Here is a 545,526-nt window from a genome sequence, read left to right as displayed (position 1 = left end):
TAAAACAAAAATTCAAAGTGGTGCAGACGGCTCAAGTTGGTTTCTTAAGATGGCTGCCAGCATGCCGACCGTCTGGACGAGCCGCACTTGCTCCGCATTTGATCTTCGACAGCAGCTGTCACCTCCCGCATGGTCAGCACGTAAAAAAGCTCCAATTACAAATTTTTACTACGCAACACTATTCAGACCTCGCTTAAGCTTTACGAAAAAGGTTAGGTACTGAGATCTTCTGGACAAAGTACGGTTGCAGAAGACTCGTGGGCGCTTCATAATGCCACGTGGTGGTGACTGCTATCCGGAGAGCAGAAAGGCAGCCAAAATGGCGTCTAAACAAATCTTTTTATTTGGGCTGACTCGCATCCACAATGAACCGAATCCCTCGGCAGCGGCGAAGCGACAAGCGTGCTCGGCGATTGTCGAACAGAACGCCCGCCGCTTTCGGCCGTGCTCACATTAAAGCTGATAGCAAACTTTCGACAAAAAGTGTCTAAAGTTACTACAGCATTCTGGAGCAAGGCAGAATCGGCTTCTTCTGTGTGCGATCAATCGAGATAAACCAATCGAGATCAATCCAGATCTGGTGGCGTCTTGCATCCACAAAAAAAAAACGATAATGCAGCGTGGCGGCAGTATGGAAGGATGAACATGCAAACACTACCATTGATTCGTAAAATTAATCCGCTCTCAATGAAGCATCAACCCAATGGTTTAAAACAAATCAGGCGACTGGAAAGGAATAAACAGATCGATGCGAAAATAAACATCAAGTGTGGAAACACAGCATCCTTTATCGCGCATAATAGAGCTTTAGACGGAGCTCATGTGTGGACAACTTCTGGTCGTAAGCGGCGTCTCTGGGGTGCAGTCATTGCGTCATGGATGACTTCATAACTCAGTTCACCTTGCCGCGAAGAACCTTGTGCGGGCAGAGATAGCGGCTCAAAACAAATTTCACTCAACCGTTGTTGGCGAATGGGCGCCCAAACCCAGGCTCGTTCTTCTGGCTTGTATTGCGCGTTGCCTCTTCTTAGGTTGTAGCGCCTGGCCTCAGTTCGCTGCTGGTCTGCGATCCGCAATCGGGCAAGTCTTCGGGTTTCTTCTGCGCGCTGAAGGTAGGCGACGATATCGTCGTTATCTTCCTCGCTAACATTGAGCGACATGGTGTCTAGCCTGGTCGTCGCCTCCCCGCCATGAACAAGCTTAAAAAGAGTCATCTGAGAGGTCTCCTGCACTGCGGTGTTGCAGGCGAAGACGACATAAGGCAGGACGACGTCCCAGGTCTTGTGCTCGGCATCGACACACATGGCGAGCATATCGGTGATGGACTTGTTCAAGCGCTCGGTCAGTCCGTTAGTCTGCGGATGGTATGCAGTTGTCCTACGGTGGGCGGTTTGGTTGTAACACAGGATGGCTTCCGTCAGTTCCAATGTGAATCCTGTTCCTGTGTCCGTGGTGAGCACAATGGGGGCGCCGGGTTAAAGAAGAACGCACTCGACGAAAAATTTGGCGACTTCTGCTGCTGTTCTATTCGTTAGGGCTTTCACCTGGACGTAGCGGGTGAGGTAGTCGGTCGTGGTCATGCTACACTTCTTTCCAGACATTGACTTCGGGAAAGGGCCAAGCGAGTCCATACCAATCTGGTCAAAGGGCCTTGAGGGAGGTTCAATGGCGTTCAGAAATCGTGCTGGTCGGGTGGGAGGCATCTTCCGTCTCTGAAACTTCGGCAGGTTTTCACATAACGTGAGACATCGGTAGACAATAGGGGCCAGTAATACTTGCCGTGAATGCGGTCTAGAGTGCGAGAAAACCCGAGATTTCCAGCTGTCGGCTTGTCGTGTGAAGCCTGTAGAACTTCTTGGCGGAGACGGCGAGGTACAACAATGAGGCAGGCTGTTCTGTTCACTGCCAATTTCCTCATCGCAAAGACGCATTCATGTACACAGAATGAAGAAGGTGCTTGCCTGAACGAGGCCAAGGGTGAAGAAACATTGCCTACCAAGTACTCGATGAGGGATTCTAGGTCGGGGTCCGAGCGTTGCTTCTGTGCAAACGAGTTGGAGTTGATGGGTCCCAGGAAGGCATCCTCTTCGTCGTCCGGCGGTGGTGCATCTACAGGGGCTCGCGACAGGCACTCGGCGTCAGAGTGGTTCCGTCCGGATTTGTAAACGACGGCAGCGTCAAACTCCTGGAGGCGCCTACTCCATCGAAAAAGGCGGCAGGAGGTGTCCTTGAAGCTGGGAAGCCAGCAAGGTGGTCACTGACTACCTTGAGCGATCGTCCGTACAGGCAGGGGCGGAGTTTCGACGTAGCCCTGATGCTGGCAAGACACTCTTTCTCAGTTGTCGAACAGTTAGCCTCAGTCCTTGAAAAGGAAACGCTAGCGTATGCGATTAATCTGTCTAGTCCGTCCCTTTTTCGAACAAGGACGGCACTTAGGCCCACGCTGCTTAAGTCGGTATGAATGTAAGTTCTGGCGTTTTCATCAAAATGTGCGTGGATCTGTGCGGACTGTAAACGACGCTGAAGTTTCTTGAAGGCTTTTTCAAGCGGCGCTTCTAATTTAAACGGCACGTCTGCCTTGGTCAGCTGGGTGAGAAGCTCGGCGATGTGCGAAAAGTTGTTGACAAATCGTTGGTAGTACGAGCACAGTCCGAGGAATCTGCGCACAGCTTTTAAATCAGCCGGCGTTGCAAACAGTGCGATAGTAGCTGGTGTCTGCGTGTCTGGGCATACTCCCTCCTTGCTAACGATGTGGCCTAGAAACAGTAGCTCTTCATAGGCAAAGTTCCACTTCTCTGGTTTCATGGTTAAACACGAGGGCTTGATTGTCTCTAGAATTATTCGAAGCCTTTCTAGATGGCCTTCAAATTTTGCACCGTAGACAACGACGTCATCTAATTATACTAGACAAATTTGCCACTTGAAGCGTGTCAGCACCCTATACATCACTCGCTGAAACGTCGCTGCTGTGGAAGAGAGACCAAATAACATCACCTTGAACTCAAAGAGGCCACCCGGGGTGATTAATGCGGTCTTCTCGCGATCTCTTTCATCGACCTCAAGTTGCCAGTAGCCTCTCTTGAGGTCCATCGATGAGCAATACGTACTTGCGTTGCAAAGACAGCCCAATGTGTCGTCGATGCGGGGCGGGGGTAGACGTCCTTCTTTGTTACGTGTTTAAGCGATGGTAATCGATGCCAGAATTGAAGTGCGCCACGTTTCTTCTTTACTAGAACAACCGGTGCCGCAGAGAGACTGTTCGATGGCTGAGTGACGTTGTCGCGAAGCATTGCTTCCACTTGGTCCCGGAAGGCTTGTTTTTCTCGCGGCGACACGCGGTACGGGCTCTAGCGGAGAGGCCGAGCGTTCTGGTCGGTTATAATGCGATGCTTAGCAAAGGGCGTTTGTCGGACATACGGCGATGACGAGAAGCACTCGCTGTAGCTGCGAAGCAGACTGCGGATCTGGTGTTGCCTTTTGCAGGGCAGGGTTGGGTTCATGTCGAAAACGGGCTTGCGATCTCCCTTAGGAGATTCTTCGGGGACTCGATCGGAGAGAGCGAAGGCGTCGAGAACGTTGGATGTTTCGTCGAGGAAATCAATCACTGTTACATTTTTAACATGCCGGTATTCTTCGTTGAAGATCGTCAGCAGCACTTCAGCTTGTCCGTTGCGGAGATTTCTAATGCCTATTGCGATGCTGATTCCTTGCTCTAGGAGCAACGTCGTGTTTCCTTTGATGAGAGCTTCGATGTTCTTGGCATCGTTGGCACCTAAGGTAACCATGACGCTTGATCGGGGCGGGACTCTCACTTGGTCATCCAGGACACTTAGGGAAACTTGGTGCTCCATGATCGTCATTGAAGAAATGGCTACATCCGACGAAAGCGTGATGAGCTTGGAACGCAGGTTGATGACCGCGTGGTGCTCATTAAGGCAATCGATGTCAACAATTGCGCCGGGGGAAACTTTGCTGTTGTACTAAGAATTTCGTAAGATAGGTATGCCACTTGACGGTGGCATACCTATTCATACTTGACGGTTGCAAAACTCATTACTCCATCGCCCTGATGGAGTAATGAGGTGGAACCGCTGCGTAGGTGCGGGCCGGCGATGCAAAACATGGCGTAGACAGCGATGGTTAGCGAGATAGACGGCTATATGACACGTACCCTCTAGACGCAGGTGACCGCCGATACCCCGGGGTCTTTGGCCGGGGCAGGGTCGTGGGGTTTCAATTGAGAATCCATGTAAGCCCATTCTTTTGTACTGGCAGTGCCGAATAATGTGGCCGGATTCGCCACAGTGGAAGCAGAGCGGGCGGTGCTGGTCGCGGCTCCTCCAGAAGTCGGCTTTCCTTCGGTGAGCTTGCAACTTAGTAGGCTGGGCGGGCGGGCGATGTGCATCTTTGGGTGCATATTTGGGGCGGTGTATACGACTCCTGGCTCTGAGTGAGAGGACGCTTTTGGCTGCGCACGGTGGCGGCGTAAGTCGTGGCCTGGGGTTGTGTGGCAGTCGAAGCCGCGGTGCCAAGTGCGTATTGCACTTCGCACACCGCATCCATGAAGGTTGCTGCATGAGGCTATTCCGCGGCGGCATATGTTGTGGCCTGGGGTCGTGTGGCAGTCGAAGCCGCGGTGCCAAGTGCCTATTGCACTTCTCGCACCGCATCCATGAGGGTCGCTTCGTGAGGCTATTCTGCGGCGGCATATGTTGTGGCCTGGGGTCGTGTGGCAGTTGAAGCCGCGGTGCCAGTGGTTCAAGCACCACCCGTGGATGCCTGGGAACTCGATCGACGTTGGCGGGTCCAAGCGACAGGAACAGCAATCTACCAGCAGCATATAAAAGGACAGCGACCTTTAGCAACACGCTGTGGGCCCGGTGGCGGTGCCGCAACACTTCCAGGTAACCCTATGGTTTTCGCCATGCAGGTGCTCATCGCCGCAGTCACTTCCATGTTGCCCGCTCTGCTCACTTCGCACTGGAGTGTGCCGTCGAGGCATGCACCGGAGTGGAAAAAAGCGAATTGGACACCGGCATCGTGACTACATGTCATCGCCTCTGCAACACGTGCGCAAGCACCACCCGTGGATGCCTGGGAACTCGACCGACGTTGGCCGGCCCAAGCGACATTAACAGCAATCTACAAGCAGCATATAAAAGGACAGCGACCTTCAGGAACACTCTGTGGGCTCGGTGGCTGTGCCACAACACTGCCAGCTAACAATATAGTTTTCGCCATGCAGGTTAGTAAAACGTAATCTCTTTCTAAAAAATCTTGCAATTATGCTTTGCTGCAGCTACTGAACCCTCAGAACTGTCTTACCATTGTAACTGAATGCGTATCTGTGATTCATTCATTGCTGTTATTCTCGAGGAACATTATATTCAACCCCGGCCCAAACGATAATGCCGCCATACTAAGTGAACTACTGAAATTAAATGCCGGTCAGGACGCTCTAATCGCGGAAATGCAAGATTTGATACCGATAAGAAACTACTTGATCTGAGGCAAAGGATGGCTCAAGTAGAAAGTCAGTACGAAAAGCTGATGGCTCTGCAAACAGAACTTCTCAGCGTCAAAGGTGATACAGCTCTAACTACCCAGCTGATATGCAGTTTAGAAAGCCATATTGATAATTTAGAAAACCGATCCCAACGAAACAACCTAATATTCTACCGCATACGCTATACAAACCCATCTGAAACCTCTGAGCAATCGGAACAACTAATCATTGATCAATGCAATAGCCTTTTAAATAAATTTAGACACAAAAGAAATCAAACGCGCTCATCACATCGGTAGCCACTCTACAGCACAGACCATCCAATAATCGTAAAGCTCACATACCAAAAAGCTTATCTTGACTAATAGACGCAAGTTGAAGAGTACCGATATAAAGTATCCCTGGAGATTTTTCACGGCCTGTTAGAACTGCTCGCAAACACTTTGTTGCGTTTGCAGAAGACAAAAAAGTAGCTTTCGCCCTTCCCTTCAAAACTCTCTTCATTGACCCCAGGCACTATTACTACGATGCATCATCAGTAAAAGGCAAAGAAATATAGCTATCATCTCGAGATACCAAAGTAAGAAACTGTTCCCACCCCACGCCGCAGCACAAGCTTTTATTCTTTTATTCTCCCTTATCTTTACTAGCATTCGTTTCTTTCTTCCGAAACGCAATACCGTATTCAACCTCATGTCATCATCCCATAGTAACCTGCTCACCCTAACAGAAACTTGGTTGACCAGCGATGTTAGCGACCATGAAATACGTACAGATTTTCCCGGTTTTGACATTTATCGCAAAGGTCGTAAACGAACACGGGGGGGGGGGGGGGGGGGTAATAGCAGCCAGCCAACAGTTGTCATGTACGCCAGTTAACCTTGCCTCAGATCTGGAAATTCTTTGGCTTCTCATTCGAGCCTCTACCCAAACAGTATTTCTTGGCGTCTGCTACCGCCCTCCAAACAGTAATCCTGATTTCTTCACATAACTAAATAAAATGCTATGTGACGTTGCTACATCACACCCTAACGCACATAATGTTTTATCGGTGACTAACTTTCCAAACGTACATTGGTGTACCCAAACGGCTGGTAAACCTGAATCAAATTATTTTCTTGATGTGTGCCTCAATTTTAACCTTATGCAACTCATTACGGAGCCGATACGCGTAGTAAAAAACTCCGCTAGTATTTTAGACCTGATACTAACAAACCATCCGGAAAAAGCCATACGTCTATTCGTTTCCTACCAGAGATCAGTGATCACAAGGTAATCCGTGTCACGTTTTCCTTTGGTCCAACACCACTTGTCGCTCACAAAAAACTATCGCTCTGTACGAAAAAGAGAAGTATGAGGCCATAGATAATGAAATAACTGCCTTTCTTCCATCCTTTGAAGCATCATTTCATAACAGGTCTCCTGAAGACAACTGGCTTATCTTTAAAACTAAGGTTCATGAACTAACAAACAAATTCAATCCGAAAACTACTTTTGCGTGAAAATCGCCACAAACCATGGTTCACAAGGTCCATAAAACGAATAGAATTAAGACAAAAAGACTTTTCCGCGCAGCCCAAGCATAGGCCGAGCATTTTAGCATGGAATAAATGCAACGCAGCCGGAAAAGCTTAACTAGCAGCAAAACGCGACACAACGCACTCTTTTTTCCGAAATTATTGGCCTAACATACTACGTTACAGCCCAGAAAATTTTTGGAAAATAATACACCCTCACAGCCCCGTGAAGTTATTCTCACTAACGAATTAGATGAAATAATCGCAGATTCTGACAGTGCTGCCATGTTCAATCACACATTTTCATCTGTATTTATTAAGGATACCGGCATACTTTCTGCATCTACCCCTCTCACAAACATAACGAATAACATGCCGGCCGTAACGTTCCCTGTAGATGGCATCGTTTCCCAAATTCAACATATTAAACTATAATCATCAGCCGGCATCGAAAAAGTCAACTCAAAAGTGTTAAACGATATCAAAGATACCTCTGAAAAACGTTTGTGCCTCATATTTTTGCACTCATTATCTACAGGTATATTGCCTCACGATTGGAAGGTGGGAAAGGTCGTTGCCGTCTACAAATCAGGTAATAAAAAATCCACTTTGAATTATCGTCCTATCTCACTAACCAGCGTGCTGTGCAAGATCATGGAACATGTCATATACTCACAAATCATGAACTTCTTAGATACTAGCAACTTATTTCACAATTCATAACATGGATTAAGGAAAGGATTTTCATGTGAAACAAAGTTGGAACTTTTTCTACATGACCTGCATGCAAATCTTGACTGTAACATCCAGACTGACGCTGTATTTTCGATTACGCTAAAGCATTTGATAAAGTATCCATCCGACGTTTGCTGCTAAAACTTTCCCTCCTAAATTCACAACCTCATATCTTAAGAGTATTAGAACAGTTTCTTGCTAATCGTACTCAATCTGTGTTCATAAACAGCCAGTCGTCTAGCCCCCTACCCGTAATCTGAGACATCTCACAAAGATCCGTCCTGAGTCCTCTTCTTTTTTTCATATACATTAACGATTTACCCTGTGGAAATATCCGGGGGGCAAAGCCTTTCGCACCGCCCGCACTCCCACTCCGTGGATGCAGCATTCCCGCTCGCTAACCGCGAATGGGCTTCGTGCTCGAGACAAAGAGAAAAGACGACACAGCGTGAACACTCATTATGCTATTTATTACACTTGCAATTAATACACAGAGCGGGCCAACTAGCTAGAAAAAAATCAACGAGGCATTTCTCGGAAGTAGAAGGCAACGTAAGAAGGACTTCCGACTTGCCGGCTGGGGCAGGGGCGCGACTTCGGAAGTATCGGCCGCGAACATTTATATGCGCCAGCAATGGCGGCCGGGTTTTACCGTGCACGCCACATTCTTGGGGCAAAGCCATTCCCTAGCATTTGCTGGGCAAGGCGACCAGAGTGCGCGTTTGCTGCCCTCGCTTCGCTGCCAAGAACCAGAAGTCTAACGGCAAGGCACAACGGATCCCAGTGCGCTTGCCGCGGAAGGTGACGAGAGCGTGCGGCTCCAACCGTTTGAAACGCTGGCCGGATCCCGAAGAGACTCTCTGTCCGGTCCCGCAGAATTCCGCGTAAGCTACGAGGTGGCGCTCCCGTCGTCGTTTCCTTTCCCCCAAGAGGGAGACTTCCCTCCTCTCCCAAACGGTGCTGTCCTGACCGCCGAAGATGAAGATGGGCCGCGTCGAAATGGAGGGGGGAAACAGGTTTCCACAATCCTTGCATGTGTATTCCTCAATCCACTTGTTTGCTGACTACTGCGTCATTTATCGTGCAGTAACTAAGTCACGTAAACTTGTTGATACTTCAAAACCTGCCCACCGGACTGTGAACAAAGTGACCAGCACGACGGGTGGCAGTAAAATTAATGCTTGGTCACGAGAGGTTGCTCGGGAAGAGCATCCTTGGTCGCCAAGCCCCGCCTGTGCAGCCCCTGCGATCGCAGGGTAATGGCGTATCGCTTAACCGCTGCACCATGCGCAAGGAGTGGTATGAGATCTTCGGTTTTTTCTTATCTTCCCTTGCCTCTTTTCTAGTATTACATGCTTTTTTGTTATTCTTAGGAGGATAGCTTATGCCTCTCCGGCCTGATCAATCAGGTGCTGCATGTTCAAGATTTTAAACAAAAGAAAAATTGTACCGAACATTTCACAAAATAATTGTCTTGGGCCGCAATTTTCGTTCGTTTTGAAGCAAGGTAAGAAATCTCAATAACCAGGAACTCTTTGTAGTTCTGAAGGCTGCCGCCTTCAGCGCACTAAGAGAATTCGTCTTTATAACACGGTTTGTCATATCAATAGTTATTAGTGGCAAGCCACTAATCTGATTTGCAAATCCCGAGGAATATATTGCGATGCATGTGGGTTTGCTTCCGATGGGGTGGGTTTGTGCCAAGAGCCTACAAACGGCGACATAGCAACGCTATAACATAATTATGGCATGATGCCAACATGTGATGCCAAATCCATCACCACTCATGACCCACCATGAGTTAAAAAATTGTAATAAAACTAAAAATAGAAACTTAAAATAAATGAAATATTAATCAATAATGAAAAGCAAAATAAATAATAAAACTGGAATGAATAGAAAGCGTTAAATTTGAGGGGTGAGCAAAAATTTATGCTTCTTTGAAGGTTGAACAAACATTTGTGCTTCATTTCGACAAAAACGTGTACACAATATGGTAGTAAGCCTTAAAAATGGCATCATAAGCCAACATTATAAAGCCAACAGTAAAATAACAAGACAACCCAACGTTGCATGTAATTATTCTTTCGCACTTTTACAGAATTTAGCCAAAAATTTTCTGCCATTCCTCTTATTGACCGCCTAGATAAGCCATTGCAGCTCTGCCGTGAAGATGCAGCAAAGCGAGCTCAGTCATTGCAGTTCCTTTCATATATCACGAACAGCTGCATTTCCAAAGCCGACATTCAATTTAGAAGCGTCGCTGTAAAACTCTACATCATCTCTCTACTGATTTGGTATATTGAAAACTAAACATTTTGACAGATTTGCCTTTCTGGTTGGGTTTGAAGACTTATAATAAACTGCACATCTCCAACCAAAAATTTCAACTTTAACCCAACGTTTCGAAGCCGACTCGGCTCCTTCATCAAGGGTGACTGAGGGCAGAAGCTAGTGTCTTTTAAGTATGGAGGGGGGGGGCAAAGGAACGACAACTGTGACAAGAAAAGTGCGGGGGAGGGGGAGGGGGTTTAGCTTGTTACTCACGCTGTCGCACTGCAGGGCGGTGGTGAGTGGGACTTTTTTTCGTTCAGTTGAAGAGCGACGTCCCTGGGCGTATAGACCTCCTGCATGTTTGTAAACAAACGAGGTGGCGCTGCAGTCGCTAGCGAGCTCGTGGTAGGCAAAAGGTCCCGGAGTGGTGTCGCGGATAGGTGTTGAGCGCTAGTTTTCAAGGCTTGTAGGCGCGTTTCCAGTTTCTGCGAATCATAGCAATGGTCGATGCTTCCAACTTGTAATTTGTTGAAGTACACGAGCTCGCGTTGGCCACGTGCGGCCTATAAAGAGAAATAGTTTTCCACTGTATTGTATATATGGTTAGTAGTAAACATGTATAAAACGTTCCTGCCGTTTATTTATGCGCTAGGCATTGAATAAAACAAGTTTTGACACTCTGCACTGGTGTCACTGCACTAGTTTTGCACTCTGCACTAGGACAATAGTGAGGGTAAGCGCTGGCCTTGTTTCGTCGGAGCAGACATGCGCTCATCGTCTGCTGGAACACGTACGTGTCGCGCTGTGCGAAAAGTTGGGACAGCGTCGTGTCCCTGATCCCCTGTCTCGCTTAGCGCTGTTTTTAGCCGCATGACCACGCACCAGGCAGGCCGACTTGTCCTCTTGTTAAGCTGATCGATTTGGTGAAAATTTTTGATTTCTAGAATTTTCTTTCCTAGCCCTGAAGTCTAGTTTCGTGACGAAAAATTATAGCAAAATATTGAGTACAAATTTACAAATTACGCTTTTTAGAAGTGTGGTCGTCAAAAATTGTAAGGTAATTTCTTTGATTTCAGTGCCGCATTTCTTTGATCAAAGCGAAAGCGAAGATGCCATAAACGAGGCAATAAACTTTAAGGTTCGTTTTGTGACCTCTCACATTTTCTGCGACTGGATCACTCACCTTCGTAATTCGCATGAAAATCAAATGATTCCATTTGGCGCAAACAATTCCTGAGACGTTGAGGAGCGTAATAAATCTCTCGATTTTTTTCCCTACACGTGCAGTAAGTACTGTGTTAGTTATTTCTTGTAAGAAACGTTTTCATGTAACTATGCATGCATAAGTACTGATCATATAGAAAAAGAACTAATCGCGTCATCGTACAGAACAGGGCTGGCTTAAAAAAACTGCGCACTATCTACTCAATTATTTGAGACCTTGGGGGGACTTGACGACGGTGTTAATTATAATTACCCAGAACTACACCAGGTATAGCTATAAATAAAAGAAATTACTGAAACTAGCGTAGGAATTTCATATTTGCACCAAGTTTAGTTACATATCGCATGCATGAATAACGAAAACACTTTTCATTGCCGCGTCCCCTCTCAATCTCGCCACGTGTCTGTTAGTATAGCACGCCTGCGGCTGCTTCTTTCCAAACAAGCTTCGCGATCATGTACTACCTCATGAAACATGACACATGCATGATGCAATGAAAAAGCATATGGCGTTTAGCACACTTAAGGTACGCTATTCTAAGCACACCACCGCGACCGCGCAAGATTGACACAACTTACCAGACTTCTTTCTACTCGAATGAAATAATTACGTCGTCATATCAAGAAACAGTTTCAAGTAAATATTAAATGCCATAAAACGCGCCATTAAAACATGGTGTGCTATTAATAAAAAAAACGCATTCCTTGGGGGCGAGTGAACCTGTCGGCGCCCCGTGCACTCCGGCTCAAGGTGATAAGTACGTGTGCAGCTGCATATGTCTTTTTTTTCCTTGAGCAATTATCAGCCTACTATCCTGAAGTTCAGGTGAATGAACGCTGTAACTTGCATGCTATTAAGTGCATTGAGTGGCAGTGCCTATCGACTCCCAGACTTCGCGCTTTACTACCGTGACCCAATGTCTGTTAGCCAGTTTCCGAATGCGGCATTTATGCGCGAGAAACCTATCGAGGCTAATTTAATATTTTTTATGCTACTACGCGGATCCAGCAGTGACGCATCTGGTCAATACATGCTGCTTCTGCAGTGCACAGGCTTGAAGCAGCTGCCGGTAGCTGCGGCCGCTGCGGTAGGCACAGGCAAGCGGAACCTGTTTTGCATACCATGCGAAAGTCGCTGCTAACATCAGCGCCACCGCATCTTCGTGACGTCGCGGGGTGAGCGAGGTCAGGTTTCCTTTTGTGCGGTTGATATTGTTCGGGGTGGTTTGGATATGCCAGGATTCCAGAAGGAGCCTTTTGTGGTAATTTGTTTCGGCTCCGAGGATGCGGGATTCTTCGAAGTTGATTCTATGGTCGGAGTCCTCGGAATGTTCGGCTACTGGATTGCGTTCTCTTGCGAATTTTCGGAAGTCGTTTTTATGTTGGCGAATTCTTTCTTTGCAATTTTTAGTTTCGCCGATGTAGCTTGCGTCACAGTCGGCGCATGAAATTTTGTAGACAATGCCTTGGGCTCTTTCTATCGGCGGCCGGTCTTTGGGAACAGGTAGGCAAAGCACAACAGTGTTTGTGCGCTTGTGCGCAACCTGGATACCCGATTTTTTCAGTATTCGGGCGATGGTCTCGCTGACACCTCCGACATAAGGTAAAGTGACGTATTTTGGTGGTGGCGTTGGTCTTTGTGCGTTGTGTTCTTGACGAATGTTGTGTTTTTGACGTGGAATGGTTTTTTGAATAAAGTCTTTTGGGTAGCCGTTCATGATGAGTTCTTTGAATATCGCGCGTTGTTCTTTTTTTTTTTGTCAAGTTCTGTGCTGCAGTGTGTCTCAACTCTTCTGAACAGCGTCTTCACCACTTATGCTTTAAGGACGGTCGGGCGGTTCGAAGAGAAGTGGAGATTCCGCCCTAAGTGGGGTTTTTTGCGGTATACGGAGAATTGAAGGGTATTGTGGTTTCGTGACACGAGGACGTCCAAAAACGGCAGGGAGTTTTCTTGTTCCACCTCTGGCGTGAACTGAATGTCAGGTTCTACGGAGTTTAAACGACGAAGAAAATTTTGAGTCTCAGATCGTTTGATGAGGTTCACTGGTCACTGACCAAGGTTAACAAAAAATGACGTTCCGGGAGCGCTACGGCTCCCTTGTTCACAATGAGCAACCAGCTGGACGTCCCGGGCTTTTTGTAGCGGTTACTATCGTTTTGAGGCATTTCGCGTAGATAGGGTGCAACGTGCCGTCATTCTTATTTATTGTGTTGGGCGTAGTCTGGATGATTATTGACTCGAGATTTCGGCGGGCTGATACTTTCTTTTCCGTTGTCACTATATCTGCTTCATCCCAGTTAATTTCGTGACCAGTCTCTTGCGCATGTTCCGCGATTGCGTTCGTTGTCACTTTTCTTTTTCGTACATCGTACTGATGTTCTTTCAGGCGTCTCTTGAAGTCTTTCGTTTCCCCTATGTAAACTGATGAACAGTCGGCGCAGGCAATCTTGTAAACCACGCCGGGAAAACTGGCACGAGGGAGCTGGTCTTTCACGTTTACAAGCTCATTTCTTATCTTGCTTGTTGGGACATGTGCAACATGGACGCCGTGCTTGCGGAACATCCGCGCCAGCGCCTCGCTGATCCCCGGTACATACGGGATAGCGGCTCGTTTCGGTGCGTTAGCTCTTTCGTCTTCCCGGGCAGCAGGCTTACTTGATACAGCCACTCTTTGCGTGTTCCGAATGAAGGAAAGCGGGTAGCCGTTTCTTTTCAAATCTTTTTCCACGGTCTTCATTTCGTGGTTTAGGGCGGCGTCTTCACTGCATACTTCCCTGGCACGGTTGATTAGAGATGCCACCACTGACCGCTTATGACTGACAGGGTGTGCTGAATTGAAATTTAGGTACCTTCCGGAATGCGTCGGTTTCCGGTAGACGTGAAAACTAAGACCTGTTGGAGTACGGGTTACCACGGTGTCGAGGAACGGAAGGCAGCCGTCGGTCTCTTCCTCAACAGTGAAGTTGATTGAGGGCTCAATGGCATTAAGGTGATCGAGGAAAGTGCGGGTGTGCTTCCGGTCTATGACGCAGAAGCAGTCGTCCACATACCTAAAAAATACTTTTGGTCGCGGTTGGAAGGTGGCCAAAGCTTTGCTCTCGATGGCTTCCATAGCGATGTTAGCCGCTGTGACCGAGATGGCTGCCCCCATTGCTGTGCCAAAGGTCTGCTGGTAGAAGTTGCCGCTGTACGTAAAATATGTGTTGGTGAGACAGAATTGCAAGAGTTGGCAAAGTTCCGCTGCTTCGAACGGTGTCCGATCCTGCCACGAGGTGTCATTCTCGAGACGTTGCTTACATGTCTCAACTGCGAGATCAACAGGCACGCTTGTAAAAAGTCAGCAGACGTCGAAAGAAACGATCTCATCTGTGTCTTCCAGGGCGACCTCTTTGATCTTGTTGATGAAGTCGGATGAATTCTTGATGCCTGTGCCTGTCTTGCCCACCAGCGGTGAGAGAACGCCATGAAGCTACTGTGACAACGAGTATAAAGGAGACTTTCTAAAATCCACTATTGGGCGCAGGGGAATCCCTGGTTTATGCACCTTTGGTAGTCCGTATATGGCGGGCGCTGAGCCGTTTGTACATAGCAACTGATAATAAAGCCGTTTCATAGACGGAGGGATGCCCTTGAAGATCTCTGCTAGCATTTTTTGAAGAGACGTCTGCACTTTGGGAGTAGGGTCTTTCGGGATCCGGCAGTAAGTGGTCTCGTCCTGAAGCATGGCCTCCATTTTTTCCTTGTAAGAAGACCGGTCAAGGATAACAGTGACATTCCCTTTATCTGCCGGTAGGACGGCTATATCCTTGTTAGCCTGGAGGCTTCGAATTGCTGAGCGTTCATCTTGACCAAGAGGGCGGTTTGATGACGTCTTCTTCATGCGTGACAACACACCTATCGCCTTCGTTCGAACTTCATCCTGAACGTCTCGTTCCAGAAGTCGTACGGCCCCTTCTACGGCACATGCAACCTTTCGTGGGTCCGGTGCTTTCCCTTGGTTGAAATTCAAACCTAGGCTGAGCACCTTGGCTTCGGATGGATTCAATTTGTAGGACGACAGGTTCCGTGTTTCGAAGATTGGTGCGGCCCTGGTCGCTATCCCCTTTTCAGCAAGTAAAGTCTGCAGCTTTTGATCCTGCGATTTCAGATGTCTATCCTCTCTTCTGTACATTTCTTGGTTCGCAACCAACTGAACACTGGCAAGGACATCCGGAGCGATAAATTCCAATTGTCGCTTTGCAAAGAACAGTTCAGTTTCTAAGCGCTTCTTTGTCAGCTTGCATTCTTCAATCCTTGCTTGAAGGAGATGACGTTCAGCTTTTGCAACCACATGCAGACCAAAACGTGTCTTTACCGGTTTCTTTAGACGCAAGGATCTTGGAATAACGTGGTTAGACTTACAGTCGAGGTTGAAACGCAGTACGATGTACGAAAAGGAAAAGTGACAACGAACGCAATCGCGGAACATGCGCAAGAGACTGGTCACGAAATTAACTGGGATGAAGCAGATATAGTGACAACGGAAAAGAATGTATCAGCCCGCCGAAATCTCGAGTCATTAATCATCCAGACTACGCCCAACACAATAAATAAGAATGACGGCACGTTGCACCCTATCTACGCGAAATGCCTCAAAACGATAGTAACCGCTACAAAAAGCCCGGGACGTCCAGCTGGTTGCTCAATGTGAACAAGGGAGCCGTAGCGCTCCCGAAACGTCATTTTTTGTTGACCTTGGTCAGTGACCAGTGAACCTCATCAAGCCATGATTCCTGACCAGACGGTATGCCGTCGAACCCTCGACTACATCACTTTACGCCATCAATATGGACAACCGGCCGTCACCGGAATACGCCGTTTTGTAAGCACCTCAGCAAGACTTGCTGCTTACTCCACGCACCTGCGTTTCAACCTCGACTGTAAGTCTAACCATGTTATTCCAAGATCCTTGCGTCTAAAGAAACCGGTAAAGACACGTTTTGGTCTGCATGTGGTTGCAAAAGCTGAACGTCATCTCCTTCAAGCAAGGATTGAAGAATGCAAGCTGACAAAGAAGCGCTTAGAAACTGAACTGTTCTTTGCAAAGCGACAATTGGAATTTATCGCTCCGGATGTCCTTGCCAGTGTTCAGTTGGTTGCGAACCAAGAAATGTACAGAAGAGAGGATAGACATCTGAAATCGCAGGATCAAAAGCTGCAGACTTTACTTGCTGAAAAGGGGATAGCGACCAGGGCCGCACCAATCTTCGAAACACGGAACCTGTCGTCCTACAAATTGAATCCATCCGAAGCCAAGGTGCTCAGCCTAGGTTTGAATTTCAACCAAGGGAAAGCACCGGACCCACGAAAGGTTGCATGTGCCGTAGAAGGGGCCGTACGACTTCTGGAACGAGACGTTCAGGATGAAGTTCGAACGAAGGCGATAGGTGTGTTGTCACGCATGAAGAAGACGTCATCAAACCGCCCTCTTGGTCAAGATGAACGCTCAGCAATTCGAAGCCTCCAGGCTAACAAGGATATAGCCGTCCTACCGGCAGATAAAGAGAATGTCACTGTTATCCTTGACCGGTCTTCTTACAAGGAAAAAATGGAGGCCATGCTTCAGGACGAGACCACTTACTGCCGGATCCCGAAAGACCCTACTCCCAAAGTGCAGACGTCTCTTCAAAAAATGCTAGCAGAGATCTTCAAGGGCATCCCTCCGTCTATGAAACGGCTTTATTATCAGTTGCTATGTACAAACGGCTCAGCGCCCGCCATATACGGACTACCAAAGGTGCATAAACCAGGGATTCCCCTGCGCCCAATAGTGGATTTTAGAAAGTCTCCTTTATACTCGTTGTCACAGTACCTTCATGGCGTTCTCTCACCGCTGGTGGGCAAGACAGGCACAGGCATCAAGAATTCATCCGACTTCATCAACAAGATCAAAGAGGTCGCCCTGGAAGACACAGATGAGATCGTTTCTTTCGACGTCTGCTCACTTTTTACAAGCGTGCCTGTTGATCTCGCAGTTGAGACATGTAAGCAACGTCTCGAGAATGACACTTCGTGGCAGGATCGGACACCGTTCGAAGCAGCGGAACTTTGCCAACTCTTGCAATTCTGTCTCACCAACACATATTTTACGTACAGCGGCAACTTCTACCAGCAGACCTTTGGCACAGCAATGGGGGCAGCCATCTCGGTCACAGCGGCTAACATCGCTATGGAAGCCATCGAGAGCAAAGCTTTGGCCACCTTCCAACCGCGACCAAAAGTATTTTTTAGGTATGTGGACGACTGCTTCTGCGTCATAGACCGGAAGCACACCCGCACTTTCCTCGATCACCTTAATGCCATTGAGCCCTCAATCAACTTCACTGTTGAGGAAGAGACCGACGGCTGCCTTCCGTTCCTCGACACCGTGGTAACCCGTACTCCAACAGGTCTTAGTTTTCACGTCTACCGGAAACCGACGCATTCCGGAAGGTACCTAAATTTCAATTCAGCACACCCTGTCAGTCATAAGCGGTCAGTGGTGGCATCTCTAATCAACCGTGCCAGGGAAGTATGCAGTGAAGACGCCGCCCTAAACCACGAAATGAAGACCGTGGAAAAAGATTTGAAAAGAAACGGCTACCCGCTTTCCTTCATTCGGAACACGCAAAGAGTGGCTGTATCAAGTAAGCCTGCTGCCCGGGAAGACGAAAGAGCTAACGCACCGAAACGAGCCGCTATCCCGTATGTACCGGGGATCAGCGAGGCGCTGGCGCGGATGTTCCGCAAGCACGGCGTCCATGTTGCACATGTCCCAACAAGCAAGATAAGAAATGAGCTTGTAAACGTGAAAGACCAGCTCCCTCGTGCCAGTTTTCCCGGCGTGGTTTACAAGATTGCCTGCGCCGACTGTTCATCAGTTTACATAGGGGAAACGAAAGACTTCAAGAGACGCCTGAAAGAACATCAGTACGATGTACGAAAAGGAAAAGTGACAACGAACGCAATCGCGGAACATGCGCAAGAGACTGGTCACGAAATTAACTGGGATGAAGCAGATATAGTGACAACGGAAAAGAATGTATCAGCCCGCCGAAATCTCGAGTCATTAATCATCCAGACTACGCCCAACACAATAAATAAGAATGACGGCACGTTGCACCCTATCTACGCGAAATGCCTCAAAACGATAGTAACCGCTACAAAAAGCCCGGGACGTCCAGCTGGTTGCTCATTGTGAACAAGGGAGCCGTAGCGCTCCCGAAACGTCATTTTTTGTTGACCTTGGTCAGTGACCAGTGAACCTCATCAAGCCATGATTCCTGACCAGACGGTATGCCGTCGAACCCTCGACTACCTCAGATCGTTTGATGACGGCGAAGCAGTCGTCGACATACCTGAGGAAAATCTCAGTTGGTTTCGGGTGGAATGAGTTGAGGGCTCGTTGTTCGATGTGTTCCATGGTTAAATTGGCCATGACGACAGAGATGGATGCTCCCATTGGTGTTCCATTCACTGGTCGGTAAAATTCCCCGTTTTACAAGCAGTATGTGTTTGATAGGCACAACTCCAGGAGGCGACACACATCATTTACACTCAGCGGGGTTCGTGCGTTGAGTGTGTCGTCGCGTTGTAGGGCGGTTGGTATATTGATTCGCTTGCTGAGGTACAGCCTGAAACCATATGAGCTCAAATGCCCGGCAAAACTTTAACTTGCGCAATTTCACTTCTTGCTAGCAGTCGCTTTTGTTACCAAGCTTATAAAGCTTTCTGCCACTGCGCCTTAGTTCTTGAGCTCAAACTTGTCTGCAGCGGGTGCATTTTGGTGGAGCCGGAGAGCTAGAAAGACTAGCATACTAATCCTCGCGCCACTACTAAATATCTCGAGGGCGACGAAATTTTTCCACAGACCTCCGCTACGGTGCCTTATAAGATAATGAGAAGTCTTGCATAGCAAGTCCAATTTTCCTCGTCACCGCTGAAGCATAGCCGCCGTCTGCGAGAATTCCGAACAGTTGCAGAAACAAAAAGGCATGCTTAATAAATAACTGCTTCTGACACTTTGAATAAAACGCCGTAATTCAAGAACACCGCCCCTTAGACACAAAAGTCGGAAACGTATAATTCATCACAGGTGTAACCTGCCGCAAATGCAATGGAAACGAGCCAAGAATCTTCATGTACAGTTTGTGCCACACTCACAGGGAACTCACGAAAAGTTTTAAACCGGCTGTAACGACAGATATTTGACTTTCACTGCAAAAGCGATTAAAAGTCGCATGGAGCTCGAGAAGAGGAGCCTGAAGCTCCGCCGCTGCTTAACAGTGAAGCCTACTGTTTTCAGCGTTAAGAGCCGGTTTTAGCACCTCTCTTCTTTCTTCTGAGTATTACACCTCTAACTTGCTACAGTGCCAGTAAACGAATATTTACCGCTCTCTACTTACTATCTTAAAGCACACTTCGGAGCAACTGAAATATGCTTCACAATTTTTGGCACGTTTCAAAGCGTTTTTGCCTACTTCTATTGTTTCGGATGATGTGAAGCTCTCGACGAGCGGCGCACGTACTTTTCCTGCCCACACAAATAGGGCGTTCAACCTGTCTCGCACAGGTGGCTGAAAAATGTCCCCGCCAGCCCAGACGCGAGGGGATGCTGAAGAGGGATGGGTGTTTTGTCCTCGTGCCTCAGCGCACGCTTTCAACCTTGAGAATGCGTGTGGGATTGATAGCGTAAAACGCGGCAACTCAGCAAAGAAACACAACCTTGCGTAAACCTCCCACATACATTCCAAATGCGCGATTTCAACGTTTTAGGCTTTCAACCTGCTTTTGTCCTCGTGTATCGGCCTTTCCTTGGTGTCTAATGATATCGAGCTGGACTTAGACTTGTACATTCGGAAAACATTACAGAGTAGTTTAGAACTAGGAGGACCTTTGCCTACAGATTTCCGTATACATGCGCACCTAGCAAACATCAACGCAGCTTCACATGAGGAGGACATGACTTTCGCTCGAAGCAAACACATCGTCTTCGGAGTGCTCGTTGCCCAAGTGGCGTATTTAGTTCCATAGCCAGCGGGAGCCCGTCTTGGGGGTCATTTTTCTCTTGTGTTAAAAGCGCTCAACGACATCAGCAGGTGAAGGGCACCAAGAACGGTAGAAGATCAGGGGAGAATTAACGCATGGTTTCTTGCTACCCCTGTGTATAAACCAGGGGGAAGGAGGTTGCTGTTATCCAGGGAGAGAGGGGTTCGTAGCGCATTTCACATCAGCGTCTGGCAATTGCTTGCGTAAACCAAATCTCATAGAGGTTTATTCTTAATTTTAGCTTTATATAAAGAACACTTCATATACAGGAAACAAAAGCCACGTAAAAACTTACAAAAGCTTCGGTTTAAAAGGAACCTTCGACGCAAAATAAAAAATACGAAATATCTATACGGAAAATTTATAGAACGCTCCGATCCTTCGGATCTAAAAACATTTAGTGCTCTTCGAAATACATAGAAAAAAAGTTGAAGAAAGCAAAACATATTATTTTTAGCTTTTTTCGTCATGCTTAGGAAACTCTATAAACTCTGGAATAGAGTAAATAACACTTTAGGCAAAAAGTAAAATCGGAGGTAATAGAGAACATTTGCTTATATGGGCATATATTTGAAGGGCGCGGCATGCTTGGTACATTTAAATATTAGTTTGTTCATGGGAGCAGGCGTCGTCGTTTACAGAGGCTCAAACCTTGTTAGCTTCCACATCAAATCATGGTATTCTTGTAGCCGTGTACTACCGTAGAGCTGTGTTCAATTTTTTAGGATTTAAAAACTCCACTATTTGCGATGCAGATGGCTTGCAGATCCGGTGAGTAAAATATGTGCTACCCGTTATTTCTCATGTCTTAGTCTAGACTTATAATCTCTGTAGTTTTTCAGTTAAGTTTTCAGATTTAAGAAAAACCGCGAGAGTTACAGCACTGCATAAGAAAGCTGACAAGCCAGGTATCCTCCTCCCATCTCTGTTTTCCCCGTATACTCAAAAGGGCTAAAAAAAAGCATTAAGAATCAATTGTCTTCGTTCTGCTCAAAATTCCAGTTCATACAGAAGGCTCCATATGGTTTTTAAAAATAAAGCTACTGAGTTAGCGCTGCTTGTCAGAAATAATACCTCCTAACTAATTCTGAACCGAAACATTTAGGAATTCGCATATATGTTGATTTCTCACAGGCTTTTAAGTTCTGAAACCCTACGCTTTTACTCTAAGGCTTGAACGGTATGGAATAAGGGGTTTGTCACATGAGATCATGAAATCTTGCCTGACAGGTGCCAGTTTGTATTAATAGTTTTAGGCTACAGGTAATGAAAATATCCTCAGGTGTTCCGCAAGGCAGCATTCTTGGCCCACTTCTTTTTCGCCCCTGCGAGAATGATAATGTGTTAATTCAGGAACAGGTAAAATTATTTATGCTGATGATATAAATATGTTTATGCCATCTGCTTCGCCAACCGCATTAATTAGAAAGGCGAACGATATCCTATTTTCGTTCAGAATTTCGTCAAAACAAAATCGCCAAGCAGTTAATGCTAATAAAAAAAGGCATTTTTTGCTCTAAAGGTACACGAATACCTTCAAATTTATGTTTAACTTATAACTGTACACATATTGAAATTTTCTGTATCTTTAAGACTCTCGGAGTTTATATTTCTGACACGGTGCAATGGGATGACGATGTAAACTTCGTTCTTCAAAAAATTAATCATACAGAAGGACTCATTACCAGAAGTCGCTAAAGTTTTTCATCTACGGTAAAATTATTACTTTACAAAGCAGTGCTCGTTCCCACATTATTGACATTTGGTATGGGGCACAGCAACTCAGTCGAACCTCAATAAGGTATTGATGCTGCAAGAGAAGGCCCCGCGCATTGTTGAAAATGCATCATTTACATACCATACCACGAAAATCTTCCATAAACACAGCCATAGGAATCCAATAGATGTACAGAGATGACTTGATGCGGGAATTTTATTGAGGCAATAGAAAGCTGAAAACAACGCTGGTAAGAGTTTAAAATCGCGCATTGTTGAAAATGCATCATTTACATACCATACCACGAAAATCTTCCATAAACACAGCCATAGGAATCCAATAGATGTACAGAGATGACTTGATGCGGCAATTTTATTGAGGCAATAGAAAGATGAAAACAACGCTGGTAAGAGTTTAAAATCAAGCAGTACCTTTTCGTTGTACACGACACACACAATTCTGGCAGATGAACCGAAGAACAACAAATTACGGGCTTCAAATGGTTCGCCCTAGCCTACCTACACTCCTCAACTCTTTAGAGACTCTAGATACAAATATCCTGAGCTTATCTCTCATAGACGTGAAATCCTTCCTACACATGAATTTCTAAGCTTTTTTTGTGAAACAAGGCGTCTTATGCTTTAGCTCTTTGTGTTAATTTCTCTTTAATGTGGTCATGCGGCTTGGCAGGCATTCATATGAAAAATAATGATACTTTATTACTTGTTTTTCGGTGAAAACAAGGCATATTAACCTTTTCACATTTATTCGAAAGACCAGTGTGTATGTTTTGAAATGTTGTTTTGCAGGAAATACGAATCAGAGAAAAAAAACACTGTCGTCATCGCCGCAGAGGTGGCGCCTACATCGCTCCTGTGCTGTTGCTTGTAAGGGGGGTGGAGGTCTCCTCGAGCTGCTCCCATTCAGCTTCCTTCCTCGGCCTTCTTCATATAATGTTTGGAAATAAAACAATTGACTGTAATTAAATTGATTATAACACAAAACCCTGCTACGTATGTACCAGCTCTGCTGTGCATTCACACATGCAATGCGTATAACCTCTGTAAAGTGTGTTGAGGCCACTGCAGACAACGATAGGAAGTTGACGGCCTCTTAACGACACACATATCAAGAAAGAAATAGCCACTGAAACCGAGGAAAGCGTAGGGATGCTTTTATTCTTTTCTAGCGTGAGTTACACTGGCTGAAGTTGAGCAGTTTCGCGTAGCTCCTGGAGAGCCGTGTGGCGCATGCGTGAGGAGTAGTGACGTCACAACACACATAGCTGGCGCTCCGGAGCCGCCGCCATGCGCGCCTCGCCGGTCAAAGCCGCGGCAGACGCGCTGGCGCCGGCGCGTGCCCAGCTGTGCGCCTCCGTTGCGCTGTAGCCAAGTCTGACGCTGCGCCGGAAACGCTTGATACCACCTCTCATTTTGTGCGCATGCGCAGAGGTATCAGTGGGGGCATACATATAGAGGGGCTTTTGCCAGTGTGGTACAGCCATGGCGAAGGAGAGCGAAATTGCTTCTCAGTGGTAATTGATGCTCAGAGGCTCAGCGTAGCTCACGCTACGTAAATACTGGCGTAGCCGAGCTAGGCCACTGCTAATGTTTTAATATATTGTGCTAACCAATGGGAAATCAATGGTGCGACAATTTTTTGCCTAAGAGATAGCTGACTGGAAAGTAGGCGAAAAATCACAGGTCGGTTACGAGTATGTAACGAGAGCAAAGATTCTATCACCCACAAAATACGTTGTTTTTCTCTCGCAAACTCAGACAGTCTGAGGGAGAGCAAGGGTACTGCGCAAAAACACACGGAAGAGAAGACGAGAAATACGGCTTTAAGAAGAGCTTCAAATAGGGGCCTAGTTGGTTTCTAATCTTCGACACTGTTATTGCGCTACTCAATGTTTACACAGACAAGAACGACACATACAGACAGGGTCATTGTGGTCTTGTCGCCCGTGTGTTTTTGCGCAGCACCCTTGCTTAGCCATGCATGATCGACTCGCCCAACTGCATGTACTCTTGAGCCTGACGGTGAGTCTACACTTGCCTAGAATTGCAATGATACCGTGCTGCGTTTGCACAGTCTCTTCCAAGTGTGTACCCCAGAAAGCCTGGCCAAGGTACGCCTCTACTCATTCTTCTCCAACCCTCTCTACCTCTCCGACTTTCCCTCTCCCTCCTAGCCTAACAATAGAGAGAGGCATTCGCACTCTCCACTTTGAAACTTGTCTCCCGCCCTCTAGCTCTTCTCATTTGTGTCCCCTATATGTTGAGAGGAATATTTTCTTCTCCATTTAACCACCTGCCTACCGAGCCAGGTGGCTAGGGATAGGTGCAGCTGCGGGCGCTGATTACGTCTTGTGAAAATGTATCAGAGCCTGTAGAGATATACCGGAGGCTTAGGCAAGGGTGTCCTCTCTCGCCTTTGTTGTTCGTTCTGTATCTGCAAGCATCAGAGACAAAAGTTGAGAGGAGCGGACTTGGCTTCAATCTTTCTTTTTTCAAGCAAGGACAATAGATTGAACGGTCATCACCAGGACAGAAGTACGCGGAGGATATAGTGCTAATGGCTGACAGCAAGGAAGATTTGCAGAGATTGATGGAGGTCTGCGGCACAGAGGGAGATATATTACGTCTAAAGTTTAGTAACGAGGAATCGCCAGTCATGACTGTTAATCAAGATGGCGGCGAGCATACGATACAAGAGGTCACGCTACAGGTAGTGGATTAGTACAAGAATCTTGGGGCGTGGATAAATAACGTTGCTGTGAATCTTCGGGGGTATCAAAAATACATAACGATTAGATGTAACAGGAAAGCAGCTGTCACGAAAACTATGCCATTGTCAAATTATAATAACTACAAAGTGGTGTTAGGGATCTGGAAACGGATGATGGTTCCTGGTCTGACTTTCGATAATGCGGTCCTGTGAGTGAGCCAAGAGGTTCAAACAAGGTTAGAAATCCAGCAGCGCGGGGTAGGTAGGCCTTCTTTGGGAGGACACAAGCCCAACAATTCTGGACGAAAAACTTTTTGAATGCGAAAGAGTTTCTGAACGCAATTTTTTTCACATATTGTAAGGTTTCGCTATATCAATGAAAATTTCAATGAATCTTCCGGCGGCAGACTATCATTTTTGTTCTTGTAACGCTTTCTCTATCGTCAGAAGCGTTCCCCATTGCTTTTCTATGCAGTCTTAATTGCTAGATTGGAGCACTGAAAACACTACAACAGAAAGAGTTTGCAACATATCAGCAGAAGGGACCATTACCTTGAATATTTACATATTAGTACCTTAAGAATTTCCAATATTCAAAACTTGTATTCAAGAATGTTGGACAAAAATTTGAATACTGAAAAAATGCTGGACATGTCGCAATGCATAAATCAGCGAGTACAGGGTGACATGAGATAAGCATAGGCCGAGAGATTAGAGGCAAGCAGTAAATTAGAATTACAGGAGCGATTGGGAGAAATGGGGGAATTGAATGGGGCTAGGAGGGTTTCCAGCGACTTGCACGTGAGGAACGTTGACACAAAATGGAGAAACCGAACTAGAAACTGACAAGACACAATGTTCACTGCAGTTGGGGTGCAAATCAGAAAATATAGGTTGAGGTAAAGGGCAAGGGAACAGACGGGAGTCTGCGGAAAACAGGGATGCAGACGAAATTGACACTGGGAACATAGAGTATGTTTAAGCAGGAAATTGAGAAAGAAAATATCTACGATATTTTTAGGGAAGAGATTTCTTGTTCGCGGCCAGGACGGAAGTATTGCGAACTAAGACATACCAAGTGAAGCACAACGAGATAGACACGTTGTGCGGTGCGTGTGGATTAGAGGAGGAAACGGCTAACACTTGCAATTTTTCTGTGAAGAGCGGTAGGTTTACGAACTCGGCGGTAGCATAGCAGACATCACTGAGAGCGCATCGCATTACCCGTTTCGAATTCTGCGGCTAAAACAAAAATATTCGGCGCAGTAAGTGACCCCGCGGTGTGATTTTCGGTATGTGCTTTCACATGCAACGCGTACCCAGCGAATTCGGTCGGAGGGATAGGCAAGGTTGCTTGATGTTTGCATAGGCAGCCTATCATTAAACGCCACATAAAGGGTGCGCGAAATGTGCTGATGCTGTTAAAACACCGTATTTTTAGATGCAAGGCAATATTTCGTACGTTTTGATTAGAACAAACGGTTGTGCTCCCGCCTCGGCAACTCGGTGCCCGTGACCCCAAGAAAAGCGAGCCCACTGACGCTGCGATTTAATTCCAACCTGATGGTTACCCGTCGTAAGCCATCTGCGGTTGGACCGACGGCCGTCTTCTGTCGCAGACCGACCGAAATCTCAGTGTCATAGATGAAAATCGCATCCATGCGAAGCGGTCCGTAGGCGGGCTTCTGTTATACGATGATTGGATTAGTTTGTAAAACATTTATTGCGTCGAGAACAGGTTGCACGAGACACATACTAGATGGCCGCTAGCCCATGGCTGGCGGCGACCTCATTGGCTCGCTTGATTGCACGTGCTTGACTCATAGGTCCCAGCTAACCAGCACGGCCTCCCACCGCTCGGGAGAAGGGAGCTGTATCAACTCCGCCAGAGGCGGATCATTTGCGCAGTTGCACAGAATGTGGTCGTATGTCGCCCTTTCACCACATTTATGCCAGTTTGGGTCGTACTGGACAGGGTACATGAGCGCAAGCACTGCCGGAGTCAGAAGGGAGAGTTTGCAGTCGGCGCCAGGTAACTTCCTGCGCTTTTGTTAACGATCTGTGGGGAGAAAGATATGCGCGCCTCTCAAGCCGAAAGTGATGGGTGATGTCATGAAATGAGATCTGGCTGTCCCTCGTGAAATTCGGGTCGTAGGGCGCGCTCACTGCCCGGTCGACGAAACCTCGGGCTTGCGCGTGAGCCGCCTCGTTCCCTGGATTAGACGAGTGGGCCGGGACCCAGATGAATTCAACCTCTCTAATCGGAAGGGGTGTGCTTTGAAGGATGCGGAGTGAGGTAGATGTAATACGGCCCCTCGCGAAATTGCAAATGGTTGTTTTGGAGTCGTTGAATACAATATCAGCACGCGTTTTCCCTATAGCTAAGGCTATTGCCACTTCCTCCGCCGTCTCCGATGAGGTGGTTTATATCGACGCGGACTCCGATGAGGTGGTTTCTATCGACGCGGCCGCCAACGGGGCGCCGTTCCCGTTTACCGCGACCAGTGCAAACGCCTGTCTCTGGGTTTGTCGGTATTTCACTGCGTCCACTTACACCACATTGTCGTTTGGGCTGTATTTGGTGTGTAGGGCGCCAGCCCTCGCGGTGCGTCGGCCTTCGTGGTGCGCGCGGTGCATGTTCTTTGGCAGGGGTTTAATCAAAAGAGCTTTCCTGATGTGCGTGGGTAACTGCGTTTTCGCGTCCCTCTCTGGGAGCTCTTCGCACATATTTAGTCTGTATAGGACGGCGCTTGCCGTGCTCGAACGAGTGAGTCATCCGAGCTGGGAAACGAGGTGCCCCTCGCACAGCTCCGAGAGTGTGTTGTGGACCCCAAGGGCCATCAAACTTTCCTTGGACGTACTGCACCGCCTTGTAGGCCTGCCGGATTCTACCTTCGACCTTGTTCCTTTCCGCGAGCTGCAGTTGCAGGTAAGGGAGGGAGTAGACGACACTGCTAAGCACGAAAGCCTGCACAAGTCGACACAGATCTTTCTCTTTCATGCCTCATCTTTTTCTGGAGACCCGTCTTATTAGCCGCACAGTCTGATTGACCGTGGCCGTGAGTTTGTTGATCGTTTTGGTGCTTTTGCGATTGTTCTGTATGCACATGCCCAGTATGAGTATGATTTGGACCTCCTTGTTCGGAAGTCCTTGCACTTATACATTCAGAGAGGTCGGCGGTGTCAGGTTTGCGTTTCCACCACGTGGCTTGGCTCTAAGAACCAGCAGTTCCGATTTCGAGTGCGAGCATTCAAGGCCCGCTCCCGACGCGTAAGTTTCAATTATGTCAACCGCCTGCTGCAGGGTATTCTCTATTTGGCTGTCATTCCCAGTGGTTACCCACAGGGTGATGTCGTCCGCGTGTAAGGTGTGCTGCATCACCGACATGGCAGCGAGTTTTGAGGTAGTGTAATGAGTGCAAGGTTAAAGAGGAAAGGCGAGGGCACCGAGCCTTGTGGCGTGCCCCGTCTTCCTAGAGGAATGGGCTCCAATTTTAGGCCACCTAATGCAAGCTCTGCGGACGCTCCGATAGGAATGATCGGACGTAATTGAATGTCCGTTATCCCAGGTCTATTTTAGTGAGATTCGTGAGGATGGCCTCACGCGAGATGTTGTCGAAGGCCTTGTTCAGGTATAGCCCTGGCACTTCTTTCGTACCGGTCCCGCGTGGAGGGTCCAGCACGTCCTTATTAAGCTGGAGCATCACGTCCTGCGTGGACAAGCTAGCCCTAAAGCTAATAATTATGGGAGGGAGTAGGCAGCGCTCTTCCACGTAATTTTGCAATATGTTAAGGGCGACATGCTCTATGAGTTTACCGATGCAAGACGTGAGGGAGATGGGCCGCAGATTCTCGGTCGAGAGTTTTTTTCCCGCTTTAGGAATGAAGGTAGCCCGTGGATTCCTCTATTCCTGGGGGATCTCACCTGCCCTTCAGTAGGTGTTCATTAGGTCAGTTAGAGCCGCGACAGACTTGGGGTCTAGGTTTCTGAGCGTACGACACTCCGTCCGGTCCCGCCGCGGAGGTGGTACGGAGCTGACCCAGAGCAAACCAGACCTCGGCATCTACTATGTCTGCATAGAGGGTCTCATTGGGGAGGGCCTCGTATGCGGGTAGGTGGAGGGTATGCGACGTGTTCAGATAGCGTTTTGCAGTTCGGCGAGTAGCTCTGCGTCTGTACCCTGATACTGGTGAATTAGTCTCGTGAGTTGGTCGCGTTGTGTGGATTTTGTGTGTGTTGGGCCGAGCGGGTGCACGGTGATGCAAGAACCATATCTTTTTGCATCTCATTTTCCCATTCATATTATCACAAATTTGACGCCATTGTTTTTCTTGCAGTTCTAGTGTGTATGCTTTGATTTGGCGCTCGAGTTGCGCCATACGCTTGCGTAGGTTTCTGTTGTGTCTCTGTTTCTTCCAGCGATTTAGCAGCCTGGCGTGCGCTTCCCACATATGAAAGAATTTAGAGTTTGTCGTTTGATGCTTCTCCTCAGTAGGCGTCTCGACCGTGGTGGTCTTGACGTCGTCTTTGAGTGCAGCGATCCACTCCGTTAGGTTGTTGACCTGATACGATCAACATACGATGATGCGATGAAAAAGCGTAGCGCGAACTGTAGTGGAGTATAACACAAGAGCCGACTGACGATTACATGACTTGAATAAGCGCCCGGTTAAATTACTGAAAAAGAAAGAATAAAGAACCAGATCAAGGTAAGCATCGCGGGGCTGGAGCGAATAAATTGGAAAGATAAAAATTCCGGGGCACTGAAGTAACATATGTGCCAGTGATGCAAATCCATTGCATTTCTATTCGAATTATATTCCAATTCTAGTTGATTACATTCCAATTACATTTCATGTCTACTGTACTTTTATTCCGATTCTATCCAAATTGTGTTATATTTTTATTCCATTCCTTTGTAGTTGGTACCCGCCGCAGTGGTTCAGTGTTTATGGCCCTCGGCTGCTGACCCGAAAGACACGGGTTCGATCCCAGCCGCCGCAGTCGGAATTTCTGGAGCCCTTCACTACGGCATTCCTCGGAGCCTAAGTCGCTCTGGGGAGCTAAACTCCATAAACCCAAGCTAAACTTTGTAGCAGGTGCACTTGAAAGCTTTAGTACTGACTGTGGTTAAGATTTCGTATATTCCCGCCGCTGATAACGTCTGACTGTTCCCACGATGTGCAAGTTTTGTAACGCAGCACTTTTTGAGCGAGGCAGGGTTTTAGTGTCGATTAGTAATCTAAAGGCGGGTACAGTACATATGTGCGAAATGTGACTGCGATACATTGACACGCGCCGTTTCGAATGGCATCGCAACGACAGATTGCAGCTCGCCGCCTGAGTCCAACCGGGTTGATGTCAGCGACACGCCACACCCGGCGAGTCGCACCGAAGAGCGGCAACAGCCATGGAAGCACGGAGAGCACCAGCGTCATGATGGCGCAGGAGCGCGCTTCTCGGGGCCAGCCTACAAGTCTGGCTGGCGGCGTCCGCAAAATGAGCTACTATTGTTTTTACGTTCTAAGTGAGCCCTGGGATAGATGAATGTCAAAACTCCAGCATTTTTTAGCATTGGTGGCTAATACTGGGTTGGTAGAAGAGATAACTGCGATACAAGCAAATTTCATCACAGGGCTGCTTTGCTACCTCTGCCTGGTGCGGCTCACTTGGCGTCTGCTGGCTCCGCTGCTGAACTGCAGGCGTCGTGGAAATCGAGCGTTTTATTATGCAACGGGTTCACAGTAAAGGGGTGACGAGAGCAGTGCCTTTATTACAGCACTGGCCAGTTCCGAAGCGCCGTCCGCAGAAGCCTCGATGTGAAACAGGCTATCAGCCTATGGACCTCCTTCACCCCGCGACGTCACGAAGATGCGGTGGCGCTGATGTTAGCAGCGACTTTCGCATGGTAGGCAAAACAGGTTCCGCTTGCCCGTGCCTACCGCACCTGCCGCAGTTAGCGGCGGCTGCTTCAAGCCTGTGCACTGCAGAAGCAGCAAATATTGACCAGCTGCGTCACTGCTGGATCCACGTAGTAGCATAAAAAATATTAAATTAATAATAATATTGGTTTTGGGGGAAAGGAAATGGCGCAGTATCTGTCTCATATATCGTTGGACACCTGAACCGCGCCGTAAGGGAAGGGATAAAGGAGGGAGTGAAAGAAGAAAGGAAGAAGGAGGTGCCGTAGTGGAGGGCTCCGGAATAATTTCGACCACCTGGGGATCTTTAACGTGCACTGACATCGCACAGCACACGGGCGCCTTAGCGTTTTTCCTCCATAAAAACGCAGCCGCCGCGGTCGGGTTCGAACCCGGGAACTGCGGATCAGTAGTCGAGCGCCCTAACCACTGAGCCACCGCGGCGGGTATTAGCCTCGATAGGTTTCTCGCGCATAAATGCCGCGGAAACTGGCTAACAGGCATTGGGCCACGGTAGTAAAGCGCGAAGTCTGAGAGTCGATAGGCACTGCCACTCAATGCACTTAATAGCATGCAAGTTACTGCGTTCATTCACCTGAACTTCAGGTTAGTAGGCTGATAATTGCTCAAGGAAAAAAAGACATGTAGTTGCACACATACTTATCACCTTGAGCCGGGGTGCACGGGGCGCCGACAAGTTCACTCGCCCCCAAGGAATGCGTTTTTTTTTTGTTAATAGCACACCATGTTTTAATGGCGCGTTTTGTGACATTTAATATTTACTTGAAGCTGTTTCTTGATATGACGACGTAATTATTTCATTCGAGTAGAAAGAAGTCTGGTAAGTTGTGTCAATCTTGCGCGGTCGCATTGGTGTGCTTAGAATAGCGTACCTTAAGTGTGCTAAACGCCATATGCTTTTTCATTGTATCATGCATGTGTCATGTTTCATGGGGTAATACATGATCGCGAAGCTTGTTTGCAAAGAAGCAGCAGCAGGCGAGCTACTAACAGACACGTGGCGAGATTGAGAGGGGACGCGGCGTGAAAAGTGTTTTCGTTATTCATGCATGCGATATGTAACTAAACTTGGTGCAAATATGAAATTCCTACGCTAGTTTCAGTCATTCCTTTTATTTATAGCTATACCTGGTGCAGTTCTGGGCAATTATAATTATAATCAAGTCCCCCCAAGGTCTCAAATAATTGAGTAGATAGTGCGCAGTTTTTTTATGCCAGCATGTACATAAAGCCCTGTTCTGTATGATGACGCGATTAGTTCTTTTTCTATATGATCAGTACTTATGCATGCATAGTTACATGAAAACGTTTCTTACAAAAAATAACTAACACAATACTGCACGTGTAGGGAAAAAAATCGAGATTTATTACGCTCCTCAACGTCTCAGGAATAGTTTGCGACAAATGGAATCATTTGATTTTCATGCGAATTACGAAGGTGAGTGATCCAGTCGCAGAAAATGTGAGAGGTCAGAAAACGAACCTTAAAGTTTATTCCCTCGTTTATGGCATCTTCGCTTTCGCTTTGGTCAAAGAAATGCGGCACTGAAATCAAAGAAATTACCTCACAATTTTTGACGACCACACTTCTAAAAAGCGTCATATATAAATTTGTACTCAATATTTTGCTATAATTTTTCGTCACGAAACTAGACTTCAGGGCTAGGAAAGAAAATAATTCTAGAAATCAAAAATTTTCACCAAATCGACCAGCTTAACAAGAGGACAAGTCGGCCTGGCTGGTGCGTGGTCATGCGGCTAACAACAGCGCTAAGCGAGACAGGAGATCGGGGACACGACGCTGTCCCCACTTTTCGCGCAGCGCGACACGTACGTATGTCAGCAGACGATGAGCGCATGTCCGCTCCGACGAAACAACGCCAGCACTTCCCCTCACTACTGTCCCGAAGTAAAATCATTCCGGCTAGTGCAGAGTGTCAAACTTGTTTTATTCAATGCCTAGCGCATAAATAAACGGCAGGAACGCTTTCTACATGTTTACTACTAACCATATATACAATACACAGTGGCAAACTATTTCTCTTTATAGGCCGCACGTGGACAACGCGAGCTCGTGTACATCGACAAATTACTAAGTTGGAAGCATCGACCATTGCTATGATTCGCAGAAACTGGAAATGCGCCTACAAGCCTTGAAAACCCGCGCTCAACACCTATCCGCGACGCCACTCCCCGACCTTTTGCCTACCACGAGCTCGCTAGCGACTGCAGCGCCACCTCGTTTGTTTACAAACATGCAGGAGGCCCATAGCGACAACCAGAGCAGCCAGACAGCTGCGCAGTTGGTCGGCCGGTGCCGTTGCCGAAAGCTCGCTGCTTGCGCAGGCATGCTATGTCACTGCTCGAGATAGCAAGCAGGCTTTCTTGTAACATGGCTATTTTGTCTTTCAGGTACCAACTTAAACACACCAAGGCAAGCAGCGTTCAGGCACTGCCGCGCGGTGGAAAAAGTGTGGCACCGGCTGTGGGCGGAGCTTGAGTTGAGCGGTGCATCGATGCTTGCCGCCCCGTGTGTCCTGCTTGCAGTGAGACGGCCGTTCACAAGCGGCCACCGGTGCCGCGCGCCACATTTTCGCACATGTGTCTGTTGTTTAATGCTTCCGTATTAGAGTCGGAATGTGTGCTGGGAGTTGAGGCTTGGTACCTGCTTGAGCTCGATAGAAAGAAACGGCACTGCAAAAAGACAGACCGATTCGATATTTGGTTTTTTGGAAACACAACAAAACTAGGCAGACACGACACGGATGCGCCGACGGAGACACCGGCGTCGTCCGTCAGCAGGCATGTCGGCAGGTATCGTCAGGCACTGCCAGCACGACAGGAAATTTCATCGCACTCTGACTGGAGTCCAAGTAAGCACTGCAAAAAAAAGTGGGGGGGGGGGGGGGGTGGAAGCGTGTCGCACGACCGTTATTCGTCACATCGGCGGGAGGGAAAACACTTTAGCTGATATGTGACTTCTATGTCAATACAACTATGGCTTTATTTGTTGTACGGCCTAAAAATAAGCGAAACAAGTGCCACGCTTCATGCTCGCACTTTGGTTCTCATAGTCAGGAAACACTTGCAAACACGTACGTTAATCGAAAGGGGCCGAGCTCTGACTAAATGGGGCCTGATAAACCGGCGGAGTATTCGTATGCGGCGATTGTGGAGAGCGGATTCAGGAGTTTTACTGATTGGGAATTATGTGATCGTGTCGTTTTCTCAACAGTGAACTGAAATCGACAATATTTTACGCGCCACAACGCGCACGCTATAAGCGGGAAGCGCCGATTTTATGCTAGGTCTGCAGCGCGGCGGCCGTGAGTTGCTCAAGGCGCGGCCAGGAGCGCTCATCGCGTCACCTCTGTTAAACACACAAGGCAATTTTGCTTAATGGGAGCTGTCTCGGCTTTAAAATAGTTTGGCGTAAGTCAATGAAGATCAATAATTGTTCGCTTCGCAAAAGCTATACACTGAACGACATGAACTGAGCAGATCGCGGTAAATGCAAGGGCTCTCAAGAATTTCCCAGCAAGCCGACCGCAGTCATCGGCGATTGTCCTAGTATTACCGCTCAGCAAAAGTAAATTTTTCGTTGCAGAAATGTGAAGGCAAAATTGAACTTCTCAGAGACCGCTTGCGTCTCATACATGTAACGCTAAGGGCATGCAGTGGTTTTCCACAAGCAGCAATGAAAACTAAGACTAGCGCTATCGTGCACTCAATAGAAAAACAGGCAGTAAAAACGTAGTAACGGATACTTTTACTGCCTTTTTACAACCTTCTTACGGCCGTCTTACTAGCTCCATGAAAAAAAGAGGTACTAAAAAGTAGTAAATATGGCTGTTACCACCTTTTTTACCGTTACTACGTTTTTACTAGCTCATCACTACCTGAACGGAAGCAGGGATAGTAAACGCGGTTGCTACTCGTATGACACCATTCGGAACAAAAGTCGCGGAAAAGCATATAATTGGAGGTACATATGTCGACGGTTTGAATCCCTATCCGTAGAAAGCCTCCAACCTAACCAAGAGACGTATGCCATGAGAAACGAGAAATCGTATCACACCACCCGGAGCGGTATACGACCAACCAGCGCTTGTGTAACAATTTTGAGGCGAAAGTCGGGAGAAACTGCCACCACGTGGACGTCCGCTAGTGGTGCGCTCCCACTCTGCGTACGCCGCACGAGCCAGTGAGCTGGCCTGTGTATTTTCCTTTTATTTCTTCCTGTCAACAACAGACAGACAGACGTACACCTCTGCGTACGATGGGCGAATGTCCGGGCCCCGTAGACTATCTGTTACGGGTCTATTGGACTTATTTTCGGAAATGTGGTGGGGAGTTTGAGGTTTGCTTCACTTCCGCCACCGGTTGGCCCGGTATTGCACTACCTCCAGGATCGGCCTTGTCTTTAGCGCGTCTTTACTATCCTGTCTTTCTATCCCATCTTTAAACTCTCCTCAGATGTAGATTGTATCTCGGCTTGAGCCAGTGAGCAGGCCTGTGCACTTTCCTTTTCTTTCTTCCTGGCAACGACAGACAGACAAACCTCTGCGTACGTACGCTTTCCTATCCTATCTGTAAACTCTCCTACTTTCAGCACGTGATAGCGATCGTGGCTCTGCTTGAGCCAGTCGGCAGGCCTGTGCAGTTTCCTTTTCATTTCTCCTGGCAACAACAGAAGAAGTAGTACCACTCTGGTAGCAGCCCCTGCTCACAAGTGTGGTGCCCGCCTAGGCGTTAGGAATTGGTTATTAGGGGCTTTCGCTTTAATAAATGCTGAACTCTCTCTTCGCGTGACACTTTTTGCGTTCATTTCGGCTTTTTTTTTTGGAGCCATATTGTTTCGAAGACGACGAAGTGGGCCGTTGCGCGGTACGGTGCGCTCGCGCTAGGCCAGCGGCCATTAAATCATCTCTCTACCATATAAAGGTCAAACAGGTAAATGCGTAAACACACAGCTACGCCAACGTAATTCGGCTTTAAAGGAAGCTCATACCTCTAATATGGCCCTGCATTACAGAGACTGCGAACTGAACAATTGTAGCCCATTGGACAAAAATGCATGTGTACCTCTGTACAATAGAACAAACACTCTGTATAGGCATTGCAATCAGCTAACAAAGGAACTGCCTGAGGCATATCATAGTCACAGAAACTCCGACATGGGCGTGAGCACACCATCTGTTGTAATCCATGATTGTGAAATTCGGTATCTTGGTTCAACACAGTGATTCGTTTTCTCATTTTGAGGGTACGCGCATGCGCTGCTGGCTGCCTTGTGTGAGCTATTTAACCTTGTGTTTTTTCCAATAAACTTCAGTTCATAGTAGTCCTTGTCCTTCGTGTCTTTCGCTTTGTGTCCCCTGTCGCAGCGCTTTTGAAAGTTTTCAAAGCTATTAGCAGAGAAGGACAAAGACAACGACATGGGCGAGGGTGGCGCTGGTGAACACTCTCAAGGTTCGCTTACACCCAATAAACATAAATACCCACGAGAGCAGCAGATTGGACAGCCGTCGCCGTAGTTCAGTTGGTAGAGCACCGGACGCGATGTTCGGAGGTCGTGGGTTCAGATCCCACCGGCGGATTGGTTGTTTTTTCTGCTGCTTTTTAAGTAGTTTTTAAGCGATAGAATAATCTAAGTATTATTAGCAAACTGATTAGCACTACACATAAAAAATTAAACATTCACCTATGCACCTTGGTTTCGGTGACTGTTGGCTCCCTTTATAAATTTGTCAAACGGGCCCCTCATTTCGTTTAACTTATCTGCTAATAGCTTAAAGAGGGTCTCGGTTCTGGCAGTCTTGCTGCCATAGGTAGCTTAAGAGGGCTCTCGCACAGTTTCCGCCCTCGCCGTTAGATGATTTTCCACGTCACACTCGCAGTATTACAGGACGTGCTGCGTCCGGAAACCGTACGGAAACCGCAAGGAAAGTTTCGAGCAGCCGGCTCTCGCGTCCGCGTCGTCTGCTGATCACTTTCATCCTGTCAAGCGAAGAGCTGCTCTTGCTGCGCTCACCGATGCTGTTGACCGGATTGAGCCCGATGACAGCGAAGATGACGGCGGTGACTAGTCTTTCGTGCTTCTCCTGGCGGCGCATGTAGTGAGGCAGGACCATCGCAGGGTCCCACTCTATGTGGAGCAAGTCGTGCCCACATATTTGGAATTTTAATTTCGGAAACTGTTTCGTGTTTCGAGAAACTTGTGCGCAGATTTCACTGGCGAATTTCTGGCATCTGCCTTCTACACGGAGGGATGTCGAGGACGGCACCAGATATCTGCCCAGAAGACGATGCTCGTCGCCCTGACGTACATCGGTACTCAAACCACGATGTACCAGGTTGCCGAAAATTTCGACGTGAGTGAGTCTACGGTCCTCGCTGCAATATGTCGGGTATTAGATTTCTTGTTCTCGATAAGCGAGAGAGAGATATGCTGGCCGGACCCCGACGAGTAACAGCGCAGCAAGACGGCTTTCGCCAGCTCGGCCATCGCGGACGAGGGCTGCCGGATGTCATCGGGGCCATCCATGGATGTCATGTCGGAGGAAAGCTATCATAATTGAAAAAGTTTCATTCCATCATACTCCAGGGTGTCTGCAACACTAACATGGTTTTCATAGGTCTTCGTTGACTTCCCCGGCAGCGCGCACGACTCCAGAGTTCTCCGCGGGAGCTTCCTCTTCAAAGACGGAGAATCTAAATGCGAAGGTGAGTTAAAGAACTTTTCATTGTTACATCACTGATGAGTGTTTAACACATGCATGGTGCGCGGAAGAGTTCAGAAAACTGAAAGCGGCACGCGCATATATGCGATTGAAGATATCGATTAATCGTCTCGATAATTTCCGCTAGCTTTAACCAAGCTGAACGATGAGGAACAGGTATAGATAGTGATGCTCGGAATTACACGTTTACAATTTGCTACATATGCTACGGTCAGTGATATACGCAGGAGGTTTTCGTTGATTTTTATTTCTTACATATATGTGAATTAATTCGCGCAGGAGGACACCTTTTGGGCGACGCTGCGTATCCGTTGCTGCTACGCTGTAACGCCAGAACAGGACCAGTAGCCAGCCTTGGATGGCGGCTTTAAACATCGCGCACAGTCGGCAGCGCGTTGTTGTGGAGGGCAGCTTCGGCCTGCTGAAGTCGCGATTTCCGAGGGTCCTCTACATCGACGTCGCCAGGATAAGAGAGGCGGTGCACATCGTGCTGGCAGCTTGCGTGCTGCGCAACAAGTCAAGGAGTTGCGGCGACGCAATGCAAATTTTGTTATTAAAACCTAGGTGATCAGTCTCTGATGTCGTTTTAAGTTGCCTTAGTAAAGATAAGATACCAGTCTCGCTAATAACTATTTCGGACATTGAGGTATTAGAATGATTCGTAGTAGCAGGGACTGAATAAACCTCTCCTCGGGTAGACCGATGTGAATGCGTCGTTAAGAATTTGTTGCCATTCAGCCACAGGAACGCTTCCTCCTTCGGCATTGGTAAGAGATATATCAAGATCATTCGAAGGGTTGATCGTCTGCCATAACTTACGAGGGTTATTCTTTAACACTGATGGTAAATCGTGGGTGAATAAATGGCGACGAGCAGATTTAGGCGCCGTCTGATACTCATTATCGCACTTTTTGTATTGTTGCCAGGAATCAGAGTGCCTGTTTTTGTCGGTCTGTCTGTAAAGACGCTTTTTCTTATTGTTCAGGCGACGCAGGTGTCTATTAAATCAGGGCGCGGTGTTAGTGTGCGGTATACTGATAGGAGGTATATATCTGTCGATAAGTGCAGCAAGTTTGTTGCTGAAAAGGTTCCGGTTGTCCTCCACTGAACGTGTTGAGAAATCGAGAAGGAAGGCCACTGCAAAAACTGTAATCTCAGCGTTAAGTTTATCGAAGTTTGCTCGGTTGTAGCACTTGATTTGTTTCTTGTGAGTTATTTTTTATGGAGCGTGAAATTAATCTTTCCTGTGAATATGGAACGATCCGAAACTCCTAAGAGCGTAATATTAGAACAAAGATAAAGATTATTGGTTAAATCAAGATCCAGAACATTTGCAGAAGTGGCGGAACAACGCGAGGGTTTAGTTGCTGCAATGAGAAGTCCAGACATGACTGGAGGAAAGCCCGAGCTTCCCGATCATTAGTTAGAGCAAATAGTGAGGACCAGTTAATTGTATGGAAAGTTAAAATCACCTAGCAACAGGAAGCTTCACTTCGGAAACCGAAAAACAAGTTCGCTTTATATTCGATAAAATTCACTTAAGAATGAAGTTCTCATGTCAGGAGACCGGTAAATACACCAATAATGATAACGGAAGGGCCACATTGCAAGCGAACCCACACTGACTCCAGACACGACGCGACGTCAATAAGCAAAGCGGTGATCTCTTTCCTAACTGCTAGAAGTACACCGCCACCCCTACTACGGCCCACGCGGTCACAACGAAATATGTTAATTTCAGAATCAAAGGTGAAAAGGACAGTGTAAGGAATCATCTCATTTAAACAAGTCTCGGTAAGCGCGATGATCGACGAACAGCACGAATCTATTAGTGAAGAAAGAGCCACGTTTTTAGAAAGAACACTTCTTATGTTGGTGTAGAGGAAGTTTGTACCCAAAACAGCGCAGCGCGTTGCAAGTGACAGCAAGGGTGGTTTGTGTGCCCATTTCTGAGGACTGGAAGGTCTGCGTAACTCTTGAGATACCCGCACTGCACAATTGGCTTCGTTATCCCAGAAACAAGACACACTGTTATTATACAGTTTTTCAAAAACCAAACGCACTTTGTTACCTTCTGATTTTACTGATTTTGCATACGTGAGTAGTTGGCGGCGTTTATTGCGAACAATTGGAGAGTAATCGCTTGAAATACTGAAGTTCTTACTCTTGAGCTTGCATCCCCTACTCATGAGAGATTCAACTTCTTTTCCTTTGAACAACTTAGCGATAATAGGCCGGTTTTTGTCGTCTGAAAAACGGCCTTTGCAGTGAGCCCGGGATAATGAAGATAAAGTAATACCCATGTCACACGAACACAGTAAAGGTACTTTGAACTAATGCTCCATTACTCTAAGGACGAACGCGCGCTGCCGCACGGACGCGCCAAAGGACACCTAGCTAGCTTCGAAACAAGGCAGCTCGAGTTCGTCCTTTTAGGCTTCAAGGGAGTACTCTCTCTCCCAGCGAGTTAACAACATAAATAAATTGAGAAAAGAAACGTTCAATTTTAATTTTATAAATTCACTTCATAAGATTAGTGGTGTTTTAAAATATAAGATCATTTGTTTTGTGGCAGTCTCACCACGTCATACTCTCGTTCCAGATATACGAGCGTCACGGTAGCCACGGCTCAGTGTGGCCAGCACTGTGATTTTATGCCCTGTACTTAGAAAATCATGTCATTATTGCAGTTAAAATTGCGTTGCTTTAACATAATACGGTTCTAAAACTAATTTACTAAAAAAATGTGACATTTCTGTATTTCCATGTGCAGTGAGGTTTGCAATTTTAATAACGCTTTTCGCCGATGAGGGCGCTAAAATCTTCTTGCGAAGGTCGTTCCGCGACCGTGTAGCACGGACGAACTCCCTTGAAGTAGTGCTCCTTTGGGAGCGTAAAGGAGCATTAGTTCAAAGTGCCTTTAGAGTACCTGTGTGACCGGGGTATAAGACCAAGTTTGTCAGAACAAAATTCGTTAACAAGACGTTCAGAGTCTTCCCAAGTTTCAGCCTTATCCATGTTAGGAACACCATATTAAAGAATGTTGTACCGACGCGATCGGTTTTCCAGATCATCAATTTTTACATCAATGTTAGACACATCGTAAGTGCAGCTCGTCAAAACCTCCGATGAACGTGTTGACTGATTCTTAAGTTCAAGTTCTTCCACACGTTTAGCTAAAGAATTAAATTTATTTAGCAGGTGAACTTGACAGTTTTTTGAACTCAAGTTCATGCACACGTGTAGTTACAGACTGCATATCCTTTTGCAAGTCGATGTGAATGGTGGGGATCTTAATAATACTTTCATGGATGTTTGCATGGCTATCCTCGAGCCTTTGAACAGCGTCATAAACAAGCTCAAGCTTTTCCTCCTGAGCATTTGTCATAGGACCCGGGTTCATTTCAATATCCCCTCCCTGAACCAAAAAGCTGCGTACCCCTACCATACGGCGAAGCGCCCTTGACTTCAGGTAATCTCTTCGCGCCGCACTCCGAGCGAGAGCCCGATTATACCTAGTTTTATTAAGCGTCTTGGATTTGACGCCGGCCCTGGTGTAATAAGTCAGGACCTACCGCCTACGTACCGGGAAGTGCGAGAGTGGGCTTCATCTCACACCCCCATGGTCTCACAGCGGTACTACCACAGACTCTCAATGGACGCAAGCGCCAGTTCTGCTTTCGCTTCGCCCTCGATCTCTTAGCCTACTGAGACGCCCGCAGGCCTCAGCGTTTCCCAGAGATGGCCCTGGTTTCGCGGAGGGGGACCGAGGGCAGACCCAAGCAGCGCTCCTGAGTTATGGTAGGGCTCGGGTTACACAGGGACGCCCCTACCCCTGTTGACCTTAGTCAGCGGGGATTTCACTGCAGCGTATATTCTTGAGACTTAGCCACAGCAGCCTATCCCTAAGCTACCATGGCGTATGAACTCTCACGCTTTAAGTTATAGGGAGAGGGTCACCACAGCCCTTCCCATGTTCACCAATGTCAGTCGCCCCCAATTAACTGGGTTACAAGAGCACGCAACTACTCCCGGCGCTACGCCTAGGGCCTTCATCACCGAAGCCCGCGCCCCGCTCGGTTACAGGTGGACGCTACCCCTCCCAGCGTTACCCGGCCTGGGAGCACCTTTCGAGCACCCCGGTCGCAGACTTATACTGCGACCAGGTAGCCAAACCCTCCGGTTCTGCACCCGAGCCAAGACAGCCCAGTCTATCTAGCCCATCATCAGCGAAACTGCCAATGTTCTGTTGGGGCCGCGGTTCACCACCTTCCAACAATAGTCAGCCCCGAGGCGCCATACCCCCTTTAGGGAGCACGGATTAGCCCTATTTTCTATAGGGTCGCCTCGGGTGAGAGAACACCCATGTTACTGAGAACCCAACCTCTGCCAGCCTTTGGCTTGCTTTACAGGCTCACGCCAACCGAGCCCGGCTGATGAGACGGAGACCTTATGCAACGCAATCTCCATCTCTCTTGGACTACTCTTAGCGTTACCCAGGGCCCACTGCGGGCAGGTGGTAGTCCGTCGAGCCCCTAACGCATCAGTGGTGACTCCATAGGATCATTTGAATCTGTTCGCGGTGCACCCCAAGGCTCGGTGCTGTCACCAACACAGTTCAGTATTGCCTTCATTCCTCTTGCATGGAGCTTACATGATGTCCCTGACGTTAAGTTCTTACTGCACACCGATGATATCACGGTATGGAGCACTCACCATGACCTGCTAACTCAAGCGATGGCCCTAAAGACAGCCTTAGATATTACCGCCGGTTACGCTATGTCTGTCGGTCTGCAGCTTTCCGTGAGCAAAACTACGTTCATGGCAGTGGCGAACCGCTGGGGACGTCGTAAACTCGCTGCCATGCCAATCTGTCTCCAGCTATCTGGAACCCCAGTTCAAGAATCTTCGACATTAAAAATGCTGGGTTCATCGATACATCAGTCCGGAACGGGTACTGCCTGGCTTTCTCAGGTTAAAAAGCAGGCGTTGCAAACTTTCGGCCTAATCAGACGTATTGCTCATAAAACCGACGGCGCTCGCTCCCATGTCGCACGCCATTTGGTGAAAGCGGTTTTGCAACCGCGCCTCATTTACCAAGCACAGTTTCAACACTTAACCAGAGCTCAGTGGGATCGTCTCGAAGCCGTAAATTGAGAGGCAATGAGAGCTATCACTTGCCTTCCACGCATCTCGCCGATCGTGGCACTTGAAGAAAATGTTCAGTTAAATACTCTTTACGAGCTTGTGCAACAGCGCCGTGATGCTCGTAGCCTTAAGGCCACCCTCTTGCATTCACCGCGAGCACTCCGGACTTTTGCTTCATCACACACCATACTGTCGCCGCCACCGTCAGTTCTTCCTCCTTGGGACTTTCTGCACCTGAGCGACAGCAAACCTACCGATCATCGTCGCCCAACCTCACCTTATGCGGCATCGTCCCTTCGCGAGCGAATCGTGGAACAAGATAGTCACCTAACCCGCGGCTCAATTATTATATATGTTGATCCCAGTATCCAGGGCTGTGTAACGACAACTGCACTTTACTGTCCCTGCCAGCCTGCACTTGACAAGACGGCCAGGTTTCAATTCGCGGGACCACCTACTTCCTTCTCTGCTGAGCTGCTTGCTATACAAGATGCGCTTCGCTCTGTAGACGCAGTTACCTTGCTTTCTACAGCTCATATTATCATCCGTACTGACGCACTTCAAGCAACTCGTCTACTCCGACGCGTCAGCTGCAGCTCAGAAATGTGCCAGAATATACATCGCCTGGCGGCTCGCATCTCGCAAGCCATTCGAATTGAGTGGGTCCCACGTCACCTACTCAAATCACAAATATCTGTAGATTCTGCAACCCGCTTGACAACCCTACTCACGTCAATGTCTCAATTCTTCAGTATTGATGCTGCCCTCCTTCTCACAAGAAAGGAACACCTGCGGCGCCGCACACGTGCTCTCGTCCCTCCGTATGCGATAAACCTCCCCCGCGGTCTTACCCGTGAAAAGGAAGTTGTGCTCCGGAGGATCCGGGTCGGAGTTGCCCTCACTCCTGCCGTGACTCGGACGTGGCCTCAATTTCGCCACTTATATCCCCGCCTAGGATATCCGGTCTGCAACTCACAAGACACTGAGGCTGACATTCACCACTTGTGGGTTTGCCCGGCACTGAAGCCAACTAGAATTCGCTACCTGGCAGCAGCGGGTCTCCACCCAGACAACCCGTCCTCATATATGGATTGGACGCAGGGGCCACATCACCGCTCCCTCCTCGCCTTAATGAGATCGGCACACCTTTCTTGCTTTATTTAACACCCACCCACTCTTTCTTTTATTTCTTTTTTTCCCAACTCCCCTTATGCCCAGAGGCAATAAACAACGCTATAAAAAAATATAGGCTTGGGCAGGGCATGTAAAATAAAGGCAAAATAGCCGTGGTCGTTAAAAATAACGGACTGGATGCCAGTAGCAGCCAAACGTATCAAGAGGCGTCAGAAGAATAGGTGGACGGATGAGATTAGGGAGATCGCCGGGATGAGGTTGCAGCAGCTGTCAAATGATCGGATTAATTGGGGGGTTATAGGAAAGACCTTTGTTCTGTTGTGGGCGCAGTAAGGCTGATGAGAATAATCATATACGTCATGTATCTTCTAGAGAACGAAAGTAGGAAAAGAGCAGACTAACGGAGCAAACGGCATTGGCATCGTCTTTTTCTAATTCTACTCCATCCCTTTTTTCTCAGTGCGCTGCCGCCTGGCCGTGCACCGCCGTGTGACTCGCAGCAAGCTCAAAATATCCTGCATATTTTTTGAGGGGCTTTTCGAATACCGTTAAAATACACGATACACTAAATACGTATTGCCGCGAATATTTGCAGTGTTTGTTCCTTCTTCAAATCTGCCACCACGCCAATTTATCGCTTTGTTTGCGACGCAAGACGCGACTAGATTTATCTCGGTTGATCACAGCCAGGCAGAGCTGATTCTGCTGATTCTAAGTTGTTCCGGAATGTTCTAGTATTTTTACACGCTTAATCTCGGAAGCTCGCCATCAGCTTTAAATTGAGCACGGCCGACAGCGGCGGCCTTTCTGTTCGTCGACCGCCGAGCACGCTTGTCGCTTCGCCACCACCGAATGATTCAGTCCATTGTGGGTGCAAGTCAGCCGGAAAAACAGTTTTATTTTAGAACCTTCGTCCGTCTTCGTCGCTCCTTCGACTGCCGTCACCACTACGTGACATCTGGTGGAGGTGCGGGGTAGCCCCAACGACCACCCCTACATCATGTCCGACATGAACAACCATTTCCCGAACGCCGCCTCCCAGCGCCCGCCCTCCAGCCTAAGAGCGACGCTCAATCCCCAGGAAATGCGACGCCTGGAGGACTTCCGAGCGGTGGTGGTGGTAAAACTTTCTATTCCACAGCAGGGATCCTGAAGGACACTCGGCTAGGCGCCAGGTGTAGAGGACAGCTGCCACGTCGGCACAGAGAGCCCTAAGCTCTCCGCCGCCGCGCGGGCCTCCTGGACAGCCCGAAGCTGGCCGTGTAGTGAAGCACTTTTTAGCACTTTGTCCCAATGGTCCCTTGTTCTTGGCGTAGGCGTCACTCGATGCACAACCACACAGCATATGGTTCATGTCTACACGTTAACGCCGGCCATATTCTTCGTCACTGCCCGTACCGACGAATCGGTCTTCGAGGATTTGCCGTTGACGCCCCACGACCATGCTTCGGCCAACGTCCGCAGGAAATCGTCGCGTGCCTGCGTCGGGAGGAGTACACGCCCAACCGCTTTTCGTGCTCACCATCGCCGCTAACCTCGCGTTTTGCGTCGCCACGCCGCAGCTGCGCAGCCAGGGTACGAGGAAGGTCTCCCAGCCACCGCAGGGGAAACTAAAGACAGCAACCTCTGCAGGTGAGGTTGCTCACGAGCGAAACGTCGAAGATCCTCCACCCAAAACGCCCCATGAAGACGCTGCTCCCGCGACGCCACATGAAGAACTTACACACTCTGCACCGACGCCGCACAAAATGGCAACCCCGACCACGACGCGAGCTGCATTCAAAACGACGCCGCCACATAGAAAAGCTTCGACAACACGCCCCACCTGCGATTTGCATACGCGACGAAGCCCTGAACGGACGCCGAATTGCAATGCAAGAGCCAGGACCTTCGACTTAGAAGTGACTATCGACGGCCGGAAAGTTACCCCTCTTGTCGGCACAAGAATTGATTACTCGGTGATGAATGAAACATTCGCTGCGCAGCTGAGGAAAGTCACGACCGCCTGGGACGGCCTACGAATTCGCACCGCAGGGGGCCACTTCATTATGCCTTCACGACGATGCACAGCGCGAGTGACTGTCAAAGGACATACCTATCCTGCGCCCTTTGTTGTACTACCGCAATGCTGCCGCGAAGTGATCTTGGGCATGTATTTCCTTAATGAGCATTAGGCGATCATCGACCTGCGATCCAAGCTGATCACGCTTTCGACACTCGAGGCCACCCCTTCGATGATAACTCTTAGAAATCACGTTGGCCTGAGTCTCCTAGAGGAACAAGTGAGCGTCCCACCCTGTACAAGCGTCATCGTGACCGTAGGCGCCACGAAAGCCATTAACGCTGAAGCAATCATCAAGAGGAACATGCAGTTGCTTCTAGACCGAGGAATCAGCATCGCAAGAGGCATCGCATATTTTCGCAATGGCAGGCCGAAGTACTGCTAACTTCAGCGAAGAGTACCGGTCCGTTAACAGAAGAACGACGATTGCTTTCTTCGACGAAATATCCGACATACGAGACTGCTTCGCCCACTCCGACCCTTCCACAGAAGATTCGCCTGACCAAGAAAACTCGCCCACTTTCGACATCAACCCAGCCCTGCCCCTGAATAGACACGACCAGATCCGCAATCTGCCTCCATGCTACAGCGAGTGTTTTTCGTCATCGTCGAAGGTCCGACAAACGCCGACTGCCAAGCATCGCATTATAACCGACCAGCACGCCTTACCTCTCCGTCAAAGCCCCTACTGTGTGTCGCCGCCAGAACGACAAGCCATCCGGGATCACGTGGAAGAAATGCTTCGCGACGACATCATCCAGCCATGAAATAGCAGATGGGCGCACTGATTGTTCTAGTGGGAAAGAAAGACGGCGCACTTCGGTTCTGCGTTGATTACGGCCACCTGAACAACATAACAAAGGGCGTCTACAACCTCTCCCGCATCGATGACACACTGGACCGGTTCTGCAACGCCAAGTATTTCTCTTCTATGGACCTCAGGAGTGGCTACTGGCAAATTGAGGTCGATGAAAGAGATCGCGAGAAGACGAAATTCATCACTCCAGATGGGCTCTTCGAGTTCAAGGTGATGCCATTTGGTCTCTGTTCCGTACCAGCGACGTTTCAGCGAGTAATGGATACAGTACTTGCAGGCCTGAAGTGGCAAATATTTCTAGTATATTTACAAGCAAATATCTGGACAGCAGTAGCGAGGTTAAGAAAATGTTAAAGAAACAGAGACAACTCTGTGGAAAGCAGGGATGTTGACGAAACCCGCACTGGGAACATACAGGATCTTTAAGCAGGAAATTGCCAATGAAAATATCTATGATAATTGTAGGGGAAGCTCTTTGTTGTCTGAGGCCAGGACGGGAGTTTTGCGGACTAAGACATATAGAGTCAGGTGCCACGAGATAAACACGCTGCGCGTTGCGTGTGGAGAGGAGGAGGAAACGGCTGAACACTTGATACCTTTCTGTAAAGGGCTTCACCCTACAGTGGAAAGCAGCGGGGCTGATTTATCCAAGGCATTGGGGTTTAAGGACCGTGAAGGGAAAGTAGATTTTAAGCGGGTAGAAGTAACCGAGCGAAGTTTATCCGATTGGTGGCTAAATTCAAGGCAAGAGTAAAATTTTATAAGTCATGGCTAAGTGGCTTGAGCCACCGCCCGATTTAAAGGCTTCAGCAGTATCCATTAATCCATCCATCCATATTTAGATGACGTCGTTGTCTTCGCCTCGAAATCTGAAGAGCACCTCAAAAGACTTCGAGCAGTATTAAACGCCATCAAGTCGTCTCACCTAACCTTGAAAGCAGTGAACGGTCACTTTGCCTGTGAAGAGCTCCTGTTTCTAGATCACATCGTTAGCAAGGAAGGAGTACGCCCAGACCCGCAGAAAACAGCTGCTTATGAGCATTTTCTACCGCCGGCCGATAAGAAAGCAGTGCGCAGATTCCTAGGACTGTGCGCATATTACCGAATATTAGTGTAAAATATTTCGTGCATCCCCGAGCCCCTGACAAAACTGAGGAAGGCAGACGTGTCATTTAAATGGGAAGCCCCGCAAGCAGAAGCCTTCAAAGAAGTTCACCGATCCTTGCGCATTTTGATGGAACCGCCGATTCTGAGGTTCATACCGACGCAAGTAGCGTGGGCCTAGGCGCCGTCCTCGTTCAAAGAAGCGACAGGCTGGAGAAAGTCATCGCATACGCTAGCCGTTTCCTTTCCAAGGCCGAGGCTGACTACTCGACGATTGAGAAGGAGTGGCATGCCATATGTGGGCTACGTCGAAATGCCGCCCCTACCTGTACGGACGATCGTTCATTTATTTATTTAAGATACCCTCACGGTACAGATGGTCAGCGATCACCACGCGCTGTGCTGGCTTGCCAATTTGAAGGACCCCTCTGACTGCCTCGCTCGATGGAGTCTGCGCCTCCAGGAGTTTGACGTCACCGTCGTTTACAAGTCCGGACGCATGCACTCTGACGCAGGACAACGATGAGGACGCCTTCCTAAGACCCATCAGCTCCAGCTGTTTTGCCCAGCAGCAACGCTCGGACCACGACATAAAACGCCTCATCGAGTACTTGGAAGGAAACGTTTCTTCACCCCCCGCCTCATTCAAACGAAGACTTTCGTCCTTTTGTGTACAGGATGATCTCTTCATGAAGAACTTCGCAGCGAACAAAACAGCCTACCTCATTGTTGCGCCTGCTTGTCTCCGCGAAGAAGTTCTACAGGCTTTACACGACGAGCCGACAGCTGGACATCTCGGGTTTTCTCGCACTCTCGACCGCATTCAAGACAAGTATTACTGGCCCCTATTGTCTACCGATGTCGCACGTTATGTGAAAACCTGCCGAGAAGGTCAGCGGCGAAAGGCCTCTCCCACCCGACCAGCAGGATTTTTTAAACCCCATCGAACACCCCTCAAGGCACTTTCCGCAGATCGACATGGACTTGCTTGGTCCATTCCCAAAGTCAACGCCTGGAAATAAGTGAATCATCATAGCGACCGACTACCTGATCCACTACGCCGAGGCAAAAGCCCTACGGAACGGAACAGCAGCAGAAGTCGCCAAAATTTTCGGGGAGTGCATTCTTCTGCGACACGGCGCCCCGATGTGCTCACCACGGACAGAGGAGCAGCATTCACGGCGGAACTAATGCAAGCCATCCTGCGTTCCAGCGAAACCCACCACCAGAGGACAACTGCATACCATCCGCATACCAATGGGCTGACCGAGTGCCTGAACAAAACCATCGCCGATATGCTCGCCATGTATGTCGATGCCGAACACCAGACCTGGGCCGCCATCCTGCCCTGCATCGTCTTCGCCTACAACGCCGAAGTACAAGAGACCACCCAGATGACGTCTTTTAGGCTCGTCCATGGCAGGGAGGCCACGACAACGCTTGACGTCATGCTGCCCAGCGTTACAGAAGAAGAGAATGTCGATGTCACCGCCTACCTTCAAAGCGCAGAAGAAGCTCGAAGGCTTGCCCGATTACGGATCAAAGACCAGCAGCGGACCGACACCAGACGCTAACCCCTTCGAAGACGCAAGCTAACCCCTGCGAAGACGCAACGCGGAATACAAGCCAGGCGACCAAGTCTGGGTTTGGAGGTCCAATCGCCGCCTTGGATTGAGTGAAAAGCTTTTGCGCTGCTATTTCGGCCCTTACAAGGTTCTTCGTGAGCTAGGTGCACTGGATTATGGAGTCATTCCTGACGCAATAACTGCATCCCAGGGACGCCGCTTACGAGCAGAAGTTGTCCATGTCGTCCGTTTGAAGCCCTATTATGCGCGCCAAAGGACGCTGCATTTCCACACTTTGTGTTTGTTTTCGCACGGTCTGTTTTATTTGTTGCTTGTCGCATCATTTGTTTTTAACGCATCGGGTCGATGCTTCTTTGAGAGGGAAGTAACGCCGCGAATCTTTGCAGTGTTTGTTCCTTCTTCAAATCTCCCTCCGCGCCACTTTATCGCTTTGTTTGCGACGCAAGACGCGACTAGATTTACCTAGGTTGATCGCAGCCAGACAGAGCTCATTCTACGTTGTTTCGGAATGTTCTAGAAACTTTACACTCTTTATTTCGAAAGTTTGCTAAAAGCATTTAATTGAGCACGGCCGACAGCGGTGGCCATTCTGTTCGACGACCGCCGAGCCCGCTTGTCGCTTCGCCGCCGCCGAGTGATTCAGTCCATTGTGGGTGCAAGACAGGAAAATAAACAGTTTTCTTTTAGAAGAACTTTTGTCGGTCTGCATTGCTCCTTCTACTGCCGTCACGACTACGTGACAGTACTTTCTATACCGACACTTTCATTTTTGCCAAGCGATACCTATTACTGATTCTTAAAATGTATTGAAAGATAGCATCGAAGATACATGTACCTTCGATACTTCCTATGCCTGCAACGTACCTATAAATGCGATTGAGAAAGGTGCCTGCGAGAACGGGTGCCACGCGAGACCAATACATACACCAGACGTCAATAGTTACACATTGCCTCCCGAGGCAGCATAGGCGGCGAGTCGAAACCGCAGCGCAGGCAGAAGCAGAAGCCACTCGAACGGACGGCCCAGGACTGGGACGGGTGCCCAAACGCCGGAGCAGCGGCATCAAAAGCAGGCGTTAGAGAAACAAGCGCCACAGCCAACGCAGCCCGAAGCCTGTCAAGCGGAGCGTTGGCATCCAGCGGTACCACACAAGAAGCCGGAGCTAGAGCAGCCGGCCACAGAATAGCAAGCTAAACAGGTGAGCTGGGAAGGGCGGCTAATCAACACTCCCACCCCACACGGAGAATCACGATTATTCAAGAAGCAGGTAATCATCACTGAGCAGAACGCGCAACTAAAAGCGCAAATGAAGCAAGCGTTAGAGGAATAGGCCAAAATTGCAGCCGTACAAGCTGAGAGAACAACTCATGAAGAGCAGGGAGACCGTAACTGATCCCCTCGCGGCCACATCGGCGCAGCCGAGACAATACACTGCCGCTAACAACAACACTGATCAAAGCGGCCTGTTGTCGCCCCATTTAATACAAGTTAAACAGTGAACCGTGGCTACAGCAATGAATACTACAAACACATAAAACGATGCAAGCCGCGGTCCAGGACCTCGACGTACGAAACATCAGAGGAGGAAAAACTCACAGCGATCTCGATGAGCGCATGAGCACCATACAGTCCCAGTTACGTAAACAAAGGCAGCTCTCCGAACAAGGCTCCACTACAACCGAAAGCCGTACGAGCTTGATAGGCAATAAGCCGAGCCTACCGAACCCCTGTTTCCCGCGCTAAATTGACTGGGCAGCCTATAAGACCGGCACATCGGAACACATGGAGATCTGGCAGTTGAACTCCCGAGGATTCAAAAGGAAGCATAGGCTCCTGAAGCAATACATTACACACGCATCGATCAAGCCAGATGTCATATGTCTACAGGAAATAGTAATCGACAAAGAACTCTCACCCTGTCGGGCTACTACGCCATTCCACAACCATAGAACAGACTCGTCCGGACCCAGACATCGAACATGTCGCCATCGAGATTGTACCAACCAGAAGGGAAAGAGGAGCTCCTTCATCGTTATTGAAGCAAAAAGCATAGACAAGCAGCCCAAGCCAATGACAATCTTCACAAACATCATCACAAAAACCGACATACGAGTGCAAGCCAACCAACATGTAGTATTAGGGGATTTCAACTCACCCCACAGGATTGGCTATACAAATCGAACTCTCACAGAGGATAATCCATAATGAGCGCTATGGAAGCGCTCAGAATAGATCATCTCACGAATCACATGTATCCGACAATAGAAGGAAACAACGTCACTCAAGACATATGCCCTGATCTGGCAATGTTCAAAACATCGACCAAGCTGCGTGGTTCAATTTGGGAGAAACTCTCGGTAGCGATCACTACATCATCAGTACGTCAATATCTACAACTAAAATAGCATGAATGTACGAGCAGCAAGAAAAATTGGAGGACGCTTAAACTTCGCCTTTAAGCCTGGAACGTGACAGCATGATGCAGCGCTGCCAGGGAGTCCATGGAACGCCATCACTGTTCGGCACGACGCCTTGCCCGTCGGAGAAATCGCTCGGAGTCTCTAGGAGGCCTCTGAGATAGCCCATCCACCGCCCTATCTTACCTCCTGTGTGAGCACTCTTATGGAGACGATGGTGTGGGATTGGCTGTCAGAGTACCTTGAAACACGATATGTTTTCGCAGGGACATGTTCGGATTTTACCTGCACAGATCCACACAAGATGTTCTGGTTCAAACTAAATCGACAAGTCCTTGACCCCCCCCCCCCCCCCCCACGAGTGCCCTCATAAAGACAGGGTCGAACTCGCTGGACCTTAAGGGGGCGCATTCGACAATGTACCTCACGAGATTGTGTTCACTCATCGAAGTCAAACCAACTGCAACCATCGTGCCTTCCAATACATCCGCCAATTCCACACCGACCGCCAAACTTATATCTGCATTGAGGATCACGACCACGGCCCCTTCCAACTAGGCTGTAGGGGGACACCGCAAGCCGTAGTGATTTCTCTCCTGCTATTCAATTTAGCCATGATGCACCTGCCGGTCCAGGTTGGTGCTGTCCCGGGCGCGCCGCATACTCTGTATGCCGATGACACTCTTTGGGCAACGCAGAGCTCGCTTGGAGGCACTCAGGCCAACCTTCAGGAGCCGGCGACTATAGTGAACCGCTATGCTCACCGCTGCGGACTTCAGTGCTTCCCACAAAAGTCTGATTTTGGGCACATGCACCCCTCACCTAAATGCACTATCAAAATTCATCTTTTCCTTCAATCAGGTCCAATTCCAGAAACTCAAAAAGTCCGAGTACTGGGGTATTTCATTTACCATAATCGCAAGCCAGAAACCGACACCATACAAGTTAAACTCTGCAATGTAGGAGACCAGGTGGGTCGCATGGTCCGCTGAGTTTCAACAAACGCGGGCGGTTGTGAAGTAAGCATGCCTTGCAGCTAGCGAACGCCTTCGTAACCAGTGGAATTCTGTACTCGACTCAATATTTCCTCCTGCGGAAGCAAGATGAGGATGCCCTCGAGGTAATTCTCTGCAAAATGATTAAGCGGGCCCTCGATCTCCCGCTGACCACCTCCAACATGTGCCTCGTAACAGTGGGAATGGTGATCACCTTCAGGGAATTGAGTGAAGCGCACCTTACAAATCAATATACGCGTTTGTCACCGACTGTGTCAGGTCTGTGCCTTCTTGCCTGGCTCCACATCCAACACACTGCACTTATAAAACAGGTCGACGCATTCCAGTGCCGTGAAAATGCTCCCTCCACGTGCGCGTTCTTTCCACCAAAGTGACACGCGAAGATCATGATGGCCGGCGCCTGGCGCGGACGGAAGCTCTGGCCCACCATTATGGTTCCGAACCCGGCGTTTATTATGCGAACGCCTCCGACCCACACCATGGGGGATGGCACTCGGCCGCATTCGTCCACGAGACCAAAGCAGTCAACGGCCTTAGCTTCAGGGCCCGCAACATAACTCATGCGGAGGAGGTCGAGCTAGCATTGGCTGCTTCCCACTCCGACACAAAATATATCATTTCCGACACGCGAGGAGCTGGTCGGAAGGTTAAACAGTGCTGGATCCCTTCATGATGATAAATCCAGGCGCTCACAAACAACGACACAGAGAGGAAACAGCGCTTGCTCACTGTACTAGAAATTAGTTGCAACAGAGCAGAAAACTGAGCTAGTTATATACGTTCATGATCATAAATCCAGGCGCTCACAAACAACGACACAGAGGGGACACAGTGCTTGCTCACTGTAATACAAATTAGTTTCCAAGCTCTTCAAGCTCTATTTGCCACCCGTTGGTCGATGAGTTCACTGAGTGTATTAAGTGTATTAACACCCATACCCATAGCACAGGTATGGGTGTTAAACGAGGCAGATATGTTATGAAGCGCATAGCCTCACGCTTGATAGCTTCAAGGGTGTCCCACTGTCGGCGGGTGAGACGTTGAAATTGTGCCTTATATACTATCCGTGGCTGAAGGATAGAGCGCACAAGCTGGCGGGCCGTATGAGCACGTGCGCCACCAGAGCGCATAGCTATGCGACGAATCAGACCTAGAGTAGCGTGAGCCGATTTACGGGTGGCTGTCAGCCACGGGGTGCCGGTCCCAGATGTATGGAGGAGAAGACCAAGAATACGAACAGTTTCTACCTGAGCAATCAGAGAATTATGCAACGTAAAATTTAAAGGGAGAGCTTTCCGTAAGCCGGCTTTATTTCCAATGCGAATGAAACATGATTTAGTAGGAGAGAGTGTTAGACCCAGAGGTGGGAGGCGAGATGTCAATACAGCGCGTGCTGAAGGACCGACTGATGATTACACGCATCTAGATGACAGCACCACAATGTTGTATCATCGGCGTACGCAAGCACGCGGTTAGAAGGAATGGTCTCTAGGGCTCGAACAAGAGGAATTAAAGCCACATTAAATAATGTGGGGGCGAGAACGGAGCCCTGCGGCACTCCTCTATTGGAAGTGAAGTTACCAAAGGGCTTTCCGTGGACACGCACGCTGAAAGTTCGGTTTGCTAAAAAGGAGTGAATGGAGTGGAGGAACCGGTGAGGGAGACCAAGAGTTTGAATGGAGGAAAGAATGGCAGAGTGAAGGATGTTATCATATGCCTTTGTTATGTCTGTAGCGATTACGGTTCAAACAAGGTGACTCTGCGGAGAATTGTCAAGCACGTCAGCAGCCAAAGTAGCAAGGCTGTCCTCCGTTCCAGTTTGTGGCTGGAAACCAATTTGGGAATCTGGGTAACAATCATGGGATTCCAGCCACCATGATAAGCGTGCGGCTAGAATGTTTTCATAAAGCTTGCAGATGGTAGGGGTAAGGGAAATTGGACGAAGGGCCAAGAGAGATACTGGAGGCTGACCTGAGTTGGGGATTGGAACCACAATAGAATGCTTCCAGTCTCCCGGCATGACGCCAGAAAGCCACATTTCGCTAAAAGTATCAAGTAGGGTTTGCAAAGCTCTCCCTTCCAAGTTACGGAATAAGGAGTTCGGTATGCCGTCGTGCCAGGGAGTAGTAGTAGTTTTTAAACGTTCAATGGAGGCCAGCAGCTCTGCCGTGGTGAGGTCAGAAGTAATTCCATCGGAGGGCTCTGTAACCGATAAGTCAGGTGGAGACTTAGCGGTGCAGTCATGGGTTGGAAAAAATTGACGGGCCGCTTGTTGTGCAAATGTGTCCTCATCCACATTTAGCGCGAGGCGAATGCTCTCTGTGTAATCTGCAACCTGAGAAGGGCACTCCATGGCGTGAAATACTCTCTGAAAATGTCAATTGCCCTGCGTAGAGGACAGGCGGGCACACCATGCAGCCCAGCGTTGCCTGCCTAGCCGCTTTGCATAGCGCCGCGACCGTGCGGTAGCGCGGTGAAGAGTAGGAAGAGCCGACGGGTCATTGGGGTGACGAGTAGCGTAAATATCCGCCTGGTGACGAAAAGCCCACAAATTCAAGAGATGCATGTCCGGGTTTGGGGTCGTCTTCATTTACAGTAGTGGTAATAGTGTGAGTAGCGAGAACAGCAGAGAGAGTAGAAAGTGCTGAAGAGGGGTTGAATGTAGATAAATGGTTGTCTACGCGTACAGAGTCCCATGATGTTATTCGTACAGTGCGGCGTATTTTTCGTAGACGCGTAGGCGTGAGAGAGATAAAAATAGGGCTGTGATCGCTACCCTAAGTATCAGAATCAACAGCCCAACGAGGGTTACCGGGGCTTGAAGAGGTCGCGAAGGGTTGCACCCACGCTGCCGCCCGCAGGGGCGGAACCGTAGTGTTATCACAAGGCTCCGCGTTCAAACCAGTCGACGTCTTCAAAGGTTTTGTCTGCCGGTCCTCCAAATTCAAATACACGACCCCTGTGCAATGTCAGTACAGGGTAAAAAAGAACCCCAGGTTGCCGAAATTACCGAAGCCCTCCACTACGGCTTCCCTCATAGCCATAGCCGCTTTGGAACGTAAAACTACATAGCCCCAAACTTAAACCGAACACGGTCACAACACCGCCTGTCGTACCTGCGCTGCGTTCCACAGCTCACGGTAGTCAATTTTAATGCTTTATAGAGTGTTAGGAGATTTATATCGGGTCCCGTTTCGAAATTAGCATGATCACAATTACTCATGCAGGCATCAGCACACAAAGACAGTTCACGATGTCAAAGAGCACAACGCATTCCCTGGGCCCACTTTGAACGACATTTCGTAGCGTGCTCTGCACGTGCTTGTCTCACAGTTTGAGAGACCTTGTTCCGATATCTCGCATCTCGGCAAGCTTTTTTTTTTGGAGAGTTTCGTGTTTCGTCTTACAACCCCAACAGTAACGGCCCTCAACGCCGACACCGGCTTTTGTGCGACACGAGCTCCTTAACGCTATCGCGTTAATAACAGATTGGACCACTTTAAGAACAACTCACCGCTGACGGATGGCCCCATGTAGGCCATAGTGGACTGTGATACAGATGAGCGATGTGCGCAAAACATTCGACGAACCACATACGCGGGAGAAACGCAAGGACTGGCGCAACACTAACACCTATTTTATTCTTCTCGCACCTACGCATAGATATTCATTTTTTCCACACTTGCGCAAGCTAACAAAAATTCCAGTCATGCGAGATTACTGGCAATGATGCGAGCACAAATACTTCAATTAAGTGATAAGGAAGTACCTCCTTATCTCTTTACTCCGCCGAATTGAAGTTTTTGTGCTCGCATCATTGCCAGTAATCTCGCATGACTGGAATTTTTGTTAGCTTGCGCAAGTGTGGAAAAATGTATATCTATGCGCTGGTGTGAGTAAGATAATGTAGTTGTTAGTGTTGCGTCAGTCCTTGTGTTTCTCCCATGTATGTGGTTCGTCGAATGTTTGGCGCACATCGTTCATCTGTATCACCATGCACCAACTAGGCCCAACAGAAGTGTCATAGTGGATTGCAGCAACAGCATCAGGAAGGCATGCGAAGCAGCCACACAATGTGTACAACGCACCACGGAAACATCGGAAATGGACATCTTCTGCAACTTTGGCACCAGCGCCTCCAACTAGTCAGGAAATGGAGACGGCAAAAGCTCAGCAGACAACTACGCTTGCGCATGGCACACCTTACAAAAGAGGCCCGAACGTGCGAGGCGGAATTGGGTAAACAGAATTGGGTACAGTTCTGCGGATCATTAAAAGAAAAATGGGCACGACCAATAACTGGACAATTCTACGCAATCTAATCGATCCCACAATTTCGAAATCGGAATCCAACCGCACTCTGGAGCGCATAGCACACGTCGACAACTCAACTCACAATGATGATATCCAGAGCGTCAAGAACGCGGAAAGGAATAAGAGAGGAAGACACGATCAGACTAGTGCAGGCAATGGTGGTCAGCAGAATGTGATACGGCCTACCGTTCTTCCCTTTCCTCAAGAAAAAACTAAACGAACTCTGCGCAGTGATCAGGACAGCATACAAGAACACCCAGGGTCTACCTCCCTACACCGCCAACTATAGGCTAGAAACAGGAGGCATTCACAACACCTTCGAACAGGTACAGAAAGCCGTCATACTACCTCAGAGTGCGCGCCCGCTCAGAACAGGCACATATTAACTAGGTAGGTTATCTTGCGGACTTACAGCTTATCCAAACCCCAACAAATCTATCACCAGAATACAGGGCGCGGGTACACGTAGCCCCAATTACGAAGAATACTAAATCCACACAAGCGAAGGTGAAAGAAAAGCCCGAACAGACTACATCCGCCGAACAGTGGGACGGAGCGCTAACTCAGCCGATTAGACGTAACTATGTATTCAAACAATCATTGCCTATAATAGTGGCGGCAGTAGTTAACGCTAATCTCCAGAAAATCACGAGCATGAGACTGGGCGAATGTGCAGTCACCGAGTGGGAAACTGCAAAGATTGCACTAGCCCTTCATCACGGGGACCGCAAACAAAGAACTACACATAATCGCCGACCCGCAGGCTGCATGTCGACTCCTCTTAGCAGGACGAACGCATAAGAGGCTGCACAAGCTAACAAACTGCAGCAGCTCTTCGAACCCATCGCTCAAAGACCAAATCACCTGGATACCAGCGCACTCAGGACTCGAGGGCAGCAAGGTTGTGGATAGAATAGCTCATAGCTCTAAGACTTACAAACCGAGCAGGCTACGTACATACTCACGCCGCCCAACTAGACACCACACCAATACCTAAGGCATATAACACAAGATTGCCATGCTCTTGGTCAATGCCTAACCTCCCCCCCCCCCCCCCCCGACACACAAAATGGGCCGAGAGCAAAAGAGACTAGGAGCTGGACGCAACTCCAAACTACCACCTTCCCAAATTTACATAAATAGAACGCAATATCTCCCGAACACTGCAGAGACGCATGCCCGTGGTGCGACGAGAGATCCACAGAATGCCACGTTACGTGCAGCTGCGGGAGCAAAAAACCAGACAGCCCACAAATTCACTACACGAAGGAGCAGTGGGAAGCCGTTTTCTTCAGCTCTGACCTGCCAATACAGCGTACCCAGGCGTACCAGGCTAGAGAAACAGCCGTGAACATTGGAGTCCTGAAATAAGGACACTACCCGCAGCAGAAGACTTCGTCTGTATTTTGATTTTATCAATAAATGTTTCTACTGTTACCACTAATACTACTGCTGTTACTACTGCTACTACTACTGCTACTACTACTACTACTACTACTACTACTACTACTACTACTACTATTACTACAACTACTGCTACTGTCGAAGGAAATAAGTTCAAAGAATGACTACACCTGTGCTCCTCCACTATCTCTAAAACTGGTCTAGTCATTTGAGTCGCATATTAAGTTCTTCACGCTATGCACATGATCATCGTGAGGTGAAGAATGAAAATGACAGGTGAAATCAGTGCCAAAAGCTTTGGATCGACCGGTGTTGAGCCTCAATAGGAAATACACCAGTTCTTCAGAATTAAGATAAAAAATGCGTTTTCTACCTTGTAGGGTGGAAATGTGCTTTCCTTGAAAGCACGATGTAACTTTTTATCGTTTGTTCTTTTCGTGACAATAATCCGTAAAACAGATACCAAGCTTGAGGGTTTTTGCCGAGAAAAACATTTCAAAATGCCTGGCTTTTTTGTGACTTCCGGAGCAAAACCGCCCGCGCTCATGCTTTTATGTAACTCGATGACAAGTTTTTTAACTTTCGGCACTTTGACAATGACTGCAAGTTCTCGATAGCACTCCGCCCTCTGATAATTTACATGCTCTCAGGAACAACCACGTGGAGCCTTCCTTGTCCGACCAACAGCTAACACATGACACGAGAGCGCCCGTCCTGTCATGTCTATCTGTGTATTCGTCTAAATATGTAACGCTGTATAATTTCAAGAAAAGAAAAGGCATAACAAAAACTTTTTATTCTCAGTTATTTTCCCACTTTTTACCATTTGGTTCTCTCTTGGTTTATTTGGTGAGATGTGTTTGTCTAGTACGTGCCCTTCCAGTAAAGATTCAGTTGCGAAGCAGCGCTCGTGTTCTGTCGTACGTCTTCCTGTGGTCCTGATCTATCGCGCTTATTCCATCGTGGCACTTGGGCAGTAACTTTTCTCCCACGTTCCCATCAAATTATATGAAAGTTGCCTTTATTTGTACATGAGCACATCAAGTGCCTCGTATTCTTTGCAAGGTAACTCCGTATTATTATGGCTGCGACCGTGCATGAAAGTGGTCGTTTATGTACTTCCATATTTTTGTATGTATACGTGTGTACTATACCTGATAAAAAAGTAAACAATTTCAAGTCAGCTTAAGGGGACGCCGAAAAGAGGGGGAAGTGATTGTGGCTCGTCATTAGCGTAGTGCGATTGTATAAAGTTCCGACTGGAGAATAATTGAGACTCTTTTGTCAAGTAAATGTAAACTATTCCTCCATTATTTCATCGACTTTTCAGGCGGGGCTTTCAAGTTTTTCTTTGCAGCTATTCGCACAAGCGTCTGCATCGTCACTGCAATCGTTCCTGGAGCGTAAGGTTAACGCCAGTCCGGCAAGGCGTTGGCGTACGAGCAGCGGCAAGCGAGTCCGGGCGCCCACTTGTGCTTCTCCTCTCCCTACGTCAGACAGGAACGAGCATCGCGAGAGCAACAGCGGATTCCCGATAGCAGCAGCAGGAGCGCCCAACAGCCGAGGCTGCGGCGGCGCCGGCGCAGCCTCTCCCGCTCTCTTCCCTGCCGGGATCGATTCGAACGCACGCGCTCTGAGCCCGGACCGCCCGCGCACTTGCCCAACAAACCCGCTCTGCTGCGGGGCTGCTGCCTCCAGCGGCCGCCACTCGGAGAGGGCACTCCCGAGTGCGGGCAGCAGGAAGCTGCTCTTGACCGCAAGTGTGCCGCCCACCTGGACGTCTGCCAACGTTCATGGCCAGGAATGCCTTCTGCCGTTCCCAAGTCACGTGACGAGTGCGCGTCGAAGGCTGACGGCTACGCACCGCTTCGTGTTCACGAATATTTTGGAGCGCGATGTGTCCTGAACAGCGCCTCCCGTGCCGGGTATCCTGCCGTGTCAGTGTCGCAGAGAGCGTCTAGAGCCTTCAGTAAGCTGTCGATTAACAGCTACGTGTTGCTTATTTTGTGGTATCGCTAGACAACGTGGCAGCCAGACTTCGCTGATGGGCACAAAAGTGTCCCTCCGCCGTTTCTGACTGAACTTGACGGTTCAGTGGCAGCGTCTAGTGTCCCTGAACACATCTGGTGTGTGTGACGGCTTCGTCGGTGATGCGCTTCAGGGGTAGCTGACTAACGCCTATTTAAGTATTTCGGCCACGCAGCAGCACTCCCCCTCGACTTCCGTCTGAAGCGCGACCGAAGTGTACTAAGGCGCACTGATGCTAGCATTTTGTGGAGCGCATCGACTCTTCTGCACCTCACTACTAACGGTGTTCTTGAGCGAGCCGAGTCACGTGCTAGGTGTCCGCTGTGCTTGGCGATGCCTCTTCTTGGCCTTTGAGCTCGGTTTTGCGTCGATGATTTCAGAGATGCTGATGTCGACTCCCTCGTCAATTTACGAGAAGCCTACCTGGTGTGACGGATCATCGGTTTCTGCGACCACCTTCAGCCTTTGGCAGGAGCGCACGTCACCACTTCGAAGTAAAGCGCTCTTACTTCCCTCATCCTCTAAGACCGAAGGCTTCGCTTAGGACCACTGCAGGTTTCCTAAAAGCATCTGTGGCCGAAATATACTGCGTGGACTGTGCCGAGTTCGCGACGCGTGGATGGCGAAGTTCATGGCTTAATCTGTGCTCAGAAAAGTGTCTCTTGCTCGAGAGGCCATTGAGAAAAGCGAAGATCTCAGTAATTCAGCGGAACAATTCGAACAATCTTGCTTTCGGCTCGACAAGAGTGATGCCAGCTCTCACCGCTCAACCTGTTGCCTAGAAATCCCCGCAGTCCGTTACTCTCTCTTATTGTCACAACGGTTCCATTGTCGAAGGGACTCAGCACTTTGTAGTGAGAGCATGAGTGCGTTAAAATTTGCCTAGCTCTTTTGACAAAAGCCCTGCAATCCCCGTGCAGAGTGCGCCTTAATAGGGCAGGGAGCGCTGTTGCACAGCCTCGTAATTGCTCTGATAGCAAAGGCGGAAATCCAGTTCATTTGTACACGGAATACTGCTTGCTTATTTTTGTGTGGGTGTAGTTCGTGGTTGTGTGGTGGTGTAGTTCGACGCTATTGTGCGTATTGGTAATATATCCTTAATATTTTTAGATACGGAAGCACTTCAAAACTATACAGATCTCAAAATTTTCAGACATTTAAAAGATCAAATCTATGAAAAAGAATTCAAATATATTTTGCACTTATTACAAAATATTACAAAACAGCTGTACAGTTAGCGATAATATTTGAATCGGAAAGCCACGCTTAAAAAAATGAAGCTCTGCTCCTGTAAAAACTCGGCGCCAGCAGTTATCTCGGAGTGATGTCATTCTATTTAAGCATACGCCCGGCACTGTCATGGTTGGTTCGATGGGAATAAAAAGTGAGTAGGAATAAAAATAAATGACGAGTCGCTTTCTGCCCGCCATTGGTCCGAACCTGAATGCGGGAGAAGAATCGATGATACGCATGTAACAATAGTAAACGTGTCGTCACTATTATAATGTAAGTGGCAGTTCAATCGAGGAAATTCCCCCCCCCCCCCCCTCTCCAAGCATTTGGTGCTCTTTTGGCATTTTGTGTATTCTTGTTGAACGTCCTGATGTCAGAAACTCCGCCAGTGATGACCTCTTCGTACTCTCGCAAAACCTAGACGGCAGAGCATGTTCAAACTGGTTTGCACTGCTATCAGCGTCGTTATTTAACGACATCAGTGCGAAGTACCGCCTGCTGTCTGTCAGCTCTGTGCGACACACAAAGTACCTGGATTCCTTCGGAGAAGGATAGCAGCACATCATTTGTCATCGGCGGGAGGATCAGCTGATACAGGTGTGGACGTTGGGTGCCGACAGCGCTCTTTCGACGAAAGCTGTGGTGGAAGAGGAAGTGAGATACAGACGACGAAGGAGGCGTACATCACAAAGAAAGCAACAACAAAAAGGGAAAGAAGAAAGGCGAATGAAGTGACGTGTTCTCCGCGGCCGCCGGTGCTCGGCAGTGCGTGCCGTGTGCAGCAGCAGTGGCGGTGCGTCCGTGCGTGAAGTGGTTGGCGTGCGCGTCCCGAGCGCTTTGAGGCCGGCGACACGTTTTATCGCTCCGCTTGGCGGCCCCAGTGGACGCAGCAGCAGGCGCAGCCCGCCTCTGAGCCGTATCCCTCACTCTCCAGGGCTAACCTATAGGTGCGCCGCCCAGCACACCAGGGTTCATTTTGTTGTGCAGAGCCAGCGATGCCAGCAGTGCGCGATACGTGCCTGTTTCGTCGAACGATCGCTGTCAAGGAAGCCGCTTTAAGGTCTCCTAAAGGACGAGAAAGAAGGTGTCTTAAAAAGTACTCCTCAGTTGAGAGCTTTTTCTCCTGTTCTCGTGCTGTCTGGCACTCGAGTGTCCTCAAGCAAAGAGTTCATTCATCTCGAGAAAAACGCAGGCAGTTAGTCATTGAGGGATATGCTTGCCTTAGCTGTAGAGTAAAGATGTGTTACGTAATCTATATATAGATGTGGCTGAACAAGTAACTTGGAATCACTGAGACAGATGTTTCTGGAGGCTTAAAACCCAAGCAATTTTAGAGCGCTCGCTTTTAACCCAAGCCTAAAAGTCGAAAGCTGTTTTTGAGGATTTTTCTTTTGCTCTTTTTGACAAGTGTCCCGAATACGACAATCATTCTGTAGAGCCTACTGTCACGGAGCATCTAGAGGACATTCTTTTTAATCAAGCACTTTTTTTCTAACTACTAACTATAGCTGGCATGTTCTAAGTAAACTGTAATTTTAGCGGGCAGAAGAAACGCAGCGAGCGGCAATGTGCTGCGTGACTGTTTTAACAACTCTGAGTTGCGGACGCGCCATATGTGACTTTGCTCCCGACAAAGGGGCTTCCTTTAACCGCTTTATCCACTTTCGAAGCCGCGGCGTTCTGTTTATTCCCAATAGAAAGGATCAGGCCTAGTTTGCGGCGTTCAGAATCCGCACCAGCGTGGAAGGGCTCACGAGGTGCTGGCCGGCGGCGACCGCTGCGGCCTCGGTTCTTAACGATCACTAACCGTGGCGGGCCTCCAACGCTGCTCCGGGTAGCAAAAAGTAGCGGCACACAGGGGGAAGCCGGGTTTGCAGGGGAGTCGGGTTGGCGGTCGTAAAATCTACTGTTGGGAAAAACAAACGCTAGACAGCCGTTCGAATCGATAACAGCTGAGGTTCCAGGTTCAAGCCTTTTGTCCTTTCACTGCTTGAAATCGTCGCTTACCTTGCCAACGTGTTGCTGACAATATTTGGCTGCTTCCACAATTGGCTCTCTCTTTCTGCATTTGCTGCGCTTACAGTGACACTAGAGGTTTTCTTGGAAAACACGTATAACAAATAGAACTGCGCGATAACAGGTAATAGAACTTTTGCACTGTAAGAAAAGGTTGGGCATTTAACTTTCTCGTTTTTTGCGCTGTAAATTTCCTTCCGAAAGGGCTTACATGATAACAGTGTTACCGCCCTTTCTTTTAATCGTATCAAGTTTTCTGGAAGAAATATACGCGGCAGATTCAATTTCCAAACTTTAGTGGAAGGTCGACTGCGTTGTTCGACGAAATATGCAGCGGAAACGGTCGCGTTCACTTTAAGCGTCTCATACACACTGATCGTGATAAGAGGTCATATTAGTATATATGTGTTACTCTATGAGAGGGAAATACTCCTCTCAAAGATATCAGGTTTCCGAACGCAAATAAAAAGTGACATTAAGTGATTCAAATTACACCTGGCAGGCATCGAGAAAAAAGAAACAGCGTCAGAAAATCAGAGCATAATCTCTCAGCGGATAAGCTTGGAACAGTGGAGCAGGCAGGCGTAATCAAGACGAATAACGCGCCCAAACCCTTCCCGACATAAAGCAGGAAGAGAAAACAGGAACTCTGCGTCTCATTTTTTTGTAGCTGCCTGCCTTTTGTGCGCATTATGATAGAAAAGGCGGCAGCATACTCAGCAGTTCTTGGAGCGCGAAAGGAATAAATCCTGTCTACTACTCCAGAGGTTTTTTTTGTTTGTTTGTTTTACCTTCGGGAGTTCTGGTTTGGAGACACAAAAATGACACTGATAGCGCAAAGAAACTTCCCTTATCTCACACCCCTCGCTCACGTTTAAAGTAGTGCCTCAAACGAGCTCGAAGATTAGGGAGGCAATATTGGTTTTGCGATTACGTTTGCGTCATAACGAGCACCAACGACTTCTGAGTCGCGTGTCATAGAATGACCGAAAGTGAAGGGTCCACCCTGCAGGTTGCTTCGACGAACATTAGTCATAATTGCGCTTTAATGACGTACTTTACGGCAATCTCTTTTTCGGCCATAGGCGCTAGAGATATCGAGACTTAGAAAGAAAGTAAAGCACGACCCACATCGCGGACTTGGAGCTTAACGCGGCGCTTCGGGTTAAAACGGCTATTAGGGGTGTTCTGGACAGCGCTATCAGGTGGGAAGAAGAGAGCTCTTCTGCAGCCCCTGCTTTTTCTTCCGCGAGCGGCAATCAGCCTAATCGACTCGCGGGAGTGCCGTCTTGTTTAACGATCAGCGCGAGTGGGCAAACTTCGATGGTGCCCACCGAACATGCGGCTGCGCTCTTCAGCATCGCAGTCTTCGGTCCTTGCGAGGAGACGTGACACGCATCTTCTGTTGACGAACAGCGAGTGGGCAGCCCTCTTGGAGGCCTGCAGCGACCTCGCAGTTTTATGACATTACCGTTAAACGGCGACGACCGAAACCAGGCTCTTCGAAGAGCCTACGTGGAGGGCCTCTCAGTTGTCCTAGCAGAAATGAGCTCTACGATCGCTGCAGCTGCCGGAGACTGCGTGAAGACTGAGGCCAGAATGCCCCACACGGGGGCAAAACCGGAAGCGCCCAAGGACGGCGAGTGTCGCATCGTGATCACCGAATGCGACGGCGCCGACAGGGACAACCGCGTCGCCGCTTGGTTGGGACAGGACGCCTCGTTGCCGGCCCTGGAAGAGGCCGAGCTGTGCCGAAGCGACAGCCAGCCTCGGCGGCATCACAAGCACTACCACCGGAGGCACCACAAGCACCACGATCGGCGCTCCCAGAGCCGCTCGTCGCATTCCGAGGAGCCGTCGGCGAGCCGATGCCAAAGCCGCCGCCTAGTGGTCGACGAGAACTTGGCATCTGAGTGCGACACCGTGGCCACGGCTCGGTCCGAGGGCGCATGGTCCGGGCTGGCGTCCACCAAGGAGGACCGCAAGCGGCGCAGGAAGAAGAATCGGAAGCTGAAGAGGAAGCCCGGCGAGGACGACAATGAGGACAACAGCCAGGAGGGAGAGGCCAAGCGCGACAAGAAGGCCGAGATGATCGTGGTGACGGTGAGCGCCGTGATCCTCACCATCGCGCTGCTGCTCATCGGCATCACGCTGGCGCTCACTCCCAAGATCGACGAAATGGGTGAGTGGCGGTCACACTCTTGACGCTTATCCGCGCATATAACGCAGCGGAGAAGTATGAAACGCTGGTGGCCTGTTCTTGTTATGTCTCCCTGCGAGCCTTCGGTATTGTGTCGGCACAGTTGTTTTGCAAATTACTGTTGTCCTGCAGTCTCACTAGTAGAATATTCCTCAAAAGGCACGAATAAAGTCAGGTGACATTGCCTGCTCCAGTCCCCAGGCAACTTGGATCATTAAGCAGGTTTGTTTAGAAAGAGTGAGAAATTTTAAAGAGTAGCCTATTGGTCATACGCGGTTCGCTTAACCCAAACAGCCGTTTCTTGGGATGTGCGTTACGTTAAAGTGTGAATCGCTGAAAACCCTTGCACGCTCCAACTCTCTCGGGCTCCAACCAGAAGGTGTAGTTCATGCTAATTATGCTATCAATAATTACAATAAAAAGAAACGAATGCTTTTTGAGTACTTTCCTGCTCCAAGGTTTGCATTTGTTGGAAAACAATAACTCTTGGTGCTGGAGAGCGTTGAATATCTCCTGGTAGCATTGAGAGTGTATCTAAACTAACATTTTGATAAACTGCACATTTCTGAGCCTAGATAAATGTGAAAACGTTTTACCGAGAAGAGAAGTAATGTGAGCCTTCTAGTTTTCGATCAATGGAAATAATGTCTTCTCCCAGGAATAATGGAATTTCGCAATGCCTGCATGGCACTCTGCATTTAACTCCTTGTAACCAGGCCTATTGCTGTTTGGTACAGCGTCCAATGAGCATCGTGAGCGACTTCACATTATGGGTGTATATTCGCAAAGGGTTAGCCCTGAGAAAGATATTCATAAAGATGAGAAAAATACCAAATATTCAAGTACTGCTAACAAAAAGAGTTTATTCCAATTAATGCAATTTCCATGGCTAGCGGTAAGAAAATGTTGGCTGCAGAAGCAGGAAATGGCAATTGAGCAAACGTTTCACGTTATGGGTGACCAATCAAACGCAGACGCCCTGATGCTTTGTTTTTTCCAGTAAATCGCAAAGTTTTGCTAGTCGGGACATAATTCTTGCGCGTCCCTTGTCGCAGCGCTGTTTTTTGCCTTCCGTGTAATCAACTCTTTTTTTAACTTAAACTCGAAAAACGCAGGGATTCGTGGGTATATATTTCAACACGAAAGTGCGCAGGGTTCAATATTTGAACAGGTGTGGTGTTTGGTTTCTAAACATCGAAATCGCGCTAAACCGAAACATAAGAATGAGATTTTCTCAGCGGGGCGAGCCGTGGACTTCGTTAAAGGCATCGCGGAACACACTCACCATCCAAGTTTCTGAAAGCGTCCATGTGAGCCCACACAGCGTGTCGACATATTCCCAAGTCGCCCTCGATCCAAAGCCTCCCTCGGACGTGCTTAGGATACATCACGCTCCTGGCGGCTCGCTTTGCGCTGACACTGGTGGATACTTTGTGCTCCGCCCTCAAATTTCCTTTGAAAAGTGGGTACGAGTCCCAGACGTCCGCAGGGAGAAAGCGTGTCAATGCAGTGTATGTGCGTGAACTCTTCAACGCGAAAATGGTGAAGGCGTCAGCTTCTATATGTAGCAACCCGAAACCCCCACGGTGTGCTCCAAGCAAACGTGGGCAAATGCCCTCATTTTTACTTTTCCCTCCTCACCCTGACTTTTAAATCCACGGCCCTCCCTCACCCTCACTTCGAAAATTTTGCTGGCCCTCCCTCGCCCTCATCCTCATATTGTGGGCCCTTCCTCCCCCTCAGTAACAGTATTTTTAAAGCTCGGGTTATTTTTTGTAGTATGCAACTTCTGGCGATATTACTGGGTAATAAACATATTAGACAAGCTCTCAAGGTGCTATTGAACGAGAGGCTAGATGCTTATATTATTGTGTGTGTGCGTGTGTGTGTGTTGTTTGAGCTAATACGTGAGACAAAATCGCGACAGTTAGGAGTTGATCCCCAAAATATCATTCTGCCCTTACTTGTGGCACGCACTGCATGCATACATAGGCCCTGCACTTATGACATTTCATTGTTATCTTTATGCACTGCTAAAATGAGTTAGTGCGTTGTTGTGTCTGTGTATGCCAAGAATATTTTGAAAATAATGCAGTAGCGTTTACCAAGACAATTACAGCAAGTGATAAGCCCAAAATAGACTCAAAAGAAAGAAAGTTTGTAGATCGGTTGATTACCATTACGCAAGGATATTGAGATAGCGCTGATTGATTGATTGATTGATTGATTGATTGATTGATTGATTGATTGATTGATTGATTGATGGTAACATTATTTCGTCAGAAAATGTAAATGGAGATGATCCGTGCTAGGTGGCTATATCAGCCCACGGCTCACAGCGACCAGAGTAGCCCCCCATGCAGCACAGGTCATCGGCCCAATATTGCAACAGGATGGTCCCATCCTGGTCCTTTGTAGGGCCGGCCGTTGCCAATACGGCTCCAATGTTGAGCCAATTACTTTTGCTGCTTAGGTCATTCTGTGGCCCGGGCTTGAACGCCCAGCTCTGAGCTGACCAACACGGCATCCTATTGCTTGAGAGTAGGAATTTGTATCGGAGATTCAGGTGGCGGCACCTCTTCACAGTTTCACAATATGTCATCGTAAGTGCCTATTTCGCCCCATAGTGTACATTCCGAGTCGTAATCACTGGGACAGAATTTATTAAGCAAGCAGTCATGGAGGACCGTGTCTGGCGCTGTCTCTAGGTGGTCTCCTGCTTCTTATCTAAGGTTTTCTTTATAAGAGGGGGGGAGGGGGAGTCCCTTTTTGCAGTTTAAAACTAGTAATGCACTGGGTCTCCAGAATTTCACTTCTTCGAATCTCGTACCATTTCGTGCGGTTTGTTGCATGCTTGTCTGATGAAGCCTCCACGCGCACGGATGGAAGATGAAGACCACGCTTTCAAACTACATCGTGAAAGACTGGCACTTTAACACGCGTTAACGCGGGTACTACGTCACGAAGACGCCTACAATGAAAGCACATCTCGAGAGCTTGGCAATTCGTACGGACAGGATGTTAGAAGTTGTCCCAACTGATTGTTTATCTGAGGGAAGTGTATGAACCGACCGACTTTAAACCGCAGTGGCACTCCCTCTTGGTCATGTGGTCAGTCTTGCTTCGCGTCTATTTCTCTGTTGTTGTGTCTTTCTTGCGATGTCTTTCGTGCCGTTTCTTAAAAGCTTTGTAAATAATTTATTTAATGTAAATAGAATATATTTTCAATGTGACAAACGCCACGCTTAAAAAATAGTTGCGGTGATGGCATAGTGGTCTGAAGCAGCGGCCAGAGGAAGATTTTTTGGCACCGCCATGGTTCGGGTCCCGCTCCACTTGCTATAAAGTTATTTTTATTTATTTAGTGTCTTCCCACAGTGCGATGCCGGATTTTCCGCTAGAGTAGGGTTCTTATGCGGTCGCTTAAAATAAAACGTTCTTCAGGCCACTTGAAAATCCAACAGGTCGCTAAAATGCAGAATTTCGGCTGAGTAATGGCAATAACTAGCTCCCCCAGTCTGAAGTGAAAAATTCCTGTGGTTGCCAGTTTAGTGGCCTAGCGCTTCCACTGCGCCGAGAAGCGAGAAGCAGCACCTGCAATCGCAGGGCAGTGGCGCGTAGCTTAACGGCTGCATCTCTGCGCCAGTAGCGGAATCCGAACTCACAAGGTTCGGTGAATGTAGAGAATGGCCACTTAAAGCACAGCACAGATCTAAAATTATGCCGTATCACGCAAGCTTACGTAAAATTATAAACAATGTCCTTGGACGGGATGACTCCCGTTCAATTCCGAGAAAGGTAACTATTAATGACCGTGAACTTGGAGATCACGACATAGCTGAATACTTCAACCATTATTTTGTAAACGCTGCAACACCGAATAGTTCTCCCTCAGATACAGTCACCATAGCTTATAGCTGTGCTGAAAGCATATTTTTTGCTCCTACAGATGAAAATGAAATACACAGCACATTCATGAGCCTAAAAAACAGTAGATCTTTGGACACTATCGATATTCAAATTAAACCTGTTAAGTATGTATTAGAATTGCTAACGTCTGCCCTTGCTCATATTTTTAATCTTGTCCTTGAGACAGGCATATTTCCAACTTCTATGAAATGTGCGAGGGTATCTGCGTTATACAAAGGCGGTGATCACAACCTTGCGTCCAATTACCGTCCCATTTCTGTCCTCCCAGTATTTTCGAAGGGATTGGAAAAAATTATTCTTTCTCGCATTACAAACTTTTATGATAAGCACAGTATTTTGACAAACTCACAGTATGGTTTCAGAAAGGGACGGTCGACTGAAGCCGCCTTGTTAGCCCTGAAGGAAATAATTTTGGAAAATATTAATAATAATTTATTGACAGCCGGAATTTTCCTCGATTTTAGTAAAGCCTTTGACTCCATTGATCACAGTATTCTCATTAGTAAACTTTCATCATATGGAATTCGTGGTACAGCTTTAGCTTTAGTTAAATCCTACTTAGAAAATAGGTGCCAGTGCGTATGTATTAACAACCAAAGGTCATCATTCTTACCAATAGTATGTGGCGTGCCACAAGGAAGTATATTGGGGCCCCTTTTATTTAATACTTTTATCAATGATATCGTAAATATTGACACCACAGTTAAATTCATAATCTATGCTGATGATAGCACCTTACTTATTTCTGGGAGTAATATTAGCGCACTAGAGTTAAAATGCAATGATATCCTTACTAAACTATCGGCATGGACTAGAGTAAATAAAATCAAAGTAAACCCAACTAAATCCAAAGCCGTTATTTTTCGTGCTCAGAATAAAACAGTTCCTCCGGTGAATTCATTCGTTTTTCAAGACCAGCATATAGAAATAGTCAGCGAGCATAAGGTTCTCGGTGTGTATTTTTCTGCCCATCTTAAATGGGACGCTCAAATTATTCATATCTCTAGAAAACTGTCTGCTGTTACTGGCGTAATCTCACGCTGCCGCACATTTCTTCCCACAAGCGCTAAACTACAAATATATTACGCTCTATTTCTTTCTCATATTAACTACTGTACACTGGTATGGGCAACAACAACTAAAAGAAATATTAACAAGCTTCTCGTTTTGTAGAGGAAAATTGTTCGTCTTATCGCAAACACCGAACCAACATCAAGTGTTAATTCCACAATAGGATCTTTCAATATGATCCGTGTAAATAATATATATGAATTTCGTTTGTTACAAATAACATACTTTTCTTCCACAGGTATGAGTAATTTCTTGACACAACTTGCTTCCCTTGAATATCGTACACCAAAAGTTAACACTCGTTGTACTGACACTTGGTCCTTACCACAGTTTCGAACTGATTACAAGCTGCAATCCTTGGCTCACAATCTGCCATTTTTTCTAAATAAATATAAAGATACTGCTGGATTTAGTCCAAAACAACTGCGAACATACTTTGTGAAAATGTAATCTGTATTTATTCTTATGTCATCTGAGAAAATGTCTGTCATCACTGTACTCTTTTTTTTGCATTCATTCATTATTGATAAACATTCTGTTATCTTATTTCTGCTGTGTTGCTCTCATGCATACGCTGTATAATTTCTTTTCTATTTATTTATTGACGACCGCTACTGTATTGTTCATTAATTGTTATTTCGTTTTGTCTGCTGCTGCCATGTAATGGTTTCCTGGGCCTTCGTCAAGCTGTTCGTACAGCTTTTAGCCCAGGTGACCATCCAGATACTTTCTGGAGAATAAAAATATGATTTGTATGAAATAACAACAAAAGTAAGCCTGTTCAGGTCAAGCAAAACCATATAAAGTCAAAATAAACCATGCAAAACAGGGCTAATAAGTACAGCCCACAATAATTTCTGGTTAACCGCAAGCTAAACCTCCCGTGACTTTTTTTCTTGCATGTCTACGCGTTACCCAAATGCTTAGTGTCAATTCCCTACCGTGCCAGCAAGAAATTTGGTTCACAAAATCATGCGCGCAATTACTGTATTTATTTATTTAGTTATTTATATCAATGCTCTCAAGGCCCAATTCGGGCATTACATAGCGGGGGATTCATCAAAGAAAACTTAACAAATATACAACACAGAATATAAACGGCTGAAGACAGAAAAAAAATGGCTAGGAACAGGTACTTGAAAGAATGCGCGTATAGCAAATCTCACAAAACAAAAAATGGCTGTGGTTTAGCTCTGGTTAACCCTAGCTGAATTGCGAAAGCTTCTTTTCCTCGGCAAGTGTTCTACGTAGCGTTTCCCGTCTCATTCAGGCGCTCTCGAGAACTCACACCGGTCTCTTCCGCAGTTTAAGAGTCATTCCGGGACGTGGCATGACTTCTTTTAGCCGCATCTTCGTTACGACGCTTCTCGAGTCGTGCGGCGCGCTCTTCTGGCGTCTCTTAAGCGCGTTGTCTCTTCCTCGCTTCGTCCTGTCGTTGTTGCGTCTCTCGCGCTTCGCGCTCTCCATATCGACTAAAATACACTGAGGCAAAGCGCATATATATATATATATATATATATATATATATATATATATATATATATATATATATATATATATATATATATATATATATCTCGCGAGGCGACACTTCCTCTCCCTCTAACCCAGCGGAGCACATCTAGCGGAGCGAGCGGCGACGGCAGCAGCGTCGACGGCGGCGTCATCTTTTGGAGCGCGGCTGCGGCGTTGCCAGGCAACGGCGGCTCATGGTCAGGTGACGCTGATACGGCTGAAGTGCGCGACGAGCCGAAATGGCTCGCTGGCTGGAGTAGTAAAGCTTTCGCTTTCAAACAGCACAAATCCCACGTTCAGAAGTTTCAAAATATGGCATCTAACATTTCACTGAACGTTACAAACGACACGCACACACTGAAGCAAACGAAAAAAAAACACGCACATCGTTTTACATTCAAATTTTCTAAGTAGAACCAAAGTGCTTTTTGAAATGGTGATGTTCTAGCGACAACCGCAATACTAGAAGGAACCGCATTCTACTCTTCAATAGCCACGACCAAAGGTAAGTATTTGTATCGTTCTGTCCGAGCGAAAAATGGGTTTAGCCTTCTTCATATGATCTACACGAGCCGGTGTGTACGGTGCCGGGAGAAGATTTGAACATGCAAATGGTGTGTTGCTGTGGTAGAGAGTATGGAAAAAAAGATAAACGGCTGAATTTTTTGCGCACGACCAGAGGCTGGAGATGGAGCGATATTTTCAGTGCTGTTACAGTTTGATACCGAGAGTAACGGGAAAGGATGAATCGAGCAGCCTTGTTTTGTGTAGATCCCAACCTGTTGATAAGAAAGGTATAATGAGGGTTCCAGATTACTGACGCGTATTCTATCGCCGGCCTGAGTAGCATGTTGAATGCGTGTAGTTTTGTGTTCTGGTTGGCTTGGTGCAGTCGGCGTTAAAGAAGACCAAGTTTTTTTAAGGCTTTGGTAGTGATCAGTTCAATATGAATGCTCCAGGATAAATTAGACTTAAATTTTACACCAAGGTATATCTACGGTGCAGTTTCAATGATAGTATTATTAACAGTGTAGGCATTAGGACTCGTGTTAGCAGCGGAAGTAAACTTTAGATGTTTAGTTTTATCTGCGTTAATTACCATTTTCCACCTGCCTCACCAATGAGTTAGCTCATCAAGGTCAGTCTGGAGAGCAATGATGTCAAAAGGGCTCGATATTTCTCGGTAAATTACACAGTCGTATGCAAATAATCGTAATGTTGATGCTATGTTCGACGTGATCTCTTTAATATATATTAAGAAAAGCAGTGGACCCAGCAGCGAGCCCTGAGGTACTCCTGAAGCAACAACTCTATGTCTTGATAAGAAGCTTCCTAACTTAACTGACTGAAAGCGATTTGTTAGAATTGCGTTACTCCACTGCGTAGTACGTTGATCCAGCTGCAGGTTGTATATTTTTATCATCAGGCTGTTGTGAGGCACGCGATCAAAAGCTTTGGAGAAATCAATAAAGATGGAGTCAATGTAGAGGGAAGAGTCGATTGCTTGATGAAGGTCTGTTATTAACTCAAATAACTGTGTCTGACACGAAAAATGTTTGCGGAAGCCATGCTGGTTGTTATGAAGCAAGGTGTTCTGTTAAGATGAGTCATGATGTTAGTGTATTTAATGTGTTCGAGTACCTTGTAACATAGCGAGGTTAATGAAATTGGCCTTTAATTATTAGGAACGAATCTGTGTTTAGATTTAAATACCGGGCATACTTAAGTGGACCTCCAATCTTCTGCCACACATGTCGTATCAAGTGAGTGTTAGAAAATGAGATAGCAGAAAAGCTGTGTGCTGGCAGGTTATTTTTAACAGTTTGCGCGTTGATACCATCGTGTCCTGGGCTAGTGTTGTGGGGTAGGCGTTCAATTGCACCGTACTAGCTCTCTTAGAATTAACAGTGTTCCAAAATAATAATAATAATTGTTTTTTTTTTTGGGGGGGTGGAATGGAAATGGCGCAGTATCTGTCTCATATATCGTTGGACACCTGAACAGCGCAGTAAGGGAAGGGATAAAGGAGGGAGTGAAAGAAGAAAGGAAGAAGAGGTGCCGTAGTGGAGGGTTCCGGAATAATTTCGATTACCTGGGGATCTTTAACGTGCACTGACATCGCACAGCACAAGGGCGCCTTAGCGGTCTTATGGAGGAAAAACGCTAGGGCCAGTTTTTTTTTATCAAACTAGTGAGTTTAAAATTAAAATATTTGCTTTTGGCTTCAGAAATTTCTTTTTCAGCTATTTTGGAAATGCTTCTGTAGTTTTCTCTGTCTGTAGCTTTCTTTGATCGAAGCGCTTTCCTAAATGCTCTTTTTTTTCTATTTAGTGCCCTATTGGCATCTCTGGTAAACCAAGGATCTTTAGTACGTAAGCTTATCATTCGTTTTGGCACGCAGGAATCTTCAATTTCTTTGAGTTTGGCAGTAAAAAACTTACAATTTTCGTTAGTCGTGTGGCTGTGAAAATTGACCTGAAAACTATTTTTGAAAGTTTCCAGCAACAGGTTCATTTTTGCAACATCCGGACGTACGTAGTTGTAGATAAGCTTTTAGGTTTTTGTTTTGTCGGTCCGTGGAAGTGAAAGAGAACAGTGCACAACTTTGTGGTCACTTATTTCTTCCAAGACGTGGATGTCTGAGAGCTCAGGATGGGTTGTTAGGATGAGGTCAAGGACATGTTTACCACGAGGGGGCTCGTGAGCTTTTTGGGTGAGCCGGTGATATTGAAGTAAATGAAGGAAGTTAATGTTCTCCTGTCGGTTACTATCGGAGTCAACTGTTAGCGTCGTCCAGTTAATTGCAAGAAACTTAAAGTCACCTGCTAAAGATACCAGGCAATTCGGGTGCTTTATCAGGATCTGCTCAATAGCGTCGTTTAACAGTTCAGTGTGGGCTACTTGGTAGTGTATAACAGGCGCCTATAATGCAAAGTATATGACAAAGTTGAGCAGAAACCCAGACTATTTCTAATGGAGAGTCTATAGGGGTAAGAGATGCATGAAAATCTTGGTTAATCGCAATGGGCCCTCTTCCTCCTCGTCGATAATCAGCCCTATCTTTCCTAAATAAAACGAACAATGATGGAAGCGCGATTTCGTGACATATGCAATGCCTTCGGTTGTCCACGTTTCCGCACCCACTATGATAACAGCTGAGAAGGTATGTGCAATAACTTTAAGGGCGTCTACTTTGTTATGTATGCTGCGGAAGTTTGCCAAGACAAAGGAGATTTATTTATTTATTTGTTTATTTATTTATTTATACATACTGCTAATCCCATTTGGGATTGTTGCAGGAGGGTAAAATAGGGTTAGTAATAACAGTTCTTAAAATACATCATTTTGGTGAAGATCGAAAAATAGACAACAAATAGTAAGGGTAAAGCAAGGGCACTGGAATTAACTATGGAAATACAACAAAAATACAACAACGCAGAATAACAGTACAACGAACTGTATCATAACTATATCGAAACAAGGCAAATTAATCTCACAATAGGCGTCATGACAGAAGTTACATCGCAATAGTTCCGAAAACAATACTGGTAGTGTGTGTATACCTGTACAAAGTTAAAGTTAAAAAGGCACACAGAAAAGGAAGCAATATTAGCAACACAGAAAACACACACAAAAATATTTGCTAATTAAGTACCGAGCTCTCGATAGCAGCGCTGAACTTTCCTATCGATGAGCTGCTAGTTATTGAAGGGTTTAGACTGTTCCTTTCACGTGCGGCAAACGGAAAAAATGAGTATTTGAAGCTGTCAGTATGGAAAGGGTATTCGTTAAGTGTATTAGAATGTTTGAGACGCGTCGATCTTGCTTTAGAAATGGAATTATATTTAGTAACGTCAAGTTTTAATTGCTCGTGAATTAGTTTATACATAATCTTGTGTCGCGCGAGTTTACTACGTATTTGGAGTGTTTGTATCCCCTCACGTTCCATTTTTTCTGTTGGTGAGTCAGTTGTTTGGTATTTGTTAAATATAAATCTGGCAGCTTTTCTTTTAACTGCTTCGAGTTTGGCAATATTTTGATTAGTATGAGGGAACCAAACGACTTTACCATATTATAAGAGAGATCTAACGATAGTGTCGCACGCTAATAGTTTAGATTGGGCAGGGGCTAGTCGCAGACGTCGTCTAATAAAAAGGAGTCGTTTTAGAGCTGTTGATGTAATCATGTCAACGTGGGCGTTCCACCGGAGGTCATCAGTTATTAGTACACCGAGATATTTATGTTCTATGACTGTAGTAAGTGGTATGTTATTTATGGTGTATGGAAAATTTGATTTATGCTTCTTCCTTGTTATTGTCATTCAAGCTGATTTAGTAGCGTTAAGGGTCATCTGCCAGTCCGTGCACCATTTTGTTATTGATTTAAGCGCATTGTTAAGGGTCTGATGGTCATCAACGGTGTTTATTTCCTTATAAATTATGCAATCGTCTGCAAATAGTCGTATGTTGACATTAGCATTAGCGGCTAAATCTTTGATGAAGATTAAAAAGAGGATGGGGGCCAAGACACTGCCCTGGGGAACACCGGATAAAACTTGGACTAGGTGGGAAGTTTGTTGTTTAATTTCTACAAACTGTGTTCGATCTGATAAATAATTTCTAATCCAGTTAACTATACGCTCTTGACCTAGTGTCGTCTCAAGCTTATTAATTAGTTTGTTATGCGTAACCCAATCAAATGCCTACGAAAAATTAAGTAGTATTAGGGCGGCTTGTTTTCGGCTATCTATGCTTTGCGATAAATTATGTATTAGTACTAATAATTGAGTTACCGTGGAAAGCCCTTGGCGGAAGACATGCTCAAATAGTGATAATATACTTTCATCTTCGAGAAAAATTGTTATGTGCTTAAGGATAATATGCTCAAGTATTTTAGGCACTGAGCAGGTGATGGAAATGGGTCTGTAGTTAGTAACATCAGTCTTGCTTCCTGGCTTGCGTATAGGGATGATTTTTGCTTTTTTCCATTCCTGTGGGAGTGTGCACGTTATGAATGATTTGTTAAAGATTATGCATAGATACTTAGCCATCCATTCGGCATATCTTTTAAGAAAGAAATTTGGGATCATATCTGGTCCTGGGACCTTTTTTGTATCGAGATTTAATAATAGATTTAAAACCCCGCACTCAGTAACAGTGAGTGGTACAATGCGTTTCGTTCCTGAATTGCTGAAGGGAGGTAGATTACCGTTGTCGTTAGTGAAAACTGAAGAAAAATAATAATTCAATGATCTGGCAAACTCAAGGCTTTCTTCTTCCGAGAGTGGATTATCAGTATTTTTCTTAGGATTTAAGTAGCTCCAAAATTTTGTTGGGGACGTCCTTATAAAATTGTTTAGCGTATGAGTAAAGTTGTGTGATTTAGCGGTCTTTAGTCGACCTTTCATGTACTGTATTGCTAAGGTGTGGTTTTTCCTTGTTTCAGTGCAAAATTTTAATTTGAGAGCTTTTTCCAATCGATTTACTTTGCGTTTAGCATGTATAACGTCACGTGTTATCCAAGGGTTGCGTGACTTTGCGTTTAGCATGTATAACGTCACGTGTTATCCAAGGGTTGCGTGTCTTTACTTTTTTGCTTCTACAAGGCACGAATTTCAGAATGCAATGCAATACAATGTTTTTAAAGGATTCCCATAAAGTGTCAATGTCAGTTGTGCGACATGCAAGATTATAAAAGGAATCAAAGTCGAAGTACAGGTGATCTAGAATGCTTTAATCGTCAGCCCTAGTAAAGTCAAGAACTTTAGTTCGCGATCACGGGGATGACAGCGTGCCGACAATGGGGACACTGCAAAAGATTAATTTGTGATCTGAGATTCCATCAAGAATGTCTACTTTACTTCTGCCAAGAGCAAAATGGTGGCTAAGAAATATCAGATCAAGAGTGTTAGTCGACAGTCCTGTAACACGTGTCGGATGGTTTCCTATCTCAGTGAGGTTAAACTGAAGCATGATATCTAGTAAGGCATCTGAGGAAGCGGAACTATGCTGCATTGCGTGTCAGTTGATATCTGGAAGATTGAAATCCCCCAGCAATATCAGTCTCGTTCCTAAAAGAAAACGTTGCATATAGCTGTGCAAAGCTCACATATACTCATGATCGCAAGAGGGGCTTCGATAAACGCAGCCTACCAGGAACGTATGTGGACCTAATACTAGCCTGAAAAAGACTGCTTAACACCTTCAACATCGGCAAGTGGAGTGAATTGTATTTTTTTATTGATGAAAATGGCCACTCCACAACCACGGCTTCGTCTATCCTTTCGAATAATTGCGTAATTTGGAGGTGAAATTTCTGTGTCCAGCACATCGGGTGTCAGCCATGTTTCTGTCACAGCCAGAAAATCTAGTTCCATGCCGATAAGTATGCTTTCTAAGGAGTCAAGTTTATTCATGATGATACGAGCATTTGCGTTTGCAAATGTTATTTCGGTTTCTGTTTGAGACGGCGTGGGCGTAGTGCCATACCTTCGTCTTGGCTGTTTTTTTTAGGCGACAGGAGAACTAGATTTGCTCTCCAATGGCCTTATACAGTTCTCTTCTCCGTCCCAACAGAATAGTTCGCCGTTTAAGCGTAATTTATCAAAGAGAAGCGAAACTTTGTCTCCGTTATCTTTATACTTTTTCGCGGCATCCCATAATTTCTTCCTGATGCAACGGACACGCGCCGAGTAGTCCTCACTGACAAGTAATCTGACCCCTTTACTTACCACAGTTTCTTAGTATTTTTTTTTTGTCACGGGAGTCAAGCAGTTTTACAATAACTTGTCTGGCTTCTTTACCAGTTATCGATCGACCCAGTCTGTGTATTCTTTAGATGTCAACTGGGTCAATTTTTAGGATATTCTTGATTATTTTCTTGTTTACTGTTTGTTCCAGTGAGTCCCTATACTCATCTGTATTCTCAGGAATGCCATAAATTATAAGGTTTGATCTTCTTTAGCGAATTTCAAGATCCTCTATTTTCATCTCAAGAGCAATAACTATTTTCTTCATAGTGTAAATTTCCTGCAGACAAGTCGTGATTTTGCTGTCGAGTATAGAGAAGTATTCTAATTTTGAATCTATGGAAACGAGCCGTTCTTCTCTTATCTCTTTTAGGTCCGCCGTTATGCTCTGCAGCTGTGTCATTAGCTGAGCCATATCTGGACCAGGGTTGGATTCAATGTCACCAAATAATAGTAACAACTTCACGGAATACAATAAGTGACATAACACTGCACAAATCAGCTCCGGGCACGGCAGCACAACAAGACAACGGTCGCTCGATCGAAAGCATTTGCTGTAGCATTTGCTCACCTGTACGAGAAAGACCATCGGGTTGCTGTACCGCATGCCTGATGCGCCGCCGTGCCCAAAGATACGTCCAGGCTCGTCCGCCGCTTTTATAGCATGCCGAGGCCGGTGCACCGCCAGGAAAGCGCTGTGTTCGTTGCTGTTCGTTGACGTCGGTGGTGCCAGCTGGTTGCGTTTCTCGAAAATTAAAGCCAGGAAGGGTAGCGCAGCCGCCTCGTGTCGGTCGAAACCGCTGACGAGTAGGGTACTATCAGGCGGAGGCTGGCGTGGATCATCTTGGCCCACCGGTATCAGCAGTGCAGTGATGATCACCTGTACGAGAAAGACCATCGGGTTGCTGTACCGCATGCCTGATGTGCCGCCGTGGCTTTGGTACGGTTTGGTTTTGGCCGCCGTGGTTTTGGTACGGATTGGTTTGGTTTTGGTACGGTTGGTTTCCTGTCAATTCTCGGTGGCGTATGCCTGGAAGGAAGTTTTTTCACGCTGTCTGTTGCCGAATCATACCGGTAAACACCAAACACCATTTTTCATGTGAAGCTTTTGAAAGCTTACAGAATAACGCTCGTTTTCCCTCATATTCGCTTTGGCGAAGTAGCGCAGCCTTTCCTGTGCATGTAGAACCTTCGGGGAGAAGTCTTCGTCTAGCCATACTTTTCGTTCCCTGAGTTCTTTTAATATGTGTACCTTTAGATATGCTCCGAAATTAGATTTAAAGTTCCGGAATTTAACTCTACAAATTTTTGCTATATTACGTGGTCACACGTCTCACAAGGATCAGAAATAACCCAAGAGACGTGCTTCTTTTACTTGGAGAGCTTTAGCACATTGTACAGTGCAAGGTGGAGCGAGAGATGAGTCAGGCGAAGGTGTTTAAGCTGGTTTATTTAAATGATAAGACTGCAGTGGTTGGCTTTGCCCACCACATTGCGGCACCGCTTTCCTATGCCGAACTTCTAGTGGAAATAGAAAATAGAAAGAAGATACGACTGAATTCAACTACTCGCATTGTGAATGAAAAAGTTTCACACCAACGCCACCAATAGACGTTGATTTCACACTGGAATTTCAAAGAAGCATGCTTTTTGTTAGCTGCAGCCAGTTCTTTAAAATTTCACTGAGCTTAAATCAGACTTCGTTCCGGGAAAGGCTTACACTTGAGAAATCAACAATTTTACTCTCTTTAACAATTATCATTTTTACACTCTGACCCTCTGAGAGACTCGGGGCAGGTGGTACCACGGTTCCCGTTGGACCGGCAGCCACCCGAATGGCCGGCCATTTCCCTCTTGTTAGCGCACTATAAACGGTGTTCCCCCTGAGACTATATGCATTTTTTTTTAAAACAGGCTTTCTGACTTAGAAGAGCGCTTTTTTCGCCCTAGCATTGTCAGCGGTGTACTACATCGCGGCGACGGAGAAGACGTGTGGCTTTCCGCCTTTCGTGTTCGCCTCGTGTACCTCCAGACTGTAGAAACTACGCCTTCCCCGGGAACGTTCACCCTAATAACTAGCGCTTTAAAACGGGAATTCTTAACGGACTGCATAGAAACGAAACGCTAGCCCAGAGCACGGTTCAGGCCACCACCTGCACCCTCAGACAGTGTATCTTGCCCTCCCTCACCTCATTATATCTTTCCTCCCTCGCCCTTATCTAATAGTGTCTTCCATCCCTCACCCTCATCTCACCATGTCCATCAGCTAATCTTTCCACTACTTGTGCGGCGTCACCATTCATATCATCATTTAGCCCCACCGCTACTACTACTAAATTGCTCCCTGCAACATTCTCAGAAAAGTTTGGTTTTTCTCTCTCAGTACCACGTCCATGGTCCTCCCTGAGAATACCCCTAACCAGAACGACTGAGAGTACCAAGGTTTACTCTTTTATTTTTATTTACATATACTGTCGTCTCGCAGAGCAATCCATTACAGGATTGGCTACATACACAATGATCACAATATCGCAACACGTCTGCAAAGGAAAGCAAAGAAAATAAGCTCACTATCACATATCGTTTTGTACTTGATTGGCAAATTTGTCATGCGCCAAAACACGAAAGTAACCAAGCAGTGAATTCCACAATTCTGTAGTGCAAGGAAAAAAAAAAGAGTATTTATAAGAGCCAACAGATGCCTTCAATGAAAATAAGTTCAGCGGGCTACTGCGTCGCATGCGTGGCACAGAACGACTGGAGAACTGAATTAGTGCTTGGTCGTAGGTTAGTAGGCCGCCATTGGAATCTGAACCTGGCAACGTTTAACGCTAGAACTTTAGCTAGTGAGGCTAGCCTAGCACTGCTGTTTGAGGAACTAGCGGGAATTAAATGGGATGTGATAGAGCTTAGCGAAGTTAGGAGGACAGGTGAGGCGTATACAGTACTAAAGGACGGACACATACTGTGCTATCGCGGGTTAGAGGATAGACGAGAACTTGGTGTGGGATTCCTCATTAATAAGGATATAGCTGGCAACGTAGAGGAGTTCTACAGTATTACCGAGAGGGTAGCAGCTATAGTAATTAGGCTGAATAGGAGGTACAAGCTGAAAGTGGTGCAGGCCTACGCACCCACATCCAGCCATGATGACCAGACCGTTGAAAGTTTCTATGAGGACGTAGAATCGGCAATGAATAAAGTAAAATCGCAGTACATTGTACTGATGGGCGACTTCAATGCGAAGGTGGGCAAGAAGCAGGCTGACGACCACGCGGTAGGTGACTGTGGAATAGGCTCTAGAAATAGCAGGGGAGAGTTATTAGTCGAATTCGCGGATAGAAATAATTTACGGATCATGAATACCTTCTTCCGCAAACGAGAAAACAGGAAGTGGACCTGGAAGAGCCCCAATGGTGAGAATAAAAATGAAATCGACTTCATACTATGCGCTAAACCTGGCATCATTCAGGATGTGGCCGTCCTCGGAGAGGTGCGTTGTAGCGACCACAGAATGGTAAGGTCTAGACTTAGCTTAGACTTGAAGAGGGAACGGAAGAAGCTAGTGAAGAAGAAGACCATTAACGAGTTAGCCGTAAGAGGGAAAGCACAGGAGTTTAGGATAGCGCTGCAAAACAGATATTCGGCTTTAACTGAGGAAGATGATCTTGATGTTCATTCAATGCACGATAATCTGACATCAATAATTACGGAGTGCGCAGTAGAAGTAGGCGGTAGGACAGTTCGAAAGGATACCGGGAAGCTATCTCAGATGACGAAAGATCTGATTAAGAAGCGCCAAAACATGAGGGCATCTTACCCTACCGATAGAATAGAACAAACGGAGCTATCAAAGTTAATTAATAAGCGCAAGGTAGCCGACATAAGGAAGTTTAATATGGAGAAAATCGAGCATGCTATAAAGAACGGAAGTAGCCTAAAAACAGTGAAGAGGAAACTAGGCATAGGTAAAAACCAGATGTATGCATTAAGAGACAAGCAGGGCAATGTCATTAGCAATATGGATAAGATAGTTAACGTAGCCGAAGAGTTCTACACAGAACTGTACAGTAGCCAATGTAATCAGAGCGTTAATGAGAAAGACAGCAGTGCACAGCAATGCGTCATCCCGCCAGTAACGAAAGATGAAGTAAAGAAAGCCTTAGAAGCAATGAAAAGGGGAAAAGCAGCTGGGGAGGATCAGGTAACAGCAGATCTGTTGAAGGATGGAGGGGACATCGTGCTAGAAAAACTAGCCACCCTGTATACGCAATGCCTTATGACCTCGACTGTACCAGAAGCTTGGAAGAATGCAAACATTATCTTAATTCATAAGAAGGGAGACGCCAAGGACTTGAAAAATTACAGGCCGATCAGCTTACTATCCGTTGCCTGCAAAGTATTAAGGTAATCGCTAATAGAGTGAGGGCCACGTTAGACTTTAATCAACCAAATGATCAGGCAGGCTTTCCTAAAGGATATTCCACAATAGATCATATTCACACTATCAATCAGGTGATAGAGAAATGCTCAGAATGTAATCAACCTCTATATATAGCTTTCATTGACTACGAGAAAGCATTCGACTCAGTGGAAACCTCAGCAGTCATACAGGCATTGCGTTTTCAGGGGGTAGAAGAGCCTTATGTCAAAATACTGGAAGATATATATAGCAACTGCACAGCTACTATAGTCCTCCATAAAGTCAGCAATAAAATTCCAATAAGGAAGGGTGTCAGGCAAGGAGACACGATCTCGCCAATGCTGTTCACCGCATGTTTACAGGAGGTATTTCGAGGCCTGAATTGGGAACAGTTGGGAATAAGAATAAATGGAGAATACCTAAATAATGTGCGATTTGCTGATGACCTTGCCTTGCTGAGTCACTCAGGAGGTGAACTGCAAATCATGATCAATGAGTTAGGCAGGCAGAGCAGACCGATTGGTCTAAAAATTAACATGCACAAAACCAAGGTAGTGTTCAACAGCCTAGCAAGCGAACAACAGTTCACAATCGGCAGCGAGAGCCTAGAAATTGTGACGGAATACGTCTACTTAGGGCAGGTAGTGACAGCTGATCCGGATCATGAGAGGGAGATAACTAGAAGGATAAGAATGGGGTGGAGCGCATATGGCAAATTCTCGCAGATCATGAGTGGCAGTTTATCAATTTCCCTGAAGAGGAAAGTGTACAACAGCATAATCTTAGCGGTACTCACCTACGGGGCAGAAACGTGGAGGCTAACGAAAAGAGTTCAGCTTAAGTTAAGGACAACTCAGCGAGCCATGGAAAGAAAAATGATAGGTGTAACGTTAAGAGATCGGAAGCGGGCAGAGTGGGTGAGGGAACAAACACGGGTTAATGACATCCTAGTCAAAATCAAGGGAAAGAAATGGGCTTGGGCAGGGCATGTAATGCGAAGGCAAGATAACCGCTGGTCCTTAAGGGTAACGGAGTGGATTCCAAGAGAAAGTAAGCGGAGCAGGGGGCGGCAGAAGGTTAGGTGGGCGGATGAGATTAAGAACTTTGCAGGCAAAGGGTGGATGCAACTGGCAAAGGATAGGGTTAATTGGCGAGACGTGGGAGAGGCCTTTGCCCTGCAGTGGGTGTAGTAACGTCGATGGTGATGATGATTACGATGATGATGACTGATAAAGTGCCAAGTATAATATTTTGGAAGAGAATGATGCGGTGAAGCATGCGCCTCTCAGCAAAACAGGGAAGCGATAAGATGGTGGCATGTGTCGAGGGCGAGAAATTGCGGTCATAACGGCAATAAGTAAATCTGATTGCTTTTTTTCTAGCAGATTCAATAAGTTTTATATCGCGTGGATGACAGGGTTACCAACCGACAGAATCATGTTCAAGAAGGGGTCTAACCAAAGATTAAAACGGTGTAACCTTGCACTCTTTTGGGGCTATCTTCAAGCTGCATTTCAGGAAACCAAGTTTTCTCCGTGCTTTTGCTCACATTCTTCCTGTATGCCCGTGCCACTTCAGATTAAGTGTAAACGTTGCTCCTAGGTATTTAAACTCATTTACCTGTGTTAGACTAAAGGTTTTGGTTTATGGTTTATGGGGGTTTCACGTCCCAAAGCGACTCAGGCTATGAGAGACGCCGGAGTGATGGGCTCCGGAAATTTCGACCACCTGGTGTTCTTTAACGTGCACTGACATCGCACAGCACACGGGCCTCTAGAATTTCGCCTCCATCGAAATTCGACCGCCGCGGCCGGGATCGAACACGCGTCTTTCGGTCCAGCAGCCGAGCGCCATAACCACTCAGCCACTGCGGCGGCTGTTAGACTAATGCATTTATTATTATAGGTGCACTTAAGTGTTTCCCTTTTGTGCGCAAATGTCATGGAAGCAGTTTTCTTGAAATTCCTGAAATCACCTTTTACTCGCACAATTATAGCATTTTTACACCTCATGTTTGACTCGCCCGCCTTAAGCACTTCAGTTCTCTCTCCCTTTCTCCTAACTTCTGAATTCTGCTGCCTCTTATCAGTTACTGTGATCTCATTCCTTAGGTTCAGCTTGTTCCCCTTCTCTCCTTCGCCTCCAGACTTCCTAGCTGCCACCTGTGGGTAGCTCTTCCTGTCTGAGCCTGCCTGACTTCCTTTCTTATCACTCTCCGTCCATGTGACTGGCGCTTGAATGTCCGCCAATGTGGCTTCCGATGGTCCTGTCAGCCATTTTTCCTTCGAACTGACAAATCTGTTTTTGAAGTTTGGACTTCTCTGCCCTCTCTACCTATAGTTTTCTTCCTAGAGTATGCATCCGTAACGCTAGGTCGGTGTTTGCTTGGTCAGCCCTGTCCAGGCGTGCACCTAACCCTGTCCAGTCGTGCGATCCTTCAATTCCTGGTAGTTGTTAGTCAAGAAAAAAAGTGTTCAAATTTTTTGATTTAAAATCTAAAATAAATGTTTAACGTATAATATATATTGCTCAGGTACTATTACCGGATGTTGTGGGTAAAAAGAGCAACCGTCATAAATTCGACTTCGAACTGGCCGCATGTGGTTGCGTTTTAGTTTTCAAACTGGTAGTCTCTGAAAATACCTTGTTAGCTTGGTTCTGCTTATAAGAGTTTTTAATAATTCAGAACAAAAATACTTTTCTTGCTTCGCGTGGTGTGTATATCTATGGCTAATGGTATCCAAAACTTTACCCTATTTTAAATAATTTCATGCCATTTTTGATTGGAATCAAATTTATGAAACACTTGCCTCAAATATTCGTGGCTTATAGTTTAGTTAAACCTAACCTAAAGGGCTCGAAACGACACGGTTGTGCTTTGTGCTTCTGGTACTCTAAACTGAGGCAGGAATTCCCCTTCATGCCTGAAACAAGTAGGTTCCGTGCATATGTCGACAAGATAGTGCCGCCTGCGCCTTCTGTACTGGTAGGCGTTGTAGAAATGACGTAATTTTCGCCGCAAAAGAAGTTATGATTTTCGTAATGAGCAGGAAAACCAAACTGCACTTTTGATGTCGGAATATGTGGCTTAATAACTGGCGCAAGTTTTTATTGATGTTAAGATACCTTTTAAGAGAGGCCACCAAATTACTCCCCACAATTACACATCTATTCCAACAGAATTTACGAATGAAGGAAGGCAGAGCTATAAGAAGTATATATATTCGTGCATTTTCGCTTTGGCTAGTAATAAACAGTCGTGTTTACAAATTAATTCAAAGCTTACATCATTGGCAAAAAAATAGTTACCGTTCTTCGCATGCGTTTCCGGCTTAAAGAACCGTACGCGGGGATTAGCCATTATTTCAGACGAACTCTTCGACGAGTCGCCGCGTGCAGAACTAGCTCTGTCAAACACATGGATCAAGATGCATCAGCGCAGCGTGTCTCTCTCTCTCTATAATATATATATATATATATATATATATATATATGCCATGGCAACTTTTGGGAAAGAGAGGACTTCTGGTTGCTGTCAGAGCAAATATAAGTTTTATGAACTTACACGCAAGGAATATCATACAAAAACTCATTTTCCCGGCCACAGGGCACAGCAAAAGCAGAAGTGCGTGCAACGCTGATGGTGGGCTACGTAACAAAAGGTACACACCTTGAACTCCACTGAAAATAAAAGCTTAAAAAGTGTCAGTGCCTTCGTAGGCGCACTCAAAGGCAGGCTATATATTAGAATTCAGGACCTCCGCCGAGGTGGGGAGGGCGTGAACGCTTCCTTTTAATTTGGTAATACAGTTCATGGAAACGCAGTCATGTGCCTGAAAAGTCTTTTCATTTGGAGAAGTTGGCGTTCCGTCTCAGACAATGAAATTGAAACGAATCAGTGCTGGATAATTTTGTCGACAGACTGTGATGTAGGACCATCATAACCCTAAAACGCTATATACTCAATAGGCGAGAGCGTTATTGCGCTAATGGGCCTTGCAGGGTTCTGTATAAAGAAAGTTCACAGAGTAATTGTGGTGTCGGCCTGGACGGACGCAAGAAGTGAGTCGAGACTCAGCAATACATGACGAATGACGTTTTATTCATGGTGGGGTGGGTTTCATATAGAACAATCACGTGACAATCCAAAGTAAATATGCATAGAGACAAGGCAAAATCCAATCCAAGTAGCACCAAACTGAAACTGAAACTTGGGACACAACAAACTCCCTCCCTTCGGGGAAAAGCAAACATTGGTGAAAAATTGAAATCGAATGGAAAATTTTGAATACGAAGTTATACGAATACAGCACGAGCAAATATCTGAAAACAGAAATCAGCTTACTCCTATCTATGCTTTAAATCCGAGAACAAAATTTCATACCTCATTCCGAAAGAACAATGAATGGACACTTCCATCTTCTTCAAAACCAAACATTTCAGACTTTATCAAAACAATGCCCTTCATCAAACCACTGAATATCAGAAACATCTGAATATCTGAAAGGAATAATGAACACTTCTTAGAAAACAATCAATATACCCATCCGAAATATATCTTTTCCCCTTTTTTCTTTAGAAATAATGAGGGGTCTTAAATGCATGGCAAGCAGAAATCGTCAAAAATGTTCAACAAATGCTCCTAGGGCAGCGTCACTGAAGGCTACTAGTAACGTCAGACACTGGAGTTCACATGATATCAATAATTTTTAGATGAATTCTCTATTCCCTGAGCGTCCCTAGGGAATCTGCTGATGGGCGTCCCCATGAGCATTGAATCCTTCAACTAAATAAAATGATATCTTATAAAATGCTCCTCCTTGCTGTTTTTACTAAATTACGTTAAACATCGGCTAGTTTTATTTGGCCGAAGCGACATCTTACATAAAAGAAAAAGAAAGGTCCACACGACCATAGAACATCGGCGAGCTTTACCCAACCGGAATATAAACATACGAACATCGGCCAATTTTACTAGACCGGAATGAACATACGAAATAACAGCAAATTACCTTCCAAAGAAGTCACGCGACTATGACTGAAATGATATATAATGTCGGACATGAAACAGTACTAAGTGCATCTATCTGCACGAAGAAAAATATGCATAAAAGCCTGAAGACTCATTTCTGAAGAGTTGAGTATTACCTTGATCACGTTAGAATGTCAGTTAGAAGAATGTTCGTATTAAGAAATGCAACCTCATAATATTATACTAAATAATCCTGAGAACACAATGAAAGAATGATGAGAAATATTGAAACATGTCGGACCATAATATCACTAATATTATGCACTGCAATATATCACATTCACTTCCCTTCGATTAGGTACTGGGAAGAAGAAACTGCGAACGAAAGAAATGACATTGAAAAGCATGTAAAATAACTGGTTGCATTTCACGATGAAAGTTAGAATTATATTACCCAAGAATTGAAATCTCAATGCAGTGCCCCTTCTTAGCCAAGGGAGAAAAATGCAAGAAAAGTTATTGGGACACATAGTCCTTAAACCAGTATGGCTTCCGAATGTTCCTTCTTGGTCGCTCCGGTGCCAAACTGGATTCTCGAGCAGACGTTCTCAGTCCAGGTTCTGAAGGCTGCCGCCGGCGTCGGTTCCGAGGCGGAACAGCTGGGGCTGGCCCATCTTCATCAGGCAACACTTAACACTGGGCATGCAAGGTAGGAGGTACATCATGCCTGCCCACAGATAAATCACTTGGACACTGAGCACTTGTGCCAGAAAGCACATCATACCCGTTCACAGGTAAATCACTCACATCACTGTGGAGGTGAGACGACATGGATTGTCCATCTGATGGCCGTGAAGAATTGGTGAAGCGAGTTCTAGCTTCTGCAGACACCGATGATGCATCAGGAGGATGCCGAGGCAACACTGGGCCCGCCGAGCCTTGATGCTGTGCATAACTTTTGGAATCGTAGGGAAAAGGTGACTGAAATAAATCATTATGTTCATCCCCTTCCCGATTAAGTTTTCTTGGTACATTTGGCAGCTTGGAAGCATTCCATAGCTTGCAATCATGTAAGCGGTATGATGCTGGACCATGTTCTTGAATGACATCCCGTGGCGCGGATAAACGTGTGTATCTCTTGAACTGAATGAGCGGTTTACGAACTTTGACAAAGTCACCTGGCTAAATTCTGGGTGGTCGTGCTCCACGTTTGTTATCTGTGCATTCTTTCATAGTCATCTGTTTTTTCTCCATCCTTTTCCTCGAATCTTGAATAGAGAGATATGGATTGTCAACAAACAATGACGGAAATGAAGGATATCCCACAATATCTAGCATTGTACGATGGCATCTGCCATGCAGAAGAACTTCCGGTGCCACCCCTGCTGTGGCATGAAGTACAGATCTATATATGCCCAAACACTGTGCAATTGTGGTTTCAGAAGGCGGACTTTCCAACGATGACAGTTGAACAAGAGACTTGAAAGTTCTGTTAAAAATTTAGATAAGTCCGTTGGCCTGTCGGTGATATATTGAAGAAGGAGTTAACTTGGTAGCCCTGTTGCCCAGAAATTGGTTAAATTCTATTGACATGAACTGGGGACCTTGATCGGATACTATCTCTTCTGAGTAGCCTTCAGGGGTAAAAACATCGAGTAAGAAATCTTTAATATTTGTAGTTCTTACATTATCGGTCATCTTCACCTCAGGCCATTTTGAAAAATAGTCAACTAAAGTGATGGCGTAGCGACAATGTCGAGGCGCTCGCTCAATCGGGCCGGCTGTGTCGATAGCCAACTTTTGCCAAGGTCTCTATGGAAAAGGAACCGGCTGCAAAGGTGGTTCAGATGTTTTCACAGTCTTATCTGCTTCGATACAGATTTGACAGTTCCTTATCTGTTGCTGTCTTTACTGGTTCATAGCTGGCCACCAATATTTCTCTCTCAGTCTCGGTCTACTGGGAACTATACCAGGATGTCACTCATGTGCTGTTTCAAACAACTGTTGCGTCAGCGATGCTGGAACTGCAATAGGATCTGCTTCATGCAGCAAGTCATAATGACAAAGTTCTTTCACATTTAAAAAAAGTTTAAGATCATTTGATATTTGATGTGACGCTGGCCTGGTTCAAAGGACAATTCGGACCCGCTCAATGCGACTATCTTCCGCCAATGCAGCATAAAATGGTCACCCGAGACAAAAATTGATTCAGTGAATGCAACCACCTCTTATTGACATTCCTTTTCAATGCCTTGCGTAGGAATAGGAAGTCTTGACAATGCATCTGTTGCCTGATTATGAGATCCCATGTGATATTGAATGACAAATTTGTAACAAAATAACCGGTTGTACCATCGTGAAATACGAAGTGGTCGGCGACCTGCACCTTGTAAGACGAAAAGCGCGAAAAAAACACACGGACGCAAAGAACGACGAAGACAAGCGCTAACATCCAACTGACGTTTATTAGAAACATCGAAAGGTATATAGGCATATGAAAGGGGGGAAGACAAAAACGAACAATGAAAGCAGCATACGAAAAGTCATGTTAGTCGATAGAAGCTCAGATACATCATCTCCTTTTTTGAAAGGCCGATTGATGGCGTGCTTACGCAGCCACTGCCCGTCCTATCAATCACTAGCGCCTCTAATATCTCCCTTGTGATTTGCGACGGATGCCGGTCGAAAATTACAGATTGTGGGAAATCCGGAGCACAATGGCCGCACCCTCATATTCACAGTCACGGCAGTGAATTGCCAAAGTTTCCTGCATTTCTTTCACATTGTTGGCATGTTCTCAGAAACGCTCATTCACGCATCGTCCACTCTGACCGACGTAAAAACGGCCGCATGTCAATGGTATCTAATAAATGATGCATTCAGTACAATCAACATACCTGTTGGCATGTCGTATCCTGCAGCCTGAATCTCGTTCTCCCAATGGGTTCGTCAGCCTTGAGAGCTTGCTTAATTTATGGGGTGCTGAAAGCACCACGTTGATATTCATTCTCCGAGCAATCTTCTTGAGATTGTGGGATAACTTGTGAATATACGGAAGGCAACGACACTCTTTTTATCTGGTTTTTATTTTCCAAATTTACCACATTCATCCTTTTGCTTCTTCAGGATGCCCTCCGCCACAGCACAAAGTAGATGGGAGAGATTGCCGCTCGCGCTTAGGCGATCAATCTGCCTCCAGCAACTGTCTCCAACTAAGTGGATGCTGTACTTTTCTAGGGCATTGGACAGGCAGGTTTTTCAATGTCTCTTTTACAAGCTTTGCGTGCACCGAAGCAAATGGTAGCAGCGCTTTCTTACCTCGTGGCTCGTATACCCAGCACACATGCGAATCTGACCAAACAAGCTCGAGGTTCAAGAACCTAAGGAACGACCCATCGGGAACCTTGTGGGATAAAACAAGCGGCTCTAGGCCAGCCTCAAAAGTGGCTAATATGCGTGATACTTCCTCTTCAAAGCCGGCATCGTTCACATTTAAAGTTACTAAAAAGACATCTACGTACCGAAAGGTTCGTAAGACTTTCGACTCTGCAAGGGAGTCGGCCAAGGCCCTGCCAAGTTGCGCTTAAAATTATCACTCAAATTAGAAATGCTTTCTATGTAACTACAGTCCACAGCTGTGATATGGTGCGAGGACGCCTTCATACAAAAAGAAGAAATTTGCATAGGGTCGAGGATCGCTCCTATTTTGAGTGATATATTTTAGCGCAACTTGACAAGGCCTTGGCCGACTCCCTTGAAGACTCGAAAGTCTTACGAGCCCTTCGGTACGCAGATGACGTTTTAGTAATTTTAAGTGTGAACGATGCCGGCTTTAAAGAGGAAGTAGCAAGCATATTAGGCACATTTGAGGCTGGCCAAAAGCCGCTTGTTTTAACCCACGAGGTTCCCAATGGGTCGCCCCTTAGGTTCTTGGACCTCAGGCTAGTTTGTTCAGATTCGCACGTGTGCTGGGTATACGAGCCGCGAGGTAAAAAAGCGCTGCTACCTTTTGCTTCGGCGCACACGAAGCTTATAAAAAGAGGTATTGTGAAAACCTGCCTTTCCAATGCCCTAGAAAAGTCCTGCATCCACTTAGTTGGAGACAGTTTCTGGAGGCAGATTGATCGCCTAAGGGCGAGCGGCTATCCCTCCCATCTACTTTGCGCTGTGGCAGAGGGCATCCTCAAGAAGCAACAGGATGACAGTGGCAAAGTTCAAAAAGAAAACCAGATAGAAAGAGAGTCATTGCCTTGCCGTATAATGACGCGTTATCCCACAATCTCAAGAAGATTGCTCGGAGAATGAATATCATTGTGGTGCTTTCAGCACCTCATAAATTAAGCAACCTCTGTAGGCTGACGAACCCATCGGGAGAACGAGATGCCAATAGGTATGTTGATTGTACTGAATGCATCATTTATAAAATACCACTGACATGCGGCCGTTTTTACGTCGGTCAGAGTGGACGATGCGTGAATGAGCGTTTCCGAGAACATACCAACAATGTGAAACAAATGCGGGAAACTTTGGCAATTCACTGCCGTGACTGTGAATATGACCGTGGCGGCCATTGTGCTCCGGATTTCCTACAATCTGTAATTGTCGACCGGCATTTTTCGCAAATCAGAGGGGAGATATTGGGCACTAGAGATTGATAGGACGGGCAGTGGCTGCGTAAGCACGCTATCAATCGGCTTTTGAAAAAAGGAGATTCTATATCTGAGCGCGTATCTAGTGACATGAAATTTTGTATGCTGCGGTCATTGTTAGTTTTTTCCTCGTCCCCTTTCATGTGCCTATATATCTTTCGATGTTTCTAATAAATGTCAGATGGAAGTTAGCGCTTGTCTTTCGTCTTTCTTTGCATCCGTGTCTTTTTTTCTTCGCGCTTTTCGTCTTACAATGCATTACCAATAGCCCGCACCCACACCTTACCAGTACCTTGCTTCGGAAGTAATGAGACAAGTTCCTGGTGGCCAGTTCGAAGTGTGAACGGACGGCCCCATAGATACACATGCTATCGCTCTCATGCCTACGTGTATGCTAAAGCTTCTCTTTCCCCCAACGAATACCTTCTCTCTGTCGGAGACAGTATCCGAGATGCGAAGGCGATAGTCCGGAGTCCTGCAGGACCCTCCTACTGGAGCACAGCTCCCTGATCTACATCTGAATCGTCAGTTGACACTGTGGTGGGAAACAAGAGATTAAACATATGAAGGACAGGTGCAGATGTAAGAAGACGTTTCACTTTTCTGAACACTCACGTGCTTTTTTCGACCATATAAACGGGTAGTTTTTTCAAAGAAGTGCTCTCATACGCTCCACTACTGCAGCCAAGTGTGGCAGGAACTTTGCATAATATTCCACAAGGCCCAAGAATGCTTTCAATTCTACCGCATTCTGACGAATTGGAGTTTTGATAACAGACTCAACTGCATCGTTAACGAGAGAAATTCCTTGTGGTGTAAACTTATGGCCAAGGAAAGTGAGTTCTTGTACAGCGAAAAAGCACTTATCATTCAACTTAAGTTCTGCATCTTGAATGCGCTTAAGTACTTCAGGAATATTGAAATTAAGTTCCTTTTCGGACCTGCCAGAGACAATTATGTCATCAATATAGAACAATACTCCTTCACAACCTTTCAAAATCAGTGACATGATTTTCTTAAATGCTGAAGGAGCTGAAGCCAATTCATAACACACACTCTTGAAACGAAATGGACCTTCGTGTGTAATCAAGGCTCTAAGGTCACGATTATCTTAATGCAGTGTAATTTGTTGGTATGCCGACACCAAGTCCAACTTAGAAAAATGAGTTGCGCCTACCAGAGGGCGTAGCAATTCTTCTGTATGAGGAAGTGGGAAAACATCCTGAATTACTGCTCTTTTGACCTCCCACAGGTCAACGCAAAGGCGGATTTTCCTATTTGACTTCTGTAAAACAACAATAGGTGAAACCCATTCCGATATCAGTTCTTTTGATGATGCCTTGCTCTTCTAAGCGCTAGAGTTCTTCGGTTACTTTAGGGCAAAGAGCGAACGGTAGTCGACGCAACTTAGCTACCACAGGTTGCACTGTTGTGCGAATTCTCACTTGACGTTGGTAGCCTTTGGCTAATCTCAACTCATTCGAGAAAAGGACTGGAAATTCTTTAGCGACTGCTGAAAGAACCTGGTTTGTAGATGGTTTTGCAGTCGTTTGAAGACACCGTAATGTTATCCCCAAGATACACAATTCGATTGCCCAAATTGCATCCAGGCCGATAAGGATAGTTCCTTCCTGAACAATGTAGAAAAATATTGAGGCTGTTCTTTCTTTGAATGTGGTAATTGCTATGAACCAACCGTGTACCTTGATAGGACGTTGGGAGTAGTCCAGAAGTGTAATACGAGGTGCCTCCAAGGTCTTGACATATGGGAACATGCGTACGTATGTGTTATAGTCAGTAATAGATACTGCACATTCTGAATCAACAAGAAATGTAAGATTTGTACAAACCACTTTCAATTGAATATGTATTTCATTCCGCTCTTACATGCTTATAACATAAATACTAATAGTCTCCTCTTCCGCCACATGTAAAGTAGTTTCATCTTCTTCCTTAGGCGAGTACTCTCGTACTGCTCTCACAGAAGATTGACGACGATTGCAAACTGACTAAAAATATCCAATTCGTCCACAATGAAAACACTTTTTTCTCTGTGCAGAAAATGTTGGTGCCGATGCAGTATGACGATCCGATTCACATCTGTAGCAGTAGAAGTGTGATATATTGCGCGTTGCGCGCCTGTTCGCGTTCATTGGCGGAACATTGTCGGAAAAGTTGCGTTCATTCGGAACGCTGGTAGCAACGCTGCTGAAGTTGCGTCTAATTCTAGATGGTGTTACGATGCGTTGTTGCGCCGAACGTCATTAAGAACTGGCGTCTTGAAACGGAGGCATGGATTCTTGACGTGTGGGACGAGCTTGATGAAAAGACAAAACTTCTTTGCGGAAAAACTCGTGGCAATGATGGCGTTGCTTGGCGCTGTGAACGAACTTCTTGTATTGGTGCTGCGCCTTCTTGAGCGTCGCGAGCCCTTTGCTCATATCGCAACGCAATATTCGAAGCTGCAGAGAAGGAGATATCGGATCCTTCTAACAAAAGGCGTTCCCGAACACATAGCAATGAGACGCCAATCACGAACCTGTCTCTCATTGCTTCATCTGGGGACGCAAAATTGGACGCGTTCGCCAGAACTCGGAGTGCGGCTATGTATTCCGTGACCGAGTTATCTGGCTGCTGCACGCGGTTGTAGAATTTACGTCGTTCTACAGCCAAATTTGTCAACACAGAAAATTCTTAGGCAAGTGATGTCACTGCAGCCACACATCATGTCACACATCTGGCGCAGTCTCTCTCGTCTCTGTGGACGTTGATGCTGGAAGCAACGCAATCTCCGGTTGTGTCGTGGCACGTGCAAAATCAATTCTGCGCCCTTCGTCCTCTAAATTGTTTATCAACAACGAATTCTTGCTTTCAGGTGGTGCTAAAGAACCACCAGATAAGTTTCAATAAAGTTCAGATATCTGTATCGATTGTGCCCAGGGCACCGCGGGGCGTCTTGGTCTCTTAAGGAAAGGCTCGAGCGCCTGAACGCCGGAAAACCTTGCGTCGCGTTCAATATTTTTCCCCGTTGATTATCTTGTCCACAGCTTGTAATTCGTTAGTACGATCGTCCCTCAATTCAACTTTCTAACGTCATCGCCAGGAAGGACGCATTGGCCTCCCGAAGCAATACACAATAAGGCGGTTGGCTTCCTCAATAGTCGGTTACGAAAATGGCAGCGGCCTCCCGGTCTTTCAATGGCTGGTAATGAAAATGACAGCAACTTCCCGGCTCCTCCAATGACCGGTTAAAAAACAACAGTGGCCTCCTGAATCGCTGCTACGAAAATGCCAACTCAGTGCAACGTATTTGCGAGTCTTAATTTCATCCGCATTGAATACAGAGCATGAAAGTTGGCGGCCTCCCGGTTTTCACGATTGCCGGTTACAGAAAATTGCGGCCAACGGTCCTCCTCCCTCCTCGTCTGCGCGGCAACAGGTTGCATGCCATGGCGGTAACTGCGTAGGTCCGCTAGGCTTAGCGACCTCCTCAGCCGGCTAAACTGGAGGCGTCTCAAAACATAACCTCGCTCATTTCCACCAGCACTCTTCACACTTCTAAGAAACACCGGTGATTTATGCACTTACTCGCTTTCCATAGCTTCAGTACTCCGGGCAAACGCAGCTTCTTGGCAGCGGCCTGGTCCTCAATGACGACGCAGGAGGAGGCAAGCAGACGCCCGTCCAACGATAAAGAAGTTGAATTTGCCGCTGGAAATAGGCCATGAAGAATAAAACTGAAGACGACGGGACGTCGTCACCTTACTTTTAAACTAAATCATGACAGTCAACTCACGATAGGCCACTGGGCCTAATAAATCCCGTACTCGTTACCAATGTGGTGTCGGTCTGGACGGCCGCAAGAAGTGAGTCGAGACTGAGGAAAACATGACGAATGACGTTTTGTTCATGGAGGGATGGGTGTTTATAAAAAACGATAACTTGACAATCCAATGTGCAGATGCATATAGACAAAGCTAAATCCAATCTAAGAAGAACCAAACTGAAACCTATGAAACAACAGTAATTGAACCAGTTCCGGCTTGTACCTCCGTCTAAATTAACCGCCCAGAAAAAATTTCCTCTTCATGTCAACGTACTGATATTGTAACGGTGTAGGGGACAACACAGGCAGCTTGGCAGCACGTCCTTCAGGAGGGGAGAGGGCGAACTTCAACGTCCATCAATCCGAGCGCCACCAGCGTCAACGTCCTTTTCCCTGAGCGCCCCCCCCCCCCCCCAGCCTTGAATTCCTCCTCTCTTAAAAAAACCGCACACAGAGGAGTGCGCGAACACAAGCACACTCAAGCACGCACAAGCACACAAGAAAGGGTCGAAGAATCTGGGGGGGGGGGGGGGGGAGCTACCGCGCGAAGTACGGCTTCATGAGTCTAACATGGACGATCTCTGGGCGGGGTACTCGACGTCTTCTCTGCCTTGGAAGTGCCGCGTCTGGGAGTACCTTGTAATTAACGTCGCTGACGCACCGCTGGACTTTATAACGACCGAAATAGCGACAAATGAGTTTTTCGGACAGGGCTCGACGTCGAACAGGAATCCACACCCAAACCTGGTCGCCGGGATTGTAGAAGACTTGTCTGTGCCGGACGTTGTATCGGCGCGAGTCTATCTTGTTGCTGTGCGATTTGAAATCATGCTAGCGGACGAGCCTCCTCAGCTTCTTGGGAAAACTGCTCAGCGGGAGCAGAAAGTTGTTCTTCGGTGGCGCAAGGGGGCATGGTATCGAGCATCGTCTGAACCGTCCTTCCGTAGAGGAGGCGGAACGGTGTGAAACAGGTCGTCCCTTGAACTGCTGTGTTATAGGCGAATGTCGCATGCGGTACGATCATGTCCCAGTTCCTGTGTTGGACATCGACGTACATCTCCAGCATGTCCGTCATGGTCTTATTAAGCCGCTCTGTCAGTCCGTTTGCCTGCGGGTGGTAAGCAGTAGTTTTGCTGTGGGTCGTACCGCTAAGTTGAAAATTTTCGGCTATCATATGGGAAGGAAAGGCGGTCCCCCTCTTATTTTTAATTCTTTTTATGGCCCACACTAGTTTATGTTGGTAATGACGTAGCTCGGGGCGCCGTGCCGAAGTACTATCTGATCCATGAAGAAATCCACAACCTCGGACGCTGTGCCACCACGAGGTAAAGCTTTGGCCTCGGCATATCGAGTGAGGTAGTCAGCAGCAACGTTGATGCACAGGGTGCCGCCCGAGGACGAAGGAAAAGGGCCGACAAGGTCCATGCCGACCTGACCGAACGGACACGTGGTGGTACAATAGGTTCGAGGAACCCCGGAGGCTTGGTGGCCGGGGCCTTACGGCGCTGACATTGCTGACAGCTCTGCACATAGCTTTTAACAACAGTGGGAAATTTGGGCCAGTAAAACAGCTTGCGTATTCTGAAAAGCATGCGAGAGTATCCCAAATGGCCAGAGGTTGGTTTGTCGTGGCACGCAGACAGTATTTTCTCGCGAAGAGTTGTGGGCATCACGAGGAGGCAAGCTCGCGAACTGAAACCGTGGTTCTTCTTGTAGAGCACGCCTCGCTTCAGGGAAAACGACGACAGCTGTTGAGAAAAACATTTAGGAATGGTGGCTGGTTGACTTTCTAAATAATCGATGAGGGATGGCAACACTAGATCGACGCGCTGCTGGGTTGACAAATCAATGGATAGCCCCAAGGAAACTGATGTCGTCATTCGTTTCGGGGGTTGCGAGTTCTACAGGCGCACGAGAGAGGGTTTCGGCGTCTTCATGCTTCTGCCGCGACTTAGACGTTGGTGAGGTCAAGCTCCTGCAGGCGAAGGCTCCATTGTGCCAGGCATCCCGACGGGTCACGCAGGTTGGCCAACCAACAAAAGGAGTGGTGGTCAGTGACCACTTTGAAAGGGCGGCCATAAAGAGGGGCGAAATTTCGCAGCGGCCCAAATATTGACGAGGCATTCTTTTTCTGTCGAGGGATAGTTAATCTCTCCGCGCGACAGAGTGCGGCTTGCATAAGCGATGACTCCTTCAACGCGATCCTGGTGCTGCACGAGAACTGCGCCGAAGCCGATGTTGCTGGCGTCGGTGTGTATTTCAATGTAACCACGCTCATCACAATGACCAAGAACGATTGTCGTTTGAAGACGCAGGTGGAACTCGGCGAAAGCCACGTCTTGCTCGTGGGTCCAAACAAAAGGAGTGGCGTCGCGGGTGAGGCGTCAGAGGTTCTGCGAGGTCAGCGAAATTTTCGATAAAACATCGATAGTAACTGCAGAGCCCTAGAAAGCGGCGAATAGCTTTCTTGTAACATGGCGGAGGCAATTCTGCAACGGCTGCAAGCTTGTCAGGGTCAGGCTTCAAGCCGGTGCCGCTAACGATAGGGCCGAGAAATTTCAGCTCCTGGTAACCTAAGTGGCATCTTTGGGGCTTCAATATCAGGGAAGCTGAATGAAGGGCTTCGAGGACCGTCAACAGGCGTTCAAGGTGTGGACTAAACGAGTCTGCGAAAACCACCACGTTGTCGAGACAGACTAGACAACGCTGCCATTTAAGACCGGCGACGACAGTGTCGATCATCCGCTGAAATGTGGCAGGCGCAGAACGAAGACAGAAAAGTAACACTTTAAAATCCTCAAAGACCCCAGTAGTGACAAAGGCCGTCTTCTCAAAGTCGCGTTCGTCGACCTCAATTTGCTAGTAGCCACTTTTTAGGTCGATGGATGAAAAATACCGAGCGCGCAGAAGGCGGTCAAGAGAGTCGTCAATACGTGATAATGGGTAAACGTACTTCTTTGTGACTGCGTTCAGCTTCCGGTGATCGACGCAAAAACGCAGCCTGCAGTCTTCTTTTTAACGAAAACGACCGGCAAGGACTATGGGCAGTTGGAAGGCTGGATAACGTCCTCTTCGAGCATCTTCTGAACTTGTGACTTAATGACTCCGCGCTCTGTAGACTATACGCGATAGGGGTGTTGACGGGTTGGGTGTTACGTCATCGAACGTCACGATGTGGTGCTTGGTTGTGGTAGTTTGACGCACTTTTGACGCGGAAGCGAAACACTCTGAATTCAAGCAATAGTGCACACAGCTGTTCCCGATGGCTGGTTGACAGAGCGGAGTTCACGTCGAGGCTCTCGAGGGAGAAGGGAGGTTGCACTGTTAAGATGGATCAGACTGCGGGCCAAGCACACGCCTTGCGTTAGCAGTAATCGAAGGTTGGTTCCTGTGATGGCGTCAACGTCTTGAAGAGATTCGCGCTCGACAGTAACGAAGGCGTTTAGAGGCGCGGGGTGACAGTGTCCGTAGAAACACGAAGCATCTGCTTGGTCGCGGCGCATCGCTGGGGGCGACAGCATTCTCAGTTGAAGACATGACTTTGTAATCACGAAGGTCAATAATCGTTCCATATTCACACAGAAAATCGACGCCTAAGATAAGGTCGCGCGAAGAGTTATTCAGAACAAGACAGCTGACCACAAACATCGATTGTTGGTTTTGAACTCGGGCGGTGCACATGCCGACAGGGGAAATCAGATGACCGCCCGCGATGCGATCGTGTGTGCTAGTGCGTAGCGTGAGAACATTTTTGAGAACACGGCGAGCTGGATGCTTAGAATCGAATAATCAGAACCAGTATCTAGTAACGCTCGAACGTGGCGGCCATCTAGTATCACAGGTATGTCTAAGGATAGCCGCTGACGAGATGTAGGCTCCGGAGTTGATGATCGGGCACAGGTGTCGTTGTCTGCAGGCTTTGCCACCGGCAATTCGTCGGCGTTGCGTGTGCGATGCAATGGCGTCAGTGCGTCGTAAGGATAGGTGAGCGCGGGCGTCGAAATCTTCGATGTGCCGTCATGTGTCAGCGTTGAGGTGTCGGAGCGGTCGCAGTCTGCTGACCGCGTTACCGTCGAAACGCCGTTATGTCGAGGGAGCGTCATTGTGTAGGAGTGACCGGTGACCGCAGACTTCGGAACCGTCGAAGCGTCGTCATGTCGTGTCCGCGTCGATCGATGGGGGGTCCCCCGCACAGCTATGTCCAGCGAGCCCACCCCTTAAGGTCGCTGGCTGCATTTTTCTCGAAGTGGGCTGGGCGACCGGCCCTGCGCCGCCCGGTAAAAATTCGCGGTAGATGGTGAAGAACGACCCCTGGGCGATGGGGATCTAGGCTGCTGCTGACGATGTTGAAGCCAACGTTGATCTTCAAGGAAATTCCGGGGTCGTTCGCCATAACGGGGTCGTGGATAATCGGCGGGAAACCTTTAGAGGCTCACACGGTGGTAAGGACAGTGCCGATACAGGTGACCCGGCCCGACGCAGCTCAAGAATAGTGGGCGTCGGTCGGTGTGCGCCACACGTCAGCCTTTCGCGCGGACGGTAGGGTAGGTTCCACGTACTGCAGCACGGTTGCAGGTGGCCCCGGCACATCAGCAAGAGCCGGAACTAAAGACACCGAAGCCGGAGAAGAGCACCGCAGTGCTTTTGCGCAGGAGAGACGACGGTCAGGCGAGACAGTACGAGGGGAGGCTCATCGGCAAGTAAGGACGGCCGGAGCGCTTGCTGCACCTCCTCGCGGACAAAGGTCGCTATGGAGCTGGGAGCTGTGAGAGGGGCCCCGTACAGCTGGCGGAGTTCGTCGCGCACAATCGAACGTATGAGATCGCGTAGCAGGGAGGCGTCAGTGCCGTGGAATGGTAACTCGCCGGAAACGTAAGCGGCGGACACGGGTCGATCGTACGCGGGCGCTCTTTGCTGAAGAACCCTCTCAATGGTGGAAGATTCGGCGAGAAACTCGGTGACAGTCTTCGCAGGGCTGCGTACAAGGCCAACAAGAAGTTGCTTTTTGATGCCACGCATGAGATGGCTCAGCTTTTTGTCCTCGGACATTGCAGGGTACACGCGCTTGAAGAGGCGCGTCATGTCCTCTGCATACGCTGCAACGTTATCATTTGGAAGCTGAACGCGAAATTGCAGATCGTGTTTTGCCCGTTCTCGACGATCCAAGCTGCAGTGATTTTCTAGGAGAGGATGCCGGAACTCACTCCACGAAGACAACTGCTCTTCGCGGTTTTCGAACCATGTCCGAACGAGCGCCGTCGTCTAGGCTCAAGAAGACGTTCCTGAGCTGGGCGGCATCAACCCACTGGTTGAACGCGGCAGCTCGCTCGTAATGCTGCAACCAGTCGTCCACGTCTTCAAGAATGTCGCCGTGGAAGCACTTCGGAATCCAGGGGTTCTGGAGTTGAAATAGGGGGTGGTCGCCGCAGGCGATGGCGTGGTCGCGGCAGGCATTGAGGAGCACCGAGTTGTTCCCTCGACATTCCCGAAGGGTCAGGCTCGAGTGGTAAGCCTCGAATCCGGCGGCTGGCATGATGAACGGGCGTCTCGACGGGTATAGGGCTGGATCTTCGGCTAACCATTGGGGTACGAGACATGGGATCGACCCGACCTCCACCAGATTTGTCACGGTGTTGGTGACAAAACAGGGACCCGGTAAGGCCGGGCTCGGGAGCACGTCCTTCAGGAGGGCCGACGGCGAACTTCAACGTCCTCTAATCCGAGCGCCACCAGCCTCTACGTCTTTTTGTCTGAGCCCCACCTGGCAATATAGGCATTTGGGAATGTTGGCAGTCATAAAACTAAAAAATAATTCCTATGGGCAATCACCGGTCATTAAAAACCATTAATATTGAATAAATTGAGAAATGGTATGATTTAACTATACTCACGGTAGCTAAAGAATAAAATACGATTATATTGAGTTGAGATCAGTTCACTTTTATTTCTTAAAGGCCCCCATTCAAGGGTGTGTGACATTGGGGTGGGATTAAAATTGAATATAACAAAGCAAACAGCGGTGATTATTTTAGCATTGGAAATTCTGAATTAAAATCTTTAAAAGCAGATGATGAAGTGATGGCAACGATGTCACAGAATAGGCCGTTCCAGTCGGCAGCTGCACGATAAAGAAGGAAGCAGAAAACAAGTTAGTATGCGGTGGCGGGCGCGCAACTTGAAGGGGATGATTGGTGCGGTGACCTATGCGAGCTGCGGGTGTGATATATAGCGCTTGATTGAGAGAGAATGAAAAAAAAACCTGTGATGAAGGGTGAAGCTTGCAATGCGGCGACGTAAACAGAGGGGTAGAATTCCAGATTTTGCATACACACGTCGTATGAATATGTGGAATGAATGAATCTGGCAGCACGATTTTGAACGGTTTCCAGTGCAGCGGTTAGATACGCTTTATAAGGAATCCAAATGGCAGATTCATATTCCAATTTCGGTCTTACGACTGATTTTACGTAAGCAGTTTTACATGTGATGGAACCAGACGGACTGATATGCGCGCGCCATGTTAAATTCGAAGACAGGATGACTCATAGATATTTATCTGAATGTGCTAGCTCAACTGGTTTTTTAAAAATGCAATAACTAAAGGGATAGTGATTTTGACGATGTGTGAAGGACCTGAGTCTACAATTATTATGGTTGAGAGAAACTAGCCAATAATCACACGAGTTTAGTATGATGTTAAGATCTCTCTGAAGAGCGTGTCGGTCATTTCATTTATTAATGGTCGAGAAATGATGCAATCATCGGCGAAAATACGGGTTCTGTAAGAAACGTCGAGGTGCAAGTCGTTAACATATATTAGAAATAGGAATCGACCGAGTACAGACCGTTGCGGAACGCCTGAGATAACTGGAAGGGATATATACACAAGTGGCCGTTATGGAAATACTGGCGGAGAACAATAAGTTATGAATTCTTCAATCGATTTAAGAATATTATGATGTAAGTTCACCTGTGCAAGTTTAAATAGTAGACGATGGTGAGGAACCTTGTCAAAAGCTTTCACGTAATCTTGAAAGATGGTGTCGGATATCAAGGAACTAGACGAGAGACTACAAACATACACAGAAATCATATAGAATTACAGACTGCAGAGAAGAACTGTCCCTCCTCCGGACAAGGAGCACGGGAACAGAGAGGCAGTAACCTGGAGAAGGCAACAGGCCGGAAATTTCATAAACCTGGTATGGGCGTCACACGTCCTACAAGACGAGGACATAGAAGATAAATGTAAAAAATGTGGAGAGAGGGGGACCCTCGACCATATAATTTGGCAGTGTGTACACTCCGCAGGGGTGAGGGAAGGAATAGATAGTAGAGAAGCCGGGAAATCCTTCTGCAAAGCGCGGACCCCGCGACCCAGAAGAAAGCCATCCATCTGGCGGCAGAGGCCGCGAAGAGCCAACAACTCTTTGCCTGCATCTAGTCGCGGAGGCCCTGGCCTCTGCCCCAAGGCCTGCGCGCCAGGGGTAGGGAGTAGAGGGCCTCCATTTCTGATGGAAATAAAAGTTTTTGGAGCTGGAACTGGAACTGGTGTCGGTCTGAATGTTGCGGTAAAGCTTAGTATGCAGGTAGTCAAGGAAGAGTGCTGGTTGGGTTTTGCAAAAGAGACCCTTACGAAAACCGTGTTGTGAAGAATGAAAAAAAAATTCATTTGGGTTCAAGAACATGGTTAAAGAATGCAGCGAAACAAGACAAGGACAAACGAAGAAGTGCACAGGACTGGCGCTGACTACCAATACATTTATTCAGAGAAGAGAGCTGCTTTTTAAATGCTATCCAGAACCCATGTGACCAAATAAAACAGCAGTCGTGGGAAAACTATCTAACACAAATACACATCATTGCACACAATATCAAAGTAACAGCACATCAAGGCGACGCAACGTCAGCCCGAACCCATAACTATAGGACCAGGAAGAGCCATAAGATAGAAGAATACACGCCCTCGCAGCACGAGGCAAATGACAGAAACAAGGAACAACCAACCAAAACAAAGACGAAAACAACATAGTCACCGCAAAACTGTGTGAAAAGTCGAAGCAAACCAGACTCATGAGGCGAAACGCTTAACAAAACAAACAAAACGCTACGCTAAAGCTGAGTCAACCGCTCAAAGCCATACAGATTCAAAGAAGTGTAAAAAGTTCTAAACAACAAGACTTATTCCAATTGACATGCAAAAGAGAGTCGTAATTACAGTGGGCCTAGAAAGCTGAACTCCTTCGTAGCCGCCTCATATTTGTCGTTTGTAAGTGTAATATCGAGAGGATGTTTATCATTTGAAGCTTGCCAGAATTTCTTGGTATTTTTTATTTGTATACGATGGGTACATCATGGTGACAAAATGTCTATTTCGCGTTACGAACAGAAAATAAATACGTTTCTTCGGCATCGACGTTTTTCCCATGATGTAGGCAAGCAGCTGCGTTTGGCTGCACGAAACAATCGTTTATTTTTGTTTTATATTCGTTTTAGGCACCGGGTAAGCCTTTAGATTACCCTTATCATAGAGACGTACAGTTTTGTCGGATGTCTGTTTTTGGATAGCGGCAAATTATAATAAATCGTGTATGACTTTGTGATCGTTCATTTAGGAAGATAACTGATGATGATAGGTTTTCAGGCCTGTTGGTTAGTATTATGTCGAGGATGGTTGCTGATCTTCCTAAGAGACGAGTTGGTTGAGAGACTAATTGAGTGAAATTGATGTCGATGAAGTTATTGTGAAACTACCTGTGTTCTGCCAATGTCCGGATAGTTAAAATGACCAAGAAAAAGAATATGAGCTTTTGGATAGGTGGAAACGAGGTCATGAATAGTATTGTGCAGATGACGGGAGAAATCTGAAACAGTTTTAGGAGGTGTGTAACAAACGCATAGTAGCACTGTTACGGGGGAAACGCGACAGGTGAGTCATAATGATTCGATATTGGGTGCGACGTTAACAACAGAGCATGTTATGCCCCGATCAATTGCAATAAGAACCCGGCCCCCTTCCCGTGAGCCTTCGCGATCTATCGACTTGGAAATCGGGTAGATCAATCACAATTTCAGCGTCCGTTACTTCACTCTTTAACCATGTTTCTGTTAGTATGAGTATGCTGCTCTTGAAGGACGAGATGATGTTTGATAACAGTTCGCACTTTAGCAGGAAGCTGCGGATATTAGTGCATGTTGTTCAAAACGAGAGAACATTGTAGGGCGAAGCAGGTCGCCGGTTTTTTATCATTCGTGAAGGGGCAGTCGCTATGCTATTTCTTTGAGGGTATTGGAATATGCGTCGTAAGCATAGTGTTTCGAGCGAATGTGAAGGGTTTTGAAGCGCAAATAGTTCCGGTCAGATAATTGCTTCCGTGCGTATCGAACGGAGCAGGATAAGTCCTCTCCGATACTGTAGCTCGTGTCGTTCCGCTTGTGGCCATTTGATAAAAGTCCATCTTTGTTTTTGTGAGATAGGAATTTCGCTATTATGGGACGAGTTGTTTCGACTGAATGCTTACCGAGAGGACGACCTCTTTCTATGTCTTTATGTTGGACTTCCATTTGATTACCATTTCTATTCAGTAATTAGTTTCTTCGACTCAGCCCAAGTCTCATTGTTAACAGAGTCAGGGATGCCATAAAAATTAGGGTTTTTCCGGCGTAATCTATTTGCAGCGTCTTCTAGGCGTGTTGAAGCGACCTGAATCTTTTTAGACATGTTCACTCTGTTTGTCTGCATTTGTTCAATGACGTTTCTGAGGTGAAGGAGGGTTTGGTAGTGCTTTTAGAGTTAGGCCATTCCCTTGTTCAAGTCAGTTATTGTTTTGTCCTTTGGGCTTAAGCGGGGTTTAAGGCCCTGTATTTCGGTGATGAACTGGGTCTGGCCAGCGCTTAGCTTTTGTAGCTTAACCAGTACAGCGGCGCTACTGTCAGGACCAGGAATAGTTTCAAGGCAACCTGATAACCCGAGCAAGGAATGAATAACGTGAGCACATTTAATGGCAATGGCAACACAGCAGTGCGGGCTCAGAAACTGCACTAGGAGATAAATGTTTTTTTTTAGCGAAGAGGACATATGGTTTACTGACCTGCATCGCAAAGCTAAGTGGCGCCGCAGTGCAATCACCGAGCCCACGGAGCGGTGTCGGTGGGTAAAGCCCTTTTATGCATGATGCTGCTGATGACGATGTGGCCATCGATGTAGCGATGATATCCGGCCATCGTAGTTCCTCTGGGGCCAGATTCAGCGGGGACAAGAGGTTGGCGTCCTGTCGATGGCAAAAGCCCAGTCCTTTCCCGGTGCACGACAGTGCGTACGCCGATGACCCGCCCATAGACAGACATGCCGAAGTCGACAACAGCACGCTGCTAAGCGCAATGGAGGTCGTCTGCATCGCAAAGGTAGGTGCATTAGATGACTACGTCGTAATGCAGTCACCGAGCCTACCTGATTGAAAATAGGCAGGACTGAGTGTTTGTCTTTGCTGTCAATAGCGAGACCTGCTCCCATTACTTTAAATAAACTATTTATATTAACGTTGAACACGATTAAAAGTTGGCGGACAAGCAAACAACGTTTACGATGTGTTTTCTGAGATTTTGCCGATGTTATATCTAGAAATTAATGGCATACGCTCAGCTCAAGTTCGAATTTATTACCGTTCTTTTTAAAATACAATAACCAGTAATGACAACTCAATCATTAAGATGAGATATCATCATCAGCCTTCTACACCCACTGCAGGGCGAATGCCTTTCCCATGTTTGCCCAATTAACCCTGTCCTTTGCCAGCTGCTGCCACGTATACCCGCAAACATCTTAATTTCATCCTCCCACCCAACTATCTGCCGCCCCCTGCTACGCTTCCCTTCTCTTGGAATCCACTCCGTTGCAATTAAGGACCAGCCGTTATCTTGCCTTCACATTGCATGCCCTGTCTAAACCCATTTTTTCCTCTTGATTTTGACTAGGATGTCGTTAACCGGCGTTTGTTCCCTCACCCACTCTGTTCGCTTCCGGTCTCTTAACGTTACACCTATCATTTCCTGAACACTTTTCATTACCCTCCACGTTTCTTCCCCATAGGAGAGTATCCTTAAGATACAGCTCTTCTGTACTTTTCTCTTCAGAGATACTGCTAAACTCTCATTTATGACCTGAGAGAGCCTGCGATATGCATGCCACCTCATTATTATTCTTCTATTTCGCTCTCATGATCCGGATGTGCAGTGACTACCAGCCTTAAATAGACACAGTTCCTTAGCACTTCTAGCACCACGCTAATAAATGTTAACTGCTTTTCTCTGGCGAGGCTGTTGAACGTTACTTTGGTTTTCTGCATGTTTATTTTTACACCAACCGCGCTGCTCTGCCTGTCTAGCTCATTGGTCATGATTCGCAGTTCATCGCCTGAGTGACTTAACTATGCAATCTCATCAGCGTACCGGAGATTACTTAGGTATTCTCCACTAACTCGTATCAGCTGTTCGCAGTCCAAGCCTCTGAATACCTCCTGTAAACAGTGGGTGAAAAGCTTTGACGAGATCGTGTCTCCCTGCTTGACACCCTTTGTTATTAGAATTTTCTTGCTGACTTTATGAAGCAATACTGTAGATTTGCACCCGCCATAAATATTTCTGAGTATTTTAATACAAGGCTTTTCTACTCCCTTATTCCGCAATGCCTGCATGACTGCTGAGATTTACACTGAGTCAAATGCTTTCTCTTAATGAATGTACGCAATGTATAGGGGTTGCTTATATTCTGCGCATTTCTCTATCACCTGATTGGTAGTGTGAATATGGTCTATTGCCGAGTATCCTTTACGACCGCCAGACTGGTCGTTTTGTTCGTTGAAGTCTAAGGTTGTCCTGACTCTTTTATGTAGGCAACGGAAAGTAAGCTGATCGGTTTGTGATTTTTAAAGTCGACGTCTGCTTTGTTATGAATTACGATAGTGTTAGTGTTCTTCCAGGCTTCTCGTACGGTCAAGGCAGAAGGAATTGCAAACACAGAGTTGATATTTTTTTCTAACACAATTTCCCCTCCGTTCGTCTACCGTTGTGCTGTTACCTGGTCCTTACTAGCTGCTCCTCTTTTACATTGCTTCAAAGCATTTGTTTACTTCGCCTTCGTTACTGGCGGGATGTCCCATTGCTGCCCGCTACTGGTCTCTCATTAGCGCCCTGATCACGATGGATACTGTACACATACTTTTGTTTAGAACAATTCGGCTACTTTAACTATCTTATCCATATTGCTAATGACATTTGCCTCCTTGTCTCTTAACGCATGCACCTGATTTTTACCAATGCCTAGTTTCCTCTTTACCGCTTTCAGGCTAACTCCGTTCTTGGAGCATGCTCGACTCTTTTCATATTCAACTTCCTCATGTCGGCTACCTTGTGCATATTTACTAACTTTGATATCTCTGCAGTTGTCTTTTGGCTGTACGGTTAGACATTTTTCTCCTTTTGTGTTTCGTAATGAGATCTCTAGTCTCCTCAGATAGCTTGCCGGTATGCTGTCGAACCGTCCTACCGCCTACTTCTACTGCGCACTCCGTAATTATATATGACAGATTATCGTTCATTGTTTGAACATTAGAATCGTCTTCCTCAGTTAAAGCCGAAAATCTGTTTCGAAAAATGTTTATTGCGAAACTGATTTTCAAAATACTTTTCTTCTAGTTTTGTAAAGGTTAGTTGAAATATATTTTATATACGCAGGGTGTTTAACATAGGAGTTTACACAATTTTTATATTTAGGCTTTTTGAGATAGAGGAGCGCTTTTGCGTCTTAGCATTGTCAGCGGTGTATAGTGAACGAGAATACAGACAATACGAGCAAAATAGCAGGCAGCTTAACTGATATTGAACAGTTAGCAACTATTACTTTTAGGCTTTTCAATTACTGAGAGGCGTGCGCCCGACCGTAATTAATATCCAAATCAGTTTATAGAATTTCCAGAACGCGATTACCTTTGGCACTGTTGCACAACAAATTTTGTACATTTCGACGAGTCACGTTATGTGGAGAGTTTGATTTGCATGCAAGGTTCTCCACAGCACACACATTTTTACGCGATGTAGCGACATTTTGTTGGACCAGAGCAACGAAGGTAATCGCGTTAGAGAAGTTCTAAAAAACTGGCAGTGGCTTAGCTCGGCCATGCCACGATATACGTAGCAAGAGGAACGTTTCCTTGGCTGAGCTTGCTGTGGTCACTGTATGTCTAGCATTGAGAGGCATTGGGCTCAATCTCGGCGGCCATGCGCTGTCTATTACGCTCAGCAGTCTGGCATCTCCATTTGGAAATCCATTCCTCTCTCTCTCTTCAGTAGCCTCCGCTACTCTCTCTTCGCCTTCTTACGCTCATTCTGTATTTGTTGAGTAGCCAAGGGGCAGATGACAACCTCAGGATCGGAAGAGGTAATGTTCCTTGTCTATACCGCCGTTTAGCAGCGGCTGGATTCTCATTCTGTGCATCCATATAAAGCGTTGCGATACAGCCGCCGATTACATCTCCGCCTTTTATACGAATGCTGCGCATGCGACGCGCCGTTCGGGTGATAGAGCGGCATGCGGCGAGGCGGCGACGAAGCGCGCGGCTCCGACGTTGGAGTGAGCGCGCGGCCGCAGCGACGGCGAAGCGCACGTCGCACCTGCTGCTCTTCTCCGGTTGCCATGGTAACGGCGCATGGGCACAACTGGCCTCTCCCAGTCACCGCGAACTGCCCGACTTGTAGCCCAGTGTAGCTCTCGCTGCAAAACGTATATGGTAATTAATTACTGCTGGCCCCTAGCCTCTCAATAATGACCCTAGCTGTAATAGCTAAAAAGTAACTATTGAAAATTAGTTAAACATCCTGATTACAGGCGCGCACTTGCACTTCGTGTTTCCGAAAAAAGCAGCGTCTTCACAGTTGAGTACCCGACGCAAGCCGAAACATCGGACAGAGAGAGCGAAAACGCACCATAGAGGTGTCGCTGGGCTTCCCCGGTAAGTTTCACAGTCCACTACGGTACCGGCCAGAACAATCTCTTGGCCTCACTGTCGGGCCTGTGCAATGATTCATATTTATTTTATATTGAACTTTCATTTGGCAGTCCATTCACCGCGAAGCCTCTATGAACTCTAGGGGAGCTTGATCGCAAAGCGCGAACATCCAAACTTGCGTAAGTGGCATCTGGCCAGCATATCTTGAACAGAACCTGTAATTTGCCTTCCTGGGATTTTCCGGAAAGCGCGTAAATTTCTGAAACTGCAACGAAAAATGAAGGAATTACACAAGAGCGGCCATCATGCAGCGCAAATTTCCAGGACGAGTCCAGCAATTTCGGAAAAAAGTTTTGAAAATCTCAAAATTAAGACACATTTAAGGTAATATTGAAGGCAATGGTCCATTCTTCTGATATATAGCAATAGTTTTTTTTAAAGCGTTTCGATAGGTCACATGGAACAGTTACGTCTCCCAAAAGAAATCAAATGGGAATGCTTATGACGATAGGAAAAACGTTAATAGCAGAAAAAATTGAAGACTTCCGTCAGGTGTTCTGGAGTTATATACATTGTTATAGTGAATTCTGACAGTATATGAAAAATTTCGTTCATAAATGGGTTCATGTTCAAAAATGCTTTTGTCCAGAATTGCGGTGTACGGATCTGCGAGCAGAGTCCTAGATGAAATGGCATTTTGTTGCAGCAGCAGCAGCAGCGGTTAATGGCAGATATTCTCCTGAACCGCGGCGAAGGACAGGAGAGGAAGCACGGGCGGATGATCAGGGGCAGCAGGTGAGGGGGAAGGGGGTGCCCATTGGTTCCGACACATCCGAGCGCGACGTTCGACGCCACGCTTGTGATAGAACGAGCTATTTCGTATTTCGCGCCTACTTAAAATAAACCGCTGAAGTGACACATGTCAGTCATCCTGCCTGTCCCATTGCATGGATTCTCCCGGCTATCGAAATGCCCAAACCGTAGCCGCAGAACAGGCTGCCAAAACCGACTCGCAGCCGTCGAAAATCCCCTGGGTCAGTGACTTCAACAATAACATCGAATCAACCAACTTCAGAATCGAGGTAGAAGAGGCGTTAACGGTGGAACTCTTCATGCCATTGGAATGAGTGCCGACAATGAGGACAAAGGTCTGTAGACTTCGCATTCCAGAACCTTCCAGCATCGTGAATAGCCTGGAATACATCAGTCGCAGTGAGCACCCCATAAACTTGTAGAACTGTTTCGAAGATCTTTGGAATATTCCGAAAGGACTGAGACTAGATGATACCAATATTTCAACTAATACATGTTTACTTAAGAATCAAAGTAATCGAGACAGCCTGATAGCCTAACTTGACAATCAGCCACTAACCATAAAGTAAAAATTTTCATTACCGCATTTACATAAGCGGTCTCGATTGTCTAAGCATCACAGCTGCCGTTGAATTCCACGTTACTCCAGATACCATGACCGTCTGTGATGTTTTCTTACCTCTTCCTCTTTAAACACTCCATTTTGTTGGCGAGAATTTGAATGGAGTAACCGAAAGCTATTTGTCCGAATAAGCCCGGCCCTGGTGCACAACTACGGTGCACAGCCGGGCATTTTAAGACAGCATATTTTAAAAAATAATTTTTCGACCTGCCATTCCGCGTTTCCCATTCGTTAGGAATCGTCTAAATACCCTGTCTCAGAGAAACGGCTGCGGCTCCTCATCGCTGCCGCCGGTGCGGTGTGGAACTGTGGAACGCGAAAACAGGTGAGCTAATCGAGCTGATCATGGCTCATCAATAAATTGCTGTTCAAATGGACAAGGAGGACAAATTAAAATTGGCTCTTGTCGATGGACTGCCTTATTACGACGACAAAGGCGCTGCTTTGACTGAAAACCTTTACAAAAATGGCCTGAGACTTTCCTGAGACTTCTTATAGAATGTATTGCCTCGCTATAGGTATTTCCTCTTCTCTAATTATACTCTGTCGAGTGCTTACAGACAAAAGTCTAATAAATGTGTCTGGCCAAGTATCTATCGATTGTCTATAGAGTGTCTATAGGATTTGTACTGTGTACAGACTAGGCTGTACGACTTTCCTGTAGAAAGTCGATAGCCTTGATAGACAAATATCATTGGACAGTCTTTAGACTGTGTATGATAATTTCTGCGAGTGTTGTAAACTAGAAAAGGGCATACAAAAGAATTACACGTGTTGCCATCGCCGGCAGATTTCGCGAGTAAATTGAGTTGCGACGAAAGCATCTTTCTGGCTCGGATACCAACGCAGCCATTCACTTCAAATGATAGAACAAGGAATCCTCTCCCGTTTAGGCGACAGATTTGAATTGAGTTGTGGAAAAATATTTAAGTACAATTTTTCCGGGAATATATGTGTCTTCGACTGCAGGACATTAGCATAGCCTAGAGCTCCGTAGAAATTAATTTCGCGAAGAAGAAAATTGGCTGGAGTTGTCGTCACCTTCCCTCTAAAAACTCGAAGGTGGTTCAGGAAACTTTCACTACAGTAGGATTATACTTCATCTCATGAGTCATTTGCAGCGCTGTTTAGGCTGGGACAATCTGAGCCAGTGAGAAAACCGTGCTCTGCAAAACGCGTCCCTCGCCTTACGACTGGCGGCTCCACCGCTGGGAAAGAAAGAACACCACTGGCCAGCTACAGCGCGTAGGAGACAGGAGAGTCGGTGGACGCCGTATTTATGTGTGCGGCGCTCCACTTCGAAGCATAACTTCGCATGGCTGTGTTTGCGCGGATTTTGTCGGCTAATTTTACCCAGTCAATGGAACGCTCGTTGTGCTTTCAAAATAGCATCCTGACTTACCTTTTCGATTGCTGCAATATTTGTTCTTAAAATGGTCGCAACACTGATCATATTTTTAAAGAGTATTTTTGCATTCCTTGGCTCTGATTGGACGGGGAAGCAGTAGTTGTATATACCACAGATACCTGCAACCATAATTTTTCTTCCGAAGTGGCGTGCTATCGGCAGCGCCGCTGCCGGCAAAATGAAGCTGAAAGTAAATTTTGAGGGCAGCGCTGCTCTTGGGCAGCCTGCCTTCTGAAAATATGTAAAATTATTAAAAATATCAGATGTTAACCGCACCATATTCTTTTTTAAAATTCATTCGGTCATATTTACAATATGCAACCGGGGAGAGGCAAAAAGAGGCAGACAGAGCATTCCTCCTGACGAGGCCTGCACCCCGGCTTGCACATCAGGACACTGGTGACTAAACGGCGAATCAAATTTACAATAAAAAAATCACTTTTCAAGGAAAGAGCAGCATAGTATAGTGTAGCAAACCTGATCACAAAGACAACAGAGAAAGACGTTCCTAAACTCTAAACAAAAAACCGAATCAAGACACCATTACGTACGAACTGTCTAACCATAAAAATACAACACCGCTTATAACTAGAAAAACGAAAATCATTTGCAAAATTGATACCAGACACTGAAGTATAAATATACCGCCAAAAGAAAAATCCACAACACTGGTAAATAAACAGTACCAACAGTGGTAAATAAACAGTACCTCAAGTGATCGCAAAATAACAAAACAGGAAAGAGCAATTTCAATTTCTTCTTAAAGGCAATTGAGCTGGAAGTTCTTGAGCCATTTCCACTAAACATGGGTGCGCACTACTTAAGGTTGCAATTTGGTTAATTATACGTTGTGTTCCATAATTCCATCTGGATCTTGTAGTAGGTAGAGAAACCACACGCAATTCGTATTTAATGTTTCTAGAAAGGTACATATTCTGGAAAGAAGTGAAATCCTCCTTAATTTTATAAAACATGTGAATCGCTAAACTAAAGTTGTAACAGTCAAGGAAACTGCGTGCAAGAATAGTTTTGGAGAGACTTGTTTCATCAGTTGGACGTATACATAAAGCACGTAAGGCTCTTTTTTGGAGAGCAAATAATTTATGTGAATCAGATTTATTGCAGGTACCCAATACTAGATTGCAATATACTAGACGACAGTAAACCAGAGCAAAATATAATTGTTTTCTAACCTGCCTTGGGAGAAGCTGTCTTATTCGACAAATCACAGATAAAGATCTCGCCATTTTCAATTTAATGTAATTCACGTCATCGATTCACCTTAGATCACTGCGGAAATACACACCAAGAAGCCGAATACTATGCACTTTTTCAATCCTTAAGTTATTAAACTGAAGTGAGATGTGGTGATCTAGTGGCTTGTTTTTTGGGTGGAAAAGCATGAATTGCGTTTTGTTAACATTCAATTCAATTTGCATAACAGAGTGCAGGATCATTAACTCTTTCAGCCAGACATTCTATTGCTCAAGTGTTTGTAGGTTAGTGCCTGAAAAGAACACATTTGTGTCATCGGCATACCACACATTATTAGCAGTTAAAAGAATATTAACAATGTCATTGATAAATACAATGAATAAAAGGGGTCCTAGAATAGAATTTTGAAGGATGCCAAAGTTTACTAAACCAAACTGGGATTTTATATCATGTATTTGCGTGTATTTCCTGCGTCCATTTAAATAACTGTCGAATATTTTATGCCCAATTTCTCTATTTTCGTATATATCCAAGTTTGTAAGTAATATTGAATGGTTAATCGAATCAAAAGCCTTGTAAAATCTAGAAGTATTACAACTGTGTGAAGCCTATCTTCAAAATTCTGAATTAAACATTTTTATATGTCTAATAGTGACGTTGCGGTTGATTTACCTTGCTGAAAGCCATACTGCTGTTCAATAATTAAATTTTTAGCTTGAAGGAAGCTATTTACGCGCATGAAAAGTATACGCTCAGCTACTTTTGAAAAAAGTGGCACCACTGAAATGGGGCGATAAATATTCGGGTCGTTTTTCTTTCCCCCTTTTAAGAGCACTGCAACACGCGCAACTTTGAGTTTGTCAGGAAAAGCTCCTGCGAGCAGCATTCTATTACAAACATGTGCGAGAGGGCCAGCGATGCGGCCAACAGCACATTTAATTGTAAAAATGGCTGTTTCGCCAACGCCAGGTGAACAAGTGTTCCCAAGAGCATTTATTATGGATTCGACTTCATCTATTGAAGTGGGCGACAAAAATATGGAATCATTACTTCTCAAAAGCACCGTTCTAGTCGCATAAAAATGAACAGCCTCATGATGAGCTCCGGCTGCTATGAAGTGAACGTTAAGTTTATTGGCGAGCGGAACCCCCGTGTAATTAACGCCATTAATTTGCAGTTCGCAGGGAAGATGATTTTTTTATTCCCTATTATTGCATTGATACCTTGCCAGATCAATTTAGGGTTGTACAAGACTGCCAAAAACTTGATTTTATAAAATAAACTCTTGGCCTTAGGCTGTTTCTAAACTTCTTAAACTCAATTAAATCCTCCTGGTTTCTTGTTCTTAGAAAGCGAGAAAATATTTTATTCTTTTCATTTATTTGTTTCAAGAGAGTGCTTGTTATGCATTCTTTCCTGGCCTTTCAGTGCTTTTTTATTGTCATCATGGGGAAGGTTGCATCGTAAAGTTTTAGTAGCTTTTCAATAAATACTTCATACGCTCATGAAGGGTCACTTTCAAGATATACTTCAGCTCAATTAGTAGACGACATCAGATTACAAAATCGGTTAATATTTTTATCATTAACTCTGCGCATTCGAACAAGATCATTACCGTTCTTTTTCTCTGAAAAAAGGGAATAGATGGGCAGGTGATCACTGATCCCTGATGAAAAATCACCTGATGTAGTTCTGTTCGCCGGAATACCTGTAAAACAGATCAGTTAATGTTCCAGAGTATTTTGGCAGGGAACCAAAAAGTGAAATCAAGTAGCAGAAAAACTAACCTGTGAAGTCAAAAAATGCTGCTTGAACACTTGCGGCTTTCCCTGCCGCCGCCACAGCTGCCCAATGAGTGAAGAAGATGACGCTCATCCAGGCTTCATGAATGGTCAGGAGGGGGCGTAGCTTGAATGTGCAGGCTGGTGGGGAGTGTATCTTTCCCAGATGCACCCTGCGAGTTGACGGACTGCAGATCGCACACGTTGCAGTTATCTTCTGATGACGTAGGGGCAATATGCGATGTCAGAAAACGTCGCTTGAACACTTTTCGGCTGTCCCTGCCGCCGCCACCACTGCCCGATGAGTGAAGAAGATGACGCGCTTCCAGGCTTCATGAATGGTCAGGAAGGGGCGTAGCTTGAATGTGCAGGCTGGTGGGGAGTGTATCTTTCCGAGATGCACCCTGCGAGCTGACGGACTGCAGATCGCACACGTTGCAGTTATCGCTTGGAGACGTAACGGCAATCTGCGAAGTCAGAAAACGCCGCTTGAACACTTTGCGGCTGTCCCTGCCGCCGCCACCACTGCCCGATGAGTGAAGAAGATGACGCTCTTCCAGTCTTCATGAATGGTCAGGAAGGGGCGTAGCTTGAATGTGCAGGCTGGTGGGGAGTGTATCTTTCCCAGATGCACCCTGCGAGCTGACGGACTGCAGATCGCACACGTTGCAGTTATCTTCTGATGACGTAGGGGCAATATGCGATGTCAGAAAACGTCGCTTGAACACTTTTCGCCTGTCCCTGCCGCCGCCACCACTGCCCGATGAGTGAAGAAGATGACGCTCTTTCAGTCTTCATGAATGGTCAGGAAGGGGCGTAGCTTGAATGTGCAGGCTGGTGGGGAGTGTATCTTTCCCAGATGCACCTTGCGAGCTGACGGACTGCAGATCGTACACGTTTGCAGTTATCTTCTGATGACGTAGGGGCAATATGCGATGTCAGAAAACATCGCTTGAACACTTTTCGGCTGTCCCTGCCGCCGCCACCACTGCCCGATGAGTGAAGATGACGCCCTTCCAAGCATTATGAATGGTCAGGAGGGGGCGTAGTTTAAATGTGCAGGCTGGTAGGGAGTGTATCTTTGCCAGATGCACCCTGCGAGCTGACGGACTGCAGATCGCACACGTTGCAGTTATCGCTTGGAGACGTAACGGCAATCTGCGAAGTCAGAAAACGCCGCTTGAACACTTTGCGGCTGTCCCTGCCGCCGCCACCACTGCCCGACGAGTGAAGAAGATGACGCTCTTCCAGGCTTTATGAATGGTCAGGAGGAGGCGTAGCTTGAATGTGCAGGCTGGTAGGGAGTGTATTTTTGCCAGGTGCACCCTGCGAGCTGACGGACTGCAGATCGCACACGTTGCAGTTATCTTCTGATGACGTAACGACAATCTGCGAAGTCAGAAAACGCCGCTTGAACTCTTTGTGGCTGTCCCTGCTGCCGCCACCGCTGCCCGATGAGTGAAGATGACGCTCTCCCAGGCTTTATGAATGGTCAGGAGGGTGCGTAGCTTGAATGTGCAGGATGGTAGGGAGTGTATCTTTGCCAGATGCACCCTGCCAGCTGACGGACTGCAGATCGCACACGTTGCAGTTATCTTCAGATGACGTAGGGGGCAATCTGCAAAGTCAGAAATCGACGCTTAAACACTTCGTGGCTGTCCCTGCTGCCGCCACCGCTGCCCGATGAGTGAAGATGACGCTCTCCCAGGCTTTACGAATGGTCAGGAGGGGGCGTAGCTTGAATGTGCAGGGAGTGTATCTTTCCCAGATGCACCCTGCGAGCTGACGGATTGCAGATCGCACACGTTGCAGTTATCTTCAGATGACGTTGGCGCAGTCAAACGGCGAATGCAGTAATCAGTGAAACCGGAGCCGTTAAGGATTGAGCAGACCTCAACATATGTACATTCATCGTCACCTAATTTGGCGCGTAAGCGGCGGTGCGTGCGCACAGTGTTATGAGCGCGGGTCCCTGAGGATAGGCTAAACCACCATTCACGTGCAAACAGTGACCCCGAGTGGCGGGAAAATTTTGAAATGGAGTTTCTTCACCAATAAATGCTTTATTTGCTGCCGACAGGAAAGAGATAAACACACCCAGGGACAGCCATGCAACACATGTTTCCTACGAAAGATAACTGCGCGAACTTGTCATTGTTGCTTTAAGTTAGGAAGTTCGTAATATCCTTGCTGAGCTGGTTCAAGCAGTGGACGACAGCTCGTGTTTCTGAAACGCCAACAACAAAGCGTACGAATAGCCATGCACAGTACCGACGGAAGCGCAGATCGTATAAACTTCGCAGTGTCGTCGCTAGCACAGCGGCCATCCACCGATTCTGACGTGCACTGCCCCACAAGAGCTGGGAGAGCAAGCGGTAGCAATGCTGCGGCAACGACCGCGATCGTTTAGCTCCGATTGCATGGGCCATTTGGGCCGTGGAGGGGTTCGACTGCTGCCAACATCGTCGCGCGCCATCAGAGCAGAGCCTCGGGGGCAGCGGAATGGATCCGGAGAGGACAGCCACACGGTCCGGAACGCGACTTTCGAATATGGACGAGGCCAGCCTGTTGAAGCGGCCTCGCGGGGAGAGGGGCGGCTTGCGTTATTTATGTCGCGCTGCCGAGCGTGCGACCCAAGAACAATTTCTGTCGCAGCGACTTTGAGCGCGGCAAGGAAATCGATTTGGGCGAGGAGGAGTGGAAGGAGGAAAGAGCCTTTCCTTTCCCCCTTCCCTTCACTGCCACGGCAGCACTGCTCCACTCCGGGCGATGTTCTGGTGCGCGGTGGGCGGCGGAACCATCGCGACATGGTGCGGTAGTGACAGAGACTGGCCAGCGCTGTTGGCGACACGGGGTCGACGCGTGCAGGACGCGTTCTCTCATTCCTTTGCTTTTTCGCAGGCTGTACACGCGCGATGTTTGATCACAGGATATGCCTATCTGGTGGGACAGTGAAATCAATATGCGGAAAACAAAAGTAATGTTCGACAGCTTCGGAAGGAAACAGCAGTTTAGGACTGGTAGCAAAACATTGCAAACGACAAGGAAATACATTCACTCAGTGCAGGAAGTGAAAGCAGATACGGATCACGAGAGCGAATTAACTAGCAATTGAATAAGAATAAGGCAGGTGCATTTGACGGGTGCTCTCAGGTCATGAATAACAGTTTCATATCAGCATCCCTTAACAGCAGTGTGTTGAATAACAGCACCAAATCAGGGTTAACGGTATTTCTCAAAACGAAAGTATTCAACCGTTCAAGCCTGCCAGGCCTCAGCTATGGACGCGAACTTAGAGGCTAACAAAGATGCACAGAATTAGGTTGTGGGCAGCACAGTATGGTTTGGAAAGGTAAATGATAGGGGCAACTATTAGAGAGAGGAAGAGAACGAGCAGACTCGAGGATTTCTGTTTTTCTATCTGAGATCAAGGAGAAGTGGGCATGCCAAACCGAGGGGAGGAAACAGACGCTTTCAAAGGGTAGCAGTAAAGATACCCAGGAATTGCTATAGCGTACAGCAGAAGCTGGCAGAGAGGGTCAGGTGAGCGGATGATATTAGGAGTTTCCAGGGATACGGTGGCCGCAGCTGCCACAGGCCACAGTCAATTGGAAAGACTTTGGGGAGGCCTTTGTTCGGCGGTGGGCGCAGTCAGGCTGACGATGACGTTGGTAAAATATCTGATGACACCACGATGGGTGGGTACCGCCCCTAAGCATGAGTGTGCGTTAAACGAAAAACAGGCGAAATGTCTCTGATATACCAGCCTCACCCTCAGTTCACTCTTTGCAGTGTACGCAATGTCCGGAGTTCTTCCCCGGGCGAGTCGACTGCCGAGGCCACATTTTTGTGCAGCCGAACTCGGTGGTGGCTTTCGGAATCGGACTACGGCGCACGCTGAAGAACGCTGAATATTTATTTATTTAATGAATACTTTCGACATGCTGTACTTCCAAGCAGGGGAGGGAAATACATACAGGCGAAAAGCAAAGCAAGTACGATAGTACTGAACAATATAGATGCCACCAAATAAACAGTGCAAAAACACAATTGAAAATGCGGCTACAGTGCAGCTACTCAGCCAGCAGTGAAGACATCAAGAATCATTGGAAAGAAACAGGGAGTTCTGCGGTAGAGCATTAGATTAAGACACTGTTCTTTGAAAAAAAGAAAACTTTTATGTATTCATGCGTGCAAAAATAGGTTCCATGCTATGGGTATGCTTGTGGCGCGAGGCTCGTCTAGAATCACTAGCGATGTGATTTTCGGGTCGAATACGAAAACGAGAAAAGTATAATGAATAAAAGAAATTGAGACGGGCTTCCTTTATTCTATAATTTTGCGTGCGGAGGAACTTATATTATCGATGTGTTTCGTCCATTTAAGCCGTGACGTTCTTTTGACGCCTAGATACTTACATCCTTTTACATCTCTGATGGCATTGTTATTTATGTTGTATGTAAAATTAAGTTGCGTAGACTTTCTTATGATGTAGAGAGGAACTGTTTTGTCAAAGTTAATAACCATTTCCCATTCGTTATACAATTTTGCTAATAATTGTATATTTGCGTTCAAAGTAAGCTGGTCAGACACAGATTTGATAGTATTAAATATAATACAATAATCCGCAAACAGCTTTACGGAAACAGAGGGTTCGAGAGCTTCTGTGAGGTCGTTTATATAGATATTGAAGAGCACTTGACCCAAAACAGATTCCTGAGGTACACCTGAGTAAACCTCTAAAAATCGAATCGAGAGGTGACTCCATCGATTTCGACAAACTGCTTTGGTTCTGATATATTTGACGTGACCCAATCGATTGTTTGCTCCGGAATGGCGATTAATTTCATTTTTGTTACTAGTTTACTTACTAGTTACTAGTAACATTTTCTGGCGCCGTAAAATTACTGAATTGATACCTGGAGCACAGCAGTGACGTAGGCGTTTTTAGAAACGTCAGGACGATGCCTTTTATGCACTTATCAGGTAAGCTATTATTTTTTACTATCTTTACAGCATATATATATATATATATATATATATATATATATATATATATATATATATATATATATATATATATTGTAGAGCGGTTTATTGGCACGATGGAAGTGCCGGCTATGAAGACCTTGGCACAGGCAATCTACGAGGCAGAGAGCCGAGAGACCAGAGACAAGCGGCAGTGTTCCATCCAGCACGAGCATCCAACCGCCGGCGCGAGCGCTTCGTCGTCGTTGGCTTCGGGGCTGGTTCATCTTCTTCATTCTAAGTGCCCCGGCGGAAAGAGTGAGCCATCCTGGCGACTCAAGGAGAGGAGACTACGAGGGGGCTATAATACGGCTTCAAGCGGCTGACGTGAACGACGTCGCGGCCACGGCGGCGATGGTCCGAAGAAGGTGTCACCGGTTCGATAATGTAGTTGACCGGTGACGTACGCTCCAAGATGCGGTAAGGGCCGATGTGCTTGGCCGAAAATTTGGACGTATTCGGAACAGAGAGCCAGACCAGTGAGCCAGTGGAGAAGTGAACCGCGGGCGTGTCTTGATCGGAAGCATGGGTACTGTTGCAAATGGGTTGCAAGCCCCAAGGGTAGCGTTGGCCTGGCGGCCTGGGGCACAGCTGGAAACATCCGAAGGTCCTGGCAAAGGATGAGTCGACTGCCAACAGAACAACTTGTTTATTCTGGCATCGCAAAAGAGCAGCCGGTCAGGGCGACCACGTTACTCGAAGGAAGAAATCGAAGTCTCTCTTTGGCGTCCGGGGCAGCTGCCTTTATACCTTCGGAGTCGAGGGCAAGAAGGAACGGCTCGGGATGAGGCGCCCGAGACGGCGACGCACGGACATGTTGAAACGTGATGTGACGCGTCCGCCGGGCCGGCGCCGGTCAGACCTCCTCGCCTCCCAGTTGGGGAGCTCCTCTCCCCGGCTGCCGCGCTTTGACAAGCGTGGGCACCAACATGCACACACACACACACGTACACACGAAGACACGTGGCATTGAAACCTGCCTGGACGCGCTTGGCGGGAGGCGTTGCGGCAGCACTGAACGGGCCCAAAATGACCGCCACTTTGAACGAAGCCCCGGCGTCCGTTGCATCCGCGCCGGCTATACCGCGCGTCGTAGGCGAAACGTAACAGTACGGAGACCTTGACGTTCGGCGGTGAAGGAGCGAGCCAACTGGCGGCACTGCTCAGCATGGCGGGTGATGTCAGAGAGGGAAGCATATGCCGAGCTGTCGGGGTTGTAGGGAAGGATTGCATCCAACATACAAAAAGGTTCGTGTCCGAATAAAAGAAAGAATGGGGAAAAGCCGGTGGTTGCTTGAGAGGCGGTGTTATATGCATAGGTGACGAACGGAAGAACCTGATCCCAATTGGAGCTGTCGGAGTGAATGTACATGGCGATCATGTCCCCAAGAGTACGGTTGAAGCGTTCGAAGAGGCCGTTGGTTTGAGGGTGGTAAGCAGTAGTGGTGCGGTGGACTGTGTGGCACGCAGCGAGAAGCTCGTGAAGAACTTCAGACAAGAAAACACGGCCGCGGTAACTGAGAAGTTCGCGAGGAGCGCCGTGACGCAGGACAAAGTGATGAAGAAGGAAGAAGGCTACATCGCGAGCAGTAGCCGCAGGTAGAGCAGCGGTCTCAGCATACCGAGTGAGGTGGTCCACGGCGACTATGATCCAGCGATTCCCAGCGGTCGTGAAGGGAAGTGGCCCATATAGGTCGATGCCCACACGATCAAAAGGGCGAGCCGGAGACGGCATTGGCTGTAACGGGGCAGTCGAAGGGCGAGGTGTCGACTTCCGTTGCTGACAGGCCGTGCAGGAGCGAACGTAGCGACGAACGAAGTTGTACATGCCCCGCCAATAGTACCTCTGGCGTAGTCGCTCGTCCGTTTTCAGCGAGCCAGCGTGAGCGCTCTGAGGATCGGCATGATGGTGTTCACAAATCTCAGTGCGGAGATGTCGGGGAATCACGAGAAGCCACTTGCGGCCATCTGGACGATAGTTGCGCCGGTACAGAAGACCGTCGCGAAGGGCAAAATGGGAAGCCTGGCGACGAAGTGCTCGAGGGAAGGAGGCCGTAGAGGGTGCACGAAGTACGTCGAGCAACGATGAAATTCATGGATCTTGGCGTTGTTGATGGGGCATGTCCATGGTAGTGAGCGCTGCGAGTAGGGATGCAGATATTGGCGAAGAGGGCGCAGGAGAGGGCAGTGGGGAGCGGGACAAGGCGTCGGCGTCGGAGTGCTTGCGGCCCGATCGGTAAACTACGGTGATATCGAATTCCTGAAGACGGAGGGCCCAGCGGCCTAGGCGCCTTGAGGGATCTTTGAGTGAAGCCAACCAGCACAAAGCGTGATGATCGGTGACGACGGTGAACGGGCGGCCATATAATTATGGGCGGAATTTTGTTAGAGCCCACACTACGGCGAGACACTCCTTTTCCGTCACGGTGTAGTTCGACTCAGCCTAGATGAGGGCACGGCTGGCGTACGCAACGACGTATTCAGGAAATTCGGGCTTGCGCTGGGCAAGGACAGCCCCGAGGCCGATTCCGCTTGCGTCGGTGTGCACTTCAGTAGGGGCACTGGGGTCGTAGTGTCGAAGGATAGGTGGTGAGGTGAGAAAACGACGGAGCGCCGCAAAAGCGTTGTCGCAGGCAGAGTCCCACGTAGACAGGTCGGCGGGACCATTAAGAAGTTGCGTCAGGGGCGCGACGATGGAGGCGAAATTGGGAACAAATCGCCGAAAATAGAAGCAGAGACCCACAAATCGGCGCACTTGTTTTGTAGAAGTCGGTTTAGAGAAGTCAGCGACAGCACGGAGTTTGTCAGGATCGGGCAGGACGCCGTCTTTGGAGACTGGAGACGAGGTGGCCGAGTATTGTCAGCTGCCGGGCACCAAAGTGACATTTTTTGAGATTGAAGTTGAAGATTTTGAAGTTGAAGGCCAGCATTGGTGAGGCAGCTCAGTATCTGGCGCAAGCGCTTGAGATGCGTCGGAAAATCGGGCGAAAACACGACAACATCATCTAAACAGCAGAGACAAACAGTCCACTTCAGGCCGCGCAAGATGTCCATCATTCGTTCAAACGTTGCGGGAGCTTTACAGAGGCCGAATGGCATCACGTTGAACTCATAGAGTCCGTCAGGGGTGACGAACGCCGTTTTAGGACGGTCGGACTCAGCCATCGGGACTTGTTAATAGCCGGAACGGAGATCCAGGGAGGAGAACTCGGCGCCTTGCAAGCAGTCAAGGGCGTCGTCAATACGTGGTAGCGGGTAGACGTCTTTGCGCGTAATTTTGTTGAGCCGGCGATAGTCCACGCAAAATCGTATCGAGCCATCCTTCTTTTTAACCAGGACGACTAGGGACGACCAAGGACTGGCGGAAGGTTGAATAATGCCGCGTTGTAGCATGTCGTCGACTTGCTCAGTTATGACGCGGCGCTCGGGAGGCGACACACGGTAGGGGCGCTGACGGAGAGGAGCATGGGTTCCGGTGTCAATGTGGTGCTCGACAGTGGTCGCACGGCCCAAAGAAGTCGACTGGTGGTCAAATGATGAGCGAAACTGGTTGAGCAGGGCAAGGAGCTGCGCGCGGTGAGCAGTGTCGAGAGCGCGGTCAATGCAGCGGTCGAAAATGTCCGATGACAAAGCTGGAGTAGCACCACGTGGGGTGAGGGCAGCGACTTCGGCACTGGAGGAGGTTACATCAGTGTCGAAGGAAGAGATCAAAGCAGGGGTTTCAAAATGGCCGAGGCACTCGCCACGGAGCAGGGAGAGCGCGGAGAATGAGGTGTTAGAGACGAGGATGACGGCACCACCGCGGTGAATGTCGATGACGGCGAAGGGAAGACATAGGTGTCGGCGAGAGGCAAGTACAGGGGAAGGCATGAAGAGAACGGTGGCGTCAAAAACTGAGGCGGCGCAAACAGGGACAAGCACGGCACTGTCAGGGGGAATGTCAGTGTCCTCGGCGACAACAAGCTTAGCAGCACAACGAATCGGAGGCTCGTCGAGGAGCGCATCGCAGAGTGGAGAGAAGACGACGTGCGTACGGGCACAGTCAATGACGGCACTGTGCAGGGAGAGAAAATCCCATCCAAGGATGACGTCATGGGAGCTGGCACGGAGGACTAAAAATTCGACAACATACAAAACATCGGCGATGACGACGCGTGCTGTGCAAGCGGCAGAGGGATGAACGGTATCGGCGCTGGCGGTACGGAGTGAGAGTCCAGAAGATGGGGTTGTAACTTTGCGAAGCGAGCGGCAGAAGTTTTCGTGAATAACAGAAACGGTGGCCCCAGTGTCCACAAGCGCAAGTGTCTTGACTCCGTCGACAAAAACGTCAAGAAGGTTCGGCGGGGAAAGGCGAGGACTTAAGCAGGGCGATGAGTGCGCAGTTCGTGCCCCCGGAACTGCGGCTGCTAGTTTTCCGAATCGGCGCGGACGTTGCGACGCCTCATGGGCGACAATGAGCGGCGGCGAGGCGAAGGCGAGCGGTGTTAAACGTAGGGCTGGCGACCGTGCTCGCGGTCAGGAGAGGTCTCCTGAGGTTGTGGTCCGAAACGTGGGCGAAAGGTACAGTCTGCATCAGGGTAGTCTGGCAGAGGGTGGACAGGCGCATGCAGAGTACGTCGACAGAGGCGCGCGACGTGGCCCGGAAGACCGCAGGCGTAGCATATCGGTCGATTGTCAGCCGTGCGCCAAGGGTTGTAGGTAGGGGGCGTGAAGCGGGTCCGTGGAGCAGCAGGCGCAGGCACCACTTGAGGAACGTACGTATAAGCCTGCGGTCGCGGTGGTCGCGCGACAGCCTCGGCATACGTGAGAGGCACGGGAGTGGGCGCAGGCGGCACTTCAACTGGAGGACCGCAGCTGAACGGAGCAGCAACAGGCGGTGGCGGGGTCGGGGGAAGGCCGACCTGGGGATCCAAGGGGGCTGGTTGTGGAAGAGGAGGGAGTGCGTCAGCGACCGCCTGCGTGATGGCGTGCCGGATCTCAGCGCTGAGGGGGGTCGGTGTCTGATGTTGGCGAGATAGGAGCGAGAGCTGCCGGCCGACCTCGTCCCGCACAGTCTTCAATGGTAGCAAGTAGATCTGGATTGATGGCCAGGCCGGAGATGTAGTCGGCAGGCGAAGGAGGCCGACGAGCGCAAAGACGTTGCTTGCGCAACTCGTCGAAACTCTGGCAAAGGGTATACACCGAGGTAACGGTGGTGGGGCTCTTCGCTAACAACAGCTGAAAAGCATCGTCATCGATACCCTTCATGATGTGTTTGATCTTGTCAGCCTCGGACATAGCCGGATCAACACGCTTGCAGAGGTCTACTACGTCTTCAATGTAGCTGGTGAAAGTCTCATCCGTGTGCTGAGCTCGGACGCGCAGGCTTTGCTCAGCGCGCAGTTTCCGCACTGCAGTACGGCCGAAAACCTCCGCAAGGGTGCTCTTTAGAACGGCTTTAAGTGGGAATGTAGGCCTTGTGGTTGCGGAACCAGAGGTTCGCGACATCGCTGAGGTAGAAGATGACGTTGCTAAGCTTGACGCGGTCGTCCCAGTTGTTGTGGCGGCTCACCCGTTCGTATGATTCCAGCCAATCTTCCACGTCCTGGTCGCTATGGCCGCTGAAGACAGCGGGGTCGCGATGCCGGACGGCACCGGAGGAGATGACTGGCTGCGACGTGTCGGAGGGCTGTTGACTGGCCTTGGTAGTGGACATCGGGATGGTGCGGCTGCGAAGGTCCACGGTGATGGTGAAAAGGGGAACACAGCAACCTCCACCAAATGTAGAGCGGTTTATTTATTTATTTATTTATTTGTGATACCCTCAAGGTACAAAGTACATTTCAGAGGGGAAGGGCAGCTGTTAACAAGAAAAATAAAGCACAATTCATACAAAACTATAGAACAACGGAGGCAGGATAAAAAGAAGTGAGCAAAATGAACACGGAACAGATTAATAAAATAGTTTAAGAACAATACTAATACGTGGAGAACACAACACTCCAATAAAATATAAAAGCGATCATTATGTAATCAGAGTGGTAAGTATTCTTCTAAATTGAGTTGAATCAGTGATGCTAGTTAATGATGGGGGTAGGGAATTCCATTCTTTAGAAGTTAGCGGAAAATATGATTGCGCACATGTCACTGTGTTACAATGAGGCACTGTGACCTTGTGTTGATGATCACGACGGTGAGAAATGAACGGTGCTGGTTGAATCCATCGGGAGCGAAGTTGAAAATTGGAGTAGAAAATCTTATGGAATAGGCAGATGCGGAAGTGCTTACGGCGGGTAGCTAGGGGCAGGAGGTTTAAAGACTTTTTCATTTGGGTGACGCTAGATGTACGATGGTAATTGCCTAAAATGAATCTAGTTGCACGATTCTGGACAGTTTCCAGAACCTGTGTCAGTGAGACCTGTCCAGGGTCCCATATAGATGAAGCGTATTCCATTTGCGGTCGTACGTAGGTCATGTATAATAATGATTTTAATGAAGGTGGAGCAAGTGTAAAATTTCTTCGAAGATAACCAAGCGTTTTGTTTGCTTTAGATGCTATATGTTCTATATGAAGTTTCCAGGACAGGGTGTTAGTTATATGTATGCCAAGATACCGGTACGATCTTACGCTTTCAAGGGGATGACTGTGAAGAAAATAAGGAGGACAAGTAGTATTTGAACGTGAAACTCTCATAGATTTGCATTTTTTAATATTTAGTTCCATTTTCCAATTATGACACCAGTCTAGTATGTTATTAAGATCGACCTGGAGAGAGCGAATATCGGAATCGTTAGTTATTTTTCGGTAAATCACGCAGTCGTCGGCAAACAAACAAATCCTAGAGTTAACAGTAGCAGGCAGATCATTAATATAAATCAGGAACAGTAAAGGGCCAAGGACAGATCCTTGAGGAACCCCAGAACCAACTGGCACGGTAGAAGAATTAGTGTCATTAGCATGCACAAACTGAAGGCGAGAAAAAAGAAACGCGCGAATCCAGTTCAGAACAGAAGGGTCAATATTTAGAATGCTGAGTTTATATAGAAGTAATGAATGGTTAACTTTATCGAATGCCTTAGCGAAGTCGAGAAATATGCAGTCTGTGGAAAACGCGGAGTCTAAGTAGAAGTGCAGATCATTAGTAAAGGAAAGTAATTGAGTTTCACAGGAGAAACCTTTCCGAAAGCCATGCTGAGTCAGAGAAAAGAAGCTATTATCTTCAAGAAAATTAACAAGGTGAGTGAGAATTATATGTTCCATTATTTTGCAGGGTATTGATGTGAGAGAGATGGGTCGATAGTTAGATGGGTTCTGTTTGTCACCGGCTTTATGTACAGGTATGACCTTAGCAGTTTTCCAGTCCTCGGGTAGTACGCCATCATGGTACGACTGTGAGAATATGCTTTCCAAAATGATAGAGGTATATTCAACAGTATTCCGAAGAAATTTGCTATTAATGCCATCGATTCCGCTGGAAGATGTTGGTTTTAAATTATTAATGATCAGTATAATGCCATGAGAGTCAAACACAATTGGATCCATACAGTATTAGTTGCACGATTGGAGTTTGGGATGGTGGCGATCAACGGATGAGGAAGAAAATGACTGGACAAAAGAGTCATTTAGTGAAGTGGCACAAAGATGGTCCGGAATGGGATTTCCAGTTGCTGAAAGTAATGACACTTTGTCGTTAGTGCTATGTTTTATTATGCTCCAGAAGCGTTTAGGATTAGACTTTAAGATGTTCGGGAGGGTTACATTAAAAAAAGAAAATTTAGTAGTCTTTAGTGCACGGGAATAGGCTAAGGCAGCTGATTTATATGCAGTCCATCGCTCAGGTTTTAATGAATTCCTAGCAGTTCGAAAAGTCTTTTCTTTTTGTTAGAAAGGCGGTTTAAATATCGATTATACCATGGAGCTTGGTTATTCGAGTAGACGCGCCGAAGAGGAATATGTCGGTTAATCAATTCAGATACCTTATTTCGGAACATGCACCAGTTAGTTTCCACCGAGCGCTCGAGGTAATTAGGCAAGAATATGTCTAGAAAAGAGCTCAGTTCATCATTAATAGCAAGAAAATTAGCCTTGTTGTAGTCCCTAATATTTTTGGAGCGGTTTGATGAAGGTACGTGTTCATGAGTTAACGTGAAATGTAATACATCGTGGTCGCTCAGGCCAGGCATATGTATTACAGGTGACGTGCAATCTTCTGCAGTCGTTAATGCAAGATCTAGAAGAGAGGATGAATTTTGAGTAACACGTGTGGTTGAAGTGACGATTTGTGTCAAGCCAAAGTCTGCGCAGATGGTGATAAAATGGTTAGTTTCTGCGCTCGGTGGGTTAGAAAAAGGGAACGTGTGTGACCAGATAATGTTGGGATAGTTCAAGTCCCCCAAAAGTAGAATTTGTGCGCTGGGATATCGAACAGTGATTTGATTCAGGCTGTCATGCAAGCTATCAGAGAATGACATATCGCTGGAAGGGGAGCGATAGCAAACGCCGATGATCACTTTCCTGAAACCTAAATTCACGCAGCACCACACAGATTCAATATCAGAAACAATTGATATGCAGTGACAATCAAACTGCTCGTCAATTGCGAGCAAAACACCACCACCTGTTCTTTGAGTGCGGTCACTGCGGTAGACAACATATTTTTTATCGCAATGAAACAATTCTGAATTAGATATTTTGCTGCTGAGCCACGTTTCAGTTAATGCAATAACATTTGCTTTGAGGTCGTTAATCAAGGTGCATAATGCATCCTTCTTACGAAAAATACTTCGAATGTTAGTATAACAAACACAAAATTCTGATTTCGATGATGTGGCATCACTTCCCCTCGCGCATTCCTATTTCTTATCCTTATCGGGGAGTAGTTGGCGTCCAGAACGAAGAAATCTAGGTGATGCAGAAGCATTCATCGGTGCAGTATTCGAGGATGCGATTTCAAAAACAATGTCATCTACTTCAATATAACTAACATTTTCCATTGACATGCAGTGCAGTTTCTTATACCCAAGTTTATATGGTTTATGCAGGCTTTTACCGTATTCTCTTAGCTTTTTTTGAATGTTGCGTGTGGCAACGCATAAGTCCTCACTGAGAGCAAAGCCAGTGTCTTTTAACATGGAACATTTTGCGAAAACTGATTCTCTGTGCTTATAGGTAGCAAATTTGACAATAACCGGCCTTGTTTTTCCTTCTACAAACTGACCGATCCTGTGCGCACGTAAAATGCTTTCACTTGTTAAGCTGAGGTTTAGTTTATCGGCAATGACCCCTAAAACTTTCTCTTCAGAATCAGCATACGCTTCACGTTCATCGTCTTTTATTCCGTAAAAAAGCAGATTGTCGCGTCGAGAACGGTCCTCTGCGTCGTCTAATCGGTGGCGCAATGCGCAGGCTTCCAGTTCAAGACGGTTAACTTTATCGCTTATCTCAATAAAATCGGCCTGCCAATGCTGAAGCATTGAAGTCTGGCCTTCAACAACGTCTAACCGGGTCTTTATGTCGGAAATAGCTTGAAAAGCGATTCTTTGCTGGTCTTTCAGTTCAGTCACCGTCTCGGCTACCGATTTTTGCACTGTTTCCATCCTGATTGAGCGCTCGCTTAAATCTTTGAGTGTATTAAGAATTTCCGCAAGAGTCTGTTTGTCAGGACCCGGATTGCACTCTACGTCCCCACACAAAAGCAATAAAAGTGAACAGAAAGGCTCGAACAAGGCTCCAGGGCATGGAAGCACGACTATAAAGGCATCATCTGACTTAAAGCAGTGGTAAGGTAGTTTGAACTGGTAACTGACCTGCATGACGAAGAAGAGCGCGCGTGAGCCTGCCATTCTTTCGGTGCTTCCATGCCCTATGAGCGGCGGCTGCGCAGCACATGCTTTTATATGGTGCACAGTGGGGACTGTCGATGATCCTGCGGCTGCGATAGACTGTGGCAGGACGTGATGAGGCAGGAAATGTTGAAGCTGTTCATGTCGGCAAGTTGTCAACCAGTCGCATCCTGGTGGAGCGGCAATACTGGATGCCCCTGAAGCAGAGGCGTTGATGGCGAGCGCGCTCAAAGGATGCACTTGGCCATGGTCCACCCAGGCGGCAGCCGGAAAGAAGAGCAACTGCATGACGAAGAAGAGCGCGCGTGAGCCTCCCATTCTTTCGGTGCTTCCATGCCCTATGAGCGGCGGCTGCGCAGCATATGCTTTTATATCGTGCACAGTGGGGACTGTCGATGATCCTGCGGCTGCGACAGACTGTGGCAGGACGTGATGAGGCAGGAAATGTTGAAGCTGTTCATGTCGGCAAGTTGTCAACCAGTCGCATCCTGGTGGAGCGGCAATACTGGATGCCCCTGAAACAGAGGCGTTGATGGCGAGCGCGCTCAAAGGATGCACTTGGCCATGGTCCACCCAGGCGGCAGCCGGAAAGAAGAGCAACTGCATGACGAAGAAGAGCGCGCGTGAGCCTCCCATTCTTTCGGTGCTTCCATGCCCTATCATTGGCACGATTGAAGCGCCGGCTACGAAGACCTTGGCACAGGCAATCTACGAGGCAGAGAGCCGAGAGACCAAACACAAGCGGCAGTGTTCCATCCAGCACGAGCATCCAACCGCCGGCGCGAGCGCTTCGTCGTCGTTGGCTTCGGGGCTGGATCATCTTCTTCATTCCAATATATATATATATATATATATATATATATATATATATATATATATATATATATATATATATATATGCTGTAAAGATAGTAAAAAATAAAAGCTTACCTGATAAGTGCATAAAAGGACGTTTCTAAAAACGCCTACATCACTGCTATGCTCCAGGTATCAATTCAGCAATTTTACGGCGGCAGAAAATGTTACTAGTGACTAGTAAGTAAACTAGTAACAAAAATGAAATTAATAGGCATTCCGGAGCAAGCAATCGATTGGGTCACGTCAAATATATCAGAACGAAAGCGGTTTGTCGAAATCGATGGAGTCACCTCTCGATTCGATTTTAGAGGTTTACTCAGGTGTACCTCAGGAATCGGTTTTGGGTCAAGTACTCAATATCTAAATAAACGACCTCACAGAAGGTCTCGAACCCTCTGATTCCGTAAAGCTGTTTGCGTATGATTGTGTTATATTTAATACTATCAAATCTGTGTCTGACCAGCTTACTTTGAGCGCAAATATACAATTGTTAGCAAAATTGTATAACGAATGAGAAATGGTTATTAACTTTGACAAAACAGTTCCTCTCTGCATCAGTAGAAATGCTACGCAACTTAATTTTACATAGAACATAAATAACAATGCAATCAGAGATGTAGAAGGATATAAGTATCTAGGCGTCACAAGAACGTCACGGCTTAAATGGACGGAACACATCGATAATATAAGTTCCTCCGGCCGCAAAAAGATAGAATAAAGGAAGCCCGTCTTAATTTCCTTTATTCAGTATACTTTTCTCGTTTTCGTATTCGACCCGAAAATCACATCGCTAGTGATTCTAGGCGAGCCTCGCGCCACAAGCAATCCATAGTATGGAACCTATTTTTGCACGCATAAATACATACAACTTTTCTTTTTTTCCAAGAACAGTTTCTTAATCGAATGATCTACCGCAGAACTCCCCGTTGCTTTCCAATGATTCTTGATGTCTTCACTGCTGGCTGAGTAGCTGCACTGTAGCCGCATTTTCAATTGTGTTTTTGCACTGTTTATTTTGTGGCATCTATATTGTTCAGTACTTTCGTACTTGCTTTGCTTTTCGCCTGTATGTATTTTCCACTCCTGCTTGGCAGTACAGCTGGTCCGCAGTATTCATTACATAAATAAATATTCACCGTTCTTCAGCGTGCGCCGTCGTCCGATTCCGAAAGCCACCACCGAGTTCGGCTGCACAAAAATGTGGCCGGCAGTCGACTCGCTCGGGGAAGAACTCCGGACATTGCGTACACTGCAAAGAGTGACCTGCGGGTGAGGCTGGGATAGCAGAGACATTTCGCATGTTTTTCGTTTAACGCACACTCATGCTTAGGGGCGGTACCCACCCATCGTGGTGTCATCAGATATTTTACCAACGTCATCGTCAGCCTGACTGCGCCCACTGCCGAACAAAGGCCTCCCCGAAGTCTCTTCAATTGACTGTGGCCTGTGCCAGCTGCCGCCACCGTATCCCTGGAAATTTCTAATATCATCCGCTCACCTGGCCCTCTCTGCCATCTTCTGCTGTACGCTATAGCAATTCCTGGGTATCTTTACTGCTACCCTTTGAAAGAGTCGGTTTCCTCCCCTCGGTTTGGCATGCCCACTTCTCCTTGATCTCAGATAGAAAAGCAGTAACCCTCGAGTCTGCTCGTTCTCTTCCTCTCTCTTATAGTTGCCTCTATCATTTACCTTTCCAAACCACACTGTGCTGCCCACAACCTAATTCTGAGCATCTTTGTTAGCCTCCAAGTTCGCGTCCATAGATGAGGCCTGGCAGGCTTGAACTGTTGAATACTTTCGTTTTGAGAGATACCGTTAACCCTGATTTGGTGCTGTTATTCAATACACTGCTGTTAAGGGATGCTGATATGAAACTGTTATTCATGACCTGAGAGCACCCGTCAAATGCACCTGCCTTATTCTTATTCAATTGCTAGTTAATTCGCTCTTGTGATCCGTATCTGCTTTCACTTCCTGCACTAAGTGGATGTATTTCCTTGTCGTTTGCAATGCTTCGCTACCAGTCCTAAACTGATGTTTCCTTCCGAGGCTGTCGAACATTACTTTTGTTTCCCGCATATTGATTTCACTGTTCCACCAGAGAGGCTTATCCTGTGATCAAACATCGCACGTGTACAGCCTGCGAAAAAGCAAAGGAATGAGAGAACGCGTCCTGCATGCGTCGACCCCGTGTCGCCAACAGCGCTGGCCAGTCTCTGTCACTGCCGCACCATGTCGCGATGGTTCCGCCGCCCACCGCGCGCCAGAACATCGCCCGGAGTGGAGCAGTGCTGCCGTGGCAGTGAAGGGAAGGGGGAAAGGAAAGGCTCTTTCCTCCTTCCACTCCTCCTCGCCCAAATCGATTTCCTTGCCGCGCTCAAAGTCGCTGCGACAGAAATTGTTCTTGGGTCGCACGCTCGGCAGCGCGACATAAATAACGCAAGCCGCCCCTCTCTCCGCGAGGCCGCTTCAACAGGCTGGCCTCGTCCGTATTCGCAGTCGAAAGTCGCGTTCCGCACCGTGTGGCTGTCCTCTCCGGATCCATTCCGCTGCCCCCGCGGCTCTGCTCTGATGGCGCGCGACGACGTTGGCAGCAGTCGGACCCCTCCACGGCCCAAATGGCCCATGCAATCGGAGCTAAACGATCGCGGTCGTTGCCGCAGCATTGCTACCGCTTGCTCTCCCAGCTCTTGTCGGGCAGTGCACGTCAGAAGTGGTGCATGGCCGCTGTGCTAGCGACGACACTGCGAAGTTTATACGATCTGCGCTTCCGTCGGTACTGTGCATGGCTATTCGTACGCTTTGTTGTTGGCGTTTCAGATACACGAGCTGTCGTCCACTGCTTGAACCAGCTCAGCAAAGATATTACGAACTTCCAAACATAAAGCAACAATGACAAGTTCGCGCAGTTATCTTTCGTAGGAAACTTGTGTTACATGGCTGTCTCTGGGTGTGTTTATGTCTTTCCAGTCGGCAGCAAATAAAGCATTTATTGTTGAAGAAACTCATTTGAAAATTTTCCCGCCACTCGGGGTCACCGTTTTCACGTGAATGGTGGTTTAGCCTATCCTCAGGGACCCGCGGTCATAACACTGGCGCACGCACCGCCGCTTACGCGCCAAATTAGGTGACGATGAATGCACATATGTTGAGGTCTGCTCTATCGTTAACGCCTCCGGTTTCATTGATTACTGCGTTCGCCGTTTGACTGCGCCAATGTATGGATCAGGGCCAGCTTCATCTTCTCATCAGTTTTCCTGTAACCCCCCCCCCCCAGGGGACTTGGACAAGCCAGGCTGGTCATAAGCCGATTGTCATTTCTGGCTCTTGACCAGCCCACCTTGCCATGGGTTTTGGGCACTCTGAATCCGGTTTAATGCGAGCAGGGTTCGACCAGAGCTTATTTTTTTTGGTTCGCTGACAAAAGTAGCATGGGTAATTAAAGATTACGTTGGTATAATTTCCTAAAAAAAATTTGTTCCTTAAATGATTAAAACAAGACCAATAACCTAAAATCAAAATGTGTGCCAAATTCGGTGCAATATTTTTTTTTTCGAAATGTACAGAGTTTCAGAACGTCTACCTTGTTACCTGCAGCTTGAAATCGTGCAAATAGGTCAGCTTTCATTGCATTATCATCTGTTCCATGCGATTATCTTGATTCGCGCGTAGCTCTACATGTCCTAAAGGCGCTCGGAAAGCAGCATCTACATTAAGCGATTTGAAAGCGTTCATCATCATCATCAGCATCATCATCTTCATCAGCCTGACTACGCCCATTTCAGGGAAAAGTGTTCACTTCAGGCTTAATCTACTCGCATAAAACAGCTCTAACATGGCTTAATTTCACAAGAAAACAGCGAGTCATACGTAAGCTTACCTTCCAGAAGGATGCCTCCATTCTGCAGCGTCATGCTTGTTGTGGACTAAGTCACTTCAGGAGAACATTCTTGGTGAGTTTGAGCCGGAACGAGCGTGATCACATTCAAATCGCTGTAGACTGTGCTAGCCAACAACAATGCTAAACGATGCTAACTGCTCTTGGGCAAGTTGGCATTGTTGAAGGCTGGCGCCTTTCCGCAGCAGCAAGCGATGCCTCATTCAGCAATATAGAAAAAAGAAAGAAGACTCTTCGTCGTCAGCTATAATAACCCGATAAGAACTGTGCCCGCAATTACAGAATGTGTACTGCAGAGAAGCCAGGCACTCAGCTCTGCGTATCTGCACTGTCAACGCCTCAGGCGCTGGCATCCCGGTTCCCGCTGTATATTCAGCCAAGGTAAACAAACTTTCCCGTTCGTAGCCAAACTCTGATGCCTCGGCTTAATGAATCTTAGCTGCAAGATGGAACTAAAGTCGTAGCCTTCACACTTATTTCTTGATTGCGCCTTCGTCACGTTGTGTGTGAAAGTTTGCTCATTCTTGGCATAAAAGTTTAACAGCTTCGTGTTGAGGCCACAGGGTCGGCGGATTGGTGCAAAGCAAAGCTTATCACAACCATCCTTCCCGAGTGAGCGGGGACCTGCCCTGGCCTATTTCCATCTCAGCTCAGGACTAGCTATCTTCTGTACGTAAACATCCAGCGAGGCAAACAGAAAGCAGTGGGCGGTAGGTGGAAATCTGCGAGTTATCAGCGTAAATGAGCTGAAAAGGAAGAGCAGCTGAGCTCTTAGGTTTAAAACATATGCACGTCTCATTTGAACTTGAACTTCAGCAGTTTTATAGTGTGTATACAGTGGCAGGCTATTGTATTGTTCCATGGCACCTTTTTCGAGATTGAAAACTTACGCCGACTATAGCGGTAAGACACAGACAAAATATGGTGTCTGAGCACAGTTGTGGAACGAAAAATTATCAACAAGTGGGAAAATTTCTGAAGGAGTGAAGAGCGATCAGTGTAAACGCATTTAGTCAGTTACAAAAATGAAGTGGAAGATGAGAAAATAAACTGCGTTTGAAAGAAAGAACGTTTTTTGCGTGGCTTAGTTAAAATGGCGTGACCAGAATAGATGCAGAAATATTTGAATGCGACAGTATGTCGTTCTCACAAAATCAGCATCTTTCGTATATATTGCAGAACTGATGAATCAGATTTATTTTCATGATCATGGACGACACTGAGAACCAAACGTCGCCTCAGTCCAGGTACAATGCAGGCTCGTCGACAAGGTTCGCCGTAGTAATTTCTCAAAGTCCTCTTGCGAGCAGCGAGTAAAATCCGTTCTGCGCACTCCCCTCTAGGGCTTCGAAAGAGAGCATTAAAATACAGGTAGACGAAGCTAGCTGGAGACGCACGAGTTAGGCGAAACTCGGGTTGCTCTCCCGAAATGGCGAGACTGCCGCAAAGATATTCGGTGGGCGGCGAATTTCAAGTGTTTGGTGTCTCCAAACTTGAACTAGGTTAGCCTGCGAGTCGCTGACTGGCGGGCAGTGCAAACGGGGCAATGCTAGGTACGCGTATTGGTTCGTGTTCTTTGTTGAGACTGCGCTTGGCGCACCACAGGTACTCTGACACTGTGAAATGCTCGTGCCGCGATAGTGCGCAGGTGATGGTGGCTGGCTAACTCAAAACGTTCGACCGTGTTTTGTAGTTTACTGCTCGAACCTCTCCCAAATGCCAGCGTGTTTTTGCAAAGTCCCAGGAATCTTGCCGGCGCCAGCTAAGTGCACTCCATTTTCGGCTCTTTAAGTGGCGATTCTTAGGAACGTTAAAGACACGAACTGCTACTGTCATATCGGCATTGAGAACTCCGCTATACTCGGACAGTTCCTGGTTTTTTGTGGATCACTGAACAGAGCTTTACATGGCGTTTTTCCGAGCTGCAAAGACGAATGTCGGATTATTACTGCTCTAACCTCAGCGAAATGTAACCCAGTGATTTGTGTCTCTCTTATTGAAGTGTTCTCTTTCGAAACCAGTCTTTACTTCTTTTTTTCTTGTTTCTTTCTTCCCATACACCAACCAGTTTTACATGCTTATGAGAGTAGCTGACGCACATAATGGCGAAATTTTCCCATTTCGCACCGCAATTCTCTAATAATATATCGAATGGCGCAATCACGCTTGATTGCTAAATTCTTCGGGGTTATCAAGAGACCGCATTGCAAAGCTCCGTTGCTCAAGTCACTAAACTTCGCCTTAACGCCCAGAGACAAAGGCTGCCTTCTTCACGCATGCATACAACACAGGGTCACAAAAACATCACAGCAGAGTGCCGTAGCTTGTCGATATGAAAACCGGTGAAAAACAAACCTCTCAAGACATTGTACATGTGGGTTCGGTCTCTCAGAAATAAAGTACGTTCAAGAACTCTTTTAATTGCCGATGGAATATGGCTGGATCGCCTTTGTAAGTTGGTAATATCATAATCACAAGAGATTTTTCCAAATGACGACTTAATGTGCATATATGTCGCCCGAAGCCAAAGTGCTCATCTTCAGCACTTTCCCAGCGAAAAAAGAAAGAAAAACAGAATCGAAGAACCAGGGTAGTGAGAGATGGAATCGACGTAGTGCTAAACAAACTCTCTCTCTCTCTCTCTCTCTCTCTCTCTCTCTATATATATATATATATATATATATATATATATATATATATATAATTCAAAGTTGAAAACGCTTCATTTAGCCATAGATTTATTTTGAGTCGACGTTTCGGACAGAGCCTGTCCTTTCTCAAGAAAGGACAGGCTCTGTCCGAAACGTCGACTCAAAATAAATCTATGGCTAAATGAAGCGTTTTCAACTTTGAATTTTTGCCTCTAGCAACCAAATACGTTTATCTTTCTATATATATATATATATATATATATATATATATATATATATATATATATATATATATATATATATATATATATATATATATATATATATATATATTAAGGAAGCCAACAGTCACGGAAACCAAGGGGCATAGGGGAATGTTTTTAATCTTTTTTTTTTATTTGTATTGCCAATCAATCGGTTTAAAGAAAATTACTTATTAAGCAGCAGAAAAAAAACAACCATGCCGCCGGTGGGATCCGAACCCACGACCTCCGATTATCGCGTCCGGTGCTCTTACCAACTGAGCTATGGCGACGGCTGTCCAATCTGCTGCTCTCGTGGGTATTTATGTCTTACTTGTAAGTGTACCTTGAGAGTGTTCACCAGCGCCACCCTCGTTCATAGCGGTGGACGTACCACGCCCTGTAATACCGCGAATGTGACGTAGAACGTCATCTAACGGCGAGGGCGGAAACTGTGCGAGAGCCCTCTTATACTACCTATGGCAACAAGACAGCCAGAACCGAGACCCCCGTTAAGCTATTAGCAGAGAAGGTAAAGGAAAATGAGGGGCTCGTTTGACAAACATATTAAGGAAGCCAACAGTCACGGAAACCAAGGGGCATAGGGGAATGTTTTTAATCTTTTTTTTTATTTGTATTGCCAATCAATCGGTTTAAAGAAAATTACTTATAAAGCAGCAGAAAAAACAACCATGCCGCCGGTGGGATCCGAACCCACGACCTCCGAATATCGCGTCCGGTGCTCTTACCAACCGAGCTACGGCGACGGCTGTCCAATCTGCTGCTTCCGTGGGTATTTATGTTTACTGCGTGTAAGCGAACCTTGAGAGTGTTCACCAGCGCCACCCTCGACCATAGCGGTGGACGTAGCACGACCTGTTATACCGCGAGTGTGACGTAGAACGTCATCTAACGGCGAGGGCGGAAACTGTGCGAGAGCCCTCTTATACTACCTATGGCAACAAGACTGCCAGAACCGAGACCCCCGTTAAGCTATTAGCAGACAAGGTAAAGGAAAATGAGGGGCTCGTTTGACAAACATATTAAGGAAGCCAACAGTCACGGAAACCAAGGGGCATAGGGGAATGTTTTTAATCTTTTTTTTATTTGTATTGCCAATCAATCGGTTTAAAGAAAATTACTTATAAAGCAGCAGAAAAAACAACCATGCCGCCGGTGGGATCCGAACCCACGACCTCCGAATATCGCGTCCGGTGCTCTTACCAACTGAGCTACGGCGACGGCTGTCCAATCTGCTGCTTCCGTGGGTATTTATGTTTACTGCGTGTAAGCGAACCTTGAGAGTGTTCACCAGCGCCACCCTCGACCATAGCGGTGGACGTAGCACGACCTGTTATACCGCGAGTGTGACGTAGAACGTCATCTAACGGCGAGGGCGGAAACTGTGCGAGAGCCCTCTTATACTACCTATGGCAACAAGACTGCCAGAACCGAGACCCCCGTTAAGCTATTAGCAGACAAGGTAAAGGAAAATGAGGGGCTCGTTTGACAAACATATTAAGGAAGCCAACAGTCACGGAAACCAAGGGGCATAGGGGAATGTTTTTAATCTTTTTTTTATTTGTATTGCCAATCAATCGGTTTAAAGAAAATTGCTTATAAAGCAGCAGAAAAAACAACCATGCCGCCGGTGGGATCCGAACCCACGACCTCCGAATATCGCGTCCGGTGCTCTTACCAACTGAGCTACGGCGACGGCTGTCCAATCTGCTGCTTCCGTGGGTATTTATGTTTACTGCGTGTAAGCGAACCTTGAGAGTGTTCACCAGCGCCACCCTCGACCATAGCGGTGGACGTAGCACGACCTGTTATACCGCGAGTGTGACGTAGAACGTCATCTAACGGCGAGGGCGGAAACTGTGCGAGAGCCCTCTTATACTACCTATGGCAACAAGACTGCCAGAACCGAGACCCCCGTTAAGCTATTAGCAGACAAGGTAAAGGAAAATGAGGGGCTCGTTTGACAAACATATTAAGGAAGCCAACAGTCACGGAAACCAAGGGGCATAGGGGAATGTTTTTAGTCTTTTTTTTATTTGTATTGCCAATCAATCGGTTTAAAGAAAATTACTTATAAAGCAGCAGAAAAAACAACCATGCCGCCGGTGGGATCCGAACCCACGACCTCCGAATATCGCGCCCGGTGCTCTTACCAACTGAGCTACGGCGACGGCTGTCCAATCTGCTGCTTCCGTGGGTATTTATGTTTACTGCGTGTAAGCGAACCTTGAGAGTGTTCACCAGCGCCACCCTCGACCATAGCGGTGGACGTAGCACGACCTGTTATACCGCGAGTGTGACGTAGAACGTCATCTAACGGCGAGGGCGGAAACTGTGCGAGAGCCCTCTTATACTACCTATGGCAACAAGACTGCCAGAACCGAGACCCCCGTTAAGCTATTAGCAGACAAGGTAAAGGAAAATGAGGGGCTCGTTTGACAAACATATTAAGGAAGCCAACAGTCACGGAAACCAAGGGGCATAGGGGAATGTTTATAATCTTTTTTTTTTATTTGTATTGCCAATCAATCGGTTTAAAGAAAATTACTTATAAAGCAGCAGAAAAAACAACCATGCCGCCGGTGGGATCCGAACCCACGACCTCCGAATATCGCGTCCGGTGCTCTTACCAACTCAGCTACGGCGACGGCTGTCCAATCTGCTGCTTCCGTGGGTATTTATGTTTACTGCGTGTAAGCGAACCTTGAGAGTGTTCACCAGCGCCACCCTCGTTCATAGCGGTGGACGTACCACGCCCTGTAATACCGCGAGTGTGACGTAGAACGTCATCTAACGGCGAGGGCGGAAACTGTGCGAGAGCCCTCTTATACTACCTATGGCAACAAGACTGCCAGAACCGAGACCCCCGTTAAGCTATTAGCAGACAAGGTAAAGGAAAATGAGGGGCTCGTTTGACAAACATATTAAGGAAGCCAACAGTCACGGAAACCAAGGGGCATAGGGGAATGTTTTTAATCTTTTTTTATTTGTATTGCCAATCAATCGGTTTAAAGAAAATTGCTTGTAAAGCAGCAGAAAAAACAACCATGCCGCCGGTGGGATCCGAACCCACGACCTCCGAATATCGCGTCCGGTGCTCTTACCAACTGAGCTACGGTGACGGCTGTCCAATCTGCTGCTTCCGTGGGTATTTATGTTTACTGCGTGTAAGCGAACCTTGAGAGTGTTCACCAGCGCCACCCTCGACCATAGCGGTGGACGTAGCACGACCTGTTATACCGCGAGTGTGACGTAGAACGTCATCTAACGGCGAGGGCGGAAACTGTGCGAGAGCCCTCTTATACTACCTATGGCAACAAGACTGCCAGAACCGAGACCCCCGTTAAGCTATTAGCAGACAAGGTAAAGGAAAATGAGGGGCTCGTTTGACAAACATATTAAGGAAGCCAACAGTCACGGAAACCAAGGGGCATAGGGGAATGTTTTTAATCTTTTTTTATTTGTATTGCCAATCAATCGGTTTAAAGAAAATTACTTATAAAGCAGCAGAAAAAACAACCATGCCGCCGGTGGGATCCGAACCCACGACCTCCGAATATCGCGTCCGGTGCTCTTACCAACTGAGCTACGGCGACGGCTGTCCAATCTGCTGCTTCCGTGGGTATTTATGTTTACTGAGTGTAAGCGAACCTTGAGAGTGTTCACCAGCGCCACCCTCGACCATAGCGGTGGACGTAGCACGACCTGTTATACCGCGAGTGTGACGTAGAACGTCATCTAACGGCGAGGGCGGAAACTGTGCGAGAGCCCTCTTATACTACCTATGGCAACAAGACTGCCAGAACCGAGACCCCCGTTAAGCTATTAGCAGACAAGGTAAAGGAAAATGAGGGGCTCGTTTGACAAACATATTAAGGAAGCCAACAGTCACGGAAACCAAGGGGCATAGGGGAATGTTTTTAATCTTTTTTTTATTTGTATTGCCAATCAATCGGTTTAAAGAAAATTGCTTATAAAGCAGCAGAAAAAACAACCATGCCGCCTTTGGGATCCGAACCCACGACCTCCGAATATCGCGTCCGGTGCTCTTACCAACTGAGCTACGGCGACGGCTGTCCAATCTGCTGCTTCCGTGGGTATTTATGTTTACTGCGTGTAAGCGAACCTTGAGAGTGTTCACCAGCGCCACCCTCGACCATAGCGGTGGACGTAGCACGACCTGTTATACCGCGAGTGTGACGTAGAACGTCATCTAACGGCGAGGGCGGAAACTGTGCGAGAGCCCTCTTATACTACCTATGGCAACAAGACTGCCAGAACCGAGACCCCCGTTAAGCTATTAGCAGACAAGGTAAAGGAAAATGAGGGGCTCGTTTGACAAACATATTAAGGAAGCCAACAGTCACGGAAACCAAGGGGCATAGGGGAATGTTTTTAATCTTTTTTTATTTGTATTGCCAATCAATCGGTTTAAAGAAAATTGCTTGTAAAGCAGCAGAAAAAACAACCATGCCGCCGGTGGGATCCGAACCCACGACCTCCGAATATCGCGTCCGGTGCTCTTACCAACTGAGCTATGGCGACGGCTGTCCAATCTGCTGCTCTCGTGGGTATTTATGTCTTACTTGTAAGTGTACCTTGAGAGTGTTCACCAGCGCCACCCTCGTTCATAGCGGTGGACGTACCACGCCCTGTAATACCGCGAATGTGACGTAGAACGTCATCTAACGGCGAGGGCGGAAACTGTGCGAGAGCCCTCTTATACTACCTATGGCAACAAGACAGCCAGAACCGAGACCCCCGTTAAGCTATTAGCAGAGAAGGTAAAGGAAAATGAGGGGCTCGTTTGACAAACATATTAAGGAAGCCAACAGTCACGGAAACCAAGGGGCATAGGGGAATGTTTTTAATCTTTTTTTTTATTTGTATTGCCAATCAATCGGTTTAAAGAAAATTACTTATAAAGCAGCAGAAAAAACAACCATGCCGCCGGTGGGATCCGAACCCACGACCTCCGAATATCGCGTCCGGTGCTCTTACCAACCGAGCTACGGCGACCGCTGTCCAATCTGCTGCTTCCGTGGGTATTTATGTTTACTGCGTGTAAGCGAACCTTGAGAGTGTTCACCAGCGCCACCCTCGACCATAGCGGTGGACGTAGCACGACCTGTTATACCGCGAGTGTGACGTAGAACGTCATCTAACGGCGAGGGCGGAAACTGTGCGAGAGCCCTCTTATACTACCTATGGCAACAAGACTGCCAGAACCGAGACCCCCGTTAAGCTATTAGCAGACAAGGTAAAGGAAAATGAGGGGCTCGTTTGACAAACATATTAAGGAAGCCAACAGTCACGGAAACCAAGGGGCATAGGGGAATGTTTTTAATCTTTTTTTTATTTGTATTGCCAATCAATCGGTTTAAAGAAAATTACTTATAAAGCAGCAGAAAAAACAACCATGCCGCCGGTGGGATCCGAACCCACGACCTCCGAATATCGCGTCCGGTGCTCTTACCAACTGAGCTACGGCGACGGCTGTCCAATCTGCTGCTTCCGTGGGTATTTATGTTTACTGCGTGTAAGCGAACCTTGAGAGTGTTCACCAGCGCCACCCTCGACCATAGCGGTGGACGTAGCACGACCTGTTATACCGCGAGTGTGACGTAGAACGTCATCTAACGGCGAGGGCGGAAACTGTGCGAGAGCCCTCTTATACTACCTATGGCAACAAGACTGCCAGAACCGAGACCCCCGTTAAGCTATTAGCAGACAAGGTAAAGGAAAATGAGGGGCTCGTTTGACAAACATATTAAGGAAGCCAACAGTCACGGAAACCAAGGGGCATAGGGGAATGTTTTTAATCTTTTTTTTATTTGTATTGCCAATCAATCGGTTTAAAGAAAATTGCTTATAAAGCAGCAGAAAAAACAACCATGCCGCCGGTGGGATCCGAACCCACGTCCTCCGAATATCGCGTCCGGTGCTCTTACCAACTGAGCTATGGCGACGGCTGTCCAATCTGCTGCTCTCGTGGGTATTTATGTCTTACTTGTAAGTGTACCTTGAGAGTGTTCACCAGCGCCACCCTCGTTCATAGCGGTGGACGTACCACGCCCTGTTATACCGCGAATGTGACGTAGAACGTCATCTAACGGCGAGGGCGGAAACTGTGCGAGAGCCCTCTTATACTACCTATGGCAACAAGACAGCCAGAACCGAGACCCCCGTTAAGCTATTAGCAGAGAAGGTAAAGGAAAATGAGGGGCTCGTTTGACAAACATATTAAGGAAGCCAACAGTCACGGAAACCAAGGGGCATAGGGGAATGTTTTTAATCTTTTTTTTTATTTGTATTGCCAATCAATCGGTTTAAAGAAAATTACTTATAAAGCAGCAGAAAAAACAACCATGCCGCCGGTGGGATCCGAACCCACGACCTCCGAATATCGCGTCCGGTGCTCTTACCAACCGAGCTACGGCGACCGCTGTCCAATCTGCTGCTTCCGTGGGTATTTATGTTTACTGCGTGTAAGCGAACCTTGAGAGTGTTCACCAGCGCCACCCTCGACCATAGCGGTGGACGTAGCACGACCTGTTATACCGCGAGTGTGACGTAGAACGTCATCTAACGGCGAGGGCGGAAACTGTGCGAGAGCCCTCTTATACTACCTATGGCAACAAGACTGCCAGAACCGAGACCCCCGTTAAGCTATTAGCAGACAAGGTAAAGGAAAATGAGGGGCTCGTTTGACAAACATATTAAGGAAGCCAACAGTCACGGAAACCAAGGGGCATAGGGGAATGTTTTTAATCTTTTTTTTATTTGTATTGCCAATCAATCGGTTTAAAGAAAATTACTTATAAAGCAGCAGAAAAAACAACCATGCCGCCGGTGGGATCCGAACCCACGACCTCCGAATATCGCGTCCGGTGCTCTTACCAACTGAGCTACGGCGACGGCTGTCCAATCTGCTGCTTCCGTGGGTATTTATGTTTACTGCGTGTAAGCGAACCTTGAGAGTGTTCACCAGCGCCACCCTCGACCATAGCGGTGGACGTAGCACGACCTGTTATACCGCGAGTGTGACGTAGAACGTCATCTAACGGCGAGGGCGGAAACTGTGCGAGAGCCCTCTTATACTACCTATGGCAACAAGACTGCCAGAACCGAGACCCCCGTTAAGCTATTAGCAGACAAGGTAAAGGAAAATGAGGGGCTCGTTTGACAAACATATTAAGGAAGCCAACAGTCACGGAAACCAAGGGGCATAGGGGAATGTTTTTAATCTTTTTTTTATTTGTATTGCCAATCAATCGGTTTAAAGAAAATTGCTTATAAAGCAGCAGAAAAAACAACCATGCCGCCGGTGGGATCCGAACCCACGACCTCCGAATATCGCGTCCGGTGCTCTTACCAACTGAGCTACGGCGACGGCTGTCCAATCTGCTGCTTCCGTGGGTATTTATGTTTACTGCGTGTAAGCGAACCTTGAGAGTGTTCACCAGCGCCACCCTCGACCATAGCGGTGGACGTAGCACGACCTGTTATACCGCGAGTGTGACGTAGAACGTCATCTAACGGCGAGGGCGGAAACTGTGCGAGAGCCCTCTTATACTACCTATGGCAACAAGACTGCCAGAACCGAGACCCCCGTTAAGCTATTAGCAGACAAGGTAAAGGAAAATGAGGGGCTCGTTTGACAAACATATTAAGGAAGCCAACAGTCACGGAAACCAAGGGGCATAGGGGAATGTTTTTAGTCTTTTTTTTATTTGTATTGCCAATCAATCGGTTTAAAGAAAATTACTTATAAAGCAGCAGAAAAAACAACCATGCCGCCGGTGGGATCCGAACCCACGACCTCCGAATATCGCGCCCGGTGCTCTTACCAACTGAGCTACGGCGACGGCTGTCCAATCTGCTGCTTCCGTGGGTATTTATGTTTACTGCGTGTAAGCGAACCTTGAGAGTGTTCACCAGCGCCACCCTCGACCATAGCGGTGGACGTAGCACGACCTGTTATACCGCGAGTGTGACGTAGGACGTCATCTAACGGCGAGGGCGGAAACTGTGCGAGAGCCCTCTTATACTACCTATGGCAACAAGACTGCCAGAACCGAGACCCCCGTTAAGCTATTAGCAGACAAGGTAAAGGAAAATGAGGGGCTCGTTTGACAAACATATTAAGGAAGCCAACAGTCACGGAAACCAAGGGGCATAGGGGAATGTTTATAATCTTTTTTTTTTATTTGTATTGCCAATCAATCGGTTTAAAGAAAATTACTTATAAAGCAGCAGAAAAAACAACCATGCCGCCGGTGGGATCCGAACCCACGACCTCCGAATATCGCGTCCGGTGCTCTTACCAACTGAGCTACGGCGACGGCTGTCCAATCTGCTGCTTCCGTGGGTATTTATGTTTACTGCGTGTAAGCGAACCTTGAGAGTGTTCACCAGCGCCACCCTCGACCATAGCGGTGGACGTAGCACGACCTGTTATACCGCGAGTGTGACGTAGAACGTCATCTAACGGCGAGGGCGGAAACTGTGCGAGAGCCCTCTTATACTACCTATGGCAACAAGACTGCCAGAACCGAGACCCCCGTTAAGCTATTAGCAGACAAGGTGAAGGAAAATGAGGGGCTCGTTTGACAAACATATTAAGGAAGCCAACAGTCACGGAAACCAAGGGGCATAGGGGAATGTTTTTAGTCTTTTTTTTATTTGTATTGCCAATCAATCGGTTTAAAGAAAATTACTTATAAAGCAGCAGAAAAAACAACCATGCCGCCGGTGGGATCCGAACCCACGACCTCCGAATATCGCGCCCGGTGCTCTTACCAACTGAGCTACGGCGACGGCTGTCCAATCTGCTGCTTCCGTGGGTATTTATGTTTACTGCGTGTAAGCGAACCTTGAGAGTGTTCACCAGCGCCACCCTCGACCATAGCGGTGGACGTAGCACGACCTGTTATACCGCGAGTGTGACGTAGAACGTCATCTAACGGCGAGGGCGGAAACTGTGCGAGAGCCCTCTTATACTACCTATGGCAACAAGACTGCCAGAACCGAGACCCCCGTTAAGCTATTAGCAGACAAGGTAAAGGAAAATGAGGGGCTCGTTTGTCAAACATATTAAGGAAGCCAACAGTCACGGAAACCAAGGGGCATAGGGGAATGTTTATAATCTTTTTTTTTTATTTGTATTGCCAATCAATCGGTTTAAAGAAAATTACTTATAAAGCAGCAGAAAAAACAACCATGCCGCCGGTGGGATCCGAACCCACGACCTCCGAATATCGCGTCCGGTGCTCTTACCAACTCAGCTACGGCGACGGCTGTCCAATCTGCTGCTTCCGTGGGTATTTATGTTTACTGCGTGTAAGCGAACCTTGAGAGTGTTCACCAGCGCCACCCTCGACCATAGCGGTGGACGTAGCACGACATGTTATACCGCGAGTGTGACGTAGAACGTCATCTAACGGCGAGGGCGGAAACTGTGCGAGAGCCCTCTTATACTACCTATGGCAACAAGACTGCCAGAACCGAGACCCCCGTTAAGCTATTAGCAGACAAGGTAAAGGAAAATGAGGGGCTCGTTTGACAAACATATTAAGGAAGCCAACAGTCACGGAAACCAAGGGGCATAGGGGAATGTTTTTAATCTTTTTTTTTTATTTGTATTGCCAATCAATCGGTTTAAAGAAAATTACTTATAAAGCAGCAGAAAAAACAACCATGCCGCCGGTGGGATCCGAACCCACGACCTCCGAATATCGCGTCCGGTGCTCTTACCAACTCAGCTACGGCGACGGCTGTCCAATCTGCTGCTTCCGTGGGTATTTATGTTTACTGCGTGTAAGCGAACCTTGAGAGTGTTCACCAGCGCCACCCTCGACCATAGCGGTGGACGTAGCACGACATGTTATACCGCGAGTGTGACGTAGAACGTCATCTAACGGCGAGGGCGGAAACTGTGCGAGAGCCCTCTTATACTACCTATGGCAACAAGACTGCCAGAACCGAGACCCCCGTTAAGCTATTAGCAGACAAGGTGAAGGAAAATGAGGGGCTCGTTTGACAAACATATTAAGGAAGCCAACAGTCACGGAAACCAAGGGGCATAGGGGAATGTTTTTAGTCTTTTTTTTATTTGTATTGCCAATCAATCGGTTTAAAGAAAATTACTTATAAAGCAGCAGAAAAAACAACCATGCCGCCGGTGGGATCCGAACCCACGACCTCCGAATATCGCGCCCGGTGCTCTTACCAACTGAGCTACGGCGACGGCTGTCCAATCTGCTGCTTCCGTGGGTATTTATGTTTACTGCGTGTAAGCGAACCTTGAGAGTGTTCACCAGCGCCACCCTCGACCATAGCGGTGGACGTAGCACGACCTGTTATACCGCGAGTGTGACGTAGAACGTCATCTAACGGCGAGGGCGGAAACTGTGCGAGAGCCCTCTTATACTACCTATGGCAACAAGACTGCCAGAACCGAGACCCCCGTTAAGCTATTAGCAGACAAGGTAAAGGAAAATGAGGGGCTCGTTTGACAAACATATTAAGGAAGCCAACAGTCACGGAAACCAAGGGGCATAGGGGAATGTTTATAATCTTTTTTTTTTATTTGTATTGCCAATCAATCGGTTTAAAGAAAATTACTTATAAAGCAGCAGAAAAAACAACCATGCCGCCGGTGGGATCCGAACCCACGACCTCCGAATATCGCGTCCGGTGCTCTTACCAACTCAGCTACGGCGACGGCTGTCCAATCTGCTGCTTCCGTGGGTATTTATGTTTACTGCGTGTAAGCGAACCTTGAGAGTGTTCACCAGCGCCACCCTCGACCATAGCGGTGGACGTAGCACGACATGTTATACCGCGAGTGTGACGTAGAACGTCATCTAACGGCGAGGGCGGAAACTGTGCGAGAGCCCTCTTATACTACCTATGGCAACAAGACTGCCAGAACCGAGACCCCCGTTAAGCTATTAGCAGACAAGGTAAAGGAAAATGAGGGGCTCGTTTGACAAACATATTAAGGAAGCCAACAGTCACGGAAACCAAGGGGCATAGGGGAATGTTTTTAATCTTTTTTTTTTATTTGTATTGCCAATCAATCGGTTTAAAGAAAATTACTTATAAAGCAGCAGAAAAAACAACCATGCCGCCGGTGGGATCCGAACCCACGACCTCCGAATATCGCGTCCGGTGCTCTTACCAACTCAGCTACGGCGACGGCTGTCCAATCTGCTGCTTCCGTGGGTATTTATGTTTACTGCGTGTAAGCGAACCTTGAGAGTGTTCACCAGCGCCACCCTCGACCATAGCGGTGGACGTAGCACGACATGTTATACCGCGAGTGTGACGTAGAACGTCATCTAACGGCGAGGGCGGAAACTGTGCGAGAGCCCTCTTATACTACCTATGGCAACAAGACTGCCAGAACCAAGACCCCCGTTAAGCTATTAGCAGACAAGGTAAAGGAAAATGAGGGGCTCGTTTGACAAACATATTAAGGAAGCCAACAGTCACGGAAACCAAGGGGCATAGGGGAATGTTTTTAATCTTTTTTTATTTGTATTGCCAATCAATCGGTTTAAAGAAAATTGCTTATAAAGCAGCAGAAAAAACAACCATGCCGCCGGTGGGATCCGAACCCACGACCTCCGAATATCGCGTCCGGTGCTCTTACCAACTGAGCTACGGCGACGGCTGTCCAATCTGCTGCTTCCGTGGGTATTTATGTTTACTGCGTGTAAGCGAACCTTGAGAGTGTTCACCAGCGCCACCCTCGACCATAGCGGTGGACGTAGCACGACCTGTTATACCGCGAGTGTGACGTAGAACGTCATCTAACGGCGAGGGCGGAAGCTGTGCGAGAGCCCTCTTATACTACCTATGGCAACAAGACTGCCAGAACCGAGACCCCCGTTAAGCTATTAGCAGACAAGGTAAAGGAAAATGAGGGGCTCGTTTGACAAACATATTAAGGAAGCCAACAGTCACGGAAACCAAGGGGCATAGGGGAATGTTTTTAGTCTTTTTTTTTTATTTGTATTGCCAATCAATCGGTTTAAAGAAAATTACTTATAAAGCAGCAGAAAAAACAACCATGCCGCCGGTGGGATCCGAACCCACGACCTCCGAATATCGCGTCCGGTGCTCTTACCAACTGAGCTACGGCGACGGCTGTCCAATCTGCTGCTTCCGTGGGTATTTATGTTTACTGCGTGTAAGCGAACCTTGAGAGTGTTCACCAGCGCCACCCTCGACCATAGCGGTGGACGTAGCACGACCTGTTATACCGCGAGTGTGACGTAGAATGTCATCTAACGGCGAGGGCGGAAACTGTGCGAGAGCCCTCTTATACTACCTATGGCAACAAGACTGCCAGAACCGATACCCCCGTTAAGCTATTAGCAGACAAGGTAAAGGAAAATGAGGGGCTCGTTTGACAAACATATTAAGGAAGCCAACAGTCACGGAAACCAAGGGGCATAGGGGAATGTTTTTAATCTTTTTTTTTATTTGTATTGCCAATCAATCGGTTTAAAGAAAATTACTTATAAAGCAGCAGAAAAAACAACCATGCCGCTGGTGGGATCCGAACCCACGACCTCCGAATATCGCGTCCGGTGCTCTTACCAACTGAGCTACGGCGACGGCTGTCCAATCTGCTGCTTCCGTGGGTATTTATGTTTACTGCGTGTAAGCGAACCTTGAGAGTGTTCACCAGCGCCACCCTCGACCATAGCGGTGGACGTAGCACGACCTGTTATACCGCGAGTGTGACGTAGAACGTCATCTAACGGCGAGGGCGGAAACTGTGCGAGAGCCCTCTTATACTACCTATGGCAACAAGACAGCCAGAACCGAGACCCCCGTTAAGCTATTAGCAGACAAGGTAAAGGAAAATGAGGGGCTCGTTTGACAAACATATTAAGGAAGCCAACAGTCACGGAAACCAAGGGGCATAGGGGAATGTTTTTAATCTTTTTTTTATTTGTATTGCCAATCAATCGGTTTAAAGAAAATTACTTATAAAGCAACAGAAAAAACAACCATGCCGCCGGTGGGATCCGAACCCACGACCTCCGAATATCGCGTCCGGTGCTCTTACCAACTGAGCTACGGCGACGGCTGTCCAATCTGCTGCTTCCGTGGGTATTTATGTTTACTGCGTGTAAGCGAACCTTGAGAGTGTTCACCAGCGCCACCCTCGACCATAGCGGTGGACGTAGCACGACCTGTTATACCGCGAGTGTGACGTAGAACGTCATCTAACGGCGAGGGCGGAAACTGTGCGAGAGCCCTCTTATACTACCTATGGCAACAAGACAGCCAGAACCGAGACCCCCGTTAAGCTATTAGCAGACAAGGTAAAGGAAAATGAGGGGCTCGTTTGACAAACATATTAAGGAAGCCAACAGTCACGGAAACCAAGGGGCATAGGGGAATGTTTTTAATCTTTTTTTTTATTTGTATTGCCAATCAATCGGTTTAAAGAAAATTACTTATAAAGCAACAGAAAAAACAACCATGCCGCCGGTGGGATCCGAACCCACGACCTCCGAATATCGCGTCCGGTGCTCTTACCAACTGAGCTACGGCGACGGCTGTCCAATCTGCTGCTTCCGTGGGTATTTATGTTTACTGCGTGTAAGCGAACCTTGAGAGTGTTCACCAGCGCCACCCTCGACCATAGCGGTGGACGTAGCACGACCTGTTATACCGCGAGTGTGACGTAGAACGTCATCTAACGGCGAGGGCGGAAACTGTGCGAGAGCCCTCTTATACTACCTATGGCAACAAGACTGCCAGAACCGAGACCCCCGTTAAGCTATTAGCAGACAAGGTAAAGGAAAATGAGGGGCTCGTTTGACAAACATATTAAGGAAGCCAACAGTCACGGAAACCAAGGGGCATAGGGGAATGTTTTTAGTCTTTTTTTTATTTGTATTGCCAATCAATCGGTTTAAGGAAAATTACTTATAAAGCAGCAGAAAAAACAACCATGCCGCCGGTGGGATCCGAACCCACGACCTCCGAATATCGCGTCCGGTGCTCTTACCAACTGAGCTACGGCGACGGCTGTCCAATCTGCTGCTTCCGTGGGTATTTATGTTTACTGCGTGTAAGCGAACCTTGAGAGTGTTCACCAGCGCCACCCTCGACCATAGCGGTGGACGTAGCACGACCTGTTATACCGCGAGTGTGACGTAGAATGTCATCTAACGGCGAGGGCGGAAACTGTGCGAGAGCCCTCTTATACTACCTATGGCAACAAGACTGCCAGAACCGAGACCCCCGTTAAGCTATTAGCAGACAAGGTAAAGGAAAATGAGGGGCTCGTTTGACAAACATATTAAGGAAGCCAACAGTCACGGAAACCAAGGGGCATAGGGGAATGTTTTTAATCTTTTTTTTTATTTGTATTGCCAATCAATCGGTTTAAAGAAAATTACTTATAAAGCAGCAGAAAAAACAACCATGCCGCTGGTGGGATCCGAACCCACGACCTCCGAATATCGCGTCCGGTGCTCTTACCAACTGAGCTACGGCGACGGCTGTCCAATCTGCTGCTTCCGTGGGTATTTATGTTTACTGCGTGTAAGCGAACCTTGAGAGTGTTCACCAGCGCCACCCTCGACCATAGCGGTGGACGTAGCACGACCTGTTATACCGCGAGTGTGACGTAGAACGTCATCTAACGGCGAGGGCGGAAACTGTGCGAGAGCCCTCTTATACTACCTATGGCAACAAGACAGCCAGAACCGAGACCCCCGTTAAGCTATTAGCAGACAAGGTAAAGGAAAATGAGGGGCTCGTTTGACAAACATATTAAGGAAGCCAACAGTCACGGAAACCAAGGGGCATAGGGGAATGTTTTTAATCTTTTTTTTATTTGTATTGCCAATCAATCGGTTTAAAGAAAATTACTTATAAAGCAACAGAAAAAACAACCATGCCGCCGGTGGGATCCGAACCCACGACCTCCGAATATCGCGTCCGGTGCTCTTACCAACTGAGCTACGGCGACGGCTGTCCAATCTGCTGCTTCCGTGGGTATTTATGTTTACTGCGTGTAAGCGAACCTTGAGAGTGTTCACCAGCGCCACCCTCGACCATAGCGGTGGACGTAGCACGACCTGTTATACCGCGAGTGTGACGTAGAACGTCATCTAACGGCGAGGGCGGAAACTGTGCGAGAGCCCTCTTATACTACCTATGGCAACAAGACAGCCAGAACCGAGACCCCCGTTAAGCTATTAGCAGACAAGGTAAAGGAAAATGAGGGGCTCGTTTGACAAACATATTAAGGAAGCCAACAGTCACGGAAACCAAGGGGCATAGGGGAATGTTTTTAATCTTTTTTTTTTATTTGTATTGCCAATCAATCGGTTTAAAGAAAATTACTTATAAAGCAACAGAAAAAACAACCATGCCGCCGGTGGGATCCGAACCCACGACCTCCGAATATCGCGTCCGGTGCTCTTACCAACTGAGCTACGGCGACGGCTGTCCAATCTGCTGCTTCCGTGGGTATTTATGTTTACTGCGTGTAAGCGAACCTTGAGAGTGTTCACCAGCGCCACCCTCGACCATAGCGGTGGACGTAGCACGACCTGTTATACCGCGAGTGTGACGTAGAACGTCATCTAACGGCGAGGGCGGAAACTGTGCGAGAGCCCTCTTATACTACCTATGGCAACAAAACTGCCAGAACCGAGACCCCCGTTAAGCTATTAGCAGACAAGGTAAAGGAAAATGAGGGGCTCGTTTGACAAACATATTAAGGAAGCCAACAGTCACGGAAACCAAGGGGCATAGGGGAATGTTTTTAATCTTTTTTTTATTTGTATTGCCAATCAATCGGTTTAAAGAAAATTACTTATAAAGCAGCAGAAAAAACAACCATGCCGCCGGTGGGATCCGAACCCACGACCTCCGAATATCGCGTCCGGTGCTCTTACCAACTGAGCTACGGCGACGGCTGTCCAATCTGCTGCTTCCGTGGGTATTTATGTTTACTGCGTGTAAGCGAACCTTGAGAGTGTTCACCAGCGCCACCCTCGACCATAGCGGTGGACGTAGCACGACCTGTTATACCGCGAGTGTGACGTAGAACGTCATCTAACGGCGAGGGCGGAAACTGTGCGAGAGCCCTCTTATACTACCTATGGCAACAAGACTGCCAGAACCGAGACCCCCGTTAAGCTATTAGCAGACAAGGTAAAGGAAAATGAGGGGCTCGTTTGACAAACATATTAAGGAAGCCAACAGTCACGGAAACCAAGGGGCATAGGGGAATGTTTTTAATCTTTTTTTTTATTTGTATTGCCAATCAATCGGTTTAAAGAAAATTACTTATAAAGCAGCAGAAAAAACAACCATGCCGCCGGTGGGATCCGAACCCACGACCTCCGAATATCGCGCCCGGTGCTCTTACCAACTGAGCTGCGGCGAGTAATTTTCTTTAAACCGATTGATTGGCAATACAAATAAAAAAAAGATTAAAAACATTTACCTATGCCCCTTGGTTTCCGTGACTGTTGGCTTCCTTAATATGTTTGTCAAACGAGCCCCTCATTTTCCTTTACCTTGTCTGCTAATAGCTTAACGGGGGTCTCGGTTCTGGCAGTCTTGTTGCCATAGGTAGTATAAGAGGGCTCTCGCACAGTTTCCGCCCTCGCCGTTAGATGACGTTCTACGTCACACTCGCGGTATAACAGGTCGTGCTACGTCCACCGCTATGGTCGAGGGTGGCGCTGGTGAACACTCTCAAGGTTCGCTTACACGCAGTAAACATAAATACCCACGGAAGCAGCAGATTGGACAGCCGTCGCCGTAGCTCAGTTGGTAAGAGCACCGGACGCGATATTCGGAGGTCGTGGGTTCGGATCCCACCGGCGGCATGGTTGTTTTTTCTGCTGCTTTATAAGTAATTTTCTTTAAACCGATTGATTGGCAATACAAATAAAAAAAAGATTAAAAACATTCCCCTATGCCCCTTGGTTTCCGTGACTGTTATCTTCCTTAATATGTTTGTCAAACGAGCCCCTCATTTTCCTTTACCTTGTCTGCTAATAGCTTAACGGGGGTCTCGGTTCTGGCAGGCTTGTTGCCATAGGTAGTATAAGAGGGCTCTCGCACAGTTTCCGCCCTCGCCGTTAGATGACGTTCTACGTCACACTCGCGGTATAACAGGTCGTGCTACGTCCACCGCTATGGTCGAGGGTGGCGCTGGTGAACACTCTCAAGGTTCGCTTACACGCAGTAAACATAAATACCCACGGAAGCAGCAGATTGGACAGCCGTCGCCGTAGCTCAGTTGGTAAGAGCACCGGACGCGATATTCGGAGGTCGTGGGTTCGGATCCCACCGGCGGCATGGTTGTTTTTTCTGCTGCTTTATAAGTAATTTTCTTTAAACCGATTGATTGGCAATACAAATAAAAAAAAAGATTAAAAACATTCCCCTATGCCCCTTGGTTTCCGTGACTGTTGGCTTCCTTAATATGTTTGTCAAACGAGCCCCTCATTTTCCTTTACCTATATATATATATATATATATATATATATATATATATATATATATATATATATATATATATATTTCAAATGGCGTAGTTTTTTCTTGACATCATTGAAGAATGACGTTTTGCCTATTCGCATTGGAAGCATCATATCAGGCTAAGGTTAAGGGAAGGTGTAATCAACGAAATGCATTCTGCCTCGTATGCATTGCAGTGATAGTAAAGGGGGTGCTTTAAAAAGGAAGACAGGAGCGCTTATAATAATTTTTTACTGTAAAATTCTGCATGATTTTGAATAAGATTAAAATTCCTCGAACCGAATGTTAGAATGCAAAAAACAACTTTCAGCGAAAAACAATAAATTACAAAGATAATACGGCTTACTGCCAGTACATTTTCAAAGGCCATTTAAAATTTTTACATCAAGCATACGGGATACTTTTTACTATTTGTGGTGTTCATCAATGGAAGATTCATAGTTAATTATTTATTAATATTTCAATAGAACATTGCCGAAAAGTAGCCACACGCCGCCGGTGTGTATCGAACCCACGACCTTCGAATTTCGCGACCGGTGCTCCACCAACTGAGCTACGGTGAGGGCTGTCCGATCTTCCGCTTTCGGGGGTAATTATGAGTAGTGAATCCTAACTGTGTGTTCACCAGCGCAACCCTCGTCCATAGCGGCGGACGTGGCGCGTTCTGTATTACCGCGAGTCCATGTATGGACGTGGCCGACCGGTGAGGAAGGAAGCAGGGCGAGAACCTTCTTATGCTGCCTACAGCATCAATACTGCTAGATTTTGAGGCCCTCGTTAAACTATTATTTTTTAAATGAATGATAAAGAGGAGCTTGTTATGACATACATGACGGCACCCAACACTCACCTGAAACAAAGGAGCATAGGGGATGTTTTTCTTTTAAATTGTGGTGTTCGTCAATGGAAGATGAATAGGGTAATTATTTAAAGAGAGTTGTTTAAACAGGCGAAGAAAAAACAACCGCTATACAGAAATAACCTCGAAAGCATAACACTGGGCAGCCATCGCCGTAGCCCGGTTGGCCGAGCACACGAAGCGAATTTAGGAGGTCGTGGGTTCGCATCCCACCTTCGGAATGTGATGGATTTTCGTCTACTTTCTACTAAATTTTCTTTAAATATCCCACGATTAATCTTCCCTTGATGAACACCACAAATTAAGAAAAACATCCGCTATGCCCCATAGCTTAAGTGACTGGTGGTTTCCGTCATGTATGTCATAACGAGCACCTCTTTCCATTCTTTTGTCTGCTGCATACCTTAGCGGTGTGATTAATTGAGATGTATGATGCATGTTTTGTATCCGTGTGGTGCTAATATTGTATAATTTTATTTTTTTGTTTATTCTTTTAGTATCCATGTGCTGCTAATATTGTATAATTTATTCTTTTGTTTAGATAACAATGTAAATTCATTCCTGCTTGGGCCAAGCAGTGGCCTGCAGTATTCTGAAATCTATAATTGAAAACAAAAGCCCGCACGTGCGCTGTATCTGGACACAAGGAGCAAGCCAGAGGACGAACAAAGACGCTACGACGTTAGTTCCGACTCTTCCTTTTAAAACTGCCCGCGCGTATGGTAATCGGATGAATTCAGGTACCATATATGTCTATCGTTTTGCTTTCCCTGCGGCCCGACTGATCAGCTCTGTACAACAGCCACAACGGGAATTGTTTCTGCAGTTTCACTTCAAAGGGATAGAGGCCCCGAGTATTCGTCCTCAATGCTGCCGCTCTTTTTGTTTATTTCGTGCCTCCGAAAGGTCACGACGCCGCGGCTTGAAGCCATAGGCACGCAGCGCCGCAATTAGCTCATTTATTCACTATGTCCGCCTGGTAAACTCAAAGCGCGAACGCCAGTGGGTGTATTCGCTGTTTTTATTGTTTTGTTTTTGCTGTATATATCGTTTTTTGTTCCGTGAAAAGAAAAAAAATCGAACTGACGGGCTTCCTTGACAGGGCTCATGAAAACAAATTTGAACCGACCAAAGCAGGTCTCTCAGGCGGACCGCAACTGTTCGATTGGCGCTCCGTTCGCCGCAGGCATCGCAAAATGAGGAACAAATGATTTTTCCAAGCTATTGTCACCCCCCCCCCCCCTGCTCCACACTCACCGCATGCAGGTTTCGTAATGTCGAACAACATGTGGCCTGTAGAAAAGAACTCACATTTGGCTATTTAAACTCCCTCTACCTCGCAAAGGATATGTGTGTTTATTTTGCACGTTGAAAACAGTGGTTTGGATTACCCTTTGCGTTTGTGCAGGTAAAAGATTGAAGTGCAAATAAGGTTCAGGGGCAAAAGTGCGCTAAGACTGAAACGTCGGTGTTTATTTCGGAACCCCTTCACCAGGGAAGAATTAACTAGCGGCTTTTTTGTGTGATATAATATGACGTACGCATATGTGGTGAAAGCGCAAGTCGTGTTTATCTTTGGACGGTTATTAGTAACAGCATTTAATTTATCTATAATACCGTACATATGATTTACAGTGAAAATATTTAAATGCATGAACCTCATGCTTTAATTTAATTTCAAAAAATTAATTTAATATACATGACGTTAAATTTAAAAAAATAGTTGTTCCAAATATCGAATTTCAGTAAATTACTTCAACGTAATGATTTGGTTTTCTTTCATGTTTCAACTAAAAAGCCCGACCCCTATTTATAGCATATCGAATGATTTAATGTGCGTGGAAGTTACACGAACACATAAGGCTTCTTTTACTGCATTTAATATTTATTCTGAAGCATTTCTTATCAGGACAGGCATAATTTGCTCATATAGAGAAAAGTTGCGTAAATTGTGCTGTTCTTGCACGATTACGTTATAGTTAGAATAGTGTACTTGCTTGAAAAGCAACATACCATGCTCACCTGTTTCAAATAACGATGTATCATATGTTGCTACTTAAGCGGTACATGATCGCCAACTTGAGCCACGCCCGTGCATTGGCTAGGGTCGTAGACGGAGATTTTATTAAATTGTTAGCGCAGAAATCAACGGAAGCAAAACGTCCTGTTTACCATCAACCATGTATAGAATACACAGTGCCGATGTACTTCTCGGAAGATTCCTTACGAAGTGCAGGTCAGCCCGAAAAATTGAAGCTAAATTACTATGTTCAGAGCACCAGCCACTCTTGTGACTCGAAGAAACTAAATACGCGCCTAGAAAACCCCCGCTCAAGAGCCCCTCGCCAGAGTGCTCCCCGGGCTCTTGCCTATAGCGAGCCAGCTAGTGACTGCAACACCGCCTTCTTTGTTCGAAAACGTGCAGGATGTCTATGAACATATAATCTGCTCTAGTACCTTTCTTGCCAATAATGGAAGCTTACAGCTTTAATATAAGTCGCATCCTTGTTTTCTTTCGATGGCCAATCCTTGAAACTCTCTGAACTGGAGAATTTTAAGTCTAACTTATATTTTACTGAAAGCGAAATTTGTGGGAAGGATCGAATCACAAAGTATAAAACTTTGTAGCACTGCACACCAACTGTTGCATTTTTATTTACTTTCTCGCGTTCACTCCGCCAGAGTACAGGCAACATTAGTGGTCGCAGAGAAGCGCCAAGAAAGTCAAATGGAAAGCACCGAGCCGACCGCTTTTTCTCCTCGCAGCCGATCAAAGATATCTGCCTTCCCAGAGCTAATGTGAGCCGAGGAATTCGCTCTTCTTTCTACTTCTAAGGGGAGATTCTTTGCGTCCCGTAGTGCGCTCAAATGAATGGCGCTGACCAAAGCCGCGGAATGTTCCAGCCCGGAGCTCGCGACGGGCGAGCGTGCCGCCGTTTCGGATTTGGCCCCGCTTGGCACGATATTCTCTGTTCAAGTGCAGCAGGTACGACCATGAATGCATTGAACACATTGCTGCCCTGATGTGCAACCAAATCATTGGAGAGCTGCGCAGTCAGCTGACGAGGGTTTCCAACGGGAACCTAAAATTCCCACCGCTGCGCCGAGGATTCTCCCAGGGGCCGGTGAGCCGTCAAGCGGGTTGGTTTTTTTTTTTTTGGGGGGGGGGGGGAAAGGAAATGGCGCAGTATCTGTCTCATAGGTGTCCAACTATATATGAGACAGATACTGCGCCATTTCCTTTCCCCCCCCCCCAAAAAAAAAAACCAACCCGCTTGACGGCTCACCGGCCCCTGGGAGAATCCTCGGCGCAGCGGTGGGAATTTTAGGTTCCCGTTGGAAACCCTCGTCAGCTGACTGCGCAGCTCTCCAATGATTTGGTTGCACATCAGGGCAGCAATGTGTTCAATGCATTCATGGTCGTACCTGCTGCACTTGAACAGAGAATATCGTGCCAAGATTTCTTGCTGCCTCCGTTTCCCTCGTTCTGCCATACTGATTAGTCAGAACGAATTGACGTCTGATGCCGTGACAACGCGCCACGCTGACTAGCCAGAACGCTGATGACTGAGCTGTCGAGCCACCTCCTCACGCACAGAGTATTCGATCTGGCCAATCAGCGAGCTGCTAGAGGTCGGCACAGCGAGGCTGGAACAGGCTGCACAGAAGGTGATGCCACCAAAATGCGCTGCTTGCGGAGCTCTGCGTTGGCAACGGTGGTGGGTTCCGGGCGATTAGCATCTGTGGTATATGGGGAGCGCAAAAACGGCACAAGGGACAAAGAAAGACGGACAACACAGGCGCTAACTTCCGACTGAAAGAAACCTAGGCGGCCAAAACGAACGGGGACCGTGAGGGGAACCAGGCGCATGCGCTCGGAAAGATAAAGAAAACCAGGTGAACGAGGAACAACGGACATGCACGACTCAGTTAATCTTTAACAAGGCCAGCTCTCTTTTCGACAGGGAGATAGACGGCTTGCTGACACATTTGTCTTGCAAAGCAGCGATGCGACCTGCTTCTATAATCTCGCGAGTTAACTGATCCCGGTGTCTGGCGACGATCGAGCACTTGTCCAGATATGGCACACAACCACATTCCTTACAGTGTAAAGCCAGGTTGCTGCCAGTAAATGTTATCAAATTATTATTGTGTTCGCGAAGTCTCTCATTTAAGCACAGACCAGACTGACCAACATACCACTTGCCACAAGAGAGAGGGATGTCGTAAACAATGCCTTCAGTGCATTTCACGAATTTCTGTCTGGGCTTATTGGTGCACTGCATCTTTTGGGGACGTTTATCGGCGGGCAAAGTTTTTTTGGATAGCTCTCTTAGTTTGCCAGGGGCAGAAAAAACGACACGAACATTAGATTTTGTTCCAATTTTCTTGAGGTTATGGGACCGGCAATGGATGTAAGGAATAACAGCAATTTTCTCCTTTCTTTCTGAGGGCCCGGACGGTAGTAGACTTTCCTGGCGCTTCTTCTTCAGTATTCGTGCGGCGACAGAGACACAAATATGAGCTGGGTAGCCTGCTTCATGGAACCTTGCGATTTGTTCATGAAAGCACTCGCTTATGAGATGGGGGCATGACTTATCCAGAGCATTGTTCAAGCATAAATTAATAATGCCTCTTTTAACGAGTTTTGAATGGGCAGATGTGTAGGGAAGTAAAGGTCTGTTGGCTCGAGGTGAATAGCTCCAACACACGTGGTTTTCTAGGAATTTGAACCGGATATCAAGGAAGCGAATTTCTTTGTTGGTAGGCATTTCGTTAGTCAATAGCAGCGGTGAAAAACACTCTTGTACATTAGCTAAAATACCGGATGCGACCTGCTATAAGCACGATGGCGTACACTCAACCAGAAAAAGGAAATCGTCAACAAAACGGAAAATCCTGACTACATGGGGGCTGGCAAGCCTCTCTTGGAGACTCCTCTTAAGATGAGCCAAATACAGGTCACTAAGTACAGGGGCCAGACAAGACCCAATGCATATTTCCTGTTTCTGAATGTGAGCATCGCCTTGCCAGTTAATGAAAGTGGAGCGGAGATAAAAGTATAGCAATTCTAAAAAACACCTGACGGAAAGACCGGATTCATTCTGAAATGACACCGCGCCAAAATGATGGATGGAATCCTCAACTTTTGTAAGCAGGTTGTGATGGGGCAATGAGTAATACAGATCTTTCACGTCAATTGAGAAACCAAGGAGGCTCTTGTCAGAAAGCGATTTCACAGCACTTAACACTTCATCTGAACTACGTACTAGCAATGGGTCATTAATCGTCAACAATTTTAGTTTTTTTTTTAGAAACACAGCGATTCACTTTTGCCAAGTGTCCTGTTCTCATATGATTAACCCTTAAGGGTACGCCAGTTTTATGCGTTTTTGCGCTAAAGATCACTTCTAGGAAGAGGCGCTTACTGTTTTCAATGCTACTGGCTACTCTTTCGAGATGGAGCTTGAGGCACAGTTTTTTGGCTTGCGCCTTAAGTTTGGGAAGTGAAACATTTCTTCCACGTTTAAACACTTCTGATACGGCATGATTGGCTTTTTCGTTGAATACACCGTGGGCAAAGACTGCAAAACCACCCTCTTTGAAGAGGGGATGACACAAAGAGACCGTTCAGCTAGGTAGGACACGACACGATCAACACTGACTTTTGAAGGGCGAGGCGTACAGTACAAAAGGACGTCGACGCCGTCGGAGGTACACCGGCCAGAGTCCTCTTTGTCGGCTAAACGAGTACACGTCGCACCAAGGAAAGCAGCTCATGCGGAGTTTTCGAAGTCTCCCTTGCAAACTTGGGTCCATGGGCCAACACCTGGCTGACGTACTCGGGGAGGATGACTCCTTCGGGGTCACACACGCTGTTGCATTTTCTCGACCCCTTAGGTGGGCAGAGGGATCGAAGTTTCCAGAGTTGGAGTTGCCAGATGGCTTCAGTTGTTTGGTCCGCCAGCAGCAGATACGCTCGCAGCTGATGAAGAGAGGCCCCAGGTTCCAATGCCTGTTGGAGTTGCTAGGCTAAGTGGTTGTGTGCCATATCTGGACAAGTGCTCGATCGTCGCCAGACACCGGGATCAGTTAACTCGCGAGATTATAGAAGCAGCTCGCATCGCTGCCTTGCAAGACAAATGTGTCAGCAAGCCGTCTATCTCTCTGTCGAAAAGAGAGCTGGCCTTCTTAAAGATTAACTGAGTCGTGCATGTCCGTTGTTCCTCGTTCACCTGGTTTTCTTTATCTTTCCGAGCGCATGCGCCTGGTTCCCCTCACGGTCCACGTTCGTTTTGGTCGCCTAGGTTTCTTTCAGTTGGAAGTGAGCGCCTGTGTTGTCCGTCTTTCTTTGTCCCTTCTGCCGTTTTTGTGCTCCCCATATACCATGGATCATCGTTACCGATTCGGCCGAGTTTCCGCCCTTGTGGATTAGCATCTGAAATGCCTTTCAGGGCGTGACTGATCCGGTCCGCCTCGGACATAGACGGAGTCCACCCTTGTACAGAGGTTGATGACATCCTCGATGTAGCTAGTGAAGGACTCACCCTGCCGTTGGGCTCTCAATCGCAGGCGCTGTTCGGCGCGCAGGTTGCGTACGACAGGGCACCCAGTGATATCAGAAAAGGCGCCTTTAAAGGCCGACCAGGTGGCGGTCCCGTCCGACAGGTAAAACACCGCGTTCTTCAGCTTCATGGCGTTGCTCCACCAACTGTGGCCTCTTGCCCGCTCGTAGCCAGTCCTCCACGTCGTGGTCATCGGACCGGCTAACGATGGCTGGTTACCGCTGTCAGCTCTAGAGCGCCAGGGCGAACGACGGGCGTAGGCGATGGCGCAGATGACTCGCTTGCGTCAGCGGGCATAGCTGACGCGATGGTTCCGCGGCGAAGCTCCACGACGTAGGCCAAAGGGTGCATTCAGCACCTCCACCAAGTTGTAGAGGCATTTAAAATTAAGGTTGATTCCCAGCCAAAACAGCCCGAGGACAGCTAGCAAAAATGGCGGTCCGAGCTCCGATACGCAAGTATCTCGTGCTCTCCGCTGGCAGTGCCGCCGCCGCTGTCCATCTTCCTCTTGACGCAGTAATCTTTCTTTTATTATTTCGAAGGCTCGCTATGTGGCGCAATAGGAGGCTGTCGACCAGGTAGAGTTCGCCATAGATACGCCAGGGTGAATCCTAGGTATTCGTGCAGAGCAGGGATAAGTGTGGTGCACGAGGTGTGGTTTCCGCGAAGAGCACTCGTGCAGCGGACCACCGCGTGCGCTCCCTTGGAATTCGTCCGCGACTGTGGACACTGTCGAAGCACTGTGAGCCATCTCGTTCGACAGTGAGCTCTGCCAAGACAGAGGGTGGCTGAATGTCTGAATAAACTGTCGGCATTGTGGGTATCAAAAATGAGCGGGGTTTGTTGCTGGGTTAGTTGGTTTCTTTGAGTTATGAGATAGAAGAGCTTGCACACGAGGGCACAAAGACGAGAACTACACAAACACTACGCTTAACTATCAACTAAGATGTCAGCTGAGAAAACGACAGCGCCGCGTGAATAATTAATGGCGAGCCAATTTTACTGTAAATTTTGGTTTCCGGCAGTGCGAGCGCGTGGCTGCTTAGTGAGGTCCCATTTGCCTTGCTACGGCATCGGTGATCACTTGGGCTTCAAGATTTCTGAAGGGTACGATTCTGATCTTGCGCCTTCACCACGGGCCAGCAATCAGCGAATCATGTTTTTTGCAAGTCATTGCTGACAGATGGGCACCAAGAGCCAACAATTTCTTCTTCTTTTCGCATCACGTATCACTCGATGTCGATTTCTATGCCGATGGAGATGTAGAAACGGCTCACAGCTCACTGAGGAGCTTTACTTTTAAAATTACGCCCCACCGAGATCTTTCAAATCAGGCTTGCTGGAAGCATTCCTACTGGCAATGTGCAGTGAACCTCCCCCTGCATATCAGAGCGCCTGACATCACAGCCTGGGGAGTCGAGCGAGCATTTTACAGCGAACGCTGTAGTAGCTTTGCACAAGCCATTTCCTATAAGCTGTTCTGGGTTTCAACGGTAGCCGTGTAACGCTTTACGTGTAATGCGTTTTCCTAGGCGCACACCACCGCCACGTACCTGAAAGTGCAACTGAGGTGACCGCTGATCCAGTGATCCAGTTTTGCACCTTTCCTTTTCTCAAAACCAACGAATGATTTAGACTTCAAATAACACAATACTGGGAACTAGACTATTTGTTTAAATCAAGCGGGCCCCGGAGTCTGTGAAGTGAGCCATGAAGGTGATCGAACCAAAGACCACAAGCGGAAGAAGGCTCGCATGCACGTGAGCGTATGGACACCCAACCGGTCAGTCGCCTGTGAAACGTCCGAATGGGCCTGCCACTCCAGACCTCTCAGTCGCTAATGCCAATAGCTTACGCTGATTAATGTGTTGAGCTGGTAAGCTTAAATCTTTCTTTTTCGCCGTGTCCGTAGTGCTGCATCCATGCTCCTTTCTGCGCTCGCAGGCTTATGTTGGCGCGCTCTCGCGCAACCCATGTGGGATGCGTCTGCTAAATGGGCCATTTCAGGACCAGAAAAGAAAGTGATCGGCCAGGCGCTCACCATTAACACCTTATAATCTAATACAGTAGAGTACAATGCAATGGAGTCTTTATTCAGCATCTCAATGATGCTTGCAGCATGGACACATAATCTAAGAAAGGCTTGGCTGCAGGCCAGTACCAGTCATGTACGAGTTACAGAACACAACCGATACCAACTACACTTACCTCTTCTGAAATGTACCTGATTTCAGTGATCTAATATAAAGCCCTGTCATAGAAACTGATCAATAGCAGAAAAGCAATACAGTACAACTGCAGTCATCGCCTTTCAACTTTATTAATGTTGCTCAAATACACTTTTACTACAATGAACAGATGCGATTTGCTTGTTTGTGATACGTTGTTACCATTTACACAAGAACTTGTCTTTCAGCTTGTCGTCACCTGATTTCCCATGTTACCTCGTGAAGAGGTAACATGTAGAGGTAACGCAGTAGAGATCCTCTTCGTCTACGCGCTGGAGTGCAGGGTGGTATTGTAACGTGTGAACACTGCACATCAGCTCGTAATTACGCACTGCTTCGACGCTCGTGTCCCAGTCCTCTTTGAAGCGCCGCGCTCCGATGTTACTGGCGTTCCGAAAAGGTCCTGCGAGTAGGGCCAAAAGAAAGCTGAAAAGAAACTACTGTCGATTTACGTACTTACGCCAAATGTATATTAAGTACGCTGGCAGTTCGGTTTTCCCTTCGGTCCGGTGTTCAGATGCAGTGTTCATGGATTGTAGTTTTTGAGATATCGATAATGATTTAATGTGTGTGAGTAAAAAAGGCGGTGGAAGAACGATTTTCACCATAAGCGAGCACCTTGGTGCATCTTTAGGACTCAAGCTGATATTAGACATCTTTTAGCTTGGGCGTACGCAGTAAGCTTGCGTACGCACCTCTTCCTGCGTTGCGTAAGTAGTGAATAGTGCAAACACGGCACTTTTAGTTGGCCCCACTGTAGCGTCCCTCAGGCGCGCGCGTAGACAGTACCGCCTTCTAGTGACAAGACTTCAAAGCACATCAACACTAATAATTGGTTTTGGGGGAAAGGAAATGGGGCGGCTGCGTTTTTATGGAGGAAAAACGCTAAGGCGCCCGTGTGCTGTGCGATGTCAGTGCACGTTAAAGATCCCCAGGTGGTCAAAATTATTCCGGAGCCCTCCACTACGGCACCTCCTTCTTCCGTTCTTCTTTCACTCCCTCCCTTATCCCTTCCCTAACGGCGCGGTTCAGGTGTCCAACGATATATGAGACAGATACTGCGCCATTTCCTTTCCCCCCAAAACCAATTATTATTATTATTAAAGGAAATGGCGCAGTATCTGTCTCATATATCATTGGACACCTGAATCGTGCCGTAAGGGAAGGGATAAAAGAGGGAGTGAAAGAAGAAAGTGGTGCCGTAGTGGAGGGTTCCTGAATAATTTCGACCACCTGGCGATCTTTAACGTGCACTGACATCGCACAGCACACGGGCGCCTTAGCGTTTTTCCTCCATAAAAACGCAGCCGCTGCGGTCGTGTTTGAACCCGGAAACTCCGGATCAGTAGTCAAGCGCCTTAACCACTAATCCACCGCGACGGATCAATCAACGCTCGGTTGAAGAAATTTTCATCCTTGAGTACTAATAACTAGGGTGAGTGCATTGCGAGCCTTTTTTTGTTCCAAGAAGAAAAACTATGTAAACCGAAGCAAATGTAAGAACTGACTAAAACCTAGAAAACAGCTTCGCCAGGGGTCGTTGTTGCGAGGAAAATGCACAGCATTTAGTTAGGCTTAGGAGCTTGAAAATTGCCAAATTATCTGAAAAACAGAGGCTAGTCATAGCTTATAGCAGTGCGTGTGGGCAAGATAAGGCGAAATAAAAGCGAACCGCTTCCATTTGAGTGAGCTATTCGGTAAGAGAACCAAGTGGTGACATGGTATTTATTCCGAAGCGGGCGAGCTGGGCGTTGCCATCTTGTCAACGCAGCACGTAGCGTCCCACGTTGCGTACGCTACGCTATGCTTTATAGCGGGCGGGCGTCCGCAACGCGCGGCTAGATACGTTGCGTTCTGTGCATGCGCATTTGTTACCCGCAGTGTCGTTGCGTACTCAAGCTCACTGCGTACGTCCAACTAGAACTGTCTGTTCGCTGAGTTAATAGCTGTGTTGGCTGATACTAAGAGGGCTATGTTATCACAGGCCTCCTCATACCGATGTGAACGATTTTATGGAAGGCTTAAGTGTAATGCTGAAGGACGTACATAATAAAAATCCCTTATTTTTAGGCCACTTCAATTTCATACCTCATGAATTAACAATCCAAGCGTGGAGAAATATCATGACTTAATGGCTGGGTATGGACTACGCAATGCAATTGAAGGGAATACAATAGAGCAATAAAGAGGTTCCAAATTCACACAGACTTGCATAGATTACACTGTAGTACCAAGGTGGAAGCAAAATTTATCTGCCGTTATTGAGCAGAAAATGGCCGACCACTACTTTATTGTTTTAACATACATTCAATGAAAAGAGAGCAGTCAGAGACAAAAAGAAATGGTGACAGAAAAACAGCGCAACAGTAGGTAATTTAATTAATGATCATAACTAGAGTCCAATAATGCATTTTGACCACACTGAATTTTATAAAATATTTGTCGACACAACGAGCAAAATTTATTTAAAGGCCTCAAGAACGTTTTCTTCAAACAAAGGAATGCTAACAATAAATAGGTGACTATGAAAAGATCTCAACTTTGTGATGAAAAAGGTGCTCTTTGGAAACAGTGTAAGAAAAACACTGAAAATATGGATTTCAAGAAAGAATACAAAAAGCCAGGGAACCAGGTAGCTGCCATAGTACGAATGGCAAAAAAACGGTACTTCCCGCTGAAATTTTCAGACCGCAGAGGTAGTACGTGTTAAATTCTCGTGGAAACATTGAAATGAACTCATGGGAAGAAGGAATAAGCCAATAATAGACGAAAGCATTGCTGTAAATTTGAAAAAAATACGACCGCTCTGCTTTTCCTGGTGTACTTAACAGTCACCTCGTAGAGTACTTGGATCCGTGAGGAGTGCAATGCAAAGATCGACAAATGGCCGGTATAGCGGGACAAAATGGGGTAAGTCAGCTTACCTGCCACCTATGACCGCTGACAACAGGGGCGTATAGCAACTGGATTTTAGAAAACCGCTCGGAAGAGATGGTATAAGGATACGACATATTGATATGAATTTTAATCATTTCAACGATCTACTTCTAGCAATCATGAAAGAAACTTTTTAAATGGGAATAATACCTAAAAGATGAAAATACCTATTATTCGACCAATTTACAAAAAGGGTGTTAAAGATGAAGTCAGTAAATGTAGGCGCACAGCAATTGTCTCTGTGCTTTAACAGATTATGGAGAAATTTATTCATGCGGTGATGACCAGTTTTGGTGAGAAAACTCCTCAGTCTCACAGAACCAATATGGATTCAACAAAAGACGTAGTACCATTGCATTGTTGGAGGACTTTTGATACTAGATACACTAAAAAATTGATCAAAATTAAATTGCAATAACCCTGTTTTTGGGCCTCACTAAAGCGCTTGAAACTGAAACTGTGGACTGAGATATTCATTCATTCATTCATTCATTCATTCATTCATTCATTCATTCATTCATTCATTCATTATCAGCCCGACTACACGCATTGCATGGCAAATTCCTCTCCCATGCCTGTCCAATTAACCCTGTCCTTTGGCAGCTGCGCCCATCCTATGCCTCCAAACTTCCTACTGTCATCCGACCGCCTAAATTTCAGCCGCCTCCTGCTACGCTTGCATTCTCTTGGACTGAGATAAGCTATTACTTAAATTGAAAAGATGGGATTCCGAGAACCATTTAATTCGTGGTGCAGCAATTACTTCACGAACCTCCGGCAACAAGCAAAAATACATAGCAAATATATCGAATTGCAGTTAACCGGGTATGGCGTCCCCGAAGGGTCATCCCTGGGACCATAGTTATTCGACTTGTATATATTAACGTCGTATGTATGGTCAACTTGTCTTCAGAAATGCTTCAGTCTGCCGATGACACACCGCACTCTTCTTGCACATCCGAGTTTTGATGCTGCAGTAAAAGGCATGCAGCTTGACATACGCAAAATTATGCAATTGTTCGCAGAAAATTCATCTTTGTTAACAGTTATAAAACAAAACTGTTTTCAGAATCCGCATAAGAGGCTGGATCTGTCAGAACCAGCATTGCTACACGCGGAGAGCCGCACAAACTGCTCACGGGTTCCACTTCAACACAGAGCATCCGTCAAATGTTTTCAATTGCATTCCATACCACACTTTCTTGGCACTACCATGTTGAAAGAGTATGTAAAAAGTCAAGGTCAGTAGCTGCACATCTCTATCACCTCAAATCATGCACCAATGTTAACCTGAGACAGAGTATAGATCAATTGCACAATCGATAATAAGGCGTGACATCAATATTAGAATATGACATAATATTGTTTGGGTTTTGTTCCGAGACCAGAAGGAGACAGATTATTAAAATAATAATGAAATGTGCGGAAAACATAAGTTACGGAGTTTTTAAGCCTTCCACTACTACAAACAATATAGAAATGGCGAGTGTTATAAATGTAGAACCATTATGAGAATATTTGATATATGTTAAACATTATAACTCTCGCTTCGGAACGAGCAGGCCGAAAAGTAAGTTCGATCCGGAAGAATGTGACCATTTTATAGTACCTCATATTTACACTAGATACGGGAAGAAATGCTGTGTGTACTATACATGCACCTTCTTTATTTAATGAGTTAACCGAAGGTAAGACGAAAATGTGCTCGATCAGGAAAGTCAGAGGAAATAAAAAATAAGTTAATGTTGCCCTCCACCCGGTGGCCATGTGAGCAGCCTACCACAAATCAGTCTACAGACAAATGCATCGGCTAAATGCGGGCTATGGCCACTATTTATAAGTGCTACCACACTAAAAAACCTTTGTGGTTGATTTGTCGGGAACTACAGACGCGGCATCTCGTGCAGAACCATAGCGCGGACGTTTCAATTTGTCTGTCCACAGCTGTTGGAGCTCCTGGCGTTGCACGTCACGAACGCCGGCAGACGAACGCGTTCCCTGAATAGGTCGCCAAGCCTGCAGTGCAGGTGCAGAAAAGAAACAATGGTGGTTATTCACCGCTTCCAGTGATCAGAACAGCACGTACGAGGCGAAAGAGACCGAATCCATATGGACACCTTTGCCATTCTACACTCCGCCTACATTTTCTCTGCACTACACATCGCGGTGATCTTGGCCCCTGTGCACTCGGCCCAAACTCCCGACCTCAAACTTACCCATCCACCTACCCTCTCCATAATCAACCCCGCCAAGAACAGCCCCGTCTGTCAAATCTGCCAGTAACTCCGAGCCACACAATGCTGCAATCTACACAAATGCCCCTGCGATCCTCCTCCTCCGAGAGGCCTGAGACTCTCGACATAGGAATAATACAGGAGGCAGCGCTAAGCGTCCCTGCCCTGGAGCGGCAGTTTCCGGTCGTGGGGCGCGCTCAGGACGTCGTCCGGTGCCAATGGCGGGACCACTCCGGTGAGGACGTGCCTGCCCTAGAGGGCGAAAAGCTGGTAAAGCGTTAGCTGAATAACGTTGTTTCTTTTTAACACGGAGCGTTAGGGACACCGTTGTCCAGAACATTAAGTGCCGGCGTTGTGGGCGTGGTGAGCGAAAAATCCCGAGCATGCCTCTTGCATGTGGTGCCCAGAGAGAAACCTAGAAGGCAGGTGAGCCACGTGAGCTTGCGGCGTCATTACAACCTGCCCACCGGATGGTGAGAACACTGGCCACCATGGCAGGCGGCAGTTCAATTAATGATTGGTCGCTCGCGAAGAGCAACCTGTGCCGAACAACGGCCACTGCTTGGAGCACCTGCCATCGCAGGGCAGTGCTGCATCGCTTAACCGCTGCACCGTTGCAGCATGAGGGGTATGAGGGCTTCCAGGTATCTATGAATGTGAAGTATAGAATGACCAATTCTGCACATATGGGAATTAACTCAATACGCTATTGCGTCATATCCTAAAGTGGAACCTTTATTGTTCCCTGTAATCTTTTTCGGACAGAAACCCTTTGTAGTAACCACGGACAGTCGCCGTGTCGCGGTTTACTCTTTTGCGGCAGAGTCTGGCCACCAAGCGATATGAGTGCGCACTTGGCCTCCCTTCTCCTTTCCTTGCTTTTCGTTTTCTAAAACTTTGCTTCGGCCGCGACAGACGTTCTTCCGACGCCTACACCTGTGTGGTTCATGGATCGGGGCACACGCTTGGCATGAGCTTACATTACAAGACACATAAAGGACAAACTTGTTACTCTTCCAGGACAGAAAGAAATTTTCGATAACCGAGGTTGCATTTTATGATGAACATTCTTTTGTAGAGAGGGACAGAGAGATGACCAACAATTCCTGTATGAATTTGGTTGCTGATGTGAATACTATCCTCTCTTTCTTTTTAATACTAAGTTCTGTTGGTGAATAGGGTTAACGAATCAAAGTTGCGATGTCTCAATGCTCGTGTCTGGAAAATGGCTAAACCTAGGAAGCCGGGCACAATGACACCCTGTAATGGTTGAGCAAAAATAAATTTTAATCTGGGAAGTTTTTTCTTACCTGCGTTGTTAGAATCCTGTGTTCACACATTATGGCGATTGGCGGTTGTGTTGAACAGGATTTCGAAAAGATGAATCGAATGGCCTGGCGAAGAATCATTTCAAGCACATGAATGTTAATTTTAGCAAACGGGTCCCAACAACACATGCGTATTCTAACTTGGGTCAGACTCTGGTGATTGTGCTAGAAATTGCAAGTCTGTTTGAGCATTTTCCAGTTTGTGGCTACACACAAAACTTTCGAAAACCTGTTGCGCATGCGTTATTTATACGCTTATTCAAGCTTACATTGTTACTTACTGTCACGCCAAGGTATATATATTCTTGCGCAAACATATATATATATATATATATATATATATATATACACCTCATGAAGCGGTAATATTGAAAGAGCACAATGGTACAATAGACGGTTCATATTATTCTTGAGTTTCATAAATACAGTTTTTAACGATAATTTTTGTGTTCCGCTTATTACACCATTTTTTGAATATTTTTTAGATTGGAACTGAGGAAGACCTGGCGTTCACGACAAGTAATTGCATTAAACAACACATCGCCAAACGGTCTCGTCGGAGCGGGATCAGATTATTTTAACGATGTCGTCCATATATATAGAAAATAATCAGGTACCAAGGACATCTGTTTGGAGGACACCAGAAGAGATACGAAAGTTATTTGACAAATAGTCATCAAAACTAATAAATTGATTTTGGTTACATAATAACAGAAACCCAAATAACTATAAAATTAGGAGGACAGAGTTGTTGAAGCTTATGAATTCATTAAAAATGGGAGATGAGGTCAAATACTTCACTGATATCTATAAAAGTTATGTCAACATGTTCGCACTTATCAAGGGCAGATACGAAACTGTGAACAACCGATGTCAGCTGCTGTCTTGAACATCTTGTTGTTCTTCGGAAATGATCTCCTTGCCAAGGGGATAACCATGCTGCACAATCTTTGTCAGAAACATACCACCCAATGGGTTTTCCTCTGAGCCCTGCAGCATTTTGCATCCCCTGTGACCTTAGTCTCACAAAGAGAGGCAATCGCATCCGCCATTCCCAGAAATCTAAGACGCTCGAATGTGCTTGTAAGCGAACCTCCTGGCCTGTTTATTTCTGGCAAAGGCTGTACCTTGTGATAATGTGTTCCAGCAATTTGCAACAGGCAGAAATTCGACGATAATTCGATATCAAACAGACATCCCGCCCCCCTCTTCTTGAAAACAGGAAGAACACGTGCAGTTTTCCATTCTGAAGGAAATACCGGCGATGAAAAAGATGCAGGAAAAATGAAGTTAAGAAAATCGGAAAGATTTTCGGTAAGCCGACACAAAAACGTGAAGGAGCCGAAACGCAAAGGCGCCCGTGTGCTGTGCGATGTCAGTGCACTTTAAAGATCTCCAGGTGGTCCAAATTCTTCCAGAGACCTCCACTACAGCACCTCTTTCTCCCTAACTTCTTTAACTCTCTCCTTCGTCCCTTCCGCTACAGGGCGCTTGGGTGTCCACCGAGATATGTGAGACAGTTACTGCGTCATTTCGTTTCCTCAAAAACCAATTTTTATTTTTCACGTTTACCAGGCGCTGTGGCCCAGTGGTTAGGCCACTCGGCTACTGATCCGGAGTTCCCGGGTTCGAACCCGACCACGGCGGCTGCGTTTTTATGGAGAAAAAACGCTAAGGTGCCCGTGTGCTGAGCGATGTGAGTGCACGTTAAAGATCCCCAGGCGGTCGAAATTATGCCGGAGCCCTCCACTACGGCACCTCATTCTTCCTTTCTTCTTTCACTCCCTCCTTTATCCTTTCTCTTACGGCGCGGTTCAGGTGTCCAACGATATGAGACAGATAGTGCGCCATTTCCTTTCCCCCAAAACCAATTATTGTTATTATTTTATCGAGACCTGATGGCGCTTTACTTCTCAAGTTTGTGAACAATTCAACAATTCCAGGTCTTGATATTATAACAGGAGGCGCAGTATAACAGGAGGCGCAGTAACGTGATCAGATCCAACACTTGCATTAACGAACGCTGTGCAAGTGACGGCTAAATTGTGTAGCGATATCGCTTTTATCTACTCATTCAACAGGTTTCTTTCCAATCGGCGTTTTCTTTTGACATAAGCCCCGGTGATGTTACAATGACGGTATTGTAACGGCTGCTTGGCTCGATACGAAGAAAGCAGACACAACATGGTGAAGGTGAACGACGCTGGTGTCGTGTGTGCGCTATTCCTTTTTTCTTGGTCGAATCAACTTCAGTAGTCTGTATTCAGAGTTATGGCGTTGAGCGGAGCTCACAGCGACTTTAGCTGGTGGTTGAAAAAATTCAGTAGTGAAAAGACTGGTGCCTGCTCACTTTAAATGTTTCACTTTTATCTTGAACTGCAGGACTTCACGCGTGAACCAGAGAGAGCATTTGAGTGATTTTTTTTTATTTTGTTCGAGGCAAAGTAACAAAGCAGTGAGTGCACACTGTTTAAAATTTATTCCAATGCTCATGAGTATTACTGCATATAGGAAGCTGGTGAGCAAAGATCAAAATAATCCAACACGCTCTCGTCTTTTTCACGCGAGAAGTCATTTATATAACATGCTTGTTCCACAGACTTGTTGCAGAAAGTTTGAATAGTGAAGGAACAACATGCCGTGTCACCATCGCAAATTCCCTGCAGAACTTAGACATGAATGTCACTAATCGATCGGTTTGCAAAAACAAGGTCGACTATAGTAGAACACGTACCATACACACGTGTTGGCTGCCTGACTACTTGTTCCAAGTAATTGCTAAGCGTAATATTGAGCACGCGCTATTCGTGGGAAGCATGATTGGGATTATGAAAAGGGTGTTCCAGTTTATTGAGGGTAGGCGGAAGTCACCACTTAACAAGATTCTTTCATGATCAACACTATTATTGAAATCGTATAGTTCATCTACAAACTGCGGTGTGGAATGAGGTGATCTGTAAACTGCAATTAGTAAAAACCACCGTCCCGAAGGGGAATTATGAATTTCAAAGCTGCCATTGTTCTCGGCCTGAGATAGTAAAGAAGCGTCAATACCTTGCTCCATCAACAGGCAACAACTCCACCTAAAAAAAGGAAGCAAACCATCATTAGTATCCTTGCGCAAGCAAGTCTTGGTGATTAGAATAAATGTGGCTTACACACTTAAAAACTATGGCATCAAAGACATCCTCTTATTTACCACTCTGCGTGAATTTATGGTTGCATGTCCGATGTCTTTGATAATCGGTCATATGATTCACTCTTACTGTGATCATTACGTAACTTGACTCTCCAACTGTTGACCACATCAAACGAAAAAACCTGCACTTTCCTTTTTTTGTTCATCACGCAGCAGAAAGGCTTTCTTGCTTTAGTCCCGCTCGATTTCAGTGCTCTTGCATAGAAGCTTCATCATTCTAAGCGTGTCGCTTGAGTAGGCATTTTGGACGAAAAATTCGCTTTCTTTGAACTTGCAGGTATTTCAAGTTAGCGTTTGCTTTTCATTACAATTGCAGCGAGGGCTTCGTCCTCGCTGCAAGATAAAAAAGACGTGCTGACAGCGTGGAGATTAAGAGCAGTCTAACTTCACTCTTCACAAAATAAAAACGAACTCGGAAGGAGAGCCAACGAGACAGAGAGCAGAGCGACTGCCGCGCCGCGCAGGTGTGAGGCATCTGAAGTTATCGACGAGCGGCGGGCATGCGCGAGGCATCTCGTGTGTGCGACCCGCGGCGGCGCCTCCTCTCCTCCTCCTCCTCTACGTAGGCCGGAAAAAACAGTAGACCGATCGCTTTTTTCCAGGCGTGCCGATGCGGTGTGTTCCTGCGACAAAGCAGCACACACACGCAGCTTACTTTCTAAAAACTCAAATTTAGTTTATATTTAAGGACGGATTCTGTTCCTCCCCCCTCCTTCCACAGAAACCGCTCTCCGAGTTCTTCCCGTGGCAACGACCAGACGATTGCGCATTCCTCAGCTATCACCTTACCCTGCTCTTTCTACGGCAACCACCCTACGGACGTTTCCCGTGGTGACCACCTTCCGGTTACAAACTCCGCTCTGGCCAAATCCTCCTACTTCCAGGGTATAATCACCCTTAGGAGGTCTCGGGCGGTAACACTATCCGATTATGCTTCACCTCTTGCCATACCCTCCTCATTCCAGAATAATCACATTCCCTTATCTATCCCCTGACTCTTCGTCTATGGTAACTCTCTTGCTGCCAACGTAGTCTGCCAAGTGGTCCCCGCGGCAAGTCCCGTCCGGTTGCGCATACTAATGGCACATTCCAGTGAGCGAACAGGAGCAGTCAGCATCACTCCTTTCGCGAGAGCGGGCGCCTTCAGCTGGGCGAACGGGGTTGGGAGCACTTTCATCCATTGGCAGAACAGGAGCAGTTTCACTGCGCACAGCGAGCACAATCGAGAGCAGTCCAGGCTGCTTCCTCGTAAAAGGTGAAGAGGGCGAAATGACAGGAAGTCACGTGACATTACAACGTCACACTCTCGTAGACCGCAGGGTTCGTGTGTGCAATTTTGGTGACAGTAGAGCGTGAATTCGTGAGCCTTAGGGAATGCAAATGACTACCGTTGGTAGTTTTCACAGCAGTGGCCTGAAACCAACAATTTCTTATATCGAAGGATGTCATGAAGCCGCAAGGTCACGTGACCTAGGTGATCCATCAGTCTCTTAGGCTGCTCTCTGGGCACCACTTGCCAGATTCATGGCCGGGATTTTTCACTAACAACACCGACGCCGACACCGAAGTTTCATGCACAACAGGGTGTTTAACGCTAACATGTTAAAACTTTGTCCAGCGGCACAGGGTCGGCAGTCGAGCAGAATAAAATTCGGGTCGAAGGCATTTGAAGCCCCACTACGCACGCAAAGGATAGTAGAGAAGGAATAATAGTCACGTGTCATACTGATCTCGGAGCATAGTGACCGCTCCAGGGGAAGAGCAGGTACTCCTTCCCACCGGTGTGCTGGTGTCTACGCCTCCCGGCTAAAACCCCTCTATTGTCACTGGGGCGCGTTTTTTAAGTAGCGCCAAACTTTGAAGTGCTCCGCTACCTTCTTTCAATATCCAGATGTAGCTTTTACGGTTCCGATTTCCGTTTTCCGCCGGAAGTTGGCGTCTATTTTGTGTCTGCTCGCATGGAGGAAAAAATGTCGCGCGCATCGGTTCCGCATATCGTTTTGCTGAGACGTCGGTCTACAGTCTGTGATGCAAGAGCATAATTCGAGACGACTGGTGTTAAGAATTGGGTGCGAAGGAGCACCGCGGCACCAACAAGCACCGGCTTCGATGCCTATCCCTCGGCGTCAGTGAACTTCGTAGCTTGAACGCTCTGAAATTTAGGCGCTTCTCACACGGTGTAATCATCGCATGCGGACACGATCCACTAGCGCGATATGCTTTTTTCCTCACATTGAAAAAAATAGCACTAAAACAGCAATACGGCGACGGATGAAAACAGCATCGATGCAATGCATCCACAGATTCGCCCCGAGAAACGGCAGCGCTTTCTTCCGTTCTAAACCGGAAGTCGGAAAGCTATTTGAGGAGGAAGAGCCGTGGGGGAAGGGAGGTTGCGCTAGTTAACCTGGTGGCAGAAAACCTTATCTAAAGGCTTTACTCCCTGCTCGGCCGCGGTGTTCCTGTCGTCCACTGCGATGCAGCATTACACTCTCTCCATACCTTCATTCCTCAGCGGTATTCACCGGAGAGTGGTTCCCATTGCAACCACCGTCCAATTGCGCATTGCCGCCCATCTACCTTTCATGTAGCCGTCTTCCTCCTCCCGTCATGCCCACCCTCCGAATGGTTCAGATGGTAATGGCCCCCTGGTTGCGCATTCGCCTACTCTCGTCATGCACTCCTCCTTCCGCGGTGCGACTACTGTTACTACTACTACAGCGACGCGAAACCCAGGAACAGGCGCTCAATAGCTGTCCTTGTAGAAACTAAAGCAAAATGAGCCTGTGTGATCTTTACCACGTGGCACACCCCGTTCGCCAACCACAGGGGGGCACTGGCTGTCCCTTCTTGTGCGCAGTCGCCGCCGCGCGCGGGGCACCACACCTTGTGCTGGGCTGAAGAGGAACGCTCCCAGCTGCAAAACTATAATGCAGTTATCACTATGTAGGTGCCACCGTGGGTTTACCGAACTTAACTGCTAACGCTCGTTCCGCAGATACATATGCACAAACTACAAAAATAGAGGATACACCAAGGAAGCAGCTTCAGATTTTAATTCATTTCAACCTGATACCACAGGGTAACTTCAGCTGTCAGGAGACAGTATGCGTCATTGAAGGGCGCCCCTTTTTGTTCTCCTGATTTTTTGGGTCCGTTGTTACTCGCTTCAACAATAGAACTTTGACTTACTAAGGCGCTTTCACACAGCTGTGAACGCCGCAAGGTCACAGATTTTACGGTGAGTGGTGCCCTAAACCTTATGTCCTCGTTGAATGCGAATCTTGGAACGTGCACCTTGTAAGCCGAATTTTGAAAGAGTAGCCAAAGACAACAGATAACAGACAAGATGCAAAGAGAACTAGTCTTGTTCTCACGTCCATTGTCTCTACCCGCCCTTTCAAATTTTCGTATGCTACACCAATTTGATCAGCAGACAACCCTCTAAATGACTATTATAACTGTGATGTGTTTTCTGGCAGGAAGCCCGCTCAGTAAATAAGTTAATAAAAAATCATCAGCGTCATCATCAGCCTGACTACGCCCACTGCATGGCAAAGACCTCTTCCATGTCCCTCTAATTAACCCCGTCCTTTGCCATGCATGCGGCCCCGTATCCCGCTAACTTCTTGATCTCATCAGCCCATCAAACTTTGAGCGCCCCCTCCCCCCTACTATATACGCTTGCCTTATCTTGAAAACCACTCCGTTACGCTTGAGGACCAGCGGTTATCTTGCCTTAGCATTTAAGTTGCCTTTTCTTAGCCTCCACGTTTCTGCCACGCAGGTAAGTACAGGTAACGTACAGCTGTTGTATACTTTTCTCTTGAGGGATATTGGTAAGCTGCCATTCATGACCTCAGGAAACCTCCCGTATGCGCTCCATCACATTCTGATTCTTCTATAATTATTTCCATTATGTGTAGGCAATCGGATAGCACTAGCAGCTGTTCATGCCCTAATCAAAACTGGCGTCGTTTCTGGTCTGGAGTTAGAGGTCATTTTTGGCGTTATTTCTGGTCACGAATGGTCTGGTAACATCCGTTCTCTCAGCAGGTGAATATGCTCCCGTCTGATGACATCTCTTCTCTCCAGCCAGTGCTAATGCTCTAATCTGGTGACGTCACTTTCTTCTAGCCGATCAGCGAGTTTACCTTCTCATGACGAAATTTCTTCGCGTTGAGGTTTCTATTAGTATTCTAACTCAGCCGCACGACCTTTAACAATGCTACGAAGGCTAATATTACCATTTAATTCCAGGTTATTATGGCGCGAAGTGCACGTTCAGAAAAAAAAAAGGTTTTGATTGGGAATTTTTCGCATTATCCCGTCCGACAAATTGCAGTGATTATGAGTGAGCGGTACTTTTCCCCAGCCCAATTTTTGCTTTTGGAGCGCCTTGAGGAGAATGAATTGGATGCTTTCCTCCAGTGGGATGCGTCTAGCTGCGCTAAGAGGTGGACATGTGCGTTTGCGGGTCACTGGCTCTTTGGTCTGGAATTTATTCTCGCCCCGTATTTATATTTCAAAACTTACGGCCAGTGCAACAGAAAAAGATGCCGAATCTGGGTTCATACCGTAAATGCGATCTGGGGAAAAGGACTATAAGTTACCGTAGCTTCGCTATTACGCTGTAGCCACGTTAAATAAAAAAATTTGAAGGGACACTTAAGCTCCGGCTTAAGGGTATGATGCAACAGCGTAATTAGGTCAATTCCAATATAAGCAGACGCTCATTCTGAATTTTACATTCATAGATCCCAGGGAGCCCTCATATCCTGTAAGTGTTGCACAACGGCCTTGCGATGGTAGGTGCTCTCTGCGGTGAGCCTTCTTCGGCCCAGGTTGCTCTTCCCAAGCGAGCACTGATTAATTTAACTGCCACCTGCCACGGTGAGCAGTTCGCCCACTATCCGACGGGCAGGTTGTGAAGAGGCCGCAAGGTCACGTGACTTATAGGTGACCTACCTGCCTCCTAGGCTGCTTCCTGGGCACCACTTGTCAGAGTCATGGTCTTGATTTTTCATTCACAACGACGACGCCAATCCGGAGTTTCTGTACAACGGGGCCTTTAACGCCCTCGCGTTAACTGGAGTTAAAAAGAGAAGGAAGCCATGCCTCGGGTACAATGTTGCCATTTTGAGCACCTTTCGATCGCCTCCTGTGTCTTGGCCAATCCCCAGCAGCAGGTATGCGCCATTTTCCTCCTGAGGGCAACAACAACAAAAACAGCAATACTGTCACACCAAAGAGAATACAAGGCTTAATGAACAGAGTTTTTTCCCAGTATCCAGTCTATCGATAGGGGAAGCCATGCAAGCCGCAGTCGTGCACTAATACACGCTGCCAAGGGTGGCTGTTTTTCGTAGGCTTTAATTCTTCGAAACGCAGTTGGATCGTTTTTGGTGGAGATGACTGGGCTGCCTGATGAAGCAAGCAGGCGTTTTTGCCCCTTCTGTCGTCGAAAATGGGGCAAGAATAAAAACCGATTTTATATTAAAGATTCTCCTTGTAATTAGTGATTGGCTCCAGGTCTGTCATGCTCCCGTTATGACCCGAATGAGCCGCTTGGCATAAAGGGCAATAAGAATCATTTGGAATCGAATAAATAAAACGCTTAGATTGCACTCGCCATTCTCAACAATCTGTCATCACAAAAGCACTTTTGCACAATTATGCAGATACCCGAAGAAAACAAGTTTCTTTTCTTTAAGCCTCCATAGCCTATTTATGAGGATGTTTTTATCTTAGGTAATGATGAGCGGCGCCGGAAAGGTTAAAAGGCACCAAGTGCATAACGTCAGTCTAGTTATTCGAGAAGTGAACAAAGGAGGGAAAACCTCAGGGTGCTTGAGAGCGTTTCGACAATGGGATTTCTCTTCGTCTGGGCAAAGCGTTCATCGTTGGCGGGGTGGGACATCCCTCCGAGGAGGAAGGTCCTATGAGGGGGAGGAGGGTGTAAAGGGGCAATGCTCTTGGGATGGGAAGGGTGAACGTTTCCAGGCATGATGGCTGGTAAAGTTGATTAACCGGCTGACCTGCAAAACTGCGAAAAGAAAAAAGGCCAGCTCAGCAGAAAGTAATCCGGAAATGTTGAGCGCGGACAGATTGAGCGTGGGCTTGAAAGGTGGCCTGTTATGACTGGCTGCGCTGACCTGAAAAACTCGGATAAGGGATTACTTTGCATGGTCGTATAATATACCCGAAAAAAACTACAGTAAAGAGAAGATAAAATATTAGCGAAAGCTTCAAAGGAAAGGCGGTGATGGAAAGGAATGTGGAACAAAAGTATTCCTGTGCAGTGATTGCAAGAGTAGCAGGGACAAGCTAAAAATAACTGAACAAAGAAAAGGTAGAAAAAATTGTCATTGAGGGGGTAAATGACTGGTCACGGCCGGAAGGGCAGGGTGAAATAAACGATTAAGCTGCTGTATGAAGTGCAGGTAAATGCTCTGAGCATGTGCAAGACCTATTTAAATAATTGCGACAGTTCTGAACTGCAGCTGAGAAATTGTGAGTTTTCTCTGGATATGTTAATCGCGGCTGGTCTTAGGGTTTTTCATATGTGGATTCAGAATTCCTCCCTGTATTTTTTGTCTCTTGCAGATTTCAAGCCTGATTGAAGAACGAACAGCTTAAGTTAATCGAAGTTGTGACCGCATTGACTAATTTTGTTCGGGGGGTGCCTTCAGTAGCTTCCTTGCTTTGTCAGGTCAATCACCATTTAGTTTGCTGTTTCTTGATTCTTCATTCTGTTCAATGAATGAATGAAATTTTTTCTTTGTTATTTGTTCCATCGTTTTTTTAGCTTGTGCCCTGCTTTTCTTGCCATCACTTCTGAGGAACACTTGTCATCCGCAGTCCCTTTCCCCTCGCCTTTCTTTTCATGCTTTTTCTGCTTCTCTTTTTTATTTATTATATATTTTATCTTGTATTTCGGTCCGCCGTGCTGACTAGTTCTTTAGCTGAATTTTTCAGGTCACAGTAGCCACTCGTTCCAAGACATTTTTCGCAGCTGGACGCACGGCCTTCCAAGCCCACGCACGCTGTCTGTGCATGCTCCACGCCTGGGATTACTTTCTGCTGAGCTGCCCTTTTCCTTTTCACACTTTTGCAGGTCAACCGGTTAGTGAACTGCCGCAGCCAGTCATGCCTGGACAAGGTTCACCTTCCCCATTATAACACCATCCCCACATAGGGATGATCCCATTTAAACCCCGCCACTGATGAACGCCTCGCCAAAACGAAGACAACTCCTGTTGCCGAAATGTTGGCAAGCCCACCGTGAAGTTTTCCCTCCCTTGTTCGCTTTGTGATTATCAAGAACCATCTCACCAAACTCTCTCCACCATGGACCTCAGTCTAGTTAGTTGCACGTACTCGGAAAAACAATAACAGTGCAAGAAAGGCAAGGACGACCAGACACATACACCGTGCCGTGTCTGTGTCCTTTCCGTTTTCTGTTCCGATATTGGACGGGGACGAGAGTGGCGACAGCGACGCTTTTTAAAATTGTGAAAAATCTTTATACGCTGTCGCTGTAAAATTTATTCAGGTGTCACCACCTTTGCACCGATTGTAATCCTGACCACATACAGCCCTAATGAATTCGTTCTCACATCGCCTTACTTTGTAGCATGTGCATGGATAAGCTGCTTGCCTAAAGAATTTCATACTTGCTTTTAACGTGGCCGTAAAATGGAAACTTTATTTGAAGAGTACTTGTGATAAGATGTCCGCCTTTCTCTAGTGCCTGCCTCAACTACAGGAAACACCAGTTAGTTTTTAGAGATTGGTATCCGACAGCAAAATTCCTTTTATTACAACGACTGCTGGTTCTTTTGTATCAAGACAATTTGCTTTTTATTCATATCTTCGTCGCACTGTTATCTTTGCGCTGTTTGTTGTGCTTGCTTCATTTGTTTTTTCCTGCTGCTAAGTGTTTATTGACATCTTTTATATTTTATGCTGGTCTTTTAGCTCACGCTGTTTGCCTTCTGAACCTTTCCTATAGGCATGACTGTAAAACATAGTGCGTAAGATTACAGGCGCTTTTGCGGAAATTTTTTGTTGCCACGCAGAAAAAAATTCCTTTCTGCAAATAGCAGAAACTTGATCAATCAATAAATAGAAATTTTCTATTTCGGACCGGCATGCTATAATCACAAGCGTTTCTTGTCAGACATAAGCATAGAATAATCCACCGGAAAACCTTCAAAACGTTCCTTTATTTTTTGAAGCCAGGAATGTAGTAAACGAAAGCGTACCTCTCAATTTTCCGGATGACGAATACTTTTTATGCGCAGAAGCAGTTCGCAAGATGGTTCCCGAATGAATAGCGGCATTGTAGATTTTGCGTGCAATTTTTTTGGTTTGGTTTATGGGGGTTTAACGTCCCAAAGCAACTCAGGCTATGGGAGACGCCGTAGGGGAGGGATCCGGAAATTTCGACCACCTGGGTTTCTTTAACGTGCACTGACATCGCACAGTACACACGCTTCTAGAATTTCGCCTCCATCGAAATTCGACCGCCGCGGGCGAGATCAAACCCGCGTCTTTCGGGCCAGCAGCCGAGCGCCATAACCACTCAGCCACCGCGACCGCTTGCGTGCAATGGAGATGGATTGCTATAAATAAATGTTAATCCATGGGCACATTGCTCGCATCTCACAAAAGGGCGGGGAAGCCCGAGCTCTATATTGTTCAGCATCCACCCTGTGGTTTCGAGAGGACTACGCTCTATAAATCGTTCGTGCTGAAAGTCCAGCGTTGACACATGACTAAAAGTAAGAGGACGAGTGCTGAGGCGAGATTTCATTTTCACGCCGTGGACGCAGCCGTAGCGCCGAGCGTCGTGTGCTTAGCTCCATAGTGCTAGCTTCTAAATCGTCCCGCGGCCTCGCTACCGCAATCAATCACAAAGCCATTAATTTACTTTGCATTCACGGCTGTCTCTTAAGTATATATGATGCCTTTGCAATGTGTTTTAGCGTGGTGTGTGCGATAAGGTTAAGATCTTGCAGAGGCCGGGTTCTCGCTGGGGCTTCGGCTCGCGTGATTGGCCAGCGTTCCGGCTAATCGCACGAGCCGATTCGCGAGATTCCCAACACTGCGTCAGCTTGTCGTTGTGAATGCAGCGGCACTTTTGAGCTCGCACTGTGGCGAACTGATCGATGTTTGGCGATGCGTACCGTTTTAGAAAGAATCGAAGTGACAAAAGTACTGCAAACTGAAGTTCCTTCCTTTGTATGCTTTTTTGGTTACTCATGTAAAGGAACAGCTGAGCACCCTACGCCTATGTGGACGCAACGGTTGTGTCCGAGCTGGAAGGCGAGTCCACAACACGCTCAAATCATTCGCCGATGTGATGACGTGGCCTGCCATATTGTTTGGCCTGAATGGAATGGAAATGTAAAACAACTGCTCACTTTTAAAACTACTCTTTGCAGAGACGTGGAACATATGTGATTTTCTCTTGTGGGCAAAAGTTGGCTTCCAGAACGCTGGGGGTTCCCTTGCATCGAGCTGTGCTCTCTAGTCGAAGTTGAGTGCGCACCGCATCTTGCTCTCTTGCTGAGCGCAGGCTAGAGCTATCCTCGCACTCGCCTGTGTTGAAACTCCATGTGCGCGAACTTTCGCGACAGGACAAAGCAGCGGGCTGGGCGCCTACCTGGCAGTCGACAAACAAAGTTAACCCGGAAGCGGATCGTTGCAGATTATCGCCTTGCGATTGCTGCGCGGCTGCTCTGCCTTTTGTACTGCGGGGGAGCATGCCGTGACCTCGTAGCCGCCGTATCGCCTTGAGCCTCAAATCGATTCAGCACGATATTTTGCTATGGCAGTGACATACAACCTACAAAATTAAAATATTTATCATCCTGTTTGCTCTGTTTGATGGCTCATAAGAATTGCCTTATTGAATATATCACGTATTACGGACTGTTATAGACGGTGAGATGCATGTTATGTTAGGCACGGGCTGTCAATCACTCGTACGTGTCCGTTCTCTTCAGAGGCTGGTGCTGAATTGCAAAGAACGCAGATGCTTGGCAGCATGCTTAAATTATGAGTAGATTGAGGGGAAAGGTTTCTAGACGGTGTATTAAGAGCGAACCTTCGGCTTCGAGCGAATGCGCATCTCTTATGACGTAGTCCGTCGCGTCGCCTTCCGGCGACGCTTGCATGCAACCTGGTGCGAGTTAGCGGTTCTTTGCCGCACGCAGCAGGCGTAAAGACTGTGCCATATTTGGTACGTCCGCATCTTGGCAGCATCTCGAAAGCAGCGAATAGATCGTGTTACATAACTGCGTAGCCTATTCAGTGAAGGGCGCGTAGCAGTCATCATAGAGGGCATACTTCTGACGCGTCTTTACACACGCGTTTACAGCGTTGCCCGCCGTAACTTTGTAATGAGAATCCACTGACCATGTTGCAGGCACAATTAACAACTTTTCTCTTTCACTGGAGCATGAACCAACTAGCTTGATTTAACGCTCAAAATAAGTGTGCTTTGTTTGTTAGTTTAACAGCTAAAGGGAGGATTGTTCGGCCAGTTGGTTCATGATTCAAGACTGAAAACGGCGCGAAAAACGGGACAAGATATTGAGAGAAGCAACACACACAGCACCGAACTTACAGCTGAGTGTATTTCATGCGAAAGCGCTATATATACAGGAGGTACACATAAAAACTAAAAGAACACCATTATATAAGATTGGTACTATTGTTGGTCAATATCTAAAAAGGCTATCTCTTTTCTCGATAAGCGAAGAGACGGCACGCTCAAGCACACTTCACCTCTCCTGTGGATGACGAAAGCTTCGTATAGTTCTCGTTTTTGTTGGCTTGCGTAGGTGCGCAACACTTTGCTTTTGTTGAAATGGGGAGTGCATTTGCATGTTGTCACATGCTTGGCGAGTGTGATCCCTCTGCCTACTCTGACGTTATTAGCGTGCTCTATTAATCTGTCATTTAAGCAGCGGCCAGTCGGGCCAACATAAGCGGCACCGCATGAGAGAGGGATTTCATAGATCAGCTTGCTTTGACAGTCAACATATTGCGTCACGTGCTTAGTGCTGCAGGATTCTCGCTTTCTCTCTGCCCCGTTTACATTCCTGCACAACCTGTGCAATTTGTTGGGTGCCGAAATTACTACACGCACACCGCGTCGTCCCGCAATCTTTTTCAGCCGATGGCTAACGCCATGGACATAAGTGATGGCCGCTGTCTTGACCGAACTTCGCTCAGGCTGTTTGGAGTCGGCTGGTCTACGCAGTTCATTCAAAAGATGGTTGGCAATGCTATTTGTGTTAACGTTCGGATAACCAGCAGCACTCAGCCTTTGAGCTAGCGCCTTTACACTTTCGAAAATGCGGTGGTGACAGGGCCTGTTGAGGGCATTCCTTAAATCACTAACAGCTACTCCACGCTTCACTACTTTGAAGTGCGCCGAAGAATAGGGTAGAAAGCCCTTCTGCGAACGTGGAGAGTACTTCCGACAGAGGTGCCTGTCTTCCAAAATGAGCCTTGTATCGAGGAACTGCAGTTGGTTCTCCTCAGGAACTTCTTTGGTGACTTCAAAGTCACCCAAGATTCTTGTACACAGGGTATGAAGGTCCTCAACTTCCCTTGAGAAGCCGCCGCTTGAATGCCTGAAGATTATCAAGTAGTCATCAACAAACCGAAAAACCCGCTCGACATTTCTGTCATGAAGGGCCTCGTTCAATCTTCTGTCAGCTCGTGCAAGCAAAACGTCACTTAGCAAGAGCGCAATACAGGATCCTATGCAGACCCCTTTTCTCTGAACGTACAGATGTACCTCAAACTCAACAAAGGTGGGACGCAGGTAGAAGGACCGCAGCCCGAGAAAGTTTTCAGTGCTGACGCCGCAGGAATTTTGTAAGCGAATGGCTCCTTCCTCTTCAATGCATTCTCTGACAACATCACACAGGGCGGCGTGTGGCAGTGAGTAATACATATCCTTCAGGTCAACCGAAAAAGCACCTACTACTTTCAGAGACTTGCTTCTGAGAAAATCTGTGACTTCAAGGCTACTTCGAACGAGAAAAGGGTCGTTCACATTTAGCATCAGTAACGATCGTTGCAAGAATAGTCCGACAGTGCTGCCATGTGCCGTGCTCAGAAACTATCACTCTGAAGGCGCGCTCAGTTTTGTGGGTTTTTTCGGAAAAGAAAACCGCCAAGCTAAGGTTGTTGCTATTCTTAACTGATGCAGCCAGTTTGCACAATCGAAGTGCGTTGCACCGCTTCTCAGCTTCATTCTTCACTTTCTGAATTTTCACGGTTTTCAACGCACGGAAGTTTCCCGCAATGGCCTCCCGCGCCTTTTGGTTGTAGGTGTCTGAGTCCATTTCAGCGAAACCACCCTCTTTGTCAGATAGGACAAGCCGGAGCCCCGCTGCTCGGAGACAAGCTATCGTATTACCAATGCTGACTTGGGGCTTCTTTTGCTTAGTTGCCTTCAGGGCATCAACACCTTCGCTGATGCACCGGCCAACCTCCTCTGCGTTCACCTTCGCAGTGCTATCCCTGACAAGCGATAGCAGCTCCACTCTGTCAAGTTTAGAGTGTATGCAAAACTTGTGTCCTAGAGTAAGCGCTTTGTTAGCCTCTGTAGGAACCAAGTTGCTGACTACATATGGCGAAAATTGGTTGCCTTAATCCCGAAGAAGCCTCGTAGTTTCCCACCCAAACAAGCTGTCCACACTGTGAGGAACCCTCAAGTTCCTCAAGGCGCTCTCCTTTTAAGGTCGCGGATCGGGTATGTGCTCACATGTTCTATCAGAGGGACATGCAGTTTATTTCGCTAGATCCATTGCAGTAGTTTGAAGTAATAGATCTGGTTTGCTTTTTGCATACTGTATTTAAAGAAAAGAGGCCTGGTTTGCAAGTTACGTCTATCGCCTTTGTAATTCTCACAGAAGGGTAATATCTTTTTTTGAGCAACAATTAACTTATTATAGTTATAGATTGTCGTGTGCCCCAGACTAATATTCCATAACTCAATCAGGAGTAAAAAAGGAAATAATATAGGATCTGTTTGAAAGTTGTAGGTATAAGGTTCCGGATTTTGTAGATGCTGCCAGTTATTTGGCCAGTTCAGCTGTTAATTTATTAACGTGCGTGGTCCATGAAAACTCTTCACTGAACAATATACCCAAAAAATTGTGTTCTTTTACCTGCTCTATCAAATTTCCGTCATTGGTTATATTTATTGTTGTTCAGTCTCGCCTGTTTATGGGCTTGAAAACTATTATTGTTGTGCAGTCTCGCCTGTTTATGGGCTTGAAAACTATGTACTTCGTTTTGCTTGTGTTCAACCTCAATTTACTGTTTGAAAGCCACCGTGATAATGTACCTCGGTATTCATTAGCAGCCTTTTCCAAGCTTTCTTTGCTTGCTCCTGTTAAAAAGACATTCGTATCACGCGCATATAAAACTATATCAGAAAAGCAATTTATTGAAGTAATATCACTTGTGTATGCTATGAATAAAAGCGGACCTAAGATGGATCCCTGGGGCACACCGTATAGAATGCGCATTTTATTGGATGATACGCCATTCATGTCAACATACTGGCAATGCTACGCCTCGTACGCCGTACATATGAAGCTTTTTAAACAAAATGTCGTGCTATATAGTGTCGAATGCTTTTCTTAAGTCTAAAAATAATCCTAGGGTGAAAAGTTTGTTTTCAATATTTTCCACAATCTTTTCTTTAATATGAATCAGGGCCATTTCCGTTGATTTTTTTCTTTGAAACCCATATTGAGCAGAGGTTATAAACTGATGCTTTTCAAAAAAAGACACGAGTCAGTCGCCTATAACCCCTTCAAATATTTTTGAAAAAAACCGGCAGGACAGAAATCGGGCGATAGTTATTAATGTCTAGTACTCCACCACCTTTATATACGGGTGTGATTTTGGCAATTTTTAGTTCTTCAGGATACTCTCCAGACTCAAGCATTGTATTAATAATATGTGCCAGTATTGGACAAATAATAGATACGGTGTATTTCAGCGGCAGGGCTTTTAATCCGTCGTAACCAGCTGCGGCAGCATTCCATAGATGCGTGATTTTTCTCTAAATTTCAGCAGGAGTAGATGGCAAAAGCATGATCGATTCTGGCAGGCTATGTCCTGGCGAGTTGTTATTTGTGCACGTATTTTGCCCATCATAGTGGCCAATATAACAAAGTGACGATTCATTTTATCTGCCAGTTATTGTCCATCGACGTGCTCGTTGCCGCTCAGTATCTCTTTCAGACCATCTCGTGTCTGCTTTCTGCTCATAAGGTGGTTAACCACGTCCCACATTTTTTTTCTGGTCTCCATTAATCTGAGTAAACTTTTGCTGATAGAAATCGGATTTTGCTTTCTTCAAGTCCGAATTCAGTCTATTCCTGAACTTTTTATACTCAGCAAGCAGAGTCGGATCACGATTCTTTATGAAAGCATGGTGCATTTTATCCCTTTCTTTTATTCTTTTATATAGTTCTTTTGTTACCCAAGGTTTTCTTATTTTTCTGTTTATTGTCTTACTTTCTCGCAGAGGAAAAGCTGTGTTATAGCACGAAAGATACTGAAGTAGAAACTTTTTATACGCTGATATTGGGTTGGTGTCTTTAAATATGGCATTCTAGTCTGCTTGCGCTAGAAGAGTACGGAAGTCTTCCAACGTGTTTTCGTTCACTGTACGAACCAGTAACCTCTTACGCTTCCCTTTGCTATAGTTTTTCTCCGCGACAGAGGCCAGGCAAAAGATTGGCAAGTGTTCACGGATATTGCTTCTTACCACACCAGCAGACAGATTCTCGACTCCAAGGTCATGACGCAGACATCAATACACGTGGCTGTATTTGAAGTAATCCTGGTTGGTAGCGTTATCATATGTTATCATATGCTCATGAACTATATCTAGAAATTCCTATGCGCATGGTCTATCAGAGAGTGTATCGATGTTCACATCGTCGGGAATAACAAAACAGGCAGCTATATTCCCAAGTGATTCCAAGGCGTTTTCGAAAAAAAATTATAAATTCGGCTACAATGCCGGATAGCGTCCTGTACAGTGCACCGATCACCACATTAGATATCTTAACAAAAAGGCTTTCAATATTTTCGTTCACCTAAGTTAGAATATCAAAAATTACATATTGATAACATTTTTTTAAGTATATGGCTATGCCGCCACCTATCCTATTTCCTCTACTAATGGTTACGCTCTTATAACCCTGAATGTGTGGCGGCCCATTGGCGTTCGTCAGCCATGTCTCAGTCAGGAATATTACATCAAGTTTTACTGTATGTGAGTTGAGAAACATTTCGAAATCATCTATCTTGTTTTTAAAACACTTCTCGTATTCAGATGCATCGTAGCAAGCAGTCCATCTTTATTTGTGTACGTTTTGTTGAATGTAGGGCTGTCATAGTAGGAACAGCAATTTCCTTGCCTGTCGATTTTAGGGGTTTCTGTAGCACATAGAAATGCAGGTCATGGTATCTAGCTTGAAATCTTCACAATATCTGCCATATTTGCTATTCTCACAATGTCTGCCTCCCTCGTCCGTCCTAGCCAGAATTCTGCCGCGAGAAAACCACACAAACTTCCATCCGGACCTTTTCTTTTGGGCAATGGCTGCACCAAGAAGTTTTTTGTTTCCACCAGATCAGGTGTTCGTTCACGTACACAGGAGTGCCTTGGCCGCCATATTCAAGGTCTTTAGTGTCAATTTTCTGCTTCTTACATTTCAACAAGTTTGTCTCGCTATGTGCGCTGCACAAAACGGACGACAATGTTCCTCTCGTCGAATCTGAAGGTACTGACGCGGTGACACACATCGATATCAGAATCAACAATAGTCTCGTCTACCAGGCTTGCAATCCTTTTCACTATGTGTGCTGCATCGCCTTCCTGAGGTACACCTTTTATTTCCAAATTTTTTGCTCTCATATACTGCTCGAGTTCTTAATTCGTTTCGGTCAGCTTTCGGTTTGCAGCAGTTAGTTCTTCATTTTGTTTAGTCAGTCTTTGATCCTCTTTCCTTAGCTCTTTCATCTCAAATTTGATTTCGTTGACGCCGTTACATATGTCACTACAGTGTTTCACACTGTCTTTCAAATTTCGCAGGTCAGCCCTTATTTCGCGCTTGAAATCATCAAAGGCTTTTGCTAAATCTTTCTCTTCCTTACTCATTGCTAGATGACAAAAGATAGCAAGCTATAAGGCAGTTTTCAAAACGCACAGTCAGCGCCACAAGAAAAAGCTGAAGCACTTCAGGAGCATCTCATGCAGAGAACATATGTAAGTAGTAAAAGTCACATCTGGCAGCAGCGACGAAGCGTAAAATTAAAATTTCGAAATTGTGAGTACGTCTCATTCATAACTAACCTGCAGTAGAAGCAAAAAGCCTTTAGCAGCAGTTCTTCGCAGCTTCGCCGCTACTGCCAAGTGAAACTGGCCGAGGTTGCGGGGCTCCTTTTAATAGCGTCCAGGCCCTGACGTATTGCGACTCAGGCGCCGCTCTGGTGCCGGGTTGAGGCGCAGCCGTTGATGATACAGCCGGTTATCTTGCAGGCTTCACACGTGCGCTTGTCTGTCACAGCCGGTACCGCAACTGCAGTAGACGCAAAAAGCCTTCAGCAGCAGTTCTTCGCAGCTTCGCTGCTACTGCCAAGTGAAACTGGCTGTGGTTGCGGGGCTCCTTTTATAGCGTCCAGGCCGTGACGTATTGCGACGCAGGCGCCGCTCTGTTGCCAGGTTGAGGCGCAGCCGTTGATGATACAGCCGGTTATCTTGCAGGCTTCACACGTGCGCTTGTCTGTCACAGCCGGTACCGCAACTGCAGTAGAAGCAAAAAGCCTTCAGCAGCAGTTCTTCGTAGCTTCGCTGCTACTGCCAAGTGAAACTGGCCGTGGTTGCGGGGCTCCTTTTATAGCGTCCAGACCCTGACGTATTGCGACACAGGCGCCGCTCTGGTGCCGGGTTGAGGCGCAGCCGTTGATGATACAGTCGGTTATCTTGCAGGCTTCACACGTGCGCTTGTCTGTCACAGCCGGTACCGCAAGTGCAGTAGAATCAAAAAGCCTTTTGCAGCAGTTCTTCGCACCTTCGCCGCTACTGCCAAGTCTCTGAACGCTTGCATAAAAATCATGTTTAGTGCGGAAAGAAAAGCTTTAAAATAAACGAACAACCAGGAAACAGAACTTTGCACGAACTTCAAATATGCTTTCTGCAAACCAAGAAGAAAAATATGTGTAAATTAACAGGTCATCTGAAAACAGACAACTGAATTCAACTGATATGTACATATTTTCTTTAAATGATAGGATAGGAACGTTGTAAAATAACAGAATCACTGAAAACAGAAAAAAACTTCACAGACACTTAGCAACTTCTCATTACATAATGAGCAAAAAACCTGAAAATCACAGACTTACTCCAAAAGAGAAAATCAAATTTCACAGAATTTTCACACAGATTTTCGGTATAGAGCAAAAATGTAGCATTGTAAAATAAGCGGAGTCAAAAACAGAAAACATAACTTTACAGACGTTTTCTGGCGGGCTAGCTGCTACAGAATGTCTTTTGTTTTTCGAAAACCTTTATAGTGTGAGCATGTAAATGCTTTACAGTATCTACATAATAAATTTTAAAAACTAAATATTAAATGTGACCTTAATCTGAACTCTTCAACTGAAATTATTACTTTAATCACGTGCCAGTCTTCTATGATGATTGCGTTCATCAGTTCAGCAGCTAAGTATTTTCTGCGACATGCCTGGAAACCGAAATTCGATCGGTGAGAGCATAACAGATTTAATCAATTACAAAGAACATTGTCTTCACTGCACTCATCTTGTCGAATGTTGTGTAGGGCACGCAAAGTGGAATAAATGGACACTTAATGGCAGCAAACTTTTTAGAAGAGTTTCCTGGCTATGTCGACTGCCTTCGGCAGCTTCACCAAGACTGAAGTTTCGTTCTGTGAAGGCTCCATGAGCTTACGTAGTGCGCTTAGCTAAATCGATTCGCCACGGCGAGAGCCTTAGTTAATCTACCTGAAAGTATCGCGCTAACCTCGTAAAGGTAATGTAGCAATCACGCTAGAGTGTGACGAACTTAAAGAATCTTCGGTTAGGCTTTTTATTTAGCGTCAACAACATGAGTTCGAAAGTCATCCTTTCAAAGAGGGGAGTCACTGCGTGACGTGGACAAATAAAGATATAAGAAAACTTTCGTGTATGGCAAGGTCAAATGCTGCTTGAAGCCGCATGATTCCGCGTAATGCCTTTTTACGAACTGACAGCTCCCAAAGCTCTCGCGTGAGCTCAGTAAAGTCCAAGAAAGGGTAATGCAGCTTTGCGTGGCAAAGCATTAACAGCGCCTAAGTTGGCCATTGATGATGAAAAAGTTTAATGACAGTATGAACGTAGTAGGTGGAGTCCCTATTTCAGGATTCCATCGGCCGACGCTGATGCAGTGGCCCTATTTTCGAGCCATTTCTGGCCCTCAGGGCCTGCATTGAGCAGGGTGGCCTCCCACTGGTGATTGTTTGGGGAAGTGATGGGGTTATGGCTTTGCTTTTCTGGCAGGCCCATAGCATGTGCTCGAGGTCTGCAATTTCGCCGCAATGCCAAGATTCTGGCTTGTAGAGTTCTGGGACCAAGTGTGCTGTGATTCGGGAGAGGGAAAAGTGTTGCTTTGTATCATTTTTAATGTCATTTCTTCATCATTGCTTAATTTTTCCGAGTGTTTGGGAAATTCGATTTGTTATTACCTTTAGTTCAATAGGATTTCAGGAAAGGTGTAGAGCAACACATAATAGTTATGATCATTCTGTGACGGTGCCCTGGATCATAGTTTACGGGCGAGTTAGTGGGCGAGCATATTGTCCCGTGCCTTTTGGTGCCCATTGGAGCATATGATCAGTGCTGCTTCAAAGTTTGTAACCTTAGGGATCCGTGAGGCTTGCTTGCCGACCAGGCCGGTATGCAGTTTCTACATCTGGTTTGACAGTCAGAAATCAGAGCTGGAAATCAGAGGTCTAAGCCCGGTCAGTCTGCGGTCTCCTTTAGCGCTGTACGCTGGCATAGCGGCAGCAGCTGCAGATTATCTGCCTCTTTATATTAGAAATTCACGCACTGTGAGTTCTATCAAGTATATGTAAAGGATGAACCAAGTTAACCTTCCATAACTTTTTCTGTAGTTCATTTAATGGGTTTGCAGAAAAATTCTAGCATTTGTGAGTGGAATTCCTTTCCGGACTTAAACTAGTTCACTGTATGAAGTTCAAAGCCTCAGACCATGGTTATGGCGTTTCGAGCACTCGCGTTGATATTTAAGTGCATGTAAAAAAGAAGCGATGGAGATTATCCAGAAAACATTCGCTATGGCGAGCGCCATGGCACACGAGAGAAAAAAGCGGTAATAAAATGCAAACAAAAGGTAACAGAGAAACAATAAGTATATTAGCCTGTGTGAAGATAGCCTGCACCATAACCGCATGTGTAGCAGACTCAAAAGAGCCTACCGCTCCTTGCCGCTATCAACCTTCGCGAACGTCATTCCTTGGCGCTCGAAATACTCACTGAAGCCGTTCCATTACCCAGAATAGTCGCAGTCCGATATGGCTCGAGGCCATTTTTCTTCGTTTCCGTTGGCAGCACGGAAGCACTGCGAACAAGCAAAGGGTTGGGCCGTGAAGAAAACAACACGCCGCAGTGTGCTCTTGGGTTACATTAGCACCAGACGCTAGAGAGCAGTTGGAGATGCAGGAGGGCGAACCTGGCGCGGATGCACTCGCGAATATTGCTATAGCGGTGTGCGACGCAGAGCTCAACACATGGGCTGTGTAAGGTTGCGCATGAACCGGAGCGGGAACGAATGTAAGTACTCAATAGATCTGTGAAGCTTGTCGCTGGGTCTTTCCGGCAAGCTGAAGGGAAGATACGATAAAAATACGAACGCCGTACCTAAGTATAAACATCGTCATCCTGTCACGCTTTCTTGTCCCTGTCGCTCTGAGCCTGTCAAGAACGCTGAAATTAAGAACCAACTAGCGCAATTAGGAGTCTTCGCGGTCACGTTAAGGACACGACACGGTTTAGATGAAGGTGCATTCCTTAGAGGGGTATGCTATGTATCCAACTTGAATCTAGATTTTGTGAATTCAGTGATTGGATGAATACAGTGCCGGCCATGCGGAATCTTGTGCCTCTTTGCCTGGCGTTAAAGCGAGACCATCACAACCTGGTTTGAATTCTTCTGGTGTGACACTGCCGCACGGAAAAAATGTGGGACACAGTTTGTTACATAAGCTGTCTCTCAGTGTCACCTGATACGCAACTGATACTGAGCTGAAAATCTTAGAGTGTAGTATGTGAGGAGATAGGCGCGTTTAGCATAATTTCATTCCAAAAGTATTAACTTTTGGGCTCGCTGGTTATACTATGTATCCACAGCTTGAGATAGACAAGGACGGCCGAAAAACATCGTGTGCGTCGCCTTTGTGTCGTCCTTCTATTTGTAATGCGTGAGCATTGGGAGGGTCACGCTGAAGAACAATCACTTCTTTCCCTCGGCATCAGTGCTCCCGCTTTCCTTCTGCTGGGTGCCGGCGCTCTATAACACCGGCTAGAGCGAAACACCCGCTACAACGAAACGCCAGCTCTAGTGAAGCAACGGCGATAGCAAATTGCTAAGGAAACTGCAGGGACAGGTGAACGTGAATCTGTCCTAGTGACGGTAGTGGCTTAGTGGAGCTACAAGTAGCGGAGGTGGTCGCAGTGGTACACTTCGTGCTCCAGGCTGTATAACAATAGAAGAAAGAAATAGAAGGCATAGAAGACTGCTTTCGCATGCCCATCGCATCAAGGCAACTTATCGTCCCCCAATTTTTTGCGCTACGGGTATCAGTATTCGATTCTATTCGTTTTCTGTTCTTGACCAAAGCAATGCATTAAAAAAGTGGACCGTAGCAGTGGCCTGGTGGTTTGAGCATTCGCCTGGCATGACTCAAGCGTGGGATTCGATCCCCAGTGCCGTCGGGTACCCACCGGTGACACAATGGGTACAAGCTTTCCCTTGACCTAGTGCGTGGATTATTCGGGGCGAAACGCTAATCGAATGGATCTTTATCCCCAATTTGATTGAACAAAAGCACCTTCTATCATGGCGCTCTTTGGCCAGAGATGCCCTTGAGCCTTAGAAATTCATCATCTTTGAAGAAGTTAATAAAAATTGATGATAGCCGAGCTCTATTAGGCCAGGTTATAGGTAGCGAAAGCGCGGCGACTTCTGAATCGGAAGATTTAATATATGAAATCACTGCATTCACGAGATGCGCCTTTACTCACGATTAAACCTTGAGCCGTCGTGGCGGAGTGGGGTCATGCAGGGGAATCGTGGCCTGGTGTTTTGTGGCGTAAGCATGTTTAGAATTTTCTTTTCGGCACTATTTCCGTGCACTAAAGAAACTAGAAGAGCCGTCGTGGCGGAGTGGTAGCGTCTCCTCCTCAAGCACCAAAGGCCGTGGTTTGATTCCCAAGCTCGACACAGGTCACTTTTTTATTATTCAGTGAGTGTGCGGGGGTTTCAATGGCTATACATAGCGGAGGTTTCAAGGGATATTGGTAACCTGCTATTCATTATCTGAGAGAACCTGCCATATGCGCTCCACTCCTTTCGGCTACTTTAACTAGAGAGAGAGAGAGGGATTATTGATAAGAAGGGCAGAGGGGTTGGCCTGAAAAATAAATGTCTGGCCTGCTACTCTGCTCTGGCGGACGGGAAGAGGAGATAAAAGAAGGTCACGATGGGGGACGATGATGACGGGAGGAGGCAGATGAAAAACTACTTAAAAAAAACAAGGCACACTTTCTGACATAGTACTTTAACTACCTTATCCATAATGCTAATGACATTGCCCTCCTTGTCTCTTAACGCGTACATCTGGTTTTTCTCTATGCCTAGTTTATTTCCTCTTCCCCGATTTTAGGCTACTTCCGTTCTTTAGAGCATGCTCGATTCTCTCCATATTAAACTTCCTGATGTCTGATACCTTCCGGATATTTATTTTGTACATTTATTCACGCTTTTTTATTTCCTTGCAATAAAGAAAAAAAAGGCGTCCTGGCGGAGTGGTAGCGTCTCCGCCTCAAACGCCAAAGGCCCTGGTTCGATTCTCAGCATCGACACAAGGCTTTTTTTTATTCACCTTTGCGACCTGGCTGCTCTTCGCGCATGCGCAGCACGGCTCTCCAGGATGTACGCGAAACTGGTCAACCTCGGCCAGAGTAGCTTACGCTACAAAATCGTTGTGTAAAAACGAAGTATGCGTTAGTGCTGCTGAATGTTTGGTTAAGCCCTCAATTTAGTCGTCTCCGTCTGACTGCCCGTATCAGCTCATACGTGCTGCGGAACCGGAGAGCCTGCTGCGAATTTTTACTTTTCCTTTGTTTTCTTTCAACGTCTGACGGTGGAACAAATAATTTGTTTTTAGGTTCCGTGACTTAAGGGCTATATATGGTTTGACAGGCACCTGCCTGTTCTCGGTGCTTCAGCCGCAAGGAGAAAAGTGAACAGGCTTAGGATTTTCTGCCAGCTTAGAGCTGTAGAAATATTTGAAACAGAACGTGCACGCGCGTCTGGACGCACTGCTTACTGACATAAAGTCGTACGTGCCTCGTTAATATGGACATCTTGGTTCCTGAACAAAAGGGACCGTAATGCGAGTCATAGGCGTCCAAGTAGGCTTCGACCAAAGTAAGACAAAACTGCGCTGGATTACAGGTGCCGGGATAGTCAGCCGAATAGCTCAAGTATTAAAAATCTTGTCATACGAAATTTCAGCACAGCCCTGCACATAAGGCCGTTCTAGAGGCTTCGAATATTCTATGGCATGCGCTGTCGAAAGAGTGTCCGAGACCAAGTTTTGAAGATAACGACTTTGGCCTGCCTACTTCACATGATGACTTCGTTATAAATGGTTAACCCTCCATCGAGGGCGTTTAGGGGCATTTTGAATAAACACATAAATTGCCGCAAGATATTATTTCTAAGCCGTTTTGGCAGCGGTACGGGGCAAGTAGCATTATATCAAAGCTCTGAAGGGTGCCAGCTTCTTCTCGCAGCTACTGCCAGCGCAGAATTTTTGTTCCTTGATATAATTTACCTGAAATTTCTTGAGCACATTAGAAATGATTTTATGACTACTCTCAAAGATTTTCACTGTTGTCGAGAAAAAATGCCTTCAAAGAATATTGTTCATTTCAAGCTTGCAAAAAGCCTGCAGGGTTAAGAAAATGAGAAAGAAGGATGGTTCCACTTTCATTGCGTTCCTACAGACGTACCACATGTCAAGACATCATTACCGTTTCTATTTATCAAAGTACAAACTTTTAGTTGTGAATTTTTGCGATGGAGTGTTCGTTCCCATGTCTGGAGTGAGAAGAAAATTGCCTATCAAACATTTAGGATTAATAACCTGAAAAACAAAGAATGTCTTCACTTGTGCTCTGGTCCTAGGAGTGCAACGAAGCAAACAGGGTCCACATCGAAAAAACATTCGTGAAGAAATCTGCCCACAAGGTGAACATCAGGGCAGAAAACCGTAACGGTGAAAAAGGCCTATTTTTCGAGCGTTTCCCTGCAATGCACAGTCGCCACGGTTCACGAAACAGTATATACAGGGTACTTCCCAGATGATTTCAGCCGTGAAACTTCGAGATGGCTAAAACACAGGACACATAAGTGGATACAACAATTATAAATATATGAATTTTGTGGCTATTTTTCGGGATTTCAAACCCACGTCCGGCCTTATGTTGGAACGTTGGGTTTCTTTTATTTGTCATTTTTTTTGATACAGAAACTTCAAGGCGTTTTTTCTTGACAAAATAACTATAAAAAGATAGCCTTAGTTACATATATCCCCAAACATAAGCCGCTCTGTCAAATTTTTCGCTCATCTGACCTCAAGAAAGCTACGCCAGTGCGCTTGGCTTTAAAAAGGGACTTGACATCCGTGCTTTAGCCACGGCAGAAAATTCAGAAGAGACGGTTACTTGAACCTGCAAATTTCAGCGGCAGCTCATGACTATGTATACGTGCAATTTTATAATAAAACTGAATGTTTGGTTCAAGCCTTCAAAAAAGAAGAAGAGGTCCCCCATTTCGGTCGCTATTCTGGTGCGGTCCGTCAAGTTTTTTTTTACATTTTGTGCCTGGCCGCCGTTTCGTGAGCCCACTGGTCTTCATGTGGCCAGCAAAGTTCCAGCGGGCATCCGGTACCACGAGTGAAAAGTACGGAGTGCGGTGTTTTTGATTTCGTGCTCCCCCGCCACTGCAGCGGTTGGGGCCCAACCCCCAACCTCCCAGTCTCCCCAGCCTCCTGTTTCGAGAGCTGTCCTGGGCATAATGAATGTCATTCCTTGGTGAAGTCAAGTGCCGGCTGGCCGTCATGTGGTGAATGACATCCTCAAACCAGACGGAGCGGGAGCTATGGCAACGCATCCTCCAGCAGAAGATGAAGAAGAGGAAGTGAACAAAAATCTCGTCTCCAGGAAATTGCCAGTTATAGTGAGAGCACATTGCAGGATGTGCAGAGCGAGCTGGAGGATATAGAGTGTGATGAAGCCCCGTTTATACAGGTCTCCTACAAGAAACACCGACCGAAATGAATTCCTGTAGTGTTCCATCATATACTTAGAGGGCCGAAGCTTTTGGCAAGGAACCCAAACAGTGTTTCACCAGAAATTGTTTCTGCCGCATAGGAGAAAGTTACGTCATGCAGGGTACATAGAGATGGCAGCTTCTCTGTGTTAATTCCTTAGCATCAGCTGAGCGTTTGTTGTCGCTATCCGAAACGCCTGGATTAATTATCCATCCTTCCATTCCGGATCCCAGCGCTAGAATCGTTGGTAAAATCCGTGACGTTCCTCTCCATTACAGCGTTGAGCAACTTCCAGAATTTTTGGGGGATACCGGAGTGATCTCAGCACGCCGACAGACTAAGTATCTGCGTCAAGAGGATGGAGTGGGTGGAATCCCGTCCCCTAAACTCAGTGATTCTCACATTCAGGGAAGACGGCCCAATGAAAGAGAAGGTGTTTTTGGGCTTCAGTAGTCATCGTGTGCAAGAGTGCCTTAAACCAGCACTCCAATGCTTAAACTTTCAGCGATTCGGCCACATGGCAAAGAACTGCCGCGCTTCGCGCCGATGCAAGATTTCTTCGGAGAGCCATGAACACACCCAGTGAAAATTCCTTCTGCAACCGAAGTGCGCGAACTGTGGTGGTAATCAAGCCGCTTCTTTCTCGGGTTGCCCGAAAAAAACAGGTGCATCAAACCTCTGGCGTCGCGAAATACTTCATGGCAGGTCGCCTTGCTAAAACGATCCTTCTCGAAATCTGAGCGTGGTGAATCCAGTGCGCCAGAATCCAGTGCAGCATGACAAACACCAATCTTCGGAATCTGCATCGTATGCGTCCGCGCTAAAGAAGTCTGCTCGACAAAATTCAAGCCATAAAGTGCAGAATTCTACCTCCATTCCTTCAGCTGTGCTGGCCGCTTCTCTATTGAAGAGTACTACTCGGGAGCGTTCTGACAGTCAAGTGCAAGGTCCTATTCCTGGTCCCTCAACTGCCTTCCTTTCAGCGTTCTTCTACTCGGCCAGCACAAGTGGTACCTTAACCAGCCTCAGCTGCCGGAGTCAACTCTTCAGTCTCAGTGGTGCAGCTCATTCTACCTATGCTGTTTACTGCAGTTAGAGCTATTCGGACAGCCATTCCGCAAGCAAACATCCTCCCGGAGACGAAGGCTTTGCTGTCGATGGAGCCTCTACTGGCTCTGCTTCCTAAGTCCTCCATTGGGCAAACGTTTTATGAATAACCATTATCAAAATGTGACCGTTCTTCACTGGAATGCAAACATCTTAAGAGCAAAAAGTGCATATATACTTTCGCAGACTTCTTGAGGAAGACAAATTTCCTATGCAGTGCATACTGGCAGCCGGTGTTGGTTACGATTTGAGTCTCTCGAACTATGTGTCATGCAAACGATCACGTCCATATGGTTTGAGTAGAGCGATGTTGTGTGTGCGGACGGACCCGCCCTCCTACCTGATCCACTCGAGTGACGTATCGGAGTTCGTGGCTTACAGAGTGTTCTTTGGTAACGTCTGCGTTACTGTTATTAGTATGTAGTTGCAAGCATCTTGTCACGTCTATACTGATGATCTATTGAATGTCTTTAAAATAGCGGGATCTCGTTTACTGATTTGCGGTGATTTTAAGGCTCATAATACTGCTTGTAGTAGTGACCACTGTGACACCCGTGGAAGTGCCCTTATGTGCGCCGCAGAGAAATGTAACTTACGTGTTCTGAACGACGGTTCTCCTACCTTTCTTCGCGGTTTTCTTTATTCGAGCTGTTTAGATCTGACTCTATGCACTGAAGATCTGGTGTCTGACGTGGGGCGCACCGCAGACATTGAGACACGCGGAAGTGATCACTATCTGATACTGGTAATCATCCTAGCTTACGATGTCAGGGTGCCCAGCGTAAATCCAAATTTACCACTTGGGAAGATTTTCGTCACAACTTAACTCAAAAAAGTTTCCACGAACATTAGTATGGGCGACTTCACTTGGCTGGTGCAAGACAGCCTGAGTCGCTGTGGCGAGGAAGTCCCCACTTGAAGGGTTCACAAGTATTGATGCAGAGTATGAGCGACTGAGGGCACTACGAAGAAGAGCGGAGAGGGCTTACCGTCGATCCAGGTCTTTCGAACCGTATCGTGAGGCTCGAAGGATTCATTCGTCAATGCGTAAACGTCTGCAGCAATTAGGAAGGAAAAAATGGCGTGACTTCTGCAGTACATTGACCCCTAACACTCCGGTACTTAGGATATGGATGATGGTCCGCTCCTTAAGCCGGCCTGTTTTTCAGAATAACTCTTTCAGATATCTTGCAATGGCTAGTAAAACTGTAGAAACAGACCAGGCTGATGACTTACGTCGACTTACTTTTTGTCCTGGCGTTTTATTTGACTGCGAAAAACTAAAAAACTCAGCTATATATGCGCCGCAAAAAGTTACTGCTTGCTTCAATGCGCAACATGCCTATTTGGATTCTGTATTCACAATAGGTGAACTTAAAACTGCGCTTGCGTTGTTCCGTTCAAAGACTGCTGCGGGGCCTGATGCCACTTGTTATGGAATGCTTCAAAATCTTTGGCCAGGGGCACTGCAGTACGTTTGGGGACATTTGACAACTTGTGGGTTAATCAATTTCTCTCCAGTCATGGAAGATTGCGCGTGTAAGTCCCGTTTTAAAGCCCTATAAATCCCCTTTGCTTCTCGACTCCTTTCGCCCAGTGAGCCTGACGAGCTGCTTATGCAAAGTGATGGAGAAGGTGATAGACGCCAGGCTACAGTGGCGGTGTGATGAAAGTGGAGTGTTTTCTGAGTTCATGACTGGATTTCGTAGACGTAAATGCACTATGGATGCAATTATGGACCAATTAAGATGTATGAAGCATGAGCGTTGCAAAGGCAATATCACCGTCGAAGTATTTTTGGATATCAAGCATGTATTCGATCCTGTAAGTCACATTCATGTCCTCTCAAGTTAGCAACACCTCGATGTGAGTGGAAGACCGCTACGTTGGGTTTCCCACTTTTTAGATGTCAGGAAAATATTCATGCGGTCGAGTGAAGGTAAAAGCGCGGGAAATAGCCTACTGCAAGGAGTGATGCAGAGCATTGTGCTAAGCCCTTGTCTTTTTAACTGCGTGATGACGGATTTGCCGCGAAAGCTCTCTTCTGGTTTACACTGTTTGTTATACGCCGATGATCTCTGCATTTGGGTTTCTGGAAAAACCTGCAGGCCTCATCCAGTCTAACTTGCAAGAAAGCCTTAATACCATTGACTGCTTTTTAAAAGAGAGAGGGATGATTCTCTCTCATGCAAATACAGCCGTTCTGCCTTTTACTCGTAAGAATCTGAAAATTTTCGGTCTCTGCCTCAATGGTCAATCTTTAGCGTCTGTTAAGCAGTACCGGTTTCTGGGTGCAGTTCTTGATTGACAACTCTCTTGAGCTAATCATATGAAATCTATCGAAGAGCAGGCGAACGCTGTTGTGAACGTGTTACGCAGGCTTGCAGGTACGTCTTGAGGTTGTTCTTCGTCGTTTCTGCTTATAGTTCACAATGCACTCATTTATCAAAAAATTGCTTACTCCTCACCGATTCTTCATTGTCTGTCGCGAACCTCCGAGGAGCGCCTGCAAAGACTGTTAGCTAGGGGTATCCGTGTGTGTTTGGGAGTTCCTCAAGAGGCTACCAGTGCTCTGCTAATTGCAGAGAAACGGCAGCCTCACTTTGAACTTTTACGAAAAACAGAGACGTGCAGGCATATTTTCCGCCTTATAACTCAGCATGAAAGGCACCCATTAGCTTTCGCGCTTCATGTACGGGGATGAAGTCATATGCATCAAGTATTTCAATACCACCGCCAGCTTCTTCCACATAATTAATTTTGGAAAGACGCCACAGAAAATCTTCCATGGCTTTTAGTTACGCCTACAATACAGTTGTCGGTCGAAGGGATAATTAAGAAACGGGACATGTGGATATTTGGTGCTCAACAGTTAGCACTTTACTAGATACACATGCGGTATGCCGGTTACATTCATGGGTATACTGACGGTTCCAGTCCTCAAAATTCATCAGCGTCCGCATATGTGATTCCGCACCTGAATGAGCGACGGGCATGTAAACTGGCTCACGCTGCAGATTCAACGACTGCTGAGATTTAGGCTATTTATTTGGCTCTACAGTTCATCTCCTCGGTGCCAGACCCGCATATGTGGGTAGTCCTTGGCGATTCCCAATCAGCACTAAAATCTCTTGGCAGCGCTAGTTCCGTACCATGGAAAGCTAGACTGGTATACGAAGTTCTCAAAGAATTTTCCAAGGCTACCAAAAAGCAGCATATTATATTTTTCCTGTGGATACCCGGACATTGATTTATTCCTGAAAGCACTGATGCGGATGCAGCGGCTAGGCAAGCACACTCCGATGCCCTCACTTCTGGCCTCCCGTTATTGAGAGGCGAATTGCGCCGTTTCTTGAAGACCATGAGCCATGAACTGAACGAAAGATGTAATTTCATCCAGACCATAGAGGTCCTGATCTAGATTTCATCGATCCATTGCTGCGGTTTATTATTTCATTATCTATCAGCAGAAGTTTAGAACCGCTCCTTCACCGTTTGCGTTCAGAAACGGTTTACATGAAGCACTTTCTTCATTGAATAGGCCGCGCAGGCAGCCCACGGTGTGCGTGTGGTCAAGAAAACGAGGATGTGGCTTACCTATTATTGGATTGCCGAGTGCACGGCAACCTAAGGTCGAGACTTCAGCTCTCTTGACAAAAGACCCTTAAGTCTGAAAAAGCTCTTAGGCCCTTGGCCGACAAATGAACTGCAAAAGCGAACACTTGTGGCATTGATACCATTCCTTGAGGAAAGCGGTGTCCTTAGAAAGTACTAGCTTTGTAGAATTGGAGTCAATACTCGAGCTCTTAGCTCTCTGTGTGCGAGTTTCAAGATCTTTGTTATTTAATTTTGCTGTTTGTTGCAAAAAAAACTTATTTTTGATTTTGTTTTCTGTTTTTCGTGAGTGTGTGTGTTTAATAGCGTTGTTATCTACTTCCTGTGTGTAATGCAAATAAGCTTCTTTCTTGTTCTTGTGTCCTTGTTTATTCATATCTCTTATGTATATTGTATTGTGTACTGTTCTCTTAACATTCAAGGTTTTTTGTTCTCTCATTATTGTTACTTTTACTGACGCTTGTACTTCGTTTTATATGATGTGTACTGTTTGTATTTGTTTTATGTTATGTTGAACGGTGCATCGTCAAACCAAACGGTCGCTACAAATTGGTGAAAGGGAGTAGCCAGAGCCGCTATGCAGCACCAAACTCTCAATTACTGTTCATGAATATAAATAAATACACGAGTGATTGCTCATTGGCATCGCCCCAAGTGCATCCGTACGGCTACACAAGAAAGATGTACAGCTTCCTTTGCTAATGAGCAATTACTTCTTTGTCACTAACCTCCTCCACCTTGGGGGATTCCCCTAATCAGCGGACAAGGGCACTACTGTACCTACAATCGACAAGGGGACGAGCAATCTTTCTTGACTGGGGTCTTCATGACACACTGCCTGCCACAAGTAGTACATGATATAGCCAAACTGTTAGTTTTTGAGCCGGCACTAAAAGCACGTGTAGGCGCCATTATGGGTTGCTTATATTCTTCGCCTGGAATGTTCTCCTGGATCCAAAAAACCCACAGGGTCATGTCGCTCTTGGAGTTTCGTCTAAGCACGGTCAATCTTGTCTTCCCTGTTTCGTTGACCTTCGTCAGTCGGTCAAATTTTTTAGGGGAATCCACCGCGGTGGAGTAAATAAGAGAGTAATTACTGATTGGCATCCCCCCAAGCGCAGCCATACGGCTACAAAGCAAAGCTCTACAGCTTCCACAGAAACATCACAGTGAAAAAAAAAATTCGTCCTGGTCCGTGGTTCAAACCCGGGACCGCCGCATCACCGTAGCAGTCGCTCCACCAACTGAGCTCACCCGAAGGGCAAGCGTAGGTTGAGAGCAAATTGATCAATAACTCGAAGTGGGAGTCACATGGTTCGTAGGACCTTGGCGAAGTCGGCGCTCAAACAGTCCATAAAAGCCGGTTCAGAAAGTGGTGATCACGTGCCTACTGCACTATGGAAAATAAATGCCACCGAGTCGGCATGCCGCAAACAAGTCCTAAGCACTCAGCTGACAATTTACAAAGAACAGTTCTCGATTTCGCGCCTCACGGCGTCATTGCGTGCCAAACACCGCAGCGAAGAAGGCGGGGCGCTCGGCAGACAGGAGAACGCGGCGTGTGCCCCATCCCAGGCTCTCGTGTATTATCTAGCCTTGGCGGAAGAGCGAGCATCAACAAAAAAAAGTAAGCAACCGATCCAGGTTGTCAGAATGACGCTTTCGTGGGCGCAGTGCGGTTTCGGTCTGTAATTTTTAATTTTGATGGCTGGGTCCGGTGCATCAGTCAAGCGTGAAAACGCGGAGGCCGTTTTTTATCGGTGATATTTCTGATGCTACATATGCTAGATCAAAACCTTTAGCGCGAGTCTAACAGGGGATGCAGTATATGTCAGCATTCCGGCTTTTTTTTTACCCTCAGTGGACATCGTTTCTGGTCCCCTTTAAGTTTTCGATTGCCTTCATGACGGCGCTGTGAAGCGCCATTTGAACTTCTTCACGTTCTAGAAGGGTTGGATTAACACAGTGAGGTAACGGGCTTTTAGAAGGCGAAGCATGAGCACCAACCCGTGGCACGCGCCGAGCGAGGCGTCATTTTTCGCTCTTGCCAATCTTTTGGCCACCCACCGCCGCGTGTCCAACTGGGCGCACTTCCTGTTTTTTTTTTATTATATGACTCCGAGCAGTTCCAGGTTGCGATTCATATACAATTTTTCTTCTATATATCTTACCTCTCTTTTGCTCACTTCAACTGAAACTAGGTTTATTAATTTATCGCGCCCGTCATAATAGCACTACTCTCCCTATATTTACAGCTTCCTCTTCGTGTAACGTTAATAATACTAGATTCGCTGAACAACATGATCTTTTGCTTCCGAAACTCCAAACTAATTATGGCAAACAGTCCGCTTTATTTTCAGCAATCACTGTCTGGAACTCGCTACCCGCAATCATCAAATCATTCCGCACCGAAGCACAATTCCATAAAAACTTGAAAAACTATGTACTGCATAACTGCCTTCAATTGCCACGCCAATGAAACCTGTTAGTATTGTGTACGACTTCTATCGCCTGGTTTCTTGTTCTATGTTCTCTTTTCGTGTTTGCAAAATGTGTTTTTAAAATTTAGCATGCTAAACTGTTAGTTCATATCACAGTTTCCATTGTACCTGTTTTCTGCTATGTAATTGCTATCTGCCATATGTTTATCCTACTTCAAATATGCAATTAGTTTCAGAGGTCCCCCTGACAGTTTCCACTTTGGGACCCCCTTCTGTAATAATCAATTTATGTACATCTTACCTATGCATCTTTTTCAATAAAACCGTTTGCATATACTATACTTCATTCCTCAACTAAGCACCGCACGCCGAGAGCGGACAGCGCACAGCGAAAATCACCCCACGTTTTGTATTGAGCTCCCCGAGCAAAACGCATTTAACAGTCGGCACAAGCTGTGGAGGAGCGGACCGCGGCTCAGGTGGCCTTAATTCACGGCAGTCCTGGTGGAGCCACCTGTATAGCGAAGAAGAACTGCCCTCTGTAAACTATATATAAGCATAGCACAGGCGCATGTGAATGTGGCAATATGCGCCAGTTTCTGCCGGGCCTGCGACGAAGATCTGGCGTCTCCCGACACCACGTGGTCCCAGTCCTGATGGTAATGTTCTATCGTGTCTGCTTGATATCTGGAGCCACATCTTATCGTGGCCAGAATGGGCTTTTTACGCCGCATTGCTCGGTAGACTATTTGCCGGTCCTCCTCTGGCTTTATTCTGTGATTGCTGCTCTCTAATGGTGGCCAGTATTTGGGCATGGCAGAGGACTGGGAATAAATTTCTGCTGACAGGGGCCCTATTAGTGTTGCTCATCACTTCCGGTCTTAACAGACAGCCGATGTTTTTTTTGCAACTGCAACTCAATGTTTGTAAGAGGCGCAAAGGTCCGTGTGATCAGAAAATTATATCTTAATATTTTTTTTTGTTTGAAGTAAGCAGCCAGTACTCACTATAATGTCGGCACGTTCAAAGTATAGGCTATTAAAATTGCAGTCGACGTGGTCCCAGTCCTGGCGGTAAAGTTCTGTCATGTCTGCTTGATGTCTGGGGCTGCATCTTATCGTCGCCAGAATGGGCTTTTTACGCCATATTGCTGGGTAAACTATTTGCCGGTCCTCATCTGGCTTTATTTTGTGATTGCTGCTCTCTAATGGTGGCGAGTATTTGGGCATGCAGAGGACTGGGAATAATTTTCTGCTGACAGGGGCCCTATTAGTATTGCTCATCACTTCCGGTCTTAACAGACAGCCGATGTTTTTTTCCCAACTGCAACTCAAAGTTTGTAAGAGGCGCACAGGTCCTTGTGATCAGAAAATTATATCTTAATATTTTTTTGTTTGAAGTAAGCAGCCAGTACTCACTCTAATGTCAGGACGTTCAAAGTATAGGCTATTAAAATTGCAGTCGACGTGGTCCCAGTACTGACGGTAAAGTTCTATCATGTCTGCCTGATGTCTGGGGCTGCATCTTATCGTCGCCAGAATGGGCTTTTTACGCCGCATTGCTGGGTAGACTAGTTGCCGGTCCTCCTCTGGCTTTATTCTGTGATTGCTGCTCTATAATGGTGGCCAGTATTTGGGCATGGCAGAGGACTGGGAATAAATTTTTGCTGACAGGGGGCCTATTAGTGTTGCTCATCACTTCCGGTCTCAACAGACAGCCGATGTTTTTTTCCGAACTGCAACTCAAAGTTTGTAAGAGGCGCACAGGTCGTTGTGATCCGTAAATTATATCTTAATATTTTTTTTGTTTGAAGTAAGCAGCCAGTACTCACTATAATGTCGGCACGTTCAAAGTATAGGCTATTAAAATTGCAGTCGACGTGGTACCAGTCCTGACGGTAAAGTTCTATCATGTCTGCCTGATGTCTGGGGCTGCATCTTATCGTCGCCAGAATGGGCTTTTTACGCCGCATTGCTGGGGAGACTATTTGCCGGTCCTGCTCTGGCTTTACTCTGTGGTTGCTACTACGAGCCCCTACGGCTTTTCATCAATATGCGAAAGGCAGCAGACACATTATTTCCGGCGCTTAAATGACATAAAAAACTGGAGGGAAACATCGACCCCACCCCCCCCCCCCCCCCCCCCTAAAGGTATGACGCGACAGCGCTAGTGCATTAGTGCTCATAAATTCGGCTTTGGTCACTCTCTACTTTTCATTTATAGATCCCTGGGAATCCTCATACCACTCCTCGAGCAACGGTGCAGCGGGTTGACAGGTGCTGCCGTCGGCGAGGCTAGTGAGACCCAAGTTGCTCTACCCGATCAACCTCTCGCGACCAATAATTATTCTAACTGCCACCTGCAACGGGGCGGAGTTTGCAATTCGACGGGCAGGTTGTGATGCAAACTGGCATTCCTCTGGACTAGTTGGTATGATTCCATCTGTGAGGCCAGCGTGAACTTGGAACGCAGGGACGTAGAGACGCACACTGAAACAAGGAACACGGCGCTGTGATGGCGCCAAAAGGTCACGTGACCTATTTGGTCCACCTGTAAACTAGATTGCTTTTCTGCAGATTTTTCGTGCATTTTTCCTCACGGTCAATGACGCCGACGACGGCTTTTCTGCGACACGAGCTCCTTAACGCTATCACGTTAAAACAAAGAAGCAACGCAGACCGATCTACTTCATAAATATGCGAAAGGCAGCAGACACATTATTTCCGGCGACCATACCAGTTGCTGGCGCAAATGAAACGGCAAGCGGCCAGCCGCAAACAGGGCACGAACGCCTTCCAATAATAACAGTGCAAAAACGAGTCAGCGGGTGCAATTGTTTGCACACAAGGCGGTCATGACGCGAGGTGATGCGATCGGCGACCAAGCGGTAACCGCACACATAGGCTCCCCGAAAAGCGAAAACAAACGCCCGGGGCGCTGCTGTTTGCTTTCAATACGAGCAGTCGTTCCATTACTTCACTTCTCTTTTAGGAAGGAGCGGCGCTGCGGTCGCCAGTCACGTCCTGGTGGTGAGGCACGGGCGCTGCCGACGCAAGATGGGCTTTGCGCCAGGCAGCGGCGAAGAAACAAATTGCCAGTTGTAACGGCAGTTCGTGACGCCATTAGCCACTCGCGGAGGTCCAGACCACCGGGGCGATCTTCAAGGAGCGCCTCCGTATATCGATTTTCATTTTAAGAGCTTCCAACTCCCACCACCTTCCTCCTCTGCGCTCCCTTATTTTTGCCCTCTCGGTCACCGCTTGGGAAGTGAGTCATGCATAAGCAGCGACGCCTGTTTCAGTCGGGCGCGGACCTGGAAAGGGTTTTCGAGACTATCTCTGCTTTGCCTTCTTCCTCTACTTATGTCTATTCCTGCTGCTGCTCTTATTTTTCTCGCTTTGAAGCCCCTCTACGCGGTCCGCGAGGGACAGATTTTTGTAGTAGAACACGTTCTTGGGCAAGTTGGTTCATAGCTTGAGTGGATGAAGCGCACAAAAGACACGGCACATAGGCAAAGACGGACACGACACAGGCGCTAATTGCAACTGTTTATTGGATACACGCACGGCTTATTTATAGCCAAGAGGTAGGGGTGATGGAAAAAAACACACAAGCAAAGGGTAAAAGATACTGGCGATGGTATGGATACTGCAGGATACTGTGCAGGATATCCTTTTAGATTTTAAACAACATGGCAAGGGTTTGGATTTTACTTATGAACTCGCGGAAGAAAAAAGTTACAGTTTTTAGATATTGACATAATCATTACTGACGAAGGCGTTTGCTAGATGTATCGACCTCGTGCCCGCAAAGAATTGTTGCCCTACGATTCGACGCACTCTAAAACTGTGAAACGTGCCAATGCCATCATGTGCCTTGAAACATCTCTCAAAAAATCGTGCTGTCATAAAGTACAGGAAAGCTTTGATATACAGATACAAAAGCTTAGACAGGCAGGCTTTCCTTCCCTGGTGATTAGTTCTGTCACGGAAGCATTACTGAAAAAAGTAAAAAAAGAAAGAAAGAAAGAGCGAAGATGGTGAAGTATCTGAAAAGAAAATCAAACCGGTGGTGATTCCCTACTCCCACAAAGTGGCTCACAATCTTAAGCGTGTTGCTGCAAAATACAAAGTACCAGTGGTCTTCTCTGCACCCAGAAAACTTGCATCGCTGTGTCGAAAGATTAGAAATGATGATGTCAAATCAACAGAATGTGAAATTAAGCATGTCAACCCGTTTCTGAAATGCGCTGTGGGGGTGGTTTATAGCATCCCGCTGACCTGTGGAAAGGTGTACATCGGCCAGACAGGCCGATGTATTAATGCACGTTTAACCGAGCACAAACGATCACTAAGAGTTGGTACCGGGTCACATTTGCCGCATCACTGCAAGGACTGCGGCAAAGAAGAGAAGAAGAATTGTCAACCAAAGCTCCAGGAAACTCAGATCCTTTGCAGAAGTAAAGATAAGACTGCCCGAGAACTGCTAGAAGCCCACCGGATTAAAAAAGGCGGGAGTTCCTGCATCAGCACCCCATCGCTAGTCATACATAAGAATGAGAGTATATTTTTAGATAAGTTTAGAAAGATTTGAGTCACTTTTGTTCCCTACAATGCGGTATCCATACCATCGCCAGTATCTTTTACCCTTTGCTTGCGTGTTTTTTTCTATCACCCCTTCCTCTTGGCTATAAATAAGCCGTGCGTGTATCCAATAAACAGTTGCAAGTAGCGCCTGCGTCGTGTCCGTCTGCCTATGTGCCGTGTCCTTTGTGCGCTTCATCCACTCAAACAGATTTTTGTCCAGGCTCCTCCACCTCTGTATATTACGAGAGCCGGTATTTTTAGCGCGTGCGCCCCGTCGTCCACCGTCGCCTTCTCTTTTTTCTTGGCTGTCGTGTTCAGGTTGAACAGCGATTCTCCTTTTCGGTAATTTCACTTTTCAGAATGGAGGCTTCCTATTACATTGCAATGCGTCCAGGCCAGTTTTATTCGTGGCAGCAAATTTTTCTGTGTTCAGCAATATCAAAACGCTGCGGCGACCAATTTTTGGCTATGGGCGCTCCATGGACGGCAGTAACGCATGTTGAAAGAATTCATCGATATGCCTTGACACTATGAGGCAACGGCAGCATACATAAAGCGACAAATTTGCGGAGGGCACTTCAGGCTACTTATGAACTCTGAGTACGAAAGTGTTGTTTTTTTAGTCTCTTAATTTTATTTTTATTATCTCTTTCTAATGACTCAGCTCCTCATTAGCATACAGTAGTCAGGAGACGACTATAGTAGGTTCATATTTGTTCGCGCGGTTTTCCGGCCCATGTATTGCGTGCTCGTTTCGCAGTCTGAAAGTCCCGGATTCAACTCCCCTTTCCTTCTGATGAGATTTCATTTGCTGTGCTACCACGGTAACGTCATCAGTGATTTTTGGAACCACCTCTGCGGCCAACGACGAAAGCGGGATATATTGCTGATGAGCCATATCATGCTTTTGGCACTAATAGCAGCCGTATGTCGGATGACGGGTTAGCTATTTACCACATGTAGAAAGTTTGCCGCTGTTAGAGATGAGAAACACACCCCGAACAGCTCTGCCTTGGAGACGCGATAGCCGAGATACTGTTCGACGTTGCGACACTTTGTTTTAAATTGAGAAAATGGCGCCGAATTAGAGCCTGTCACACGTGCTCCATCCCGCCCTTACAAATGATTTATAGACGCCCTATACACTTGTGTTTAGACATTTCTCTATAAAGTATATTTACTTTCAATAAGGTATTTGTCTGGGCTAGTCGGTACATGGTTCCAACTGAAGACAGAGCGCACGAAGGATAGTATTAAGAAACAGACAAACACAGCGCTATACACAAATAGACTAGTCTATAATTATAAAGTACAAATCCTACAGGCAGTCTATAGACAATCTACATATTTATGGCCATAAACTTTCGGTAGGATTTTGGCTATAGGCTATGAATAGAGAAATGGGAGTATCTATAGGAAGGCAAAGCAGTCTATAAGAAGTCTATAGAAAGCATCGAGACCATTTTTATAAGGACGGACGTATGAGCTGCTTCAGAGAAAAGCGTCGTGGAGCGGCACCCATACAAAAATGTCCTATGGCCGGCTATAGAATTTTGGCCCAAATAGCTATAAACCTTTCCTATTTCTGTCTATAGCTGGCTATACAGGCTGATATATTTTTCTATAGAGAGCTTAAGACAATTGTATGGTTTCAAAGCTATAGCTTTAGTGGCATATATTTTTCAATAGCTGGCAATAAGCACCTCTATGAGTGCTTATAGACGTTCATAAAAGGCCATAGACGGACATAGCTTTTTTCATAGACGCCCATAGGACTTTTTTGTATGGGCATGACGATGTTGTAATCAATTCTTCCATTTGCTTGGTCTGAGGTGACCGCAGTATGTTCTCAACAAATAAGTCGGTGGGAGCCTAGCATTTTGAACGTGTCAGAGCCATCGCCGAAGCATGATGTTCCACACTTGTGATTATATGACGCGCTACACGAAATAAAATATCAACGACACCCTGAAATGTACAAGATGAAAATTGTAGCTGCATAGTTTCGTGTTCCAGCTACATGCTTCTAAAGGGCCATTGAGGACAAATTGAGCTTGCGTGCTTCCGTACATTGCAGTACTATAGAGACAGGGAGGCGACCGTAAATTGTGGTGCGCAGCCGGTCGGCTATACTTGTCCTAATTGTTAAAATTTGGGCTTTGCGGACAATCTACTGGTGAGGAGTATACAGCATTCCTTTCTTTCATGATCATACTAAATAGCATGAGATGCCCAACACGATTCTGTGCCGGGTGGGGACTATGTACCGTGTGCAGGCTATGTGTAAAGAGAATTTTTTAGTTCAGTCAAAACTGAGCCGTTCACATTCAGCTACAAAAAAACCTTGAAAAGTAAAAAAAAATTGATGATGGCCTAGCCCTGCTAGGTCAGGATATACGTAGCGTAAGCGAGGCGAAATCTGGTTCGGAAGAGTTAATATATGAAAGCCGCCCATTCACTCATCATCATCATCATCATCATCAACCTGACTACACCCACTGCAAGGCAAAGGCCTCTCCCATGTCTCTCCAATTAACCCTGTCCTTTGCCAGCTGCGCCCACACTATGCCTGCAAACTTCCTAATCTCATCCGTCCAACTAACTGACTTTCTGCCGCCCCCTGCTACGCTTGCTCTCTCTTGGAATCCACTCCGTTACCCTTAAGGACCAACGGTTATCTTGCGTTCCCAGTACATGCCCTGTCCAAGCCCATTCCTTCCTCTTGATTTCGACTAGGATGTCATTAACCCACGTTTGTTCCCTCACCCACTCGGCCCTGTTCCAGTCTCTTAACTTTTTCACCTATCATTTTCATATTCATGTCTCGCTGTGCAGTCCTTAACTTAAGCTGAACCCTTTTCGATAGCCTCCACGTTTCTGCCACGTACGTGAGTACCAGTAGGATACAGCTGTTGCACACTTTTCTCTTGAGGGATGTTCGTAACCTGCTATTCATTGTCTGAGAGAACCTGCCATATGCGCTCTACCCCATTGGACTACTTCGGATACTTGAACTATCCTATCCATATTGCTAATTACATTGCCCTCCTTGTCTCTTAACGCAGACATCTGTTTTCTTCCTATGCCTAGTTTCTTTCCTCTTCACCGAATTTAGCCTACCCCCGTTCTTTAGATCATGCTCGATTCCCTCCATATTAAACTTCCTTATGTCTGATACCTTGAGGTTATTTGTTTTGCGCCTTTATTCACGGTTAAACATCGGGCCGGAGTGGTGGAGTGGTACCGTCTCCGCCTCAAACGCCATATTCCCAGGTTCAAATCTCGACTTCGACACACGACTTTTTTTATTCACCTTTGAGTTGCCACTGCTCCTCGCGCATGCGCAGCACGGCTCTCGAGGATGCACGCGAAACTGGTGAACCTCCGCCAGTGTAGCTTGCGCTACAAAAATGAAATGGAGGTGTCTATACCATCGGCCGTTTAAGGAAGCAGGTAAGCTGAAGCAAGACAGTCTCTTGACACCATCAGCTAAGTTACATGATTTATTTAATAAAACTTGTTGCTGGGCGAGTTGGTGACACAGGTTTGTAAAAAAAGATGTAGCGCAAAAGAGACGAGCACGGGAGGGAGACACACGAGGACGAACGCTACTAGCTACTGGCGTTATTTTCTGTAACAGATGTCAATATATACGTGTACACATCGCATGCGCACATGACACTAGGGCGGCTCTGGGATTCTTGACAGAAAAAGAAAAAGAAAAAAGGAAAAAGAAAAAAGGGGAAATTTGATTACATATCTACAATCGAAGAAAGAACGAGTACCAAAATGTATCATCTGCGAAAAATGGGAAGGGAGAGAGGGGGGAAACAGGAAATGAAGATGCACCTACATAAAACACGAAAGAAAAAACCGGCACGCACGAAAGAGGTGGTGCGGTTCTTACAGAAAGCTTTCACGAAAAGCGCGCTCGGATAAGAACAAACTCATTGACGCGGCGCTGATGCAATCACTAGAGTTTTTGTTAAGGTAGAAAGCCTCCAGCAAAACCGTGGCTTTTGTGCTTGCGCTCCTGCCCAGAATCTTTATTTCTTTAAAGCGGGGCTCGCACTTGCGCCTCAGAACATGCGAAACTAAATTCGCGAGCTTATCTTTTAGTATTAAGTTTTGAGCATGTTCCCTTCATCGGTCGTTGAGACAGCGCCCCGTCTGCCCTATATAGCATTTTCCGCAGGACAGGGGAATGATGTAGACCACTCCCAAGGCACATTTGACGAAGGCTTCTTGATGTTGCTTCTTGCAACCGCGCTCAACTTCCCCGCAGATACGGGGGCATAGTTTGGCCAACTTATTTGGTGCTGAGAAAATAAGAGGCACATTGTGCCTACTGGCCACTTTCTTGAGATTATGAGAAACTTTGTGAATGTAAGGCATCACCTCGGGATTGGCCCTCTCGAGTTCATTTCCAGCCATTGTTCGTCGGGGTCTGAGATTCTTTAGGAGGGTTTCAGCGACTGCCATTAGGACCGAACAAGGGAAGCCTGTAGCCAATAGCCTGCGAATCTGATTATAGAACTACCGTGCATGTCGTGCGAACACGACTAAGCGCAGATTCTAAGCAGTGCGAAGCAATGACTGTTTTTATAGTCTTAGAATGGGAGGAATCGTTGGGCAGGAGTGATTTCTTGCCACGTGGGAAATGGAAATACGTCGAGCAGGTGTGTCTCTTCGTTAACCTAAGCTTCATGTCTAAAAAGCGTATCTCGCCATTCTGCGGGAGTTCATGGGTAAGACAGTCCTTTGCCATAGTCATTAAACAACTGTAAGATATGCCGAACTTAAAGTTCGTAAGCAGAGTCATTAAAACATTTTTAAAAAGATTAAAAAATCATCAACGTATTTAAAAACCTTGAAATCAGGTCTTCACTAAACTTTGATCCAAAAGGCCATCAATATAAGCTTGAAAAATGTCACATAAAATAGGCGCCACACTGGACCCTATACAAACGCCGTTGCGTTGCAGAAAAGGCTGCTTGTCCAATTAGATGGGACACTCTTGTTGTAAAACCTCAAGTTAATTAAGGTAGAAGACCCTTTTCTGACTTAGAAGTCTCAAAAAGCAGCACAGTTTCTCCAGAATGACCGATGGGCAGGGTGCGCGTTCTCAGTTTATGTTGAGGACTTATTTTATTCTGTTCCTCAAGCTGAAATTTTAGTTGTTGTAAAGGGGTTCATTGAAAAATCGGGGGAGCTCTCTTTTCAGTCCTCAGTAGGTGTGTCCCTCGACAATTTTTTAAAGGTTTTAGAATTTTATTTGTGTCACTTTTATCCAATTCGACAAGCAGCCTTTTCTGCAACGCAACGGCGTTTGTATAGGGTTCTGCGTGTCGCCTATTTTATGTGACATTTTTCTAGCTTATATTGATCGACTTTTGGATCTAGCTTTTATTGAAGGCTCGGTTTAAAGGTCTTTAGATATGTTGATGATTTTTTATTCTTTTTAAAGGGTTTTAATGGATCTGCTTACGAACCTTCAGTTCGGCATATCTTGTAGTTGTTTAATGACTATGGCAAAGGACTTTATTTTAACCATGAACTCCCGGAGAATGGCGAGATGCGCTTTTTAGACCTGGAGCTTAGGTTAACGAAGGGACACACCTGCTCGACTTATTTCCATTTCCCACGTGCCAAGAAAGCACTCCTGCTCTACGATTCATCCCATTCTAAGACTATAAAAAGAGCCATTGCTTCGCACTGCTTAGAATCTGCGCTTAGTCAGTCGTGTTCGCAAGAAATGCACGGTAGTTCTATAATCAGATTCGCAGGCAATTGGCTGCAGGCTTCTCTTGTTCGGTCCTAACGGCAGTCGCTGAAACCTCCTAAAGAAGCTCGGACCCCGACGAATGATGGCTGGAACTGTACGCGCGAGGGTGAATCCCGAGGTGATGCCTTACATTCATAAGGTTTCTCATAAGCTCAAGAAAGTGGCCAGTACGCAGAATGTGCCTCTTATTTTCTCGGCACCAAATAAGTTTGCCAAACTATGCCCCCTTATCTGCGGGGAAGTTGAGCGCGGTTGCAAGAAGCAACATCAAAAAGCCTTCGTCAAATGTGCCTTGGGAGTGGTCTACATCATTCCCCTGTCTTGCGGAAAGTCTATATAGGGCAGACGGGGCGCTGTCTCAACGACCGATGAAGGGAACATGCTCAAAACTTAATACTACAAGATAAGCTCGCGAATTTAGTTTCGCATGTTCTGAGGCGCAAGTGCGAGCCCCGCTTTAAAGAAGCAAAGATTCTGGGCAGGAGCGCAAGCACAAAAGCCAGGGTTTTGCTGGAGGCTTTCTACCTTAACAAAAACTCGAGTGATTGCATCAGCGACGCGTCAATAAGTTTGTTCTCATCCGAGCGCGCTTTTCTGGAAAGCTTTCTGTAAGAATCGCACCGCCTCTTTCGTGCGTGCCGGTTTTTTCTTTCATGTTTTATGTAGGTGCATCTTCATTTTCTGTTTCCCCCCTCTCTCCCTTCCCATTTTTCGCAGATGATACATTTTGGTACTCGTTCTTTCTTCGATTGTAGATATGTAATCAAATTTCCCCTTTTTTCTTTTTCCTTTTTTCTTTTTCTTTTTTTGTCAAGAAACCCAGAGCCGCCCTAGTGTCATGTGCGCATGCGATGTGTACACGTATATATTGACATCTGTTACAGAAAATAAAGCCAGTTGTTAGTAGCGTTCGTCCTTCTGTGTCTCCCTGCCATGCTCGCCTCTTTCGCTCTACATCTTTTTTCGTACATGATTTAAATATTAATTTTTATTTATTTATTTATTTATTTATTTATTTATTTATTTATTTATTTATTTATTTAATTATTTATTTATTTATTTATCCAGGGCAGGTAAGGACCCTGCAAGGTAAGCTGATCCTTTGTCGTTAGCCTCTACGTTTCTGTCCCGTAGGTAAGTACCGGTAAGGTACAGCTGTTGTACACTTTTTTCATGAGGGATAGTGGTAGACTTTAATTCATGATCACAGAGAACCTGCCATATGCGCTCCATCCTATTCTTATTCCCCTAGTTATTTCCCTCTCGTGATTCAGATCTGGGGTCACTAGCTGTCCTAAGGATATGTATTCCCTCACTACTTCCGGCACCTCTTTACGAGTTGCAAGCTGCTGCTCACTTCCGAGGCTGTTTAACATTATTTTTGTTTTCTGCATGTTAATTTTTTGACTCACCATTCTCGTCTGCCTGGCTACTTTATTGATCATGCTTTGCAGTTCATCTCCTGGGTGACCTATACCGGTCCCTGTCACACGGGCGCTTTCGATCCTCATTGAACTCGATCTGCATCGAGATTTTTGAGCACGCTAGAAACACCCGGTGCTGCACGGGCATTTTCAATGCTCATTGAGAAGTTTCCCTCATGTGTGTTACGTGCCGCCAAATGTTGCGCCAACAGCCATAATATTGTGATGTCCAGCAACACTGTGCAGTGGGGGGGGGGGGGGGGGGCAGCGGCAGCCAAATCCGTGGCCAAATCGGTACATCTGCGTATCTGCGTCAAGTTTCTAATCTTGTGCCGCACCTCTGCTGCTGTGCGATGAAACCCGATGGTCCACAACGCCTCCGCGATTTCTGCACAGACTGCGGTGTTTCTCTTCTGGCGCCCCAAATCATCTATAGACGGTCTTGCCAGCAGCCGATGAGAGCGGCTGTCTCGCGCTCGCTCCACAGTTTGCGCGCCAACGAGCAGGAGGACGCCGGCTTTGATTGCACTGACGGCGAAGCTTGGAGCGTGATGAAGAGATTATTTTCAAATATGTTTGCATATAAGCAGGCATTAGTACCTGAAAATGTTATGTCTTGCATTTTAATCAATTAAAACAATTGTGGTTTTGCTTTGTGAACTAGTGTTTATTTTTATAGCATCATGAGAGCGAGATTGCTTTCGATTGTGCTTGGAACCTCAAGCATTCTTTAGTAATCGGCATCGAGTCAAGCAGGATCGAGCTCGATTGCGATTGAAAGTGGCCGTGTGACAACCGTCGATCTGCATTGAGTTCGATGAGCAATGACTCAATGAGGATCGAAAGTGCCCGTGTGACAGGTGTATTAAAAAGGCAATGTCATCCGCGAATCGCAGATTACTTCCGTATTCTTCATTAACTATTAACCAAAGCTTTTCCTGACCCAGGCCTCAGAATCCCTCTGCAATGAGGCAATGAATAGCATTGGCGAGGCAGTGTCTCCCTGCCTGACACCCTTCCTTATTGGAATTTTATTGCTGACTTTACAGAGGACTACGGTAGGTGTGCAGTCGTTATAGATATCTTCTAGTATATTCACATAAGTCTCTTCTAATGTGAATCTATATATATAGAACCAATATCTCAGCATCTTCAGAAACGAAGCTAATAGCGGCTTCTCGCTTGTAGGGTGTAATACTAAACTTCGGCTTATGCTAGTGACGCCGCCCTCTTTTGTTCTGATAAAAAAAGTACTCTAAAAATGCAGGCTTGTATGGGTTTGGAGCACTCGTGCCTGCACGGACGCAAGTTTGCAATGTCGCCTTTGCGACGATGCGACACTGTTGCAAGCGTCGCATTGTGCGTTGAACAAGGTATACATGGACTACATATATTTTTGTGTCTTTTCTGGGTTGCCATCAAAGGGAGGCTACGCGCCATCAGAATTTGTTGCTTCCTTGATAGTGCCTGGGGAATCCATCGTGCACCTTTCATCCACCAATTTGTTTCACCGTTTTTATTTTTCAAAACCACCAACCACCCCTTCCAGGCAGCTGCGCTTAGTAAGTGGCGAAGTGCTCATCTGTCTTTTCTGGACATGGACAGAGAATATTGTGCCGATGCATTCAGTTTCCTCACTCTTCGCTTTTCCTCAGAATACCTGTGCTGCCTCACATGAAGGCAGGTGACAAGGTTTCTCATCGGCCACCAACCTTCCTCTACCCATATACCTGCATCTTTACTTATCGTTCCTTGATACAGGTGTAATAAAGATCCAATTAAGTGGCTGATCTTCAGCGACTCGCATGCTGCATCAAAATCCCTCGATAGCCCAAGTTCTGCAGCGTGGAACGCAACTTTCGCTTAAGAAAAGCTTACAGAATTCTTCCATGCATCAAAATTGCAGCATTTAGTAGTATTTCAATGGATACCCGGGCATTGCCTTATCCAAGGAAACACTGAAGGAGACGCAGCGGCCAGGCAGCTCATGCTAATGCTTCAACATCAGGCCTCCCATTATCAGGACGTGAACTAATACTCCTTTTAAGATACACGCATGTCAGTATAAGCGAAAAAATTTCGCTCCAGCCAAATTTCACAAATTTAACCTGTATCAAATTGAACCACACTCACAGTTTACAATTCTAATATCACTCAACAGAAGTCTAGAAACCCTCATTCACCGCTTACGATTTAGATCAGCCTACATGAAGTATATTTTACTTAGAATTGGGCATGCAGTCAATTTACGATATGCGTGTGGTCACGAGCATGAGGAATTACCGCATCTACTACTGATTGCCTACCGCATGACAGTGTTAGGACACACCTGAAGAGGGACTTGACTACCCTTAAAAGAAGCCATTTCAATCTTCGAAAGGTATTAAGTCCATGGCCAGCGCATGCACTACAAAAACGGGCGATCGTAGCAATTGGTGTCAAGGTGTCAAGGTTAGCATTGGTGCCAAGAATAGCACCGTGGAAAGAATCCACAGAGTAGGAAAGAAGCATGAGAATAAAATAAGACCGGTCATAGTAAGGTTCTTTGATTACAACGAAAAATTCGGATATTCAAGAACTGTAAAAAATTGAAGGATACGGATATGTCAGTTTCGGACGACGTTTATGCAAGCACACTACGGAAACCGAAAAATCTCTGCGACAGCGCTAAACAAGAAAAGTATGCGGGAGCAAGGGTGAGGCTTGTGCATGATAAGATCGTGATTGGTGGCGAAACATTTTACTGGGATGATGTGAAAGCATGCAGAATCAAACTGAAAAAAAAAAACAACTAACAAGTGAAGGCAAGCCTGATTGACAAATCAGAAACGAAAGTGATTTTACGCTGACTAATGTCAACGCGCGAAGCGTCGTCAATAAACAACTGAGCTGGAACACTTGTTGATACAATACACTCCCAAGATAGTGGTCGTGACAGAAACCGGATTGCGCCCGGAAATCCAAGACTGCGAGATTATTCCACGCACTTACGGAATGATTCGGAAAGATCGTGACTCACGCGGTGGCGGCGTCGCCGTTATTTTTAAGGATGACATTGATCTCATAGTGATGGAAGGGAGCCCTGATAATGAAAGTATCTGGTGCAAACTAGAGCTTTATGACGTGTCTTTTGTACCAGGAGCAGTGTACAACCCTCCCAGTACTCCACTGCAGTTCCTACAATCAATAGAGGATTTTCTTTGTGACAGAGTTAAATCAAACACACACATGATTATCGCAGGAGATTTTAGACTCCGAAATATCTGTTGGAACAATTATGACGTGGGGACTAGAGATGATAAACATGCCGAAGTATTGCTAGTCATTGCATTTAATCGTGATTTAAAGCAAGTAGCACATGAAGCGACCCGCATTGGATCGAACACACAGCAATTGTTTGACCTGATATTTGTGGATAGTAGGATTTCTAATTATAATGTTTGTGTTTCTGATGGGCTGTCGGATCACAGACTCATATCGCTTTGTGTGAAAAACTTCTCACCACGGAAGGAAAGAAAGAGAGAAATTGTGAACGTTAGAGATTTCTTGAGAGCTGATGATGTCAGCATTCTGGATTACTTAGAAATGTCACTGTAGTGTTTTGACGGAGCAAATTACGTTAATGCAATGTGGAAGGAATTTAAGAATATAATTAGTTCTTGCATAGAAAACTTTGTTCCAAAGAAATTAAAGAGCGTTAGGAATAGTAACCCTTGGGTAAACAGAGAAATCATTCAGCTCAAGCGAAGAATTAGACGTAGGAGGCGAAACAAATTCAGAACGCCGATATATCATTCTTGTCCGGGCTTCTTAAGGAGAAGTTAAAGAGTGCGAAAGAAGGTATTACTGCGATACACTAACAACACACATTATGAATCAAGCACCGCAGCGGTTTTGGCGTCATCTTGCTCCGTTAAAAGAAGTAATTGATTATATTTTAGGTGATAGATGCGTGATTAGTGATCCGGGTGCTATAGCCCACTAGTGTAATACATTTTTCCATTCCATATTCGGCCGACCGCAAACACTGACTGTAAACTTGAATGAACTTGATTTTGAAAGACACACAACCATGGAAGACGTTATTCTTTCCGAAGAAGGAATTCTTTTACTTTTACTGAATTTAGACACCAAAAAGTCAGCTGGTCCAGATGGCATTCCTAACGAATTCTTGAAACGCTATGCTGAATCGCGAAGTAGCCTATTGTTATCGTTCAAGCATCTCTAGAACAGCACAGTTTGCCTGCCGACAGGTTACGGGCAAGAGTGGCCCCGATCCACAAATCTGGGAGCAAATACAATGTTGAAAATTATAGGCCGATTTCAATGAATTGCACACGTTGTGAAATCGTGGAGCATATATTATCAAAAATCATGTTCACTACTTATAGAATTCTAACATCTTCACTCCAAATCAGCATTGCTTCAGACAACGCCTGTCAACAGTTACACAGCTCACTGAAACCTTTCTAGATTTCGCATACGTGATTGGCAGTAGAAACCAGATTGACGCTATATGCTTACACTTCTCGAAAGCGTTTGACCGGGTCGCGCATTCTGAGCTGCTCACAAAACTCTCTTATCTTGGCGTTAACAAAAAAAAAAATTATGTGGATAAAATCTTACCTGGCAGACAGAACGCAGTTCGTAGAAGTACGTGGCGCAATATCTGAAATGTTTCCAGTCGCTTTGGGAGTTCCCCAGGAAACTGTTCTGGGTCCGGCTTTATTCTTAAGTTATAATAATGACATTGTCGAAAGTCTGAACACCAAAATTACAGTTCGTCTATTTGCAGATGATTGCCTCATTTCTTCAACAGATTTAAGTAAAGACGATCAGGTATTGTTGAACCAGTGTTTAAACAGTATACAAGAGTGGCGTTTCAGATGGAAAATGAAAATTAATTATGATCAAACAGTTTTTGCAAGGATAACTAGGAAGACTAAAATATTTTTCCTTTCGATTACCAGACAGACGGCAAGCGTAAAGACGTGTCAGGCATTTCAAATATTTAAGCGTGACCATATGAGAGGATTTGAATTGTAAATTGCATGTGAGTAACATATGTGCATCAGCTGAGGAAAAAAATTGGTATTTGTGACGCAAACTTCGACTTGCGCCAGCAGATGTCCGGCTCACTGCATACGTGACTGTAGTGCGCCCCAATTTAGAACATGAGTGTTGTATAAATCCCTTTAGAAAAAAAATTGGGGGTGGTTTAACTCTGGTTAAACCTGGAGTAACGCGATAGCTACAGCTGGCCGAGTGGAACTTGGTCACGTGACGAACCACGTGATCAGCCACGGCGCCGCGCCGCCGGCAGCTGCTCTGCACCACGTGACAGCGTGGCGGCGCAGCCACAGGGTGGCAGCGCAGCCCCAGGTTGGCGGCGCCGCCACGCTGAAGGCTCGAAATGCTACCGTAATGTAACTGTCGCTACGAAATCAAATCCATAAAATTGAGAAGGTTCAGCGACGGGCTACAAGGTTCATACTCTCAAAATACAGGTCAACAGACTCGGTCACAGAACTGCTTGATAAATTAAACTTGCTGCAACTTTCCCAACGACGACAAATAGCCAGCCTAAAGTTTATGTATCTATTAATAAGTAAGGCCAATTGAATTTCAACACAGAACGGTACCTTCAAGAACGATCATCGCATCCTGTACGCAGTGAGAAAAGATACGTTTATATTTTCGTTTTTTTCCAAGAACAATTGAACATTTGAGCAGCATACCGTACGACATATAGAAATTAATATATTAATTACATATAAAAAGCTGCCCCGAGCAGCTTTTTGCCCAAGAGCTCATACCATGTATATATGTGGTGAATTAAATGAATTTGAATTTGAATCATTCCCTTGAGCAATCTGAACAATATATCCTCCACCACTGCGCCGCTGTTACACAACAGTGCAGCGGTCAGACAGGTATCCCTTCCTCTCTTTTACTGTTATTTTTATTCAAGAAGTGGGCTGCAACCTGAGGTGCGGTTCCTTTGATAGCTCTGTAACCCCAATTTTTGATGTTATTTTCCTACAATTGTGTTCTTGTACGGCGAGCTGACCGGAAGTGTATCCGTGAAGAAAATTTATGTATGGAAAACTGGCGCATGCTTGAATTGTGCACTTATGTTGCATTTACTGCACTGTGTTTGTGTTGCAACAAAAATTCATTGAATTCCCACCCTGTATCGGCCCAAAAAGGGCTAACAGTACGAATAAATAAATTAACTAAATTTTTTCCTCTAGGATGGTGGCATCCTCAGGCAACACAAGGCTTTGCTACTGTAAATCCTGGGATTGTTCCCATCGGCACGTGATGTGTAGTGTCTAGGCAATAATGTGTTTCTATTATGCATCTGATCCATGTGATATCATTATTGTTGCTGCTCTCTAAGGCCCTGGCAATCATTTATATATCAAATCAAATCAAATCAATTTATTCAAACATCCTGGGATGCTTAGGGGCACGGACAAAAAGCCAAAGGTGGCTTGACGAGGTCCGTGCCCCTTACAAGGCATACAGTGGAATACGCGGAATATTTAAAATACAGGCAGTGAAATCAGCAGAAAACGAAGAAAACGCAGAAAACGCAGTTGCCCACAAGGCAGAAAGGCGTACAAAATTAAAAAAAACAAACGAAAAATGCAGATAACGAAAGGCAAACAGAAACTTGAGGTGCACGGATCGTGATAAATGTAGTGCACAAAAGTGGCTAAGAATAAAAAAAAATGCATGGCACGAAAGTGAAGTGAATAAAAAAACGAGAAACAAAATAACACACATCTCTGTAACTGGGCTTATTTCACAAACAAAACAAAGAAACTCATAAAATTGCCACGTACATTTCTTTGGTTAGAGAAACATGCTGCGCAGATCCCTGAACGACTTGTTGAAGACATCTCGGTTATCTTCACCGGACAGTTCGTTCAGGATAGCTGGCAGACGATATTTTAACATTTGTTTCCCGTAATTTGTGCGGCATACATAAACTTTCCATTTTTCCGGATTTCGTGTACAATACACAGGATAATTGGTAGTAAGTGCGGCTAGCACTGCTAAAGAATTGTCGTGTTTAATTATTTCTGACTTGTAGTGACGGATTAGTCTGTAGGAATATAAAGATTCTATACCGATTATGTTAAATTTCTTAAATAATTCGGCTGAGTGTGAATAACGAGGGACTTTTGCAATAATGCGGATAGCACGTTTCTGTAAACGCAGCAGTTTATTAGTATTATTATGCGTTGTGATTCCCCAGACAAGCGCGCCATAATTCATTACCGATGAAAAAAGGGAATTGTATAATAATAAGTTAACTGATATAGGAAAAGATGAACCGTAGCGACGCAAATAGCCAGTCGTACGCGAGAGCTTCCCGGAGAGGTAGGCAATGTGGTCGTCCCACGACATATTTTCTGAAAAAATGACCCCTAGTGTTTTAAAATGGTGAACCACTTCAATTGTAGTGTTGTTTATTGCAAGGAATGGAATACAAATATTTTTTTGACGGGGATGAAAGATCACTGCTTTTGTCTTTGCAACGTTGATCTTTAAGTCATTCTCCGTTGCCCAAGTATTTATATGTCCCAGTGTCCTGTTTGCTCGATCGGCTAAATTGATGCTCGATTGTCCAGAAAAAAACACACTGGTGTCATCGGCGTATATATTATAGTCAGCAGATTTGTCGATATTAACAATATCATTGACATAAATTAAGAACAGGAAGGGCCCTAAAATACTCCCCTGAGGGACACCCGAAACTACTGGTTTAATAGCTGAGCGTTGTCTTTGAATATCGACAAATTGTGTGCGATGCTGTAAGTAAGAAGATATTAAAGAGAGAACTTTGCCGCGAAAACCGTAGTATTCCATCTTCTTAAGCAGGATGCGGTGATTGATGAGATCAAAGGCTTTCGTGAAATCTAAAAAGAGGCCTAACACGATATTGTTATTTTCAAAATTCTGTAATATCAGCTCCTTTTGAGCAAGCAAAGCTAAATCGGTTGATTTATTTTTTCGGAAGCCGTACTGAGCCGGTGTTAAAATGTTATGTTTGTCAGAATAAGCCATCAAGCGTTGTAGAATTAATTTTTCGAAACCTTTGGAAATGACAGGAAGAATAGAAATAGGACAATAATTTGATAATTCATCTCGGTTTCCTTTCTTATAGATCACGGTAACTCTTGCAGATTGCATGCCACGCGGGAAGAGACCGAACGACAGGCAGGCGTTAAAAATGTGCATCAAATAGGGTGCTAGTACATCAATAACATATTTAACTGGTGTGATTTGAAGAGCAAGAGCATCTTCTGACTTACTATTCCTAAGCGATACAAACGCTGAAATAACTTCATCAATAGTGACGGGCTTCAAAAACATACTGTGGCCGGTACTTTGTTCCATGTAGCTGTAATTAGCAGCGGTGTTTCGTGCCTGTGCAACAGAGAGGAAGTAATCGTTGAAGGCATTGGCTAGGTCAACCCCGGTTAATTCTACATTATCTAACGTTACTTTCGAGACTGTTTCGGGTGACTCTCTGGTCAAAAGACTCAATATCCTCCATATGTCCTCTGATCGGCCAGTCGAGGAGTTGAAGATTTTCATGATAATTCCTTTTAGCTGCACGTAGTTCTTTGTTGACAAAATTTCGGTACTCTTTATAAAGTTTTAATGTGTCAAGGTTCCTGACTTGCAGAAACATAGCATACAATCGATCTTGTTTTCAAATAAGCTTTAGCATGTCGGTGGTAACCCATGGCTTACGAGCCTTTTTAGGTCGTTTTAGCGTAACAAGTGGAAAGCAGTCGTAATAGGCATCAGTAATTTTTTCCATTAATTTATCGTAAGCTTCTTCATGGTTTCTCAACTCAAGTACATCGGCCCAATTAAAGCTGGTTAAGCAGGTGCGAAAGGACGACAACTTTTCTGGGTTGATTACACGGTACTGGAAAGGTTGTCTTGAGTGTCTGTTGGTGTTAACAATATGCTCAATAGACATAAAGATTGGAAGATTATCGCTGAGCGCGTAATTTATGACTCCACCTTTCACAGGAGATATATCAATATTTGTGATGAAGAGATCTAACACAGACTCTGAAGTTACTGTTATTCTTGTGGGTGACGCTATTACATTCTTGCATAGGTGAAGGTTTAACAGGGTTTTCAAGGTTTCTTTTACGCTGGTTTCACCAAGCCAGTTAATGTTGAAGTCTCCACCTAGAATTAAGTGGTATTTGTTCTCGTTTATGTACTCCAAAATAGAATCCAGAAATGAAAAAAATTGGCAGGTATCTCCAGATGGCGGACGATAGCAAACACAGAAAATGGTTGACCCTGACCTCAGCGTCAGTGTTTCGTAGTCTGGTGTGAAAACACAAAATTCTGGCTGCAGCTCACAGTTCATATTGTTCGAGGTCAGGGCACAAACACCGCCACCTCGTTGGTCAGTGCGATTAATAAAATATGATCGGTATCCAGGCATACGAAACACATCATTCTCAGTGTTAAACCAAGTCTCAGAAAACTTTACTACATCAAACAGTACTCCTACTTCGCGAAAGAAACATTCTAAATTCGCGTATTTATTTCTACCAGACTGCAGATTGAAGTGAACACAGGTAAACCGTGTCTGTGTGTTGGTGGTGGCATAGTTTCTAAGTTCCGACATATCCAGATAACTACCATCCGGTGAAGCCATGATGAAGAGAATAAAAAGTAAGGGAATGCAATCGGGTGTTACATTGTGTGTCTGGAGGTTCTTTGATGTAATCCATGTAGTCATCTAGAACCACCCAAAAGCACGCACCTGTGTTTACGTTTATCAGTTTCGGTCGAAGCATAGGAATAGGGCGCCTGCCTTCACTATCATTTGCATTGATGATCAGCGAAGGCACGTTTTTAAGGTATTCGCTTTTCAGTAGCCTCATTCTGAATGCGCGCTGAGCAGCGCCCTTAGTAATTCTGCAGCTGTTTTCTAGTTCAGGAGACAAGCGGTGACCCATACTTATATTTTTTTCAAGTAGTCTGTTCTGCGCACGCGCAGGCTATCTGTGCGTCTCTACTGAATCCTGTTTAGGTCATTGTCGTTCTTGATAACAATCAATTCCGAGCCGTCAGACTGCCTGGAATATATCTTTCCTCCTCTGCTCCAGACATACTTCCATCCGGCTGCCTTTTTCTTAGCTACGGCCAAGCTCAGAAGGCGCCGAAGACGGGGACAAATGTGATCATTAACGAAGACCGGCGATGTTGATGCGTTTCCGAAGTCTTTGCTGCTGAGTCGGAGTTTCCTTGCCTTTTCAACCAGTGTGTCCCTTTCCTGACGCCTAGTGAATTGTAGAATTATGTTATTTGGTTTATATTTCGAGGGAACACGATGACACGCCTCTACGTCCTCGGCATTAACGGGTACACCAGTGAGCACTCCAAGTTTGCATACAATGTCAGTGATGTTTTCATCGGGGCTTTCCTCTATTCCTTTGATTTCAATAATTTTACAGCGTGAGTACTGCTCTGAGAACACTAGGCGGGACTCAGCATCAGCGAGGCGGGTTTGGGTGGCCTGTAGTGCAGCATGGAATGCACTGTTCTCTTCTTTCAGGGCAGAATTCTCTACCTTGGCAGCATTATAGTTTTCCCGCATTTCTTCAAAGACGCCGTTCATGTATTCCAAGCTCCGAGTATGTTCGGAGAGTTCGCTCCGAAGCGCTCTAATTTCTGCACGCATGTCGCGGTCTACCGCTCCTCGCGCAGCTTTAATTTCAAGGCGGAGTTCATCAGGCAGGTCACTTATCTTCTGCGACATGGCCCCTTTAGCACAACCAACAAGCACACACAATGTAACGCAATATTGGCAGCAGTGGCAGCAGACAGAACATGCAACAATCCCGTACTAACAGAAGGAGAGATTTTGTAAACCAACCTGCAAAATGTGACAGATAAGGCGTCAGGCTCTGAACGATGCGCTGCCACCGCTGCCAAGAAACCGTCGTGTGTCCAGCCGCTCCTTTTAAGCTGTATCAAGTCGTCGGTGGCGCCGCATGGGATGCGCAGAAGCCAGTCCTTACACCCAGGGCGCAGCGGCACGGTAGATTCCGGTCACTCTTCTTTAAGCCTTGCAACGGTGCGAGCAGCTGCAAAATGTGACAGATAAGGCGTCAGGCTGTGAACGATGCGCTGCCACCGCTGCCAAGAAACCGTCGTGTGTCCAGCCGCTCCTTTTAAGCTGTATCCAGTCGTTGGTGGCGCCGCATGGGATGCGCAGAAGCAGTCCTTACACCCAGGGCGCAGCGTCACGGTAGATTCCGGTCACTCTTCTTTAAGCCTTGCAACGGTGCGAGCAGCTGCAAAATGTGACAGATAAGGCGTCAGGCTGTGAACGATGCGCTGCCACCGCTGCCAAGAAACCGTCGTGTCCAGCCGCTCCTTTTAAGCTTTATCCAGTCGTCGGTGGCGCCGCATAGGATGCGCAGAAGCCAGTCCTTACACCAAGGGCGCAGCGGCACGGTAGATTCCGGTCACTCTTCTTTAAGCCTTGCAACGGTGCGAGCAGCTGCAAAATGTGACAGAGAAGGCGTCAGGCTGTGAACGATGCGCTGCCACCGCTGCCAAGAAACCGTCGTGTGTCCAGCCGCTCCTTTTAAGCTGTATCCAGTCGTCGGTGGCGCCGCATAGGATGCGCAGAAGCCAGTCCTTACACCCAGGGCGCAGCGGCACGGTAGATTCCGGTCACTCTTCTTTAAGCCTTGCAACGGAGCGAGCAGCTGCAAAATGTGACAGATAAGGCGTCAGGCTGTGAACGATGCGCTGCCACCGCTGCCAAGGCCGCTGCCAATGTTCCTATTATGTATTTGTTGCATGTGATCGTTATTGTTACAGCTCATTGTTTCTTTTAATTTCATAAATTTGTTTTTATACCATTTACTCTGATTAGAACTTACTATTTCTTACAGTATATCCTCATTTCATGTTACTAGGCAATTTCATTACCTAAAGTTTATTTTCTATTTTATGATAGCATTTCTAACGTGTCCTTTGCATTATTTGTCTTGTGGAATGTGTGTGTTGTAGCTTTGTTTTGTTGAGCGTTATGTTGCCAGTTGAAGTGCTTTTCTTCAATTATGTGTAATGGAGTAGCCGGCGCCATTATCATTCACCAGCATCTCCTTTTATGTCCATGTCAAGAACAAAAAACACGGCTGACGTACATTCAATCGGCCGCAAAAACTTTTTTTGCCATCAAACATGGACCTTACGCGTTAGGACGCGCCTTGACGCCAAGGAAACGTTGGGTCCGTGGTCAGTGAATTGGTACCTGTGCGAGCAACGAGAAAAATATTGAGCATTGAAATCATTTGTGTTGTGTAGTGATGCAGTGTTACTTTCGTACACGCTTCAGCGTACTCTTAAAAATGACACTGAGATCACGCCTTACAGCTGAAGCTTTCTGCCTGCAATGGAAGCTTCCGCGATTTCGAGTGAACTTTTCGTGTTATTAGGACTGTTTCGCGAGTGGGAAAGCCGCACGATGAATAAACACGAAGAACCGCCGCGTTCAACGAGGTCACTATTCAGAGAACAGTGAATTTTAGCGCAGGGGGTATAGGCTACGCAACCTCGAACTTCTGACTGGTTTCCCTTTTTGACGTGTGCGCATTTCGGAATTTTGGTGCGCGGACGGATTACGGGAATGATGGTGGCGTGAGACCGTATGCTGTGATCGTTTAATTCGACCCGGTCAAGTAAGGCGCGAGGAAGGTCAGGGACGTTCCTGATATTTAAAGCGACACCAATAAAAACAAGCTAATGGGATCGCCGAGCAGGAAGCTCCTCTGTTGCACCGGCACTGGTTCCAATCGCACTCCTAGTCAGCACATCGTTATTGTCTTTTTCCTGCGTTAGCAGTGCAACTTCCTTTAACAGAAAAATCCATGGTATGCGTGTGTGTGTGCCTAAGCGTGCGCCTGTGCAGCCTCCACCCTTGATGACACTCCGTTAGGCGGACATCCGGGCACTCACTGGTGAAAATGCGCCCACACCCACCTTTACCGACCCCCCTCTCACACCGCCTGCAGCCAATGCAGCAGAGGCGGATTGCTCCTACTATTTCACATATGCCGTCACCCGTCACCCAAACCGCCTGGTAGAGAATTCAAGATGCAGCAGTACGAGAACAGCGTGACTAATCCGCCCGCTAGCGATTGGCTCTTTTTCTGTGTGTGTGTGCGTGTGTGTGCGTAAGCAGAGCCATTTCAGCCCACTGGCACAAAACAAGATCATTTCAGCACAGTTACATTTGATAGCAGTAGCATACTTGCGCGTAATCTTTATCGCATACCAGCGAGCGCGTGCATTTTTCCATCGCGACTCTGTATAATCACTATTTCACTTCATTGCTTTTAAGTATCCCTGCCGCTGCCACGAGCCCTCTTTTTCCTGGTTTATTTCTGTCGCATGCAACGTGGAAAGTTGAGAGGCGGAAAAATTGGAGGGGACACTTAAGCTCCTCCATTGGGGTACGAACCGATAGCATAATAGGTTAATTGCCTCACATGCAGAACTTCATTCTCTACTTTACATTCAAAGATCCCTAGGAGTTCTCATACTCCTCCTATAGCAGCGGTGCAGCGGTTAAGCGATGCGCCACTGCCCTCTGACGGCTTGTGCTCCCAGCGCTGGACCTTGTGCGGCCCATATTGCTCTTCCCGAGCGACCCATCATTAATTTAACTGCCACCTGCCACGGTGGGTGGGTTGCTCCTTTTCCGATGGGCACATTGTGACTACGCCATAAGGTGACCTGACCTATGTGGCCCTCCTGCCTCCTAGGTTGCTCTCAGTGCACCACCTGCCATAGTAATTCCGACGCCAACACAGACAACGCCGACACCGCATTCTATACGAAACGCGTTAAAAAAACGCCAATTTAAGCATCCTTTATTTTCCAATAAAATATGGGAGAGCGCTATAAAATAGTTACCTGGTGCGAATGCGAAAACATGCACGGAAGGTGTTCGGCTGAGGCGATGGCGTACTACTCTAATTCGGTGTCCAGATAAGCGGATGTCTTGTTGTTCTTACCCTGACACAATGGCACATGCAATGTTCTCTACAAGCGGATCTGTTCTCTGCAACAAATTGTAAGTTGATGAAGACGACGATGCCCAAACCCAGTGCGACATCCTTGCAATTTATCTCGAGAGGTGTTCACTTGCGGTCATGGGGTGCTACTCGCATGCAGTGGCCAGCGAAGCTGGTTTCTTCGTGCCACTCGAATGGAAGTTGCGAAGACGATGATACCGAAACCCAGCGCCAGAGACTGGCTGTTCAGCACGGGAGGTATTGCGCTGTGGTCATGACGTACTAGAATACAGTGCCCAGCGACGCTGATCTGTCCCTGCCATCCGAATGGTAGTTAACGCAGGCGAGGACACTGAAATCGAGCACGATAAATTTGAGGTTTAGCGAGCGGCGTGTTGTGCTCTGGTAATTTCGTAATATTATAATGCAGCGACCAGCCATGCTGATCTGATCTCCCCGCCCGAATGGAAAAGTTGACGAAGACTACGATACCAAAACCCAGCGCCAGTAATTAACCGCCTGTGTCTTGGCCACTCCCCAGTAGTGGGTATGTGCCAGCAACGTCTGAGGCCTTCCTTCCTTCCTTCCTTCCTTCCTTCCTTCCTTCCTTCCTTCCTTCCTTCCTTCCTTCCTTCCTTCCTTCCTTCCTTCCTTCCTTCCTTCCTTCCTTCCTTCCTTCCTTCCTTCCTTCCTTCCTTCCTTCCTTCCTTCCTTCCTTCCTTCCTTCCTTCCTTCCTTCCTTCCTTCCTTCCTTCCTTCCTTCCTTCCTTCCAGTGCCAGAGACTGGCCGTTCGGCACGGGAGGTATTGCGCTGTGGTAATGAAGTACTAGAATACAGTGCCCAGTGACGCTGATCTGTCCCTGCCACCCGAAGGGTAGTTAACGCAGGCGACGACACGGAAATCGAGCGCGATAAATTTGGGGTTTAGCGAGCGGCGTGTTGTGCTCTGGTAATTTCGTAATACTATAATGCAGCGACCAGCGATGCTGATCTGATCTCCCTGCCCGAATGGAAGTTGACGAAGATGACGGTACCAAAACCCAGCGCCAGAGACTTGCTGTTCGGCACGGGAGGTATTGCGCTGTGGTCATGACGTACTAGAATACAGTGCCCAGCGACGCTGATCTGTCCCTGCCACCCGAATGGTAGTGGACGAAGGCGACGACACCGAAATCGAGCGCGATATATCTGCGATTTCGCGCGCGTCGTGTTGGGCTCCGGTAATTTCGTACTACAGTAATGCAGTGGCCAGCAATGCTGATCTGATCTCCCCGCCTGAATGGAAGTTGACGAAGACTACGATACGACAACCCAGGGTTATAGACTTTCAGTTTATCCTGCGGGGTGTTTTGTGCGGCAGGGGAAGGGCTTGTTAACATACATTTCAACAAAACTCTTTCATCTTGCTAAAGTGTATCATAAATATATGCGACCTGGTTGTGAGATACTAGTAGTTGAAAACCTTGTTCCGCAGTGTGCCTCTGAAACAGGGACAAATATCTACTTCCCCGCAGGTCTCCGCAGTACGGATGGGCTAGGCGCCTTGCTGCGCAAAAACAAAAATGTACTTCTGGCTGGGGACTTCAAATCGCATCATGTTATGTGGGATTTAAGGATAGACTACAGCGGGCATTGAGATTGGTTTTGGATACCATCAAATGATTTCTGCTGTTACAACAGTCGGGCCATAATTTGTATGAGGGCAAATTCTCATTCAGCTATTGATTTAACGTTAGCTGTTAATAGTATTGAGACGTCTTTATGGTCTACAGTTGCCCACGGCACGTGAAGTGATCACTACCCAATCACTGTCACCATTGCACGCAAAATTTGTCAATAATACACTGTTTAAGAAACTTCTAGGTCAGGCGTTCACGTCTGTTGTCCCCTCGGATAAATCTCCTCGAGTGTCCTCAAGTATTAACTTCCGTGTTAGACGCCACTCAACAATCAAACTTTATTTCCTGTACAATAAGCCGTTAAAATTAAGGCTCCTTGTAGCTAGTAGATTGAACACAGCAAAAAAAACTAGCATCAGAGGAGAGCCGCATGAAAGAGCCTAGCGAATAACCAGTGCCCAAAGAACTGGAAAAATTACAATTTCTTTGTAGTGTCTTTTAAACAAACGATATCTAAGGCTAAGGATGAATAGAATGCAAATCTAAACACCTGTTTGTCTATCCTCAGTCAAACGGAAGTCTGTCTATAGATACATGAAACGTACTATTTCTCGTATCCTTTAGTCCACAGTGGTGCCCCCACCCCCGGGGAAGAAAAAACCCCAACTGGAGTCCACAGCTCAAGGCCTTGCTGCGCGTTTTCCTGTTCGCACTGCCTTTCCTTCAACCCCATTTCGTTTGAGTGCAGCCTTCACTGAGATCTGTATATCTGATTTAGTGTCTGTAGTCAATTCTCTCCAGCCTGCTGCCCCTGGGCTTGATTGAGTAAGTGTTGGAAGAGGTGGAGGAAAGGCAGTGAGGTCAACCGGAAGAATAACCGGTTTGCTACCCTGCACGGGGGAAAGGGGTGAGGGGATAAAAAGGTGAAGGAGAAAGGAGAGTAGCAGGAAATTGAAGACACTATTTAAAGTCACAGCGTTCGGTAAATTCACAGCCTATCGTGCAGGACAGAAGTTCTGAAGAATCAGAGAAGCGCCTTGGAGGCCCTTCTGTTGGCATGCTGAAAATAGTAATACCGGACTGTGCCTCGGAACTCTTGGAGATTGCTAATTGGTCTTTGGAAAAAGCCTGGATGACACATAATTCTAATTTGGTCCAGCTTGGAGAACGGGTAGTGTTCAGCCGCCTCACGAATCCGTTCTGTCTCTTGAAGGCTAATGCGAGGCTCAGATTGACATCAGTCGTGGGTGTTCGATTCGGGCCGCGCACATAGACTTGGAGAGCCGTATTAGGGTTGCTATGAAGGAAAGAAAGGTATCAGTTCTGTTTAACTTGGATATTGCAAAGGGGTATGACAGCGTTAAACACTTCATCCTGCTTCAAAAAGTAGCGGATGTTAAACCTCCTTGTACCTCTTCGCGTGGATAAAGGAATAGATGATTCTTTTGCCCTAATGGTACTTGAAATTCCAACACATGCGCCCAGTCTAGAGGTGTCCCACAAGGCTCCGTTCCTTCGCCGTAATTGTTTAATGTACCATTATGTGATATCCCTATTCACCCGGTCGTCGAAGTTTATGTGTATGCTGATGATATTGCTTTTTTCGCTTCTTTCACAAATACTAATATCCTGCATCACTTGCTGCATGAGCATTTGTATGTCCTGGAAGAGTTGTTGGACAGCCTGAAGTTTACTTTAAATGTCAATAAGTGTGCCGTACTTGTTTACCCACAGGCATCCCCTCTTTACATTTCTTTCTCGTATCACTCTATCCTAGTTCCGCAAGTTTATTGTATTAAATACTCGGGTATAATATATGACCCGCGGTAAGACTGTTGGCCCCAAATAAGAAAAATTGTGCTTAAAGGTGAGCGTGCCCTTGGCCGGTTGATGAGGACAAGCAACAAAAAAATCGGTATGCGTTGGGGCACTCTGCTCTTTATTTATAAGACCTATGTACGGCCAATAATTGAATTCCGCTCCGTTCTCTTTTCTGGGTGCCCAAGGTACAAGCTTGAACCCATGTTTCATATGGAGCGACGCACTCTGCGCTATTACTTATGTCTGCTTAAATCAGTCGCTAATGCTGTGCTGTGCTTGAAGGCACGGATACTTGATTTAAATTTGCGGTTTCAGCTTGTCATTGTGCGGACATTTTTAAGGTATCTAGCTTGTTCCTGGATTGGCTAAACCCATATTTACAACGAATCCAGTTCTCTTGCTCGGTACTTTTTGGCCTAGGTCGGTATAAGCTTCCTCAGGTGGTGTTCACTTATTCCCGGCTGTCAAAAAATTCTGTGTCAACAAATTCTTTAGTTCTAGTTAACCACCGCCGTGCTGATACTGTAGCCTCCTTTGACGACACCCTCCAGGGGAATGCTAAGAATCTGCCTGCCTATGTATTAAATGAGCTTATTGAGGACTATATGAGTAATTTTCATAACCATATTGTCATGTTTACAGACGTCTCCCAGCAAAAAGAAAAAGCAGCCTTTGGCGTTGAATCAGCGGCTCTTGATTCGAGTTATTTCTTGCCCCTGACTATACCTGAATTTTTGTCGAGTATCTCGCCATTGATTATGCCTTAATAAAGCTGCCCTCCACTATCTCTCAGGTTATTATACCTTCGCATTGTTGAGTTGAGCAAAGCAAAACCAGCGGCCGGTTTAATTCCCAGGCAGGCGAACAGTAGCCCGGGCCCAGAACGAGCTCTCGCGACACGCACAACGTGCCCCACGCACACGCGCAGGCAGGCGCGTTCTCGGCCTGGGAACATGCAGTGGCTAGGCTACTGCCTACAACATCTCCCCTGAAACATAGGAGAATCTTTTGGGCGCAATTACACAGCGTACACTCCTGGTGTGATGGTGCGAAGAGGCGTACACGCATGTCACGTGTGATCCTCCCAGACAATTTCCGTCCAGAGACGCCTCGTTTACGTCCATCTCTGCATCTGTATGCATAGATGCCTCGCTGACTTCACCTCCTAATGCGTCGTTGTGTTCACCTCCTCTCTCAGACTTGGGAACAGGAACAATATGGGCCCGATTGCGCCGCACGGTGCCGTCTCCAGTGTCCGCGATGTAGAACCGAGGCTCGTCTGCGGGCCTCTGCATGTTCCCTCTCTTCTACAGGCCCGTGACCCTAACTTCATCCCCCCTGAGAAGAAATGGAAACTCACACATGCCATGGCACTTGTTGTAGTCTCGACGCCGCTGCGCACGGTAATCTTCAAAATTCCGGAGATTGGTGGCCTCTGGCAAGCGGCGAACCAGTATTCCGGAAGTGACGGGAAGCTTTGTCCTCAACCACCTCTTCATGAGTAGTTCAGAGTAGCTGTAGCCGTTTTTGAGTGGTGTTGACCTGTAGAATAAAACGGTAGGGTACTGGTCCTGAGTCTTTTTCATTGAAGACTTGAAAATTTTCACAACAGCTTCGGCGTGTCCGTTCCTCTGGTGGTAGTGTGGCTTTGAGGTGGTATGCGCGAAGCCAAATTCACGTGCAAACGTAGTGAAGTCGGGCGGCGAAAACTGCGGGCCATTGTCGGAGGCCACTACCTGTGGGATACCGTGGCGGGCAAAAAGTGATTTCCAGCGTGTGATCACTATACCTGAAGTTAACTTTTCCAGAAGGATTTCGGGAGTAGTAATCAGTCACGGTTAACCACCAATGGTTATTGAAAAGGAACATGTCCATTGCAACGCACTGACATGGTCGAGGCGGAAACTCAGGGCTCTGCATAGGAATTTTGCAGTTGCTGGTTGTCTTTATACAGGCTCGGCAGTTTTTCACGACAGTTTTTATGTCTTTGGCCACCATTGGCCACCATGCAGTGTCCTTAGCTCGAGCTTGCGTCTTCGCAAAGTCGAAATGGCCTTCGCGCAGAAGACGCAAATTTCGTTTCTGCAGTTTAGTGTAGCAACCACATGGGCTGCATAGAGTAGCAAATCGTCCTCTGTTGGGAGTTAGCCAAGATGCTCGTAGAAAGGCCTGACCTCAAGGAGCAAACCTCGTCTGGAAGGCCAGTTTTTCTTGCAGAACCTTTGGAGACATGAGCACACCGGATCTGATTTCTGGGCTTCTTTTAACCACTCCAAACAAGGCTGCTTGATAAGAAGAGTTGACCTCACACAGCGGACGAAAGCTTCGACGTCGCCCTCTAGCTCGGTGTCACCAGTCTCTTGAAGCGGCGCTCTGGAAAGCGTGTCAGCGGCGAGGAGGTCTTTCCCATGCACGTACGCCACCTCGTACTGTTAACGCATCACCCTCATCTTGAGCCTGTGTCCGAGTTGTAAGGTCATCAAGGCTCTGACATAAACATTGGTACCACTGGCTTGCGGTTGTTCTCGAGTGTGAAGGACTTGCCCACGAGATGCTGAATTTTCCGCAAGCCCACAGTTAGGCAAAGCCTCTTTCTCTATTTGTGCACATAGCTTTTCTCTGTAGGAGAGCAGTCTGAAGTCAGGCGATGACAGAACACTTTTCGCCTGACTGCTTCTGTCGGATCACCTCTCACAGTCCAAAGGAAGAGACGTCAGCATTGACTAATGTATCTTTCGCAGGGTCGTACACCCCTAGCACTGGGCGAAACGAAAGTAGTCGCTTCTGCTTGTCAAACGCTTGCTACTCAGGAGGATCCCAAACAAATTCCTGCTTTTTTGACAGCAAGCAAGTGAGCGGTTGGAGCACGTCAGCGAGGTTGGGAATAGAGCAGGCAAGAAAGGTTGCCATCCCAAGTACCCATTGCAGCTCGCTTATGTTGCTCGGGCTGTTGATCTTTAAGATGGCCTCAACCTTTTGTCGTCCGGTTTGATTCCTTGCTGGTCAAGCTTGTGACCCAGGAACCTGAGCTGGTCGACGTTAAACAGGCATTTGGTCTCGTTTAGCGCGAGGCCTGCCACAGGCAGCCGTCGAAGAACGGAGCGAAGCGTGTGGTTGTGCTGTCATTCGTCTGAGCGCCAGATAAAGACATCGTCCATGTGGCATGCAACTCTGTTGACGACGTCAATAATATGTGACATCTGCTTCTGGAAGTGCGCACGAGCGGATGCGATGCCAAATGGTAGCCTGTTGAAAGAAAACCTCGCCAACGGCTAAATGAATGTGGTGAGCTTCTTACTGTCTTCACTCAGTGGTATTTGCCAGAACCCTGAATTGACATCGAGATTTGAATACAGCCTCGCTCTATAGAGCAGCCCGAGTGTTTGCTCAACAGAGGGAAACGGATGCCACTCTCGCAGGACGTGACGGTTGAGTTTGGTGAAGTCGACGCAAATTCTAACATCGCCCGTTGATTTTAGGACTACCACCATAGGCGCACACCATTCGGTCGGCTCATCGACAGGTTATATGACGGCGATACTTTCCATTCGTTGTGGTTCAAGCCTTGTTTTTTCGTAGAGTGTAATTAATATGCGGCGAGGTGAGCTCAAAGCAAATGGCTTTGCTCCTTCACGTAAGCGAATGCGGTGCTCTCACTGCAGCTTGCCAAGTCCTTCAAAACGCTGAAGAGAATTCGTGTCTTGGGCTCACCTTTCTTGCGATGGTGCTGGCGAAAGTTAAAATCTGAAAGTCACTGATGGCGGGTTTTTCTAGTAGGGGAGCGTGAACATCTTCCAGCACGTAGACGTCTTGGAGCGTTTGGTGCCCACGGTACGTGAGTTGAAGACATGCTACGCCTTTGGCTACGAGAAACCGCCCATCGGGACCATACAGCAGGCGAGGAGCATGTGACAGTGGATGCTGATCTTGAACCATGCTGAAAATTGCAGGCGGTAGAACTGATTCGTCGGCCCCGTGTCGATACGGAATTTGAAGGGTTCGCCTTGCTCAGGAATGGTCACTTTTCATGCCGACGTATCGGAGAACGAAACAGTTCCGAGGAATGTTCTTTCTCTGTCGGGTCCGGGTGCCTCTATGATGTCCACCCGACGTGAAATGCAGACAGAAGAGCAGTGCTCCTTCTTACGGACGTCCTTGCATACCTGAGACCACGCTGCGCAGATTGCTCGTGGGTGTCGCTCTTTTCTGCACCAGCGACACGGTTTCGAGACGTAGTCGTCTGCTCGACGCGGATGTGGCCCCGATTTGAAGTGCGATCGGCCATCGTTGGTATGAGTCGCCTTTTCATGATGTCCGGGTTCCTGCCTGCCTGACGCGACCTTGTCGACGGTGAGCTTGTCAAGGTAAAGCTCAGCTTGCTGTTGGCGGACTCCCCGGCCTGCCTGGTGGACTCCAACGCCTCCTGAAGGGTAAGTCCCGCGTCAAGTTATAGCCTCTCTGACGTTTGATGATCTTGAACGCCGATGACCAGCCGGTCTCGTACCAGTTCTTCACAGACGGTGCCGTACTCACAGTTGTTAGAAAGTGTGTGAAGCGCAGTGACAAATTCTTCCACGGACTCGCCGTCTTGTTCGACGCTTGTATTGAACCGAGCCCTTTCAAAGGAAACGTTGCGCCGCGGAATGAAGTTCCCGTCGAACTGCTTCAAGACAACTTCTATGTTCTGGGCGTCCTGTCCTGAGAGCTGGAAGGACGCGAATGCGTCCTCGTCTTGGTCGCCCATTACGTAGAGGGGTGTGTCGACTTCGTGTGATCGCGATTTGGTAGAAAGACCGGAAGCCGTATAGAAACGCTCGAATAGCTTTCTCCACTTCAGCCACTCGGCAGGAGTCGTGAAGCAGAAGGCCTCGGGAGGCTGGATGAAGAAGGACACCATGTTTAGACACGTAGTCCAAGCCGGAGATGCTGCTTTGACGTGTACCGCCGTAAGCGAAGCAGCCGGATATCGGATATCTGTGACACCAAGTTGAGTTGAGGAAAGCACGACCAGCGACCGGTTTATTACGCGGACAGGCGAACACTGGCCCGGGCCCAGAACGAGCTCTCGCGACACGCACAGCGTGCCTCACGCGGTCGCGCCGCCGGGCGCGTTCTCGGCCTAGCCACATGCAGTGGCTAGGCTACTGACTACAGCAAAGACCGCCTTTCCGTCTTGACAGCACTCGAAAAATCGAGGGATATCCTTTGAGCTGCTTCCTTCATCTTTTCATTCCATCACATATACAGAAGTACGCTTTCAATGGGTCGCCGGGTACTGTGGCATTGCTTTTACTGAGAGGGATGATTCTTTAGCAAACTCTGGCCATGGTGGACCTATTGTCCCGCTCGTCCCAAATACTGTCTACCTAAATACAGCACACTTTCAACGATTCTAGTGTCTCCACAACTTGGGTCATGAGCCTTTCCTTACGGCAGCAGATTTTACACTTAACAAGGTGATGGTTCGGGCTAGTGGGTATGCGTTATGATCCATAGCCGCAGCAACAAAACAGCTTGTGTTTGTCCCCAGTTTTTTTGCTGCGCTATGGATTATAATAGATTTTACACACCTGACATTTCCTTAGAGTATGCGGATGTGCAGGTCAAGGCAATGTGAGGTGTCCATGACCCTCTTGCGCGGCAGAATACAGCAATAAGATCTCTATGTCAATCAGGGGTTTCTCTAACCAACCTTAGTGAGTCTTGTTTCAATATTCAGTCCATAGATCACTTTTTCCTTTTTTGGCGGCGGTTCGCTTCCCTCCGTAGAATTTACTAGGAGATCTTCCTCGTTCGACTGGGGCTTCCTCTATCCATTCCAATTGTCCTCTCCTTCGGGGCAAGCGCCAAGGGATATCCTTTGAAATCAGTCTGCGAATTTATTCACGAAGATATAACTGCATCAGCTAGATTCCTCGGCTATAATGAGAATTTACTGCATTTTCATTCCCGTTTTTTTCGTTTTTTATTCAAATTCGAGTCAAGGACATAAATTCTCCACCTACTCCACTCCTTGCCCAAGTGTGCGTTTGCACCCAAGAGTGCAGTGCACCCTGGTCAATCGACCGCCGTGGTTATGTCTCATAAAGGCCTGAGGTCTTCATAATCTTCGCGATACTGGCTCTCTCAAGTGCGCGGTGTTTCGCTGCGCTAAAGGCACACTACTCTACTGCAGTCTACAGCGAAGCTGATCTGTTCTCGCCGCCGGAATGGAAGTTGACGCAAACGACGAAACCTAAACCCAGCTAGAGAGACTGGCAGCTTATCGCGAGTGTAGTGATGCGGTTTTTTGTACTATTTTAATGCAGTGGTCATAGAATTTGACCTGTACTCGACACCTGAATGAAAGATTATGAAGCCGACCATACCCAAATCCAGCATGATTGCGGTTTAGTGCGCGGGGTGTTTGCTCTGGTGAGGGCTTACTACTCTAATTCAGTGGGCAGAGAAACAGATCTGTTCCGGCCGCACGAATGGAAGCTCGATAGGCTTGCAGTTTACTCCAAGGGGTGAAAGAAGAAAAAGAAGGTGGCTGCAGTTGACCGTGGGTACATGCCATTCAGCTCAGGACATCATGATCATAATCATCATCACAGGACAGGGTGTGCCCCGGCCTGCTGCTTCTGCTGATCTGTGGCTTGCCGGCTACTGCCGCTGTCCCTGTTTTGATCTTGTTGCCTCCTCTCGACTCCCTCTTCTTCCTTCAACGGTGAGGCCATTCCACATGTTGGGGTTTTAGCCAGGTGTTTTTGTAGCGACAGATGCATTACGCTACCATCTCGAGCCTTCAACGTGGCGGCGCCGTGGTGGTGGCGGCGCTGCCACCCTGTGGCTGCGCCGCCACGCTGTCACGTGGTTGGTCATGTGATGCGGAGCAGCTGCCGGCGGCGCGCGCCGTGGCTGATCACTTGATTCGTCACGTGGTAGGTTACGTGACCAAGTTCCGCTCGGCCAGCTGTAGCTATCGCGTCACTCCAGGTTTAACCAGAGCTAAACGAACGCGAACTTTTTTTTATTGCAGTACCGAGAGATAGGTTCAATGTCCCCTCAGGCCTCGTACAATGTCTTTAGCTTTCCCGGGTGGGGGTCCGGCTCCCTGGTTCGCCAGCCTGCCGGCCCAAAGTTTGCCCTGTATTCTTTAGGTCGGAATGGCGCCAGTGATATCCCAGTGGCGCTTGTACCCATTGGAGACGGACCCTAAAATTGAAAAATTCTAAAATCATCCAGGAGCAGCTGAAGGCTGTTACCAGCCGCCATATGGAAATCTCTGAAGTGCGCCCTTTCAGCCGTGCCGTTCCTCGGATGCGCCGTTCTTGTCGGATTTGCAACACTGCGCATCATTCGCATCATTTCCAGTTAAGCCTTTCATTCCAGAGAAACTCGCATGTACAAAAGGTATCATACGCGGCATGAACCCATTGGCCTCTCCTGGGGAACTACTTGACGACTTTCAGGACGCCGGTTTTGGCATGTTATCAGTTTACCGCTGCACCAGAGATGCTAATGGCTCACGAGTACCGGCAAAGTCTGCGATTGCAACATTTGCAGGATCTTCTTGCCCGTCTGAGCTTAAAGTTTGGCCTATAGTGTACCAAGTCGACACGCTACATCCTCGTCGTTTGCAGTGCAGGAATGGCTGGCGCTTCGGTGATAGCAGCAAAGCTGGCAAATCTGCGACGCGTTGCCGACTATGCGGGGAGAACCATTCCGCAGACCTCTGCACATCTGAGGGTCCCAATTGCAGTCTCTATGGCGGCGTTCATCCATCCGGCTGATGATGCTGGCTGTCCCAAACATTCAGATGAGCAGAATGTTCTGGACATCACTCAGCAGAGAAGCTGCTCTAGAGCTGATGCTTATGCACAATTAGATCGGAGGATGCACAATCTTATGCGGGTCTTCCTAGGTCATCTGGGTCTGAGCCAAAGGTGTTGCTGACAAAGTATGTGGTGTTAGCTGTCTAGAAGGCGCTAGCAGGTGTTGTGGACCGTATGTTGACTACCTTCAGTGAAGCTCTATCCCAGGTCATTTCAAGTCAGGTTGCTCATTCGACTGTAGGCCTTCCCGTTCCATCAACTAGCCTATCCCATAGCCTCTCCGGTGTCTCTCCCCTGGCTCCTATTCCTGCTGCGTCCTCGTCTGTGCCTGTACATGGTGCCGGGGATACAAGCCTCTCTACCGTTTGCACTGCGGACGTCGAGACGACGAATCCTTCCCAAAAGCATCGAGCTCTTTCCTCTCCGTCGAAGTCTACCCTCCCAATCAACAAAAGCAAGAATGGTTCCCCCAGCAATCCACATAAAACTGACGTGTTTAAGGAGGCTGTCATAGCCTTGCTGGTTTTACAGTACCAATGGCGGGGTTTAAAGTACTACAGTAGAATTGCTGTTCAGTCGCGTCTTCTTTTCACGATTTACAGAGCCTTGTCTCACAATTCGACCCAGATATAATTTTAATTGAAGAAACTTGGCTTACTCCTATTAGCTCAATCTCTAAACATTTCCGGGTATTCTGAACCGATCGCACTTCCGGGCCGGGGTGGTGGCTTGTTAACATTAATTTCTTCTATTTTTTATTGGGCGCAGGTATTTTTTTTATGGGGCGCAGGTAAAGGCAGCAAGCAGTAGGTGTTTATTACCAAACACTATATTGGAGTTTTTCTATTCGGGTTCCTGATTATACACTAATTTTCGCTCCTGAATTTCTCGTTATTGGTTTGGCCCTTCAAAAATTCCCTCGCTGTATTTCTCAAGTTATCAATCTCTCAGACTGCCTCTCAGTCTTGGCACCACTGTAAAGTTCGGCAACTAGTCTCTGATACTGATCCCTAATGTACTTTGTGCCACGTCATGTCCAAGAGGTGCGCTTTCAGTCGATTTCAGGGTATTGTGGCATTACTTAAATATTCGACGGCCGATTTATTAGCAAGATAAGCCATAAATGGGCCTGTTGCCCATTGTTGTTCTGAATCTCACCTTTCACCACGTACCGTTATGAACGTTACCAAAAACACTATTACCTGAGCCATGAGCCCATCCCTGGTACAGCGGATTTTGAACATTTAAAATTCCCATGGAGCATACGTTCTTGGGCATCAAGACAATGTGAGGTTTCCATGACGTTCTTGCGCTGCCGGATTCCTCGCCTTAATCTATATTTATGCCGATCTGGGTTCACGCTGTCGAATCTATGTGCTTCATGGAGGGACGTTGAAACGATAGGTCATTTCATCCTCTACTGCCGGCGGTTTGCAAGGCAGAGAATTCAGTTTTTGCAAAATTCTCTCCCTCAATTAGGGCTGCCGTTTACTCTTCCAGTCCTCCTCTCCTTCATTGCAACCGTCAAAAGGCATGCCATTAGGAAGGTGTGTCAGCTTCTTCACAGCTATATTATAGAAACCCGGAGATTTCTGTTTTAACTTCTCGACACCTTGACTTTCCTCTCAAAATTATTTTCTTTCTGATTAATTCTTTAAAATTTAGTTATTTCATCCACACCGCTTTGTTCCATAGATTTTCATTACGAATTCCTCAAGGTCTCTAAAATTCATGATATTCTTTTTCTCTTAGATTCCACTGTATTAATCAGCCGCTTGAGATAACCTGGATGAGTTTGGTCCTGTTTAGATATGCACCAAACCCTGGCCAATGCCCCACCGTGGGTATGTGCCATCGTATTTGAGGCAACAACAGCAACAACAAGAACAACAACTTGCAGTTTAGTTTGTGGGTTCTTTGATGTGTTCGTGACGTACTACTCTAATGCAGTGGCTCGAGGAGCTGATCTCTTCGCGCCATCCGAGTGAAAATTGATGAAGACGACGCTATTCAAACCTAGCGCGATAGACTTGCAGTTTAGGCCGAGTGGTGTTTTGTGCGGTCGTGGTATACTACTCTAATGCAGTGGCCAACAAAGACAATCTGCTCGCGCAGTCCGAGTGGAAGTTGATGACAACGGTACTTAAGCATAGCACGATAGACTTCAGGTTAGCCCGTGGGGTGTTTTGCGCGGCCGTGGCGTACAACTCTAAAGCAGTGGCCAGCTAAGTTCATCTATTCGCGCCATCCGAATGGAACTTCATGAAGCCGACGATACCCAAACCCAGCGCGATTGACTTTCTGTTTAGCCGGGGTGGTGTTTTAATGCGGTCGTGGCGTACTAGCCCAATGCAGTAGCCAGCTAAGTTGATCTTGTTGGGTTGAGGAAAACGAGAGCGGTGAGACGCCAACCGGAGAGCTTTATCCCAGCCCAGTGAATGCCGGCGCGAGCATGAGACGCGCGCCAGCCGCCACGAGCCTCACGCAGGCACCGCCGCGAGCCTCACGCAGGCACCGCCGCGCAGCCAAGTCAAGCCACGCAGACGGCCTAGCCACTGCATGTGGATACTGCCTACAACATCTCCCCTGACAGAAATGCAACCTTCTGGGAGGAATGACGCAACGTCGTTCACACTTGGTCTGCCGGTGGGAGGCGTCAGCGCAGGCTGTTTGTGAATATTCTTGAGAAACTGAAATCCCAGGGAGAGATTCGTCGTATACAGTGTCTTGGTGGTCTCTCTCCTCTTTTCAAGCTTGAGAAAAGGGATAAGATGGGTTCGATTTCGCCGTATAGTGCCGTTCCCAGTGTCAACTATATATGACCTATGCTCGCTTGCGGGCGACTCTACGTCCCCTTTTCGCTTTAAGTCTGTAACCCACACTTCATCTGCTTCCTGAAGGGTCGGAAGTTGCCGTACGCCATGACGTCTATTGTAATCTCTTCGCTGCGGTTCGCGGTAGTGGAATTCAAAATTCCGAAGTTCAGTGGCGCCCGGAAAACGGGGAATAAGCCTACCGGGAGTAAGAGGAACCTTTGCCCGCAACCGCCTCCCCATCAATAGTTCAGAGGGGCTGTTGCCATTTTTCAATGGAGTTGACCTGTAGGACAAGAGAGTGAGGCACGGGTATTGGGTCTTCTTCATTGAAGTTTTGATGGTTTTTACCGCAGCCTCAGCGAGTCTGTTGCACTGATGGTATTGTGGGCTTTATGTGACGTGTTTGAACCCGTATTTTTGAGCAAATTTAACGAAGCCGGAGGACGACAACTGCGGACCATTATTGGAGACAACGACGACTGAAATGTCATGCCGTGCGAAAATTGATTTGCAGTTATTGATCACTGTACTAGATTACAGCTTCTCTAGACGAGTCACTTCCGGATATCTGGAGTAATAAGTCACGATTAACCACCAGTGGCTATAGAAGAACAGGTCTATTGCAACTCTTTCCCATGGTCTTGAAGGAACCTTGGTGCTTTGAAGGGGCATTTTTCGGTTGCTGGACGCCTTGACACATTCCGAAGCATGTTTTATCGTGGTTGCGATGTCTTTGGCCACTGTAGTCCACCAAACGGTGTCCTTGGCGCGAGCTTGCGTCTTCGTAATGCCGAAGTGGCCTTCGTGTAGAAGACGCAGAATTTCGTTCCTGCACGTGAGTGGCACAACCACGCGGGCTGCGTAGAGTGGCAGATCGTCCTGCTCGGTGAGTTGGCCACGATGCTCGTAGAAAGGCCTGACCTCAAGGAACAAATCGCGTCTGAAAGGCCAGTTTTTCTTGCAGCATTGTCGCAGATACCAGCACACACGATATGATTTTTGGGACTCTTTCAGCCACTCAAGGCAGTGCTGCTTGATGGGAAGAGTTCTCCCTACACAGCCGACGAAGTCTTCGATGTCACCCTCTGGCTCGGAGTCACCGGTCTGTTGAAGCGGCGCTCTGGAAAGCGTGTCAGCGGCGAAGAGGTCTTTCCCAGGGACGTATTCCACCTCGTACTGGTACTACATCATCCTGATTTTGAGCCTGTGTAGTCGAGGTCTAAGGTCATGAAGACTCTTTGACATAATTGTGGTCATTCTCGAGTGAGAAGAACTTGCCGACGAGATAGTCGCTGAACTTTCCGCAAGCCCAAACTAAGGCAAGAGCTTCTTTCTCTATTTACGCATAGCGTTTCTGTGTCAGATAGAAGCCGGGAGGTATAGGGGATGACCTAAAACATTCCACTGGCCTCTTTCTCTCGAATCACCGCCCCCAGTCCATAGGAAGAAGCGTCTGCATGGACTACTGTATCCCTTGCAGGGTCGTACACGCTTAGCACTGAGCGAGACGAAAGTAGTCGCTTCCACTTGTCAAACGTTTGCTGCTGACTGATGTCCCAAACAAATTCCTGCTTTTTTGACAGTAAGCAAATGAGCGGTTGGAGCACGTCATGGAGGTTGGGAACAAAGCGGGTAAGATAGGTTGCCATCCAAAGCACCTTTGCAGCTCGCTTCTGATGGTCAGGCTGTTTATTTTTATGATAGCCTCAACCTTTTTGTAGTTCGATTTGATTCCTTGCTGGTCAAGCTTGTGACCGAGGAACGTGAGCTGGTCGACGTTAAACAGGCACTTGTTCTCGTTTAGCGTGACACCTGCCTTTGTTTAGTTGAAAAGTGGTGCGGAGTGTCTCGGTGTCCTCTGTTTCGTCTGAGCCACAGGTAAGAATGTCGCTCATATGACACACAGCTCTGTTGACATCTTCCAGAATTTTTTGCATCTGCTTCTGGAAGTACTCGGGAGCGGGCGCGATGCTAAATGGAACCCTGTTGAACGAAAACCTCCAGAATGGCGTGATGAAAGCAGTGAGCTTCTTTCTATTTTCACTGAGTGGTATCTGCGAGAACCCTGATTTGGCATCCAGCTTCGAAAACACCGTGGCTCCATGGAGCAGCCCAAGTGTATGCTCAACGGTGGGAATCGGATGACACTCTCGTACGACGTGACGGTTCAGCACGGTGAAGTCGACCCAAATTCTAACATAACTGTTTGGTTTTTGGACTACCACCATTGGTGCACACCATTCAGCCGGCTCATCAAAAGGTGAAATTATGCCAATATTTTCCATTCGCTGCAGTTCAAGCCCTGTTTTCATGTAGAGCGGAATTGGTATGCGGCGAGAGGTGCTCAAAACAAATGGTTTCGCACCTTCGCGCAGGCGAATGTGGTGTTTTCTTAGTAGCTTGCCAAGGCCTTGAAACAACGAAGGAAATTCGTCACTTGGGCTCACTTTCTTTGCGACGATGCTAACAAAGGTTAGCACCTGCAAGTCTCTGATGACGGGCTTGCAAAGTACGTGAGTGTGGACATCTTCCAGGACGTAGACGTCTTGGAGCGTTTCACGTTCACTGTAGGCGAGTTGAAGACGCGCTATGCCCTTGGCTGAGAGAGGTCTCCCATCAGGACCGTAGAGCTGCCGAGGAGTTACGGACAACGGAGGCTGATGTCGGAGCATGCTGAAAGCCGTAGGTGGGAGGACAGATTCGTCTGCACCTGTGTCTATCTTGAATTTGACAGGTTGGCCTTGCACGAGGATGGTTGTCTCCCGTGTCAACGTATCGAACGACGAAATGGTTCCGAGAAATCCATCTTTGCTGTCTGGTCCTGATGCTTCAACGATGTCAACCCTGCGTGGCATGCAGATAATGGCCCGTTTTTGGCAGCCCCTGCATACCCGCGTCGGCGCTGGGCCCAGTGAACGCGGGTGTCGTTCTTTCCCACACCAACGATACGATGACGAAACGCTGTCAGCTGGACGCGGATGTGGCCTTGATACAAAGTGCTCACGGCCGTCGTTGACGTGATCGGCGTTCGTGGGCTGCCTGACTTGCTGTTTGCCTGATGCAACTTTGTTGACGGTCAGCGTTTCGAGGTGAAGCTCCGCTTGCTGATGACGAACGCTTTCGACCTGCCTGATACTCTCTAGAGCCTTCTGAAGAGTAATATCAGCGTCTAGTTGCTTTCTCGCTGACAACTTCAGCTTTTGAATGCCGACAACCAGTCTGTCTCGAACCAGTTCCTCTCGGAGGGTGCCGTACTCACAATGGTTGGAAAGCGTGTGAAGCGCAGTTACGAATTCTTCCACGGATTCGCCGTCGTTTTGGACCCTCGTGTTGAAGCGTGCCCGTTTAAAAATTACGTTGCTCCGCGGTATGAAGGAGCTGTCGAACTGCTTTAGGACGACTTCCAAGTTCTGTACGCTTTAACCGGAGAGTTTGAAGGTTGCAAAGACGTCCTCGGCCTTGTCGCCCATCGAGTAAAGGAGCGTGTCCACCTGATGTGACCCTGATTTGTCGCAGAGACCGGAAGCTGTATAGAAACGCTCCAACCAGTTCCTCCATTTCTACCAGTCGGCAGGAGTCGTGAAGCAGAAGGCCTCGGGCGGTTGAATGACGAAGGACGCCATGTACTGGTCGCGTAGTCCTGGCCGTAGACGCTGCTGTGACGTGTGCCACCGTTGATGCGTATCCGAGCGAGAGGAAGCAGCCCCGGCTGGGCGTACTGTAAAATTCCGTTACTTCTGACACCGTCTTGAGTTGAGGAAAACGAGAGCGTTGAGATACCAACCGGACAGCTTTATTCCAGGCCAGCGAATGCCGGCACGAGCACGAGACGCTCACCAGCCGCCTCGAGCCTCACACGGGCGCCCCGCCGCCCAGCCAAGCCAAGCCACGCAGACGGCCTAGCCACTGCATGTGGCTACTGCCTACAACAGATCTGTTCGCGCCATCCGAATGGAAGTTGATGAAGACGACTGTGCCCAAACGCAGCGCGATAGAGAAGAAGCGAAGAGGAAGACGAGGGATTGGCTAATTATTGGGCGGCTGGTCCTGTTTTCCTTTTCCCCTTTGCCTTTGCACCTTTTTTCTTGTCTGGAAACGCACGCGGTGAGTTTCTAAATCACATATAATGTCTACGCAGTCTCCCGGCCAGGGGAGGTCCCATTGGTCGGCTTCCCTACCACCTCATGAGATGCATCTGGAGGCTTTTCAACGCTCCGGCGTCCGCAACATTCCTGTGGCGCTGGTGCCAAAGGATGGTGGTTCTATCAAACTTAACAATTCAGGACCTGTTCGAGCTGCTCTCCAGGCGGCCATTTCTCTTTTTGAGGCAATCACTGAGGTAAGGCAGTTTGGACATGGCGGGATTCTGTGCCGTTCACCGGAGCTGTCCCGTGTGAGGAATCTTCTAAACTGTTCATCTTTTGGATCTCTTTCGGTAAACAGCTTCTTTCCTTCTCATCTGGCCGGTACAAAAGGTTTGGTTCACGGTGTGGACACTTGCTTGTCTTCAGTTGAGAGCCTCGACATTCTCTCTGCAGCGGGCTTTGTTGCTGTGTATCGCTGTAGCCGGGAGGTGAACAATGAGTAGGTGCCAACGGAAACGGTTAGTGCCACTTTTGCGGGTACTGCCTGCCCCTCAAAAATAAAAGCATGGCCCCTAATCTTCCGTGTAGATGCCCTTCCGTCTAAGCCACTGCAGTGCAGCAATTGCTGGCGATAGGGCCATATTGCTCATGGCTGCAAGTCCACCTTGCGCTCTTGCAAATGCGGCAATGACCATCCACCAAATTTATGCTCTTATCAAAACGAGAAGTGTTGCTTTTTTGGTGGATCTCACGCTGCAAATTTCATGGACTTTCCTTCTCGGGATCATGAATAGCAAATTATAGATATTACCGATCTCAAACGCTGTTCGCGGCGCGATGCAATATCAGAGGTTAAAGAGAGAGCTCACCGCTATGCTGGTGTGGCGGCCCGTTTATGAGTGACGCTAGATTTGTCTATCTCTCAGGCAATAGTGACTGCTGTGGAAGCCTCTATGGCCAAGATGGTTGACAGGATAGTGTCCACTGTAAAAGAGTGCATATCTAATTCCCTAGCAACGCAGATTACCCAGACCATGCAAACTAGAATGACTTCGGCCCTGTCAGCCATGCCTTCGTTAATGACCCAACACTCCTTGCCTGAGCAGTCTCAGCCCCAAGAACAAGTTACTGCTGTTTCTCCACTTCCTCGGTCCACTAATTCAGATAATGATCAAATTATTCATGATGCAAACATGGTGGATTTGGATACGCGAACCCTCAAACTCAGCGGATCCCCCATGTCTAACCCTTCTTCACATCCTCAGCCGAAATTAAAGAAGCAACAGAATAGCTCTAAGCCGAAAGAAACTATTTTAGGGCAGGCAGTTGCTGCTCCCGGATTTCTCAACCATATGGGTGTTAAGAGTTTTCCGGTGGAACTGTCGGTCACTTCTTTAAGCTTCAACAGACTTGCTGTACCTTATATCTAAACATAATCCAGACACAATTATTTTGCAAGAAACTTAGCCTACATCTGAAAAACACTTCCATTTGCAAACTTATTTTTCTTTTCGACAAGATCGTCAGTCAAGAGGAGGAGGCTTACTCATACTAGTTTCTTCTAAATTTTGTCACAGGGCTATGATTACTTTTCAGTCCCTACTATAGAATGTGAGCTATTGGCTTTAGACTGAAATTCCAGGGTGCTATCCGTTTTCATTAGGTAATGTTTTTTTTCCTTGCGGTGTGCAGGATACCAGGCTCCTAGATCTCCTGCTTCATAATTGTCAGAAGTCAATTCTCTTGGCCGGTGACTTCAATTCTCATCATGTGTCGTGGGCCTTTAGGACAGATTTCTGTGGTAAGCGCCTTTGGGATTGGGTTACTGATAACATCCTTTCATGTATAAATTCAGGTTTGGCCACATTTCTGCGCGCACAAATTCGATCTGTGTTAGATTTAACTTTCACCAGCCCTAGTGTTCCTGTACTCAATTTGTCGACTGCGGATTGTGGAACATCTAGCGATCACATACCTATCGTTTATGATTTTAATTGCCGCTTATCACCGGTGTGCTCTCAGCTGAAGTAATATATAAACTATGGCCAGTTTCAGTCCTCTTTGCGCTCCACTCTTGCTTCAGCGGTTAATTCTGCTGGAGAACATACAGAAAAAGGCTTATGCTTGGCCATTGAGGAATGCCGAAAGAAGTCCGAATTTTTTGTACGTACATCGAGAGGGAACACTTCAGCTAGCTGGTGGAATCGAGATTGCTCGCGGGATTACAGACGCAGAAAGGCTGCATGGCGGAAGCTCCTACACAATCAGCGACCAAAAAATTGGCATGAATATAAGTTCATTGTGGCTACTTTTAAACGCACAGCCCCACAAGCAAAAGAAAATGATGAATCCGAGCATTTTGATTTCCTATGAAAATCAGGAAATCGTCGCGCACTTTTCGGTTTCTAAATATCGCGGAAAAAGATTCCGGTTTCAGAAAATTCACCTACATGTCTTTTGACCCCGCAAGAAGCAGTAGAAACAGTTGATACAATTGCCAAAAGATAAGAGCAGCATTTCGCTTCTGTACTTCCTTGCGCTTTCCCCGATAGTGTTGAGGTTACCAACTGCTGCTCCTGGCCCTGATAGGGTAACATCAAAAATGTTAAGGATCCTTTTTGAGGAGTTCTTTACATCCTTATTGCAGCTGGTTAATTTTTCAATCAAACATGCATGGATTCCTCCTGAGTGGAAAAACGCAAAAGTTATCCCTTTATCTAAAAACAATGATGGTGGTTATCCTCTGGATAATATTAGACCCACATCATTGACATCAAACGTGCTTAAGTCAATTTAAAGGGTCATACTCCTACGTGTTTCGGAGTTTGTGGACAGTAATAATATCCTTAGTTCCTGTCAAATTGGTTTCCGTCAAAAATGTTTCATATGGAATGCTGGCACTGATCTTGAGAGTCGCATTCGTCTTGCGCGGCACCAAAAAATGCATGCTGCGATGTGGCATTAGATTTATCCAAAGCTTATGACAGCGTAGAACACTACATATTGCAAAGATTATATACTCTGCAGTTTCCAAATTACTTACTTGAGTGGATATCTGCGTTCCTTGAAAACATACAGTTTTTTGTATACTGAATGGTGTGAATTCTGAAAGGTATAAACAATCCAGAGATGTTCCACGAGGGGCAGTCTTGTCGTCTGTGCTCTTTAATATTCTAATGAGTTCCATTCCCAGCCATCAAAACATTCGCACTTTCGTCTGTGCGGATGACACTGCATTTTTCACTGCTGCAGCTGACATTCGATCTCTCTATGTGCGCCTGCAATCGTACCTGACTTTGTTTGAAAGTTGGTTGTGTGATTTGCGTCTCAACTTCAATGTAAACAAGTGCGTTGTACTTGTTATTCAAATGAAAGATCCTGCTGATCTGTCTCAGTTACCAGCGACAAAATATTCTTCCAGTTAAGTCATTAAAATATCTTGGTGTCATTTATGATGGCAGCCTAACATGGCGCTCCCACATTGACCATGTCGCAGCGAAAGGGGAACATGCTGTGGGCATGTTGCGTAGATTAAGTAATCCCCGGTCTGGAATGCGAGAGATGCACTTTTGCTGATATATGTTTTGTATGTCCAACCAATTTTAGAATTTGGATCTGTGCTGATTTCTGGTACGGCTGCTTACAAAATTGCACCGCTCGTTCTTTAGGAGCGGGAAGCGCTTTGCTTGTGCCTTGGCCTCCCCAAATATGTGGCCAATAACGTGCTTATCTTGAAGCCCGTATTCCTCCTTTATCATCTATTTTTCAGTTCCTAACTGTTCAGACGTACCTAAAGATATATGAATCAGATTTACACCGCTCCTTGTCTGGTTTTTGTTGCCAGCCGACTTCCTTTTTTGGAGTCCACTGGCCTAGGTTTCATACCCCGCAGGCAGTGATGGTACAAAATTTGCTTCAACCTTTAAATGTTCTTTTGTTTAACATCCTTCCGACAAAAAACGGTGGGTACTCTGTAGAAATTGTCTGCGCTGACATTTTCCCGAAAAACGCTAAGCATTTAACACCCCAAATTTTAAATGGATTATTAGAAGACCATTTAAAAAGCCTACCTATTAGCTTAATGATAGCTACTGACGCCTCCCAATGTGATGAAAAGGCAGGGGTGGGAATACATTGCCCTTTCTAGATTGTTTTCTTTTTTCTGTGCGGCTTCCCGGCTACACCCCAATTTTCCAAGCAGAGTTTCTGGCGATGGTGCTTTCTCTTCGGAAACTAGAGCAAACTTTTTCTCTTCAGTGGCTGTCACTACACTCTCTTTCTTTGTGTTCGTCCCTTGCTTCGGCTGTAGATTTGCCAAGTCAAAACCCTTCCATTCCTTACTCTCTTCGCATTTGAGCCTTGTTGACATGATATGGGTGTTAGGTCATGGTGGTGTGACAGCCAATGAAGTTGCGGACTGCCTGGCAAAGGCGTCCCTCAATGACCCCGTGCTATCTATCGTTCAGGCTACAGCGTACATTGCAGCAGGGAGGTTCCGGCGACAGAATTTGTTAAGAATGACAGCTGGATCTCTTTTAAGATCTGATGATTACCTGCACCTGAGGTATTCGTGGAGCAGGCCATCATGCCATTCACGGCAGGTTGACGTATCTCTATCAAGGCTCCGCTGCCGGATCCAACCATTAAATTTTTATTTGCGCAGGTCTGGGTTGGCGCTTAATCCCGTCCGCGTATTTTGTGGTGAGCACGAAACTATAGAGGATTTTTTATTGTTTTGTCGACGGTACACCATGATGCGAAAACGGTTATTTGAGGAACCTCTACAACAGCTTAGCCTTTGTTGGAACAGCCCAGTCATATTGTCGTTTGGAGCCACGAAAAATGGGTACAGCCACAAGTTTGTTTTTTCTGCTGTACACAAAATTTTTATGAAATCAACACGACTACCTGGTTAAATTTTTTAATTTTTTCAATAATATTTTTATTTTTTCAATTATCATTATCATTTAACTACTCGGCAATAAACATCAGACTCCTTCTCCTGCGTGCGTTTTGCATTTCCCGTTTCATTTCGTGGTTCTTTTTTGTTCAGTTCTTCAGTCTTTACCATTCATTTTATTATAATCCAGGAATTATTTACCTCAAAGCTCTCTGTGCTCCTCAATTCTTGGACAATCCCCCTTTGTGGGCATGTGCCATACTATGTGGACAACAAAAACGACCTGCAGTTTAGCGCTCGGGGTGTAATGCTCTGTTGCGGGCCTACTACTTTATTGCGGGGGCAGAGAACCTGATCTCTTCGTGCCGTCCGAGTAAAAGTTCATAAAGAAACGGTACTCAAAGCTAGTACGACAGACTTGCAGTTTAGCCTGTGTGGTGTTCTGTGCGTTCGTGTCGTACTAATCTAACGCAGTGGCCAGCGAATCTGAACCGCTCACGCCGTCCTAGTGGAAGTTAATGGTGACGACGGTACTGAAACGTAGCGCAATAAACTGCCATTAGCCCGTGGAATATTTTGATGCAGTCGTGACGTACTACTCTAATGCAGGGACCAGCGGAGCTCATCTCTTCGCGCAGCCCGAGTGGAAGTTTATGAAGACGACCGTACTCAAACAAAGCGCGCTAGACTTGCAGTTTAGCGCTCGAGGTGTTCTGCTCTGATGAGGGCCTACTACGTACTGTAGTGGGTTCACAAACTGATCTGTTCGCGCCGCACGAGTGGAAGTTTATGAATACGACCGTACCCAAACCAAGCGAAATGAACTTCCAGTTTAGCCCGTGGAATGCTTTCTGCGTTCCTGTCGTACTACTCTAATGCAGTGGCCAGCGGAGCTCACCTCTTCGCGCTGTCCGAGTGGAAGTTTATAAAGACGACCGTACTCAAACCAAGTGCGATAGACATGCAGTTTAGCCCGTGGAATGTTTTGTGCGTTCGTGTCGTGCTACTCTAATGCAGTGTCCAGTGGAACTGATCTCTTCGCGGAGCCGGAGTGGAAGTTGATGAAGACGACCGTACTCAAACCAAGCGCGATAGACATGCACTTTAGCCGGCAGAATGTTTAGTGTGTTCGTGTCGTACTACTCTAATGCAGCGGCCAGCGGAGCTTATCTTTTCGCGCCGTCCGAGTGGAAGTTGATGAAGACGACCGTACTAAAACAAAGCGCCATAGACTTGCAGTTTCGACCGCGGTATGTTTCGATGCGGTTGTGTCGTGCTACTCTAATGTAGCGGCCAGCGGAGCTAATCTTTTAGCGCTGTCCGAGTGGAAGTTGATGAAGACGAACGTACTCAAACCAAGCACGATAGATTTGCAGTTTAGCCTGTGGAATGTTTTGATGCGGTCTTGTCGTATTACTCTAATGCAGTGACCAGCGAAGGTGATCAGCTCGCGCCATCCGAGTGGAAGTTGATGAAGACGACCGTACTCAAACCAAGCGCGATAGACATGCACTTTAGCCCGCGGAATGTTTTGTGTGTTCGTGTCGTACTACTCTAATGCAGTGGCCAGCGGAGCTTATTTCTTCGCGCCGTCCAACTGGAAGTTGATGGAGACGACCGTACTCAAACAAAGCGCAAAAGACTTGCAGTTTAGCCCGCGAAATGTTTCGATGCTGGTCATGTCGTACTACTCTAATGCAGTGGCCAGCGGAGCTGATCTCTTCGCGCTATCCGGGTGGAATTTGATGAAGACGACCGTACTCAAACCCAAGCACGATAGACTTCCAGTTTAGCCTGTTGAATGTTTTGATGCGGTCGTGTCGTATTACTCTAATGCAGTGACCAGTCAAGGTGATCTGGTCGCGCCGTCCGAGTGGAAGTTGATGAAGACGACCGTACTCAAACAAAGCGCGATAGACTTGCAGTTTAGCGCTCGAGGTGTTCTGCTCTGATGAGGGCCTACTACGTACTGTAGTGGGTTCACAAACTGATCTGTTCGCGCCGCACGAGTGGAAGTTTATGAATACGACCGTACCCAAACCAAGCGAAATGAACTTCCAGTTTAGCCCGTGGAATGCTTTCTGCGTTCCTGTCGTACTACTCTAATGCAGTGGCCAGCGGAGCTCACCTCTTCGCGCTGTCCGAGTGGAAGTTTATAAAGACGACCGTACTCAAACCAAGTGCGATAGACATGCAGTTTAGCCCGTGGAATGTTTTGTGCGTTCGTGTCGTGCTACTCTAATGCAGTGTCCAGTGGAACTGATCTCTTCGCGGAGCCGGAGTGGAAGTTGATGAAGACGACCGTACTCAAACCAAGCGCGATAGACATGCACTTTAGCCCGCAGAATGTTTAGTGTGGTCGTGTCGTACTACTCTAATGCAGCGGCCAGCGGAGCTTATCTTTTCGCGCCGTCCGAGTGGAAGTTGATGAAGACGACCGTACTAAAACAAAGCGCCATAGACTTGCAGTTTCGACCGCGGTATGTTTCGATGCGGTTGTGTCGTGCTACTCTAATGTAGCGGCCAGCGGAGCTGATCTTTTAGCGCTGTCCGAGTGGAAGTTGATGAAGACGAACGTACTCAAACCAAGCACGATAGATTTGCAGTTTAGCCTGTGGAATGTTTTGATGCGGTCTTGTCGTATTACTCTAATGCAGTGACCAGCGAAGGTGATCAGCTCGCGCCATCCGAGTGAAAGTTGATGAAGACGACCGTACTCAAACCAAGCGCGATAGACATGCACTTTAGCCCGCGGAATGTTTTGTGGGTTCGTGTCGTACTACTCTAATGCAGTGGCCAGCGGAGCTTATTTCTTCGCGCCGTCCAACTGGAAGTTGATGGAGACGACCGTACTCAAACAAAGCGCAAAAGACTTGCAGTTTAGCCCGCGAAATGTTTCGATGCTGGTCATGTCGTACTACTCTAATGCAGTGGCCAGCGGAGCTGATCTCTTCGCGCTATCCGGGTGGAATTTGATGAAGACGACCGTACTCAAACCCAAGCACGATAGACTTCCAGTTTAGCCTGTTGAATGTTTTGATGCGGTCGTGTCGTATTACTCTAATGCAGTGACCAGTCAAGGTGATCTGGTCGCGCCGTCCGAGTGGAAGTTGATGAAGACGACCGTACTCAAACAAAGCGCGATAGACTTGCAGTTTAGCGCTCGAGGTGTTCTGCTCTGATGAGGGCCTACTACGTACTGTAGTGGGTTCACAAACTGATCTGTTCGCGCCGCACGAGTGGAAGTTTATGAATACGACCGTACCCAAACCAAGCGAAATGAACTTCCAGTTTAGCCCGTGGAATGCTTTCTGCGTTCCTGTCGTACTACTCTAATGCAGTGGCCAGCGGAGCTCACCTCTTCGCGCTGTCCGAGTGGAAGTTTATAAAGACGACCGTACTCAAACCAAGTGCGATAGACATGCAGTTTAGCCCGTGGAATGTTTTGTGCGTTCGTGTCGTGCTACTCTAATGCAGTGTCCAGTGGAACTGATCTCTTCGCGGAGCCGGAGTGGAAGTTGATGAAGACGACCGTACTCAAACCAAGCGCGATAGACATGCACTTTAGCCCGCAGAATGTTTAGTGTGGTCGTGTCGTACTACTCTAATGCAGCGGCCAGCGGAGCTTATCTTTTCGTGCCGTCCGAGTGGAAGTTGATGAAGACGACCGTACTAAAACAAAGCGCCATAGACTTGCAGTTTCGACCGCGGTATGTTTCGATGCGGTTGTGTCGTGCTACTCTAATGTAGCGGCCAGCGGAGCTGATCTTTTAGCGCTGTCCGAGTGGAAGTTGATGAAGACGAACGTACTCAAACCAAGCACGATAGATTTGCAGTTTAGCCTGTGGAATGTTTTGATGCGGTCTTGTCGTATTACTCTAATGCAGTGACCAGCGAAGGTGGTCAGCTCGCGCCATCCGAGTGGAAGTTGATGAAGACTACCGTACTCAAATCTAGCGCGATGGACTTGCAGTTTAGCCTGTGGAATTTTTTGATGCGGTCGTGTCGCACTACTCGAATGCAGTAACCAGCGAAGGTGATCTCTTCGCGCCGTCTGAGTGGAAGTTGATGAAGACGACCGTACTGAAACAAAGCGCGATAGACTTACAGTTTAGCCCGAGGAATTTTTTGTGCCTTCGTGTAGTACTACTCTAATGCAGTGATCAGCGGAGCTGATCTCTTCGCGCTCGCCGAGTGGAAGTTGATGAAGACGACCGTACTCAAACCAAGCGCGATAGACATGCAGTTTAGCCCGTGGAATGTTTTGTGCGTTCATGTCGTACTACTTTAATGCAGTGGCCAGCGGAGCTGATCTCTTCGCGCTATCCGAATGGAAGTTGATGAAGAAGACCGTACTCAAACCAAGCGCGATAGACATGCAGTTTAGCCCGTGGAATATTTTGTGCGTTCATGTCGTACTACTCTATTGCAGTCGCGAGCGGAGCTGATATCTTTGCTTCGTCCGAGTAGAAGTTGATGAAGACGACCGTGCTCACGCATAACACGATAGACATGTAGTTTAGCCCGCGGAATGTGTTGTGCGTTCGTGTCGTACAACTATATTGCAGTGTCCAGTGGAGCGCATCTCTTAGCGGAGGCGGAGTGGAAGTTGATGAAGACAACCGTACTCAAACCAAGCGCAATAGACATGCAATTTAGCCCGCGGAATGTTTTGTGTGTTCGTGTCGTACTACTCTAATGCAGTGTCCAGCGGAGCTGATCTTTTTGCGCAGTCCGAGTGGAAGTTGATGAAGACGACCGTAATCAAACAAAGCGCGATAGACATGCAGTTTAGCCATTCGAATGTTTTGCGTTCGTGTCGTACTACTATAATGCAGTGGCCAGCAGAGCTGATATCTTTGCGCCGTCCGAGTGGAAGTTGATGAAGACGACTCTGCTCAAACCAAACGCGATACACATGCAGTTTAGCCCGTGGAATGTTTTGTGCGTTCGTGCCGTACTACTCTAATGCAGTGGCCAGGGGAGCTGATCTCTTCGCGCCGTCCGAGTGTAAGTAGATGAAGACGACCGTACGCAAACTGAGCGCGAGAGACGTGCAGGATAGCCCGTGGAATGTTTTGTGCGTTCTTGTCGTACAACTCTAATGCAGTAGCTAACGGAGCTGATCTCTTCGCGCCGTCTGAGTGGAAATTGATGGAGACGACCGTACTCAAACTAAGCGCGATAGACATGCAGTTTATCCCGTGGAATGTTTTGATGCGTTCGTGTTGTACTATTCTTTTGCAGTGGCCAGGGGAGCTGATTTCTTTGCGCCGTCCGAGTGGAAGTTGATGAAGACGACCGTACTCAAACCAAACGCGATAAGCATGCAGTTTAGCCCGTGGAATGTTTTGTGCGTTTGTGTCGTACAACACTAATGCAGTATCCAGCGGAGCTGATCTCTTCGCGCAGTCCGAGTGGAACTTGATGAAGACGACCGTACTCAAACCAAGCGCGATGGACATGCAGTATAGCCCGTGGAATGTTTTGTGCGTACTTGTCGTACAACTCTATTGCAGTGGCGAGCGGAGCTGATATCTTTGTTTCGTCCGAGTAGAAGTTGATGAAGACGACCGTGCTCAAGCCTACCGCGATAGACATGTACTTTAGCCCGTGGAATGTTTTGTGCGTTCGTGTCGTACTACTCTAATGCAGTGTCCAGCGGAGCTGATCTCTTAGCGGAGTCGGAGTGGAAGTTGATGAAGACGACCGTACTCAAACCAAGCGCGATAGACATGCACTTTAGCCCGCGGAATGTTTTGTGTGTTCGTGTCGTACTACTCTAATGCAGTGGCCAGCGGAGCTTATTTCTTCGCGCCGTCCAACTGGAAGTTGATGGAGACGACCGTACTCCAACAAAGCGCAATAGACTTGCAGTTTAGCCCGCGGAATGTTTCGATGCGGGTCGTGTCGTACTACGCTAATGCAGTGGCCAGCGGAGCTGATCTCTTCGCGCTATCCGGGTGGAAGTTGATGAAGACGACCGTACTCAAACCCAAGCACGATAGACTTCCAGTTTAGCCTGTTGAATGTTTTGATGCGGTCGTGTCGTATTACTCTAATGCGGTGACCAGTGAAGGTGATCTGGTCGCGCCGTCCGAGTGGAAGTTGATGAAGAGGACAGTACTCAAACCAAGCGCAATAGACATGCAGTTTAGTCCTCGGAATGTTTTGTGCGTTCGTATCGTACTACTCTAATGCAGCGGCCAACGGAGCTGATCTCTTCGCCCAGTCCGAGTGGAAGTTGATGAAGACGACCGTACTCAAACCAAGCGCGATAGACATGAAGTTTAACCCTTGGAATGTTTTGCGTTTGTGTAATACTACTCTAATCCAGTGGCCAGCGGAGCTGATCTCTTCGCGCCGTCCGTGGGGGTTGATGAAGACGACCGTACTCAAACCAAGCGCGATAGACATGCAGTTTATCCCGTGGAGTGTTTTGTGCGTTAGTGCCGTGCTACTCTAACGCAATGGCCAGCGGACCTGATCTCTTCGCGCCGTGCGAGTGGAAGTTGATGAAGACGACCGTTCTCAAACCAAGCTCGATAGACATGCAGTTTAGCCCGTGGAATGTTTTGTGCGTTCGTGTCGTACTAATCAAATGCAGTGGCCAGCGGAGCTGATCTCTTCGCGCCGTGCGAGTGGAAGTTGATGAAGACGACCATTCTCAAAGCTCGATAGACATGCAGTTTAGCCCGTGGAATATTTTGTGCGTTCGTGCCGTACTACTCTAATGCAGGGGTCAACGAAGCTGATCTCTTCGCGCCGTCCGAGTGGGTTGATGAAGACGACCGTACTCAAACTAAGCGCGATAGACATGCTGCTTAGCCCTTGGAATGTTTTGCGCGTTCGTGTCGTACTACTCTATTGCAGTGGCCAGCGGAGCTGATATCTTCGCGCCGTCCGAGTGGAAGTTGATGAAGACGACCGTACTCAAACCAAGCTCGATAGACATGCAGTTTAGCCCGTGGAATGCTTTGCGCGTTCGTGTCGTAGTACTCTATTGCAGTGGCCAGCGTAGCTGATATCTTCGCGCTGTCCGAGTGGAAGTTGATGAAGACGACGTACTCAAACCAAGCTCGATAGACATGCAGTTTAGCCCGTGGAATGTTTTGCGCGTTCGTGTCGTACTACTTTATTGCAGTGGCCAGCGGAGCTGATATCTTCGCGATATCCGAGTGGAAGTTGATGAAGACGACCGTACTCAAACCAAGCTCGATAGACATGCATTTAGCCCGTGGAATGTTTTGCGCGTACGTGTCGTACTACTCTATTGCAGTGGCCAGCGGAGCTGATACCTTCGCCCCGTCCGAGTAGAAGTTGATGAAGACGACCGCACTCAAACCAAGCTACATAGACATGCAGTTTAGCCCGTGGAATATTTTGCGCGTTCGTGTCGTACTACTTTATTGCACTGGCCAGCGGAGCTGATATCTTCGCGCCGTCCGAGTGGAAGTTGATGAAGACGACCGTATTCAAACCAAGCGCGATAGACATGCACTTTAGCCCGCAGAATGTTTAGTGTGTTCGTGTCGTACTACTCTAATGCAGCGGCCAGCGGAGCTTATCTTTTCGCGCCGTCCGAGTGGAAGTTGATGAAGACGACCGTACTAAAACAAAGCGCCATAGACTTGCAGTTTCGACCGCGGTATGTTTCGATGCGGTTGTGTCGTGCTACTCTAATGTAGCGGCCAGCGGAGCTGATCTTTTAGCGCTGTCCGAGTGGAAGTTGATGAAGACGAACGTACTCAAACCAAGCACGATAGATTTGCAGTTTAGCCTGTGGAATGTTTTGATGCGGTCTTGTCGTATTACTCTAATGCAGTGACCAGCGAAGGTGATCAGCTCGCGCCATCCGAGTGGAAGTTGATGAAGACGACCGTACTCAAACCAAGCGCGATAGACATGCACTTTAGCCCGCGGAGTGTTTTGTGTGTTCGTGTCGTACTACTCTAATGCAGTGGCCAGCGGAGCTTATTTCTTCGCGCCGTCCAACTGGAAGTTGATGGAGACGACCGTACTCAAACAAAGCGCAAAAGACTTGCAGTTTAGCCCGCGAAATGTTTCGATGCTGGTCATGTCGTACTACTCTAATGCAGTGGCCAGCGGAGCTGATCTCTTCGCGCTATCCGGCTGGAAGTTGATGAAGACGACCGTACTCAAACCCAAGCACGATAGACTTCCAGTTTAGCCTGTTGAATGTTTTGATGCGGTCGTGTCGTATTACTCTAATGCAGTGACCAGTGAAGGTGATCTGGTCGCGCCGTCCGAGTGGAAGTTGATGAAGACGACCGTACTCAAACAAAGCGCGATAGACTTGCAGTTTAGCGCTCGAGGTGTTCTGCTCTGATGAGGGCCTACTACGTACTGTAGTGGGTTCACAAACTGATCTGTTCGCGCCGCACGAGTGGAAGTTTATGAATACGACCGTACCCAAACCAAGCGAAATGAACTTCCAGTTTAGCCCGTGGAATGCTTTCTGCGTTCCTGTCGTACTACTCTAATGCAGTGGCCAGCGGAGCTCACCTCTTCGCGCTGTCCGAGTGGAAGTTTATAAAGACGACCGTACTCAAACCAAGTGCGATAGACATGCAGTTTAGCCCGTGGAATGTTTTGTGCGTTCGTGTCGTGCTACTCTAATGCAGTGTCCAGTGGAACTGATCTCTTCGCGGAGCCGGAGTGGAAGTTGATGAAGACGACCGTACTCAAACCAAGCGCGATAGACATGCACTTTAGCCCGCAGAATGTTTAGTGTGTTCGTGTCGTACTACTCTAATGCAGCGGCCAGCGGAGCTTATCTTTTCGCGCCGTCCGAGTGGAAGTTGATGAAGACGACCGTACTAAAACAAAGCGCCATAGACTTGCAGTTTCGACCGCGGTATGTTTCGATGCGGTTGTGTCGTGCTACTCTAATGTAGCGGCCAGCGGAGCTGATCTTTTAGCGCTGTCCGAGTGGAAGTTGATGAAGACGAACGTACTCAAACCAAGCACGATAGATTTGCAGTTTAGCCTGTGGAATGTTTTGATGCGGTCTTGTCGTATTACTCTAATGCAGTGACCAGCGAAGGTGGTCAGCTCGCGCCATCCGAGTGGAAGTTGATGAAGACTACCGTACTCAAATCTAGCGCGATGGACTTGCAGTTTAGCCTGTGGAATTTTTTGATGCGGTCGTGTCGCACTACTCGAATGCAGTAACCAGCGAAGGTGATCTCTTCGCGCCGTCTGAGTGGAAGTTGATGAAGACGACCGTACTGAAACAAAGCGCGATAGACTTACAGTTTAGCCCGTGGAATGTTTTGTGCCTTCGTGTAGTACTACTCTAATGCAGTGATCAGCGGAGCTGATCTCTTCGCGCTCGCCGAGTGGAAGTTGATGAAGACGACCGTACTCAAACCAAGCGCGATAGACATACAGTTTAGCCCGTGGAATGTTTTGTGCGTTCATGTCGTACTACTTTAATGCAGTGGCCAGCGGAGCTGATCTCTTCGCGCTATCCGAATGGAAGTTGATGAAGAAGACCGTACTCAAACCAAGCGCGATAGACATGCAGTTTAGCCCGTGGAATATTTTGTGCGTTCATGTCGTACTACACTATTGCAGTCGCGAGCGGAGCTGATATCTTTGCTTCGTCCGAGTAGAAGTTGATGAAGACGACCGTGCTCACGCATAACACGATAGACATGTAGTTTAGCCCGCGGAATGTGTTGTGCGTTCGTGTCGTACTACTATATTGCAGTGTCCAGTGGAGCTCATCTCTTAGCGGAGGCGGAGTGGAAGTTGATGAAGACAACCGTACTCAAACCAAGCGCAATAGACATGCAATTTAGCCCGCGGAATGTTTTGTGTGTTCGTGTCGTACTACTCTAATGCAGTGTCCAGCGGAGCTGATCTTTTTGCGCAGTCCGAGTGGAAGTTGATGAAGACGACCGTAATCAAACAAAGCGCGATAGACATGCAGTTTAGCCATTCGAATGTTTTGCGTTCGTGTCGTACTACTATAATGCAGTGGCCAGCAGAGCTGATATCTTTGCGCCGTCCGAGTGGAAGTTGATGAAGACGACTCTGCTCAAACCAAACGCGATACACAGGCAGTTTAGCCCGTGGAATGTTTTGTGCGTTCGTGCCGTACTACTCTAATGCAGTGGCCAGGGGAGCTGATCTCTTCGCGCCGTCCGAGTGTAAGTAGATGAAGACGACCGTACGCAAACTGAGCGCGAGAGACGTGCAGGATAGCCCGTGGAATGTTTTGTGCGTTCTTGTCGTACAACTCTAATGCAGTAGCTAACGGAGCTGATCTCTTCGCGCCGTCTGAGTGGAAATTGATGGAGACGACCGTACTCAAACTAAGCGCGATAGACATGCAGTTTATCCCGTGGAATGTTTTGATGCGTTCGTGTTGTACTATTCTTTTGCAGTGGCCAGGGGAGCTGATTTCTTTGCGCCGTCCGAGTGGAAGTTGATGAAGACGACCGTACTCAAACCAAACGCGATAAGCATGCAGTTTAGCACGTGGAATGTTTTGTGCGTTTGTGTCGTACAACACTAATGCAATATCCAGCGGAGCTGATCTCTTCGCGCAGTCCGAGTGGAACTTGATGAAGACGACCGTACTCAAACCAAGCGCGATGGACATGCAGTATAGCCCGTGGAATGTTTTGTGCGTACTTGTCGTACAACTCTATTGCAGTGGCGAGCGGAGCTGATATCTTTGTTTCGTCCGAGTAGAAGTTGATGAAGACGACCGTGCTCAAGCCTACCGCGATAGACATGTACTTTAGCCCGTGGAATGTTTTGTGCGTTCGTGTCGTACTACTCTAATGCAGTGTCCAGCGGAGCTGATGTCTTAGCGGAGTCGGAGTGGAAGTTGATGAAGACGACCGTACTCAAACCAAGCGCGATAGACATGCACTTTAGCCCGCGGAATGTTTTGTGTGTTCGTGTCGTACTACTCTAATGCAGTGGCCAGCGGAGCTTATTTCTTCGCGCCGTCCAACTGGAAGTTGATGGAGACGACCGTACTCAAACCAAGCTCGATAGACATGCAGTTTAGCCCGTGGAATGCTTTGCGCGTTCGTGTCGTAGTACGCTAATGCAGTGGCCAGCGGAGCTGATCTCTTCGCGCTATCCGGGTGGAAGTTGATGAAGACGACCGTACTCAAACCCAAGCACGATAGACTTCCAGTTTAGCCTGTTGAATGTTTTGATGCGGTCGTGTCGTATTACTCTAATGCGGTGACCAGTGAAGGTGATCTGGTCGCGCCGTCCGAGTGGAAGTTGATGAAGAGGACAGTACTCAAACCAAGCGCAATAGACATGCAGTTTAGTCCTCGGAATGTTTTGTGCGTTCGTATCGTACTACTCTAATGCAGCGGCCAACGGAGCTGATCTCTTCGCCCAGTCCGAGTGGAAGTTGATGAAGACGACCGTACTCAAACCAAGCGCGATAGACATGAAGTTTAACCCTTGGAATGTTTTGCGTTTGTGTAATACTACTCTAATGCAGTGGCCAGCGCAGCTGATCTCTTCGCGCCGTCCGTGGGGGTTGATGAAGACGACCGTACTCAAACCAAGCGCGATAGACATGCAGTTTATCCCGTGGAGTGTTTTGTGCGTTAGTGCCGTGCTACTCTAACGCAGTGGCCAGCGGACCTGATCTCTTCGCGCCGTGCGAGTGGAAGTTGATGAAGACGACCGTTCTCAAACCAAGCTCGATAGACATGCAGTTTAGCCCGTGGAATGTTTTGTGCGTTCGTGTCGTACTACTCAAATGCAGTGGCCAGCGGAGCTGATCTCTTCGCGCCGTGCGAGTGGAAGTTGATGAAGACGACCATTCTCAAACAAAGCTCGATAGACATGCAGTTTAGCCCATGGAATATTTTGTGCGTTCGTGCCGTACTACTCTAATGCAGGGGTCAACGAAGCTGATCTCTTCGCGCCGTCCGAGTGGGTTGATGAAGACGACCGTACTCAAACTAAGCGCGATAGACATGCTGCTTAGCCCTTGGAATGTTTTGCGCGTTCGTGTCGTACTACTCTATTGCAGTGGCCAGCGGAGCTGATATCTTCGCGCCGTCCGAGTGGAAGTTGATGAAGACGACCGTACTCAAACCAAGCTCGATAGACATGCAGTTTAGCCCGTGGAATGCTTTGCGCGTTCGTGTCGTAGTACTCTATTGCAGTGGCCAGCGTAGCTGATATCTTCGCACTGTCCGAGTGGAAGTTGATGAAGACGACGTACTCAAACCAAGCTCGATAGACATGCAGTTTAGCCCGTGGAATGTTTTGCGCGTTCGTGTCGTACTACTTTATTGCAGTGGCCAGCGGAGCTGATATCTTCGCGATATCCGAGTGGAAGTTGATGAAGACGACCGTACTCAAACCAAGCTCGATAGACATGCATTTAGCCCGTGGAATGTTTTGCGCGTACGTGTCGTACTACTCTATTGCAGTGGCCAGCGGAGCTGATACCTTCGCGCCGTCCGAGTAGAAGTTGATGAAGACGACCGTACTCAAACCAAGCTACATAGACATGCAGTTTAGCCCGTGGAATATTTTGCGCGTTCGTGTCGTACTACTTTATTGCACTGGCCAGCGCAGCTGATATCTTCGCGCCGTCCGAGTGGAAGTTGATGAAGACGACCGTATTCAAACCAAGCTCGATAGACATGCACTTTAGCCCGTGGAATGTTTTGCGCGTTCGTGACGTACTACTCTATTGCAGTGGCCTGCGCAGCTGATATCTTCGCGCCGTCCGAGTGTAAGTAAATGAAGACGACCGTACGCAAACTAGCGCGAGAGACGTGCAGGATAGCCCGTGGAATGTTTTGTGCGTTCTTGTCGTACAACTCTAATGCAGTAGCTAACGGGGCTGATCTCTTCGCGCCGTCTGAGTGGAAATTGATGAAGACGACCGTACTCAAACTAAGCGCGATAGACATGCAGTTTAGCCCTTGTAATGTTTTGTGCGTTCGTGTCGTACTACTATAATGCAGTGGCCAACGGAGCTGATCTCTTCGCGCAGTCCGAATTGAAGTTGATGAAGATGACCGTACTCAAACCAAGTGCGATAGACATGCAGTTTAGCCCTTGAAATGTTTTGCATTCGTGTCTTACTACTCTAATGAAGTGGCCAGCGGAGCTGATCTCTTCGCGCCGTCCGAGTGGTTTGATGAGGACGACCGTACTCAAACCAAGCGCGATAGACATGCAGTTTAGCCCGTGGAATGTTTTGTGCGTTTCTGCCGTACTACTCTAATGCAGTGACTAGCGGATCTGATCTCTTCGCACCATCCGAGTGGGTTGATGAAGACAACCGTACTCAAACCAAGCGCGATACACATGCAGTTTAGCCCTTGGATAGTTTTGTGGGTTCATGTCGTACTACTTTAATACAGTGTCCAGCGGAGCTGATCTCTTCGCGCCGCCCGAGTGGAAGTTGATGAAGACGACCGTACTCAAAGCAAGCGCAAAAGACGTGCAGTATAGCCCGTGGAATGTTTTGTGCGTTCGTGTCGTACTATTCTAATGCAGTGTCCAAAGGAGCTGATCTGTTCGCGCCGTCCGAGTGGAAGTTGATGAAGACGACCGTACTCAAACCAAGCGCGATAGACATGCAGTTTAGCCTGTGGAATTTTTTGATGCGGTCGTTTCTTACTACTCGAATGCAGTAACCAGCGAAGGTGATCTCTTCGCGCCGTCTGAGTGGAAGTTGATGAAGACGACCGTACTGAAACAAAGCGCGATAGACTTACAGTTTAGCCCGTGGAATGTTTTGTGCCTTCGTGTAGTACTACTCTAATGCAGTGATCAGCGGAGCTGATCTCTTCGCGATCTCCGAGTGGAAGTTGATGAAGACGACCGTACTCAAACCAAGCGCGATAGACATACAGTTTAGCCCGTGGAATGTTTTGTGCGTTCATGTCGTACTACTTTAATGCAGTGGCCAGCGGAGCTGATATCTTTGCTTCGTCCGAGTAGAAGTTGATGAAGACGACCGTGCTCACGCAGAACACAATAGACATGTAGATTAGCCCGCGGAATGTGTTGTGCGTTCGTGTCGTACTACTCTATTGCAGTGTCCAGTGGAGCTCATCTCTTAGCTGAGGCGGAGTAGAAGTTGATGAAGACAACCGTACTCAAACCAAGCGCAATAGACATGCACTTTATCCCGCGGAATGTTTTGTGTGTTCGTGTCGTACTACTCTAATGCAGTGTCCAGCAGAGCTGATCTCTTTGCGCAGTCCGAGTGGAAGTTGATGAAGACGACCGTAATCAAACCAAGCGCGATAGACATGCAGTTTAGCCATTGGAATGTTTTGCGTTCGTGTCGTACTACTATAATGCAGTGGCCAGCAGAGCTGATATCTTTGCGCCGTCCGAGTGGAAGTTGATGAAGACGACTCTGCTCAAACCAAACGCGATACACATGCAGTTTAGCCCGTGGAATGTTTTGTGCGTTCGTGCCGTACTACTCTAATGCAGTGGCCAGCGGAGCTGATCTCTTCGCGCCGTGCGAGTGGAAGTTGATGAAGACGACCGTGCTCAAACCAAGCTCGATAGACATGCAGTTTAGCCCGTGGAATGTTTTGTGCGTTCGTGTCGTACTACTCTTTTGCAGTGGCCAGCGGAGCTGATCTCTTCGCGCCGTGCGAGTGGAAGTTGATGAAGACGACCGTGCTCAAACCAAGCTCGATAGATATGCAGTTTAGCCCGTTGAATGTTTTGTGTGTTCGTGTTGTACTATTCTTTTGCAGTGGCCAGGGGAGCTGATATCTTTGCGCCGTCCGAGTGGAAGTTGATGAAGACGACCGTACTCAAACCAAACGCGATAGGCATGCAGTTTAGCCCGTGGAATGTTTTGTGCGTTCGTGTCGTACTACACTAATGCAATATCCAGCGGAGCTGATCTCTTCGCGCAGTCCGAGTGGAACTTGATGAAGACGACCGTACTCAAACCAAGCGCGATGGACATGCACTTTAGCCCGCGGAATGTTTTGTGTGTTCATGTCGTACTACTCTAATGCAGTGGCCAGCGGACCTTATTTCTTCGCGCCGTCCAACTGGAAGATGATGGAGACGACCGTACTCAAACAAAGCGCAAAAGACTTGCAGTTTAGCCCGCGGAATGTTTCGATGCTGGTCATGTCGTACTACTCTAATGCAGTGGCCAGCGGAGCTGATCTCTTCGCGCTATCCGGGTGGAAGTTGATGAAGACGACCGTACTCAAACCCAAGCACGATAGACTTCCAGTTTAGCCTGTTGAATGTTTTGATGCGGTCGTGTCGTATTACTCTAATGCAGTGACCAGTGAAGGTGATCTGGTCGCGCCGTCCGAGTGGAAGTTGATGAAGACGACCGTACTCAAACAAAGCGCGATAGACATGCACTTTAGCCCGCAGTATGTTTAGTGTGTTCGTGTCGTACTACTCTAATGCAGCGGCCAGCGGAGCTTATCTTTTCGCGCCGTCCGAGTGGAAGTTGATGAAGACGACCGTACTAAAACAAAGCGCCATAGACTTGCAGTTTCGACCGCGGTATGTTTCGATGCGGTTGTGTCGTGCTACTCTAATGTAGCGGCCAGCGGAGCTGATCTTTTAGCGCTGTCCGAGTGGAAGTTGATGAAGACGAACGTACTCAAACCAAGCACGATAGATTTGCAGTTTAGCCTGTGGAATGTTTTGATGCGGTCTTGTCGTATTACTCTAATGCAGTGACCAGCGAAGGTGATCAGCTCGCGCCATCCGAGTGGAAGTTGATGAAGACGACCGTACTGAAACAAAGCGCGATAGACTTACAGTTTAGCCCGTGGAATGTTTTGTGCCTTCGTGTAGTACTACTCTAATGCAGTGGCCAACGGAGCTGATCTCTTCGCGCAGTCCGAATTGAAGTTGATGAAGATGACCGTACTCAAACCAAGTGCGATAGACATGCAGTTTAGCCCTTGAAATGTTTTGCATTCGTGTCTTACTACTCTAATGAAGTGGCCAGCGGAGCTGATCTCTTCGCGCCGTCCGAGTGGTTTGATGAGGACGACCGTACTCAAACCAAGCGCGATAGACATGCAGTTTAGCCCGTGGAATGTTTTGTGCGTTTCTGCCGTACTACTCTAATGCAGTGACTAGCGGATCTGATCTCTTCGCACCGTCCGAGTGGGTTGATGAAGACAACCGTACTCAAACCAAGCGCGATACACATGCAGTTTAGCCCTTGGATTGTTTTGTGGGTTCATGTCGTACTACTTTAATACAGTGTCCAGCGGAGCTGATCTCTTCGCGCCGCCCGAGTGGAAGTTGATGAAGACGACCGTACTCAAAGCAAGCGCAAAAGACGTGCAGTATAGCCCGTGGAATGTTTTGTGCGTTCGTGTCGTACTATTCTAATGCAGTGTCCAGAGGAGCTGATATGTTCGCGCCGTCCGAGTGGAAGTTGATGAAGACGACCGTACTCAAACCAAGCGCGATAGACATGCAGTTTAGCCTGTGGAATTTTTTGATGCGGTCGTGTCGCACTACTCGAATGCAGTAACCAGCGAAGGTGATCTCTTCGCGCCGTCTGAGTGGAAGTTGATGAAGACGACCGTACTGAAACAAAGCGCGATAGACTTACAGTTTAGCCCGTGGAATGTTTTGTGCCTTCGTGTAGTACTACTCTAATGCAGTGATCAGCGGAGCTGATCTCTTCGCGCTCTCCGAGTGGAAGTTGATGAAGACGACCGTACTCAAAGCAAGCGCAAAAGACGTGCAGTATAGCCCGTGGAATGTTTTGTGCGTTCGTGTCGTACTATTCTAATGCAGTGTCCAGAGGAGCTGATCTGTTCGCGCCGTCCGAGTGGAAGTTGATGAAGACGACCGTACTCAAACCAAGCGCGATAGACATGCAGTTTAGCCTGTGGAATTTTTTGATGCGGTCGTTTCTTACTACTCGAATGCAGTAACCAGCGAAGGTGATCTCTTCGCGCCGTCTGAGTGGAAGTTGATGAAGACGACCGTACTGAAACAAAGCGCGATAGACTTACAGTTTAGCCCGTGGAATGTTTTGTGCCTTCGTGTAGTACTACTCTAATGCAGTGATCAGCGGAGCTGATCTCTTCGCGCTCTCCGAGTGGAAGTTGATGAAGACGACCGTACTCAAACCAAGCGCGATAGACATACAGTTTAGCCCGTGGAATGTTTTGTGCGTTCATGTCGTACTACTTTAATGCAGTGGCCAGCGGAGCTGATCTCTTCGCGCTATCCGAATGGAAGTTGATGAAGAAGACCGTACTCAAACCAAGCGCGATAGACATGCAGTTTAGCCCGTGGAATATTTTGTGCGTTCATGTCGTACTACTCTATTGCAGTGGCGAGCGGAGCTGATATCTTTGCTTCGTCCGAGTAGAAGTTGATGAAGACGACCGTGCTCACGCAGAACACAATAGACATGTAGATTAGCCCGCGGAATGTGTTGTGCGTTCGTGTCGTACTACTCTATTGCAGTGTCCAGTGGAGCTCATCTCTTAGCTGAGGCGGAGTAGAAGTTGATGAAGACAACCGTACTCAAACCAAGCGCAATAGACATGCACTTTATCCCGCGGAATGTTTTGTGTGTTCGTGTCGTACTACTCTAATGCAGTGTCCAGCAGAGCTGATCTCTTTGCGCAGTCCGAGTGGAAGTTGATGAAGACGACCGTAATCAAACCAAGCGCGATACACATGCAGTTTAGCCCGTGGAATGTTTTGTGCGTTCGTGCCGTACTACTCTAATGCAGTGGCCAGCGGAGCTGATCTCTTCGCGCCGTGCGAGTGGAAGTTGATGAAGACGACCGTGCTCAAACCAAGCTCGATAGACATGCAGTTTAGCCCGTGGAATGTTTTGTGCGTTCGTGTCGTACTACTCTTTTGCAGTGGCCAGCGGAGCTGATCTCTTCGCGCCGTGCGAGTGGAAGTTGATGAAGACGACCGTGCTCAAACCAAGCTCGATAGATATGCAGTTTAGCCCGTTGAATGTTTTGTGTGTTCGTGTTGTACTATTCTTTTGCAGTGGCCAGCGGAGCTGATATCTTTGCGCCGTCCGAGTGGAAGTTGATGAAGACGACCGTACTCAAACCAAACGCGATAGGCATGCAGTTTAGCCCGTGGAATGTTTTGTGCGTTCGTGTCGTACTACACTAATGCAATATCCAGCAGAGCTGATCTCTTCGCGCAGTCCGAGTGGAACTTGATGAAGACGACCGTACTCAAACCAAGCGCGATGGACATGCAGTATTGCCCGTGGAATGTTTTGTGCGTACTTGTCGTACAACTCTATTGCAGTGGCGAGCGGAGCTGATATCTTTGTTTCGTCCGAGTAGAAGTTGATGAAGACGACCGTGCTCAAGCCTAACGCGATAGACATGTAGTTTAGCCCGTGGAATGTTTTGTGCGTTCGTGTCGTACTACTCTAATGCAGTGTCCAGCGGAGCTGATCTCTTAGCGGAGTCGGAGTGGAAGTTGACGAAGACGACCGTACTCAAACCAAGCGCGATAGACATGCACTTTAGCCCGCGGAATGTTTTGTGTGTTCATGTCGTACTACTCTAATGCAGTGGCCAGCGGACCTTATTTCTTCGCGCCGTCCAACTGGAAGATGATGGAGACGACCGTACTCAAACAAAGCGCAAAAGACTTGCAGTTTAGCCCGCGGAATGTTTCGATGCTGGTCATGTCGTACTACTCTAATGCAGTGGCCAGCGGAGCTGATCTCTTCGCGCTATCCGGGTGGAAGTTGATGAAGACGACCGTACTCAAACCCAAGCACGATAGACTTCCAGTTTAGCCTGTTGAATGTTTTGATGCGGTCGTGTCGTATTACTCTAATGCAGTGACCAGTGAAGGTGATCTGGTCGCGCCGTCCGAGTGGAAGTTGATGAAGACGACCGTACTCAAACAAAGCGCGATAGACTTGCAGTTTAGCGCTCGAGGTGTTCTGCTCTGATGAGGGCCTACTACGTACTGTAGTGGGTTCACAAACTGATCTGTTCGCGCCGCACGAGTGGAAGTTTATGAATACGACCGTACCCAAACCAAGCGAAATGAACTTCCAGTTTAGCCCGTGGAATGCTTTCTGCGTTCCTGTCGTACTACTCTAATGCAGTGGCCAGCGGAGCTCACCTCTTCGCGCTGTCCGAGTGGAAGTTTATAAAGACGACCGTACTCAAACCAAGTGCGATAGACATGCAGTTTAGCCCGTGGAATGTTTTGTGCGTTCGTGTCGTGCTACTCTAATGCAGTGTCCAGTGGAACTGATCTCTTCGCGGAGCCGGAGTGGAAGTTGATGAAGACGACCGTACTCAAACCAAGCGCGATAGACATGCACTTTAGCCCGCAGTATGTTTAGTGTGTTCGTGTCGTACTACTCTAATGCAGCGGCCAGCGGAGCTTATCTTTTCGCGCCGTCCGAGTGGAAGTTGATGAAGACGACCGTACTAAAACAAAGCGCCATAGACTTGCAGTTTCGACCGCGGTATGTTTCGATGCGGTTGTGTCGTGCTACTCTAATGTAGCGGCCAGCGGAGCTGATCTTTTAGCGCTGTCCGAGTGGAAGTTGATGAAGACGAACGTACTCAAACCAAGCACGATAGATTTGCAGTTTAGCCTGTGGAATGTTTTGATGCGGTCTTGTCGTATTACTCTAATGCAGTGACCAGCGAAGGTGATCAGCTCGCGCCATCCGAGTGGAAGTTGATGAAGACGACCGTACTGAAACAAAGCGCGATAGACTTACAGTTTAGCCCGTGGAATGTTTTGTGCCTTCGTGTAGTACTACTCTAATGCAGTGGCCAACGGAGCTGATCTCTTCGCGCAGTCCGAATTGAAGTTGATGAAGATGACCGTACTCAAACCAAGTGCGATAGACATGCAGTTTAGCCCTTGAAATGTTTTGCATTCGTGTCTTACTACTCTAATGAAGTGGCCAGCGGAGCTGATCTCTTCGCGCCGTCCGAGTGGTTTGATGACGACGACCGTACTCAAACCAAGCGCGATAGACATGCAGTTTAGCCCGTGGAATGTTTTGTGCGTTTCTGCCGTACTACTCTAATGCAGTGACTAGCGGATCTGATCTCTTCGCACCGTCCGAGTGGGTTGATGAAGACAACCGTACTCAAACCAAGCGCGATACACATGCAGTTTAGCCCTTGGATTGTTTTGTGGGTTCATGTCGTACTACTTTAATACAGTGTCCAGCGGAGCTGATCTCTTCGCGCCGCCGGAGTGGAAGTTGATGAAGACGACCGTACTCAAAGCAAGCGCAAAAGACGTGCAGTATAGCCCGTGGAATGTTTTGTGCGTTCGTGTCGTACTATTCTAATGCAGTGTCCAGAGGAGCTGATCTGTTCGCGCCGTCTGAGTGGAAGTTGATGAAGACGACCGTACTGAAACAAAGCGCGATAGACTTACAGTTTAGCCCGTGGAATGTTTTGTGCCTTCGTGTAGTACTACTCTAATGCAGTGATCAGCGGAGCTGATCTCTTCGCGCTCTCCGAGTGGAAGTTGATGAAGACGACCGTACTCAAACCAAGCGCGATAGACATACAGTTTAGCCCGTGGAATGTTTTGTGCGTTCATGTCGTACTACTTTAATGCAGTGGCCAGCGGAGCTGATCTCTTCGCGCTATCCGAATGGAAGTTGATGAAGAAGACCGTACTCAAACCAAGCGCGATAGACATGCAGTTTAGCCCGTGGAATATTTTGTGCGTTCATGTCGTACTACTCTATTGCAGTGGCGAGCGGAGCTGATATCTTTGCTTCGTCCGAGTAGAAGTTGATGAAGACGACCGTGCTCACGCAGAACACAATAGACATGTAGATTAGCCCGCGGAATGTGTTGTGCGTTCGTGTCGTACTACTCTATTGCAGTGTCCAGTGGAGCTCATCTCTTAGCTGAGGCGGAGTAGAAGTTGATGAAGACAACCGTACTCAAACCAAGCGCAATAGACATGCACTTTATCCCGCGGAATGTTTTGTGTGTTCGTGTCGTACTACTCTAATGCAGTGTCCAGCAGAGCTGATCTCTTTGCGCAGTCCGAGTGGAAGTTGATGAAGACGACCGTAATCAAACCAAGCGCGATACACATGCAGTTTAGCCCGTGGAATGTTTTGTGCGTTCGTGCCGTACTACTCTAATGCAGTGGCCAGCGGAGCTGATCTCTTCGCGCCGTGCGAGTGGAAGTTGATGAAGACGACCGTGCTCAAACCAAGCTCGATAGACATGCAGTTTAGCCCGTGGAATGTTTTGTGCGTTCGTGTCGTACTACTCTTTTGCAGTGGCCAGCGGAGCTGATCTCTTCGCGCCGTGCGAGTGGAAGTTGATGAAGACGACCGTGCTCAAACCAAGCTCGATAGATATGCAGTTTAGCCTGTTGAATGTTTTGTGTGTTCGTGTTGTACTATTCTTTTGCAGTGGCCAGCGGAGCTGATATCTTTGCGCCGTCCGAGTGGAAGTTGATGAAGACGACCGTACTCAAACCAAACGCGATAGGCATGCAGTTTAGCCCGTGGAATGTTTTGTGCGTTCGTGTCGTACTACACTAATGCAATATCCAGCGGAGCTGATCTCTTCGCGCAGTCCGAGTGGAACTTGATGAAGACGACCGTACTCAAACCAAGCGCGATGGACATGCAGTATTGCCCGTGGAATGTTTTGTGCGTACTTGTCGTACAACTCTATTGCAGTGGCGAGCGGAGCTGATATCTTTGTTTCGTCCGAGTAGAAGTTGATGAAGACGACCGTGCTCAAGCCTAACGCGATAGACATGTAGTTTAGCCCGTGGAATGTTTTGTGCGTTCGTGTCGTACTACTCTAATGCAGTGTCCAGCGGAGCTGATCTCTTAGCGGAGTCGGAGTGGAAGTTGATGAAGACGACCGTACTCAAACCAAGCGCGATAGACATGCACTTTAGCCCGCGGAATGTTTTGTGTGTTCATGTCGTACTACTCTAATGCAGTGGCCAGCGGACCTTATTTCTTCGCGCCGTCCAACTGGAAGTTGATGGAGACGACCGTACTCAAACAAAGCGCAAAAGACTTGCAGTTTAGCCCGCGGAATGTTTCGATGCTGGTCATGTCGTACTACTCTAATGCAGTGGCCAGCGGAGCTGATCTCTTCGCGCTATCCGGGTGGAAGTTGATGAAGACGACCGTACTCAAACCCAAGCACGATAGACTTCCAGTTTAGCCTGTTGAATGTTTTGATGCGGTCGTGTCGTATTACTCTAATGCAGTGACCAGTGAAGGTGATCTGGTCGCGCCGTCCGAGTGGAAGTTGATGAAGACGACCGTACTCAAACAAAGCGCGATAGACTTGCAGTTTAGCGCTCGAGGTGTTCTGCTCTGATGAGGGCCTACTACGTACTGTAGTGGGTTCACAAACTGATCTGTTCGCGCCGCACGAGTGGAAGTTTATGAATACGACCGTACCCAAACCAAGCGAAATGAACTTCCAGTTTAGCCCGTGGAATGCTTTCTGCGTTCCTGTCGTACTACTCTAATGCAGTGGCCAGCGGAGCTCACCTCTTCGCGCTGTCCGAGTGGAAGTTTATAAAGACGACCGTACTCAAACCAAGTGCGATAGACATGCAGTTTAGCCCGTGGAATGTTTTGTGCGTTCGTGTCGTGCTACTCTAATGCAGTGTCCAGTGGAACTGATCTCTTCGCGGAGCCGGAGTGGAAGTTGATGAAGACGACCGTACTCAAACCAAGCGCGATAGACATGCACTTTAGCCCGCAGTATGTTTAGTGTGTTCGTGTCGTCCTACTCTAATGCAGCGGCCAGCGGAGCTTATCTTTTCGCGCCGTCCGAGTGGAAGTTGATGAAGACGACCGTACTAAAACAAAGCGCCATAGACTTGCAGTTTCGACCGCGGTATGTTTCGATGCGGTTGTGTCGTGCTACTCTAATGTAGCGGCCAGCGGAGCTGATCTTTTAGCGCTAGCTGTCCGAGTGGAAGTTGATGAAGACGAACGTACTCAAACCAAGCACGATAGATTTGCAGTTTAGCCTGTGGAATGTTTTGATGCGGTCTTGTCGTATTACTCTAATGCAGTGACCAGCGAAGGTGATCAGCTCGCGCCATCCGAGTGGAAGTTGATGAAGACGACCGTACTGAAACAAAGCGCGATAGACTTACAGTTTAGCCCGTGGAATGTTTTGTGCCTTCGTGTAGTACTACTCTAATGCAGTGGCCAACGGAGCTGATCTCTTCGCGCAGTCCGACTTGAAGTTGATGAAGATGACCGTACTCAAACCAAGTGCGATAGACATGCAGTTTAGCCCTTGAAATGTTTTGCATTCGTGTCTTACTACTCTAATGAAGTGGCCAGCGGAGCTGATCTCTTCGCGCCATCCGAGTGGTTTGATGAGGACGACCGTACTCAAACCAAGCGCGATAGACATGCAGTTTAGCCCGTGGAATGTTTTGTGCGTTTCTGCCGTACTACTCTAATGCAGTGACTAGCGGATCTGATCTCTTCGCACCGTCCGAGTGGGTTGATGAAGACAACCGTACTCAAACCAAGCGCGATACACATGCAGTTTAGCCCTTGGATTGTTTTGTGGGTTCATGTCGTACTACTTTAATACAGTGTCCAGCGGAGCTGATCTCTTCGCGCCGCCCGAGTGGAAGTTGATGAAGACGACCGTACTCAAAGCAAGCGCAAAAGACGTGCAGTATAGCCCGTGGAATGTTTTGTGCGTTCGTGTCGTACTATTCTAATGCAGTGTCCAGAGGAGCTGATATGTTCGCGCCGTCCGAGTGGAAGTTGATGAAGACGACCTTACTCAAACCAAGCGCGATAGACATGCAGTTTAGCCTGTGGAATTTTTTGATGCGGTCGTGTCGCACTACTCGAAAGCAGTAACCAGCGAAGGTGATCTCTTCGCGCCGTCTGAGTGGAAGTTGATGAAGACGACCGTACTGAAACAAAGCGCGATAGACTTACAGTTCAGCCCGTGGAATGTTTTGTGCCTTCGTGTAGTACTACTCTAATGCAGTGATCAGCGGAGCTGATCTCTTCGCGCTCTCCGAGTGGAAGTTGATGAAGACGACCGTACTCAAACCAAGCGCGATAGACATACAGTTTAGCCCGTGGAATGTTTTGTGCGTTCATGTCGTACTACTTTAATGCAGTGGCCAGCGGAGCTGATCTCTTCGCGCTATCCGAATGGAAGTTGATGAAGAAGACCGTACTCAAACCAAGCGCGATAGACATGCAGTTTAGCCCGTGGAATATTTTGTGCGTTCATGTCGTACTACTCTATTGCAGTGGCGAGCGGAGCTGATATCTTTGCTTCGTCCGAGTAGAAGTTGATGAAGACGACCGTGCTCACGCATTACACAATAGACATGTAGTTTAGCCCGCGGAATGTGTTGTGCGTTCGTGTCGTACTACTCTATTGCAGTGTCCAGTGGAGCTCATCTCTTAGCTGAGGCGGAGTGGAAGTTGATGAAGACAACCGTACTCAAACCAAGCGCAATAGACATGCACTTTATCCCGCGGAATGTTTTGTGTGTTCGTGTCGTACTACTCTAATGCAGTGTCCAGCAGAGCTGATCTCTTTGCGCAGTCCGAGTGGAAGTTGATGAAGACGACCGTAATCAAACCAAGCGCGATAGACATGCAGTTTAGCCATTGGAATGTTTTGCGTTCGTGTCGTACTACTATAATGCAGTGGCCAGCAGAGCTGATATCTTTGCGCCGTCCGAGTGGAAGTTGATGAAGACGACTCTGCTCAAACCAAACGCGATACACATGCAGTTTAGCCCGTGGAATGTTTTGTGCGTTCGTGCCGTACTACTCTAATGCAGTGGCCAGCGGAGCTGATCTCTTCGCGCCGTGCGAGTGGACGTTGATTAAGACGACCGTGCTCAAACCAAGCTCGATAGACATGCAGTTTAGCCCGTGGAATGTTTTGTGCGTTCGTGTCGTACTACTCTTTTGCAGTGGCCAGCGGAGCTGATCTCTTCGCGCCGTGCGAGTGGAAGTTGATGAAGACGACCGTGCTCAAACCAAGCTCGATAGATATGCAGTTTAGCCCGTTGAATGTTTTGTGTGTTCGTGTTGTACTATTCTTTTGCAGTGGCCAGCGGAGCTGATATCTTTGCGCCGTCCGAGTGGAAGTTGATGAAGACGACCGTACTCAAACCAAACGCGATAGGCATGCAGTTTAGCCCGTGGAATGTTTTGTGCGTTCGTGTCGTACTACACTAATGCAATATCCAGCGGAGCTGATCTCTTCGCGCAGTCCGAGTGGAACTTGATGAAGACGACCGTACTCAAACCAAGCGCGATGGACATGCAGTATTGCCCGTGGAATGTTTTGTGCGTACTTGTCGTACAACTCTATTGCAGTGGCGAGCGGAGCTGATATCTTTGTTTCGTCCGAGTAGAAGTTGATGAAGACGACCGTGCTCAAGCCTAACGCGATAGACATGTAGTTTAGCCCGTGGAATGTTTTGTGCGTTCGTGTCGTACTACTCTAATGCAGTGTCCAGCGGAGCTGATCTCTTAGCGGAGTCGGAGTGGAAGTTGATGAAGACGACCGTACTCAAACCAAGCGCGATAGACATGCACTTTAGCCCGCGGAATGTTTTGTGTGTTCATGTCGTACTACTCTAACGCAGTGGCCAGCGGACCTTATTTCTTCGCGCCGTCCAACTGGAAGTTGATGGAGACGACCGTACTCAAACAAAGCGCAAAAGACTTGCAGTTTAGCCCGCGGAATGTTTCGATGCTGGTCATGTCGTACTACTCTAATGCAGTGGCCAGCGGAGCTGATCTCTTCGCGCTATCCGGGTGGAAGTTGATGAAGACGACCGTACTCAAACCCAAGCACGATAGACTTCCAGTTTAGCCTGTTGAATGTTTTGATGCGGTCGTGTCGTATTACTCTAATGCAGTGACCAGTGAAGGTGATCTGGTCGCGCCGTCCGAGTGGAAGTTGATGAAGACGACCGTACTCAAACAAAGCGCGATAGACTTGCAGTTTAGCGCTCGAGGTGTTCTGCTCTGATGAGGGCCTACTACGTACTGTAGTGGGTTCACAAACTGATCTGTTCGCGCCGCACGAGTGGAAGTTTATGAATACGACCGTACCCAAACCAAGCGAAATGAACTTCCAGTTTAGCCCGTGGAATGCTTTCTGCGTTCCTGTCGTACTACTCTAATGCAGTGGCCAGCGGAGCTCACCTCTTCGCGCTGTCCTAGTGGAAGTTTATAAAGACGACCGTACTCAAACCAAGTGCGATAGACATGCAGTTTAGCCCGTGGAATGTTTTGTGCGTTCGTGTCGTGCTACTCTAATGCAGTGTCCAGTGGAACTGATCTCTTCGCGGAGCCGGAGTGGAAGTTGATGAAGACGACCGTACTCAAACCAAGCGCGATAGACATGCACTTTAGCCCGCAGTATGTTTAGTGTGTTCGTGTCGTACTACTCTAATGCAGCGGCCAGCGGAGCTTATCTTTTCGCGCCGTCCGAGTGGAAGTTGATGAAGACGACCGTACTAAAACAAAGCGCCATAGACTTGCAGTTTCGACCGCGGTATGTTTCGATGCGGTTGTGTCGTGCTACTCTAATGTAGCGGCCAGCGGAGCTGATCTTTTAGCGCTGTCCGAGTGGAAGTTGATGAAGACGAACGTACTCAAACCAAGCACGATAGATTTGCAGTTTAGCCTGTGGAATGTTTTGATGCGGTCTTGTCGTATTACTCTAATGCAGTGACCAGCGAAGGTGATCAGCTCGCGCCATCCGAGTGGAAGTTGATGAAGACGACCGTACTGAAACAAAGCGCGATAGACTTACAGTTTAGCCCGTGGAATGTTTTGTGCCTTCGTGTAGTACTACTCTAATGCAGTGGCCAACGGAGCTGATCTCTTCGCGCAGTCCGAATTGAAGTTGATGAAGATGACCGTACTCAAACCAAGTGCGATAGACATGCAGTTTAGCCCTTGAAATGTTTTGCATTCGTGTCTTACTACTCTAATGAAGTGGCCAGCGGAGCTGATCTCTTCGCGCCGTCCGAGTGGTTTGATGAGGACGACCGTACTCAAACCAAGCGCGATAGACATGCAGTTTAGCCCGTGGAATGTTTTGTGCGTTTCTGCCGTACTACTCTAATGCAGTGACTAGCGGATCTGATCTCTTCGCACCGTCCGAGTGGGTTGATGAAGACAACCGTACTCAAACCAAGCGCGATACACATGCAGTTTAGCCCTTGGATTGTTTTGTGGGTTCATGTCGTACTACTTTAATACAGTGTCCAGCGGAGCTGATCTCTTCGCGCCGCCCGAGTGGAAGTTGATGAAGACGACCGTACTCAAAGCAAGCGCAAAAGACGTGCAGTATAGCCCGTGGAATGTTTTGTGCGTTCGTGTCGTACTATTCTAATGCAGTGTCCAGAGGAGCTGATATGTTCGCGCCGTCCGAGTGGAAGTTGATGAAGACGACCGTACTCAAACCAAGCGCGATAGACATGCAGTTTAGCCTGTGGAATTTTTTGATGCGGTCGTGTCGCACTACTCGAATGCAGTAACCAGCGAAGGTGATCTCTTCGCGCCGTCTGAGTGGAAGTTGATGAAGACGACCGTACTGAAACAAAGCGCGATAGACTTACAGTTTAGCCCGTGGAATGTTTTGTGCCTTCGTGTAGTACTACTCTAATGCAGTGATCAGCGGAGCTGATCTCTTCGCGCTCTCCGAGTGGAAGTTGATGAAGACGACCGTACTCAAAGCAAGCGCAAAAGACGTGCAGTATAGCCCGTGGAATGTTTTGTGCGTTCGTGTCGTACTATTCTAATGCAGTGTCCAGAGGAGCTGATCTGTTCGCGCCGTCCGAGTGGAAGTTGATGAAGACGACCGTACTCAAACCAAGCGCGATAGACATGCAGTTTAGCCTGTGGAATTTTTTGATGCGGTCGTTTCTTACTACTCGAATGCAGTAACCAGCGAAGGTGATCTCTTCGCGCCGTCTGAGTGGAAGTTGATGAAGACGACCGTACTGAAACAAAGCGCGATAGACTTACAGTTTAGCCCGTGGAATGTTTTGTGCCTTCGTGTAGTACTACTCTAATGCAGTGATCAGCGGAGCTGATCTCTTCGCGCTCTCCGAGTGGAAGTTGATGAAGACGACCGTACTCAAACCAAGCGCGATAGACATACAGTTTAGCCCGTGGAATGTTTTGTGCGTTCATGTCGTACTACTTTAATGCAGTGGCCAGCGGAGCTGATCTCTTCGCGCTATCCGAATGGAAGTTGATGAAGAAGACCGTACTCAAACCAAGCGCGATAGACATGCAGTTTAGCCCGTGGAATATTTTGTGCGTTCATGTCGTACTACTCTATTGCAGTGGCGAGCGGAGCTGATATCTTTGCTTCGTCCGAGTAGAAGTTGATGAAGACGACCGTGCTCACGCAGAACACAATAGACATGTAGATTAGCCCGCGGAATGTGTTGTGCGTTCGTGTCGTACTACTCTATTGCAGTGTCCAGTGGAGCTCATCTCTTAGCTGAGGCGGAGTAGAAGTTGATGAAGACAACCGTACTCAAACCAAGCGCAATAGACATGCACTTTATCCCGCGGAATGTTTTGTGTGTTCGTGTCGTACTACTCTAATGCAGTGTCCAGCAGAGCTGATCTCTTTGCGCAGTCCGAGTGGAAGTTGATGAAGACGACCGTAATCAAACCAAGCGCGATACACATGCAGTTTAGCCCGTGAAATGTTTTGTGCGTTCGTGCCGTACTACTCTAATGCAGTGGCCAGCGGAGCTGATCTCTTCGCGCCGTGCGAGTGGAAGTTGATGAAGACGACCGTGCTCAAACCAAGCTCGATAGACATGCAGTTTAGCCCGTGGAATGTTTTGTGCGTTCGTGTCGTACTACTCTTTTGCAGTGGCCAGCGGAGCTGATCTCTTCGCGCCGTGCGAGTGGAAGTTGATGAAGACGACCGTGCTCAAACCAAGCTCGATAGATATGCAGTTTAGCCCGTTGAATGTTTTGTGTGTTCGTGTTGTACTATTCTTTTGCAGTGGCCAGCGGAGCTGATATCTTTGCGCCGTCCGAGTGGAAGTTGATGAAGACGACCGTACTCAAACCAAACGCGATAGGCATGCAGTTTAGCCCGTGGAATGTTTTGTGCGTTCGTGTCGTACTACACTAATGCAATATCCAGCGGAGCTGATCTCTTCGCGCAGTCCGAGTGGAACTTGATGAAGACGACCGTACTCAAACCAAGCGCGATGGACATGCAGTATTGCCCGTGGAATGTTTTGTGCGTACTTGTCGTACAACTCTATTGCAGTGGCGAGCGGAGCTGATATCTTTGTTTCGTCCGAGTAGAAGTTGATGAAGACGACCGTGCTCAAGCCTAACGCGATAGACATGTAGTTTAGCCCGTGGAATGTTTTGTGCGTTCGTGTCGTACTACTCTAATGCAGTGTCCAGCGGAGCTGATCTCTTAGCGGAGTCGGAGTGGAAGTTGATGAAGACGACCGTACTCAAACCAAGCGCGATAGACATGCACTTTAGCGCGCGGAATGTTTTGTGTGTTCATGTCGTACTACTCTAATGCAGTGGCCAGCGGACCTTATTTCTTCGCGCCGTCCAACTGGAAGTTGATGGAGACGACCGTACTCAAACAAAGCGCAAAAGACTTGCAGTTTAGCCCGCGGAATGTTTCGATGCTGGTCATGTCGTACTACTCTAATGCAGTGGCCAGCGGAGCTGATCTCTTCGCGCTATCCGGGTGGAAGTTGATGAAGACGACCGTACTCAAACCCAAGCACGATAGACTTCCAGTTTAGCCTGTTGAATGTTTTGATGCGGTCGTGTCGTATTACTCTAATGCAGTGACCAGTGAAGGTGATCTGGTCGCGCCGTCCGAGTGGAAGTTGATGAAGACGACCGTACTCAAACAAAGCGCGATAGACTTGCAGTTTAGCGCTCGAGGTGTTCTGCTCTGATGAGGGCCTACTACGTACTGTAGTGGGTTCACAAACTGATCTGTTCGCGCCGCACGAGTGGAAGTTTATGAATACGACCGTACCCAAACCAAGCGAAATGAACTTCCAGTTTAGCCCGTGGAATGCTTTCTGCGTTCCTGTCGTACTACTCTAATGCAGTGGCCAGCGGAGCTCACCTCTTCGCGCTGTCCGAGTGGAAGTTTATAAAGACGACCGTACTCAAACCAAGTGCGATAGACATGCAGTTTAGCCCGTGGAATGTTTTGTGCGTTCGTGTCGTGCTACTCTAATGCAGTGTCCAGTGGAACTGATCTCTTCGCGGAGCCGGAGTGGAAGTTGATGAAGACGACCGTACTCAAACCAAGCGCGATAGACATGCACTTTAGCCCGCAGTATGTTTAGTGTGTTCGTGTCGTACTACTCTAATGCAGCGGCCAGCGGAGCTTATCTTTTCGTGCCGTCCGAGTGGAAGTTGATGAAGACGACCGTACTAAAACAAAGCGCCATAGACTTGCAGTTTCGACCGCGGTATGTTTCGATGCGGTTGTGTCGTGCTACTCTAATGTAGCGGCCAGCGGAGCTGATCTTTTAGCGCTGTCCGAGTGGAAGTTGATGAAGACGAACGTACTCAAACCAAGCACGATAGATTTGCAGTTTAGCCTGTGGAATGTTTTGATGCGGTCTTGTCGTATTACTCTAATGCAGTGACCAGCGAAGGTGATCAGCTCGCGCCATCCGAGTGGAAGTTGATGAAGACGACCGTACTGAAACAAAGCGCGATAGACTTACAGTTTAGCCCGTGGAATGTTTTGTGCCTTCGTGTAGTACTACTCTAATGCAGTGGCCAACGGATCTGATCTCTTCGCGCAGTCCGAATTGAAGTTGATGAAGATGACCGTACTCAAACCAAGTGCGATAGACATGCAGTTTAGCCCTTGAAATGTTTTGCATTCGTGTCTTACTACTCTAATGAAGTGGCCAGCGGAGCTGATCTCTTCGCGCCGTCCGAGTGGTTTGATGAGGACGACCGTACTCAAACCAAGCGCGATAGACATGCAGTTTAGCCCGTGGAATGTTTTGTGCGTTTCTGCCGTACTACTCTAATGCAGTGACTAGCGGATCTGATCTCTTCGCACCGTCCGAGTGGGTTGATGAAGACAACCGTACTCAAACCAAGCGCGATACACATGCAGTTTAGCCCTTGGATTGTTTTGTGGGTTCATGTCGTACTACTTTAATACAGTGTCCAGCGGAGCTGATCTCTTCGCGCCGCCCGAGTGGAAGTTGATGAAGACGACCGTACTCAAAGCAAGCGCAAAAGACGTGCAGTATAGCCCGTGGAATGTTTTGTGCGTTCGTGTCGTACTATTCTAATGCAGTGTCCAGAGGAGCTGATATGTTCGCGCCGTCCGAGTGGAAGTTGATGAAGACGACCGTACTCAAACCAAGCGCGATAGACATGCAGTTTAGCCTGTGGAATTTTTTGATGCGGTCGTGTCGCACTACTCGAATGCAGTAACCAGCGAAGGTGATCTCTTCGCGCCGTCTGAGTGGAAGTTGATGAAGACGACCGTACTGAAACAAAGCGCGATAGACTTACAGTTTAGCCCGAGGAATGTTTTGTGCCTTCGTGTAGTACTACTCTAATGCAGTGATCAGCGGAGCTGATCTCTTCGCGCTCTCCGAGTGGAAGTTGATGAAGACGACCGTACTCAAACCAAGCGCGATAGACATACAGTTTAGCCCGTGGAATGTTTTGTGCGTTCATGTCGTACTACTTTAATGCAGTGGCCAGCGGAGCTGATCTCTTCGCGCTATCCGAATGGAAGTTGATGAAGAAGACCGTACTCAAACCAAGCGCGATAGACATGCAGTTTAGCCCGTGGAATATTTTGTGCGTTCATGTCGTACTACTCTATTGCAGTGGCGAGCGGAGCTGATATCTTTGCTTCGTCCGAGTAGAAGTTGATGAAGACGACCGTGCTCACGCATTACACAATAGACATGTAGTTTAGCCCGCGGAATGTGTTGTGCGTTCGTGTCGTACTACTCTATTGCAGTGTCCAGTGGAGCTCATCTCTTAGCTGAGGCGGAGTGGAAGTTGATGAAGACAACCGTACTCAAACCAAGCGCAATAGACATGCACTTTATCCCGCGGAATGTTTTGTGTGTTCGTGTCGTACTACTCTAATGCAGTGTCCAGCAGAGCTGATCTCTTTGCGCAGTCCGAGTGGAAGTTGATGAAGACGACCGTAATCAAACCAAGCGCGATAGACATGCAGTTTATCCATTGGAATGTTTTGCGTTCGTGTCGTACTACTATAATGCACTGGCCAGCAGAGCTGATATCTTTGCGCCGTCCGAGTGGAAGTTGATGAAGACGACTCTGCTCAAACCAAACGCGATACACATGCAGTTTAGACCGTGGAATGTTTTGTGCGTTCGTGCCGTACTACTCTAATGCAGTGGCCAGCGGAGCTGATCTCTTCGCGCCGTGCGAGTGGAAGTTGATGAAGACGACCGTGCTCAAACCAAGCTCGATAGACATGCAGTTTAGCCCGTGGAATGTTTTGTGCGTTCGTGTCGTACTACTCTTTTGCAGTGGCCAGCGGAGCTGATCTCTTCGCGCCGTGCGAGTGGAAGTTGATGAAGACGACCGTGCTCAAACCAAGCTCGATAGATATGCAGTTTAGCCCGTTGAATGTTTTGTGTGTTCGTGTTGTACTATTCTTTTGCAGTGGCCAGCGGAGCTGATATCTTTGCGCCGTCCGAGTGGAAGTTGATGAAGACGACCGTACTCAAACCAAACGCGATAGGCATGCAGTTTAGCCCGTGGAATGTTTTGTGCGTTCGTGTCGTACTACACTAATGCAGTATCCAGCGGAGCTGATCTCTTCGCGCAGTCCGAGTGGAACTTGATGAAGACGACCGTACTCAAACCAAGCGCGATGGACATGCAGTATAGCCCGTGGAATGTTTTGTGCGTACTTGTCGTACAACTCTATTGCAGTGGCGAGCGGAGCTGATATCTTTGTTTCGCCCGAGTAGAAGTTGATGAAGACGACCGTGCTCAAGCCTAACGCGATAGACATGTAGTTTAGCCCGTGGAATGTTTTGTGCGTTCGTGTCGTACTACTCTAATGCAGTGTCCAGCGGAGCTGATCTCTTAGCGGAGTCGGAGTGGAAGTTGATTAAGACGACCGTACTCAAACCAAGCGCGATAGACATGCACTTTAGCCCGCGGAATGTTTTGTGTGTTCGTGTCGTACTACTCTAATGCAGTGGCCAGCGGAGCTTATTTCTTCGCGCCGTCCAACTGGAAGTTGATGGAGACGACCGTACTCAAACAAAGCGCAAAAGACTTGCAGTTTAGCCCGCGGAATGTTTCGATGCTGGTCATGTCGTACTACTCTAATGCAGTGGCCAGCGGAGCTGATCTCTTCGCGCTATCCGGGTGGAAGTTGATGAAGACGACCGTACTCAAACCCAAGCACGATAGACTTCCAGTTTAGCCTGTTGAATGTTTTGATGCGGTCGTGTCGTATTACTCTAATGCAGTGACCAGTGAAGGTGATCTGGTCGCGCCGTCCGAGTGGAAGTTGATGAAGACGACCGTACTCAAACAAAGCGCGATAGACTTGCAGTTTAGCGCTCGAGGTGTTCTGCTCTGATGAGAGCCTACTACGTACTGTAGTGGGTTCACAAACTGATCTGTTCGCGCCGCACGAGTGGAAGTTTATGAATACGACCGTACCCAAACCAAGCGAAATGAACTTCCAGTTTAGCCCGTGGAATGCTTTCTGCGTTCCTGTCGTACTACTCTAATGCAGTGGCCAGCGGAGCTCACCTCTTCGCGCTGTCCGAGTGGAAGTTTATAAAGACGACCGTACTCAAACCAAGTGCGATAGACTTGCAGTTTCGACCGCGTTATGTTTCGATGCGGTTGTGTCGTGCTACTCTAATGTAGCGGCCAGCGGAGCTGATCTTTTAGCGCTGTCCGAGTGGAAGTTGATGAAGACGAACGTACTCAAACCAAGCACGATAGATTTGCAGTTTAGCCTGTGCAATGTTTTGATGCGGTCTTGTCGTATTACTCTAATGCAGTGACCAGCGAAGGTGATCAGCTCGCGCCATCCGAGTGGAAGTTGATGAAGACGACCGTACTGAAACAAAGCGCGATAGACTTACAGTTTAGCCCGTGGAATGTTTTGTGCCTTCGTGTAGTACTACTCTAATGCAGTGATCAGCGGAGCTGATCTCTTCGCGCTCGCCGAGTGGAAGTTGATGAAGACGACCGTACTCAAACCAAGCGCGATAGACATACAGTTTAGCCCGTGGAATGTTTTGTGCGTTCATGTCGTACTACTTTAATGCAGTGGCCAGCGGAGCTGATCTCTTCGCGCTATCCGAATGGAAGTTGATGAAGAAGACCGTACTCAAATCAAGCGCGATAGACATGCAGTTTAGCCCGTGGAATATTTTGTGCGTTCATGTCGTACTACTCTATTGCAGTGGCGAGCGGAGCTGATATCTTTGCTTCGTCCGAGTAGAAGTTGATGAAGACGACCGTGCTCACGCATAACACGATAGACATGTAGTTTAGCCCGCGGAATGTGTTGTGCGTTCGTGTCGTACTACTATATTGCAGTGTCCAGTGGAGCTCATGTCTTAGCGGAGGCGGAGTGGAAGTTGATGAAGACAACCGTACTCAAACCAAGCGCAATAGACATGCACTTTAGCCCGCGGAATGTTTTGTGTGTTCGTGTCGTACTACTATAATGCAGTGGCCAGCAGAGCTGATATCTTCGCGCCGTCCGAGTGTAAGTAGATGAAGACGACCGTACGCAAACTAAGCGCGAGAGACGTGCAGGATAGCCCATGGAATGTTTTGTGCGTTCTTGTCGTACAACTCTAATGCAGTAGCTAACGGAGCTGATCTCTTCGCGCCGTCTGAGTGGAAATTGATGGAGACGACCGTACTCAAACTAAGCGCGATAGACATGCAGTTTATCCCGTGGAATGTTTTGATGCGTTCGTGTTGTACTATTCTTTTGCAGTGGCCAGGGGAGCTTATTTCTTTGCGCCGTCCGAGTGGAAGTTGGTGAAGACGACCGTACTCAAACCAAACGCTATAAGCATGCAGTTTAGCCCGTGGAATGTTTTGTGCGTTTGTGTCGTACAACACTAATGCAGTATCCAGCGGAGCTGATCTCTTCGCGCAGTCCGAGTGGAACTTGATGAAGACGACCGTACTCAAACCAAGCGCGATGGACATGCAGTATAGCCCGTGGAATGTTTTGTGCGTACTTGTCGTACAACTCTATTGCAGTGGCGAGCGGAGCTGATATCTTTGTTTCGTCCGAGTAGAAGTTGATGAAGACGACCGTGCTCAAGCCTACCGTGATAGACATGTACTTTAGCCCGTGGAATGTTTTGTGCGTTCGTGTCGTACTACTCTAATGCAGTGTCCAGCGGAGCTGATCTCTTAGCGGAGTCGGAGTGGAAGTTGATGAAGACGACCGTACTCAAACCAAGCGCGATAGACATGCACTTTAGCCCGCGGAATGTTTTGTGTTTTCGTGTCGTACTACTCTAATGCAGTGGCCAGCGGAGCTTATTTCTTCGCGCCGTCCAACTGGAAGTTGATGGAGACGACCGTACTCAAACAAAGCGCAATAGACTTGCAGTTTAGCCCGCGGAATGTTTCGATGCGGGTCGTGTCGTATTACTCTAATGCAGTGGCCAGCGGAGCTGATCTCTTCGCGCTATCCGGGTGGAAGTTGATGAAGACGACCGTACTCAAACCCAAGCACGATAGACTTCCAGTTTAGCCTGTTGAATGTTTTGATGCGGTCGTGTCGTATTACTCTAATGCAGTGACCAGTGAAGGTGATCTGGTCGCGCCGTCCGAGTGGAAGTTGATGAAGAGGACAGTACTCAAACCAAGCGCAATAGACATGCAGTTTAGTCCTCGGAATGTTTTGTGCGTTCGTATCGTACCACTCTAATGCAGCGGTCAACGGAGCTGATCTCTTCGCCCAGTCCGAGTGGAAGTTGATGAAGACGACCGTACTCAAACCAAGCGCGATAGACATGAAGTTTAACCCTTGGAATGTTATGCGTTTGTGTCATACTACTCTAATGCAGTGGCCAGCGGAGCTGATCTCTTCGCGCCGTCCGAGGGGGTTGATGAAGACGACCGTACTCAAACCAAGCGCGATAGACATGCAGTTTATCCCGTGGAGTGTTTTGTGCGTTAGTGCCGTGCTACTCTAACGCAGTGGCCAGCGGACCTGATCTCTTCGCGCCGTGCGAGTGGAAGTTGATGAAGACGACCGTTCTCAAACCAAGCTCGATAGACATGCATTTAGCCCGTGGAATGTTTTGCGCGTACGTGTCGTACTACTCTATTGCAGTGGCCAGCGGAGCTGATACCTTCGCGCCGTCCGAGTAGAAGTTGATGAAGACGACCGTACTCAAACCAAGCTACATAGACATGCAGTTTAGCCCGTGGAATATTTTGCGCGTTCGTGTCGTACTACTTTATTGCACTGGCCAGCGGAGCTGATATCTTCGCGCCCTCCGAGTGGAAGTTGATGAAGACGACCGTATTCAAACCAAGCTCGATAGACATGCACTTTAGCCCGTGGAATGTTTTGCGCGTTCGTGACGTACTACTCTATTGCAGTGGCCTGCGCAGCTGATATCTTCGCGCCGTCCGAGTGTAAGTAAATGAAGACGACCGTACGCAAACTAGCGCGAGAGACGTGCAGGATAGCCCATGGAATGTTTTGTGCGTTCTTGTCGTACAACTCTAATGCAGTAGCTAACGGAGCTGATCTCTTCGCGCCGCCTGAGTGGAAATTGATGAAGACGACCGTACTCAAACTAAGCGCGATAGACATGCAGTTTAGCCCTTGTAATGTTTTGTGCGTTCGTGTCGTGCTACTATAATGCAGTGGCCAACGGAGCTGATCTCTTCGCGCAGTCCGAATTGAAGTTGATGAAGATGACCGTATTCAAACCAAGTGCGATAGACATGCAGTTTAGCCTTTGAAATGTTTTGCATTCGTGTCTTACTACTCTAATGAAGTGGCCAGCGGAGCTGATCTCTTCGCGCCGTCCGAGTGGTTTGATGAGGACGACCGTACTCAAACCAAGCGCGATAGACATGCAGTTTAGCCCGTGGAATGTTTTGTGCGTTTCTGCCGTACTCCTTTAATGCAGTGACTAGCGGATCTGATCTCTTCGCGCCGTCCGAGTGGGTTGATGAAGACAACCGTACTCAAACCAAGCGCGATACACATGCAGTTTAGCCCTTGGATTGTTTTGTGGGTTCATGTCGTACTACTTTTATACAGTGTCCAGCGGAGCTGATCTCTTCGCGCCGCCCGAGTGGAAGTTGATGAAGACGACCGTACTCAAAGCAAGCGCAAAAGACGTGCAGTATAGCCCGTGGAATGTTTTGTGCGTTCGTGTCGTACTATTCTAATGCAGTGTCCAGAGGAGCTGCTCTGTTCGCGCCGTCCGAGTGGAAGTTGATGAAGACGACCGTACTCAAACCAAGCGCGATAGACATGCAGTTTAGCCTGTGAAATTTTTTGATGCGGTCGTGTCGCACTACTCGAATGCAGTAACCAGCGAAGGTGATCTCTTCGCGCCGTCTGAGTGGAAGTCGATGAAGACGACCGTACTGGAACAAAGCGCGATAGACTTACAGTTTAGCCCGTGGAATCTTTTGTGCCTTCGTGTAGTACTACTCTAATGCAGTGATCAGCGGAGCTGATCTCTTCGCGCTCTCCGAGTGGAAGTTGATGAAGACGACCGTACTCAAACCAAGCGCGATAGACATACAGTTTAGCCCGTGGAATGTTTTGTGCGTTCATGTCGTACTACTTTAATGCAGTGGCCAGCGGAGCTGATCTCTTCGCGCTATCCGAATGGAAGTTGATGAAGAAGACCGTACTCAAACCAAGCGCGATAGACATGCAGTTTAGCCCGTGGAATATTTTGTGCGTTCAAGTCGTACTACTCTATTGCAGTGGCGAGCGGAGCTGTTATCTTTGCTTCGTCCGAGTAGAAGTTGATGAAGACGACCGTGCTCACGCATAACACAATAGACATGTAGTTTAGCCCGCGGAATGTGTTGTGCGTTCGTGTCGTACTACTCTATTGCAGTGTCCAGTGGAGCTCATCTCTTAGCTGAGGCGGAGTGGAAGTTGATGAAGACAACCGTACTCAAACCAAGCGCAATAGACATGCAATTTATCCCGCGGAATGTTTTGTGTGTTCGTGTCGTACTACTCTAATGCAGTGTCCAGCAGAGCTGATCTCTTTGCGCAGTCCGAGTGGAAGTTGATGAAGACGACCGTAATCAAACCAAGCGCGATAGACATGCAGTTTAGCCATTGGAATGTTTTGCGTTCGTGTCGTACTACTATAATGCAGTGGCCAGCAGAGCTGATATCTTTGCGCCGTCCGAGTGGAAGTTGATGAAGACGACTCTGCTCAAACCAAACGCGATACACATGCAGTTTAGCCCGTGGAATGCTTTCTGCGTTCCTGTCGTACTACTCTAATGCAGTGGCCAGCGGAGCTCACCTCTTCGCGCTGTCCGAGTGGAAGTTTATAAAGACGACCGTACTCAAACCAAGTGCGATAGACATGCAGTTTAGCCCGTGGAATGTTTTGTGCGTTCGTGTCGTGCTACTCTAATGCAGTGTCCAGTGGAACTGATCTCTTCGCGGAGCCGGAGTGGAAGTTGATGAAGACGACAGTACTCAAACCAAGCGCGATAGACATGCACTTTAGCCCGCAGAATGTTTAGTGTGTTCGTGTCGTACTACTCTAATGCAGCGGCCAGCGGAGCTTATCTTTTCGCGCCGTCCGAGTGGAAGTTGATGAAGACGACCGTACTAAAACAAAGCGCCATAGACTTGCAGTTTCGACCGCGGTATGTTTCGATGCGGTTGTGTCGTGCTACTCTAATGTAGCGGCCAGCGGAGCTGATCTTTTAGCGCTGTCCGAGTGGAAGTTGATGAAGACGAACGTACTCAAACCAAGCACGATAGATTTGCAGTTTAGCCTGTGGAATGTTTTGATGCGGTCTTGTCGTATTACTCTAATGCAGTGACCAGCGAAGGTGATCAGCTCGCGCCATCCGAGTGAAAGTTGATGAAGACGACCGTACTGAAACAAAGCGCGATAGACTTACAGTTTAGCCCGTGGAATGTTTTGTGCCTTCGTGTAGTACTACTCTAATGCAGTGGCCAACGGAACTGATCTCTTCGCGCAGTCCGAATTGAAGTTGATGAAGATGACCGTACTCAAACCAAGTGCGATAGACATGCAGTTTAGCCCTTGAAATGTTTTGCATTCGTGTCTTACTACTCTAATGAAGTGGCCAGCGGAGCTGATCTCTTCGCGCCGTCCGAGTGGTTTGATGAGGACGACCGTACTCAAACCAAGCGCGATAGACATGCAGTTTAGCCCGTGGAATGTTTTGTGCGTTTCTGCCGTACTACTCTAATGCAGTGACTAGCGGATCTGATCTCTTCGCACCGTCCGAGTGGGTTGATGAAGACAACCATACTCAAACCAAGCGCGATACACATGCAGTTTAGCCCTTGGATTGTTTTGTGGGTTCATGTCGTACTACTTTAATACAGTGTCCAGCGGAGCTGATCTCTTCGCGCCGCCCGAGTGGAAGTTGATGAAGACGACCGTACTCAAAGCAAGCGCAAAAGACGTGCAGTATAGCCCGTGGAATGTTTTGTGCGTTCGTGTCGTACTATTCTAATGCAGTGTCCAGAGGAGCTGATCTGTTCGCGCCGTCCGAGTGGAAGTTGATGAAGACGACCGTACTCAAACCAAGCGCGATAGACATGCAGTTTAGCCTGTGGAATTTTTTGATGCGGTCGTGTCGCACTACTCGAATGCAGTAACCAGCGAAGGTGATCTCTTCGCGCCGTCTGAGTGGAAGTTGATGAAGACGACCGTACTGAAACAAAGCGCGATAGACTTACAGTTTAGCCCGTGGAATGTTTTGTGCCTTCGTGTAGTACTACTCTAATGCAGTGATCAGCGGAGCTGATCTCTTCGCGCTCTCCGAGTGGAAGTTGATGAAGACGACCGTACTCAAACCAAGCGCGATAGACATACAGTTTAGCCCGTGGAATGTTTTGTGCGTTTATGTCGTACTACTTTAATGCAGTGGCCAGCGGAGCTGATCTCTTCGCGCTATCCGAATGGAAGTTGATGAAGAAGACCGTACTCAAACCAAGCGCGATAGACATGCAGTTTAGTCCGTGGAATATTTTGTGCGTTCATGTCGTACTACTCTATTGCAGTGGCGAGCGGAGCTGATATCTTTGCTTCGTCCGAGTAGAAGTTGATGAAGACGACCGTGCTCACGCATAACACAATAGACATGTAGTTTAGCCCGCGGAATGTGTTGTGCGTTCGTGTCGTACTACTCTATTGCAGTGTCCAGTGGAGCTCATCTCTTAGCTGAGGCGGAGTGGAAGTTGATGAAGACAACCGTACTCAAACCAAGCGCAATAGACATGCACTTTATCCCGCGGAATGTTTTGTGTGTTCGTGTCGTACTACTCTAATGCAGTGTCCAGCAGAGCTGATCTCTTTGCGCAGTCCGAGTGGAAGTAGATGAAGACGGCCGTAATCAAACCAAGCGCGATAGACATGCAGTTTAGCCATTGGAATGTTTTGCGTTCGTGTCGTACTACTCTAATGCAGTGTCCAGCAGAGCTGATCTCTTTGCGCAGTCCGAGTGGAAGTTGATGAAGACGACCGTAATCAAACCAAGCGCGATAGACATGCAGTTTAGCCATTGGAATGTTTTGCGTTCGTGTCGTACTACTATAATGCAGTGGCCAGCAGAGCTGATATCTTTGCGCCGTCCGAGTGGAAGTTGATGAAGACGACTCTGCTCAAACCAAACGCGATACACATGCAGTTTAGCCCGTGGAATGTTTTGTGCGTTCGTGCCGTACTACTCTAATGCAGTGTCCAGCGGAGCTGATCTCTTCGCGCCGTGCGAGTGGAAGTTGATGAAGACGACCGTGCTCAAACCAAGCTCGATAGACATGCAGTTTAGCCCGTGGAATGTTTTGTGCGTTCGTGTCGTACTACTCTTTTGCAGTGGCAAGCGGAGCTGATCTCTTCGCGCCGTGCGAGTGGAAGTTGATGAAGACGACCGTGCTCAAACCAAGCTCGATAGATATGCAGTTTAGCCCGTTGAATGTTTTGTGTGTTCGTGTTGTACTATTCTTTTGCAGTGGCCAGCGGAGCTGATATCTTTGCGCCGTCCGAGTGGAAGTTGATGAAGACGACCGTACTCAAACCAAACGCGATAGGCATGCAGTTTAGCCCGTGGAATGTTTTGTGCGTTCGTGTCGTACTACACTAATGCAGTATCCAGCGGAGCTGATCTCTTCGCGCAGTCCGAGTGGAACTTGATGAAGACGACCGTACTCAAACCAAGCGCGATGGACATGCAGTATAGCCCGTGGAATGTTTTGTGCGTACTTGTCGTACAACTCTATTGCAGTGGCGAGCGGAGCTGATATCTTTGTTTCGTCCGAGTAGAAGTTGATGAAGACGACCGTGCTCAAGCCTAACGCGATAGACATGTAGTTTAGCCCGTGGAATGTTTTGTGCGTTCGTGTCGTACTACTCTAATGCATTGTCCAGCGGAGCTGATCTCTTAGCGGAGTCGGAGTGGAAGTTGATGAAGACGACCGTACTCAAACCAAGCGCGATAGACATGCACTTTAGCCCGCGGAATGTTTTGTGTGTTCGTGTCGTACTACTCTAATGCAGTGGCCAGCGGAGCTTATTTCTTCGCGCCGTCCAACTGGAAGTTGATGGAGACGACCGTACTCAAACAAAGCGCAAAAGACTTGCACTTTAGCCCGCGGAATGTTTCGATGCTGGTCATGTCGTACTACTCTAATGCAGTGGCCAGCGGAGCTGATCTCTTCGCGCTATCCGGGTGGAAGTTGATGAAGACGACCGTACTCAAACCCAAGCACGATAGACTTCCAGTTTAGCCTGCTGAATGTTTTGATGCGGTCGTGTCGTATTACTCTAATGCAGTGACCAGTGAAGGTGATCTGGTCGCGCCGTCCGAGTGGAAGTTGATGAAGACGACCGTACTCAAACAAAGCGCGATAGACTTGCAGTTTAGCGCTCGAGGTGTTCTGCTCTGATGAGGGCCTACTACGTACTGTAGTGGGTTCACAAACTGATCTGTTCGCGCCGCACGAGTGGAAGTTTATGAATACGACCGTACCCAAACCAAGCGAAATGAACTTCCAGTTTAGCCCGTGGAATGCTTTCTGCGTTCCTGTCGTACTACTCTAAAGCAGTGGCCAGCGGAGCTCACCTCTTCGCGCTGTCCGTGTGGAAGTTTATAAAGACGACCGTACTCAAACCAAGTGCGATAGACTTGCAGTTTCGACCGCGGTATGTTTCGATGCGGTTGTGTCGTGCTACTCTAATGTAGCGGCCAGCGGAGCTGATCTTTTAGCGCTGTCCGAGTGGAAGTTGATGAAGACGAACGTACTCAAACCAAGCACGATAGATTTGCAGTTTAGCCTGTGCAATGTTTTGATGCGGTCTTGTCGTATTACTCTAATGCAGTGACCAGCGAAGGTGATCAGCTCGCGCCATCCGAGTGGAAGTTGATGAAGACGACCGTACTGAAACAAAGCGCGATAGACTTACAGTTTAGCCCGTGGAATGTTTTGTGCCTTCGTGTAGTACTACTCTAATGCAGTGATCAGCGGAGCTGATCTCTTCGCGCTCGCCGAGTGGAAGTTGATGAAGACGACCGTACTCAAACCAAGCGCGATAGACATACAGTTTAGCCCGTGGAATGTTTTGTGCGTTCATGTCGTACTACTTTAATGCAGTGGCCAGCGGAGCTGATCTCTTCGCGCTATCCGAATGGAAGTTGATGAAGAAGACCGTACTCAAATCAAGCGCGATAGACATGCAGTTTAGCCCGTGGAATATTTTGTGCGTTCATGTCGTACTACTCTATTGCAGTGGCGAGCGGAGCTGATATCTTTGCTTCGTCCGAGTAGAAGTTGATGAAGACGACCGTGCTCACGCATAACACGATAGACATGTAGTTTAGCCCGCGGAATGTGTTGTGCGTTCGTGTCGTACTACTATATTGCAGTGTCCAGTGGAGCTCATGTCTTAGCGGAGGCGGAGTGGAAGTTGATGAAGACAACCGTACTCAAACCAAGCGCAATAGACATGCACTTTAGCCCGCGGAATGTTTTGTGTGTTCGTGTCGTACTACTCTAATGCAGTGTCCAGCGGAGCTGATCTCTTTGCGCAGTCCGAGTGGAAGTTGATGAAGACGACCGTAATCAAACAAAGCGCGATAGACATGCAGTTTAGCCATTCGAATGTTTTGCGTTCGTGCCGTACTACTCTAATGCAGTGGCCAGCGGAGCTGATCTCTTCGCGCCGTCCGAGTGTAAGTAGATGAAGACGACCGTACGCAAACTAAGCGCGAAAGACGTGCAGGATAGCCCGTGGAATGTTTTGTGCGTTCTTGTCGTACAACTCTAATGCAGTAGCTAACGGAGCTGATCTCTTCGCGCCGTCTGAGTGGAAATTGATGGAGCCGACCGTACTCAAACTAAGCGCGATAGACATGCAGTTTATCCCGTGGAATGTTTTGATGCGTTCGTGTTGTACTATTCTTTTGCAGTGGCCAGGGGAGCTGATTTCTTTGCGCCGTCCGAGTGGAAGTTGATGAAGACGACCGTACTCAAACCAAACGCGATAAGCATGCAGTTTAGCCCGTGGAATGTTTTGTGCGTTTGTGTCGTACAACACTAATGCAGTATCCAGCGGAGCTGATCTCTTCGCGCAGTCCGAGTGGAACTTGATGAAGACGACCGTACTCAAACCAAGCGCGATGGACATGCAGTATAGCCCGTGGAAAGTTTTGTGCGTACTTGTCGTACAACTCTATTGCAGTGGCGAGCGGAGCTGATATCTTTGTTTCGTCCGAGTAGAAGTTGATGAAGACGACCGTGCTCAAGCCTACCGCGATAGACATGTACTTTAGCCCGTGGAATGTTTTGTGCGTTCGTGTCGTACTACTCTAATGCAGTGTCCAGCGGAGCTGATCTTTTAGCGGAGTCGGAGTGGAAGTTGATGAAGACGACCGTACTCAAACCAAGCGCGATAGACATGCACTTTAGCCCGCGGAATGTTTTGTGTGTTCGTGTCGTACTACTCTAATGCAGTGGCCAGCGGAGCTTATTTCTTCGCGCCGTCCAACTGGAAGTTGATGGAGACGACCGTACTCAAACAAAGCGCAATAGACTTGCAGTTTAGCCCGCGGAATGTTTCGATGCGGGTCGTGTCGTACTACTCTAATGCAGTGGCCAGCGGAGCTGATCTCTTCGCGCTATCCGGGTGGAAGTTGATGAAGACGACCGTACTCAAACCCAAGCACGATAGACTTCCAGTTTAGCCTGTTGAATGTTTTGATGCGGTCGTGTCGTATTACTCTAATGCAGTGACCAGTGAAGGTGATCTGGTCGCGCCGTCCGAGTGGAAGTTGATGAAGAGGACAGTACTCAAACCAAGCGCAATAGACATGCAGTTTAGTCCTCGGAATGTTTTGTGCGTTCGTATCGTACCACTCTAATGCAGCGGCCAACGGAGCTGATCTCTTCGCCCAGTCCGAGTGGAAGTTGATGAAGACGACCGTACTCAAACCAAGCGCGATAGACATGAAGTTTAACCCTTGGAATGTTTTGCGTTTGTGTCATACTACTCTAATGCAGTGGCCAGCGGAGCTGATCTCTTCGCGCCGTCCGAGGGGGTTGATGAAGGCGACCGTACTCAAACCAAGCGCGATAGACATGCAGTTTATCCCGTGGAGTGTTTTGTGCGTTAGTGCCGTGCTACTCTAACGCAGTGGCCAGCGGACCTGATCTCTTCGCGCCGTCGAGTGGAAGTTGATGAAGACGACCGTTCTCAAACCAAGCTCGATAGACATGCAGTTTAGCCCGTGGAATGTTTTGTGCGTTCGTGTCGTACTACTCAAATGCAGTGGCCAGCGGAGCTGATCTCTTCGCGCCGTGCGAGTGGAAGTTGATGAAGACGACCATTCTCAAACAAAGCTCGATAGACATGCAGTTTAGCCCGTGGAATGTTTTGTGCGTTCGTGTCGTACTACTCAAATGCAGTGGCCAGCGGAGCTGATCTCTTCGCGCCATCCGAGTGGGTTGATGAAGACGACCGTACTCAAACCAAGCTCGATAGACATGCATTTAGCCCGTGGTATGTTTTGCGCGTACGTGTCGTACTACTCTATTGCAGTGGCCAGCGGAGCTGATACCTTCGCGCCGTCCGAGTAGAAGTTGATGAAGACGACCGTACTCAAACCAAGCTACATAGACATGCAGTTTCGCCCGTGGAATATTTTGCGCGTTCGTGTCGTACTACTTTATTGCACTGGCCAGCGGAGCTGATATCTTCGCGCCGTCCGAGTGGAAGTTGATGAAGACGACCGTATTCAAACCAAGCTCGATAGACATGCACTTTAGCCCGTGGAATGTTTTGCGCGTTCGTGACGTACTACTCTATTGCAGTGGCCTGCGCAGCTGATATCTTCGCGCCGTCCGAGTGTAAGTAAATGAAGACGACCGTACGCAAACTAGCGCGAGAGACGTGCAGGATAGCCCGTGGAATGTTTTGTGCGTTCTTGTCGTACAACTCTAATGCAGTAGCTAACGGAGCTGATCTCTTCGCGCCGTCTGAGTGGAAATTGATGAAGGCGACCGTACTCAAACTAAGCGCGATAGACATGCAGTTTAGCCCTTGTAATGTTTTGTGCGTTCGTGTCGTACTACTATAATGCAGTGGCCAACGGAGCTGATCTCTTCACGCAGTCCGAATTGAAGTTGATGAAGATGACCGTATTCAAACCAAGTGCGATAGACATGCAGTTTAGCCCTTGAAATGTTTTGCATTCGTGTCTTACTACTCTAATGAAGTGGCCAGCGGAGCTGATCTCTTCGCGCCGTCCGAGTGGTTTGATGAGGACGACCGTACTCAAACCAAGCGCGATAGACATGCAGTTTAGCCCGTGGAATGTTTTGTGCGTTTCTGCCGTACTACTCTAATGCAGTGACTAGCGGATCTGATCTCTTCGCACCGTCCGAGTGGGTTGATGAAGACGACCGTACTCAAACCAAGCGCGATAGACATGCAGTTTAGCCTGTGGAATTTTTTGATGTGGTCGTGTCGCACTACTCGAATGCAGTAACCAGCGAAGGTGACCTCTTCGCGCTATCTGAATGGAAGTTGATGAAGAAGACCGTACTCAAACCAAGCGCGATAGACATGCAGTTTAGCCCGTGGAATATTTTGTGCGTTCATGTCGTACTACTCTATTGCAGTGGCGAGCGGAGCTATCTTTGCTTCGTCCGAGTAGAAGTTGATGAAGACGACCGTGCTCACGCATAACACAATAGACATGTAGTTTCCCCGCGGAATGTGTTGTGCGTTCGTGTCGTACTACTCTATTGCAGTGTCCAGTGGAGCTCATCTCTTAGCTGAGGCGGAGTGGAAGTTGATGAAGACAACCGTACTCAAACCAAGCGCAATAGACATGCACTTTATCCCGCGGAATGTTTTGTGTGTTCGTGTCGTACTACTCTAATGCTGTGTCCAGCAGAGCTGATCTCTTTGCGCAGTCCGAGTGGAAGTTGATGAAGACGACCGTAATCAAACCAAGCGCGATAGACATGCAGTTTAGCCATTGGAATGTTTTGCGTTCGTGTCGTACTACTATAATGCAGTGGCCAGCAGAGCTGATATCTTTGCGCCGTCCGAGTGGAAGTTGATGACAACGACTCTGCTCAAACCAAACGCGATACACATGCAGTTTAGCCCGTGGAATGTTTTGTGCGTTCGTGCCGTACTACTCTAATGCAGTGGCCAGCGGAGCTGATCTCTTCGCGCCGTGCTAGTGGAAGTTGATGAAGACGACCGTGCTCAAACCAAGCTCGATAGACATGCAGTTTAGCCCGTGGAATGTTTTGTGCGTTCGTGTTGTACTACTCTTTTGCAGTGGCCAGCGGAGCTGATCTCTTCGCGCCGTGCGAGTGGAAGTTGACGAAGACGACCGTGCTCAAACCAAGCTCGATAGATATGCAGTTTAGCCCGTTGAATGTTTTGTGTGTTCGTGTTGTACTATTCTTTTGCAGTGGCCAGCGGAGCTGATATCTTTGCGCCGTCCGAGTGGAAGTTGATGAAGACGACCGTACTCAAACCAAACGCGATAGGCATGCAGTTTAGCCCGTGGAATGTTATGTGCGTTCGTGTCGTACTACACTAATGCAGTATCCAGCGGAGCTGATCTCTTCGCGCAGTCCGAGTGGAACTTTATGAAGACGACCGTACTCAAACCAAGCGCGATGGACATGCAGTATAGCCCGTGGAATGTTTTGTGCGTACTTGTCGTACAACTCTATTGCAGTGGCGAGCGGAGCTGATATCTTTGTTTCGTCCGAATAGAAGTTGATGAAGACGACCGTGCTCAAGCCTAACGCGATAGACATGTAGTTTAGCCCGTGGAATGTTTTGTGCGTTCGTGTCGTACTACTCTAATGCAGTGTCCAGCGGAGCTGATCTCTTAGCGGAGTCGGAGTGGAAGTTGATGAAGACGACCGTACTCAAACCAAGCGCGATAGACATGCACTTTAGCCCGCGGAATGTTTTGTGTGTTCGTGTCGTACTACTCTAATGCAGTGGCCAGCGGAGCTTATTTCTTCGCGCCGTCCAACTGGAAGTTGATGGAGACGACCGTATTCAAACAAAGCGCAATAGACTTGCAGTTTAGCCCGCGGAATGTTTCGATGCGGGTCGTGTCGTACTACTCTAATGCAGTGGCCAGCGGAGCTGATCTCTTCGCGCTATCCTGGTGGAAGTTGATGAAGACGACCGTACTCAAACCCAAGCGCGATAGACTTCCAGTTTAGCCTGTTGAATGTTTTGATGCGGTCGTGTCGTATTTCTCTAATGCAGTGACCAGTGAAGGTGATCTGGTCGCGCCGTCCGAGTGGAAGTTGATGAAGAGGACAGTACTCAAACCAAGCGCAAAACACATGCAGTTTAGTCCTCGGAATGTTTTGTGCGTTCGTATCGTACTACTCTAATGCAGCGGCCAACGGAGCTGATCTCTTCGCCCAGTCCGAGTGGAAGTTGATGAAGACGACCGTACTCAAACCAAGCGCGATAGACATGAAGTTTAACCCTTGGAATGTTTTGCGTTTGTGTCATACTACTCTAATGCAGTGGCCAGCGGAGCTGATCTCTTCGCGCCGTCCGAGGGGGTTGATGAAGACGACCGTACTCAAACCAAGCGCGATAGACATGCAGTTTATCCCGTGGAATGTTTTGTGCGTTAGTGCCGTGCTACTCTAACGCAGTGGCCAGCGGACCTGATCTCTTCGCGCCGTGCGAGTGGAAGTTGATGAAGACGACCGTTCTCAAACCAAGCTCGATAGACATGCAGTTTAGCCCGTGGAATGTTTTGTGCGTTCGTGTCGTACTACTCAAATGCAGTGGCCAGCGGAGCTGATCTCTTCGCGCCGTGCGAGTGGAAGTTGATGAAGACGACCATTCTCAAACAAAGCTCGATAGACATGCAGTTTAGCCCGTGGAATATTTTGTGCATTCGTGCCGTACTACTCTAATGCAGTGGTCAACGAAGCTGATCTCTTCGCGCCGTCCGAGTGGGTTGATGAAGACGACCGTACTCAAACTAAGCGCGATAGACATGCTGCTTAGCCCTTGGAATGTTTTGCGCGTTCGTGTCGTACTACTCTATTGCAGTGGCCAGCGGAGCTGATATCTTCGCGCTGTCCGAGTGGAAGTTGATGAAGACGACCGTACTCAAACCAAACTCGATAGACATGCAGTTTAGCCCGTGGAATGTTTTGCGCGTTCGTGTCGTACTAATTTATTGCAGTGGCCAGCGGAGCTGATATCTTCGCGATATCCGAGTGGAAGTTGATGAAGACGACCGTACTCAAACCAAGCTCGATAGACATGCATTTAGCCCGTGGAATGTTTTGCGCGTACGTGTCGTACTACTCTATTGCAGTGGCCAGCGGAGCTGATACCTTCGCGCCGTCCGAGTAGAAGTTGATGAAGACGACCGTACTCAAACCAAGCTACATAGACATGCAGTTTAGCCCGTGGAATGCTTTGCGCGTTCGTGTCTTACTACTTTATTGCACTGGCCAGCGGAGCTGATATCTTCGCGCCGTCCGAGTGTAAGTATATGAAGACGACCGTACGCAAACTAAGCGCGATAGACATGCAGTTTATCCCGTGGAATGTTTTGATGCGTTCGTGTCGTACTACCCGAATGCAGTGACCAGCGAAGGTGATCTCTTCGCGCCGTCTGAGTGGAAATTGATGAAGACGACCGTATTCAAACCAAGCGCGATAGACATGAAGTTTAGCCCGTGGCATGTTTAGTGTGTTCGTCTCGTACTACTCTAATGCAGTGGCCAGCGGAGCTGATCTCTTCGCGCCGTCCGAGTGGGTTGATGAAGACGACCGTACACAAACCAAGTGCGATAGACATGCAGCTTAGCCCTTGGAATGTTTTGCACGTTCGTGCCGTACTACTCTTATGCAGTGGCCAGCGGAGCTGATATCTTCGAGCAGTCCGAGTGGAAGTTGATAAAGACGACCGTACTCAAACCAAGCTCGATAGACATGCAGTTTAGCCCGTGGAATGCTTTGCGCGTTCGTGTCGTACTACTCTATTGCAGTGGCCAGCGGAGCTGATATCTTCGCGCCGTCCGAGTGGAAGTTGATGAAGACGACCGTACCAAAACCAAGCTCGATAGATATGCAGTTTAGCCTGTGGAATGTTTTGCGCGTTCGTGTCGTACTACTTTATTGCAGTGGCCAGCGGAGCTGATATCTTCGCGCCGTCCGAGTGGAAGTTGATAAAGACGACCGTACTCAAACCAAGCTCGATAGACATGCAGTTTAGCCCGTGGAATGCTTTGCGCGTTCGTGTCGTACTACTCTATTGCAGTGGCCAGCGGAGCTGATATCTTCGCGCCGTCCGAGTGGAAGTTGATGAAGACGACCGTACCAAAACCAAGCTCGATAGATATGCAGTTTAGCCCGTGGAATGTTTTGCGCGTTCGTGTCGTACTACTTTATTGCAGTGGCCAGCGGAGCTGATATCTTCGCGCCGTCCGTGTAGAAGTTGATGAAGACAACCGTACTCAAACCAAGCTCGATAGACATGCAGTTTAGCCTGTGGAATGTTTTGCGCGTTCGTGTCGTACTACTTTATTGCACTGGCCAGCGGAGCTGATATCTTCGCGCCGTCCGAGTGGAAGTTGATGAAGACGACCGTACTCAAACCAAGCTCGATAGACATAGCCCGTGGAATGTTTTGCGCGTTCGTGACGTACTACTCTATTGCAGTGTCCAGCGGAGCTTATCTCTTAGCGGAGTCGGATTGGAAGATGATGAAGACGACCGTACTCAAACCAAGCGCGATAGACACGCACTTTAGCCCGCGGAATGTTTTGTGTGTTCGTGTCGTACTACTCTAATGCAGTGGCCAGCGGAGCTTATTTCTACGCGCCGTCCAACTGGAAGTTGATGGAGACGACCGTACTCAAACAAAGCGCAATAGACTTGCAGTTTAACCCACGGAATGTTTCGATGCGGTCGTGTCGTACTACTCTAATGCAGTGACCAGCGGAGCTGATCTCTTCGGGCTATCCGGGTGGAAGTTGATGAAGACGACCGTACTCAAACCCAAGCACGATAGACTTCCAGTTTAGCCTGTTGAATGTTTTGATGCGGTCGTGTCGTATTACTCTAATGCAGTGACCAGTGAAGGTGATCTGGTCGCGCCGTCCGAGTGGAAGTTGATGAAGAGGACAGTACTCAAACCAAGCGCAATAGACATGCAGTTTAGTCCTCGGAATGTTTTGTGCGTTCGTTTCGTACTACTCTAATGCAGCGGCCAACGGAGCTGATCTCTTCGTCCAGTCCGAGTGGAAGTTGATGAAGACGACCGTACTCAAACCAACCGCGATAGACATGAAGTTTAACCCTTGGAATGTTTTGCGTTTGTGTCATACTACTCTAATGCAGTGGCCAGCGGAGCTGATCTCTTCGCGCCGTCCGAGGGGGTTGATGAAGACGACCGTACTCAAACCAAGCGCGATAGACATACAGTTTATCCCGTGGAATGTTTTGTGCGTTAGTGCCGTGCTACTCTAACGCAGTGGCCAGCGGACCTGATCTCTTCACGCCGTGCGAGTGGAAGTTGATGAAGACGACCGTTCCCAAACGAAGCTCGATAGACGCAGTTTAGCCCGTGGAACGTTTTGTGCGTTTGTGTCGTACTACTCAAATGCAGTGGCCAGCGGAGCTGATCTCTTCGCGCCGTGCGAGTGGAAGTTGATGAAGACGACCGTACACAAACCAAGCGCGATAGACATGCAGCTTAGTCCTTGGAATTTTTTGCGCGTTCGTGTCGTACTACTCTATTGCAGTGGCCAGCGGAGCTGATATCTTCGCGCCGTCCGAGTGGAAGTTGATGAAGACGACCGTACTCAAACCAAGATCGATAGACATGCAGTTTAGCCCGTGGAAAGCTTTGCGCGTACGTGTCGTACTACTCTATTGCAGTGGCCAGCGGAGCTGATATCTTCGCGCCGTCCGAGTAGAAGTTGATGAAGACGACCGTACTGAATCCAAGCTCGATAGACATGCAGTTTAGCCCGTGGAATGTTTTGCGCGTTCGTGTCGCACTACTTTATTGCACTGGCCAGCGAACCTGATCTCTTCGCGCCGTCCGAGTGAGTTGATGAAGACGACCGTACTTAAACCAAGCCCGATAGACATGCAGTATAGCCCGTGGAATTTTTTGTGCGTTCGTGCCATAGTACTCAAAAACAGTGTCCAACGGAGCTGATCTCTTTGCACCGTCCGAGTGGATGTTGATGAAGACGACCGTACTCAAACCAAGCGCGATAGACATACAATTAAGCTTTGGGAATGTTTTGTGCGGTCGTGTCTTACTACTTTAATGCAGTGGCTAGCGGAGCTGATCTCTTCGCGCCGTCCGAGTGGGTTGCTGAATACGACCGTACTCAAACCAAGCGCGATGGACTTGGAGTTTAGCCTGTGGAATGTTTTGTGCGTTCGTGTCGTACTACTCTAATTCTGTGCCCAGCGGAGCTGATCTCTTCGTGCCGTCCAATTGGAAGTTGATGAAGACGACCGTACTCAAACCAAGCGCGATAGACATGCAGTTTAGCCCTGGGAAGGTTTTGTGCGTTCGTGTCGTACTACTCTAATGCAGTAGCCAATGGAGCTGATCTCATCGCGCAGTCCGAGTGGAAGTTGATGAAGACGGCCGTACTCGAACCAAGCGCGATAGACATACAGTGTAGCCCGTAGAATGTTTTGTGCGTTCGTGTCGTACTACTCTAATGCAGTAGACACCGGAGCTGATCTCTTCGCCCTATCCGAGTGGGTTGATGAAGACCGTACTCAAACCAAGCGCGATAGACATGCACTTTAGCCCGTGGAATGTTTTGTGCGTTCGTGTCGTACTACTCTAATGCAGTGTCCAGCGGAGCTGATCTCTTCGCGCCGTCCGAGTGGAAGTTGATGAAGACGACCGTTCTCAAACCAAGCTCGATAGACATGCAGTTTAGCCCGTGGAATGTTTTGTGCGTTCGTGTCGTACTACTCTTTTGCCGAGGGAAGCGGAGCTGATATCTTTGCGCCGTCCGAGTGGAAGTTGATGAAGACGACCGTACTCAAACCAAGCGCGATAGACATGCAGTTTAGCCCGTGAAATATTTTGTGCGTTCGTGTCGTACTACTCTAATGCAGTGTCCAGCGGAGCTGATCTCTTCGCGCCGTCCGAGTGGAAGTTGATGAAGAGGCCTTACTCAAACCAAGCGCGATAGACCTGCAGTATAGCACGTGGAATGTTTTGTGAGTTCGTGTCGTACTACTCTAATGCAGTGTCCAGCGGAGCTGATCTCTTCGCGCCGTCCGAGTGGAAGTTGATGAAGACGACCGTTCTCAAACCAAGCGCGATAGACATGCAGTTTAGCCCGTGAAATGTTTTGTGCGTTCGTGTCGTACTACTCTACAGCAGTGCCCAGCGGAGCTGATCTCTTCGTGCCGTCCAATTGGAAGTTGATGAAGACGACCGTACTCAAACCAAGCGCGATAGACATGCAGTTTAGCCCGTAGAATGTATTGTGTGTTCGTCTCGTACTACTGTAATGCATTGGCCAGCAGTGCTGATCTCTTCGCGCTATCCGAGTGGAAGTTGATGAAGAAGACCATACTCAAACCAAGCGCGATAGACATGCAGTTTAGCCCGTGGCATGTTTAGTGTGTTCGTCTCGTACTACTCTAATGCAGTGGCCAGCGGAGCTGATCTCATCGCGCAGTCCGAGTGGAAGTTGATGAAGACGACCGTACTCGAACCAAGCGCGATAGACATACAGTGTAGCCCGTAGAATGTTTTGTGCGTTCGTGTCGTACTACTCTAATGCAGTAGACACCGGAGCTGATCTCTTCGCCCTATCCGAGAAGGTTGATGAAGACGACCGTACTCAAACCAAGCGCGATAGACATGCAGTTTAGCCCGTGGAATGTTTTGTGCGTTCGTGTCGTATTACTCTAATGCAGTGGTCTGCGGAGCTGATCTCTTCGCACTATCCGCGTGGAAGTTGATGAAGAAGACCGTACTCAAACCAAGCACGATATTCATGCAGTTAAGCCCTTGTAATGTTTTCTGCGTTATTGCCGTACAACTCTAATGCTGTAGCCAGCGGAGCTGATCTCTTCGCGCTTTGCGAGTAGAAGTTGATGAAGACGACCGTACTCAAACCATGCGCGATAGACATGCACTTTAGCCCGTGGAATGTTTTGTGCGTTCGTATCGTACTACTCTAAAGCAGTGTCCAGCGGAGCTGATCTCTTCGCGCCGTCCGAGTGGAAGTTGATGAAGACGACCGTTCTCAAACCAAGCTCGAGAGACAGGCAGTTTAGCCCGTGGAATATTTTGTGCGTTCGTGTCGTACTACTCTAATGCAGTGGCCAGCGGATCTGATCTCTTCGCACTATCCGCGTGGAAGTTGATGATGAAGACCTTACTCAAACCAAGCACGATAGGCATGCAGTTTAGCCCTTGTAATGTTTTCTGCGTTAGTGCCGTACAACTCTAATGCTGTAGCCAGCGGAGCTGATCTCTTCACGCTTTGCGAGTGGAAGTTGATGAAGACGACTGTACTCAAACCAAGCGCGATTGACATGCACTTTAGCCCGTGGAATGTTTTGTCCGTTCGTGTCGTACTACTCTAATGCAGTGTCCAGCGGAGCTGATCTCTTCGCGCCGTCCGAGTGGAAGTTGATGAAGACGACCGTACTCAAACCAAGCGCGATAGACATGCAGTTTAGCTCTTGGAATGTTTTGTGCGGTCGTGTCTTACTACTCTAAGGCAGTGGCCAGCGGAGCTGATCTCTGCGCGCCGTCCGAGTGGGTTGATGAAGACGACCGTACTCAAACCAAGCGCGATAGACATGAAGTTTAGCCCGTGGAATGTTTTGTGTCTTCATCTCGTACTACACTAATTCAGTGGCCACCGGCGCTGATCTCTTCGCGCTATCCGACTGGAAGTTGATGAAGAAGACCATACTCAAACCAAGCGCGATAGACATGCAGTATAGCCCGTGGAATATTTTCTGCGTTCGTGTCGTACTATTCTAATGCAGTGTCATTCGGAGCTGATCTGTTCGCGCCGTCCGAGTGGAAGTTGATGAAGACGACCGTACACAAACCAAGCGCGATAGACGTGCAGTATAGTCCGTGGAATGTTTTGTGCGTTCCTGTCGTACTACTCTAATGCAGTGTCCAGCGGAGCTGATCTCTACGCGCCGTCCGAGTGGAAGTTGATGAAGACGACCGTACTCAAACCAAGCGCGATAGACATCCAGTATAGCCCGTGGAAGGTTTTGTGCGTTCGTGTCGTACTACTCTAATGCAGTGTCCAGCGGAGCTGATCTCTTCGCGCCGTCCGAGTGCAAGTTGATGAAGACGACCGTACTCAAACCAAGCGCGATAGACCTGCAGTATAGCGCGTGGAATGTTTTGTGCATTCGTGTCGTACTACTCTAATGCAGTGTCCAGCGGAGCTGATCTCTTCGCGCCGTCCGAGTGGAAGTTGATGAAGACGACCGTTCTCAAACCAAGCTCGATAGACAGGCAGTTTAGCCCGTGGAATATTTTGTGCGGTCGTGTCGTACTACTCTTTTGCAGTGGCCAGCGGAGCTGATATCTTCGCGCCGTGCGAGTGGAAGTTGATGAAGACGACCGTACTCAAACCAAGCGCGATAGACATGCAGTTTAGCCGGTGGAATGTTTTGTGCGTTCGTGTCCTACTACTCTAATGCAGTGGCCAGCGGAGCTGATCTCTTCGCACTATCCACGTGGAAGTTGAAGAGGACCGTACTCAAACCAAGCACGATAGGCATGCAGTTTAGCCCTTGTAATGTTTTCTGCGTTAGTGCCGTACAACTCTAATGCTGTAGCCAGCGGAGCTGATCTCTTCGCGCTTGGCGAGTGGAAGTTGATGAAGACGACTGTACTCAAACCAAGCGCTATAGACATGCACTTTAACCCGCGGAATGTTTTGTGCGTTCGTGTCGTACTACTCTAATGCAGTGTCCAGCGGAGCTGATCTCTTCGCGCAGTCCGAGTGGAAGTTGATGAAGACGACCGTACACAAACCAAGCGCGATAGACATGCAGTATAGCCCGTGGAATGTTTTGTGCGTTCGTGTCGTACTACTCGAGCGCAGTGTCCAGCGAAACTGATCTCTTCGCGCCGTTCGAGTGGAAGTTGATGAAGACGACCGTACTCAAACAAAGTGCGATAGACATGCAGTTTAGCTTTTGGAATGTTTCGTGCGGTCGTGTCTTACTACTCTAATGCAGTGGCCAACAAATATGATCTCTTCGCGCAGTCCGAGTTGAAGTTGATGAAGATGACCGTACACAAACCAAGCGCGATAGATATGCAGTTTAGCCCTTGTAATGTTTTTCGTTCGTGTCTTACTACTCTAATGCAGTGGCCAGCGAAGCTGATCTTTTCGCGCCGTCCAAGTGAGTTGATGAAGACGACCGTACTCAAACCAAGCCCGATAGACATGCAGTATAGCCCGTGGAATGTTTTGTGTGTTCGTGTCATACTACTCAAACACATTGTCCAGCGGAGCTGATCTCTTCGCACCGTCCGAGTGGATGTTGATGAAGACGACCGTACTCAAACCAAGCGCGATAGACATACAGTTTAGCTTTGGGAATGTTTTGTGCAGTCGTGTCTTACTACTCTAATGCAGTGCCTAGCGGAGCTGATCTCTTCACGCCGTCCGAGTGGGTTGATGAAGACAACCGTACTCAAACCAAGCGCGATGGACTTGCAGTTTAGCCTGTCAAATGTTTTGTGCGTTCGTGTCGCACTACTCTAATTCTGTGCCCAGCGGAACTGATCTCTTCGCGCCGTCCGAGTGGGTTGATGAAGACGACCGTACTCAATCCAAGCGCGATAGATATGAAGTTTAGCCCATGGAATGTTTTGTGTGTTCGTCTCGTACTACACTAATTCAGTGGCCACCGGCGCTGATCTCTTCACGCTATCCGAGTGGAAGTTGATGAAGAAGACCATACTCAAACCAAGCGCGATAGACATGCAGTATACCCCGTGGAATATTTTCTGCGTTCGTGTCGTAGTATTCTAATGCAGTGTCATTCGGAGCTGATCTGTTCGCGCCGTCCGAGTGGAAGTTGATGAAGACGACCGTACAAAAACCAAGCGCGATAGACGTGCAGTATAGCCCGTGGAATGTTTTGTGCGTTCGTGTCGTACTACTCTAATGCAGTGTCCAGCGGAGCTGATCTCTTCGCGCCGTCCGAGTGGAAGTTGATGAAGACGACCGTACTCAAACCAAGCGCGATAGACCTGCAGTATAGCGCGTGGAATGTTTTGTGCGTTCGTGTCGTACTACTCTAATGCAGTGTCCAGCGGAGCTGATCTCTACGCGCCGTCCGAGTGGAAGTTGATGAAGACGACCGTACAAAAAACAAGCGCGATAGACGTGCAGTATAGCCCGTGGAATGTTTTGTGCGTTCCTGTCGTACTACTCTAATGCAGTGTCCAGCGGAGCTGATCTCTACGCGCCGTCCGAGTGGAAGTTGATGAAGACGACCGTACTCAAACCAAGCGCGATAGACATGCAGTATAGCCCGTGGAATGTTTTGTGCGTTCGTGTCGTACTACTCTAATGCAGTGTCCAGCAGAGCTGATCTCTTCGCGCCGTCCGAGTGCAAGTTGATGAAGACGACCGTACTCAAACCAAGCGCGATAGACCTGCAGAATAGCGCGTGCAATGTTTTGTGCGTTCGTGTCGTACTACTCTAATGCAGTGTTCAGCGGAGCTGATCTCTTCGCGCCGTCCGAGTGGAAGTTGATGAAGACGACCGTACAAAAACCAAGCGCGATAGACGTGCAGTATAGCCCGTGGAATGTTTTGTGCGTTCCTGTCGTACTACTCTAATGCAGTGTCCAGCGGAGCTGATCTCTCCGCGCCGTCCGAGTGCAAGTTGATGAAGACGACCGTACTCAAACCAAGCGCGATAGACATGCAGTATAGCGCGTGGAATGTTTTGTGCGTTCGTGTCGTACTACTCTAATGCAGTGTCCAGCGGAGCTGATCTCTTCGCGCCGTCCGAGTGGAAGTTGATGAAGACGACCGTACAAAAACCAAGCGCGATAGACGTGCAGTATAGCCCGTGGAATGTTTTGTGCGTTCCTGTCGTACTACTCTAATGCAGTGTCCAGCGGAGCTGATCTCTTCGCGCCGTCCGAGTGCAAGTTGATGAAGACGACCGTACTCAAACCAAGCGCGATAGACCTGCAGTATAGCGCGTGGAATGTTTTGTGCGTTCGTGTCGTACTACTCTAATGCAGTGTCCAGCGGAGCTGATCTCTTCGCGCCGTCCGAGTGGAAGTTGATGAAGACGACCGTACAAAAACCAAGCGCGATAGACGTGCAGTATAGCCCGTGGAATGTTTTGTGCGTTCCTGTCGTACTACTTTAATGCAGTGTCCAGCGGAGCTGATCTCTACGCGCCGTCCGAGTGGAAGTTGATGAAGACGACCGTACAAAAACCAAGCGCGATAGACATGCAGTATAGCCCGTGGAATGTTTTGTGCGTTCGTGTCGTACTACTCTAATGCAGTGTCCAGCGGAGCTGATCTCTTCGCGCCGTCCGAGTGCAAGTTGATGAAGACGACCGTACTCAAACCAAGCGCGATAGACGTGCAGTATAGCCCGTGGAATGTTTTGTGCGTTCGTGTCGTACTACTCTAATGCAGTGTCCAGCGGAGCTGATCTCTTCGCGCCGTCCGAGTGGAAGTTGATGAAGACGACCGTACTCAAACCAAGCGCGATAGACCTGCAGTATAGCGCGTGGAATGTTTTGTGCGTTCGTGTCGTACTACTCTAATGCAGTGTCCAGCGGAGCTGATCTCTTCGCGCCGTCCGAGTGGAAGTTGATGAAGACGACCGTACAAAAACCAAGCGCGATAGACGTGCAGTATAGCCCGTGGAATGTTTTGTGCGTTCCTGTCGTACTACTCTAATGCAGTGTCCAGCGGAGCTGATCTCTACGCGCCGTCCGAGTGGAAGTTGATGAAGACGACCGTACTCAAACCAAGCGCGATAGACATGCAGTATAGCCCGTGGAATGTTTTGTGCGTTCGTGTCGTACTACTCTAATGCAGTGTCCAGCGGAGCTGATCTCTTCGCGCCGTCCGAGTGCAAGTTGATGAAGACGACCGTACTCAAACCAAGCGCGATAGACCTGCAGTATAGCGCGTGGAATGTTTTGTGCGTTCGTGTCGTACTACTCTAATGCAGTGTCCAGCGGAGCTGATCTCTTCGCGCCGTCCGAGTGGAAGTTGATGAAGACGACCGTTCTCAAACCAAGCTCGATAGACAGGCAGTTTAGCCCGTGGAATATTTTGTGCGTTCGTGTCGTACTACTTTTTTGCAGTGGCCAGCGGAGCTGATATCTTCGCGCCGTGCGAGTGGAAGTTGATGAAGACGACCGTACTCAAACCAAGCGCGATAGACATGCAGTTTAGCCCGTGGAATGTTTTGTGCGTTCATGTCCTACTACTCTAATGCAGTGGCCAGCGGAGCTGATCTCTACGCGCCGTCCGAGTGGAAGTTGATGAAGACGACCGTACTCAAACCAAGCGCGATAGACATGCAGTATAGCCCGTGGAATGTTTTGTGCGTTCGTGTCGTACTACTCGAGCGCAGTGTCCAGCGGAACTGATCTCTTCGCGCCGTTCGAGTGGAAGTTGATGAAGCCGACCGTACTCAAACCAAGTGCGATAGACATGCAGTTTAGCTTTTGGAATGTTTCGTGCGGTCGTGTCTTACTACTCTAATGCAGTGGCCAACAAATCTGATCTCTTCGCGCAGTCCGAGTTGAAGTTGATGAAGATGACCGTACACAAACCAAGCGCGATAGACATGCAGTTTAGCCCTTGGAATGTTTTTCGTTCGTGTCTTACTACTCTAATGCAGTGGCCAGCGAAGCTGATCTCTTCGCGCCGTCCAAGTGAGTTGATGAAGACGACCGTACTCAAACCAAGCCCGATAGACATGCAGTATAGCCCGTGGAATGTTTTGTGCGTTCGTGTCATACTACTCAAACACATTGTCCAGCGGAGCTGATCTCTTCGCACCGTCCGAGTGGATGTTGATGAAGACGACCGTACTCAAACCAAGCGCGATAGACATACAGTTTAGCTTTGGGAATGTTTTGTGCGGTCGTGTCTTACTACTCTAATGCAGTGCCTAGCGGAGCTGATCTCTTCGCGCCGTCCGAGTGGGTTGATGAAGACAACCGTACTCAAACCAAGCGCGATGGACTTGCAGTTTAGCCTGTCAAATGTTTTGTGCGTTCGTGTCGTACTACTCTAATTCTGTGCCCAGCGGAGCTGATCTCTTCGTGCCGTCTAATTGGAAGTTGATGAAGACGACCGTACTCAAACCAAGCGCGATAGACATGCAGTTTAGCCCGTGAAATGTTTTGTGCGTTCGTGTCACACTACTCTACAGCAGTGCCCAGCGGAGCTGATCTCTTCGTGCCGTCCAATTGGAAGCTGATGAAGACGACCGTACTCAAACCAAGCGCGATAGACATGCAGTTTAGCCCGTAGAATGTATTGTGTGTTCGTCTCGTACTACTGTAATGCAGTGGCCAGCGGAGCTGATCTCTTCGCGCCGTCCGAGTGGAAGTTGATGAAGACGACCGTATTCAAACCAAGCGCGATAGACATGCAGTATAGCCCGTGGAATGTTTTGTGCGTTCGTGTCGTACTACTCTAATGCAGTGTCCAGCGGAGCTGATCTCTTCGCGCCGTCCGAGTGGAAGTTGATGAAGACGACCGTACTCAAACCAAGCGCGATAGACCTGCAGTATAGCGCGTGGAATGTTTTGTGCGTTCGTGTCGTACTACTCTAATGCAGTGTCCAGCGGAGCTGATCTCTTCGCGCCGTCCGAGTGGAAGTTGATGAAGACGACCGTACAAAAACCAAGCGCGATAGACGTGCAGTATAGCCCGTGGAATGTTTTGTGCGTTCCTGTCGTACTACTCTAATGCAGTGTCCAGCGGAGCTGATCTCTACGCGCCGTCCGAGTGGAAGTTGATGAAGACGACCGTACTCAAACCAAGCGCGATAGACATGCAGTATAGCCCGTGGAATGTTTTGTGCGTTCGTGTCGTACTACTCTAATGCAGTGTCCAGCGGAGCTGATCTCTTCGCGCCGTCCGAGTGGAAGTTGATGAAGACGACCGTACTCAAACCAAGCGCGATAGACCTGCAGTATAGCGCGTGGAATGTTTTGTGCGTTCGTGTCGTACTACTCTAATGCAGTGTCCAGCGGAGCTGATCTCTTCGCGCCGTCCGAGTGGAAGTTGATGAAGACGACCGTACTCAAACCAAGCGCGATAGACATGCAGTATAGCCCGTGGAATGTTTTGTGCGTTCCTGTCGTACTACTCTAATGCAGTGTCCAGCGGAGCTGATCTCTACGCGCCGTCCGAGTGGAAGTTGATGAAGACGACCGTACTCAAACCAAGCGCGATAGACATGCAGTATAGCCCGTGGAATGTTTTGTGCGTTCGTGTCGTACTACTCTAATGCAGTGTCCAGCGGAGCTGATCTCTTCGCGCCGTCCGAGTGCAAGTTGATGAAGACGACCGTACTCAAACCAAGCGCGATAGACCTGCAGTATAGCGCGTGGAATGTTTTGTGCGTTCGTGTCGTACTACTCTAATGCAGTGTCCAGCGGAGCTGATCTCTTCGCGCCGTCCGAGTGGAAGTTGATGAAGACGACCGTTCTCAAACCAAGCTCGATAGACAGGCAGTTTAGCCCGTGGAATATTTTGTGCGTTCGTGTCGTACTACTTTTTTGCAGTGGCCAGCGGAGCTGATATCTTCGCGCCGTGCGAGTGGAAGTTGATGAAGACGACCGTACTCAAACCAAGCGCGATAGACATGCAGTTTAGCCCGTGGAATGTTTTGTGCGTTCATGTCCTACTACTCTAATGCAGTGGCCAGCGGAGCTGATCTCTACGCGCCGTCCGAGTGGAAGTTGATGAAGACGACCGTACTCAAACCAAGCGCGATAGACATGCAGTATAGCCCGTGGAATGTTTTGTGCGTTCGTGTCGTACTACTCGAGCGCAGTGTCCAGCGGAACTGATCTCTTCGCGCCGTTCGAGTGGAAGTTGATGAAGCCGACCGTACTCAAACCAAGTGCGATAGACATGCAGTTTAGCTTTTGGAATGTTTCGTGAGGTCGTGTCTTACTACTCTAATGCAGTGGCCAACAAATCTGATCTCTTCGCGCAGTCCGAGTTGAAGTTGATGAAGATGACCGTACACAAACCAAGCGCGATAGACATGCAGTTTAGCCCTTGGAATGTTTTTCGTTCGTGTCTTACGACTCTAATGCAGTGGCCAGCGAAGCTGATCTCTTCGCGCCGTCCAAGTGAGTTGATGAAGACGACCGTACTCAAACCAAGCCCGATAGACATGCAGTATAGCCCGTGGAATGTTTTGTGCGTTCGTGTCATACTACTCAAACACATTGTCCAGCGGAGCTGATCTCTTCGCACCGTCCGAGTGGATGTTGATGAAGACGACCGTACTCAAACCAAGCGCGATAGACATACAGTTTAGCTTTGGGAATGTTTTGTGCGGTCGTGTCTTACTACTCTAATGCAGTGCCTAGCGGAGCTGATCTCTTCGCGCCGTCCGAGTGGGTTGATGAAGACAACCGTACTCAAACCAAGCGCGATGGACTTGCAGTTTAGCCTGTCAAATGTTTTGTGCGTTCGTGTCGTACTACTCTAATTCTGTGCCCAGCGGAGCTGATCTCTTCGTGCCGTCTAATTGGAAGTTGATGAAGACGACCGTACTCAAACCAAGCGCGATAGACATGCAGTTTAGCCCGTGAAATGTTTTGTGCGTTCGTGTCACACTACTCTACAGCAGTGCCCAGCGGAGCTGATCTCTTCGTGCCGTCCAATTGGAAGCTGATGAAGACGACCGTACTCAAACCAAGCGCGATAGACATGCAGTTTAGCCCGTAGAATGTATTGTGTGTTCGTCTCGTACTACTGTAATGCAGTGGCCAGCGGAGCTGATCTCTTCGCGCCGTCCGAGTGGAAGTTGATGAAGACGACCGTACTCAAACCAAGCGCGATAGACATGCAGTATAGCCCGTGGAATGTTTTGTGCGTTCGTGTCGTACTACTCGAGCGCAGTGTCCAGCGGAACTGATCTCTTCGCGCCGTCCGAGTGGAAGTTGATGAAGACGACCGTACTGAAACCAAGCGCGGTAGATATGCAGTTTAGCTCTTGGAATGTTTTGTGCGGTCGTGTCTTACTACTCTAATGCAGTGGCCAGCGGAGCTGATCTCTGCGCGCCGTCCGAGTGGGTTGATGAAGACGACCGTACACAAACCAAGCGCGATAGACATGAAGTTTAGCCCATGGAATGTTTTGTGTGTTCGTCTCGTACTACACTAATTCAGTGGCCACCGGCGCTGATCTCTTCACGCTATCCGAGTGGAAGTTGATGAAGAAGACCATACTCAAACCAAGCGCGATAGACATGCAGTATAGCCCGTGGAATATTTTCTGCGTTCGTGTCGTACTATTCTAATGCAGTGTCATTCGGAGCTGATCTGTTCGCGCCGTCCGAGTGGAAGTTGATGAAGACGACCGTACACAAACCAAGCGCGATAGACGTGCAGTATAGTCCGTGGAATGTTTTGTGCGTTCGTGTCGTACTACTCTAATGAAGTGTCCAGCGGAGCTGATCTCTTCGCGCCCTCCGAGTGCAAGTTGATGAAGACGACCGTACTCAAACCAAGCGCGATAGACCTGCAGCATAGCGCGTGGAATGTTTTGTGCGTTCGTGTCGTACTACTCTAATGCAGTGTCCAGCGGAGCTGATCTCTTCGCGCCGTCCGAGTGGAAGTTGATGAAGACGACCGTTCTCAAACCAAGCTCGATAGACAGGCAGTTTAGCCCGTGGAATATTTTGTGCGTTCGTGTCGTACTACTTTTTTGCAGTGGCCAGCGGAGCTGATATCTTCGCGCCGTGCGAGTGGAAGTTGATGAAGACGACCGTACTCAAACCAAGCGCGATAGACATGCAGTTTAGCCCGTGGAATGTTTTGTGCGTTCGTGTCCTACTACTCTAATGCAGTGGCCAGCGGAGCTGATCTCTACGCGCCGTCCGAGTGGAAGTTGATGAAGACGACCGTATTCAATCCAAGCGCGATAGACATGCAGTATAGCCCGTGAAATGTTTTGTGCGTTCGTGTCGTACTACTCGAATGCAGTGTCCAGCGGAGCTGATATCTTTGGGCCCTCCGAGTGGAAGTTGATGAAGACGACCATACTCCAACAAAGCGCGATAGACATGCAGTATAGCCCGTGGAATATTTTCTGCGTTCGTGTCGTGCTACTCTAATGCACTGTCCAGCGGAGCTGATCTCTTCGTGCCGTCCAAGTGGAAGTTGATGAAGACGACCGTACTCAAACCAAGCGCTATAGACATGCACTTTAGCCCGCGGAATGTTTTGTGTGTTCGTGTCGTACTACTCTAATGCAGTGGCCAGCGGAGCTTATTTCTTCGCGCCGTCCAACTGGAAGTTGATGGAGACGACCGTACTCAAACAAAGCGCAATAGACTTGCAGTTAACCCCGCGGAATGTTTCGATGCGGGTCGTGTCGTACTACTCTAATGCAGTGGCCAGCGGAGCTGATCTCTTCGCGCTATCGGGGTGGAAGTTGATGAAGACAACCGTACTCAAACCCAAGCACGATAGACTTCCAGTTTAGCCTGTTGAATGTTTTGATGCGGTCGTGTCGTATTACTCTAATGCAGTGACCAGTGAAGGTGATCTGGTCGCACCGTCCGAGTGGAAGTTGATGAAGAGGACAGTACTCAAACCAAGCGCAATAGACATGCAGTTTAGTCCTCGGAATGTTTTGTGCGTTCGTATCGTACTACACTAATGCAGCGGCCAACGGAGCTGATCTCTTCGCCCAGTCCGAGTGGAAGTTGATGAAGACGACCGTACTCAAACCAAGCGCGATAGACATGAAGTTTAACCCTTGGAATGTTTTGCGTTTGTGTCATACTACTCTAATGCAGTGGCCAGCGGAGCTGATCTCTTCGCACCGTCCGAGGGGGTTGATAAAGACGACCGTACTCAAACCAAGCGCGATAGACATGCAGTTTATCCCGTGGAGTGTTTTGTGCGTTAGTGCCGTGCTACTCTAACGCAGTGGCCAGCGGACCTGATCTCTTCGCGCCGTGCGAGTGGAAGTTGATGAAGACGACCGTTCTCAAACCAAGCTCGAGAGACATGCAGTTTAGCCCGTGGAATGTTTTGTGCGTTCGTGTCGTACTACTCAAATGCAGTGGCCAGCGGAGCTGATCTCTTCGCGCCGTGCGAGTGGAAGTTGATGAAGACGACCATTCTCAAACAAAGCTCGATAGACATGCAGTTTAGCCCGTGGAATATTTTGTGCGTTCGTGCCGTACTACTCTAATGCAGTGGTCAACGAAGCTGATCTCTTCGCGCCGTCCGAGTGGGTTGATGAAGACGACCGTACTCAAACTAAGCGCGATAGACATGCTGCTTAGCCCTTGGAATGTTTTGCGCGTTCGTGTCGTACTACTTTATTGCAGTGGCCAGCGGAGCTGATATCTTCGCGCCGTCCGAGTGGAAGTTGATGAAGACGACCGTACTCAAACCAAGCGCGATAGACATGCAGTTTAGCCCGTGAAATGTTTTGTGCGTTCGTGTCGCACTGCACTACAGCAGTGCCCAGCGGAGCTGATCTCTTCGTGCCGTTCAATTGGAAGTTGATGAAGACGACCGTACTCAAACCAAGCGCGATAGACATGCAGTTTAGCCCGTAGAATGTATTGTGTGTTCGTCTCGTACTACTGTAATGCAGTAGCCAGCGGTGCTGATCTCTTCGCGCTATCCGAGTGGAAGTTGATGAAGAAGACCATACTCAAACAAAGCGCGATAGACATGCAGTTTAGCCCTGGGAAGGTTTTGTGCGTTCGTGTCGTACTACTCTAATGCAGTGGCCAATGGAGCTGATCTCATCGCGCAGTCCGATTGGAAGTTGATGAAGACGACCGTACTCGAACCAAGCGCGATAGACATATAGTGTAGCCCGTAGAATGTTTTGTGCGTTCGTGTCGTAGTACTCTAATGCAGTAGACACCGGAGCTGTTCTCTTCGCCCTATCCGAGTGGGTTGATGAAGACGACCGTACTCAAACCAAGCGCGATAGACATGCAGTTTAGCCCTTGTAATGTTTTGTGGGTTCGTGTCGTACTACTCTAATGCAGTAGACACCGGAGCTGGTCTCTTAGGCCTATACGACTGGGTTGATGAAGACGACCGTACTCAAACCAAGCGCGATAGACATGCAGTTTAGCCCTTGGAATGTTTTGTGCGTTCGTGTCGTACTACTCTTATTCAGTGTCCAGCGGAGCTGATCTTTTCGTGCCGTTCAAGTGGAAGTTGATGAAGACGACCGTACTCACACCTAACGCGATAGACATGCAGTTTAGCCAGTGCAAAGTTTTGTGCGTTCCTGTCGTACTACTCTAATGCAGTGTCCAGCGGAGCTGATCTCTTCGAGCCATCGAGTGGAAGTTGATGAAGACGACCGTACTCAAACCAAGCACGATTGACATACAGTGTAGCCCGTGGAATGTTTTGTGCGTTCGTGTTGTACTACTCTAATGCAGTAGCCAGCGAAGCTGATCTCTTCGCGCTATCCGAGTGGAAGTTGATGTAGAAGACCGTACTCGAACCAAGCGCGATAGGCATGCAGTTTAGCCCTTGTAATGTTTTGTGCGTTCGTGCCGTACTACTCTAATGCAGTGACTAGCGGATCTGATCTCTTCGCACCGTCCGAGTGGGTTGATGAAGAGAACCGTACTCAAACCAAGCGCGATAGACATGCAGTTTAGCCCGTGGAATGTTTTGTGCGTTTCTGCCGTACTACTCTAATGCAGTGACTAGCGGATCTGATCTCTTCGCACCGTCCGAGTGGGTTGATGAAGAGAACCGTACTCAAACCAAGCGCGATACACATGCAGTTTAGCCCTTGGATTGTTTTGTGGGTTCATGTCGTACTACTCTAATACAGTGTCCAGCGGAGCTGATCTCTTCGCGCCGCCCGAGTGGAAGTTGATGAAGACGACCGTACTCAAAGCAAGCGCGAAACACGTGCAGTATAGCCCGTGGAATGTTTTGTGCGTTCGTGTCGTACTACTCTAATACAGTGTCCAGAGGAGCTGATCTGTTCGCGCCGTCCGAGTGGAAGTTGATGAAGACGACCGTACTCAAACCAAGCGCGATAGACATGCAGTTTAGCTTTTGGAATGTTTTGTGCGGTCGTGTCTTTCTACTCTAATGCAGTGGCCAGCGGAGCTGATCTCTTCGCGCCGTCCGAGTGGAAGTTGATGAAGACGACGGTACTCAAACCAAGCGCGATGGACTTGCACATTAGCCTGTGGAATGTTTTGATGCGGTCGTGTCGTACTACTCGAAGGCAGTGACCAGCGAAGGTGATCTCTTCGCGCCGTCTGAGTAGAACTTAATGAAGATGACGTACTCAAACCAAGCGCGATAGACATGAAGTTTAGCCCGTGGAATGTTTTGTGTCTTCGTCTCGTACTACACTAATGCAGTTGCCAGCGGCGCTGATCTCTTCGCGCTATCCGAGTGGAAGTTGATGAAGACGACCGTTCTCAAACCAAGCTCGATAGACATGCAGTTTAGCCCGTGGAATGTTTTGTGCGTTCGTGTCGTACTACTCAAATGCAGTGGCCAGCGGAGCTGATCTCTTCGCGCCGTGCGAGTGGAAGTTGATGATTACGACCATTCTCAAACAAAGCTCGATAGACATGCAGTTTAGCCCGTGGAATATTTTGTGCGTTCGTGCCGTACTACTCTAATGCAGTGGTCAACGAAGCTGATCTCTTCGCGCCGTCCGAGTGGGTTGATGAAGACGACCGTACTCAAACTAAGCGCGATAGACATGCTGCTTAGCCCTTGGAATGTTTTGCGCGTTCGTGTCGTACTACTTTATTGCAGTGGCCAGCGGAGCTGATATCTTCGCGCCGTCCGAGTGGAAGTTGATGAAGACGACCGTACTCAAACCAAGCGCGATACACATGCAGTTTAGCCCGTGAAATGTTTTGTGCGTTCGTGTCGCACTGCACTACAGCAGTGCCCAGCGGAGCTGATCTCTTCGTGCCGTTCAATTGGAAGTTGATGAAGACGACCGTACTCAAACCAAGCGCGATAGACATGCAGTTTAGCCCGTAGAATGTATTGTGTGTTCGTCTCGTACTACTGTAATGCAGTAGCCAGCGGTGCTGATCTCTTCGCGCTATCCGAGTGGAAGTTGATGAAGAAGACCATACTCAAACAAAGCGCGATAGACATGCAGTTTAGCCCTGGGAAGGTTTTGTGCGTTCGTGTCGTACTACTCTAATGCAGTGGCCAATGGAGCTGATCTCATCGCGCAGTCCGATTGGAAGTTGATGAAGACGACCGTACTCGAACCAAGCGCGATAGACATATAGTGTAGCCCGTAGAATGTTTTGTGCGTTCGTGTCGTAGTACTCTAATGCAGTAGACACCGGAGCTGTTCTCTTCGCCCTATCCGAGTTGGTTGATGAAGACGACCGTACTCAAACCAAGCGCGATAGACATGCAGTTTAGCCCTTGTAATGTTTTGTGGGTTCGTGTCGTACTACTCTAATGCAGTAGACACCGGAGATGGTCTCTTAGGCCTATACGAGTGGGTTGATGAAGACGACCGTACTCAAACCAAGCGCGATAGACATGCAGTTTAGCCCTTGGAATGTTTTGTGCGTTCGTGTCGTACTACTCTTATTCAGTGTCCAGCGGAGCTGATCTTTTCGTGCCGTTCAAGTGGAAGTTGATGAAGACGACCGTACTCACACCTAACGCGATAGACATGCAGTTTAGCCAGTGCAATGTTTTGTGCGTTCCTGTCGTACTACTCTAATGCAGTGTCCAGCGGAGCTGATCTCTTCGAGCCATCGAGTGGAAGTTGATGAAGACGACCGTACTCAAACCAAGCACGATTGACATACAGTGTAGCCCGTGGAATGTTTTGTGCGTTCGTGTCGTACTACTCTAATGCAGTAGCCAGCGAAGCTGATCTCTTCGCGCTATCCGAGTGGAAGTTGATGTAGAAGACCGTACTCGAACCAAGCGCGATAGGCATGCAGTTTAGCCCTTGTAATGTTTTGTGCGTTCGTGTCGTACTACTATAATGCAGTGGCCAACGGAGCTGATCTCTTCGCGCCGTCCGAGTGGGTTGATGAGGACGACCGTACTCAAACCAAGCGCGATAGACATGCAGTTTAGCCCGTGGAATGTTTTGTGCGTTTCTGCCGTACTACTCTAATGCAGTGACTAGCGGATCTGATCTCTTCGCACCGTCCGAGTGGGTTGATGAAGACAACCGTACTCAAACCAAGCGCGATACACATGCAGTTTAGCCCTTGGATTGTTTTGTGGGTTCATGTCGTACTACTCTAATACAGTGTCCAGCGGAGCTGATCTCTTCGCGCCGCCCGAGTGGAAGTTGATGAAGACGACCGTACTCAAAGCAAGCGCGAAACACGTGCAGTATAGCCAGTGGAATGTTTTGTGCGTTCGTGTCGTACTACTCTAATACAGTGTCCAGAGGAGCTGATCTGTTCGCGCCGTCCGAGTGGAAGTTGATGAAGACGACCGTACTCAAACCAAGCGCGATAGACATGCAGTTTAGCTTTTGGAATGTTTTGTGCGGTCGTGTCTTTCTACTCTAATGCAGTGGCCAGCGGAGCTGATCTCTTCGCGCCGTCCGAGTGGAAGTTGATGAAGACGACGGTACTCAAACCAAGCGCGATGGACTTGCACATTAGCCTGTGGAATGTTTTGATGCGGTCGTGTCGTACTACTCGAATGCAGTGACCAGCGAAGGTGATCTCTTCGCGCCGTCTGAGTAGAACTTAATGAAGATGACGTACTCAAACCAAGCGCGATAGACATGAAGTTTAGCCCGTGGAATGTTTTGTGTCTTCGTCTCGTACTACACTAATGCAGTTGCCAGCGGCGCTGATCTCTTCGCGCTATCCGAGTGGAAGTTGATGAAGAAGACCATACTCAAACCAAGCGCGATAGACATGCAGTATAGCCCGTGGAATATTTTCTGCGTTCGTGTCGTACTATTCTAATGCAGTGTCATTCGGAGCTGATCTGTTCGCGCCTTCCGAGTGGAAGTTGATGAAGACGACTGTACTGAAACCAAGCGCAATAGACATGCACTTTAGCCCGTGGAATGTTTTGTGCGTTCGTGTCGTACTACTCTAATGCAGTGTCCAGCGGAGCTGATCTCTTCGCGCCGTCCGAGTGGAAGTTGATGAAGACGACCGTTCTCAAACCAAGCTCGATAGACAGGCAGTTTAGCCCGTGGAATATTTTGTGCGTTCGTGTCGTACTATTCTAATGCAGTGTCATTCGGAGCTGATCTGTTCGCGCCGTCCGAGTGGAAGTTGATGAAGACGACCGTACACAAACCAAGCGCGATAGACGTGCAGAATAGTCCGTGGAATGTTTTGTGCGTTCCTGTCGTACTACTCTAATGCAGTGTCCAGCGGAGCTGATCTCTACGCGCCGTCCGAGTGGAAGTTGATGAAGACGACCGTACTCAAACCAAGCGTGATAGACATGCAGTATAGCCCGTAGAATGTTTTGTGCGTTCGTGTCGTACTACTCTAATGCAGTGTCCAGCGGACCTGATCTCTTCGCGCCGTCCGGGTGCAAGTTGATGAATACGACCGTACTCAAACCAAGCTCGATAGACAGGCAGTTTAGCCCGTGGAATATTTTGTGCGTTCGTGTCGTACTACTCTTTTGCAGTGGCCAGCGGAGCTGATATCTTCGCGCCGTGCGAGTGGAAGTTGATGAAGACGACCGCACTCAAACCAAGCGCGATAGACATGCAGTTTAGCCCGTGGAATGTTTTGTGCATTCGTGTCCTATTCTCTAATGCAGTGGCCAGCGGAGCTGATCTCTTCGCACTATCCGCGTGGAAGTTGATGAAGAAGGCCGTACTCAAAGCAAGCACGATAGGCATGCAGTTTAGCCCTTGTAATGTTTTCTGCGTTAGTGCCGTACAACTCTAATGCTGTGGCCAGCGGAGCTGATCTCTTCGCGCTTTGCGAGTGGAAGTTGATGAAGACGACCGAACTCAAACCAAGCGCGATAGACATGCAGTTTAGCCCGTGGAATGTTTTGTGCGTTCGTGTCCTACTACTCTAATGCAGTGGCCAGCGGAGCTGATCTCTTCGCACTATCCGCGTGGAAGATGATGAAGACGACCGTACTCAAACCAAGCGCGATAGACATGCAGTTTAGCTTTTGGAATGTTTTGTGCGGTCGTGTCTTACTACTCTAATGCAGTGGCCAGCGGAGCTGATCTCTTCGCGCCGTCCGAGTGGAAGTTGATGAAGACGACGGTACTCAAAACAAGCGCGATGGACTTGCACATTAGCCTGTGGAATGTTTTTATGCGGTCGTGTCGTACTACTCGAAGGCAGTGACCAGCGAAGGTGATCTCTTCGCGCCGTCTGAGTTGAACTTGATGAAGATGACCGTACTCGAACCAAGCGCGATAGGCATGCAGTTTAGCCGTTGTAATGTTGTGTGCGTTCGTGTCGTACTACTATAATGCAGTGGCCAACGGAGCCGATCTCTTCGCGAAGTCCGAATTGAAGTTGATGAAGATGACCGTACTGAAACCAAGCGCGATAGACATGCAGTTTAACCCTTGAAATGTTTTGCATTCGTGTCTTACTACTCTAATGCAGTGGCCAGCGAAGGTGATCTCTTCGTGCCGTCCAAGTGGAAGTTGATGAAGACGACCGTACTCAAACCAAGCGCGATAGACATGCAGTTCAGCCCGTGAAATGTTTTGTGCGTTCGTGTCGTACTACTCAAATGCAGTGTCCAGCGGAGCTGATCTCTTCGCGCCGTCCGAGGGGAAGTGGATGAAGACGACCGTACTCAAACCAAGCGCGACAGACGTGCAGTATAGCCCGTGGAATGTTTTGTGCGTTCGTATCATACTACTCTAATCCAGTGTCGCGCCGTCCGGGTGCAAGTTGATGAATACGACCGTACTCAAACCAAGCTCGATAGACAGGCAGTTTAGCCCGTGGAATATTTTGTGCGTTCGTGTCGTACTACTGTTTTGCAGTGGCCAGCGGAGCTGATATCTTCGCGCCGTGCGAGTGGAAGTTGATGAAGACGACCGCACTCAAACCAAGCGCGATAGACATGCAGTTTAGCCCGTGGAATGTTTTGTGCATTCGTGTCCTATTCTCTAATGCAGTGGCCAGCGGAGCTGATCTCTTCGCACTATCCGCGTGGAAGTTGATGAAGAAGGCCGTACTCAAAGCAAGCACGATAGGCATGCAGTTTAGCCCTTGTAATGTTTTCTGCGTTAGTGCCGTACAACTCTAATGCTGTGGCCAGCGGAGCTGATCTCTTCGCGCTTTGCGAGTGGAAGTTGATGAAGACGACCGAACTCAAACCAAGCGCGATAGACATGCAGTTTAGCCCGTGGAATGTTTTGTGCGTTCGTGTCCTACTACTCTAATGCAGTGGCCAGCGGAGCTGATCTCTTCGCACTATCCGCGTGGAAGATGATGAAGACGACCGTACTCAAACCAAGCGCGATAGACATGCAGTTTAGCTTTTGGAATGTTTTGTGCGGTCGTGTCTTACTACTCTAATGCAGTGGCCAGCGGAGCTGATCTCTTCGCGCCGTCCGAGTGGAAGTTGATGAAGACGACGGTACTCAAAACAAGCGCGATGGACTTGCACATTAGCCTGTGGAATGTTTTTATGCGGTCGTGTCGTACTACTCGAAGCAGTGACCAGCGAAGGTGATCTCTTCGCGCCGTCTGAGTTGAACTTGATGAAGATGACCGTACTCGAACCAAGCGCGATAGGCATGCAGTTTAGCCGTTGTTATGTTGTGTGCGTTCGTGTCGTACTACTATAATGCAGTGGCCAACGGAGCCGATCTCTTCGCGAAGTCCGAATTGAAGTTGATGAAGATGACCGTAATGAAACCAAGCGCGATAGACATGCAGTTTAACCCTTGAAATGTTTTGCATTCGTGTCTTACTACTCTAATGCAGTGGCCAGCGAAGGTGATCTCTTCGTGCCGTCCAAGTGGAAGTTGATGAAGACGACCGTACTCAAACCAAGCGCGATAGACATGCAGTTCAGCCCGTGAAATGTTTTGTGCGTTCGTGTCGTACTACTCAAATGCAGTGTCCAGCGGAGCTGATCTCTTCGCGCCGTCCGAGGGGAAGTGGATGAAGACGACCGTACTCAAACCAAGCGCGACAGACGTGCAGTATAGCCCGTGGAATGTTTTGTGCGTTCGTATCATACTACTCTAATCCAGTGTCGCGCCGTCCGAGTGGAAGTTGATGAAGACGACCGTACTCAAACCAAGCGCGATAGACATGCAGTATAGCCTGTGGAATGTTTTGTGCGTTCGTGTCGTACTACTCTAACGCAGTGTCCAGGGGACCTGATCTCTTCGCGCCGTCTGAGTGGGTTGATGAAGACGACGGTTCTCAAACCAAGGTCGATAGACAGGCAGTTTAGCCCGTGGAATATTTTGTGCGTTCGTGTCGTACTATTCTAATGCAGTGTCATTCGGAGCTGATCTGTTCGCGCCGTCCGAGTGGAAGTTGATGAAGACGACCGGACACAAACCAAGCGCGATAGACGTGCAGTATAGTCCGTGGAATGTTTTGTGCGTTCCTATCGTACTACTCTAATGCAGTGGCCAGCGGCGCTGATCTCTTCGCGCTATCCGAGTGGAAGTTGATGAAGAAGACCATACTCAAACCAAGCGCGATAGACATGCAGTATAGCCCGTGGAATATTTTCTGCGTTCGTGTCGTACTATTTTAATGCAGTGTCATTCGGAGCTGATCTGTTCGCGCCTTCCGAGTGGAAGTTGATGAAGACGACCGTACACAAACCAAGCGCGATAGACGTGCAGTATAGTCCGTGGAATGTTTTGTGCGTTCGTGTCGTACTACTCTAATGCAGTGTCCAGCGGAGCTGATATCTTTGGGCCCTCCGAGTGGAAGTTGATGAAGACGACCATACTCAAACCAAGCGCGATAGACATGCAGTATAGCCCGTGGAATGTTTTGTGCGTTCGTATCGTACTACTCGAACGCAGTGTCCAGCGGAGCTGATATCTTTGGGCCCTCCGAGTGGAAGTTGATGAAGACGACCATACTCAAACAAAGCGCGATAGACATGCAGTATAGCCCGTGGAATATTTTCTGCGTTCATGTCGTGCTACTCTAATGCAGTGTCCAGCGGAGCTGATCTCTTCGTGCCGTCCAAGTGGAAGTTGATGAAGACGACCGTACTCAAACCAAGCGCGATAGACATGCAGTTAAGCCCGTGAAATGTTTTGTGCGTTCATGTCGTACTACTCAAATGCAGTGTCCAGCGGAGCTGATCTCTTCGCGCCGTCCGTGGGGAAGTTGATGAAGACGACCGTACTCAAACTAAGCGCGATAGACGTGCAGTATAGCCCGTGGAATGTTTTGTGCGTTCGTATCATACTACTCTAATCCAGTGTCGCGCCATCCGAGTGGAAGTTGATGAAGACGACCGTACTCAAACCAAGCGCGATAGACATGCAGTATAGCCTGTGGAATGTTTTGTGCGTTCGTGTCGTACTACTCTAACGCAGTGTCCAGGGGAGCTGATCTCTTCGCGCCGTCTGAGTGGGTTGATGAAGACGACCGTACTCAAACCAAGCGCGATGGAATTGCAGTTTAGCCTGTGGAATGTTTTGATGGGCTCGTGTCGTACTACTCTAATGCAGTGTCCAGCGGAGCTGATCTGTTCGCGCCGTCCGAGTGGAAGTTGATGAAGACGACAGCACTCAAAGCAAGCGCGATAGACGTGCAGTATAGCCCGTGGAATGTTTTATGCGTTCGTGTCGTACTACTGTAATGCAGTGGCCAGCGGAGCTGATCTCTTCGCACTATCCGCGTGGAAGTTGATGAAAAAGACCGTATTTAAACCAAGCACGATAGGCATGCAGTTTAGCCCTTGTAATGTTTTCTGCGTTTGTGCCGTACAACTCTAAAGCTGTAGGCAGCGGAGCTGATCTCTTCGCGCTTTGCGAGTGGAAACTGATGAAGACGACTGTACTGAAACCAAGCGCAATAGACATGTACTTTAGCCCGTGGAATGTTTTGTGCGTTCGTGTCGTACTACTCTAATGCAGTGTCCAGCGGAGCTGATCTCTTCGCGCCGTCCGAGTGGAAGTTGATGAAGACGACCGTTCTCAAACCAAGCTCGATAGACAGGCAGTTTAGCCCGTGGAATATTTTGTGCGTTCGTGTCGTACTACTCTTTTGCAGTGGCCAGCGGAGCTGATCTCCTCGCACTATCCGCGTGGATTTTGATGAAGAAGACCGTACTCAAACCAAGCGCGATAGACATGCAGTATAGCCCGGGAATGTTTTGTGCGTTCGTGTCGTACTACTCGAGCGCAGTGTCCAGTGGAACTGATCTCTTCGCGCCGTCCGAGGGAAGTTGATGAAGACGACCGTGCTCAAACCAAGCGTGATAGACATGCAGTTTAGCTTTTGGAATGTTTTGTGCGGTCGTGTCTTACTACTATAATGCAGTGGCCAACGGAGCTGATCTCTTCACGCAGTCAGAGTTGAAGTTAATGAAGATGACCGTACACAAACCAAGCGCGATAGACATGCAGGTTAGCCCTTGGAATGTTTTTCGTTCGTGTCTTACTACTCTAATGCAGTGGCCAGCGAAGCTGATCTCTTCGCGCCGTCCGAGTGAGTTGATGAAGACGACCGTACTCAAACCAAGCCCGATAGACATGCAGTACAGCCCGTGGAATGTTTTGTGCGTTCGTGTCATACTACTCAAACACAGTGTCCAGCGGAGCTGATCTCTTCTCACCGTCTGAGTGGATGTTGATAAAGACGACAGTACTCAAACCAAGCGCGATAGACATACCGTTTAGCTTTGGGAATGTTTTGTGCGGTCGTGTCTTACTACTCTAATGCAGTGGCTAGCGGAGCTGATCTCTTCGCGCCGTCCGAGTGGGTTGATGAAGACGACCGTACTCAAACCAAGCGCGATGGACTTGCAGTTTAGCCTGTGGAATGTTTTGTGCGTTCGTGTCGTACTACTCTAATTCTGTGCCCAGCGGAGCTGATCTCTTCGTGCCGTCCAATTGGAAGTTGATGAAGACGACTGTACTCAAACCAAGCGCGATAGACATGCAGTTTAGCCCGTAGAATGTATTGTGTGTTCGTCTCGTACTACTGTAATGCAGTGGCCAGCGGTGCTGATCTCTTCGCGCTATCCGAGTGGAAGTTGATGAAGAAGACCATACTCAAACAAAGCGCGATAGACATGCAGTTTAGCCCTGGGAAGGTTTGTGCGTTCGTGTCGTACTACTCTAATGCAGTGGCCAATGGAGCTGATCTCATCGCGCAGTCCGAGTGGAAGTTGATGAAGACGACCGTACTCGAACCAAGCGCGATAGACATACAGTGTAGCCCGTAGAATGTTTTGTGCGTTCGTGTCGTACTACTCTAATGCAGTAGACACCGGAGCTGATCTCTTCGCCCTATCCGAGTGAGTTGATGAAGACGACCGTGCTCACACCTAACGCGATAGACATGCAGTTTAGCCAGTGCAATGTTTTGTGCGTTCCTGTCGTACTACTCTAATGCAGTGTCCAGCGGAGCTGATCTCTTCGAGCCATCTAGTGGAAGTTGATGAAGACGACCGTACTCAAACCAAGCGCGGTTGACATACAGTGTAGCCCGTGCAATGTTTTGTGCGTTCGTGTCGTACTACTGTAATCCAGTGGCCAGCGGAGCTCATCTCTTCGCACTATCCGCGTGGAAGTTGATGAAGAAGACCGTACTGAAACCAAGCACGACAGGCATGCAGTTTAGCCCTTGTAATGTTTTCTGCGTTAGTGCCGTACAACTCTAAAGCTGTAGCCAGCGGAGCTGATCTCTTCGCGCTTTGTGAGTGGAAGCTGATGAAGACGACTGTACTGAAACCAAGCGCGATAGACATGCACTTTAGCCCGTGGAATGTTTTGTGCGTTCGTGTCGTACTACTCTAATGCAGTGTCCAGCGGAGCTGATCTCTTCGCGCCGTCCGAGTGGAAGTTGATGAAAACGACCGTTCTCAAACCAAGCTCGATAGACTGGCAGTTTAGCCCGTGGAATATTTTGTGCGTTCGTGCCGTACTACTCTTTTGCAGTGGCCAGCGGAGCTGATATCTTCGCGCCGTGCGAGTGGAAGTTGATGAAGACGACCGTACTCAAACCAAGCGCGATAGACATGCAGTTTAGCCCGTGGAATGATATGTGCGTTCGTGTCCTACTACTCTAATGCAGTGGCCAACTGAGCTGATCTCTTCGCACTATCCGCGTGGAAGTTGATGAAGAAGACCGTACTCAAACCAAGCGCGATAGACATGCAGTATAGCCCGTGGAATGTTTTGTGCGTTCGTGTCGTACTACTCGAGTGCAGTGTCCAGCGGAACTGATCTCTTCGCGCCGTCCGAGTGGAAGTTGATGAAGACGAGCGTACTCAAAGCAAGCGCAATAGACATGCAGTTTAGCTTTTGGAATGTTTTGTGCGGTCGTGTCTTACTACTCTAATGCAGTGGCCAACGGAGCTGATCTCTTCGCGCAGTCCGAGTTGAAGTTGATGAAGATGACCGTACACAAACCAAGCGCGATAGACATGCAGGTTAGCCCTTGGAATGTTTTTCGTTCGTGTCTTACTACTCTAATGCAGTGGCCAGCGAAGCTGATCTCTTCGCGCCGTCCGAGTGAGTTGATGAAGACGACCGTGCTCAAACCAAGCCCGATAGACATGCAGTATAGCCCGTGGAATGTTTTGTGCGTTCGTGTCATACTACTCAAACACAGTGTCCAGCGGAGCTGATCTCTTCGCACCGTCTGAGTGGATATTGATGAAGACGACAGTACTCAAACCAAGCGCGATAGACATACAGTTTAGCTTTGGGAATGTTTTGTGCGGTCGTGTCTTACTACTCTAATGCAGTGGCTAGCGGAGCTGATCTCTTCGCGCCGTCCGAGTAGGTTGATGAAGACGACCGTACTCAAACCAAGCGCGATGGACTTGCAGTTTAGCCTGTGGAATGTTTTATGCGTTCGTGTCGTACTACTCTAATTCTGTGCCCAGCGGAGCTGATCTCTTCGTGCCGTCTAATTGGAAGTTGATGAAGACGACCGTACCCAAACCAAGCGCGATAGACATGCAGTTTAGCCCGTGAAATGTTTTGTGCGTTCGTGTCGCACTGCTCTACAGCAGTGCCCAGCGGAGCTGATCTCTTCGTGCCGTCCAATTGGAAGTTGATGAAGACGACTGTACTCAAACCAAGCGCGATAGACATGCAGTTTAGCCCGTGGAATGTTTTGTGCGTTCGTGTCCTACTACTCTAATGCAGTGGCCAGCGGAGCTGATCTCTTCGCACTATCCGCGTGGAAGATGATGAAGACGACCGTACTCAAACCAAGCGCGATAGACATGCAGTTTAGCTTTTGGAATGTTTTGTGCGGTCGTGTCTTACTACTCTAATGCAGTGGCCAGCGGAGCTGATCTCTTCGCGCCGTCCGAGTGGAAGTTGATGAAGACGACGGTACTCAAAACAAGCGCGATGGACTTGCACATTAGCCTGTGGAATGTTTTTATGCGGTCGTGTCGTACTACTCGAAGGCAGTGACCAGCGAAGGTGATCTCTTCGCGCCGTCTGAGTGGAACTTGATGAAGATGACCGTACTCGAACCAAGCGCGATAGGCATGCAGTTTAGCCGTTGTAATGTTGTGTGCGTTCGTGTCGTACTACTATAATGCAGTGGCCAACGGAGCCGATCTCTTCGCGCAGTCCGAATTGAAGTTGATGAAGATGACCGTACTGAAACCAAGCGCGATAGACATGCAGTTTAACCCTTGAAATGTTTTGCATTCGTGTCTTACTACTCTAATGCAGTGGCCAGCGAAGGTGATCTCTTCGTGCCGTCCAAGTGGAAGTTGATGAAGACGACCGTACTCAAACCAAGCGCGATAGACATGCAGTTCAGCCCGTGAAATGTTTTGTGCGTTCGTGTCGTACTACTCAAATGCAGTGTCCAGCGGAGCTGATCTCTTCGCGCCGTCCGAGGGGAAGTGGATGAAGACGACCGTACTCAAACCAAGCGCGACAGACGTGCAGTATAGCCCGTGGAATGTTTTGTGCGTTCGTATCATACTACTCTAATCCAGTGTCGCGCCGTCCGAGTGGAAGTTGATGAAGACGACCGTACTCAAACCAAGCGCGATAGACATGCAGTATAGCCTGTGGAATGTTTTGTGCGTTCGTGTCGTACTACTCTAACGCAGTGTCCAGGGGAGCTGATCTCTTCGCGCCGTCTGAGTGGGTTGATGAAGACGACCGTTCTCAAACCAAGCGCGATAGACATGCAGTTCAGCCCGTGAAATGTTTTGTGCGTTCGTGTCGTACTACTCAAATGCAGTGTCCAGCGGAGCTGATCTCTTCGCGCCGTCCGAGGGGAAGTGGATGAAGACGACCGTACTCAAACCAAGCGCGACAGACGTGCAGTATAGCCCGTGGAATGTTTTGTGCGTTCGTATCATACTACTCTAATCCAGTGTCGCGCCGTCCGAGTGGAAGTTGATGAAGACGACCGTACTCAAACCAAGCGCGATAGACATGCAGTATAGCCTGTGGAATGTTTTGTGCGTTCGTGTCGTACTACTCTAACGCAGTGTCCAGGGGAGCTGATCTCTTCGCGCCGTCTGAGTGGGTTGATGAAGACGACCGTTCTCAAACCAAGGTCGATAGACAGGCAGTTTAGCCCGTGGAATATTTTGTGCGTTCGTGTCGTACTATTCTAATGCAGTGTCATTCGGAGCTGATCTGTTCGCGCCGTCCGAGTGGAAGTTGATGAAGACGACCGTACACAAACCAAGCGCGATAGACGTGCAGTATAGTCCGTGGAATGTTTTGTGCGTTCCTGTCGTACTACTCTATTGCAGTGGCCAGCGGCGCTGATCTCTTCGCGCTATCCGAGTGGAAGTTGATGAAGAAGACCATACTCAAACCAAGCGCGATAGACATGCAGTATAGCCCGTGGAATATTTTCTGCGTTCGTGTCGTACTATTCTAATGCAGTGTCATTCGGAGCTGATCTGTTCGCGCCTTCCGAGTGGAAGTTGATGAAGACGACCGTACACAAACCAAGCGCGATAGACGTGCAGTATAGTCCGTGGAATGTTTTGTGCGTTCGTGTCGTACTACTCTAATGCAGTGTCCAGCGGAGCTGATCTCTACGCGCCGTCCGAGTGGAAGTTGATGAAGACGACCGTACTCAAACCAAGCGCGATAGACATGCAGTATAGCCCGTGGAATGTTTTGTGCGTTCGTATCGTACTACTCGAACGCAGTGTCCAGCGGAGCTGATATCTTTGGGCCCTCCGAGTGGAAGTTGATGAAGACGACCATACTCAAACAAAGCGCGATAGACATGCAGTATAGCCCGTGGAATATTTTCTGCGTTCATGTCGTGCTACTCTAATGCAGTGTCCAGCGGAGCTGATCTCTTCGTGCCGTCCAAGTGGAAGTTGATGAAGACGACCGTACTCAAACCAAGCGCGATAGACATGCAGTTCAGCCCGTGAAATGTTTTGTGCGTTCATGTCGTACTACTCAAATGCAGTGTCCAGCGGAGCTGATCTCTTCGCGCCGTCCGTGGGGAAGTTGATGAAGACGACCGTACTCAAACTAAGCGCGATAGATGTGCAGTATAGCCCGTGGAATGTTTTGTGCGTTCGTATCATACTACTCTAATCCAGTGTCGCGCCATCCGAGTGGAAGTTGATGAAGACGACCGTACTCAAACCAAGCGCGATAGACATGCAGTATAGCCTGTGGAATGTTTTGTGCGTTCGTGTCGTACTACTCTAACGCAGTGTCCAGGGGAGCTGATCTCTTCGCGCCGTCTGAGTGGGTTGATGAAGACGACCGTACTCAAACCAAGCGCGATGGAATTGCAGTTTAGCCTGTGGAATGTTTTGATGGGCTCGTGTCGTACTACTCTAATGCAGTGTCCAGCGGAGCTGATCTGTTCGCGCCGTCCGAGTGGAAGTTGATGAAGACGACAGCACTCAAAGCAAGCGCGATAGACGTGCAGTATAGCCCATGGAATGTTTTATGCGTTCGTGTCGTACTACTGTAATGCAGTGGCCAGCGGAGCTGATCTCTTCGCACTATCCGCGTGGAAGTTGATGAAAAAGACCGTACTCAAACCAAGCACGATAGGCATGCAGTTTAGCCCTTGTAATGTTTTCTGCGTTTGTGCCGTACAACTCTAAAGCTGTAGCCAGCGGAGCTGATCTCTTCGCGCTTTGCGAGTAGAAACTGATGAAGACGACTCTACTGAAACCAAGCGCAATAGACATGTACTTTAGCCCGTGGAATGTTTTGTGCGTTCGTGTCGTACTACTCTAATGCAGTGTCCAGCGGAGCTGATCTCTTCGCGCCGTCCGAGTGGAAGTTGATGAAGACGACCGTTCTCAAACCAAGCTCGATAGACAGGCAGTTTAGCCCGTGGAATATTTTGTGCGTTCGTGTCGTACTACTCTTTTGCTGTGGCCAGCGGAGCTGATCTCCTCGCACTATCCGCGTGGATTTTGATGAAGAAGACCGTACTCAAACCAAGCGCGATAGACATGCACTATAGCCCGGGAATGTTTTGTGCGTTCGTGTCGTACTACTCGAGCGCAGTGTCCAGCGGAACTGATCTCTTCGCGCCGTCCGAGGGAAGTTGATGAAGACGACCGTGCTCAAACCAAGCGTGATAGACATGCAGTTTAGCTTTTGGAATGTTTTGTGCGGTCGTGTCTTACTACTATAATGCAGTGGCCAACGGAGCTGATCTCTTCACGCAGTCAGAGTTGAAGTTAATAAAGATGACCGTACACAAACCAAGCGCGATAGACATGCAGGTTAGCCCTTGGAATGTTTTTCGTTCGTGTCTTACTACTCTAATGCAGTGGCCAGCGAAGCTGATCTCTTCGCGCCGTTCGAGTGAGTTGATGAAGACGACCGTACTCAAACCAAGCCCGATAGACATGCAGTACAGCCCGTGGAATGTTTTGTGCGTTCGTGTCATACTACTCAAACACAGTGTCCAGCGGAGCTGATCTCTTCTCACCGTCTGAGTGGATGTTGATAAAGACGACAGTACTCAAACCAAGCGCGATAGACATACCGTTTAGCTTTGGGAATGTTTTGTGCGGTCGTGTCTTACTACTCTAATGCAGTGGCTAGCGGAGCTGATCTCTTCGCGCCGTCCGAGTGGGTTGATGAAGACGACCGTACTCAAACCAAGCGCGATGGACTTGCAGTTTAGCCTGTGGAATGTTTTGTGCGTTCGTGTCGTACTACTCTAATTCTGTGCCCAGCGGAGCTGATCTCTTCGTGCCGTCCAATTGGAAGTTGATGAAGACGACTGTACTCAAGCCAAGCGCGATAGACATGCAGTTTAGCCCGTAGAATGTATTGTGTGTTCGTCTCGTACTACTGTAATGCAGTGGCCAGCGGTGCTGATCTCTTCGCGCTATCCGAGTGGAAGTTGATGAAGAAGACCATACTCAAACAAAGCGCGATAGACATGCAGTTTAGCCCTGGGAAGGTTTGTGCGTTCGTGTCGTACTACTCTAATGCAGTGGCCAATGGAGCTGATCTCATCGCGCAGTCCGAGTGGAAGTTGATGAAGACGACCGTACTCGAACCAAGCGCGATAGACATACAGTGTAGCCCGTAGAATGTTTTGTGCGTTCGTGTCGTACTACTCTGATGCAGTAGACACCGGGGCTGATCTCTTCGCCCTATCCGAGTGAGTTGATGAAGACGACCGTGCTCACACCTAACGCGATAGACATGCAGTTTAGCCAGTGCAATGTTTTGTGCGTTCCTGTCGTACTACTCTAATGCAGTGTCCAGCGGAGCTGATCTCTTCGAGCCATCTAGTGCAAGTTGATGAAGACGACCGTACTCAAACCAAGCGCGATTGACATACAGTGTAGCCCGTGCAATGTTTTGTGCGTTCGTGTCGTACTACTGTAATCCAGTGGCCAGCGGAGCTGATCTCTTCGCACTATCCGCGTGGAAGTTGATGAAGAAGACCGTACTGAAACCAAGCACGACAGGCATGCAGTTTAGCCCTTGTAATGTTTTCTGCGTTAGTGCCGTACAACTCTAAAGCTGTAGCCAGCGGAGCTGATCTCTTCGCGCTTTGCGAGTGGAAGCTGATGAAGACGACTGTACTGAAACCAAGCGCGATAGACATGCACTTTAGCCCGTGGAATGTTTTGTGCGTTCGTGTCGTACTACTCTAATGCAGTGTCCAGCGGAGCTGATCTCTTCGCGCCGTCCGAGTGGAAGTTGATGAAAACGACCGTTCTCAAACCAAGCTCGATAGACTGGCAGTTTAGCCCGTGGAACATTTTGTGCGTTCGTGCCGTACTACTCTTTTGCAGTGGCCAGCGGAGCTGATATCTTCGCGCCGTGCGAGTGGAAGTTGATGAAGACGACCGTACTCAAACCAAGCGCGATAGACATGCAGTTTAGCCCGTGGAATGATATGTGCGTTCGTGTCCTACTACTCTAATGCAGTGGCCAACTGAGCTGATCTCTTCGCACTATCCGCGTGGAAGTTGATGAAGAAGACCGTACTCAAACCAAGCGCGATAGACATGCAGTATAGCCCGTGGAATGTTTTGTGCGTTCGTGTCGTACTACTCGAGTGCAGTGTCCAGCGGAACTGATCTCTTCGCGCCGTCCGAGTGGAAGTTGATGAAGACGAGCGTACTCAAAGCAAGCGCGATAGACATGCAGTTTAGCTTTTGGAATGTTTTGTGCGGTCGTGTCTTACTACTCTAATGCAGTGGCCAACGGAGCTGATCTCTTCGCGCAGTCCGAGTTGAAGTTGATGAAGATGACCGTACACAAACCAAGCGCGATAGACATGCAGGTTAGCCCTTGGAATGTTTTTCGTTCGTGTCTTACTACTCTAATGCAGTGGCCAGCGAAGCTGATCTCTTCGCGCCGTCCGAGTGAGTTGATGAAGACGACCGTGCTCAAACCAAGCCCGATAGACATGCAGTATAGCCCGTGGAATGTTTTGTGCGTTCGTGTCATACTACTCAAACACAGTGTCCAGCGGAGCTGATCTCTTCGCACCGTCTGAGTGGATATTGATGAAGACGACCGTACTCAAACCAAGCGCGATGGACTTGCAGTTTAGCCTGTGGAATGTTTTGTGTGTTCGTGTCGTACTACTCTAATTCTGTGCCCAGCGGAGCTGATCTCTTCGTGCCGTCTAATTGGAAGTTGATGAAGACGACCGTACCCAAACCAAGCGCGATAGACATGCAGTTTAGCCCGTGAAATGTTTTGCGCGTTCGTGTCGCACTGCTCTACAGCAGTGCCCAGCGGAGCTGATCTCTTCGTGCCGTCCAATTGGAAGTTGATGAAGACGACTGTACTCAAACCAAGCGCGATAGACATGCAGTTTAGCCCGTGGAATGTTTTGTGCGTTCGTGTCCTACTACTCTAATGCAGTGGCCAGCGGAGCTGATCTCTTCGCACTATCCGCGTGGAAGATGATGAAGACGACCGTACTCAAACCAAGCGCGATAGACATGCAGTTTAGCTTTTGGAATGTTTTGTGCGGTCGTGTCTTACTACTCTAATGCAGTGGCCAGCGGAGCTGATCTCTTCGCGCCGTCCGAGTGGAAGTTGATGAAGACGACGGTACTCAAAACAAGCGCGATGGACTTGCACATTAGCCTGTGGAATGTTTTTATGCGGTCGTGTCGTACTACTCGAAGGCAGTGACCAGCGAAGGTGATCTCTTCGCGCCGTCTGAGTGGAACTTGATGAAGATGACCGTACTCGAACCAAGCGCGATAGGCATGCAGTTTAGCCGTTGTAATGTTGTGTGCGTTCGTGTCGTACTACTATAATGCAGTGGCCAACGGAGCCGATCTCTTCGCGCAGTCCGAATTGAAGTTGATGAAGATGACCGTACTGAAACCAAGCGCGATAGACATGCAGTTTAACCCTTGAAATGTTTTGCATTCGTGTCTTACTACTCTAATGCAGTGGCCAGCGAAGGTGATCTCTTCGTGCCGTCCAAGTGGAAGTTGATGAAGACGACCGTACTCAAACCAAGCGCGATAGACATGCAGTTCAGCCCGTGAAATGTTTTGTGCGTTCGTGTCGTACTACTCAAATGCAGTGTCCAGCGGAGCTGATCTCTTCGCGCCGTCCGAGGGGAAGTGGATGAAGACGACCGTACTCAAACCAAGCGCGACAGACGTGCAGTATAGCCCGTGGAATGTTTTGTGCGTTCGTATCATACTACTCTAATCCAGTGTCGCGCCGTCCGAGTGGAAGTTGATGAAGACGACCGTACTCAAACCAATCGCGATAGACATGCAGTATAGCCTGTGGAATGTTTTGTGCGTTCGTGTCGTACTACTCTAACGCAGTGTCCAGGGGAGCTGATCTCTTCGCGCCGTCTGAGTGGGTTGATGAAGACGACCGTTCTCAAACCAAGGTCGATAGACAGGCAGTTTAGCCCGTGGAATATTTTGTGCGTTCGTGTCGTACTATTCTAATGCAGTGTCATTCGGAGCTGATCTGTTCGCGCCGTCCGAGTGGAAGTTGATGAAGACGACCGTACACAAACCAAGCGCGATAGACGTGCAGTATAGTCCGTGGAATGTTTTGTGCGTTCCTGTCGTACTACTCTATTGCAGTGGCCAGCGGCGCTGATCTCTTCGCGCTATCCGAGTGGAAGTTGATGAAGAAGACCATACTCAAACCAAGCGCGATAGACATGCAGTATAGCCCGTGGAATATTTTCTGCGTTCGTGTCGTACTATTCTAATGCAGTGTCATTCGGAGCTGATCTGTTCGCGCCTTCCGAGTGGAAGTTGATGAAGACGACCGTACACAAACCAAGCGCGATAGACGTGCAGTATAGTCTGTGGAATGTTTTGTGCGTTCGTGTCGTACTACTCTAATGCAGTGTCCAGCGGAGCTGATCTCTACGCGCCGTCCGAGTGGAAGTTGATGAAGACGACCGTACTCAAACCAAGCGCGATAGACATGCAGTATAGCCCGTGGAATGTTTTGTGCGTTCGTATCGTACTACTCGAACGCAGTGTCCAGCGGAGCTGATATCTTTGGGCCCTCCGAGTGGAAGTTGATGAAGACGACCATACTCAAACAAAGCGCGATAGACATGCAGTATAGCCCGTGGAATATTTTCTGCGTTCATGTCGTGCTACTCTAATGCAGTGTCCAGCGGAGCTGATCTCTTCGTGCCGTCAAAGTGGAAGTTGATGAAGACGACCGTACTCAAACCAAGCGCGATAGACATGCAGTTCAGCCCGTGAAATGTTTTGTGCGTTCATGTCGTACTACTCAAATGCAGTGTCCAGCGGAGCTGATCTCTTCGCGCCGTCCGTGGGGAAGTTGATGAAGACGACCGTACTCAAACTAAGCGCGATAGATGTGCAGTATAGCCCGTGGAATGTTTTGTGCGTTCGTATCATACTACTCTAATCCAGTGTCGCGCCATCCGAGTGGAAGTTGATGAAGACGACCGTACTCAAACCAAGCGCGATAGACATGCAGTATAGCCTGTGGAATGTTTTGTGCGTTCGTGTCGTACTACTCTAACGCAGTGTCCAGGGGAGCTGATCTCTTCGCGCCGTCTGAGTGGGTTGATGAAGACGACCGTACTCAAACCAAGCGCGATGGAATTGCAGTTTAGCCTGTGGAATGTTTTGATGGGCTCGTGTCGTACTACTCTAATGCAGTGTCCAGCGGAGCTGATCTGTTCGCGCCGTCCGAGTGGAAGTTGATGAAGACGACAGCACTCAAAGCAAGCGCGATAGACGTGCAGTATAGCCCATGGAATGTTTTATGCGTTCGTGTCGTACTACTGTAATGCAGTGGCCAGCGGAGCTGATCTCTTCGCACTATCCGCGTGGAAGTTGATGAAAAAGACCGTACTCAAACCAAGCACGATAGGCATGCAGTTTAGCCCTTGTAATGTTTTCTGCGTTTGTGCCGTACAACTCTAAAGCTGTAGCCAGCGGAGCTGATCTCTTCGCGCTTTGCGAGTAGAAACTGATGAAGACGACTCTACTGAAACCAAGCGCAATAGACATGTACTTTAGCCCGTGGAATGTTTTGTGCGTTCGTGTCGTACTACTCTAATGCAGTGTCCAGCGGAGCTGATCTCTTCGCGCCGTCCGAGTGGAAGTTGATGAAGACGACCGTTCTCAAACCAAGCTCGATAGACAGGCAGTTTAGCCCGTGGAATATTTTGTGCGTTCGTGTCGTACTACTCTTTTGCTGTGGCCAGCGGAGCTGATCTCCTCGCACTATCCGCGTGGATTTTGATGAAGAAGACCGTACTCAAACCAAGCGCGATAGACATGCACTATAGCCCGGGAATGTTTTGTGCGTTCGTGTCGTACTACTCGAGCGCAGTGTCCAGCGGAACTGATCTCTTCGCGCCGTCCGAGGGAAGTTGATGAAGACGACCGTGCTCAAACCAAGCGTGATAGACATGCAGTTTAGCTTTTGGAATGTTTTGTGCGGTCGTGTCTTACTACTATAATGCAGTGGCCAACGGAGCTGATCTCTTCACGCTGTCAGAGTTGAAGTTAATAAAGATGACCGTACACAAACCAAGCGCGATAGACATGCAGGTTAGCCCTTGGAATGTTTTTCGTTCGTGTCTTACTACTCTAATGCAGTGGCCAGCGAAGCTGATCTCTTCGCGCCGTCCGAGTGAGTTGATGAAGACGACCGTACTCAAACCAAGCCCGATAGACATGCAGTACAGCCCGTGGAATGTTTTGTGCGTTCGTGTCATACTACTCAAACACAGTGTCCAGCGGAGCTGATCTCTTCTCACCGTCTGAGTGGATGTTGATAAAGACGACAGTACTCAAACCAAGCGCGATAGACATACCGTTTAGCTTTGGGAATGTTTTGTGCGGTCGTGTCTTACTACTCTAATGCAGTGGCTAGCGGAGCTGATCTCTTCGCGCCGTCCGAGTGGGTTGATGAAGACGACCGTACTCAAACCAAGCGCGATGGACTTGCAGTTTAGCCTGTGGAATGTTTTGTGCGTTCGTGTCGTACTACTCTAATTCTGTGCCCAGCGGAGCTGATCTCTTCGTGCCGTCCAATTGGAAGTTGATGAAGACGACTGTACTCAAGCCAAGCGCGATAGACATGCAGTTTAGCCCGTAGAATGTATTGTGTGTTCGTCTCGTACTACTGTAATGCAGTGGCCAGCGGTGCTGATCTCTTCGCGCTATCCGAGTGGAAGTTGATGAAGAAGACCATACTCAAACAAAGCGCGATAGACATGCAGTTTAGCCCTGGGAAGGTTTGTGCGTTCGTGTCGTACTACTCTAATGCAGTGGCCAATGGAGCTGATCTCATCGCGCAGTCCGAGTGGAAGTTGATGAAGACGACCGTACTCGAACCAAGCGCGATAGACATACAGTGTAGCCCGTAGAATGTTTTGTGCGTTCGTGTCGTACTACTCTGATGCAGTAGACACCGGGGCTGATCTCTTCGCCCTATCCGAGTGAGTTGATGAAGACGACCGTGCTCACACCTAACGCGATAGACATGCAGTTTAGCCAGTGCAATGTTTTGTGCGTTCCTGTCGTACTACTCTAATGCAGTGTCCAGCGGAGCTGATCTCTTCGAGCCATCTAGTGCAAGTTGATGAAGACGACCGTACTCAAACCAAGCGCGATTGACATACAGTGTAGCCCGTGCAATGTTTTGTGCGTTCGTGTCGTACTACTGTAATCCAGTGGCCAGCGGAGCTGATCTCTTCGCACTATCCGCGTGGAAGTTGATGAAGAAGACCGTACTGAAACCAAGCACGACAGGCATGCAGTTTAGCCCTTGTAATGTTTTCTGCGTTAGTGCCGTACAACTCTAAAGCTGTAGCCAGCGGAGCTGATCTCTTCGCGCTTTGCGAGTGGAAGCTGATGAAGACGACTGTACTGAAACCAAGCGCGATAGACATGCACTTTAGCCCGTGGAATGTTTTGTGCGTTCGTGTCGTACTACTCTAATGCAGTGTCCAGCGGAGCTGATCTCTTCGCGCCGTCCGAGTGGAAGTTGATGAAAACGACCGTTCTCAAACCAAGCTCGATAGACTGGCAGTTTAGCCCGTGGAACATTTTGTGCGTTCGTGCCGTACTACTCTTTTGCAGTGGCCAGCGGAGCTGATATCTTCGCGCCGTGCGAGTGGAAGTTGATGAAGACGACCGTACTCAAACCAAGCGCGATAGACATGCAGTTTAGCCCGTGGAATGATATGTGCGTTCGTGTCCTACTACTCTAATGCAGTGGCCAACTGAGCTGATCTCTTCGCACTATCCGCGTGGAAGTTGATGAAGAAGACCGTACTCAAACCAAGCGCGATAGACATGCAGTATAGCCCGTGGAATGTTTTGTGCGTTCGTGTCGTACTACTCGAGTGCAGTGTCCAGCGGAACTGATCTCTTCGCGCCGTCCGAGTGGAAGTTGATGAAGACGAGCGTACTCAAAGCAAGCGCGATAGACATGCAGTTTAGCTTTTGGAATGTTTTGTGCGGTCGTGTCTTACTACTCTAATGCAGTGGCCAACGGAGCTGATCTCTTCGCGCAGTCCGAGTTGAAGTTGATGAAGATGACCGTACACAAACCAAGCGCGATAGACATGCAGGTTAGCCCTTGGAATGTTTTTCGTTCGTGTCTTACTACTCTAATGCAGTGGCCAGCGAAGCTGATCTCTTCGCGCCGTCCGAGTGAGTTGATGAAGACGACCGTGCTCAAACCAAGCCCGATAGACATGCAGTATAGCCCGTGGAATGTTTTGTGCGTTCGTGTCATACTACTCAAACACAGTGTCCAGCGGAGCTGATCTCTTCGCACCGTCTGAGTGGATATTGATGAAGACGACCGTACTCAAACCAAGCGCGATGGACTTGCAGTTTAGCCTGTGGAATGTTTTGTGTGTTCGTGTCGTACTACTCTAATTCTGTGCCCAGCGGAGCTGATCTCTTCGTGCCGTCTAATTGGAAGTTGATGAAGACGACCGTACCCAAACCAAGCGCGATAGACATGCAGTTTAGCCCGTGAAATGTTTTGCGCGTTCGTGTCGCACTGCTCTACAGCAGTGCCCAGCGGAGCTGATCTCTTCGTGCCGTCCAATTGGAAGTTGATGAAGACGACTGTACTCAAACCAAGCGCGATAGACATGCAGTTTAGCCCGTGGAATGTTTTGTGCGTTCGTGTCCTACTACTCTAATGCAGTGGCCAGCGGAGCTGATCTCTTCGCACTATCCGCGTGGAAGATGATGAAGACGACCGTACTCAAACCAAGCGCGATAGACATGCAGTTTAGCTTTTGGAATGTTTTGTGCGGTCGTGTCTTACTACTCTAATGCAGTGGCCAGCGGAGCTGATCTCTTCGCGCCGTCCGAGTGGAAGTTGATGAAGACGACGGTACTCAAAACAAGCGCGATGGACTTGCACATTAGCCTGTGGAATGTTTTTATGCGGTCGTGTCGTACTACTCGAAGGCAGTGACCAGCGAAGGTGATCTCTTCGCGCCGTCTGAGTGGAACTTGATGAAGATGACCGTACTCGAACCAAGCGCGATAGGCATGCAGTTTAGCCGTTGTAATGTTGTGTGCGTTCGTGTCGTACTACTATAATGCAGTGGCCAACGGAGCCGATCTCTTCGCGCAGTCCGAATTGAAGTTGATGAAGATGACCGTACTGAAACCAAGCGCGATAGACATGCAGTTTAACCCTTGAAATGTTTTGCATTCGTGTCTTACTACTCTAATGCAGTGGCCAGCGAAGGTGATCTCTTCGTGCCGTCCAAGTGGAAGTTGATGAAGACGACCGTACTCAAACCAAGCGCGATAGACATGCAGTTCAGCCCGTGAAATGTTTTGTGCGTTCGTGTCGTACTACTCAAATGCAGTGTCCAGCGGAGCTGATCTCTTCGCGCCGTCCGAGGGGAAGTGGATGAAGACGACCGTACTCAAACCAAGCGCGACAGACGTGCAGTATAGCCCGTGGAATGTTTTGTGCGTTCGTATCATACTACTCTAATCCAGTGTCGCGCCGTCCGAGTGGAAGTTGATGAAGACGACCGTACTCAAACCAAGCGCGATAGACATGCAGTATAGCCTGTGGAATGTTTTGTGCGTTCGTGTCGTACTACTCTAACGCAGTGTCCAGGGGAGCTGATCTCTTCGCGCCGTCTGAGTGGGTTGATGAAGACGACCGTTCTCAAACCAAGGTCGATAGACAGGCAGTTTAGCCCGTGGAATATTTTGTGCGTTCGTGTCGTACTATTCTAATGCAGTGTCATTCGGAGCTGATCTGTTCGCGCCGTCCGAGTGGAAGTTGATGAAGACGACCGTACACAAACCAAGCGCGATAGACGTGCAGTATAGTCCGTGGAATGTTTTGTGCGTTCCTGTCGTACTACTCTAATGCAGTGGCCAGCGGCGCTGATCTCTTCGCGCTATCCGAGTGGAAGTTGATGAAGAAGACCATACTCAAACCAAGCGCGATAGACATGCAGTATAGCCCGTGGAATATTTTCTGCGTTCGTGTCGTACTATTCTAATGCAGTGTCATTCGGAGCTGATCTGTTCGCGCCTTCCGAGTGGAAGTTGATGAAGACGACCGTACACAAACCAAGCGCGATAGACGTGCAGTATAGTCCGTGGAATGTTTTGTGCGTTCGTGTCGTACTACTCTAATGCAGTGTCCAGCGGAGCTGATCTCTACGCGCCGTCCGAGTGGAAGTTGATGAAGACGACCGTACTCAAACCAAGCGCGATAGACATGCAGTATAGCCCGTGGAATGTTTTGTGCGTTCGTATCGTACTACTCGAACGCAGTGTCCAGCGGAGCTGATATCTTTGGGCCCTCCGAGTGGAAGTTGATGAAGACGACCATACTCAAACAAAGCGCGATAGACATGCAGTATAGCCCGTGGAATATTTTCTGCGTTCATGTCGTGCTACTCTAATGCAGTGTCCAGCGGAGCTGATCTCTTCGTGCCGTCCAAGTGGAAGTTGATGAAGACGACCGTACTCAAACCAAGCGCGATAGACATGCAGTTCAGCCCGTGAAATGTTTTGTGCGTTCATGTCGTACTACTCAAATGCAGTGTCCAGCGGAGCTGATCTCTTCGCGCCGTCCGTGGGAAAGTTGATGAAGATGACCGTACTCAAACTAAGCGCGATAGACGTGCTGTATAGCCCGTGGAATGTTTTGTGCGTTCGTATCATACTACTCTAATCCAGTGTCGCGCCATCCGAGTGGAAGTTGATGAAGACGACCCTACTCAAACCAAGCGCGATAGACATGCAGTATAGCCTGTGGAATGTTTTGTGCGTTCGTGTCGTACTACTCTAACGCAGTGTCCAGGGGAGCTGATCTCTTCGCGCCGTCTGAGTGGGTTGATGAAGACGACCGTACTCAAACCAAGCGCGATGGAATTGCAGTTTAGCCTGTGGAATGTTTTGATGGGCTCGTGTCGTACTACTCTAATGCAGTGTCCAGCGGAGCTGATCGGTTCGCGCCGTCCGAGTGGAAGTTGATGAAGACGACAGCACTCAAAGCAAGCGCGATAGACGTGCAGTATAGCCCGTGGAATGTTTTATGCGTTCGTGTCGTACTACTGTAATGCAGTGGCCAGCGGAGCTGATCTCTTCGCACTATCCGCGTGGAAGTTGATGAAAAAGACCGTACTCAAACCAAGCACGATAGGCATGCAGTTTAGCCCTTGTAATGTTTTCTGCGTTTGTGCCGTACAACTCTAAAGCTGTAGCCAGCGGAGCTGATCTCTTCGCGCTTTGCGAGTGGAAACTGATGAAGACGACTGTACTGAAACCAAGCGCAATAGACATGTACTTTAGCCCGTGGAATGTTTTGTGCGTTCGTGTCGTACTACTCTAATGCAGTGTCCAGCGGAGCTGATCTCTTCGCGCCGTCCGAGTGGAAGTTGATGAAGACGACCGTTCTCAAACCAAGCTCGATAGACAGGCAGTTTAGCCCGTGGAATATTTTGTGCGTTCGTGTCGTACTACTCTTTTGCAGTGGCCAGCGGAGCTGATCTCCTCGCACTATCCGCGTGGATTTCGATGAAGAAGACCGTACTCAAACCAAGCGCGATAGACATGCAGTATAGCCCGGGAATGTTTTGTGCGTTCGTGTCGTACTACTCGAGCGCAGTGTCCAGCGGAACTGATCTCTTCGCGCCGTCCGAGGGAAGTTGATGAAGACGACCGTGCTCAAACCAAGCGTGATAGACATGCAGTTTAGCTTTTGGAATGTTTTGTGCGGTCGTGTCTTACTACTATAATGCAGTGGCCAACGGAGCTGATCTCTTCACGCAGTCAGAGTTGAAGTTAATGAAGATGACCGTACACAAACCAAGCGCGATAGACATGCAGGTTAGCCCTTGGAATGTTTTTCGTTCGTGTCTTACTACTCTAATGCAGTGGCCAGCGAAGCTGATCTCTTCGCGCCGTCCGAGTGAGTTGATGAAGACGACCGTACTCAAACCAAGCCCGATAGACATGCAGTACAGCCCGTGGAATGTTTTGTGCGTTCGTGTCATACTACTCAAACACAGTGTCCAGCGGAGCTGATCTCTTCTCACCGTCTGAGTGGATGTTGATAAAGACGACAGTACTCAAACCAAGCGCGATAGACATACCGTTTAGCTTTGGGAATGTTTTGTGCGGTCGTGTCTTACTACTCTAATGCAGTGGCTAGCGGAGCTGATCTCTTCGCGCCGTCCGAGTGGGTTGATGAAGACGACCGTACTCAAACCAAGCGCGATGGACTTGCAGTTTAGCCTGTGGAATGTTTTGTGCGTTCGTGTCGTACTACTCTAATTCTGTGCCCAGCGGAGCTGATCTCTTCGTGCCGTCCAATTGGAAGTTGATGAAGACGACTGTACTCAAACCAAGCGCGATAGACATGCAGTTTAGCCCGTAGAATGTATTGTGTGTTCGTCTCGTACTACTGTAATGCAGTGGCCAGCGGTGCTGATCTCTTCGCGCTATCCGAGTGGAAGTTGATGAAGAAGACCATACTCAAACAAAGCGCGATAGACATGCAGTTTAGCCCTGGGAAGGTTTGTGCGTTCGTGTCGTACTACTCTAATGCAGTGGCCAATGGAGCTGATCTCATCGCGCAGTCCGAGTGGAAGTTGATGAAGACGACCGTACTCGAACCAAGCGCGATAGACATACAGTGTAGCCCGTAGAATGTTTTGTGCGTTCGTGTCGTACTGCTCTAATGCAGTAGACACCGGAGCTGATCTCTTCGCCCTATCCGAGTGAGTTGATGAAGACGACCGTGCTCACACCTAACGCGATAGACATGCAGTTTAGCCAGTGCAATGTTTTGTGCGTTCCTGTCGTACTACTCTAATGCAGTGTCCAGCGGAGCTGATCTCTTCGAGCCATCTAGTGGAAGTTGATGAAGACGACCGTACTCAAACCAAGCGCGATTGACATACAGTGTAGCCCGTGCAATGTTTTGTGCGTTCGTGTCGTACTACTGTAATCCAGTGGCCAGCGGAGCTGATCTCTTCGCACTATCCGCGTGGAAGTTGATGAAGAAGACCGTACTGAAACCAAGCACGACAGGCATGCAGTTTAGCCCTTGTAATGTTTTCTGCGTTAGTGCCGTACAACTCTAAAGCTGTAGCCAGCGGAGCTGATCTCTTCGCGCTTTGCGAGTGGAAGCTGATGAAGACGACTGTACTGAAACCAAGCGCGATAGACATGCACTTTAGCCCGTGGAATGTTTTGTGCGTTCGTGTCGTACTACTCTAATGCAGTGTCCAGCGGAGCTGATCTCTTCGCGCCGTCCGAGTGGAAGTTGATGAAAACGACCGTTCTCAAACCAAGCTCGATAGACTGGCAGTTTAGCCCGTGGAATATTTTGTGCGTTCGTGCCGTACTACTCTTTTGCAGTGGCCAGCGGAGCTGATATCTTCGCGCCGTGCGAGTGGAAGTTGATGAAGACGACCGTACTCAAACCAAGCGCGATAGACATGCAGTTTAGCCCGTGGAATGATATGTGCGTTCGTGTCCTACTACTCTAATGCAGTGGCCAACTGAGCTGATCTCTTCGCACTATCCGCGTGGAAGTTGATGAAGAAGACCGTACTCAAACCAAGCGCGATAGACATGCAGTTTAGCCCTTGTAATGTTTTGTGGGTTCGTGTCGTACTACTCTAATGCAGTAGACACCGAAGCTGATCTCTTCGCCCTATCCGAGTGGGTTGATGAAGACGACCGTACTCAAACCAAGCGCGATAGACATGCAGTTTAGCCCTTGTAATGTTTTGTGGGTTCGTGTCGTACTACTCTAATGCAGTAGACACCGAAGCTGATCTCTTCGCCCTATCCGAGTGGGTTGATGAAGAAGACCGTACTCAAACCAAGCGCGATAGACATGCAGTTTAGCCCTTGTAATGTTTTGTGGGTTCGTGTCGTACTACTCTAATGCAGTAGACACCGGAGCTGATCTCTTCGCCCTATCCGAGTGGGTTGATGAAGACGACCGTACTCAAACCAAGCGCGATAGACATGCAGTTTAGCCCTTGTAATGTTTTGTGGGTTCGTGTCGTACTACTCTAATGCAGTAGACACCGAAGCTGATCTCTTCGCCCTATCCGAGTGGGTTGATGAAGACGACCGTACTCAAACCAAGCGCGATAGACATGCAGTTTAGCCCTTGTAATGTTTTGTGCGTTCGTGTCGTACTACTCTTATTCAGTGTCCAGCGGAGCTGATCTCTTCATGCCGTTCAAGTGGAAGTTGATGAAGACGACCGTACTCAAACCAAGCGCGATAGACATGCAGTTTAGCCCGTGGAAGGTTTTGTGCGTTCGTGTCCAACTACTCTAATGCAGAGGCCAACTGAGCTGATCTCTTCGCACTATCCGCTTGGAAGTTGATGAAGAAGACCGTACTCAAACCAAGCGCGATAGACATGCAGTATAGCCCGTGGAATGTTTTGTGCGTTCGTGTCGTACTACTCGAGCGCAGTGTCCAGCGGAACTGATCTCTTCGCGCCGTCCGAGTGGAAGTTGATGAAGACGACCGTACTCAAACCAAGCGCGATAGACATGCAGTTTAGCCCTTGTAATGTTTTGTGGGTTCGTGTCGTACTACTCTAATGCAGTAGACACCGGAGCTAATCTCTTCGCCCTATCCGAGTGGGTTGATGAAGACGACCGTACTCAAACCAAGCGAGATAGACATGCAGTTTAGCCCTTGGAATGTTTTGTGCGCTCGTGTCGTACTACTCTTATTCAGTGTCGAGCGGAGCTGATCTCTTCGTGCCGTTCAAGTGGAAGTTGATGAAGACGACCGTACTCAAACCAAGCGCGATAAACATGCAGTTTATCCCGTGGAATGTTTTGTGCATTAGTGCTTTACTACTCTAATCCAGTGGCCAGCGGAGCTGATATCTTTGGGCCCTCCGCGTGGAAGTTGATGAAGACGACCGTGCTCACACCTAACGTGATAGACATGCAGTTTAGCCAGTGCAATGTTTTGTGCGTTCCTGTCGTACTACTCTAATGCAGTGTCCAGCGGAGCTGATCTCTTCGAGCCATCTAGTGGAAGTTGATGAAGACGACCGTACTCAAACCAAGCGCGATTGACATACAGTGTAGCCCGTGCAATGTTTTGTGCGTTCGTGTCGTATTACTGTAATGCAATGGCCAGCGGAGCTGATCTCTTCGCACTATCCGCGTGGAAGTTGATGAAAAAGACCGTACTCAAACCAAGCACGATAGGCATGCAGTTTAGCCCTTGTAATGTTTTCTGCGTTAGTGCCGTACAACTCTAAAGCTGTAGCCAGCGGAGCTGATCTCTTCGCGCTTTGCGAGTGGAAGCTGATGAAGACGACTGTACTGAAACCAAGCGCGATAGACATGCACTTTAGCCCGTGGAATGTTTTGTGCGTTCGTGTCGTACTACTCTAATGCAGTGTCCAGCGGAGCTGATCTCTTCGCGCCGTCCGAGTGGAAGTTGAAGAAAACGACCGTTCTCAAACCAAGCTCGATAGACTGGCAGTTTAGCCCGAGGAATATTTTGTACGTTCGTGCCGTACTACTCTTTTGCAGTGGTCAGCGGAGCTGATATTTTCGCGCCGTGCGAGGGGAAGTTGATGAAGACGACCGTACTCAAACTAAGCGCGATAGACATGCAGTTTAGCCCATGGAATGTTTTGTGCGTTCGTGTCCTACTACTCTAATGCAGTGGCCAACTGAGCTGATCTCTTCGCACTATCCGCGTGGAAGTTGATGAAGAAGACCGTACTCAAACCAAGCGCGATAGACATGCAGTATAGCCCGTGGAATGTTTTGTGCGTTCGTGTCGTGCTACTCGAGCGCAGTGTCCAGCGGAACTGATCTCTTCGCGCCGTCCGAGTGGAAGTTGATGAAGACGAGCGTACTCAAACCAAGCGCGATAAACATGCAGTTTAGCTTTTGGAATGTTTTGTGCGGTTGTGTCTAACTACTCTAATGCAGTGGCCAATGGAGCTGATCTCTTCGCGCAGTCCGAGTTGAAGTTGATGAAGATGACCGTACACAAACCAAGCGCGATAGACATGCAGTTTAGCCCTTGGAATGTTTTTCGTTCGTGTCTTACTACTCTAATGCAGTGGCCAGCGAAGCTGATCTTTTCGCGCCGTCCGAGTGAGTTGATGAAGACGACCGTACTCAAACCAAGCCCGATAGACATGCAGTATAGCCCGAGGAATGTTTTATGCGTTCGTGTCAATCTACTCAAACACAGTGTCCAGCGGAGCTGGCCTCTTCGCACCGTCCGAGTGGATGTTGATGAAGACGACAGTACTCATACCAAGCGCGATAGACATGCAGTTTAGCCCTGGGAAGGTTTTGTGCGTTCGTGTCGTACTACTCTAGTGCAGTGGCCAATGGAGCTGATCTCATCGCGCAGTCCGAGTGGAAGTTGATGAAGACGACCGTACTCGAACCAAGCGCGATAGACATACAGTGTAGCCCGTAGAATGTTTTGTGCGTTCGTGTCGTACTACTCTAATGCAGTAGACACCGGAGCTGATCTCTCCGCCCTATCCGAGTGGGTTGGTGAAGACGACCGTACTCAAACCAAGCGCGATAGACATGCAGTTTAGCCCTTGTAATGTTTTGTGGGTTCGTGTCGTACTACTCTAATGCAGTAGACACCGGAGCTGATCTCTTCGCCCTATCCAAGTGGGTTGATGAAGACGACCGTACTCAAACCAAGCGCGATAGACATGCAGTTTAGCCCTTGGAATGTTTTGTGCGTTCGTGTCGTACTACTCTTATTCAGTGTCCAGCGGAGCTGATCTCTTCATGCCGTTCAAGTGGAAGTTGATGAAGACGACCGTACTCAAACCAAGCGCGATAGACATGCAGTTTATCCCGTGGAATGTTTTGTGCTTTAGTGCTTTCCTACTCTAATCCAGTGGCCAGCGGAGCTGATATTTTTGGGCCCTCCGAGTGGAAGTTGATGAAGACGGCCGTGCTCACACCTAACGCGGTAGACATGCAGTTTAGCCAGTGCAATGTTTTGTGCGTCCCTGTCGTACTACTCTAATGCAGTGTCCAGCGGAGCTGATCTCTTCGAGCCATCGAGTGGAAGTTGATGAAGACGACCGTACTCAAACCAAGCACGATTGACATACAGAGTAGCCCGTGGAATGTTTTGTGCGTTCGTGTCGTACTACTCTAATGTAGTAGCCAGCGGAGCTGATCTCTTCGCGCCGTCCGAGTGGGTTGATGAGGACGACCGTACTCAAACCAAGCGCGATAGCCATGCAGTTTAGCCCGTGGAATGTTTTGTGCGTTTCTGCCGTACTACTCTAATGCAGTGACTAGCGGGTCTGATCTCTTCGCACCGTCCGAGTGGGTTGATGAAGACAACCGTACTCAAACCAAGCGCGATACACATGCAGTTTAGCCCTTGGATTGTTTTGTGGGTTCATGTCGTACTACTCTAATAGAGTGTCCAGCGGAGCTGATCTCTTCGCGCCGCCCTAGTGGAAGTTGATGAAGACGACCGTACTCAAAGCAAGCGCGAAAGACGTGCAGTATAGCCCGTGGAATGTTTTGTGCGTTCGTGTCGTACTATTCTAATGCAGTGTCGAGAGGAGCTGATCTGTTCGCGCCGTCCGAGTGGAAGTTGATGAAGACGACCGTACTCAAACCAAGCGCGATAGACATGCAGTTTAGCTTTTGGAATGTTTTGTGCGGTCGTGTCTTACTACTCTAATGCAGTGGCCAGCGGAGCTGATCTCTTCGCGCCGTCCGAGTGGAAGTTGATGAAGACGACGGTACTCAAACCAAGCGCGATGGGCTTGCACATTAGCCTGTTGAATGTTTTGATGCGGTCGTGTCGTACTACTCGAATGCAGTGACCAGCGAAGGTGATCTCTTCGCGCCGTCTGAGTGGAACTTGATGAAGGTGACGTACTCAAACCAAGCGCGATAGACATGAAGTTTAGCCCGTGGAATGTTTTGTGTCCTCGTCTCGTACTACACTAATGCAGTGGCCAGCGGCGCTGATCTCTTCGCGCTATCCGAGTGAAAGTTGAAGAAGAAGACCATACTCAAACCAAGCGCGATAGACATGCAGTATAGCCCGTGGAATATTTTCTGCGTTCGTGTCGTACTATTGTAATGCAGTGTCATTCGCAGCTGTTCTGTTCGCGCCTTCCGAGTGGAAGTTGATGAAGACGACAGTACACAAACCAAGCGCGATAGACGTGCAGTATAGTCCGTGGAATGTTTTGTGCGTTCGTGTCGTACTACTCTAATGCAGTGTCCAGCGGAGCTGATATCTACGCGCCGTCCGAGTGGAAGTTGATGAAGACGACCGTACTCTAACCAAGCGCGATAGACATGCAGTATAGCCCGTGGAATGTTTTGTGCGTTCGTGTCGTACTACTCGAACGCAGTGTCCAGCGGAGCTGATCTCTTCGTGCCGTCCAAGTGGAAGTTGATGAAGACGACCGTACTCAAACCAAGCGCGATGTACTTGCAGTTTAGCCTGTGGAATGTTTCGATGGGGTCGTATCGTACTACTCTAATGCAGTGTCCAGCGGAGCTGATCTGTTCGCGCCGTCCGAGTGGAAGGTGATGAAGACGACAGCACTCAAAGCAAGCGCGATAGACGTGCAGTATAGCCCGTGGAATGTTTTGTGCGTTCGTGTCGTACTACTGTAATGCATTGGCCAGCGGAGCTTATCTCTTCGCACTATCCGCGTGGAAGTTGATGAAAAAGACCGTACTCAAACCAAGCACGATAGGCATGCAGTTTAGCCCTTGTAATGTTTTCTGCGTTAGTGCCGTACAACTCTAAAGCTGTAGCCAGCGGAGCTGATCTCTTCGCGCTTTGCGAGTGGAAGCTGATGAAGACGACTGTACTCAAACCAAGCGCGATAGACATGCACTTTAGCCCGTGGAATGTTTTTTGCGTTCGTGTCGTACTACTCTAATGCAGTGTCCAGCGGAGCTGATCTCTTCGCGCCGTCCGAGTGGAAGTTGATGAAGACGACCGTTCTCAAACCAAGCTCGATAGACAGGCAGTTTAGGCCGTAGAATATTTTGTGCGTTCGTGCCGTACTACTCTTTTGCAGTGGCCAGCGGAGCTGATATCTTCGCGCCGTGCGAGTGGAAGTTCATGAAGACGACCGTACTCAAACCAAGCGCGATAGACATGCAGTTTAGCCCGTGGAATGTTTTGTGCGTTCGTGTCCTACTACTCTAATGCAGTGGCCAGCGGAGCTGATCTCTTCGCACTATCCGCGTGGAAGTTGATGAAGAAGACCGTACTCAAACCAAGCGCGATAGACATGCAGTATAGCCAGTGGAATGTTTTGTGCGTTCGTGTCGTACTACTCGAGCGCAGTGTCCAGCGGAACTGATCTCTTCGCGCCGTCCGAGGGAAGTTGATGAAGACGACCGTACTCAAACCAAGCGCGATAGACATGCAGTTTAGCTTTTGGAATGTTTTGTGCGGTCGTGTCTTACTACTCTAATGCAGTGGCCAACGGAGCTGATCTCTTCGCGCAGTCAGAGTTGAAGTTCATGAAGATGACCGTACACAAACCAAGCGCGATAGACATGCAGGTTAGCCCTTGGAATGTTTTTCGTTCGTGTCTTACTACTCTAATGCAGTGGCTAGCGGAGCTGGTCTCTTCGCGCCGTCCGAGTGGGTTGATGAAGACGACCGTACTCAAACCAAGCGCGATGAACTTGCAGTTTAGCCTGTGGAATGTTTTGTGCGTTCGTGTCGTCCTACTCTAATTCTGTGCCCAGCGGAGCTGATCTCTTCGTGCCGTCTAATTGGAAGTTGATGAAGACGACTGTACTCAAACCAAGCGCGATAGACATGCAGTTTAGCCCGTAGAATGTATTGTGTGTTCGTGTCGCACTGCTCTACAGCAGTGCCCAGCGGAGCTGATCTCTTCGTGCCGTCCAATTGGAAGTTGATGAAGACGACTGTACTCAAACCAAGCGCGATAGACATGCAGTTTAGCCCGTAGAATGTATTGTGTGTTCGTCTCGTACTACTGTAATGCAGTGGCCAGCGCTGCTGATCTCTTCGCGCTATCCGAGTGGAAGTTGATGAAGAAGACCATACTCAAACAAAGCACAATAGACGTGCAGTTTAGCCCTGGGAAGGTTTTGTGCGTCGTGTCGTACTACTCTAATGCAGTGGCCAATGGAGCTGATCTCATTGCGCTGTCCGAGTGGAAGCTGATGAAGACGACCGTACTCGAACCAAGCGCGATAGACATACAGTGTAGCCCGTAGAATGTTTTGTGCGTTCGTGTAGTACCACTCTAATGCAGTAGACACCGGAGCTGATCTCTTCGCCCTATACGAGTGGGTTGATGAAGACGACCGTACTCAAACCAAGCGCGATAGACATGCAGTTTAGCCCTTGTAATGTTTTGTGGGTTCGTGTCGTACTACTCTAATGCAGTAGACACCGGAGCTGATCTCTTCGCCCTATCCGAGTGGGTTGATGAAGACGACCGTACTCAAACCAAGCGCGACAGACATGCAGTTTAGCCCTTGGAATGTTTTGTGTGTTCGTGTCGTACTACTCTTATTCAGTGTCCAGTGGAGCTGATCTCTTCGTGCCGTTCAAGTGGAAGTTGATGAAGACGACCGTACTCAAACCAAGCGCGATAGACATGCAGTTTATCCCGTGTAATGTTTTGTGCATTAGTGCTTTACTACTCTAATCCAGTGGCCAGCGGAGTTGATATCTTTGGGCCCTCCGCGTGGAAGTTGATGAAGACGACCGTGCTCACACCTAACGCGATAGACATGCAGTTTAGCCAGTGCAATGTTTTGTGCGTTCTTGTCCTACTACTCTAATGCAGTGGCCAACTGAGCTGATCTCTTCGCACTATCCGCGTGGAAGTTGATGAAGAAGACCGTACTCAAACCAAGCGCGATAGACATGCAGTATAGCCAGTGGAATGTTTTGTGCGTTCGTGTCGTACTACTCGAGCGCAGTGTCCAGCGGAACTGATCTCTTCGCGCCGTCCGAGGGAAGTTGATGAAGACGACCGTACTCAAACCAAGCGCGATAGACATGCAGTTTAGCTTTTGGAATGTTTTGTGCGGTCGTGTCTTACTACTCTAATGCAGTGGCCAACGGAGCTGATCTCTTCGCGCAGTCAGAGTTGAAGTTCATGAAGATGACCGTACACAAACCAAGCGCGATAGACATGCAGGTTAGCCCTTGGAATGTTTTTCGTTCGTGTCTTACTACTCAAACACAGTGTCCAGTGGAGCTGATCTCTTCGCACCGTCTGAGTGGATGTTGATGAAGACGACAGTACTCAAACCAAGCGCGATAGACATACAGTTTAGCTTTGGGAATGTTTTGTGCGGTCGTGTCTTACTACTCTAATGCAGTGGCTAGCGGAGCTGGTCTCTTCGCGCCGTCCGAGTGGGTTGATGAAGACGACCGTACTCAAACCAAGCGCGATGAACTTGCAGTTTAGCCTGTGGAATGTTTTGTGCGTTCGTGTCGTCCTACTCTAATTCTGTGCCCTGCGGAGCTGATCTCTTCGTGCCGTCGAATTGGAAGTTGATGAAGACGACTGTACTCAAACCAAGCGCGATAGACATCTAGTTTAGCCCGTAGAATGTATTGTGTGTTCGTGTCGCACTGCTCTACAGCAGTGCCCAGCGGAGCTGATCTCTTCGTGCCGTCCAATTGGAAGTTGATGAAGACGACTGTACTCAAACCAAGCGCGATAGACATGCAGTATAGCCCGTGGAATATTTTCTGCGTTCGTGTCGTACTATTGTAATGCAGTGTCATTCGCAGCTGTTCTGTTCGCGCCTTCCGAGTGGAAGTTGATGAAGACGACAGTACACAAACCAAGCGCGATAGACGTGCAGTATAGTCCGTGGAATGTTTTGTGCGTTCGTGTCGTACTACTCTAATGCAGTGTCCAGCGGAGCTGATATCTACGCGCCGTCCGAGTGGAAGTTGATGAAGACGACCGTACTCTAACCAAGCGCGATAGACATGCAGTATAGCCCGTGGAATGTTTTGTGCGTTCGTGTCGTACTACTCGAACGCAGTGTCCAGCGGAGCTGATCTCTTCGTGCCGTCCAAGTGGAAGTTGATGAAGACGACCGTACTCAAACCAAGCGCGATGTACTTGCAGTTTAGCCTGTGGAATGTTTCGATGGGGTCGTATCGTACTACTCTAATGCAGTGTCCAGCGGAGCTGATCTGTTCGCGCCGTCCGAGTGGAAGGTGATGAAGACGACAGCACTCAAAGCAAGCGCGATAGACGTGCAGTATAGCCCGTGGAATGTTTTGTGCGTTCGTGTCGTACTACTGTAATGCATTGGCCAGCGGAGCTTATCTCTTCGCACTATCCGCGTGGAAGTTGATGAAAAAGACCGTACTCAAACCAAGCACGATAGGCATGCAGTTTAGCCCTTGTAATGTTTTCTGCGTTAGTGCCGTACAACTCTAAAGCTGTAGCCAGCGGAGCTGATCTCTTCGCGCTTTGCGAGTGGAAGCTGATGAAGACGACTGTACTCAAACCAAGCGCGATAGACATGCACTTTAGCCCGTGGAATGTTTTTTGCGTTCGTGTCGTACTACTCTAATGCAGTGTCCAGCGGAGCTGATCTCTTCGCGCCGTCCGAGTGGAAGTTGATGAAGACGACCGTTCTCAAACCAAGCTCGATAGACAGGCAGTTTAGGCCGTAGAATATTTTGTGCGTTCGTGCCGTACTACTCTTTTGCAGTGGCCAGCGGAGCTGATATCTTCGCGCCGTGCGAGTGGAAGTTCATGAAGACGACCGTACTCAAACCAAGCGCGATAGACATGCAGTTTAGCCCGTGGAATGTTTTGTGCGTTCGTGTCCTACTACTCTAATGCAGTGGCCAGCGGAGCTGATCTCTTCGCACTATCCGCGTGGAAGTTGATGAAGAAGACCGTACTCAAACCAAGCGCGATAGACATGCAGTATAGCCAGTGGAATGTTTTGTGCGTTCGTGTCGTACTACTCGAGCGCAGTGTCCAGCGGAACTCATCTCTTCGCGCCGTCCGAGGGAAGTTGATGAAGACGACCGTACTCAAACCAAGCGCGATAGACATGCAGTTTAGCTTTTGGAATGTTTTGTGCGGTCGTGTCTTACTACTCTAATGCAGTGGCCAACGGAGCTGATCTCTTCGCGCAGTCAGAGTTGAAGTTCATGAAGATGACCGTACACAAACCAAGCGCGATAGACATGCAGGTTAGCCCTTGGAATGTTTTTCGTTCGTGTCTTACTACTCAAATACAGTGTCCAGCGGAGCTGATCTCTTCGCACCGTCTGAGTGGATGTTGATGAAGACGACAGTACTCAAACCAAGCGCGATAGACATACAGTTTAGCTTTGGGAATGTTTTGTGCGGTCGTGTCTTACTACTCTAATGCAGTGGCTAGCGGAGCTGGTCTCTTCGCGCCGTCCGAGTGGGTTGATGAAGACGACCGTACTCAAACCAAGCGCGATTAACTTGCAGTTTAGCCTGTGGAATGTTTTGTGCGTTCGTGTCGTCCTACTCTAATTCTGTGCCCAGCGGAGCTGATCTCTTCGTGCCGTCTAATTGGAAGTTGATGAAGACGACTGTACTCAAACCAAGCGCGATAGACATGCAGTTTAGCCCGTAGAATGTATTGTGTGTTCGTGTCGCACTGCTCTACAGCAGTGCCCAGCGGAGCTGATCTCTTCGTGCCGTCCAATTGGAAGTTGATGAAGACGACTGTACTCAAACCAAGCGCGATAGACATGCAGTTTAGCCCGTAGAATGTATTGTGTGTTCGTCTCGTACTACTGTAATGCAGTGGCCAGCGCTGCTGATCTCTTCGCGCTATCCGAGTGGAAGTTGATGAAGAAGACCATACTCAAACAAAGCACAATAGACGTGCAGTTTAGCCCTGGGAAGGTTTTGTGCGTCGTGTCGTACTACTCTAATGCAGTGGCCAATGGAGCTGATCTCATTGCGCTGTCCGAGTGGAAGCTGATGAAGACGACCGTACTCGAACCAAGCGCGATAGACATACAGTGTAGCCCGTAGAATGTTTTGTGCGTTCGTGTAGTACCACTCTAATGCAGTAGACACCGGAGCTGATCTCTTCGCCCTATACGAGTGGGTTGATGAAGACGACCGTACTCAAACCAAGCGCGATAGACATGCAGTTTAGCCCTTGTAATGTTTTGTGGGTTCGTGTCGTACTACTCTAATGCAGTAGACACCGGAGCTGATCTCTTCGCCCTATCCGAGTGGGTTGATGAAGACGACCGTACTCAAACCAAGCGCGACAGACATGCAGTTTAGCCCTTGGAATGTTTTGTGTGTTCGTGTCGTACTACTCTTATTCAGTGTCCAGTGGAGCTGATCTCTTCGTGCCGTTCAAGTGGAAGTTGATGAAGACGACCGTACTCAAACCAAGCGCGATAGACATGCAGTTTATCCCGTGTAATGTTTTGTGCATTAGTGCTTTACTACTCTAATCCAGTGGCCAGCGGAGTTGATATCTTTGGGCCCTCCGCGTGGAAGTTGATGAAGACGACCGTGCTCACACCTAACGCGATAGACATGCAGTTTAGCCAGTGCAATGTTTTGTGCGTTCTTGTCCTACTACTCTAATGCAGTGGCCAACTGAGCTGATCTCTTCGCACTATCCGCGTGGAAGTTGATGAAGAAGACCGTACTCAAACCAAGCGCGATAGACATGCAGTATAGCCAGTGGAATGTTTTGTGCGTTCGTGTCGTACTACTCGAGCGCAGTGTCCAGCGGAACTGATCTCTTCGCGCCGTCCGAGGGAAGTTGATGAAGACGACCGTACTCAAACCAAGCGCGATAGACATGCAGTTTAGCTTTTGGAATGTTTTGTGCGGTCGTGTCTTACTACTCTAATGCAGTGGCCAACGGAGCTGATCTCTTCGCGCAGTCAGAGTTGAAGTTCATGAAGATGACCGTACACAAACCAAGCGCGATAGACATGCAGGTTAGCCCTTGGAATGTTTTCGTTCGTGTCTTACTACTCAAACACAGTGTCCAGTGGAGCTGATCTCTTCGCACCGTCTGAGTGGATGTTGATGAAGACGACAGTACTCAAACCAAGCGCGATAGACATACAGTTTAGCTTTGGGAATGTTTTGTGCGGTCGTGTCTTACTACTCTAATGCAGTGGCTAGCGGAGCTGGTCTCTTCGCGCCGTCCGAGTGGGTTGATGAAGACGACCGTACTCAAACCAAGCGCGATGAACTTGCAGTTTAGCCTGTGGAATGTTTTGTGCGTTCGTGTCGTCCTACTCTAATTCTGTGCCCAGCGGAGCTGATCTCTTCGTGCCGTCTAATTGGAAGTTGATGAAGACGACTGTACTCAAACCAAGCGCGATAGACATGCAGTTTAGCCCGTAGAATGTATTGTGTGTTCGTGTCGCACTGCTCTACAGCAGTGCCCAGCGGAGCTGATCTCTTCGTGCCGTCCAATTGGAAGTTGATGAAGACGACTGTACTCAAACCAAGCGCGATAGACATGCAGTTTAGCCCGTAGAATGTATTGTGTGTTCGTCTCGTACTACTGTAATGCAGTGGCCAGCGCTGCTGATCTCTTCGCGCTATCCGAGTGGAAGTTGATGAAGAAGACCATACTCAAACAAAGCACAATAGACGTGCAGTTTAGCCCTGGGAAGGTTTTGTGCGTTCGTGTCGTACTACTCTAATGCAGTGGCCAATGGAGCTGATCTCATTGCGCTGTCCGAGTGGAAGCTGATGAAGACGACCGTACTCGAACCAAGCGCGATAGACATACAGTGTAGCCCGTAGAATGTTTTGTGCGTTCGTGTAGTACCACTCTAATGCAGTAGACACCGGAGCTGATCTCTTCGCCCTATACGAGTGGGTTGATGAAGACGACCGTACTCAAACCAAGCGCGATAGACATGCAGTTTAGCCCTTGTAATGTTTTGTGGGTTCGTGTCGTACTACTCTAATGCAGTAGACACCGGAGCTGATCTCTTCGCCCTATCCGAGTGGGTTGATGAAGACGACCGTACTCAAACCAAGCGCGACAGACATGCAGTTTAGCCCTTGGAATGTTTTGTGTGTTCGTGTCGTACTACTCTTATTCAGTGTCCAGTGGAGCTGATCTCTTCGTGCCGTTCAAGTGGAAGTTGATGAAGACGACCGTACTCAAACCAAGCGCGATAGACATGCAGTTTATCCCGTGTAATGTTTTGTGCATTAGTGCTTTACTACTCTAATCCAGTGGCCAGCGGAGTTGATATCTTTGGGCCCTCCGCGTGGAAGTTGATGAAGACGACCGTGCTCACACCTAACGCGATAGACATGCAGTTTAGCCAGTGCAATGTTTTGTGCGTTCTTGTCCTACTACTCTAATGCAGTGGCCAACTGAGCTGATCTCTTCGCACTATCCGCGTGGAAGTTGATGAAGAAGACCGTACTCAAACCAAGCGCGATAGACATGCAGTATAGCCCGTGGAATGTTTTGTGCGTTCGTGTCGTACTACTCTAATGCAGTAGCCAGCGAAGCTGATCTCTTCGCGCTATCCGAGTGGAAGTTGATGAAGAAGACCGTACTCGAACCAAGCACGATAGGCATGCAGTTTAGCCCTTGTAATGTTTTGTGCGTTCGTGTCGTACTACTATAATGCAGTGGCCAAAGGAGCTGATCTCTTCGCGCAGTCCGAATTGAAGTTGATGATGACCGTACTCAAACCAAGCGCGATTGACATACAGTGTAGCCCGTGCAATGTTTTGTGCGTTCGTGTCGTACTACTGTAATGCAGTGGCCAGCGGAGCTGATCTCTTCGCACTATCCGCGTGGAAGTTGATGAAAAAGACCGTACTCAAACCAAGCACGATAGGCATGCAGTTTAGCCCTTGTAATGTTTTCTGCGTTAGTGCCGTACAACTCTAAAGCTGTAGCCAGCGGAGCTGATCTCTTCGCGCTTTGCGAGTGGAAGCTGATGAAGACGACTGTACTGAAACCAAGCGCGATAGACATGCACTTTAGCCCGTGGAATGTTTTGTGCGTTCGTGTCGTACTACTCTAATGCAGTGTCCAGCGGAGCTGATCTCTTCGCGCCGTCCGAGTGGAAGTTGATGAAAACGACCGTTCTCAAACCAAGCTCGATAGACAGGCAGTTTAGCCCGTGGAATATTTTGTGCGTTCGTTCCGTACTACTCTTTTGCAGTGGCCAGAGGAACTGATATCTTCGCGCCGTGCGAGTGGAAGTTGATGAAGACGACCGTACTCAAACCAAGCGAGATAGACATGCAGTTTAGCCCGTGGAATGTTTTGTGCGTTCTTGTCCTACTACTCTAATGCAGTGGCCAACTGAGCTGATCTCTTCGCACTATCCGCGTGGAAGTTGATGAAGAAGACCGTACTCAAACCAAGCGCGATAGACATGCAGTATAGCCCGTGGAATGTTTTGTGCGTTCGAGTCGTACTACTCGAGCGCAGTGTCCAGCGGAACTGATCTCTTCGCGCCGTCCGAGTGGAAGTTGGTGAAGACGACCGTACTCAAACCAAGCGCGATAGACATGCAGTTTAGCTTTTGGAATGTTTTGTGCGGTCGTGTCTTACTACTCTAATGCAGTGGCCAACGGAGCTGATCTCTTCGCGCCGTCCGAGTGAGTTGATGAAGACGACCGTACTCAAACCAAGCCCGATAGACATGCAGTATAGCCAGAGGAATGTTTTGTGCGTTCGTGTCATACTACTCAAACACAGTGTCCAGCGGAGCTGATCTCTTCGCACCGTCCGAGTGGATGTTAATGAAGACGACAGTACTCAAACCAAGCGCGATAGACATGCAGCTTAGCCCTGGGAAGGTTTTGTGCGTTCGTGTCGTACTGCTCTAGTGCAGTGGCCAATGGAGCTGATCTCATCGCGCAGTCCGAGTGGAAGTTGATGAAGACGACCGTGCTCGAACCAAGCGCGATAGACATACAGTGTAGCCCGTAGAATGTTTTGTGCGTTCGTGTCGTACTACTCTAATGCAGTAGACACCGGAGCTGATCTCTTCGCCCTATCCGAGTGGTTTGATGAAGACGACCGTACTCAAACCAAGCGCGATAGACATGCAGTTTAGCCCTTGTAATGTTTTGTGGGTTCGTGTCGTACTACTCTAATGCAGTATACACCGGAGCTGATCTCTTCGCCCTATCCGAGTGGGTTGATGAAGACGACCGTACTCAAACCAAGCACGATAGACATGCAGGTTAGCCCTTGAAATGTTTTGGATTCGTGTCTTACTACTCTAATGAAGTGGCCAGCGGAGCTGATCTCTTCGCGCCGTCCGAGTGGGTTGATGAGGACGACCGTACTCACACCAAGCGCGATAGACATGCAGTTTAGCCCTTGGATTGTTTTGTGGGTTCATGTCGTACTACTCTAATGCAGTGACTAGCGGATCTGATCTCTTCGCACCGTCCGAGTAGGTTGATGAAGACAACCGTACTCAAACCAAGCGCGATACACATGCAGTTTAGCCCTTGGATTGTTTTGTGGGTTCATGTCGTACTACTCTAATACAGTGTCCATCGGAGCTGATCTCTTCGCGCCGCCCGAGTGGAAGTTGATGAAGACGACCGTACTCAAAGCAAGCGCGAAAGACGTGCAGTATATAGCCCGTGGAATGTTTTGTGCGTTCGTGTCGTACTATTCTAATGCAGTGTCCAGAGGAGCTGATCTGTTCGCGCCGTCCGAGTGGAAGTTGATGAAGACGACCGTACTCAAACCAAGCGCGATAGACATGCAGTTTAGCATTTGGAATGTTTTGTGCGGTCGTGTCTTACTACTCTAATGCAGTGGCCAGCGGAGCTGATCTCTACGCGCCGTCCGAGTGGAAGTTGATGAAGACGACGGTACTCAAACCAAGCGCGATGGACTTGCACATTAGCCTGTGGAATGTTTTGATGCGGTGGTGTCGTACTACTCGAATGCAGTGACCACCGAAGGTGATCTCTTCGCGCCGTCTGAGTGGAACTTGATGAAGATGACGTACTCAAACCAAGCGCGATAGACATGAAGTTTAGCCCGTGGAATGTTTTGTGTCTTCGTCTCGTACTACACTAATGCAGTGGCCAGCGGCGCTGATCTCTTCGCGCTATCCGAGTGGAAGTTGATGAAGAAGACCATACTCAAACCAAGCGCGATAGACATGCAGTATAGCCCGTGGAATGTTTTGTGCGTTCGTGTCGTACTACACGAACGCAGTGTCCAGCGGAGCTGATCTCTTCGTGCCGTCCAAGTGGAAGTTGATGAAGACGACCGTACTCAAACCAAGCGCGATGGACATGCAGTTTAGCCTGTGGAATGTTTCGATGGGGTCGTGTCGTACTACTCTAATGCAGTGTCCAGCGGAGCTGATCTGTTCGCGCCGTCCGCGTGGAAGTTGATGAAGACGACAGCACTCAAAGCAAGCGCGATAGACGTGCAGTATAGCCCGTGGAATGTTTTGTGCGTTCGTGTCGTACTACTGTAATGCATTGGCAAGCGGAGCTGATCTCTTCGCACTATCCGCGTGGAAGTTGATGAAAAAGACCGTACTCAAACCAAGCACGATAGGCATGCAGTTTAGCCCTTGTAATGTTTTCTGCGTTAGTGCCGTACTACTCTTTTGCAGTGGCCAGCGGAGCTGATACCTTCGCGCCGTGCGAGTGGAAGTTGATGAAGACAACCGTACTCAAACCAAGCGCGATAGACATGCAGTTTAGCCCGTGGAATGTTTTGTGCGTTCGTGTCCTACTACTCTAATGCAGTGGCCAGCGGAGCTGATCTTTTCGCACTATCCGCGTGGAAGTTGATGAAGAAGACCATACTCAAACCAAGCGCGATAGACATGCAGTATAGCCCGTGGAATGTTTTGTGCGTTCGTGTCGTACTACTCGAGCGCAGTGTCCAGCGGAACTGATCTCTTCGCGCCGTCCGAGGGAAGTTGATGAAGACGACCGTACTCAAACCAAGCGCGATAGACATGCAGTTTAGCTTTTGGAATGTTTTGTACGGTCGTGTCTTACTACTCTAATGCAGTGGCCAACGGAGCTGATCTCTTCGCGCAGTCAGAGTTGATGTTGATGAAGATGACCGTACACAAACGAAGCGCGATAGACATGCAGTTTAGCCCTGGGAAGGTTTTGTGCGTTCGTGTCGTACTACTCTAGTGCAGTGGCCAATGGAGCTGATCTCATCGCGCAGTCCGAGTGGAAGTTGATGAAGACGACCGTACTCGAACCAAGCGCGATAGACATACAGTGTAGCCCGTAGAATGTTTTGTGCGTTCGTGTCGTACTACTCTAATGCAGTAGACACCGGAGCTGATCTCTTCGCCCTATCCGAGTGGGTTGATGAAGACGACCGTACTCAAACGAAGCGCGATAGACATGCAGTTTAGCCCTTGTAATGTTTTGTGGGTTCGTGTCGTACTACTCTAATGCAGTAGACACCGGAGCTGATCTCTTCGCCCTATCCGAGTTGGTTGATGAAGACGACCGTACTCAAACCAAACGCGATAGACATGCAGTTTAGCCCTTGGAATGTTTTGTGCGTTCGTGTCGTACTACTGTTATTCAGTGTCCAGCGGAGCTGATCTCTTCATGCCGTTCAAGTGGAAGTTGATGAAGACGACCCTACTCAAACCAAGCGCGATAGACTTGCAGTTTATCCCGTGGAATGTTTTGTGCTTTAGTGCTTTCCTACTCTAATCCAGTGGCCAGCGGAGCTGATATCTTTGGGCCCTCCGAGTGGAAGTTGATGAAGACGGCCGTGCTCACACCTAACGCGATAGACATGCAGTTTAGCCAGTGCAATGTTTTGTGGGTTCCTGTCGTACTACTCTAATGCAGTGTCCAGCGGAGCTGATCTCTTCGAGCCATCGAGTGGAAGTTGATGAAAAAGACCGTACTCAAACCAAGCACGATAGGCATGCAGTTTAGCCCTTGTAATGTTTTCTGCGTTAGTGCCGTACAACTCTAAAGCTGTAGCCAGCGGAGCTGATCTCTTCGCGCTTTGCGAGTGGAAGCTGATGAAGACGACTGTACTGAAACCAAGCGCGATAGACATGCACTTTAGCCCGTGGAATGTTTTGTGCGTTCGTGTCGTACTACTCTAATGCAGTGTCCAGCGGAGCTGATCTCTTCGCGCCGTCCGAGTGGAAGTTGATGAAAACGACCGTTCTCAAACCAAGCTCGATAGACAGGCAGTTTAGCCCGTGGAATATTTTGTGCGTTCGTTCCGTACTACTCTTTTGCAGTGGCCAGAGGAACTGATATCTTCGCGCCGTGCGAGTGGAAGTTGATGAAGACGACCGTACTCAAACCAAGCGAGAGAGACATGCAGTTTAGCCCGTGGAATGTTTTGTGCGTTCTTGTCCTACTACTCTAATGCAGTGGCCAACTGAGCTGATCTCTTCGCACTATCCGCGTGGAAGTTGATGAAGAAGACCGTACTCAAACCAAGCGCGATAGACATGCAGTATAGCCCGTGGAATGTTTTGTGCGTTCGAGTCGTACTACTCGAGCGCAGTGTCCAGCGGAACTGATCTCTTCGCGCCGTCCGAGTGGAAGTTGGTGAAGACGACCGTACTCAAACCAAGCGCGATAGACATGCAGTTTAGCTTTTGGAATGTTTTGTGTGGTCGTGTCTTACTACTCTAATGCAGTGGCCAACGGAGCTGATCTCTTCGCGCCGTCCGAGTGAGTTGATGAAGACGACCGTACTCAAACCAAGCCCGATAGACATGCAGTATAGCCAGAGGAATGTTTTGTGCGTTCGTGTCATACTACTCAAACACAGTGTCCAGCGGAGCTGATCTCTTCGCACCGTCCGAGTGGATGTTAATGAAGACGACAGTACTCAAACCAAGCGCGATAGACATGCAGCTTAGCCCTGGGAAGGTTTTGTGCGTTCGTGTCGTACTACTCTAGTGCAGTGGCCAATGGAGCTGATCTCATCGCGCAGTCCGAGTGGAAGTTGATGAAGACGACCGTGCTCGAACCAAGCGCGATAGACATACAGTGTAGCCCGTAGAATGTTTTGTGCGTTCGTGTCGTACTACTCTAATGCAGTAGACACCGGAGCTGATCTCTTCGCCCTATCCGAGTGGTTTGATGAAGACGACCGTACTCAAACCAAGCGCGATAGACATGCAGTTTAGCCCTTGTAATGTTTTGTGGGTTCGTGTCGTACTACTCTAATGCAGTATACACCGGAGCTGATCTCTTCGCCCTATCCGAGTGGGTTGATGAAGACGACCGTACTCAAACCAAGCACGATAGACATGCAGGTTAGCCCTTGAAATGTTTTGGATTCGTGTCTTACTACTCTAATGAAGTGGCCAGCGGAGCTGATCTCTTCGCGCCGTCCGAGTGGGTTGATGAGGACGACCGTACTCACACCAAGCGCGATAGACATGCAGTTTAGCCCTTGGATTGTTTTGTGGGTTCATGTCGTACTACTCTAATGCAGTGACTAGCGGATCTGATCTCTTCGCACCGTCCGAGTAGGTTGATGAAGACAACCGTACTCAAACCAAGCGCGATACACATGCAGTTTAGCCCTTGGATTGTTTTGTGGGTTCATGTCGTACTACTCTAATACAGTGTCCATCGGAGCTGATCTCTTCGCGCCGCCCGAGTGGAAGTTGATGAAGACGACCGTACTCAAAGCAAGCGCGAAAGACGTGCAGTATATAGCCCGTGGAATGTTTTGTGCGTTCGTGTCGTACTATTCTAATGCAGTGTCCAGAGGAGCTGATCTGTTCGCGCCGTCCGAGTGGAAGTTGATGAAGACGACCGTACTCAAACCAAGCGCGATAGACATGCAGTTTAGCATTTGGAATGTTTTGTGCGGTCGTGTCTTACTACTCTAATGCAGTGGCCAGCGGAGCTGATCTCTACGCGCCGTCCGAGTGGAAGTTGATGAAGACGACGGTACTCAAACCAAGCGCGATGGACTTGCACATTAGCCTGTGGAATGTTTTGATGCGGTCGTGTCGTACTACTCGAATGCAGTGACCAGCGAAGGTGATCTCTTCGCGCCGTCTGAGTGGAACTTGATGAAGATGACGTACTCAAACCAAGCGCGATAGACATGAAGTTTAGCCCGTGGAATGTTTTGTGTCTTCGTCTCGTACTACACTAATGCAGTGGCCAGCGGCGCTGATCTCTTCGCGCTATCCGAGTGGAAGTTGATGAAGAAGACCATACTCAAACCAAGCGCGATAGACATGCAGTATAGCCCGTGGAATGTTTTGTGCGTTCGTGTCGTACTACACGAACGCAGTGTCCAGCGGAGCTGATCTCTTCGTGCCGTCCAAGTGGAAGTTGATGAAGACGACCGTACTCAAACCAAGCGCGATGGACATGCAGTTTAGCCTGTGGAATGTTTCGATGGGGTCGTGTCGTACTACTCTAATGCAGTGTCCAGCGGAGCTGATCTGTTCGCGCCGTCCGCGTGGAAGTTGATGAAGACGACAGCACTCAAAGCAAGCGCGATAGACGTGCAGTATAGCCCGTGGAATGTTTTGTGCGTTCGTGTCGTACTACTGTAATGCATTGGCAAGCGGAGCTGATCTCTTCGCACTATCCGCGTGGAAGTTGATGAAAAAGACCGTACTCAAACCAAGCACGATAGGCATGCAGTTTAGCCCTTGTAATGTTTTCTGCGTTAGTGCCGTACTACTCTTTTGCAGTGGCCAGCGGAGCTGATACCTTCGCGCCGTGCGAGTGGAAGTTGATGAAGACAACCGTACTCAAACCAAGCGCGATAGACATGCAGTTTAGCCCGTGGAATGTTTTGTGCGTTCGTGTCCTACTACTCTAATGCAGTGGCCAGCGGAGCTGATCTTTTCGCACTATCCGCGTGGAAGTTGATGAGGAAGACCATACTCAAACCAAGCGCGATAGACATGCAGTATAGCCCGTGGAATGTTTTGTGCGTTCGTGTCGTACTACTCGAGCGCAGTGTCCAGCGGAACTGATCTCTTCGCGCCGTCCGAGGGAAGTTGATGAAGACGACCGTACTCAAACCAAGCGCGATAGACATGCAGTTTAGCTTTTGGAATGTTTTGTACGGTCGTGTCTTACTACTCTAATGCAGTGGCCAACGGAGCTGATCTCTTCGCGCAGTCAGAGTTGATGTTGATGAAGATGACCGTACACAAACGAAGCGCGATAGACATGCAGTTTAGCCCTGGGAAGGTTTTGTGCGTTCGTGTCGTACTACTCTAGTGCAGTGGCCAATGGAGCTGATCTCATCGCGCAGTCCGAGTGGAAGTTGATGAAGACGACCGTACTCGAACCAAGCGCGATAGACATACAGTGTAGCCCGTAGAATGTTTTGTGCGTTCGTGTCGTACTACTCTAATGCAGTAGACACCGGAGCTGATCTCTTCGCCCTATCCGAGTGGGTTGATGAAGACGACCGTACTCAAACGAAGCGCGATAGACATGCAGTTTAGCCCTTGTAATGTTTTGTGGGTTCGTGTCGTACTACTCTAATGCAGTAGACACCGGAGCTGATCTCTTCGCCCTATCCGAGTTGGTTGATGAAGACGACCGTACTCAAACCAAACGCGATAGACATGCAGTTTAGCCCTTGGAATGTTTTGTGCGTTCGTGTCGTACTACTGTTATTCAGTGTCCAGCGGAGCTGATCTCTTCATGCCGTTCAAGTGGAAGTTGATGAAGACGACCCTACTCAAACCAAGCGCGATAGACTTGCAGTTTATCCCGTGGAATGTTTTGTGCTTTAGTGCTTTCCTACTCTAATCCAGTGGCCAGCGGAGCTGATATCTTTGGGCCCTCCGAGTGGAAGTTGATGAAGACGGCCGTGCTCACACCTAACGCGATAGACATGCAGTTTAGCCAGTGCAATGTTTTGTGGGTTCCTGTCGTACTACTCTAATGCAGTGTCCAGCGGAGCTGATCTCTTCGAGCCATCGAGTGGAAGTTGATGAAGACGACCGTACTCAAACCAAGCAGGATTGACATACAGTGTAGCCCGTGGAATGTTTTGTGCGTTCGTGTCGTACTACTCTAATGCAGTAGCCAGCGAAGCTGATCTCTTCGCGCTATCCGAGTGGAAGTTGATGAAGAAGACCGTACTCGAACCAAGCGCGATAGGCGTGTAGTTTAGCCCTTGTAATGTTTTGTGCGTTCGTGTCGTACAACTATAATGCAGTGGCCAACGGAGCTGATCTCTTCGCGCAGTCCGAATTGAAGTTGATGAAGATGACCGTACTCAAACCAAGTGCGATAGACATGCAGTTTAGCCCTTGAAATGTTTTGCATTCGTGTCTTACTACTCTAATGCAGTGGCCAGCGGAGCTGATCTCTTCGCGCCGTCCGAGTGGGTTGATGAGGACGACCGTACTCAAACCAAGCGCGATAGACATGCAGTTTAGCCCGTGGAATGTTTTGTGCGTTTCTGCCGTACTACTCTAATGCAGTGACTAGCGGATCTGATCTCTTCGCACCGTCCGAGTGGGTTGATGAAGACAACCGTACTCAAACCAAGCGCGATACACATGCAGTTTGGCCCTTGGATTGTTTTGTGGGTTCATGTCGTACTACTCTAACACAGTTTCCAGCGGAACTGATCTCATCGCGCCGCGAGAGTGGAAGTTGATGAAGACGACCGTACTCAAAGCAAGCGCGAAAGAAGTGCAGTATAGCCCGTGCAATGTTTTGTGCGTTCGTGTCGTACTACTCTAACGCAGTGTCCAGAGGAGCTGATCTGTTCGCGCCGTCCGAGTGGAAGTTGATGAAGACGACCGTACTCAAAGCAAGCGCGATAGACATGCAGTTTAGCTTTTGGAATGTTTTGTGCGGTCGTGTCTTACTACTCTAATGCAGTGGCCAGCGGAGCTGATCTCTTCGCGCCGTCCGAGTGGAAGTTGAGGAAGACGACGGTACTCAAACCAAGCGCGATGAACTTGCACATTAGCCTGTGGAATGTTTTGATGCGGTCGTGTCGTACTACTCGAATGCAGTGACCAGCTAAGGTGATCTCTTCGCGCCGTCGGAATGGAACTTGATGAAGATGACGTACTCAAACCAAGCGCAATAGACATGAAATTTAGCCCGTGGAATGTTTTGTGTCTTCGTCTCGTACTACACTAATGCAGTGGCCAGCGGCGCTGATCTCTTCGCGCTATCCGAGTGGAAGTTGATGAAGAAGACCATACTCAAACCAAGCGCGATAGACATGCAGTACAGCCCGTGGAATATTTTCTGCGTTCGTGTCGTACTATTCTAATGCAGTGTCATTCGGAGCTGATCTGTTCGCGCCGTCCGAGTGGAAGTTGATGAAGACGACCGTACTCAAACCAAGCGCGATAGACGTGCAGTATAGCCCGTGGAATGTTTTGTGCGTTCGTGTCATACTACTCTAATCCAGTATCGCGCCGTCCGAGTGGAAGTTGATGAAGACGACCGTACTCAAACCATGCGCGATAGACATGCAGTATAGCCCGTGGAATGTTTTGTGCGTTCGTGTCGTACTGCTCTAACGCAGTGTCCAGGGGAGCTGATCTCTTCGCGCCGTCTGAGTGGGTTGATGAAGACGACCGTACTCAAACCAAGCACGATGGAATTGAAGTTTAGCCTGTGGAATGTTTTGTGCGTTCGTGTCGTACTACTCTAATTCAGTGTCCAGCGGAGCTGATCTCTTCGTGCCGTCCAAATGGAAGTTGATGAAGACGACCGTACTCAAACGAAGCGCGGTAGACATGAAGTTTCGCCCGTGGAATGTTTTGTGTCTTCGTCTCGTACTACTCAAATGCAGTGGCCAGCGGTGCTGATCTCTTCGCGCTATCCGAGTGGTAGTTGATGAAGAAGGCCATACTCAAACCAAGCGCGATAAACATGTAGTTTAGCCCTGGGAATGTTTTGTGCGTTCGTGTCGTACTACTCTAATGCAGTGGCCAACGGAGCATGTCTCATCGCGCAGTCCGAGTGGAAGTTCATGAAGACGACCGTACTCAAACCAAGCGCGAAAGACATCCAGTTTAGCCCTTGGAATGTTTTGCGTTTGTGTCGTACTACTCTAATGCAGTGGCCAGCGGACCTCATCTCTTCGCGCCGTTCGAGGAGGATGATCAAGACGACCATACTGAACCCAAGCGCGATAGACATGCAGTTTATCCCGTGGAATGTTTTGTGCCTTAGTGCTGTACTACTCTTATCCAGTGGCCAGCGGAGCTGATCTCTTCGCGCCGTCCGTGGGGAAGTTGATGAAGACGACCGTACTCAAACTAAGCGCGATAGACGTGCAGTATAGCCCGTGGAATGTTTTGTGCGTTCGTATCATACTACTCTAATCCAGTGTCGCGCCATCCGAGTGGAAGTTGATGAAGACGACCGTACTCAAACCAAGCGCGATAGACATGCAGTATAGCCTGTGGAATGTTTTGTGCGTTCGTGTCGTACTACTCTAACGCAGTGTCCAGGGGAGCTGATCTCTTCGCGCCGTCTGAGTGGGTTGATGAAGACGACCGTACTCAAACCAAGCGCGATGGAATTGCAGTTTAGCCTGTGGAATGTTTTGATGGGCTCGTGTCGTACTACTCTAATGCAGTGTCCAGCGGAGCTGATCTGTTCGCGCCGTCCGAGTGGAAGTTGATGAAGACGACAGCACTCAAAGCAAGCGCGATAGACGTGCAGTATAGCCCGTGGAATGTTTTATGCGTTCGTGTCGTACTACTGTAATGCAGTGGCCAGCGGAGCTGATCTCTTCGCACTATCCGCGTGGAAGTTGATGAAAAAGACCGTACTCAAACCAAGCACGATAGGCATGCAGTTTAGCCCTTGTAATGTTTTCTGCGTTTGTGCCGTACAACTCTAAAGCTGTAGCCAGCGGAGCTGATCTCTTCGCGCTTTGCGAGTAGAAACTGATGAAGACGACTGTACTGTAACCAAGCGCAATAGACATGTACTTTAGCCCGTGGAATGTTTTGTGCGTTCGTGTCGTACTACTCTAATGCAGTGTCCAGCGGAGCTGATCTCTTCGCGCCGTCCGAGTGGAAGTTGATGAAGACGACCGTTCTCAAACCAAGCTCGATAGACAGGCAGTTTAGCCCGTGGAATATTTTGTGCGTTCGTGTCGTACTACTCTTTTGCAGTGGCCAGCGGAGCTGATCTCCTCGCACTATCCGCGTGGATTTTGATGAAGAAGACCGTACTCAAACCAAGCGCGATAGACATGCAGTATAGCCCGGGAATGTTTTGTGCGTTCGTGTCGTACTACTCGAGCGCAGTGTCCAGCGGAACTGATCTCTTCGCGCCGTCCGAGGGAAGTTGATGAAGACGACCGTGCTCAAACCAAGCGTGATAGACATGCAGTTTAGCTTTTGGAATGTTTTGTGCGGTCGTGTCTTACTACTATAATGCAGTGGCCAACGGAGCTGATCTCTTCACGCAGTCAGAGTTGAAGTTAATGAAGATGACCGTACACAAACCAAGCGCGATAGACATGCAGGTTAGCCCTTGGAATGTTTTTCGTTCGTGTCTTACTACTCTAATGCAGTGGCCAGCGAAGCTGATCTCTTCGCGCCGTCCGAGTGAGTTGATGAAGACGACCGTACTCAAACCAAGCCCGATAGACATGCAGTACAGCCCGTGGAATGTTTTGTGCGTTCGTGTCATACTACTCAAACACAGTGTCCAGCGGAGCTGATCTCTTCTCACCGTCTGAGTGGATGTTGATAAAGACGACAGTACTCAAACCAAGCGCGATAGACATACCGTTTAGCTTTGGGAATGTTTTGTGCGGTCGTGTCTTACTACTCTAATGCAGTGGCTAGCGGAGCTGATCTCTTCGCGCCGTCCGAGTGGGTTGATGAAGACGACCGTGCTCGAACCAAGCGCGATAGACATACAGTGTAGCCCGTAGAATGTATTGTGTGTTCGTCTCGTACTACTGTAATGCAGTGGCCAGCGGTGCTGATCTCTTCGCGCTATCCGAGTGGAAGTTGATGAAGAAGACCATACTCAAACAAAGCGCGATAGACATGCAGTTTAGCCCTGGGAAGGTTTGTGCGTTCGTGTCGTACTACTCTAATGCAGTGGCCAATGGAGCTGATCTCATCGCGCAGTCCGAGTGGAAGTTGATGAAGACGACCGTACTCGAACCAAGCGCGATAGACATACAGTGTAGCCCGTAGAATGTTTTGTGCGTTCGTGTCGTACTACTCTAATGCAGTAGACACCGGAGCTGATCTCTTCGCCCTATCCGAGTGAGTTGATGAAGACGACCGTGCTCACACCTAACGCGATAGACATGCAGTTTAGCCAGTGCAATGTTTTGTGCGTTCCTGTCGTACTACTCTAATGCAGTGTCCAGCGGAGCTGATCTCTTCGAGCCATCTAGTGGAAGTTGATGAAGACGACCGTACTCAAACCAAGCGCGATTGACATACAGTGTAGCCCGTGCAATGTTTTGTGCGTTCGTGTCGTACTACTGTAATCCAGTGGCCAGCGGAGCTGATCTCTTCGCACTATCCGCGTGGAAGTTGATGAAGAAGACCGTACTGAAACCAAGCACGACAGGCATGCAGTTTAGCCCTTGTAATGTTTTCTGCGTTAGTGCCGTACAACTCTAAAGCTGTAGCCAGCGGAGCTGATCTCTTCGCGCTTTGCGAGTGGAAGCTGATGAAGACGACTGTACTGAAACCAAGCGCGATAGACATGCACTTTAGCCCGTGGAATGTTTTGTGCGTTCGTGTCGTACTACTCTAATGCAGTGTCCAGCGGAGCTGATCTCTTCGCGCCGTCCGAGTGGAAGTTGATGAAAACGACCGTTCTCAAACCAAGCTCGATAGACTGGCAGTTTAGCCCGTGGAATATTTTGTGCGTTCGTGCCGTACTACTCTTTTTCAGTGGCCAGCGGAGCTGATATCTTCGCGCCGTGCGAGTGGAAGTTGATGAAGACGACCGTACTCAAACCAAGCGCGATAGACATGCAGTTTAGCCCGTGGAATGATATGTGCGTTCGTGTCCTACTACTCTAATGCAGTGGCCAACTGAGCTGATCTCTTCGCACTATCCGCGTGGAAGTTGATGAAGAAGACCGTACTCAAACCAAGCGCGATAGACATGCAGTATAGCCCGTGGAATGTTTTGTGCGTTCGTGTCGTACTACTCGAGTGCAGTGTCCAGCGGAACTGATCTCTTCGCGCCGTCCGAGTGGAAGTTGATGAAGACGAGCGTACTCAAAGCAAGCGCGATAGACATGCAGTTAAGCTTTTGGAATGTTTTGTGCGGTCGTGTCTTACTACTCTAATGCAGTGGCCAACGGAGCTGATCTCTTCGCGCAGTCCGAGTTGAAGTTGATGAAGATGACCGTACACAAACCAAGCGCGATAGACATGCAGGTTAGCCCTTGGAATGTTTTTCGTTCGTGTCTTACTACTCTAATGCAGTGGCCAGCGAAGCTGATCTCTTCGCGCCGTCCGAGTGAGTTGATGAAGACGACCGTGCTCAAACCAAGCCCGATAGACATGCAGTATAGCCCGTGGAATGTTTTGTGCGTTCGTGTCATACTACTCAAACACAGTGTCCAGCGGAGCTGATCTCTTCGCACCGTCTGAGTGGATATTGATGAAGACGACCGTACTCAAACCAAGCGCGATGGACTTGCAGTTTAGCCTGTGGAATGTTTTGTGCGTTCGTGTCGTACTACTCTAATTCTGTGCCCAGCGGAGCTGATCTCTTCGTGCCGTCTAATTGGAAGTTGATGAAGACGACCGTACCCAAACCAAGCGCGATAGACATGCAGTTTAGCCCGTGAAATGTTTTGTGCGTTCGTGTCGCACTGCTCTACAGCAGTGCCCAGCGGAGCTGATCTCTTCGTGCCGTCCAATTGGAAGTTGATGAAGACGACTGTACTCAAACCAAGCGCGATAGACATGCAGTTTAGCCCGTGGAATGTTTTGTGCGTTCGTGTCCTACTACTCTAATGCAGTGGCCAGCGGAGCTGATCTCTTCGCACTATCCGCGTGGAAGATGATGAAGACGACCGTACTCAAACCAAGCGCGATAGACATGCAGTTTAGCTTTTGGAATGTTTTGTGCGGTCGTGTCTTACTACTCTAATGCAGTGGCCAGCGGAGCTGATCTCTTCGCGCCGTCCGAGTGGAAGTTGATGAAGACGACGGTACTCAAAACAAGCGCGATGGACTTGCACATTAGCCTGTGGAATGTTTTTATGCGGTCGTGTCGTACTACTCGAAGGCAGTGACCAGCGAAGGTGATCTCTTCGCGCCGTCTGAGTGGAACTTGATGAAGATGACCGTACTCGAACCAAGCGCGATAGGCATGCAGTTTAGCCGTTGTAATGTTGTGTGCGTTCGTGTCGTACTACTATAATGCAGTGGCCAACGGAGCCGATCTCTTCGCGCAGTCCGAATTGAAGTTGATGAAGATGACCGTACTGAAACCAAGCGCGATAGACATGCAGTTTAACCCTTGAAATGTTTTGCATTCGTGTCTTACTACTCTAATGCAGTGGCCAGCGAAGGTGATCTCTTCGTGCCGTCCAAGTGGAAGTTGATGAAGACGACCGTACTCAAACCAAGCGCGATAGACATGCAGTTCAGCCCGTGAAATGTTTTGTGCGTTCGTGTCGTACTACTCAAATGCAGTGTCCAGCGGAGCTGATCTCTTCGCGCCGTCCGAGGGGAAGTGGATGAAGACGACCGTACTCAAACCAAGCGCGACAGACCTGCAGTATAGCCCGTGGAATGTTTTGTGCGTTCGTATCATACTACTCTAATCCACTGTCGCGCCGTCCGAGTGGAAGTTGATGAAGACGACCGTACTCAAACCAAGCGCGATAGACATGCAGTATAGCCTGTGGAATGTTTTGTGCGTTCGTGTCGTACTACTCTAACGCAGTGTCCAGGGGAGCTGATCTCTTCGCGCCGTCTGAGTGGGTTGATGAAGACGACCGTTCTCAAACCAAGGTCGATAGACAGGCAGTTTAGCCCGTGGAATATTTTGTGCGTTCGTGTCGTACTATTCTAATGCAGTGTCATTCGGAGCTGATCTGTTCGCGCCGTCCGAGTGGAAGTTGATGAAGACGACCGTACTCAAACCAAGCGCGATAGACATGCAGTATAGCCCGTGGAATGTTTTGTGCGTTCGTATCGTACTACTCGAACGCAGTGTCCAGCGGAGCTGATATCTTTGGGCCCTCCGAGTGGAAGTTGATGAAGACGACCATACTCAAACAAAGCGCGATAGACATGCAGTATAGCCCGTGGAATATTTTCTGCGTTCATGTCGTGCTACTCTAATGCAGTGTCCAGCGGAGCTGATCTCTTCGTGCCGTCCAAGTGGAAGTTGATGAAGACGACCGTACTCAAACCAAGCGCGATAGACATGCAGTTCAGCCCGTGAAATGTTTTGTGCGTTCATGTCGTACTACTCAAATGCAGTGTCCAGCGGAGCTGATCTCTTCGCGCCGTCCGTGGGGAAGTTGATGAAGACGACCGTACTCAAACTAAGCGCGATAGACGTGCAGTATAGCCCGTGGAATGTTTTGTGCGTTCGTATCATACTACTCTAATCCAGTGTCGCGCCATCCGAGTGGAAGTTGATGAAGACGACCGTACTCAAACCAAGCGCGATAGACATGCAGTATAGCCTGTGGAATGTTTTGTGCGTTCGTGTCGTACTACTCTAACGCAGTGTCCAGGGGAGCTGATCTCTTCGCGCCGTCTGAGTGGGTTGATGAAGACGACCGTACTCAAACCAAGCGCGATGGAATTGCAGTTTAGCCTGTGGAATGTTTTGATGGGCTCGTGTCGTACTACTCTAATGCAGTGTCCAGCGGAGCTGATCTGTTCGCGCCGTCCGAGTGGAAGTTGATGAAGACGACAGCACTCAAAGCAAGCGCGATAGACGTGCAGTATAGCCCGTGGAATGTTTTATGCGTTCGTGTCGTACTACTGTAATGCAGTGGCCAGCGGAGCTGATCTCTTCGCACTATCCGCGTGGAAGTTGATGAAAAAGACCGTACTCAAACCAAGCACGATAGGCATGCAGTTTAGCCCTTGTAATGTTTTCTGCGTTTGTGCCGTACAACTCTAAAGCTGTAGCCAGCGGAGCTGATCTCTTCGCGCTTTGCGAGTGGAAACTGATGAAGACGACTGTACTGAAACCAAGCGCAATAGACATGTACTTTAGCCCGTGGAATGTATTGTGCGTTCGTGTCGTACTACTCTAATGCAGTGTCCAGCGGAGCTGATCTCTTCGCGCCGTCCGAGTGGAAGTTGATGAAGACGACCGTTCTCAAACCAAGCTCGATAGACAGGCAGTTTAGCCCGTGGAATATTTTGTGCGTTCGTGTCGTACTACTCTTTTGCAGTGGCCAGCGGAGCTGATCTCCTCGCACTATCCGCGTGGATTTCGATGAAGAAGACCGTACTCAAACCAAGCGCGATAGACATGCAGTATAGCCCGGGAATGTTTTGTGCGTTCGTGTCGTTCTACTCGAGCGCAGTGTCCAGCGGAACTGATCTCTTCGCGCCGTCCGAGGGAAGTTGATGAAGACGACCGTGCTCAAACCAAGCGTGATAGACATGCAGTTTAGCTTTTGGAATGTTTTGTGCGGTCGTGTCTTACTACTATAATGCAGTGGCCAACGGAGCTGATCTCTTCACGCAGTCAGAGTTGAAGTTAATGAAGATGACCGTACACAAACCAAGCGCGATAGACATGCAGGTTAGCCCTTGGAATGTTTTTCGTTCGTGTCTTACTACTCTAATGCAGTGGCCAGCGAAGCTGATCTCTTCGCGCCGTCCGAGTGAGTTGATGAAGACGACCGTACTCAAACCAAGCCCGATAGACATGCAGTACAGCCCGTGGAATGTTTTGTGCGTTCGTGTCATACTACTCAAACACAGTGTCCAGCGGAGCTGATCTCTTCTCACCGTCTGAGTGGATGTTGATAAAGACGACAGTACTCAAACCAAGCGCGATAGACATACCGTTTAGCTTTGGGAATGTTTTGTGCGGTCGTGTCTTACTACTCTAATGCAGTGGCTAGCGGAGCTGATCTCTTCGCGCCGTCCGAGTGGGTTGATGAAGACGACCGTACTCAAACCAAGCGCGATGGACTTGCAGTTTAGCCTGTGGAATGTTTTGTGCGTTCGTGTCGTACTACTCTAATTCTGTGCCCAGCGGAGCTGATCTCTTCGTGCCGTCCAATTGGAAGTTGATGAAGACGACTGTACTCAAACCAAGCGCGATAGACATGCAGTTTAGCCCGTAGAATGTATTGTGTGTTCGTCTCGTACTACTGTAATGCAGTGGCCAGCGGTGCTGATCTCTTCGCGCTATCCGAGTGGAAGTTGATGAAGAAGACCATACTCAAACAAAGCGCGATAGACATGCAGTTTAGCCCTGGGAAGGTTTGTGCGTTCGTGTCGTACTACTCTAATGCAGTGGCCAATGGAGCTGATCTCATCGCGCAGTCCGACTGGAAGTTGATGAAGACGACCGTACTCGAACCAAGCGCGATAGACATACAGTGTAGCCCGTAGAATGTTTTGTGCGTTCGTGTCGTACTACTCTAATGCAGTAGACACCGGAGCTGATCTCTTCGCCCTATCCGAGTGAGTTGATGAAGACGACCGTGCTCACACCTAACGCGATAGACATGCAGTTTAGCCAGTGCAATGTTTTGTGCGTTCCTGTCGTACTACTCTAATGCAGTGTCCAGCGGAGCTGATCTCTTCGAGCCATCTAGTGTAAGTTGATGAAGACGACCGTACTCAAACCAAGCGCGATTGACATACAGTGTAGCCCGTGCAATGTTTTGTGCGTTCGTGTCGTACTACTGTAATCCAGTGGCCAGCGGAGCTGATCTCTTCGCACTATCCGCGTGGAAGTTGATGAAGAAGACCGTACTGAAACCAAGCACGACAGGCATGCAGTTTAGCCCTTGTAATGTTTTCTGCGTTAGTGCCGTACAACTCTAAAGCTGTAGCCAGCGGAGCTGATCTCTTCGCGCTTTGCGAGTGGAAGCTGATGAAGACGACTGTACTGAAACCAAGCGCGATAGACATGCACTTTAGCCCGTGGAATGTTTTGTGCGTTCGTGTCGTACTACTCTAATGCAGTGTCCAGCGGAGCTGATCTCTTCGCGCCGTCCGAGTGGAAGTTGATGAAAACGACCGTTCTCAAACCAAGCTCGATAGACTGGCAGTTTAGCCCGTGGAATATTTTGTGCGTTCGTGCCGTACTACTCTTTTGCAGTGTCCAGCGGAACTGATCTCTTCGCGCCGTCCGAGTGGAAGTTGATGAAGACGAGCGTACTCAAAGCAAGCGCGATAGACATGCAGTTTAGCTTTTGGAATGTTTTGTGCGGTCGTGTCTTACTACTCTAATGCAGTGGCCAACGGAGCTGATCTCTTCGCGCAGTCCGAGTTGAAGTTGATGAAGATGACCGTACACAAACCAAGCGCGATAGACATGCAGGTTAGCCCTTGGAATGTTTTTCGTTCGTGTCTTACTACTCTAATGCAGTGGCCAGCGAAGCTGATCTCTTCGCGCCGTCCGAGTGAGTTGATGAAGACGACCGTGCTCAAACCAAGCCCGATAGACATGCAGTATAGCCCGTGGAATGTTTTGTGCGTTCGTGTCATACTACTCAAACACAGTGTCCAGCGGAGCTGATCTCTTCGCACCGTCTGAGTGGATATTGATGAAGACGACAGTACTCAAACCAAGCGCGATAGACATACAGTTTAGCTTTGGGAATGTTTTGTGCGGTCGTGTCTTACTACTCTAATGCAGTGGCTAGCGGAGCTGATCTCTTCGCGCCGTCCGAGTAGGTTGATGAAGACGACCGTACTCAAACCAAGCGCGATGGACTTGCAGTTTAGCCTGTGGAATGTTTTGTGCGTTCGTGTCGTACTACTCTAATTCTGTGCCCAGCGGAGCTGATCTCTTCGTGCCGTCTAATTGGAAGTTGATGAAGACGACCGTACCCAAACCAAGCGCGATAGACATGCAGTTTAGCCCGTGAAATGTTTTGTGCGTTCGTGTCGCACTGCTCTACAGCAGTGCCCAGCGGAGCTGATCTCTTCGTGCCGTCCAATTGGAAGTTGATGAAGACGACTGTACTCAAACCAAGCGCGATAGACATGCAGTTTAGCCCGTAGAATGTATTGTGTGTTCGTCTCCTACTACTGTAATGCAGTGGCCAGCGGTGCTGATCTCTTCGCGCTATCCGAGTGGAAGTTGATGAAGAAGACCATACTCAAACAAAGCGCGATAGACATGCAGTTTAGCCCTGGGAAGGTTTGTGCGTTCGTGTCGTACTACTCTAATGCAGTGGCCAATGGAGCTGATCTCATCGCGCAGTCCGAGTGGAAGTTGATGAAGACGACCGTACTCGAACCAAGCACGATAGACATACAGTGTAGCCCGTAGAATGTTTTGTGCGTTCGTGCCGTACTACTCTAATGCAGTAGACACCGGAGCTGATCTCTTCGCCCTATCCGAGTGGGTTGATGAAGACGACCGTACTCAAACCAAGCGCGATAGACATGCAGTTTAGCCCTTGGAATGTTTTGTGCGTTCGTGTCGTACTACTCTTATTCAGTGTCCAGCGGAGCTGATCTCTTCGTGCCGTTCAAGTGGAAGTTGATGAAGACGACCGTACTCAAACCAAGCGCGATAGACATGCAGTTTATCCCGTGGAATGTTTTGTGCATTAGTGCTTTACTACTCTAATCCAGTGGCCAGCGGAGCTGATATCTTTGGGCCCTCCGCGTGGAAGTTGATGAAGACGACCGTGCTCACACCTAACGCGATAGACATGCAGTTTAGCCAGTGCAATGTTTTGTGCGTTCCTGTCGTACTACTCTAATGCAGTGTCCAGCGGAGCTGATCTCTTCGAGCCATCTAGTGGAAGTTGATGAAGACGACCGTACTCAAACCAAGCGCGATTGACATACAGTGTAGCCCGTGCAATGTTTTGTGCGTTCGTGTCGTACTACTGTAATGCAGTGGCCAGCGGAGCTGATCTCTTCGCACTATCCGCGTGGAAGTTGATGAAAAAGACCGTACTGAAACCAAGCACGATAGGCATGCAGTTTAGCCCTTGTAATGTTTTCTGCGTTAGTGCCGTACAACTCTAAAGCTGTAGCCAGCGGTGCTGATCTCTTCGCGCTTTGCGAGTGGAAGCTGATGAAGACGACTGTACTGAAACCAAGCGCGATAGACATGCACTTTAGCCCGTGGAATGTTTTGTGCGTTCGTGTCGTACTACTCTAATGCAGTGTCCAGCGGAGCTGATCTCTTCGCGCCGTCCGAGTGGAAGTTGATGAAAACGACCGTTCTCAAACCAAGCTCGATATGCTCGCAGTTTAGCCCGTGGAATATTTTGTGCGTTCGTGCCGTACTACTCTTTTGCAGTGGCCAGCGGAGCTGATATCTTCGCGCCGTGCGAGTGGAAGTTGATGAAGACGACCGTACTCAAACCAAGCGCGATAGACATGCAGTTTAGCCCGTGGAATGATTTGTGCGTTCGTGTCCTACTACTCTAATGCAGTGGCCAACTGAGCTGATCTCTTCGCACTATCCGCGTGGAAGTTGATGAAGAAGACCGTACTCAAACCAAGCGCGATAGACATGCAGTATAGCCCGTGGAATGTTTTGTGCGTTCGTGTCGTACTACTCGAGTGCAGTGTCCAGCGGAACTGATCTCTTCGCGCCGTCCGAGTGGAAGTTGATGAAGACGAGCGTACTCAAAGCAAGCGCGATAGACATGCAGTTTAGCTTTTGGAATGTTTTGTGCGGTCGTGTCTTACTACTCTAATGCAGTGGCCAACGGAGCTGATCTCTTCGCGCAGTCCGAGTTGAAGTTGATGAAGATGACCGTACACAAACCAAGCGCGATAGACATGCAGGTTAGCCCTTGGAATGTTTTTCGTTCGTGTCTTACTACTCTAATGCAGTGGCCAGCGAAGCTGATCTCTTCGCGCCGTCCGAGTGAGTTGATGAAGACGACCGTGCTCAAACCAAGCCCGATAGACATGCAGTATAGCCCGTGGAATGTTTTGTGCGTTCGTGTCATACTACTCAAACACAGTGTCCAGCGGAGCTGATCTCTTCGCACCGTCTGAGTGGATATTGATGAAGACGACAGTACTCAAACCAAGCGCGATAGACATACAGTTTAGCTTTGGGAATGTTTTGTGCGGTCGTGTCTTACTACTCTAATGCAGTGGCTAGCGGAGCTGATCTCTTCGCGCCGTCCGAGTAGGTTGATGAAGACGACCGTACTCAAACCAAGCGCGATGGACTTGCAGTTTAGCCTGTGGAATGTTTTGTGCGTTCGTGTCGTACTACTCTAATTCTGTGCCCAGCGGAGCTGATCTCTTCGTGCCGCCTAATTGGAAGTTGATGAAGACGACCGTACCCAAACCAAGCGCGATAGACATGCAGTTTTGCCTGTGAAATGTTTTGTGCGTTCGTGTCGCACTGCTCTACAGCAGTGCCCAGCGGAGCTGATCTCTTCGTGCCGTCCAATTGGAAGTTGATGAAGACGACTGTACTCAAACCAAGCGCGATAGACATGCAGTTTAGCCCGTAGAATGTATTGTGTGTTCGTCTCCTACTACTGTAATGCAGTGGCCAGCGGTGCTGATCTCTTCGCGCTATCCGAGTGGAAGTTGATGAAGAAGACCATACTCAAACAAAGCGCGATAGACATGCAGTTTAGCCCTGAGAAGGTTTGTGCGTTCGTGTCGTACTACTCTAATGCAGTGGCCAATGGAGCTGATCTCATCGCGCAGTCCGAGTGGAAGTTGATGAAGACGACCGTACTCGAACCAAGCACGATAGACATACAGTGTAGCCCGTAGAATGTTTTGTGCGTTCGTGTCGTACTACTCTAATGCAGTAGACACCGGAGCTGATCTCTTCGCCCTATCCGAGTGGGTTGATGAAGACGACCGTACTCAAACCAAGCGCGATAGACATGCAGTTTAGCCCTTGGAATGTTTTGTGCGTTCGTGTCGTACTACTCTTATTCAGTGTCCAGCGGAACTGATCTCTTCGTGCCGTTCAAGTGGAAGTTGATGAAGACGACCGTACTCAAACCAAGCGCGATAGACATGCAGTTTATCCCGTGGAATGTTTTGTGCATTAGTGCTTTACTACTCTAATCCAGTGGCCAGCGGAGCTGATATCTTTGGGCCCTCCGCGTGGAAGTTGATGAAGACGACCGTGCTCACACCTAACGCGATAGACATGCAGTTTAGCCAGTGCAATGTTTTGTGCGTTCCTGTCGTACTACTCTAATGCAGTGTCCAGCGGAGCTGATCTCTTCGAGCCATCTAGTGGAAGTTGATGAAGACGACCGTACTCAAACCAAGCGCGATTGACATACAGTGTAGCCCGTGCAATGTTTTGTGCGTTCGTGTCGTACTACTGTAATGCAGTGGCCAGCGGAGCTGATCTCTTCGCACTATCCGCGTGGAAGTTGATGAAAAAGACCGTACTGAAACCAAGCACGATAGGCATGCAGTTTAGCCCTTGTAATGTTTTCTGCGTTAGTGCCGTACAACTCTAAAGCTGTAGCCAGCGGTGCTGATCTCTTCGCGCTTTGCGAGTGGAAGCTGATGAAGACGACTGTACTGAAACCAAGCGCGATAGACATGCACTTTAGCCCGTGAAATGTTTTGTGCGTTCGTGTCGTACTACTCTAATGCAGTGTCCAGCGGAGCTGATCTCTTCGCGCCGCCCGAGTGGAAGTTGATGAAAACGACCGTTCTCAAACCAAGCTCGATAGACTCGCAGTTTAGCCCGTGGAATATTTTGTGCGTTCGTGCCGTACTACTCTTTTGCAGTGGCCAGCGGAGCTGATATCTTCGCGCCGTGCGAGTGGAAGTTGATGAAGACGACCGTACTCAAACCAAGCGCGATAGACATGCAGTTTAGCCCGTGGAATGATTTGTGCGTTCGTGTCCTACTACTCTAATGCAGTGGCCAACTGAGCTGATCTCTTCGCACTATCCGCGTGGAAGTTGATGAAGAAGACCGTACTCAAACCAAGCGCGATAGACATGCAGTATAGCCCGTGGAATGTTTTGTGCGTTCGTGTCGTACTACTCGAGCGCAGTGTCCAGCGGAACTGATCTCTTCGCGCCGTCCGAGTGGAAGTTGATGAAGACGAGCGTACTCAAAGCAAGCGCGATAGACTTGCAGTTTAGCTTTTGGAATGTTTTGTGCGGTCGTGTCTTACTACTCTAATGCAGTGGCCAACGGAGCTGATCTCTTCGCGCAGTCCGAGTTGAAGTTGATGAAGATGACCGTACACAAACCAAGCGCGATAGACATGCAGTTTAGCCCTTGGAATGTTTTTCGTTCGTGTCTTACTACTCTAATGCAGTGGCCAGCGAAGCTGATCTCTTCGCGCCGTCCGAGTGAGTTGATGAAGACGACCGTACTCAAACCAAGCCCGATAGACATGCAGTATAGCCCGAGGAATGTTTTGTGCGTTCGTGTCAATCTACTCAAACACAGTGTCCAGCGGAACTGGTCTCTTCGCACCGTCCGAGTGGATGTTGATGAAGACGACAGTACTCAAACCAAGCGCGATAGACATGCAGTTTAGCCCTGGGAAGGTTTTGTGCGTTCGTGTCGTACTACTCTAGTGCAGTGGCCAATGGAGCTGATCTCATCGCGCAGTCCGAGTGGAAGTTGATGAAGACGACCGTACTCGAACCAAGCGCGATAGACATACAGTGTAGCCCGTAGAATGTTTTGTGCGTTCGTGTCGTACTACTCTAATGCAGTAGACACCGGAGCTGATCTCTTCGCCCTATCCGAGTGGGTTGATGAAGACGACCGTACTCAAACCAAGCGCGATAGACATGCAGTTTAGCCCTTGTAATGTTTTGTGGGTTCGTGTCGTACTACTCTAATGCAGTAGACACCGGAGCTGATCTCTTCGCCCTATCCGAGTGGGTTGATGAAGACGACCGTACTCAAACCAAGCGCGATAGACATGCAGTTTAGCCCTTGTAATGTTTTGTGCGTTCGTGTCGTACTACTCTTATTCAGTGTCCAGCGGAGCTGATCTCTTCATGCCGTTCAAGTGGAAGTTGATGAAGACGACCGTACTCAAACCAAGCGCGATAGACATGCAGTTTAGCCCGTGGAAGGTTTTGTGCGTTCGTGTCCAACTACTCTAATGCAGAGGCCAACTGAGCTGATCTCTTCGCACTATCCGCTTGGAAGTTGATGAAGAAGACCGTACTCAAACCAAGCGCGATAGACATGCAGTATAGCCCGTGGAATGTTTTGTGCGTTCGTGTCGTACTACTCGAGCGCAGTGTCCAGCGGAAATGATCTCTTCGCGCCGTCCGAGTGGAAGTTGATGAAGACGACCGTACTCAAACCAAGCGCGATAGACATGCAGTTTAGCCCTTGTAATGTTTTGTGGGTTCGTGTCGTACTACTCTAATGCAGTAGACACCGGAGCTAATCTCTTCGCCCTATCCGAGTGGGTTGATGAAGACGACCGTACTCAAACCAAGCGAGATAGACATGCAGTTTAGCCCTTGGAATGTTTTGTGCGCTCGTGTCGTACTACTCTTATTCAGTGTCGAGCGGAGCTGATCTCTTCGTGCCGTTCAAGTGGAAGTTGATGAAGACGACCGTACTCAAACCAAGCGCGATAAACATGCAGTTTATCCCGTGGAATGTTTTGTGCATTAGTGCTTTACTACTCTAATCCAGTGGCCAGCGGAGCTGATATCTTTGGGCCCTCCGCGTGGAAGTTGATGAAGACGACCGTGCTCACACCTAACGTGATAGACATGCAGTTTAGCCAGTGCAATGTTTTGTGCGTTCCTGTCGTACTACTCTAATGCAGTGTCCAGCGGAGCTGATCTCTTCGAGCCATCTAGTGGAAGTTGATGAAGACGACCGTACTCAAACCAAGCGCGATTGACATACAGTGTAGCCCGTGCAATGTTTTGTGCGTTCGTGTCGTATTACTGTAATGCAATGGCCAGCGGAGCTGATCTCTTCGCACTATCCGCGTGGAAGTTGATGAAAAAGACCGTACTCAAACCAAGCACGATAGGCATGCAGTTTAGCCCTTGTAATGTTTTCTGCGTTAGTGCCGTACAACTCTAAAGCTGTAGCCAGCGGAGCTGATCTCTTCGCGCTTTGCGAGTGGAAGCTGATGAAGACGACTGTACTGAAACCAAGCGCGATAGACATGCACTTTAGCCCGTGGAATGTTTTGTGCGTTCGTGTCGTACTACTCTAATGCAGTGTCCAGCGGAGCTGATCTCTTCGCGCCGTCCGAGTGGAAGTTGAAGAAAACGACCGTTCTCAAACCAAGCTCGATAGACTGGCAGTTTAGCCCGAGGAATATTTTGTACGTTCGTGCCGTACTACTCTTTTGCAGTGGCCAGCGGAGCTGATATTTTCGCGCCGTGCGAGGGGAAGTTGATGAAGACGACCGTACTCAAACCAAGCGCGATAGACATGCAGTTTAGCCCATGGAATGTTTTGTGCGTTCGTGTCCTACTACTCTAATGCAGTGGCCAACTGAGCTGATCTCTTCGCACTATCCGCGTGGAAGTTGATGAAGAAGACCGTACTCAAACCAAGCGCGATAGACATTCAGTATAGCCCGTGGAATGTTTTGTGCGTTCGTGTCGTGCTACTCGAGCGCAGTGTCCAGCGGAACTGATCTCTTCGCGCCGTCCGAGTGGAAGTTGATGAAGACGAGCGTACTCAAACCAAGCGCGATAAACATGCAGTTTAGCTTTTGGAATGTTTTGTGCGGTTGTGTCTAACTACTCTAATGCAGTGGCCAACGGAGCTGATCTCTTCGCGCAGTCCGAGTTGAAGTTGATGAAGATGACCGTACACAAACCAAGCGCGATAGACATGCAGTTTAGCCCTTGGAATGTTTTTCGTTCGTGTCTTACTACTCTAATGCAGTGGCCAGCGAAGCTGATCTTTTCGCGCCGTCCGAGTGAGCTGATGAAGACGACCGTACTCAAACCAAGCCCGATAGACATGCAGTATAGCCCGAGGAATGTTTTGTGCGTTCGTGTCAATCTACTCAAACACAGTGTCCAGCGGAGCTGGCCTCTTCGCACCGTCCGAGTGGATGTTGATGAAGACGACAGTACTCATACCAAGCGCGATAGACATGCAGTTTAGCCCTGGGAAGGTTTTGTGCGTTCGTGTCGTACTACTCTAGTGCAGTGGCCAATGGAGCTGATCTCATCGCGCAGTCCGAGTGGAAGTTGATGAAGACGACCGTACTCGAACCAAGCGCGATAGACATACAGTGTAGCCCGTAGAATGTTTTGTGCGTTCGTGTCGTACTACTCTAATGCAGTAGACACCGGAGCTGATCTCTCCGCCCTATCCGAGTGGGTTGGTGAAGACGACCGTACTCAAACCAAGCGCGATAGACATGCAGTTTAGCCCTTGTAATGTTTTGTGGGTTCGTGTCGTACTACTCTAATGCAGTAGACACCGGAGCTGATCTCTTCGCCCTATCCGAGTGGGTTGATGAAGACGACCGTACTCAAACCAAGCGCGATAGACATGCAGTTTAGCCCTTGGAATGTTTTGTGCGTTCGTGTCGTACTACTCTTATTCAGTGTCCAGCGGAGCTGATCTCTTCATGCCGTTCAAGTGGAAGTTGATGAAGACGACCGTACTCAAACCAAGCGCGATAGACATGCAGTTTATCCCGTGGAATGTTTTGTGCTTTAGTGCTTTCCTACTCTAATCCAGTGGCCAGCGGAGCTGATATTTTTGGGCCCTCCGAGTGGAAGTTGATGAAGAGGGCCGTGCTCACACCTAACGCGGTAGACATGCAGTTTAGCCAGTGCAATGTTTTGTGCGTCCCTGTCGTACTACTTTAATGCAGTGTCCAGCGGAGCTGATCTCTTCGAGCCATCGAGTGGAAGTTGATGAAGACGACCGTACTCAAACCAAGCACGATTGACATACAGAGTAGCCCGTGGAATGTTTTGTGCGTTCGTGTCGTACTACTCTAATGTAGTAGCCAGCGAAGCTGATCTCTTCGCGCTATCCGAGTGGAAGTTGATGAAGATGACCGTACTCGAACCAAGCGCGATAGGCATGTAGTTTAGCCCTTGTAATGTTTTGTGCGTTCGTGTCGTACTACTATAATGCAGTGGCCAACGGAGTTGATCTCTTCGCGCAGTCCGAATTGAAGTTGATGAAGATGACCGTACTCAAACCAAGCGCGATAGACATGCAGTTTAGCCCTTTAAATGTTTTGCATTCGTGTCTTACTACTCTAATGCAGTGGCCAGCGGAGCTGATCTCTTCGCGCCGTCCGAGTGGGTTGATGAGGACGACCGTACTCAAACCAAGCGCGATAGCCATGCAGTTTAGCCCGTGGAATGTTTTGTGCGTTTTTGCCGTACTACTCTAATGCAGTGACTAGCGGGTCTGATCTCTTCGCACCGTCCGAGTGGGTTGATGAAGACAACCGTACTCAAACCAAGAGCGATACACATGCAGTTTAGCCCTTGGATTGTTTTGTGGGTTCATGTCGTACTACTCTAATAGAGTGTCCAGCGGAGCTGATCTCTTCGCGCCGCCCTAGTGGAAGTTGATGAAGACGACCGTACTCAAAGCAAGCGCGAAAGACGTGCAGTATAGCCCGTGGAATGTTTTGTGCGTTCGTGTCGTACTATTCTAATGCAGTGTCGAGAGGAGCTGATCTGTTCGCGCCGTCCGAGTGGAAGTTGATGAAGACGACCGTACTCAAACCAAGCGCGATAGACATGCAGTTTAGCTTTTGGAATGTTTTGTGCGGTCGTGTCTTACTACTCTAATGCAGTGGCCAGCGGAGCTGATCTCTTCGCGCCGTCCGAGTGGAAGTTGATGAAGACGACGGTACTCAAACCAAGCGCGATGGGCTTGCACATTAGCCTGTTGAATGTTTTGATGCGGTCGTGTCGTACTACTCGAATGCAGTGACCAGCGAAGGTGATCTCTTCGCGCCGTCTGAGTGGAGCTTGATGAAGGTGACGTACTCAAACCAAGCGCGATAGACATGAAGTTTAGCCCGTGGAATGTTTTGTGTCCTCGTCTCGTACTACACTAATGCAGTGGCCAGCGGCGCTGATCTCTTCGCGCTATCCGAGTGAAAGTTGAAGAAGAAGACCATACTCAAACCAAGCGCGATAGACATGCAGTATAGCCCGTGGAATATTTTCTGCGTTCGTGTCGTACTATTGTAATGCAGTGTCATTCGCAGCTGTTCTGTTCGCGCCTTCCGAGTGGAAGTTGATGAAGACGACAGTACACAAACCAAGCGCGATAGACGTGCAGTATAGTCCGTGGAATGTTTTGTGCGTTCGTGTCGTACTACTCTAATGCAGTGTCCAGCGGAGCTGATATCTACGCGCCGTCCGAGTGGAATTTGATGAAGACGACCGTACTCTAACCAAGCGCGATAGACATGCAGTATAGCCCGTGGAATGTTTTGTGCGTTCGTGTCGTACTACTCGAACGCAGTGTCCAGCGGAGCTGATCTCTTCGTGCCGTCCAAGTGGAAGTTGATGAAGACGACCGTACTCAAACCAAGCGCGATGTACTTGCAGTTTAGCCTGTGGAATGTTTCGATGGGGTCGTATCGTACTACTCTAATGCAGTGTCCAGCGGAGCTGATCTGTTCGCGCCGTCCGAGTGGAAGGTGATGAAGACGACAGCACTCAAAGCAAGCGCGATAGACGTGCAGTATAGCCCGTGGAATGTTTTGTGCGTTCGTGTCGTACTACTGTAATGCATTGGCCAGCGGAGCTTATCTCTTCGCACTATCCGCGTGGAAGTTGATGAAAAAGACCGTACTCAAACCAAGCACGATAGGCATGCAGTTTAGCCCTTGTAATGTTTTCTGCGTTAGTGCCGTACAACTCTAAAGCTGTAGCCAGCGGAGCTGATCTCATCGCGCTTTGCGAGTGGAAGCTGATGAAGACGACTGTACTCAAACCAAGCGCGATAGACATGCACTTTAGCCCGTGGAATGTTTTTTGCGTTCGTGTCGTACTACTCTAATGCAGTGTCCAGCGGAGCTGATCTCTTCGCGCCATCCGAGTGGAAGTTGATGAAGACGACCGTTCTCAAACCAAGCTCGATAGACAGGCAGTTTAGGCCGTAGAATATTTTGTGCGTTCGTGTCGTACTACTCTTTTGCAGTGGCCAGCGGAGCTGATATCTTCGCGCCGTGCGAGTGGAAGTTCATGAAGACGACCGTACTCAAACCAAGCGCGATAGACATGCAGTTTAGCCCGTGGAATGTTTTGTGCGTTCGTGTCCTACTACTCTAATGCAGTGGCCAGCGGAGCTGATCTCTTCGCACTATCCGCGTGGAAGTTGATGAAGAAGACCGTACTCAAACCAAGCGCGATAGACATGCAGTATAGCCAGTGGAATGTTTTGTGCGTTCGTGTCGTACTACTCGAGCGCAGTGTCCAGCGGAACTGATCTCTTCGCGCCGTCCGAGGGAAGTTGATGAAGACGACCGTACTCAAACCAAGCGCGATAGACATGCAGTTTAGCTTTTGGAATGTTTTGTGCGGTCGTGTCTTACTACTCTAATGCAGTGGCCAACGGAGCTGATCTCTTCGTGCAGTCAGAGTTGAAGTTCATGAAGATGACCGTACACAAACCAAGCGCGATAGACATGCAGGTTAGCCCTTGGAATGTTTTTCGTTCGTGTCTTACTACTCAAACACAGTGTCCAGCGGAGCTGATCTCTTCGCACCGTCTGAGTGGATGTTGATGAAGACGACAGTACTCAAACCAAGCGCGATAGACATACAGTTTAGCTTTGGGAATGTTTTGTGCGGTCGTGTCTTACTACTCTAATGCAGTGGCTAGCGGAGCTGGTCTCTTCGCGCCGTCCGAGTGGGTTGATGAAGACGACCGTACTCAAACCAAGCGCGATGAACTTGCAGTTTAGCCTGTGGAATGTTTTGTGCGTTCGTGTCGTCCTACTCTAATTCTGTGCCCAGCGGAGCTGATCTCTTCGTGCCGTCTAATTGGAAGTTGATGAAGACGACTGTACTCAAACCAAGCGCGATAGACATGCAGTTTAGCCCGTAGAATGTATTGTGTGTTCGTGTCGCACTGCTCTACAGCAGTGCCCAGCGGAGCTGATCTCTTCGTGCCGTCCAATTGGAAGTTGATGAAGACGACTGTACTCAAACCAAGCGCGATAGACATGCAGTTTAGCCCGTAGAATGTATTGTGTGTTCGTCTCGTACTACTGTAATGCAGTGGCCAGCGCTGCTGATCTCTTCGCGCTATCCGAGTGGAAGTTGATGAAGAAGACCATACTCAAACAAAGCACAATAGACGTGCAGTTTAGCCCTGGGAAGGTTTTGTGCGTTCGTGTCGTACTACTCTAATGCAGTGGCCAATGGAGCTGATCTCATTGCGCTGTCCGAGTGGAAGCTGATGAAGACGACCGTACTCGAACCAAGCGCGATAGACATACAGTGTAGCCCGTAGAATGTTTTGTGCGTTCGTGTAGTACCACTCTAATGCAGTAGACACCGGAGCTGATCTCTTCGCCCTATACGAGTGGGTTGATGAAGACGACCGTACTCAAACCAAGCGCGATAGACATGCAGTTTAGCCCTTGTAATGTTTTGTGGGTTCGTGTCGTACTACTCTAATGCAGTAGACACCGGAGCTGATCTCTTCGCCCTATCCGAGTGGGTTGATGAAGACGACCGTACTCAAACCAAGCGCGACAGACATGCAGTTTAGCCCTTGGAATGTTTTGTGTGTTCGTGTCGTACTACTCTTATTCAGTGTCCAGTGGAGCTGATCTCTTCGTGCCGTTCAAGTGGAAGTTGATGAAGACGACCGTACTCAAACCAAGCGCGATAGACATGCAGTTTATCCCGTGTAATGTTTTGTGCATTAGTGCTTTACTACTCTAATCCAGTGGCCAGCGGAGTTGATATCTTTGGGCCCTCCGCGTGGAAGTTGATGAAGACGACCGTGCTCACACCTAACGCGATAGACATGCAGTTTAGCCAGTGCAATGTTTTGTGCGTTCTTGTCCTACTACTCTAATGCAGTGGCCAACTGAGCTGATCTCTTCGCACTATCCGCGTGGAAGTTGATGAAGAAGACCGTACTCAAACCAAGCGCGATAGACATGCAGTATAGCCCGTGGAATGTTTTGTGCGTTCGTGTCGTACTACTCTAATGCAGTAGCCAGCGAAGCTGATCTCTTCGCGCTATCCGAGTGGAAGTTGATGAAGAAGACCGTACTCGAACCAAGCACGATAGGCATGCAGTTTAGCCCTTGTAATGTTTTGTGCGTTCGTGTCGTACTACTATAATGCAGTGGCCAAAGGAGCTGATCTCTTCGCGCAGTCCGAATTGAAGTTGATGATGACCGTACTCAAACCAAACGCGATTGACATACAGTGTAGCCCGTGTAATGTTTTGTGCGTTCGTGTCGTACTACTGTAATGCAGTGGCCAGCGGAGCTGATCTCTTCGCACTATCCGCGTGGAAGTTGATGAAAAAGACCGTACTCAAACCAAGCACGATAGGCATGCAGTTTAGCCCTTGTAATGTTTTCTGCGTTAGTGCCGTACAACTCTAAAGCTGTAGCCAGCGGAGCTGATCTCTTCGCGCTTTGCGAGTGGAAGCTGATGAAGACGACTGTACTGAAACCAAGCGCGATAGACATGCACTTTAGCCCGTGGAATGTTTTGTGCGTTCGTGTCGTACTACTCTAATGCAGTGTCCAGCGGAGCTGATCTCTTCGCGCCGTCCGAGTGGAAGTTGATGAAAACGACCGTTCTCAAACCAAGCTCGATAGACAGGCAGTTTAGCCCGTGGAATATTTTGTGCGTTCGTTCCGTACTACTCTTTTGCAGTGGCCAGAGGAACTGATATCTTCGCGCCGTGCGAGTGGAAGTTGATGAAGACAACCGTACTCAAACCAAGCGAGATAGACATGCAGTTTAGCCCGTGGAATGTTTTGTGCGTTCTTGTCCTACTACTCTAATGCAGTGGCCAACTGAGCTGATCTCTTCGCACTATCCGCGTGGAAGTTGATGAAGAAGACCGTACTCAAACCAAACGCGATAGACATGCAGTATAGCCCGTGGAATGTTTTGTGCGTTCGAGTCGTACTACTCGAGCGCAGTGTCCAGCGGATCTGATCTCTTCGCGCCGTCCGAGTGGAAGTTGGTGAAGACGACCGTACTCAAACCAAGCGCGATAGACATGCAGTTTAGCCCTGGGAAGGTTTTGTGCGTTCGTGTCGTACTACTCTAGTGCAGTGGCCAATGGAGCTGATCTCATCGCGCAGTCCGAGTGGAAGTTGATGAAGACGACCGTGCTCGAACCAAGCGCGATAGACATACAGTGTAGCCCGTAGAATGTTTTGTGCGTTCGTGTCGTACTACTCTAATGCAGTAGACACCGGAGCTGATCTCTTCGCCCTATCCGAGTGGTTTGATGAAGACGACCGTACTCAAACCAAGCGCGATAGACATGCAGTTTAGCCCTTGTAATGTTTTGTGGGTTCGTGTCGTACTACTCTAATGCAGTATACACCGGAGCTGATCTCTTCGCCCTATCCGAGTGGGTTGATGAAGACGACCGTACTCAAACCAAGCACGATAGACATGCAGTTTAGCCCTTGAAATGTTTTGCATTCGTGTCTTACTACTCTAATGAAGTGGCCAGCGGAGCTGATCTCTTCGCGCCGTCCGAGTGGGTTGATGAGGACGACCGTACTCACACCAAGCGCGATAGACATGCAGTTTAGCCCTTGGATTGTTTTGTGGGTTCATGTCGTACTACTCTAATGCAGTGACTAGCGGATCTGATCTCTTCGCACCGTCCGAGTAGGTTGATGAAGACAACCGTACTCAAACCAAGCGCGATACACATGCAGTTTAGCCCTTGGATTGTTTTGTGGGTTCATGTCGTACTACTCTAATACAGTGTCCATCGGAGCTGATCTCTTCGCGCCGCCCGAGTGGAAGTTGATGAAGACGACCGTACTCAAAGCAAGCGCGAAAGACGTGCAGTATATAGCCCGTGGAATGTTTTGTGCGTTCGTGTCGTACTATTCTAATGCAGTGTCCAGAGGAGCTGATCTGTTCGCGCCGTCCGAGTGGAAGTTGATGAAGACGACCGTACTCAAACCAAGCGCGATAGACATGCAGTTTAGCATTTGGAATGTTTTGTGCGGTCGTGTCTTACTACTCTAATGCAGTGGCCAGCGGAGCTGATCTCTACGCGCCGTCCGAGTGGAAGTTGATGAAGACGACGGTACTCAAACCAAGCGCGATGGACTTGCACATTAGCCTGTGGAATGTTTTGATGCGGTCGTGTCGTACTACTCGAATGCAGTGACCAGCGAAGGTGATCTCTTCGCGCCGTCTGAGTGGAACTTGATGAAGATGACGTACTCAAACCAAGCGCGATAGACATGAAGTTTAGCCCGTGGAATGTTTTGTGTCTTCGTCTCGTACTACACTAATGCAGTGGCCAGCGGCGCTGATCTCTTCGCGCTATCCGAGTGGAAGTTGATGAAGAAGACCATACTCAAACCAAGCGCGATAGACATGCAGTATAGCCCGTGGAATGTTTTGTGCGTTCGTGTCGTACTACACGAACGCAGTGTCCAGCGGAGCTGATCTCTTCGTGCCGTCCAAGTGGAAGTTGATGAAGACGACCGTACTCAAACCAAGCGCGATGGACATGCAGTTTAGCCTGTGGAATGTTTCGATGGGGTCGTGTCGTACTACTCTAATGCAGTGTCCAGCGGAGCTGATCTGTTCGCGCCGTCCGCGTGGAAGTTGATGAAGACGACAGCACTCAAAGCAAGCGCGATAGACGTGCAGTATAGCCCGTGGAATGTTTTGTGCGTTCGTGTCGTACTACTGTAATGCATTGGCAAGCGGAGCTGATCTCTTCGCACTATCCGCGTGGAAGTTGATGAAAAAGACCGTACTCAAACCAAGCACGATAGGCATGCAGTTTAGCCCTTGTATTGTTTTCTGCGTTAGTGCCGTACTACTCTTTTGCAGTGGCCAGCGGAGCTGATACCTTCGCGCCGTGCGAGTGGAAGTTGATGAAGACAACCGTACTCAAACCAAGCGCGATAGACATGCAGTTTAACCCGTGGAATGTTTTGTGCGTTCGTGTCCTACTACTCTAATGCAGTGGCCAGCGGAGCTGATCTCTTCGCACTATCCGCGTGGAAGTTGATGAAGAAGACCGTACTCAAACCAAGCGCGATAGACATGCAGTATAGCCAGTGGAATGTTTTGTGCGTTCGTGTCGTACTACTCGAGCGCAGTGTCCAGCGGAACTGATCTCTTCGCGCCGTCCGAGGGAAGTTGATGAAGACGACCGTACTCAAACCAAGCGCGATAGACATGCAGTTTAGCTTTTGGAATGTTTTGTGCGGTCGTGTCTTACTACTCTAATGCAGTGGCCAACGGAGCTGATCTCTTCGTGCAGTCAGAGTTGAAGTTCATGAAGATGACCGTACACAAACCAAGCGCGATAGACATGCAGGTTAGCCCTTGGAATGTTTTTCGTTCGTGTCTTACTACTCAAACACAGTGTCCAGCGGAGCTGATCTCTTCGCACCGTCTGAGTGGATGTTGATGAAGACGACAGTACTCAAACCAAGCGCGATAGACATACAGTTTAGCTTTGGGAATGTTTTGTGCGGTCGTGTCTTACTACTCTAATGCAGTGGCTAGCGGAGCTGGTCTCTTCGCGCCGTCCGAGTGGGTTGATGAAGACGACCGTACTCAAACCAAGCGCGATGAACTTGCAGTTTAGCCTGTGGAATGTTTTGTGCGTTCGTGTCGTCCTACTCTAATTCTGTGCCCAGCGGAGCTGATCTCTTCGTGCCGTCTAATTGGAAGTTGATGAAGACGACTGTACTCAAACCAAGCGCGATAGACATGCAGTTTAGCCCGTAGAATGTATTGTGTGTTCGTGTCGCACTGCTCTACAGCAGTGCCCAGCGGAGCTGATCTCTTCGTGCCGTCCAATTGGAAGTTGATGAAGACGACTGTACTCAAACCAAGCGCGATAGACATGCAGTTTAGCCCGTAGAATGTATTGTGTGTTCGTCTCGTACTACTGTAATGCAGTGGCCAGCGCTGCTGATCTCTTCGCGCTATCCGAGTGGAAGTTGATGAAGAAGACCATACTCAAACAAAGCACAATAGACGTGCAGTTTAGCCCTGGGAAGGTTTTGTGCGTTCGTGTCGTACTACTCTAATGCAGTGGCCAATGGAGCTGATCTCATTGCGCTGTCCGAGTGGAAGCTGATGAAGACGACCGTACTCGAACCAAGCGCGATAGACATACAGTGTAGCCCGTAGAATGTTTTGTGCGTTCGTGTAGTACCACTCTAATGCAGTAGACACCGGAGCTGATCTCTTCGCCCTATACGAGTGGGTTGATGAAGACGACCGTACTCAAACCAAGCGCGATAGACATGCAGTTTAGCCCTTGTAATGTTTTGTGGGTTCGTGTCGTACTACTCTAATGCAGTAGACACCGGAGCTGATCTCTTCGCCCTATCCGAGTGGGTTGATGAAGACGACCGTACTCAAACCAAGCGCGACAGACATGCAGTTTAGCCCTTGGAATGTTTTGTGTGTTCGTGTCGTACTACTCTTATTCAGTGTCCAGTGGAGCTGATCTCTTCGTGCCGTTCAAGTGGAAGTTGATGAAGACGACCGTACTCAAACCAAGCGCGATAGACATGCAGTTTATCCCGTGTAATGTTTTGTGCATTAGTGCTTTACTACTCTAATCCAGTGGCCAGCGGAGTTGATATCTTTGGGCCCTCCGCGTGGAAGTTGATGAAGACGACCGTGCTCACACCTAACGCGATAGACATGCAGTTTAGCCAGTGCAATGTTTTGTGCGTTCTTGTCCTACTACTCTAATGCAGTGGCCAACTGAGCTGATCTCTTCGCACTATCCGCGTGGAAGTTGATGAAGAAGACCGTACTCAAACCAAGCGCGATAGACATGCAGTATAGCCCGTGGAATGTTTTGTGCGTTCGTGTCGTACTACTCTAATGCAGTAGCCAGCGAAGCTGATCTCTTCGCGCTATCCGAGTGGAAGTTGATGAAGAAGACCGTACTCGAACCAAGCACGATAGGCATGCAGTTTAGCCCTTGTAATGTTTTGTGCGTTCGTGTCGTACTACTATAATGCAGTGGCCAAAGGAGCTGATCTCTTCGCGCAGTCCGAATTGAAGTTGATGATGACCGTACTCAAACCAAACGCGATTGACATACAGTGTAGCCCGTGTAATGTTTTGTGCGTTCGTGTCGTACTACTGTAATGCAGTGGCCAGCGGAGCTGATCTCTTCGCACTATCCGCGTGGAAGTTGATGAAAAAGACCGTACTCAAACCAAGCACGATAGGCATGCAGTTTAGCCCTTGTAATGTTTTCTGCGTTAGTGCCGTACAACTCTAAAGCTGTAGCCAGCGGAGCTGATCTCTTCGCGCTTTGCGAGTGGAAGCTGATGAAGACGACTGTACTGAAACCAAGCGCGATAGACATGCACTTTAGCCCGTGGAATGTTTTGTGCGTTCGTGTCGTACTACTCTAATGCAGTGTCCAGCGGAGCTGATCTCTTCGCGCCGTCCGAGTGGAAGTTGATGAAAACGACCGTTCTCAAACCAAGCTCGATAGACAGGCAGTTTAGCCCGTGGAATATTTTGTGCGTTCGTTCCGTACTACTCTTTTGCAGTGGCCAGAGGAACTGATATCTTCGCGCCGTGCGAGTGGAAGTTGATGAAGACAACCGTACTCAAACCAAGCGAGATAGACATGCAGTTTAGCCCGTGGAATGTTTTGTGCGTTCTTGTCCTACTACTCTAATGCAGTGGCCAACTGAGCTGATCTCTTCGCACTATCCGCGTGGAAGTTGATGAAGAAGACCGTACTCAAACCAAACGCGATAGACATGCAGTATAGCCCGTGGAATGTTTTGTGCGTTCGAGTCGTACTACTCGAGCGCAGTGTCCAGCGGATCTGATCTCTTCGCGCCGTCCGAGTGGAAGTTGGTGAAGACGACCGTACTCAAACCAAGCGCGATAGACATGCAGTTTAGCCCTGGGAAGGTTTTGTGCGTTCGTGTCGTACTACTCTAGTGCAGTGGCCAATGGAGCTGATCTCATCGCGCAGTCCGAGTGGAAGTTGATGAAGACGACCGTGCTCGAACCAAGCGCGATAGACATACAGTGTAGCCCGTAGAATGTTTTGTGCGTTCGTGTCGTACTACTCTAATGCAGTAGACACCGGAGCTGATCTCTTCGCCCTATCCGAGTGGTTTGATGAAGACGACCGTACTCAAACCAAGCGCGATAGACATGCAGTTTAGCCCTTGTAATGTTTTGTGGGTTCGTGTCGTACTACTCTAATGCAGTATACACCGGAGCTGATCTCTTCGCCCTATCCGAGTGGGTTGATGAAGACGACCGTACTCAAACCAAGCACGATAGACATGCAGTTTAGCCCTTGAAATGTTTTGCATTCGTGTCTTACTACTCTAATGAAGTGGCCAGCGGAGCTGATCTCTTCGCGCCGTCCGAGTGGGTTGATGAGGACGACCGTACTCACACCAAGCGCGATAGACATGCAGTTTAGCCCTTGGATTGTTTTGTGGGTTCATGTCGTACTACTCTAATGCAGTGACTAGCGGATCTGATCTCTTCGCACCGTCCGAGTAGGTTGATGAAGACAACCGTACTCAAACCAAGCGCGATACACATGCAGTTTAGCCCTTGGATTGTTTTGTGGGTTCATGTCGTACTACTCTAATACAGTGTCCATCGGAGCTGATCTCTTCGCGCCGCCCGAGTGGAAGTTGATGAAGACGACCGTACTCAAAGCAAGCGCGAAAGACGTGCAGTATATAGCCCGTGGAATGTTTTGTGCGTTCGTGTCGTACTATTCTAATGCAGTGTCCAGAGGAGCTGATCTGTTCGCGCCGTCCGAGTGGAAGTTGATGAAGACGACCGTACTCAAACCAAGCGCGATAGACATGCAGTTTAGCATTTGGAATGTTTTGTGCGGTCGTGTCTTACTACTCTAATGCAGTGGCCAGCGGAGCTGATCTCTACGCGCCGTCCGAGTGGAAGTTGATGAAGACGACGGTACTCAAACCAAGCGCGATGGACTTGCACATTAGCCTGTGGAATGTTTTGATGCGGTCGTGTCGTACTACTCGAATGCAGTGACCAGCGAAGGTGATCTCTTCGCGCCGTCTGAGTGGAACTTGATGAAGATGACGTACTCAAACCAAGCGCGATAGACATGAAGTTTAGCCCGTGGAATGTTTTGTGTCTTCGTCTCGTACTACACTAATGCAGTGGCCAGCGGCGCTGATCTCTTCGCGCTATCCGAGTGGAAGTTGATGAAGAAGACCATACTCAAACCAAGCGCGATAGACATGCAGTATAGCCCGTGGAATGTTTTGTGCGTTCGTGTCGTACTACACGAACGCAGTGTCCAGCGGAGCTGATCTCTTCGTGCCGTCCAAGTGGAAGTTGATGAAGACGACCGTACTCAAACCAAGCGCGATGGACATGCAGTTTAGCCTGTGGAATGTTTCGATGGGGTCGTGTCGTACTACTCTAATGCAGTGTCCAGCGGAGCTGATCTGTTCGCGCCGTCCGCGTGGAAGTTGATGAAGACGACAGCACTCAAAGCAAGCGCGATAGACGTGCAGTATAGCCCGTGGAATGTTTTGTGCGTTCGTGTCGTACTACTGTAATGCATTGGCAAGCGGAGCTGATCTCTTCGCACTATCCGCGTGGAAGTTGATGAAAAAGACCGTACTCAAACCAAGCACGATAGGCATGCAGTTTAGCCCTTGTATTGTTTTCTGCGTTAGTGCCGTACTACTCTTTTGCAGTGGCCAGCGGAGCTGATACCTTCGCGCCGTGCGAGTGGAAGTTGATGAAGACAACCGTACTCAAACCAAGCGCGATAGACATGCAGTTTAACCCGTGGAATGTTTTGTGCGTTCGTGTCCTACTACTCTAATGCAGTGGCCAGCGGAGCTGATCTTTTCGCACTATCCGCGTGGAAGTTGATGAAGAAGACCATACTCAAACCAAGCGCGATAGACATGCAGTATAGCCCGTGGAATGTTTTGTGCGTTCGTGTCGTACTACTCGAGCGCAGTGTCCAGCGGAACTGATCTCTTCGCGCCGTCCGAGGGAAGTTGATGAAGACGACCGTACTCAAACCAAGCGCGATAGACATGCAGTTTAGCTTTTGGAATGTTTTGTACGGTCGTGTCTTACTACTCTAATGCAGTGGCCAACGGAGCTGATCTCTTCGCGCAGTCAGAGTTGATGTTGATGAAGATGACCGTACACAAACGAAGCGCGATAGACATGCAGGTTAGCCCTTGGAATGTTTTTCGTTCGTGTCTTACTACTCAAACACAGTGTCCAGCGGAACTGATCTCTTCGCACCGTCTGAGTGGATGTTGATGAAGACGACAGTACTCAAACCAGGCGCTATAGACATACAGTAGCTTTGGGAATGTTTTGTGCGGTCGTGTCTTACTACTCTAATGCAGTGGCTAGCGGAGCTGATCTCTTCGCGCCGTCCGAGTGGGTTGATGAAGACGACCGTACTCAAACCAAGCGCGATGAACTTGCAGTTTAGCCTGTGGAATGTTTTGTGCGTTCGTGTCGTACTACTCTAATTCTGTGCCCAGCGGAGCTGATCTCTTCGTGCCGTCCAATTGGAAGTTGATGAAGACGACTGTACTCAAACCAAGCGCGATAGACATGCAGTTTAGCCCGTAGAATGTATTGTGTGTTCGTCTCGTACTACTGTAATGCAGTGGCCAGCGGTGCTGATCTCTTCGCGCTATCCGAGTGGAAGTTGATGAAGAAGACCATACTCAAACAAAGCGCGATAGACATGCAGTTTAGCCCTGGGAAGGTTTTGTGCGTTCGTGTCGTACTACTCTAGTGCAGTGGCCAATGGAGCTGATCTCATCGCGCAGTCCGAGTGGAAGTTGATGAAGACGACCGTACTCGAACCAAGCGCGATAGACATACAGTGTAGCCCGTAGAATGTTTTGTGCGTTCGTGTCGTACTACTCTAATGCAGTAGACACCGGAGCTGATCTCTTCGCCCTATCCGAGTGGGTTGATGAAGACGACCGTACTCAAACGAAGCGCGATAGACATGCAGTTTAGCCCTTGTAATGTTTTGTGGGTTCGTGTCGTACTACTCTAATGCAGTAGACACCGGAGCTGATCTCTTCGCCCTATCCGAGTGGGTTGATGAAGACGACCGTACTCAAACCAAGCGCGATAGACATGCAGTTTAGCCCTTGGAATGTTTTGTGCGTTCGTGTCGTACTACTGTTATTCAGTGTCCAGCGGAGCTGATCTCTTCATGCCGTTCAAGTGGAAGTTGATGAAGACGACCCTACTCAAACCAAGCGCGATAGACTTGCAGTTTATCAAGTGGAATGTTTTGTGCTTTAGTGCTTTCCTACTCTAATCCAGTGGCCAGCGGAGCTGATATCTTTGGGCCCTCCGAGTGGAAGTTGATGAAGACGGCCGTGCTCACACCTAACGCGATAGACATGCAGTTTAGCCAGTGCAATGTTTTGTGGGTTCCTGTCGTACTACTCTAATGCAGTGTCCAGCGGAGCTGATCTCTTCGAGCCATCGAGTGGAAGTTGATGAAGACGACCGTACTCAAACCAAGCACGATTGACATACAGTGTAGCCCGTGGAATGTTTTGTGCGTTCGTGTCGTACTACTCTAATGCAGTAGCCAGCGAAGCTGATCTCTTCGCGCTATCCGAGTGGAAGTTGATGAAGAAGACCGTACTCGAACCAAGCGCGATAGGCGTGTAGTTTAGCCCTTGTAATGTTTTGTGCGTTCGTGTCGTACAACTATAATGCAGTGGCCAACGGAGCTGATCTCTTCGCGCAGTCCGAATTGAAGTTGATGAAGATGACCGTACTCAAACCAAGTGCGATAGACATGCAGTTTAGCCCTTGAAATGTTTTGCATTCGTGTCTTACTACTCTAATGCAGTGGCCAGCGGAGCTGATCTCTTCGCGCCGTCCGAGTGGGTTGATGAGGACGACCGTACTCAAACCAAGCGCGATAGACATGCAGTTTAGCCCGTGGAATGTTTTGTGCGTTTCTGCCGTACTACTCTAATGCAGTGACTAGCGGATCTGATCTCTTCGCACCGTCCGAGTGGGTTGATGAAGACAACCGTACTCAAACCAAGCGCGATACACATGCAGTTTGGCCCTTGGATTGTTTTGTGGGTTCATGTCGTACTACTTTAACACAGTGTCCAGCGGAACTGATCTCATCGCGCCGCGAGAGTGGAAGTTGATGAAGACGACCGTACTCAAAGCAAGCGCGAAAGAAGTGCAGTATAGCCCGTGCAATGTTTTGTGCGTTCGTGTCGTACTACTCTAACGCAGTGTCCAGAGGAGCTGATCTGTTCGCGCCGTCCGAGTGGAAGTTGATGAAGACGACCGTACTCAAAGCAAGCGCGATAGACATGCAGTTTAGCTTTTGGAATGTTTTGTGCGGTCGTGTCTTACTACTCTAATGCAGTGGCCAGCGGAGCTGATCTCTTCGCGCCGTCCGAGTGGAAGTTGAGGAAGACGACGGTACTCAAACCAAGCGCGATGAACTTGCACATTAGCCTGTGGAATGTTTTGATGCGGTCGTGTCGTACTACTCGAATGCAGTGACCAGCTAAGGTGATCTCTTCGCGCCGTCTGAATGGAACTTGATGAAGATGACGTACTCAAACCAAGCGCAATAGACATGAAATTTAGCCCGTGGAATGTTTTGTGTCTTCGTCTCGTACTGCACTAATGCAGTGGCCAGTGGCGCTGATCTCTTCGCGCTATCCGAGTGGAAGTTGATGAAGAAGACCATACTCAAACCAAGCGCGATAGACATGCAGTACAGCCCGTGGAATATTTTCTGCGTTCGTGTCGTACTATTCTAATGCAGTGTCATTCGGAGCTGATCTGTTCGCGCCGTCCGAGTGGAAGTTGATGAAGACGACCGTACTCAAACCAAGCGCGATAGACGTGCAGTATAGCCCGTGGAATGTTTTGTGCGTTCGTGTCATACTACTCTAATCCAGTGTCGCGCCGTCCGAGTGGAAGTTGATGAAGACGACCGTACTCAAACCATGCGCGATAGACATGCAGTATAGCCCGTGGAATGTTTTGTGCGTTCGTGTCGTACTGCTCTAACGCAGTGTCCAGGGGAGCTGATCTCTTCGCGCCGTCTGAGTGGGTTAATGAAGACGACCGTACTCAAACCAAGCACGATGGAATTGAAGTTTAGCCTGTGGAATGTTTTGTGCGTTCGTGTCGTACTACTCTAATTCAGTGTCCATCGGAGCTGATCTCTTCGTGCCGTCCAAATGGAAGTTGATGAAGACGACCGTACTCAAACGAAGCGCGGTAGACATGAAGTTTCGCCCGGGGAATGTTTTGTGTCTTCGTCTCGTACTACTCAAATGCAGTGGCCAGCGGTGCTGATCTCTTCGCGCTATCCGAGTGGTAGTTGATGAAGAAGGCCATACTCAAACCAAGCGCGATAAACATGTAGTTTAGCCCTGGGAATGTTTTGTGCGTTCGTGTCGTACTACTCTAATGCAGTGGCCAACGGAGCATGTCTCATCGCGCAGTCCGAGTGGAAGTTCATGAAGACGACCGTACTCAAACCAAGCGCGAAAGACATCCAGTTTAGCCCTTGGAATGTTTTGCGTTTGTGTCGTACTACTCTAATGCAGTGGCCAGCGGACCTCATCTCTTCGCGCCGTTCGAGGAGGATGATCAAGACGACCATACTGAACCCAAGCGCGATAGACATGCAGTTTATCCCGTGGAATGTTTTGTGCCTTAGTGCTGTACTACTCTTATCCAGTGGCCAGCGGACCTGATCTCTTTGCGCCGTCCGAGTGGAAGTTGATGAAGACGACCGTTCTCAAACCAAGCTCGATAGACATGCAATTTAGGCCTTGGAATGTTTTGTGCGTTCGTGTCGTACTACTGTTTTGCAGTGGCCAGCGGAGCTGATAGCTTCGCGCCGTCCGAGTGGAAGTTGATGAAGTCGACCTTGCTCAAACCAAACGCGATAGACATGCAGTTTAGTCCGTGGAATGTTTAGTGCGTTCGTGTCGTACTACTCTAATGCAGTGTCCAGCGGAGCTGATCTCTTCGCGCCGTGCGAGTGGAAGTTGATGAAGGAGAGTGTACTCAAACCAAGCGCGATAGACATACAGTGTAGCCCGTGGAATGTTTTGTGCGTTCGTGTCGCACTACTCTAATGCTGTAGCCAGCGGAGCTGATCTCTTCGCGCAATCCGAGTGGAAGAGTATGAAGAAGACCGTACTCAAACCAAGCGTGATAGGCATGCAGTTTAGCCCTGGTAATGTTTTGTGCGTTCTTGTTGTACAACTCAAATGCAGTAGCCAGCGGAGCTGATCTCTTCGCGCCGTGCGAGTGCAAGTTGATGAAGACGACCGTACTCAAACCAAGCGCGATAGACATACAGTTTAGCCTGTGGAAAGTTTTGTGCGTTCGTGTCGCACTACTCTAATGCAGTGACCAGCGAAGCTGATCTCTTCGCGCTATCAGAGTGGAAATTGATGAAGACCGCACTCAAACCAAGCGCGATAGACATGCAGTTTAGTCCTTGGAATGTCTTGTGCGCTCGTGTCGTACTACTATAATGCTGTGGCCAACGGACCTGATCTCTTCGCGCAGCCCGAGTTGAAGTTAATGAAGATGACCGTACTCAAACCAAGCGCGATAGACATGCAGTTTAGCCCTTGGAATGTTTTGTGGGTTCGTGTCGTACTACTTTAATGCAGTGTCCAGCGGAGCTGATCTCTTCGCGCTGTCCGAGTGGAAGTTGATGAAGACGACCGTACTCAAACCAAGCGCGATAGACATGCAGTATAGCCCGTGGAATGTTTTTTTGCGTTCGTTCCGTACTACTCTAATGCAGTGGCCAGCGGAGCTGATCTCTTCGCGCCGTCCGAATGGGTTGATGAAGACGACCGTACTCAAACCAAGCGCGATGGACTTGCAGTTTAGCCTGTGGAATGTCTTGTGCGTTCGTGTCGTACTACTTTAACTTAGTGTCCAGCGGAGCTGATCTCTTCGCGCCATTCGAGTGGAAGTTGATGAAGACAACCGTACTCAATCCAAGCGCGATAGACATGCAGTTTAGCCCTTGGAATGTTTTGTGCGTTCGTGTCGTACTACTCTAAAGGATTGACCACCGAAGGCGATCTTCTCGCGCCATCCGAGTGGAAGTTTGTGAAGATGACCGTACTCAAATCAAGCGCGATAGACATGCAGTTTATCCCGTGGAATGTTTTGTGCATTAGTGTTTACTACTCTAATCCAGTGGCCAGCGGAGCTGATATCTTTGGGCCCTCCGCGTGGAAGTTGATGAAGACGACCGTGCTCACACCTAACGCGATAGACATGCAGTTTAGCCAGTGCAATGTTTTGTGCGTTCCTGTCGTACTACTCTAATGCAGTGTCCAGCGGAGCTGATCTCTTCGAGCCATCTAGTGGAAGTTGATGAAGACGACCGTACTCAAACCAAGCGCGATTGACATACAGTGTAGCCCGTGCAATGTTTTGTGTGTTCGTGTCGTATTACTGTAATGCAATGGCCAGCGGAGCTGATCTCTTCGCACTATCCGCGTGGAAGTTGATGAAAAAGACCGTACTCAAACCAAGCACGATAGGCATGCAGTTTAGCCCTTGTGATGTTTTCTGCGTTAGTGCCGTACAACTCTAAAGCTGTAGCCAGCGGAGCTGATCTCTTCGCGCTTTGCGAGTGGAAGCTGATGAAGACGACTGTACTGAAACCAAGCGCGATAGACATGCACTTTAGCCCGTGGAATGTTTTGTGCGTTCGTGTCGTACTACTCTAATGCAGTGTCCAGCGGAGCTGGTCTCTTCGCACCGTCCGAGTGAATGTTGATGAAGACGACAGTACTCAAGCCAAGCGCGATAGACATGCAGTTTAGCCCTGGGAAGGTTTTGTGCGTTCGTGTCGTACTACTCTAGTGCAGTGGCCAATGGAGCTGATCTCATCGCGCAGTCGGAGTGGAAGTTGAAGAAGACGACCGTACTCGAACCAAGCGCGATAGACATACAGTGTAGCCCGTAGAATGTTTTGTGCGTTCGTGTCGTACTACTCTAATGCAGTAGACACCGGAGCTGATCTCTCCGCCCTATCCGAGTGGGTTAGTGAAGACGACCGTACTCAAACCAAGCGCGATAGACATGCAGTTTAGCCCTTGTAATGTTTTGTGGGTTCGTGTCGTACTACTCTAATGCAGTAGACACCGGAGCTGATCTCTTCGCCCTATCCGAGTGGGTTGATGAAGACGACCGTACTCAAACCAAGCGCGATAGACATGCAGTTTAGCCCTTGGAATGTTTTGTGCGTTCGTGTCGTACTACTCTTATTCAGTGTCCAGCGGAGCTGATCTCTTCATGCCGTTCAAGTGGAAGTTGATGAAGACGACCGTACTCAAACCAAGCGCGATAGACATGCAGTTTATCCCGTGGAATGTTTTGTGCTTTAGTGCTTTCCTACTCTAATCCAGTGGCCAGCTGAGCTGATATTTTTGGGCCCTCCGAGTGGAAGTTGATGAAGACGGCCGTGCTCACACCTAACGCGATAGACATGCAGTTTAGCCAGTGCAATGTTTTGTGCGTCCCTGTCGTACTACTCTAATGCAGTGTCCAGCGGAGCTGATCTCTTCGAGCCATCGAGTGGAAGTTGATGAAGACGACCGTACTCAAACCAAGCACGATTGACATACAGAGTAGCCCGTGGAATGTTTTGTGCGTTCGTGTCGTACTACTCTAATGTAGTAGCCAGCGAAGCTGATCTTTTCGCGCTATCCGAGTGGAAGTTGATGAAGATGACCGTACTCGAACCAAGCGCGATAGGCATGTAGTTTAGCCCTTGTAATGTTTTGTGCGTTCGTGTCGTACTACTATAATGCAGTTGCCAACGGAGTTGATCTCTTCGCGCAGTCCGAATTGAAGTTGATGAAGATGACCGTACTCAAACAAAGCGCGATAGACATGCAGTTTAGCCCTTGAAATGTTTTGCATTCGTGTCTTACTACTCTAATGCAGTGGCCAGCGGAGCTGATCTCTTCGCGCCGTCCGAGTGGGTTGATGAGGACGACCGTACTCAAACCAAGCGCGATAGCCATGCAGTTTAGCCCGTGGAATGTTTTGTGCGTTTCTGCCGTACTACTCTAATGCAGTGACTAGCGGGTCTGATCTCTTCGCACCGTCCGAGTGGGTTGATGAAGACAACCGTACTCAAACCAAGCGCGATACACATGCAGTTTAGCCCTTGGATTGTTTTGTGCGTTCATGTCGTACTACTCTAATAGAGTGTTTAGCGGAGCTGATCTCTTCGCGCCGCCCTAGTGGAAGTTGATGAAGACGACCGTACTCAAAGCAAGCGCGAAAGACATGCAGTATAGCCCGTGGAATGTTTTGTGCGTTCGTGTCGTACTATTCTAATGCAGTGTCGAGAGGAGCTGATCTGTTCGCGCCGTCCGAGTGGAAGTTGATGAAGACGACCGTACTCAAACCAAGCGCGATAGACATGCAGTTTAGCTTTTGGAATGTTTTGTGCGGTCGTGTCTTACTACTCTAATGCAGTGGCCAGCGGAGCTGATCTCTTCGCGCCGTCCGAGTGGAAGTTGATGAAGACGACGGTACTCAAACCAAGCGCGATGGGCTTGCACATTAGCCTGTGGAATGTTTTGATGCGGTCGTGTCGTACTACTCGAATGCAGTGACCAGCGAAGGTGATCTCTTCGCGCCGTCTGAGTGGAACTTGATGAAGATGACGTACTCAAACCAAGCGCGATAGACATGAAGTTTAGCCCGTGGAATGTTTTGTGTCCTCGTCTCGTACTACACTAATGCAGTGGCCAGCGGCGCTGATCTCTTCGCGCTATCCGAGTGAAAGTTGAAGAAGAAGACCATACTCAAACCAAGCGCGATAGACATGCAGTATAGCCCGTGGAATATTTTCTGCGTTCGTGTCGTACTATTCTAATGCAGTGTCATTCGCAGCTGTTCTGTTCGCGCCTTCCGAGTGGAAGTTGATGAAGACGACATTACACAAACCAAGCGCGATAGACGTGCAGTATAGTCCGTGGAATGTTTTGTGCGTTCGTGTCGTACTACTCTAATGCAGTGTCCAGCGGAGCTGATATCTACGCGCCGTCCGAGTGGAAGTTGATGAAGACGACCGTACTCAAACCAAGCGCGATAGACATGCAGTATAGCCCGTGGAATGTTTTGTGCGTTCGTGTCGTACTACTCGAACGCAGTGTCCAGCGGAGCTGATCTCTTCGTGCCGTCCAAGTGGAAGTTGATGAAGACGACCGTACTCAAACCAAGCGCGATGTACTTGCAGTTTAGCCTGTGGAATGTTTCGATGGGGTCGTATCGTACTACTCTAATGCAGTGTCCAGCGGAGCTGATCTGTTCGCGCCGTCCGAGTGGAAGGTGATGAAGACGACAGCACTCAAAGCAAGCGCGATAGACGTGCAGTATAGCCCGTGGAATGTTTTGTGCGTTCGTGTCGTACTACTGTAATGCATTGGCCAGCGGAGCTTATCTCTTCGCACTATCCGCGTGGAAGTTGATGAAAAAGACCGTACTCAAACCAAGCACGATAGGCATGCAGTTTAGCCCTTGTAATGTTTTCTGCGTTAGTGCCGTACAACTCTAAAGCTGTAGCCAGCGGAGCTGATCTCTTCGCGCTTTGCGAGTGGAAGCTGATGAAGACGACTGTACTCAAACCAAGCGCAATAGACATGCACTTTAGCCCGTGGAATGTTTTTTGCGTTCGTGTCGTACTACTCTAATGCAGTGTCCAGCGGAGCTGATCTCTTCGCGCCGTCCGAGTGGAAGTTGATGAAGACGACCGTTCTCAAACCAAGCTCGATAGACAGGCAGTTTAGGCCGTGGAATATTTTGTGCGTTCGTGTCGTACTACTGTTTTGCAGTGGCCAGCGGAGCTGATATCTTCGCGCCGTGCGAGTGGAAGTTCATGAAGACGACCGTACTCAAACCAAGCGCGATAGACATGCAGTTTAGCCCGTGGAATGTTTTGTGCGTTCGTGTCCTACTACTCTAATGCAGTGGCCAGCGGAGCTGATCTCTTCGCACTATCCGCGTGGAAGTTGATGAAGAAGACCGTACTCAAACCAAGCGCGATAGACATGCAGTATAGCCAGTGGAATGTTTTGTGCGTTCGTGTCGTACTACTCGAGCGCAGTGTCCAGCGGAACTGATCTCTTCGCGCCGTCCGAGTGAAGTTGATGAAGACGACCGTACTCAAACCAAGCGCGATAGACATGCAGTTTAGCTTTTGGAATGTTTTGTGCGGTCGTGTCTTACTACTCTAATGCAGTGGCCAACGGAGCTGATCTCTTCGCGCAGTCAGAGTTGAAGTTCATGAAGATGACCGTACACAAACCAAGCGCGATAGACATGCAGGTTAGCCCTTGGAATGTTTTTCGTTCGTGTCTTACTACTCAAACACAGTGTCCAGCGGAGCTGATCTCTTCGCACCGTCTGAGTGGATGTTGATGAAGACGACAGTACTCAAACCAAGCGCGATAGACATACAGTTTAGCTTTGGGAATGTTTTGTGCGGTCGTGTCTTACTACTCTAATGCAGTGGCTAGCGGAGCTGATCTCTTCGCGCCGTCCGAGTGGGTTGATGAAGACGACCGTACTCAAACCAAGCGCGATGAACTTGCAGTTTAGCCTGTGGAATGTTTTGTGCGTTCGTGTCGTACTACTCTAATTCTGTGCCCAGCGGAGCTGATCTCTTCGTGCCGTCTAATTGGAAGTTGATGAAGACGACTGTACTCAAACCAAGCGCGATAGACATGCAGTTTAGCCCGTAGAATGTATTGTGTGTTCGTGTCGCACTGCTCTACAGCAGTGCCCAGCGGAGCTGATCTCTTCGTGCCGTCCAATTGGAAGTTGATGAAGACGACTGTACTCAAACCAAGCGCGATAGACATGCAGTTTAGCCCGTAGAATGTATTGTGTGTTCGTCTCGTACTACTGTAATGCATGGCCGAGTGGAAGTTGATGAAGAAGACCATACTCAAACAAAGCACGATAGACATGCAGTTTAGCCCTGGGAAGGTTTTGTGCGTTCGTGTCGTACTACTCTAATGCAGTGGCCAATGAAGCTGATCTCATTGCGCAGTCCGAGTGGAAGCTGATGAAGACGACCGTACTCGAACCAAGCGCGATAGACATACAGTGTAGCCCGTAGAATGTTTTGTGCGTTCGTGTCGTACTACTCTAATGCAGTAGACACCGGAGCTGATCTCTTCGCCCTATACGAGTGGGTTGATGAAGACGACCGTACTCAAACCAAGCGCGATAGACATGCAGTTTAGCCCTTGTAATGTTTTGTGGGTTCGTGTCGTACTACTCTAATGCAGTAGACACCGGAGCTGATCTCTTCGCCCTATCCGAGTGGGTTGATGAAGACGACCGTACTCAAACCAAGCGCGATAGACATGCAGTTTAGCCCTTGGAATGTTTTGTGTGTTCGTGTCGTACTACTCTTATTCAGTGTCCAGTGGAGCTGATCTCTTCGTGCCGTTCAAGTGGAAGTTGATGAAGACGACCGTACTCAAACCAAGCGCGATAGACATGCAGTTTATCCCGTGTAATGTTTTGTGCATTAGTGCTTTACTACTCTAATCCAGTGGCCAGCGGAGTTGATATCTTTGGGCCCTCCGCGTGGAAGTTGATGAAGACGACCGTGCTCACACCTAACGCGATAGACATGCAGTTTAGCCAGTGCAATGTTTTGTGCGTTCCTGTCGTACTACTCTAATGCAGCGTCCAGCGGAGCTGATCTCTTCGAGCCATCTAGTGGAAGTTGATGAAGACGACCGTACTCAAACCAAGCGCGATAGACATACAGTGTAGCCCGTGGAATGTTTTGTGCGTTCGTGTCGTACTACTCTAATGCAGTAGCCAGCAAAGCTGATCTCTTCGCGCTATCCGAGTGGAAGTTGATGAAGAAGACCGTACTCGAACCAAGCACGATAGGCATGCAGTTTAGCCCTTGTAATGTTTTGTGCGTTCGTGTCGTACTACTATAATGCAGTGGCCAAAGGAGCTGATCTCTTCGCGCAGTCCGAATTGAAGTTGATGATGACCGTACTCAAACCAAGCGCGATTGACATACAGTGTAGCCCGTGCAATGTTTTGTGCGTTCGTGTCGTACTACTGTAATGCAGTGGCCAGCGGAGCTGATCTCTTCGCACTATCCGCGTGGAAGTTGATGAAAAAGACCGTACTCAAACCAAGCACGATAGGCATGCAGTTTAGCCCTTGTAATGTTTTCTGCGTTAGTGCCGTACAACTCTAAAGCTGTAGCCAGCGGAGCTGATCTCTTCGCGCTTTGCGAGTGGAAGCTGATGAAGACGACTGTACTGAAACCAAGCGCGATAGACATGCACTTTAGCCCGTGGAATGTTTTGTGCGTTCGTGTCGTACTACTCTAATGCAGTGTCCAGCGGAGCTGATCTCTTCGCGCCGTCCGAGTGGAAGTTGATGAAAACGACCGTTCTCAAACCAAGCTCGATAGACAGGCAGTTTAGCCCGTGGAATATTTTGTGCGTTCGTTCCGTACTACTCTTTTGCAGTGGCCAGAGGAACTGATATCTTCGCGCCGTGCGAGTGGAAGTTGATGAAGACGACCGTACTCAAACCAAGCGAGATAGACATGCAGTTTAGCCCGTGGAATGTTTTGTGCGTTCTTGTCCTACTACTCTAATGCAGTGGCCAACTGAGCTGATCTCTTCGCACTATCCGCGTGGAAGTTGATGAAGAAGACCGTACTCAAACCAAGCGCGATAGACATGCAGTATAGCCCGTGGAATGTTTTGTGCGTTCGAGTCGTACTACTCGAGCGCAGTGTCCAGCGGAACTGATCTCTTCGCGCCGTCCGAGTGGAAGTTGGTGAAGACGACCGTACTCAAACCAAGCGCGATACACATGCAGTTTAGCCCTTGGATTGTTTTGTGGGTTCATGTCGTACTACTCTAATACAGTGTCCATCGGAGCTGATCTCTTCGCGCCGCCCGAGTGGAAGTTGATGAAGACGACCGTACTCAAAGCAAGCGCGAAAGACGTGCAGTATATAGCCCGTGGAATGTTTTGTGCGTTCGTGTCGTACTATTCTAATGCAGTGTCCAGAGGAGCTGATCTGTTCGCGCCGTCCGAGTGGAAGTTGATGAAGACGACCGTACTCAAACCAAGCGCGATAGACATGCAGTTTAGCGTTTGGAATGTTTTGTGCGGTCGTGTCTTACTACTCTAATGCAGTGGCCAGCGGAGCTGATCTCTACGCGCCGTCCGAGTGGAAGTTGATGAAGACGACGGTACTCAAACCAAGCGCGATGGACTTGCACATTAGCCTGTGGAATGTTTTGATGCGGTCGTGTCGTACTACTCGAATGCAGTGACCAGCGAAGGTGATCTCTTCGCGCCGTCTGAGTGGAACTTGATGAAGATGACGTACTCAAACCAAGCGCGATAGACATGAAGTTTAGCCCGTGGAATGTTTTGTGTCTTCGTCTCGTACTACACTAATGCAGTGGCCAGCGGCGCTGATCTCTTCGCGCTATCCGAGTAGAAGTTGATGAAGAAGACCATACTCAAACCAAGCGCGATAGACATGCAGTATAGCCCGTGGAATGTTTTGTGCGTTAGTGCCGTACTACTCTTTTGCAGTGGCCAGCGGAGCTGATACCTTCGCGCCGTGCGAGTGGAAGTTGATAAAGACAACCGTACTCAAACCAAGCGCGATAGACATGCAGTTTAGCCCGTGGAATGTTTTGTGCGTTCGTGTCCTACTACTCTAATGCAGTGGCCAGCGGAGCTGATCTTTTCGCACTATCCGCGTGGAAGTTGATGAAGAAGACCATACTCAAACCAAGCGCGATAGACATGCAGTATAGCCCGTGGAATGTTTTGTGCGTTCGTGTCGTACTACACGAACGCAGTGTCCAGCGGAGCTGATCTCTTCGTGCCGTCCAAGTGGAAGTTGATGAAGACGACCGTACTCAAACCAAGCGCGATGGACATGCAGTTTAGCCTGTGGAATGTTTCGATGGGGTCGTGTCGTACTACTCTAATGCAGTGGCCAGCGGAGCTGATCTTTTCGCACTATCCGCGTGGAAGTTGATGAAGAAGACCATACTCAAACCAAGCGCGATAGACATGCAGTATAGCCCGTGGAATGTTTTGTGCGTTCGTGTCGTACTACACGAACGCAGTGTCCAGCGGAGCTGATCTCTTCGTGCCGTCCAAGTGGAAGTTGATGAAGACGACAGCACTCAAAGCAAGCGCGATAGACGTGCAGTATAGCCCGTGGAATGTTTTGTGCGTTCGTGTCGTACTACTGTAATGCATTGTCCAGCGGAGCTGATCTCTTCGCACTATCCGCGTGGAAGTTGATGAAAAAGACCGTACTCAAACCAAGCACGATAGGCATGCAGTTTAGCCCTTGTAATGTTTTCTGCGTTAGTGCCGTACTACTCTTTTGCAGTGGCCAGCGGAGCTGATACCTTCGCGCCGTGCGAGTGGAAGTTGATGAAGACAACCGTACTCAAACCAAGCGCGATAGACATGCAGTTTAGCCCGTGGAATGTTTTGTGCGTTCGTGTCCTACTACTCTAATGCAGTGGCCAGCGGAGCTGAACTTTTCGCACTATCCGCGTGGAAGTTGATGAAGAAGACCATACTCAAACCAAGCGCGATAGACATGCAGTATAGCCCGTGGAATGTTTTGTGCGTTCGTGTCGTACTACTCGAGCGCAGTGTCCAGCGGAACTGATCTCTGCGCGCCGTCCGAAGGAAGTTGATGAAGACGACCGTACTCAAACCAAGCGCGATAGACATGCAGTTTAGCTTTTGGAATGTTTTGTGCGGTCGTGTCTTACTACTCTAATGCAGTGGCCAACGGAGCTGATCTCTTCGCGCAGTCAGAGTTGATGTTGATGAAGATGACCGTACACAAACGAAGCGCGATAGACATGCAGGTTAGCCCTTGGAATGTTTTTCGTTCGTGTCTTACTACTCAAACACAGTGTCCAGCGGAACTGATCTCTTCGCACCGTCTGAGTGGATGTTGATGAAGACGACAGTACTCAAACCAAGCGCTATAGACATACAGTAGATTTGGGAATGTTTTGTGCGGTCGTGTCTTACTACTCTAATGCAGTGGCTAGCGGAGCTGATCTCTTCGCGCCGTCCGAGTGGGTTGATGAAGACGACCGTACTCAAACCAAGCGCGATGAACTTGCAGTTTAGCCTATGGAATGTTTTGTGCGTTCGTGTCGTACTACTCTAATTCTGTGCCCAGCGGAGCTGATCTCTTCGTGCCGTCCAATTGGAAGTTGATGAAGACGACTGTACTCAAACCAAGCGCGATAGACATGCAGTTTAGCCCGTAGAATGTATTGTGTGTTCGTCTCGTACTACTGTAATGCAGTGGCCAGCGGTGCTGATCTCTTCGCGCTATCCGAGTGGAAGTTGATGAAGAAGACCATACTCAAACAAAGCGCGATAGACATGCAGTTTAGCCCTGGGAAGGTTTTGTGCGTTCGTGTCGTACTACTCTAGTGCAGTGGCCAATGGAGCTGATCTCATCGCGCAGTCCGAGTGGAAGTTGATGAAGACGACCGTACTCGAACCATGCGCGATAGACATACAGTGTAGCCCGTAGAATGTTTTGTGCGTTCGCGTCGTACTACTCTAATGCAGTAGACACCGCAGCTGATCTCTTCGCCCTATCCGAGTGGGTTGATGAAGACGACCGTACTCAAACGAAGCGCGATAGACATGCAGTTTAGCCCTTGTAATGTTTTGTGGGTTCGTGTCGTACTACTCTAATGCAGTAGACACCGGACCTGATCTCTTCGCCCTATCCGAGTGGGTTGATGAAGACGACCGTACTCAAACCAAGCGCGATAGACATGCAGTTTAGCCCTTGGAATGTTTTGTGCGTTCGTGTCGTACTACTCTTATTCAGTGTCCAACGGAGCTGATCTCTTCATGCCGTTCAAGTGGAAGTTGATGAAGACGACCCTACTCAAACCAAGCGCGATAGACTTGCAGTTTATCCCGTGGAATGTTTTGTGCTTTAGTGCTTTCCTACTCTAATCCAGTGGCCAGCGGAGCTGATATCTTTGGGCCCTCCGAGTGGAAGTTGATGAAGACGGCCGTGCTCACACCTAACGCGATAGACATGCAGTTTAGCCAGTGCAATGTTTTGTGCGTTCCTGTCGTACTACCCTAATGAAGTGTCCAGCGGAGCTGATCTCTTCGAGCCATCGAGTGGAAGTTGATGAAGACGACCGTACTCAAACCAAGCACGATTGACATACAGTGTAGCCCGTGGAATGTTTTGTGCGTTCGTGTCGTACTACTCTAATGCAGTAGCCAGCGAAGCTGATCTCTTCGCGCTATCCGAGTGGAAGTTGATGAAGAAGACCGTACTCGAACCAAGCGCGATAGGCGTGTAGTTTAGCCCTTGTAATGTTTTGTGCGTTCGTGTCGTACAACTATAATGCAGTGGCCAACGGAGCTGATCTCTTCGCGCAGTCCGAATTGAAGTTGATGAAGATGACCGTACTCAAACCAAGTGCGATAGACATGCAGTTTAGCCCTTGAAATGTTTTGCATTCGTGTCTTACTACTCTAATGCAGTGGCCAGCGGAGCTGATCTCTTCGCGCCGTCCGAGTGGGTTGATGAGGACGACCGTACTCAAACCAAGCGCGATAGACATGCAGTTTAGCCCGTGGAATGTTTTGTGCGTTTCTGCCGTACTACTCTAATGCAGTGACTAGCGGATCTGATCTCTTCGCACCGTCCGAGTGGGTTGATGAAGACAACCGTACTCAAACCAAGCGCGATACACATGCAGTTTTGCCCTTGGATTGTTTTGTGGGTTCATGTCGTACTACTCTAACACAGTGTCCAGCGGAACTGATCTCATCCCGCCGCGAGAGTGGAAGTTGATGAAGACGACCGTACTCAAAGCAAGCGCGAAAGACGTACAGTATAGCCCGTGCAATGTTTTGTGCGTTCGTGTCGTACTACTCTAATGCAGTAGACACCGGAGCTGATCTCTTCGCCCTATCCGAGTGGGTTGATGAAGACGACCGTACTCAAACCAAGCGCGATAGACATGCAGTTTAGCCCTTGGAATGTTTTGTGTGTTCGTGTCGTACTACTCTTATTCAGTGTCCAGTGGAGCTGATCTCTTCGTGCCGTTCAAGTGGAAGTTGATGAAGACGACCGTACTCAAACCAAGCGCGATAGACATGCAGTTTATCCCGTGTAATGTTTTGTGCATTAGTGCTTTACTACTCTAATCCAGTGGCCAGCGGAGTTGATATCTTTGGGCCCTCCGCGTGGAAGTTGATGAAGACGACCGTGCTCACACCTAACGCGATAGACATACAGTTTAGCCAGTGCAATGTTTTGTGCGTTCCTGTCGTACTACTCTAATGCAGCGTCCAGCGGAGCTGATCTCTTCGAGCCATCTAGTGGAAGTTGATGAAGACGACCGTACTCAAACCAAGCGCGATAGACATACAGTGTAGCCCGTGGAATGTTTTGTGCGTTCGTGTCGTACTACTCTAATGCAGTAGCCAGCGAAGCTGATCTCTTCGCGCTATCCGAGTGGAAGTTGATGAAGAAGACCGTACTCGAACCAAGCACGATAGGCATGCAGTTTAGCCCTTGTAATGTTTTGTGCGTTCGTGTCGTACTACTATAATGCAGTGGCCAAAGGAGCTGATCTCTTCGCGCAGTCCGAATTGAAGTTGATGATGACCGTACTCAAACCAAGCGCGATTGACATACAGTGTAGCCCGTGCAATGTTTTGTGCGTTCGTGTCGTACTACTGTAATGCAGTGGCCAGCGGAGCTGATCTCTTCGCACTATCCGCGTGGAAGTTGATGAAAAAGACCGTACTCAAACCAAGCACGATAGGCATGCAGTTTAGCCCTTGTAATGTTTTCTGCGTTAGTGCCGTACAACTCTAAAGCTGTAGCCAGCGGAGCTGATCTCTTCGCGCTTTGCGAGTGGAAGCTGATGAAGACGACTGTACTGAAACCAAGCGCGATAGACATGCACTTTAGCCCGTGGAATGTTTTGTGCGTTCGTGTCGTACTACTCTAATGCAGTGTCCAGCGGAGCTGATCTCTTCGCGCCGTCCGAGTGGAAGTTGATGAAAACGACCGTTCTCAAACCAAGCTCGATAGACAGGCAGTTTAGCCCGTGGAATATTTTGTGCGTTCGTTCCGTACTACTCTTTTGCAGTGGCTAGAGGAACTGATATCTTCGCGCCGTGCGAGTGGAAGTTGATGAAGACGACCGTACTCAAACCAAGCGAGATAGACATGCAGTTTAGCCCGTGGAATGTTTTGTGCGTTCTTGTCCTACTACTCTAATGCAGTGGCCAACTGAGCTGATCTCTTCGCACTATCCGCGTGGAAGTTGATGAAGAAGACCGTACTCAAACCAAGCGCGATAGACATGCAGTATAGCCCGTGGAATGTTTTGTGCGTTCGAGTCGTACTACTCGAGCGCAGTGTCCAGCGGAACTGATCTCTTCGCGCCGTCCGAGTGGAAGTTGGTGAAGACGACCGTACTCAAACCAAGCGCGATACACATGCAGTTTAGCCCTTGGATTGTTTTGTGGGTTCATGTCGTACTACTCTAATACAGTGTCCATCGGAGCTGATCTCTTCGCGCCGCCCGAGTGGAAGTTGATGAAGACGACCGTACTCAAAGCAAGCGCGAAAGACGTGCAGTATATAGCCCGTGGAATGTTTTGTGCGTTCGTGTCGTACTATTCTAATGCAGTGTCCAGAGGAGCTGATCTGTTCGCGCCGTCCGAGTGGAAGTTGATGAAGACGACCGTACTCAAACCAAGCGCGATAGACATGCAGTTTAGCGTTTGGAATGTTTTGTGCGGTCGTGTCTTACTACTCTAATGCAGTGGCCAGCGGAGCTGATCTCTACGCGCCGTCCGAGTGGAAGTTGATGAAGACGACGGTACTCAAACCAAGCGCGATGGACTTGCACATTAGCCTGTGGAATGTTTTGATGCGGTCGTGTCGTACTACTCGAATGCAGTGACCAGCGAAGGTGATCTCTTCGCGCCGTCTGAGTGGAACTTGATGAAGATGACGTACTCAAACCAAGCGCGATAGACATGAAGTTTAGCCCGTGGAATGTTTTGTGTCTTCGTCTCGTACTACACTAATGCAGTGGCCAGCGGCGCTGATCTCTTCGCGCTATCCGAGTGGAAGTTGATGAAGAAGACCATACTCAAACCAAGCGCGATAGACATGCAGTATAGCCCGTGGAATGTTTTGTGCGTTCGTGTCGTACTACACGAACGCAGTGTCCAGCGGAGCTGATCTCTTCGTGCCGTCCAAGTGGAAGTTGATGAAGACGACCGTACTCAAACCAAGCGCGATGGACATGCAGTTTAGCCTGTGGAATGTTTCGATGGGGTCGTGTCGTACTACTCTAATGCAGTGTCCAGCGGAGCTGATCTGTTCGCGCCGTCCGCGTGGAAGTTGATGAAGACGACAGCACTCAAAGCAAGCGCGATAGACGTGCAGTATAGCCCGTGGAATGTTTTGTGCGTTCGTGTCGTACTACTGTAATGCATTGGCCAGCGGAGCTGATCTCTTCGCACTATCCGCGTGGAAGTTGATGAAAAAGACCGTACTCAAACCAAGCACGATAGGCATGCAGTTTAGCCCTTGTAATGTTTTCTGCGTTAGTGCCGTACTACTCTTTTGCAGTGGCCAGCGGAGCTGATACCTTCGCGCCGTGCGAGTGGAAGTTGATGAAGACAACCGTACTCAAACCAAGCGCGATAGACATGCAGTTTAGCCCGTGGAATGTTTTGTGCGTTCGTGTCCTACTACTCTAATGCAGTGGCCAGCGGAGCTGATCTTTTCGCACTATCCGCGTGGAAGTTGATGAAGAAGACCATACTCAAACCAAGCGCGATAGACATGCAGTATAGCCCGTGGAATGTTTTGTGCGTTCGTGTCGTACTACTCGAGCGCAGTGTCCAGCGGAACTGATCTCTGCGCGCCGTCCGAAGGAAGTTGATGAAGACGACCGTACTCAAACCAAGCGCTTTAGACATGCAGTTTAGCTTTTGGAATGTTTTGTGCGGTCGTGTCTTACTACTCTAATGCAGTGGCCAACGGAGCTGATCTCTTCGCGCAGTCAGAGTTGATGTTGATGAAGATGACCGTACACAAACGAAGCGCGATAGACATGCAGGTTAGCCCTTGGAATGTTTTTCGTTCGTGTCTTACTACTCAAACACAGTGTCCAGCGGAACTGATCTCTTCGCACCGTCTAAGTGGATGTTGATGAAGACTACAGTACTCAAACCAAGCGCTATAGACGTACAGTAGATTTGGGAATGTTTTGTGCGGTCGTGTCTTACTACTCTAATGCAGTGGCTAGCGGAGCTGATCTCTTCGCGCCGTCCGAGTGGGTTGATGAAGACGACCGTACTCAAACCAAGCGCGATGAACTTGCAGTTTAGCCTATGGAATGTTTTGTGCGTTCGTGTCGTACTACTCTAATTCTGTGCCCAGCGGAGCTGATCTCTTCGTGCCGTCCAATTGGAAGTTGATGAAGACGACTGTACTCAAACCAAGCGCGATAGACATGCAGTTTAGCCCGTAGAATGTATTGTGTGTTCGTCTCGTACTACTGTAATGCAGTGGCCAGCGGTGCTGATCTCTTCGCGCTATCCGAGTGGAAGTTGATGAAGAAGACCATACTCAAACAAAGCGCGATAGACATGCAGTTTAGCCCTGGGAAGGTTTTGTGCGTTCGTGTCGTACTACTCTAGTGCAGTGGCCAATGGAGCTGATCTCATCGCGCAGTCCGAGTGGAAGTTGATGAAGACGACCGTACTCGAACCATGCGCGATAGACATACAGTGTAGCCCGTAGAATGTTTTGTGCGTTCGCGTCGTACTACTCTAATGCAGTAGACACCGCAGCTGATCTCTTCGCCCTATCCGAGTAGGTTGATGAAGACGACCGTACTCAAACGAAGCGCGATAGACATGCAGTTTAGCCCTTGTAATGTTTTGTGGGTTCGTGTCGTACTACTCTAATGCAGTAGACACCGGACCTGATCTCTTCGCCCTATCCGAGTGGGTTGATGAAGACGACCGTACTCAAACCAAGCGCGATAGACATGCAGTTTAGCCCTTGGAATGTTTTGTGCGTTCGTGTCGTACTACTCTTATTCAGTGTCCAACGGAGCTGATCTCTTCATGCCGTTCAAGTGGAAGTTGATGAAGACGACCCTACTCAAACCAAGCGCGATAGACTTGCAGTTTATCCCGTGGAATGTTTTGTGCTTTAGTGCTTTCCTACTCTAATCCAGTGGCCAGCGGAGCTGATATCTTTGGGCCCTCCGAGTGGAAGTTGATGAAGACGGCCGTGCTCACACCTAACGCGATAGACATGCAGTTTAGCCAGTGCAATGTTTTGTGCGTTCCTGTCGTACTACCCTAATGAAGTGTCCAGCGGAGCTGATCTCTTCGAGCCATCGAGTGGAAGTTGATGAAGACGACCGTACTCAAACCAAGCACGATTGACATACAGTGTAGCCCGTGGAATGTTTTGTGCGTTCGTGTCGTACTACTCTAATGCAGTAGCCAGCGAAGCTGATCTCTTCGCGCTATCCGAGTGGAAGTTGATGAAGAAGACCGTACTCGAACCAAGCGCGATAGGCGTGTAGTTTAGCCCTTGTAATGTTTTGTGCGTTCGTGTCGTACAACTATAATGCAGTGGCCAACGGAGCTGATCTCTTCGCGCAGTCCGAATTGAAGTTGATGAAGATGACCGTACTCAAACCAAGTGCGATAGACATGCAGTTTAGCCCTTGAAATGTTTTGCATTCGTGTCTTACTACTCTAATGCAGTGGCCAGCGGAGCTGATCTCTTCGCGCCGTCCGAGTGGGTTGATGAGGACGACCGTACTCAAACCAAGCGCGATAGACATGCAGTTTAGCCCGTGGAATGTTTTGTGCGTTTCTGCCGTACTACTCTAATGCAGTGACTAGCGGATCTGATCTCTTCGCACCGTCCGAGTGGGTTGATGAAGACAACCGTACTCAAACCAAGCGCGATACACATGCAGTTTTGCCCTTGGATTGTTTGTGGGTTCATGTCGTACTACTCTAACACAGTGTCCAGCGGAACTGATCTCATCGCGCCGCGAGAATGGAAGTTGATGAAGACGACCGTACTCAAAGCAAGCGCGAAAGACGTGCAGTATAGCCCGTGCAATGTTTTGTGCGTTCGTGTCGTACTACTCTAATGCAGTGTCCAGAGGAGCTGATCTGTTCGCGCCGTCCGAGTGGAAGTTGATGAAGACGACCGTACTCAAAGCAAGCGCGATAGACATGCAGTTTAGCTTTTGGAATGTTTTGTGCGGTCGTGTCTTACTACTCTAATGCAGTGGCCAGCGGAGCTGATCTCTTCGCGCCGTCCGAGTGGAAGTTGATGAAGACGACGGTACTCAAACCAAGCGCGATGAACTTGCACATTAGCCTGTGGAATGTTTTGATGCGGTCGTGTCGTACTACTCGAATGCAGTGACCAGCTAAGGTGATCTCTTCGCGCCGTCTGAATGGAACTTGATGAAGATGACGTACTCAAACCAAGCGCAATAGACATGAAATTTAGCCCGTGGAATGTTTTGTGTCTTCGTCTCGTACTACACTTATGCAGTGGCCAGCGGCGCTGATCTCTTCCCGCTATCCGAGTGGAAGTTGATGAAGAAGACCATACTCAAACCAAGCGCGATAGACATGCAGTACAGCCCGTGGAATATTTTCTGCGTTCGTGTCGTACTATTCTAATGCAGTGTCATTCGGAGCTGATCTGTTCGCGCCGTCCGAGTGGAAGTTGATGAAGACGACCGTACACAAACCAAGCGCGATAGACGTGCAGTATAGTCCGTGGAATGTTTTGTGCGTTCGTGTCGTACTACTCTAATGCAGTGTCCAGCGGAGCTGATCTCTACGCACCGTCCGAGTGGAAGTTGATGAAGACGACCGTACTCAAACCAAGCGCGATAGACATGCAGTATAGCCCGTGGAATGTTTTGTGCGTTCGTGTCGTACTACTCGAACGCAGTGTCCAGTGGAGCTGATACCTTTGGGCCCTCCGAGTGGAAGTTGATGAAGACGACCATACTCAAACAAAGCGCGATAGACATGCAGTATAGCCCGTGGAATGTTTTCTGCGTTCGTGTCGTGCTGCTCTAATGCAGTGTCCAGCGGAGCTGATCTCTTCGTGCCGTCCAAGTGGAAGTTGATGAAGACGACCGTACTCAAACCAAGCGCGATAGACATGCAGTTCAGCCCGTGATATGTTTTGTGCGTTCGTGTCGTACTACTCAAATGCAGTGTCCAGCGGAGCTGATCTCTTCGCGCCGTCCGAGCGGAAGTTGATGAAGACGACCGTACTCAAACCAAGCGCGATAGACGTGCAGTATAGCCCGTGGAATGTTTTGTGCGTTCGTGTCATACTACTCTAATCCAGTGTCGCGCCGTCCGAGTGGAAGTTGATGAAGACGACCGTACTCAAACCATGCGCGATAGGCATGCAGTATAGCCCGTGGAATGTTTTGTGCGTTCGTGTCGTACTGCTCTAACGCAGTGTCCAGGGGAGCTGATCTCTTCGCGCCGTCTGAGTGGGTTGATGAAGACGACCGTACTCAAACCAAGCACGATGGAATTGAAGTTTAGCCTGTGGAATGTTTTGTGCGTTCGTGTCGTACTACTCTAATTCAGTGTCCAGCGGAGCTGATCTCTTCGTGCCGTCCAAATGGAAGTTGATGAAGACGACCGTACTCAAACGAAGCGCGGTAGACATGAAGTTTCGCCCGTGGAATGTTTTGTGTCTTCGTCTCGTACTACTCAAATGCAGTGGCCAGCGGTGCTGATCTCTTCGCGCTATCCGAGTGGTAGTTGATGAAGAAGGCCATACTCAAACCAAGCGCGATAAACATGTAGTTTAGCCCTGGGAATGTTTTGTGCGTTCGTGTCGTACTACTCTAATGCAGTGGCCAACGGAGCATATCTCATCGCGCAGTCCGAGTGGAAGTTCATGAAGACGACCGTACTCAAACCAAGCGCGAAAGACATCCAGTTTAGCCCTTGGAATGTTTTGCGTTTGTGTCGTACTACTCTAATGCAGTGGCCAGCGGACCTCATCTCTTCGCGCCGTTCGAGGAGGTTGATCAAGACGACCATACTGAACCCAAGCGCGATAGACATGCAGTTTATCCCGTGGAATGTTTTGTGCCTTAGTGCTGTACTACTCTTATCCAGTGGCCAGCGGACCTGATCTCTTTGCGCCGTCCGAGCGGAAGTTGATGAAGACGACAGTTCTCAAACCAAGCTCGATAGACATGCAATTTAGGCCTTGGAATGTTTTGTGCGTTCGTGTCGTACTACTGTTTTGCAGTGGCCAGCGGAGCTGATATCATCGCGCCGTCCGAGTGGAAGTTGGTGAAGTCGACCTTGCTCAAACCAAACGCGATAGACATGCAGTTTAGTCCGTGGAATGTTTAGTGCGTTCGTGTCGTACTACTCTAATGCAGTGTCCAGCGGAGCTGATCTCTTCGCACTATCCGCGTGGAAGTTGATGAAGAAGACCGTACTCAAACCAAGCGCGATAGACATGCAGTATAGCCAGTGGAATGTTTTGTGCGTTCGTGTCGTACTACTCGAGCGCAGTGTCCAGCGGAACTGATCTCTTCGCGCCGTCCGAGGGAAGTTGATGAAGACGACCGTACTCAAACCAAGCGCGATAGACATACAGTTTAGCCTGTGGAAAGTTTTGTGCGTTCGTGTCGCACTACTCTAATGCTGTAGCCAGCGGAGCTGATCTCTTCGCGCAATCCGAGTGGAAGAGTATGAAGAAGACCGTACTCGAACCAAGCGTGATAGGCATGCAGTTTAGCCCTGGTAATGTTTTGTGCGTTCTTGTTGTACAACTCAAATGCAGTAGCCAGCGGAGCTGATCTCTTCGCGCCGTGCGAGTGCAAGTTGATGAAGACGACCGTACTCAAACCAAGCGCGATAGACATACAGTTTAGCCTGTGGAAAGTTTTGTGCGTTCGTGTCGCACTACTCTAATGCAGTGACCAGCGAAGCTGATCTCTTCGCGCTATCAGAGTGGAAATTGATGAAGACCGCACTCAAACCAAGCGCGATAGACATGCAGTTTAGTCCTTGGAATGTCTTGTGCGTTCGTGTCGTACTACTATAATGCTGTGGCCAACTGACCTGATCTCTTCGCGCAGAACGAGTTGAAGTTAATGAAGATGACCGTACTCAAACCAAGCGCGATAGACATGCAGTTTAGTCCTTGGAATGTTTTGTGGGTTCGTGTCGTACTACTCTAATGCAGTGTCCAGCGGAGCTGATCTCTACGCACCGTCCGAGTGGAAGTTGATGAAGACGACCGTACTCAAACCAAGCGCGATAGACATGCAGTATAGCCCGTGGAATGTTTTGTGCGTTCGTTTTGTACTACTCGAACGCAGCGTCCAGTGGAGCTGATACCTTTGGGCCCTCCGAGTGGAAGTTGATGAAGACGACCCTACTCAAACAAAGCGCGATAGACATGCAGTATAGCCCGTGGAATGTTTTCTGCGTTCGTGTCGTGCTGCTCTAATGCAGTGTCCAGCGGAGCTGATCTCTTCGTGCCGTCCAAGTGGAAGTTGATGAAGACGACCGTACTCAAACCAAGCGCGATAGACATGCAGTTCAGCCCGTGATATGTTTTGTGCGTTCGTGTCGTACTACTCAAATGCAGTGTCCAGCGGAGCTGATCTCTTCGCGCCGTCCGAGCGGAAGTTGATGAAGACGACCGTACTCAAACCAAGCGCGATAGACGTGCAGTATAGCCCGTGGAATGTTTTGTGCGTTCGTGTCATACTACTCTAATCCAGTGTCGCGCCGTCCGAGTGGAAGTTGATGAAGACGACCGTACTCAAACCATGCGCGATAGACATGCAGTATAGCCCGTGGAATGTTTTGTGCGTTCGTGTCGTACTGCTCTAACGCAGTGTCCAGGGGAGCTGATCTCTTCGCGCCGTCTGAGTGGGTTGATGAAGACGACCGTACTCAAACCAAGCACGATGGAATTGAAGTTTAGCCTGTGGAATGTTTTGTGCGTTCGTGTCGTACTACTCTAATTCAGTGTCCAGCGGAGCTGATCTCTTCGTGCCGTCCAAATGGAAGTTGATGAAGACGACCGTACTCAAACGAAGCGCGGTAGACATGAAGTTTCGCCCGTGGGATGTTTTGTGTCTTCGTCTCGTACTACTCAAATGCAGTGGCCAGCGGTGCTGATCTCTTCGCGCTATCCGAGTGGTAGTTGATGAAGAAGGCCATACTCAAACCAAGCGCGATAAACATGTAGTTTAGCCCTGGGAATGTTTTGTGCGTTCGTGTCGTACTACTCTAATGCAGTGGCCAACGGAGCATATCTCATCGCGCAGTCCGAGTGGAAGTTCATGAAGACGACCGTACTCAAACCAAGCGCGAAAGACATCCAGTTTAGCCCTTGGAATGTTTTGCGTTTGTGTCGTACTACTCTAATGCAGTGGCCAGCGGACCTCATCTCTTCGCGCCGTTCGAGGAGGATGATCAAGACGACCATACTGAACCCAAGCGCGATAGACATGCAGTTTATCCCGTGGAATGTTTTGTGCCTTAGTGCAGTACTACTCTTATCCAGTGGCCAGCGGACCTGATCTCTTTGCGCCGTCCGAGTGGAAGTTGATGAAGACGACCGTTCTCAAACCAAACGCGATAGACATGCAGTTTAGTCCGTGGAATGTTTAGTGCGTTCGTGTCGTACTACTCTAATGCAGTGTCCAGCGGAGCTGATCTCTTCGCGCCGTGCGAGTGGAAGTTGATGAAGGAGAGTGTACTCAAACCAAGCGCGATAGACATACAGTGTAGCCCGTGGAATGTTTTGTGCGTTCGTGTCGCACTACTCTAATGCTGTAGCCAGCGGAGCTGATCTCTTCGCGCAATCCGAGTGGAAGAGTATGAAGAAGACCGTACTCAAACCAAGCGTGATAGGCATGCAGTTTAGCCCTGGTAATGTTTTGTGCGTTCTTGTTGTACAACTCAAATGCAGTAGCCAGCGGAGCTGATCTCTTCGCGCCGTGCGAGTGCAAGTTGATGAAGACGACCGTACTCAAACCAAGCGCGATAGACATACAGTTTAGCCTGTGGAAAATTTTGTGCGTTCGTGTCGCACTACTCTAATGCAGTGACCAGCGAAGCTGATCTCTTCGCGCTATCAGAGTGGAAATTAATGAAGACCGCACTCAAACCAAGCGCGATAGACATGCAGTTTAGTCCTTGGAATGTCTTGTGCGTTCGTGTCGTACTACTATAATGCTGTGGCCAACGGACCTGATCTCTTCGCGCAGCCCGAGTTGAAGTTAATGAAGATGACCGTACTCAAACCAAGCGCGATAGACATGCAGTTTAGCCCTTGGAATGTTTTGTGGGTTCGTGTCGTACTACTTTAATGCAGTGTCCAGCGGAGCTGATCTCTTCGCGCTGTCCGAGTGGAAGTTGATGAAGACGACCGTACTCAAACCAAGCGCGATAGACATGCAGTATAGCCCGTGGAATGTTTTTTTGCGTTCGTTCCGTACTACTCTAATGCAGTGGCCAGCGGAGCTGATCTCTTCGCGCCGTCCGAATGGGTTGATGAAGACGACCGTACTCAAACCAAGCGCGATGGACTTGCAGTTTAGCCTGTGGAATGTCTTGTGCGTTCGTGTGGTACTACTTTAACTTAGTGTCCAGCGGAGCTGATCTCTTCGCGCCATTCGAGTGGAAGTTGATGAAGACAACCGTACTCAATCCAAGCGCGATAGACATGCAGTTTAGCCCTTGGAATGTTTTGTGCGTTCGTGTCGTACTACTCTAAAGGATTGACCACCGAAGGCGATCTTCTCGCGCCATCCGAGTGGAAGTTTATGAAGATGACCGTACTCAAATCAAGCGCTATAGACTTGCAGTTTAGCCTGTGGAACGTATTGATGCGGTCGTGTCGTACTAATCTAGAGGAGTTACCACCGAGTGTGATCTCGCACCGTCCGAGTGGAAGCTTATGAAGACGACCGTGCTCAAACCAAGCACAATAGCCTTGCAGTTTAGCCCGTGGAGTGTATTGATGCGGTCGTGTCATAATACTCTAAAGGAGTGACAACCGAAGGTGATCTTCTCGCGCCGTCCGAGTGGAAGTTTATGAAGAAGACCGTACTCAAACCAAGCGCGATAGACTTGCAGTTTAGCTCGTGGAATGTATTGATGCGGTCGTGTCGTACTACTCTAAAGGAGTGACCACCGAAGGTGATCTTCTCGCCCCGTCCGAGTGGAAATTTATGAAGACGACCGTACTCAAACCAAGCGCGATAGGCTTGCAGTTTAGCCCGTTGAATGTTTTGATGCGGTCGTGTCGTAATACTCTAATGCAGTGACCAGCGATGGTGATCTGCTCGCGCCGTCCGAGTGGAAGTTTATAAGGACGACCGTACTCAGACTAAGCGCGATAGTTTTGCAGTTTAGACTGTGGAAAGTTTTGATGCGCTCGTGTCGTACTACTCTAATGCAGTGACCAGCGAAGGTGATCTGCTCGCGCCGTCCGAGTGGAAGTTTATGAAGACGACCGTACTAAAACCTAGCGCGATAGATTTGCAATTTAGCCCGCGGAATGTTTTGATGCGGTCGTGTCGTTCTACTCTAATGCAGTGGTCGCTGTTTTCAGTGACTACTATTTTCAGTGACTGCTATTTTCGTTTAACCTACTTCTATGGTATCAGGGAGTTTTTTGGAGTTGAAAGTCAGAACGGAGTGCTTTGTTGGAATTTCTTTGACATCTTTTCTGGTTTTTATGCGTTGTACTTCAGTGATATTCTTGTGTTTGAGGCTGTCCAGTATTTCTGCTTCAGTCAGGGTGAGAAAGTCTTGTTCTGAAACCACGCTTGTGACAGTGTTGAGGGATCTATGTGCACTATTCGAAACAGGTATTTCTCCAAAGACTACTACGTTTGAGAGCTTCGGATGCAGTGCTTTGTCTCTGACTTGGACGAGTAGATCGCGATTGGCCAGCTTCGTCACGTTTTAGCCAGGGCCCAATGATTCTCTGAGAGATTTAGCAACTGCAAATGGAGATATGATTCTTGCTTGCTTTTCAGGTACTTCCCTATATACGACGTCTTATCTGGGGAATATTTTTTTTTGTTGAAACTGCGCAGTGACATCGACCCGCTCTCGTTTGTGAGGGCGATAATTTGTAGAAGAAAAGGAATCCATGAAAAATATTGTTTTTTTTTCGATTTCGGTTTCACCGGCCCAGCACAGAGCCCAACACGTGGACGTTACAGGAAGTTTCAAGCTAGTAATGTCCACGAGAGCTGTACACTGCAACTATAATGAAATGTGGCATAACTCACGTTGGTTCGGCATACAAGGTTAACCGTAGTCGCCCATGAAAACAAAAGAAAAACCGAGAAACAAGGATGTACAGGATAATAGTGAGGAAGAAGAGAGTAAAGTAAAAGATGGATGGGAGTATAGGAAAAGGTGACTGGCGATTTCTCCCGATCGGGTCAAGCCGTAGGTGCCGTCTACAGGAAGCTGGGGACAAAGTTGTGTGTTGCCTCCGCCGAGGGGCCTTAAAAGTCCAAACGCTCGGCATCGGCTCAACCACCAGGATCCCGTTTTTCCCAGACACGGCGATGCCACGCACGGCTAGGCGAGGGTGCTCAGGTCCGTGGTGATGCACTGCTCCCCATCATCCTCCGGCGGGGATGTCCCTGCGAATGCTCAGGAACCCGTGGTGTCGCCACTCACCAACATCTGCATTAAGCAGATGCCCCCCCCCCCCCCCCCCCTGCGGTGATGTCACATATGTATGGTTCATGACAGAAAGGATGGAACGCAATTCTCACAAGGTGCTTTATGACTTAGAACAATCAATAAAACCATACGCAAGCATGTGAAAGAGGGAAACTGTAATAAACCATAGATTTAAAACAATTGAGCGTACAATGCTTTAGAATTGCCGAAAGCACATTGCAACAGCGCCAATTAGGTTTCTTCCTGGACACCAGACTTCCTTCAATTTTTTTGTCACATTCTGGATGCCATTTTCGCACTTCGTACAATTCCTATCACAGCTGGACTTGCGGTCTTTCGCTGTAGGTGCGGCCGAAAGCAAAAAGACCGCTGCAAAGCCGACAGAGCCTCTATCGAGCCCTGTTGTCTAAGCCCCGCATCAGGACACCCTGTCGAGAAGGGCACTAGCGTATCTTTTGTGATGGCACCCGTCGTGGTTGCTCATTGGGTAGGGCCCTTGGCTGCTGAGCCGGTGTACCCGTGTTCGAACCCGGCCGCGGCGGCCACGTTTCGATGGAGGTGAAACGAAGAAGCCTTTCGTGTGCTGTGCGATTTCAGTGCACGTGAAAAATCACCAGGTGATCGAAGATATTCCGGAGCCCTCCACTGCGGCACCTCTTTCTTCCCATCTTTTTTCATTACCTCATTTATTTCTTACGGCGCGGTTTAGGTGTCCGCCGAGATGTGAGACAGATACTGTGCCATTTCTTTTCCTTAAAACCACTAATTTCTGACCGCGTTCTACCTCACCCGCTCCACGTCAGCACACGCGCTTTTATGCCCACTGTTTCATCTTCTCTCGCGTAATTTACTTCTTTATCTAGTGACCTTCTCTTTTCTGCATCGGCTTTCTTTGTATTCTTAAGTAAGGACAAGTGACTATTTGTAAAACATCCGTCACCAGTTCCCTGCTACGTAGGCATAAATGCCATATAAAAACATAACTGCAGCCTCGCAGAACCACCGGCGCTGTCTACGTTTTCGAGCTGGGCCACGCGCTGTCTGTACGTCATATGAGCGAAATACACGCGTGTGCATTAAGGCCATATGATATACGTACCGTGCTTGTCTAATCTCGCGAATTGAGGAGTCAGCTAGTGAAAGTAAAGGACAAGCTTAAGAAAGAGGAATTTCCAGCTTTAATGCATGCAGTTAAAAACGCCGACTACCCCTCAGCATATATCGGTGAGTAAAGAGTCTGAGCCAAAATTTCTTTCATTGAATTCCAAAAACTTTTATTTCCATCGGAAATGGAGACCCCCTACTGCCTACCCCTGGCGCGCAGGACTAGGGGCAGGGGCCGGGGCCTCCGCGACGAGATTCTTCATTAACAAAGGGACGTCAGGACCCGGCACACAGATCATAATGCACTTGTCTACCATTCCATATCTGCCATACACAATATAAACTGGGCCGAAGCACGGGTGATTGCTAACGAAAGCAGCAAGAAACCGCTGCTCTAACTTGAATCATTTGCTATTAAAACGACCTAATTGCATCAACAAATACTTGCCCCCAATCTACGCAATCTTTTAAATTGGTTACAAATATTTATTTATTTACGATACCTTCCAGGCCTTTTTAGAAAAGGCATTGAAGAGGGGAGTGGGCTAAACAAATAAAAAAACAAAAATACCTATCTGAAGAGTTTACAAGGCTTATGAATAACAACAGTAACACGATCACAAATACAAAAGTAAATGCAATGAGCAACAGCACAATATATATAATCCTGCCAATATAGAGTATGGGCTCCGTGCGCTGCATTTTGGCGCGCGCGAGTGGCGCCACCTGGTTAACACCGGTGGAGAAAGGCGGACGCAGCCAACGCAGCTCTCTGGTTCAGTTTGCACTGAGCGAGGCGAGCGGTGAGGTGTTTCGTCCGAAGGCGAAAACTTTGAAAATTATGGGTGCTCTACCTACTGCTGTGTTTACTCAATGTCATAACAGCTATAAAAACACTGCAGTCAATGTCCCGAATATATTTAAACGCTTTTCTTGGACATCGTGCATGCTCGCTCATGCACAGAGAGTATGCTGGAAATGAGTGCACCGTGGAATTAAATTCATGAGAATGAACTGGGAAAGGGTTTACATTGACTGGGGTGTTTCGAACGTGACATCATTGGTAGGAGCTGCTTTGTCTTTATGTAGAGCGAAGGAATGCGTTTAGTCAGTCACAGGAAATGGTCTACGGTGAAGTTCTTGGAGCTAGCATCTGAAGTTTAAGTCTTCGTTTGTTATGCTCACCTGTGGTTCAGCGTGTCAATTTTGTTTCTAGTTTTCTTTTTCGTGCGTGTGTGTATGCAGTGGGAGCGACGTCGTACTTCTGAGAGTGCTTATATCGTTCTTCACATTGTTTCACCTAAGCTTTTGTGTATTTATTTGCATCATTTTATTTCCTTCAGTGGCTTAAAATTTTGTATCCTTATTTGTTCCGTTTATGAGATCTCAAATCCTGTTCTAGACGAAGAAAAAGAAAAATAGAGATTGGTTCAAATTTCTATATATATATATATATATATATATATACTATATATATATATATATATATATATATATATATATATATATATATATATAGTATATGTATATAGTATATATATATATATATATATATATATATATATATATATATATATATATATATATATATATATATATATATATATATATATATATATTTCTTGGATTTCACAACATCACTAAACCCTTAATTTCGGGAATTATTCTTTTGATTTTAATTAGGTTTATCGTCCCCATGCAACGAAGACTATAAGGGGTGCCATAGTAGGAGGTTCCAGATAATTGCAACCACTTGGAGTTCTTTAACGTGCACTGACATCGCGCAGTACGCGGGCCTCTAGAATTTTGCCTTCACCGAAATGCGACTGCCGCAACCAGTATCGAACAGGAGTCATTTGGGTCAGCAGCTGAGCACCAAAACCACTGAGCCATTGCGGCGGCCTTTCTATAGTTAAATATTTACCAAAGAGAAATACGACCAAAATAATTCATGTAATTGGTGTCTTCATGAAATTCCTGAAATGAAAGTACTGTGGAAGATACTTAGCAAGAAACCCATCGTCTTTTTGTATGCTTAGAGCTGCTTCTCTGAGAGGAATACACAAAGTAAAGAAGTGTCAATCCTGCAGGATGTAGAGCACTATCATCTTATATATATGTGTAGTAAGTTTGCGTTTTTTCGCATTTCTAGCCGACGATTCACATAGTCGATGTCACAAGTGGATGTAAATTACATGGCTGATTTCATTATTTGGGTCAGAGCCTTGTTTCTCAAACTGTAGGTACTTAATTATTCTCAATATCAGCTCAACTGCGCTGCCAGATATTGCAGTGCCGTCGGGACTGCAACACAATCATGGTTGCTCGGAATCGGTGATCAGCCCAGCCGTAAAGCAATTGAAACGAAATGCAGCAGTGGTGGCGTCAAGGCTTTCAATGTGTTCAAATCCGCAGAGAAGAAGGCGTTGACTTAGAATGGCATCGCGGGTCAGTGCGCGTCTGCTATACGGCGCAGGGCCACCACGGCCAGTCTCGAGGGGGGCGCGCGCGCTCTCCCTTCGAGAGACCTGCCGTGACTGAGCGTCCGGTTAACGCGGCGAGTGCCACGAGGCGGCGCTGGCGATGTGGTCGCTGCTGGCGCCACCATACCAGCGCACGGAGCCCATAGCCAAAGCGGTACGAAAGTTTGAGTCGTTGATAGAAACAGTGTTTCTGGGAAGGTGGTTCTATTCCGTTGATGTTCGAGGCACGAATGACTGCAGGAAAGCCTGTGTGTTCGATCTACCGAGGCAGACTTTATGATGATGATCTAATCGCCGTGACATACCATGACGTTGAAGAACGAATTTCTTAGTCAGGTTAGGATGATGATAGAGCTTACGAAACAGGACTAAGCGAGCTATTTTACGTCGTGATGTTAAAGATGGAAGTTGAAGGTCGCACTTCATGAATGTATTCGGAGTAAATAAAACGAACGGAGTTATTTTGGAGAAGTTCTGTGGCGATGATTAGTGTTTAGAGACTTTGATCCCATACAGATGATGCATATTCTGGTTTTCGGTGTTTTAGAGTCTTATGCGCAAAGGTGGAACCAGCGAAATGGACGCAGGACAAGAGGTAGTTGGCACACACACACGTGTTTTATACAGCAAAAACTTTAATGTGGGTGGAGCATGCGGTTAGCATTGTTATTTACATATTCGATGTGGATTGTCCACGTGAGGTTAGATGAAATAAATATGCCTAGGTACTTATATGAATTTACTTATTCTAGAGTTCTAGAGTAACGTTATTCAAATAGTATACGTGCGGCGCATTAGTAATTCTGGTTAAGCGCATAGATTTACATTTACTGAAGTTAAGTTGCATTAGCCGTAATTCACACAAGTTAGCAATCGCAGTGAGATCTGACTTGAGGGAGTTAATATCATCAGAGCTGTTAATTTCTTTCACGGAAAATAACACAGTCATCGGCAAAGAGATGACTGTTAGAATATATCTGAGAGGGCAAGTCATTAAATAAATTAAAATAAGTAAAAGCCCTAGTACAGATCCCAAAGGTGCAGAGTGCACATTAGAAAGTAAGTGCAGAGTTACGATCATTAACTGAGATGAATTGCGAACGATTAGTAAGAAAGCATTCAATCTATTTTAAAACGTTAGGCTCCATGTTAAGATTACTAAGCTTATGAAATAGTAATTTATGACAGCCTTTGTCAGAAGCCTTAGAAAAATCTAAAAATGTGCAATCTGCGTTTAAAGAACGGTCAGGAATTCGGTGCAGATTATGAGTGAAAGCTACGATCTGAGTTTCACACGAGTATCACTTGCGGAATCCATGTTTTGCCAGTGCAAAGGATGAATAAGATTCAAGAAACTCTGTCCACGCTTTAAAGATTATATGCTCAAGTAACTTGCCGCATGTACTTCTTAGGGAGATGGGGCAATAATTATTGGCAATATTTTTGCTGCCCCACTTGTGAAGAGGAACCACCTTCCTAATCTTCCATTGCGTAGAAAAGCTACTATGGCACTCAATGTGACTTGCAGCGCCCGGCCGCGTGGCCGGAGCGCTTAACGGAAGCATGGTGGGTAGGCAAGCGGCGCCTTTGAACACGAAAGGGAAAGGATTCTGCTGTTCCAGCAGTGACACTTCTCCCCTGTGCCTTCTGGTCTTTAAAGAAGCATAGCGTTACCGCATCGTCAACACTAACGCGGCGACAGTTGTGTGACAGTGCAAGGCGCATGCCGCAGTTGATCGCAGATTGTGTAGAGCAGGTGGCGCGGGGAATGCAGCTGACTGGTGGAACACCAGAATCCTTTCCGCTTTGTTTTCAAGCACGCCGCTTGTTTTGCATTGACACAGTCAGAACAGGAGAAGCATGATAATCAAGGATTTCAATAAGTTTGGCAACACCAGCGACATCGACAAAAATCGGGAACATCATCGGGTAAATATAATTCTGCAATTCAGGAAGGTGAGAACTAGGAGCAGATGAATTTTTGTTACCAAATGTATCGTTTAATAAAGATGCATTTTGGGCGTTGGAAACATGTTGGCAATACGAGTTCTGCAGTGTAATTAAGTTTTCAGAGGAGTGGTTAACTACGCGCTAGAAAATACGGACGTTAGTTTTTAGCATAGATGGCAAAGTATTAGAAAGAAAACAACGCTTCGCGCTTTTTAAGGCGGTTATGTGCTGGGAAAAAACTAGTTTTTATGTCATCCAACATGAGGTGGTAGGCGATACTTTAACTGCATGACAGAAGCGTTTTTTTTTTGGTTAGGAAGGAGTCTGATATGCGCGTTGTACCATGGGGCGTGAGAGTTTGAAGTGATGGTGCGGTTTGAACATATCTATGACTTAGACCTTTTACTTTGGCCGCAAAACTGCCCCAGTTTGTCTGAATTGTACGGTCATGAAAGTTTTTCAGAAAGGCGTTCAAGAATGAAGATAATTCGCTATTGAAAGCTTCGATGTTGGCTTCATTATAATCGAGAATCAGTTTTCTTTTTTGTTCGGCATAGGGCAAGCCAAGCTGAGATTAAAATTTAGTAACGAGTGAGAAAATTAACACCTGAATCGAGATTAGGTTGATTCGTAAGAACTAAATCCAGGGTATTTGCAACATGGGCGGTGACTCTTGTACGGCCTCTTACCAACTGCGTTAAAGAAAAAAAACAGGATAAACGTCTAGAAATTCTTTGGCTTGGGTTGAAAAGGGTGATAAGATAGCAAAGGTATCGTTCCAAATTATCTTCCATAAATTAAAGTCGCCAAGCAAAAACAAAAGGGGGGGTGGTGAAGAGCGATATAATGTAAAAACCGCGTTAATAGCGTCATGAAGGTTGTTAGTAAATGTAGAGGAACAAGAAGGGGAGCGATAACATACACCAAAGATTACTTTGGTTTTATGGGTGTTTAACTTTCCAAAACGACTCAGGCTATGAGAGACGCCGTAGTGGAGGGCTACGGAAATGTCGACCAACTGGGGTTCTTTAACGTGCACTGACATCGCACAGTACACGGGCCTCTAGAATTTCGCCCCCATCAAAATTCGACCGCCGCGGCCGGGATCGAACCGGCGTCTTACGGGCCAGCAGCCGAGCGCCATAACCACTCAGCCACCGCGGCGGCTCAAAGATTACTTTCACATGACCTAGGGTTACTGGTGACCAGACTATTTCTTGCTGAGAGTCGATTTGGATGCGGAATGAAGGAACGCTGCTTGAAATAGCAAGAAGGACGCCCTCTCCACGTTTATTCGATCAAAGCGGTAAATCGTGAAGGCACTCGCACTGTAAAAAAATTTCAAAATCCTGTATATCTGCAGGGAGTCATGTAAAGGCAGCCACGACAGCGTTAACCAACTAGCGTTAACCATCTAGCCCAGCACCAAGTTTTACTAAAATAATCTACGCGAGGTGCCTGGGTTCGCTCATGCGCTGTATATAAAAAAGCGGCACTACTTCGTTTTGCTTAATTGTGAGCAAGCCTCACGTGGTAGTGCAGAAACGTCTATTCGTCACCGTTCTTGAGCTCCATCTACTTACGTCGTGCGCTCACAATGTTTTGATCTTGGACAATGATTTCGGAACAGCTTACCACGAAGAGTCGGAGCGCCTGCAGAACATTTAGGAGTGCAGGGACTAAATAATGATGCATTTTGCAAAATGTAAATGTTATAAAAAGTAATAAATGCAAAATGTAATAAAGTGAATGTATATATAATGTAAAGTGAATGTGAATGTAAAGTAAACGTAATAGAGTAAAGGTTATAATTGCAAAATGTAATAAAGAGTAAGTATGCGCTTTTACTTTGCAATAAGGTTTGAGCAGGTATAAATTATCATATGATGTGTTAAAGGCTTATCTGGCTTGCAATAGGGTTGGAGCACATAGAAATATTTGATGATTTATTAACATCACAACTTGCAAGCTGCGACAAAGAAAATAGGGTACAGTTTTTTTTAACAATTTAACCCAACGGCTCCTGTGTAATGTGTGATAACAAAGGGCCTCCTAAGTACTTGCAGCAACTAAGAGGCACCTGACAGTGATGCCGAAAAGTCTTTGCAAATGGCAGGATAAACAGAACGGAGTAGTTTTAAGAGGGTAGTTTTTGCCCTGTAGGATTGTGTAATGCTCCAGTGTCCTAAAATCAAATCAACCGGCTTCAGGTCGGCCTTAGGTTTATACCATTAGTGTCATTTCGTAACCAAAACAGCGCGATCAAATTGTCACTGCTCTTTATTGCTGGTTTCTTGTAAAACACTGATTTTTTTCCGGAGCCCCGTCAAAAACACAACAGAACCATGTCAAATATACGTCAATATGTTTCATTTCATTTATTTTTTTCCTTAAAGGCCCGGAGGCATTACATAAAGGGGGAGCAAAATCAAGGTCAAAACAGAGAAAGAAGAAATTGATAAAAAATAACAATAACAAAACAAAACAGTATGTAACGATCTTGTGACGCGTACACAAGGCAAGGTAGAATGCACGGGACCGAAACAGGAAAAATGTATATATAATGTGTGTATATATATATATAGATTTAAGAGAAGTGGGCACTTCTACAAAGACACTTTTATTTATCAACGTTTCGACCGTGGTGCGGTCTTCTTCAGGACTGTAGTGGTCTCGCGTCAGATGGACGTTTTAAGTTTGTGAGCTCAAGAGGAGGGAGAAAGGAGTGTAACACGCAAATAGCAACAACGGTTCAAAAAATTGAAAAAAAAAAATAAAGATGGGGGTGCGGGGAGCAGACAGGGACAATATTGGGGGAGGAAGCAAAAAAATAGAAATAAAAGGAAAAAAAGGGGGAAAACTAGTATAGTAAGGAAGGGTGGGCTACAAAAGGAGATGGCGAAACGAGAGAAAGGGAGAGGAAGACGGTGCGGGGGACATGGGCAGCACGGCAACCACAGGCGTACGAAAGCAAAACGTGCAAACAAAACACACAAACAAAATGCACAAACACAAAGGGCGCCGCTGCAGATGCGTGGCCAAAGAGGAGCCGCTGCGCAAATGACACTGGCAGTGACGAACAGGCCAAACCAGGCGCCTTTTGGGGTCTCACTAATTTCCGGTGAGCCGAGGGCTAGAACGTTAAGGAAGTAGTGGGCTACGTTAACGAGCACTTGTCTAAGAACTTACTCACGGGGTCTGGGTTTCACTGAACGGTGCACCCCTCTCCGTGGGTGGGTCGTTGAACCGACCTCGCCGGGAATACTTGTTTGTAGGGGAGGAGGGCTGGGCTAGCTGTGTGCAAAGATTTCAAATTGTCGGATAATGTAAGGAAAGAACGTCAAAAGGTTATCAATACTGCACGAGGCAGGATAGTGTAAGTAAGGAGGGGTATGATTGCCTGGGATATACACTAGGAGTTATAAAAGGTATATCTGAGTTAGCCAATTAACGAGAAATGCAGTATTATTTTGTTTTGCGGTCGTGAATAAAAGAAAGGGTACCAGGCTTTTCGTTAAGACCTTCTTGAATAGTATTAAACTTGTGGATAAAATAGGATTCACGCTGTTCACGTTCTCGCCTGTTTTTGAAGCCCCCTTGAATAATTGTTACTTTTAGTTGCTCAAATGGGTGTCCTTCTGCGTTTACATGCTTGGATAGGGGAAGGTTTGGAAGAGACTTGGCGTGTGCCCGGTGATTGTTAAATCGAATGCGGAATGCAGTGTTTGTCTGTCCTATGTATTGCTGGTTACACAAAGTGCATTCAAGAAGGTAAATAATGTTTGATGAGTCGCAGTCAAAGTTACCGTTGATTGAATGCTGGAAAACTGACCTCGTACTAGTTGCGGAACACGTAGTCTGCATGTGCCTGCAAACTTTGCAGCGACCCTTACCACAGGGCTGGCATCCATATTTTGGGGTTTTGTGTTCCTTGGAGTGTACTAGGTGGTTCTGAATGTTTTTGGCGCGCCTGTAAATCACGCGGGGTGCGCATGTAAATATTTTCGATAGTCGTTGACTTTGCTGGAGAATGTTAAAGTGCTTATTAAGAATTCTGTTTATGTTCGGTGCGTTACTGTTAAATGTGAGGATAAGGTTTGTAGTGTAATCATTTCGGTTATCTATTTGGTGCCCCTGAAGTATTTGACTACGGTTAAGATTTGAAGCTCTGCTTATGGCGTCATCAATAAGGGAACGTGGATAGCGCTGTGTTAAGAGCACGTTGCGCATGTGTTCGGAGTTTTCATGAAGGTCTAGGTCGTTAGAGCAGATTCTTCGAAAACGATGGGCCTGCGAATAAGGGATGCTGGTTTTGCAGTGACGGGGATGGGCGCTTTGAAAATGTAGATATTTTTGTGAGTCGGTTGGTTTTCTATAAACGGTTGTACTAACTGACCCCTTGTCCACCAGAATGTCAACATCAAGAAAATTGATTTGACTGGCTGAGTAGGCGTGCGTAAACTTTATGTTTGGGTGCACGGAGTTGAAACTGTCAATGAAATGGATAAGTTGTTGTTCTGTGTTTGTCCATATTATAAAAATATCATCCAAATAGCGCTTGTAAAAGTACGGCTGAATTGGACAAGAAGAAAGAAATTTTGACTCTATATGATGCATGAAGATATTGGCATATTTTGGGGCCATTCTTGTCCCCATAGCAGTGCCACTTACTTGCAGATAATATTGGAGATCAAATTCGAAGCTATTATATTCTAACACAATTTTGGCTAGTGTTCCTAACACGTTTGGGCTTGGAGATTCATGAGGTTTCTGCTTTTCATAAGATTCTAAAAGGGCTGCAATGCCGTCGGCATGGGGAATGTTTGTGTATAAAGATGTTACATCCATGGTCACAAGAAAGGCTCCTTCTGGTAATGTTATATTGTCTATCTGGCAGAGAAAGTGGTTTGTATCTTTGATGTGGGATGGATGTGTGGCTGGAATGTGGCTAATTAGTGTGTCAATGTACTTTGATATTGGTTCTGTGAGAGTGCCGATTCCTGAAATTATTGGCCGTCCAGGAATACCGGCTTTATGTAATTTAGGGAGCATGTAGAAACGCCCAGGAGAAGGATGGGTAGCCGTGAGTGCCTTGCATAGTTTCGGGGAGATTTCATTGCGTTTTGTGAGGTCGAGGAGAATGTCCGATATAGCTTTTGAGTGCTCGTCGGTGGGGTCGCCATGCAGTTGTTTATAAAAATGGATGTCAGAAAGCTGTCGGATGCCTTCTGCTATATAGACATCCCTGTTCAAGATAACAATGCCTCCGCCCTTATCAGCTGGCTTTATGACGATGTCGGTACGGTTGCTGAGCGCCTCGACAGCAGTACGTTCTCTTTTAGGAAGATTGTCTGGTCCTAACCTGCGGTTCTTAAAATTTTCAACAATGTCATTTTGAACTGCCTTAATATAGATATCCATGTGTTTTTCCCGGCCGATGTTGGGAGTCCAAATTTGGTTTGCTGGGTGGAAGTCCGTGTTTTGGTGGGGGTTTTCTGGCTTATCAAAGAAGTATTCTCTCAGGCGAAGTTTTCTGGCGAAGTCGTCAAGATCTTTCAGGAGTTGGAATTCATTGAATTTGCCTGTGCGGGGGCAAAAAGTCAGCCCTCTAGATAGGACGGCTCGCTCATACTCTGTGAGCGGTGTTAGAGATAGCTTGGTGATGTTGTCTACACTGTGATGGCCCTGTTTTGAGAGTGTTTGCCCTTGGCTGACCTTTGACTGTGCGATATCGGGGTTGGGAGAATTTGATCCAACCGCACTTAGTACTTCTTTCATCCATTCGTCATGGGGAACTTTGTCCTGTGTAAATTTTCTAATTTTGATTATGCCAATTTCTGAAGTTTTTTTTTGTTTTGAAACGTTCTAGTTCCTCGGCCTCCAGCGCGGAAACAAGAAGATTATTCCGAGCCCGACGCTCCTCTGTTCCCAGTATCACCGAAGCTTTCTCAGAGTGCCGTATTGTGAGTTTGAGCAACTCTAGGGAAGCTGATTTAAATATGTCGTTCCATTGCTTTTTGTCTCCTTCTGATAGATTATTCATTGATGGTATCAGCTTCATTTGTAGACCTTTCGGGACGATATTAGCCCGAAGGTACGTTTTTAAGGTTTTAACATGAAGGTGATGTCTAAGCCGCTTATCAATTATTTTTCGTAATTTATGAAAAGCTGAAGATTTGAAACATTGCTGCCGGTGATATGAGAACAAGGGAGGCGGAGTACTCACGCGGCCTGTGTATCAGTGTATCTCCCTCCTCTTGAGCTCACAAACTTAAAACGTCCATCTGACGCGAGACCACTACACTCCTGAAGAAGACCGCACCGCGGTCGAAACATTGATAAATAAAAGTGTCTTTGTAGAAGTGCACACTTCTCTTAAATCTTTATTCTGCGGAGCCAACGCAACCTACGTTCGCAACATATATATATATATATATATATATATATATATATATATATATATATATATATATATACAACACGTTTTTCTTTTTTATTTGTTCCCCCTTTTTTCCCTTTCTATCTGTATCTTTTCTAGTATTCTTTGCCTCCGTTTGTTTCTTTTGTTCATGTGTCGTACATGTGTGCCAGTGCCAACTCCATAAGAAGAGGAAGAAGACCCCTGTAACCTCAGTCTTGAGAAAGGACAGGCTCTGTCCGAAACGTCGACTAAAAATAAATCTATGGCTAAATGAAGCGTTTTCAACTTTGAATTTTATATATATATATATATTGTCAAGGCGTTTATTTGAAGCACAGGTCGGTTGGTCTTGGTTGACCGGCGACACAACGGGCACACTCACAGGCGTCGTTCGAAAAACCCAGCTGCACTTCTCCTGCTTCTTCGTTGTCCCGCTTGAACTCGTCCGCTTCTTCGCTGCGCTGCGCCTGTCGGTCCCATTACAATTACTCTCCCTCCGAAAAAGGAGCCATCCTGGCGACTTACGGAGAGGAGAGGATGGGCGGGTCATAGTAAGGCTTGAGGCGCTCAACGTGCACAGTTTCGCGCCCCCGGCGACGGTGGTGCGAAGAGGGAACGAGCGGCTCAACGATATAAGTCACCGGAGAAGTTTGGTGGACAACCCGGTAAGGTCCGTGAAAGCGAGACAGTAGTTTCGTGGCGAGGCCGGCAGTGGAGGAAGGCACCCAGAGCCAAACGAGGGCGCCAGATGGGTATGACGCTGGAGGGCCCGGGGAATCCCGACGGTGCTTCTGATCCCATTGTTGCTGTGTGGTGAAAGAGCGGGCAAGTTGCCGGCATTCTTCGGCATACAGGTGAGCTTCGGAGAGTAAGGTGGTCTCGGAAGGGTCAGGGTGATAAGGAAGGATGGTGTCCATGGTGGATGTAGGCTCCCGGTCATATAAGAGGAAAAAAGGAGAAAACCTCGTTGTTGCCTCAGTAGCTGTGTTATACGCGTACGTGACGAACGGGAGCACTTGATCCCAGTTGGAGTGGGCGGTGTCAACGTACATGGCGAGCATGTCACTCAGTGTGCGGTTGAACCGCTCAGTCATGCCGTTGGTCTGGGGGTGATAGGCGCTGGTGTAGCGATGAACGATTTGGCATTGCTTGAGCAGGGCCTCGACGGCGTCCGAGAGAAAAACACGGCCGCGGTCACTTAGAAGTTCTTTCGGGGCGCCGTGACGAAGAACAAGACTGTGTAGAATGAAGTGAGCGACAGCGTTTGCGGTAGCAGATTTGAGAGCCGACGTTTCGACGTAACGGGTGAGATGGTCAACGGCAACGATGATCCACCGATTATTAGCCGAAGTGGTTGGAAGCGGGCCATAAAGATCAATGCCGACGCGGTCAAAGGGACGGCCAGGGCAAGGTAACGGCTGCAAAGGAGCGGCGGCGGAGTGGGGAGGTTTCTTGCGACGTTGGCAGGCGGTGAATGACCGAATGTGCTGACGTATGTAACGGTACATACCTCGCCAGTAGAATCGCTGACGAAGGCGAGCATATGTTTTCAGTACACCGGTGTGGCCGCATTGTGGAGCGGCGTGAAAAGAGGCACAGATTGTAGCACGGAGGTGTCGAGGGATGACCAACAGCCACTTCCGGCCGTCGGGGAGGTAATTACGGCGGTATAAGAGGCCATCACGAACGGCGAAGTGGTGGGCTTGGCGGCGAAGGGTCCGGGTCGAATGATGCGGCGAGGGAGTGTTCAGGAAGTTTAGCAGCGAGGTGATCCAAGGATCCTTCAGTTGTTCGGAGAGCATATCAGGGATGTTGAACGAAGAGAATTCGTAGGCACAGACGAGGGCAGAGGTTGACTCGCATGGGAGTGGTGAACGAGAAAGGGCGTCGGCGTCCGAGTGCTTGCGGCCGGAGCGATAAATGACGTGTATATCAAATTCCTGGAGACGTAAAGCCCAGCGGGCGAGTCGGCCAGAAGGATCTTTGAGGGAGGATAGCCAGCATAGGGCGTGGTGGTCTGTGACGACATAGAAGGGCCGGCCGTAAATGTAAGGGCGGAACTTGGCAATTGCCCAAATGATGGCGAGACATTCTTTTTCTGTGACAGAATAGTTTGATTCCGCCTTGGTGAGGGCGCGGCTGGCGTAAGCGACGACGTATTCCGGATACCCAGGCTTTCGCTGGGCAAGAACTGCGCCCAAGCCCACACCGCTCGCGTCAGTGTGAACTTCTGTCGGACAGGCGGGATCAAAATGGCGAAGGATGGGGGGAGAGACCAGCAGGCGGCGTAAAGTGCTGAACGCGGTATCGCAGGCTGGGGACCAAGACGAAAGGTTCGGGCTGCCGGCAAGAAGCTGCGTTAAAGGGGCGATGATACTCGCGAAATTTCGGATGAAGCAGCGAAAATATGAGCATAAGCCTATAAAACTGCGAAGTTCTTTTAAGGTGGTTGGTTTGGGGAAGTCAGCGACGGCGCGAAGTTTGGCAGGGTCAGGAAGAACGCCGTCTTTGGAGATGACATGGCCTAATATTGTGAGCTGCGTTGCACCGAAGTAACATTTTTTCAAGTTTAGTTGGAGGCCGGCGTCACAGAACCTGATGGAGCCATCTTTTTCCGTCACCAAGACAACAGGAGAGGCCCAAGGGCTGTGAGAAGGCTGTATTATGCCGCGCCGAAGCATGTCGTCAACATTGTCACGGATGACGCGGCGCTCGCTCGGCGAGACTCGGTACGGTCGCTGACGCAAGGGAGCGTGGGTACCAGTATCAATTGTGTGAGAGACGGCCAATGCGCGCCCCAAGGAGGGCTGGGAAAGGTCGAAAGAGTTGCGGAAGCGGCAGAGACGTTCCAAGATTTGGTCACGGTAAGCAGGCGGAAGGTCGGGAGCGATGTTACGACGAAAGACGTCGATGGAAATCGGATCGGGCGCTGTCGCACAACAGGCTAAGGCAGTAACTGGGGAGCAGGCACGCGTATCGGAGAACTCGGAAGCAAGAGCAGGGTCCAGTTCTTCAAAAGAGCCGAGGCATTCGCCGCGAAGTACAAACGACGGGCAAGAAAATGGGTTGGTGACATAGATGGCGCAGTGGCCATCGGAAATCGAGACAACGGCGAATGGAATGAGGAGGCGCTGATGGCGAGTGGCTGCTGCGGTAGGTGTGAAAAGAACAGGGCCGCTGAGGAAAGAGTCGGGGCGGAGCGGAACGAGGGCTGAAGAGGAGGGAGGTATGTCGGTGTCGGCAGCTACAAGAAGCTTAGCGGAGCGCACAGGTAGGTCACACAACGAAACATCACACAGGGGAGAAAGCTCAAGTTCCGCACGGGCACAATCAATCACTGCACGGTGGGTCGAGAGGAAATCGCAGCCGAGGATGACATCGTGAGAGCAGGCGGTCAGCACAACAAACTCGATGGTATAGGCGACGTCGTTGATAGAAACGCGGACCGTGCAGGCTGCGATGGGGTGGATGCGCTGAGAGGTGGCCGTACGTAGTGAAAAGTCAGACAGCGGCGTTGTCACCTTACGAAGTTTGCGGCGAAGAGCATCACTAATTACTGACACTGCAGCACCCGTGTCGACGAGCGCGAGAACGGGGACGCCTTCAACAGACACCTCAATCACGTTAGCAGGAGAACACGGAGGACTTAAATAGTTGGCAAAACACGCAGTTATTGCCTCCTGAACTGCGGCAGTCAGTTTTCCTCTGGGAGAGGGTCCGGGCGGCGGAGCATCGGAGAAATGGAACGTCGACGAGGGGAAGGCGAGCGGCGAGTAGGGTACTGAGAGCGATGTGTAGAGGAGGCAGAAGAGTCATTAGGCAAGGGCGGCCCGGAATCGTAGCGGAAATTGCGCATGAAATCGCCAGAACGAGGAGATCGCTGACGGCAAAAGCGTGCGACATGGCCCGGAAGACCGCAGGAATAGCATATCGGTCAATTGTCCTCGGTACGCCAGGGGTTCGTAGGGTTTCGGCGGGGTCGACGAACCCGGACCTGCGGCGGGGGTATAGACGGTGGTGGAGCATAAAAGGCCGGGCTGCTAGGGTAGGCGGCAGAGGTGGGCGAGCGCCGTGTACCGGTGACTGCTTCAGCAAAGGTGAGCGGCGCTGCCACAGGAGGAGGTGGGGGACTGGATGGCAGAACTGCAGCTACCTGCTCCTGAATAGCACGACGGATAGTGGGCGTGAGAGATGGCGCCAGGTCGTGCGGAGGGCAGACGGGGTCGGGAATGTGATGCAGCAGAGAAAGCTGGCGAGCGATCTCTTCGCGGATGAAGTCTTTAACCTGCTGCATGAACAGGGTCTGCTCAGCAGACGAGCCACCAAGGGCCAAGCCAGCAAGACCCCCCGCAGGCGTGCCGGACTGCCGCGTAGATGCGCGTTGCTTGCGAAGTTCGTCGAAGCTTTGGCACAGCTGGATGACGGTAGCGACGGAGGTGGGGTTCTTCGCCAGCAGCATCTGGAAAGCGTCATCGGCTATGCCTTTAAGTATGTGGTTGACTTTATCCCCTTCGGACATGGAGGGGTTGACACGCTTGCACAGGTCAACGATGTCCTCGATGTAGCTTGTGAACGTCTCGGAAGGGAGCTGAGATCGAGCACGAAGACGTTGCTCGGCGCGAAGCTTCCGGACGGCGGGGCGGCCTTAAACGTCGGCGAAGCTCGTTTTAAAGGACGACCAGGTGGGAAGATCGGCCTCATGGTTGCGAAACCATAGGTTGGCAACGTCCGTTAGATAGAAGAGGACGTTGCTAAGTTTCACGGAATCGTCCCACCGATTGTAAGTGCTGATGCGCTCATAGGAGGCCAGCCAATTGTCGACGTCTTGGTCATCGGTGCCACTAAATGGAGAAGGGTCACGCTGGCGCTGCACCCCGTGACAGAGTACGGTGGCAGGGATGGGCTGCGATGGTTCACTCGGACCTTCCGGCATGGTGGCGGAGACGAGGAGCGTCCCACTTGGAAGTTCCAGGATGAGGACCGGGACGGGAACCGAGGCACCTCCACCAAGTGTCAAGGCGTTTATTTGAAGCACAGGTCGGTTGGTCTTGGTTGACCGGCGACACGACGGGCACACTCACAGGCGTCGTTCGAAAAACCCAGCTGCACTTCGTCTGCTTCTTCGTTATCCCGCTTGAACTCGTCCGCTTCTTCGCTGCGCTGCGCCTGTCGGTCCCATTACAATATATATATATATATATATATATATATATATATATATATATATATATATATATATATATATATATATATATATGCCTAGCGACAACATGTCTAAGCGGACGTTACTGCTGTTGCAGGTTTTGCCATGGATTTTCGAGAACGCTACATCGGTCTGCAGTCCGGACGGGGCACCGCTTTTCTTTACGCCTTATGAAGAGTTTGGGATTGATGGCATCCGGCTCGTGGATCGTCTTTCGTCGACGACAGTGACGTCATCAGTGGACCGGCTACAAAAGGAGCCACGCAGCGAGGGAGGCTTCAGAGGGCACGGCACCTGGCCTAGCGACAACACGTCTAAGCGGACGTTACTGCTGTTGCAGGTTTTGCCACGGATTTTCGAGAACGCTACATCGGTCTGCAGTCCGGACGGGGCACCGCTTTTCTTTACGCCTTATCAAGAGTTTGGGATTGATGGCATCCGGCTCGTGGATCGTCTTTCGTCGACGACAGTGACGTCATCAGTGGACCGGCTACAAAAGGAGCCACGCAGCGAGGGAGGCTTCAGAGGGCACGGCACCTGGCCTAGCGACAACATGTCTAAGCGGACGTTACTGCTGTTGCAGGTTCGTTATTTGCCTAAAGGCACGCTCACATTAGCGGGAAAACGCGCAACGCAGGGCGTTTTCCGCGTGCCGCTTCCCGCCCAAGTCGGTTTTTCTCCCGCGGACAGCCTGCTGTGCCGTCCCGCTTAGCGATGGGTTCGGTACCTATTTTTCCCGTGCCGGTGACGAGAACAGCCAATGGGCGCCGACCGTGAACCGTGACGTCGGTCCCAGTTCAGTGACCCCGTCGGCGGAGGCGGAGGCTGCGCGCGTCCGGCCGGCCGGCCGGCCGGGCACTCGACGGCTGCTTTGCCAGGGCGACGGGAGGGGAGCTAGCAGACGATCAAGAGGACGACGCGAGAAAAGGGTGAGCTTTCAGTCTTCTCTAGTGTCACGTGACTATCCCCTTCTCTTTCTGCTCGTCCGGGTCCTCCCTCAGCGCCTCCTCTCTCCACATTCCAAGACAACGGCAGCGAGAAAACGCGCGCAGTGTGAGCGTCATTCTGAGGAGCTGCGAGGCAGCGTCGACGTTGACGCTGTGCCGGTGCGGGAAGCTTCCCGCTAGTGTGGGCGCGCCTTAATGCTACTACTTTTAGAAGCGATAACCGCTTTTTGTTAGCCCTGCCGTGCCCTCGCAGCTACCTGAATTTTTTGGTTGACTCTTGGTCTATGGTGTTGACACTGTTGGTTTCAGGAGATGTTGAAGAAAATCCTGGGTCCAAAACCGCAGAAATGTTGCAATTAATCATTGATAATCAGGCTTCATCAGATGCTAAAATGGATGCATTAAGAGCTGAAATGACCGAAATGAAAGAGAAATGCGAAAAAATGACCGCTACACTTACCGTGATTGCAGAATTGAACAAGCGAGTACAAAGCCTAGAATCCCTTGTTCGTCATCAGGCGGATAAGTTGGTAGAATATGAAAATAGAAGCCGATCCAATAACCTCTTGGTTTTTGGTATCGATGAGGACAAGGGTGAATCAGACAGCGTCCTGAAACAAGCTGTTATTGAGAATGTATTCAAAGGAACCTTGGGAGTACAAGTGAACTCGATCGACAAAATTCATCGTATTGGCAAGAAAAAAGACGGTAGTAATCGGCCGGTAATCATGCATTTTTATGATTCGCGGGAAAAACAGTCTGTGATGCAAAACTGTGGCAAGCTGAAAGGCAGCTCGATAAGCTTAAGTCAAGACTACGCTAAGGAAACTGCAGAAGTACGAAAAAAACTACGGCAAAGCAGAGAAAAGGAACGAGCAAACGGCAACAAGGTAAAACTGGTACATGACAAGCTTAAGATCAACAATCATATCTACGTCTGGGATCGTGAAAGAAATGAACGGTGTCTGTTCCGTACGGAGCAAGATAAGGTTCTTCGATTCAAAAAGAGGGGAAAAACTGCTAGCCAGGCATTGATTCAGTTGAAAACTTCAGAGAAGGCTTCTGACAGGGATAGCGATTTTTCTCGGTCATAGCTCAGAATTATACTTGTAAACGCCCGCAGTATCGCAAATAAAGTAAGTGATTTGGAGTATCTTCTAATTTCTCAAAACCCTGATGTATTGATGTTGACTGAGACATGGTTACATAGTGCAATTAGTGACAGTAGTATTTTTCCTCCTGACTACAAGGTGTTTAGATGCGACAGGGATTCTAGAGGTGGTGGCGTGGCTATTGTTGTGAAAAGCACTATAAACGCAGTCGCTCTTGATTGCAGTCTCCCTGAAACGGTTTGGTAGAAGATCAGCTGTGCAGACATGTGGTATATATTAGAGACTGTGTATAGACCACCAGCCACTCCGCCAGAATTTTTGGATAGCTTGAATGAATTCCTTAGCTCCCATGTAAATGAAAACACAAGACTAATAATGGCTGGTGACTTTAATTTGCCGCATATTGATTGGGAATGTCTATCAGCGGGTAATGTAGAAATAAGGAGCGCCAATAAAATGATGCAGATTATGTTTTCACATAACCTTAAGCAAATAGTTAAAGACTTCACAAGAGTTACACCAAAGTCCCAGTCATTGTTGGACTTGGTTTTCATATCCGGTAGAATACCTGACTATACTGTATCAGTTGAAAATGGTTTATCGGATCATTAGATGGTTTGCTTGAATGTACCGCTGCACACAAGAATCTGTAAGCAAGCATATGTCGTGATGCATGTTAAGGATTATGGCCGTGCAAATGACACGTCTATCCTAGACGTTTTGGAAGAACAGTTTAATGAATTTGAAATAGCATCCAACCGCGAAAATGTAGAAGAACTATGGAACCGTCTTAAAGGGATAATCAAATACTGCATAGATCATTTTGTACCCACACGTATAAAGAAATCCATGGATAACCAGGCACATCAGACACCTTAAGCGTAAGATAAAAAGACTAAGGAAGAAAAAAGCAGGGCAATAGAACTTTCAATAACCAAACAAATGTTAAAATCTGCTTTGCTGGAGTCGAACAAAACGTTCTTCAATAAAATGCTTACAAACTTCCTCAAATGCTCACCACAAAAGTTTTGGCGATACTTCACAGATAGAAAGAATGCAATAGAACAGATAGTGGATGGCGACGTAGTCGTGACCGAAAAAAAAGATATTGCAAACGTACTTAATCATTTCTTCCAATCAGTTTTTACCAAGGATAGATGTGATGCAGACGATGATCCTTTAGACTGCGCAATACAATACCCAATGGAAGACCTAGGCATTAAAAGGGAGGGCGTGTTCCAGCATTTGCTTACGTTGGACGCAAAAAAATCGTGTGGCCCAGATGAAATACCGTCGGCATTTCTTCAACGGTACGCTGAATGGATGTCGTATTATTTGCAGCTTTTATTTGAAAAATCTTAGCGAGATCATTCAGTACCTCAGGACTGGCGCGCTGCCACCGTCATTGCGATATTTAAAGGTGGCAATAGGCTATGTGCAAACAATTATAGACCAGTCTCGCTGACTTCTGTGTGCTGTAAAGTCCTAGAGCATGCAATAGCAAAACATATTCTGTATTTTTTAGACAAAAACGATTTATTATGCTCAGTTCAGCACGGTTTCCGATCTGGCCTTTCGACTGTGACACAGTTAATCGAAACTGTACATGACCTTTGTAAAGCTATAGATGAAAGCCAACAGATAGATATTGTGTGTATAGACTTTGCGAAGGCATTTGATAAAGTTGTACATCATAAATTACTTTCCAAATTGAGATGCCTAGGAATTAGTGAAACTATAGTATTGTGGATTCAGGCATATTTAATGAATCGTTACCAAAAGGTTCGAATCGGTAACAGTGAGTCGGGGAAGTGTGCAGTTGTGTCAGGAGGGCCGCAGGGGTCTGTTTAAGGCCCGCTATTGTTTTTATTGTAATTAATGATATTCCTTCCGTTGTTCCGCCCGTAAATATTAAACTGTTTGCCAATGACTGCTTAATTTACTCGCGTGTAGCCTGCGCTGAAGATCAGATTGAACTAAATAGATGCCTACAATCATTAAATTCGTGGTGCCAAAGTTGCGGCATGGTAATTAACTTCAAAAAATCCACATACACTCACGTAAGTAAAAAACAGAACCTTATCAGATTTGAATATAATATAGGAGAAAATTCCTTGGTCGAGGTACAGAGTTTCCGATACTTAGGGGTGACAGTGACGCAAAATCTAGACTGGAGTTTTCACATTGATAATATCTATTCACGAGCTTACCACAAGCTCTGCTTTCTTAGGAGAAAGCTACCAGATGCGACTAAAGAAATTAAATTGGTCGCCTATAAAACATTTATACGACCAGTTCTGGAATATGCGAATGCTGTGTGGAGCCCACACCAAAAATGCTTAATCAAGAAGGCGGAAAGAATTCAGCGCATTTCAGCACGTTTTATATGCTCCAAGTATCGCCGTACTGACTCGGTTACAGAGATGATGCAGCAGTGTGAACTGGAAACGCTGGAAATTAGAAGGATAAAACATCGACTCTAACTTTTTTTCCAGATAATGCAAGGAGCATTAAAAATAAATAAAGAACATTATGTGAAAGCGCCTCTAAAACGTGGTTCCCGAAAAAACCACAGCAGGGTACTACAACCTATTAACGCACGTACGGATGTATACCGGTATTCCTTTTTTCCTGATGTTATCGAATTATGGAACAAACTGCCAAGTGATGTTGTGGAGAGTGCGAACGTGCAACAATTTGAGCTAGGTGTCGATATGTTTTTGAGAAATGGAGTACAAAGTTTGAATTCTGATTCGTGATTGCTTATTGAAGTGCTTATGAAATGTATTTGTTTTTGTCCCCTCCCTGGAACGACCCTCATGAAGGGTTAACAGTATGACCAAATAAATAAAAAATATAGGGCATACGAAATGAGGGGCTCGTTTAACAAACATATTAAGGAAGCCAACAGTCAACGAAACTAAGGGACATAGGGGAATGTTTCTAATCTGTTTTTTTATAATTTGTAGTGGCAATTAATCGGTGTTTAAAGAAAATTACTTATTAAGCAGCAGAAAAAAAACAACCATGCCGCCGGTGGGATCCGAACCCACGACCTCCGAATATCGCGTCCGGTGCTTTTACCAACTGAGCTACGGCGACGGCTGTCCAATCTGCTGCTCTCGTGGGTATTTATGTCTTACTTGTAAGTGAACCTTGAGAGTGTTCACCAGCGCCACACTCGTCCATAGCGGTGGACGTAGCACGTCCTGTAATACCGCAAATGTGACGTAGAACGTCATCCAACGGCGAGGGCGGAAACTGTGCGAGAGCCCTCTTATGCTACCTATGGCATCAAGACTGCCAGAACCGAGACCCTCGTTAAGCTATTAGCAGACAAGGCATATGAAATGAGGGGCTCGTTTGACGAACATATTAAGGAAGCCAACAGTCAACGAAACTAAGGCACATAGGGGAATGTTCCTAATCTGTTATTTTATAATTTTTAGTGGCAATTAATAGGTGTTTAAAGAAAGTTACTTATAAAGCAGCAAAAAAAACAACCATGCCGCTGGTGGGATCCGAACCCACGAACTCCGAATATCGCGTCGGGTGCTCTTACCAACTGAGCTACGGCGACGGCTGTCCAATCTGCTGCTCTCGTGGGTATTTGTCTTACTTGTAAGTGAACCTTGAGGGTGTTCACCAGCGCCACCCTCGTCCATAGCGGTGGACGTAGCACGTCCTGTAATACCGCGAATGTGACGTAGAACGTCATCTAACGGCGAGGGCGGAAACTGTGCGAGAGCTTTCTTAAGCTACCTATGGCATTAAGACTGCCAGAACCGAGACCCTCGTTAAGCTATTAGCAGACAAGGCATATGAAATGAGGGGCTCGTTTGACAAACATATTAAGGAAGCCAACAGTCAACGAAACTAAGGCACATAGGGGAATGTTCCTAATCTGTTATTTTATAATTTTTAGTGGCAATTAATAGGTGTTTAAAGAAAATTACTTATAAAGCAGCAGAAAAAACAACCATGCCGCCGGAGGGATCCGAACCCACGACCTCTGAATATCGCGTCCGGTGCTCTTACCAACTGAGCTACGGCGACGGCTGTCCAATCTGCTGCTCTCGTGGGTATTTGTCTTACATGTAAGTGAACCTTGAGAGTGTTCACCAGCGCCACCCTCGTCCATAGCGGTGGACGTAGCACGTCCTGTAATACCGCGAATGTGACGTAGAACGACATCTAACGGCGAGGGCGGAAACTGTGCGAGAGCCCTCTTATGCTACCTATGGCATCAATACTGCCAGCACCGAGACCCTCGTTAAGCTATTAGCAGACAAGGCATATGAAATGAGGGGCTCGTTTGACGAACATATTAAGGAAGCCAACAGTCAACGAAACTAAGGCACATAGGGGAATGTACCTCAGGAATGTACCACCGGCGGCATGGTTGTTTTCTCTGCTGCTTTATAAGTAATTTTCTTTAAACACCGATTAATGGCCAGTACAAATTATAAAAAAAAAACAGATTAGAAACATTCCCCTAAGTGTTTTCGTTTCGGTGACTGTTGGTTTCCTTAAAATGTTTGTCAAACGAGCCCCTCATTTCATATGCCTTGTCTGCTAATAGCTTAACGAGGGTCTCGGTTCTGGCAGTCTTGATGCCATAGGTAGCATAGGAGTGCTCTCGCACAGTTTCCGCTCTCGCCGTTAGATGACGTTCTACGTCACATTCGCGGTATTACAGGACGTGCTACGTCCACCGCTATGAACGAGGGTGGCGCTGGTGAACACTCTCGAGGTTCTTACAAGTAAGACATAAATACCCACGAGAGCAGCAGATTGGACAGCCGTCGCCGTAGCTCAGTTGGTAAGAGCACCGGACGCGATATTCGGAGGTCGTGGGTTCGGATCCCACCGGCGGCATGGTTGTTTTTTCTGCTGCTTTATAAGTAATTTTCTTTAAACACCGAATAAATGCCACTGCAAATTATAAAAAAAAAACAGATTAGAAACATTCCCCTATGTGCCTTAGTTTCGTTGACTGTTGGCTTCCTTAATATGTTTGTCGAACGAGCCCCTCATTTCATATGCCTTGTCTGCTAATAGCTTAACGAGGGTCTCGGTTCTGGCAGTCTTGATGCCATAGGTAGCATAAGAGTGCTCTCGCACAGTTTCCGCCCTCGCCGTTAGATGACGTTCTACGTCACATTCGCGGTATTACAGGGCGTGGTACGTCCACCGCTATGAACGAGGGTGGCGCTGGTGAACACTCTCAAGGTACACTTACAAGTAAGACATAAATACCCACGAGAGCAGCAGATTGGACAGCCGTCGCCGTAGCTCAGTTGGTAAGAGCACCGGACGCGATAATCGGAGGTCGTGGGTTCGGATCCCACCGGCGGCATGGTTGTTTTCTCTGCTGCTTTATAAGTAATTTTCTTTAGACACCGATTAATTGCCACTACAAATTATAAAAAAAGAAACATATTAGAAACATTCCCCTATGTGCCTTAGTTTCGTTGACTGTTGGCTTCCTTAATATATATATATATATATATATATATATATATATATTGATACGTGGCGGATAGAAGCAGCAGTAGAAAGAGCAGAGTTAACCTGCTACGCAAGGAACCGATGGCTGGCTTGCAGTAGACTCAGCACACAAGCGCGCACCTCAGCGTCGTCTTCGTAACCAACCACTTCGTCGTCCTCCCAGCGTCCGTAGCATGACCACTCAGCACACAAGCGCGCACCTCAGCGTCGTCTTCGTAACCAACCACTTCGTCGTCCTCCCAGTGTCCGTAGCATGACCCCCCCCCCCCCCCCCTCGCGGCAAAAGCACCGTCCCGGTGCGCACTACACAGGCCAGCTAGACGGCGAGTTGTAAGGTTTGAGGCGGGACACATGGACGGTGTCGGTGCGGGGTGCAGCGGCGGAGATGGCGGATGTAGCGGGGTGATCTCGTACGTCACCGCGGTCACCGGACGTACGACCCGATAAGGGCCTGTATATCGGGGAAGCAGTTTTTCACAAAGGCCCACACGGCGGGAAGGGATCCAGAGTAACACAAGGGAGCAAGGAGAGCAGGTGACTTCACGACGGCGACAGTCATGACGTCGTTTCTGATTGACTTGGGAGGCCGACAGCCGCTGGCGGGCGACAAGACGGGCAGCGTCGGCGCGAGCGATGGCGTCCCGAGCGTAAGGACTCGTGGAGGCGGTGGCGGGCAGTACACTGTCGAAGGGCAGGAAAGGACCGCGGCCAAAGAGAAAGTAAAAAGGGGAGAAACCGGCTGTATCGTGACGCGTAGGATTGTAGGCGAACGTAACAAATGGGTGGCTAATATCCCAGTCGCGGTGATGGTCGGAGACGTACATGGAAATCATGTAGGTGAGGGTACGGTTCAGACGTTCAGTGAGGCCGTTCGTCTGCGGATGGTAGGCCATGGCGAATTGATGACGGACGGAGCAGGAGCGGAGGAGTTCGGCGACCACTTTGGAAAGAAAGCAGCGACCGCGATCGGTGAGCAGGTGACGGGGAGCACCGTGGTGGAGTATGACGTCGTGCAGGAGAAAGTCAGCGACATCAGTTGCGCAGCTGGTTGGGATCGCTCGAGTAATAGCGTAGCGCGTGGAGTAGTCCGTCGCGACCGCGATCCATTTGTTTCCCATAGCAGACACCGGAAAAGGGCCGAGCAGGTCGAGGCCGACACGGGAAAACGGGTCTACGGTGATGGGAATCGGCTGAAGGTGCCCGGGAGGGAGAACCGAGGGCGTCTTCCGTCGTTGGCACAGTTCGCAAGTGGCCACATAACGGCGAGCAGAACGCTATAGACCGGCCAAAAGAAGCGGCGGCGCACGCTGTCGTAGGTGCGGGAGACTCCAAGATGACCGGCCGTGGGAACGTCATGAAGCGGTTCAAGGACGCTGCTGCGCAGGTGTTGAGGGACCACGAGCAAGAGGTCAGCGCCGCCAGGCCGCATATTGCGCCGGTAGAGGACGTTCTCATGGAGCACAAACGGGGCGAGGGGCGCATCACAGCGGTTGGCAGTGAGGCGGGTCGATGAGGGAACGTGGCGACGAATCCAAGCGCTGTTCTTGCGCAATGTTGCGGAAGGCCGAGATGGATAAGACGCAGGCGTCAGCCTCGCATTCGTTGGAGGAAAGCGGATCGACAGGGTAACGGGACAAGCAATCCGCGTCCTGGTGCAAGCGGCCGGACTTATGGACGACACAAAATGTGTACTCTTGAAGGCGAAGAGCCCAGCGCCCCAGCCGGCCAGTAGGGTCTTTGAGCGAAGAAAGCCAGCATAAGGCGTGGTGATCCGTGATAACAGAGAAAGGGTGCCCAAACAAGTAAGGGCGGAATTTTGCAATAGCCGAAACCAGAGCGAGGCATTCCCGATCGGTGATAGAATATTTGCGCTCTGACACAGTAAGGAGACGGCTGGCGTACGTAATAACGCGAAGCTTGTTGCGTTGCCGCTGAGCAAGTAGGGCACCAATGCCAAGGCCGCTCGCATCGGTCCGAAGTTCCGTAGGGGCTGAAGGATCAAAGTGCACCAACACAGGTGGAGCAGTGAGGGCACTGATAAGGGCTCTGAAGGCGTCAGCTTGGGGGCGGTCCCCAAGAGAACGGGATGTCCTTCTTGAGGAGCGTGGTAAGAGGTCGGGCTATTTCCGCAAAGTTCTGGATGAACCGGCGGAAATAGGAACATAGGCCGAGAAAGCTGCGCACATCACCGGAGGAGCGCGGAGTAGGAAATGAACGCACGGCGCGGACTTTGTCGGGGTCGGGTTGGATCCCAGCAGAATCGACCAAGTGGCCAAGGACCTTGAGCTGACGGCGGCCGAAGGTACATTTCTTCGAGTTCAGCTGAAGACCAGCGCGGCGGAAGACGGCAAGGATGGCTGAAAGGCGATGCAGGTGGCTTTGGAATGTGGACGAAAAAACAATCACGTCATCTAAGTAGCAGAGGCATGTCGTCCACTTAAAACCGCGCAGGAGGGAGTCCATCATGCGCTCGAAGGTCGCAGGGACATTGCACAGGCCAAAAGGCATAACTTTAAATTGGTGCAGGCCGTCCGGGGTGACAAAGGCGGTTTTCTCCCGATCCCGTTCATCGACAGCGATCTGCCAGTACCCTGAGCGAAGATCGATGGAGGAAAAGTAACTGGCGCCGTGCAAGATGTCGGGAGCGTCGTCAATTCGGGGCAAAGGGTAGATGTCTTTCTTTGTGACGGCATTCAGATGGCGGTAATCGACGCAGAATCGCCAGGTTTGATCTTTCTTTTTAACAAGCACGACAGGGGACGCCCAAGGACTACTCGAAGGCTCGATGATGTTGCGGGCCAGCATCTTGTCCACCTCTGCCTGAATAACACGGCGCTCTGCGAGGGAGACCCTATAGGGCCGTCCGTGAATAGGGAGGGCTTCGCCGGTGTCAATGTGGTGGGCGACAACAGAGGTTTGACCCAAGGGACGGTCCCCAAACTAAAAAATATCACTGTAGGAGGACAAAAGGCTGTGAAGAGCTGTAGAATCAGCAGAGGGCAGATCGGCCGCGATCATCCGGGAAATAGAGTCCTCACGGGAGGGTTGCGATGTAGGGACATTGGAGACGGCAGTCGTTGGGTCAGGAGCCAGGACAGAAACTGTGCAATCGGTCAATGGGGACAGATCAGCAAGGGAAATGCCGGTCGGAAGTACCTGAGGGGACAGGCTGAAGTTGAGGACAGGGAGGCAGGTGCAGTTGTTGGTGATGTGGACAATAATGTGGGGAAAGAGGACATTACGATTCAGAATCACAGCGGTGATAGGGCAGGCGACGTAGTCTCCATCAGGTACGGGAGCAGCAGGCGACAGAGGGATGTAGACAGCAGTTTGTGGCGGGAGACGAGCAAACTCGATGGATTGAAGGCGAGGTGAGCTGGTGGAGTCGTCATTGCACAGGGGCAGATCCAATCGAAGAAGGCCTGAGGAAGAGTCAATAAGAGTTGAATGGGCGGTTAAAAATTCAAGGCCAAGGATTATGTCCTGAGGGCACTGGGTCAGGACGGTGAACAGAACGGGTATATGACGCCCGGCAATGCTGACTCTCGCAGTGCACATTCCAATCACGGCAGCGGGGCTGCCATCGGCGAAAACCGTGGATATGGTGGCTGGCGTTAAAACTTTCTTCAGACGGCGCCGCAAAGAAGAGCTCAGGACAGACACTTGGGCGCCAGTATCAATGAGGGCAAGGACCGGGACACCATCCACGAGAACATTCAAGAGATTACGCTGGGCAGCGGGGGTCAAGAGAGGATTTTCAGGCCGGGTCAATGATGCAGCGTCACCTCCGGGGGCTGCATCGGCTAGTTTTCCGAGAAATGGCGGGAGGTGGAAGGAGAAGGGCTGCGGTGTGTGGGAGGAGAACGGGAGCGGCGGCCTAATGGGGAAGGTGAGCGGCTGGACCCACGAGCGTGCGGAGCGGGCTCGTCAAGGAGCGTATCGGGTCGTGGTGTGCAGCGGTGCGGGCCGTAGTCTTTGCGGCGGTCGACGAAGGAGTAGGGGCGAGGTGGCGGGGACCAACGGCTGCGTAAGTGACGGGAGATGTGTCCGACGCGAGAGCAGGTAAAACAGATCGGCCTGTCATCAGAGGTACGCCATTCGGCAGGATTGCGATATCGGTACCGAGGCGAGAAGCTGCGACTGTAAGTGGCAGCTGCGATCACTGGAGGGTCCGGGCTGGCATGAGCGTTGTCCACGACGCGAGGAGAAGGGACGGCCAAGTTCGCAACCTCCTGGCGAACGATGGCTTGGATGAGGGCCAAGGTGTTGTCCGGCAGTGGCAAGGAAGAAACAGCGGGCGTCATCGCCTCCAGTTCGCGGCGCACGATATGGGTTAAGTTAGCCGGGTCGGAACGCTGCCGCAATGTTGGCAGATCTTCACAGGAGGAGCTAGCAGCAGTGTTCGGCAGCCGGTCAAAACGGTGAGAAATGCGCCGGTGTTTGGCTTGCTCGAAACGGCGGCACACCTCAAGAACAGAAGCGACCGTGGAACAGTGTTTGCATAGAAGCAGATTAAAGGCATCGTCGGCAATGCCTTTCAGTATGGGGCCAACTCGATCTGCTTCGGACATGTCTTTATCAACTTTACGGCACAAGGCGAGGACGTCTTGTATGTAGGCTATGTATGGCTCAGAGGAAGATTGGCCGCGGGACGCGAGCGCCTTCTTGGCGGCGAGTTGGCGGCTGATGGGTTTTCCGAAGAGGTCGCGGAGCTTCTGCTTACATATGTCCCACGAGGTCAAGTCATCTTCGTGGGTTTCGAACCACACTCTCAATATCACATTAGCGAGCATCAGCGTTGGATCCCACCTGTTGTGCGTGCTGACGCGTTCGTAAAGGGCCAGCCAGTCGTCCACATCAACGTCGTCTGTGCCGCAGAACGTGCCCGGTTCGCGGTGGTGGGCGACGACGACCGCTGGCGGTGGTGACGGAGAGGGAGATGGCGCGGACTCGGTAGACATGTTGGTGAGACGGCGGCCACGACGGAGAGCCAGCTTGAGGTCGGGGATCGAATTTAGCAACCTCCACCAAATGATACGTGGCGGCTAGAAGCAGCAGTAGAAAGAGCAGAGGTAACCTGCTACGCAAGGAACCGATGGCTTGGAGTAGACTCTCCGCACACAAGCGCGCACCTCAGCGTCGTCTTCGTAACCAACCACTTCGTCGTCCTCCCAGCGTCCGTAGCAATATGTGTGTATATATATATATATATATATATATATATATATATATATATATATATATATATATATATATGCAACACTCAATATATACATGAAGAAATGCAGTACAAAAGGCATCCTATAGAAAAAATTAACAAGAAAACAGCTGTTCAAAGTGCCGAGGTGAATATGGCAGGAACTTTTTGCCCTCATGAAAATGGTCCTTTAGTTTATCCTGGAATGATTTGCGGTTAGTGCATGATGCGATGGTATTTGGCAGGACATTCCATAGTGCTATCGCGTCTGGAAAAAATGATGACTTTAATGCTAAGGTGCGACAGTTGATGCGTGCAATGCTATGGCCATGGCTTAGGCTGCTAGACGTCCTGTGCGGGGCTGTAGCTTTTCGTGTCTCGTGCGTGGGTGATAATAGAAATGATGTAGAAGGCAGAGGCGAGATATAATGCTGTGTGACTCGAGTGATGGAATGACAATGGAGTGTTTCAGCGTGGTGATACTGGTTTTCCTTGAGTAGCAAGATGTTATAAATAGGGTGGCGCGATTCAGTATGTCTTCAAGGTCAGCGACGAGGTATGCTTTTGATGGGTGCCAAATGGATGACGCATAGTCTAGTTTTCGGCGAATGAATGTTAAATATGCTAGTTTTTTTTATGCCAGGGGATGCGGCCTTCAAGGAACGACATATCTTTGACGTAACGACATATCTTCGGTTGTTTTTCAGCATTTTTGTAAGAATGTATTTTTTTTCTGTAGTACTGTTCTGTATATCAGTTGTTTTTTTTCTGTAGTAACTACACATATTACTGTGGATACTACAAACATTTCTTTCGGCACTACATGTTCATGGCAGAAACATTACAAAAAACGTGTTGTGAGGGGAGAAAAACTTGTGCTGTGTTTTTCGAAAGGAAGGGCCGCATCCGATGTCACTTTCTCAAGTGCCTCACGAAGGGAAGTAACTGATATGCGGCAAGACGCCCTGCGGCACGGCGAACCCACAACTTATGGTAATGTATGCGCGGTTACAGAACGTATGCACGGTTACAAACGGGACTTCGGAAATGTACGACAAATAAACGGCATGTGAGTGCTACGCGACAGTCTCTCGACTGTAGAAAGAGCCGCCTGAAGAAACAAGATTCTGGCCCTGTTCTCGATATCTATGAATGGTTTCTTTCCTCCGTGCTTGAACATAGTTGAAATTAAATGGCCAATAAATTTATGGCCAAGTCTCGTCTGTCGGGTAGAAAGTTCATGACACAAAAGAAAGAAGGAATGCCGATATAAAAGGTTCGGGTGAAAAAAATGTATGATGTTTCGGCTTCCGTTGGGATGCCTTGTTCATTGATCAGTAAGCCTGCAACCTAAGCTTCACTGCGTTTCACTAACCATCCGAGACATCTTGCGTATACGATGGCGGGAGACCACAGTCGCAGCGATTAAGTATTGTCTAAGCTTTTCTGACAACATTAATACTTCTAGGTCAGACGTTTAGGGGAATCCCCAAAGAGTGGAGTAAATTTGTAATAAGGGAGTAAATTATTCTCTGGAAGCTGTGTACTTTCCCTTGTAGCAGTATGGCTGCGCTTTTGCGAACGCGACTTAGTACTTTGCTGCCTTGTGATTGAGATTTCTAACATTCTCTTTTTTTTATCTGAAGATATGGCTGCGCACCTTTTTTTTTTTTTTGTTCTGACATGAACTTGGTCACGGCTCTTCGATTTGCCACTGTTGGACCGCTGTCTCAGCTGCATGCGTAGTCTATGGCCTTTTTCTGTTTCTGTGCCAATTTTTTATCCTCGAATAATCCACTTCATGGCCATATTTTAATTATGCTTAAAAGTGAGGCTTCTAACGAATGTGTACCCTGAAATCACGTGGCTCGGAGTACAACTAAATTGGATCGCCCATTGATCACACTTCTCATCCAGCTCTACCAATAGAATACCTAATATACTCACTGATTCATTCACTGAATCGTAAGTGTGCTCGCTCACTTGCAGCACATTGACTCGCTCAAGCAGAACATTCGTGTGGGCTAGCTCTCTTTGTGCATGCAAACAAACAACGGTCTGCGCCGTTGTGTGTTTCTACTAGTGTCTTGGTCTGTCTTCATTTTCTTTGCGCAGTTCTTTTTAACCTACAGACTCACTCACTCTTCACTCACTCACTCACTAACCGCTCACTGGCTCGAGCACACACTCTCTACAAGAACAACTGGGACACCGGGACCAACTATGCGCTTTGTTGCGTGTCTGTCTTTACTATCGGAACGCAGCTACCTACGCTGTATTTCTTTCTGTCATGGTTACAGGCTGGCAGTTGCGACGATTGCTACGCGGGAGAATGATGACTGTCTTCCAAGCCTTGCGAACGCTTTCGACACTGCGTTTGAATAAAAGTGTCAGTTTGTAAAACATGGGTTTGGCGTTGCCCAAGATTTGACAAGGAATTCTTTCCCGTGAATGGAAAAGCATTGGGGTGGAGCGTGCATTCCACTGATAGCACTGCAGAGCCATCTCTGGGCGTTTGCTTCTGAAGAAAAATGAACCCTCTGCCATGTACTGAGAAGTCGTAATAAAATGGGGTTTCTTGAAACAACAGGGAATGAGAGTGAAATAGAACTATAGATAAGCATAGGCGCATTGAATGCAAAGAGGTTCTTCCTTTGCATTCAATGATGATTTTGCATTCAAGTTCCCAACTGAAAGAAAAAAACAGGAGCCCTTTAGCAGCAAGCAACGTTGTCGGCGCGGAAACAAAGCTTAGAAGTCATGGGAATCTAAAAAATTGCGCAGGACGGGGCCCCAGGTTGAAGATTAAACTAGGCGTCGTAAATCATGCGCCGCGGTCAAGGCAAGGCGCGAAGCAGAGTTGTCTGCGCCGCGCACACATTTCGGCTCTCGAAAGCTGTGAGTGCCGCTTCGGAACCCCCTTTATTCTCCGTGAAGAGGAATATATATATATATATATATATATATATATATATATATATATATATATATATATATATATATATATATATATATATATATATATATATATATATATATATATATATATATATATATATATATATATATATATATATATATATATATATATATATATATATATATATATATATATATATATATATATATATATATATATATATAGGACTATCGCAGTCATAGGTGGAGATTAATGGTTGTTGTTTCGAAACGAGACGGCGGCCGCCACGCCTGATGTGCCTTTCACTCTCTTGCTTCGCATGGCTGCCTTCGAGAGCTTTCTTGCCTATCGGTGTTGCTTCCAAGGTGTGAGATATTAGTAAAAAATGTAGCTTTTTTCCCGGCGCTGCACGTGAGCTGCTGGCTTCTTCACGTGCCCATGAATGGTGCTTTGGAACTACTTGCACCAAGCATCAAATTCTCGAACCAGCTCAGCATTGTCAGAGGAGCATAGCGTCCGTGACCTGCTTATGAGACATGAACGTGGTTGAGCTGATGCGGAACACTTATGGCACGAAGTGCACTGGCTTTGTCAATAGCACTAGGTGCGCCACTCGCCACAGACCCGATGTATGCGTTCATGATATTTCGTAGGTAAGGGCTGGACCTTAAGAATGCAAGGCAGGGCAGGCTAGTTACGCGCAGTTTGCATAATTAAGTAACTGCAGAATGTTGATCCGTGGTTTCTATCTCTTGGGTGTTGGACCACATATTACTTTTTTTTCTACAAGTGAGGTATCCTCGGTCTTATGTCACTGACACAAGGGCTATTCAGAAAGTAATGCCTCCAAACCCACTACTTTGCTATTATTACAGCAAACATTTTGAACTTTTTGTCAATAATGCACTGATGTCTAAGCTATAGAATGTCACTTGCCTCACCTTCCTATCTCTTTTCAGTCGAGAGTAATCGAGCAATTCATGGCATTCAGTGCTGATGTCCGGTTGAAACAGCCAGCTGTAATTGGATTTTTGACTGCGGAAGGTTGAGCGCCCATCAACATTCATCGCCGTCTGACTGCAGTTTACGGGGATGCCTATGTTGATGTCAGCACTGTGCGGAGGTAGGCAAGGACTGCTACTTCCTGGGCCGAAAAATGTGTCCCATCTCCTCCTGGAAAATTGTTGTTGACTCTCTTCTGGGGCTGGCATGGTGTCGTGCATACTGAATTTCTGCGACACGTTAAGACAATTAACTCCGACCGCTACGTTGACACCCTGTAGCTACTGCGGGCCATATTGCAACACACTCGCAAAGATGCGCGAAAGCAGGCAATTCTGCACTCTGACCATGCTCGTCCACACACAAGCCACAAAACTCAGAAAGCACTGCAGCGCCTTAGGTTCACGCACATTCTGCGTCATCCTGCCTATATTCCGGATATTGAACCTTGCGACTTTTGGCTCTCCTTCTAGTTAAGGATCACAGTAAGGGCCAACGCAAAAGTTGCGGCGCGGATGCGGAAGCACCAGTTTGCCAATGGTGTCGCCGGCAGCCACCACAATTCTTCACCGACGGTATGAAAAATCTTGTTTTGCTGTGGCGCAAATATGTTGCCCGTAATAGTGACTATGTTGAAATATCATGCCACCATTTGTAGCTGACATTGCAAGCTTTCCACTGAAGCCTGTATCCGTGCTATCTGTCAAAAGCAAATGAAGGTACCGCCTTGGAGGCATTACTTTTTGAAATGTCCTCGCATTTCTCAAAGGGACCACCGCCATGGCCTAGTGGTTTCAGTATCCGCCTTGTATGCGGGATGTCCGTGGTTCGATCCCCAGGGTACGAGGATACGAGTAGCCGGGTAGCCGCAGGGCACGCTACGGTATGCGACGAGTACAAGCTTTCCTCTGGCCTGGTGCCCGGTTTTCCAGGGGTGTAATGCTCAGAAAATGGCCATTCGCTCCATCTTCTGTAAGTGAAAAATAATTCGTGTCATTGTGCTCTTTTACCGCAGGCTCCTGGGCAGTTAGCATCATGATATTTCCCTATTTTAGGCCTCAACTTTCAAATTTCTCGCACGCCCCACTCACTCTGCTTTCACTAAAAAATAAGAAAACAAACACATTTGTATGGTGTGCTGCCTTTCTACAAGTTATACATAGCGTGATGTTTTGCGAGTGGCAAAAAAGTATGACTCTTTTGTTATCCCTTATTTTTTCTTTTCAATGAATTCATTTTTCTCCAAGACGCAGCCCGTTTCCCCTTCTTTTCATTTGAGCATAAACCAAGCCGTCTCAGAGTTTGGCCTTTGTGGTGCTGACCGTCTTCCTCAAGCAGCATTAGCAATGTGTGGATGTTCTCCGCTGTCAGTGGGGTATTTATTAAACATCATTTTTTCAGCAGCGCGTAGCAAACGATGATGGAGTACGGGCACCCACGACGACACAAACGCGCTGACTTCTTAGCTTTGTGATATAACTTACCTTACTTGTAATGCGGTGCTTGGGCATGAATTGCTGCAGATTTGGTGAAAATCAATCCGTCGATGCAACGAAGTTTACGTGACAAATATACTAGAAGCACGAGAGTTATTTATGGTCAAGCTTTATATACGCAATGGCAGTGTTTTATACGCTGATGATAATTCTGGCTCGTTATCGAACAGGTTCAATGAAGATCTAACTGTTGATCTGAATGCTGTTTTGAGTAATGCAACAAAATGGTGTCATGATAATCAGTTACTCACTAATCCCACTAAAATTAAATTTAGGCTTCAAAAGCAGCCAAAAAATTCTTTCGTATACTCCTGCATTAGTCCTTTCTTCTTGTATTATTCCACCTTCTTATAACACCAGCTTTCTCGGCGTTATTCTTGATTCTGCTCTTAAATATTCCACCCATATTTCTCATCTGAAAAAAAAAAAGATCTACGTTTGCGTTAGAACTCTGATTTAAGCGCGCCCATATTTTCAATGTAACCAACTCTTATTTGTTGCAGTATGCTTTCGTACTCAGTCACGTCAATTACGGGAATGTTGCATGGGGAAATATTCACCATTGTCATTTATCGTCTGCACAAGATTTACAAAATCTGGCAATCCGCATTATCACCCGCAGCACTTTTTCTGCTAATGCTCTTTCATTACTACATGAATACAATTCTTAATCAGTCCACCATCTTTTCAGCACCACCTAGGAATCATGTTCCTTACGCTGTTAAATTACATCCTACATTATCAACTAATGAATCCCGTCCTGTTGACCAAGCACCACTCAACCGGATTTGCGGTGAGCAACAATTTTCTACTCTCCGAAGCCCATACGAATTATAGAAAAATGACGTCGTCTTTTGCAGCCACTTCATTTCGGAACACATTGCAATTCACTCAATTTCCTTGCCTGTATTCAAAAATAAGTTAAGGTACCTTGGCTCGATTGCTGACGTTTCATTCCTTTATAAGTGTCTTACACGCGTTATTTTGATGTCCGACGTTCCAGATAAATCTGCTAGCGTCTTCCATCACTAACAGGGCGATAGAGCCGCGTTCCGGCAACTTTGAAGAATGAACAAATAAACACCAAAGAGCTTTTTGGTTTTTGGGTCGAAGCACTGATCTTATTTCCTGTCTTTTGTAACGATCGGTTAATTGTGCTTTTATTTTGTTCTAATTATCTATCCGGGGCCCCGATACAGTCTCCTGAATATGGGACCCTCGTCAGTATACTTTGGATTTTTGTATATTTGTTGGAACTAATAAACTTTAAAAAAAAATAGCTTCAGAATTCTAGTCAATAATAACCAGAGTTTTCCAAAGTAGAACTGTTCACGGCAATGGCTCTATATTTCCGCATGTTTACCTGCACTGCACATTTGCACAGCTGCGCACTTTCCTGATAATTCTGCAGCTCACTTTTCCAAATTATTCATATTGTCACGTAGTGGTGACGGCCGTCCGAAGAGCAAGAATACAACGCAAATGGCCTCTGAAAGAACATCTTTATTTGGCATACCTGCGCCCACAAAGAACTGAATGACTCAGCGGCGGCGTAGCAAAAAGCGCGCTCGGCGCTCGTCGAACAAAATAACTGCCGCTCCCGGCTGCGCTCAGTTTGAAGCCGACAAAGAAGTTTCGAAATACGGCGGGCAAAGTGACCACAAAAGTCTCGAGCAACGTATGTACATCGGCTCCGCCTGTGCGTGATCAATCGAGATAAATCTGGTCACGTCTTGCATCACTGACAGGCCGATACAGCCGCATGCCGGCAGCTTTGAAGAATGAACAAACAAACATCAAAGAGCTTGCGTCATTCCCCCGCTCTTAAACAAGCATCGACCCTATGGGCAAAATAAACAACAAGAGCGCAACAGTAATCATTGAAAATGCAAGCACAGTGTCAACTAGCTCGCATAATAAGGCTTTAGGCACCGAACATCTACAACTTCTAGTCGTGCACTCCGCCGTTGAGACGCTGCCACTTCGTCGGGGGCAACTTCGTTCTCAACCACTCCAAGTCGACGAAGGATTTTGTACGGGCCGAAGTACCATCGTAAAACTTTTCACTCAGACAGCGGCAGCGAATGCTGGTCCACAGCCATACACGTCTTGTATTCCGCATGTCTTCGGCTAAGACTGTAGCGCCGGGCGTCGGAGAACGGCTGGTCTTTAATGCGCAGGCGGGCCAGGCGCCGTCCTTCTTCCGCGTGCTTTAGGTAAGCGGCGACGTCGAGGATATGTTATTCGGTAACTTTCGGCAGCATGGAGTCTAACGTGGTCGTGGCCTCCATGCCATGGACGACCCTAAAAGGTGTCATCTGTGTGGTCTCCTGCAGTGCGGTGATATACGAGAAGAGAGTGTAAGGCAGGATGACGTCCCAGGTCTTGTGTTATGTATCGACATACATGGCGAGTATATCGGCGATGGTTTTGTTCAGGCGCTCGGTCAGTCCGTTGGTCTGCGGATGGTATGCAGTTGTCCTCTGGCTGTAGAGTAGGATGTCTTGCACTAGTTCCGCCGTGAATGCTGTTCCTCTGTCCGCCATGAGCACATCAGGGGCGCAGTGTCGCAGAAGAATGCACTCCAGGAAGAAATTGGCAACTTCTGATACTGTGCCACTCGGTAGGGCTTTTACCTCAGCGTAGCGGGTCAGGTAATCGGCCGCTATGATGATCCACTTATTTCCAGACATTGACGTTGGAAAAGGGCCAAGCAAGTCCATGCCGATCTGCTGAAAGGGCCTTGAGGGGGGTTCAGTGGGGTTCAGAAATCCTGCTGTTCGGGTGGGAAGGGTCTTTCGTCACTGACAGTCTCCGCATGTTTTCGCTTAAGGCGCGACATCAGTAGGTAGTCGTAGCCAGTACCACTTGTCTTGAATGCGGCGGAGGGTGCGAGAAAACTAGAGATGGCCAGCGGTTGCTTCATCATGCGAAGCCTGCACAATTTCTTCTCGTTAGGAACGACGAAGAGGTATGCGGTCTTGTTGGGAGAAAAGTCTTTTTCACGAGGATGTCATTTATCAGAGAGAAAGCTGAAAAACCAAGCTTGAGTATTGAAGGGGTTGACGAAGCCTTCTCTTCAAGATAATGGACGAGACACTGTAGGTCGGGGCCTGAGCGTTGGTGTTGCGCGAAGACGCTGATGCTTATGAGCCAAAAAAGGCGTCCTAATCGTCGTCGTCCGGCGGCGGTGCATCGATCGTGACAGGCAATCGGCGTCAGAATGCTTGCGTCCGGACTTGTAAACGACGGTGACGTCAATCTCCCGGAGGCGCAAGCTACATCGAGTGAGGCGGCCGGAGTGGTCCTTCAAACTGGCAAGCCAGCACAGAGCATGATCGCTGACCACTTTAACAGTCGTCCGTACAGGTAAAGGCGGAATTCCGACGTAGCCCAGATGGTGGGAAGGCACTCCTTATCAGCTGTCGAATAGTTAACCTCGGCTTTGGAAACGGAATAGCTTAAGTTTGCGATTCCCCAGGCCGTCGGTTTTCTGAACGAGGACGGCGCCTTTGCCCACGCGGCTCGCGTCGGTATGAATTTCAGTCTAGTCGTTTTCATCAAAATGTGCGAGGATCGGTGGGGACTGCAAACGACGCTGAAGTTCTTCGAAAGCTGCTGGTTGCGGCGTTCCCCATTTAAATGGCTCATCTGCATTTGTAAGTTGGCTCAGGAGCTCGGCGATGCGGAAAAAGTTCTTTACAAATAATTGGTAATACGCGCACAGTCAGGGGAATCTGTGCACAACTCTATTTTCTTATCGGCCTGCATTGGAAGCAGTCCATTAGCAGCTGGTTTATGCAGATCTGGGCGTGCTCCCTCTTTGCTAACGATGTGTCCTAGAAACAGAAGCTCTTCATAGACAAAGTGCCACTTCTCTGCTTTCAAGGTTAGTCCGGAGGATTTGATTGCCTCTGGTACTGTTCAAAGTCTTTTGAGGTCATCTTCAAAGTTTGAGGCGAAGACAACGACGTCATTTATATATACCAGAAAAATTTTCCACTTCAGGCCTGCCAGCACTGTGTCCCTTACTCGGTGAAATGTCGATGGTGCGGAACAGAGACCAACTGGCATCACCATGAACTCAAAGAGCCCATCCGGAGTGATAAATGCCCTCTTTTCGCGATCTCTTTCACCGCACTCAATTTGCTCTTGAGTCCTACGATGAGAAATACTTGACGTTACAGAGCCGGTCAAGTGTGTCTTCGATGCGGGGAGGGGGTAGACGTCCTTCTTTGTTGTGTTGTTCAAGTGGGGGTAAAATGTACGTGGCTTATCGGTCTGGTCGTGTCTTGCATCACGAACAGAGCGATGAAGCCGCGTAGCGGCAGCTTTAAAGAATGAAAAAACAAACATCCTGAAGCTTTTGCAATTATCATGCATAAAACGACTCACTTTATAGCATATGAGAGTATAAAACAATTTTCCGCGGTAGAAATAGTGTGAATGTTCTACATGCGCGGCTGAGAAGCCGCCGTTCTCATGAACATTTTTTTTGTAACTGGTTTTAGTACAGACACAGAACACGAGAAAAAACGTGTCTTCTTTGTCGTGGTCAGTGGATGTTTCCGCTAAACCTTTTGCGAAATCATTATGCATGCACTGGCTCAAAAATAATTTTTATTGAGTTCATCACCATCGTCATCAGCCCGACTAAGCCCACTTCAAGACAAAATCCTCTCCATATCTTTCTTATTAGCCCTGTCCTCTTCAAGCTGCGCTTACGCTGTCCCAGCAAATTTCTTAATCTATCCCTTCCATCCCCATGCTACGCTTCCCTTCCCTTGAAATCCAGTCTGTTACCCTTGAGGACCATCGGTTAATCTTGCCTTCGTATTGGATGCCGTGCCCCAAGCCCATTCCTTCTTGATTTGAACTATGATGTCATCAACCCGTGTTTGTTCCCTCACCCACTCTGTCCTCTTCCTGTCTCTTAACGTTACACCTATCATTTTTCTTCCCGTAGCTAGCTGCGCTGTCCTTTGCTTAAGTTGAACCTTTTTTTCCATTACCACATCCAGCCCCTCTCTACTAATTGTAAACTGCTGCCTTCCGAGGCCGTTGAATATTGGTTTGGTTTGACGAATATTAATTTTTAGAATCACAGTACTCTATGCTATGCATCTTATATTTGTTACAGAAACAAGGACGTATGCTGCGTAGTCTTGGCCTGTGCCGTTATCATTCAGTGCGGGTAACTGCTGGGTGGCCAGGCATGTAATTGCTGATAAGCATTCAACCGGCCGTAGTCTTGCACTCCAAAGGAAAGTTGTTCAGCCTTTTCACAGTCTACACCTCTGAAAAAAATTCACCATCACCTCTCCGGTACAGCCGTTCCAACACCCATGGTAACCAGGATGGCTTTGTGAGAATAGCGACAGCATTCCGCTACATTTTTCAATCAACAAAACACACACCATGTTCCCCTGCTGTATAGGCTCCCACTTCGACTCCGTGTGCAGTGAGAAGCTGCGTGCCTCAGAATGAATTTCCTTCTGCGATTCTTGCGCACGAAAAAAAATACTGAAACTAATTTTGTTTATATCAAATTACTGCCTCTTCCCGCAATTCTGATTTTGACGCATTTGTCCCTTTCAGATCAGTATGCTCATAAAGTTCTATAGTATCACCATGAGTGCGACTACATGTCGCTTTTTGTATCATTCTACCAAGGCAACCGTATATACCTAGGTTTATTCAGAAAAGGCTGCTATCAAGAGCTCTTAGAGCACCTCGGTCAAATACGTGAAAGTTGGAAAATATGTACCCGCTTCAAACAAGCCATCTTTCTTGAGAATACACGAGCAGTACATGAACAGAGGCCTTAACTCCGAGCTCACCCGTTCCCTCTTTATCAAGACGTTTTTCAACCAACCAAAAACATCTCCTAAGAACGCGGGGTGGTTTTCTTGCGCCTAGATGTCTTTGAAAGATGCACCTCCCATCCTACAGAGTTAATACAGGCAAGCACGCTTCCGCGTCAAGCAAAGCGAAATCTTTGCCACCGCGCTTCTGTACTCGGGAAATAAAAGGAGAAAAATCACCGAGACGTGTTCCTCTGCCTGCGGCGGATATATAACAAAAAAGTCTTAGCTGATAGTTTACAATCCGCAGGTAATAAATTTTCACAACCTATATTTTCTTTCCTCACTGACTATATACAGCAGCGGACTATTTATTTCTTTTTTATTTTTAAAACAGCCCATCGCAACATGTACTCCTTTCCAACACTATTCGCTCTGGGGCAACGTGTTTTTCGCAGGTAAAACTTCCCCTGCGCTTCTGTCGCAGTTGCGATGCTGACTTGCTTGACGTGCGCAAGCTGGCATCTTCATTTCACAGAGCACGGTTCCCCTCTCCTCTCTTTGAACTGTGGATAACGCACGTGGTCAATAATAAGCCTAGCGGACTTCCTAGATGCGCGTACTGCCAGGGGCCAGATCCGACTGCGGTTCCGTCCGGGAACCAGTCCTTTTCGCCTCCTCTCATTGGCCGTCCGTCGTCACGTCCGGCGTGACGAAAAACTTCCGGAGGCGGCTTCGCGTTTTTCGTGTACATCACGGGGCGTGGCTACGGCGCCGAAAGGAACCGTTTCGCCGGCCGGCACAAGAACCGCGGCGACTAGGTCCGTTTCGCGGGAACCGCTGTTGCACGCTTGTAAACAAACATGGCGGCGCCCATGACCCCGTATCTTTTCGCGGCTCTTTGCGGCCGCACTGGGCAGAGAAGACCTAGAAAAAGGGAAGATGCCTTCGATCTGCCGGAGTAAGATTTCCGCCGCCATTTCAGGATGAGTAAGGCGCTGGTGCGTACGCTGTGTGCTGATCTTGAGGGCGAAATCGGGGCAAAGGGGCCGACCGGACTGCCGACAGAAGCGAAAGTTCTCTGTGCGCTTCGGTTTTTTGCAACCGGGAGCTTTCAGACATCTGTCGGCAGAGAGGTGACCATCCAACTCTCGCAATCTTCAATGAGCCGCTGCATCAGCGCAGTAGCGCTAGCTATAACTCGCGTAGGCAAGTGAAAAGGGTGGGTAACCTTTCCGTCCACGCCAGCGGAAAAGCAGCAGGCAGTGGCAGAATTTTTGCACCGCGGCCGAATTCCTGGTGTTTTTTTTTTCAAACCAAAATGTACAACCAACTAGCCCACATTGCTGCCTTGCCTTCCTGGTGTTGTTGGCTGCATCGATGGAACCCTCGTTGCCATCAGTCAGCCCAAAGGCGTCAGCCCTGGTGAAATGCAGGCATTCATGACCATAAAGGGCTACTGCGCCCTAAATTAGCACGATGTTGGTAAGTACTACAAGCATGTCCACTCGTTAAAACAAAATCATAATTCGCGAATTTCGGCCGCTTGCGTGGATTTTGTGCATTTGTATGCTTAAATTTGAATGCATTCAAAATCGGAGTGAGGAAACTTCATTTACATAGTCGGGTAACATGTAAACGATACTTATGAGAAACAAATTCTGCCGAGGTTTCCGCGTTATTTCCTTAATATTTTATTATTAGAATAATTTCTGGCGTCAAAACATACGTCCCTATCACGAGCCACAGGTGTTCCTCCATGAACTCTACAAGCAGAGTACGCTGTCGCGGCGAAACATGGGGCCCAAGAGGCCGGCGAGTCGCTGCTTCTGCCATTGCGAGTCTTCTTGTCAGAAACAGAACCAAAGCAGACGAAACTTCAACGCGTGCCAAAAAGCACATGTTTTCCCAGACGGCACCGCGCGCGCGCGTATGCGACACCATCTACCGACAGAAAAGTGACACATGTACCAAATGAAACGTCAAAATAGTTTTTTACTGCACTCTCTTGCACGTACTACGACTTCTTATTAAATGATATGTACTACCATTTATTTGTAATATTTGGTTTCTTTTCAAAATAACCTATTTTTTAGTGTACGGCCCCCGAAAAAGCGAGACAGTCGTAGGCCGGGCTACAAGAAAAATCTGGCCACCCCCCAGGCTGCCGCATTCACTCGCTTCTGGCTTGCTGTTCTCCGCGGACGTCTCGGTCTCGCTCTCCATGTGCGGACCTCGTAGGTTCACCTTTTAAAGGTGTACCGATGAAGTGCTCATCAAAAGCGTAGCATGCACGGCAATTCTCTCATACTGCTATTACGCTCATCTCGCTGTCAAGAAAGCATCTTAGCCTTGCTAGCAACTCCGAATTCAGGTCAGGCCTAACACTGTTCAAAATCCGGGCGGGCATTCCACGAACCGAACTGACTGTCGTCCCTCGTCCCAAGAGCTTGCCACACGTTTAGACGTCATTGTGGAAATACGGCGGGGGACAGCCTTCCGCCCCTGCCCGCACTCCCACTCCGCGGATGCAGCGTTCCCGCTCGCTACCCGCGGATGGGGTTCGTGCTCGAGGGACAAAGGGTAGGGACGGCAATAGCGTTAACACTCATATGCTATTTATTACACTTGCAATTAATACCCATAACGGGCCAGCTAGCTACAAAACATCAACGAAGCATTCCTCGGAAGTAGAAGGCAACGTAAGGACTTCCGACTTACCGGCTCGGGCAGGGGCGCGATTTCGGAGGTATCGGCGACGAACATTTGTATGCGCCGATAATGGCGGCCGGGTTTTCCCGTGCGCACCACATTCTTGGGGCAAGGCCAATCCTAGCATTTGCCGGGGAAGGCGACCAAAGCGCGTGTTTGCTGCACTCGCTTCGCTGCCTGGAATCAGAGGTCCAGCGACAATGGACAACGGATCGCCGTGCGCCTGCCGCGGAAGGTGACGAGAGCGTGCCGCTGCAACCGGTCACGACGCTGGCCGGATCCTGAAGAGAGACTGTCCGATCCCGCAAAATTCCGCGTAACCTACGAGCTGGCGCTCCCGCCGCTGTTTCCTTTCCCCCATGAGGGAGACTTCCCTCCTCGCCCAGCCGGTATGTCCCTGACGGCCGACGATGAATATGCGGCGCGTCGAAATGGAGGGGGGAAACAGGTTTCCACACTTTTTGCTTGTCGGCTTTAAGTTGCGCTATAGATATCGTTAATTACTTTTGGAAGAAGTTTTATGCTAAGATTACAGGGTTCTGTTAGCTAACATGGGCATTTAAAATGTGCCAGTAGGGGCAGACAGCACGCAGTAGTAGCGCTGCAATACTCTGGTGTTAAATTTTAAGTGAGAAATTTTAACTGGTAGCAGGGATTTCAGAAACGATGCATAATAATGCTGAGAATAATTGAAAAATGGAAGAATTTTCTACCTTTAGGAAGCTCATGCCTTTAGTGAGAGGTAGCACAGTTTTCGCCATCGCTGCTTTCGCCAGTCGCTAGTCCCGTGTCAAACTCTCACCAGCTGCTGCCATCCACCTCGAATTCGGCGGCATCTTAACAGCGCCTGCTGTGGTCTTTGCGTAGAGAATGTGCTCTGCCTGCCTTCCACACTGTTGCAAAAAAAATGTACAGTGCGACTCATAACGCGTGCAAATGGGTTAATTGGGAACAGGTCTCAAAATGCATTTTTTTCTTACGTCTAAACTTCGACTCGTTGGTTCATATCTGTACAGCTTTCACGCACAAAGCCAAAGACGCATAATTATCCTCTACAGTGGCTTAGTGGACTTAGTGCTCAGCTCCTGGCCCGAAAGGCACGGGTTTGATCCTGGCCACGGTGGTCGCGTTTCGATCGAGGCGAAATGCTAGAGGCCCGTGTCAATGCACGTTAAAGAACCCCAGGTGGTCGAATTTATCCGGAGCCCAAGACTACGGCGCCACTCACCACTTTAGTCGCTTAGTGTTGCTAAACCCCATAAAGATAAATGAAAAGAAAATGAAAATGATATAAGTAAACACAGCGCTAGCTTCAAACAACTTGATTGAAAAATGAAAAATGCCTATTGGCATGTATGCTCCACTGCCGCGACACCAAATGATATGTGTAATCAGCGGGAGCGAAGGTAAGTTAGTTACTTCTTTAGAAATGTTGACAGAGGCGACGTCCCACAAGCTCCTCCTTCCTAGATCTCTATTCCGCTTCGAGAACTTTCACGAATTTCGAAAACTTTTTTTGAATTTTGCTCCGCAAGCTTTCAGTTTTGAACACACTTGTCAAAGAGCGGTTTTCCCTTTTTTTCATGTGTAGCAATGTAGGGAAAGAAGTAGTCTTGTTAGTTTTTATTTTGAACACAGCGCTTATGCTCACGAAGGCGGCCGGTTTGGTTTGTGTACAATTTTCGTACCAGAGTGGCGTGTTGTACTCAGCACCTTCCTTGCAGTCAATAAGCGGAATTTGATTATTCTTCTTTCGAGCCATTAGATACGGGGCCTTCACGTCTTTTTACCATGTCTAACTTACCTTGTCTAACTTATCGAGGGCTGAAAAGGCATGATTCCTCTCACCCTGTTGCATTTGGCTTCAGATTATGAGAGAAGGTGTGCATATACTGAACCACTGCTAGTTTTTTCAAAGTGCGGACGAGCACATGTTACCTCATCGGGGTTAAAATTTTATAACAATGACTGTTCATTAGATATCTGAGGATGGCCAAGATAGCCTACGAGCGCCCGCCTATTGCATTGTTGCTAGAAGCTCGTAAGCATAAAATAACATTTAGAAGAGAGTTCCTTCTAGTGCTTATGAAGGACAACGGCCAACGGAGACGTTGTGTCTTTCTATTTCTTCTCCGCTGTGCTTCATGAGCTCTGGAAAAAAATGCATGTCGGGTGAGAATCAACCACCAGCAATTCGCACGACGAGCTCTAGATCCGGACAGCCACCAACGGAAAGTGAACATGCAGGAAATATTTTTAAGCTGTCAAGTATTTACAATGCAGGATTGGTTGGAGTTAGTTTAAATGAAGCTCTATTGGATGCCCAAGCTCAAAGTAGGTTAGGTCGTCTTGCACTTTAATACAAAGCAGTTTGGCAGCCAAGGAAACACCGCTTAACTGAAGGCTGCTTCTGAAGCCTTGTTTTTATTGCTTCCTGGCGGTGTCTGCCATTCTGAAGGGCTATAGTTCTTCCTGTCCAGCTTAATTCTCTAAAATGGGTTTCTTCTCCGGGAACAATTTCTGAAGAATCACTCCTCGGCGTTATAGTGAAGTCGGCGATACAGCATGCAATTTTTCGGGCTCACATTGTGGCCACTGCAAATGCTGCTCATGGAAACCGGGGGATATATCTGCAGATCCCAAGTGCGCACAGCAGGCTCTCGTTGAGAGAGCAGATGTATTTGTCTCCACCTTACCGAGCGAGAAGTGGGGTGAAATGCCTCGCGGGCGGTCTTCTAATTTCGGTTAAATACTACTGGATGTTTCTCATAATATTTCATTTTTGCCCAAACTCTCACATTGGGCTTGTGTTCTGACATCCATATCTAATTCACAGTTTAGCTTCTAGTTTGTTTCAGAAAAACCTGTTTTCCTTTCGTCTTCCTCTTGTTCGAGGGATTATGATGTGCCCCGTGCTCCTACACAGTTAGTCACGCTGTTCGTTATGAAGTTCCAAACTAAATCACAAAATGAGTGCTGAACTCACTAATCTACACTAATTGCGCTAATTGCGAGTGGGAGCCGCTACCCAGGCCGCAAAATTTGCGGCTCGAAAAGCTATGAGAATGTGGCCCATCTGTCGCAGAAAGGATAAATCAGCACAAGCGCGCTCGTAGGGGCTTCCCCGCTGAGGTGCCTGTAGTGGCTTTGTGCAGATCAGCATAGCAATATAGGTGCCACGTTTCGTACCCCGAAGCACATCCAGTCTACTAATCAGAAGCATTGCACTCAAGGGCGACTAGAATTAGTTCAGGGGAACTGCATTTACTCAAACAAGCCCAGGCGTCCAGCGGGAGAGCACTTTGAACTTCGCCATCATCAAACAGCAGTCACCTTGGTCGCGCCTTCTATTCTCATGAGCCCCGGAGCAGCAGCTGGGTCACAATGGTAACTTGTTTCTTTTTCATGTTCTCGCCTCACTGCGTTCACAGGACCACAGCGAGTGGAAGCTGGACGTGCGAAGGCGCGCAGAGGGGAAATCATGGTGCAGGAGAAGGGCTCCCGCAAGCGGATGACTGCGTACGGCGGAATCTCGCTATTAATTACAAGGCGCCCCTTTCCTCTCGCCGGTCTTTTGTCGATATGCATTGTTTTTCTGCCAACGCGCCTCATCCCCTGCCCGCAGCAAGAACCTGTGATATGCTACTCTTCGCAGAACCCTTTTGTGCTCTTTCTGCTTCTTTTTTCCGCGTGCTGCGAAGTGCAGAGTTACAAAAACTGCTTTGCTCAGTGAGCCTCAATTAACGCACCGCGTTTCAGCTCAACCAGCCGACACGTCCCGCTGGTCATATTCGCGCTTCGCGGTCGGCGAGTTTCAGTCATCCCGTAATAGCAAACGGATGTGAGCTTCCCGGGAACATGACCTGGTTTGCTCTGTTTTATAATTTCAACTCGCGTGCTGCAGCGACTTCACGTTGCTGCTCTGTTCGCCTAGCGATCAGAGCTGTTCCCAGCCATGTCTCTCAAGCCAGCTGCACCAAAAAGAGAAGCAGCAGTTCGCCCGCGGCCATCGCGTTGTGGTGGCTGCCTTGGTAAGGTGGTGGTCGATGTGAATTGAGAGATGCCGCCTCTTATAACAAGAGGGTTTCAAATTGGGTTTTCTAGTTGTAATCATGGTATTTCATTTTTGCGCTTTTGAGAACACTTAAACACAAGAGCGAAACAATACCTAACACGAATGCGCGAACTGTCAACTGAAATTTTATTGCTTAGTAGGTACCGCCGTCGGCACACTTAACACTGACGCTCGAGTGCACGTCTTCCACTGGCATCAGCGCCGCTGGCCGTTGTGCGCTGGGCCTGAGTCAATGTTAGGGTGTAAGCAGGGCACGACCTGTCTCCAACCGCCGCAAACACACCGTGCAGCATGGTCGCGGACTCAGCGCCCCGCGCTCGGGGCTGTAATGTCAGTGCTGGATGCGCTATCCAGCGTTCGTGTGAAGCGTTCTGAAGGCGGTACATATATAGCCATTTCAAGTGAAATCAAAATTTAAAAGTATAGTTTAGGCGTCATCAGCATTATTATGTTGGCAATCACAATCTGCTTCAAGCATTACCTTCCCATCTGGTCTATATCTTTCTTTTTATGTTTCCAAGAATATCTTTTCTTGTCTGGAAAGCGTAGCAGACGGGCCACTTACACACGGCCCCCCTTTCCTGATTCCATGCGGTAAGCTGACCACGAACCTCTGATTAGCTCGTCTCTCGATTTAAACAGAACTGCAGTCTGATGGAAGTTAGTTACGCATTTTTGGCGTCTGGCTCAATGAGCCGCAATGTTTCTAGGTGAATTGATCGTGCTGACAGTTGCGCTTGTGTTCCTTAAGCCTTTTACTAAAAAATTCTGCACGTCTGACCCACATGAACTTGACCGCACGAAGGCGGTAACTTATAAACCGCTCCTCTGCAGCATTCAACGAATCTTCTTGTGTGATTGAGGCACCACGAGGCGCCTCTTCCTTAGGCTTGCCTTCGTCGTACGCTTTCGCGCAGATTGCTCTTCATTTTCTTGGTGCGGAAAAAGCGGCTGGCATATCATGCCTTCCAGCAAATTTTTAAGCTTATGAGAAAGCGTATAAATTACAGGATCACCACTGGTCTCTACTTTCCTGTTGATTTACCTTGGTCCCTTGCTTTAACTGATCTTTTTGGCACACTACTTGCTACTGACGCTAGGAGTGGTTTCGGATATCAAGCTTCTTTTAAACATTTCTGCCTGCGCATTGAAGATCCCTTGCATTTTCTGGCTGTAGGACTTTTTATAGCCTGCTCGAAACATGCCATCGCCGTGTTTCGCTTAATCAGCTTTGAGTGGGCGGAGTTGTATGCGGTAAATCCTTCTCACTGCGTGTTCTGTACTCCCACCACAAGTAAGGTTTGAAATTTAAAGCCACTCCTGGTTATTCTTTGTAGCGACCTTAGGTGTAAAAATCAGCCACGAGTAGGCTATATTCTACAGCAATTGTTCCAAGGGTTGCTTCACCATGTTATATTTGGCTGAGGTCTTATTACATGAGACTAAAAGTGTGCTGACGGCAGTACGTACTAAGCAATAAAATTTAAGTTGACAGTTCGCGCCTCCGTGTTAGGTGTTGTTTCGCTCTTCTGTTTAAGGGTTCTCGAAAGCTCAAAAATGAAATACCATTGACATAACGGAAGCACTATGTTTCTTTGAACTTCCTGTCCTTTGTAGCAAGGAAGATGTCGCAGAGCACGAGGGCAATAGTCGATCCAATGCAGATCCCATCGTTTCGAGCGAATACTGCTCCGCTGAGCTCCACACACATTGACGTAGCATGTCTTCAGCAGAGAGAGGAAATCTGTCGTGCTAATTCATCCTTCATAAACTTTATGCTGCCATATTATTGAGCATAGATTTCAACTTTCTAGCGCCTGGTCTCGGGAAACGCTATAGAAAAGGTCTTTCACGTGAACAGAGAAGCGCTTCCTCCAGGAATTCGTTAACCTCGGTCGAATTTGTAACTATGCACGTGTCTTGCACCGGCAGCTAGATAAAGTACGGGTAACGTGTTTCGCTGACCTCCCACCCAAACCTAACGACAGAACCGTATCAAAAATATGAGAAAACGTTTTGTCGTTTGGTCGCAGCGACAGATTTTTCCCTTCTTTGGTAGTATTTTCCTGTAGTGGTGTGCTTTTTGTTTAGTACGTTTTTGCCTTCTGTAGTGTGTATTACTGTTTTATTGTAACTACACAAGAATCTGTTGCCAGAACTAAAATTTGTATTTATACTACACGTTCTTGATCAAGAAAACATTAGGAAAAATGCGTTGCGGCGACTGAACATTTTCTATTTTGTTTTAGGACTGGGCAAGCATGTAGGTCGTTACGTCCCAGACCGGTTCACTACCGAGAAGCGAGTTTGTGTGTATATATGTTTGTGTGCGTGTATACTCCAGCCATTTACTTTCACACTGTGCAGCCGCGACGGCTCACTGCCTTGCTTTAAGAGCAGACAATCGTGAAGAGTTTCGTTTTCTTATCACGCAATAATAACTAGACGCTTCAGAATTTAAATAGCCTGAGGCCACTTGAAACACGAAGACTGACCGCATTCAGTTTTACTGCGCAAGCATATTGAATGAGATCTAAGCGATGGCTTAAGTGATTTGCATTCAGCAAAATATCTTGTTCAGAAACATGTGCTATCGCGCTTAATACGGGCTGCAACATGCAAGGTATAGCAGCAGCTATGCGAGCTGAGTGGTACTGGAACTTGATGCAGGTGAATGTCAGTGCAAATAAAAAAGTACAGTCAACCTTTGCGGAAGCTAGGTTGTGTGTGTGTAGACGCATTGATTTACTATAGAGCGAAAACCTCAGTTTGTTTACTTTGGACGCGTAGGCGTTCATATTGATAGTGACAGTACGCATCACTTTAATAATATTTCTTGTTTTCGCACTTCTCGAGGTAAGGTCTTTAATATTTTAGGTGTCTTGCCAATTAATATCTTAGAACTGTTACTTCTACGCATTTTTCATTAGTATAGCACGTTGGTGTTTTTCCGGTGTGCTTACCGGATTCCCCTAAAGTGGCTTCCTGTGAACGCATGTTACTGGTCGAAACCCACTCAACCTTGAAAGATTGCGCTAAACACCCTTGACTACACGCATTTTTACTTCCAGTGCTTCAACTTGGGCTCATCGATGTCGCAGTGCAGGGATGCACTGTACAGGATCCTGCTGTGCTCCTTTATGAGACCAGATCATTACTTCCTTTAAATCTGCCGTTACTAACATATCTATCTTGTTACGCCACCAAGGGGCGCATGTATAAAAATTGGAGATACCGTGGACGTACGCCACGCTTTCCTTTCGATAGTAAAACTATTGTAGATGCGATCACAAGTGCTCCTTCTGTTCTTTGAGAAAGATCGCCATTGCATTCATGAAGACCGTTGTACAGCGGGAATAGCTTAAACATGTGCAGTCTGCACTCTTTTTTTCTCGTAACAAGCGTCTGTACCGTCTTTTCTATTGCAAACTCTTCCTCCATTTGCCATCACTACCACCCCATATGTAACATTTCTGAAAAACATACGGGGACTTTCAGTACCTCCCCGCCATACTAATCTGACAAGGCATGAAGGAAGGATGGCCATGTTGGGTCGTCTGCTCCAGGGAGCGATTGCCGATGAGCATATGAGGCACGCAAAACACGAGTCCAAAAATCGTCTGCAGAAAACAGCACATTTTTTTTATACCTGTTTTGCTTGCCGTAAGCATTGTGCCATCTGAAGTGTTCCTTGAAAAAATGAAATTAAGTGCTCCGGTTAAAGATCGTTGTTGTCCAGCAAAAGGAGGAGGCAACCTGAGAGCAGCGTCCTGTTCGCAGAAAGCGTCGGATAATGCCAACAGGGTTCGAAGCAGGCATAAATTTCCTTTGACATTTTCTGACGGGTTACTTGCCGGCCATTACTGTCATACGTCCTCATTTTGGAGGAAAACACAGAACGTCAGAAAAAATATGCCGAGATTTTTAGTATACAGTCGGTGCCCAGTGAACATTGCCCCAATGTTCAATTCTCGCTCATAAACTAACATTTTTCACTAAGTTCTCCGCGCCCGGAACATGATTCCCAGGGACCCATTGTCATCACGCGAATTCGGGAATGTGCAGAAATACTGGTGGTTATCTTTATTTTCTTTAGCGAGTGTACTTTTTTCAATTGCTACAACAAACTTCAGGTTGAGGCTCAGGTTGATCTTCCGGAGCGACGATCATTCATTTAACTGCCGCCTGCCACGGTGAGCACTTTGCTTACTACCCGGTGGGAAGGTTGTGGTGAGGCCGCAAGGTCACGTTACCGAGGTGGCCCGCCTTCCTCCTAGGTTGCTATCTGGGCACCACCTGCTAGAGTCATGCTCATAATTTTTCCCTCATAACACCGACGAAAAATTCTTTAGACACCGGCCGCGCGCGCGCGCGGGGGTGGTAGTGATGGCAAATGGAGGAAGAGTTTGCAATAGAAAAGACGGTACAGACGCTTGTTACGAGAAAAAAAGAGTGCAGACTGCACATGTTTAAGCTATTCCCGCTGTACAACGGTCTTCATGAATGCAATGGCGATCTTTCTCAAAGAACAGAAGGAGCACTTGTGATCGCATCTACAATAGTTTTACTATCGAAAGGAAAGCGTGGCGTACGTCCACGGTATCTCCAATTTTTATACATGCGCCCCTTGGTGGCGTAACAAGATAGATACGTTAGTAACGGCAGATTTAAAGGAAGTAATGATCTGGTCTCATAAAGGAGCACAGCAGGATCCTGTACAGTGCATCCCTGCACTGCGACATCGATGAGCCCAAGTTGAAGCACTGGAAGTAAAAATGCGTGTAGTCAAGGGTGTTTAGCGCAATCTTTCAAGGTTGAGTGGGTTTCGACCAGTAACATGCGTTCACAAAAAGCCACTTTAGGGGAATCCGGTAAGCACACCGGAAAAACACCAACGTGCTATACTAATGGAAAATGCGTAGAAGTAACAGTTCTAAGATATTAATTGGCAAGACACCTAAAATATTAAAGACCTTACCTCGAGAAGTGCGAAAACAAGAAATATTATTAAAGTGATGCGTACTGTCACTATCAATATGAACGCCTACGCGTCCAAAGTAAACAAACTGAGGTTTTCGCTCTATAGTAAATCAATGCGTCTACACACACACAACCTTGCTTCCGCAAAGGTTGAGTGTACTTTTTTATTTGCACTGACATTCACCTGCATCAAGTTCCAGTACCACTCAGCTCGCATAGCTGCTGCTATACCTTGCATGTTGCAGCCCGTATTAAGCGCGATAGCACATGTTTCTGAACAAGATATTTTGCTGAATGCAAATCACTTAAGCCATCGCTTAGATCTCATTCAATATGCTTGCGCAGTAAAACTGAATGCGGTCAGTCTTCGTGTTTCAAGTGGCCTCAGGCTATTTAAATTCTGAAGCGTCTAGTTATTATTGCGTGATAAGAAAACGAAACTCTTCACGATTGTCTGCTCTTAAAGCAAGGCAGTGAGCCGTCGCGGCTGCACAGTGTGAAAGTAAATGGCTGGAGTATACACGCACACAAACATATATACACACAAACTCGCTTCTCGGTAGTGAACCGGTCTTGGACGTAACGACCTACATGTTTGCCCAGTCCTAAAACAAAATAGAAAATGTTCAGTCGCCGCAACGCATTTTTCCTAATGTTTTCTTGATCAAGAACGTGTAGTATAAATACAAATTTTAGTTCTGGCAACAGATTCTTGTGTAGTTACAATAAAACAGTAATACACACTACAGAAGGCAAAAACGTACTAAACAAAAAGCACACTACTACAGGAAAATACTACCAAAGAAGGGAAAAATCTGTCGCTGCGACCAAACGACAAAACGTTTTCTCATATTTTTGATACGGTTCTGTCGTTAGGTTTGGGTGGGAGGTCAGCGAAACACGTTACCCGTACTTTATCTAGCTGCCGGTGCAAGACACGTGCATAGTTACAAATTCGACCGAGGTTAACGAATTCCTGGAGGAAGTGCTTCTCTGTTCACGTGAAAGACCTTTTCTATAGCGTTTCCCGAGACCAGGCGCTAGAAAGTTGAAATCTATGCTCAATAATATGGCAGCATAAAGTTTATGAAGGATGAATTAGCACGACAGATTTCCTCTCTCTGCTGAAGACATGCTACGTCAATGTGTGTGGAGCTCAGCGGAGCAGTATTGGCTCGAAACGATGGGATCTGCATTGGATCGACTATTGCCCTCGTGCTCTGCGACATCTTCCTTGCTACAAAGGACAGGAAGTTCAAAGAAACATAGTGCTTCCGTTATGTCAATGGTATTTCATTTTTGAGCTTTCGAGAACCCTTAAACAGAAGAGCGAAACAACACCTAACACGGAGGCGCGAACTGTCAACTTAAATTTTATTGCTTAGTACGTACTGCCGTCAGCACACTTTTAGTCTCATGTAATAAGACCTCAGCCAAATATAACATGGTGAAGCAACCCTTGGAACAATTGCTGTAGAATATAGCCTACTCGTGGCTGATTTTTACACCTAAGGTCGCTACAAAGAATAACCAGCAGTGGCTTTAAATTTCAAACCTTACTTGTGGTGCGAGTACAGAACACGCAGTGAGAAGGATTTACCGCATACAACTCCGCCCACTCAAAGCTGATTAAGCGAAACACGGCGATGGCATGTTTCGAGCAGGCTATAAAAAGTCCTACAGCCAGAAAATGCAAGGGATCTTCAATGCGCAGGCAGAAATGTTTAAAAGAAGCTTGATATCCGAAACCACTCCTAGCGTCAGTAGCAAGTAGTGTGCCAAAAAGATCAGTTAAAGCAAGGGACCAAGGTAAATCAACAGGAAAGTAGAGACCAGTGGTGATCCTGTAATTTATACGCTTTCTCATAAGCTTAAAAATTTGCTGGAAGGCATGATATGCCAGCCGCTTTTTCCGCACCAAGAAAATGAAGAGCAATCTGCGCGAAAGCGTACGACGAAGGCAAGCCTAAGGAAGAGGCGCCTCGTGGTGCCTCAATCACACAAGAAGATTCGTTGAATGCTGCAGAGGAGCGGTTTATAAGTTACCGCCTTCGTGCGGTCAAGTTCATGTGGGTCAGACGTGCAGAATTTTTTAGTAAAAGGCTTAAGGAACACAAGCGCAACTGTCAGCACGATCAATTCACCTAGAAACATTGCGGCTCATTGAGCCAGACGCCAAAAATGCGTAACTAACTTCCATCAGACTGCAGTTCTGTTTAAATCGAGAGACGAGCTAATCAGAGGTTCGTGGTCAGCTTACCGCATGGAATCAGGAAAGGGGGGCCGTGTGTAAGTGGCCCGTCTGCTACGCTTTCCAGACAAGAAAAGAAATTCTTGGAAACATAAAAAGAAAGATATAGACCAGATGGGAAGGTAATGCTTGAAGCAGATTGTGATTGCCAACATAATAATGCTGATGACGCCTAAACTATACTTTTAAATTTTGATTTCACTTGAAATGGCCATATATGTACCGCCTTCAGAACGCTTCACACGAACGCTGGATTGCGCATCCAGCACTGACATTACAGCCCCGAGCGCGGGGCGCTGAGTCCGCGACCATGCTGCACGGTGTGTTTGCGGCGGTTGGAGACAGGTCGTGCCCTGCTTACACCCTAACATTGACTCAGGCCCAGCGCACAACGGCCAGCGGCGCTGATGCCAGTGGAAGACGTGCACTCGAGCGTCAGTGTTAAGTGTGCCGACGGCGGTACCTACTAAGCAATAAAATTTCAGTTGACAGTTCGCGCATTCGTGTTAGGTATTGTTTCGCTCTTGTGTTTAAGTGTTCTCAAAAGCGCAAAAATGAAATACCATGATTACAACTAGAAAACCCAACTTGAAACCCTCTTGTTATAAGAGGCGGCATCTCTCAATTCACATCGACCACCACCTTACCAAGGCAGCCACCACAACGCGATGGCCGCAGGCGAACTGCTGCTTCTCTTTTTGGTGCAGCTGGCTTGAGAGACATGGCTGGGAACAGCTCTGATCGCTAGGCGAACAGAGCAGCAACGTGAAGTCGCTGCAGCACGCGAGTTGAAATTATAAAACAGAGCAAACCAGGTCATGTTCCCGGGAAGCTCACATCCCTTTGCTATTACGGGATGACTGAAACTCGCCGACCGCGAAGCGCGAATATGACCAGCGGGACGTGTCGGCTGGTTGAGCTGAAACGCGGTGCGTTAATTGAGGCTCACTGAGCAAAGCAGTTTTTGTAACTCTGCACTTCGCAGCACGCGGAAAAAAGAAGCAGAAAGTGCAAAAAAGGGTTCTGCGAAGAGTAGCATATCACAGGTTCTTGCTGCGGGCAGGGGATGAGGCGCGTTGGCAGAAAAACAATGCATATCGACAAAAGACCGGCGAGAGGAAAGGGGCGCCTTGTAATTAATAGCGAGATTCCGCCGTACGCAGTCATCCGCTTGTGGGAGCCCTTCTCCTGCACCATGATTTCCCCTCTGCGCGCCTTCGCACGTCCAGCTTCCACTCGCTGTGGTCCTGTGAACGCAGTGAGGCGAGAACATGAAAAAGAAACAAGTTACCATTGTGACCCAGCTGCTGCTCCGGGGCTCATGAGAATAGAAGGCGCGACCAAGGTGACTGCTGTTTGATGATGGCGAAGTTCAAAGTGCTCTCCCGCTGGACGCCTGGGCTTGTTTGAGTAAATGCAGTTCCCCTGAACTAATTCTAGTCGCCCTTGAGTGCAATGCTTCTGATTAGTAGACTGGATGTGCTTCGGGGTACGAAACGTGGCACCTATATTGCTATGCTGATCTGCACAAAGCCACTACAGGCACCTCAGCGGGGAAGCCCCTACGAGCGCGCTTGTGCTGATTTATCCTTTCTGCGACAGATGGGCCACATTCGCATAGCTTTTCGAGCCGCAAATTTTGCGGCCTGGGTAGCGGCTCCCACTCGCAATTAGCGCAATTAGTGTAGATTAGTGAGTTCAGCACTCATTTTGTGATTTAGTTTGGAACTTCATAACGAACAGCGTGACTAACTGTGTAGGAGCACGGGCCACATCATAATCCCTCGAACAAGAGGAAGACGAAAGGAAAACAGGTTTTTCTGAAACAAACTAGAAGCTAAACTGTGAATTAGACATGGATGTCAGAACACAAGCCCAATGTGAGAGTTTGGGCAAAAATGAAATATTATGAGAAACATCCAGTAGTATTTAACCGAAATTAGAAGACCGCCCGCGAGGCATTTCACCCCACTTCTCGCTCGGTAAGGTGGAGACAAATACATCTGCTCTCTCAACGAGAGCCTGCTGTGCGCACTTGGGATCTGCAGATATATCCCCCGGTTTCCATGAGCAGCATTTGCAGTGGCCACAATGTGAGCCCGAAAAATTGCATGCTGTATCGCCGACTCCACTATAACGCCGAGGAGTGATCCTTCAGAAATTGTCCCCGGAGAAGAAACCCATTTTAGAGAATTAAGCTGGACAGGAAGAACTATAGCCCTTCAGAATGGCAGACACCGCCAGGAAGCAATAAAAACAAGGCTTCAGAAGCAGCCTTCAGTTAAGCGGTGTTTCCTTGGCTGCCAAACTGCTTTGTATTAAAGTGCAAGACGACCTAACCTACTTTGAGCTTGGGCATCCAATAGAGCTTCATTTAAACTAACTCCAACCAATCCTGCATTGTAAATACTTGACAGCTTAAAAATATTTCCTGCATGTGCACTTTCCGTTGGTGGCTGTCCGGATCTAGAGCTCGTCGTGCGAATTGCTGGTGGTTGATTCTCACCCGACATGCATTTTTTTCCAGAGCTCATGAAGCACAGCGGAGAAGAAATAGAAAGACACAACGTCTCCGTTGGCCGTTGTCCTTCATAAGCACTAGAAGGAACTCTCTTCTAAATGTTATTTTATGCTTACGAGCTTCTAGCAACAATGCAATAGGCGGGCGCTCGTAGGCTATCTTGGCCATCCTCAGATATCTAAAGAACAGTCATTGTTATAAAATTTTAACCCCGATGAGGTAACATGTGCTCGTCCGCACTTTGAAAAAACTAGCAGTGGTTCAGTATATGCACACCTTCTCTCATAATCTGAAGCCAAATGCAACAGGGTGAGAGGAATCATGCCTTTTCAGCCCTCGATAAGTTAGACAAGGTAAGTTAGACATGGTAAAAAGACGTGAAGGCCCCGTATCTAATGGCTCGAAAGAAGAATAATCAAATTCCGCTTATTGACTGCAAGGAAGGTGCTGAGTACAACACGCCACTCTGGTACGAAAATTGTACACAAACCAAACCGGCCGCCTTCGTGAGCATAAGCGCTGTGTTCAAAATAAAAACTAACAAGACTACTTCTTTCCCTACATTGCTACACATGAAAAAAAGGGAAAACCGCTCTTTGACAAGTGTGTTCAAAACTGAAAGCTTGCGGAGCAAAATTCAAAAAAAGTTTTCGAAATTCGTGAAAGTTCTCGAAGCGGAATAGAGATCTAGGAAGGAGGAGCTTGTGGGACGTCGCCTCTGTCAACATTTCTAAAGAAGTAACTAACTTACCTTCGCTCCCGCTGATTACACATATCATTTGGTGTCGCGGCAGTGGAGCATACATGCCAATAGGCATTTTTCATTTTTCAATCAAGTTGTTTGAAGCTAGCGCTGTGTTTACTTATATCATTTTCATTTTCTTTTCATTTATCTTTATGGGGTTTAGCAACACTAAGCGACTAAAGTGGTGAGTGGCGCCGTAGTCTTGGGCTCCGGATAAATTCGACCACCTGGGGTTCTTTAACGTGCATTGACACGGGCCTCTAGCATTTCGCCTCGATCGAAACGCGACCACCGTGGCCAGGATCAAACCCGTGCCTTTCGGGCCAGGAGCTGAGCACTAAGTCCACTAAGCCACTGTAGAGGATAATTATGCGTCTTTGGCTTTGTGCGTGAAAGCTGTACAGATATGAACCAACGAGTCAAAGTTTAGACGTAAGAAAAAAATGCATTTTGAGACCTGTTCCCAATTAACCCATTTGCACGCGTTATGAGTCGCACTGTACATTTTTTTTTTGCAACAGTGTGGAAGGCAGGCAGAGCACAATCTCTGCGCAAAGAACACAGCAGGCGCTGTTAAGATGCCGCCGAATTCGAGGTGGATGGCAGCAGCTGGTGAGAGTTTGACACGGGACTAGCGACTGGCGAAAGCAGCGATGGCGAAAACTGTGCTACCTCTCACTAAAGGCATGAGCTTCCTAAAGGTAGAAAATTCTTCCATTTTTCAATTAATTCTCAGCATTATTATGCATCGTTTCTGAAATCCCTGCTACCAGTTAAAATTTCTCACTTAAAATTTAACACCAGAGTATTGCAGCGCTACTACTGCGTGCTGTCTGCCCCTACTGGCACATTTTAAATGCCCATGTTAGCTAACAGAACCCTGTAATCTTAGCATAAAACTTCTTCCAAAAGTAATTAACAATATCTATAGCGCAACTTAAAGCCGACAAGCAAAAAGTGTGGAAACCTGTTTCCCCCCTCCATTTCGACGCGCCGCATATTCATCGTCGGCCGTCAGGGACAGTACCGGCTGGGCGAGGAGGGAAGTCTCCCTCATGGGGGAAAGGAAACAGCGGCGGGAGCGCCAGCTCGTAGGTTACGCGGAATTTTGCGGGATCGGACAGAGTCTCTTCAGGATCCGGCCAGCGTCGTGACCGGTTGCAGCGGCACGCTCTCGTCACCTTCCGCGGCAGGCGCACGGCGATCCGTTGTCCATTGTCGCTGGACCTCTGATTCCAGGCAGCGAAGCGAGTGCAGCAAACACGCGCTTTGGTCGCCTTCCCCGGCAAATGCTAGGATTGGCCTTGCCCCAAGAATGTGGTGCGCACGGGAAAACCCGGCCGCCATTATCGGCGCATACAAACGTTCGTCGCCGATACCTCCGAAATCGCGCCCCTGCCCGAGCCGGTAAGTCGGAAGTCCTTACGTTGCCTTCTACTTCCGAGGAATGCTTCGTTGATGTTTTGTAGCTAGCTGGCCCGTTATGGGTATTAATTGCAAGTGTAATAAATAGCATATGAGTGTTAACGCTATTGCCGTCCCTACCCTTTGTCCCTCGAGCACGAACCCCATCCGCGGGTAGCGAGCGGGAACGCTGCATCCGCGGAGTGGGAGTGCGGGCAGGGGCGGAAGGCTGTCCCCCGCCGTATTTCCACAATGACGTCTAAACGTGTGGCAAGCTCTTGGGACGAGGGACGACAGTCAGTTCGGTTCGTGGAATGCCCGCCCGGATTTTGAACAGTGTTAGGCCTGACCTGAATTCGGAGTTGCTAGCAAGGCTAAGATGCTTTCTTGACAGCAAGATGAGAGTGGTGAGTCTGAGCCCAAATGAGTTGTGAGCCTAAATGAGTTTGAGTTCACGAGTTCAGTGAGCCTGAGCCTCTGTGAGTGTAAGCCCGTAGGTTGACCAACGTTTTGCGAGTGAGTGAGTGAGCACTCGTGATTTTGCTGAGGTATGACGGTGGTACAATGGGTACAAGCTTACCACTGTCTGGTGCTTGGCTTCTTTAGGGTGAAATGCTTGGAAAATGGGGCTTTGACCCCACCTTGAGTAGAAGAAAACACCTCGTGCCATGGCGCTCTTTGGCCACAGATGCCCTTGCGTAATAAAAACTCATGATCGTCGGTATAGAATGACCTCCTGCATACATGGCAATTAATTCATTATGCTATCGCATCACACGGTGGAGCTTATGTGCCCCCTGCATTTTTTTTCTGGAATCTCTAGGTACCCTTTCCCTGTTCATGAAAAGTAATCAATGCAAGCAGTTCTTTGATTCTGCATCATTTTACATTTTGCTGTGTATGAGAAGAGGCAACAAGTGATCCCTCGAGCTTTACTGATAACAGCACATATGATCGACAAGTTGAGTTACATAACAAAATAGGTTTAGTGTCAGGCCATGTGACGTGGCAGAATCGACATTCACAAATACATAATCATTTCATACATATGTTTTCAACGGTGCTGTACTGTATGCAAGTGCACAGCCACTTTTCAGAGGACCACATGCATACTGACCGTGAAAAACAGTAGTCCATTCTGTGACAATTCAATTGCAGCTGTGTCCATCATCACTGCAGAGAATGACCGCTGACTTTCTACACTTAATGACAACACACATGTATGTTTACAAACATAAGTGGCATCACTGCAGCACAAAAGAGTTCAAATGCACCCATCCACTTTGCTTGCCTTGTTAACCCTCTTATCCCGGGTCATTTTTTGATGAAAGTGGTCTCCTTGTGAATAGAATGCGGTACCACATCAGTAAAGGCCAACCTCCATCTGTACCTGGTGTCCCTTTTCAAGACAAATTCGAGGTTTCATGTCCGTAATTCTAACCTGGGTTGGTCTCTACCATAATGTGTTCAAGCAATTTAACAAACTCATATGAAGTAAATGCACCTACCTGCATCATGTCTTCGGCCCCAGAAAGTCCCGTCTAGCTGGCAAATTATGCCATTGGGGCACATCACGTACGGCCTGATATTTGAGCACATGGCAGCGTTTGTGCCCTGAAAAATCTTCTTGCTGCTCTGATGATGGGCGACAGATTCGCCGCGCAGTCCCATCTACAAATCCCCAACAATTTGTTAGTGGGGCCCCTTTTGCGTGCACAGCCTGAAAAAAGAACAACAGACTGTTAAAGTTTCTCAATGCCATTTGATGCAAAAGGCATACACAAAACCTATAAAGCAACATAAACCATACTTTTTTCCTGCTAATATTTGTTCCTATGTCAGGATTGTTTTACAGCTGTTCAAACACAATATTAGGCATGAGGTAGCGAAACATCATACTGTAGCTAATAATGAGGCTCATTACTGGTCTATTTTATGTCAGCTTTCAAATAAAGCCGATTGCTGCAAGATATACATGAGCCTTTGGCACTAAGTACGCGGTAACCAATTGCTCGATACTTTGTAGGTATGCATCAATGATTTTGGTATACTGATAGTTCAACAAAGGAAGCACAGGTAACTTCTGAAGCAGAGGCTTGAACTTTGTTTTACTACTCACAGACCGCCTAAACTGTACTTGATCTGCGCTATACTAAGGCTTCTCATGCAGTATTTCGTGCTAGAACATGTTCACATCAAATAAAATTTTCTTACCTCACAGAACCTTTCAAGGGTGTTCAGATTGAGCCACGAATGCCTAGTCAGGTCCTCCAGCCGGTGATCGAAATGGTGCTCAATATGTGCAAACACCGTGTTGACAACACTTGAGATCACAGATGAGTGGCGGTTAAAAACTACCTCTAGATCGAAGAGGCGGTTGGGGTACGCCAGCCGCCGCAGTGTCATGCACAGCGCTTCACGGCCGGGCACAGTGACACGCTGTGCACTTACAACATCGCTGGGTATCTTGAGGCAATCAGCCAGATAACCAAAATCAGCCTTCTTAAAGCGGAAGTGCCGCTCAAAATCCGAGTCCTCCATGCGGTCAATGTTCAAGAGGCCACGCGCTGCCAGATCTCGGCGCGGCTCCGGATCAAGGAGGGATACGTATAAATACATGTCTTCGATTTCCCTCCATGAGAGAGTCCCAAGCAAGAAGGGGTCAGTCAAAACACTGTAACGCGCCATAACTTGCAGTCGTACAGCTAAATCGGCACACTCAATCACCCACAACGAAAAAACGAAAACTACAAAAGTCGGATAAGCCTACGGGATTGACTAGGTGCTGGTTGCTGGCTACGGCTTCAGCTGGCTAGCTTCACGAGCGCATTTGACAAGCCGTTGAGCCTATCACGTAGTATGTACTTAAAAGTCGAGATAAATATTATTGCTATCTACGCAGGATCTCACTGCATATAAATTCTTGCAATACGCGTGTATTTATGCTTGCGATTATCATCACAACATTAGCTATCATCATCACTCTTTTTTACGCTACGGTAACTTGATACCGGAGCGACACTACGCTAAAACGTATTCCGCGTTTTGCAACGCTAACCGGAAAGTCCGGCATCCGGTAACACGGTAAACTGTAACGTAAACACGGTAACGATATGCTATAACTCTCTATTTTCTCTTAAGTCCGCTATCACGCTAACGTTATACTGGAACTCTCCATTGTCGCCCCTTGCGCGGCCGACGATGCGCGCGAGGGAGCGCGAGGAATGGTGAATATTTTCTCCACAAGTGAATGGGGAATATTTTCTCCGCAACGGCCGGAGTCCAAACGCATATTCGGGATGAGTAATCTCTGCCAGATTTAGACGCTTTGTTGCAGAGAAGCTTGAATTCGCCGTCAGACAACCACGCTCCGTGAAGTAAAGCTACGAAGGCATTTAGCGAAGCAGGCGCGCCATCCGTGAAATTCCTGGAGACGTGGAGAAGCACAAGGTCTGCTGTTTGTGTAAAATAAAAAATTCACAGCTCATTGCTCTTGTGGTTATACAGGTTACACCCTCAGCTTAATCGCTGCTCCTTGAACGCCCACCTCCAGGTCTTAACGCTGCGGTAGCTTGCGCACTCGCAATTCGCGTGCAGTGACCAGCTTTGGTCGACCAATCTCTTCGGATGCGGACGTCACACTGAGAAAAGTGCCGGTGCGAATCGGTGTCTAAAGGCAACCTAGCGGAGCGAACGTACGGTCATGGCATTGGATCCTACCACCAGTCACTCCGGACATGAGGCTGCGGGCGCGCTCGAGGTCGCATACATCTCCGCACACCTTTCGATTACCAGTTGACGCTGCAAAAACCGAAAATGGTGATGCCAATGAGAACAGGGATCCCAGAGGAGTCAAAAGGCCAAATAAGGACTAAGAGTAAAGCTACAGAAGTTTGCACACGTATAAATCTGGAAAGGCTTGCCGGAGATATAACTAATAGCGGAAGTAGGTCGTCAAACGTGCTCTTTCGCGTTAGAACACAGAAACCCGAGACGGCATTTCGTACAATTGTGAATGAACGGTTGTACCTGGCAGCATTGCGTCACTGGGCTTCTTCTGAGAAGTTTGACTAGCGTTGCAATAACTGGTCCCTTCGCTACAAAATTTCGGGGGTTTGACCATTTTTTTTTCTAGAAAATAATGACATGGACTGGGTGGGGGGGGGGGGGGGGGCGTTCTTTCTGTGGATGCGGAAGAGCTATTTTAACCAGTGCTGCATACTGAAATATTTGCCTATGTGAAAACATGCATAGACGACCGTGGCCCTGTGTCTTTACAGAATGCCACTGGTATTACGGCAGATAATTTTTATTCTTTTAGAATTTTATCTTTTCAGCACTTTTATCCTTTTACAGGAGCACTCTTATTTCCAAAACAAAGGCATTTGCACTGGCTCTTGCATAGCCCCTATACTTTCCAAAATCTTTCTGTCGCTCTTTGCACGAAAACGGCACGGCAGCAGGGCTTACTCGCTGATGGCTCATCCGTTTGTCTTCTACGTGCAGATCGTCGCCAGCCTGCTGCTGATACCAGCGGGACAACAAGAGTTCAACCGGCCTTTCGTGATTCACCACGCGCATGTGCTACAGAACGCCAGCATTTTGCCGCTTCCTATCCTAGAACCTGCGGATGGGACCCCATCATCGTCTACTGCCAGCGGAAGTGAATTGCTCAAGCCGTTCAGCGCAGCGCCACCCCCCTTACCGAGGATAAAACCCGCCAACGCGCCACCGCATTCCAAAGGGCACGGCAGCAGGGCTTACACGCAGATGGCTCATCCGTTTGTCTTCTACGCGCAGATCGTCGCCAGCCTGCTGCTGATACCAGCGGGACAAGAGTTCAACCGGCCTTTCGTGATTCACCACGCGCATGTGCTACAGAACGCCAGCATTTTGCCGCTTCCTATCCTGGAACCGGCGGATGGGACCCCATCATCGTCTACTACCAGCGGAAGTGAGTTCTTCAAGCCGTTCAGTGCACCGCCACCCCCCTCGACGACGGCTCACAAAGAGACAGAAAGACCATCCGTCACAACTAACAGTTCTAAAACTTATTTCTGCTGATGATGATTTGAAATCAAAAATGAAGAGGGCAAAGACATATTATTTTACACAAACACTTCCTAAATTTCTAAAAAATTCTCCCCAAACATTCTGGCGTTATATAAACCCTAAAAAACAAGGTGAAAGACAGGCATCGCCGGAGGATAACAGAAATGCAGCAACTACTTTAAATAACTACTTCTGCTCCATCTTCACAACGGATAACGGAGAGCTACTAGGAATGAACTCTAGCGCAGGCGTGACAATCGAACCACTAAAGGTAACTGTACCAGGAGTGTTAATCCTTTTACTAAATCTGGACACTAAGGGCCCTGTCACACTAGCCCGACACGCCGCCGACGCCGACCCGACAAAGACACCAAAGATCGGCCAACCCTGTCGGCCGACCTTGTCTGTGGCAGACCAAGCTGTCACACTAGGCCGACAACGACACCAACTCGTCCGACGACCAGATGTCTTCGTAGTGTGACATGCTTTGACGCCCACGACGCCGACAAAACCGGTCTGCCGACCGTGTCGTCGCGAGATCGGTCGCTGAGCAAAAACATTCACGAGACACGAACACGATTTCGCTATAGTACTGTTTGTTTATGTTCATAACAAGCTCTGGGATAGATGAATGTCCAAAAAGGTATCATTACTGAGGATCGTTGGCCAATGCCAAGGTGCTGGTTGAAGTGATAACTACGATACAAGCAAATTTCATCCTATAGCCGCCTGCTGCTGCTGCTGCTGCTGCTGCTGCTGCTGCTGCTTCGTGCGGCTCGCCTGACGTCTGCTAGATCCGCTGCTGAAGCCGTCGCGGAAATCGAGCATAACTTTATTTTATTATCGGACAGGTTGGTGTGACTAGAGGAGTTCCTTTATTACTGCGCTGGCTAGTTCCAAAGCTCCCTGAGCTGCGGCATCGATGCGAAACCAGCTAGGCTTAGCGACGAGTACGGCAGCCGGGAAGCAGCGCAGTTCGTCGCCCTGGCGCTCCCGCAGGCGTCGTCGTTGCCGAAAGCGCGGCTGTTACGCAGGCATGGTGTCGTTGCTCGAATATAGCATGCGGCCTTTCTGATAGCATGGCTGTTTCGTTTTTTTTTTTCTTGTGAGACCGTGAAGTAAACCGAGCCTGCTCGCCGGCAGGCCAGCATGGATCCCGTCTGCCGCCGTTATAAAAATCAGCTTAAGATTGTTTTTGACGTAAGCAATAAACGCTGAGACTGAAAAATGTGACAAATGTATCATTTCTGAGGATCGTTGATCAACACCGAGTTGCTGGTAAAAGCAGCAACTTTGATAAGAGCAAAATTTCTCGCCAGAATCGCCCCGCAAGCTGCCGCTGGCCCTCCGTTGTGGTCCGGCTCGCCTGTCGCCCGCAGCGGTCCGCTAGCTCCGCAGCCGAAGGTGTCGCGTAAATTGACCGTAATTTTAGTTCATGGTGCGATTATACTGTTAACAGCCAAGCGATATTAAGAGATATAGCGCAGGCTACTTGCGAAGCGGCGTCCGCTGCGCCAGGAAGCAGCACAGTTCGTCGCCTGGCGGGACCGCGGGCGGTGCTGTTGCCGAAAACTCGCTTCTAGCGCAAGCAGGCTTTGTCGCTGCTCGTGTATAGCAGGCGGTCTTTCTGATAATATGGCTAGTTTGTCTTTTCTGGTGCGAACTTCAACACGCAGTAATCAGACCGCTGCGGGTGGCAAAGCATACACTTTGAGCTCGAGTGCTTGAGTCGAGCGGCGCAACGATGCTTGCTGCTCAGTGTGTCCCTGCTTGCAGTGGGGCTGCAATGCGCAAGCAGCGACCGGTGCATCGCGCCGGCCGAGTTTTCACACATGGGTCGCCTGCTTTACTTCTGTCGCGAGTGCGACACTGCGGAGTGCTTCTTATCAGCGCCTCTGAAGGACGAAAATTACACTGTTTCATTATAAGCCCCGAGTCTGTCGGATCATCGGAGTGCAGAGTAAAGCATGTAGTAATTATACCTAGTAAGGCTATTGAATTCCCAAGTCCTAATACGCCTTGTTTCCAGGAATGAAATCCGATTTCAGCTTAATGAGGTTTCAAAGAACTGGCTGCAGCGTAAAAATACTTCTACGAAATTCCACTGTTGGTGGAACGCCTGTTGCTGGCGTTGAAATTTAATATTTTGTTTCACTCACACGGTGAGTAGTTAAGTAGAGTCGTATCTCTATTTTCGCTGGAAGTGCTGTATAGGAAAGCGGTGCTTCAGTGTGGTGGGCAAAGCCAACCACTGTAGTCTTACTGTGGAAATAAAACAGCAGGTTAACCACCTTGGCCTGAATCATCGCTCGCTCCGCTTTTCTATGTACGATGTGCTAAAAAAGAAATAGGTGTACTTCTCTCTAAATAAAAGTAACATCTCGCTTTATTTCTGTCCCTGGTGAGACGTGTGACCACGTAATCGCGCGCCTGGTTTTATGAACCAAATTTCTTGCAGGCATGCTAGGGAATTGACACTCAACCTTTGGGTACTGTGGAGACATGCAAGCAAAGAAATCACGGGCCGTTTGGCATGGAATTAACAAGCAACTAGCGGGCGCTAGCACCGCCCTGGTTTTGCACTATTTATCTTGACTTTCTGTGCTTTTTGTTTACCTGAACTCGCTTACTTCGGTTGATAAATCATATATTGTAAGTTTGCATGATATTGCATCATTTTAGACTTGTACTACGGTGCAATTGGTCAGTTCTCTGCATTCACACATCCATGGGAGTCCTGATTTGGCTCCTGGCGCAAAGGTGCAGTGGTTAAGCTACGCGCCACTGCCTTAAGGTGGCAGGTGCTGCCATCGGTGGGGCTTATGAGACCCATGGTGTTCGTGAGGAATCTCTCGCGACTAATGATTAATGGAACTGTCACAGTGGGCAGTTTGCTCACAACCCGGTGGGCAGCTTGTAGTGACGTCACACGTCACGTGACTGAGGTGGCCCACGTGCTATAAGCAGGCTTCGGACAGCAAGGCAGCTGCTTTTCGGTGGAGTGGAAGCGCTAGGGCACTAAAATAGCTACCACAGGAATAGTTCACTCCAAACTCGGGGAGTTAGTGTCTATTATTATTCAGCCCAAATGCTGCATTATAACGACCCGTTTGATTTTGAAGTGGCAGGAATAATGTTTTGTAGCGAAAGCTACATTGGCCACGAACTCGCAGTTTCGGCGTGCTCGCATTCCCACTGTGGTCGCGCCGCACCGCGTGAATAACCGCGAGAAGAACCACGTGACACCAACTATCTAGACAACCAGAGTAACCTGGACTTGCAATCAAGATTAACCAAGGCTAACCAAGCTATGCCTTAGCTTTCGCTACCTATATCCTGGCATAGCCGAGCTAGGCCACTGCCGGTTTTTATTTTAAGCGACAGCGTAAGATCCTCATTGCAGCGGAAAGCCGGCATCGCACTGGGGGAAGACACTGAAGAAATAAAAAAAATGGCAGTGGCTTAGCTCGGCTATGTCAGGATATATTGACACGAGGATTGGAAGTAGAAGAAGAAAGAGATCGCAGCCTCTAGAAGTAGACGACGCTGAAGTGTAGGTCTGTTTCTCTGGTGCCCTCGTTCAGCCGCTGCAGTTCCTTTTCAGTGTAACAACTGTTACACATCTGGTGGAGCAGTGCTGGGTACGCTTCCCGACCTGCGTACGCCTACGAGATAAAGACTGCACTCACACCGGTCCATCAGCGCCCAAGCCGCCGCCTCCGCGGTGAGACACCTGAGTTCGGGCCTCTTGACAACCCGACGAGGAAGACGCAGCCTCGACCAACGGTCCCACCGGAAATGGCCACAGACAGTAGGTTCCCGGCGTCCATCCTCTACCACACGCCGTGAACACCGCCATCTTTTCACGCCGACGTGTACGAAGATGCGGAAGACTGGCTGGACACCTTCGAGCGGGTCGCCCGCTACAACGGTTGGAGCGACGACCGTAAGCTCCATAATGTGTGTTTTGCGCTCGAGGACTCCGCTAGGACATGGTACGAGAACCACGAGAGCAACCTGTCCACCTGGGAGACATTTCGCCAAAATCTCATAGCTACATTCCCCAACGCAGACCGCCGGGAGAAAGCTGAAGCTGCGCTTCGCTCCCGTAACCAGCGGACTAACGAAAGCGTCGCATGTATGTAGAGGACATGACGCGCCTCTTCAAACGTGCTGACCCATGGCGGAGGAGACGAAGCTTCGCCACCTCATGCGCGGGGTCAAGCAGGAACTTTTCGCCGGTCTTGTGCGCAGTCCACCGCGTACTGTTGCCGAATTCCTCACGGAAGCGACTACCATGGAGACGACGCTCCTGCAACGAGCCCGGCAATACAATCGGGATGTAAGCATGCTTGGGCCCGCTGTTTCTTCGATGCCGCTAGGGAGTGATGCGGCCGTTTTACGGGACCTAATCAGGTCGATCGTCAGGGAGGAATTACAAGCCCTCCAGCTGCCTCCCAGCGCGCCGTCTGTTACATCGCTGTCTGAAGTCGTCCGGGAAGAGGTGCGCCTAGCAGCACAGCAGCAACAACTGCCTGAGATCCCAAGACAGACTGAGGTCAGACCAACCTATGCATCTGTCCTCTGCCGGGCCCCAACGCCAGGCTACGACGTGAATACCGCGACTCACGCAGCGCAGCCGTCTGGTCTTTCCCGTGTGCCAGCTCGACCAGCTTATCAGCGGCCACGGAAGTGTGAAGTGTGGCGTGCACCGGACCGGCGGCCCCTTTGCTACCACTGTGGTGAGGCGGGACATCTTTACAAGGCCTGCCCGTACCGCCGAGTGGGTCTGCGTGGTTTCGCGCCCGACGACCCTTGCCCCCGGAATGGCGAACGACCATTCGAAATTGAAGCTCATCTGTCGGCCCGTCATAGGCCTGGGACATACGGTCGCTACGATCCTAGGTCGTCATCTCCGCTGCGTTACCGTTCCCCAAGCCCTCGCCGAGACGCCGGCTACCCTGAGCGGCGTTCTCCCAGTCCACGCCGGGAAAACTAATTCCAGCGGTCTCCGGAAGCAAGGCCGCTGCTGTCGGGAAAACTGAAGATCCTCCGCCGCCGATATACCGATACGCTGATTCCTCACCGGGGCAGGGTAGCGACAGCATCCGACGCGCTACTTCTGATTTGCGTGTGACGATTGACGGAACTGACACCATCGCTTTACTTGATACTGGGGCTGACTATTCCGTGATGAGCCACACCCTCGCCCAGGAATTGAGCAAAGTTTTGACACCATGGTTGGGCCCTAGCATTCGCACGGCTGGAGGTCACCTCATTAGCCCGGCCGGAAGGTGCACAGCCCGAGTCGGCATCCGCGGTTTCGTCTACGTGGGTGAATTCGTCGTGTTGAGCGAGTGTTCGAGAGATTTGATCCTGGGCCTCGACTTTCTACAGGCAAACGGTGCTGTGGTCGATCTACACGTGGCGCGAGTCACATTTTCGACGAAGCAAGCCGTGGCGCAAAGTAACACAGAAGGCCCAGGAGTCAACGCTCTGCGTATAGTCGAAGACGACGTAATGCTGCCACCACGGTTCAGTGTGCTGGTGTTAGTGAGGAACGACTCGTTTCACGACTACGAAGGTATTGCGGACAGTCACCCTTCGCTGTCGCTCGAGAAGGGTGTGGCTATCGCGCGCGGTCTTGTTGAACTGAATGACGGCTGTGCGACAGTTTTTCTGACGAATTTCACGAACGAAATTCAGCACCTCGCCAAGGGAACGGCCGTCGCCTTCCTCGACGACGTGGATAGGTTGCCGAATCTGTGCCCCGTACAAGTGAATCTTCACGACGATGCCGCACCAAGTAACGCCCTTCAAAAGGTTAAAATCAACCCGGAGTTGTCACCTCATCAGAAGAACCTTCTGTCGTCGCTGCTACTTGATTTTAAAGATTGCTTCGCGGCGAGCTCCAAGTTCGGACGTACCCCGGTAGCCAAGCATCGCATTGTCACCGATTCGGCCACGCCACCAGTTTGTCAGCGTCCATACCGCATTTCGCCTAAAGAGCACCAAGCTATTAGGACGCAAGTCGATGAAATGCTTGAAGACGACGTTATACAGCCGTCAACAAGTCCGTGGGCGTCGCCGGTGGTCCTGGTGAAAAAGAAAGACAACACCTTGCGATTCTGTGTTGATTACAGGAAACTGAATAATGTTACCACAAAGGACGTATACCTACTCCCGAGGATCGATGATGCCCTTGACCGACTCCGGGACGCCAGGTTCTTCTCTTCCTTAGATCTTAGATCTGAAAAGCGGATATTGGCAGATTGAGGTGGACGAGCGAGACCGCGAGAAAATGGCTTTCGTGACACCCGACGATCTGTACGAATTTAAGGTGCTCCCGTTTGGACTTTGCTCCGCTCCGGCCACATTTCAACGCATGATGGATACTGTTTTAGCTGGTTTGAAGTGGCAGACGTGCCTTGTGTACCTGGACGACGTGGTCATCTTTTCGTCTAGCTTCGAACAACACTTGCAGCGATTGCGCATTGTCCTTCAAGCTCTTCAGTCTGCACAGCTAACGATCAAGCCAGAGAAATGCCATTTCGCCTTCGAGGAGCTCCGTTTCTTAGGACATGTTGTCAGCGCACAAGGTGTTCTTCCAGACCCCGACAAGACTTCCGCCGTCTCCAGTTTCCCACGCCCAACCGACAAGAAGGCCCTCAGACGTTTTTTGGGCCTCTGCTCGTATTACCTCCGCTTTGTTAAAGATTTTTCTCGCCTAGCTGAGCCATTGACTGCCTTGACTCGAGATGACGCACCCTTCGTATGGGGAAGTGCCCAAGACGCAGCTTTCGAGTTACTCCGCTGCCGCCTTCAAAGTCCACCAATACTAGCTCATTTTGACGAGAATGCAGAGACTGATGTCCACACTGACGCCAGCAATGTCGGCCTCGGAGCGATCCTCGTACAGTGGCAGGACGGCGCAGAGCGAGTAATCGCCTACGCGAGCCGCACACTTTCTCGATCGGAACGGAACTATTCGACGACCGAAAAAGAGTGCCTTGCCGTCATCTGGGCTCTGAGTAAGTTTCGACCTTACATCTACGGCCGACCGTTTCGTGTTGTCAGCGATCATCACTCGCTATGCTGGCTGGCCAGCATTCAAGACCCTTCTGGCCGGTTGGCCAGATGGAGCCTCCCTTTACAGGATTACGACGTTACGGTCGTCTATAAATCGGGTCGGCAGCACCAGGACGCGGACTGTTTATCACTAGCGCCCATGGAACCGGCTACGCAAGACATCCCCGAAGATTGCCCTGTTCTTTGTGCCATTAGCATCTCCCGTATGGCGCAGCTTCAACGAGCAGATTCTGAGTTGGCGCCACTCGTTAAGTATCTGGAGGGTTTGAATTCTCATGTACCTCGTATGTTTCGCCGTGGACTACAGACCTTCATTCTGCGGCGTGGAGTCCTCTACACGCGCAACTTTGACAGCAAAAAAGAGACGTTTCTGCTTGTTGTGCCATCCCAGTTACGCTCCGAAATCTTAAGCGCTTGTCATGATGAACCATCCGCCGGCCACTTGGGGGTTAGTCGCACACTGGCAAAGATTCGGCTGAAGTATTACTGGCCCAATTTACTCCCATCCGTGCGTAGATACGTAACAACATGCCGGGATTGCCAACGGCGCAAATCTCCTCCTCTGAAGCCAGCCGGCTTTCTGCAGCCCATAGCACCACCAAAGACCCCTTTTCAGCAAATTGGCATAGACCTCCTCGGCCCTTTTCCGAAGTCGACCAGAGGAAACCGGTGGATTGAGGTCGCGACAGATGGTTTGACCCGATACGCTGAGACCACGTCACTTGCAAACGGTACTGCTGCTGAAATCGCCGACTTCTTCGTCCACAACATCGTCCTGCGTCATGGCGCTCCTGCAGCTATCATTACTGACCGTGGAGCTGCATTTACGGCCCGCTTCACTCAGGCTGTACTCAAGCTCACGCACACCAGCCATATACGTACAACAGCCTACCACCCGCAGACAAATGGCTTGGTAGAACGCCTCAACAGGACCTTGACCGACATGCTTTCCGTGTATATTGATATCGAGCACAAGACATGGGACGAAATTCTCCCATACGCAACATTCGCGTATAATACCGCGCAGCAAGAGACGACGCAGTTCACTCCGTTCGAATTAGTCTTCGGTCGACAGGTTACCACCCCCCTCGATGCTATGCTACCCGTGGACCCCCCTGACAGTGAGAGTGAACTTGTTGTCGACGTCGCCACCTATGTTAAGCGCGCGGAAGAAGCACGGCAACTGGCCAGACACCGCATTCACCGTCAGCAGCAGATCGATGCTGACCGCTACAACCTTGGACGCCGCTACGTTACCTACCACCCAGGCGACTATGTGTGGGTTTGGACGCCCGTTCGTCGTCGCGGGCTGTCCGAAAAGTTACTGCGCCTCTACTTCGGCCCTTACCTTGTTGTCCGCCGCCTCAGCGACGTAACGTACGAAGTTGCACCTGCCTCGCCAGCTCGTTCATCGCACAACGGCAAGCGCAGCGACGTTGTGCATGTGGTGCGAATGAAGCCGTACTATGAGCGACCCCCCGAGTGACTTTCCGGCTGCATGTAGTCATATTCCGTGATGTCAGACTCGTGGTGTACCTCTTGAACACTTTTTCTCCCCGCTATTCGGTCTGACGGTAACACCGCATCGGGGCGATGCTCCTGAAGAGGGGGCAGTGACACGAGGATTGGAAGTAGAAGAAGAAAGAGATCGCAGCCTCTAGAAGTAGACGACGCTGAAGTGTAGGTCCGTTTCTCTGGTGCCCTCGTTCAGCCGCTGCAGTTCCTTTTCAGTGTAACAACTGTTACAATCTGTAGCGAAAGCAAGTGTGAAACTCCCCGGTTGGCCTTGTTCACATATTCCACAACGTATGAAGCACAGGCATAAACGTCCACTATGACCTGCAGATCAATGTTTGACTTCAACATCGAGGCTATCCGTTACTGTTTTTAATAATTATCAATGACCTACCTTCTGGTATCTCATCAACCGTCCGTCTTTTCGCTGACAATTGTGACATCTATCGCCGCATCAGCAACAGCAGTGATCAGACAATATTGCAAGATCTCAGCAGAATCCAAAAGCGGTGCGCCGACTGGCGCTTGCAGCTCAATGTTTGAAAATGCAAATTCACGCGCATTTCACGCAAACGCTCCAATCTCTATTTTCCACACACCTTTAACTCCATAGCCTTGTCTCAAACTAATTCATACAGGTACCTCGGCATTGAGATAATGACCAGTCTAACATGGGCAGATCACATAACGAAATAATGTGCTAGTGCTCCAGGACCCTTGGATTCATCAGGAGACCACTTGCCCTGTCTCCCCCAGCCATCAGAGAACTAGCATATGTAACATATATTCGCAGCAAACTACAATACGGCTCAACAATATGGAACCCTCACCAGGCCTACCTGATTGACTCATTAGATTGGATTATGGTTTGGTTTTATGGGGGTTTAACATCCCAAATCCACTCAGGCTATGAGAGACGCCGTAGGGAAGGGCTCTGGGAATTTCGACCACCTGGGGTTCTTTAATTGACATCGCACAGTACACGGGCCTCTAGAATTCCGCCTACACCGAAATTCGACCACCGCGGCCGTGATCGAACCCGCGTCTTTCGGGCCAGCAGCCGAGTGCCATAACCACCCAGCCACCGCGGCAGCTGATTGATTCACTAGATGCCATCCAAAACCGAAGAGCATGTTTCATCACCTCGCAGTACAAACCTCGGCTCAGTGTTACTGTCATGAAATCATCTCTCAGTCTGAAATCATTAGCGCTTCGCCGAAAAATTTCAATTCTCTGCCCTCTTCCACAAAACTACTTTCAAGCACTTCGGAAGACCTCCTGCGCACTACGGTACGATCATCTCGCCGTTTATTTAATTCCTTTAGCATACAGCGCTTGCACGCCTCCACCAATGCATTCAACAAAATCGTTTCTTCCATGTGCAATTGAATTCTGGAATAACCCTACCCGAAAACATTGTTGTTGAGACTAATCCCTCCAAATTTAGGCAGCTACTCATCGAACATTTTCAAGAATAATAAAACTTTCCTATACCCGTGTCAGCTACGATGCACTGTAAAACGGCCAAACACTTTGTTGGACACGTTCAATTACTGTAGTGTGTATTTCTTTACGCTTCTTCACATTTTCTTTGGTTGACTATATTAATTCGTTTCTCGTTTACTTTGCCTAGTTTTCTCAATTTTGTTTGCCTTTTCATATGTATAAACCGTCGGACACTATGTATCCTCTCCCCTTATGTAATGTCCTATGGGAGCCTTAAGGGTTAATAAATGATGATGATGATGATGATGATGCAAGGGGTCGCGTCACTTTTACGCCTATTCTCTAGGCTAATGGCACGTTGTTCTTCGGTTTCTTGCGCCCCGCCGCTGAAGCCGATTGGTCGCATTCAATCGTTCATCACTGGCCGTCTTCAGGGAAGCGGGACTCAGGTCTCTCCTCCGGCTGCTGTCGCTGCTGCTAGCGGTCGAGACACCGGACGTTAAACGTGCCTGTCTCGCACGTGCCTGTCTCGCCACACATTCACGTGGCGTTTAGCCAGTCGTTCGGCGCGCTGTTCGTCTGTTTCCTGGGCGATTCGTTGCCTCTTCATCTCGTTCCGCTGTCGATTCCAGGCCTTCTCCACAGCTTATCAGAAATGTCGCCGTCCATACTGTCGCCTCATCTGTGGCCGCGGCGCACGCCAGCTCTCCTTTTGAATCATGTGACATCTTATCACGCATGAGACGCAGCTGTCGAATCGAGCGAGGCGAGCGCAACGACGAGGAACGCGGTGTCACGTCCTACCATACGGCGACGGCGGCGAGCGGTGCGGTGTGACGTCATGCCAGACGGCGCGGCGAGCGCGCGAAGCACAGTAAACCTTCCCGCGGCGAGGCGCGCGTTGTGACGTCACGTGCCTCAATGGAATACCGTCACGGCGAAATCGCGAGTTTGCGGCCAGTAAAGCTTTCGCTTTAAAACTTCATAGCCTGGGTGAGCGGGATCCGAACCCGCGGCAGCGCTAAAAATCATTTTCCGCTGGCCGCTGCTTTGGACTACTACGCCATCGCCACAGCTTTTATTAATCATCTTTTTATTACGTTGAAAATATATTCTATTTACATTACCTAAATTATTTACAAATCTTTTAGGAAAGGCTACGAAATACATCGCAAAAACACAAAGCAGCAGAGCACTAGGCCCTAGATAAGGCTGAGCACGTCACCAAGAGGGAATGCCACTGCGATTTAAAGTCGGTCGGTTCATATACTTCACTCACATGAACGATCAGTTTGGAGAAATCTTAACATCCTGCTTGTATGAACTGCCAAGCTCTTGAGCTGTGCTTGCAATGTCGTCGTCTTTGTCAAATGCCTGCGTTGTCGTGTGCTAAACTGCCAGTCTCTCACGCTGTAAGTCGAAAGCGTGGTCTTCATCATCTGCGTGGAAGCGTCATCAGAAGATCGTGCAGCAAACCGCACGAAATGGCGGGAGATTAGAATCAGTTAAATTAAGAATACCCAGTGCTATCGCAATGTCATCGGGTAATGGTAATTAGGCGACCTAGAAACTTTCCTTGTTCTGAGTCTTTTCTGTGCTTTTTTTATTGTAATTGTTGTGGTAATTAAAGGCTACTGCATTGTTTTCTAAATATTCTTCGCATACATTAGTTTTTGTACAAAGACCACAACGCGCTGACTCATTTTAGCAGTGCATATAGGTAACAATAAATTGCTATAACTGCAGCGCGTATGTATGCACGCAGTGCGCGCCAGAAGTAAAGGCAGAGTGATATTTAGGGGCTCAACTTGTAACTGTCTCGGTTTTGTCTCACGTATTTAGCTCTAACAATACACACACATTTACACGGACACGCACAATATAAGGATCTAGCCTCTCGTCCGATAGTGAGTTGAGGGCTTGTCTTATATGTTTATTACTCAGTAATATCGCCAAAAGTTGCCGACTGAAAAAAATTACTCGAGTTTTAAAACAACTGTTCATGAGGGTGAGGGTGAGGGAAAGGCGATGATATAAGGGCGAGGGAGGGCCAGCAAATTTTTCGAAGTGAGGATGATGGTGAGGGAGGGCGGGATAACTTTTAAAAATGAGGGCGAGAGTGAGGGAGGGCCGTAGTTTCAAAAATGAGGGTGAGGGAGGAAAAGTAAAAATGAGGGCATTTGCCCACCTCTGGTCTTGTCTCGTCCTCTGTCGGTGTTTTTAAGCGCTGTTTTCTAATACGTTGGATCACCACCTACTCGCCCAATCCTCAGTTCTTCCATTGTTAAAAGATGCATCGCAGCTCTCTGCTTGGAGACCTCGCTTTGGAAGCCGTGTGTGCATGAGATGCAAGCTAGATTTCATAATGAATTAGGCAGGCTCGTTGCGGCTGGTTTCCCTGAGTCGGTGTTTGTCCCTGTGGCGAAAAGTTTCTTTAAGATTATGAAGACTGGCGCAAGCAGGAATGGATTGGAGGACAAAGAGAGGCGTGTTGTGGGGCCCTACGTTCACAAAGTCACCCACATGCTGAAAAAAGTGGCTTAGCGGATCAGTTTACCAGTATGTGTTCTCTGCCCGCAGAAAGCTGGCTCAGCTAAGCCGTCGCATAATTTGCGAAAATCAAAGGGATGGCTGTCAGAAAACACATGATCAGCGTTTCGTGGAATGCGCCTCCAATGTAGTCTGCGAAGTTCCCTTGTATTGTGCAAAATGCTACAATGCCCAGACGCGCGTTGCGTGAACGATGGACTTTAGAGAACAGCCGAAAGATATAGATTAGAAAACTCAGGGGCACTTAGTTGACCTAAAGTGCGGTGAGGCAACAGCCTTTAGCGCGGTGTTGATGCTTGTGTCACTGATGTGTAGTCAAGATGTTAATTAAGTACACAATTGTTTGCGAATCTTAAATGCTGGAGACACTGGAGGGGGTTCGAGAGGCATCCGTCTGATTCGACCCCTTTCTGCAAACACTCACCAGCATCGTAGATAATGCGAACTACATATGCGTTGGCAGGAAGTAGCGTAGCCTTTAGCATGCTCAGCTGCGTAACGGAAGGATGGTGGTTCAAATGCCGTCGTCCACAAAGATTTTTTTTCTTGTCGAGTTTAAAAGTGTCACGGACGGACGGACGGGCGGGCTGGACACCGCGAGTATGAGCCATTAAAGACTTTCGCCTTAATAATGAGCGTGAGCGACCTGTTGTACACAGCAGGCTTGCACCAACTGTATACCACGATTCCGCGATGTGAGGATTCTGGGCAGAGGCAGACAAAAAACAGCTCCTGAAACCTTGGAAGCCTTTCACACAAAAAATGAGGATTCAAACTGTACCAGTGACACATCTGTTTATTTCTATGAGGCTGACAACTTTTCACCCCTGCTATAATAAGATGTTTCGATTGTACTTTCCTATTGCCTTGTACGCGTGCGCATGCGCAAAAGTTTTGGAAGCGTATATATGTCGATCGCTTCCACCTCCTTGAGCAGTTGTGCGTAATCGAGCGTGTTCTCTCCTGTTTCCTTTCTTGTATGTTGTATGTCTCTGGGTTAAAATCCCTTTTATTGTATTTTTAAAGCATTTGAAAACTAACCAGCGGTGGTGGTCACTTGCTGAGATCCGCTTCAGGGTTATAATAACCAATAAAATCCTCATAAAGCATCGTCATGGCCCTTGAGGGCTGGTTATAACCTCGTCTCCAGAGCCCTGCTGAAAAACTCAAACAAAAATGGTAGTGATTCCACATTGCTAAACCGAGTAGATGTGCGAAAGCAAGTGTTCATTCTTTGCCTCTTCTTTTTGGCATCTGCATGAGCACGCAACCTTGTTTCTCGCTCTTAAACTTAACACCCTATCTCCATTCGGTCACAGCTGCCCCGACGCCCTCTTCCAATCTTGTACAGATGGCGCGACGCTCCTTCGAACTTACCCCAGCTTACCGGACTTACTCCGAGGTTTCAAACAAGATTCCTGGTTGTAACCGTATTCAGTAGTGCTTATGTAGCGCTGCCAGCCGCCTTACGTGCAAGCGTGTAGAAGGCGATGAAGTGGGAGCGCTTCCAGAGAACGTCCATGGCTGCCTCGCAGAGCTGACGCTTCCGTCAGCTGGCCGCCGTTTTCTCCAGCTCGCATCATGGGGCTACATTAAATAAACGCCAATTCTTCTTCCACAACTTGCGACCGCGGACTTCCGGACATTCGACGAGAGTAACCGCACCGCCTTCGCCTCTACACCCATTCCTTCGCTACCTTCGGCGCCATGGCCACGTCACACTAGGCCCTATCCCGCCCAGGAGAGTCTGTGGGATGTCATTTCGGCCGAAGGATGAATCACAACATAAAAACGAAACAAGGGTTTATTCGATTGCCGATCACAGCGGACAAGCATACCGACGCTACGCTCGCCTCGGTAGCGGAAGGTGGACTAGCGATCTTCCCAGACGTGCAGCCTGTTTTTGTAGCCACTGTCGGTGCCGCATGCTCCGGGTGACGCAGCGGTGGTGCTATGTCTTATCGGCAACGCAGTCCAGCGCGTGGGCGTCTTACGCTGGGCCGGATGATAACAAGGTGAAGGCTGCGCGGAAATGTGCGCAGAGTGTGTCGCCACATCACCCCCCCCCCCCCCCCCCCGCGGAGTGGAGAGCCCTCAGGGCTTGTAAAAATCTGTGCAGCGTACGCGACGTCCATAGCGTGTAGGGACGGAAGCAGGCTGTGATGTCGGGTGTCGTGAATGGACGCGTGTGGGTGCACTGGTAATTTTGCGGTCTGAGATGCGCTAAGGCAAAGGTCGACTTCCCTCTGATAAAACTTCATGGCCGAAAAATTTGACGACTGAAACGCTGAGAGTGCTCTTTTGGGACATTGACGAATAGGCCATGGTCATCGACGCGTCGGAAAAGCAGACGAAGGTGCGTGTGGTGTTCGTCGACGTTACGGGAAAAGACCAATATGTCGTCAAGATAGACGAAGCACAAGTCGAGGCCTCGGATGACTTCGTCTATGATGCGTTGAAAGGCTTGTCCAGCGCTCCTCAGGCCAAAGCTCATGAAGGGAAACTCGAGCAAGCCGAAAGGGGTAATCGCAGTTTTCGGGACGTCGTCCGGATTTACGGGTATCTGCGTGTAGCCCTTCACCAAGTCTAGAATGGAGAAAACGTGGCCGCCGTGAATGCGATGGCTAAAGTCCTGTATGTGGTGAACGAGGTACCTGTCAGGAATGGTGCGGGCGTTGAAGGCACGGTAGTCCCCACAGGGACGCCAGCCTTCGGTCTTCTTCGGGACAAGGTGACGTGGCGAGACCCAAGGGCCATCGGAGAGGCGGGAGATTCCCTCACGGAGCATGGCTTCGAACTCTGCTTTGGCTATGCCCATGCGGTCCGGGGCAAGGCGACGGGCGCAGCAGAAAACCGGGGGGCCTGGGGTGGTCCGGATGTAGTGCAGAGGTATGCTGCACATCACGTGGCAACCCGCTAGGGTGCGTCAAACCGGGAAATTCGGCGAGGATTGCGCGGTACGGTGAATGATTTTTAACACCGAGCAATTCGATGCTCGGCTGGGGGTAGTCGTTCGCTGTCGTGGCGAAGAATGTCCCGTCGTCGCATCGATGAGGCGGTCGTGGCGGCAGTCCGGAAGGAAGTTGTTGTTTGCCAAAAACTGAGCTGATGATTGGCTCGCTGACGTCGGTGATGACAAAATTCCAATGAAGACCACGGCGTAGGTTTTTAAACTATACGTGCAGACGGAGTGAGCCGTAAGTCTTGATTGTGGACCGGTTTGCCGCGCTTCGCTCGAAAGACGTAGAAGGACGGGTACCTTGAAGGTGGGCTCGTGGGTAGGAGCATATGTCGAAACCGCTGTCGACAAAAAACCTCTGCTTTATAATTTGGTCGGTGACGAAGATGCGACGGCATCCAAGTTGGCAGCTCGTGGCCGTGCCTACGAGCTACTGCTGCCGTTTCCCTTATGTCCAGCGGAGCAGGGTGGTCGACATTGTCGTGCTCTGTCCTCGAAACGGCGATGGTAGTAGCACCGGTCGTCGCCACCAGGCTGCTGCGACGGAATGGTGTTACGGTCACGGCTTTGCGGTTGGCGCGTCAGCAAATGTTGATTCAGGCGTCGCTGAATGGAGCTGAGCTGTCGATTGATGTCATCGATACGGCGCGCAAGCTCTGTGGCGTTCTGAGTTGCGGCGACAGCCTGAACAGTGGGCGACAACTGCGGCAAAGAGACCTCTATGACGTGATCAGCGTTCTCGGCAAGTTGGTCGAGAGATAGCGTAAGCTGAGCCTGCAGAATTGCCTGGACGTCCGGTGGAAGACGTTGAAGCCAAAGTGCTCGCAGAAAGGAATACTGGACTTACATGTTTCTCGCGAGAGTCCGCAGTTGGCGGAGGAGCTCGAAGGCTTGCGCTCGGCAAGTTCTGCGGACTGTAGTTGTCGCACTATCTGGTCTTCCGAGAGTGAGAGGCGGCGGATGAGTTCAGTATTGAGGTGTTCGTAGAGGTTGGCGGGTTGGCAAGGATATCCAGGACCTCGTTGTCGTAGCGGGAATCGAGGTGGGCGATGACATAATCGTAGCAGGTCCGGTCTTGCGTGATGTGCACGAGGGAGAATTTGGCGAGCCATACCGCGGGCGAGTCGGTCCAAAACGTCGGAAGTTTCACAGCGATACGCCAGACGTCATGCGTTGCAGCGTGCGGGATGCCGTCTGCCGGGTTCTGACGTCCTCGGCGGAGCCGGCAGGATGCTGCTGCACGGAAGCATTAAGTGGACCGTGACGTACTTGGTGAAGCTGTTGTGCTTGCTTCTCCATGGCGATGCATTCTGGCCCGTTGTCCGGGTCACCAGATGTGGGAAGGTAGACGCGCCCTTCCCAGCCGGACAACCTGTTTTTGTAGCCGCCGTCGGTGACGCATGCCTCGGGTGACGCAGCGGTAGCGCTGGTTTTATCGGGAACGCGGTCCAGCGTGTGCCCGTGCTACACTTGGCCGGATGATGACAAGGTGAAGGTTTCGCGGAAATGGGTGCAGAGTGTGTCACCACAAGTCTATTCTAATGCCTTGTAGTGAGACTGATTTCCCTGAGCTGCTCGACTTAGCGCCTTTTTATGTCAATGACCCCCCCACTCTGGTTCGCGGCACTCGAGTCCTATTTTTACATCTACGGCATCGCAATCAAAGCCATCGGCTTCTACCTCGCCAAGAATTGCCTTCCGTGTGGCCTGTTCAAGCGCCTCCCCTTGCCACCTGTACGGCCCACTCTTTACGATAACCTCAAGGTGTCCTTCATCAGGCACTACGGTTTCGCGCTCGCACGACAGCCGCATTTTGAGCGTGCCGAGATGGCGTAAGTGGCGCCATTGCTGTCTCGTGAGCAGTTCTTCGGCACCTCGACGTATTCCATTGCTACTACCATCCAAGACTCGGTGCCACATGCGTCTCAGGACTTGGCGTCACCGGATTCGCACCAATCTCTTCACCCCTCACCGTACCCTTGTGGCTCGACTGCTGAGGATCTCCCGCACAACGGCGTGGATTGTTCAGCGCCCGGCCTGGCAGTTCCAGATGCTAGTTCCACCGTGCAGCCGTCTCCACAGCAACGCCAAAGGCCCGTCTCCATTGTTCCATCGTCTGCACCCGGCAACACGCTCTGTCCCGGCCCACGCCCACCAAATGTGTGGTCTTGGCGTTTGCGTGTGGTGCCAGACCGCAGCCGACAACTTTCCCAACCACAACTTACGAAAGGCACCTGTCATTCCCAGTCACGCACATGTCGTGCTCAATTGTCTACCTCAAAGACTTCCACTCCTGTGACGTTCCCAGCGTTTAAGCCACGGTGGCGCCGCTGCCACCGCTGCAGGGCGAATGCCGCCGGGAAACTAGGCCTGCACCGTTTCACCAGCCTTTGTCTTCTAGACTTTGCATGCCGAGTTTTCAGACAGACTAGAGCACACGCCAGCGACTGCCACCTCCGCTGTATCTTCCATCTTCTTACATCTTCAGACTACGAGCCCGCCCCCACAATGACTTCTACTTTACCGCTTGCCAGCACAATCGTACGCACAGGCCGACCTCTGCGTTTTACTCAAGCGCGACCTCCTGAAATTCAATTTTGATATTTTCTGATTGGCCATGAGACTACGCCCTGAACGTGGACTTACTGTACATACGCGTAAATAGTACTAGTGCCCCCATCAATCTCATTCACTACTCCCCCTTCCCATTTGTTTGATCTCTTTATCTTTATTTATCTTATTTTTTATCGACAAAAGGTCTAGGAGGGGGCCCAGTAGCGCCACCCCACGTGCCAGCGTATAGAAGACGATAAAGTGGGAGCGCTTCCAGAGAACGTCCATGGCTGCCTCGCAGAGCTGACGCCTCCGTCAGCTGGCCGCCGATCTCTCCAGCTCGCATCATGTGGCTCAATCAATAAACGCGCATCACTCTCCCACACTTTCGCACTAAAACAACTCAAAACCTCTACGCCTGGCTTTTTCTCCTTCCGCTCAGATGTTTGGTGCGCTCGCGTCTTCCATGCGGTCACTGTCCCCCACCCTCAACACGTGCTGCTGTATTTATGACGATATGGTCACCGATAACGATAACGGGATTGGCGGGAGGATCAGGTCTGTAGAAATAGAGACGAATGTCAATCTTCATCTTTGCTGATAATGCAACGCATAGCGCCCACTTCTCGCCTCGTCTTCACGCGATGAATCCATCCTCGGAGCGCGACATGCATGCCCGCAATTGTTTTCCCGCGCTCCTCGGGTGCCTTGTGCGCCCCCACGATACCCACTGTTTTATGACCTCTAGCGCGCCAGAAGCTTGGACGAACGCTACCATAAGCTTACTCAACAAGAAAGGAGACGTCAAGGACTTGAAAAATTACAGACCGATAAACTGACTATCCGTTGCCTGTAAGGCATTTACTAAGAGAATCGCAAATAGAGTCAGGACAACCATAGCCTTCAATCAACCAAATGATCACGCAGGCTTTCGGAAAGGATACCTGACAATAGACAAGATTCACACTATCAATCGGGTGACAGAGAAATGTGCAGAATATATCCAACAGCTCTGTATACCTCTGCAGATTACGAGAAATCTTCTGACTAATTCGAAACATTGACAGTCATGCAGGCATTGCGGGATCGGCGTGTAGAAGAGAATAAGGTAGAAATAATAGAAGATATCCATAACGGTTGCACAATGACCATCATAACCATAAATTCAGCGATAAAATTTCAATAAGGAAGGGTGTCAGCCAAGGAGACACGAACTCGCCAATGCTATTCAAAAACACCTAACAGCAGGTATTCAGAGGGCCGGATTGGGAATAGTTGGGGATAACAGTTAATGGAGAATACCTTCGTAACCTGTGATCTACTAATGGGATTACCCTGCTAAGTCACTCAGGAGATGAACTGCAAATCATTATCAATGAAGTAGATAGGCAGAGCACGACGGTAGGTCTAAAAATTAATATGAAAAAAAAACGAATGTATCAGCAGTCTCGGAGGGAGCAGCAGTTTACAACTGGCAGCAGGTGTCGAAAATGGCTAGGTAATACGTCTACCTGGAGCCGGTAATGACCGCTGATCCGGATTATGAGAGGGAAATAACTAGAAGGATAAGAGCCTGTTCACACTTGTCCAAAAATCCGGCGAACGAAGCGGATTCGGCCGCTTTTGACGCTGAGCGAGGCGGAAAGCGGCGTGGCGAAGGCGATCGGGCCACCGTGCCAAACATGGCGGCGCCCTTCTACGCAGGACCCCTCGCCTCCGAATGAATTCGTCGTTGTTGCTGCCTTTTTCAGCGCGTTCACTGGCCATAAATCGGACACCGGTCCATCGCTTTGTCTCACCTCACCTATAAGTAAACGTATAAGTGATAAATTTGCTTTATTTTTATTTAGAGTGACGATTCTGCTGCTACTAGGCTTAAGAGGAACGACGGTTTTGTTGACAGTACCAGTTCCCGTCCTGCAAGCAGATGGCCCTACTAGACTGGACGTTTTGTTGCGAATCTCTTTGCATACGCTGAACTAAAAATGGGAATGTGCCTGCGTTTACGTACGTAAGCGTGCATACGGTTACGGTACACAGACCGCATCGATTTATGCTCTTTTCTAACCATATCTGTGTACGCCGCGCGCGGTGACGTGGTGGCCGGGAAGTGTGTGGAAAATCGAGAAACGGCAGCGGCGCGGTGGTTCCGCCTCGCACGGACGTCAACACATGTGAACAGGTCCTAGTTTTCCCGGCGAGCGAATCCGCTTTGCTCACCAGATTTTTGGACAAGTGTGAACGCGCCCTAAGAATGGAGTGGAGCGCATGTAGCAGGTTCTCTGTGAACATCAATGGCAGTTTACCAATATCCCTCAAAGGGAAACTTAAAATAGCTGTATCTTACCGCTTCTCACCATTGAGGCAAAAACGTGGAGGATAAAGAAAAAGGATTCAACTTAAGTTAAGGACACCGCAGCGAGCTACGGAGAGAACATTTATTGTTGTAACATTAATAGACAGAAAGAGGGCAGAGTGTGTCAGGGATCAAACACTGGTTAATGACATCGCAGTAGAAATCAAGAGGAAGATGTGGGCTTGTGCATGGCGTGTAATACGAAGGCAAGATAACCGCGCGTCCTTAAGGGTAACAGACTGGACTGCAAGAGAACTGAAGCGTAGCAGTGGCGGCCGAAATTTAAACGGGCGGATAAAAGGAAGAAGTTTGCGGCGATAAGGTGGCCGCAGCTGGCACAGGATAGGGTTAATTGGAGTGATATGGGAAAGGCCTCTGCCCTTCAGTGGGCGTAGTGATACTGCTGCTGATGATAATAATGATTTGTTTCTGAATTTAACTAACCTGCCTTAACTAACCTAGTGAAGCCCATCGCGGACGCGCTGAATTTCCTTGCACTTTCTGACGCTCCCGGTCCTTAATCTCTCTCCATTTGACAGAGTCCTTGATGCGACTTCATTTTTTTTCGTTACGGACTTCTCGGAAACTTGTGACCTGATGGAGGGCGTGGTCTAAACCTCAGCTAGGCGGGCGGATTGAAGCTAACCAAGCACTAATCCAGCGCGGCCTTATAGAAAGATATACATGAATAAAATATAGACTACCGTGAACTGGTGTCGCCAAATGTCACGTTACGCAGCGGTGAAAACCGTGAGCGGATATTTTTTACCTCATCTTGCTCAATAAAGTTCAGTTTTCAGTTAAACATCCCTCATTGTCATTAAAATACACTATCTGTATCTATAGGGCCCCGCCGTGGTGGCTCAGTGGTTAGGGCGCTCGACTACTGATCCGGAGTTCCCGGGTTCGAACCCGACCGCGGCGGCTGCGTTTTTATGGAGGAAAAACGCTAAGGCGCCCGTGTGCTGTGCGATGTCAGTGCACGTTAAAGATCCCCAGGTGGTCGAAATTATTCCGGAGCCCTCCACTACGGCACCTCTCTCTTCCTTTCTTCTTTCACTCCCTCCTTTACCCTTCCCTTACGGCGCGGTTCAGGTGTCCAACGATATATAAGACAGATACTGCGCCATTTCCTTTCCCCCAAAAACCAATTTAAAAAAAATTAAAATCTGTAGGGGGACACTGAATTAGTGCTCAGAGTCTTTTAAGCCTTTCCTTCTTTTTTCTTATGCCGCAGTGCGCAAAGAGAACGAGGTGATGTTCCGCATCCCGACGCCCCCACCAGCACTGCTATCTTCCACAAGCTCCTCGGCCACAGCCCTTCCGGACAACTCCACTGCAGGGAGCCTCACGGCCCCCGGATGAGAGGCGCCTTCTACACTGCTTCGCTTTTTCGCCGCCAGGGCCGTCATGCTTGGGAGCCGCAGTCCTGGCCTATATCTGCCGGGCAAGCCTGGCTGCCGTCCACCATTGGCGCTTGACGCCAGCGGCTATGGCGACGCTCACAGCTCAAAGAGTCGTGGTTTGATTCACGCAACTGTCTCGAACGGCCTCGGTGCTGGCAGAACCGGACGGAGATTGCCAAGTTGCACAGAAGCGAGATTTTGGTTGCAGCACAGCAACACTGTTCCTTGTTTCAATTTTCTTTTGGTGCTACAGATAGTCCGGGCGTTTTAGCGTTAATACCAGGCCCACCACATTCGTGAGCGAGTGCCGAATTCTCTTCGAAGTGCTCATAATCCGCCGAGAGAAGCGCGCTAGTAATGTAGCCGTGATCAGGTTCTCTCAACGGCTAGCATTTGTAGCGTACATGGCTCGCGTGAATCCAGGAGGCAACCCATTTCAGCCGATAAGACTTGCTCAGGCTAAAAGCGCTCAGGAAGAGTATCGCCACACTAGCGTTAGACGCGCTGGTCTTTCCGCAACGTTGTCACAGTATTCAGAAAACAGGTGGCCCAAGACCGTCGTAGCTGCGCGTTTGTCTGTCGTTTTTTCGCACGTCGCCATGTCGTCATTTTTAGAGGTAGGCAATGCACTAAAAAGTGTCGTTCCTAGTGGCACGCAGTGATGTCTGTTGCGCCTTTAGCTGCAGCTTTGACACAATGTTCGACGAGTGCCAACGGATACCCAGCGTTGATGTCGTCAGCAAACAACTATCGCCAGTGCGCACAGACGCTGTGGCAGCCATCATGGCTTGACTTAAACGTCAACCTGTGAGGCCTGAGTCCGTGGCGTACAAAGGTTTCATGCATATCATGCGTTAAGTCTCGAGTGCTTCGTCTTTGTGATATCGAGTAGTTATCGTCGCAGCTTCTGACATCTTCGTTCAGCTGCCGAACACGCGACAATAAGCATGTGTTTGTCTTGTGCACGCTTTCATGTAGCATTAGCAGTCGTGTAATAGCGTATATTTTGCGAGGCGGCGTAGAGACCGCTTTTTTGTTGTTGCTGGTGCGGTGAATGTTATCTCCTGTCTGTTCCGCAACAAATTTTCGGCAAGAATAGTTTAATGGCAGACATTTGTGCCGAGAAAAGCGCATGACGTGACAATAATATAGAGATTTCTTCGTGACCTGTATTTGGTGGGCATGATTGTCTTCGCGCCTTCGCATTTTACAGTGTTTCTGAATGATTGTAATCAAAGCAGTAATTTGTGGAGTGTTTGTTGTTGCGCAGTTTCACCAGCACATGCAGAGCCAATATTAAGGAGCTGCGGATTCAACTGCTGGTAGCGGAGCGTGTACGATCACAAGTCTCACTCCCCAACCAGGTGACTGCAGGGATATGCGCGAGATGTTCTGGAAAAAAAACCATATCACAGGATGCTGCAACAAACAAGCCTTTGGCATAAATTGTAATTTCTTTAATAATGGACCGCAGTGGTGGCCTAGTGGTCTGGACACCCGGCACGCTTGCGGGAAGTCGGGGTTCGATCCCCAGTGCCGCCGGGTACACACTGGTTATGGGCGCAAGCTTTCCCCTGGTTTGGTGCTCTTTTTATTAAGGGTGAAATGCTCAGGAATTTGTCTTTGACCCCACCTTGAGCAAAAAGAAAATGTCTTGTGCCATGGCGCTCTTTGGCCACAGATGCCCTTGCGCCGCAAAAATCCATGATCATCAATTTTTTTAATAACATCACGGCGATTATAAACTGGTAAACGTATTGGAAGCGGAACTAGGTTCCATTAAAACGTCTCAGAAATTAACAAAGGAGGGAATAAATTGCGCCATTCTTATGACGACTGTTTTATTGCGCCAGATACAAATTCAACTGCGCTTGGTGAACAGTATGACGGCTACAACATTCCTGTTAAGATCAGCTGGCGCCCTTTGGATCCAGACATGACGCGCCCAAACTCGCCCAGCCACAGTTTCTTAAACCACGTGCAGCGGTCGAAATGCTTTGCCTCTTGGGGGTTAATAATAATAATTGATTTTTGCGGGAAAGAAATGGCACAGTATCTGTCTCATATATCGTTGGACACCTGAACCGCGCCGTAAGAGAAGGGATAAAGGAGGGCGTGAAAGAAGAAAGGAAGAAAAAGGTGCCGTAGTGGAGGGCTCCGGAATAATTTCGACCACCTGGGGATCTTTAACGTGCACTGACATGGCACAGCACACGGGCGCCTTAGTGTTTTTCCTCCATAAAAACGTAGACACCGCGGTCGGGTTCCAACACGTGAACTCCCGACCGCGGCGGCTGCGGTTTTATGGTTTCTCGCAATATTTGGAGGGTGCTACGTTAAGAATAACTTAACAGGTAAAAACTTACATGATTCTCAATGAGACATACCTTGATTACGTGGAGCGATTCCGTGAAATTGAGCGCCTTTGCGGTAATAAAACTGTCGCCTCCATGAATGGTGCTTCCTTCGCTCTCACCTCGTGTTCAGTGACTGCTACGGACATGGGAGAGAATTCCTTACTCACTAGAAGTAAACTGATAATTTTAGTGCACTCATCAGCAATCTGATTTTGATTATCTTATTTTGTAAGTGGTGACGAAAACGAAAAACAATGCTTGCAGCATCGACTGGCATGAGGAACACTGTCACAGTGTTTGCAGTTTGTGGCGTAATTGTCAACATCCAACTGTAGGTGTCAGTTAGCGACGTCGATTCATGCGGCAGCCGCATGGTTTGGCCTAACGACACAATATTTTGAGATGTACCATTATGTTGAGACTAATATGTAGTAGAGGTATGAAACCTGGATTCTACGGATCACGCTGACATTTCCGCGTTTTCATATAGGTGGCCTCAGATAAGTCAAACCTGTAAAATTGAGCATTCGAATGATTCAGTTTGAATCACCAGCGAACTTCATTCTTTGCTTAGTACCTAGGCTCATCACAGTGACGTTCAAAAATGGAGACAGGATTTAAATGCTTGTGGATTCAATGTGCTCGATTTATAACGTTCATAATGACCACACCACTCTTAACAATCTCATAAGACGCCGTAAACGGTCACAAGTTACAATGTAGGTGTGGTTGAGACATTCGTAGTTGCGTATCGCTCTTTTTCTACATCGTAAAAATCTGGCTTGTGGATGAGGGCAAGCAATAAACATCATGCGGAGGCGAATATTCGGCGTGTGTCATGTTTATTCCGACAACTCACGAAACACGAAGATGACTGGACTTCGTATGTTATGTCGAGCCGAGAAAATCTGTGTGCTGACTTGAGCATGCACGTGAGTCTGCATCAAACATGCATGGCCGCTTACGCTCGACTACAGAGTCCGATTCTTATACTTGGAGTGCCTGTACAGCTGGAAATATATTAAGGCCGCTAGACGTCGCGGAAAATGCACAAAAGAAAATAATTTTTCCGAACTAGAAAAAACCTTAAATTGGCGGCATTAAAAATGTGTCCCAGAAGTTAAACGTGTAAATACCAACAAAAACCTTTTACACGTGATGGGTCTCTGTCGCCTAGAAGTTGTACCATCATAACTGCTTGCACACATACCCAGCATTGTCGCCGAGAGCTTGGTCTACTCTCATACTGCAAAAATAAAATGCGGTACTGCAAAAATACACAGAGGTGAGTTTTTCCAGCATGAAACCTTTCATATATGAGTAACTGATCGCGAGCTTCGGGAATCACATGGTGTCAGAGTGTTCATGCAAATAAGTGCAGAGCGTAGTCAAAATACAAATGTGAGAGACCAGTAGCTTCCGGTGCACTGTCTCTTGAAATAATTCATTGTAAGGTCAGCTGTCTGAGGCTCTAACCTCTATGTGATGTCTTCCTAGTTAAAGGAAAGGAAGAAAGTAAACCGGTTGATTTCTTTAAGGTTTACAGATTTTTATTACAAGAAGTGTGAGAGATACGCCGGTACGGTTTGTGCAGGTGGATTAGGTGAGGTTTGCTCTGCGTGGTCATTTGCTGTGGCGGAAGCCAGTGGCTTGGTGTCAAGGCCCTTGGGAGAGCGCGGCTGCTGCTGCTCCGCACAACGAGGTAGCACGCCGTTTGTCAAGGCCACCACTTGTGTCACACCAATGCACCCCCACAAGCTGTCTGGTGACGAAACCAAAGTGGTCGAGAAAAATCTAGCCGCGCCTAGGTAAAGACGCCAGGACGTAGATTGCCAGTATTGGTCTGATGCGGTGTAAGTTTTTTTTTCTTTTTTTCAATGGCGGAAAACATTGACCGCCGTAACTGTGCTTGCTGTCACCGACGAATGAGTGTCCAGTGCAATACAGGAGATACCTCTTCGGAAATTTCAGCATGCATTTCCACAAGCAAGCGAGAAAGCGATCAGGAGTTACACATTTCGTGCTGAATGAAGCCGGCGACAAGCGTGCGTGCGTGCGCGTGTGTGTGCGTGCGTGCATGTCATATTGGTGACGATACAATCACTTCAGCTTCCAGGCAAGTAATATTCTTACGGCAGAAGAATTTGATAGTGAAGAAAAAACAGCCTGCCCGCATCACCATCAGCCTGCCAGCCTCGCCTGGCGTCGGTCACGTAACTCACAGGAATGTTGGAAGGCAAGTGGTGTTCGAAAGCAAGAGTTGTCAATGGTGCTACATGCGCTCTCGGTTATGTACTATAGCGGACAAAAGTTTGCAGGACGCGAGGCAACCCAGTCGCCTGATATTGTCACCAGACGTAGGAGCACTTAGGCTTTTGATAACTTCATGCGATCGAACTTTTTCCTAGAACTGGCGTCCAGCAAAACTTTTGTCCCCGATAGTACCGCCTTGGTAAAAAACAATTGGATGACGCTAAAGCTTCGCCTTTAGGAGTAAGTTGCGATAGCGTTATCGGGCACTCAGCGCTTATCGACAGCCACTATCAGCAGCGGCGCGCGGGGAGGGGGTGTCGGTTCCGCACATTGACTGAGAACCTGCATTCACTAAATCTCTGGTTACGTTTTTCGCCGGGTGGTTGGGAATGCGCTTTGCTATTTTTAATGCGAAAGCCTTTAATGCCTCCTACTGTCGTCCGATCGCAGAGGGTGTAACACGTTTAACTCGGGAACTAAACATGATAGCAGTAAAAGAATGAAAAAGAATGCAGAGTAATTAGTTAATTGTATGCAAAATTGTCAAATTTGCATCGCAATAGCGCGGACGTCGATATAGCCACGGGAATGGTGTGACGTCACATCCACCGGGATTTGTCACTGCATACTGCAAATTTTCACAGAATGGTTGGGAAAACATCGGATTTGTGTAATTAAGCGTAATTAATATAAATATCACCGAAAGATGTATAAGTTGGATATCGATATAGCCACGAGAACGGTGTAACGTCACATACATCGGAATTCGTCACGGCATAGTGAAAATTGTCACAGAATGGTCGGAAAGACGTCAGATTTGTGTCAAAGATAGAAAATTGTGTAATTGAGCGTAATTAATACTTAACATCCGCGGAATATGTATAATTTTAGCATCGATATAGCCACGGCAACGGTATTACGTAACATCCGCCGGAAGTCGTCACGCCATAGTGAAAATTATCACAGAATAGTTAGGTTTTCGCCTGTCAACACTTTAGTTGCCAAGTGTCTCGTAATTTCTTCAATGGTTTCTTGGAGTAAACCTTCTGTTGTCAGTTAGCGCTCTTCCTATGTGCTCCTTTTCTCTGTCCCGATGTGCTGCGCTGTCTTCTAATCAGCTGGCCAAAGCCTCCGCCACTGGTGCTGCTGGGATGTTTGACCACGAACGACGAGATGAAGCCGCGGCTGCGCTCGGCTATCACGTCGCTACCAGCCCTAGCGCACGCAACCACTCGCTTGCGCAAAGGATAAAGAAGGCGAGTGAAACTTCAGAAGTGAATAGGCTAAAAATATACTATATCGGGCATACTGGAAGTCGACATCCACCATCATGGTGGAGTATGGGGATGGGCAATCGGGGTACTGGCATGGCGGGCAGTGGGCGTTCCGGGCATTGGGCGTGCCGGGTACTGGGCACGCTAGGTATTGGGCACACTGGGTAGTGGGTATGTAGGGTATTGTGCTTGTTGGATGACGAGCATGCCTGGCCCAGTATGCCCAGTATATTGTATTTTTCCTCGGTAGCGCATGTGTAATGCGCAGGTTACATACAAAATAAGGCAATGGCATAAACATTTGGACGTGGCGATGACTGCCTGCAATCAAAAGCCGAAAGTATGAGTGGCAGCCAGCCCCAGAATTACGGCATGTATGTAGTACATGCGGTATGAATGGATCATGGCAGACAGGCACATTTATGCAATGTTTGCTGTAAGTGCATAAAGTCTCAGGCTTAATGATAGCTGAGTGGTTATTCTGTGTTACTCTTTTTGCCTGGCGGCCTGCTTCAGTTGATTGGCTTGGGTGTTTCTGTGTTGCATCACCCCGCACCCTCTTGCCTTGGCGGCCTGCCTCACTAAAGAAGCTGCGCAGGTGCTTCCGCACGGCAGCCACTCGTTGGTCCTCCGGCGATTCCGGCGCAGGGTGTTTATCGGCGAAATGAGCCAGGCAATCTGAAAAATTAAGAGAATTTATTCAGTTTTACTCAGTGCAGTAGTGGGATTGGCTAAAAAGATTTTGGAGCAGGGTTTCCAGCATGTGAAATTTCAATTTAGAGTAACTACCTCAGGCTTTGTACCAGAATACTACTAGTGGGAAAGGCAATAGTTATTATTTGAGGACATTTCAACCAAAATGGAACATGGTTTTAAAAAATGACAACATGCTGCACAAAGATTTCAACAGTGCAGGAAAGCCGTCGTATTGCCCAGGTCTGCATACACTTTCAAATGCACCCAAATTTATTACTGTGTAAAAAAAATGAGTGAAATTCGGTACAGTTAAAAGCGTAAATTTTTTTGCGCAGAAGCTGCAGGGAATGCCTTCAAACACACATTTAGTTGTCTTCACTAACGCGCTAGCCTCTTCAATACCACTTTAGCCTGCATAGTTTTCTTTTAAAACCCAAATCAGACAGGGAGAGATATAGATATTAGCACGTGACTGTACTCATTCATCGCAATGTTCTCAGATGCAGGTCTGTATGAAAAAGAAAGCTAGAATGAATACACAGGTCACATGTTATAGAGGGAGTTCTGGGATGAGAGTGGTCACTTTACTTCATTGAAGGACCACTGACACTAAATTTTGGTTGCATGTTTTCTTCTTGCAAATCACGCATTAGACATAAGAATACAGATCTCACCACGCGTTATTTGCCTAGGACCGATAAACATTTTATAATTTCATTTCCTCTTGATGCTGTTTCAGTTTCATCACCCGAATAATGGCAGTTATGCGTTGGAAATGTTTAATTCGCGTTAGGAATGAAAAAACTGCAATATTGCTTATATGTCATTTCTTGTCATTCGAGCTCTTCAAGGAGACTACCTTATGTGTTGCAGTGATTTAAAATTATCCATCAGCAATTATGTTGCAGTTTTTTGTGCCTCACATGATTTAAACACTCTGAACACGTCGCAGCCATCGTTCAGTTGATGAAACCTCAACAGCATCCAGAAAATCAATTGTAAATTATTTAGCAGTCGTAAGCAAATACCACGCGGTGAACGAAGTATCTGGAGTCTGACTGCACTACCCCTGTATCATGGCATAGCATAGGTTCCTTGCAGTCACGCTTGTAGCACACCATGGCCTCACCTCTCGCGAGAAAGCTTTTGTTGCACCTGTGTGGTCATCGCCTATGCGCACCACTATTTTTCTCGCGGAGGGGTCCGGTTTTGCCGTGTGCTTCCAATATACTTCTATGATTTCTCAAGTGCCTGCGACGAAGAAACTCCTCGAGCTTGCTCGCACGATAACAATAATTCATGCTCAAATGGCAGAACACACAAACTACCGATTAAGAATGCACATGTATAAGCGAAATCACAGGGATCTGGTCATCATATCCTGCAACAACGGCGTTCCACAAAAGCTTTAGAAATGTAGAGGGATCCAAATTTATCACTGATTGAGCCTTCTCAAAGCAGTTCTTTCTTTGCATGTGCGTTAGCCATCTTCGTTTCGGACATTGTTGCAAGACCACCGAAGCAGATGTGCAAACCATGAGCACACCATATATAGGGTCGGTGAATAGTTTCCAGGCCACAGCGTCTGCTTTTAATTCGTATATCCTGGCACTTAAGATGCTGATAAACTTAAGAAGGTCATCAGAGGTTAGAACGTTACCTCTTCTACCCTCTATAGATATCTTGTGCTTCGCGCGTGTCGTAACTGCCAGAATTTACCGATAAAATGCAGGCCCTGTGGCCTGGAAAATTTTTACCGACCCTACACGTATAAATAGTAGGCAGTAAAGGGCTAGAAAGCAAAACGGGAAGGCACTGGATTCCGCAGGTTATCTTTCTCATCGCGTGTTGGTAGAAGGAACCAGGGTCACGTCTCTCTACACAGCTCTTAGTTGCTGGAAAAGTACTTTGGCGCAGCCTTAGCACAATCTAATCAAAAACCAACCATTTGTAGCAGCATGTATCAGGTGTAACACAATGGTGCATCATCCCACAGCTACGCGGTGAAATTTTAATGCAACCTCTAAGTTAATAGAAGTTTGTAGCCTCTATTATTCTTCCTCACCTCCACCTTCTCCGGAGTGGCAGTTAGCTTTCTGACAGCAGTGGAGATGGAGCGGCACTATTTCCCACTAAGGCTGCGCTCAGCAGCCTCACTCGGTGTCTACAAATGCCATGCCAGCTTCAGGCAGCATCTTGCCTCGCTGGTGTTTTTCATTACATACGCCCACTTTTCAGTGGGCACCCACAGCTGGGGTCCTATTAGAACCTGCACCATTCCATAGATAAAAGTAGCAAATAGCATTACGAGCACAATTTGAGACCAAAATTTGGTTTATGGGGTTTAACGTCCCAAAGCGGCTCGGGCTATGAGAAAAGCCATAGTGGAGAGCTCCAGAAGTTTCGACCACCCGGGGTTCTTTACGTGCACTGACATCGCACAGTACCGCGGCCTCTCGCATTTTGTCTCCATCAAAATGCAACAGCCGGGGCCAGGATCAAACCGAGTTCATGTAATACCTTTTTAATGGGTGGGACCTTTGAGGTTGTAATAAATAAATAAATAAATTCCGGTCAGCAGCTGACCACCATAGCCATTGAGCAACCACGGCAATTTGAGACCAAGCACAACAGAAAAGATTCCCCGCAGGGGGGCGTCTTCTGCAGCGTGCAGACGTTGGGGAGTGGCGACACCACGGGTTCCTGAGCATCCGCAGGGACATCCCCGCAAAGGGATGATGGTGAGTAGTGTGTCACCATGGGCCCGAGCACCCGCACTTAGCCGTGCGTGGCATCGCCGTGTCCGGGAAAAAGGGACTCGTGGTGGTTGAGCTGATGCCGGGCGTTCTGACCTTTAAGGCACTTCGGCGGAGGCAACACACCACTTTGGCCCCAGCTTCCTGTAGACGGCACCTCCGGCCTGACCCGGCCGGGGGAAATAGGCAGTCGGCTTTTCCTATTCTCCCATCTGTCTTTCACTTTCCTACCCCTTTCTCACAACTCTCCTGTCTCCTACTCACTTCTTGGTTTTTCCTTTTTTCCTAGTGACAAGAGTTAACCTTGTGTGGCCAACCACCTTGAGTTGCGTCATATTGGGTTATTGTTGAGATGTACAGCTGGCGTGGGCAGGACAATTAGCAACCTCCTGCCCCGTTCCTTCGCATGGCTCCTTTGTTAGTGCCTGGCACCACAGCCGAACAACACATACATTTTATGGCTCCCCCCTCCCACAAAATGGTCGCCCTCACAAAAGAGAGTGGACCGATAGAACAGCACAGTTTTTGAAAAACCAAAAAATTTCCCAAAGTACCATGTTCTTCATAGTAAAAAAACAGACAAAGCCGCGAGAATCATGCCCCATTCCTAGTGTCAAAATGCATAACCGAAGACAATTGGGTCCAGGCTACAAACCGTGCAAAATGCCTAGTGATTACCTGCTGCCTGAACTCAGAGACAGCCTAATACACGAAACTTTCCTGCCTAGTGTCCATCGGGGAAGTCTCTGTGGCAATTACAGCACACCGGTCTGTAAACACCATCCGGGGTGTGATTTCTGAATCTGAAATCATCAACCTCACTACGGAAGAGATGCTTGATAGTCCATGAGAACGGAATGTCATAAATGTTCATCGTATTAAAATAACGAAGGAAGAGAAAGAGGTACCCACGAAAGATCTGGTCCTAATATTAAACTCCAGTACACTCCCTGAGTCCATAGAAGCAGGCAATCTCAAAATTAACGTTAAATATTACATACTAAATCCGCGTAAATCCTTCAGATGCCGATGGTACGGTAATGGGTCGGAAATCTGCCGTGGTAATGAAGCTTGCGCTAAATGTGCCTCAAGGAAACTTGCTTTCAAAAAGTGTGAAGGAGCAACACTTCGCTGCGCAAACTGCGAAGGTAATCACCCCGCCTATTCTAGATCATGTCCCTCATGGAAGAACGAGAAAGAGATCATTACAATGAAGCCAAAACAAAATATAACATTTAAGAAAGCCCGACGACTCTTCCACGCAACGAACAGCTTTAACTTTTCCACGAAAAAAAAAACTTTGCTGATGTGCACCACATGACACTCCGGCATCTACCCAGGCCACTTCTGCCGAGCCTATGGCACGGCCATCCGTGCCCCAGGCAGGGACAGCGAAAGCTCCTCTGCCATCTCCAAAGCAAGGAGCACCGGCCCACGGGTCGGCACCCCGCAGAACGTCCCCCCGCTAGGGGAGGCTTGAGACTAACACATCCGCGGCCTCGCGGTCCTCCAGCGTCTCCGGTGAGGTGATGGATATAACTTCCACTCCGCCTGTATTACAGCCGCGGAACAGCTCTCTCGAGCGAAAACAAGGCAGAGCCCTGACAACCGGCCCCGAAACGTAAATTCCTTCTGTTCCATTACCACTCAAAAATACAAACATGGCTTTCGCGGTTCAGTGGAAATGTAGAGGACTGTTGAGGAATTACAGTGACATAACACATATTTTAGGATGAATGTTGCCCATTGCATTGTGCCTTCAGGAGACCAATCTTGGTCCGCAACATGTAGATATCTTAAAGCATTATAAAATTTTCGACGCGATCACGAGCAGGCAAATATACTCTCGGGCGGAGTAGCAATTGTCATTCAAAGCAGCTTCCCTGCTCAAGAAATCAAACTTAACACAAAACTCAGGGCAGTTGCGGTTAGCGCTGTAACCTACAAAACAATAACATTATGCTCTGTATATCTCTTCACCCCGCCGCCACCTCACATTAACTACCCAATATTTAGAAGGCCTGATTGATGAACTGCCAGAGCCATATCTGGTAGTTGGCGATTTTTAACACGCACTCCCCGCTTTGGGGAAGCGAAAGCTGCGACTCTAGGGACCAAGTAATCGAAGATTTTATCCTCGCAAATAATGTCTGTCTTTTAAATACAGGGAAAGCCGCAGATTGTTTCCCAAGCTCAGAAAAAGGAGCTTCTTCAATTTAGCTTTAATATCAACATCTCTTTTCAACGATTTTAAATGGGATGTTTTAAATGACCCTCTCGGAAGTGACCACCATCCTACTGTCATCAGGCTCTCATCTACTCCAGTCATCCCCACAAGTCCACTGCGCTGGAGCTGGAGAATTCATCTCGCCAATTCGTCACTTTTTACAGAAAGTGCCACTCTTTAAAAAGAATTTTCTAAAGACTTCAGCATAGATGAAATTGATGAAAAGTTTACTACATGCATTATATAGGCTGCAGCACTCGCTATATCACAAACAACAGGACTTGTACAGAAGAAACACAAACTATGGTGGACACAACAATGCACATTTGCAAAAAATAGCAAAACAAAGCATGGGGTGCTCTCGGTCGTTACCCCACTGCAGGAAACTTACTTGCCTTTAAGAGGGTCAAGGCGAGAGCACGGTACGTGTGCAGAAAGGCAGAGAAATATGTGTCCTCAATTGACAGTTCAGTACCATCAAAGAAAATGTGGGAAAAAGTTCGTAAGTTCACTGGTGACAATACTCCGTTCACACTTCCGCTGTTGACAACACCCGGTACACAAACATCTTTAGAAGACCAGGCCAATATATTGGGCGAGCATTTTGCTGAACTCTCTAAGTCAATAAATAACTACACAAACACATTCCAGAAACACAAAGCAATAGCTGAAAAAACAAAATTTTAATTTTGAGCAGGCATGCACGAGGACTACAACCAGCCCATTACACTGCAAGATTTAATTAGGGTATTATCTACTAGTAAAAAGACAGCAGCAGGCCCAGAGAATGTGCATTAAATTATGCTTGCCCATCTCGGAGGTTGCCGTAGAAGCATAGTTGAAAATCTTTATTAAAACATGGACAATTGGCAAATTACCTGAGAAGTGGAAGAAAGCAGTCATAGTACCTTTTCTCAAACCCCGGAAACCCCCAACAAGTCCTGGCAGTTACAGACCAACACCGCTCACCAGCTGCATTGCGAAATTTTTCGAAAGTGTAATAAACATTAGACTCAACTTCGTACTCGAATCTCGGCAACTATTATATGTACATCAATGTAGATTCAAAAAGCATGCTCAACCACTGATCACTTGTCCGCCTAGAAAACACCATCCGGGAGGCGTGTATCCACAAGCAGCACTATATCGGGGTTTTCTTCGACCCGGAGAAGGCCTACGATACCACGTGGAAGTTCAGTATCCTCCGTGACAAATCAGAGCTAGGTATCCGTGGCACGATGCTGAACTGTTTGAACGTCTTCCTTGAAAACCACAAATTCCGTGTCCGCCTGGGAGCAACTCTGTCCATGGCTTTCGCCAAAGAGAATGGCGTTCCCCAGGAGTGCATTCTAAGTACAACACTCTTCGTAGTAAAAATGAATTGCTTAGCTACAGTAATACCCAAGTCCATAATGTATTTGGTTTATGTAGATGACTTACAAATAGCTTACACTTCCTGCAGCATACCGTCCTGCGAGAGACAAACACAAATTACACTAAATAAACTTGCTGCTTAGGCAGAGAAAAATGGATTCAAGTTACCTCCTCAAAAAACAGTACCTGCTTTGTTCTCATTGCGGCGAGGCCTACAGGTCGACCCCAACTTATATTTCAATCAAGCCACACTAGCAATTAAACAAGTACTTAATTTTTTAGGCGTCACTTTTGACAAGAAACCCACGTTTTTTCCACGCATTAACAACGTTAAAACGGAAGAATCCCAAGCCCTCAATGTATTAAAGGTGCTCTCGCGAAAACGGTGGGGGTCCGATAGAGCATGCCTATTACAAGCCTATCGCTTTCTGGTGCGCTCCAAGCTGGACCCGAGCATATAGAACATCCCCGATAAACACTCTTTACGTTGAAACTAATGAGCCCGCACTAGAGGATAGAAGAGTCACACTTACATCCTCATACGTCCTAAAAACCCGTTCTCTTCCTAAACATCTCCGCCATCCAATTGTTGCCAAGTGCCCATCTAAAAGATTATTCAACAATAAACCACAATTTATCTGGCCACTTATATTGCGCTCTGAAGATTAATGCGCAGAGTTAGCAGTACTAGATGCCGTAACGAATGTTGCACAAAGATATGAATATTTGCCATCATAGTACAGCCTCCCTACACAATGTGACTTCCCACTGACACACTTACACAAAAAGGAAACGCCACATGAGCTCAAACTAGAAAAATTATTTGCACTACAATAAAAATAAGACACCTAAAATGAATTTTACACTGATGGCTCAAAAACATGGTCTTGTTGGAAGTGTAGTAATTCAAGGAAAAATGAAAAAATTAGACTGCCACGGCAAGCATCAGTTTTTACTGCCGAGTATCATGCCATCTTTGAAGCCGTAGAACAAATAATAAAAGAAATATAAAAAATAGCATCATTTACACACATTCTCTGAGTATGCTCAAAGCACTGCACTCTAGAAATGCTGCTGAACCCGTAATAGAAAACCTCCTACATGACATTGTTAAAATCAAAAAACAAAAACATAACGTGACATTCTGATGGGTCCCTAGCCATGTTGGAAAAGTGGGTAATGAGAGAGCAGATGCATACGGAGCACAAGCTCGAGATGGTCAAATAAAACAAGTTAGCGTAGCACACAGGAGTTTTTTAAATTTTCTGCACAGTAAACTAAGAAATAAGTGGCAGGTTGCATGGGAAGAGCAGGCAAACAACAAACTGCATTCTATAAAGCCCTTTTTGGGGGAATGGAGATCAAGTAGACATCTTGAACATTTTACTGAGGTTATTTTGTGTTGGCTACGCATTCGACACACACACCTTACACACAACTTCTTGCTGACAAAACAAGACAAACGTCTGTGAAATGTGTGGCGATGAACTCATAGTAAACCACAATTTAATCTCATGTACAAGACTTGAAAAACTAAGAGAGAAATATTTTACAGCATTCTACAATGAACACATCCCATTACACCTCATGTTGCTTTTGGGGAATCGAGCGCTGATAGATTTTTCAAGCATTTTTAAGTTTCTCAGCGAAGGTAATATTTTAAACAAACTCTAGGTATAAAATGCGTAACCTTTAACAAAAGCTCTAACCTTAAATTTGGCGCATCATAGGCTATGTTGCTTTTAGGGGGTAATACAGGGGGTAATACAGCAAACTCTAAGAAAGTAAATGCAGCCAGATTCAGCCAAAAGCCAAGTGGAGAGATGATCCAAGGAAACTGGGAAGAAAAGTATTAGGAAAGGTCTTTGTTCTCCAGTGGACGTAATCTGGCTAATGATGAGATCGAATTTGTCATGAGCACACTTTATTTTGGGCATAGTAGGAAAAACTTAACACTCGACAATGTACTTCAATTACAAGTGACAAGGTGCTAGAATGGCGCCCGGATGTTTATAGTGCAGCGGCCTGGAGGGGGGAGGTGGTTCACATTTTGGGTAGCCATTACGTCTCTATAGCACTTCCCCTCAGAAAAAATAAAAACAAACTCGGGTGACAGAAGCTTCACACATCTGCTTAACAACCAGAGTTTATTGCATGGGCTAAACTGTTTCATGTACATGTAAAACAATGGAAAAAAAGGTGCCTTACTGCATTGCCAAAAAACCGTACTGACAAATACATGGTTTCTGAGCCACTGCCCCCTGAAATGGCATTCCTGCTATCATGTGATGGTGATGGTAATGTGGACTGCTTTGGTGGCTTGGGTTACCTTTTGTCATTTCGGTTTGTTGTACAACCTGTCGGACAAACGTTTTCACGCAGTCATACCTGCAGATATTAGTCATGATGTTTTCCACCTCCAGCTTGCATTCCATGTATGAGAAGCAGATTGTATTGGCTGTGGACAGGCGAGTAGAGCCCAAGGTTGCTTTGTGGGCTGTACGGTGATTTGAAAAGAAATTTAAGCACCGCTTATGTGGCTGGGATTTTTGTGCGCAGAAAATGGCAGCTGAGGGCTTTTATCATCACTAGCACGACAAGAAACAGACGGCCGTTGCATGCTTTGCATTCCACGTTGAACTTGAGGGCAGGTTAATGGGGTTGAAGTACACCAAAAATTCTTCTACCGTGGAATTCTTCAAAACGGCATATACAATTTTCCATGTATCAAAGGAATACCTAGGTTGCGTTCATGAATCACTGCTGCGCGCGTTGCTTAGTCACCTCCAATGCCAGCTTCGCAGCCGTCACCGTGACAGGCGCTTTAATTGCCGTGTTATGGGCTCGGCTGATGAATTCTCCTGTACACGCCACCCAAGCAAATCTCTAAGATTTGGCATAACTAGGCTATGCTAAGGCAAGTCGGTCATCCGCCGACCTGCCAAAAGGACTTGCCTCAGCGAAGTATAGTTGTGCACACTGCTGGAGTTTTGCATGGGGTGGCACGTACTTCTCAATTAAAAATTATTCGGGCAAACCAGCAGCACAGCAATGGGAGCGCCAATCACGGGGACGGCTGCAAACCTTGCAATAGAGATGATTGAGCAATAGGCACTGCATTCATTCACTAATGTGGTATCTCTTTAACTCGTGGATGACTTTTTGCGATCCTGAAGAAGTCAATGGTACAAGAGTTTCTGGTGCACTTCAAGCCTGTTGAACCGGCCCTCAAGTTCACCCTAGAATTTAAGACAAGCAACAGCCTCCTGTTTCTTATCGCACTAGTGAAGTGAAAAAGACCTAAACTGCCGCTTTCCTTAGAAATGTGTACCAAGCGCTTCGAGACAAGGACACAAAAAACACATACCACAGCGCCCGTCATGCAGTGTTTTCTTTAGGTTATCGTCTCGTTGTACTGGGTCCATATTTGTAAGCAATGAACCAACTAGCCCAGACCAGAATCCTCATTCCTGTTACTTCCAGTCTACATAACATCCGCCTGCGCTGGTTGCCGCTTCAGTTTCACTTCAAGTCACCCCGCAGCCCACAAAGCAACCATGTTCTCTACTCTTGTCGAGTACCAAGACAATCTGCTTCTCAGACATCGAGCACAAGCTGGAGCAGGAAGGTATTACGACTGCTCTCTGCCACAACGGCTACATTAAATTTATCTGACAGCTCATCCGCTAGTTTAACCAGAAACCAAGAGAACTGCTAGAACTTTGCCCAAGACACGAAAAGTGCCCGCACCACCATCCTGTATGACAAAGGCACAAATGAAATGTTGGCCTAACTGTGCCGTAACCAGAGAACACCGGTGCATCAGCAGCCATTGTCAACCGCTGGACACTTCACGCCTCTGCAGAGAGAATGCGCATCGAACAAGCGAGCACGAAGCATCATCTACTAACATATTTAAAGAAACTTTACGCAGAATAACACGGGACAGGAGATATAAACGCACACACACACGAGCGCAAACTTGAAACTGTATTTTCAAACATGATACACCATCTTAAGAAGAAGAAAGGGCGCAAGCGTACAAAATCCAGAACATCACGCGTGGGAAGAAAAGAGCACGCACATAGGTACAGTGAAAATTGCGTCAGGGATAGGCACATGCAGATTCTTGTCAGAACTAATCGGAATAGAGCCACAAAAGCAGGCTATCTATTGCGGAGAAAGGCGAGTTCTTTTTTGAGAAGGGCCACCGAAGCCTTACTCACGCAGACTTCCGTGGTACTAAATTTAAGGGCATCTACAATTTCACGGGCCAGCCTATCGGAAGCTCGCCCGGTAACAACAGTAGATCGGAGGAAAGGACGGCACTGCTGTTTCTTCTTCTTATTCCTGTCAGTATAGTGCTCGCATATGAGGCAATGCAAAGACAGGTTCGAGCCGCCAATTGCGCCCAGGGAATTGGCATGCTCTCTGAGCCTGTCATTGAGACAGCGCCCTGTCTGGCCTATGTACACAGACCCACAGCTGAGCGGAATCTTATACACCACACCAACAGTGCTAGGCGCAAACTGAATTTGGTGTTTGGTAACGTAGTTGTTCTTATTCGCCCCTTTGCCTTGGCACCTGCTGGTCATGGCGCACAGGCGAGACAATTTCAAGGGGGCTGTAACAACGACATCAACTCGTAACCCATTAGCCACCCTCTCGATATTGTGCGGTAGCTTGTGCACATTTGGAAAGACTTAAAAAGTCTTTTCCTTCTTCCCAGCGTGGGGTGAGGAACATCGACGGCCCTCTCAAGCCTACTAAATTGTTTAAGCAGCAACTCCGCCACAGAACCTATTACCTATCTCATGAATCCGGCTCGCTCCAAACGTTCAACCTGGTGGTCAAAACTGGATTTGACCCTATGCGTGCACGACTTTGAAAGGGCTGATCTAAGACAAGAAGACGAAATGCCGCGTTTTACGAGCTTAGAATGCTTTCTTCGAACGCGGCATATAAGCCCAACAAAGGTGTTTGTCATTACTGAAAAATAATTTTAGATCTAAAAATTGTAGACAGTTGGCCTGTGGTAGTTCAAGGGTAAAATCATCTACTAAATCCCTGAACTTATTTTTCTACCGGATGCATCGGCAATAAGTAAGAATTTTACACAAAAGCTTCGCCAGCAGAACAATGATGTGGGAAATTTTGAACGAAAGCGCAGAGCAACCGTAGAGCACTATGAGTAACTGAACCATCGCATCGACTGAGCACGCGAGGGTAGCTGACACTGAAACCAATCTATTCAAGCGGCAGCTTATTGAATCTTGGCACATACAAAAGACACCAGGAAATATAAATCTGTCCCCAAGGCTCCCTTGGACCAGCATATGTGCATGGCCTTTGCGACGCCACATAATCCGCACCCTGTCGTCCCGCAAACACGGCATGTGCTTACCCCATCTCAAATCACCTAGTTAGTGGCGATGGCAGTAAGCCAAAAGCAGATTAAAAGTGTGTCTCCTGCTCCCAGCCAGTCAACCCTGAAAAAGATGCTGCGTAAGCTCTCTCATGAGACTGGTCAGAGCATCTCACAGGCAGACATCCGCTAAAAGTTTCATGTTCCGAAGTTCATCAACAGCTGTTAATTGCCGGACAAATACCACGGGTTCAACAGTTGCACACATTGAAAATTTAATTTTCAATTGTTTGAAACACGTACAAGCTTTTAAAACATCTGCAGCCATGGCGGCTATGACACCCGGATGCCAAGCGAAGGACGAGAGATTAAAACCTCAATTCAATGACTGAATTCACATTTCAATGATTGAATCCACATTTCAATGGCGGTGAAAGGCAAAAGCAACTGTGTTATGCATCACCAGTGCAGATAGCGTCCCAGGTGTACTAAATTTATCTGGAGTCCCAAACTACGGCATCTCTCATAGCTCGTGTCACCTTGAGACATTAAGCCCAATGTATCATATCACTAAATAAAGTCTGATAAGCATTCTCGTTTCCGCGACTGTCTCCTGCAAAATTGTGCAAACTGAGACATGAATTTAAATCATGATGTATTTGTGGGCGTGAACTTTACAACGCACCCAGAAGTAAGACACAGGACATGCGCTGTCTTCCTTCTGCATCTTTGCAAAGGTTGCGCCCATAAATATATCATGAACAGTCTTCAATTAACCCAGCTTTCTGTTGTGTTGATAAATTTAATTACTCGTAACTGTTGTCATAGTTCATAGCTCAAGAACACGCTGTTCTAGCATAATACATTCACTAGGACACTACGATGAGAAATAATCACGATTCCAGAAGGTTCACCACTAATACACATGTAATCCAGGCAGAAGATACTAGACATGTAATGTTCCAAGGTCTGAGAGAGATCTACATGAAGATTACTAAGCAATCCATGCAATTCATTAAGTGAAAACAGACCAAAGAACCAGTACTGCTTAGTGTTTAAGAGCAAAGATTAACTCATGCTTTCTTGACAACGTAATGCTTAGCGTACCATACATGATACGGTACATTTTACTTGTCCTAAACAACCATGAAGGGAAGACTTGCTTATTTAGTATCACATCTTCCGTCTGAAAGCCATGCCTGCAGCGGCTCAACCTTCGGAAGGATTTCTCTAGTGGAAGTTATTTTTATATGTATGTGGAGATAGTGAAGAGTGTTTAAGCGCAAAAATTCGATGGGTTATCTAAATATTTGCTATATTCTACGCAGGCGTAACGTTTAAATAAAACTATTAGGTTATAAAATAGGTTTTGTTGCACTCTTACAGCACCTGCAGTGCGATACTCCTTAAGGCTGCAATGTGATAGGGGCGTATTTGCTTGTGTATAACTTGTTACAGTATGCAGGTATGCGTGATTTTGCCCCTCTACGGCACAAAAAGTATATTCAAAGGACATATGCAGCGCTTGAATTTAAACATATCAACACAATCTGCATGAAAGGAACCAATACATGCAGCTGAGTTCTTGGTACTGCTACCATCAGCTCTTTTCTGTTTAAAAAAGCGATTGTAGAATGAAATGACAAGAAAAGCCGAAAAAGGCGAAAAAATTTATAGCCAGGCAGATTCGAAGCTGCGCTCCCCAAATTCACAGTTGATTTCTCAACAGTTATGCCCGAGACCACTCATTCACGAAATAAGCACCTACTTTTAATGCAAACCACTTCCACACGATTTACAGCGTTGTGTATCTGTATAACAATGGGAAGTTGAGCTAGTTGATATATTTTTCAATGCGCTCCTGTTTGAAAATTCAGAGTGTATATTATCCATGCCTCTTCCAATATTCTAAGTGGTTAGTAGCCTTTTTTCTCCCTTCCTCATTCTGTCAAAGAGCTGTTTTAATGCGAAAGCCTTTCTTGGCTCATGAGTGGCGAGGACGCAAGTTGTGTACGGAAGTTGTAGACAAAAGTTGTCCGCATGAACTGTCAATAATAAGTTGTGTGCTGAATAAAAAATGCAAAAGTTGAATAAGCAACAGTTCTTAGAAAAAAATATGAAATAATAATCATATTTTTTAATTGGTTTTGGGGGAAAGGAAATGGCGCAGTATCTGTCTCATATATCGTTGGACACCTGAACCGCGCCGTACGGGAAGGGATAAAGGAGGGAGTGAAAGAAGAAAGTAAGAAAGAGGTACCGTAGTGGAGGCCTCCGGAATAATTTAGACCACCTGTGATCTTTAACGTGCACTAACATCGCACAGCATACGGGCGCCTTAGCGTTCTGCCTCCATAAAAACGCAGCCGCCGCGGTCGGGTTGGAACCCGGGAACTCCGGATTCTAACCCGTGGCTCAGTGGTTAGGGCTCTCTACTACTGATCCGGAGTTCCCGGGTTCGAACCCGACTGCGGCGGCTGCGTTTTTATGGAGGAAAAACGCTAAGGCGCCCATGTGCTGTGCGATGTCAGTGCACGTTAAAGATCCCCAGGTGGTGTAAATTATTCCGAAGCCCTCCACTACGGCACCTCTCTCTTCCTTTCTTACACTCCCTCCTTTACCCTTCCCTTACGACGCGGTTCAGGTGTCCAACGATATATGAAACAGATACTGCGCCATTTCATTTCCCCCAAAAAACCAATTATTATTATTATTATTATTATTATTCGAACCCGACCGCGGCGGATGCGTTTTTATGGAGGCAAAACGCTAAGGCGCCCGTGTGCTGTGCGATGTCAGTGCACGTTAAAGATCCCCAGGTGGTCGAAATTATTCCGGAGCCCTCAATAATTGGTTTCTGGGGAAAGGAAATGGCGCACTATCTGTCTCATATATCGTTGGACACCTGAACCGTGCCGTAAAGAAGGGGATAAAGGATGGAGTGAAAGAAGCAAGGAAGAAAGAGGTGCCGTAGTAGTGGGCTTCGGAATAATTTCGACCACCTGGGGATCTTTAACGTGCACTGACACCGCACAGAACACGGGCGCCTTAAAAAACCAGAAATAAAACAGTAAAAATAACAAAAAATAAAAACTATAAACAATAAAAATGCAGTAAGCAAAAGAAAAATTGGAGGATGCTTAAGCTTCATCTTTAAGAGGGACGCGACAGCGTGTCGCAGCGTTGCCGAGGGGTCCACGGAACACCATCAACCGATAGGCGCGACGCCCTGCCCCTTGTACTATTTAAGGAAAGGAAATGACGCCTCTCTCACGTATCTCTGTGGACACCCGAACCGCGCCGTAAATTAAGGAAACTGAAATTAAAATTGGTTTTATGGAAATGAAGTGAAGCCTGTCTCACATATCTAGGTGGACAGCCGAACCGAGCCGTAAAGGAAGGTAAAAAAATTGGAGGACGCTTAAGCTCCATTTTTTAGAGTGGGACGCGACAGCGTGTAGCAGCGTTGCCAAGGAGCCAACGGAACGTAATCGCCCGTTCGTCGCGATGCCTTGCTCGTTGGACAGTTTAAAGAAACGAAATTACGCCTGTCTCACATACCTCGGCGGACACCAGAGCCGCGCCGCAAGGGAAGGAAAATGACATCAAGATTGGTTTTAAGGAAAGAAAATGACGCCTGTCTCACATATTTCGGTGCACACCCGCCGCGGTGGCACAGTGGTTAGGGCACTCGGTTACTGATCCAGAGTACTCGGACTCGAACCCGAGCGCGGCGGCCGCGTTTCGTTGGAGGCGAAACGCAAACGCGCCCATGTGGCTGTGCGATGTCACCATCAATATCAGCCTGACTGACTACACCCTCTATAGGGCAAAAGCCTCTCCCATGTCTCTCCAAATAACCCGGTCCTTTGCCAGCTGCGCCCGCCCTATGCCTGCGAAATTCTTAATCTCATCCGCCCACCAAACCTTCTGCCGCTCCCTGCTACGCTTGTCTTCTCTTGGAATCCACTCCGTTACCCTAAAGAACCAGCGGTTGTCTTGCCTTCGCATGACATGTCCTGCCCAAGTCCATTTCTTCCTCTTGATTTCGACTAGGATGTCATTAACCAGCGTTTGTTTCCTCACTCACTCTTCCCGCTTCCGGCCTCCTAACGTGATGCAAGTGCACGTTAAGGACCCCCGGGTCTTCGTAATTGTTCCGGAGCCCTCTACTATGGCACGTCTCTCTCACTGTCACCTTCCTCCTGTCCCTTACGGTGCGGTTCGGGTGTCGATAGATATGTGAGACATTTGCTGCACCATTTCCTTTCCTCAAACGAGGGGACGAATTATGTTGCAAGTTGTGACTCGTCTGCCAGAACTTTTACATCTAAGCGGTACCCTTGGCAGGAGCTCTGGGGAATAGATCGGCATTTTCGGGACAACGAATTGTCATTGATGCTCTCGGACAAAGGTAGCTTCACGGTCCTCCCCACCAGTATGCACAAGATGAATACTGTTGGAGCCGGTAACAGGGACTTCAAGACTTCCAGGCTAAAACCGGTCAAGGCCAAGTCTCGGGCGGTAGCTCTACTTTCGGACTCAAAGCTGGACAACCTGGCGCATGAAGTGAAGGGCTGCAAAGCTAACGCCTTGCGAATGTTTTTCTCCGCGAAATCGCGTAAGGAGCGGTGCCCTTTCAGAGCCATAGTCACGGAACGGGGGAGCTGGCAAGAACTGGTCAACAGGTACGTACAGCGTCATTTAAATAGTGTCACCGCGGAAGATACCTACAAGGTAGAAAAATTGGGAATGGTTGTGGCTGCCCTGGAGGACGAGATTTCAGCGGCCAACAGCGCAATTTCTGTGGGCGTAGACGAACTGCTTTATTTTATACCGCATGATGAGTTGTTTTCTACTGTACGCGAGTTGATAGTGAGCACGGGATGCATTAGTTTTCAGAACGCCTGTGGTGTGTCTGTGGATACTTTTTTGGAGTTGCTTAAATGCTACTTGGAATCCACAATTGTTATTTACAACCCGTTTGTTAAAAAGCGGGGTACGTGCATTGGGTCCTGTGTGGCTCCAGTTCTAGCTGAAATTTTCCTGGCCCAGTTTGATAGAAGGGTAGAGCAGGAATTAAGCTCTGCGGATGTGGGAGGGGGGGGTGAAAATTTACAGTTATGTAGACGACTTCCTGGTTCCTCTTAATGTCCCTCTTGAAAATGCCCTGTACTCTTTGGCAGATGTTGTGGTGGGGTTGTTCGCGGGTTGCTCTAATTCCCTGAGATTCGCTGTTGAACTTCCGAAAAGTGGGTGCATTCAGTTTCTTGACCTGCGGCTGTTCCTTTAGGGGGGGGGGGGGGGTCGCCCGCGTCTGTTGGGCCTGCATACCGAGGTCGAAGAAGGCAATTCTACCATTCACATCCCCCCATTCCAAGTTAGTCAAAAGGAATTTGGCGTCTTCGTGTCTCCGGTCCGCCTTGTCTAAGTTGTGTGCACACAGGGTTTATGAAAGTTTTTACTTACCAGTTAGTATATTGAAGGAGTCCGGTTTCCTGTTGGACCTAATCAGTGCTGTGTCTGAGGCATTACTGAAGTGTTACCGAAAGAAGAACCAACCGGTGAGTGAACTGTGCACTCAAGAACAGAACTCTTCCAAACAGGCCTTTGAGGCGATACCTTACATGCACAGGGTGTCACACAATCTTAAGCAGGTAGCCCAGAAGGTTGGTGTTCTTCTCATGTTTACCGCTCCGAATAAGCTTTCCAAACTGCGCAGGATTCTTGACAAAGGGCACACGAATAAATCTTCCTGGGGGGTCACCCACTAGACTAGATTTTGTTTCTTGTGCGACAGGTGTCGTGTATCGCATTTTCCTTAGCTGCAGCCGAATTGACGTGGGCTAGACGGGGAAATGCGTGAAAGAAAGGTTGCGTGACCACGCTGCGTCGCTAAGAACGGGTCATGGTTCGAACTTTCCCCTGCATTGCAAAATATGCGAGGACTTCAAGGGCAGGTGTGAGCCCAAATTGAGTACGACAAGTATCATCGGGTGCGGAAGAAAAAGAGTTGATAGAGAAATATTGGAGGATTCGAACACAATCACCGCAGGTAACGACTTGTGTGTCAGTTCTACATCGGTGTTATAGCTGTAAAAACAACGCAAGTTCCACGACATCTGATAGCCTAAGTCATAGCGCTTTTACATCTGCCGATTCTGTGCTCTGGTCACCCGAAATGCTTAGGTGTTTTGTCTTGAATTTCTCTTGGTTATTCCGTGTGTTTAACGTACGGCTACGTCATGTTGCTGATTTGGGTTTTTATGTTGTTGACACGTGCTGAATTTCCTGGCGCATGCTCACTGAGCTAGAGGTGTTTCTTCGACCACGCATCAGTTGCTAGTGCTCTCTTGTCCGTCCTCTTTTCTGTATGTTTTTCTTGTTTTTTGTACGCCGTTTTTTGATGAAGTCCTCCGTTCCCTCCTGCAAACGTGATTGAAGTGTTTGTTGAAGGCGTCCCCGTTCTCGAGCTCGTTGACA

At 48.0% G+C, this 545,526-nt stretch overlaps 1 protein-coding gene and 1 long non-coding RNA gene across 2 annotated transcripts; one reads left to right on the top strand and one right to left on the bottom strand.

Annotated features, from left to right (window-relative positions):
- The first annotated feature begins 60,085 nt into the window (after positions 1–60,085).
- On the top strand, positions 60,086–524,100 carry LOC144094207 (uncharacterized). The gene is made up of 2 exons (XM_077628134.1): positions 60,086–65,918; positions 520,573–524,100. Exons 1-2 carry the CDS (start codon positions 65,198–65,200, stop codon positions 520,698–520,700), a joined length of 849 nt encoding a protein of 282 aa, XP_077484260.1. The 5' UTR covers positions 60,086–65,197; the 3' UTR covers positions 520,701–524,100.
- On the bottom strand, positions 166,734–193,229 carry LOC144095066 (uncharacterized). Its single transcript, XR_013306691.1, has 4 exons — positions 192,736–193,229; positions 181,293–181,531; positions 176,180–176,208; positions 166,734–167,029 (listed from the first exon to the last, which is right to left on the bottom strand). It is a non-coding gene; the product is annotated as an uncharacterized LOC144095066 (long non-coding RNA).
- Positions 524,101–545,526: the final 21,426 nt, after the last annotated feature.

Source organism: Amblyomma americanum, chromosome 6, assembly GCF_052857255.1.
Source record: "Amblyomma americanum isolate KBUSLIRL-KWMA chromosome 6, ASM5285725v1, whole genome shotgun sequence".
Taxonomy (NCBI): domain Eukaryota; kingdom Metazoa; phylum Arthropoda; class Arachnida; order Ixodida; family Ixodidae; genus Amblyomma; species Amblyomma americanum.
Note: the sequence above shows the minus strand (reverse complement) of the source record. Positions and strands in the feature narration are given on the sequence as shown.

Bases quoted from the DNA above. Each gene is read 5' to 3' on its own strand.
- LOC144094207 (XM_077628134.1), top strand. From the start codon at position 65,198: ATGACATTACCGTTAAACGGCGACGACCGAAACCAGGCTCTTCGAAGA. The intron at 65,919-520,572 runs GTGAGTGGCGGT...CTTATGCCGCAG, and splicing joins TCCCAAGATCGACGAAATGG to TGCGCAAAGAGAACGAGGTG.